Genomic DNA, 446276 nt, shown 5'->3' with positions numbered 1-446276 from the left:
GGACAACCCAAGCTCAGAAAGGCACAGCATTATCCTGTGATACTTCTGGGTGGGGCAAGTCTGAAATCATTGCTCCTTGCTTTGCCCCAAAGAGGAACCCTGTCAGCTTACTTCTTTTCACAACAGTGAGCCTGTTGACTTAAAGAACAAGAGAGTCTCTGTGCCATGGTTAGCATAATTAGATCCTCTTACGTTAAACAAAATAATAAAAAGGGGAAATATTTCTATTTCTGAGATTCAGACACTAAACAGAATTGATAGTACTTATGGAAGACTTTCTAGGCCCCAGGCATTGAAAAAAGTATGTCGTGACCTCATTAACGATATCACAATTCACCCAGCTTCTCAAACTTGGCAATAATATTCCCAACACAGTACCCTGTAATTGCTCTTTTCTCTGCCTAGAAAGTTATCTTCCCTGGTATTTGCATGAGTTGTTTTCTCACTTCATTCAGATGTCTGCTCAAATAAAACCTTCCTGGAGCAGCTTTCTCTGACCTCTGTATCTAAAGCAACATCCTGTCATTCTCTATCCCCTTAGCTTGTATCCTTTTTCACCATAGCACTTATCATAGGAGGTGCCCAATAAATATTTTTAAATATATGAATGAATTTTATCCTCATCACAACCCTATGAGGTGAATACTGACATGATCCCTATTTCAAGGCTTCAAGATAATTGAGTAAATTGCCCACTTGAACCAAGTTGTCTGACATCCAAGTATACATTCTTAATCAGCACATATTGGAATGTTCTTTTATTGACTGGATGAAGTCTATTGTCTTAATGTTAAAAACAGGCACTTGAAAGAGCAGAGATGGATAGATAGTAAAATATTGTTGATAATGAAATGTCCAGACACATGACAAATTACTAGGGGTATGAGTATGAAAAATGATGTGTACTTCTAAGCTATCAGCAAGCAATTGAAAATACCTTCTTTTATGAGAGAGTCAAGATGGTTTTATTTTAAGATCTGTACTTACTGACAAAATTGATAGCAGTATGAGCAGGGAGAAATATTTCATTCTTCTCTATCTCTGACAGAAAGTGGAAAGAGGAAACACTGAAAACAGGAAAATATGTGTGATATCTATAGAATAGCAGATACGTAACTCACTGAGCAGCTGAAGAATTAAATCAGAGGTATGTTTTGGCACCTTTTACAGGCGCTACTCACTTCCCTTAGATTCTTTTTCTTTTCTTTTCTTTTTTTTTTTTTTTTATCATGCAGGCCTTGGATCTGGAGCCCCTTTTCTGTCCCTATGCCTGATAGTTACAGACAGTCACTAGCGAGGCTCTTTCTGGTTACAGCAGGAAATCAGCTGGACATTCAAAGAACCAAAGAAAAGGGAATCTGGGAATCTAGCACAGGGCTGAGGCTGCTGCCCCTGCAGTAGTTCTGAACCTGGTCTGAACCAGGAACATTAGGGACTTACTTGCCAACATGATTATTTCTTAGGTGTAAAACCTACACCTTGGGATAATAAATCAGTTACACTGAGACCTGAAATTCTTATGCCCTTTCCTTCAGGGACAGTCTGGTCCACTCTCTTTGTCATTGCCCTGGCCAGGTATCTGCCACAAGGAATTGCCCTTTTGTCTGTCATCTATACTCTTATAGGATCTGATTCTATTCTTGCAGAGACTGTCTCTTAAAATAACATTAAGCATCTTCAGATTTTTCAGAAAGTTTTAGAAGGAGATGGAGTAGCCTATAAGTAATGTTTTAAAAAATTACATTTCAAAGTCTACAGAGTAAATATCACTGTGTTTTGGGTAGATGACATAATTTGGGGGGGGCTTCAGGTTTCCCCTGTAATCATACTGCCACTCAGTATACTAGACCAAGACTCTGTTCCAAGCTCCAACAGAAAAAAAGACCTATAATGCTCTCAGTAATCTGGGACCACCCACTTTGCATATCCTAGTATAACTTCAAATAAGACCCGGAGAAGGTCATTGGTTAAATTACATGCTGATGTCTGACCAAAATCAAGGCAAGAGTGTTGAAAAGATTTATTTGCTTCTCATGGCCAAACTTCCTTTTTAGTTTCTTTTCTTCATAAAGGGAAAGAGAAAAAAATACTAAAACAAGCAAACAAAAACAACTCATGGTATTATATTACCTCTTCATAGATATGGAAGATAAGCCAAGGAGACCCAAGATACCATACGGGGGATTATAGAATAAATTGAAATAAAAGAAAACAACACAAGTATGTAAAAATGTAATTTATTAAGGCTTTCCTGAGATAAAAGACTATTTCAGCCTATATATTTTAGAGGGATGCCAAATGCAAGAATTCAAGGGAATTGTTCCCATCTGTTCTTGAGGAATCTTGACTGTAAGCAAGATTTAGCCAACCGAGAAATGACAAGAAAAGCCACAGCAAAGAAGTTTCTGGTGGTTACTGAATATATTTAACCATAAAACAAAGAGGTCAGGTCAAAATGTAAATAATATAATCTGCAGTAATTAGAAAATTAACCAAAGTTAGAAGAGTAAATGTCCTGATCTCTTTAACAAAGAGTGAAGATGCTGAGTATATTTAACAGCACCAAGGTAAATATACCCATATACCATCATTGGATTCCTGGTGAGCCTATAAAGTATTTTTAAAGCTGTAAAAATAAAAAATCTAAAATAATAAAATAGAATAAAATCAGTCATATCAATAAATGTAATTAGCTTACACAGTAGCACACACAAAAAAGAGAAAAGACTATTTGGATTACAAAGCAAAATGCTATGCTGAAACAAAAGAGGAAAGTTATGCCAGGTGAATGCTAACTAAAGGAAAGCAGGGTTTCCCCTCCCCCAGTATGAGACAAGATGTCATTGTGAAAGAAATAGAGAAAGATGTTAAAGACCTTCCTTCTTGTCCAACTCTCCTATGAGCATTGTACCCAGATCATTTCACCAGAAAAATCTAACAAATTGTAATATGAATAACAGAATAAATGAAATTACTCTAGTACATTAAAAAAGAATGGAAGAGCTTAACAACACACACACATATTTGTTTATATTTGCAAAATACATTTCTGTAATGCTATCCAAAAAACAATAACATTGAGGGAGAGAATTGCGTAACAGGAGGAGACAGGTGTTGAGGTTGAGAGAACTCTTCATTGTACATCCTTTACTACCAATAGGAAATAAAAATACAATTGGATAAAATTAACGTGGTCCATGGTAGTAGATCTTCTCATTTTGTCAAAGGGCACCTTCACTAGGTTAAAACTAAAGGAAGTTGTATCCTCTTTCAAATCTCAGAAAACCACTGTAGTCTTGGCTTAACTGGTAGGGTCAGTCCTGGCAAGGAAGTGAGGAAGAGGAGATGGTGGTCTAAATGGACCAATTCTCTGAGTGCTACTGAGGCTCCAACAGGTGGAGACAACCTCAGTGATGGCTATGCACAAAGCATCCAGACTGTCAGGGTCAAGTGGTCCTGGCAAAGCCCCAGGTAATCAGCAATGCACTCAGAATTGACACCATCTAAGTAGGAAGGGGTGAATTTATCAGGAAGCTAATAGAGTTTCCGTTTCAAGGACTCTTCCTTATCCAGACTGTACTCAGAGACCATTTCTATGAAGCATTTCTGGCAAATTGCCTAAAGTAAATCTTAAGAGAAAGGGACCTGAATCTCTAATGATTCTGCAACATATTATGATGTGTTTCCTCGTTCAAAATAAGTATTTTCCTCTGTACCTAATTATGTATCTAAAATGTATGATTTTTTATTAAAAAGGACTCAAATTATATAAGATTTAGTCCCACACAAACCTATTATTGCCCCTGCATATAGGCCTGCACTTCACTGATGCCAGAGGCCTAGTTTAGGGATGCTCTTTCCTACTACCCTTTTAGACAAGCATAACAGAAAGAGCTCTGGGATCATAGAGAATGTCAAGGTGCAGTGGAGGACAATGCGAGTCCATCTACTGTGGGCTCAGTGATTTCCTGCCCTTGGGACAAGAGGCTCGTATGTACGCTGACAGCTTTGGGAATGACCACCAGGTGGCCTCAGTGAGGACTCTATAGGCCTCTAGGGTGAGATGGAATTTATGACCCATTAGCAAGCAGCTAAGACAGTAGGGACCATGGGAATTTTTGACATATTAAACTGGGCTTCCTGCTGAATCGAACAGGTGGGAGCATTGAGTTTGGGTACTCTGTAATATCAATTAAAGAATGACATGGGGCCCTGGGCTGGTGGGAATCGGCCATCCTAGTTATATAACTGAAATTCCATTAAGCATGTTAAATTGAATCAAGGTGCCCCCATGATACCTTTCAGCTTACCAAACATATGGAAGGTAAAGTGGGTTTAATGGGATTCCGAACATCCCAGAAATCACTTTTTTATACCAATTTCCTGCCTTTTAAAAAATTCTCATACTGTTTCTCTTTCTTTAAATTCATTTTATTTTTCCAACCAGGGCAAACAGTCGTTCCTGTGTAATGATTATTCCAGCCCTCGTCTACGTTTCAGGACTAAGGATACAAAAAAGTGAACCACCTATTCTCATTTCACAGCTGCTATACAATAGCAGAAAGGGTCCTGAACATGTCATTATTTCAGGCAAAGGAAAATTAATTGAATGAAGAAAGAAAACCATGCACAGTTCAAGTTCGATCACTGTTTTATGACAGTGTATTCAAGTAGTAGTATAATCATGGCAAGGCTTTCCATTATTGATCAGTTAATTATAAAGAAGATATGTATCATTTCTACCTACACTTAGCCTTCAAGCAGGAAATATTTTAAAATAATAGAAAGCTTTAGCAAGATAAATATTTAGTCAGTTATTTTTATTGACTCATGGCAGGACAGGGGGGTAAGAGAAATAGAAAAAGTAATGCCAATTTTATTATATTTTAAAAATGATTTTTGAGGAATTTGTGAGAAAGGATCATTTTCTCCAAGCTTCTTTTTCAACCCCTGGCTCTCACGTTACAGTTGGAGAACTCATAATTCTACCAGGCAGTGAGTATCTGAGGAGGTGGTCAGTCCCTTCTCTGGCCACTCAGGAAAGGTACCTCTCAGGTTACATCACATGAAGCACAGGCCTCCCTGTCCTGTCACTCCTTTCCCCAATTACTTGGAGAGAAAAGAGTACCATGGGTGGATTCACCAGGTCCCTCCCCTGAATGGATACCCTGAAAGGCCTAGGAACAGGTTCTAACAGTGTGTCACTTGGTTATATGTTGTTGCCAAACTTGAATATTTTTCCAGATTTCCCAAATAAATTCCCAAACAATCCTACACATTTACATAGAATTATTATTAATAAGTTATGAATCTGAAACTTTTCTAAACTATCAATAATTAAAAATTGATCATTTTTAATCATAAAAGCACAACTAATTTATCTTTCAATTTTTTTCTATAGAAAATGGCATTATGAAAACTTTGTCATAGGAAGATATAATCAAAGATTTTTTGCAGACAAAAAATGTAGGAAAAATATTATAGAAATGTATTCACTTGTTAACCTTTAAGAATTACGTTAATTTTCCAGATTTCGTGATGCTTGCACAGCTTTTAAAGCATACAATTTGTTGTAAATTCTTTTCTCATTTTAAATATTTAATTCCATATCTAATTTTGTAGCTGTGAACTTATGTTCTTTTTCTTACAGAGGACTCCCCAAATTGCATACTGTTTATTTTTTAAAAAATATATCATACTAATGGTATGATTCTTTTTATTTATTTGTTTATTTATTTATTTATTTATTTTTGGCTGCCTTGGGTCTTTATTGCTGTGTGTGGGCTTTCTTTAGTTGCAGCGAGCAGGGGCTATTCTTCATTGCAGGGCGCAGGCTTCTCATTGTGGTGGCTTCTCTTGTTACGTAGCATGGGCTCTAGACACACGGGTTTCAGTAGTTGTGGCGTGCGGGCTCAGTAGTTGTGGCACACGGGCTTAGTTGCTCTGTGGCATGTGGGAATCTTCCCAGACCAGGGATCGAACCCATATTCCCTGCATTGGCAAGCAGATTCTTAACCACTGAGCCACAAGGGAAGTCCTCCATATTCTTTAGATACAACAAAACCTGGATCCACTTGATCAGGAGTGTTTTTGGTTGTGTGAAATGGTGATTGGGAGTTAGTGCTCTCTAGTCAGTCTTGGTTCAAATCTTGCCCTTGAAGTTTTCTAGTTATATGACTTTGACATTATTCCTCTACTTCTCTAAGTCTCACCTGTTAAGTTAGAATAATTTTAGTATCTATCTCATTGGATCAATAAGACAATATAACACATGACACAGTGCATATGAAAGCAGTTGACAGTTCCCAGCACTTCTGTGAATGTTTGAATAGCTGTCATATAAGTTTCTTAAACTTATAAAGCCCAAACAAAACTCTTCTTTTCTCCCTCAAACTGACTTCTCCCTTTGCCTTGCCCACCTAGTGTTAACAATCATCCAGTTTTTCAGACAAAATACCAAGGAGCTTCATGCTGTACATCTAGTTCCATCAATCAACTCTGTTGACTTTACCTTCAAGAAATGACCCTCAATGATAATTTCTCACCACTTCCACCTCCACTGCCCTAATCCAAACCACTAATGTCTCTCTCTGTACTACTGCAGTAGCCTGAAACTGGTCATCATGCTTCCTGATTTGACTCATCCCTCCCATCCCAACTCCATTCTCTTAGCTCACTAATGTCGCTTCTACGCCATTAACTGGCCACTCTCTTCTTCTTCTGAAGCTATAGCTGTCTCTCTATACTACCCCTAATCAACTCCTTCTACCTACTTCTATCACTCCTTCTATTTACTTCTATAGTATAACACCTATAGATTTCTTGGTCTCTTTCACCTTTGTGGGGCATACTGGACATGACTCAGAGTCCACACCTCCAACCCAGGTCTTGAAAACTCAACCTAGAACCTAGTTCTCTATTCCTTGGCCTTTTCCATCCATCCCCCATGCTACACAAACCTCAAACAAAATCATTCTACTTCATGATGACATTTTACCTTGACTGAATCTTATCACCTAGAAATGGAAATACTTTTAAGTAATAAATTCCAATATCACGTTCCGTGACAAAATTGACCATATTTTGTCTCTCACCCCTCCCACTCCTCCTTCTCTCTGACTCCACTGGGTCTTCTAATCCCTACAGTCTTACCTTTTGTCCCAGTCTCTCCATCCCCTGTGAAGCCGCTTTTCTTCCTAATCAGTCTACATTCCATGACACATCACAGCAACGTTTATTAGAGAGGAGATCAATTATTTTAGAGGGTGGAGGTGTTAGGGCAATAAAACCATCTGTTTCTTTGTCCTTGTTAGTGAACATTGTTGAAAGAAATCGTATAATCAGGTAGACTGTGGTCACAACAGACTTTCCTCAGTTGGGAAATCCTTTTGTGGGTCTCTGATTGTCTACTTTTATAATTCCCCACAATAATGATTACAAATCTTCAGCATTTCTTTTAGACCACCTTAACTCCTGCATTCTTTCACTAGTCAATAGTTAACCTTGTCTCCTTCACAAAGAAGGATTAAACAATGGATATCTTTAATTCATTCAACAAATGGTTATTAAGAAGGTACTATTTGCTGGGCACTGTTTTAGCCACTCAGATATGTCACTAAATAAATCAGGCAAAGTCCTTACTCTCATCTTTAACTTTCCTTTGTTTATCAAAACAAATTCAGAAAATATCCAACAAGTATTTTGAAGTATCTATTTCATGCCAGGATTTTTTCTTGGTGAAAAGAATACAACAGTGAAGAGAATAAGTAAAATAGTCTTTCTTCATAAAGTTTTCATTTAAGTAAGGGGATGGAGAGAAAAAGATGGCAAAAAATAAATAAATTTTAAAATGTATGCACATAAATGTCAGATGAGACAGGTAAGGGGGGTAGGAACTGGTAAGACATAGAATGTAAAGTTAATACAATTATTCATTAAGTTCAATAACTTTCAAAATTCACATGCAGTTTGTAAAGAATGAAAATGGGAGAGCCAAACTTCAGATTCTGTACCCATAAGGAGAGTTGACCTAACCTAATACACAGCTGAAAAATGGGAAGGTTGACTGACCCATCTCTCTTCCCTTCTTTGTCCTTTCTATAAAGCGAATGTTGAATAACAACAGTAATGTTCAAAGGTTCTAGACCATCAGTTGTCAGGTTAACAAATATTCCAAAAGTTTTAGATTTGTGTAAATTCTGTGATCCCTAAAGTTAGCATTGGTCTCATGCACATTACTAAAGCCTCCCCTACCTGGCCATCTGCACCTCCTTCTCCAGCTTTCTAGGCTACCAAGCAAGAAAACACAACCATCTGCCTTCAGCAAGTACACTCAGTTGCCTTACAGACAGATTTCCATGAATTTCAAACAAAAAAAAGAAAGAAATGGAAAGCAATGGACTTAATATGTTTTTCCCAACACCTACTCATCAGTTTCTTCACTAAATGTCCTGAGCATATGTTTATTAGTTGCTGTGTTTCATTGCACTATTATTCCAACCAAAAATAAAATTTTTCTTTAATTGTACATTTCTAAGTTTAAAAAACTGTTATTTCTAGCAGAGTTTTCTATACCTAAAATTATATAGTAGAATTATGTTGATCTTTGGCCTCCTGGAATCCATTCAGCCTTCCCTAACAGCGCCACAGTTTCCCTCTGGGGAACCACTTCCTCCCAACCCTCAGCATATGGCTTATAGTGGAGTTAACTCAAATTCCAGCCTCAGCGGGGACCTGTGGTGCAGATCTGGGCAAATAGAAGCCCAGTAATGGTTTTGGGAAAGTTGTGTGATCCAGGCAGCTCTAGTAAGATCTGTGAGACTTTTACTTTGGCTGCCGAGAGAGAGAATGAACTACTTCATCCAACCAAGTGTTGATAAGATTGAGGTGCAACTAAAGATCTCCTAAACTGCTGAGTGGAATGCAAAATGGTACAACCACTTTAGACGACTGTCCATTTTTAAGACAGTCAAACATAAACATATCATAAAACCCAGACATTCCACTGCTAATAATTTACCAAAAAGAAATGAAAATGTATATCTTAACAAGGGCCTCAAAACTAAAAATAATCTAAATGTCTATCAATATGTGAATGGATATCCAAAATATGATACATGCAGTTAATGGAAAACTACTTGGCAATGAAAAGAACTGACTTACTGATAAATGTAGCACACTGAATGTTCAGTGAATAAAAACCAGACAAAAAAGCATACATAGTATATGACTCAATTTATTTAAAATTCTAGAAAATACAGATTAATCTACAGTGACAAAAACCATATCAGTTGTTGTCTACAGCTGGGTTTGATGGGAGACATCCATGGCAGAGGGGCAAGTAGAATATTTTGGGGGTTATGAGAATATTTTTTTAATTGATAGTGGTGGAAAGTCACATCATGTGCAACTGCTAGCATTTATTGGATTGTGCACTTTGAATATTTGCAAGTGAGTTTTATGTCAATCAAGTTGGTTTTTTTTTTTTTAATTTTATTTATTTATTTTCAACTGCATTGGGTCTTCGTTGCTGTGCGCAGGCTTTCTCTAGTTGTGGTGAGTGGGGGCTACTCTTCGTTGCAGTGTGCAGGCTTCTCATTGCAGTGGCTTCTCTTATTGCCGAGCAAGGGCTCCAGGCGCGTGGGCTTCAGTAGTTGTGGCTCGCAGGCTCAGTGGTTGTGGCGATGGGCCTAGTTGCTCCGCAGCATGTGGGATCTTCCCAGACCAGCGCTCGAAGCTGTGTCCCCTGCATTGGCAGGCGGATTCTTAACCAAGGGTAAGATGTGACAGGGTGAGAGAGTGGCATGGACATATATACACTACTAAATGTAAAATAGCTAGCTAGTGGGAAGCAGTCGCATAGCACAGGGAGATCAGCTCGGTGCTTTGTGACCACTTAGAGGGGTGGGATAGGGAGGGTGGGAGGGAGGGAGACGCAAGAGGGAAGAGATATGGGAACGTATGTATATGTATAACTGATTCACTTTGTTATAAAGCAGAAACTAACACACCATTGTAAAGCAATTATACTCCAATAAAGATGTTAAAAAAAAATTTTGTTCAATAAATCATTTTAGTTATGTGAATACTAATTTTAAATATGACAACTTTTTTACATTTAAATACTATAGCTTTAATATTATAATAGTATTTATTTTACATTGACATTCATTTGTCCAGGTTTTTGGAGTAAGTCTTCTGTGCTAATTAGATTTTTCCATTTTCTGTAGTCCGAAATGGAAGAATTTAAAGAATTTGCATATGGAGTCACAGGCACTATATTTTTATAATCTTAGTTAACATTTCATTATTCCTACTCACTATTAATAAAGAAGGAAAACAAGCCAGTGAAATTTACACAGTGATCTCCACCATGAATTAAAGCTGACAGAAGAGGGAATAAATGTGGAGTGAATCCTGAAATACACTTGGGATATCACCTTCCTACACTGCCCATTAAAGGTGACATAGGCCCAGAAGAATGAGCTCCTCCTGATCAGAGGAAAAAGGAGACAAGATTAGTGTCTGGGTAGATAGTGATTGAATTTTTCAGTCTTCTGGAAAATTAAAGCCTGACCCAAACATACACTTCTGTTTTGTTTCCTTTGAGACAGCCAAGAGTATGAGATAATAATTCCAAGCATTTCAAATACCAAGAGATGCCAAGACTGATGCACTGTTTCCTATTTCACGAGCTCAGGACAGGATGCTCAGCTCATAAACACATTTAGGGAGCTTCATGGGACACAAAATCACTTACACAGCACTATGAGTCTCCATGCTTAATTCCCCTCCAAATTAATTTTTATGACTTCTCAGGGAGTCTTTTCAATTCCCTACACAGGTCATGAAATTTTGATTAAACATTTAATGAGATTCTTTACATAGATCTGTCTTATTTCCCAAGCTTCTTCATTCTACCATGTCTATTCAATTCAGTGGCCCATCTCTAAAATAAACTATTAAAAGAAACTCATTATCCCTTCATAGTTTTAGAGCATACAGTTTTGCAGTCTTGGCCTCCATAGTTATAAGTTTTTTAAAAATATGTTTTTATCTAACACTCGTTGGGAGCCTACTATGTGCTATTCACTGTGCTGGAGGGTAAAAAAGACAGAGATGAGTAAAAATGGTGATTTTTTTCTCTCAAATAATTCACAGTATGTTTGGAGATGTCAAGAAAGGTATTTGCAGTATGAAGGTGAGATGAACACAAATTGCTATGAAATATCTGGTGCACTGGTACTTTCTGGCACATCATTTTTTTTTTCAGTATGGTGTGGATATAAATTCACTCAGAAATTAATCTAGATTTATCTGTTCAATGCAAACAATAAAATTAGTCACTGCATCTTGACTCTTCTACCAATAAACATGCAGCATATCACATATACAAATATTTTAAAAAACCCTTTATTTTATATTATTATTATGGTGATAGTTATTAATGTGTGTCTGGTGTCCAATATTTTACTACAGATTTTGATGTTAAAATAAGGTAAAATAATGATGGAAGAAGAAATTAAAGCATTGTTGATGTAAGAATAGTAAGAACAGAGAACAGAGAATAGTGAGGAGGAAGCTACAACTCTGCCTGAGGCTGAGGAGTTAGGCAAGGCTTGACGAGGGAATCACATGTATATTGAGATTCAAAGAATAGACATATAGATAGACACATAGCTAGCTCGTTAGCTAGATGATTAGATAGATGGATGGATAGATAGATAGATAAAGAGTTCGTGGTCAGGAAGAGATGGGAGAGAGAACACCCTAGTCAGTAAGAAAAGTAAATGTATAATTAAATTTGTTATTAAATATCTTACCATAAAAAAATTCAGATCCAGATGATTTAATTGGTATTTCGTACCACACATTTAATGAATAAATAAAAGCAATGTTATCCAAACTCTTTTGGAAAATATAGACGGGAACATATCCAAACTTGTTTAATGAGGCATGCTTAGCTCTATTACCAAAACTTGACAAATACACTAGAAAAACTAGAGTCCATTATACCTCCATGAACATAGTGACAAAAATCCTTAACAGTAGCAAAAATAATTCAGCAATATACAAAATAAATAATTCACTATTGAGGGATGCAAGTCAAAAGCAGTCAATGTAATTCACCATATTAAAGAGAATAAAGGGAAAAATACCTTTAAAAATGCAGAAAAAGCATTGGACGCAATTTAAAACATATTCATCAAAGTTGGAATCAAAGAGAATCTCCTCAATCTGATATAGAGCATCTACAAAAAATACCTGTAACACAATCATATTTAATAGTAAAAAAAAGAACGTTTTCGCATGAAGATTGAAAAAAAGAAAAATGTCTGCTCTCATCGTTTCATTCAACTTTGTATCGGAGGTCCTAATCAATGCAATAAAGTAAGATAAAGAAACAATAGCCATAACGTTTAAAAGAAAGAGTTAAAACTCTCTTTAACAGGTACCAAAATTATTTACATACAAAATGTTTAAAACTTTTAAAAAATAAGCTTATAGAACTCAAATAATTTTAACAAAGTCACAGGATATAAAGTCAATATACAAAATCAACTGTATTTTTTAAAGCTAGAGGCAATAAATTGGAAAGGAAATTTTAAAAATCCATTTACAGTAACGTAAAAAATGTAAAATACTTAGGATTAAATTTAATGAAAGATGATAAACCACTGCACATTGAAAACTATCAAACGTTTATGAGGAAAAGTGGAGAGATGAACCATGGTCAGGAGTTGAAAAACGGTTGTTAAGATAGTAATTCTCTCCATTGATCTATAGATGCAACTCAATCCCAATCAACATCCCAATAGACTCTTTTGTAGAAATTTAACAACTGATTTTAAATTTATGAAAACACAAAAGATCTGGGATAACCAAAATAATTTTTAATAAGAACCAAATCTGGCTTCAAGACTTTCTATCAGGCCACTTTAACCATGCTAGCATGAAAACAAAGTGACCAGTGGAACAGAGTTATTTGTTTTTTCAAAAAGGTGCCCAGGTAATTCAATTGGGGTAGAAAAAATCTTTTTAGCAAATTTTGCTGAAACAGCTAGCTAATATATAGAAACACAAACTCAAACACTTGTCTCACACCACACACATACATGCAAATGCAATTCAGATGGATCATAGACTTAAATGTAAAAGTTAAAACTACTAAGCTTCTTGAAAACAGTAAAACCTTGTGAACCTGGAGTACGCACAGTTTCTTTCAAGATGACAAAGAAAGCACTACTAGTAAACGAAAAGAAATAAATTGTACTACATTAAAATTAAAACCTTCTGCTTCACCAAACAGCATTAAGAGAAAGAAAAGGGAAGTCATAGATGGGGAAAAGATATTTTTAGTGCATATATCTGATAAAGTCTTGTATCCTGAATATATAAAAACTTCTATAAACCAACTTGTAGAACAAGTAATTCAATTAAAACATGAGCAAAATACTCTGTTCCAGTTTTCTATCGCTGAGTAGTGAGCCACCCCAAGATTAATGACTTGAAACAAAAACTATCGTTTATTTTGCTCACAAATCTGCAATTTGAGCAAGACTCAGGAGGGATAGCATGTGACTGCTTTATACGGTGAGAGCTCAAACGGCATGAAGACTGAGGGTAACTCAGTGCCTGGCGGTTGGAATGAATCATCTGAAGGCTTACTTATTTGCATATGTGGAAGTTGGTTTTGGATGAAGATTGGTACCTCATCAGGGACTGTTGTGCATAACACACTGCACATGTCCTGCCCATGTGGCTGCTTGGCTTCCTCGTAGTGGAGCAGTTGGGTTCCAAGAGTAAGCTTCCCAAGAGAATGTGGAAGCTTCAGGTTATAAGGTCTACTCAGAAACTGGCACTGTTGAGCAAGTGGCATCTGTTACCTATTATCAGGAGTAGAAGTCTGAACACTTCTGCCCATCGCATCTTGGTATTGAAGTTGCCAAGGAAAATACAAGACAGTCAAGCACGTGTATAGAGAAGAGACAGAGCTTGCTCCAGTAGCGGGTGTCTGTCTCCCATAGGCTGTGGGCTCCTTCTTGCGTCCTATGCAGGGCAGTTAGCCTGCACACATCCTTCTTGTGCTGCAGCCGAAGGATCCCATACCCTTCTTACAGGTGACAGATATTGCAGTGGGGTTGGTCAGGTGCTGTGTGACATGTTTAAGCAGAACAAAGGAGTACACATTGAGTCTCAAACAGGGAAAGATATTTTCACACAAGTTGAAAAGTCCAGCACTGGCTATGAGGAAGAAAGTGTTTGGTGAGGAAGTGTTTTGGTCGCAAGGCCCATTCCTATGTGACTAAGTAGGGGCTGGAAGACTGCAGGCACAAGACTCATTCCCAAATGACACAATGCTTCTTCTGCCATATAAGATGAGTCAAACTGTCACAGAGCCTAGATCAATGAAAGGAGCTATAGAACCTAATGAAAGAAGTGTCAGTGAAGTTTCGGACCATGTTTTAAAACTGCCACAGTCTACCTTCTAGCCACAAATTACTAGTATTCCGTTCACAACTGAAATACACTCGCCCCCTTCAAAAAACCCTTGAATACATATCTCATCCATTACTTCAGCAGGCTCAATTTTAAAGTCCAGGATTTTGTCATCTAAATGAGATATTGGTGAAGACAAGGTGAATTTGTTTTAACTTCTAAATGTGGTTCGTTTCAATATGAAGATCTGTGAATTAAAGAAACAAGTCATCCTGTCCCCCCATTTCCCCCCATCCAGCATATACTGGTGAAAGAGGCAAAGAGTAACCGAATAACTGCTACAGACACATTCAAAAGGAGGGAAAATTGGAGACACATATCAGTTACCAGTCAATAGCAAGTTAGAGATCCAGCTTGGGCATACGTTGTCAACATTCTTGATTAGGGTCAAATACTGCTCCCTGAAAATGATTTTCTGTAACTCATGGCTTCATACTTTTTTTTCTGCTTAAAAGATTTTATGAAGCATTGCCTTAGATCTTCCTGAGCTCTTAACAATGGATCTTAAGGTATCCCCCTAGATTGAATCTTTTTCTCTGAAATGTTTTCTTACTTTGAGAATTTTCTGCCATCTGGAAAGGCTGGGAATGAGGAACAGTTTTATTTTCACATCCAGAAAGTACGGGCTTCTTTATATTTAACCAGTCATTCTTAAACTCATCTCTCTCCTCTTGCATTTTATCACAAACAAGGATACATAAGGTGGACCTTTCAGTATTCTACCTGGATATCTCTTTAACTGTATGAGGGCAGACTATGTCCTGCGAGATGACGTCTATTCCTGTAAACAAAGTTTTACTACAATACAGACATGCACATTCATTTATGTATTTTCTATGCTTGTTTTCACACAACAATGGCATAGTTCAGTAGTTTTGACAGAGATCGTACAGCCAGATAGCCTGAAATATTTACTTTCTGGCCCTTTAAGAAAAAGTTTGCTGACCCCTGATAAACTTATCATGGAGTTCATTTGATAAATTTGGCAAATTTCCTGTTTTCCATGTAACCTCAGTTGTCAGTATTGCCACATATTTCACCAATAAATTGCGAGGGTCCCCTTTCCTCCTGCTTCCAGTAATTTCTTCACATAACTTTAAACCTTCACTGCCAGCCTTCTCTTAAGCTTCTGCTTGATGTCTTTAGGATTTTACTAATATCCTTTGGTTTTCTCTCACCATTTAATCACAAAGCCATTGTCACATGTTTTAGTTTTTGTTATAAAGCAACCAAAGTATATTCTAACGTTGCATAGCAAACCATTCTATAGCTAAGTCTCAAAACAAAAACAATCATTTGTTTTGCTCATCAATCTGCAATCTGAGTAAATCTCAGTGGAGACAGTTTGACTCTGTTCCACTTGGTATCAGCTAAGGCAATTCAAATGGGGCTAGAGGACCCACTTGCAAGATGGTGCCCTCACATGATGCAAGTTGGTGCTGGCTGTCTCTTCTTATGCACAGGCATCTCTCCACAAGGCGGCATGGGTTTTCAAACTGCATGATGGCAGGGTTTCAAGAGAGAGCATCCCCAGAAAACCAGGTAAGGTATATAGCCTCTTATCATCTAGCCTCTGAAGTTGAATAGCAACACTCACACCATACTCTATCAGCCAAGACAGGCACTGTCTCACTTGTCTTTAAGATGAAGTGACATACACCCCTAGTGGCAGGAATGTCAAGAAAGCATTGTATGAGAAACATTTGTTATGGGAGCTATTATTGTGGCTATTTTTATTATCATTATTTTGGAAAATGTATCTGAAACAGATTTCAACAGATCCTTCACAAAAGAAGATAGATAGATGAGGGGTAAGCACACACAAAAAGAAGTGCTCAACGTCACTTGTCAACAGGGAAATGCATATAAAACCCCAATAAGGCACCATTTCACAGCTACAACCATTTCATGTGACTAAAATTAAAAAGACTGGTAACACCACACTAAACACTGGCAAAGATGCGGAGCGATTGGAACTTTCATATATTGCTGGTGAGGACATAATATGGTACAACCACTTTGGAAAACTGGCAGTTTCTTAGAAAGTTAATAGCAATTCCACACCTACATATTCACTCAATAGAAAGAAAACATTGTCCACAAAAGCCTTGTATAAGCATTTTTATAGCTGCTTTATTTATAAAAGCCAGAATGCAAGATACAACCCAACTGTCCATCAGTAGGAGAATGGACGAGTGAGTGTGGTATGTTTGTACAGGGATGAATAAATAAAAAGTAGTTAATTATTGATATGTGCAACAAAGTGAGGTGACTCTCAAAAGCATTATGTTGAGGCAAAGGGTCTAGATACAAAAAAGTACATAATAATACTTAATATATTCTATATAATTAAGAACAAGTAAAACTATCTATGGTGATAGAAATTAGAGCAGTAGTTGCCTTTGGGGATGAAAATTAATTTGGGATGATGAATATGATATATATCCTGGTCAGAGTGGTAATTGCCTGGGTGTATACATTTGTCAAAAGTTATCATGGATTTTTTTGCATGTAAATACCTCATTAAAATAGTTTGAAAACTCATTCAGTTGTACACATGATTTGTGCATTTTTTCTTTTATGTTATAGTAAAAAAACATTTGAAGAAAAATTGAGATAAATCTGTGCGAGTTTTTAGGAAAAATGTGTGTAAAGTATCTGCCCTGCCTGTGACCCTGATCACCTCTGCCCCCTCTTTAAGAGCTATATGGATGCCCCTGAGTTATTCTTGGCAGTTTTATATAATTTGAATTTGCTTTTGAATTCCCAGTCTCTGTGTGATTCCGAACTCTGAACTCTCACATTTTCAACATCAGCTACATCCCTTGACATTGAAATCCCAGCTCTCACTGGTGTAGCACTTTTCATACTTTACTGTGCCCAGGAATCTTGTCAAACTGCAGATTCTGACTCAGGAGGTCTGGAGTGGGATTTGAGAGTCTGTACTTCTAACAAGCTCCCAGGTGATGTTGCAGCTGCTGGTTCAGAGGCTGCCCTTAGAGCGACAAAGCTCTAGTGCTGGCTGGTGTGGCTTTCCTCTCTGACTCCCCCTGCCCTGAGTGGTCTCAGGCAGGAATCTTCCCCAGTTTCTGGCAACATAAATGCAAATTATGACACTATCCGCCAGACCACTTCCTATGCCAGGCTAGCCCCAGGTCCAATACAAGGGAATTATTTAACCACTATCCACATGGAAAGTATGTTAAGTATCTCATTTATCTGGGGATAAATGTTTCCACTTCTGTTAATTTTCCAAATAACTGAAATTTAATCTACATTAACATTATTTTTGTGCATCTAACTTTTTGTAAGACTCATTACACTTCCCCGAAGTCATATTTGAAGAATACTAAAAATGATTGAATCTTTCATTAGTAACTCAGGGACATTACTAGTCTGAAATGCAGTGATACCGTCTGGAGCTATTGAGATCTGTTTATCCCTACTTAAAGAGGTCCTAGACTGCCATTCTTTCTGGGCTTTTGTGCACTTTTGGAAATAGTTTTTGTTGTCCTCATTCCCCAACAGACTCTCAGCTGTTAGTTCTTATTATTAGACTTCAGCTTGCCTGGCTCTAGCAGGCATCTTTCTCTCTTCTAATTGTTGTTTTGATTCAATTATAAAAATTAAAATAAATGATCAAGCAATGGCATTGTTCATTTGTTTACAATAAAATTTTAAAAAACTCTTAATGAGGCCATAGGATTTCCTCCTGTTGGAAGATGCTGGAGCTTTAGTGTCTAACTTTCACCAATTTGGTAACTTAGAAGCTAATTTTGCCTTCTTTTTATTATGGACTATGTTCTACAACAATGTTTGTTTGTATTTCGTTTACAGACAATGTACAATAGTATCAGCTGTGGCACTGACATAAAATTAAGACTCTAGGGCCCAGCGTTAGAGGTGCTCACACATTAGATCCTGAGTTGGACCCAGGAGTCTGCGTTGAGCAAACACTTTGGAGGCTTCCTGTGTCAAGCAAATTTGAAACCCACCGTTCCTGTGCAAGTGTCACTACTCATCTGAGGATCATTGTGCCTTCTTTAAATTCTCTTTACAGTATCTCTTTTATCTCCCATCTTCTCGATTATAGCTGAGACACTCTTCATGCTGCATTAGAAGACTCATTTGTCACAATGAGGAAGCTTCTTATCACTTAATGACTCAATCCTTTTCATTTCTTGGGGGTAGAAAATCAGAAGGGAATGTACTAACTTACCTATCAGTTCTCCACACCTGATCTGTGACCCTTCAAACTTAAACACTGACTGGGTAGAGCATCTAAGCTGCAAATTCACAGATCTGCCAACAAATACACGTTTTTCCTAGATGAAAAAAAACGGATGTAGAACTTAAGGTTTAAACTGAAGCTCATCTTGTGGATGTGGAAACAATTTCCTCTATTTGAAATATGTATCATGTATCCAACAATTAATAACTCTTGTCTGAATTTTAAGAAGTCCTCTAAAAGTGGCTCATCTTTCATTCTTTTCTGTCTAAAGTTGCATGAGACATTAAAGGAAATCCAAGATTTTGTCTAAGGTAGAAAACCAGAGAGAAAAGACATCTCTGAGATCAATTCTGGTGGAAGAAAAGCCCTCTCCTTCTCTGTCTCCCTGTGCCTGTCCCCCAGCAATTGACAGCTGTAGAAGGAAATCACATACTCATGGTCACCACCCTCAACTTTGTTCCTGTATTACCTTAGCACGTTTTAATAAGCACCTGACTCTCCACTCTCTATAACAATTCATTTATTCCACAAATATTTATTGAGCATCTATGAGGCAGGAACTGTGCTAGTTGCTAGGGATACAGGAGCAAAGAAGGAGATAAAAAGCTCTGCTTTCCTTGCGTTTACATCCTAGTGGGAAAGGTAGACAACAAACAAGACAAAACATTAAGTGTATAATATGATAGGTAATTATAAGTGCTAAGGAGAAAATAATAAAGAAGGGATGGAGATAAGAAATGTTGGTAGGACAGTTGACATCTTAGTGTGGCCAGGAAAGTCTTCTCTGAGAGGCAAGTTTGGGGTAAGTCCTGAAAGATGTGAAGAAACTAGCCACTTGGACATCTGGAGAAAGAGAATCCCAGGCTGAGGAAGTAGTGAGTGCAAAGGTCTTGCACTGAGATCATGGCTGGTGTTTTCATGGAAGGCTGAAGCTGAGTGAACAAGGGAGAGAGGAGTAGGAGAAGATCTCAGATAGGAGACTAGGAGGGACAGAAGCGAATGGCATGATGCACAACAGGTCTTAATTCTTGCCCGGTTCTTCATCTGAACCAGACAAGTCATTGGTGGGCTTGAGCAGAATGATATGATCTGAATTGAGTTTTAACAGGATCATGCTGCTACGTTGAGAACAGGTTGGAGAGAGATGAAGATAGAAGCAGTATGAATGGACTAGAGGCTATTGCAATAACCTAGGCTAGAGAGGAAATGATTTCTACTTTTCTGTACTGTTATCAAATTCCCAACGTACCCTTTTCCTGCTCACTCTTAGTTGATGTGCCATCCACTGGGAAATGTGGAGCAATCTCATGAGAAGTCCCTCACCTTCCCACCACGAACTTCATATCTGCAACTGTGGCGAACCTCTCTTCCTTTCTTCTAACCACAGTGGAGGAAATTATCTTCTTCTAATAAAAGGTAAGTAGTAAAATACACCGAGTGAATACCGGCTCTGGAAATAGATGCTTGAAATATAATTTTGTCTCCTCCACTTAAACTCTCTGTGACTTGGCAAAACTCCCCTGTAGCTCTGCGCCTCCATTTCTTCATCTGCAATATGAGGACAATGGTGAAAATTACTTCAACACATTGTGTGAGAACTAGAAAAATAATAATAGTATATTCCTATCATTGAGAAGGGAGCCTGGCACATAATTAGAGCTCAGTAAAACTTGGTTTCACTTTCCATGCATGCTCTGGGGCCCCTCTTGCCTCCTTGAAAATGACACCCCAGTGATGAGTCTCCCTTTCTCCTGCATTTTCAACATTTTCTTCCTGACAAGATCCTTTTCTTCAGTGATTAAATATGCTCAGGTCTCCCCTATCTTTGAAAAAAAAAAAAGGCTCCCTGGACTCTTTTATTAGCTCAGGTTTACTATTAACTAGGAAGCCTGTTACAAAAATTGAAGCACGAATGCTATATTTGAAAGGAAAAGTGAGGCAGGGAAGGCATAAAGCAACATAAAATGAGGTGTTATCAAACAGCTACCCCGTCATTATTAGCTCTCAAGTATGCAGAAGGTTATTCAACAGATAGGACTGCTTGACTCTTGCACTTTCTCTGGAAAGGCTGCAAGAAGAAAATGTGTCCCTAGTAGTACCGGCAGGAAGAAAGGTGAGGGAATCGATTTGCCTAACTCTTGTGTAGCTCTTGTTTTCCAGAGGGCAATGCATGGCCTTTGAGGAGTGAATTTCTCTGCCCTTTGGAGTTAGTGGTCTGAGTCTCTGGGATGCCAGAATCCACACTGGAATATGTTAGTCTGGCTGTGGTTGTGATTCATCCAAGTTCAGAAGTGACAGGAGAAGCCAGAAGATCCTGTGGTGCAGCTGGTCAGCTTGGCCGCCTAAAGCAGCCGAGAGAGAGCCTGGTGCTCTTGGGGGCAAGTGACTGGTCAGGCCCCGACAAGGAACCTGTGTTGGTCAGAGCTGTTTAGCTGCCACTGAGGCTGAGCATCTGAGAGGCGGGTGGTGCCAAAGGAATATGAGTCACAAAGTACGTATGGCTGATGCAGCCTCAGAGCAGCTCACATTTACTCCTGTTTCTTCAACTCTTTACAAATTTCTTGAAATAACAGTCTATACGCTCTCTCTCTTCTTTACATCCTATTAGCTCTGATGTTGCTTTTCACACTAACCCTAACCGTGTATTCAAATGGCTCCCAGTAGAGATGACCTCTATACATTGATGACCTCATCAATGACCTCTGTGAGCCTAAATCCAAATAACGTTTTTCAATCCTTATCTTATTTGCCTTGTCAGCATCATTTGTTGCAAATTGATAATCTTCTTCTCTAGTCATTCTCTGCCCTTGGCTTCCAAGACAAGGACTTCTTCTAGATTTCCTCCTATCTTTCGGCTTGCTGCTTTCCTTCTCCTCTACCGCGATTCCTTTAGGTGGTAGAATTCCTCAGGGTTGCATTCCAGATTGTCTTCTCTCCTTTCTCTACTTGCTCTCCCTTGATATCGCATCCATTGCATGGCTTTAATTACCACATATAATCCAGAGCTGCCTCCTATGAAACTATACCTTTGACCCAATCTTCTCTTCTGAGGCCCAATCCAACTTCTGTTTATTTTTATTTGGTGTTTTTATAGACACCTCAAACTTAATCCTACTCAAAATTTAATGCTCAACGTGGGAATCATCTTTGACTCCTCTCTCTCTCTCTCTCTCTCTCTCTGTGTACATATAATCACCATGTCTTGCATATTTTACCTTCAAAATCTTTCTTGAATTCATCTAGTTCAGCCCATTTCTTTCCTAGGTCAAGCCGTCTTTTGCCTGTATGAAAACAATGACCTTATCTTTAGTTTCCTTTCATGGGCCACTCCAATCTATTTGCCACACTGCAGTATAAGTGATCTTTCAAACCTCCCAGTAGTAACTTCCCTCTCCTCTCTTCTCAGCTGAGCAGAAAAATCTCTAATATGTACTTGCAATCTACATTTACTGTTTCCCATCTCCTAATCATAATTGGCCCACTCCAAAAAAGTTTCCACCTCCCAGTAATTCCCTCTCTTCTCCAATTCTTCCCAGTTAAACTAAAAAAAAAATAATTGCTCATATAATTGCAGTCTACATTTTCTCAGGATAGTTCCCAATCTTCTAATCATGCATTAAACCGTTCCAAGATGGCTTCCATCCACATTGCCTGCTGAGATGTTGCTAAATCCACAGGGGCATTTTAAAGTCCTCATCTTATTTAACCTCATAGCAGCATTCCAGAGTGTGGGTCTCTCCACTTTTCTTGAGATACTCTTCTTTTTTCTCTGTCAAGAGGTTTTAATTTTATATTTTAGAAGTTCCTTTTGTCTTCATAGACTCCTCATCTTTCATCCAACAATCACATGTTAGAATTACCGTAGACCCTTTCTTCCTTTTCAATTTTATCCATTGCATTTATTTTAAATGACAGTGTATGTATAACATACACTAAATTCACATCTCTAGCTCATGCTTTTTCTGTTATCTTCAGATAGATATATGCATGTGGCTACTTATATCTCATCTTGAATATCTCAAGAGAACCTAAAACTCATCATCTTCAAAACCAAACTTATGAGCTCACTCCTGAAACCTTGTGTATTTTTATTGTTCTTTGTCACTGTGAATGGCACCACTAGTCTTTGAATTTTGCAAGCCAGACTCTTAGCAACATTTTACTGTCCTCAATTGTTAATTCAGTCCTGCATCAGGTCAGCTCAATATAACCTTCTGCATATCTCCTTAAATAATATTTTCTTTCGCAAGGCATCAGCAACTCACTCCCCTGCCTAGAGTAATTCCCTGAAAACTTTTGACCCTTATGATAAAGTTCAATATCCTTATCATGGCAGGCTTTTGCATGACCTGGATCCTGCAGATCTTTCTGATCTCATATTATATTACCCCCCTCTTGCTCATTTCTCTCTAACCACAATGACCTCTTTTCCTCTGCCTTGAATGCAATAAGGTTTTTCAGTTTCTGGGCTTTCACAATTTCCCAATGAGGTCTCTCTTTGCATATCTAAGACTCACTCATCTTCTAGGTCTTGAGTTAATGTCTAGTCCTCAGAGAATTCTAAATTACTAGAATAGAGTTCCTTTGTTGTATATTTTCACTGCATAATTTACACTTCTTTTGTAACTCTCATTACAACTTTAATTAAATGATGATTTTAATAATTAAATATTTATAATTATGTTTTTATATTTTTAATTAAGTAAGTGCTATGGACTGAATCCCATCCCCCCACTCCAATTCATTTGTTGAAGTCTTAAGCCCCAGTGTGATGGTATTTGGAGATAGGGCCTTTGGGAAATAATTAGGTTTAGATAAGGTCATGAGGTTGGGCCCTCATGATGAGATTCATGCCCTTAGAAGAAGAGACACCAGAGAGCTGGCTCTTTCTCTCCCACCATGTGAGGACATAGTGAGAAGGAGGCCCTCTGCAAGCCAGGAAGAGGGTTCTCACCAGAAACGGAATCAGCAGCATCTTGATTCAGTCTCAAGAACTTCCAGCCTCCACAACTGTGAGAAATAAATTTCTATTGTTTAAGCCACCAGTCTGTGGTATTTTATTATGGCCGTTTGAGCAAACTAATACAATAAATCATTAAATATTATTAATTAAATAATTTAAAAATAAGATTTGCTTTCACATCTTAGATACCATGAGAGCAGGGACTATATCTGTCTTATTGTTTTATACCTGTTCCCTACACCAGTGATGAGCTCATAATAGGTACTCAATAGATATTTGCTGAACAAATGATGATTTAATCTTTATAAACTGTTGCATCTTATTTGCTTGATTCCAGTTATTCTGAGAATTCCAAACTTGTCCACAAGTCTTGAACTCTAACTAGTTTTTAAGCTCTTGGTTTATTTTGTGATGCTGAACCTTAATCCATTGCTATTTTAGACCTACCGTCTCTTGCTGGAGTTCTGGACAGAGGATAGGAGTATGACCAGAAAAGCACTGGACCAAGAGCAGGGAGGCTGGTTCAGAGGCTGACACTGACCTAGTTAGCTTCTGAGACTTTAGTATGAGTGTTATACCAAATGAGGACCTCTCAAGTTTATTAGCATAAACTCATCCAGCTAAATGTTTTTCCTTTACTTCAAAGACTTTGTACAAAAAAAAAAAAAAAAAAAAATCCAGTCATTAGTTTTGTAGATTTAGTTATATGATCTATTCATCTGATCACAAGGAGTATCTTCCTTCTGGATTTCCCAGAGAGAACAGAGCCTTTCTTCCACGTGAGTTTGAGCTGTGTTCCGAGTTAGCATCTGCAGCATAAGTAATCAAGGACAACTGCTCAGAAATATAAGAGGAGTTTAAAGATTTGCTCTCAGGAACCCAGAGCAGGTAAACATTGTTTAGAGACATAAAGGCTTGAGAAGAGTGATATTTCCAAGTAGATTTGGAGTCAATAGAGGGGAAGTATTATTTGGTCTTTTGGGGAGACAAGAAAACAAAGTTACTGTAGAATTCTCTCACTGAGGCTTAGTGATTATCTATGCAAATTACAATGCTGAATGTAGAGAATGTCTGTTCTGTTCTCTAAAGTATGAAAAGCCAAGACAGCCTCTCTGTGTGTGTGTGTGTGTGTTTGTGTGTTAGAGAGAAAGAGAGAGAGAGAGAGAATGAAAATGAAAAACAAGAGAACTGGTACAGTTTCATGCTACCCTGTACAGATTTAGAGACATTTTTCCAGAACCACATTATTTTTTAGTTGAATATTTTAGACATTTTAACGTCCTCCATTTAGCTCCCCCAGGAAGGACAAGAAAAAGATTTTGTGGGTACTGAAGCTTATAAAAAGTGATAGTTATTATTATTATTATTTTTAATACATTTATTTATTTTTTTAATTTATTTTTGGCTGTGTTGGGTGTTTGTTGCTGTGCGCGGGCTTTCTCTAGTTGCGGAGAGCGGGGGCTACTCTTCGTTGCAGTGTGTAGGCTTCTCATTGCAGTGGCTTCTCTCGTTGTGGAGCACGGGCTGTAGGCGCGTGGGCTTCCGTAGTTGCAGCACAAGGGCTCAGTAGTTGTGGCTCACGGGCTCTAGAGCGCAGGCTCAGTAGTTGTGGTGCACGGGCTTAGTTGCTCCGTGGCATGTGGGATCTTCCCAGGCCAGGGCTTGAACCCGTGTCCCCTGCATTGGCAGGCGGATTCTCAACCACTGCGCCACCAGGGAAGCCCGTGATAGTTATTTTTAAGGAAAAGATATAAGGTATGAAGGCAATTATTCATTTAGAATGAGAGGAAAAAAGCACAACTGATGATATATTTTAAAAGCCAACAAATATCACAAAAGTCACAAAAAACACAGTTCTGTAATACTTATTTTCTACATATTTTGGCTTTGTAATATTTGATCATTTCCTCATATGACAAAAATTTTGTAAAATCATTTTCTACAGGGAGAAGAGAAAGATAATCATTCTTTCTCTAGCTGGGTTGAACAAAATTTGTTCTAGGTTACTTATAGTTGAGATGCCTAAACCTGTGACTGCACACATATATACTTGCTACTTCAGCTACTAATCTGAGAAATACTGGCAACGTGATAAATTCTATTTCTCATAATTCTTATCAAAAAAGAAAAAAATTACATTGCATTTTTATGTGAATATGTGGCATTTATTGTTTTCCTGACAGAAGGGAACAAAAGGAACCACATGTTCAGCATGTAATTTGATACATTTCATGATTAGAATTATTCACAAACTACCATTTGACTCCATACATTTCAAATATTATTTTGCTTCCACAGTCCACAAAATTCCAGTTCCAAGAACTATCAAATGCATTCATATCGTAATCAGACACATGCCTATCCATGTACAACAAAAGGCCTATCAGTGCAGTGACGAGTGAAGACATTCCTGAAAGGGAGTAGTACATTGAAGCAACTAGCAACTTAATAATACATAGAAGTGACTGTAAACCATAAAAAATACATGCCACCAAATCCTAACTAAATTCCCAACTCAATTTCCCCTAAGCCATATCCTCATAATATCCATTCCAATGCTACCCAGCAGAAGAGGAAGGGAGACAAGGGAGAGAGAGACAATAATCCTAACTGATTTCAGCTAAAGCATCTTCCTTTTATAAAGTTTATAGCAAAAACATATAACTACATGAATACTTTGCTAAGTCCCACTCAGATAACCTTGATATCAGTATATGCAAGTGAAAGTCTCTGAAGCATAAATTTCATTAGCTTTGTGATAAATCTGCTTTTGCCCCCAGATCTGTCTCTGGTGGAAGTTTCATTCATCAGTGTATGCTGTTTCATGCAGAATGAAGACTGTGGAAAGGACAGTAGGTGGAGAGGAAGTCTGGCCTCCTGCAGAGTAGAGGTTCCACATGGCCTCTTAAAGGGCCATTAGTCCTGAGCCTCATATTTTGTCTTCTACATCTTTGTCTCCTGGAACATCAAAGGAGAAAAATATGTTTAGTATAGCAGGGGCTTCCATTTTTCTTTATTTTCATCATGAAGAAAATCAACCAAAGGAATAGGCACTGCTTTTCCAGTGATGCCCAGGCAGGACTCTCATAGAGGGAATATGTGGTCGGGCCACAATGGGTCAGTGTCTAGCGTTCAGTTTTGTAGACCCAGAAACTCAAATTTGTTGAATCTGGAGAATTAAACCTAGCTAGTTACACTCAAAGAAGCTGGTTGGAGAAAAACACAAATGCTAATTTAGTAATTTAATAGAGCATAATTACTGCTAAGGAGCTGAGACATTTGCCTTATGGGTCAATATGTTTTTTGGTTGTTTATGGTTTTGGTTTTCTCCCAAGAGAATTCTACTTGGGTTACAAAGGTGTTATTAGAAGATTATTTGGGCAGCACAAATCAAAACATGGTATTATAAACTGATTAGACAGAATGCCATTCTAATAGAATCACACCTTGGTCACCATGTCTCAAATCTGAGTGTTCACAAAAACACCTCAACCAAATAGAAAGGAAAACATCTAAAACCACTTTGAATATAACCATTACTTCACGAGTTGGCAGTATTTTATTCTTGTTCTATGAATCAGGATGCAAATATAATGAGATTTAAAAGGGGTTCATGAACAATTATTCAAGGCAGTTTGGAATGTTTGGGATTTAAGAGCTCAGAATCATAAAACCTAAATATGTCTTTCCACAGACTGGACTCATTGCCACTTGAAAAGATCATGACAGGCTTAATTAGCTGTGAGGTTGACAATATAAATGGAATTAATGGAATTTATATTTTAATTTAAAGCAATAAAAATTCTGTAAAAGTGAGTTTCTGAGATATTGTTGCTGCTTTTTAAACCTTCATTTTACTGATGTTGAGAAGGCCTACTAAGAGCCAACTCGAAACAGTTATAGATTCTTTTTTTTTTTTTTTTTAATTTATTTATTTATTTATTTTTGGCTATGTTGGGTCCTCATTTCTGTGCAAGGGCCCTCTCCAGCCGTGGCAAGTGGGGGCCACTCTTCATCGCGGTGCGCGGGCCTCTCACCATCGTGGCCTCTCTTGTTGCGGAGCACAGGCTCCAGACGCGCAGGCTCAGTAGTTGTGGCTCACAGGCTTAGTTGCTCCGCGGCATGTGGGATCCTCCCAGACCAGGGCTTGAACCCGTGTCCCCTGCATTGGCAGGCAGACTCTCAACCACTGCGCCACCAGGGAAGCCCAGTTATGGATTCTTAAAGCGAAGACTTTTGGAATGGATGCAGAGAGTGAGGGCTAGGAAGCACAGCTGCTTCCTTTTAAATAATAGCAAGCACACATTTTTTTAAAGAGTGTTTTTTTAATAATGATCTAAATCAGTAATTATTAACTGAGGGCGTCCATCAGAATCAACAGTATACATATATATATATATATATATTTTTTTCTCATATGTATGCCTGGTCCCCACCCTGGACTTCCTAAAGAGAAATTTTATGGTTGAGGCTTAAACAAGTATGTTTTTGAAAAATTCCATAGGGTGATTCCAATATTAAGATTCATGGACAAATGTGGAAAAAACTGCCCGTGGTATACTGTCAGGCCAAACCAGGATATAAGAATCTAAAGACTCCTAAGGCAGGAAATTTGGATTCTGTGGTTGGAAGTGTGCTCTGAAGCGGCACTCGTCTGCTTGTGAAAGTCATTACTATGTCATTTCCTCTGACTAAAGTCTGGATTTGGAAGAATGGGTCGAATTATGTCCAGCTTTGTTGTTCATCCAAGGTATTTTTATCTTTAGTTATACAGGATGGGAAAATACTAAGCTAGTTCTAGTTTAATGAAGTTGAAAACATTTATAAACAATTTTATTTGGTGATGAAATGGAAGTGATTTATTCTGAGAAGCTTGGTGCAAAAACCATTTGCATTTTACTAAAATTGTTTGCATTCTGGCAAGGCAAGGCATTTGATAATGGCCAGCTCCTTAATTATTAACACCCTCTTCCTAAAATTATTTGTATTACATTATGAAACATATTCTTAATTTTCAGAAAACTTTAAAAAACTGTATCTTACTTTCATATAGAAATGAATAAGTTTTAACATACTTTCATTCAAGTCGTCTTTAATTTTTAAAATCACCTGGATAATTTCAGAACTAAGAACTGTCATTATCATATGAGTAACTAAGACTCAGAGAAAAAGTTTTTTCTATCCTAGTGTCATGCAACAGGACTGGATGTGAGGAGTATCAACTGCTTTGGGTAATTTACATATGTAAATCTCAGGTATTATTTTGATAACCCCATGAGAAGATTAATTTTTCTACATTTTTTTTTTTTAATTTTTATAGCTACTTTATTTATTTATTTATTTATTTTTGGCTGTGTTGGGTCTTCGGTTTGTGCGAGGGCTTTCTCTAGTTGCGGCAAGTGGGGGCCACTCTTCATCGCGGTGCGCGGGCCTTTCACTATCGCGGCCCCTCCCGTTGCGGGGCACAGGCTCCAGACGCGCAGGCTCAGTAGTTGTGGCTCACGGGCCCAGCTGCTCCGTGGCATGTGGGATCTTCCCAGACCAGGGCTCGAACCCGTGTGCCCTGCATTAGCAGGCAGATTCTCAAACACTGCGCCACCAGGGAAGCCCTATTTTTTCTACATTTTAAGGGTGAGAAAATGAGGATTAGAGGGCTTTATTAACTTGCCCTTAGCCACATGAGAAAATAACAGAGTTAAGACTGTCTGCCCCCCAAAGCCCATGTTCTAATGATATACTAACTCCTTTCAGTAAAATGAGGAAACGTACATAATCTCTAAGAACTATCTGGACCTCTTCCCTGCCCACCCACCTCTTGGGCCAGTCAATGAGCCTTCAATTGGGTCAAGAAAGGTTCCACTGCATTTTACTGCTGAAGGAAAAATGGAGCAGATAAATATGGAAGAGAAAATGGGACTCAGTACAAGGCCTTCCTAAAAGGTTAGGATCAGAGCTGAGAAATCAATCTAGTTGATATAAAAATGTAATCATTTTGCATCAGGCACTGTGTTAAACTATGGGATAGATGATGAAGACAAATGATGTGCCACTGAGAAGTTTACTATCTAGTGTGGGAGGTGAATGATGTCTGAAAAGTGTGACCAATTTGGTCTTAATTCTATCAAATCAAGATTTTCAAGAGTAGGTAATAAATAGAATCCTCTATCGTTCAGAATAAGCTTCAGTAACAAAATAAACTTGAAATCTCATTGCCTTAATACAATAAATGTTTATGTGCTGCTCATGCAAATTCAGAACAAGTCTATGGTGTTGGAGGTGGAAGGCTCTTCTCCACACTGTCACCCACAGACCCAAACTCCTCCATCAAGGATACAAGGTTGTCATGGAAGGGAAATAAAAGCATAGAGGACTCATACCTGCTCTTCTGTGCATTGTTCTAGAAGTGACACATGTTACTTCCCCTTAAAGCCTCTGGCCAGAACTTGTCACATGAACCCACCTAATACAGGGATCCGGACTTTCATTAAGCATTAAAATCTTGACTGCAAATTTCAGCCAGTTTTGACGAGAGTCAGGGTGGGGTGTATGGAACATCATAATCGGGGAAATCTCTCCACAGGTTAGTAAAATGTTGATCTGGGATACAGCATCCAAGGGGAAACCAAACTGAAACACCAGTAGGTAGAGGCCATTATGAAGGGCATCGACTGGCTCCTGGGAGAGAGTGACCAAAGAAGATGGGGAACAAAATAGACAAAGAGAGCAAACGGCAGTTTCTTGAATCCCCGGGGGGGAATACACCAGGAGCCATTAGTAAGGTAACTCTTTCACCGAGTTATGTGTAAAGAGTGGTTTATTAAGAGGGATGAACCAGTACAGACACTCCATTTCTAACTTTAAGTTTATATGTTTCTATGAATACCAGAAAGCTGTGCCTGCAGTTGGCTTTCTTTATTTGGAAAAAAAGAGAAAAAACAACCCAGTTTCTAGAGAATTAACTTCAACTTCCATTTGCCTGGAAGTTTGGAAAGGAGAAGTAAATAAATCACCTTATCATGCTTTTAAATTGTTTCAGATCTAGTCCTGTGAAAGATTCCTTTGAGTATTACGAAATGGCCACAGAGATGAACAATGCAAAAAGGGATTTGGGAAACAGAATAAGAGCTAAAATGGGTAGAAAAAAGGAGTAAAATCTGAACGGGTAAATTAGTTAAGCTGGATGGAGTATATATAAAGTGAAAGCACTTAGATGCCATTCAGTTATGTCACACTTTTGCATGAACATATCTGTAAAAAATCCCTGGCATATACTACTCACTCAATTTTTATTAGGTGTCATTTGACATAAGAAAAGAATATTTCCCTAAGATACTATTTCTAACACACCAAAAATAAGACATCGGAGCAGAAATCTTGGACATGGGGTATGTGGTAACAGCTGAGCTAAATGGAAAGTTGAGTAAATAATGAAGTACTTTATATTTGCCTATTTATCAATATTTCTGAGTTCATTTACATATTAGAACTCCAAGGAAGTAATCATACCTGTGCTTCATTAGATATAATTAAATGAATTATATTCTGTCTTATTCCCCAAAAGTGCTTGTAAAAATCTCATTTCCTTATTAATATGATTAATGGAAAAAACCCTTAAGCTCAGTTTTGTACACAAAAAACCAATTTATGACAATGATTTCCAAAGCTTTTTAAGGCAGATAAGGATGAAAAATGGTGATTGAACTTTTTAACAAGAAGCATGGTCCAACAGGAGAATTGCCTTACAGAGTGATGAGCTACAGTCATTTCTACTTTTGACATGCAAGCTCATTCACCATTTGTCAAGGGGATTCCTGACAAAGGATAATGTTACTAAGAGTTTTGTACTAAAGTAACTTTTTTGTATATCTTATCCATGAGCTACTGTGCTTTTACAATTTTCCTATATTTATGCCCTTATATATCGAGACTTAGAGATTGAACCTTATAAGGTTAGGGAGTTGGTGTGAGGTGAGAGAATTTTTATATGTTGAGGTGTAAAATTATAATGGACCATTGCAGAATGTAAAAGACAAGCTCTTCGGAAACTTCAAAAATCAGCTTACCGTGTCTTCTTTTAATTTGAGCAATAATGAAATAGCACTGGCCCTTGGCCACTGGGAGTTGATTACTAGAAATACAGTAAGTGAGGAAGATATTTTACTGGCGTAAGTTTGGCCAAATGACTGGGCCCACCCACTATTGATCCTCATATCCATTTTGGCTTTGCAGGAGGGGGACTTAATATCTCTAGTACCATGAACCTGTTTGTCTTCAGCTCTGTCCCCAATACCTTCAGGAGATTCCCCAATTCCCATTTCAGATAGACAAGTAACAAAAGTAATCTGTTAGGTTCTATCTCCACTGAAGAAAGGACTTGATATTTAAAGAAACTTAAAAGTGGAGCATGGAATAAATTCCTAAAAATAAGATTTGGGAGTCTGTTTAATCTGCTGTCAACAATATTTTGGGACTCTCATCATCTGAATACTTCTTAGGAAACTGGTCAATCATTTTGGAATAATATGGTTTATTTAAAATCTGAACAACCTGAAAGCATGCCATGGAACGAAGACAATCTATTTTAGCCTAAACTACAAGGTTAAGGTTTGTCTGTTTTAATATACAATTTTAGAAGACTTTCTGGAATCTCACTTAATTCTCTAAACACATTTGAAGTTTCCATGGTGATTATCCCCTTTTTTTCATGGGGAAACCAAGGCATAAAGAGGCCAAGTAATTCAGTTGAGCCATGAAGGACGAAAAGAAGGAGCCAGGATTGAACACAGAGCTCACGCCCTTTGCCAGTTCATGATCACCTTTTGGCCTTCCTACCATTTTAGGTGATTTTATCCAGTGACACGCTAGGAGAGAGGAAGAAGGCAAGGATGGAAAGGAAGTTTAATTTGGGGCTCAATAATGGTGCCAGCTGAATAATCTTCTCAGCACCACACAAGTTAAAGTATGCCCATCAGCGTTGGAGTCTTCACTATACAATTTCTTAGTGTCAAAGATGTCAATTGCAAACCTTGAGATGTGCTGGGAAAGAATTCTGAGATTGCTCTTGCATGACCTCACAACAGCTTATCTCTCAGATTCAACAAGAATACAGAGGACGAATTGTGAAAAAAACCAAAGCAAAAACATCTTTTCATTTCTCAGATTAGGGTGGTTTAGTTCTCTTCACAGGTTTTCTTTTAATAAAGTGCTCTTAAATCACACACTTCCAAATAATTAAAACATCCAAGTAGGTTAGAATACAAAATGTTTGTATAAATATTCCCCCAAAACATTAAATTAAACAAAAAGTATCAGGTCAAAGAAAAGTTTTGTTTTAAGAGAGATAATACATTTTACTCTGAAAATCTTTTTAAGAAAAATAAAAAAAATACAAGATAAAAACCATCCATAATTCACTACCAGGAGATAAGCACTGTTAACATTTTCTATTTTAAATATATGTATATATTCACACATATGTATGTATGCATATGTACGTACAAATGCATAGATACATGCAACAAAATATCATGAAGGTGTTTCCACATCCATAAAAATTTTTTAAATACTATTTTGTGGCAGAATATTCCATCTTATTCCCCAATAATTAATGCCCTTGACAAGTGTTTGTAATAACATAAACTTTAATGAGCATCTTCCTTTTTAGAATAAGTTCCCACACATATCATTGCAAGTTCAAAGAGTATGGTTCTTTAACATAGAAGTATATTGTTTTGATGTATCAATAACTTTGAAGTATATTGTCAGGTCACACCCCCCTGAAATGTCATACCCCAAGAATAAGACAGTAACTTTCCTTGAACATTAATTAAAACTGGGTATTGTCAGAAAATATACCTAATTATATTGGAAAGGCAAAAAAAAAATTCTGTTATCTCAGTTCTTGAATATCCATGTCTTTAATTTCTACTGAGATAAATATACTTTTCCATTTTGTTGGCCTTCTGTTTCTTCTATGATGATGTTATTTTCAGGTGCAAAGTCATTGTTTTATCATTGATTAGCAAAAGGTCTTTTCATATGAAGGATATCAAATCTGTATTATGTATTATTTTTTCATGAACTTTTACATTTGCCTTTTCATCTTGTGTGTTGAGCCAAAAATCTTTTAATTTCTATGTAAGAAAAAAGATCAAGTCTTTCTTTTATGTATTCTGCTTTTGGAGTTATGCATAAAATGTCCTCTCTACCCCAGTTATATGCAAATAGTCACCCATGTTCTCTTTTAGAATGTTATAATTTTGTTTTTTACGTTTAAATCTTTAACATATAAGAAATTTATTTTGGTATTTGAAGTAGATACCTAACTTTAATTTTTTTAAGATTGTTAAAAACCTGTCAAAAATCACCTATTAAATAATACATTCTACTCATCACATTTACTGTAGATTAAATTCACCTATATCTAGTCTCGCCACACACACATATGGGCAAATATATCTATGTATATATGTAGATAGCTATATATATTTCTGTGTCTGTACTTTCTATTTTATGCCATTGATCTGTCTGTCTCTTCTTGCAGTCGCCACTGTTCCAATGAATTCTTTTACCTTAAAAATACCCCTGATCTATTAAGATAAAGCTGACCCACCGTATTACTCCTATTTTTCCTTTTTTTTTTTTTTTTGCCTAACCATTTAAAAATGCATTTCTCAGATTTTGTTTTTATTTTTTTCATCTACAGGTCTTATCTTTTAAATAGACATAATACTCTATTATCAAGCATTCTTGGAATAGGCATCTAATGTTTTTCACGGAAATGCCTAGCAGTCAGGCATCAGAATCAAAGAAATCAAAATGCTATTGAATTCCTGCAACAATGCTTGGGGACCAACATCAGGACTGACCATGTGTGCTGAAAACTCCCTAGTTAAAGCGGAGCAAGGAGCAGGAAGTGAGGTAATGTGAGTGCTCCACTGTGAGTTCATGGCCACACCCCAGTTTATTTCTGGAAAGTGCATGTGACATCTATTCACATACATTGCTATCTTTATACTCTCCAGGATATGACAAATAAAGTAACAGCTCCAAAGGCAGTCTGTTTTAGAAAATTACTTAGAAGAGAGGGTAAAATTAGGTTTTATACACAAAATAGACACTTAGAGGCTCTTCTGAGACTTGGTATAACTTAGGATAAAACAACCTAGTTTTTGGGGTGTTTTGATCAATCAACTTGCTCTATCCACTCTCGGAATAAGTCCTTCCCTGCACCGTGCAGCAGTGAAATGTATGTCTTCCTTATAAACAGGTAAAGGTGTACTTTTGGAATAGTTTTCTTGGTGGAACAGATGAATTAATATTGACCCACTGACACTCTTTTGTCCAGGGGCTTCATGCCTAAAGGTATATAAAAGGATGATAGGCTGAGATTAGATGTGTAGCCTGTGGCTGGGGAGAAGTGTAGAATTACTTGGCACACACAGGGATTTTAGTCAGGGCTGAGGCTGCATTAGCACCATGTCTTAATCAATTGCTGCTAACATCAAAGAGATCCCTAATACACAGCGTATCTTGCCTGATTGGCATTCTGGTCCAAAGACTCCATCTCTCCCTATTTCACTGATTTGTTACAAGAGCATTCCATTCCAGTGCCATTCCAATCACATTTCCTAGAGAAGAGTATCCACAGGGTATTATAAGTATTTTTTCCTTTCCCTTTTCCTTCATCGAATTCCAACAATAAGACCAGGAATGAGCAGTGAGCATTCACATGTCTTTACTTAATTCTATTAGAAATATCCTGAAAAACCTCCCTGGCCATCCGATAAGAAGTCTTTTCACTTACTCAAGTCAGAGCATGATCTACTTAATAAAGTTTTGCACTTATCTCCAGAAGGTGGTCTTTACTAATCTGGCTTTCAAGTTGGAAAGAGAGAAGAAAAGTTGATTCTTTGTGGATTCTGCTCTAAAATTTAACCCTCAGGCAATTAAAGCCTCTTTATCCAAATCAAGTCGTTGTTTAATGAGGCCCCTTTATAAACACTCCAAAACATACTTTCAAAACAAAAGTTAGAAAGCCTGTAAGATCCATTCTCAAGAAAGATCTCTTTCTGTTCAAAACCCGTTCTGACCTTTTTGTTGAAGAAGAACAAAATAGTGTAGTAACAAAAACACAAGTGGCTGCCAAAGGAAGAGAAAAAAAAAGTTCCTGTAAGGGGCTGAAACAATAAATCTCCTCTCTGCTGAACTCCCAAAGGGAGTGTGTGCATTTCCTCCTGTTCTTTATCAGAACCCCCGAAATAAGTAGGCATGGGCAGTGGCTGTTCACATCCAGCACACCTTTTCCATTTGCTAAGAAGGCCCTGCCAGGCTGGGAGGGAGTTTGTCCCTGCCTGACTCTGGAGAGAAGAGCCACTGTGACGATCCACAGGCACCATGAAACTGCTTCAAGGGACCGTACTTTGTCTTCTTCTGTCCAGTCTTTGTAGCGGTGTGGACGACGCAGGTACCCTTTTCTCTTATTGTTCTGACGGTGTGGATCAGAAATCACTAGTGGGCGGCTCTGAGCCTCAGTTTACCTTCAGGGAGCCTCCCCTGAAAAGCAGACGCAGCAGTGCATTTGCTGAGTTGAGTGTGTGTGCAGGTGGGCGGGGGGTGCGTGGAGAAGGCTTCACAGAGAGGATGTTTGTTTTCACGGAAGGAAAAGTGTTTGCTGCTGCAGCGGCCTTGAAGTGTGTTCCATGGCGTCGTAAAGGTACTGGGAATATACAATAGCCTTTTCGGACAGTAACAATCTGGGGCTCAAACGCTGGCTAAAAATGGGCTATTTCTCAAAAATGTGCTCTTTTCAGACATAAGCCTAGAAATAACAAGATTGTCATGTACCGGTGAAAGGCTGTAATCAGAAACATTGCTCTGCAGATGCTGGCCTATATTTGTCCCAACTATCTTTTGGCTCTGATAAATTGAGAGGTTGGATAAAACTGCCTAGGGAAGTGAATCTTAATATCTTGAGGGGGGGAGAGGGTGAGAATGGAGGAGAGTCACCTGATTAAAGTTTAATGGATGCTTGCTCTAGAAATTAACACAGATACGTACAATGTTTTGCATAACATTTCAGGGAATTTATAGACATAAAAACCCTACCCATTGACTGCAGGTTCTGAAACTTAGATAAAGGATATATATGCACCTACATAAGCCCTGACTATATTAATGACCAGTTGCAAGAAATGATTGCATTTGACTTTTGACCCTTCTGGAGGGATTTACTGTAAGCAATTAGATTTAATCAATATTTATTAGGCTCTCACCATGTGTTCAGCAGTGCAAGGAATACAAAAATGAGTAAGACATTGTCCTTGCCCACAGTGGCAAATGCACTATTGGGAGAAATAAGCATGTAAATCTAACATAAGACAGATTTAATAGGTGCAAAAACTAAAGTACAAACTATCATAAAAGAACATGGTTGGGACACATTGATTCTGACTCTGAGGAGCCCTGGAAAAAACTCAATTCTAACTTTATTTTGCATGTGCTCTTTTCAAAATTCACTGCTTACAAAATTCCATTTGCAGTGATTATGTAGGAAAAAATAAGCACACTCCTTCTTGAACAATATTTATCATTAATTTCTCAAAATATGTATATAAATTTAGTGCAAATACCCAAACACTGCAAAATCACATACGATTGATTACAATCCATCTGGGAGTTTCCAGGGTTAAGTTGCAGTGGGCATAAGACCAGAAAATTTAACTTAGATGAGTTACAAAGTTCTGATTATTTTAAAAGAAAGAATATTTATGAGATGACACAGAAATCAATGCACTAGCTTATAAGTAACTCTTCAGTTTGCATGGGAGAGATAGGAATGGATTACATGTACTTCAGAAAGCAAAGTGTAATAGAATCAATAGAAGCAGCCTGCAAAACCTGACCGTAAGGAAGCTGGAAAGGTGAGAGATAACCCAAAGATGACCTGGCAGGTTTTTCTATTATGATCATTTTAGGAAAAAAATCAGCATCCTTTAGCTCATTGGTAATGAGCCCAACCTCTCTATTAATAGTGTCTTCTTTCTAATGAACTATTAACCAAAGTAAGATAATTTCTTTTTTTTTTTGAATTTTATTTTATTTATTTTTTTATACAGCAGGTTCTTATTAGTTACCCATTTTATACATATAGTGTGTATATGTCAATAGTAAGATAATTTCTTATTTGAGCAGAGACAACGGTTACACAATGACTATCTCCTTCAACCTCTCCCATCGAGCCTTTGTTAATTTAAGGCAAGTGTCTGTAAAATCTACCCCATTTATCCTAGAAAAAGAAGTGCTGGCTCAGGAGCATAAATTGACCATCGGAGTGAGGCCTACAAGGAACTGGAAGAGATTTTCCCATCCACGTGTATGATTTTTTTTGCACCTGGTTCTGCCTGTTTTATGTTTTCCTTCCCAGCTACGGTTCAGGAAATGAAGCATTTCCTAAGCTGATTTATTAAGTTTTTTTCCTAACCCCCTGTACCGGAAACACATTGATTTCAAAGCTTTATATGTTCCCCAAGCTTAGAATGCTTAACATATTTCATCAGCAGAGTTGATTATAGGAGTACAGAAGGAGGCATTTCATCTGTCTTAAATTCATAAGTTGTCAAGAAGATCCATGCTTTTTTGCATAGTAATTTATTCCTAAATAATGATCTTTTAGAGAAATTGACTACTTTTCTTTTTTGTCAGTTTCAGATTTAAATAAATACAATATAGTTTTTTGTGCTCTTCGTGAAAACCAAGGAAATCTTTCTGCATGGCAGTGAGTGACTTTATTACTTGGTTAGCGGTACAATATTTTACAATTTCCAATTTGGAAAGCTGTTCTATTGAAATATGTATGGGAGGTTCTTGAAAAGGAACTGTCATTCTTTCCCAAGGTTTTCTAAATTGTATTTAAAACTGAACAGACCCCTGCAGTGGCTTTTAAGCTCCTTTGGCTTTTAAGTCTAGACTGATGAGCTTTAGACTGTCAGGACTGAGAAAAGTTAAATGAAGGATTCCAAGTAAAGGAGGCCCTGGAAGCAATTTACTTTTCAAGTGCCATTTGCTTTTTGAACTTTACATTAATTTAGGAAAGATTAAAATGTTTTAGCCATCTGCAAGCAGGAACACACGTCACTTTATTGGTGTCTGAAGAAGAATTTAATTGCTTGTTGAAATTCATTTGTTAGGAATTGAACATTCAATTTCATGGGAAAAAAAATGGATTGAACATCCTATAAGACAAACACTATGCTAGACGCTGTAGGTTTATAGCGATCACTATGACTCAACCCTTGTCCTAGAAGTGGTGGGGAGAGAGGAGGAGGAGACAAATCATTATAAGTTTGATTCTATTGTCTTAAGTGGTAAATAAAGAATGCTATGGAGAATTCACAACTAGGTTAGTTTTGGGTGTAGGAACATCAGAAAAGCCTTCATATAAAAGTGGAAATTATGATAAACTTTGAAACTTGAAACACAGGTTGGATGGATGGAATTTCTTGAATAGGAACTTAAAAACATCAGTATGTTCCAGTCTAGAAATTTAAGGAGGTCACAGATTGGACAGAGGTTAAGTGTTGGAAATATAGCCTCAGGATATGTTGAATACCAGGAAGAGAAATATTGACTCAGATAGTTAATTATATTGGATTCTCTAAATGTGTTTGAGCATGGGAATTATATGATTGGGACCATAAACTGAGAAGATTAATCTGTCAACAGGGTATACATTAGACTATGGCAGTCAGGAGAGAGAAAAGCTAAAGAAAATGGTTCAAATGTTATTGCAAGTCTGAAAGTCTGTCAATAAAATGAAAAGAAGGGTCTAGGGAAGAGCTTTAAAGAAGTAGAAAGTTTGTGACTTGACATATTATTGACTGGCTATGAGAAAGATAGTGACAGATGTAGAATGTTATTTGAATAATAGAAGTAGGGAAATGCCTGGGACCAGACGTATGGAAAGCTAGGAGGAGATGGTTTAGGGAGAAAATGATGAATTTGATTTTGGACATGGTGAGTTTGAAATCTTAATAAGATATTCAAGTAGAGATGACCAATGGTAGGTTAAAATTGTCTAGTTGGTAGATGGAATGGCCCTGGAGGTGATGGTGAGGGGATGAGTATTCTTTACACTTGTCTGCCAAGAGATTTTAGTCCTGTCCTGCTCACTGGGAGATTAATAACATAGCGAAGCAATTTATTTCTCTGCTGGATGCCCATATTTATAACTCTCTTATGGCACTTATTTTCCAACTTTATCTTAGTTATTTGTGTGCATATCTCATCTCCTCTACCAGACTATAAGCACCATGAAAGTAGGGGTCATATTTATTATAGTCTGTATAGTAACAGTTCTAAACATATAATAAGGATATAATAAGCTGAATGAATGCATACATGAATGATATAGTTGCCTATTCATTTTTAATTTCTTCCTCTGATAATCACTTTTTGTTTACTGCCTTATCCTTGTGAAAGAGTTATGGACAGGTATGAATCACGGAACATAACATGAAAACAAGTGGAGTATTTTGATTCCTGGCTATCAGGAATATATTATATGTATTATATATTATTTATAAATATAATATATATAATATTATACGTATATAATAGAATATAATATATATTATTAGTTAATTATATATATTATTAATATATATATTATATAATATATATAATATATTATACTTATACTCGCTAAGTGCGAGCCAAATATATGGAAAGGGGCTTCTTATCAAAGTAAGTCAATTCCCAAACTCCAGCAGAGGAGATGTTAGGGATAGGTGGACAACCTAGTACCAGGGGACAGTAATTTACAGCAAACCTGGATGAATAAACTACTCTGACTATAATCATTGGGAGGAAGAATATCTAAATACAATTGATTCTGCTTCTCCTTTTTTGGGTATCAAATACTTTATGTAATATCTTCTATGGTTATAAATATTCAAGGAGAAACCTTATTACCAACTTCTCAAAAATTCAAAATGGCTTTTTTTCTAAAAGCAAAGTTCACATAAGAGAAGTTGGGAGAAAATTAAATAAATATCGTACATCATTAATTCATGTGTTATTTTAGGTAACATATGTGTTGCTTCAGAGCAGAGTATCTTACTTGTTACTTCCTCTTAGCTTAGTCACTATCAATAGATCTTACCTGAAGTGGGTGATCTATTATAGAAAGAGTGAATCAGTGCGGAAACAAATTCAATGGGAAAAGTTTCCAAGCCTTTTATTTAGCATTCTTTCTTTACTACTCTTTTTTTTCTTCAATGATCTTTAAAAGTAGAAGTGATCATTCTAGAATTCTTATTTTTAAGAGATTCATAACAGCTGTCACTGGCAAATTGGCAATTTTATCTTGCTGATTGTAATTATTCAGATATTGAGAAAAAAAGATGAACGTCTGAAGGTTTCAAAAAGCTTCTAATTTACTGGATAATTGCCCATCCTTTCCTTTTCATTGATGACGTTATATTTCAAGCTTCAGGTAAATATTTTAACTTGTGAATAATTATCTAGTCCAAGTTCCTTATATTCTTTTTTTCTTAGTCATCACTTTCCAACTTCCTCTTCACCTCTGAGAACAATTTGAGATGTGTTTTTCTAAACATTGAATGTCAAAGCAGGAATTTACTCTAAATGACATTCCATTCAATTCCTGTGTAGTAAATGTCTCCGTTCCTGTTACTGAATTCCTGTGGGTCATTATAGCTCTGTCAGGTTAGGATAATAATGCCTGTTGAGTGTTAAAAGAAGCTCTTTTAGTTAACAAGTAAGATCCTTTTTCTTTTTCTACTGTTGCACACAATATCAGCAGTAGCATGGGAAACATTAGTGGTGTCAATCACATCTAGAAGAGCCACTATATGATTCCCAAATTTCGGCAACCATAAAAAAAGTAGTTTTCTAAACTTGAATAGAGGTTTTGTGTCTTGTAGAATGACATATCAGTAGAGATAATCATAACAAGTCTCTAAATAGAAGCAGCCACCTACATCCTCTCTGGATGCCTTTAATCTAACCATTGCTATGGCAACCTCTCAGGTGTAGCTTGACAGTATCTTGTCTCACGTGAATGAGTATCTCTTGCTTTCCTGTCTCCTGTTGTTCTCATACTAAGGTATGCTTCACCTACAGAAACCCACCTGGCACTGTTGTGTATCTGAGCTAGAAGTGCAGGAGCCTTAGCACTCTATGAGACAGGCTTTGCCCAAAAGAAGAATGGGGCCAGTGAATAAATGCTTTCCTCTTCTATTGCTGCTCCAGTTTCACTATTTTAGTTCTCTACTCCTTTTCTTGAGATCACTTTCCTTTACAAACTGCATACAAACCCTTGTCTCAGGCTCTGCTTTTTGGAGAAATTCAGGATTGATTATTTTCTGATGGGAACATTTTGGTTTGGATGATAATATATACATTATACCAGAGTTTCTCTGATATTCTAATTGATATTCACTACCTTTCTTCCTCTTCATTTCAAGAAAAAATTTGAAAAAGCTTTTGTTGAATAAGTTAAATAATATTCTAAGCAGGTCCTTTCCTAAGGCAATCATTTGTCTGTATAGAGTCAATAAGGAACTATATTGTGAGGTCGGTAGTCAAAAATGTCAATGTCATTGATTTTATTCTTAGTGTGCTGCTCATCTGAAATGTAAACTGATTTTTATTCTGTTTAATCAGTCATATTCTGGCCTAAACCTAAATTAGTTGTGTCAAAAAACAGAGAATGGAGACTTTCCTGGTGGTCCAGTGGTTAAGACTCTGCACTTCCACTGCAGGGATTATGTGTTCCGTCCCTGGCTGGGGAACTAAGATCCTGCATGCTGCAAGGTGCGGCCAAAAAAAGAAAAAAAAAAAATGGAGAACACAACTAGGTCTGGTCCAAGTTAACCAAGATATGTATTGTTACAACATCTGGTGACATCTACCATTTGTTGTACCTGGCACTTTACACACATTACTTCCATCACAACATTTCAAGGCCAGCTTTGTCATTCCCATTTTACTGATTAGGACACCAACGCTTGGAGATAGTGTAAAGTTATCCTAGAGTGATCGTGCTTAAAATCAAATCAGAGAATATTATTCTTCAAAATCTTCCCTTCTAGCTTGCTATCTTCCAATGCAGTACAACTGCAATAAGTTGAGTTTTTCTGATCAAAAGAATAAGGGTAGAGACTTTCCACTTGAGTCATTTGGAAGCACTGCTGCCTCTCATAGCCCCTTCAGCATCTCTAAACTGCAAACTAAGACCACAGTGCTATGAATGAATTTCTACTTAGTGCTAATTAGCCACTTAATATCCTGGATTCAATTAATTATTAGGGGATGGGTTAAAGGAGTTGTAGGCATTTCCCTACCTATTCACTGTTATGTTGGTTGGAAAAAAATAATGTTCTTGGCTCTAATACAAATGTCAGTGCAGCTAATATGGGACTTAGAAGAGAAGGAAAGAAGCAAAGAGGAAATAACTATTAGTGAAATAATTACTTAGTGTCACATCTATAATTCTCCTGGAGCCAGACTGTCTGGGTTCAAATTCCAGCTCTGCCACTTACTATCTGTGTGAACTCGGGCAAGTTATTTAACCTTCAGCTTTCTCAGCTATAAAATAGGCATGAGTACAGTCTTACCTCATAGGGATATTGGGAGGATCGTGTGAGGTACTACACAAAAACACTGAGAATAGTGTCCAGCATATAATGACTCTGTTTTGCTGAGTTTGGGAACTCAGAATCCTACAGATTATAATATCCCATTCCTTAGACAAACTACTTTATTGCCAAGTTGATTCCAATCTAGAATCAGCAAATATTTAAATAATTACAATGTTCATTCTCACAAAGAGAAAAACCAGCACATAATTTTTCACAATAGGATTGAAGTAGGAATGAAATACGATTGCCAGTTATGTTCTTAATCATAATATATACAGGCACAATTTGACATATACAGACTGGTATATTATCGAAGATGCCTTTCAGATTTGTAAGTTATTTAACTCACTGTATAAACTAGTCACTCAAATTAATAAGCAAAATTGTACTTGTGTTTAATGAAAATTCTAACTTTTTAGTCTGAGAATAGTCAACATCCTCAAATATTATTTCTTATCTTAAAGTATTGAGCATTGCTTACTCTTAGAGGTGGGATAGGTTAGTGGAAGGAACTTTGTTCTTAATGTGAGAACCAACCAACTTTGGATCCAGCTTCTTAGTATGCTGAAGCCCGCCAAGACACTAAATTCTTGTTACCCTCAGTTTCTTTATCTAAAAATGAGAAAAATGATAATTGTTGACACAATATTGGTGTTAAATGATAATTGGAAAACCTATTTTAGATGCTCTGTAAGTCATAACTCACTATTAAAATTTAGTTATTAATATGCAACCTAACATTTAACTCACGGAATCAATAGATGAAGAGGAATGTACTTCATAATTTGAGAATTTTTCTTTACTGTCTGGGCCTTTAACTGCCAATCCATCATTGCTCTTTTAGCCATATACCTTTACATATTTTTTTATGGCTGCTACACACTCAAATTGCCATGCATTGAAATTATGCCCAAGTTAAAAAATCACACACACAAAACACAGAAAATCATTTGTATCACACATTGAACTTATTTTTTTTTCCACCTCTTTATTGGAGTATAAATGCTTTACAATGTTGTGTTAGTTTCTGCTGTACAACAAAGTGAATCAGCTATATGTATACATATATCCCCATATCCCCTCCTTCTTGAGCCTCCTTCCCACCCTCCCTATCCCACCCGCCTAGGTGGTCACAAAGCATCGAGTTGATCTCCTTGTGTTATGCAGCAGCTCCCCACTAGCTATCTATTTTACGTTTGGTAGTGTCCATATGTCAGTGCTACTCTCTCACTTCATCCCAGCTTCCCCTTCCCCCCCGAACTTATTTTTAACTGAAGTGGGAAAAGGAACGATTTGTGTGTGTGTGTGTGTGTGTGTGTGGTATGAACTGTGAAATCGTCCTCCTAGGGCATTCAGCAAGTATGAGGACATAAATGCTGAACTCCCAGACACTTTCCCTAGGGAAGAGAGGCCACTCCTGCATTTGTCAGCTCAAGGCTATTCTGACAACTCCTCTGTCCAACAGTGAGACATCACCCAGTTATCTCTCCCCCTGCAAATCCAATTTTAAAAAGTGAGAATCACCTTTTTAAATGCACATAATTAACTAATTTAAAGATTTATTAATGGTAATTGCATTATTGGGATTAAGATAATTATGTGAATCTATAAACTTTTTTTTCTTTTTTCTTTTTCATTATCTGACGGCCTCATTTGTTGGGTGCAAGTTTTATATCAATTAACGTTTAAAACTCTATAGATTTGCAAAGTAGAAGAAAAATGACAATGCTGTCAATCGTTTAAAAACCCTTTATTAGAGTCCATTACAACCTAACTAAACATAAATCTCTTGGAAGCAAGGACAATGTCTAATTGATCATTGTTTTCCCCATGACCTATCTTTGAACACATAGGGGATGCTTCCCAACTGGCTCTTGCTTTAATTTGGAGAACTGTATTTCTTCAAAAGTCAGCAGAGTTGAAAATACCCAAGGCATTCCTGGCTTTGTTTTCAGTGACTTGAGGGCAATATTTATTTTTATCCTTGGCCTGGGTTGTGGAGAAGCTATGAGTGTCATTTTAGGATACTCTGTTCATTGGCTGAACTTATTTGATTCGCTTTATGAAGTTGACCTACTGTCTTATCTTTGTATGAATAGCAGAAAATGTCTGCCTTTCGTTTACGTCAACTGTCCAAATCACACAAGAATGGCGTGATTATCTGAAGGCAAGTGTTGAATCATTCCTGTGTCTTGCTCACAAGAAAAAATTGGTATCCTTTTATTCTAGGCACCATTCATCAGGTAATCCTGAATCATTTAGCTCAGACTAATCCTTACCCCCACTAGAACAAAATGTAAAATTATGGAAATTCAAGACACACTGATTACAGAAGTCACCTCTCTGTTTCTGAAGTCTTGGTTCAGAATGTCGAATAAATAACTTTATCCTAACTAATCCTGTTCAGAAGTAAAGGTATCCAATAATTCAGTTATTCCCAGGTTTTAAAATTGTCACTGATCAATAAATAATCAAAATGCCACCTGGGCAGTTGACATGGGACTAACAGCTTTTTCCTTTGTCAAATAAAAACACAAAAGTCCTACAACACATATACTATTTTATGAGCGTATTACATAAAAGAAAACCTACTGTAGCTCCTTCCATATATTTGGAATATAATGATGTTCTCTTCCCTTCTTTTCTCATTGAGCTCTGGCTGGTGTCACAGACCAACGCTGTGCAACTGTGCAGGGTGCGCTGTCTTCTGAGCCAAGACCATTTGGCTTTTGTCACCAGCAGCCACAAGCTTGCTGTGTGACTGAGCCAAGCAATTTTTTTTTTTAACCTCTCAAGACTTTCATTTCTCCATCTATAAAATGATGTGGTTTGACTAATCGATATTGAGGTTTTCTTCTGGATCTACAATTGTATGATCTTACTGTAACAAGCAATTTCTGTACATTTAGCCTCAAGTTATCTTGCTTCATTTTCATTCTGTTATTCCTAAATATGTTCATTCTGGAGCAAGATGTTCAATTCTGTTCCCTAATGTTTACCTCCTTTGGGAATGTTCAGATAGGGCTGTTAGAACGGATCTTCTTTGCATGTGAAAAAGCCAATTCTCTGCCGTGAGCAACATTTCTCAGAGTACATACCAATGAAAGATATTTTTTTTCCATTTTTCTACATGGCATTATTTGTATTTGGCTTGGCTGAGGGAGGGGTAGAAAAAAGGACTGAGAGAGAGAGAAGGAAATTTTCTGACATCAGAAAAAGATTGAGAGGAAAAATGAGGTTAAAAGAGATGGAGAAAGTGATTGAGGCTGATAGAAAGACAGAGGCTCTCTGAAGGGGCTGGGATGGAGAAAGGTCAAGAATGAGAAGTGGAGGAAGGCTGTTAGAGAGATGGGGACACATTCTTTTTTTTTTTTTAACATCTTTATTGGAGTATAATTGCTTTACAATTGTGTGTTAGTTTCTGCTGTATAACAAAGTGAATCAGCTATACACATACATATATCCCCATTTCCCCTCTCTCTTGCGTCTCCCTCTCACCCTCCCTGTCCCACCCATCTAGGTGGTCACAAAGCACCGAGCTGATCTCCCTGTGCTAATGCGGCTGCTTCCCACTAGCTATCGGTTTTACATTTGGTAGTGTATATATGTCCATGCCACTCTCTCACTTTGTCCCAGTTTACCCTTCCCCCTCCCTGTGTCCTCAAGTCCATTCTCCCTTCTGGGTCTTTATTCCTGTCCTGCCCCTAGGTTCTTCAGAACCAATTTTTTTTTTTTTAGACTCCATATATATGTGTTAGCATACGGTATTTGTTTTTCTCTTTCTGACTTACTTCACTCCGTATGACAGACTCTAGGTCCATCCACCTCACTACAAATAGATGGGGAGACATTCTAAATGCTCTAATGATTTGGGAGGAGCTTTCCCCATCGGCCCTCTAGCCACTTTTACAGATCTAATACCTTGTAGAGTTCTTTCTTATCATTAAATCTCTTGCCAGTTCATTCCTCCATCCATTGCTTTGGCTGAATGCTGAATTTTTCAAAGCACTTTCACTGATCAAATATCTCATTTAATCCTTGACATTCCCCAGGGGATTGGCCAAGCTGGTGTTATTTGTGCTCATTATCAGAGGAGAAAACCCAAGGACTCACACTTTGTGACTCGAACCAGTAGCCCTCAATGTTAAAATATCTATTAAAATATTTTTTTTCCCAGTGTTCACTCCCAGTGATCTCCAGGCCACTCCCTTTCAGTAAAACCCAGAAAACTATTTTTCCAGCAATTACTGCAGATAATTTTTATACACTTGTACATTGAAATACACTCTGAGAAATCCTGGACTAGACTCAAGTTTGTGACTAGTCATCTGAGCTCTTTTCACTGTCCCATACCTGCAAGATAACCAGAGGTGTCTGGAGGTGTTTATCTTTCAGAAAAGTGCTAGGGTGTAGTGCCTTCAGGGAAAATTTTGGTATTAATTCAGTGTAACCTAATTTCTTTCTTTTTTTTTTTTTTTTTTTGCTTATACTAGTTTAGGATAATAGGAAATTTGATTTGGCCAAGACAAATATTAGTGGAAACGTTGAAATCTCCCTAGTCACATAGGCTTAAATTCCAGCATTTTTTAACCATCTCTTTATAAGGAGATAGTCTTTACTCCCTACTCAATGTAAGATCTTTTTGATTGCTTTCCATTCTGCTAATAATCTCCCTTCTGTTTTCATTAATACCAAAAGACCATGAGCCTCTGCTGTATAGGCTGCTCAAGAAAATTAGCCACATTGAATAATGGTTTGATTAGGGAAACAGCTATAGTAGTCCTATCAAAGTTTCAAGTGGGGTCAGGATGTGTTTGATAATCCAAACACAAGTATTTCTGCTTCCCAGAGAACTGTTAAGAGCCAGAGGAATTTGAGAAGGTAGGGAGGATTAAATGATTAGCATTTAAGCATGAAGAGAAATGGAGAAGCGGTGAGGTTATGAATCTGGGCAATATATACAGGGAAACCTCCAGTATTAGAAAATGACAAACAAATCTGTAAACTGGTCATTACCCTGCTGTTTCTTAATAAACCAGGATAAGATAAGTTTTAGAAAGAAGTCAACAGCCTCTCTTCCAGAGTTTCACAAACTAGAAACCTCTGATATCTAACTGGCAGAAGTGTGTTGTTTGGCCACACAATGTTTTATGACTACAGGCTACTATTTAAAAATCAGCAAGTTTCACAAAACAAGAATGGCGACAGAGAAAGAAAGAGAAAATCTTATTTTCAGCTCTTTTGGCAACTCTGGGTCTCATATTTCCTCACAGCAGCACTCGGTTAAACCTGAGTAATAAGTGCCCCCTTTTAAATTGGGGAATGCTCTCATTCCTACAAAAGTATGTGCACTTCCACCCAATCTGACTCTCTCCTTTGCTGCTTTGCAGATGTGGGCATAGGGTTAATCCCTTCACCTGTAGGATTTCATCTAAGCATTACGTGTGCAATTTGCAAAGCTATCACCATGTGCATGGTGGTTCAATAGATTTTTGAAAGGACAGGGTACTGGGACAATTTTCTGCAACTAACTAGGCTTGCCAGCTCAATCTCAGAATTTTAAAGACATTCCAGTCATCATTTTCTTTTTTATTTTTCATAAAGATTAATGCTTTTATTACAATATGCTATAAATAATTAACTTAGCCCTGATTAGTACTCTTGTTTCACAGTCTTGAGAAAGCATAAAACTTAGAAAATAATTTAAAGAATTTAGAAACAACAAATCATAGCATACGATTAAAATGTTACTTTATTTTTCTTTCCCATCACCTCTTTACAATTTATTTGGTGAACATAAACTTCCTGCCCTTAATAAAAATATTGAAGCTCCATGACTTTTTTGCTTACTCTTAAGAAATGGACAATTCTGTGGACAACAAAATTTGCAGAGGCCATCAATTTAAAATTAGAATATATGATACAAAATCATAACTGAAAATTCTCCCCTGTAGCTCATGCCTGTGTCAGATGGAATTCTACAAGTGGCTTCTTTACAAGTTCTCTATTTTCCGGTTCCCTATTCCCTCTCCAGCCCCTTTCTGACCACTCCACATTGGGAGCAGAGTAAGAGAGGAATGAGACAGTTGAATGAAACTTATTACTTGACCTGGCACCATACATAGTGCCCAGAGCCTGGAAGATGGTTAAAACCAATAGCCAAATGGTGCATTTTCATGGGTTCCACAAAGGTGTGCTTTTGGAACTGTCTCCCCATGCAGCAACTTGGTTCATGAGGATGGATCCTAGTCTGGGAGTTCAGTGGTTACTCCTTCCAAAGCACTGGTAATCCTGTGTTACCTCAGAGCTCCTTGATGCTAAAGTGTCCAACTCTCCACACAGTCCCAAGGAACAGGACTCAAAACAGCCCACTCTTTCATTCTCGCTCTTCATTTGGTCCACAGGAAACAGTCTTATATCTCTTTCTCTAACACTCCTTGCTCAGGTAGGCTTATTCTCAACATAGTAATAACCTTCCTGGTCCTACACCAAAGCAGCTAGGCAGCAATCCTTCATTCTCTTGATTTCCCAGGGGTAAATCAGATCCAAGGCCACTATGCCTTTCAGCTGTAGGGACCACATAGTAAGGTAGGTTTGAATTGCAGGGGGACAGACAAGCCTGGCTCCTTAGGGGTGAAGGAAGTTGGAATGGGATTCAAAAGAAGTATTCGGCGAAGACAACCTCTTCTCAAATAATATCTATATATCTCTCCACACTTTTATTCTTTTATGTTATACAGTGGGTAAAGAGATTCAAGGGTCCACAGACAGGTTTTGGATATTTTATTTGAAATTCTGCATACAATGATTTATCCCACCCCTTTGTAATTTTACCTATTTTGGTACCTGATTAAAACTTTAATGTTCACATATTGTGCCAGATGTCTTACACCAACATTTCCTTCAAAACAGCTAAAGACCTGGATGTGTATTTTCTCTGAGTTTATTGTAATCATGCTATAAACCAATATTATAATTAGAACAGTGAAATTTCTGTATGCTTAGAAATGAAGATATTCATTTATAAAAAACCTATGGATATAGGGAAAAGAATCATGATAGAAATTAGAACTATATTTTGAATATGAAGGGAAATAAAATATTTTATAACAGTATATGTATGATACAGCTAAACCAGTAATTAGAAGAAACTTTATAGTCTTAAATGCACACATTAGAAAGAAAATAATTTTTAAAAGGCTAAAGTTAACCCACATAAAGTATAAGGGAGACTATAATAATAAAAGCAAAGTTAATGAAATAGAAAGGAAATATATAATGCAAAGAATTCATGTGTATATTAATAAGATTGCTAAACCTCTGCCAATACTAATCAAGCAAAAGGAGAGAAGAAGAAAATCAATAAAAATGAAAATTACAGGATCATCTGAACACATGCAGGAAACACACTTTTAAGAATTCAACATTTCTTCTTGATAAAAACGTTTAGGAAACAAGACTATAGAGGATTTTCTTAATCTGATAGGGTAGCTTCAAAAACTACAGCAATCATTATACATAATGGAGAAATGTTAGCTTTCGCTTTGAGAATGAGAATGAAACAATCTTGCCCAGCAATGCTACTTTTATAAAAACACTGTACTAAGTATGCTAGCTAGTTCAGTAAAACAAGAAAAATAGATAAAAAGTAATTAGAAAGGAAAAATAAAAGCTGCTTATATCTGAATCACTTTGCTGTATACCTGAAACTAATATAACATTGTAAATCAACTGTATTTCAATAAATAAATAAATATCTTTTGTAAATCATCCTTTCAAGTAAAAATGGTATTCTGCAGAAAAAACCAAAGTTCACTTTGTAACTCGAGCTGCATAGGTGCTTTTCCTTGAGACACCATTGTACTTGTTATGCTGCAGAAGTGTTTTATGAATACTTCTTGTTTCGTCACAGATAACAATAAAAAAAGTGCATTCAAATAATATTTAATAACTTTTACTGTCATTAAAGAGATCCTAGGTGAAAAAAGGGAAAACCTTAAGAAATACCACAAAAAGAAAGTTATGGAGAGAAATGTCAGTAGCCTTCTGAAGCATTTTGTGACAAGAACAATCTTGTTTTAGCAAATAAATCTCTGTTGTCATTAATCATACTTTATTTGCAAGTTCCCCATTTCCCTCACATCTCTGGAACAAATCCCTTATGAATAGGGAAGATACTGTGTTCTTTTTAAAGTTTTAATTTAGCTATTATTGATTTCCTCCCAGTCTCATTCTGTTATTCTCTTATTGCAGGTTGTCATTCACCTTTACTTACTTAGGGTCAGAGGCCTTTCATGTAAGACTTGCCTTCACTCAGGTTTGTCCTCTTGCATTGAGGGAGCCTTTTGTAAGATGTTTCTACCTGGGATTATTTAGTAGTCAGAGGCATTCATCATATTTAATTTGAGTAGTTGATTTGTAAATCTGCCCCGCTAGACTGAAGGCTGACCCTTATGTTAGTGTACCTCAAGATCTCTGGTCTCCACCAGGTCCTTATTGTGAGGCTAGGACCTGTCTTCTGAGGTCTAGATTGAAGCTTGCTTTGTATGCTTCTTGGTGTTTCAGACAGGCTGTCATGAGAAGGAACAGTGTTTAATCCTCCTTAGGACTTTAATTTCATTCAAATTCGACTTTCTCCTATCTCCATCTAATTCAGGGTAAGAGAAGTACTTTAAAACTTTTTTACCATTTTTAAAAACTGTTAAAACATTTATTAAAAGTACTTATAAGCAAAGCCATGTGCTTTGTTTTCTATAAAATTGTTTCAACAAAGTAGCACATCTAACTTCATAATTTAACAATAATGCCATATTTGCTTATTAATTGAGATTTTACAAAGTACTTTTACATACATTATCTCTACAAAACCCTAAAATGCAGGCAAACTGGTATATGTTAACTATTTTCAATTTATGAATAGAGTTTTAAATACTTAAGGGAGTTTAATTAACCAAATATATACATGGGATTAAATGTTAAAGAGACCTTAAGTTATTGCTAAACTTGCTACATTAATAAGTAGAATAATAACATTTGTAAATTGAACTTAAAAACTTGAGAGAAATAGACTTTTTATTACATGAATTTAAAAAAAAACCTGAATATTAACTTCAAAACTAAATTAATCTCTACAAAACCTTTTCTGCACACAAAATATATACTTGGGGACATTAAAAAAAAAAACCACATTTAACAACTTGAAGAATATACTTACAAAACATATATTAAATATCAGCATCATAAATATAAGATATATAAGTGAATTCTTTGGACTGGTAAGGGAGATAAATAATTAATTGTATGCCATCACCTAGCACAGTCCTAGAACATAGTAGGCATTCAGTTACCATCTGTGTTAGATGAATGAAAAGGGACTCATTAAATGTTCAATTGTGTGATTTAAGAATTGCATATTTAGAAATTCTGAGGAGAGGATAGTCACTGTAGATGCAACTAATAAATAGGGATTCATGCAGATAGTACAGCTTCAGTTGAACTTTAAAGAAAAAAATTATCCATGTTCTATAAAAGTTTTATTAAATAAAAAAGAGGGAGGAACAACACGGACAAAGCTACAAAGTAGGAAATAAAAACGCCATGTTTAAGGGATAGAAAACCAGATTATCTATTGGGGAGCAATGGGAAATTTGAGTGGGTAGATTCAAATTTTAAACAAAACTTTGAAGTTTCTTCCAGAATACAGAACTTTATTTTTTTAAATTGAATAATCTTTGTACTTGAAAGTAATCCAACAAATTGTAAGTAATGTGGTAGCCAGTCTCCAAGATGGCCTCCAGTGATCCTTTCCTCTTGGTATTTAAGCACTTGGGTGGGCCATTCTCACACTTACTTAGGACTGAATTGTTCGAGTCTTGGAAGTCAGTGGAAGTGATGTGTGATTTCCAAAGCTAGGTAGTAAAAGACACATGGCTTCTACCGAGGTCTCTCAGATTGCTCTCTCTGGAGGAAGCCAGCCATCGTGTTATGTTGTGAGAACAGTCAGGCAGAGAGACCCAGTGGAAAATAACTGAGACCTTCCACTGACAGCCAGCACCAACTTGCCAGCAAGGGGAGTGAGCCACCTTGTAAATGGATTTTCCAGACCCATCAAGCCCTGAGCTTACTGCAGAAACTGTGAGAGACAATAAATGATTATTGTTTTAAGACACATGCTTAGGAATAATTTGTTGTGCAGCAATAGATAGCTAATGCAAGTGTCATCACATAAAATTTGAAATACATTTGAGTTTTTGACACTCAGATGAACAGAACGAACATCCTGTATAAAGGGAATTTTTCTAGATTGCAAGGTAAATTCTTTTCTCTTAAGCTATATCCACAGTAAATATTCAATTAATATTGGCAACATCCTTGCCTATTAAATTCAAAAAGTTCAGAGCTTTAATTTACCATTGAAGAACTGGTGCAGATAGAACTAGAATGATTCTTTATTACCTTTTTTGTGATACTATATTACTACTACCAACAGTAATAAATTTTATAAGCATATAGTTTTTTTCTATTCTTCCAACATAGTTAAAAAGTTACACATTCTAATTATGGAAGTTATCATGTTATTTTCATGGCAGATATATTTTACTAATTAATTTGGTTTATAGTTATCATTTGCATTTCTTGATGTGCTTACATGAGAATTAATTTGTTAATGAACTGTATTTGTCCATTATTTTCTCTGAACATTAGTAAAATAATTACTGAATTTTTTCATCTAATGAAACAAAAAGGTGAAATTTTAGGGTGAAATTTTTAACTTTCATTCACGTATTGGGAAATTAAGTTAAGGAGACAAACAATATTAAAGAAACAAATTTGGAAAGGATTAAATTAGTTTCAGATATTATTTCCTCAGATTAAAGAGTAAATCATTCCAACTCCTTTTCCTTCTCCTCCTGGAATTCAATTTACCTCTTTACTCACATAAGTTTCTGGTTTTTGACAATTTTGCTCCTATTTGTTTAAACTGCAGAGATGTAAATTGAATTCATGTTCTAAGAAAAATTTAACCACTACTGAGCAAAATAGCAAGTTACTTCTTAGTTGTATAGCACGATCTCGTCATACAGTTCCATTTGCAAGTATAATTTTATAAAATATATTTTATAATATGATAAGTATCATATTAATCATTCATTTCTTGCTTGGGGTTTCCTTTGCCTTTACACCTTTTTCTGATGTATTTATTTTTACCCTATTTTACTAAATTTGCACATTTTTTGCTTTTGCTCTTTTGTTGTTTACTTTATATTTATTCCTACTAAAGTTTGTCCTGTAAATGAATAATAATTTAATTATTTTTATATTGAAAATTTCCTTACTATTATCCAAGATATTAAAAATGCAGCTCAACATACTCTCCTTTAAAAACCTGATTTAGATTCTAACTGGATTATTGTAGGTCATATGGCCCCTTTTTTATATACAGTTGATCCTTGAACAACATGGGTTTGAACTCTGTGGGTCCACTTATATGTGGATTTTTTTAAATAGTAAATACTACAGTACTATGCAATTGGAGGTTGGTTGAATCCATGGATGCAAAACTTCAAATACAGAGGATAAGGAAGAATTGTGGATAAGGAGGGCAGACTATAAATTATGTGTAGACTGCACAGAGGGTCAGCACCCCTAGCCCACATGTTGTTCAAGGATCAACTGTATAGCATTTTCTCCACATAGGTATTTGAGACATTAAATAATTATTGATCACCTATTCAGCCCTTAGTTTCTACCTGTATTATCAGTCCCTTAAACAATACTGAGCTTTGGGCTGCTTTAACCCTGATTCTTAAAGAAAGATGGGAATAACGCATGGTGGTATGAGATAAAAAGGGAAGGATAAAAACGGAGTTTGGGCTGACATTCTGTCATAAAATTTAGGACATTACAGAGTACTTTAAAACTTACTGAGTGGGGACTTTCCTGGTGGTGTAGTGGCTAAGAATCCGCCGGCCAATGCAGGGGACACGGGTTCAAGCCCTGGTCCGGGAAGATCCCACATGCCACGGAGTAACTAAACCCATGTGCCACAACTACCTAGCCTGTGCTCTAGAGCCTGTGAGCCACAACTACTGAGCCCACGAGCCACAACTACTGAAGCCCGCGCACCTAGAGCCCATGAGAAGAGAAGCCACTGCAACAAGAGAAGCCACTGCAATGAGAAGCCCGTGCACTGCAACGAAGAGTAGCCCCTGCTCGCTACAACTAGAGAAAACCCATGCGCAGCAACGAAGACCCAACACAGCCAAAAATAAATAAATAAATAAATTTATTTAAACAAAAAAAAGTCTTACTGAGTGGCCTTAAAAAGCTCTCACCTAAAGCAGTATTTCCAGGGTGTGTAATGGGTACAACTGGTGGTACTTGAGATAATTTTAGGCATAAATGGAATTAAACAACATTGACTCAAATCTCTATGATACTTACAGTTATACAAGTGTATGTTTGGTGTTATGTCTTACTGTGCTGTAACACTCATTAATTTCACTTTTCAACATAGGCAGAGCAGGACTCAAGCCTGGAACCATCATAGTCAATGATGTCTTTATAGAATATGAATTTTGTCATAGTATTTATTTTTATAGTTAATTTTTTAAGTGACTTGATTTTAAGAAAAAGAGTAAGGAACCAATAACAGATAGAGTAGAGAATATGAATAAGCTCATAAAACTGGTACAGGAGTGAATGAAATTTTGGACACACTTTACTAGAGATTAAACCTTAGGAGGCTGCTATAACCAAATATGGCGTTTCCTTTTGCCAGCTTTTCTTTTCTCACTAAGAAGTTGCTAAAATGGACAAGAGTTTTAAAGACACTTTTATAGTTGGTAAGTGACTCTTCCGAATTTTAGCAAACACATTTCACTTCAACCTTTATCACCCAGGAGAATAGGAAGTGTAATGCTTTCAAATGTTACCGAAGTCTCACTAGAAATAAGAAAAATGCCAAAAACATAGAAAATTCTTCCCAGATTTTAAAATGACCCCTATATCAGAAGAAAATCATAAATCCAAGTTTATGCAGCATTCAACACTGTTGAGTTCACAAAAAAAGCAGAGAAATGTTTACAAATAGTAATAAAGCATAAAGGAATAATGATTCAGCAACAAATTTAAACTCAGAAATTTTATTTCAGTATGAAGTTTCAATAGTAGATCATATGTTCAATATAAATTCAACCCAAGTTTGTATTTTCTATTTTTAGTTGGTAGTAATTCTATTTAAAGTGATAGATTAATTATAATAGTTTGAAGATTCTGGCTATTCAGGTAAAACTTATATTTAGCATATAATAAACAGTTAATAAACACCTATTGTCAAGCACTAGTAATGGGAGATACACAGATAAATGTTAATGCTATCTATTAGAATTGCTTGAAAATGGATTTTTCTGGTATATTTTACATAATGATTCTAAACTAATAAAAATGTTTAGTTATCACTAATCATTAGAGAAATGCAAATCAAAACTACAATGAGATATCACCTCACACCGGTCAGAATGGCCATCATAAAAAATCTACAAACAATAAATGCTGGAGAGGGTGTGGAGAAAAGGGAAACTTCTTGCACTGTTGGTGGGGATGTAAATTGATACAACCACTATGGAAAACAGTATGGAGGTTCCTTAAAAAACTCAAAATAGAACTACCATATGACCCAGCAATCCCACTATTGGGCATATACCCTGAGAAAACCATAATTCAAAAAGAGTCATGTACCACAGTGTTCATTGAAGCACTATTTACAATAGCCAGGACATGGAAGCAACCTAAGTGTCCATCGACAGATGAATGGATAAAGAAGATGTGGCACATATATACAATGGAATATTACTCAGCCATAAAAAGACGAAATTGAGTTATTTGTAGTGAGGTGGATGGACCTAGAGTCTATTCTACAGAGTGAAGTAAGTCAGAAAGAGAAAAACAAATACCATATGCTAACACATATATATGGAATCTAAAAAAAAAAAAAAGGTTCTCATGAACCTAGGGGCAGGACAGGAGTAAAGACCCAGACCTAGAGAATGGACTTGAGGCCATGGGAAGGGGGAAGGGTAAGCTGGGATGAAGTGAGAGAGTAGCACTGACATATATACACTACCAAATGTAAAATAGATAGCTAGTGGGAAGCAGCCACATAGCACAGGGAGATCAGCTCGGTGTTTTGTGACCACCTAGAGGGGTGGGATAGGGAGGGTGGGAGGGAGATGCAAGAGGGAGGGGTTATGAGGATATATGTATACATATAGCTGATTCACTTTGTTATAAAGCAGAAACTAACACACCATTGTAAAGCAATTATACTCCAATAAAGACGTTAACAAAAATGTTTAGTTATATAGAGCACCATGTTTCCTAGGCATACTGGATAAAAGAAATTAAGTATATATCGATAATGCAAGATTACATCTATTGGTTTTCTCTCATTAATACTGCTGTTAGGAAAGTAAATTTAATTGTTCTGGCATGAATTCATCTTCAAAACCAGAAAAAAATCAGTTTACAAATAAATGTCAACTGCGATCTAATGATAACCTTCACACTTAGAAAACACTTTATTACTTAATACTGGTGGTATCTCAGATTTAAGTAATTATCGCTGCTGCATTGAAGTGCTTGTTCTGTAGCTCCATAGTCTATTTGTTCTGATTATCCATCCTGCCATATTTGTGAAGCAAACAATTTATAGCCAACTCTGGAATAATTTGCTAGAGAGCAAATTTACAATTATCTTCTGCAGCAAACACATAACTGTGACTCAGCAAATTTGATTCTGAGTCTAGTAAACAGTATTTAATAAAATAAGAATAATTTTATATAATTCAGATAGCTCCTGAATCTCTCCACCTTTAATGTAAAAACATGTTCAGATTATAGACTTACTTGCTGCTCTGGGAAAAAACCTAATGCACCCCATTTCCTCAAATCTTTCGTGGTGGAGGGAGGATTGAGTTCTCATGTTCACTTTTCTTTCCACCTGCTTGCATCCTTCAAATTTTGTACTCCACTTGGTTTCTTGTGACATTTTCTCTAACTTTGCACTGGCAACAACCAAAATGTAGTTCCCCTTTCTTTCCTGCATGCCCAGAAAGATCCACTTAACTAAAGTCTTGCTGGGTATTTGCAGACTGCATGTGGAATAGGTGACTTTACTGAAGGAAGGGAGGTTTTACAACAGAGTGGTGCAAAGTTAAGAATGTGTTTTAGATATCTCCGTTCTTAAAAGTCTATTGGATGCTTTTACCTTCTTTCTTGGTCTATTCTCTCTCCTCTTTCCGCATATCTTCTGCTCTCTTACCCTCAAGGGTAAAAAATAACAGATCATTTCCATTTTCTTGGGCAGAACAATTCAGTTCTCTCTAGCTCTTTCTCTTACATTTCTTATAGTTTTGGACATCCTTTTGACTTTCCAAAAGCACTTCTGGCAAGTGTACACCTGACTGTTTTTTCTTAGATAAGAACAAATTTTCCATCCTAGTCGTCATCTTGGCATTTGGGAAGGGATTTTGGAATGGTTCATTCTTCTAGTTAAATTTGAATGATACTATGCAAGAGGGCACTACTTTTAAATGATGAGGCGAATTTGAGTTGATGATTGAGAAATAAAAGTATACAGTCATCCTTCTCTTTAAATATGGATTTCCTGATTTCTTTCATTGTCAGCAGAGCTGAATGTATCAGAAAGATACTTTCCAACCAGGCTTTGAAAACATATTCTGTAAACGTGTCTGTTGCCTACTATTAAATAACAAAAATCTGTTGCAATGTTCAGTGTAAGCTCTTTCTTTTTCCACAGACTGCATCTGTCCCACAACACGCAGAGTTATTTTTAAATGTGTTAGATTTAATTAACCCATCACAAGTGACTCTTCGATGGCATCCTAAAGGAATGTTCAAAATACTTTTAATTTAGAAAATATACCATATAAAAGCTAGTCTCCAAAATCAGAAAGTAGACACCATGACTTCTTCTCTGTTCTTATATAAATACATGATAGGTTCCTACTGGGCATGTGGTTCCATCTGAGCAAAACTGAGCAGTTTTTCCATCTCCAGTGTGGAAAAACAGATTCACAGAAAGAAAAAGTATGCTTTTATTCTAGCACTTAGAACCAGCACATATTGGAAACAAAGAGCTATAAATCCCCTTCTCTGTAAGTCTTTGCTTGTTTGTTTCTAATTAAAAAGTATGAGTCATGGGTGTTTAAAGACTGACCCTAATTATTTGCAGGGAATGGATAAGACAAGGGTATCAAATTCTGGCTCAGTTTGGGATGCTATATAAAGTCATCAGTCAAATAAACAAAATTGTACTGTTATTGACATACTAAGATCCACAAAGGAGTGGTCCCCCAGTGTTTTGAAGATAAGTACCTCATTTACATGAAAATTGTGAACCCCTTCCCAGTAAGATAATAATTGCACCCACTAATTGAGAAAACAGAATGCTGCTAAATATTTAGCAATTTTTAAACATTTGTATTTCATTAATCACAATAGAAACTATATAAATTTTAAAATGGTAGCATATATGTGTGAATCATTTTTTTTCAATATGCAGACAATATTTACTTTGAATATAGATTCAGCGATCCCTGGTTGAAACTCTGTAGATCCCAAGAGTACCATGCCCACCGCATGGCAGCAACTGTGGACCTATGGAACAGCAACATGGGAAACCTTTCTTCTACTACATGAAACTGACTTTCATGTCTTCTTTATTCTACCCTGCAATCTTTCTGTTCCATTATCATAACCATAGTTTCTTAAAAGAAATGGTGTAAGAATATCAGAAAAAGATAATACTAAAAATAATTTATAAAATCTGGCAAAGTTGTTGTCAAAGTTAGGATGTAATTGGGAGAATCAGGTTATGATTTAGGGAGGAGCTTACATTTTATTTAGAAAGACTTTACTAGCTTGAACTTACTGACTGTGTTGGACATGGCTCTGTAAGTAGTTAATCAAGTATTTAGGGACAGTATAAGCAAGAAACATCAATTTGTCTGACCTATTGGTAGAGCTCTAAAATGTATCTCATGTCATCGACTTTTTAATCAGGATAAATTCAAGTGTAACCTAGATGTTAGCTGCATCTCTCGAGTTTTATATATATATTAATGTTTTGCTCTGCACAGAAACCCTATAGGGTATGTTTCTATAATTTTAAAAACAGAGGCTAAAGAGATTAAGTAATTTGCATAAGGTCACATAGCTGGTAAATTGTGGAGACCTGCGGTCACCTACTTCCTACACTACACTGCCCCTTGTTTTATTCCGTGCTAAGATATTTTTTCATTTATTTAGTGTCTTTTCTTGCATTCACAGGAGACCCTGAATATATATGCTAAAAATAATTTGATGCAAATGAAATAAAGAGGGCAAAATAGTTCTTTGATGTGATCAATGTAAATTATTGGTGATTTTGCTGTAAAAGTGAGAGTGAACAATAATATATTCACTATATCACTGTTGCCTTACCCCAAAACAAGAAAGGAAAAAAAAAAAGATTTTGTAACATTTCCCTAAATCCAGAACAAGTAACAAATAAAGGACACTGAAAAAAATCATGTCTTAAAAAGCCCTTCATAAATTTTCTGAGTCATATGATATTACAATAAAAGTTGACTTTCTTACTTTAAAATTTTTTAGTAAAGTTGTTTCGCACTAATATTCTATTGATGAACAAGATAAGATATAACTTTGAGTGAAGAGATTTTGTTCTGTTTTATTTAATCATCCATGATGGATGATGTGACTGGTCAACAAAAAAAAAACGGAAGTACTACTGATGACAAATGCTTTTTACTTTCAGTAATTTATATACCTTAATTAGTTTCATTTGTTTTCATAATTATTAAGAACAATATGAGAAAAAAAAATTGTGCTCTAAAGTACTCTAAATAATACCGAATGTAGCACAGAAATACTGCAACCACAAACGTGACATTGCAGTTCTAAGACTAGCCAATGTAGAGGAAAAGCACATGAAAGATGGGATTAGAACATCTGAGTGTAAGCAAGGCTCTAACACCTTCTACTGTGACTCTTGGCAAGTCACAATCAGACCTCAGTTTCTTCATCTATAAAATGAAGATAACAGTATTGTCTGTTCTACTGTTCTATGAAATTGTTAAAATCAAATGATGTCAGTGAAAGCAATTATTGTTACACATGTTTGCATTCTTGGAATGTCTGTCATTTAAAGTTTTTTGTCACTTCAAATAATTCTTTTTAGGGCAAGAAAAGATTGTCTTTGACTTTTCAGAAGATAGAAATAACTTTTTGTCCTTTTATTTTACCCCTTAATAACTGAAATTGCCATCTTTCAACAGATACAAATTAAAAAGCATTTAAAATCAGTTAGAGAGTTTTCCTTTACACTTAGAAAAGACAAAAATAGAGTAGATGAGGTGATAAATATGACATCTCAAAGTCAGCCAAATTTCATTTTCTAGCTTCAAATGCAATACTGTAGACTTTTTTACAAACTCAGCTGTCACTCATTAAATGTAGACATGAACACACACACACATTGCTGAGAAGGAGCTGTCTAGCTTATTGTATATGAGCTCTATTCATTCATGTAGATGTTAGCTTACCTATATAAAATATTTCATCATTTGTTCTGCTATGTAAAAAAAAAAGTTTCAACACAAAGTATTCCAAATATCTATTCCAAACTTTGTCTTTCACATTTTCTCTGTTTCTGGGTAGACTAACACCCTAAAGGGAAATACATTTTGTCCAGGTAACAGTATCAGATTGCAAATAAACGTAATCATTTTCTCCCTTGCAATACAGAATGCCTTTTGGGGCTTAAATTTCTCCCAGGTGATGAGTTTATAACTCTATAAAGCCTTTGTATATAACTGCTAAAGTACAAGCTTCTTTCTTGGTATGTAGAAATGCAACTTATGCTTAATTATTTGCCATAATGGATATTTACGTTGTAATTTAATCTTACAGGTAATATAATTTTATAGTTGAAGAGATTTTGTTCAACAGACACTTTTCATAGAGAGGAAACTGAGGCCCAAAGTGGTGAAGTGGCTCACACAGTTACATAATTAGCTGATGTCACAATTGCCAAGGCTGTGTGTCCTTCCACCTCCCGTGGTGTCATTTCATGTGTGTCAATCACTCTTCTAATGTCACTGCTGGTGGAACGTGTCTAGTGAGACCTTCCCTGTACCTGAAGAAATGCCAGGAGAGCCTGTAGTGAAGACCCAGGATTTCAAGTGGTGACATTCTAAGCTCAGAGGAAAGCTGGGGGCGCCATTAGAGAGAGAAGAGGACCACCTTCTCCTCCGTTATCACTGCCCCTGTGTGGAGCCCAGAGAAGGGACAGAGCAGCGCTGTTCCTCCCAGGACTGAGAGGGCCCTTGATTGATCCCCTTCCTGAGACAAGCCCAAAAGACTTGCTTGTACCGACAAGAACCTGCGAAGCCTAAGCATCTTGTTTCCTGGGAAGATGCTTTCTGAGCCACAGAACCACAGCTCCTCTCTGGGGTCAGAGCAGGGCATGGTGGGAGGGATCTGGGGATGGTTGATCTAAGAGCCCAGCAGTATGGCCAGGTCACTCCTTTCCCCTAATACTCCCACTCCTATAAATATTAAATATAACCTTTGCTTTTTTATACCTCAAAGAGCTGAAACTTTCCAAACCTGATACAGTATATGAAAAGTCCCCTTATAATAGAGTCCACAATCTCAAATATCTCGTTATTATGCAACTTGAGTTTTAAAGCATCACAGTTATTTTGTGAAGGAAAAATACCTGCATTGTCCCATAATTTCAAACCTGACACGTGGGTGAGTGGAGGAAACTTGCCTTGGGAGCCTCCACCTGTGTGTCAGCCAGAACACCTTGGATTCTCAGGTCCATTTTGCAGATATTGTTGTTTTCTGTTTAAGAAACTCACCAATGTACTGCTGCCTTCCCGTTCTCCCCAGAGGGGCCAGGTGGCTGAGACACCTGTCCGTGCTCGAGCCTGCCAGGCCTGGCACTCCTTCCCCACCTCGCAGATGGCTGGCAACCCGAGGAGATTCGTCTTTAAGGCATAACTCGCTCCCACTTACCTGCATATTTTCCTCTCTGTGAGAGATGAGATCTTCTTCTTTTTCTTTTTCTTTTTTTTAACATCTTTATTGGAGTATAATTGCTTTACAATGTTGCATTAGTTTCTGCTGTATAACAAAGTGAATCAGCTATACATATACATATATCCCCATATCTCCTCCCTCTTGCGTCTCCCTCCCACCCTCCCTATCCCACCCCTCTAGGTGGTCACAAAGCACCGAGCTGATCTCCCTGTGCTATGTGGCTGCTTCCCACTAGCTATCTATTTTACATTTGGTAGTGTATATATGTCCATGCCACTCTCTCACTTCATCCCAGCTTACCCTTCCCCCTCCCCGTGTCCTCAAGTCTATTCTCTACATCTGCATCTTTATTCTAACTTATCCCCCAAATTCATTCCACCTAGGAAAGGTAAGCATTCTAAAACCTTTTGTGTTCACTACAGTATTTTGTTAGCCTTAATTGAAAAAGTAAACTTCAAATCCTTTTTTTTTTTTTAAGAGTTGCCACTAGCTCTGATGTTTTCATTGAAAATTAAATTTTTCTGTTTTCCTCTCCCAAAAGATTCTATTTTTAAGTGTCTAGTATCCCCAAGGCCCCGTTTCAGGCCTTATGTTATATAGCCTCTGTTTTACTTGGCACTATTGTCTTTGCCCTTCTCTTTGAATATCCTTTCTTCTTTTTCTACCATGAAGCATGATTTTTCTTTCCTTCTTGTGCTCAATTATCTGATTCCTTTTGGCATCTGTTCCACGAAGAAAATGATTCTCGCTATCCTAGACACATAGAGAGACATCACCTTACTTTGATTTCACTTGTATAAAACCAGCTATGCATAGTATTAATTATACAGCACCATTTTTATAGGGCACCTAAGCATAACCTTATAGGTGTTTCATGCATGTATAGCTTGAGTATCAAAATAAAGTCTAAGATCCTCTAGGAAAAACATATTTTTAATTTTTGCTTAGGTCTTATTGAAATAGCTGCTTAATAAATGTTTATTGAGGTATGTAACTCATTGGCTAGTAGTTTACTTATACATTTCATATAGGATATCATGAAATTTTTAGATCAATGCAAGTAGAAGTCATCAGGAATACATCATCACATAATAATTGTTGTTTTCTTTTAATTGGGGAAAAAAATTAACTTCATTTAATTTGGTTGGCAATGAACCAAACTGACCTGTGCTGTATAAAAGAGCAAGGATCACCATTAATGGAAAAATGTGTTGCTATGACACTGATAATCAAAATGAGTTGGTGCCTTGTCTTTCACGAAGGCTTTCTTTTGATGGGAATATAGAAAGTGGTATCATATTTCATTTATTTATTTTTATTATGTTACTATAGAAATATATTTTATTTATCTATAAATTTTTGTATATTATACTATGTAATTAACATTTTAATATATTTTTAATGTGTGAGGGAAAATTGAAATTTTCCACTTAAACTTTGCTAATTCTTTGCTACTTCTTTTCTGACAAAGAAGATACAGGGTATATGTTGAACAAAAATTATAATGCTAGCAACTACTGACAAAGTACTACGAAAAAGGACCTTCTCACTATTTATAATACCCCAATTTGTGCATTGCCGTCACATACAAACGTTAAGAAGTGGATCTCTCTATTCACTATAAGCCATGATACATAGGGGAGAGGCAACCACAAATGGCAACTTAAAATTGACAGTTACTTTATTTCAAGATAAAATCTGTATAAAGTTCCTAAAAGCCTAAGGGGTGGCATATATAGGAGATGGCATTGCATGAAGACAATATGAAATAGTAGAAATAGTATGTTGTAAGCTATTGAAATATAAAATTAGCTACTTTACCTTCAATTTCATAGAGCAGTTGATCTAGGTGATGAGATTATTACCTAATAATGGTACTTTGAAGGTTTATAAGACCATTCAGTAGTTAGCATTTTGAATTTACTCTAATTATGTATTTCTAAAGAAACCATTCTTCTGCTTCCTTAAAGAACTTAAAAACTTCTTCTGAAATTGTGTTTCTGGCTAAAACTGGCAAAGTAAATATTTTCAAAGGGAAACTTCAGCACTGTCTCTGCCACAATTGCATTCCACATACCCAAATGGTAGAATTAGAAAAAAAAATTAACTTTTTACTAATTAGTGCTATGATCTTTTAAAACTACCTTAAACTCATACATTTTTTAAGCTGTAAAATGTAGGGCTTCTATTCCATTAAGATCTTTTTGAAAAGTTCTTTCCAGATCTCAAGTTCTAGAATTCTAAGTTACTGTCATTCAGTGTTTGTGTTGATCTAGAAGAAGCAAGATCAATCTTCTTTAGTAGTGGATTTTCAGTGGACTTTAGAAACAGAATTGGTAGGGAAAAAGATAGCAGGAGTAGCAATTGCTCCTTATGAGGATGGATGAAATTCTAACTCTTAGAGACTATTTGTGAGTTACCTCTAAATGTAATTACAAAGCATGTCTGAGAAGATTGGAGTAGATGACTTGATCATTTGAAAACAGGAGAAAGTATGAATCTTGGTTTCTAGCCATAAACTGAATTCTCAAAGTGCTTATGATTTTTATAATTAAAAGTTATTTTATTAAAATCCCAATAATGCTTCATCCTTTCATAGTGTAGGAAACTGGTGCTATGGCATCCCTTGTGCTGTCTCAGTTGGAGGGTATGGATATAGGGTAGAGTCAGGATGAAATGCCATCTGTTTCTCCCGAGAGCAGCGCTATCTGGTTTGGCACAAGCAAAGCTGTGAAGCACAGGTCTCCTTGTTAAATTATTCTTTAATCACTTTGGAGATAAAGAGAAGGGAATATGCTACCTCACAGTGTCCTATGAAGAGAAGACACTTCAGAATTAACCATTTTCCTCAATGGTTTATTATGAGATCAAATCAGACCTAGAAGAGATTTACAGATAATACAGTAAAAGCATAACTGATGGTTACTTGAATCCTGGTCAATAAAACCTTCAACAGTGGTAGTTAAAGGGAATAATTCTTTTCCACCGTATGAGGAGAGAAAGTTTCTATTTGCAGAATTTTTTAAAACTCAGTAAATCTCTATTTTTATTTTTCAATTATAAATAGTTTTAAAAGATTGGAAATATTTAAAAGCTTTCAGTCTAATATGGAAACATTTTATATGTGTGTTTATGTATATGTACATGACAGTATGAATGCCTGTTATTAAAAAAAAACAAACTGTGAGGCATTTTGTTTCCTCATCCTAGGCACGTAGCAGTAAAACATCGGTGGGTCTAGTCCCTTCCACATTTTTAATATCACACTCCGTCACAGGCAGAAAGCAGGTGGAGCGGGGGTATGTGGCTTGGCATGGAGCCACCTTCCCATGGCCAGATGCGTGATGGTTCAGGGTATCTTCTCTGGAGTCAAAGGTGTCTGGATTCAAATTCCAACTGTATTACTTCCTAGTGTATAATATGGACAAGTTGCTTACCATTTTTGATCCTCATCTGTAAAATGGTGATCTAAGAGTATGAACATTGTAGGGTCTTAGAATTAAATGATATAATCCATGGAAAGTACTCACATGCTACCTGGCACATAGTGACGCTCAGTATTCTTAGGGGTTGTTTGTCAGTCCTTGCTAAAAGAGGGAATACTCTCTGTTGAACAATCTGAAGAACTAGTAATGGAGACATTGATGAGTGCTAATGGATTAAGGTTTTACTCAGGGAAATACGTGGCCAAATGTGTAGAAGGATGGTGAGGAGGAGAAGCCTTACAGCACATCTCAATCTTACCACATAAGTAGCTAGAAATGTGTCTTGTTGTAGTTTGCCTCAAGTCATTGTATGGATGAGAACTCACTGATCTCGCATGATGACTTCAAGAGGGCCGACCACATTGGTGAACATAAAAATGGCGGCTTTCAATTCTGTTCAACTGGTATCTTCTCATTCTCTGCCCCACTTATTTTCCCATCGTGTTTCCTACGGTTGAATTTCCATTTGGTCACTTCCCATGGCTCCCCACAGACTCGTAGATAAAGTCCCAAGTCTCTGGCTTGGTGTTCAAAGTCCTTTACAATCTGGTCTCCAGAATTTTACCAGACACATCCACCATGTCCTGTCGTAGCACACAGCAATCCAGCCAAACAGAGCTCTTTGCAGTGCCCTCAAATACTTCTCACTCCCCCACTTCAGACCTTTACTCATGCTCTTTCCTCTTCCTGTGTCACCATATTACTCACTCTTCAAGCTCCAGCTCCTATGTCAACTCTCTCATGGAATATTCCTTGCTCATGCCAGCAGGGTGGTCATTTTTTATCTTATAAATTCTTGCCCCAATTTTTTCTTGTCCCACAGTTTTCACATTTTTAGCTGGAATCACAGTAAGAAATACATTTTGCATTGACACACATTTCATTCTCAAACACACACACACACACACACACACAATGCTAAACAAAAGCTTCATGAAACAATACTTACCCTCATTATTTGCAATATTAATCTAATATTGCCTCTTTTCTCTTTCATTTGGAAAAAAAAGCTCTGGCTGCAATGTATTAAATAGACTTAAATTACTCTTTAATTGTATCATAATCTGAAGTTTGAAAAACACTGGTCTACACAACTCATACAGAATATTCTTTATTATTTATTGTGTATAGGCATTATGTTCCCTACCAGATTAAAAGCTACTCAAGGGTGATACTATGTGGTACAACATAGAGTCTTTTGCAGTATCTAATCATGCTTTTCATATTAGTTTCCCAATAAGTATGTGTGGAAGCAAAAAAGGAAAGAAAAAAGTAAGGGAGGGAGGAAAGAAATATGAAAAATATCTCTGGAGTTGTTGATTATACTCAGAAATTAAGGTTGTTGCTATTTAGCAAGTCAACAGAGATCATTCAAGTTATTTACCGGTGAAATTTCCAGTCTATGGGGTATATGCCTCTTCAAATAACTTCTTCTTCAGTCTCAATTTAAACTTAGAAATTAGTGTTACATCATGGACTCTAGGACAGAAAGAAAAATAGTGAGAACAAAATGACTAATAGAGAAAAGGTAACCTCATACACACTGTGTTCCTCTTCTCTGCTGAGTATTGGGGGGGAGGAGGGCATGGGAGTAAGACCAAGGGTGTGAAGTGTTTCTTCAGAGGTGAAAAAAGCTTTTGACTTGATTTCGGTAAAGCCCGTGAAAAAGCAGTTCTGTCATTCCTGTATGTGCGGAAAACATCGGTATGTGCTGCATACATCAAGCAATTTCTGTGAGGTGTCTGTAAACAAAGTCAGCGCTAAGCACTAACACTCCCAAGCCCCTCAAGTCTATAAAATAAAACAGGAAGTACACTCTATCTCATGACATCTCAAATATTGCTTTTCAATGACTTGAAAGATTTTTGGTTTTTTTTCTCAGATTCAAAGAAAATTTTGGATGAAATTTAAATTTGAGAAGTCATACGAATGACATACAATTACTGTAATGACATACTCAGTTTGACTGGGATTTGAACATGAGTCTTTGTTATTCAAAGTCCATCCTCTCAACTACCTGTTGTACTGACTCTGTATACAACTGACCCTTAAACAACATGAGTTTGTACTGTGTGGGTCCACTTATACGCAGATTTTTTTCAATAGTAAATACTACAGTGCTACAATCTGAAGTTGGTTGAATCTTTAGATGCAATTAAACCTCGGATAGGAAGGGCCACGTATAAGTTATACTTGGATTTTCTATCGCATGGAAGGTAGACGTCCCTAACCCCCAAGTTGTTCAAGGGTCAACTGTTCTGTATACAAAGTAACAACATAAAAATAGTGCTTTCCATGAACAGGAATATTTTTTCCACATCCTTTGTAAACATTTGTTTGCTGTTTTTTGATCTGCAACATAACAGTAAGTATACAGAGACAAGTCCAACAAATGCAGGATTAAAAAAGTATATAAATGCCAATAAGTTACAATAATATTATATGAAACAAATTTTTCCATAGATCACTGAGAATTAAATCCTACATACTTCACTTTAAAAAAATAATATTGCAATGGAAGTTTTAAGAATTATTGTAAGATATTGGCTTTCTATTGCCAAAAAATAATTATTAAAAATAAATATATAATATACATAACAATGTATTGTCTTCACTTCTGTGCCTTTGAGAGAAATAAGTCATTTGAAAAGTCAGATTTATGGTGGCTCTATCCCCAAGAATGTAGGCTTGTTGCAATTGTTGAATTTCTTTAAAATTTATTGTCTCTTTAGAATATATATGTAGTATATGGAGAGAGAGAGAGAGAAATGCTATGTACCAAAAAGAGATGCACTAATACTGAGATTTTAGTATTTAGTAACTTTAACATGCTCTAAAACATTCAGTAAAATATCCACTGCCCAGAGAGTGCCTATTTAATTATTTCATCAGACAATGTTAGTTTAGTTGGATTAAAAATATTGTTAAGTTTCAAACTCATACATTTATTCCTCACTAGTTTTGTCAGCTATTATTTTGTTTCAGAACCACAGACTGCTTCTGCCAACCATCTTAAAAATTCACGCCATTGGTGAGAAGCAGATGGAGTTAGTGAATGAATACTGAAATCAAGGCTGAATTCATTACAATTAGAAAATTAATTCCAAAACCATACCTGATGCAGTAATATACATACAGTTTACTTTGTTTAAATATACTAGGCTGTTGACTGGCAAAATAAATGTAAATTTTAATGCAGCTGCTTTAACACAATTTACTTTTTTCAGAAGTCAAAGATACAACCACTCCTGTATTATCATCAACTTCTGCAACAAAACCATCTGTACCAACATCAGACACAACGTCATCACCAAATGTTGCAGAGAAATCAACAGTTGAAATATCTACTAAAGGTAGGATTAACTCTTCATGAAATTTACTTTAACTTTAACAAATTAAATTAGTAGCACCCATATAAACTAATCATAGGAAAGTAATTTGGGAATCTTATATCTGTGTTATGAAGGTCTAGGTTATTTCACTATTTTGAAACTCGTGTTATTTTGGGTTGGATACAGAACCATGAGATCACAGTGGGCTTCTTTGATGATATCGCTTTGGGTCACTTCCTGTTTGGGAATGATCCTATTGTGATGGTTACATATACAAAGTTTATTTTTAGAGAAGAAAAAATTGTCATTTCTCAGTCATAAAAAATATCTTTGTAAATATTCCAGTTCCCCACTTAAGCAGCACAGCTTACAAGGTGAAACTGTGTTAATAACAGAGCTGCTTGTATATTTTGGAGATTAATTCTTTGTCAGTTGCTTCCTTTGTCAGTTGCTTTGTTTGCATAGCACAGGGAGATCAGCTTGGTGCTTTGTGACAATTTAGAGGGGTGGGATAGGGAAGGCGGGAGGGAGGCTCATGAGGGAGGGGATATGGGGATATATGTATACATATAGCTGATTCACTTTGTTGTACAGCAGAAACTAAACACAACATTGTAAATCAATTATACTCCAATAAAGATATAAAAAAATAAAGTATTAGGTAAACTGTGCAGAGCCAAATATCTCCTCCCTCAAACACAGCATGTGTATATATAAGAACCAAGATTTTATAAATGTCACATAGTAAAAATAGAATCCTTGCCCTAATCACAAAAGGACATTCTAACATGTTTTAAGAGAAAAGGGAATGCTACCATGAGTAGCAAATCAGTAAGTTGTGTTCACTACTTAAAGCAGATCTTTATCCTTTTGTTGGTCCCCCTGTCCTGTATGAGTGCCATCTTATCTGAAACAGCATTTACTACATGCCCACTCTATGCCGGGAATTATTCTTCATATGACAAAGATTAAAAAGATGACTAAGGGCCAGTCGGAGCATGCGGCAACTGCAGGGAGTGGGAGGAGGGGCATGGGAAAAAAGAGGGGACTAAGGGTTAGATACTGCCCTCAGAAGCCTAGGAGAGGGCTTTGTACAGAGTGCGAAATCAATTAATTGTTTCATAAATGAAAAAAATTAATTAATTACAGGAGTTTGCAAGTTCCTTTATTATTTATGTTTATTGGAAGTTTCAAAGCCACAACTAAATCAACAAAATGAAATCTTATTTTGGGAAAAAAAGGCACATTACTCCTAGGTCCTATTGACCAGGTAATTTTTCCCACTGGGAAAAATAAAATGATTTTAAATAATTCACTTTTAAAGAGACCTAAGTAACAATCTGCAGTAGAAATTTGCTTTTGGGACCTCTCATACAAAAGTGTGTGTGTCTGTCTGTGTGTGTGTGTGTGTGTGTGTGTGTGTGTGTGTGTGTGTGTGTGTTTATCAGGCCACCCAAGCATTCAGTACTGACATTCCTTACCTTGGACAAAAGAAGCTGGAAAATGGAAAAATAAAGATAGACAAAGTTTTACCCAGTATCTATAGAAGGATTTTAATTCACCTTCAGATTTGACTTCCTTTTCTTTACTCCATGACAGGTGAGATGAAATTGTAATTAATAATAATGTCATCTATCTAGGAGCTACCAGCAAGGAACCCTTAGAAACATCTCTGCTGTCAACACTGTCTTCAGTAACCACAGCAGTTAGTGGTGAAGGTGAGTAATGTATCTGTTTTGCCACCATTTTTCTTTTATGTATATCATCACATACCATACCATAATAGTCACCCTTTTAAAGTATTCAATTAAGTGGGTTTTAGTATATTCACAAGCTTCTGCAAACATCTGGGACATTTTCATCACCCCCAAAAGAAACCCTACATCTATTACCAATCACTCCCCATTCCACCCTTCCCCTAACCCCTGGCAACCACTACTTTCTGTTTCTATAGATTTACCTATTCTAGAAATTTCATATAAATGTAATCATATGATATATGATCGTTTGTGTCTGGCTTCTTTCACTTAGCATAATGTTCTTAGATTCATCCATGCTATAACATGTATCTGTAGTTTATTCTTCTCTATCACTGAATGATATTTCATTGTGTAGATAGACCACATTTTGTTTATCTGTTTACTAGTTGATGGACATTTGGGTTGTTTCTACTTTTTGCCTATTGTAAATAATGATGCTAAGAACAATTATGTACATGTTTTTGTGTGACCATGTGTTTTCATTTCTCTTGGGTATTGTCAAAAATCAATGAACAAAAACCTCAGTATTTTAAATAGAGTTGATGGGCCAGAAGAGGGAGCTCTCACACCCTGAGACAATAGCAGAGCCCAGCAGGAAGCAGAGACTCTCTTCTTTCCTGGCAAGGACTCAATCAATGAAAAGCCAGGGACTCTTTGTTTACTATCGCCCTCCCCACTTCCTTTTCCCCTCTATAAAAATGTTCTTCTTCCCTTGCCATGTGGGAACTTACACGTGACTTGCCATGGTTGCAGACCCTGAATTGCAGTTCTCTTCTGATCCCAAATAAATGCATCTTTGCTGGAGAACTATCTGTCAGTCCATTGGCTTCAGGTCAACAGTGAATACCTTGAAGTGGAATTGTGGAGTCACATGGTAACTCTATGTTTAACTTTTTGAGGAACTGATTTCCAAAGCAGCTTCACTATATTACATTCCCACCAGAAAGGTATAAGGGTACCTATTCTTCACTTTCTAGCCAATACTAGTTGTCTTTCTTTTTTGTCATAGCCATTCTAGTGAGGGTGAAATGGTATCTCACTGTGGTCTTGATTCACGTTTTCCTAAGGACTAATAATGTTGAGCATCTTTATAGGTGCTCATAGACCATTTGTATATCTTCTTCGGAGAAATGTCTATTCAAATTATTGCCCATAAAAAAATTGGGCTATTTCTCTTATTATTGTTGAGTTGTAAGAATTTTTATTTAATATATTTTAAGGACTAGACCCTTATTGGATAGATAATTTGCACATATTTTCTCCCATTCTGTAGGCTGTCTTTTAATTTTCTTTAAGGTGTATTTGAAGCACTAAAATCTCTAATTTTGATAAGGTAAAATTTACTTGCATTTTCTTTTGTCATGTGAAGGAGGCAAAACTTTGCCTCTACCTATCCTAGGTTTTCAGATGGGAATTGTGAACAAAAAGACTAACAAGAGAAAAACAGTTTGTTGACACATGTAATGCATATCACTTGAAAAACTTAAAACAAAGAGTAAATCAAAGTTGTGGCACAGAATTTCAGTTTACATAGCATCTTCAACAACAAATAATAAATTTGTAAAAAAAAAAAAATAAAGACAGGGCAAAGGAAAGCAGTTTAGGCTTCCCAGGCAGCAAACTAAGGGAAGATCAATATACGGAAGGAAACTAACAAAGTAAAGTTTGTTTGCTGATTCCTCTGCTGCCTTCCCTGGACTGATGAGTCTGGCTCCAGTAAAAGGAAAATTTATATCCTGCCTTTAGGCAGAAAAGGGAGATATTTTTATGCATTTGCTACTTCTTAATTGCATTCAGTTTAAAATAATTTTATATCAATGATGCATATTTTGGGGTGACATATTCTGGTTTCCTTTAGTAGTTTGTGCAGTGGATCAAATCAGAGAAATACTTGCTCAACTCAAGATCACAAAGATTTAGACCAATGTTTTTTTCTAAGAAGTTTATACTTTGAGCTTTTAAAGTCTTTGATATAGTGTGAGGTAGATGTCCAGCTTCATTCCTTTGCATGTAGTCATCCAGTTGTCCTAACACCATTTGTTGAGAAGACTATTCTTTTCCCACTTGAATTATGGTAGCACCCTTGATAAAAGTCAGTTGGCCATAAAGGTATGTTTTTACTCCTGGACTTTCAATTCTAATCCATTTATCTACATATCTATTCTTATGCCAGAATCATACAGTCTTGGTTATCATAGCTTTGCATTAAGTTTTGAAATTGGGAAGTATGACTCCTCCAACTTTTTCTTCTTTTTCTAGATTGTTTTGACTATTCTGGGTCACTTGAATTTCCATATGAATTTTAGGATAAACTTGTCCTAACTTTCTGCAAAAAGTCAGCTGGGATTGTGGTAGGGATTGCATTGAATCTATAGATCAATTTGGGAAGTACTGCCATCTTCACAGCTGTGAGTCTTCCAAATCATGAATACAGGATGCCTTTATTTAGGTCTTCTTTAATTTCCTTTGATAATATTTATAGTTTTCAGTGCAGAAGACTTTTACTTCTTTTGTTCAATTTATTCCTAATATTTTATTCATTTTATTGCTACTGTAAATGGAATCATTTTCCTCAATTTTGTTTTTGGATTGTTCATTGCTACTGTATAGAAATACAATTTATTTTCATATATTGATATTATATCCTTCCACCTTGTTGAACTCATTTATTGGTTCAAGTTGTGTGTGTGTGTGGTGTGTGTATTCCTTAGTATTTTCTATATATAAGATTTATCTGCAAATGGAGATAGTTTTAATTCCTCCTTTCCAATATGGATGCCTTTTATTTTCTTGCCTATTTGCCCTGACTAGAACTTCCAGTTCAATATTGAATAGAAGTGGTGAGAGAGGGCATCCTTTTCTTGTTTCTAATTTTAGGGGAATGCTTTCAGTATGTCACCATTAAGTATGATATTATTGTAGGTTTTTCAGAGATGCCGTTAATCAGGTTGAGGAAGTCCTCTTATATTACTAGTTTGCTGAGTGTTTTCATCATGCAAAAGTGTTAGATTTTGTTAAATGCCATTCTTAGTGTATTAAGATTATTATGTGGTTTTTAATCCCTTATTTTATTAATATGGTATATGACATTGATTTTCATATGTGGGACCAATCTTGCATTCCTGTGGTAAATCCCACCTGGTGATGGTATATAATGCCTTTTATATGTTGCTAGATTTGTTATCAGTTATTTTGTTAAGAATTTTCATGTCTGTATTCATAAGAGATATAAGTTTATAGTTTTCTTCTGTTGTCTTTGTCTGATTTTGGTATCAGGTTAATACTAGCCCCACAGGATGAACTGTGAAGTGTTTTCTTCTCTACTAATTTTTGGAAAAATTTGTAAACAATTGATGGTAAATATTCTTTAAATTTTTGGTAGAAGGTACCAGTGAAAAATCTTATCCTGGGATTTTCTTTGTGGAAAGCTTTTGATTACTAATTCAATCTCTTTACTTGGTATAGGCCTTTTCAGATTTTCTATTTCTTCTTGACTCAGTTTTGGTAGTTGATGCAACTGGGGTGTTAAAGTCTTCTACTATTATTGTGTTATTGTCAATTCTCCCTTTGTTTTTGTTAATATTTGCCTTATATATGTAGGTGCTCTTATGTTGGGTGCATGTATATTTACAATTATCTGATCTTGTGGCTTGATCCCTTGATCATTATGTAATGTCTTTCTGCATCTCTTGTTGCAGTCTTATTTTAAAGTCTGTTTTGAGTAACTCAAAGTGGAGTAAATACTGCCAGCAGTTTACGTTCAAGAGTTCAGAATGCTACTCCCACTGGAAGGGCTGTGTCCTGGCAAGCTGCCCTCTGCCTGACTTCCTAGAATGCTCTGGAAGGTGCATTTTTCTGACCAACAGTCAGAATTAATTACTTTTTCAATTGCTAAAATGTGGGGGCCAGAGCTGTGTAGACTTAGATGAAAGGGAGAAAAATATTTCATTTTTGCAACTCCAGCCTGAATGGGCAATATTGCACATTGCTCAGCTTGATTTGTTTGTTAATTCAATTAAGCTCAACAGCCCACCTACAGTGGTTTGGTTAAATAAATTATAATACATGGATTTAAAAAGAAGTAAGTAGCTCTAAAATATACCATCATAAAAATGTGTCTAATGTATGAAGTGTTTAATGCACTTTGAGCAATCTTACCTGAATAAAGTGGTTTTTTAAAAATAAATTAAAAAAAATAAAGTCTAAATTGTCTGTTATGAGTACTGCTACCCCAGCTTTCTTTTCATTTTCATTTGCATGGAATACCTTTTTCCATCCTCTCACTTTCAGTCTATGTGTGTCTTTAGATCTGAAGTGAGCCTCCTGTAGGCAGTGTATATATGGGTCTTGTTTTTCGTTTTGTTTTGTTTTTTTAATCTGTTCAGCCACTCTATGTCTTTTGACTGGAACAGTTAATTCACTTACATTTAAGGTAATTATTGATAGGTATGTATTTATTTTCATTTTGTTAATTGTTTTCTGGTTGTTTTGTACTTCTTTTCTGTTCCTTTCTTCTTCTTTTGCTCTATTCCCTTATGATTTGATGACAATCTTTAGTGTTATGTTTGGATTTCTTTCTCTTTTTTGTGTGTCTCTATTATAGATTTTTGGTTTGTGATTATCATGAGGTTTATATATAATTCTCTCTCTCTTTCTCTCTCTCTATATATGTTTAATGTTTTTGACATCAACTTTTACATCTTTTTGTTTTAGGTATCCCTTAAATACTTATTGTTGATATAGATGATTTTGCTGCCTTGTCTTTTAACTTTCCTACTAGCTTTATGTGGTTGATCTACTACATTTACTGTATGTTTGCTTTTACCAATGAGATTTCTACTTTCATAATTTTCATATTTCTAGTTGCGGTCTTTTCTATTTCACTTAGGGAAATCCCTTTAACACTTCTTGTAGAGCTGGTTTAGTGGTGCTGAACTCTTTTAGCCTTTGCTTGCCTGTGAAACTCTTTATCTCTTCTTCAAATCTGAATGATATGTTTTCCAGTTAGATTAATCTTGGTTGTAGGTTTTTTCCTATCATTACCTTGAATATATCATGCCACTCCCTTCTGGCTTACAAAGATTCTGCTGAAAATTCAGCTCATAGTCTTATGGGAGTTCTCTTGTATGTAACTAGTTGCTTTTCTCTTGGTGCTTTTAAGATTCTCTTCTTATCTTTAATATTTGTCATTTTAATTATAATGTTTATTGCTGTAAACCACTTTAGGTTCATCTTGTTTGGAACTCTCTGTACTTTCCAGAAATAGATGCATGTTTCCTTTCCCAGGTTAGGGGAGTTTTCAGCTATTATTTCTTCAAATATGTTCTCTGCTTCTTTCTCTCTTTTTTCTCCTTCTAGGACCCCTTATAATGTGAATGTTAGTATGTTTGATCTTATCCCAGAGGTCTCTTAAACTGTCCCCATCTTTTAAAATTCTTTTTTTCTTTTTTGTTCAGCTTGGGTGATTTTTCACTACTCAGTCTCCAGTTCACTGATCGTTCCTCTGTATCATCTAATCTCCTGTTGATTCCTTCTAGTGTATTTTTTATTTCAGTTATTGTATTCTTCAGCTCCATTTGATTCTTTTTTATATTTTCCAACTCTTTATTAACTTCTCAACATGATCATTCATTCTTCTCCCAAGTTCACTGAGCATTTTCATGATCATTACCTTGACCTCTTTATCATGTAGATTACTTATCTCCACTTCACTTAGTTCTTCTTCTTGGGTTTTGTCTTGTTCCTTCATTTGGAACATATTCCTTTGTCTCTTCCTTTTGCCTATCTCTATACATTTATTTCTACGTATTATGTAGGTTGGTTATGTTTTCCAATCTTTGAGAAGTGGCCTTATGTAGGAGACATCCTATGGGGCTCAGCAGCCCATATCCTTCTGGTCACCAGAGCTGTATGCTCTAGGGGTGCCCCCTATGTTGACTGTGTGGGCCCTTCTGTTGTGGTGGAACCAACTACTGTGGGCACACTGGTAGGCAGGGCTGGACCCCAGGCCAGTTGGCTGCCAAGCTGTAACTCATGCGGCGACTGCCAGCCCCCTGGTAAGTAGGGCCAGGATCTGGCATGGCTGGCTGTGTGACCCAGCAGGTCCCGGAGCAGGTGCCTGCCTGCTGGTAGATAGGACCAGGTCCCAGGGTGGCTGCTGTGGAACCTGGGGAGTCCCAGGGCTGGTGACAGCCTGTTGGCAGGTGGGGTTGGGACCCGGAGCAGCTGCTTGCAGAGCCCCAGATCTCTAGGGACCGGTGCCTGCCTACTGGTGGGTGGGTAAGCCCCTGGCACTTCAAGGCTGGAGGGAGGTTTCCAAAATTGTGCTTGTCGGCACCAGCATCCTCATGGTAGAACAAGCTCCCCAGAATGTTTGCTGCCAGCATCTATGTTCCCAAGGGGAATCAGCGTTGCTTCCTGTCTCTCTGTGAGGCTCTCCAAGATCAGCAAATGAATCTGACGCAGGCTCCTTTCAAATTACTGCCTCTGTACTGGAACTCGGAGCATGTGAAACTTTGCGTGAGCCCTTTAAGAGTGGAGTCTCTGTTTCCTATAGCCCTCTGGCTCTCCCATTACACAAGCCCTGCTGGCCTTCAAAGCCAGATGTTCTGGGCACTCATTTTCCTGGGAGTGTAGGACATGCAGGTAGCAGGTCCCGATGTAGAATTCAGACCCCTCGCTCCTTGGGGAGAACCTCTGGAATTGTGATAATCCTCCCGTCTGTGTGTCACCTATCTGTGGGTGTGGGTCTTGACTATACTACATCTCTACCCCTCCTACCCGTCTTGTTGTGGTTCCTTCTTTGTATCTTTAGTTGTGGGAAATCTTTTCTGCTAGTCTTCAGGTCACTTTCATAGATAGTTGTCCTGTAAATAGTTGTAATTTCGCTGGACCTGTGGGCAGAGTTAGCTCAGGGTCTTCCTACTGCATCATCTTGCCCACACCTCAGGATATATTATCATTTTTTAAAGATTATTTTAAAATTGTTTAAAAACCGAAAAACTGAGTTTCAGAGAGCTTAAATGACTTAACAAAAAAAGCACAAAATTCATAATAACAATTTAGAATTTGAAAGTTGGCTCTTTAATTTAAAATTTTTGTCTCTATTGAACTAATTCATAATCAACTATTACTTAATGAGTAAATATTACTATTTTAATCTCAACTATTTAGACTTCGCTATTAAATAGTGAGCCCCTCAGGTTTTAACAGTGCTTATATAGCACTTTTCCTTCCTACACAAAATAGTCACAGAATTCTGTAACTTTTTGCCTTTCTTTTCCCTTTTTGGTGCATGTTCTGGTTCTTTCCCTGCTTTTAGGCTATATTTTGGGTGAGATCGCCAGCCTGCTATGAATGGTTATTTGTTTTAGGTTGCTCCTTTAAGTGGAAAACACATACACACATACATAAACAAACACAACCAACTTGCTAGCATTGTGTTTAAAAAAAGAGTAAATAAGTCCAAGTGAAAGGTGATATTCTTGAGCATAGTATAGAAACATTATTAGCACATGAACTTCACAATAACACAAGATCTTCTTATTTCTGCCTACTCTGATGTTGTTCATCTTACTTTCAGTGTGGTCAGACAATGTCTGATTTTAGGACCCTCATTATTAATTCAATTAGTTGTTGTCTAAAATTGTTTGTAATTAGCAGAAACGTTTCCTCATAAAATCTTTTGCGAAAGTCCAAAATGTGAATATATCAGACAAATAAAAGTTGAACCGCCCAGTTTGAAGCAGTGTGGTTGTATGTGCAGGGCGGACTGCTAGCCATTTCTCTCTCTTACCACCAAGCCTGTGAGGCTTCCCTACTGAACCCTTAGGGCTTTAGTAGTACAGTTACAATTTACTGAAATAAGTCATTATTCTGCTTAGCTAAATTCTATTCATAGTAAAATAAGTAATGAATGTGTTCTACAACTGGAAAACAAACAAAGCAATTCTTTTTCACCCCCCACCTAAGCTGGGAATAACCTCATCTGTAATTGTTAATTACAGTTTTCCAAAGGGGCAGCTCAAATGTTTGAGAAGCTTTTAATGTCCCCATAAGCACTGTTGCTGATTTTTCATATGTTAGAACTTATGGGTAAATAGGATCAATTGATATGAGAAAATAAAGAAGAAGCTCCTACCAATATTTGCTCTGGCTCCAAGAAACACTGTTAAAATAGATTTTAAGGAAATAGAAAGTCAACATCTATTTGTTAGTGAAGTCTCTAAGAAAGAACGAAGGGATTAAAAAATTACTACATTGCTCCGAGGTCACCAAATACCTCAACCCACTTGATTTGGGGGATATATAATGCAAAAAGCCACTCTAAATACAGATATAAGTTTATTCATGACCTAGGATCAGTCCCAAGTTCCTATATGAGCTTACCTTGGTAAATTGGGTTAGAGAATTGATAGATCTGGAGACACCTAAACACCTTATTAGGCCAGGCCTAAACAGCAGGGAGCTCTCAGTAGTCTGCTCTGGCCTACTTTCCTGGGGTCATACTACATGGTGCTTGATGGTTTTGCAAGAGGTAGGACATTGCTAAACACACAGTTCCAAGGGACCCTTAATGCCTACCTTAATTTACCCTCTAAATAATATGGAAAAGAAAAAGGAAATTTAAATCTATATAGAAATAAAACTTTCCCCTCTTCTTGTCTCCCACTGAAAGCTATAGTCCTACTTTACATACATTCCTTCACCAGCACCATTTTGTGCTTCTCCAGAATCTTTGGGGACACCGGGATAGTCTGGTTGCATGATCTGAGCTCCTCTTCCTCAGGAGTGAGTACTGGAGGGAACGATGTCTTAGTTCTCTTTGAATTGTTCAGGTATCTGGCTGACATTCCTTCACATCTTTTTCCCTTTTAACTTATTTACATTCTGAGGTATTCCTTTTCACTCCAGTGGAGGCGTTCAGAAGAATCTGAGCAAAACCTCAAGAGGCTTCTTTTCCATTCTTTGCCACTGCTTTGACACATCTTCCTAGGATCATTGGTATAAACATTTAGGCCCTTCACAGTCTTTCTATGGGCTCTTTAATATTACCTCAGAAGTCACTTAAATGAATCAGGATATTAATTAATTTTACCCCAGACTACCCTCATTGTTATGGGTACATAATTTCTGTGAAGCACTAGCCCATAAAATGATCCCTGAAAATGGAACTACCTGGGCAAGTGTTTTAGAAAATACTACCCTCCGAGGCTTTTACAATGCACAATAACATCTGTAAAAATTCTCAGTAATCCTAACACAAAGACATTCATTTGATGTTTTTTCAGAATCTATGCAGCTCCAAATAATTTGACTATAAAAGTGTTTTTTAACATAAACAAAATAACATACCAAAGTACTAGTATTCTATAGTATATGTTTTGGTAAATGTTGACTTCAAAATCTATGCAGCTCCAAATAATTTGACTATAAAAGTTTTTTTATAGTCAAAATCTATGCAGCTCCAAATAATTTGACTATAAAAGTGTTTTGTAACATAAACAAAGTAACATACCAAAGTACTAGTATTCTATAGCATATGTTTTAGTAAATGTTGATTTTGTCAAAAAGTCATTTATCCCATATTCTATTTCTGAAGACAAAGTGACCACACAAGGAGCTTTTGTTATGTATATTGGACAAAACAATACTGTCAGTCAAATTATGTAACTTCAAAGGAATAAAACTGCTTAATCCCTTTGGCTGCGCAATTTAACTCCATAAATCCTTTCAAGTCAGTCTGTTGTAAACACACCTTAAATTCCTAATATAATTAATGTTCACATTTGTTGCTTACTTCCAAACATTTAATCTCTCAAAACATACAACATGAATCTCACATTGAAAATACCAAGACAAATTATAAAACAGCCCATATTCCTCACATTCATTCTGCTTAGTTCTAGCCAATGGTTCTAACTTAGGGCTGTGTTTGGAGTCAAAGTCTCTTCTCTGCATTTACACTCTGGTATTGATGAGACTTTCTCCAGCATCTCTTGTGTTTGATTCTTTATTCCAAGTTAAATATGGTTTAAAAATTCCTCATATTTTGTCTTTCATGCATTCCACCTGTATCAAATTCTAAGGCTTAACATAAATTTCAAAAACACAAGTCCTAAAGGTAAAGCCACTATTCTCTTGATGCTGTGATTTAAATTAGTATTGCTCAAGCAAAATAATGTTTGTCAAATCTGATACATATATTATTACCTAGACTTACAGTGTGAGTCACACCTGTAGACCACAGCTGATATATAGTGTTTTCTGGGGGGAAATGGCCAGACAGAAAAACTGAAAGAGAGCAAACCATATAAGTTTAAAGAACAGCTTTGAGATTGGTTTCCTTTTGCTCTGAGGTGTCAATCACTTCTTGGCAGAAGTCCAGAATCTACTACCTGTGAACCTGAAGTGCAATTGGGAACATTTTCCCAAGAAGATGTTAATATAAGACTATGATTCTCATATTTTAATAAATGTAGGTTACCCATTTTCTTTTCTTCTGAGATTAGGATTTGAAATATTTAGTACACCAGTAAAATTTGAAAGTTTATGCCTGTGGCAGCATTAGTCTCCACCTTTTTCATTCTATTCACTTTTCATTCAATACATCTTTCATTCTATTCTATTTTCATAGTCCACCAGGGATATTTCTAAATATTTGGATCACTTTCAAAACATTCCTGTCTCCTTCCATGGCCTAATTGACATGTGTAATTGACAACCTGTCCTGAATTGAGTGTGGGCTCTAATTCTATTCTCATCTGTGAAGTATATTCCACATTAATAATAAGCAACTCTCTAAATAAAATTTTTGGGATTGTACCCCCAGCTACTCCATTATTCTCCTTTTCTCTTTGTATTTTCGTAAACTGGCAGCTCCTCACATCTTCCTTAGCTATACATTCTATTTTTTCCCATCACTGAGACTGTTGAGTCTGCTTTATATGAGGGAATTCTTTAGGCCATCAGGATAGCTTTTTCATGGTTTCCAATTTTAGCTCAGCAGAAGAATTCTTCTCTGAAGATTTCTGAAGAAGAACTCCTGTTCTGGTGTTTTCAAAGCATATGTTCTTGGAGTTCCAGTGAGAAGCAAGATCTTTATCCCCACATTCCTCCGTCCTCAAGTGTTGAGTTTCTGTACCTTTCCCACTTCCATACTATTACAAAGATCAACTTCTGCTTTCCTTATATAATAAGACATTTCTTTTCTTCCTCAAATATTTCCCTCTCAATTTATTACTTCAAGATTCCTCTGAAGTTGGTGACCATTTTCACTCATACTTTCTTATATGCAGTGTTAATCCTATAGCCTATATTCAAATTTATTCACTTTCTTTAGCATACCAATTTCTAAAGGCTTTTTGCCTGAAGACATATTTACCCACTGTCTATGAGGTCTTCCTGCAAACTCTAAGCTTCTCCAGCATGAATCTCTCAAGTGCACTAAGAATTTGCATTACACTATAGATGCTTATTGCCATAGAATGAAAGCTGATTGGCACTTCTGGAAGGCACCAGCAGTTCAGGCTTCCAGACCTCTTTGTGATAGGAGTCTATTAAACTGTCTTCTCCCCATCTCCAGCCAACATCGTATCTAGCTAACACTAAGCGTGCACTAACCAGAATGCCTATCTTTACCAACTCAATGTTCCCCATGATAGACTTTGAAAAGACTGAAGGTCATCAATCATTTTGTTTTATAATATTTGTGCAAATATAGATTATTTAAAGTAATCTTATTCCAATGCTATTTTTGAAAACTCAGCTTATTTTTTCTTTGTTGCTGAATTTCCTTTTTGCCCCCCAAAAATGAACTAAATATAATTAAAAGTTTATTCTGTTTACTTCTTGTTATCTCTCTCCTCCCTGCTATTCCACCTACCTGAAAATTCTCTCCTAGATAGCATGGGAATCATACTACCACTTTCAACTACTACTACTGCCTTACCACCCCCTTTCTAGGGTAGCTGAGCAACTAAGTTTTACATCAGAAAGGTTTGGCTCTCTGTGACTGTGGGAAAATTATATAACTTTTCAGAATCACGTAAAATTATGATCATAATTGCTACTTAATTCATAGAATTACTGGTATGATCAAGTGAAATAACCTATATCAGACATGTAGGAGAGTCTAATGTCCCTCCACTTTTAAAAATGTAGTTAACTGATTCACCAAAAGACAGACATCAAAACACTGGATTTCTATATCTTGATCAGAAGACTTTAACTAATCTTCAAGTTGTAACTGGATGTTTATATTAATGATATGATCTAGTGATTGTTTACACCCCTGATGGCTACTCATTCTTTTTTACATAATTAGGATCTACAGCCAAAGGTGTCACGAAGACTGAGTTCATCACTACAAGAGAAACAGTGACAAGTCTTCCACTTCCAAATGCTATTTCAACATTACAAAGTTCCCAATCCAAGAGTAAGTACAACAATTTGTGCTGAAATGTTAAACTAGTATATTGGATAGAACTAAACTCAGAATGTTTTCCAGCCCACAGCTACCAAAGAACAATGCCTTACTTATATTCTCTCTTAGTCTCTACCAAATGGGACAACCATTTAGCGACTTTGCTTTGTACAGTGATACTCTATCCCTCCATAGCCACAAATGAGTGGATGCCAAGGAGGATCAGTCCAAGCCTGAGCAATAATCTATGATATCACCTGGCACAAAAAGGTGAGCTTGGCCAAAAAATTAGACAACTTTGATGAAATGGAAAAATTCTTAGAAACAAATTGCTAAAACTGCCTCAAGAAGATAGGAAGACTGAAAAGACCTAAAGCAATTTAAGATTCTGCATTAGAAATTTAAAATGGGCCCATGGAGAAAACTCCAAGCAGGATGGCATCAAGTGTGAATTCTATCAAAATATTCACAAAAGAAGTAATACTAATTCTTCTCAAACTCTTTCATGATGTAGAGGAAACATCGCACAGATAATTATCTGAGACCAGTATTACCCTAACACCAAAGATAGAAATGAATGAAAAGAAAACACAAATAAAGAAAGCTACAGACCAATATCCTTCATGAACACAGATACAAATATCCTTAATAAAATATTAGAAAAAAATCTGTAACATATGAAAAGTGATATAAAGCATGAACAAATGGAATTTATCCAGGAATGCAAGGTTAGTTTAACATATGAAAATCAAGTAATGTAATACACCATATTAGTAGACTCAGTAAATGCAGAAAAAGTATTTGACAAAATATAACACCCACTCATAATTAAAACTCAATTAAATATAAATATAATGGAACTTCCTCAAACTGGTAAAGGATATCTATGAAAAACATACAGCAAACATCATACTTAAGAGTGAAAGACTTAATACTTTCCTCTTAAGATCTGGAACAAAACAAAGATTCCACTCTCACCAATTCTATTCAAAATTATAACTAGAGGTTCTAGACAGTGCAATAAGCTGATAGATAGATAGGTAAATAGATAGATAGATAGGTAGATAGATAAATAGATAGATAGATAGATAGAAAGAAAGGGACAGATAGAATCGTTCATCCAGATTGGAAAGGAGGAAATAAATGTGTTTCTCTCAGTAGACTGCATCATTATCTATGTAGAAAACCCAAACATTTCACAATAAAGCTACTAGAACTAATAAAGAGTATTCTATACCAGAGGATACAAGATATGCACAAATAAATCATATTTCTTTATGTTAGCAATGGCAATCCAAAAAATAAGGAAATAATTCCATTCGTAATAGCATCAGAAAGAATAGAGTATTTAAGAGTAAATTTAACAATAGAAATGCAAGATTTGTACACTGAACTATAAAACACTTCTGTGAGAAATTAAATATCTAAATGGAAATTTCTGAGTTGGTGAACAGGTGAAGATTTGAGGAGGGTGGTGCACTAGGAGAGGACATGGAAGCTCCACGCCCTTTCTCCATACCTTGTCCTGTGCATCTCTTCCATCTGGCTGTCCCTGAGTTATAGCCTTTTATCATAAGCCAGTGATCTAATGAGGTAATGGAGTGAATTATCAAGAAAGATTTTTCCCCATCAGTAGGGCTAGTGAGTACCAGAATTAACAACTTGGCATATCTGATTCCTTGTCCTGTGTTCTTTTCTTTATTGCATGCTGCCACCTCCCTGGGTTCTTTTGTCTTAAGGCAGGTAGTCATATGAGTATAACTGAATTAAGTAAGGCTAGTCAGTGGTACCTGGAACATCACCTGGAGGGGCTCTAGTGGGTGTCTGGGACCCTAAAAAGGACACATCATGGGTTCAGTTTCCAGGCAAGAGGAGCAAAAGAACTAAGGGACCCCCAAAGCTAAAGCAGAGCTGAGCCTATTCTGATCACATGCTCTGGACATTCACAATGTGGAGCCTGGTATCAGAGCACATCTGGGAGATGTGGCAGGTGTGAGCCAGCAGGCCAGACACAGCAGAGCAGGGAGGGGAAGGCAATTTATGCCTTTTTAATGTAATGCACACACAATTTAAATAATACATTTATTTTAGTATTATGTGAAAAGACCACTTGTTAGTTTTAGTGATTCAGACAAGCCCACTAAGGATCAAAAAAGAAAATTTTTCATTAGTACAATTACATCTGGTACTTGAGCAAAGAAATCAGATTTTAAAACATTACTGCCGGTGGGAAAGTGCTAGTGAGATGCAAAAATGACATCATTTTGATTCTGACTTTAGCCACACAAAGCCATTTCAGGGGTTCACAAGAAAGATGGAATCGCGGGGGAAAGAAAAGTAGAATGTGAGTGTGTTGCTGCTGTATGTTTAAAAATTTTTTAAAGCCAGTGATGAATGTTTTGAACATTTGCTTCCTTAGGTTTTATACTGTAATAATCTACTGTCAATTTTCATAACAAATATAATTGTTTCTAAGTATGTAACTATCAACAAAGACAGAAATAGAAAAAATTAAATGCAAACAGAAACACTTTACCTAACCATATATAAAATTGTTAAAAAAGCACACAAAAAGAAACAAAAAGAATCCAAGTACTTTAAACAACGTAGTCTTAACTGCACACCCTCCTCAGTAGAACAGATAAAGAGGGGGAGAGAAAAGAAAAACACTGCAAAGAAATCCTGAAATTCACTTGATGAGTTTGTTTTATTGAAATGAATATAGCGAATCTAAATACTTGGTACTACAAGATTGAAAAAACATATAGATGTGTTCTCAATGTGAAAAGGGGAGATACAAATACAGAATGGGGGAAGGAAAAAAAACACTGCATTATCATATTGATACCGAAGGCATTAGCATAACCTCACGATTAAAATTCAAATACGTATTTAACATTGCAAAGAATAAATAAATAAACAAACAAACAAACATTACATGTTTATGGATTGGAAGACTTGATACTTTAAGACGGCGGTTGTTTCCAAGTTGATCAATAATTGATAAAATAGTCAGTGCAATCCCTATTAGAATACCAGCAGGTTTTTTGCATAGAAATTGATAAGCCAATCCTAAAATATATATGGAAATGAAAAGGACCTTGAATAGTCAAAACACTTTTGAAAAAGAAGAACAAGATTGGAAGACTCGAACACAGCCAATTTCAAAACTTACTCTAAAGCTATAGTAATCAAAACAGGGTGTGGTTAATGTGTTAAGAATAGCATGATTCATAATAGTCAAACACTGAAAATAATCCAAATGTCCATTAACTGGCGAAATAGAATATCTCATTGGATTTTCCATTTGGAATGCATCTGTAATATTCCAAAACATGGGATATCCGTATAATAGAATACTATTCAGCAATTTAAAGGAACAAAATACTGATACATTCTGTAATAGCATGAATCTGAAAAACATCATACAGTGAAAGAAGTCTTTCTCAAAATGCAACGTATATGATTCCATTTCTGTGGAATATCCAGAAAGGATATTTTCATAGGGACAGAAAGCAGGTAAGTGGCTGCCTACACCTGGAGATGGGCCTGGGGATTGACTGCAGAAAGGCCCAAGGAAGTTTTTTGTGTTGAAGAAAAGGTTGTATAACTGTAGTATAGTGATGGTCACACAACTCTATAAATTTACTAAATATTATTGGGTTGTGTACTTAAAATGAGTGCATTAAGTGGTGAGTTTCCAAATAAAGATTTGTTTAAAAACAAAAAAAAGAAAGAGAATGTTGATCTAGGCCAATAAAATTCCCTTCTGGGTAATCTGAACTAGAAAACCCAAACAAACCAGAAAGTCAGGGGAACTGTAGTAGCAAGGTTTTAGTAGAGTGAGTCTGAGACAGCCACGGTGATTGGTGTGCATGCCTGCGGCATAAGGAAGCGGGTATTATGAGTAAGCGGAGTTGGTAGAAGAATGGAGAGAGACTATGTGCGGAAATGGAGAGACCCCGCGAGCAAGATTAATTTGTTCAGGAGAGACAGAGAGAGTAGCAGGACCGAGAGATCCCCTGGTTCCTGACAGTTTTCCAGGTCCAGTCCACACGTATCTTCACAACAACGACTTCCCTTATTCTGGCCTCTGTGACCGGAAGTAATCTGTACTTTTAGTCAAACTATCCTGAGTAGAAAAGCTAGCAATCTTCTGTAAGAGCCTTATCAGATCCCGTTCATTATAAACACTGGATGTACTGTTGGCATACCCATAGTCCTTAAGAACAAGCAGCTACAGGTGACTCACAGTCTCCAAGTCTCTTCTTGGGAGACCTCTAAGGTAGAATGACACAGCAAGTGGGGACTGTGGCCACCCAAGGCCCACTGTTGTCTAGAAACACATCGAGAACCTCCATCTCCCCCTTTTTTTATTGTAATCGTCTTAGGCACGACATAAAAAAGGTTATCTAGACAAAGTCGAATTTCACACCATAATTGTAAACTAATAATTTTATTTAATTAGTCACCACATAAAGACCCTTAAAGAGGAGGGTCATTTTTCCTTCATAAGAAGAACATTTTTTTTGTGGTAGTGTTTTGGGCTCTGATGAGTAGAACCTATTTTGTAGGCAATATATGCCTGAAAAGTACCTTTGGCAAACCAAAGCCTCATCCATCTCATAATATGACTGCCCCCAAGACAAACAAGAATAAAAGTGAATATGCATCTGCAAAATGTGCAGCAGTTGAAGATTAAACTCAAATAATTTGTACTTTGCACTGACACCCACCCAGGCAGTGCTTGATGTGGAAAATGTCATTCAAGGACCATGGTTTATTAAAATTAGCACTTAGACAGAAGTCTGTGGTCAATCCCATGTGCCACTTTAGATTCCTAATTCTGCCTTGATTCATGCAATAAAATGCCCTCTGCATCTCAGTTCTGGAGACTCCTGTATTTATTTGGCTTCTAAACACAGTCTGAAGTGGCTTTCTTCCAAGTAGTTTAAAAAATACACCCACAAAGCCATTTCTTGAAAAATGAAACACCCTGGAAAACAAGGTAATGAAAGAAGGGTACTTACTGCTGCCCTTTGCATTTGCCGTTTGATTAACCAGTTCTATACTAAGTCCTTTAGAAATGCTGTTATAAAACTCATTCTTTGGGCAGCCATCCTCCCTAGATCTCTCTCGTTCCTCAAGGTGCTTCCTGCTAAGCATGGACTCCACTGGATATAATGAGTTTGCACACGTTTCCATCGGCGCCTAATGAGACCAGAGTCTGCCCAGATTCCTGGTTAGCGGGGCAATGCTCCCTTTCCATCTCCACCCCTCACACACACAAACATTCAAAATTAGTGGAGCCAAGACAGAGAAACAGAAGGAGAACAAAACAATCTATAGGCAGGGGAAGGTTGAACACCTCTTAAACATATGGGCAATGGGTCCTCGGAGAGTGATTGTCAGATAAAGGCACTGTGGGTACATTATCTCAAATGCAGGCTTGATTTAGAGTAGAGAAGAGTTATCGAGGTCTGTTGCTTTACTCCCTAGAAAGGTGGAATGTAGATCAAAAAAGCATGTTCTCGGGGCTTCCCTAGTAGCGCAGTGGTTGAGAATCTGCCTGCCAATGCAGGGAACACGGGTTCGAGCCCTGGTCCGGGAAGATCCCACATGCCGCGGAGCAACTAGGCCCGTGAGCCACAACTACTGAGCCTGCGCGTCTGGAGCCTGTGCTCCGCAGCAAGAGAGGCCGGGATAGTGAGAGGCCCGCGCACCGCGATGAAGAGTGGCCCCCGCTTGCCGCAACTAGAGAAAGCCCTTGCACAGAAACAAAGACCCAACACAGCCAAAATTAATTAATTAATTAATTTAAAAAAAAAAAAAAAAGAGTCTCCCTTGCCCAGTTAGTTTGAGGAAGCTCCCAGAGAAGGCTCTGATTAGGTTGGCAAAAAAAGAAACAGCATGTTCTCAAAACATTTCTAATCGTTTCCCATTCTCTTAAAGTTGTGTGTATTTCTCCTTTTTTATTCTTTTATTCTGCCTGTAGAAGACACATTTCTAGAATACTAGGATTTTTAAGATAGAAATCCTCATTAATTCAGTGATCTGACTTTATAAAGAAACGAGGGCCCTTTGGATTAATTAGTAAATTAATTTATTCACTAAAAATCTTTTGGAGAGCATCGGTGACCTGACATGCCCCCTAGCTTCTGGAAATTGCCAGTAATTCTCTGCATTTCTTGGCTTGTAGATACATCCCTCTAATCTCTGCCTCTGTCTTCACATTGTCTTTTTCCCTGTGTGTCTACATACGGCCTTCCCCTCTGTGTCTCCTCTTCTGTCTGTGCCTTCTTTTTTTATAAAGATACTTTCTTGGGATTTTGGGCCCACCCCAATCTAGAATGATTTCATCTCAAGATCCATAATTACACTGGCAAAGATCCTTTTTCGAATAAGGCTGCATTCACCGGTTCTAGGTACACATATCTTTCCAAGGAAGTCAGGGGGAGGGGGATGTCACCATTGAACCCACTCCAGACTGTGTCCTGAATTTACCCTTGTTACGCCTAGATTTCAACATCCATGCATTTGCCATTGTCTGTTGGCAGGGCTACCGCACTGGGCACTGAGGAGTGATTCAAAGAAATGTCAATCACAGGAGTCCCCATCCTCCAGTATCTAAACTGTGGGAAAATTGGACGTAAAACTCTGTTGTAAAATTACAAATCTTCTCCTCTTCCTGAGTTCCCTGTTTCTGCCAGTGGCTTAAAAACGTGGCATCCTCTCTGACTCTTTTCATTTCCTTTGCATACCTGATGGTTTCTGAAGAGACAAGAGAAAAGTAAAAGGAAGATGGAGGGGAGAAAGCAAAATAGATGCTTTTCTTGCTGGAAACTTAGTCATTCAGATATCTATAACCAGATTTGAAAGCAGGTATAGTTCACACTGTAAGAGATTGACAGGGAAGGAGAGACCACTGCCCTTTCTCCCTTTGGTGGATTTTGTCTCAGCTGAGGAGAGAATGTGGAATAAGATTATAGGTAGAAGACAAATTGAGATGGGCAAATGCCAGGACATAACTCTACTAAGGCAAGTGCGTAGATAAAAATACTTCTCAGGCTTTTTCCACTTAGAGCTTCTGCTACCACAGCATATACAATATTACAGACTTGAAATCTGAAGGGAAAAATCTGACTTTTGTTAAGTAAAAACGAGTAACATTTATAAGTAATCAGTAGGTTATTTAGTCAGAGTTAATAACATTTATATGTAACAAATAGTTTATCATATATGTTTCCTTTTTGCATAATTTATCCTAGTTTAGTATGGAGTTTGTTTAACACAAAAATCATATATAATTGTATAGTAATCAAGTAGCCACTTCAGATATAGTACTGGTTGAACATGAGAATGGCCTCTGCCCAAGCCTGTGCTTTTCAAGGCACCACACCCTTCCTAAAATAATAAAAAAAAAAGGGCTCTACAATCATGCCAAGAGGAAGTTAGCTTATTGGTTACAAACAATGATTCTGAAATCAGATAGCTTAGGTTCAAATGAGAGCACAACCATTTATTTGGACTGTGGCCTTTGGTAAGCTCCTTAACTTCTCTGTGCCTCAGTTTCCTCATCTGTAAAGTAGTTGTAATAAGACTACACCCTTACAGGATTCATGTGAAGATTAAAAGAGGTAAAAATATATAAAGCTTAAAACAGTGTCTGGAAAGTAAATAATACATTTTAGCTATTGTTTTATTAATGATAATCCTTATAAAAGCCAGGCAAAGTCGGTATTTATGATACCAGTTTCACAAATAAGAAAACAGGTTCAGAAAGACTAAATGACTTGGCCAAGGTTAAATTAAAAGATGAAATTCAAACCCTGTTTTTCTTGCCTCAAATCCACTATACCACACTTGTTCTCATTACAACTGTTTTACATAAGGTATCTAAAGGAATTAGAAAACAACTAGCTTTTAATTGGGTGCATCATATGCTTGACAAGTAGGAGTTCACCCAATATGAGAGATTGACGGACTGATAGGCTGGCTGAATATGAACCTGTGATTCTCACCAAGGTGGTTCTTTCGCTGTTGCCAGATTTATTGCTGACTGTGGTATTTGTTCATCCTGCCGTCCTCATCTGTATGGTCCTTCTTTCATCCCCTTGTCTTTCCTCCAATTGCTTATTCAAATTCTACACAACTATCAAGAGCCTCTGCAAGATACTACCTCAGTGTTTCCCACAACTTAATGAGTGTTGCCAGATATGCGTACCATCTGCACTATTATTTATTTAGTACTTTCTTTCAATTGATGCACTTTTTATTCTTAAATTTGTTTGAAAAGTAAACCATCATAAATGAAAAACCAGTTTGACTGGGCATAAACAGAAGCTAGAAGGTCACTATGATGTAAGCAAAATAAAACAAAATTCTAGCTAGATTTTGTTGCTTGCCAAAGGCTCTGAGTTTGAGGCTTGCTTGTCCTTGTTTAAGAAATAAATCAAATACTTACCTGGAAAGGGAGATACCAGGATCATGAAGGTGGTTTTCCCCCGTCGAGGCTTATCCATAGCACCCTGGATGTGCTGTGCTGACCCCTGTGATTTCCCCAAATGTGGAAAACTCTACTGAATAATTTGTGATTGTCGGGGACTGCATTTGTACTTCCCGCTGTGGGGTGAAAAAAAAATGATAAGCACATGCTACATATTAATGACATATTTGCATCAGATTGAAATTTTGAAACTTCGTCATTGAAATAAACAAAAAAGCTGAAAAGAAAATAACTTTCTCATTTAGTGTTTCAATCTTATTTAATGCCACTTTCCACTACTGCCTCATAGAATCTCTCTTACAATGCTATGCATCTCATGCTTTGGAAAACACTAATTTACCTGATCACCTATCCTCATTAGTTCTCTTGTGAATGTCACCATTTATCTATAACATTTATTTGGGAACTTAATTACAACGTTTCTTACATGATATTTAATTAGTTTGTATCATTTCATGTGGGCCAATAAAGGAGGAATACTCAGGATAACAAGGTCTTAGTCACAAGTCACAGTTTAGCCAAACCAGAACTCATCTCATGTACAGTGACTCAGTCAATGCTTTGTTTGGAAGGGGGGGGGAGTGGAAATAAGAAGGAAAATTTGAATTGGTCATAGTAAATTATTTTTAAGCAAATCAGAAAAGAATTATATATGGGAATGGCTGTATATATTTTTTCTCCTGGGCCTGTTAATGATAAATCATGTTCTGTGTGTAATTATATACAGTTATATATAGCTGTAAATATAATGGCCTTCATAAGATAAGAATATTTAGCAAAGTTACTTGTTGTATTATTGCTTATTATTTCTGTTTTAAAAGCTGATAGTTTAAGCAAAGTTTAGCTTTGGATTAAATTGTGGATTAAAGTTTAGCATTTCAAAGTTCATTTGCATTTCGTAAGACTTCAGTTTCATATTAGAGACAAACTCAACCAAGAGATTTTAAGTTGCCAACCACCCTGATTAAGGATTTGGTTTTTACTAAACATCTAAGTTTGAGACTAGGTTACACACTTATTTGCTATTTGACTTCACCTACTTCCTTTTCTTAAAAACACATTTGCGTTATGAAATTTATAAATTAAAAAAGGACAAGAATAATACTTTAGCCATATTCCATAGCATTCCTCTCTATTAAGATTTTATATCCACAGAAATGAATCCAAATTTGAAAATAGTATGCCATATGAAAACACTTTATTATCTTCAGAATAATACATCCTTGATTTTAGTATTAAAAGGTATATATATTCCAGTATTGATTAAATATTTAAGATTTACAGAATTTTGTCCTCAGAATAATAATATATTCATTCATATATAAAAGTCTGGACCTCTTAAGACTCAATAAAAGGATTTTGAATTTTTTTTTAAATAAATTTATTTATTTTATCTTTGGCTGTGTTGGGTCTTTGTTGCTGTGTGCAGGTTTTCTCTAGTTGCAGTGAGCGGGGGCTACTTTTCATTGCTGGGCATATGCTTCTCATTGCGGTGGCTTCTCTGGTTGCGGAGCACCGGCTCTAGGCGCGTGGGCTTCAGTAGTTGTGGCTCACAGGCTCTAGAGCGCAGGCTCAGTAGTTGTGGTGCACCGGCTTAGTTACTCCGCAGCATGTGGGATATTCCTAGACCAGGGCTTGAACCCGTGTTCCCTGCATTGGCAGGCGGATTCTTAACCACTGCGCCACCAGGGAAGCCCGGATTTTGAATTGTTATATGTTATTTTTTTAATATTCAGCTACATCTTTAAGGCATAGTTATTTTTCTTTTGTGTAATATGTCCCTCTAAAATCATTATGCATTTTTTAAACATCTTTATTGGAGTATAATTGCTTTACAATGGTGTGTTAGTTTCTGCTTTATAACAAAGTGAATCAGCTGTACATATACATCTATCCCCATATCTCCTCCCTCTTGCGTCTCCCTCCCATCCTCCCTATCCCACCCCTCTAGGTGGTCACAAAGCACCGAGCTGATCTCCCTGTGCTATGCGGCTGCTTCTCACCAGCTATTTTACATTTGGTAGTGTATATATGTCCATGCCACTCTCTCACTTGGTCCCAGCTTACCATTCCCCCTCCCTGTGTCCCCAAGTCCATTTTCTCATTATGCATTTTTGAAGGATGAAAAAAATGCAAAAAAGGATAGTCAGAAGGTTTTGTCTGATATGAGTTTAAAAATTTTTCATTCTCTCTAAAGTCTATCAGCAAGAAGGTTATGACCTGATATTAAAAGCAGGAGGAACAAAAGGTTTTGATTTCATTTGTATTCTAATCCTCTGGCAGCTGATAAATATTTTAACTGCAACTTTCAAATACAACATTACGCCATGTTCAAGAGTATTTTAACTAGTTATCAAAAGTAGGAATTAATTACATAAGCTTTCCACTCAGAACAGTTTAGTGGAAGGAAAAGCTGTCTCTTTGAGTAAAAGAGAATGGACCGTAGAACCAACAGACCTGAATTATAATCACGGTCCTCCCTTTGAGAAAGCAGTTTCGCTGCTTTCAACTAATATTTGCAGGTCTGCAACATGGAAATAATAACGTCTTTCTTGTAGACATCAGCAATTAATATATGGAACTGATCATAAGAGTTGCTTGAAAAATAGTAGCTATAATTATCCAAGCAGGAATATTAAGTAAGACATTCATTTTCTCTTAAAACTTAAATTCAAAGAGGTAGAATTAGTTTTATTATTATTACTTTCTATTGTTCTTCGTTCATTCCTTATAATTTTATCAGAGACCTGGTAGTAGGCTCTGCGATTACGGCTCTGAGTAAAACAAGAAATCTTTGTCTTCCTGGAGTTACATTCTAACTGACAACAAACATATTTTTAAAAAAATCAATGTCCCTGGAGTGATAAAAGTACTGTTGAGCAGATGAGGCAGAGTGGGGGGCTAGCGTGGAGGGAAATGTATACAACGTTAGATAAGGTGGCTGGAGAAGACTTCTCTGAATGGTGAAACCTGAGCAGAATCCTGAAGGGTGGGAAGGAGCCAGTGTAGGCCTGAGAGGGCAACACTGAGGCTAGAGAAGAGCAAGCAGGGACACCTGAGGCACGAGGAGCCCTGGCACATTGATGTACCACAGAGATGCCCAGCAGGGCGAAACAGCTGGAGTGAATTGAGGAGCAAGGCAGGAGCCATGTCCTATGAAGAATTGCCAGCTGTAGTGAGGAGAAGAATAAGGCGCCCTTGGAGCAGCCAAATTCAAATTTCAAAAGATTTTTCTAGGTGGCTATTGCAGGTACTAAGGGGACAGATATAGGTGCTAGATGAACAGTATTCAATTGAATGGTGAGACATATTTGGAATATATTTTGAAGCTAGAGCTGATGGGGTGAGAAAAAGAAGTGAATAAGAAAGGCCACTAGTTTTTGGCTTGTGCACCTGGGAGACAGTTGTACCATGGTTTGATCTAAGATGGTGAGGGGGGAGGTGGGTTTGAGGATACTAGTCAAGAGTTATGAATGGATAAAGAAGATGTGGTATATAGATACAATGGAATATTACTCAGCCATAAAAAAGAATGAAATAATGCCATTTGCAGAAACATGGATGGACCTAGAGATTATCATGCTAAGTGAAGTAAGTGTGACAGGGAAAGTCTAATATTATACTATTGCTTATATGTGGAATCTAAAACAAAAAGATACAGATGAACTTATTTACAAAACACGAATAGACCCACAGACATAGAGAACAAACTTACGGCTACCAAAGGGGAAGTGAGGGAGATAAATTAGGAGTTTGGGATTAACATATACATATTACTGTATGTAAAATAGACAACCAACAGGGACTTACTATATAGCACAGGGAATTATACTCAATATTTTGTAATAACATATAAGGGGAAAAAATCTGAAAAAGAATAAAAAGAATATATATATATATATATATATATATATATATATATATATACTGAATTACTATCACTGTGCTGTACACCTGATATTAACACAACATTATAAATCAACTATACTTCAATAAAAAAGAGTTCTGTTTCAGGCATGTTAAATTTGAGATGCTGGTGAGACAGTCAAGTGAAAATACAAAGGAAGCAAGTGAATATTTTTAAACTATCATTATTGGGCTTCTATTTGTTTCAATTTTTTTCTATATTTTTTCATTTGGCAAATCTTGGTTCATGGTGCCAACACTCCAGGTTGTTGAAGTGATCTTTGATTATGATTCTCTCAGGTAATTTTATTTGTAGAAGCTCTTCTGAACTATATTTACTTTAGAGGAATTCCCTAAGTTTCAGAGGAATCTGTATGAACCGTTCTGAATCTTCCTCAGGTCAGGAGATGCACAGTATCTTAGTAGGAATATGACACATGGCAGTGCCACTCATGAAGTACCTGCCAAAGTTTCTATAGTTGTCTGGGTTATCTAGGCGTATTCAAGATGTGGGGTTGTACTCGGTGCTCCAAAAGAGGATTCAGCAAAATACAGCTCACAGGCCAATCCAGACCCACACCTGTTTTTGTAAATAAAGTTTAATGGGAATACAGCCATACATATTCTTTAGGTATTATGTATAGCTGCATTCACACTACAATGGCAAAGTTGAATAGTCACTAGAGATTTATGACCCACAAAGCTTAAAATACTATTTGGCTCTTTACGAAAAAGTTGGCTGACCCCTGCTCTGAAGTTTCCTCTAATCAGGAAGCCTCTTGATTTTATGACTTGATGAAAGTAAATCAGAAATGAGCTAAGATCTATATCCATTTACCACCTGGAACAATTGTGAGAGTACATTTGATATTCAACATTTAATTTTAGCAATTTTCTTTTCTTTCCTCTAAAGCTGAGATTCAGAGTTCAATCAAAGCCACAGAAACACCAGGTAAGTTAATTTTCTTTCTCTGAAAATATTCCTGGGTAAAATCCCAAGAAAGAGACAAAGTAGATCAATCGGTCTGAGGACAGGGTGAAATAGTACAAAGGAAAACATTACATGGCAACTAAAACATTTAGGAAACCTTGTGTTAAAAAAATGCAGTCCCAGAGAATACACAATGATGTGCCTCAGTGCTCTGGGGCTGGGATGAGTGGAACCAGTTCTGGTAAATGCATAAAGCCTGTGGAATTTTCCTCTGCTCAGAACCTACTGTTCCTGGTCTGTTTCTGTGGTCAGCTTGCCCTCTCTCAGAAGTATAGAGTGTGTGTTTGCTGTCTTCTCTACTTTCTAACAAAGCCTGGTCCTGGCATCTGAAGAGATGATGTTATAACCCACAGTTAACAACCTAAAATGTTATCACTTCAAGGAGTGCTCATGCTTTGCCATCCTTAGTTTTAAACTGAATAAATTCTGGATGATGGAGCAACAGAAATTGAAAAAGATTACTGGGCAGAGGAAAATGATAATGTTGAATCTTCCTGTTGTTTTGAAATTATAATTGTTTGGGGGATTTTTATCTTCCTACATCCTACCTGGTACTTATATAAATGACAAATCTCTTAGGTTCTCAATAATAACCACCTTTGGTATATATAAAATGAGAAATACATGAAATAAACTTGTAAGATCATGTAACTTTTTTAAAAATTGGAAAAATAAAGCCATGGAAATTATGATTGACTCTGATAACATTTTCACAGCAAATGTCCTAAATAATCATCATAGTCTACCTTCAAAGAATTAGAAATGGAAATCATTATGCTTTTAACTTTTCATTATTTATCTTCTACATAATACATCAAATGAATAAAGAAGTTATTTTTATACTGTTAACTCTCTCTATTTCACCTTATCGCCATATTTTTTATTCTTATTTCCATCTACATAGTCTAGAAATGCAACAGAAAAAACATTGGGAAAAACAAAGCAAAACAAAGCATAAAAATAGTACATCCAGGCAAAGAGGGTAGCTTTACGTTGGCTGATGCTTTGCACTGTTCTGGAGAAGTCCTGTCCCCCCCCCCCCCGCTTCATGGATTGGTTATCAAGGAGAAGTTACAGATGAAAGACAATTGGGAAGCTGACAAAGTGTCAGCTCATTTTAAGGGGAGACTGAAGCATCTTTTATTTTGTTTAAAATAATGGTATTTACACAATGCCAACTTTAACTATAATTGATTTTTAAATGTAATAAAAAGCCCATTTAGACTTTAATTTTGAATTACGGAAACTAATTCTCCTAAAACAAATAATAGACAAACCATTGATTTGAATAGCAGACTAGAAAGAAATGAGGCTGATTCTATCAGCTGTAGAAAAGTCAGTCTCAAACTTCAGATGTATGTTTTGGCTAAAGACTAAATCCAGATACACTCAAAAAAATTCACATATATTCACTCATATGATCAAGGAGAGGCATCTTCCTTAAAATAATTAGCATTTCTCTTTTAGGTAAAGTTGAGGTAGACTTCTTGCCCACAGAATTATTAGTACTGCTTCCTTCCATAAATATGAGCTAAATATACATTTAATCTTTGACTAGAACATACTGAGTTCTCATGTTTGATATTTTCTTTCAGATTATGCATCTGACTTTAATTTCCTTGAAAAATTATGTTTTTACCACTCTCTTCAAAAACTATTTTTAAGGATCTAGAAATTGTTGATTGTTTTACGTAGGATCTTTTATTGGAATTCAGGATAAGTAAGGCAACTATATATAAAATGTGAATTATAAGCAATTATACATAGATATGACATTCAATTTTACGTAATAAAGATAAAAGAAAGATAGTCATAGTTAGATGGAAATGATCAATCAAAGTCAGAAGACATGTCCATTCGTTCCATTCAACAGAGCAAAGGTAGTATGAATGGACAACTGAGTTTAACAATGCTAAGCATGAGGAATTCATGCCCAATATCTAAAGCATGGGGGAAAGTCAAACTTCACCTGACCACTGTAACATACCTGTTGAGACTCCAAATTTTGTATAATCCCCTGCCAAATATACAGGATGGTATATTCAACCAATCACCACTAACTGAGGCATTCAATAAATATTTGTTCTGCTCCAGCACACATAACACTAGCTAAGAGTTTGAGTGTTACATGGAGCCTGCCATTAAGGGTTACTAAAGACCGGTCAATATTATAAATAACTATAATGACTCCAGCAGTCATGCAGGTATAAAGTGATGTGTCATAGATGAGCCTCAGATAACCTTATGTTAAGATCAGAGGAGGAAGAGATTTTTTTCCCTTTAGCTGTTGTTGTGGTATACATTGGGTGGGAAAGAGCAGTTTAAGAAAGATGAGGAAGAGGTTCATGAAAAAAGCGACCTTCTAGCTGCCAGATTTTTCTACCTACTCATTTTTTTAGCTCTGAATTCAGAGCTAATGAGGAGATAGAAAGACCCACTAAAAAGTGATGAAAGACTGTTTATTCCCCAGAGATGTATGCAGCCATCATGTGGCCATTGCAACAATTTAAAGCAATGATGGAATTCACTTTTCTTTAGCCTTATCATTTTCTCACAGACAGGCAGAGCTAATAACTTGTCCTTGAAAATGAACCTCTTGATTTCTTTGATAAGAGACCTCAGCTCCAGAGAAAAATGGAACAATATGCCTCAGAGTATTGGGAAAGGAATAAACCATCTGCCCTTAACTTTCCGAAAATACAACTATATTTGTCAGGGTTTTCCAGAGAAACAGAACAACAAAAAATATATATATATATATATATATGTATTTGTATATATGCATGGAAATCTCTAAAGAGATTGATTGTGAAGAATTGGCTCATGCATTACAGAGTCTGAGAAGTCCTAAGATCTCAGTTGGCAAACTAGAGGGCTGGAAAGATAGGAGAATGGATGGTATAGTTCTAGGCTCAGTCCAAAGGGCTGAGGACCAGGAGAGCAAATGGTGTAAGTTCCAATCTGAAAGCTGGCAAGCTCAACACACAAGAAGAGCCAATATCTCAGTTCAAAGGCAAGGAAACACTGATATCCCAGCTCAAGGCAATCCGACAGAAAGAGTTCTTCTTACTCCAGGGAGGCTTTCTGTTCTATACAGACCTTCAACTGATTGGATAAGAGCCACCCTAATGGAGGGTAATCTATTTCACTCAGTCTACTGATCTGAATGTTAATCTCATCCAAAAAACACATTCACAGGCACACCCAGAATAATGCTTGACCAAATATCTGAGAACCCCATGGCCAAGTCTAGTTGACACATAAAACTAATCACCACAACAACATTCTCATAGTCACCGGCGCAGCTTGTGAAAGTTCTCATTGTACCCATCTTCTTTACTTTCTCAACTGTGTTTCAGGACCTCAGTTGCATTGTAGACATTAATTTTGATGGAAAATCAGAAGCCAGTACAGACAAAAGTCCCATCAAAACTGACTACTGGCCTTTGGAAAAGAGGATGCTGTGTCTTGGTTCATTCATTATGCTTGACATCTTACGTAATGCCTGGGATTGGTTACTCATCTCTCGGAATTTATATCATGTGAAGCATGAATTATTTTTATACAGAGGATTACTTACCTGAATGTTCGAACTTTGAATGACAGAATCTTAATACTATTGTTCAGGTAGAACGCACTCAAACTATTAATATACCCATAGCGAAGTGATATCCAGAGTTGTTTTTATTAACTTGGAAATTTTATGCTGTTTGAAAATTAGTTGAGAATAAAACAACTCAGTTATGGAATGCAAAATATATAAATATTTATGTGATAGGGTCTGGCATAAACTTCCACTTAGGAAATTGTATGAATCTATAAATCTAGGTATGGCTATGTGAGTTCTCCTCTAGTTCAGGGATCTGATAACTGAGAAGTGCTCGACCCTGTTCTTGTGGCTCTCTAGTCTACACTGAAAGGTCATAAAAACTCACAGTCTCAACTGATTAGCTAGCCAACACTCACTTTAAGAACCAACACATTTCAATGATATTGCTAAGGGTGTGAGCTCTTCCAATGAGCTCTACAATGTGCTTTATTTAATACACTAGGAATAATTCTGTCTGCTTGTGTGTATATGCAGAGTCTGGTTTGGCCTACTGAAGGAAGGAGGTGTTTAGTTTGCCTTGGTAGGAAGAATACCTTCTCGATTGGAGCCGAAATTGAAATAGATAATATTTCATGTAACAAAAATAAGAGGCATGCACTTATAACTCATTCCGACTGAGGAGCTGCTTAGGCAGCACAGAACTGTGGTTGACAGAACAGAGTCTAGAGTGTGCATTCAAACCCCAGCTCTGTGTGACTTTGGGCAAATTACTTAAACTCTCTGGGCTTCAGTTTCCACTTTATGAAATGAAAATATTATTAATACAATAGTGAGTGTAAAACACTTAGAACAATGCCTGGCACATAGTGTCCCATGACTTGAAAATAAAGTCCTTTTTAATATTTTCATGTCCATGTTTTGGATCGCTTACGCTCACATTCTCAGAAAGCATATGGCACAGGAAGAGTTACATATTGAAAAGCTTCTCAGTGTTTTCAGGTCGTACTATCCAAATCGTGAATTTAAGGTAAGATGATGTATATATTTTGGGAGGGAGATGAGAACATTCTAAAACTTTCAGAATGCTGAGAAAAAAATTTCGCTGGTCTCATTGATAATGATGCCATTAACAAGTAAGATGAACTCAACTCACTTGAAATCTGTTGGTTGCATGGCATAATGGAGAGGAAACCGATAGGGTTTTGAGTCATACTTGGCTTATGTCTTAGCCCTTCTACTTATTGTCAGACATGTTACCTTATCTCTGTGAGCCACAGTATCTCTCATCTTTAAAGCACATAATAAAAATGTTTAAGAATAAGGTGAGTTAGCACATATGGAAGTAATTAGCACAGTGCCCCATTTATTCTTTGTGCACTGTATATAATTTTCTGGAAGTTAATAACTATTTATATTAAATCACAAAAGAAAAATATGCCCTCCTTCTTCAACATATATTTCTACAGAGTTACCTAAAGTAAACAAATCTCTAATCACAGTTATTACTGGGTTAGGGGATCCTATTACTTCTGGTTAGTTATGCTGATGGCCCAAAGCAAAGTGAAAGAACTTTGAGATAAAAATTGTTTTTGCATAGCTTGAAGTGTACAGCTAGGTCAGAAAGGTCAGGTCTGATGAGAGCAGAAATTAATTTTTATCACGTGAAGGCAGAAAAGTTTCCTTTTGTCATTTTGCCCATTACATAGATGGGGGGATCCCGTTAAAAGCGAAAATGCAGACTAGCTATGACAAAATCTGAATTGAAAGGAACCCTGACAAGAATCTAAATCTTAAAGCTAGAAGAGACCTCAGGGATCATACCAGCATATTCCCCTCCCAAAACAGAGAATGGGACCAACCATCCTCATAGCATTTATTGACTGGACCGCTGATGTGCCACTTACTTATATAATAGATCATTTTCCACTCTGATAATGAAAGCCTAGAGTAAACCATGCTCCCTTTCCCTGAGTGTCAGCATGCTCAGAATCAATTCTTATGGCCAACACCAGCAACCGTATTGATGCTTGGTACTAACTCTTAGGAGGAGCTTATTTGTTTCTTCCATTTTCCTTTGTTCTGATTTCTCATTTTTATTTCATTCATCTTATGGCCTATATCATTGCTTAAGCACCTCTAATTCTTTCTGTTAAGAATTAATTTATAAGTAAAATTCAATTAACAATAACATGGTATCTCTTATTTTAATCCCTGACATACTGTTTTGTTTTTTTTCACATCTGTCAACTTTGTGCTGTTCACCTTCCCTGTGAGAGCTCCTTAAATGAAATAACTATCTCATGTACTCTGTTGTATTTCCTTCAGCATCTACTGTTGGACCCAGAGTAGGTGTCTATTTTTTTCTATTACTTCAGAATGAATGAAAAAAATTAATGAAAATGATTTTAAATAAGTACCCATCCTAATATTAAGGCAAAAAAGGAAAACACATGAATTCACTTCCTCCTCAACAGTAGTCACGTCTGCTGCCAAAAAATTTGTTTGTCCATTCAGCAAAACTTACGGTCGCTACTTGTACACACTGCTCTAGCGTTTGGGAAATATCAGTGAGCAAAATAAAGATTCTTGCCCTCGAGGATCTTATATTCTAGTATAAGTATAGACAAACTATAATCAATACATGTATTAATTAACCAAATTGTAAAGCAAGGTGGGAGGTGATAAGTGCTATGAGAAAGAGAAGATGTAGAACAGTGTAGAAGGGAGGGATTACGAGTGCTGGAGAGGTGGGGACCATTTTCAGTATTGAAAAAGTGGTCAAGATAAGTCATAAAAAAGGTTTGAGAAAATACAAGAAGGAAGTGAGCCCCCTAATACATGGGGGAAGAGCATCTAAACAGAGCTACAACTTGAGGAGAGGACTGGTGTGTTAAAGAAACAGGGCAGGGAGAAAGGCAGGGGATATACCAGGCAGATTAGCTAAGATTTGATGGGCTATTTCAAGGACTGTGACTTTTTCTGTAAGTGGAATGGAAAAACACTGGGGATTTTGAACAGAGGGGTGACATGATCTGACTCATGTTTTATAAGTATAACTCTGATTGCTGAGGAGAGACTGTCAAATGAAGCAAGATTATCTTTTGCAAATTTTCGAGGAGAGAAATGATGGTAGCTTGGACCAGGGTGGTCATAGGGTCATAGGGTGGCATGCAATCTCCAAATTCTGAATATATTTTGGAGGTGGAGCCTATAGATATTCTTGATGACTGCCTTTGGAATAGTATAGAAAAAGATGAATCAAAAATAACTCTGAGGCTTTTGGCCTGAGCAATTGGAAGGAATATCTGCCATCAGCTAAGATAGAAAGGCTGCAGATAGAGCAGAAATTCAAGTTTGGACATGTTGAGTTTCAGATTTTTATTATTTGCCATTATTATGAATCTGAAATTTAGGAAAGAGGTCTAGGCTGGAAGTATAAATTAGGAGATCATTTGCACTGATATTCTATTTAAACCTTGAAATTGACTGAAATCACCAATGAAATTAGTGTAGTTAGAGATGAGGACGAAGGACTACATTCTGGGGCCCTCCAAGACTGAGTCAGAAAGAAGAGATGAAACCAGCCAAGGAGACTGAGAAGAATAAGACTTAAGGTAGGAGAAAAACCAGCAGTGTGTGCTCTACTGGAGCCACGTGAAGAAAATGTGTTAAGGAGGAGTGAATGAGTTATTGTGACAAATGCTGGAAAGTTCTTTTTAAAAGTGAGACATGAATCCATCAATTTGCAGTTAGAGACCAGTTCCAATTATTTATAAATAATGAAAAAAATGAATAAGCATTCCGTTCAATTGAATTTAGCCCCTCAGACACATATCAGATGCACACATATCAAAAAGAAGTATAGGAAACATGGTGAAATGAAAATAGAACACACAGTTTTATTTTCTTTCTCACACTAGAATATTTTATCCTCTACTGCCTCTCACACTTTTTCTCCTGTTAATATCTGTGTATGATATGCTTTCCTTTAAGGAAGGTTTGAGAAGGCCATCAGGGACTCCTCCAGCTCAAGTCCCTCCTCAGAGAAACCCCTGGTTCCCAGGAGCAGACCTGCTTTCATATCCTTGCCAGGCTCAATCACTGGCTGGGAGCAGCCTGCAGGAGGTATGGCATCAGCACAAACACAATGATGGAATTCAGAGAGCAGGTGGGGAACCTCGGTCAATTACACTGTAGTTCACCTTCCATGAGGTGCATTCTCATAACCACCAGAGGTACCCTGGGACATCAATAAGGTCTTCTGTCTTTAAAACTTCCAATGATTTATCTAGTAATTGGTTTACAGCAAGAGCCAAATGTGTTCCACGGTCAGATGGCAATAGGGTAAATTCGTTTTTTGTTTTTTTTAACTTTTTACTTTATATTGGAGTATAGCCAATTAACAATGTTGTGATAGTTTCAGGTGCACAGCAAAGGGACTCAGCCATACATATACATGTATCCATTCTCTCCCAAACTCCCCTCCCATCCAGGCTGCCACATAACATTGAGCAGAGTTCCCTGTGCCATAGAGTAGGCCCTTGTTGGTTATCCATTTTAAATATAGCAGTGTGTACATGTCGATCCCAAACTCCCTGACTATCCCTTCCCCCCATTTCCCCCCCCGGTAACCATAAGTTCGTTCTCTAAGTCTGTGAGTCTGTTTCTGTTTTGTAAATAAGTTCATTTGTATCATTTCTTTTTAGATTCCGCATATAAGGGATATCATACGATATTTCTCTTTCTCTGTCTGACTTACTTCACTCAGTATGAGAATCTCTAGGTCCATCCATGTTGCTGTGAATGGCATTGTTTTCATTCTTTTTAATGGCTGAGTAATATTCCATTGTATGTGTATGTGTGTGTGTGTGTGTGTATATATATATATATATATATATATATACCACATCTTCTTTATGCATTCCTCTATCGAGGGGCATTTAGGTTGCTTTCATGTCTTGGCAATTATAAACAGTGCTGCAATGAACATTGGGGTGCATGTATCCTTTTGGACCATGTTTTTCTCCAGATATACGCCCAAGAGTGGGATTGCATGGTCATATCGTAGCTCTATTTTTAGTTTTTTAAGGAACCTCCATACTGTTCTCCATAGTGGCTGCACCAATTTACATTCCCACCAACAGTGTAGGAGGGTTCCCTTCTCTCCACACCCTCTCCAGTATTTATTGTTTGTGGGTTTTTTGATGATGGTCATTCTAACTGGTGCGAGGTGATATCTCATTGTAGTTTTGATTTGCATTTCTCTAATAATTAGTGATGTTGACCATCTTTTCATGTGCCTCTTGGCCATCTGTATGTCTTCTTTGGAGAATTGTCTGTTTAGGTCTTCTGCCCATTTTTTGATTGGGTTGTTTGTTTTGAGGATATTAAGCCTCATGAGCTGTTTGTAAATTTTGGAGACTAACCCATAGGGTAAATTTGGGTACGCATTATTACAATAGACTTGGTTCCGCAAGTCTCTTTATTACAACAGACTTTGTTCTGAGGTCTCTGCCTCAAACAGCCTACTCCAATTTCTGGCCTGAAGTTTGCAAACTAAATTTAAGTCATAACATACCATATCTGCAATTCAATAATCATTACAGTCACCAAAAGTCAAGGTCTAAGAGCAAACTGATGTCATCTAAGATCACCTATACTCCAGTTTCTCCAGTTCCTGACCAGAGCAAAGAAGCTTCTGAAAACATGTAAGTGTCTGAAGAGTCATATAGCTTTACACTTAGAATATCTGAGAAAATTAGATAAATTGACTTTGGTTGAAAGACACAACTCTGTAGGTGCCTAATCACAATATAACAATAGGATATTATTATAAAGTAATATATTAATATAATATAAATTAACATAATTTTATAGTAATTATATATGTTATAAACATATCAGTATCAACACTTCTAAGCAATTTAAATTTATTTTTACTCATTTAATTTTCACAACACTATGATGTAGAAAAATTATAATCACCATTTGTAGATGTGGAAACTCAGACACAAAGAGTTTAAGTGCCTTGCCTAAGATTCCACAGCAAATAAGTGCTAGAGTCAGATTTGAGCCCACATACTCAGTCTTCAGAATCATGCTCTCAACCATCCACTGTACCTCTCCTGTACCTCCTCTGCTGATGCCGCTTTAGTAGTAACGTGGCATAATAGAGTCTCAATGAAATCCACAGAAATCATAAGCTCTGAACATACCATGGCTCCATCTTAATTGCAGGAAGAATTACATTAAACTCACAATTTATGAATTCAGCCAAGACCTGTAATTTCATCAATATGATCACGCTAATGGACAGGGTTTCTCAAACTGTCAGTTAATTCCCATTAGTGGGTCATGACTAGTATTTTTTTAAATGAAGTAAAAGAGACTAGAAAACACCAGAAATCATTCAATGTAATAGAGGTGAAGTGTGTGTACGTGTGTGTGTGTGCATGTGTGCTGGTTTCAGAAATGATTTATTAACTAAAGTTTGCGGTTAAAAGAAAAAAAAAAAAGTCTTTGTTCAAGGAGCCAACAAATCCTCTTTTAAGAAGGGTTAATTCTGTTGCCTCCCTGTGGGTCGTTAGCAATAATGGCACTGGACAGTCAACACGTTTTAACCTTTTAAGGAGGAAAGCTTGGAGTTTCATCTGAACCAGATAGATTATACTCAGAACTGTAGCCGCCACTTAGCTTGTCTATGAGAAGGTAATAAGGTAGAATGTGGAGTCTTGAAAATTAACCCTTGGGAAATCCCAGGGGAATTAATGCCATTGGTTATTTAATCAGCCATCTCATTCTCTATCAACACAACCAAAAGAGCATTCATCCTCACTAGAACACTTGACACTGGAAAAAGCAACTAAGTACCGAGGTTTGAGCTAGTTCCCACTCTTGTATTTAAGATTCCTTTTTCTGCCTGCTCAGTGCACGAGCCTGACATTTTTCTTTGTTCTTACGGGCATATATCTAGCTTCCTCCCACAGATCTCTTGCATGGCAAGAACAGACTCTTAACATTATTCTCCCCCCACAAATGTCAAAAATGCATAAGCATGCAGTGTGTGCTGGGCTGTGGGTGACAAAGAGGGAAAGATCCAAGGCAGTCATAGGCAATACCAATTTCTTTCATGCAATTATGCATGGCCTTCACACTCCTAAGGGGGCCATAATTGTAAGAAGTTCCTCTTAGTTTATCCAAGCAGTCAGCTACATCTTACTGCATACCCACTGTGGTCAGAGCTTCGTGTGGTGGATGGTGGGAATTACAGCCCTCACACTCCAGGAACTTGCAATTCAGTGTAGAGACAAGGCAAACAGGTGTGATTGAAAGATATTACTTCATATTTCAAGAAAAAGAGAATTATTTTTCAAAAAATGTTCAAAATACAAATTACTTTTTATTACAGATTCACAAGAATAAATGTTGTACACTTATAAAACATATAATTATCTATGTTTCCTTGAAATTTATTGAGATTTATGGGTTTTGAATAATAAATTTTTATTTATTTATTTTTGTTTTAGTCCTTCTGACTAAAGATGGCAAATGTTGACTTATGCAAACAAATAATAATAATTTAAAATTAACATTTGCCATGGTAAAAAGAGCATGGACAGTGGTGGAAATGCATCCAAGCAGCAGTTACTCTAGAAAAGGCATACAAGTGTAAATCACTGCTGATATAAAAATGAAGGGATCTTCTATTATTTTTTTCTCCAGTTCTTCCAACCAAAGCCTCAATTGCAATCTTTCTCTTTGACCACTAAGAAACATTATAAAATCTGAAGTCCTGTGTATTTATGTCCATTTTAAGTATTTATAGTGAAAAAAATCACTATCGCTCAAAGTTGTAATATCTAAAATGTGACTAATACTTTTGCATTGATTTGCATTCTTATGGGATGCAGAACTTCATGCAGTAGGTGATACAGTCTGTAGCCTAAGATGAGAAACTTGCTCAAGTTTTTTTGGCCAGTTCTTGAAGATATAATACTAACACCCAGGTTTTCTCATTCCAAATTTAATTATCTCTACAGGAGGAGATAGAATGAACTCATGATTTAATGTATAATTGTATGTATCCCATTATTCAACAATAAGCAGTTTTTACAGATCATCAGAAATGCAAATTGTTTGAATCTGCAAAGAAATCCAGTAAGAAGAGCAAATACTATCATCTGACGCTAAATTTATCATTTTCCTACAGTTAACACTCTACAACCAGATGCATCACCTTCCAGAATCCCTACATTATCCTCAATATCAGTAACAATTCTGGAAAACATCTCCCAGTCTCAAGGTATGACTTCTGTGTGTATGAGTGGAAGCTTGCTTCGCCTGACCCCTCCTCGCCAAGAAAACCTCACCAACTTAAAAAACAGCTTATTGAGGTATAATTTATACACAACAAAACTGCACATCCTCAAAAAAGGGAGGGGACATGAGGAAACTTCTGGAGGTGATGACTCTTGTCTATTACCTTGATTGTGGGGATGGTTTCATGGGTATACGCATGTGTCCAAACTCATCAGATTGTATACATTAACTCCCTACCAATCTTGAGTCATAAAACAGAACTCTTTCAGAATGAGATAAAATGTTTTCACTCCAAGCTTCATACCTATAAATCACAGAGGCTTACCTAAACAGGGAGTGGGGAGGTGGGGGGAGGTTTGTGAGAATTGGCACACATTAACCAAAGGTGACTTTTTTTCTTTCTTAAAATAATAGGCACTGAGAACGCAAAAAATGCAAGCTCTTCTTCAACCAACCCCTCTTATTCCAGTGAGTAATACGTGCATCTTCATTCAAGGCAGTAGAACTGCAGAAAGTTTGAATGTTACCAATAAGGGAAGGGATTCAACTATAGACAGCCTTTTCTCAACTTTACTGAACCTGCAATCCCATTATAATCCTATATAATTGCCACCTGCTTTGAAAGTTTCCTCCCATTGAGTCTGGTTTTAATAAATACACTTTGGGGATTTTTTTTTTTTTTCTTACCTTAGTGCTAAGCAGCTACCACCAGGGGTCAAGGTGAATTGATGGGACTAATCTCTGATAAGCCAAAGTGCATGGGCAGAGATCTCCATAAAAATGAATTTTCACCTTTACAAAGCTTTATCTTAATGTTAAAAATGGCCTTTTAAGAAAAGTTCTATTTTAGCAAAAACATATATATGTCAGCCACTGTTTATGCTAGGACTGAATAGAGAATATTCATTAATTTCCCTGAAAATTAAGAATAAGATGAATATATATGAAGCTGTGATGATAAAAGATTATCTTAGGTTCAGGTAAAGTCATTCCATTCAGTAAGTCAGCATATTGCACTTATTGAGCTGCTGATTCATGCCATCTTCATTTTGGGAGGCACTAATGATCTCATGTAAGGTCTAATATGAACCCAGCAGAACTTACTTAAAACAAATATTTAACCATAACAGTGAAGTGTAACCCACCCTACAAATGAATCTCCTAACTATTCTCAACCCCCGGTAAATATAAGGAGTACATATGCCAGCAGATGAGAACACCTAACTAAATAGTAACTGTAACATCTATATCTCTACTTATATCCCTATGACAGCTTTTTCCTTTCTTCATTCTTGTTTTAACCTGGGAAATGACTGTCAGAAAAGAAGGCAGATGCTAAAACAAACAAACAGCAAAACCCTTCTTTTAATGAGAACAGGAAAAACTCACCCTAGTTTACTGTAGCAACACCACTCCCCCAAGCAGACATTCACAATTACACACATGCTTATCTTTCTTGGACCATATTGTTCCACCATGATATCCATCTATATCCACTTATGTTATTGTATGCCTTTTTAGTCCTAAGATATTTTTACAGAAAGATATTAATGATTTTTTTTTAAAAAGCCAGCTTTATGACCAGAGCATTTCCACTAGAACCAGTAGAGGATATATATTTCTTCTTCTTCCAGTTTTATTGAGATATAATTGACATACAGCACTGCATAAGTTTTAGGTGTACAGCATAATGATGTGACTTACATACATCATGAAACTTATCACAATAAGTTAGTGAACATCCATCACTTCATATGGATACAAAATTAAAGAAATAGAAAATTTTTTTTTCTTGTGATGAGAACTCTTGGGATTTGCTCTCTTAACAACTTTCATATGTAACATACAGCAGTGTTAATTCTGTTTATCATATTATACATTAGTGCTTATTTATCTTATAATTGGAAGTTTGTGCCTTCTGACTGCCTTCATCCAAGCTATGTATTAGTAACTTCACTATAAAGTAGTAAAGAATATAAAGTGTGAATATGGGTCTGACCATAGGGGACAGCTTCTGCCTGACCAGTCTCCCATCTCCTCATTCCTTCAGTCACCAGGAAAGTGGGAACTGTATTCCTTAGGTTTGGAGTTTTATTTCAGAAAGGCTACAAGACTGACATCAAGTGGATACATCAGAAATGACAACTAGGGTAAAACCCAGGAATCAGATAATTATCTTCTTTACTTAAAAAAAAAAAAACTTCTTTTAAATAAAATGATGTTTAAAGAAGAAAGGAAGCATACAGTGCTTTTCCTCAGTTCATGAACTATTTATTGTGAAATTCAATAGCCACTCTAACTGACAATGTCTCCAATACTTTTTAGGTATTATTTTGCCTGTGGTTATTGCTTTGATTGCAATAACACTTTCAGTCTTTGCTTTGGTGGGTTTGTATCGAATGTGCTGGAAGACAGACCCAGGTAGGTAACAGTGTTTTGTTTCATTTTGCTTTCCTAAAAGGAGAATATACATGCTCAGTCTAAACTTGAACTTAACCTCTTAAGAGGAGAGAGGAATTATACACCGAAAAGAACTGCTGTATTGCTTGATCACAGAGGTGGAGGGAAAGGGGCAGAGACATCCATTGAATGCTGGTGAATGTAAGGAGTAGGAATTAACTACTAATGGCAGATAATATCGAATATGGACAGATTTTTTTTAATGAAAAAGCCCTAGTTTTGTGGGTGGTCAGGGGAATATGGTAGTAAAGAAGGCATAAAATGACATGCGTTAGCTATAGCGAAGATTTGTTCCATTTCCGTGTAACAGAGAATAAAGGGAAGTATCGCTAAGGATTTCACTTTGGGACCCATAATTTCAAGAAGAGTGTTTTGTGACTTACTTCCCTCCTGGGAGGCACAGCTTCCTTCCTATGAAGGTGTCTTCCACAACCGTGTGCTCTGCTAATTGAACCAGGTCCTCAGGGTTGATCACTGTTGCAGTTTTTAGAGGGATTCTAGTCCAACAGTTCTTTATTATTCTCCTTAATCTCTCCATTAGCTTTGGAAAGTCTTTCTTCTTTCATTTAAAGTGACACTGCCTTCTTTTACATCCTCGCCCTTTTTCTTCTTTTTGCTGCTTCATCTTCTTCTCCCTGCCTCTTGAATATTTATTATTCCCGTAATGGCATTATATTTTAAAGTCTTTTATTAAATAAACTTTGAAACTTTAGGATAGATTTAGATTTACAGAAAAGTTGTGAAGATAGGTAGAGAGTTCCCATCTACCCTTATTATTAATATCTTACGTTAGTATGGTATATTTGTCACAATTAAGTAACCAAAATTGATACATTATTAACTAAAGTCCCGATTTTACTGAGATTTCTTTCGGTCTTTATTCAGTCTTTTTTCTGTTCCAGGAACTTGAGCTCTCATTTTATTTCATGCTTCCTCTGAATCCCCCTCCAGTTCCCGGGAACTCGCCTATGTTATCTTAAACTTCAACCTATCTTTCCATTTCAGACACCTTCCTGGTTGTATAATGTAGTGCCATGTGTTCTGCTTCATCCATGTTATTCCTTCTCTTAGAATGTCCAGCCCCCTGCTTAACTTTTATAACAACACACCTAATCTCCATCTTATCCATTAGGATCTAGCTGAAAAACAAACTTAATCCATATTTTTTCGACACCCCATCTCTTTAAGCAAAGTGGAGTGTTCTGTTACTTCTAATTCCACAGAACTTAATGACAGTATTCATCACACTATAGTATAGTTACTTCTCTATAAGCCTGCTTCCCCTGCACGTCAAACATCTTATTCTGTCTAGGCTGCTGTAACAAAAATGCCATAGACTGGGTGGCTTAAACAACAAACATTTATTTCTCACAGTTCCCGAGGCTGAGAAGTTCAACCAACGCGCCATCAGATTTGACGTCTCATGAGCGCAATCTCCTGGTTTTCAGATCTGCCTGTGTCTTCATGTGGCAGAAGGGACAAGAGAATTCTCTGGGCTTTCTTTTATAAGGGCACTAAGCCATTCCTAAGGACTCTGCCCTCATGACCTAATCACTTTCCAAAGGCCCAGTATCCTAATACCATCACATTGAGCATTAAGATTTAACATATGAATTTTGAGGGGGGGCACAAACATTCAGTCCATAACTTCAGGCAACCCCTGCAAGTCACAAACTACGTATGACTCACATGGCATTGTGCATAATAAATAGCAGAGAGAGCCTTATGATATGCTTGTTGAGTTAAATTTTGTAATTTTTAGTAAAGTAGAACCTTTCCTTTCCTCACTTTAATTCTAAACAGTTCACTAACAGAACTCTACCTAAGTCTCATATACTGTTAAAAAGTAAAAATGAATCATTTTTATGAGCCACGCTCTTCTTTGTTTACCCCATGGACAATGTGCCCCCAGGACACTAATGAATGCTGTTCCTGAGGCCAATCCCTGACTGTGCAGGGCGCGGACAGTTTGGCGCCTGAGCAGGACAGTGCAAGGGAAAGTAATGAGGTGAAAACAGCAGTGCTCATTTTAGCTCTTGCTGTAAAATAAGAAGAAAACAAATCAATGTCTTTCCCTCTGGGAGTTAGTGAATAAACTTCTTAATAAAGTCTGAAATATGCTTCCTCACTCAGTTTCCAGAGGGGAAATAGCATTTTTATAAATCAGTTTAATGTCTCTAAGTTTCTAAACCACCAATCCTATCTTTTATGGGAACTCAACCAATCTAGTTGAAGCCAGTGGGTGTTGAGTATACAGGATAGGGAAAAAAATTGTGGGCTAAATCCATTAGTAAAAATACCCTGTACTGAAAAACTGCTTTGCATAGGAAGATTTGCAAATAAGTTATTTGAAAAGTTGACACTTTCTATTAAAGGGGACTTTATAGGTGAACTGGATCATTCAGAAAAACTGTATGAAATTCCTACCACTATGGAGAGTTATTCTGAAGACATGAAATAGTTTATAACCAAGTTGGGCAATTGTACAATTAGCCAAATCTATTTGTCAACTTTGTTTTCCAAACAGAATTCACAGTATTGTTATCATTAAATTAGCACCATTAAACACCTGGAGTTAATCACTCTTCAAGTATGTGGGTGAGACTTCATTAAGTTCAGAAAATTCATAAACCCACTCTGATCTCTGGAAGCCAGTATGAATCAGAGATTTCTGTATGAAATTAAGCTTATCTGGATAATGTTGACAGTAGTGTGAGCTTTAACCCAAATAACAATGGCATATATGCAGAAAGTAGTCTGCTGGTATGCATCTATCTGCTAATGAACCCATATTACAGTATTCTAAGAAAAAATATTAAAACAGGCAAACAAGAAAATATCTGCTCATTGTGAAACAGGGCTATGAGCAGCACAGGTGATATCATACATAACAGTTATAATGGGTATTTTTAAATGTTTTTAAAACCCTACTGACGGTAGGGAAGATGAGGTTAGATCTAGTTGGTGAACAGCATACCGTGCCATGAATTAAATTCTAGGGATTAAGATTCATGTTGGAGTAACTTAGCCAAGGTGACAGAAATAGAAGTAGCCAAAATTTTCGTGGAAATCAAGGTCTTTATAAAACAATGATGGTCCAAGTCAAGAGAATGATATTCAAAAGGCATATCCTGATGACAAGAGCTACCTTAGAGATGAAAGGAAATCCAAGAGATGGGAGCCGAGTCATGGAATAAAATCACAGCAAAATCCGGAACAAAGCAAGGACCTTAAGTGATTACATTAAATATTTTGCCGATAGGCCACAGATTAATGCAAGGTTTGACCAGCACGATCGGCTCCCGAGAGGCCATGCTCTTGTGCAGAATGAATCACTCTGCATTCTCACAAGCCTGACTTGCTTTCCACCGGCCCTCGTGGAACAGCCTGGCAAAGCGGACAAAAGATTAGTTACAGTTAGTAGGCTCAGTGACATTTTGTAGGGCACTTCTGAGAAGCTGAATCCGTGGGCTTCAGAAGCAATTAGAAGCAATATCAACATCATGGCTCACCACAAATACAGAGATTTAGGTCCCCAGAGAGAGCAACATATAAAGAAAAGCCAAAAATTCTATTCTTTGTTATAAGAAGGTAATTCAATACTCTGAGAAGAATTTGTTTCCAGAGATACTGAAAGCTTTTTTGGTGTCTCTGGGATGTACAATAATGGATAATAGTTCCACACAGTGATACGAAACTATAAGATTAAAATTAGTCCAGAGCTACGTTCAGTGGAGTTGGCCTAGTTGAGACTATACCATGAATGTATAAGCTGTGACTGCGGAATGAGTAGTCACCACGTCTGAGGAAATGGTCAGTGGGCCGGGGAATGGGGCGAGAGACTGAAAAGTTAAAAATTGGCTTTAGAGACATCTTTGAGCAGAAAGTGGCAGGGGTCTCAGGTTTTTTGCAGCCAAGCTCTTCACAACTCTAATAACAACTCCCTCCTCTTCTAGGCACACCTGAAAATGGAAATGACCAGTAAGTAATGCTGCATCGTTGTTTTCTTCTAGAAGCTCTGACCCTGTCATTTATATAGGGGAAAGTATTGATCCTCTACTCATACTTCTTCTTCGGGTTTTTCAAGCATTTTGTAGAAGGCACAGTGTATGGGGTTTGGCTACCTATTTGTCAGAGAGCTCTCAAGTATGAGAAATTCAACTGAGAAATTCCAACAACTGAACGAGAAGGTGGCTCTTAAGCTTGGGTAAAGTGGTAAAATCAGAAATCAGAAGTTGCCAAAAAAAATCAGAGAAAAACATAGCTAGAGTTTTAAAATAGTTTTCCCATTGAAATTTTCAATATGCTTCTCACAATTAGGGAAAAATCATGCCTGCACCTTGAGACAGCTCTGAGTGGCTTTACTTTAACAACAGATGGTTATTTTGCTTTGACGTTACTAAAACAAACAAAGCAGTTGTTAGCAATCCAACCAACTGTTACAATCAAGGTGCTGCAAAGAGACAAACTATTTTAATGTCAAAACCAAATTCTGTGGTTAAGTTTTCTGTGTTGACCTGACTTTGTAGCCTGCCTTTTTGTGGATGTCTTTGTATATTCATTGGGTTGTGAACTTTAAGAATAATGTCCCTACGCCACCTACCCTTCTTAATTAAAAGTAGAGGTTCTTGAGATGTCCAAGGAGAGGAATTGGGGTTTGAAACTATTTTGAGTCTGAGAAGGGATAGGTGGGAACTCTTGTTGAAATAGACAGTTCAGACACTATACTGCAGTGTCCACGACCTCATGAAAAGGAATTACCCAGAACTCAGACCAGTCCAAAAGGTTTGGAAACATTTCTGTCTTCCCCTCACAACTCAGAAGTGGAGGCATGTGCAACATGGACCTCATGACAGGTGGTTTTTTTGTTGTTTTTCTTTTTGGCTGTGCTGCTCGGCATGAGGGATGTTAGTTCCCCCACCAGGGATCGAACCTGTGCCCCCTGCGTTGGGAGCGCGGAGTCTTAATCACTGGACCGCCAGGGAAGTCCCTACATGACCCATCTTGATGTTTAATTTAGCTGATGATCATCACCGTAACAGAATAACAGAGATTTATTGGCTTGATTCCAGAAATGAAAGTGCTATAAAAGTATATGTGTCTGTACTTGAAGAGACACAAGTTTTGCCATAGAAACACAAAAAAATATATATGCACGTGTATCTTCTTCTTTCTGTTTGTATCATGTTTACTTTCCTTCACAGATATGTAATGCTAATTACTGTGGTGCTAACTTAATGTTTTCTTTTCCAAATAGACCTCAGTCCGATAAAGAGAGTGTGAAGCTTCTCACTGTTAAGACAATTTCTCATGAGTCTGGTAAGCTCCCAGATTGTCGATTAGATGAAAAATGGTTATTTCAAAATCTAACTTGGATTTTGTTCATGTGAACATGACCAAAAAGCATAACTTCTCTAGAAAAACTCAATCATTAACTCCCAAGAAATACAAAATTCTCCTATGAAGGAAAGATGAGCCCTAGAAATACCATTTTTGGTAAGATTATTAGACTATCTGGCTTTTGGAGGTTGCATGCAGATGTGTTCTAAAGAATGGGTGGTGACTAGAGGCATTTTCTTTTCTGTAGTAGTGGCAGAAAAAACATTAAATATGCCGCAGGGTTTTTTTTAAAGTATTGCTGTTGTTTTGTTTCATTTTTGGTAATGGCTGTGTACAGTCTACGGGAACTAGGATTCATCAGTTAAAATGTATATCATATTTTATATCACTTCAAATACTTTAACTGAGCTTCTCAGTGAGGACAAAACACAATTTCCTGTTGATAAAATTTACATTTCTTTTTTCTAGTTTCTTAGGTTTTGATTTTGTTTGGTTTGAAATCTAAAAAGGTTTTCAAAATATAGATATGATTTGTATGAATTACATTTGTATCGAAAGCAATGAAAACTGAGATGCTAGTTTTTAAAAATTAAAAAAACACAGATTACATTTTTGTTTTGAGTAAACAAAATATTTAAAACATCAATATGACAAAACAGATAAATAAAAAGTAATTATGAGTTTTATGAAACAATCTATGTGGCTCAAATTTAAATATCAAGTTACATCAAGACATTTACTATATTCAGTCCCCCCAATTTTACCTATACAAAATAGTCCCATAATACATATGTTATGTGAAGTGAGAGCTATCAGATGATAAACATTATAAATACGTTGCAAAAAACAATTTTGTAAAACAAAAGCCTATAAATATAGTCCCAATTCAAGAGCAAGATATCAAAGGCTGAATGAGGTCCACATTTCAGGTAGGAGATTCCAACTAGAACAAACTACAACCGATAAACAAAAGAGTTGAAAAGCAAGGGCACCCAAAATCTGCAGAGACGTGGCCAAATCCCTCATGGGAGCCATTTTCTCTTAAGAGAGACTTTCATTCTTGTATCTCTTACACATTTCTTTATTCCCACACTGTTCTCTTGAAGGTAACCATATGAATGAATGAAAGAGTAAAATTCCTCCACAGGATAATTGGAAACCACTCACCAGTTTCTCCTGGCTGTTTACCAGCCTTGACTAAGTAGCTGAGCCTATTCTACTTGGTCAAGGAAAACCTCCAGGCAAGCAGACTAAATGTGAACTAGTCTTGAGTAAGGTTATGAAGGACCCAGAGTGTGACTACACCATTTATCAAGAAAAGTTCTCAGAATCTGCCTGTGACTTGTAAGCAGCATGACAAACTGTAATTTCATGCACGCTGCTTTATCCCCTCGGGATTTAAACCAAACACTCGGCAGCTTTTGGGGGTCTCCAAGCTGTGGACCAGAAGCCTCTGTATAGGAGCCCTTGGCTCTCCTGGTGAGGAGGGGGCTGAGATCAAGACCACCTGCTCTGCTACCCATTTCTACCAGGGAAATGACAATTGACACCAGAATCACGGCTCTCAGGAGGGGAAATCCACAGAGAAACCTTGTGTTTCTTGGTTGCAAATTTGCTTTCTGATTCTTCTTCAAGGCCCAAGCATAATTCTGTGTAAGCTACTGTCTCCCACCCTCATACTAACTGCAATAATAAGTGGGTAGACCACGGTGGGATAGTTAAGAAGACCCTTAACTACCCAAACTTCCTTTTCTTCATAAGTAGCTTTTCAGGTCATAGGTCTAAGGAGGAAATATTACTATGGAAATAATAAGATCTAGTCTCTGGTACTTTTATTTCTGCCAACCTCCAGTTAGAAAGCACACTTCTTTTAATAAAATAAAAGTCAACCTAGCTGATTATAGAAAATATTTGGTAATAGGGGAAAACTAAAATAGGTGACTCAGAGTTGATTTCAATAGCCTAGAACTGATAATCTAAAACAATGCCCTCCAAATTCTCTTTGTACTACCACAGTTTTTATTAAAGTCTGTCCACCATTAACAGGTTTTGATGGTTCCTGAAACACCTGCAAACAAGTCTCTTCCCACCTTCTTTCAAAACTTACTCAAATATGCTTTCGTTATAAAATTATGCTCACCACACTCAATAGAAATTACATTATTATAATTATTTTCACTTAAATATCTCTTCCCTAATAGTGACATCATTCTAAAATATAACTAGAATAGTCTGAAATGATTGTTTTATATAAGTTCACAGGTTTAGCCTAAATTTCCACTATCTCCTTTATAAAAATTTTTAAATAGTTAAAAAATACAGAAAAAGAATTTGATAGAACGAATATGTGACAACTCACCACTCAGAAGTGATGATTGTTATATTTCATATTATGTGCTACATGGCCTAAGGGACATAGTATTAATTAATGCACCAATGTGGGTAACAACATGAAATTTGAGATTCAATGGTCTTAAGAATTCATTGGATTGGTCAGTATGTCAATTTATAAACTCTGGTCTTATATCTCAAAATAAATTTTGCCATTTTAGAGGTCAATATATCATGTTTCCAAGGAAACAGAGCTCTGCAGCAATTCACCTTCAGGCGGAATGCCAGTGGATGCTAAATTTTCTGGGTTTCTACAAGCCTCTATGTGTAATGGTTATTGTTCTGAGTATTTTCTCCGGATAAGACAGTTCCTTGCCTCAAATCCTCCTCCTCTAATTGGCCATGGTGTTCATCCATCCACACTTCCTGCTTCTTCTAAATATGTTCTTTCTCAAGCAGGGTTCTTCCGTTGAAAATGTGGCCCGCAATGTTTAAAATCTGATTATTTCGATTGGGAGCTTTCTTTAATGTAAAAGAGAAAGCCTACTAGGGTATACACAAGAATGTGCTTTCAGAAAAAAATGAGCACCAAACATAGCAGATCACGGAGTCCTTTATGAGAACATATAAGATGCCACTCAGGTTTAGTAAGAAGTCTTGCCAAGTTAAACATCCTCATGATTTACTACAAAATATACATGTGACATGATGCATTTTAAACATGATTCCCACTTACACCACTCCTCAGAAAGTTAATGTACATTATCTCATTTTTAACATGTAAGGCTATACAAATATGAAGAAAATTGTCTAAATTAAGGAATACATGATTCCACAAAAGAAAGAAAACACTGTATCACTGAATTTAATTTCAAAGCATCACTTGGTTTTGAACTATTTGGAGGAAGAAAAAGCAGATCTGAATCCATTTATAATTTTCCTTTACTTGGAAAACTCTGATAAGTTTTTATTACTTATGATTAAGTTCCAACACTTTAGCATGTCTACAAGGCCTTTCATGATGTGCCAGATTTCACTTGCTCAAATTTTGAACCACTTAATAACACATACTTCCCAGATGTCACTCATCTCCTATCCTCTGTGTTCCTCACTGAACTCAAGCTCTTTTGAAGAAGGAGACAGCACCTTGGTCTCCTTTGTCACTCCCACCTCCCCCTCCTACTCATTGTGGTAATTACATATTATTCATATATTATTAGTATACTAATACTAATTAGTATGTTATGGTAATTACTCATTAAATGTACAGTTACTTTTCCGTTTATTTGTGTTTTACAAACGTTCATTAACAACTAGAAATGAACAACTGTAAAGATGAGGGAAAGATTCATAGATGTATAAAGCCATACAGAGATTCAGCATCTGTCTTCACAGCCCTTCAGTAGTTGCGTAAATCTCTGCATTTACACCAAGGCTTCCTTGACTGTCCCAGCTGTACGTGGTCTTTCTCTCCTCTAACTGTTGATTGGCAAGTCATCATGCACTACTGCCTTGAATATCTCTTCGTGGCTTAAACTGCCATTTTAATATTTGACCACGTTATGCATAATGGAGAATGGGGGAAAATGGGGAATAGAAAAGAATTAAAAATTACTTATGAGAGAAAACCTTGATATGATCAGTATTGGCATTTGGTGTATTTCTTTTTTTTTTTTTTTTTTTAATAAGGGTTACTATCTTTTTTTTTTTTATTTATGGCTGTGTTGGGTTTTCGTTTCTGTGCAAGGGCTTTCTCTAGTTGCGGCAAGTGGGGGCCACTCTTCATCGTGGTGCGCGGGCCTCTCACTATCGCGGCCTCTCTTGTTGCGGAGCACGGGCTCCAGACGCGCAGGCTCAGTAGTTGTGGCTCACGGGCCCAGTTGCTCCGCGGCATGTGGGATCCTCCCAGACCAGGGCTCGAAACCGTGTCCCCTGCATTGGCAGGCAGATTCTCAACCACTGAGCCACCAGGGAAGCCCTGGTGTATTTCTTTCCAGTTGTTTTTTTCTAGGTGTATATGTACTTTGTTTGCTTTTACCATATATATCATTATTGTAACTATTATTTGAATCATATGGTTATTGAATCTTTCCACACTTTCTACTCCCAGTTAGACAGACTTTGGGAGATATTAAGAATTGAAGTTTTTCATATGATTTGTTTTACATGACTTCTGGCAGACAGTAGGGGTTCAATAAATGTTTCTTTTGTTTACTTCTTATTCCTGTACTTTATAGCCATGGATTCCAGGACATGCTGTGCTTTTTGTTAAATAAACAATAGTGAGCAAAGGGTTGTAGTGGGGCAGGGGCTGTGAGGGCTGTTGCTCTGAGCCTGACATTTCTTGAAGCAGAAGACTTGAGGAGCTCTTGAAGGGGAGTCCCAGGTTTGTTCTTCTTAGGTCTCTGGTACTATTTATTATCGCCATGACAGTGTAGGTAACGGGTGACATCAATGGAGTCCCCAGAAGACTGGTTTCCTAGCTGGCAGATAAAAGCTGGAGCAAAACAATGACATTTATTCTCAAAGTTGGACACTTGGACCCATACTGATTTTATATAATGTGACTGCTGTTGTTACTTGAATCTACATGAAAGACACAGGCAATGTGAAATGCTTTGAACACAAACCCAAGAGCATGTAAAAATGCTTGGGGGCTTCCCTGGTGGCGCAGTGGTTAAGAATCTGCCTGCCAATGCAGGGGACACGGGTTCGAGCCCTGGGCCGGGAAGATCCCATAGGCCACAGAGCAACTAAGCCCGTGCGCCACAACTACTGAGCCTGCGCTCTGGAGCCCGCGAGCCACAACTACTGAGCCCGCGCACCTAGAGCCCGTGCTCGGCAACAAGAGGAGCCACCGCAGTGAGAAGACCACGCACCACAACGAAGAGTAGCCCCTGCTCGCCGCAACTAAAGAAAGCCCATGTGTAGCGACGAAGAACCAATGCAGCCAAAAATAAATAAAATAAATAAATTAAAAAAAAGAATGCTTGGGGCCTCTCAGTTCCCCATCATCCTAAGTTAATATTTATCTTTATATTGATGATGGAATAACATTGTTATTTTGAGCAATGTTCCCTGTGCTGCTTTGTATGTCATCAAAGTATTCATGTTGGCCTATAAATTCATTTTCACGAAACTCTCACTGAATTATTCAAACAAAGGACCCTAGAATGTTTTCCTGATAAAATGGCATTTTAAATATATGATGTAGTTTTGCTCAGGCAGAGCCAGCTTACGGAACAAGCAAAATTCAATAACTTATTCCCTAGGGCGCCTCTCTTGCTATCACCTCCCAACTCACACCCCCTATCTGCAGGAAGTGAGTTAGCATTGCTCCTCTAGGGTAAAAATAAACAATGGCCGAATAAAGCTCATAAATCTTGGTGAACGATTTCCAGGCAATACCAAGAGGTAAGCTGTGGCTCTAATGACGTTCTTGAAGGGAAACTGGACTTTCCTTGAAAAACAAAAAACAAGCCAAGAAACTTTTATTTTCATGCTTATTCACTCTCTGAGCTTATAGACCAAAGCATATCTTCTGTTTTTAGGTGAACACTCTGCACAAGGAAAAACCAAGAACTGACAGCTTGATGGATCCTCTCCACACCTGGGCAATAAATATGTAAGTTCCCTAATTTCACTCACTGCGATACTCATTAATATCTGTTTTGTTAGCCTGCTGCAGCTCAGATTATTTTTAAAGACTTTTATAACCTGAAAAGTTAATAGCTTGTGTCAGCTAAACCATCATTTTCTATTTGTCTAAAAACAAACTCTAAGAACACTTGCCAGAGAAATAAATGTCTTGGGGACTGTAGAAGATTCTTCCAGTTGCCCTGCCTACCTCAGGAATGATACAATTCATTCTTTCTGCCTGTTGGTAATGTTTCCTCATAGATGCAGTTTGCCTCTGCCTGGGTCAGCATATACATACTTAACAGTGGCAGTTAGACAGGGTTCTATTGCTAAGGAAGACTTGCAGGACCCAAAATGACAGTAAAAAAAAAAAAAAAATAGGATATGACACAGCAGCTGCATTAAGGTAAGAATGCACATCACAGCCAAAGGCTGGCTCAGGGAGAGGGGTCCAGAGATGCCAGGTGGGAAATCCAATTGTCCTCTCTCAGTAAGAACCGTACCCAGATGTACTTTCTCTCTGGAGCCAGGAACCATGGATGTGTGCACAAAGTACCTCAAACAAGGTGATCCAAAATGCACCCTCAGCTGGGGTTTCTTATACAGTAAGTCCCCTACATATGAACCTTCAAGTTGCGAACTTTCAAAGATGCAAACATGCATTCCATCAACGTCAGGCATGAGTGAAATTGCACTCTGTCTCCTATTCCTGACGACCCTTCAGCTCTACCATCTCCCACCTCCTCTCCCTCCTCCAGTCAGTAACTCTTCTTGCCTGTTCACTCGATGCCAGCTGTTGTTCTGTACTACTGTACTTTTCAAAGTACTGTACTGTAAGAGTAAAAATATTTTCTTCATTTTTTGGTTTTTTAAATGTATTATTTGTGTGAAAAGTATTATAAACCTATTACAGTACAGTACTATACAGCTGATTGTGTTAGTTGGGTACCTAGGCTAACTTTGTTGGACTTACGAACAAATTGGACTTACGAACACACTCTTGGAACGGAACTCGTTTGTATATAGGGAACTTACAGAACCCAGATGGTCATGTAGGCACATTCTTGCTGTATAACTAGATGAGTGACAGAGCCCTCCAGGTGTCTCAATGAGACGAGATGCAAGGTGATCAATCTCATTACATTAATTGTTAATCAATGAATAATTGAAACCTCTCAAAACTATGGTTACAAGCAACTGCTATTCTGTGTGTTCCATTCTTTGACCAGGAGTCAGTGCAATGCAGGTACATGTCTTATTTCAGTAAAACAACTCAGCCCGATTTCAGGCCTGCTGGAATTAACCTTTCCAGCTTAGCATGGGACTGTCTTTTGCTTTTCTAGAATTGGGTAAGAAAAGTTTCTTTTGACTTATTTTTCACAAGCAGCATTGATTAAGTGCCCTCACAATTAGTGTTTGATAATTTTTAGAACCTGCAGAGAAATTTACCCTTTAGCAACTAATAGTAAAAAGGCAAAAGAACAGATAAGTAGGTGTATGCCCAGAACTGGCCTAAACACAATGGTAGTCACTCTGGGTAGTGTCCGGGGGGAATGTCATTGTTATGCTCACTACTTATGTCTACTTCCCAGCACGAATACAATGCTGTTACGGATACTCAGCCACTGTTTATTGAATAAATGATGCCAGCCATGCTTCTCTGGCCAGGAGCAGGAGACGTAAACAAAGGAGTGTCATCCAGACATGCATCAGTGTCAGAATTTCATCCTTCTCTAGCCAGCAAGGGGTGGGTTAGGATGAGAGGAATCTGGGACTTTGCCTGTCCTTTTGCAATGCACTGTTTCAGATGCAAGATTCAAGAACCTGAGAAGTGTGAGAAATTTGTGGAGACGTGGTCCAGCTCTCTCTGGTATATGGCAAGCTTCCTTCCATACAAGCTATGGTTTCTTTGCAATCCTGTGGCTAGTAAAAGGATGCTTTCCAGATTGTTAAAATGCTCAAATCTTAGTGACCAGTTGTCCAATTTGGAGGAAGAAGAAGTCTTCTGTTCAGTTGGAAAGAGAAAGAAAGAAAAGTCTCTATGCAGGAGACAGTCTCTATACAGGAGAAAAGGAAGAGTACTGACCCAAACAAGCTCAACAAAATGAATTATCATCCAACTCCCATTTCTTTCGATTTTTGTACTTTAAAAAATATCCCTAGCCTCTAATCTCATGTCTTTTGATTTGCAGAGGTAAATAGCTTCTGTTGCCTTTCTGAGTAATTGTGGAATTACATAACAATGTTCTGAAGAGTAAAGATGAAAGTAATGGGAAGAAACATGTTTGAAATTGGTCAGTTCTATTGTCTATTTGTCTTACCCTTTTTTCAATATATTTCTCTTAGCAACCATTGTACTTTAAATGTAGTAACCGCTGAGTAATTGCTTTCTCCTAGAAATCAGATATCACCTAGAAATAAGATATCAACTCAGAAATTCAGGATAAATAGGAATGCATTTATCAGAACTAGAAGTTGAGAAAAGAAGTTGAGAAGTCTTTGGATTGGTATGCAACAGCAAACACTGATATGGAAACATTCACTCATGTTAAAATTTTTCACCTCAGGATAAATTTCTAGATGTATTTAATGCCTGCTGCTTCGTATAATGATCATCTATTTTGTGCTGAATGTTGTACTTAATGGAATTCCAAAATACCTTTAATCTATGATCCTTGCCCTCTCTGCAAAACTTTGTCTAGTGAGAACATGAAATCACACACAAGAAATAAGAAAACAGAGAAAAAAATTAAAAAGCTATATGGGCATGATTGATATAATTCATCAATTCAATCTAGTTCTAAAATCTCTTAAGACTTTTATGTCAACAAGAGGAAGGTTGATAGGAGTTTCAAAAAATACTATCTTTCACTGCAGATTTATTGCTATATTTAGGGACCATAATTTATTTAGAATAAGAAAATGATTATTTTAGTTTAAGCTTTCCCTGTATAATTCATTTTCCTCTCAGCTATTAGCTGATAGCTCCCTCAAAATGGCTATTAGTGCAAAAATAACTTGTGGTAAGTTTTGAAGGCCACTGGAATCAAAGATTAGAGATACATTAGCTGTATGTACTTCTATACATATTTGTGCTCACTTATAATACAAATATGCTCTGTTATTTTCTTCTGAGGTTAATTCTTTTATGACAAGAGTTTAATTCTTTTATGACAAAGTGACAGGGAATTGATTTGCTGTTACCTAGGACTTCTGCTAAGGCCAGAATTTTTATGCCAAAATGTAGAGCAGGAAAGCACATCCTTTTCTTACTGATGCCAACAAATGGTCTGAACAAATTGGTTAATAATGAGTGTGAAGGGACATTAGCTAATAATATCTATATGGGGAAAATATATAAAAAAACTAAATGTAAAAAAAAGTAGAAGAAAAATTTGTTAGGTTTTATTATGTGTCTGATTAGGAATTTTCAGACCATGAAACAATATAACACAATGGAAATAATAGGAATTCTACTACATCATGACTTAAAATTTCCAAACATAAAAATTATCATAAAGAAAACTATAAATTATAAATCGGGAATATGTTTGTCATAAATATGAGACCAATTCATTAATATTTTAAATATACAAAGACATTTATACAAATCGGAAATTTTTTAAATGAGCAAAGGCCATGAACAGGCAATTCACAGAGGAGGAAATAAAAATGGTAATATAAAATTATAGAAGAGTTCCTGTACTATTACTAATCAAAAATGGAATTAAGACCAAAAAAATTATAACCTTCAATTACTTGAGTTTTTCTTTTTCTAATTTTTAAAAATCATACTGGTGAAGCAAATAGTATCATATGCTGCATTTGACAGTATAAATTGGATTAACTGGATTAATCTTTCCTAAGAGCAGTTTGGTAATATTCACTAAGAGACTTAAAGTATTCACATTTGTCACCTAGTAACTTAACTTTTAGGAAATTTTCAAAAGGAAATTATTTGAAATGTGATTAAAGATTAATATACAAAGAATGGTAGCAAACATTTAGAAACAGCATGTCCAGTGGTATGGAAATTTCAGATAAATTAGGTATGATCCAATCAATGACATTATACAACTAACAAAAGTGATTATCAAGACAATTTTTTAATTGCATGTAGACACGTCCAAGATATATCTTAAATGAGGGGAAAAACAATTTTAGAACTGAGAAGAAAGTCTTTTAATTGTTCTGAGACCAATCCTGTGCTGCAGAAGGGAGACCTGCTGCCGCCTGGCCGCTCCCTCTGCAGCAGGTCTCCTGTCCGTTCTGTTCCAAGCCACCTGCCAGCGTAAGAAGTGAGGGGAGTTTCAGGTCAATGAAGAACCAAGGGGCAGCAAGACCAATAACTTGTATGAAGGTCTCATCTCACAGATCCTCAACAAAGTGGAATGTTACCCCTTTCTATTTTTCTTGCAGATACAATTCACTGTACTTCTGTAATTTTCTAAATGATACCCTTGATAATCTAAAAGCATCTTTGTGAACTTCCAGAAAAGCTTAACATGTTTTTCAATTATTTTTCTTACATTTTAAAATGAATAATGAGGGCTAAAAAGAAAACATCACAAGTAAAACAAGATTTATTTTCTGATCCTGGTCTATGGCCTTCAACAAATTTCTTTATAATGCTTTGCAGTAGGTTCCACATCTATAAAACCAGGACAGAATGACCTTTTCTCCTAAAACCATTGTGCTTCTTTGCTTATAAAGTGTTGTCAATATGATTAAAGAATCTATCATGATACTTTATTATTAAAGTGATCATTAATTTTTTGTAAGAATCACAAATATACAAAATTTTAGGGTTGTGAGAGGTTCAGTGACCATAAAGTTCTTCAGTGACCATAAAGAAGCCAGCACACTGAATTTTAGAGAGATTATAATGTTGGAAAGAAAGCTTATGCTGTATTGGTACAGACATTCAAACTGAAATGTCAACTAATGAATAAAATCGTTAATGAAGCAAGCAAAATTCATTTCTTGAGAAAGACTGTCAATGTGTAATACACTCTGATGAAAAATCCAGTTTGTTCCTATATTGGTTTCTGATCTTTGAGAAAAAAAAGATCAATACAATATTAATCATGAGCATTATCCTACTCACATAAATTGAGATGTTTACCTAGCTGATCTATGCTGCAAACGCTTAGCTTCACTTAGAAACTCACCTACGGAGGATTACAGTTCCATTGAAGAAAAAGTGACAGAGATCTTACTCCTTGCCCAGTACTAGACCAGGTATTAAGAGGGACACAACATGGTTTGCTGTCCTCAAGGAGCTTAGACAAGTGTAGAGAAATACAAATAAGATCATTTTACTAGAATATAGTAAATAAGAGAGTGGTATGTAAAGATAGCCATGGTACCTTGAAGTTTAATGGTAAATTTCTTAGAGAAGATAGTATTTAAGTTGAGACTTACAGGGTAAGAAAAAAAAAATGACCTGGGTTTTTCTAGACACAGGGAATATGTAAATGCAAAGAACTGTGAAACTGAGTGGTATATGAAAAAAATTATAGATAATTGGTTAACTTAGAGCTGTTCTATATACAGCTGCTGCAGGGTCAATGAACCACTGATACTATTCCACAACAAGATTAAGTACAGAAACTGAGTGTAAGCATTTAAAAATTGTTATAGCAATCTGCTATTGCTTCAACATTTTATTCACATTATTTTATTCTTTAAAATATCAGTTTGCAACTGATTATAAATTTTTAAAAACCAACCTGGTCCATAGATAACTTGGGAAGCAAGGGCCTGGAAGATATAGTTCAATGCCAGAAGGGCTGAGAAATGAGGCTGAAGCAGTGGAAGACACCAGATCATGAGAGGTCTTGTTTCCCATGCTAAGCTAAATCATAAAGGACTTCACATGGCGAGAATGAAATACTTTCTTTTTCTAAGCAGAATAAAATCTGACTCTTTCCTTTTTACTAATGCCATCAAGCAGCCATTTATTTATTTGGGGAGACCCTCTGACCTTGAATGTAAAACACACCCAGGAAGTTAGTCCAGAATTTGAGAGCGGGGAGTGTTTCAGTCATCCCTGTAATCATTATGCTCCTTCTAGGGCTACGCCATGCTCTGGCCTGTGCGAGACCATCTGTCAGCCACAGGTGCTCTGGGAGGACATTAGAAATGCCCTGCTTTACAGTCCTTTCCACAGACTAAGACTTGACCTGGATCCTGTGTCCACTCTCTGTTCTTCCAACTGTCCCGCAAGACATGGTAACCAGTGTCCGGCTCCCGCACTGCAAGGCAGCAATGCAACCACCCCTAGCAAAGGCCCTGCCTCACCGACCATGCCATGAGGGAGCAAGATGCAGGTCTCCACCCTGGTGCCACTGCCCACCCTCACCCCCCACCATATAATCCTCCTCCCAGACTCCAACAAGCCACCGGCACTGCCATCAGCAGCACGACAGCACCTACCCTGCCATGCCGGGCACGTGCCCCTTTCCCAATTAAAGCACAGAAGCTTCCTTCTCCTGCTCTTTTGGGGGGCCAATACACAAAGTTGTTTCTGTACCGCAAACAAGAAAACCCAAAGTAATAAACCAAAGCCCTGACTCTCCTTCCTGTGAAGGAGAAGTGCAGAGTTGCCTGTTCACTCTTCTCCCTGATAAGTACGCGGCAGCAAAAGCATGAAAGTTGCCAATAAATTTCTTAATTACTCACATTGTTACCCCAAGCAACAGACCTCGAACGATGTCGCGTTAGTGATAAGGTACAGTGAAGTGCTTTAATCAGAAGAGGAATATGATGAGATTTGTGCTTGAGACACATCACTGAGTGTTCAATGTGGAAGATTAATTCAACAGGAGTAAGACCGGAAGCCGAGAGGTCAGAGGACTATTTCAGTATTCCCCGGGAAAAGAACAAGGGCTTCACCAGGTCTGCAAGTACAGTAGGGATACAGATGAAGAGGCAGAATAGAATAAAGAATTGCCTGGAAGGTAGCATTCTCCAGAGGTAGGGATTGTGTGCATGTAGGCATTGGGGAAGGAGAACTATTAGGGGTATAGATTATGCCCACAGATCTAGCATGAGTGCCTGGATGGATCATGAAGGTAAGAGCAAAGATTGGAATTATGGAGCGAGAGGGAATAGGTTTGGGAGGCAGTCTAGTGGGTTTCCTTTCAGACTTGTTGAGGTTGAAGTGCTTATGAGACATTCCAGTGACTCTACTGGGTGGAAAAATTCAGCTGGTCACTAACATTTCTTACCAAGAGATGGTCTCCCCCAGCATCTCTACTTCTTCACTTTCTTGGAATCTGAACTTTTTTGTTTCCCCCTTTCCCACCCCACAGGCTTACTCTTCAGCTTCTGTGCTCCAGAGGTAGAAAGGGAGAAAGCCCTGTGGATTCAATCCTGACTTCCAACCCTGCTCGCCAGTGTGCACCAGTCACCTGTCCCAATAAAGTGATGTCCAGATGACACGCAATAATAGAAGAGAATCGGAAACCATCCTCGGCCTCTCCTGTCCTTTAAGATGTGAAAAAACACATTACCACATTTTATAGGAACATTCCTAGGGGAGGGAATTTTAGGAGGGGCATCTGTGAGCAGGTAACCTGACAGCCCAGGCAGGTGGCTTCACTGATGAAATGACTGTCCCTTGAGTTTAAAGTTTTCAGAACTAACATTTCTTATCCACAGAGACTTTCCTACTTTCTCAGTGTTCTTTTGTTACCTAACGTTTGTATTTATTGTTTTCCACTATGTTAATGCAGGGAACATTTGCAAGTGTATTATTAAATATTGGGTCGAAATCCTGCCATGCCACTTTGTACATAAAGATATTTTATTCATGCTTCCATGTGTTACTTTTCATAAATAATTGCTGTGCTCAACACACTAAAAATATGATAATACGACTGTGAAAATGGCAATGATATTGTCTTCCCATAATTATGAGTATTTTGGGATTGATTATTAGACTATGAGAGCTCACTAATGAAAGGCATCTAATAAGTGAGAAAAGGACAAAGGATTCACGTATTAGACCCTGTTCAAGGGAAGTCAATTTCTTTGGTCTTTCTCTTTGTAATTCACACTATGTGACAAGGATGTAAGGGCATTTATGACACTCTGTACCGCATTCATTACGAAGATAACAGGACTGTGCTTTTTCATAATCCACTTGATTGACACTATCTCTGTGCATTTTTATTTTCTTTTAGAAATGTATTGATTTGTTCTAGCAATCATTGTTAAATCTCCAGTTTGAAGAAACCAACATTTCATAAATACATAATTGTGATATTATTTTTCAGTGTATCACTTTCCTAAAAATACCATATGATTATAGCTGCCACTCCATCAGGGTCAAATTCTTCTGTTGAAGGCTGACTGATAAACCTTGACTACTCCTTGGACACAAGGGGTCAAGACATCATGTTAGCTGAAGTTCTGTGGAAAGTTTTGGAACGAAAAAGCTGCCAGTGGCAGCTCTTTAACTTTTATGATTACCTAAGCTGATTTCGGTGCTAAATTATCTTAGTGATATGAGGACAATGTAGTAGAGACAGAAGGGTACATTTAAAACTACCTTTTACAATTTATTTTGTTGCAGTGTATTTTAAAGTGGTCAGCGTTAAGGATTATGTGAATAATCATTTTGGTTTTTGCTCCCTGATGTCTGCACTACTTCTAATCAAGGACACCAAACAAGAATACTTATATTTCTTACTGGTGCCTCTTTATGTTTCTTTGAGAAGAAAAATGGGGAATAAAAAAGAAAAAGAAAAAGAACAACAATAGGGTATAGAAAAAGGCTAGGATCTCCAGTACCTACACTTTCCCTTGAGGGATGCTTTGCCCATGCTTAACTCTAACCTAGAAGTCTTTAAATGGGTGCAACAATGGCTAGAGCATGCCAACCATGGAGCATTTGTCTTCAAAAGGAAAATATTCCAACACCCCCAGAATGCTTTACAGAGCAAAAGCATTGTTACACAGAATGTAGTAAAGATACAAACTCTTCTGCAATTTAAATTACTGCAAATGATACGCTATTCTGACTTCTAGAAAAACCATTTTCTTGACCTTTAATAAATATTGTTCGAAGAGAGTTTATAAGGATCAGGAAGAAGGAAAGCTTTTTAAACATAATGAAAGAATGAAATTCACTCTAGTTCAAGAATTATACATAAGGAATATGCTTTATACTTACAACTATAGCATTAAATCTTTAAAAAGTCAAAGTGATAAGAGGATTGAGAAATTTGCAGAGATATTCATGGCATTTTGTAAAGTCAATCTCAAAGGTAATGTCTGCATTTTTATAAGTCAACTTGAACTTCTGTTGAAATAGGGCACTTGGTTTTCAAGCCAAAATTATCATTAATCAGATGTTTTTTTTAATTATCTGATTTAGATGATCTACTTTTTTTATGCCTGATTTCTTATAAGATTTTTATTCTGATATACAGTTCAAATGTCACTGCAGCCAAGGAAAAAATGTATTTAGATCAAAGGCAAACCTTTCTGTGTGTTTGTTCTGCATGACAATATGAATATAATTTAGGTCTATCTATAGTCAAAACATAAACAAGAGCTAATTAACTGGCACTGTTGTCATCTAAGAATAAGCGGATGTTGTTGTCTGATGCACTGGTTGTGATCAGTCAGCAGAGAAAGACTTCTAAATTCCCCTTGCTGAGCTGAAATATTCCCTGACATATCTGACAAATCTGTATCTTATTTCTTGTCTACCTGCCAAACATAAGTTCTTGAGGATCAACTTAGGACACCGACAAACCTTCAACAATGAGCATGCTAGCTCTTCCTCCTGATTTTTCTCCATCGAGAATTGATGGGGTTCTAAAAAGAAAAGTGGATAAGTCCTTTAAAAGTTGTTTTTTGCGTGGTAGTCTCAAGACTGTGAATTTGTTAATTATTGCCTAATATTGAAGATATCCATCATTGTGATTAATTAACTAATAAGTACCTTGAACTGAGAATATGTCATGGATTATCTACAGAACTTCTGGTCAAAATTTCCCCACAAACACAAACAAGACTTCTCATGTTCCTTTAAATGAGTATACTTTGTCTTTTCTTCAAGGGGATTTATCCTATGGGCCTGAACACCTTTTTCTTGTTCTGGTTACTTTTTAAAGGAAAAACAGTTTTGATAAATAATGAAAAAACATCTATCTTGTTCATCAATATTACATTCCTGAACTTAAAGTCAGAATTCTACCAAAGTGATTACGGATAATATCATTGGTTAGTGACACTGTGTCTGAGGCACTGTTTCCAGGCACTGTGCTAAAACCCTCACATCTGTCATCTCAGTTAATAAGAAAACAATAATAAGATACAACTTCTAATATTACATTATATTTGTTATATTATTTTTCTCAGCAGCAGCATATTCATTTCAGATATATGGAAACCAAGACAGAAAATTAAATAACTTACCCAAGGTGGTACAACTAGTAAGCAGTAAAAATTTGGATTCCAACCTAAACCCCAAATCCCTGCTCTTCATCACTTTATCACTTAGTCTTTCTAATCTCAGTTTACCTATATATAAAAACGGGTTAACAATTATGCTCCTGGCTATAGTTAAAATAGGGACCACTTTATCATCCCATTATAAACAAAGGTGACAAAGTCATGCATTAATCCTATGAAATCTCCAAAAAAGCTACCAAAATTAATAAATTAATTTGTAATAGTTGAAGAATATAAGATCAATATACAGAATCAACTGATTTATTTAGTAACCAAAAAATGAAAATTAAAAAAATATATATATACCATTTACAATAATGCCAGTATATATAAAATTCTGAGGGATAAATTTTACAAAATATGTTCACTCCCTGTACACTTAAAAACTGTCAAACTTCTAAGAGAAATTAAAGAATACTAAATCATGCATTAAAAGACTCAGTATTATTAAGATGTCAGTTCTATTCGAATTGATCTACAGATTTATTACAGTTTCAGGCCAAATTTAATTTTCTTCTTTGTAGAAGTTGATAAGATGATTCCAATGTTTATATGGAAATAAAATGGACTTAGAATAGCTAAAACATTTTTTTAAAAGCCTAAATTTGGAGGACTCACAATACTGGATTTAAAAACTTACTTTAAATCACGACAGTTCAGAACTGACCTAAGAATAGAATTTAATCAATGAAATAAAATAGAGATTACAGAAAGAATTAAATGTATGCTTTTCTCCTATATACACATGAATATATGGTCAACTGATTTTTGACAAGGGTGCCACAATAATTCAATGGGGAAAGGACAGTCCTCTCAACAAATTGTTCTGGAACTCACGTGATGAAAAAGCAAAGCTCAACACTTACCTCATACCACACACAAAACTGACTCTAAAGTGTCATAACCTTAAACATTAAATCCAGATCTATAACATTTGCCTTCTTTAATGTCAGTAAAGATTTCCTAGATAAGGCCCAAAAGGCCAAAATTAAAGACAGCGTAAGTCGAACTTTAAACTAAAAATTCTGCTCTCCAAATGAGCGTTAATAAACTGAAAACGCAAAGCCAAAGAATAGGAGAAAATATTTACATTATATATATCTGACAAATGGCTTAGATCTAGGACATATAAGGAGCTCAAAAAACTTAAAAATAAGAAGTCAATCCACTGAAAAACAGAAAAAAAATTTGAAAAGACAATTCACTAAAAGGGATATATGATTTTCTGATAAGCACATGAAAAGATACTCAATATCATTTAGTCATCAGGAAAATGCAAATTTAAAACTACAGTGAGATACCACTACATATCCACAGGAGTGGCTAAAATTATAAAGGCCAATAATGCCAAGTGTTGATGGAAATATGGAGAAACTAGAACTCTCATACATTGCTAGTGGAAATGTAAAATCATTCAACAATTTGAAAAACAATTTAGCAGATTCTTCCTGAGATAAAATTTAAAAAGTTAAATGTATACTTCTTATATGACACACCATCTCCACTCATATGTATTTACCCAAGACAAATGAAAACACATGTCATGGCTATACAAAGACCTGTAACCAAAGGTTCATATTAGCTTTATTCATAATAGCCAAATGCTACTAAACAAATTGTGGTATAGTCACAAAATGGAATACCACTCAGAAATAAAATAGAAAAAACTAATACACCCAACAAAATGAATCTAAAAAACATTATGCGTTATGCTGCAAAAAAGAAGCCAGACATAGTGGAATGCATACTTTATGACTTCATTTATATGAAGCACTAGAAAAGAAATCAGCCCAGTGGCTGTCTTGAGCCAGGATATAAGGGGAATGCCAAGAGAGAGGGAATTTTTTGAGATGATAGAAATTTCTGTAGTTTGATTATGGCATTGATTACAGAGGTATACATATTTGCCAAAACTCATGCTGTAGACTTAAAATGGGTATATTTTTATATGTAAAATATACCTTAATAAAATTGACTTTAAAGATATTTTTAATAATTAGCAATGTTGAGCATCTTTTCATGTGTTTTTTGGCCATCTGTATGTCTTCTTTGGAGAAATGTCTGTTTAGATCTTCTGCCCATTTTTTGATTGGGTTGTTTGTGTTTTTTTGATATTGAGCTGCATGACCTGTTTGTATATTTTGGAGATTAGTCCGTTGTCAGTTGCATAGTTTGCAAATATTTTCTCCCATTCTGTGGGTTGTTTATGATTTCCTTTGCTGTGCAAAAGCTTTTCCGTTGGATTAGATTTTGAGCACCCTTCTCTAGTATCAGGTGTTTGTGATATCTGTGTACGCCCTTGCTCACAAACATAAACCAAGCCTGTGTGTGTGTGTGTGTGTGTGTGTGTGTGTGTGTGTGTGTGTGTGTGAGAGAGAGAGAGATTAAACTCTGATAAAGGACAGAGTGTCTTTGGCATGCTGGCAATATATTATCAGAGAGCTTCTCCTGCTGCTGTTGCAGTACAGTATAATAATGCTGTGTGCATTTAAATTATAAATGTAAGTACAGTGCATTATTTATAGCATTTTGCTTGGAACTAAAACTAAAGCAAATGAAGGCATTTAAAACAAAAACTGTCAGCCACTACGTTGCTGTTCCCATTATATTGCCATTTAATGATCTCAAAGAGCTTAGATGAGTTGATAGGTTGGAGGAGGCACAGATGGGGTTTTCGTGGGATTTGCAGTGAAACCCACTTATTCGCTGAGTGCGGTACCACTGTTTGTGGTATGTGTGCTACAAGAGGCAGGTTTTAATTAATTAGTTTTAATAATTAGTTCTATTAGCTAAGAACCATGAATCAGAAAAGCATTGAACTTCACTTTGACATCCTCGACAGATGAGCCCAGTCTCAGCTCCGTCTTGTTGTTGGGATACGGCCACTCCCTGGGATTGCCATGAATTTTTATTTCGAGAGAAGACTGGTTCCTCTAAAATCCTGCTAGCTGAGCTTCCCACTCTGTGGAGGTTCAGAATGTGGAGTATAGAAATGAAGTTGAACTGCCTGGATAGAGAAATGTGGGAAGTTTTCAAAGGTTGAAGTTTTTAAAAATGTGTGTGGGAAGGGAATAGAAATTGAAATCATCTATTAATACCACATTCTAAGAGTTATCAACAGCATCATCATCATCCTCAAAAAAGTTTTATTACCTCCTACTAGCCCAGGGTATCGTTTTAGACACAGCAGTAACCAAAAGACACCATAAGTGATAATTCCCTCTAGGAGCTTATCGTATAGAAGATAATACATATAGTTTAAGAGGAGGGCTCTTTGTGACTCACTGCTAACATGGGCAAGTGAGGTGAAGTGATTAAATGGAAAACTAAATGTTATATGGCATTGCTTGTTCTCCAAGCTGTGTGCATTGGCCACAGAGCACAGGCATGGAATAAACGATGAGCTCTGAGTTAGAAATGAGCTAGGTTCCATCAGTTTTCCTCTCAATTCTGAGATGGTGATATTAAGGTTTTGAGAAGATTAAGTAAAATAATGCATGCAAATCATTTAGCACAATGACTAGCATATAAACCAAGCATGAAAAACAATAACTTCAAAACAAAACAAAATTAAATGTAGCAGAGGGCTAATACAGACAAATAATTAAGTATACAAGGTTCGAGCATAAATAGAAGCCACATCCTGGAAAAGTTTTGCCTCTTTTTCTATTGGTACTGAAGAACTCTAAATGTATTTCAGCCAAGTAGAATCTTATGGAGGCAAGAAATAGTTAAAGGATGATGCAGCAGCAGATCTTTTTTATTTTGCTTTTAAATTATTTTTAATGCAGAAAGGAAGGAAAAGGGCAGAGTCAAAAATATTTCCAAAAGAATATATGTGATTTTGATGCTGAGAATAGCTCCTTTGAGCGGCACAATTTAATGCCACGGGATTATATTTCCTTCTCTTGGTCTATTTTAAGGGATAGTTTTGGCCAAAGATCAAGAAAGACTCCCTTCTCCTTGCTGAACCCAATTAATTAATAAGGTACTTTACTAAAGCAGGGAAGGGATCACACCCTGAAGATACAAACATCCATCTAAAGATTTCCAGAAAAGATCCCTTTATTTGCTACTCAACTCAGTATTAATTAATAATCAACAATTACCCACATTGGATTTTCAAACTTCAGCCACATGAGTCTCTCTCCTGAATTGTTTCAAAGGCCTGAGATTTTCTGTGACTCACCCCAGTCTACCCCCATTTTAAAAGGCATGGATTTTAAAAAATTGATTCATCCAGGATCAAGGTCAACAGATCACTGGATCTGTCCTTTGAGGTAACCTGCCAGCTTCTTTTATCCCAAGGTGATGAACAGCAATAATAACGAATTACAATATATACTGTCCAATTATGGGCATTGGGAAGCAGGTTTCCATTATTCTGTAAAAGACATTGCAAAGTTTCATGTAGGCAAAAATCCTCATGAAAGTGCAAGTTATGACAACTTAAGCACATCTTGTACTGTAATTATCATCTTATACATAAACTTGCCATAATAACCTTGTGGGTGGGTTGGGTTGCTATTATCAATTTTCCCCTTTTTATATATATGGAAACATACGGTTGGCTCCCAGCAAAACAATTTATTACTAACGAATATGCAGACTGTTTATAAGTGGCCAAGAAAGCTTTGGCTATAATCCAGGTCTTCTGACTTCTAGTTCAAAGCCATTTCCATCAGAGAAGCTGAAATTTATCTTTCCCTAGACTTGAAAGATCAGTTAGCCTACTGACCTTGCCCGGAATGTAATCGTGACTGCTAGATTACCAAAACTGTCGTTATGTCGACAAGAAGTTATTCAGCCAAAGACTTAAAGAGAAAATTCTATTAACAACACCTTAGCTTCATAAGGAAAAAAAAAAAAAAAAAAGAATTTAATAGGTACTTATTTGGAGACACTTATTATCAGAATGTTTTGGGCTAACAGAATGATTAAAGCTTACATATTCACTGATATCTACGCAAATTATATCACTAGACTCACAATCCTATGACAACTTTTCTATAGTCTAAAGCAATGCTATTCAATAGAAATGTAATGTGAGCCACATATGTAATTTAAAATTTTCTAGTAGTCACATCAAAAAATAGAAACAGATGAAATTAATTATTTCTATATATATATATATACACACATTAACTATGAAAGAAATACGTTCTTTTTTCCAAAATAAGTCTTTGAAATCAGTTGTGCATCTTACACTTACAGCCCATCTTAATTCAGACTTGCCCACATTTCAAATGTTCAACAGCTACCATGTTTCAAGACTACCATATTGGACAGCACACGTCCACGGGGTCTAGGACCCCCAATCCTGATATCTAGTAACTCTAATACCCAAAACTAAAAAGAGGGAGCAGGGAGACAGAACAATACTTTAAAATATCAAATAGTTCAGAACCAGTGCTTAGTGATAGAATCAAATGCTTGTCAAGCTATACAATTAATTCTTCAAAATAAAATGTTGTCTATATGATTTTTATAAAGGAAAACTATGTTAAATTATAAATCAGTTGCCCTACTAGATACTCCCATTCTCCAGTTTTCTTCTCAAAAAGGACTACAACTAGGTTTTTAAATCTAATATATTGCACGTGGACCCAGCAGATATTTCTGCTTGGTATCAATAGTGAGATAACTATTAAGAACATAGTTAGAGATAAGGTAAGATCATTTTCAATTTTATCAACCACTCAGCATGTTGCAAATTCATAAAGAGGAACCACCTGTGAACCAACAGGGGCTTATCATTCTCTATCTCTTACACTATAATGCTTCCTTGAGGCATTCACTCATCTGTGTATTCTGTATTTGATTATTTGTATCTACATTGAATCTGTGACTCTTTCGTCAGGACATAAACACGATTAGGCAAAGCAAAAAATCTTCCCCAGTCATTATCACTTTGGCTTATGGTCCACCACCCTTCTGAATCTAGTACCGTCCATGAATTCTAGGTGAATGTTATCCTCAGTGATCCATGGGTAACTGCATTTTCAAAACCCTTCCAGTTATTTTCCACCCTCTTATATCGATCACAATTAACTACACGCAAATCCCTGACTATTCTAGACCCTAGGTATTACTACCTTCCCCAGAAATGCTCTTCCTCTTAGACCGCCATCCTCCATAACTCTTAGCCTTTATAGCTTTCTCTAAAGACCCACAACAGAACTCAAATGTCACTCCTTCTGTGTCTCATTGTACATTTTATATAACTCTATTATATCTCACAATTGATTGCAATGATTTTAATATAAAAGTATGTTTGTATATTTAACCTGTGCTCTTTGTATTTACATAGCCACTTCCATATCCTCATTCCCATGGGGCTGGAAAGAATTCTACCATGGCACAGAGCCAACCTTAATAGGCACTCAATGCATGCATGTGGAATGAACGAGTGATCTTAATACAATTCCTGGCATATCAAAGTTTCCAAATCGAGTCATTAGCCTATGTTATAGCTATAGCCACATTACTAGGTGGGAAGGAAATAAAATTGGCCCTGAAATTTTAACAAAACCTACCTTAATAGGAAAGCCTAGTTTAAAATATCTTCTGGCTAATTGTCCTTGATACATTTTTTCCTAATACCCTAGTAGTATAACAATGGTGACATACATCAATTTATTAGATGAATTATTTAGTGGGAACCTAGGTTGTTCCAAACACTGTCACTATGTCAGAAGTAAAATGGCAAGACAGACATAGCTATTGCCCACTTAGAGGTCAGAGAAAAAGATGAAAACTCACACATTTGCCTAAAACTAGAATTAAAATGATGAAATGGAACTGGAAAAAGCCCCACAAATACTTTGCTTCTGAAAAGAGAGCAAACCTGTTTCTCTGAAAAGCAAGATAATGGAAAGGAAAATGTCTTTTTATTTCCTCACTGTTTGCCCACTCAAAAAGAGGATATGACCTAACTAAAACATTGAGCATGAATCCTGCGACTGCGTGGATTCTATTTTTTGAGGCAAGCAAGATGATATTCTCATGCTTCTTCGTCCCCAAGACACCCTACCTCTCTTTCTATAATACCTCTCTATTCTCCATATAGAGACTGCAACACTCAGAAAACAACAGGCTAGAAAGTAAGAACAGGTCTTAAGTGCATGCACAAAAAGAGTCCTAGGAATAGAATATTCTGAGTATTCTTCTTTTTCATCTAGCGTGCTGATTCGAATTGTTACAGAAGGAAGTTGGGGACGGGGAGCTGAAGGAGGGGTGTCACATGATTGAACCTCAACAGGGTTTATCAGGTGAAAGGCTGCCAAACTCCAGAAATGGAAATGGAAACTGTGTAGCGATTTGTTCTCTTGTCATGCACATGAGATTGAACAAACACTCAAGTGGATGGTGAGTGAGATCAAGGCTATCTACAAATTGTATGTGTTTATAAACACCAGGTATAGACCCATTTCCTTCAAGGAAGAGTAAACAACAAGCTAGTAAAATACAGCCTATGAAGAAAAGCTGCAGTACAGGAGAATAGAACAAGATAAGGAAGACTCAGAAGGAGAGCATAGGTCTGAAACCGATTTATCATGAGAATCGTCGCATAAGCTTGGAAAAGAGCATGACCCCTATGACACAAAGAAACCAACATTAAGAGCACAGGTTAAGAGGCAATGGCAGCATGTGAGCACAAGTGTTTTGAAGATTCCAAGGGAACCAGATACAGTAGAATTAAAATTCTCTTTTGAAACTAAAAATAGAACTACCATACGACCCAGCAATCCCACTACTGGGTATATGCCCTGAGAAAACCATAATTCAAAAAGAGTCATGTACCACAATGTTCATTGCAGCTCTATTTACAATAGCCAAGACATGGAAGCAACCTAAGTGTCCATCATCGGATGAATGGATAAAGAAGATGTGACACATATATACAATGGAATATTACTCAGCCATAAAAAGAAACGAAATTGAGTTATTTGTAGTGAGGTGGATGGACCTACAGTCTGTCATACAGAGTGAAGTAAGTCAGAAAGAGAAAAACGAATACCGTATGCTAACACATATATATGGAATCTAAAAAAAAAAAAGAAACGAAAAGGTTCTGAAGAACCTGGGGGCAGGACAGGAATAAAGATGCAGACGTAGAGAATGGACTTGAGGACACGGGGAGGGGGAAGGATAAGCTGGGATGAAGTGAGAGAGTGGCATGGACATATATACACTACCAAGTGTAAAATAGATAGCTAGTGGGAAGCAGCCACATAGCACAGGGAGATCAGCTCGGTGCTTTGTGACCACCTAGAGGGGTGGGATAGGGAGGGTGGGAGGGAGATGCAAGAGAGAGGAGATATGGGGATATATGTATATGTATAGCTGATTCACTTTGTTATAAAGCAGAAACTAACACAGCATTGTAAAGCAATTATACTCCAATAACAATGTTTAAAAAAAAATTCTCTTTTGAGGCAATAAAGAGTAGGGAAGAAAAAGGAGGGAAAAGACAAACAAAACAAGGAATGAGAAAAGGTGTGTAATAAATACAGAAAATGTATTTTTTATTAGAAAAGAAAAATCTGTACAATTTTGTACTAATACATTTAAAAATTTTAATGAAATTGATGACTTTATGGGGAAATATAAATAGCACAGATTTACTCAACAATAAATTTAAAAAGCTGAAACTGCCGAGAATGGCATTTTCTTCTCTTCTGTGTACATTCCTCCTGCATAACCAAATGGAGGCTAAAACCGGTGTGAAGTCAGGGTACAGAGAGAAGGCTACCTTCTGTTCCCCAGCCCAGCAAACCAGAGGTTCTCTAATGGAATTCGACACCTAGCCTTGCTCACCGCAAAGTGCTGCAGTCTTGCCTTTGATCCATGTCTTCCATATTTTCCTTGAGCACCTTGGGAAGAAGAGTGCTGTGATTTGATGGAAGATTTAGTTTCTCCTGGGACCCCTTGGACAACACTCTCTAATAGCCCAATCTTGCTGTAAGTTATTGAAACATTCGCGTGCACTCCTCCCTCATTTGTAATTATCTTTCTGAATCCCCTCTTCTCTTCCCTCATTAAGATGTTGTATTAGTTTGCTAGGGCTGTCAAAACAAAATACCATACACAGGAAGGTTTAAAGAACAGGAATTTCTTTTCTCGCAGCTCTGGAGGCTAGACGTCTAAGATGAAGTTGTCAGCAGGGTTCGTTTCCTCTGAAGCTTCCCTGCTTGGCTTGTAGATGGTTGCCTTCTTGCTGCATCCCTGGTGTCTCTTTCTGTATGTCTTAACCTCTGCCTTATAAAGACACCACAGTGCTGTTTTTAAAATAGATAACCAACAAGGACCTACTGTAAAATAATAATAAATAAATAAAGGCACCCATCAGATTAAACTAGGGTCCACCTAACAGCCTCATTTTAACCATACTTACCTCTTTAAAGACCCTACCTCCAAATACAGTTACATTCTGAGGTACTAAGTGTTAGGACTTCAACATATGAATTTTGAAGGAACACAATTTAGCCCATAACAGATGCTTTCAAACAATGTAAGCGTTATGAGTTTAGGCTTCCCAGGCACTTAGCCTATGACCTTTCACTGGAGCATCTACTCAATTTTCTCTGATCTGTATTTGTCCACACGTGAGTATGAACAATTTTCCTCTTACCCCTATGGATATCAGATTTCCTCTTCTATAAAATAAAGGGATTTGACTAGATACAATTTATGGTATCCTCAAACCTTAACAAAATCAGGATCCTAAGCCACCATGTATAAATTCAGTCAGAGAATGAGAAGGCAAGAGGCTGGTGGGAAAAGGACCAAAGCTCAAAAGAAAGATATAGCAAAGCTTCCTCCTTGTGAGTGAAAGCTCCAGCCCTCTCCTCCCTCCAGCTCTACAGAGGCAGGAAGCAGGAGAAAGACGAGGGAGCAACTCTCTTGCCTTGACCTCTAAACCTCTCAAGGAGGCCTGTCTATACCCAATCAGAAGTGGCCTCCTCATTTTTTACAGACATATTGAGCACAAAATGTCATTGCTACCTACCAACCTACCTATATACGTGCATAGAACTTCTTACATATATTTGTAGACTTTACAGTATTTATTTGGCAAATGCCATGTTTGTTGTTTCACTTTTTTTCACTTTCAACAACTCCAGAAATAGGGTGCATCTTAAAATCACTTTGGCCTAGCAGCAGACATGATGGAGTTGTCATTGCCTGGACATGTGTATATAAATTCTTGAGGAATGGGTGTGACATTTACAAGAAATTCTCAGAGACAATAGTTGATCATCTTTTTAAGATGTGCCATCCCCAATGTGCTTGATGGCACAGAGGATATTTTGAGGGCAGGGGGATGGGGCAGAGGAAAAAAGAGCACCTAAACTAAGTGGTAAAAAATAAATCTCACAACAATGGGAATGTACTTAATGCCACTGAACTGTGCATTTAAAATGGTTAAGATGCTAAATTTTATGTGATGTATAGTTAACCACAATAAAAAATAAAATGATCAGAAGAGTCAGATTCTGAATATGAAGATGTTTAGGACATGTATTTACAAATTTATTCCACTTTTTCCTTTCATGTAAGTACAAGAGTGATATGTGATAAAAATCTATACCTACACAAGACTAGACAGTGTCTTCTATTAAATACAGAATAAAAATGCTAAATGGTGGGACTTCCCTGGTGGTCCAGTGGTTAAGACTTCGCCTTCCAATACAGAGGGTGCAGGTTCGATCCCTGGTCGGGAATCTAAGATCCCACATGCCTCACAGCCAAAAAACCAAAAAACAGAAGTAATATTGTAACAAATTCAATAAAGGCTTTAAAAATGGTCCACATCAAAAAAAAAAAATCTTTAAAAAAATGCTAAATGGTAAAAAAAAGTATGATGTCATAGTTTAATTGGAAGTTTTTTTCTTCCTATAGGTAGATGAAATACTGGTGTGTCTTACAATCAATGCATCTTAGATTCAATCAAAGATAGTATTTAATGAGGTCCTACTATGTGTCAGGCACTGTGGTAAGAATGGAGAATATGGAATGAACGCAGGCCCTGCCCTTCAGGAGTTTACATGGTCTTAGTACATATAGTTATTAAAATATGAAGTAAGAAAAATAATTAAGGGAGATGGGTGCTATAACACTGGAAAACAGTGCTCTTGGCGCATACAACAGAGAGGTCTAATCTTGTCTGGGGGATCGTGGAAACCCCCTTGGAAAAATGATAGCTAAACTAGGACAGAAAAATGAGAAGGAGTTAGGCAGGAGTGAGGACATAACATTCTTCACAGAAAGGAGTAGCAGGTGCAAAGCCCTGAAAGCGAGCACAAGCATAGTCAACTATGGAACTAAGAAAAGTCGAACCTAAGTGAAGGAGAGAAAGAGGGAGGAGACATAGATAGAGCTGGAGAGGTAGGCAGGGGCTGTATCACACACAGGCCCAGGTCTTCCCGGGTTACACAGGCTGAGGCTCTACGTGTTCATAGGGGCAGCTTGAGGGGAGTTATGTCCTGCACCTGCCGCTTTGCTCATAGGTTGTAAGAATTTCCCCTGGGTCTTTTTTAGTAAACCATCTGTGACATTTCACAAATTCCCCTCACAGGCAAAGGTGCTTTGTCTGGCAAGAACTCTGCCTTAATTTCGCAGTTTTAAAAGTCTGCTGTCCAATCGATGCCTTAAAATTCCAACACTTAAGGAAGGTCCTAATTATTTTTTATACAGTGGTCAATTTTGAGTCTACTGTCTTTTAAATCAACCCATTATTCTTAAGTTGTCTGGTGCCTGAACAAGATGTTTCTCTATGAGAAGAAATGTCCTTAAAATGTAGTTGAAATGATTTTGTCAGCCAAGCAGATTAATCTTTGAATAACGTGTGTGTGCTCCTACGAAATTGAAAATATTATGCACATCACCCACATTAGCCATTTATACTTGTCTAAATTTCAGTGTCGATGTGGTTGATCTATCTGCATAGATTTCAGCTCCACAAAAGAAGATAATACAATAACAACAAAAATAATCATATTAGCTTGGATGGTTAATTGTATGCAGCAACTTGACTGGGCCACTGGGTGCCCAGATATCTGGTTAAACATTGTCTTCGTCATTTGGGCTGTTATAACAAAACAGCATAAACTGAGTGGCTTATGGACAACAGAAATGTACTTCTCACAGTTCTGGAGGCTGGAGTCCAAGATAAAGACACCAGTAGATTCAGTGTCTGTTGGGGGCCCACTTCCCAGACAGCTGTCTTTTCCCTGTCACCTCACATGGTGAAAGGAGGAAGGGATCTTTCTAGGGTCTCCCTTATAAAGGGCACTAAACTCTTCCATAAGGGCTCTACCCTCACGACCCTATCACATTTCAAAGACTCCCACCTCCTAATACTATTTCCTTGAGGTTTGGGATTTCAACATATAAATTTTAGAGGGACATAAACATTCAGTCCATTACAAACATTATTTCTGAGTGTGTCTGGGAGGGTGTTTCTGAATGAGATTAACACTTGAACTGGTAGCCTGAATAAAACAGATCACCCTCCCCAATGTGGGTGGGGTTCATTGAAGGCCTGAATAGAATAAAAGGCTGATAAAGACCAAATGCTTTCTGCTTGACTGTCTTTGAGCTGGGACCTTGATCTTCTGCCTTTAGACTCAGATTCAGATTGACATTCACACCATTGCCTCCCCTGGGTATCCAGCTGGCTGACTGCAGATCATGGACTTAACTTCTCAGCCTCCACAGCTGTATAAGGCAACTCCTTATAGTTTAAAATATATTATATTATATTATATATTTATATAATTTGTTCTGTTTCTCTAGAGAACCCAGACTAGTTCAATAGCTAACAAAAATAGAGCCCTTAATAGTCCCAGATACTGTAATGAGGTACTTATGTTAAGTCCAATTAGGCTTGTAAATAACTGTAAGGTAGATACCATTATTATCTCCATTTTGCAGATAAATAGAAATTGAAACTTAGAAAGGTCAGGTAGATCTCCTAATGTCAGCTAATTTATTCAAATTCTCAGAACCAGTGTGGTATAATTATTTATTTTACAAACACTAATAATAGTAAGTATGCTGAACGTGGTTCTAAACATTATCCAAATACTACTCATTTAATCCTCCTAACAGCCCGGCGGGGCAGACACAGAGGTTGAGTAACTGACTATGAAAGAGTAGAACCGGGATTCAAACCCAGATCATCTGATTTCAAAGTTCTGAGCCTAACCATTTTCTCAGTCATTAGAGGCCAGACTAGCCAAAAATTTCCACTTTATGAATTATCAGCTTTATGCCCTTGGTAGAATCGTTTAATCAGAATTAAACTCTGAGCCTAAATTTTCTAATCTATAAAATGCCAACTACACAAGATGTTGTGTAAATCAAATGAGATGATACACATTTCATTATTATTTTAGTAGTCATTGTGGTCCTGCTTAGTCTACCACTTTATAACTATTATTATTGTCACTAATGATTTATATTAATTATATGTTATCATTAATTAAATGATTAATCCTCACAAGTATGGGTGCTTCATTAAAAGTATTGCAGACTGTTAACTATTTTTAAGAGGCTCTGTGTAAATGAAGTTTTATCATCTATTACTTATTGCTGGCTTGGCTCTGTCTCAGTCCTCAACAAGAACAAAGAGGGAGGGAAGGACAACGGGATCAGGGTGAAGTGCCAAGAGACAAAAGGATATGGCTTGGAAATCCGTTCTGAGTCACGGATCTCTCTCAAGAGGGAGAGTCAATGTTTATATTGCCACCATCCCAGTTCTTTTTCCAAGTATTGAGGCCATTTTCTGCCATTCTGTCTTGAAGTTTGGAACAACAAGTGCCAAAGACAATCCAAACGGGTCCAGTGCCCTTTGCTAAATCCTTTCTTCGAGAATAGTAAAATCCAAGTGTAATATCTGAGCAAGGATATGAATAAAGTGACTTCAAGCATCCAAAATATGAATCACAAAATACCAAAATTCACCACCAATTAAGCATAATCAGGGAAGTAAAACCTTCCCATCTCACTTGCGGCTGCAGAATACCTGGACACTTCATTGACTCACCTCCTATCTGGGTTTGTTCTCAGCCATGGGACCTTCCTCAGCTCTACTTCCTTTTTCCCAATGCCTACACTTCTGGGGAGACTTCAAGGTATTTTTTTCTAGCTAAAGTCAAAACCTCAGTTGGCTGCATGCAACATTTTCTTTTCCTCATCAGCTCCCACTCCAAAATGCCTTCATCCAAAAAAATGTGTGTTGCCATGGTGACTCCTATTGTAGTTGCTAGAAGCTTTTGTAAGATGCAGTCATCGTCTTGTTATATTTCAGTTTTAAAATTTCCAGCAACAAGAAAAATGAAGTTTCCTTTGTTAGAATAGGAAGTGGAGTGCTTAGGAAATTTATAAGCAAATGACAGAGATCTGGGAGCACATAAGACACCGGATCCCCAGGAAAGAGGGCCTTGAATGCTGACTACAGGGTGAGGTATCTCTAAGGGAGAAGATGCCAATGCAAAACACAGAGCCTCCTGTTCTTTTTAGCTTTAAATGGTCTTCTCAGTCTCCAGGGGCCTAAATAAGTGATTGAATAATTCAGCCAAAGGAAATTTCCAATATGAACTTGAAAGACCAGGGGTCCGCAAACTACGGCCCACAGGCCAAACATGCCCTACCACCTGTTTTTTTTAAAATAAAGTTTTACTGGAACACAGCCATGTCCACTCTTTTATGTGTTGCCTCTGGGTACTTTTACTCTACAATAGAGAGTTTTGTAGTTGCAGCAGAGACCATGTCACCCATAAGCATAAAACATTTACTATCTTGCCCTTTACCGAAATGTTGACCAACCCCTGCTATGGGCTGGGAAGAGGCAAAACAGTTAAAGGAGAGAGGGTGACCAAGCACAGTTTGGGATTCCATTAGAATATCTGCCTTTTGTCCCTTAGTTTTTCTCTAATGCATTATTCACATCAAATTTAGAGCTCTAAAGTGTGGGAGAAAATCCCTTTCCCTTTTGTTTCAGCTCAGGTCCTCTGAGGAGCAGTTGCCTACACAGTATTAGACCTGCAAGAGATTCATTGGAGAAAATCCCTTTTGTAGGGTGAAGGGGAGGATGCTGGAGGAACCGGGGAAACCTCCGGAGGGCACCGCAGTTCTGACTCCTGTGGAAGAAGAGGGAAAAGGAGGGAGGGCTGGTAGGAAGGATCTAACACTGCAGTACAGCTCCAGACGGTCTTGGGTATGTCTAAAGAGAGTCTGCAAGCTAAAGTCACCCATGAGAAGAGTCCTGCCCTCACAGGAGCAGCCCTGCCAAGAGCAAGCCCCGTACAAACACAAGGGAGGACTTGGAAGGCATCAGTGGGACCACCCACCAATTACGTTCCCCACGTTAGATCCAAGTGGTGCATTTTCATGGCCCTCACCCTGCCGCATCCTATTATTTAAATTTATCATATTTCCAACCTGCCCACAATTGTTGAGAGGCCGATGTGCATGCAGAGTACTACATTAAGTGTTGTGATGGGGAAGAAGAATACAAAGGATAAAAAATTCACTAAGTTCTGAGCAGGGGAAAGATCACTTCAGAACTGCTGACAGACGGACAATGCAATGATCTCTGACTTTTCCTGGCAGTTGTTTGCTAGGTTCTCAGAGCATCTGAAAAACTCTCTTCCTGACTTTGTTCCGAGCCCTCTGACACTCTGGACCACAGAACAAAGGGTCTGTATAATGCTGATTCTCTGATGGCTGTGCTCTGGGCTTCTCTCCTCTGCTGTCTAGATAGAGTGCATGCTGGTGGAGGAGAGATATTAGACACATGAAGTGGAACAGATGTCAAACTGCTTTCAAGTTCCCAATTATTATTCCTGCTTTACAATGGAAACAAGCAGAGATGAGAAAGGGATTTCAAAAAGATGGATCCCTATAATGTTATTTCACAAGGCAAATGCTTGGCAGTCTTCATGTCTTTTCTTTCTTTCTCTGCCCAACCACCTTTTGTCAAAATCTGACTGAAGAGTCTCTATGACCACCAGTTGAACACTGAAAATGATGCAGTCCAGAATCACTCCAAGAGTGCCAAGCTTTGATAAATAAATATGTTAGTGGACTGAGGTTGATATTTACAGTGTATTATTGCTCTCTCTTCAAGCAACTTAAAAGGATGACCTGGAGTCTCAAGAACTTGTTAACTATTGTTTTAAAAAGTAGAATCCTTCTAGAATGCACTTTAGTTTCAGAGTTAAATGACACCTTTCTTCCATGAAGGAAAGTCGGTAAGTCAGCCTTCTTTCATTGTTTTCTTACCGATACCTTGGAAATCAAACCAACAGACCCAGATATTTGTTCATCTCAAACCTTTGTCACCCTTCTCACTGCCATTTCACAGAGCCCTGTCACCTTTCATCCTTCTCCCTCCAATTCTAATTGGAATTAGGAAGAAAATAGAGAAAAGGACAAAGAGCTTTCTGTTCCCTGAAAGCTAAAAGCCTGGTAGCTTTCAAAGGCTCCTATCTCTGCTTTATGATTTTCTTGCCTTGACAACAACTTTTCTAATAATAAGCTGCTGGTAGAAATTCATGCTAATTCTATAATAGAAAGAAAGAGACCTAAGTGTCCAGACTCTAATTTATCAACCATTATACAAAAAGTAGTAAGAACTACTTTAATGAGATTCATATTAGCAGATATATTTTTAAGTCAATCACTCATACCTTAAGACCCAGAACTTACTGATGAGAGTAATTTGGTAAAAATGCATTCTAAATTTGGGTCTCCCACAGTCTTATCACCCACATCACCCATCCCGGGCAGAGTAACGGTGTGGAATTCAAATTTACTGAAGATAATAAAACATGAATAATTTTAGGAGATCATAATTAAAATTAATAATGGTTACAGCTGTCAATATATAGAGAACGCTCTCCTTAATTAATAGGTTTGATGTTCTTTCTTCAATCGTATTTTAGAACAATATACATATCTGTGCCCATATATACATATAGATGCTGCTATTAATAAGTTATTGATTAAAGGGAAGTCAACAGATACTTCTCCTGTGCTGAATTCTATCTCATTTGAGGTCAATGGTTGCCAAAATTTTGAGTTGCCACATGCCCTTGGAATTGTTTTTCTTCTATGTGTTCCATGTTTTGAAACAGTCTACCGATCAAACGACCAGACTTAATTAAATAGAAATTCATTTTTCCATTTCTATTTGCCAAAGAATATGTAAGTATTCATCAGAGCTTGCACAGAGATTGTGATAGTTCGCTTATCACCATGAGTTGATATAATTTTAGCCCATAGAGGAGAGACAAGGTTTTATCCAGCAGCTGAAGCAGCTTTATTGTCAGTAGGTTTACAGTTTCCACAAGGTTGTTTTAAAAAATAATGAACACCGCCTGCAGGTCTCCGTTACTAACTTCGTAAATCCCCAAAGAGCTTGGGACACCGTCGTTAAGCATTGTCCCAAGACAGAGGAGCTTTTTCTCAACCTTTGTCCCACTCCAATATCCAGAAGCCACAACCCACTCTTACAAGTAACTATTGATCACAGTGACAGATTATAGCCATGCTGCCTGGGAGGGGGGGGGGGGGGGCAGGGATTCCCAGAATCTCGGGGAGAAATGGAGTCTGTCGAGAGGAGAGAATGTGTGAGTTGAAAAAGTGTCACAAGTGACTCTGATACAACCTTCACGTCCCCTCCTTAGCTGAAAAGGACTGCTAGAAGTGATGTAATTCCTCAATAGAAAGGGCATTTGTATATTCAGTTATGAAAATTAAACCCTTTTCTATGAGTCCTGGATGTAGCTAGATTACTGGGGAAATTCTCATGATCTGAAATACTTTTATTAGTTTCTGTGTATTTTCGAACCGGGAAGTAATATCTTTTGTCACTTCTGAAGACTGATCACTCTGAGAAGAATACAGTGCGGCTCCAGAATCCCTAGAGGCCGAGTTTGGTGGGTAGAACATCTATCCCATTATAAGCACTCACATATTACTCAACACTCTTTTAAAAGTACAGGAAAGGGGGCTTTCAGGGACTGCAGCCAAATTTCACCACAAATTCCTCCGCATGCTACTCTCAGTCCAGCTCCTGGGTGGCCTTCTGTTTGGAGGAAGCTGCTTTGAATTTCAGACGCTAAGAGACTACAGCATCAGGACACATACTGAAGGTGGGGGGCAAAGCTCTTGTCCCCTTCCCTGTGATTATGAAAAATGCCTCCCATACTCCCAAAGTTAACATTCCAAATGAAACGGTAAACCTGCAATCCAGCAATCTATTTTGGAAACGGTAGTCTCGGATGTGCATGAAGTTGATTTTGTTGAACTTTGATAATCTGCCAATGTCTTCATCATATTTTCCAGGGAGCTTATTATTAGCTGTACTCAAAGTCCATGCACACCTTGAATACATTAGAGTAATCGCCATAGCTTTATCTTTCAAAAGATTTTGAACTAGAGCTTTGGCTACTCTTATTCTCCAGTGGAAGTCCAAACCTGCCAAGGACTCACAACTGGAAGTATTCCCAAAACCGAGCCTATTTCTTTTCAATATATTATCTTCCTCAGCAGAGTTTTGACAAACATAAGAATTGTGCAAGGTTTTAAGCTTGTAGCTTATGAAGTAAGTTTCAGGTAGTCAATACTTTGCATTCATGGGGATGGGGATAAGAGAGATATAGCACAGAAGAAGCTAAAGACATAAACAGAAGGAGGTAGCATAAACAAACTGACTTCCAAATTGAACAAGTAGGTAAGTTTACATCTAAATAACAAAAGGGCTATTATTGAAATATCCTATGTCCACTGGACTTTTTTTTTTTACATTGAAATTCCCTGCATAGACAACATAGCTATACAGAAATGTATTAGAATAATAGACTCACCAAACAGGAAACATAGGGCACTGAACCTTCATTAATCTGAAACTCTGATTTCACACAGGAGGAAACTGCTAAGACACTGCATATTTAAATGCATATTTCGGGTCACGCAATGGCAGATCCAGACCCTTTGGGTTTGATTTTTTCCATTACAATATCTAATTACACATGAAGTTCCAAAATGCATTCGATTTTTGATCAAAAAGTATAAGAGTGGAATTAGGAGTAGTAAATCTGGGCTGTGGAGAACACTGAATAACATAGAAAGTAATGATATAGTCGAGATGAACTATTTATTGTATGCGCTGTGGTTGTGCTACTGTGTGACTTCTCAGACTCCTCAGTCTGGGAGAACTTATTAAACTAAATCTCATTAAAACAAAATATCAATTATTAGTTGTCAATAAAAGACTGACTCCATGTGTTATGTTACGGAATTAAAAATGACATTGGGGGGCTTCCCTGGTGGTGCAGTGGTTGAGAATCTGCCTGCTAATGCAGGGGACACGGGTTCGAGCCCTGGTCTGGGAAGATCCCACATGCCGCGGAGCAACTAGGCCCGTGAGCCACAACTACTGAGCCTGAGCATCTGGAGCCTCTGCTCCGCAACAAGAGAGGCCACGATAGTGAGAGGCCCACGCACCGCGATGAAGAGTGGCCCCCACTCGCCGCAACTGGAGAAAGCCCTGGCACAGAAACGAAGACCCAACACAGCCAAAAATAAAAATAATAAATAAATAATAAATAAAAAATTTAAAAAAAAAATGACATTGGCTACTCTGAGTCTGCCTGACGTTCTTCCTCCACTTTGGAAAGACAGAATTAAGAAGAATTTTCTTCAAAATCTCAGACATTTTTGATGCGATGCTAAGTTCTCAATATGGTTGCATTTTAGAAATTTACTCAAGTCTTATAAAGTTTATTTCATTTTTTGGCATGTGACATAAATCAACTTAATTCAAATGTCAACACAATTGTGATAATTTGTGACAATTAATCCTCCAATGAATGATGCTTCATTAAAATATAAAAAAGAGTAAACCTCTGATACTCTTAAAGGAGCCTAGCACTTACTGCATTGTACTGAAATTGGGTTTTATTAGAACATCTTCTCTATGTGTTCCCTGAGGATCCTAACAATATCTTATTTACTATTAATATTCACAGACTCTACAGTTGCCCTGCAACAATCTTAGATCCCTATAATATTTAGTACAAAAATTTGTGTTACATTGAACTGAATAGAATCCTTTTTATTTCTAAATGAAGGCAGAGGACTAGACATAGATCAGATGTGTGCATTCCAATGCAGAAATGATCAGAAAAACACATCAAAAGGGGATCTGTTGCTATTTTCTGAGGATAGTGATGGCACATGTGGAGGAGAGTTAACTGCGCACTAAAATCTGCCAGAGTACAAAGGTGACATTGAGAAGTGGCTTCATAGGCACGAATTACACTTCCCAGCCTCCGCTGCAGGTAGGTGGGAGCACATGATTAGTCCTCACTGGATTTCTGTACATGTGAGAAATAACTTCTCTTGTGTTGAGCGACTGAACTTTGCTGCTTTCAATCATTGCAGCAGCTACTCTGAACCTAATAGAAACCACAAAATATCCCTATGCCTACCAGCCCCTTTTATGAAACTTTATACACAAACATCGTTTTCTCCTGGATACGCTTAGCTGGTGAGGTTAACAGTATGTCACTCAGGAGTTGCGACACTGCTTCTGAAGTCCTGTATTATGCAACAGGGTTTGCTACTTTCAGCTGAATTCATTATCAAAGTGACTCCGCTGACTTTTCTGCTGGTGGCAGATCTTTGAAGAGCTTATTCCAATCTTTAGAAAATCATCATTATTTTTCTCTTCAATCAAGCACAGGCAGATATTTCCTCACTTTCCTCTCTTCCTCCTCTTTCATTCTCCTTCTGTCACCCACGCCTACTTAGATTCGCTAAATACTTATACAAGTTTCTTTTTCTAACCAAAAGGCCTAATTTTAACTGCATTTTTTGTAATCATAAAATCATTATTTTCCATATCTGATGAATAATTAACAATTGAAGAAGTAGGTATTTGCTTGGATTTTACTTATGACTACGTTGAATTCTCCACTGAATTTGAAATAAGGACATGCAGACCTGTCAATGATATCACCTATTGGAAAATATTACTGTGGTGCTGATCCTTTAATGAGACAGTAAGTAGGCCGCCTTTGGAAACTGGAGCAACTCTTTTATGTTATAAAGATGTACAAATCAAATTTACTTTGCACATATTCAGCACAAGTTCAGATTTATGCCTTTAATAAAGCACAGTGGTGATCTGGTTCTGAACACTGACATTGTGCAGTAGAATTTTCCCAGTGGGTGCTATTTGCCCGCAAGCCATAAGAGGAGAAGGCTGTGTGGTCCCCATAGGGTAAAAACATTTTCCAAAATCCTGCTGGGTAAGTCAACAGTGAAATGGACTTCTAATGAGGAATTGGGTAGTTAGAAATTCTGTAATCATTTAGTGATCATCTTATCTGCAAACATTTGTGGTTGGCTAAGTGCTCTCACACTTCAAGAAATGACAATATCCTTATTATTTGAAGGAAATCTGGCTCCCTTTATACTCTTGAATTCTATCCAGTAAAGAGTTCCCACCTAGCTCTTCTAATTCATGAGCTGTGCCTGGCACCCACGGCTATAGTACTAGTAGTGGGCTCTAAGGCCCCAAACATCTCACGGTGGATTATAAGACCCTGTGTAATTTAGGTGAAGTTTGCCTTTCTAGTTCTATCTCTCATAACACATGTTTCCCCAGCATCCCTCCACTTTAGCACACAGACATGCGCAAACACCTACTCTCCAACCTTGTGGGCTGTTGGTACTCACTGTATATATTCTTAAATAGAATTCCTTTAGTTCCAGGCTGAATGTCCTTTCCTCCAGAAAGCCTTCTCTCGTAGGTTTCATTCTCTGAGAAGAAGAATAACACAGAGGTTACTCTGCCAGAAGATTTTTAAAGAGTCCTCTTAGGATCAATATCTGATGGAAGAAAGGGAAGAAAACAAGATTGGACAGAAGGGGAAGTAGAGCTGTGATGAAATATCGGAAGAAACCTGAGCTGACTCCAGAAGGAGTTTTGAAGCTGACCCTTAAGTGCTGTCCTAAGTTGGGAGAGAGGGTGGGGAATTTGTAGCCCAGATCAACCAGGCACTGGGTGCAGAGCACCCGAGGCAGGAGGCATAACCTTGAGTGAGGCAGCTGTCATCAGTCAAGGCAGTACGTGAAGGGGGCTTAGAGCGGAAGGCTTTCTGCCTGGAGGATTCTCAGTAATTGACGGGATGCGCTATTCCCTTCTGAAGGGTGATAAGGAAGCGCATCCCAGCGTTCACCACACACGGCGTTCACCACAGCATTCTCCTCTTGCTCCACTCAGACCCACTTCTTTAAATGAAAATACTTCATACCAAAATTCATGAGATGCAACTAAACCACCATGTAGAGAAAACTGTATAGTCTTAAATAAATGAGATAAGAATCCAAGACAAGAATTTGGAAGACAAATAATATCAAAGAAAGAGAAGTGAAGAGAAGTTAATAAGATAAATGGAAAACAAATACACAATGGAGAGGTTCGACAAAGTCACAAGTGATTGAAAAGACCGTTAGGACTTCACTGGCGGTCCAGTGGTTAAGACTCCGCACTTCCACTGCAGGGGGCACAGGTTCCATCTCTGGATGGGGAACTAAGATCCCACATACTGCGTGGCACAGTTAAAAATTTTTTAAAAATAAAAAAGTTTAAAAAAGATTATTAAAATTAATAGGCTGATGGAGAGATAAGTAACCAGTTTAGTCATGAAAAAGCTGATATCATTACTGATTTTACAGACAAAAATGCTTTAATTTGTAAGAGATAAATAAATTCTGAAATCATTTTAATATTAAATTACTCGGGTCAATAATTTAAAACTTTCTACCTCAAAAACTCCAGGTCCAGATTGTTTCACTGCTGAGTTCTACTAAACATTAAGGGTGAATAATTCTAATGTACACAGACTCTTCCAAAGAATTAAAAATATGTTTCAATTCTCAACTGATTCAACTGATTTTAAGAATTAGCATTGCCTGGATAGCAAACCCCAGTAGTGTCAGTAAAAGAGAAGAAAGTGACAGGCAACCTCACTCATAAACAACGATACAAAAAATCCTAAAGTTTTCACAACTCAGAAACAGCAATATATGAAAAGAATGCTACATCGTGAGAAAAGTGGTTTTATGTTAATCCTAAATGTGGTTTAACATTGGAAAATCAGTCAATGTAAGTTTGTTAAGATAAGTAACCAGCAAAGATACAATTCATAACTTCTAAACTAGCTGAAGCAAATAAGAGAATTTTTAAAATCTTGATAAATTGAAGACGACAGAAAAGGATGGAGGAAGGGAAAAGCGTTGGACTAAAGGAAACACAAAGTAAGATTGTGGAAATCATCTCAAATACACCAGTGATCATCCCATATACAAAAGCACTGACTTGCCAGGTAAAACAGAGCGTCTGTCAGATTAGAAACACTGATAAATAAAGAAATAGTAGTACCAGCATATTATTTAAGTATATAGAATAACAGTAAGGACTGAAATGAAAGCAATACTAGTTGTTGCCTCTGAGAAGCTGCACTAGGGCTAAGGAGCAGTGGACCAAGGAATTGCCTCCAATTTTCCTTCCAATTTAAATTTTTTTACAAAATGTTTAGAAACAGCTACATATCAATACTAGTCTTTATCAATACTTAGGTATCATCTACTTCCAGGTATTCCAAATATTTTCTCATTTTAAAAGATGTTTAAACTTTTTAATTTGTCTTCTTTTTAATGAATTTCAGTTTTACTCCTTCTCTATTGCCTTATAACTATGGAAACAAATTCTGTGCCAGGGACTTTTAGAAGAAGTAAAGTTAGATTCTGGTTTTCAGCATTTTTGGAAATTAAATTTCCTATAATGGATTGTTGTTTTAAAAATATGTTTTCCCAACTTGCTGATCAAAGACACCCAAAGATTCTCTGATGATTTCAGAGACTCAAGCAAAAAAAAAAGTTAAGAGTCTCATTTTAAGTGAGCACAGTGATAATCACTGAAGCCTCATATTTAAGTGTGTAGCTGTAAATCAACTGGTTTATCTAAAAGTACTAAAAGAAACTTTCCAAGAAACAGGATATAAAATGTAGACTGTGAGCCGAGCAGGGATTATGCATAAAACATACAAGTTTACCAGTAATTTTTCCTGTATTGTGGGGAATTGGTCAGACGGACCTGAGAAATAAACTTTTTGTTGTTGTTGTTGTTGTTAGTTTCTGCTTTATAACAAAGTGAATCAGCTATACGTAAACATATATCCCCATATCTCCTCCCTCTTGCGTCTCCCTCCCACCCTCCCTATCCCACCCCTCTAGGTGGTCACAAAGCACTGAGCTGATCTCCCTGTGCTATGCGGCTGCTTCCCACTAGTTATTTGTTTTACATTTGGTAGTGTACATATATCCACGCCACTCTCTTACTTCGTCCCGGCTTACCCTTCCCCCGCCCCATGTCCTCAAGTCCATTCTCTACATCTGCGTCTTTACTCCTGTCCTGCCCCTAGGTTCTTCAGAACCTTTTCATTTCTTTTTTTTTTAGACTCCATATACATGTGTTAGCATACAGTATTTGTTTTCCTCTTTCTGACTTACTACAATCTGTATGACAGACTCTAGGTCCATCCACCTCACTACAAATAATTCAATTTCATTCTTTATATGACTGAGTAATATTCCATTTTATGTATGTGCCACATCTTCTTTATCCATTTCATCTGTCGATGGACACTTAGGTTGCTTCCATGTCCTGGCTATTCTAAACAGATCTGCAATGAACATCGTGGTACATGACTCTTTTTGAATTATGGTTTTCTTAGGGTATATGCCGAGTAGTGGGATTGCTGTGTCATATGGTAGTTCTATTTTGAGTTTTTAAGGAACCTCCATGCTGTTCTCCATAGTGGCTGTATAACTTTACATTCCCAACAACAGTGCAAGAGGGTTCCCTTTTCTCCACACCCTCTCCAGCATTTATTGCTTGTAGATTTTTTTGATGATGGCCATTCTGACCGGTGTGAGGTGATACCTCATTGTAGTTTTGATTTGCATTTCTCTAATGATTAGTGATGTTGAGCATCCTTTCATGTGTTTGTTGGAAATCTGTATATCTTCTTTGGAGAAATGTCTATTTAGGTCTTCTGCCCATTTTTGGATTGGGTTGTTTGTTTTTTTGATATTGAGCTGCATGAGCTGCTTGTAAATTTTGGAGATTAATCCATTGTCAGTTGCTTCATTTGCAAATATTTTCTCCCATTCTGAGGGTTGTCTTTTCATCATGTTTATGATTTCCTTTGCTGTGCAAAAGCTTTTAAGTTTCATTAGGTCCCATTTTTTATTTTTGTTTTTATTTCCATTTCTCTAGGAGGTGGGTCAAAAAGGATCTTGCTGTGATTTTTGTCATAGAATGTCTGCCTATGTTTTCCTCTAAGAGTTTTACAGTGTCTGGCCTTACATTTAGGTCTTTAATCCATTTTGAGTTTATTTCTGTGTATGGTGTTAGGGAGTGTTCCAATTGCCTTCTTTTACATGTAGCTGTCCAATTTTCCCAGCACCACTTATTGAAGAGGCTGTCTTTTCTCCATTGTATATTCCTGCCTCCTTTATCAAAAATAGGGTGACCATATGTGCGTGGGTTTATCTCTGGGCCTTCTTTCCTGTTCCATTGATCTGTATTTCTGTTTTTGTGCCAGTACCATACTGCCTTGATTACTGTAGCTTTGTAGTATAGTCTGAAATCCAGGATCCTGATTCCTCCAGCTCCTTTTTTCTTTCTCAAGATTGCTTTGGCTATTCAGGGTCTTTTGTGTTTCCATACAAATTGTGAAGTCTTTTTGTTCTAGTTCTGTGAAAAATGCCATTGGTAGTTTGATAGGGCTGCATTGAATCTGTAGATTGCTTTGGGTAATAGAGTCATTTTCACAATGTTGATTCTTCCAATCCAAGAACATGGTATATCTCTCCAGCTGTTTGTATCATCTTTAATTTCTTTCAACAGTGTCTTATAGTTTTCTGCATACAGGTCTTTTGTCTTCTTAGCTAGGTTTATTCCTAGATATTTTATTCTTTTTGTTGCAATGGTAAATGGGAGTGTTTCCTTAATTTCTCTTTCAGATTTTTCATCATGAGTATATAGCAATGCAAGAGATTTCTGTGCATTAATTGTGTATCCTACTACTTTACCAAATTCATTGATTAGCTCTAGTAGTTTTCTGGTAGCATCATTAGGATTCTGTATGTATAGTATCATGTCATCTGCAAACAGTGACAGTTTTACTTCTTCTTTTCCTATTTGAATTCTTTTCTTTTTCTTCTCTGATTGCTGTGGCTAAAACTTCCAAAACTATGTTGAATAATAGTGGTGAAAGTGGACAACCTTGTCTTGTTCCTGATCTAGGAGGAAACGGTTTCAGTTTTTCACCATTGAGAACAATGTTGGCTGTGGGTTTGTCATATATGGCCTTTATTATGTTGAGGTAAGTTCCCTTTATGTCTACTTTCTGGAGGGCTTTTTTCATAAATGGGTGTTGAATTTTGTCGAAAGCTTTTCCTGCATCTATTAAGATGATCATATGGTTTTTCACATTCAATTTGTTAATATGATTTATGACATTGATTGATTTGTGTGTATTGAAGAGTCCTTGCATTCCTGGGATAAACCCCACTTTATTATGCTGTATGATCCTTTTAATGTGCTGTTGGACTCTGTTTGCTAGTATTTTGTTGAGGATTTTTGCATCTATGTTCATCAGCGATATTGGCCTCTAGTTTTCTTTCTTTGTGACATCTTTGTCTGGTTTTGTATCAGGGTGATGGTGGCCTCATAGAATGAGTTTGGGAGTGTTCCTCCCTCTGCTATATTTTGGAAGAGTTTGAGAAGGACAGGTGTTAGCTCTTCTCTAAATGTTTGATAGAATTCGCTTTTGAAGTCATCTGGTCCTCGGCTTTTGTTTGTTGGAAGATTTTTAATCACAGTCTCAATTTCAGTGCTTGTGATTGGTCTGTTTATATTTTCTATTTCTTCCTGGTTCAGTCTCAGAAGGTTGTGCTTTTCTAAGAATTTGTCCATTTCTTCCAGGTTGTCCATTTTATTGGCATATAATTGATTGTAGTAATCTTTCATGATCCTTTGTATTTCTGCAGTGTCAGTTGTTACTATTTTTTCATTTCTAAATCTATTGATTTGAGTCTTCTCCCTTTTTTTCTTGATGAGCCTGGCTAATGGTTTATCAATTTTGTTTATCTTCTCAAAGAACCAGCTTTGAGTTTTATTGATCTTTGCTATGGTTTCCTTCATTTCTTTTTCATTTTTTTCTGATTTGATCTTTATTTCTTTCCTTCTGCTAACTTTGGGGGTTTTTTTGTTCTTCTTTCTCTAATTGCTTTAGGTGTAAGGTTAGGTTGTTAATTTGAGATGTTTCTTGTTTCTTGAGGTAGGATTGTATTGCTATAAACTTCCCCCTTAGAACTGCTTTTGCTTCATCCCATGGGTTTTAGGTCATCGTGTTTTCATTGTCATTTGTTTCTTGGTATTTTTTTGACTTCCTCTTTGATTTCTTCAGTGGTCTCTTGGTTATTAAGCAATGTATTGTTTAGCCTCCATGTGTTTGTATTTTTTACAGATTTTTTCCCTGTAATTGATATCTAGCCTCATAACGTTGTGGTCGGAAAAGATACTTGATATGATAACAATTTTCTTAAATTTACCAAGGCTTGATATGTGACCCAAGATATAATCTATCCTGGAGAATGTTCCATGAGTACTTGAGAAGAAAGTGTATTCTGTTGTTTTTGGATGGAATGTACTATAAATATCAATTAAGTCCATTTTGTTTAATGTATAATTTAAATCTTGTGTTCCATTATTTATTTTCATTTTGGATGATCTGTCCTTTGGTGAAAGTGGGGTGTTAAAGTCCCCTACTGTGATTGTATTACTGTCGATTTCCCCTTTTATGGCTGTTAGCATTTGCCTTATGTATTGAGGTGGTCCTATGTTGGGTGCATAAATATTTACAATTGTTGTATCTTCTTCTTGGATTGATCCTTTGATCATTATGTAGGGTCCTTCTTTGTCTCCTGTAATAGTCTTTATTTTAAAGTCTATTTTGTCTGATATGAGAATTGCTACTCCAGCTTTCTTTTGACTTCCATTTGCATGGAATATCTTTTTCCATCCCTTCACTTTCAGTCTGTATGTGTCCCTAGGTCTGAAGTGGGTCTCTTGTAGACAGTGTATGTATGGGTCTTGTTTTTGTATCCATTCAGCCAGTCTATGTCTTTTGGTTGGAGCACTTAATCCATTTACATTTAAGGTAATTATTGATATGTATGTTCGTATTACCATTTTCTTAATTGTTTTGGGTTTGTTTTTGTAGGTCTTTTCCTTCTCTTGTGTTTCCTGCCTAGAGAAGTTCCTTTAGCATTTGTTGTAAAGCTGGTTTGGTGGTGCTGAATTCTCTTAACTTTTGCTTATCTGTAAAGTTTTTAATTTCTTTGTGCAATCTGAATGAGATCCTTGCTGGGTAGAGTAATCTTGGTTGTAGGTTTTTCCCTTTCATCACTTTAAATATGTCATGCCACTCCCTTCTGGCTTGCAGAATTTCTGCTGAAAGATCAGCTGTTAACTTTATGGGGATTCCCTTGTATGTTATTTGTTGTTTTTCCCTTGCAGCTTTTTATATTTTTTCTTTGTATTAATTTTGGGTAGTTTGATTAATATGTGTCTTGGCATGTTTCTCCTTGGATTTATCTTGTATGAGACTCTCTGTGCTTCCTGGACTTGATTGACTATTTCCTTTCCCATATTAGGGAAGTTTTCAACTATAATCTCTTCAAATATTTTCTCAGTCCCCTCCTTTTTCTCTTCTTCTTCTGGGACCCCTATAATTCGAATGTTGGTGCATGTAATGTTGTCCCAGAGGTCTCTGAGATTGTCCTCAATTCTTTTCATTCTTTTATCTTTATTCTGCTCTGTGGTAGTTGTTTCCAATATTTTATCTTCCAGGTCACTTGTCCATTCTTCTGCCTCAGTTATTCTGCTATTGATTCCTTTTAGAGAATTCTTAATTTCATTTATTGTGTTGTTCATCATTGTTTGTTTGCTCTTTAGTTCTTCTAGGCCCTTGTTAAACGTTTCTTGTAGTTTCTCTATTCTATTTCCAAGATTTTGGGTCATCTCTACTATCATTACTCTGAAATCTTTTTCTTTTGCCTATTTCCTCCTCATTTGTTTGGTTTGATGGGTTTTTACCTTGCTCCTCCATCTGCTGTGTGTTTCTCTTCTCATTTTGCTTAACTTACTGTGTTTGGGGGTCTCCTTTTCACAGGCTGCAGGTTCATAATTCCCTTTGTTTTTGGTGTCTGCCCCCAGTGGCTAAGGTTGGTTCAGTGAGTTGTGTAGGCTTCCTGTTGGAGAGGACTGGTGCCTGTGTTCTGGTGGTGAGGCTGGATCTTGTCTTTCGGGTGGGCAGGCCCACATCCGGTGGTGTGTTTTGGGGTGTCTGTGACCTTATTATGAGTTTAGGCAGCCTCTCTGCTAATGGGTGGTGTTGTGTGCCTGTCTTGCTAGTTGCTTGGCATAGGGTGTCCACCACTGTAGCTTGCTGGTCGTTGAGTGGAGCTGGGTCTTCGCGTTGAGATGGAGATCTCTAGGAGAGCTTTCACCGTTTGATATTACGTGGAGCCAGGAGATCTCTGGTGAACCGATGTCCTGAACTCCGCTCTCCCACCTCAGAGGCACAGGCCTGACTCCCAGCTGGAGCACCAAGATCCTGTCAGCCACACAGCTCAGAAGGAAAGGGAGAAAAGAAAGAAAGAAAGGAAAGAAAGAAAGAAAGAAAGAAAGAAAGAAAGAAAGAAAGAGAAAGAAAGAAGGAAAGAAAGGAAAATAAAGTTATTAAAATTAAAAAAATTTTTAATTTATTAAAAAGAAAAAAAATTTAAAGTAATTAAAAAAAGAAAAAAGAGAGAAAGAAAGAAAGAAGAGAGCAACGAAACCAAGAAAACCTACCAATGATAACAAGCTCTAAAAAGTATACAAAAACAAAAAACAAAAACGGACAGACAGAACCCTAGGACAAATGGTAAAAGCAAAGCTATACAGACAAAATCATACAAAGAAGCATACACATACACACTCACAAAAAGAGAAAAAGGGAAAAAATATATATATCTATATATTAAAAAAAAGGAAGACAGCAACCAAATCAATAAACAAATCTACCAATGATAATAAACTCTAAATACTAAAAACTAAGGTAAACATAAAACCAGAAACAAATTAGATGCAGAAAGCAAACCCCAAGTCTACAGTTGCTCCCAAAGTCCACCGCCTTGATTTTGGGATGATTCGTTGTCTATTCAGGTATTCCACAGATGCAGGGCACATCAAGTTGATTGTGGACATTTAATCCCCTGCTCCTGAGGCTGTTGGGAGAGATTTCCCTTTCTCTTCTTTGTTTGCACAGCTCCCGGGTTTCAGCCTTGGATTTGGCCCCGCCTCTGCGTGTAGGTCACCTGAGGGCGTCTGTTCTTCACTCAGACAGGACGGGGTTAAAGGAGCAGCTGCTTCCGGGGCTCTGGCTCACTCAGGCTGGGGGAGGGAGCGGTACGGAGGAGGCGGGGTGAGCCTGTGGCGGCAGCGGCCGGCGTGACATTGCAGCAGCCTGAGGCGCGCCATGCGTTCTCCCGGGAAAGTTGTCCCTGGATCACGGGACCCTGGCAGTGGCGGGCTGCACCGGCTGCCGGGAGGGGTGGTGTGGAGAGTGACCTGTGCTCGCACACAGGCTTCTTGGTGGTGGCAGCAGCAGCCTTAGCGTCTCATGCCCGTCTCTGGGGTCCGCGCTGGTCGCCGCAGCTCGCGCCCGTCTCTGGAGCTCCTTTAAGCGGCGCTCTGAATCCCCTCTCCTCGCGCACCAGGAAACAAAGAGGCAAGAAAAAGTCTCTTGCCTCTTCGGCAAATGCAGACTTTTTCCCGGACTCCCTCCCGGCTAGCTGTGGAGCACTAGCCCCTTCAGGCTGTGTTCATGCTGCCCCGCCGGGTGAGCAGACAAGCCTCTCGGGCTGGTGAGTGCTGCTCAGTGCCGAGCCTCTGTGCGGGAATCTCTCTGCTTTGCCCTCCACACCCCTGTGGCTGCGCTGTCCTCCATGGCTCCGAAGCTTCCCCCCTCGGCCACCCGCAGTCTCTGCCCACGAAGGGGCTCCTAATGTGTGGAAACCTTTCCTCCTTCACGGCTCCCTCCCACTGGTGCAGGTCCCACCCCTATTCTTTTGTCTCTGTTTTTTCTTTTTTCTTTTGCCCTACCCAGGTACGTGGGGTGTTTCTTGCCTTTTGGGAGGTCTGAGGTCTTCTGCCAGCGTTTAGTTGGTGTTCTGTAGGAGTTGTTCTACATGTAGATGTAGTTCTGATGTATTCGTGGGGAGGAAGGTGATCGCCACGTCTTGCTCCTCCGCCATCTTGAAGGTCTCCCCAAGAAATGAACTTTTATACTCATTTCATTTAGAAAGAAAATCTGGATAGTTCTATCAATAGATATCAATATTATAAATGAAACAAGGCACATTATTTTAAACAATGATAAATGGCAAACACTTACATAAAGCTTGTCAGTTGCCATATCCTCTGATCTAAGAGATTTTATAGGTATTTCATTAAATCTTGACAACCTATGAAGAAGTTGCTAAAATTATACCCATTTTATAAATGAGCAAACTGAGAGGAGGGGTTAATAACTTTTTCAAATTCACCCAGGTGTTAAGAAGCGGAGCCAGGTTTGAACACAGGCATATGGCTGCAAACTTTGTAGCTTAGCCCCTGTGATATAAAGGTAACACATAAACATTATGGAAAGTAAGAAAAGTAAAGGGAAAAGGTACCCATAATCCTTATATAACTATTGTAAATTGCATAGTCTCTTTCTATCTTTTCTATGTCATGATTTTGTATCATGATTATTATAGTACATATTCTGAACTTGGGTTTCACCATTTAACATATTAGAACTATTTTTCAATGTTTTTGTATAATTATTACAATTTGGTTTATGTCTTCATATTATTCAATCCTATGGATGAAATAATTTACTTAACTGCTCTATTATTGGACATAAGGCTGCATCCAGTATTTTCCTATTGTATGTGTATATAAACCTACCTTCAACGTCTTCATGAATGCAGTTTTTACCATGCTTCTAATGATTTCCTTAGGAAATATATCTAGATGTGGAATTACTGAGTAATTAAGAGTGAGTTCTATAATCTACTTTTAAAAAAAATCTAAAATGTTTCTAATTTTTCTCCAATCACTGGGTTACTAGGTTGTTAATCCTTAAAATTAGTGATAAACTAAATCCCACCTTTTTAATTCTCCCTTGCCATAGGTTACTGTCAAATACCCAACAGCTCCATATGGAGCTAACAGATTAGAAGTTCCAGTTTGTACCCTTATTAAAAATCACTAATCTTATTTTTTTAAATCTGGCAATAATGTCATCAAGTTACTTTATTTGTCACATAGACTATTTTACAGAAGAGCACAATTTCTACCAGCACAACAGAGTCCTTTTGTTTTGCCAAGGAAGGCTGAAACTGATGATTTTTATCATTTCAAGTAGATTCTGTGGAGAGGTTTCCTAGCCACAGCTGGATCAAGCAAAGCCACTATGGAACTATACCCATTTTAACTGCATTTGTTCTGCCCTAAAAGCTGAAAAGCTAAAGCTCCAGAAAGCTAGGCATTTTAACTATTTTTTTTAATGTACTGAATTATTGAACCAACATACAATCACAGAATAAATATCTTTTTGCTCTGGGTCTAGTATTTCACAAAATTATAGAGAAGACAATTTTAGAACTGGAAAAGAACTTAGAAATATTCATTTTGTCCAACTCCTTATTTTATAGATGAAGAAAACGAGGCTCAATAAGTTTAAAATGAGCTTTTTTAGATTTACACAGAGAATTAATGGCAAAGTGAGACTAGAACTAAGTCTCCTCACTCCTATTTCCCCTCTGTGACTATTTTTGCAATTTGAGAAATGGTACAATGAAGTCCAGAAAGACTAAATCCAGAAAAATGAAGGACCTTTAATCATAGGAATCAGGCCCCATTTATATCAAGAATATATGATATTAAACAAAAATTTCAGTAAAGGAGAAAAGGTAGGCTGATAAGCTTGTTGATGTGTCCTGGTCATCATATGGCCAAGATCATATGGCCATGATGCTAATTTAGGTCACAGAATATATGGTGAGGATGACCTAGTATACAGTTAGTGATAATTGGTCTTTCTCAAATCTGTAAGATAGAGCCTATGATTAAACTGTTTTTAAGTAATATTTTCTTCTCAAAAGAACAATTCATTAATGTAGGCATAGGCTGAATCTAAGTTTTTAATTACTATAATTAGGTGATATTATCAGAGGTGAAGACCTGTCTGAAAGTTTAGAGAGGCTGTACCATCACTATAATACAGTTTAACTGAGTGTAGCCCACGGACCAATAACATCAGCTTCACCAGGGAGCTTGTTAAAAACACAAAAATCAGCCCCACCTAGACCTATCTGCAAGTAGAGTCAAAGAATTCATACTTTAACAAGCTCTCCAGGTGATTCCCATGCATGCTAAAGTTTAAGAAGCATTGATCTAATAGCATCATCTTCAACCTTTTGCACATTGGGATGATGTAGGAACCTTTAAAAATACTTATGCCTGAGTCCCATCCTAGATTCATATTTAATTACTCTGGGGTGTAGGCTGGGTATTATCATGGTTGAGAATCAACACTCCAATAATTTATTTGGAGCATTTGTGTTGGTTCTTTTTTATAAAATTATTGAAAATAGACCTCAGCCTACCCAGCTCCCACAAGGTTTAGAACAGGGGTCTGCAAAGTGAGTGGATACAAATGACCATTGGAAGATAGGTATAAAATATTAGAACCTCCGTTTTTATTTATTTTAAATTTCAATGCTTTAACATCTATTTTGCCTATGTTTATCATCTCTGTAAGATTTTAATATAGTGACACACTTGTAAAATTTATAAATATTATTATAAATAAGAGGATGCATGCTAAATAGCTTTAATTATCAAAGTTCATGATATAGAATGATGGTTTTCAAACTTGAGTGTGCACAAAAACTACCTAGAGAGCTTGTTAAAATACAGATAAATTCCATTATCCTGAATCTGGGTTCAGGAATCTACACTACAAGATATACCCCAGATGATTCTTATGGAAATACTCCCTAGACTACTCTTTAAGAAACATTCATTTAAAGCCAGACTTTGTTTTTCAGTTAGAGCAAAAATGGAGAGAGTTATCTGGAAAGGCAGAACACCCATTCAGGGCCTCAAAGGGTGGTAGGACCTCAGTGGGATCATCATGTTTAAAGGCATGAACCTCAGTTCTGAAGGATATCAGCACACTCAAAGGGAACAGTTTCCTGGGGCCAACCCTGGTTACAAAGACAGCTGTGTAACCAGGAATATCAATGAATGGATTGACAATTAGAAATAGAACTCTTAGGCAGACTACAGTGGTTCTTACTGGTTGCATTATAGTCCTGCAGAAAACCAATAGAATGAAAAATTCTAAGTATAAATTTGCCTCCGTAGCCTAGAATCAGAGTAAGGAGAAATAATCATAATGTGAAGTTTTAATAATTGTTGCCTTCAAAATATGATAGGTGATATACTGCCAAGAAGAGGGGAAGAATTAGACCAAATATAAATATAAATGATATAAAAGTAATAATTGAAAGATAGAGATTGTCAAATTGTACATAAACAAAACCAACTATATGCTTCCTACAGGAAACACACTTATGAATAAGAAAAAGACATAATAAGATGTACATATTAATACTAATCAAAAGAAAGCTGGAGTTGGATGGTGTTGGAACACTAGATTGCTATAAGCAAAAAAATGAACCTGTATCTTTATCATACATCATATACATATAACTCAAAATGGATTATAGATGTAAACATAATGGATAAAATTTTTAAACTTCCAAAATAAAATATAGAAAACAAGTCTTCATGACCTGGAAGTAGGAAAAGATTTGATAGAATATAAAAAGTATGAAATGTTTTTTTAAATGATAACTTATATCATTAAATTAAATATTTTTCCTCTTCAAGAAGTATCATTAAGATGAAAAGACAAACCACAGACTTGAAGAAAATATTTGCAAAACCTGTATCTGATAAAGAGTTTGCATTCTGAATATAGAGAGAATACTTAAAAGTTAATAACTGAAAGACATACGACACAATTTTTAAAAGAGGAAAAGATTTAAAAGGAAATTTCACCAAATAAATACATTATAAGATGCTTAGCATCACTAGTCATTAGGGAAATGCGATGAGAACCACAGCTAGAAATAGAACACACAGTACAATAGCTGAAATTTAAAAGATTGACCAAGTACTATGGGCAAAGATGTGCAGCAACTGAAATTCTCATATATCACTGGTTAGAAGGAAAAAATAGTACAACAACTTTGGAAAACAGTCCAGCAGTTTCACATAAAGTTAAATACATATTACATGACCCAAAAGTCCCACTCCTAGGTTTCCCCCCCCGCCAAAAAATAAATAACCATACATCTATATCAAGACTTGTCATAGACATTCATACTAGCTTTATTCATAGTAGCCAAACACTGGAAACAACCCAAATTGGTCAAATAGTGATGGAAAAGCAAATAGTGCCATATCCATAGAATGGATTACCACCCAGATGTGAAAAGAAAGAAATTACTTACATAGGCAGCAGCATGGATTAATCTGAAAAGCATTTAGAATGCTAAATGAAAGAAAGGAGACATAAAAAACTGTTTGATTCAATTCATCAGAAGTCATGAAATCATCGAATTCATGAAATTCTAGAAAATGACAAAACAATAGTGACAAAAAATATATCATTGATGGACAGGGGCTGGGGCTAGGGACTTGACTGTAAGAGGCACAGAGGAACTTGTTGAGGTGATGAAAATGTGTTATACCTTGATCTGGTGGTGGGCGGTTCCACAATAATATACATTTATCAAAACTCATCAAATGGTGCGATAGAATGGGTGAATTTTATCACATGTAGATTATACTTCAGTGCAGCTTAAAAGAAAAAAAAACTGAAAAAAAATAGTTGGCATGAGACTCATCATTTCATATATGCCTTTCTTCTGGCCATAGAGATTGGACTGTACCTGTTATCTGAGACAATCAAATGAATACCGGTCCTTTGCCTTTTGTAGTCCTCTTTTTTATAGTTATTTAACCAGTCAGATGTAAGTCTGGAGCTGCTTCTAGCCATCTCGCCACTATGATGAGGAGCCAGCCTGAGAAGGAAGCCATATTCTATGATTTCACATTTAATCCTAATAGCCACACTAAGAGATAGGTATTATTACCCTACTTTATAAATAGGAAAACTGAGCGTTAGAAAGACTCATTTCCCCAAATTCAAACAAATAGCAGATAGCAAAGCAAGTGGCCTGGGTCTATATGATGCCAAATTTCATGCTCATAACTATCATTCCAGAGAAAAAAAGAATACAACAAAAATCTATAATTTTAGATTTTTCCACATACCATTGAAAAACAAGACATTGTGGCTGCCAGGACAATATTTGTATTCTCAGTATATCTAATTAAAATGAAAATTTTGAAATCACATGACACTTATTCTAAAACCATAGTATACATTGACACAAATTGCTGTTGTTACTGGTCATATATGCATACTTACTAAGCTTTTAAAAATCATTTAAATGCATCAATAAGAATACAGATTGAGACAAAACTACAGTGAGGTACCACCTCACACCAGTTAGAATGGGCATCATCAGAAAATCTTCAAACAACAAATGCTGGAGAGGGAGTGGAGAAAAGGGAACCCTCTTGCACTGTTGTTGGGAATGTAAAGTGATACAGCCACTATGGAGAACTGTATGGAGGTTTCTTAAAAAACTCAAAATAGAATTACCACATGACCCAGCAATCCCACTACTGGTCATATACCCTGAGAAAAAGCATAATTCAAAAAGACACATGCACCCCAGTGTTCATTGCAGCACTATTTACAATAGCCAGGTCATAGAAGCAACCTAAATGCCCATTGATAGATGAATGGATAAAGAAGATGTAATACATATATACAATGGAATATTACTCAGCCATGAAAAAAGAATGAAATTGGGTCATTTGTAGAGACATGGATGGACCTAGAGACTGTCATACAGAGTGAAGTAAGTCAGAAAGAAAAAAACAAATATCATATATTAACGTATATATGTGGAACCTAGAAAAATGGTACAGATGAACCAGTTTGCAAGGCAGAAATAGGGACACAGATGTAGAGAACAAACGTATGGACACCAAGGGGGGAAAGCATCAGGGGGAGGGGGTGGTGGTGGGATGAATTGGGAGATTGGGATTGACATGTATACACTAATATGTATAAAATAGATAACTAATAAGAACCTGTTGTATAAAAAATAAATTAATTAAATTAAATTTTAAAAAAAGAATACAGATTGAGAAAATAATTGCAATAGAAATAAAAACAAATCAGGAAAACAGATTATTTTGTTTCAAACAAGACTCTCCTATACACAAACTAGCACACACACACACACACACACACACACACACACACACACAATCATTTGAAATGCCCTATGTGGATTGTGAGATGAAAAACTGGCAAAACAGGATACTCATTAGGTATGTTGAGGGAGAAAAGGACCACAGTGTGTTATATTAAACCAGGACACCTGACTGGGTTAGTTTACTGCTATTTTCTGAGCAGCATAATGATTTGAATGTCATTGTTATACAAAGGAAAATGCTTTAAGTTTAGCTGTACTGTGGCCATTATGCAAATATGATCCCTCTGTGTCTAGCCTAGTCTGGTTAGCAAAATTAGATATGCCCAGCCATGTTTCAGAAGCTCACTATATCATTCTACAATAAATACAAACCCAGAATAACTGAGAGAGAAAAGCTAGCAAAAAATCTATTGTCTGAAACTGAGAAAGCAAAATATCCAATGTAGAAATACATTTTCTTTAAGAGAATGGCAACACTGAAAATAATTACAAGCAAAAGACAATGTTTACTTAAAATACAATATGTGGGTTTATTCGTGGACATCTCTGACCTAAAGAAACAAAACCATTATGTTCCCAAAACAAAGAGCTTTTGTTCTTTCACATTTAGGATATTAGTACCTTCTATTAGAAATTCCTTATTTCAGATTGTAAGAGAATTTGCACTTGCCAAAGTCACCCATCTTTGATGTACTCAATAAAGTATCACATTTTATGCATACCCAAATAGTAAGAACAGCTATCATTTCCTGAGCACATGGCATGTTCATGAGATTATTCTAAATGCTGTATTAATTCAAGTAATCCTCATGATTTACCTTATGAGTTAAATCGTGTTATTATCCTTGTTTCACAGATGAAGAAACTGAAGCCCAGAGAGGTTAAGTTATCTAGGGTCATACAGCTGTCAGGTGCTAGAGGCAGGATTTGAGCCCAGGCAGCCTGATTATAGACTGATCTGCACACGTTACCACTACTCCGAGCTAACTCTTCCATAGGTGTGATAGTGTGTGTGTGTGTGTGTGTGTGTGTGTGTGCACGTGTGCAAGCATGCACACACTTGCATGTGCACATGTGTGATTCCAGTGTCTTATGGGTGTGTGTGGGATATTTTGCCATTTCAAAAATTTTTTACATAAAATTTATCATCTTAACTATTTTCAGGCGCATCGTTCAGTGGCATTAACTACATTCACATTTTTGTTCAACCATCACCACCATCCATCTCCAGAAATCTTTTCATCTTGTGAAGCTGAAATTCTGCATCCATTAAATAATAGCTCTTCATTCGTTTCCCCTTCCACCAGACCCTGGCAACCACCATCCTACTATCTCTGTCTATGAATCTGACTACTGTAGATAGCTCATAGAAGTGGAATGGTACAGTACTGTCCTTTTGTGACTGGCTTATTTCACTTAGCATAATATCCTCAAGTTTCATCCATGTTGTAGCACATGTCAGAACTTCCTTTATTTTTGAGGCTGAATAATATTCTATTGCTTATCTACTCATCCGCTGATGAACACTTGGGTTTCTTCCACCTTTTGGCTATTATGAATAGTGCTGCTATGAACATGAGTGCTCAGATATCTCTGAGCTTCTGTTTTCAGTTCTCTTGTATATATACCCAGAAGTGGAATTGCTGAATCATATGGCAGTTCTAGTTTTAATTTTCTGAGGAACCACCACATTGTTTTCCACAGGAACTGCACCATTTTACATTCCCAACAACAGTGCACAATGGTTCCAGTTTCTCTACATCCTTGCCAACTCTTGTTATTGTCTGGTTTTTTAATAGCAGTCATCCTAATGGGTGTGAAGTAGGGTATGTGTTTTAAGTTCTTGGAAGTTTCTAGATTCTGCATTTCGAGTTATGACATACACTGAAGAGGACTTTATCTTGCTTTGAATGTTTGCCATGACCATGTCCTTTGCTAAGAAAGAGGTAATAGGCATAAGACACCATAAGTTGTACCAGATGGCCCTTCAGGCATGTGATCTCATGCCTTACATACATAATCCTGCTCTTCTGGCCACAGCTGATTGGACCAAAGAATGGCACCTGAGCCATAGGTGAACCAGGATTTTTGATGCAGAAGAGGTGTTCACAAAGGGCATCAAAGCATATCTCCTCTCGCAGTTTCCGTCCCACAGTCTGTCTTCACAGGATTAAACTCATAAAGTTTGAGTTTCACAGGGTCAGTTGGTCCTTAATGGCAGGAGAAGGAGAAGTAATAGAAATAGAGATGGAGTATCTGAGACACCATAGCGATGGAAGATTTACAGGCACCAGCTCTTGAAATCTGACCAAGAATCAGGTCACAAGAACTCTAGTGATTTTGCATTCTCTTCGACATCTTTTCCCCATAAACACTGTGACCTTTGATACCCTGAGCGTGCCTCTCTTCACTGCAACCTGAAAATGTCCAGCATGGAGGTTTTAAACAAAGACATAAAAGTATTAATTAAAACCAAAAAATGTTCTGAGATTTAAAAGGTCATTATTGATTTTTAAGTAACTTAAGAAACAACAATATAATTTTAATGAGGTCCTTCTGCTTTACACAACTGTGTTCCTGTTTGCTGTTGTTCTGATGCATATCTCAAGATTTCTCTTTTACCTACCTAGGAAAATCAGAAAGAAGTTGTAAGTACAAAGTAACTGAGAAGAAAATGAAAGCAGGATACATAGTTCTGAACTAGAAAGAGCAAAAAGCAAACAGATAATTTCCAAAATGAATAATCCATGGACACCAGCCACCATATACTTTCTCTGATTAAAAAATGATCAAGAAAAGCATTTTCTTATATTCGATTTTAAGTTCCAACTTTCAAAATGTGATTCCAATAAGTCAAATTTTAAACTGAAAAACTGTCTTGAGATACCAATAGCAAAGGGGGAAACAATTTGCTGTAACCATGTTTTAAATAGTGTGCATAAAAGTTAAAAAAAGAGACACTTTCCCCTAACTCAGAAGTTTTCTCCTGTCAGCACACTTGTGTAACCAGTTGCTGTAGCACCATCCTCCTAGCTAACTCACTCCATTAAAATAAGGGCACAAATATGCCATTTAAATGTGCCCCTCTCATTTGCTAATGTAACAACAACACCAGCAATAAACAACAACAAGTTTTGCACCAGTGGCCTTAACTGGTGGCAAAATGAGGGGAGATCCAAGAGGTTAAGCTACACTGACATTTAAATACACAATGAAAATACTGAGCTATTGGGATGAATAGGAACACACCCATGCTGGCAACCAGAAATTTCAGACTACAGCTATTTTTCTTAGCAGAGGTAGTCTATGTCTCCTCTGGTGAAGTCTGTGAGCCAGATTGACAGACAAAGTATATACCACCTTTTGATCCCAGTGGGGGATTAAGCTATACCACGGAGAAGCCACAGACTCCTTTCCCAACAAGGCTACAAAAGTAAAAAGTGTTGAACCTTAACAGGTTCAGTTTGTTCCAATAATTTATGGTTGTGGGGAAAGGGAAGTGGGAATAAACATTGATATACATGGCAACTAACTATGATGCCATTCTGGTTTTAACAGTTCCTTTTTCATTAAGGAATCAGTAATAATATCAACAACCATTTGTTGAGTGATTATTGTACCAACCACTTTGTATGTACTATCTAATTTAATATCCACAGCAATCCTATGAGGTAGGACTTGTGTTCTGCCTTTAACACAGGAAGTTCAGATATTTGGTCAAAAGCACAAAGCTAGTAAGTGACAGAACAGGTATTTAAAACCCGTCTTACCAGACACCAAAACCCATATTTTTCTATTGTATTATTACACTACCTGTCCTAGTAGGTACTAAATACATAGTAGTCAATAAAGAATTTAACAAAAATCTGTTGAGTAAAAGATGCCAAAAGCTCCAGTCACAAAATGTTATATGTTCTGTGAAAGATGCAATGTGTCTTTCTATAGGACTTTGATTCCTGGCTTGATGTGTGCAAACAAGAATTTAAGAGGCAAATGAATTCTGTCTACTATTTCTTAGCACATATTATTTTGTTTTCAGCATAGAGCAATTTCTTTACCTCTCTGTCTTACTTTCTCTCCAATAAACTGTTTATTCCCATGTCTAGGCCCCAGCACTCCTTTCCTAGACAGTAATAACCTCTTTCCTGCCAGTCTATTAACACCATGGCCAAAGCTATTTTCCATGCCTGCCACTCTCACGTTACTTTAATAAGAAACCCCCAAGGTTTTCCATGGCTCTATTAGTTACGTTAATGGGGATTATTCCCTTGAGGAGCTCACTCCATCCTACCTGTCTGTTCCCTCCGCTGCTATAATCCAAGTGTGTTATCTATTCTCTATTACAGAGGGTGTAGTACACGCTCCATCCTAGACAAGATTTGCTCCCTTACAGTCCTCTTCATCCCAACGGCTCACACAAACTGCTCCAAGTCATATCTGCAGCATGGGTTGCCAAAGAAGAAAAGCAACATTGCCAAAAGGCTTTTTTGCTTTTTATAAAGTCCTTAGAACAAATCTACTTCACTGTTTACCCAAGGGAATCCCTCTTTACATTATTGAACTTGGCAATCAGATGGAGGCTGAGAGGCCATTCCAAATGGATTTGCTGAATCAGCTTTTCTTCTGAGGCCGACAAGTGATGCCACATTTTAGCAAGAAGAGCATTCCAGTCAAAACAGAAGCTGGCCTTTAGTTTGCCCTATTCACTCTATTATCAGCATCCTTCCTTGTTTTCAAGTCTACACTACTTCAAAGAGAATGAGCTCTAATTGAGGATTGAGAGATGGTACTCCTCTGAGCCAGGCAATGTTCTTTTCTATTCACAGCCACTCCTCGGTCAAACTGCAGTGGGTTTGTTCATTTATTCTTACATGACTGCCAATGAGACAGCCAGGGAAGCAACCTCAGCTACACCCAGCAGTTCACCATTGGAATCACATCACGACAGGCGTTAGGACACTTGCAGTATCTCTCATGCTCTTTTTTCTGGGATCGCAACCTGTGAAGCCACTATAAACCAGGACTGCCAGTGTCCATATTTGTCACCTTGTGGAAAGGACTTGCCTAAAAAGGAACACAAAGTAGAGACAAGAGGAGAGAGCCCTGTCAGTATCATGTGAGATCTTGGATTCAACCATGCCTGGAGAAAGAATTGCTATCCCTTGGGCTTTCTAGTGATGCAAGCTAATAAATTCCTATGCTTTTTAGCTTAAGCAAAGTTAGTTGGAATATTTTTGTCACTTGCAAATGCATGAGCTCTAAATAGTAAACAGTGTGTAGCTGAGAGGAAAGATGACTGCATGAGGTGTATTTCCCAATAGGAAACAGATGGTACTCTCAAATTGGAAAATTTTAGAGGATTTTTTAAAACTAAGGTTCTATTTACAAAGGTGTAGGTAGGATGGATCAGAACACAAGGGTTGTGTGTTAACTCAGAGTTGGGTAGAATAGTACTGTAATCACCCATAGGCCTAAAAAGACAAGGGAGGGACTAGTTACCAGATCATGAAAGGGGAGAATCATGTAGAAATAGTTACCTTGAAATAAATAGTGATGTTGAGTCAAGAGACACAGCTAGTTTAAAGTGAACTCACAAGAAAAGAGCCATGGGAATCAACACATTGACCTCCCTCTGATTCTGATCTGCCTGTGGTCCCTACTGGCCTTACTCAGCTGAATGTTGGAGAAGCTTGTGACATAGCCACACAAATCAGTCTCCCTGGGCAGAGATGGAAATTCAGAAGGGGAAAATTTGATCTGCAGATATGTTGATAAGTTGATATGAGAGATATTCAGCACAGCCTATGTGCTTTGTCCCTCACCACTCATTCTTGTCCTTCATTAGTTGAAAAATACATATTCTTATCTCAGGAGACACATGAAGTCCCATCAGCTGTTGTATTATCATGGAGTGATAGTAACTGCATCATACCGTCTTTCAGGGTCACCATTGAGTGTGATTGTTTTGCAAAGTCCATCCTTCTTCAGCTGGTGCCAGAAAAGCATGCAGATCTATCCATAAGTCAGGTCCATGCTTTTGCTTCCACAATTAACTAGTCATTTTGAACTCTCCATGAAACCATAGATGTGAATGAGGGAAAGATGGCAAAGCAGTAGAAGCAGGTACAATACTGAGTCTGAGCTTCTGCAGTTGATTGAATATGCTTAGGAGTGGATTTGTGTATGCTACTTCAATTGTAGTATAAAATTATTGTTTATGTCCAATGTTAATTTCTGTGGATCAAATAATACTTCAGATATAATGGGAAGTTCAGATTGCATAGTCATTTTACTTTCCATGGTCAAGTATTTAGTGTCTGGTAGCAAGCCAGGAGCTGCTTTTCAAATGGAAAATAGTTGTCAGTAAAGAAGGACGTGGCCTTATTCCAGAACCCTGGGTATCTGTGCTGTTGATTTTCCTATTGAATTTTCCAGAGGCTCAAAGAGCATCTCTGTCTGCCACAAATACTTCCTTTATTCATGTGTCCTGTATTATGAGGCCCGGATAGCAGAACAGCCTGCATTTGCAATCTAGACTTGCTACAGAGCCCATTCTTGGTATAGTTTTCCCTCTCAAAACCTGTAACCTTATAAATTACCAATACATAGGTAATAGGATCGTACTCAAATATATGCATTGCCTGCAAAATCCTAACTGGTTCTAGGTATATACCTTTTTCTAAGTGATGAGTTTTGTGTAAGGTGTAGCAACTTGCCCCTTACTTCAGAAAGGAGGTCACATTATGCCTACTGGACCACTCATATTTCAGACCCTGAAATTTTATAGTTTTCATTCCTGCTTTCTAGAATGCATATGTCTTATTGAGATATCTAGAGTGCTTGCTGCTTCCTACTTACCAGACCGAGTTAGGAATGTCACCTTTATGTAGTAGGCGAGTAAGATGTCTAGTGAAATAAGATGATCAAGGTCCATCTAAATTATATTATAACATAGAGTAGGGGAGTTGACATAGCACCTGGACCAAATAGTAACTGTATACTGTAGTCCCTGCCATGTAAATGCGAACTGCTTCTGATTTTCCTCACTGATTGAAATGGAATGATAATACAGCTGCAAATATAATCACCACATGATTAATTTTGCTATAGTTTACTATTATTCTCCATGATATATCCGGCTTTTGTACCAACCAAATAGGCATGTTCAATAGTATGTGGTAAGCATAACCACAATTTCATTTCTCAAAATTTTGATAGTGACACTAATCTTTAGAATATCCCCAGAAATGAGATATTGTTTTGGTTCATCATCTTATTGGTGGAGCAGGGGAGCTCATTTCAGGGGTTTCTATTGATCTTTTCTATCATAACGTCCCCCACTTCATAGGTCAGTGTACCAGTATGGGAACTTTGTCTCTTCTTAAACAAATTAATTCTCCTAAACTTTCTAGATAAGGAGTTAATTGTAGTATTTATCCCCAGTCTTCTGAGAACTACTATTAGACGTGAGCCAAGAGTTCATCTATTCTTGGTTTCTGTGAGCCCCTGCTTATTAGGACAAAAGCAATTTTTAGTCTTAGGGGATTCACTTCAGTTCATAGACAAAAATAACCCCCAGAAATTGTGGGCGTTTATCATTTGCTCAGTGCACAGTCACCATAATTAATTATTTCAGAGCTTCCAGGGAAGTCTTGGGATGAGATTTACAGGATTGATAAGTCCATATTACAATGTCTTTCCTCAAAGGGACCTGGACTACCCCTCAGTTAAGAGACTTCAGGTCTATGAACCAATTTAGATTTAGAAAATGGATAGAAGGCATGAAGTTCACCTCAAAGATTCAAGTTAGGTTTCTGTACTGTGGGCCAATAGTTTTTCCACTTACATATGTCAAACAGCCCATTAGTAGGCTGCCATCTATTTCATTACTAGAGACTTCCTCATCAAATCAGCATTGTCACAGACCCCTCAGATCCAAATTTATGATTATCATTCAAACCCTGTGGCTTATTATAGCACCCACCTTGTCTCTGACAGTTAATTGCTACTAAACATCCTCTACAAATATAAGGTTTCCACTATTTACATTGAGATCAGTGAACCCATGACATTGCATCATCCCCTCCATCATCTCTTTCCTAGAAGGAGCCATCATAGAACTTTTCAAGCATACAGCTGTCCCCACACCAATACATTTCTAAATCCTTTGGTGAGTGGTGCATCCTTTGGGTCCTCCCAAAGGTTTTGACTAAACAGGCATCTGCTGATAGAGATTGGTTGATTCTTCTTTCCTTTTCTATATGCTCTTTCCTCATGGAGTCAGGTCTTGAATTTCTTAAACTGTGCTAGTTTGGAAAATAACTATCATTATAGGTCTAGAAAGAAGAAGAGTTAATGAAAGAAGAAGAGTTGATGATGTTGGGTCCTAAGGGAAATCAGCACCAGGTTATGAGGTAACTGCCTTAGGTTCAATCATTGAAAACCTTTTATGAAGAAGAAGACTATTCAGAGGGAGGGGATGGAGCAGAGACTACCTCCCCAGGCAAGAGAATTTCAAGAGAATTTGGAGGATCAAAGTTCTCAGCCCAATGTCTGCTCAAATGTCCAAATCCCCTGCCTCAGAGTACAACTCATTTTCTACCAGTTTTTTTTTTAATTGAGAAACTTGGCATACTTGAGAATTTGATCAATGCTGCAGTCTCCCACTTCTTACAATCACATCCTGGACTTGTGCCTTAGACAAATAGGTCCTGCAACAGTAGAAGATGAAGAATTCCTTCAAAGCTTCTTGTTCTCCATATGTGTTATATAAATTTGTATCTCTTAAGTTCTTTTTCCCCTAAGTAAGCCCTTGAGGGAAAAACAAAGTCAGCTTATTCCATGTGCTTTATAATCTCTATTGTTGCCATAGTGATCTCCCACTTCTATCCCCTCCAACTGCACATCATTCTCTACCACCATCAGTGATGATAAATTGGGTAACAGAAATACCTCTGTACCCACTTTCCCCTAGCAGGATGATTATCTCTGTGTTCCATGAATTTAGGAGAAACTCAATGTCCAAATTCCATTTGGAAGGCCTATTTCCTGTGGCCACTTCCAGTACCAATAAATACAAAATGTAATACTAATTATTGCATCACTCAGGGTCACAACAGGAAAGAGCACATTCAAATCAGAATAATTCAAAGGAGGCTTATAACAAAAGGACAATTTACCAAAATGAGATTTAGGAAGAACCACAAGTGATAATGTATTATTCCAGACTCTTTGCTACCACCCCTAGTCCAAAGGTGGCAATGAAAGGAGGAAGCAGTTAGCAGAATCTGAAAGTTGAAAGACAAATATAGAAGGTCACCTTGAGACAATCTGGTGAAGGAACATTTCAGGAAAAGGGAACAAAAAATACAGAGACCTTGAAACTACAGTGTCCCTGGCATTGTGGAGGAAGAGTAAGTAGCCCAGTACCTGGAACAGAGCAAGAGAAAGACTATTAGAAAATGAGGACAGAGGGGTAGGAAGGTTGTACGCATCATAGGGTTTTGTAGGTTATTTTAAGGGTTTTGTTTTAACCTCCATATGTTGGGAAGATTCCAGAAGGTTTGATTCTGATTCACATTTTTAAAGGATCACACAGGAAACTCCATGGTGACAACAGACATGGAGACCAGTCAGAATATTATTACAATAATTCAGATGAAGGACAATGTTGTCCTGGACCAGCTCGGTAGTGGTGTTGGCACAAAGGGATCAGATTTTGGAAACATTTTTAAAAGTAAATTTGATAGGAATTGCTGAGGAGTTGAATAAGGGTTGTGAAAGAAGGAAAAAAGAATAATCCCAAGTTTTTGGACTGAGTAACTTAAGGATGAAGTTGCCATTCATGGAGTTGGAGATGACTTTGAAAAAAACAGGTTTGGTGGGAAAAACAGGAATTTCTGTTTGGACATGTTAGGTGTGAGATGTTTTTAGACACCAAGTGGAGGTGTGAAGTAGGTGATTGGAAATCCAATCTGGAGTTCAGAGGAAAGGTCTAGGCCAGAGATATAAATATGGGAGTGTCAGTGCATAGATGGTACTTAAAGTCTCAATACTAGATGAGATCACCTAAGGAGTGAATATCAATAAAGAACAGCACCATAAATCTGAAATATGAATCAGTCCCTGAGCAAATTTTATTCTAAAATGATTGTTCTGAGGAGCTTTAAAATTGTGGAAGGTCAAGAAGAGACTATTCTATTTCTCAATGGAATTATGTAAAATTCTTATTCAAGGGTGTAAGCATCATGACTAAGTTGATGGAGAAGAACATGGTTATAAGAGACATACAGTCTCTTTAGATTTCCATTTCTTTATTCCCTCAGGTTTCACACATTTAAAATATGCCAGAAATGCCTTAGGAAAGGCCTTCCCAGTGCTTCCAGAAGATGAACAAGGCACAGCCAGTGCTTAGCTGTGGACCTTTTGTAGGAAAACCTTATGTCTGAGTTGAATCCAAAGTAATTTCTCAAGCTTTTCCTCAGCAATCCTTTGGAGGCCATAGGGGGAGAATTAATATGCATCCACCAGAGGCAGTAACTTGCCCATATCAGGTCCCCTAGGAAAAATCCCCAAGGCCCCAAAACAGCCAGTGAATAAGAATCTGTGTACAACACCCACCTCAGTGCCCTTGATGGTATCCATCTGAGGGGACTTGAGCCCTCAGAGCCCTTAAATCCATCCAACCTCCTCATGTGTATATGAGAAAATTGCTCATGCACAAATTGCTTCAACTTATGGTTTGACTGCTGGAAATCACAGAACACCATGCCATTCCTGTCCTGGTGTTTACCCCCGTTTGCATTTGGAAGATAACAAAGTATGGATATTAAATGATTTGTAAGAGTCGCAGAGCAAGTCAGAAATCGGTTGACCTCATTCCACTTCTGGATTTACCACCTGGTCTTTTCACCTCAACCAAGGGTAACTTTAAAACCACACAATCACCACCAAATGTCAGTTCGACACACCCTAATAGAACTGGGAGCAATTCTGAAGCCATTTCTATTTTGAACCCTTGCTGCTAGTGATACTTTAGCCTTAACATTTTCATATTACTTTCCCAATTTTAAAAGATAGTGGAGAAAGAGCACAGAAATAAACTCTGGCTGATAATAAAAATTTTAAATTATATCAAGCTGTGAAATCATTTACTGGAGGGCTGTCAGGAGACATACCATGTATTATTTTGTGACCATTTAGAAATAATTTAGAAATAACCATTTCTCTCTAGCTAGTCTCATTGGCTGTAGTTCACAAGGGTACAGATGACATTGAACTAGGCGACTGGAAGGCCTCTGGGGCCACTTTCCTCCCTGGGCATGACCTTGAGCAAAACCCAGTTTCCTCATTAGTACAGCAAGTTACAACGTGGGCTCTGTCTATCTTACAGGTGTTCTAAAGACCAGGTAAGGTATTGCATGATAAAGTGTAAGCACTAAACAAATAATAATAAAAATAAAAGTGATAACAGATAATATTAAACAGCACTCTGTACAAGTTACTGCTGTCTGTACCAGTCTCTCATCCTCACAGCAGCTCACTATACAGGCGAGTATTATTTTATTTGCCTTGATCTATTTCATATCTAATACTAAAGAGTGCTAGGAATGAATGATTCTTGCTGCTGTTCTTATTTGGATGTTAAAACTGCATCAAGATTGTCATACTGAGTAAAGTAAGTCAGACAAAGACAAATATCATGTGATATCGCTTATATGTGGAATCTAAAAAAAGGGTACAAATGAACCTATTTACAAAACAGAAATAGAGACACAGATGTAGAAAACAAACTTATGGTTACCAAGGGGGAAGGAGGGGGGGGGATAAATTGGGAGATTAGGATTAACATATACACACTACTATATATAAAATAGATAACTAATAAGAACTTACTGTATAGCACAGGGAACTCTACTCAATACTCTGAAGTGACCTATATGGGAAAAGAATCTAAAAAAGAGTGGATATATGTATGTATATATAACTGAATCACTTTGCCGTACAGCAGAAACTAACATAACATTGTAAATCAACTATATTCCAAAAAAAATTAATTTAAAAAGTAAAAGAAAAATTTTAAAAAAAGAAAGCAATGGACAGCTGCTGAAGATCTTTAAGCAGAAATGTAATACAACAAAATTTGTGGGTTTTTTTTTTTTAAACTGCATCAAGACCACTCTCTCAAGTACCTCCCATCTTGACCCTGTCCAGTGATGAGACAATTCTAAAGAGGCCAGGAAATGCATCTGCAGACTCACATCTACAAGCTGGTTGTGACCGGAACTCTGGCCAACCCAGAACTGCACGCGGGAATGTAGTGATATAGTTAAGGTAGAAGCAGGAGGTGGAGTGGGTTGTTAGGAAATTAGTTTTGAAGCTGTGTTTGCACAGCAATCACATTGCATTTTTGTCTAATGGAGAATACATGCATAATATATATAACATATACATAATGTATGCACATATATAATGAATAATGTATGTAGCATGCAAATTAAATGTAGCCAAATTTGCTTAAAATGCTTTTATTCACACTCTACAAGAGATGAGAAAAATCACAATTGTCTGCATCAAAGTAGGTGAAAGCTATTGGTGATTTTAGAAGGATATCGTGCCATTTGACCCACTCCCTTAAGGTGACTCCTGGGCTGGACTTTGTTCAGGCAGGTGGTATACAGGGATGAGTCTTCTGGTGTCCCATTCTCCTCTTTGCTTTCTCCTTTTTAATCTCCTTCTCTTGTCCCTTCTCCCCTCTCTCTCACTCCCATTCCTCTCCTCTTCTCTTTCTCTTCTCCCCTCTTCAATTCTTTCTCCCTTCTCTTCTCTCTCACTGCTAGCCTTGCCACCTCTTCATTTCCCTTTTCTGTCTCCCTTCCTCCTTTTCTCTCTCTTTCTCTCCCTCCCCCAACCCTTTCCTCACTTCCATCATGTGGTTTGGGCTTCTGCCTCGCCCTGTTAGCCCAACCTCATTTCCTAGTGATCTGAGAGCCTTTCTTCCCATTCTACCTAGGTTTTGCCAGAGCCTTCCCTGCTCCCACAGGCTGACTGGCTTCCTAGCAGGACTGCATTGTTGAAGTGGAGCCACAGTACAATCCTTCTGCCCAGATTCTCCCCGCGTTGCCCCACTCCACAGAGCAGATTGGACTCCTTGGTCCCAACACTGTCATGAGCTACGTCTGACCTCCCGGTATCTCTGGGGCATGGAGCACTGAGCAGCCTCAATGCCGCTGAAAGCCCAGGTCAGCTTCCCCCGGTCCATCTCTGACCCGGTTCTGCCGTGTTCACCCCCCACCTCCAGGTGGTCCATGTTACTGAGATCTGATCTGTGGGGATTAATCTGTGGTGAGGACTCACGGCCAGCGAGTAAGAGTCCGGGTTCCAGAAGAGGTTTTTCAGGCTGATAAAGATCTTAGTTAGTGACCAGGAAGCACTTAGTCATCCAAGGGACATTTATTGAGAATCTGATAATGTCTTAGCATGTTAGGCATGCAAAAAGGAATACTTTAGTCCTTATCCTCAGGAACTTAATAGGCTAGTAGGATGGGGATGGGATGGGGCAGATGTAGGATCTTATTATAAATATATATATACAAACAGGAAATTACAATTCCATTTCCTATGAAAGAATAAAGGAAGAAAATTTACCTAGCCTGTGGACTGGGGAAGCGTTTCTGGAGGGATTGACTTGTGACTTGGGTCTTCCAGTTTGTGGAAGTTTTATTGGCTAAGACATTCCAGGCAGAAGCACAATATGAGCAAAGTTCTAGAGACAAGAAAAATGTGTAAATAAGCTACATGTTGCTAGAGGATGAATTTTGAGGTAGGAAATAGAGAAAAATAATCAGAGCAATTCACAAGCAGCTCTGTAAGCTAAGAAGGAGCAAGAACAAAAGGCTGGGAGAAGAGATTGACTTCAAAAGGGCAGGTTTTGAGTTGGCTCAAGTCCAACAGGAAATTGCAGGGCAGATTCCGGGGGGCAAAGGAGAGGCAGATGCTTGTGAACACAGGGGCACCCAAGGACCCACCCCAGGCACTTAAGGCTCAGAGGCGCAGAATATTTTCTGTTTCAGAAGAAGAAATTTCCTTATACCACTGCCAAACTTTGTGCTTATTGGTGCAGGGTGAGCCTACAGTTTTCAGTACTACCTGCCAATCTGTTGAACTGTGGCCACCAGAACTAAGCATAAATATACTTTAATTGGCTAAAGAAATATAGCCAATAGCAGAAAAATAAGATTGGAAATATAGGTGATATCCAGATTCTAAAAAGTCTTGTTGACGAGCCTTAGGAGCTTAGATTATTTTTTCTATAGGCAAATGGAAGTTCATTTGCCACTGACATTTCAACAAAATCCAGAACAAAGAGCCCTGGACTGAAGATTCTACTAACAATTCTAGTCCAAGAAATGTAGTTTAAGCACATCTTATTTCCTAAGGCCTAGCATACATAAAGCTGAATTTTTAATTAAAAAAATAAAAGGAGAATTTGTATGTTTCATGAGCACTTTCACTATAGGATTTCTTTACCTTGCAAACTGTATTACCACTGTCACCTGCTTGATTTGCAAGCATCAGCTTAGGTGCCATTTTGTAGGAACAGAGCTGGAGCATGAAGGATGGGACCCTGTGCTCAGGCTTCTCCATTTTGTAGGCAAGAAAAATACTATTTTCACCTTAAATCTCAGGGTTATTTTAAATTAAAGGCAATAAAAAATCCAGAGTGCCTTGAATTCCTCAACAGAAATGTGCTACACAAGTATGAAGTCCATAAATGTTATGAGCGTCTCCTTTTCTGCAGCCTAACAGCTGGCCCATAAAGGAAAAGGATTGGTTTAGACCCAAGTTAGAGTTACTAAGGGCGGCAGTGTGATCATCTGACGGGAGGTGTCAGAAATCTTTGTTAAAAGGGTAAAAAGGCCGCACTGCCCCTGTTCATGTAGATATCAGGATAACAACAGAAAATGGCAGCCATGCAAGTTTTGCTGACTCCTACTAGAATACTGATGGAGAACAAGATGATGCTGTAGCTCGAGAGAGAAGATGGCGGAAGAGTAAGACGCGGAGATCACCTTCCTTCCCACAGATACAGTAGAAATACATCTACACGTGGAACTGCTCCTACAGAACACCCACTGAACGCTGGCAGAAAACGTCAGACCTCCCAAAAGGCAAGAAACTCCCCACGTACTTGGGTAGGGCAAAAGAAAAAAGAAATAACAGAGACAAAAGAATAGGGACGGGACCTGCACCAGTGGGAGGGAGCCATGAAGGAGGAAAGGTGTCCACACACTAGGAAGCCCCTTCGCGGGCGGAGACTGCGGGTGGCGGAGGGGGAAGCTTCGGAGCCACGGAGGAGAGCGCAGCCACAGGGGTGCAGAGGGCAAAGCGGAGAGACTCCCGCACAGAGGAGCGGCGCCGAGCAGCGCTCACCAGCCCGAGAGGCTTGTCTGCTCCCCCGCCGGGGCGGGCGGGGCTGGGAGCTGAGGCTCGGGCTTCGGTCGGCTCACAGGGAGAGGACTGGGGTTGGCGGCGTGAACACAGCCTGAAGGGGTTAGTGCACCACAGCTAGCCGGGAGGGAGTCCAGGAAAAGGTCTGCAGCTGCCGAAGAGGCAAGAGACTTTTTCTTACCTCTTTGTTTCCTGGTGCGCGAGGAGAGGGGAGTCAGAGCGCCGCCTAAACGAGCTCCACAGACGGGCGCGAGCCGCGGCTCTCAGCGCGGACCCCAGAGACGGGCAGGAGACGCTAGGGCTGCTGCTGCCGCCACCAAAAAGCCTGTGTGCAGGCACAGGTCACTCTCCACACCGCCTCTCCTGGGAGCCGGTGCAGCCCGCCACGGCCAGGCTCCCGTGATACGGGCACAACTTCCCCGGGAGAACGCACAGCACGCCTCGGGCTGCTGCAACGTCACGACGCCTCTGACGCCGCAGGCTCGCCCCGCCTCCTCCGTAACGCTCTCTCCCCCCGGCCTGAGTGAGCCAGAGCCCCCGAAGCAGCTGCTCCTTTAACCCCGTCCTGTCTGAGCGAAGAAGAGACGCCCTCAGGCGACCTACATGCAGAGGCGGGTCCAGATCCAAAGCTGAACCCCAGGAGCTGTGCGAACAAAGAAGAGAAAGGGAAATTTCTCCCAGCAGCCTCAGGAGCAGCGTATTAAAACTCCACAAACAACTTGATGTGCCTGCATCTGTTGAATACCTGAATAGACAACGAATCATCCCAAATTCAGGAGGTGGACTTTGGGAGCAGGATATATTAATTTTTCCCCTTTTCCTTTTTTTGTGAGTGTATATGTATATGCTTCTGGGTGAGATTTTGTCTGTATAGCTGTTCTTTATAACAGCTTTATTTTACTTCACTATATTATATCCTCTTTCTTTCTTTCTATTTTTTCTCCCTTTTACTCTGAGCCATGTGGATGAAAGGCTCTTGGTGCTCCAGCCAGGCATCAGGGCCATGCCTCTGAGGTGGGAGAGCCAACTTCAGGACACTGGTCCACAAGAGACCTCCCAGCTTCACGTAATACCAAACGGTGAAAATCTCTCAGAGATCTCCATCTCAACATCAAGACCCAGCTTCACTCAATGACCAGCAAGCTACAGTGCTGGACACCCTATGCAAAACAACTAGCAAGACAGGAACACAGCCCCATCCATTAGCAGAGAGGCTACCTAAAATCATAATAAGGCCACAGACACCCCAAAACACACCACCAGACGTGGACGTGCACACCAGAAAGACAAGATCCAGCCTCATCCACCAGAACTCAGGCACTAGTTCCCTCCACTAGAAAGCCTACACAACCCACTGAACCAACCTTAGCCACTGGGGTCAGATACCAAAAACAACAGGAACTACGAACCTGCAGCCTGTGAAAAGGAGACCCCAAACACAGTAAGATAAGCAAAATGAGACGACAGAAAAACACACAGCAGATGAAGGAGCAGGGTCAAAACACACCAGACCTAACAAATGAAGAGGAAATAGGTAGTCTACCCGAAAAAGAATTCAAAATAATAATAGTAAGGATGATCCAAAATCTTGGAAATAGAATAGACAAAATGCAAGAAACATTTAACAAGGATGTAGAAGAACTAAAGAGGAACCAAGCAACGATGAAAAACACAATAAATGAAATTTAAAATACTCTAGATGGGATCAATAGCAGAATAACTGAGGCAGAAGAACGGATAAGTGACCTGGAAGATAAAATGGTGGAAATAACTACTGCAGAGCAGGATAAAGAAAAAAGAATGAAAAGAACTGAGGACAGTCTCAGAGACCTCTGGGACAACATTAAACACACCAACATTCGAATTATAGGGGTCCCAGAAGAAGAAGAGAAAAAGAAAGGGACTGAGAAAATATTTGAAGAGATTGTAGTTGAAAACTTCCCTAATATGGGAAAGGAAATAGTTAATTAAGTCCTGGAAGCACAGAGAATCCCATACAGGATAAATCCAAGGAGAAACATGCCAAGACACATATTAATCAAACTGTCAAAAATTAAATATAAAGAAAACATATTAAAAGCAGCAAGGGAAAAACAACAAATAACACACAAGGGAATCCCCATAAGGTTAACAGCTGATCTTTCAGCAGAAACTCTGCAAGCCAGAAGGGAGTGGCAGGATATACTTAAAGTGATGAAGGAGAAAAACCTACAACCAAGATTACTCTACCCAGCAAGGATCTCATTCAGATTTGATGGAGAAATTAAAACCTTTACAGACAAGCAAAAGCTGAGAGTTCAGCACCACCAAACCAGCTTTACAACAAATGCTAAAGGAACTTCTCTAGGCAAGAAACACAAGAGAAGGAAAACACCTACAATAACAAACCCAAAACATTTAAGAAAATGGGAATAGGAACATACATATCGATAATTACCTTGAATGTAAATGGATTAAATGCTCCCACCAAAAGACACAGACTGGCTGAATGGATACAAAAACAAGACCCGTATATATGCTGTCTACAAGAGACCCACTTCAGACCTAGAGACACATACAGACTGAAAGTGAGGGGATGGAAAAAGATATTCCATGCAAATGGAAATCAAAAGAAAGCTGGAGTAGCAATTCTCATATCAGACAAAATAGACTTTAAAATAAAGACTATTACAAGAGACAAAGAAGGACACTATATAATGATCAAGGGATCGATCCAAGAGGAAGGTATAACAATTGTAAATATTTAGGCACCCAACATAGGAGCACCTCAATACATAAGGCAAATACTAACAGCCATAAAAGGGGAAATCGACAGCAACACAATCATAGTAGGGGACTTTAACACCCCACTTTCACCAATGGACAGATCATCCAAAAGGAAAATAAATAAGGAAACACAAGCTTTAAGTGATACATTACACAAGATGGACTTAATGGATATTTATAGGACATTCCACCCCAAAACAACAGAATACACATTTTTCTCAAGTGCGCATGGAACATTCTCCAGGATAGATCATATCTTGGGTCACAAATCAAGCCTTGGTAAATTTAAGAAAATTGAAATCGTATCAAGTATCTTTTCCGACCACAACGCTATGAGACTAGATATCAATTACAGGAAAAGATCTGTAAAAAATACAAACACATGGAGGCTACACAATACACTACTTAATAATGAAGTGATCACTGAAGAAATCAAAGGGGAAATCAAAAAATACCTAGAAACAAATGACAATGGAGACACGACGACCCAAAACCTATGGGACGCAGCAAAAGCAGTGCTAAGAGGGAAGTTTATAGCAATACAAGCCTACCTCAAGAAACAGGAAACAACCTAACCTTGCACCTGAAGCAATTAGAGAAAGAAGAACAAAAAAACCCCAAAACTAGCAGAAGGAAAGAAATCATAAAGATCAGATCAGAAATAAATGAAAAAGAAATGAAGGAAACAATAGCAAAAATCAATGAAACTAAAAGCTGGTTCTTTGAGAAGATAAACAAAATTGATAAACCATTAGCCAGACTCATCAAGAGAAAAAGGGAGAAGACTCAAATCAATAGAATTAGAAATGAAAAAGGAGAAGTAACCACTGACACTGCAGAAATACAAAAGATCATGAGAGATTACTACAAGCAACTCTATGCCAATAAAATGGACAACCTGGAAGAAATGGACAGATTCTTAGAAATGCACAAGCTGCCGAGACTGAACCAGGAAGAAATAGAAAATATGAACAGACCAATCACAAGCACTGAAATTGAAACTGTGATTAAAAACCTTCCAACAAACAAAAGCCCAGGACCAGATGGCTTCACAGGTGAATTCTATCAAACGTTTAGAGAAGAGCTAACACCTATCCTTCTCAAACTCTTCCAAAATATTGCAGAGGGAGGAACACTCCCCAACTCATTCTACGAGGCCACCATCACCCTGATACCAAAACCAGACAAAGATGTCACAAAGAAAGAAAACTACAGGCCAATATCACTGATGAACATAGATGCAAAAATCCTCAACAAAATACTAGCAAACAGAATCCAATAGCACATTAAAAGGATCATACACCATGATCAAGTGGGGTTTATCCCAGGAATGCAAGGATTCTTCAATATACACAAATCAATCAATGTGATACACCATATTAACAAATTGAAGGAGAAAAACCATATGATCATCTCAATAGATGCAGAGAAAGCTTTCGACAAAATTCAACACCCACTTATGATAAAAGCCCTGCAGAAAGTAGGCATAGCGGGAACTTTCCTCAACATAATAAAGGCCATATATGACAAACCCACAGCCAACATTGTCCTCAATGGTGAAAAACTGAAACCATTTCCACTAAGATCAGGAACAAGACAAGGTTGCCCACTCTCACCACTATTATTCAACATAGTTTTGGAAGTGTTAGCCACAGCAATCAGAGAAGAAAAAGAAATAAAAGGAATCCAAATCGGAAAAGAAGAAGTAAAGCTGTCACTGTTTGCAGATGACATGATACTGTACACAGAGAATCCTAAAGATGCTACCAGAAAACTCCTAGAGCTAATCAATGAATTTGGTAAAGTAGCAGGATACAAAATTAATGCACAGAAATCTCTTGCATTTCTATACACTAATGACGATAAATCTGAAAGTGAAATTAAGAAAACACTCTCGTTTACCATTGCAACAAAAAATCTAGGAATAAACCTACCTAAGGAGACAAAAGACCTGTATGCAGAAAATTATAAGACACTGATGAAAGAAATTAAAGATGATACAAATAGATGGAGAGCTATACCATGTTCTTGGATTGGAAGAATCAACATTGTGAAAATGACTCTACTACCCAAAGCAATCTACAGATTCAATGCAATCCCTATCAAACTACCACTGGCATTTTTCACAGAACTAGAACAAAACATTTCACAATTTGTATGGAAACACAAAAGACCCCGAATAGCCAAAGCAATCTTGAGAACGAAAAATGGAGCTGGGGGAATCAAGCTCCCTGGCTTCAGACTATATTACAAAGCTACAGTAATCAAGACAGTTTGGTACTGGCACAAAAACAGAAATATAGATCAATGGAACAGGATAGAAAGCCCAGAGATAAACCCACGCACATATGGTCACCTTATCTTTGATAAAGGAGGCAAGCATATACAGTGGAGAAAAGACAGCCTCTTCAATAAGTGGTGCTGGGAAAATTGGACAGATACATGTAAAAGTATGAAATTAGAACACTCCCTGACACCATGCACAAAAATAAACTCAAAATGGATTAAAGACCTAAGTGTAAGGCCAGACACTATCAAACTCTTAGAGGAAAACATAGGCAGAACACTCTATGACATAAATAACAGCAAGATTCTTTTTGACCCAGCTCCTAGAGAAATGGAAATAAGAACACAAATAAACAAATGGGACCTAGTGAAACTTAAAAGCTTTTGCAAAGCAAAGGAAACCATAATCAAGACCAAAAGACAACCCTGAGAATGGGAGAAAATATTTGCAAATGAAGCAACTGACAAAGGATTAATCTCCAAGATTTACAAACAGCTCATGCAGCTCAATAACAAAAAAATGAACAACCCAATCCAAAAATGGGCAGAAGACCTAAATAGACATTTCTCCAAAGAAGATATACAGATTGCCAACAGACACATGAAAGAATGCTCAACATCATTAATCATTAGAGAAATGCAAATCAAAACTACAATGAGATATCATCTCACACCGGTCAGAATGGCCATCATCAAAAAATCTACAAACAATAAATGCTAGAGAGGGTGTGGAGAAAAGGGAACCCTCTTGCATTGTTGGTGGGAATGTCAATGGATACAGCCACTATGGAGAACAGTATGGAGGTTCTTTAAAAAACTAAAAATAGAACTACCATACGACCCAGCAATCCCACTACTGGGCATATACCCTGAGAAAACCATAGTTCAAAAAGAGTCATGTACCAAAATGTTCATTGCAGCTCTATTTACAATAGCCAGGACATGGAAGCAACCTAAGTGTCCATCATCGGATGAATGGATAAAGAAGATGTGGCACATATATACAATGGACTATTACTCAGCCATAAAAAGAAATGAAATGGAGGTATTTGTAATGAGGTGGATGGAGTTAGAGTCTGTCATACAGAGTGAAGTAAGTCAGAAAGAGAAAAACAAATACAGTATGCTAACACATATATATAGAATCTAAGAAAAAAAAAAAAAAAAAGGCCATGAAGAACCTAGTGGCAAGACGGGAATAAAGACACAGACCTAATAGCGAATGGACTTGAGGATATGGGGAGGGGGAGGGGTGAGATGTGACAGGGTGAGAGAGTGTCATGGACATATATACACTACCAAATGTAAAATAGATAGCTAATGGGAAGCAGCCGCATAGCACAGGGAGATCAGCTCGGTGCTTTGTGACCACCTAGAGGGGTGGGATGGGGAGTGTGGGAGGGAGGGAGATGCAAGAGGGAAGAGATATGGGAACATATGTATATGTATAACTGATTCACTTTGTTATAAAGCAGAAACTAACACACCATTGTAAAGCAATTATACTTCAATAAAGATGTTTAAAAAAAAAAAAAGATGATGCTGTAAAAGTCTTATGATCCTGTGGTGAAGGGGGGCAGCCTAAGTGATGTGCCATAACCAGCAACCAGCTCACAGGATTGTTATAGCATATGCAAATAAAGCATAAGCACTTTAATTATTTATATACTTATATAAGTAATCATGTGTTTAGAAGCTTAATCTCTACCTTTCTGGAAGAATGTAGTCTACATGAGAGCAGGACTCAAGTTCAGTATCATAAGCATTATACCCTACTTTTCAGTATAATACCTGGTACATAATAGGCTGTCAGTGAATATTGGTTCAACCATATCCTGGTGTCCTGCAATATTATCACATCCTCCTTCAAGAATGAAAAAATGAACAAAATCACTGACTTTTGTAAACTTAAGTATTAAATCGTGTTAAGCACGAGATCCCATTCTGGGCCCAGGTAATACCTGAAACATAACAGGCACTGGGACTAATTTAATGGTTTGTTTTCTCCACTTGACTATAAATACCATGAGATCAGGGATCATCTTTTGCTTGCAACACTGAGCATGGCTCCCAGAATATAGTAAGTGCTTTCTACCTCTCCTGCCAACTCAGTCAAATTTGGTGGACCTCTGAAAGATTCGGGGCAAGTGGAGTTTGTAAGAAATAACACCAAAGTAAGAATCACAAGCCCTGGTTTAAATTTCAACTCTGGCACCATCAACATAGGCATGTATTTAGACCTTCTGCACTTCATTTTTCCTCATCAGCCTAGAATATAATCTCTAAATTTCCCTTCTCTCTTTGGCTTCCTGAAATGCCCCTACTCATCAGAATTTGTTTAGGTATCCAGTCAGAGAGACAGAGAGAGAGAAAAGGAGGTTACATATGTGCGTTATGTATGTACTTTGCTTCATATTGCAAACTTTCTCTATGTTTCAGAAAAATGATGGACTTCATCAGAAATGTATGTCATATTAAATGTTATAAAGATTGCTCAGCCTAGATGCTACCCTCTCTGACCTTCTCATTTAAAGGAGGCCTCCTAGTTTGTTCACTGCTCTACAACAAGACCTAGAACAGTGTCTGGCCAGTAACTACACTCAATTAATACATGGTGAATGAAAGAAAAACATGGAAGAGAGAAGGAGAGAAAAAGAGAGAAATGTTTTTGATTCAGGTCAGAAACCCAGCAGAGAAGCAAATGAAGTATATAAGGGGAACTCAAATTATATACAGGTAGTATTGTTTGGGTTAAAAAAAAAAAAAAAAAAAGAAAGCCTCTGATACACCATTGACTTGCTTTGCTGACAGTTAATTTTTAAGAAGGCTGAGGCTGTGATAAAAAGTATGAAGGAAACCATTCGTAGATATCATTTAAAGCCAAATTTATTAAGTGATCGTTAAATTGCACAATTGTACCCAGTGAATTCTTACTTCAAGTCCAAAGGAAAAAAATAAATAGTACCCCAAGCCTAGGAGAACTAAAAACTCTCTCATTGCTTGATAGAAAATCATTCATCCCATTTATACCATTTCTTAAGTGTGTCCTGTGGGCTAGATTGTATTTAGTGCTAATCTTAGGAAGTAATTATTACTGCCCTCAATTTACAGGTAAAAAACTGAGGCTCAAAGAAGCCAGATGACTTGTCTGAGGTCATTCAGCTAAGGGCGGGATGAGATTAAAATCCAAAGCTACCAAATTTAAAGTCTAGACATCTTCCTTCATGAAATATGTAGAAGTATTCTGTCTCTAAGGAATATAGAGTTTACTCTCAAACTTATAAACCACCTCATGAGATAGAAAAAGCCTACAAACCTTATCAAGGTCTTAGACGTAGTATTATTGAAAAGTTGCTTTCAGAATGAAATGCTTTCATTTTAATCCTGTTTTCCAACAGACTTGCATTACAACATTTGAAAGCACATTTCCATAGAAAAACGAGGCCTCGAGCATAGTAGAAACATCCTTACTCAAACAGAACTCTTTAAAAAATCATGTTCCAGATCAAGTTAATGTATAATAATAAAATATTCATGTAAACTAAGTCACCCAATCCAAACAAAACACAGAAATCATGTCTTACGATGGTTCAATGGTCTAAAAAAGAAAACAAAGGACAGAAGCTCACTGCCTTAACAGTTACTGTTTTATGAAATCCCTTTACTGAAATTCCACATGTAGCTCTCAGTAGCTGATAGAGCTTGGTTTCAAAACACATAGAGAAGCTTCTGGCTTCTAGAAATAAACAAGTTGAGCTGGACTGCAGTGGAAGGGAGACAGAAGAAATCCAGAGACGAATTTCAAAACAACTTGAAAGAGGACTAATGAGGAAGTTGATTTCTAGAAATACACAGCCAAGAGCATCTGAAATGTAACTGCTAGGCCTCAGGCAACAGGCCAAGTTTGCTTTTTACCTTATAAATTTATAAAACTGTTGCATTTTAATGCCCAGAGGCAAGTGAAAGTCTCCACTCCTTATTTTTGATGCAGAATACATGTCTGGAAAGGTCAGCAACTCATGCAGTGTATCACAGCTAGTTAGAAAGAGAGTCTTTTGAGCCGTTCCACGAAGGTATCTTTTGATAATTAAAAACTATTAAAACTATTAAAAACGATTTCAACTCGCCTAAGCACATTGGGCAACATTAACAAATTAGCAAACCACTATAGATTTTTTTAAATAATTACCTTTCAAATTGTTAAAATAAAATGTCATTCAATAAAAACAACTTTTTGCAAACGTGTGAACTCTTTGGAGTCAGGATGTTTGGTGAATCTCTCGATCAACAGGTTGAACAGAAAGCTAAGCGGTCGAGCTTGTATTAGCAAGGTTAAACAGTGGGATTTAGAACAATCAGCGTTATACGCAGATCGGATGAAAGAGGCTGTGGAGAATTCAGAACAGCTAGGATGTTATTAGCAAAACATTTCTCTAACAGAAGTGTGCCAGTTGACACAGGGTACACAGGGATCAGTTTGGAGTGGAAATGAGAAAGGATCAAAGTGCCATGGAAAATAGGAGCTAATGAGGAGGGACTGAGGGATGAATCCATTCAGCATGACATGTTTCCCCGCCTGGCAGCTCTGCCGGACCAGCAGAACACGGTTCTGTCAACAGACTTGTCCAGCAAGGGTTCAAGAAATAAAACACTTCTACAGCTCTGCCAAGCTACATTTTTAAAAAAAAAATTTAAAACCACTCTGACAATACTCTTGGGAACGCAAGGCTCCAAGAGTCAAGAAAGCACAGAGCTGAGGTTTCTGCTGCATACCTCCTTGTCTTCGCTGTTTCCTGTACAGACCGGGCACAGAGATACAGCTGAGAGATCACAGAGTAAACCAATATGCTTTACACGATGTTCCTTGCATTTTGAAAGGTTTTTTTCTAAATGCCGTTGGCAGCATTTTTTATTATTATTTTAATCGTTTGCAATTTCATGTTGGACTTTAACATAAGGCCGTTTTCCACGTTTGTTGCCAGCAACAGAACTTGGTCAGCTGCCACTCCGAACTAGTTCCACACTATCTCTCCCCACTATCTGTAATGTGACCCACTTTTGGTGAGAGAAAAGAGTTCCTGATCCTTAATTACTGCAGCTTGAGGGAAGCTCTTTGCCAGACATGGGAAGTTTCTGACCCTCACGGAGCCGCACAATGTGCAGGTCAAGTGTCTGGTCCTCAGAGCGAGTAGCAGAGCGCTGGACACAGGGGAAGGTCTCTCGGAAGGTCAAATTAAAAGAAGGCCAGCACTGCATCTGCTGATTAGCGCACCAAACTGGGACTCCACGCAGCCCAGACGGGGCTTCCTGTGCCACTGGGGGGTAATTAGGGAGGTGGCAGTCAACACAATGGGACTGCACTGGGGCCCAGCAGCACCACTCACTCGCCTCGTGAATGTGAGGGAGTGAATCTCACTGAGCCTGAATTATAGCATCTAGATGTGGGGAGAAACATTACTACGTTAATTAGTAAACATTAACCATGTTTGATAGGAAAGTGTCTGTACAAAAGTCCTTTGTGAGCTATACTATGACTTATGGAGATTAGTTATTAATGTTACCAAGCAAAATCATTTCCTTTCTGAGTACACACACACACACACGCACACACAAGATACAGAGGGAATAATTTCAGTTAATTCATTATTTCAATATATTTTGCTTTCCTTAACTTACATAACTTAAAACTATTCTTTATATGAGTGTGATATATTCTATCAACCTGGTAAGATGCAAAATGAACGTCTTTGATGAAGTGAATCGAGGTAGGTCTTCACCGGGGCTAGTGGGTAGGGCTCATGGGTCTCCCGCCGTACTCCATGGGCTGGTGACGGAACTGGAAACTGAAGGTAAGTAGAGGAGCAATCTGGAGAGTCCAAGTCATCTCCTTAAAGCTGTAAAATCCATTTTAAAAGGGAAATTTTACATAAAAGGACAAACACCTTATGATTCCACTTATATGACGTACCCAGAAGAGTCAAATTCATAGGGATAGAAAGTAAAATAATGGTTACCAGGGGCTGGGCAGATGGGGAATTATTGTTTAATGGGTACACAGTTTCAGTTTGGAGTGATGGGAAAGTTCTGGAGATGAATGGTGGTAATGATTGCACAACAATGGGAACGTACTAATTAATACCACTGAACTGTATGTTTAAAATGGTTAAAATGGTAACTTTTATGTTACATATGTTTTACAACAATAAAAGAAAAAGGAAAACTTATTTCAAAAGTTTGAGCCACTTCATAATGAATAATTGATTTGATTGAGATTTTGGAGGAATTGTTAAGTGCACAGAACCAAAAGACGTATATCACGTTCTGTCACAAGTCAGTAAGGAAAGGAAAACAGTTATTAAGAGATCTTCCATGTTCACTTCTGGATTGGCATGAAGCCAAAGCAAATTTTAAAAAAGAAAGCGGGAGAGTCACACTGATTGAATTGTCCATATTTTACTAAAACATGGCATTGCTACATCTAAGTACACTCTGTCCGCTGAAAAAGAATGGGGACAACTTTATCAGCTATAATTGAGTTCCAAATACTATAAAATTTACAGAAAAAAAGTCATGAATAGGATGAATAAAACAATATGGGACCCAGAGCAAAAGGAATACTTATATTTCACGGCTTACAACCAAGATAAATATATACACAAGAAACACCAGACTGAATTCATTGCAAATAAGTTTGATATTCACAGTAAAAAGGAAAGCAAAAGGAATTTTTAGGTAGATATAAGGACAGTAAATATGAAGGAAATTTCCAAACCATATGAAAGTGATTAACTTTGTATCATCTTTACTAGCAATCAGAAGACAGATAAAAACAGAAGACATCCTTTCTACTTTCAAAGAGCTATAGCAATTGAACTGAGTTAATACAGTCTATTTCAAAACGGGATACTTGTGAAATCACAGGTTTGATGTTCTAACTAGAAGGGAAAAAAAGACAAAATTCATTTTAATTAAGTCAATTGCTTGAAAAGAAGTCACTCATTTACTGTGTCCATAAAAGCAAGATCATTCCCAATTTGATAGTCATCACAGTAGATTTTGTGAAATACTGGAAATTTCCAATGCCTTCACTAATAAATGAAAGTGTCGGATCATTTCCTCTTGCAAAACAGAGACTCTGGCATAGTTTTGATGTAAGCAGTATGTTTATTTTAATGTCCATTACTGCCTTGAAGTATTTTCTTTGTAATAGACAATACCTTCTCCAAATACCTCCATTTTTTTTATCTGCAAACTGGACGACAAGTTACAAGTGGTTTCATCTGAGCTAGCAAGCTCCTAAGGCCTCTTGCCAAATTCAAAAGAGTGTGGCAAAGCGGAAGAAAGAAATTGCATCTTTGAGCCCTTGGGGGCCTTAGAGAGACTTGGAGGACCAAGAATAACTAAGATGCACCATGTCCACCAGACACACAGCCTCCTGGGGAGAAGGTGGATTTCCTCCAATTCTCCACAACATACACGACTCTGCCATCTAATTTTCATTTCACGTGTTTCTTTTTACTGTTGCTTTACAAACATGGCAGCTTGGTCTCAGAGGAGCAAAATTTCATTTCTTTCCTAATCTTTTTCCCCCTGTTCACACCTTTTTATGCTTTGTTTTGAAAATAGTTATGCCAATTCTAGTGATTTGGTTGTTTTCTTGTTTGTTGCCTTACACTGGGAATTGGATTTATTGATCCAGTGACTACCCAAAAGCCCGAGAAAAAACCTGAAAGTTTTATTGCTTTTCCATTTTCTTCTAATATAACTAGAGAGTGCTTTATCTTTCATTAAGAATTTAAAATTCAAAAATTGTTTAATAAATCCATTTATTTATTATCTTACCAGTATAACATTAAGTCTGAAATAATTTCTGTGAATTTGATCATTTTAATTTTCACAATTGCTAATTATTTCACTTGGTCTAAACTAGATGTACGTTGTTATGTCCTGTCTAAGATACACACACCCTCATCCACACAAGCACACACACGTCCCTGTGCACACACACTACATACCCTTCTTGGCTTGAGTCCTCATCATGCTCTCAGGAAATTCTAGCAAGACTTTCCCATAAATAAAACTCCGATAATTTATGCCTATCAAAAGACAATGTGTTGATGTAAATACACATCTACAACGTGTTATGAACTCACTTATGGGGCATTCCTCATCATAAACAACCATATTCTGTTTTAGCATTTGTTGCTGAAATATACAATAGTAGCAGACACAACACAAAAAGCCTAAAGGAATGAGAACATTTGGCCTGTGTAAAGAGTAAACAGCTTTTTCAAGTATATTATTTTTCAAAGAAATAGTCTGGAATATGAGAAATGAACGGAAAGAAGCATGGTATTAATGCATTTTCTTTTTCAAAATCCTGAAAACCAGCCATATGTTCTACATTATGAATATGCAGATGGTCTCAATGCAGTTATTTTTTCTCTAATTAAAGCCATCAGGGTAAAATAACGAAGTCGTTTAGGAAGCTGATTCAGCTTGGTCTCTTTCTTCCTTTCTCCAGAAGAGCACCAAAGCCTTTACATGTTTATATAATTTGGGAATCCTCGCTGGTAAATGAAAAAGAGAGCCGAGCGAAGCAGCAGGAAGGGTAGCTTTATTCTTTTGTGCTTTGTGGTAGATTGTGCCCTTTATGAAGAAAATGCATTTCACAGATGGATTTCTCTTAGATATTTTTGTTTAGACCCTACCTTTGGCATTTTGTAAGCAATAACTTCACTGAATTCTGCACCCTTGCTGTGTCTGCCCTTGATCCAACAATGATGTTGAAATCAAGCGTATCAAGTTCACCTGTCAGCCTGCCTGCTTGTCCCCTTAACGACAGCTCTAAGCTGAGCATGTCAGCTGGGCCTGGCTGAACTGCTCAAGGCAGAGGTTTGACATTCTATTATAAGGTGCCTTCCACTCCTCTTTGATGAAGACGGGGGTGGATGATGGATGACAAGTATATGAACTATTACTATACTGGTTCTTCATTTGTGAACAACTCTGACAAAATAATTCTGTCCCAGGCTTTCTCTCTCTCCCCTATACCTCTGGCCCTTTAGCAACTATAGACCTATCTGGCTTTCAAAGATGTTGTTAAGAAGGCAGCACTAGAGGTGGAGAAATGAGCCTTGTGAAGGTAAGCTTAAGTTTCAATTCATATAGTCACCTTGCTTGACGTCATCATTATGATGAAACCCTTTTCCCTTAATACATACATATGTTGCTTTTTAAAAAAAGCTATAGGGGGCTTCCCTGATGGCGCAGTGGTTTAGAGTCTGCCTGCTGGTGCAGGGGATACGGGTTCGAGCCCTGGTCTGGGAGGATCCCACATGCCGCGGAGCAACTAGGCCCGTGAGCCACAACTACTGAGCCTGCGCGTCTGGATCCTGTGCTCCGCAACAAGAGAGGCCGCGATAGTGAAGAGGCCCGCGCACCGCGATGAAGAGTGGCCCCCACTTGCCGCAACTAGAGGAAGCCCTCGCACAGAAACGAAGACCCAACACAGCCAAAAATAAATATAATAAATAAATAAATAAAAGATTACTATTAAAAAAAAAAAAGCTATAGGGAAAGGGATGTATGGTGAGGATGCCACTCTTATAAGTGCTATCACAGAACCTAATTTTTTTCATGCCACCACACCTATAGAGCTGAACTCCTTATTGCTACAGCTTTGGTTGCCAGAGCAATCTGGAGGGCATGGCACAGCTCCGTGAGACAGGGCAAGGAAAAATGAGCACCCACTCATCTGGAGGGTGGACAGCTTTATAGGGAACTTGGAATCCTTCAATGTAAAAGTTTTTCATTTAAAATGAAATAATAATCTTTACCTTAACTGAGTAAAGAATTTTCTTAAAAAACTGTACTAGATGTAAACTTCATGTTTATCAAATTTTCCCCAAGCACTGGCACAAATACAACTCCAAACTTGAGAAAAGACAAAGGGAGAAGTCTGACATCTGATGCTTACTTAAAATAAAACGTTTCCCTCCAGGAAGCACTCAGAGGGAAAGCCCGTATTCTGCACAGTGAGGTATTCCCTCCCCTTTTCTAACATGTGTGCACTGGAACATTTCACCACCCGTCTGAACCAGAATTATGTATCACATAAAGTTCTCGGGGCAAAATGGAGCTACAAGTATTGTAAGGTCAACTCGGAAAGGTCACGTTAGCTGAGTCTTCCGAGGGTTCATGTGACAATCAGAAGGTCTGCCTAAACTGGTCCTGGCGGGGCTACTGCAAACACTGCTGGGAGGACAGAGACTTGAGATATTTCGTCCTTCTCTCCTAGTCTCTTAGTGTTCACGAAAGCTACTAAGCTCTCTCTCCACATACACCTTTCTGGATGTCATTTGTGACTCTGGAACTAGGACTCTACAGGCCACAGTGGTGCTTTGCCAGCTGGCTGCTTGTTAAACGCTGCCCATAGGAGACAAGGGGAAGATGGGAAGGCTGGGAAAGGGAGAGGGGATTGGCTCCTTTTTGTCTGCTTCCTGAATCTCTTGTCTCCTGCTCCTCTTGGACTTTGGCTTTATTAGCATCACTGAGCAATATTTCATCAAACCATCAATAGCAATCCCTTCCAGTAGTAGGAAGTCTGAAGTTCTAACATTCACAGAACCAGCCTCATGGTGCCACCTCAGAGATTCTAGAACCGGTCTTGGCATGCTCCTTCCAAGATTCCAGCGCCACGCAGCCAGCACTCACTCTCAGAGGTCTATGCCCCAGACTCACAGGGTCCCTTCTCTGGACTCGGAGACACCAGCACCACATGGCGTCCATACCTCAAAGATTTTCTGTGTAATAATCTCAACCTCTTCCCTTTGTTCCCGCATGCCTAAAGGTGGTAGCCTCTTCCTGCAGGTGGGACGAACTACGTAATCTGCAGTTCCAGTGAAAAGTGGAAACATTATATCCCTGTTCAAAAATCACTAAGAATTTCAAGATGGCAACAGCAGAGCATTAAACCAAGCATGGGGCCCTTCCAAATGCGAGACCTTGTGGAAATGCAGGGGTCACACACACATGAAGCCACCCCTATGGACAGGGACCACCTCTCTGTGATACATTAATGTTCATTTGGGGCATTTTTAGTTCATTAATACCAAATTAGCAATTCTTCACTAAGCTTTCTCTGTTAAAATGAGCAGTTTAGTTTTTTGTCTTGAAACTGGATCCTAGCTAACATCCTATTCTTCTGCCCTTCGTGGTGAAAGAGTGGTGAGAGTATGTCTCCGGAGTGACAGTAAGGCCTCTTTCTCTGCACTCTCTCCTAACAGGAAAGACATTCAGAATTCAAGTTCCAACCCTCATCTTGGGGTTCTCGGGAACAATGTTCAGAAGTCCATAGTTCAAACCATCCTGACACATTTCATTCATGTCTGCTTCCTAGCAATATATCCACCAATGTTCTGAACATTCAGAGTCCCTGAAACATGGCAGTACATACAGGCACAAGTAACCTATCTACATATGGCATTTACTCCCTCAATCATTAAATTAAATAGAAAAAAAAATAATACATGGAAACTACTTAGAAGTTTAAATTCCTCAAAGTCCTTGGCAAGTTGAAAATCAAATCATGCAGTAGTAAGCATTACCTTCAATAATCATTTCCCAATCTGATAAAACATTGCATCCGTCTCTCTTACCTCTTCTAGGAGCAGAGAGAGAAATTCCTTTGGGCAGCAGAGACTAACAGAAGGGCTATCAACTATTAACTTGAGCTCCCTCAAGGAGAGAGCCCTTTAGTCGAGCATTCTCAACTGAAGACTCTGCAAAATGGAGCATCCTCAAGTCCTAGTTATTAAAAATAAAACGTACTTTACTCAGTTATTGGAGAGAACAGCATTAAACACTCATGCCACAGCTATGGCAGGATTGAGTGCAGTTACCCTACACTAGCGCAAAGCTTTGTCAATAGCCTAGGTATGTGATAGCACCCCCCGGCTACCATTATTGAACACTTATTATGTGTCAGATCCTGGACTAGATATTTTAACACAGATTTTCTTATTTAACCTCATAACAGCTCCAAAATTGGTATGGTTATACCTACATTACTTAGGAAGGAACCCAGGCTCAGATTGGTAAAGAAACATTCATGGTCACGCTTAAGAGTAATTCCAGGTAATACAACAAAGATTTTCCTTGATTTCTTCTAGAAACATAACCAAATTTCTCCAGGTGTTTTCATATCATTTCCAGAATCACTGTTACCAAATTATTCTCTGGGAACAATTGTTTATGTTTTGAGATGAAATTAACTTAGTAGATCACTAAGATCCATTCTTCAAGGTGGTATCATGCCCAAGTAAGTAGCTAAGTAGAGACCATCTAGTGCTAAACGCTATTAGGTCAGCTGCTAACCTTCCAATCGCTTCTTGGGTCTCACACAGAAGACAGCACTCGAGACTTCCAAGAACTAATTTAATCATTTAGAGCCAGGTTTACCTCTAAATAACATCACACGTCAGATAAAATCTAGAAAATTCAGTCCATTATGCAGATATTTTCACACATCTGGCTATCTGATATTATGGAGACAGGATGTCTGAATGTTTATGTGAGGTCTTTGGTTTTTATTTAGGTATTTGGCATTAGCCTATACTTTCCCCTAGGACTACTTGCCGGGATCCTTAGTCAAGCCATGATTTTATGGAGCAAAAAAATAAATAAATAAATAAAATTACACATATACATTCCATTTCCTCTTCCTCTTCTCTTGCCTTGACAGCTCCTATGAATGAAGGATCCATCATTTTGTTTCTGCAAATATTAATATTAAAAATAAAAGTAAACATATAGATTTGGACCTATATCTATGAATAAGCATGGAAAACATTAACTGGAAAGTTCTGGTGGGTGCTGAATTATCTGGTTAAGGGCAGTAGATAGTCCATTCAGGAAGGCATAGAGCAGCTTCACCTCTGCAGATTCCTAAATCTGCAAATCTATTTAAAACCCAAAGTGGAAAAACTACGTGTCCAATCAAGCATGGTGAGCACAACTTGGAGCCTTTCTCTACTAAACACATATACTTTAGAAATATAAAAAGGGTAAGGGAAAAAAAAAAACCTGCAGAGTTTCAAAACTCAGGAAAATGTCCATGAAGTTTAGTCTTATTATGCAGACGGATGGCAAGCAAAGGGATCATTAAAACCCTCTCAGGGCATGCAGGAGACTTGTTGTTTCCCAAAGAGCTGTAAATAATATCAATCAGATGCAACTCAATATTGGACTGAGTCAGCAAACACTTCCCCCCATCATTCCGCCATTAATTGTATACATTTGCACTTCTTTAACATCAGCAAACCTCTCAGTCAAGAATGGCTTTTTGAGATATGCAGCTCTGCTCATACCTTAATAATACACCAAAAGTTACCTATGGTAAAGCCCATACTATAGTATCTGAACATTTCCTTAATGCGGTGACTGCATTTCTAATCACTTCTCCACATATTCTACTCCCGGTTATGAGCAGGGCCATTAACCCTTTTACAATGCTCTTGATACAAGAACTTTCTCATCTGCATTAACACCTACCCTAGAGAAGTGTATAGGCAGAGTTCTTTGAGGTGCATATGCTTATATTTACTCATGTTCATCTCAACCATATAACTAATGCTCGAGAACATCCCAAAGAGCATGTCAGGGGGATGGAGGTGGAAGGGCAAAATCAAAAAGAGGGTTCTAGAATAGTAATAACTAACACTTATATAATATAACTAGTGCCAGGTGCTGTTCTAAGCACTTAAAATTTTACCTCATTTAGTCTTTACAGCAACCCTAGGAGGTAAGTACTATTATTATCCCAATTTTACAGTCAAGGAAACAGAGAGTTAAAGTAACTTGCCCTCGTTCACACAATTGAGAAGTAGTGAAATTGTGATTCAAACCTAGGTAGCCTAACTCCAAAGTTCATGGTCTCAATTATAATGTCATTTGGTTTTTTGTTACAACCGAACATATTTTGAAAGATGATTCCAGAAGGCCCAACAATGTGAGTGACTATCCTTCTACTAACGTCTATAATCAAGCAAGAACCAAAATGACGGCTTTTTAAACCTGCTCCTGACTATCTGATAGAGATAGAAAGATAGATGAATAGATGATAGAATTTACAATGTATAGAGTTAGATACATAAAATAAATTAACTGTCAATACCTTCAGAATTCCTAGAAAAACAAAGTCAGAAAAACAGTAAATTTTGAGAAAATTTTTAAAATAAAAAGGAGAAAATTTTTTCTAAGAAAGAAATTATAGATCAACTGGAGGTGCAATGCTCCAAAAATATATATATTTTTTAAAAACTGGAAGGAATTCAATAGAGAACTGCAGAAACAGGCTGACCAACTCAAGTCCTACATACTCAAAACCTCAGGTAACATATTTTATAGGTTCCCAGTTCCTTGAATATTGAATATCCCTATATTTACCTGTAAATATAAAATTCCAAAAATCTCATTTTTTATAACAATCCCATAATTGGGTTGTCTCTACTCTCCATTTTGTAACTCCATTGTCACTTGTAATCAAAACAAGACAAAAAGACCATTTCTATATACTTTGTGCAATTCTATTTGACTAAGAGCTTGGGGACCTCTAGGATGGGCAGGGATTTTGCCTGATGTTATGAATATGACATGTTTCCAGAGCCCTCTTAGCTCACAACTGAGAAGGCAGGAGATACATATGCACTAAATAACTCTAATAAGAGGCAATCTCTGATAAGTGCTAGTCTGGAGAACTAGCAGAAGGGATGTGAGAGCTGAGAAGGGCATCTGAAAAGCTTTGGGGAAGGGTTGAGATTTGAGATGTTAAGATATCAGTGACAAGAGACATGGGAGGAGGGCATCTGAAAAAGACAAGTCAGCCCCAGACAAGACACATAGGGTCCAGGGAGAGGGAAGAGGCCAGCACAGGATGCTGAGAAGTTGGTGTGTCAGATGGGCAAATTGTGGAGTCGTCAATAGGGCCGAATAGACAACCTAGGAACAGACTGGAAGAACTCGAGTTCTTAGCTAAGTAAGCTGGACTTTCCCCCAAAACCAGAAGAAAAGGCCAAGTTATAAAAGCATGTGGTTCATTCTGGCCATTCAACTCCTTCTCAAAAGTGAGAAAGATCTAAACAAAAGCAATGGCAATAAGCATACAGTCCTTTCTTCACTGATTCCATGTAATTTGGGGGTGGGAAAAACTGATTCCTACTATGTGATTCAATGGACCTGGTGTCAGTAGAACCAAGTTCTAGCTGTAATTACTTATTTACAATGTGACCTGGGGCTAATCACCCCAGGGCTCCTGTGGGCCAGGAAGCTAGTTTTGGAGAATGATCCTGCTGACCCTCTCCAGTTCTCTGGATGTGCTTCAGGCGAGGTTAAGAAGGAAAAGCCCTCACTCCACCCTCGCACAGGAAAGCTTTACTCTATATATTGGGCTTCTGCATAAACTTTCAGTGGAAGAAAATGTCCTACAGTTTAAAAACCATTTGAGGAACATCTGACTGTATCACCTGTAACGTTTCTTTAGCTTTTATGTGCTATCAATCCTTGGTATCTCTCTGTCTGTATCATTTAAATAGTGTTTTTCTCATTCATATCCAAACATGCCCCATAAAATGGGTCCATGTGCTTTCATGAATGTATTTGATAAGGCCTGACATGGGTTCCATTTTGGTTCCTTTGTCTCATGGGCTTTATGATATATTTTCTTATATTTGTTTATGGGCATAATGCAGAGCACAACTAGTGGTATAAAATAATGAAAACCAAGTAGAACTCTATGGAAACTGAGCTTCTGGCTTAGTCATTGACCCAGCAGTTCTCCATATCCTGGGAAATGTAGAAGAATATCCAGCCCACTGGGGCCACATTTTTGCCAAATCCTCTGTTTTGCTCCATTTAGCCCTCCACGTCCTGAGGAGCAGGGTTCATAGCAAGTTGCCTCGTCAGTAAAATGACCAGCATGCAGTGAGTGAGCCCTAAACATTAACTGACAAGGATGAATAATTCTGGTGGACTTCCTGAGCATTTTAGTGACTTGGGCAAGGTCTAAAGGGGGAAGAGTTGGGTTCTCCAATTAGAGCATAGATGGATTCGAGTCGAGCAGCAGAGGTGGAGATCCCCTTTCCCAGAAGCTGAGACCACCCTCCTGGGCCCATTTTTTCTTTACAAGTGCTCTATACCTTTGTACATCCCCTCTTCTCAGTGCAAAACCCACCTAGGCCAGGTCCACTTGCTTAGGGCTGTTCTCTGCTAGCTTTCAGACAAGAAATACGGCCAATTTATCTGTGTTCATGTTTTAAGGTGTTAGTTGTAGCACATCCGGGAGGGAATTAACCTGGCTGAGACAGCATCATGGGAGAGCTTCCACCAACTGGTTCTGTCCACCTTGGAGTCATCAGAATCTTAACTGTAACAGCCAGCAGGGCACTAACAAAATCTGGGGATTCTCTTTACCTTGGACTTAGTGAGTAAGAAAATCAAAATGGATTAGTCTAAAAAGATTGAACTGAAACTAGAATTAGATATATATTTATCTTATTATACAGTTGTCTTATTAAACAGTTAATTTAGGCATAAATGCATTCAAAAAATTACAAAGGATGTATGGTGGGGATTTTGATGTAAATTTCTAGTTACTCCTCACCACAATTTGGTGAAAATTCTTTGGTAGATATAGCTGAGAGAATGGTTTCTGTTCTGATTTGGTCTAAATTTATCTTCACCTTGTATTGTCACATCCTGTTAATCCTCTGGCCAAGGCTGTCTATTCCTGTTCTACACCACTCTGCTATGGAATGGGGTGCATTTGGATATCAGTATTACCAGACATAGTCTCTATATTTGCTCAAAGTTCAGATTTCATTTTATTTTATTTTTTTCATTTAAAAAAATTTTATTGACATATAGTTGATTTACAATGTTGTATTAATTTCTGCTGTACAGCAAAGTGACTCAGTTATACACATATAAATACATATTCTTTTTCATATTCTTTTCCATTATGGTTTATCAAAGTTCAGATTTTAATAGCAATATCTTAAGCAGTCTTCTTAAGCGGCTTTGTTGACTTCCAATATACAATCCTTGCTGTTACCTCCTTTTCCCAGGAGTGGTGTAAGTTTATTTACAGCGCGTGCACACACGTTTGCACATTTTATTTCCCAACTGCACACAGCTTGCTTCCTCTGTGATCTTCCTGATTAACATTACTGCCACCCTGAGGTGGTGGTGGGAATTACAGCCTACTTGTTTTGATAAAAACTGAAACTTTCAATGTGAAGGCATACTTTTGAAAACGTGGCTTCTCCTCTGGACCAGAAATGTTGAAACCATAAAAATTCTATTATGATGTTATCAAAACTCACTGTCTAGAAGCTTCTGTTTAACATCGGTGACCCCTGAGATCCTGACTCCATATACAATTGCCTCCTTAAGACTTCAGATGGATATTTAAAAGAAACTCAAAATCACAGTTCAAACAAAAATTCTTGAATTTCATCTCATTTATCAAGACTGATTCCTGCCTCAGTCCTTCCCCATCCCAGTAAAATGACACAAACGTTCAGTGACTAAAGTAAAAAATGTAGGAGTCATCCTGGTTTCCTTTCTTCCCATTTGCCACATCCAATCCAACAGTAAGAGTTGGAGGCTCCACCTCCAAAATATTTCCCACCCTACTCCCTTCTCTCCATATGCCCAGGCACCATCTTGGTTCCAGCAGCTTTCACCTCTGACCAGCACTGTGCTATGGCCTCCTGACGGTTTTCCCTACTCCTATACCTACAACAACTACAAATCATCCTTATTAAAATAGAGATGTTTATAAAACTCCCCGGGGGAAAATTCTTCCCATGGTACTTAGAATAAATTCAAACTCTTACTATTACATATAAAGAATGGCCTTGCCTCTTCTCTTTCCCTTTTTCAACTCTTTCCCAAGCTCCAGTCAGTCATAAGGAGCAAGGTCTTCTCCATTTCCTGCCCATAGGACTTTTTTTTTTTTTTTTTTACTTACAAGTTTATTATAAAAGTATCTAACTCAGAATCAGCCAGATGGAAGAGAAGCATAGGGCAAGGTATGGGAAAAAGGGGCAGAGATTCCATGTCCTCTATAGGGGTCTCCGTAGAACTTTTGCTGGCGGTGCCTTCTCATTCTTTAAGTTTCAGACTTCTCAGCCATATTAACTAAAGTAGTCACACGCCTCCCTTGCCCTAGTCAGTCTTCATTACATTACCCTAGCTGTTTGTTTTATTGCTTTTATCATTGTCTGATTTATAATATTCATTTGTTGGCCTGTTATCCACTTCTAGAATAAAAGCTCCATGAAGACAGAAACTGTTCTGATTCATGCATTGCTCTATCTCCTAGCACATAGCAGTAGGGAGTGTAGACCCTTAATAAATGTTTGATGACATTGGGTGGCTACTGGATTGGGAAAACAATGGTATCTCTCTCCTTAGGTTATTGCAAGGACTAATTAAAATAGATAAAGCACTAATCAGGTGTTTATTACTATTATGTTTATTATTTTATTATTATTATTATTACTGGAAAAACAACTGACCCATGTCATGTAAGCTCTACTGTCAAGTAATTATTACCAGAAAACATGAAGTTTAAGAGTAATCTTCTGAAAATCATGTTTTAACAAACAATGAATTTTAAAGAAGGGTATTTCTGAATTCATGGCAAATGGTGGGTGAGATAAATGTAATAAGAGAGTTTTGTGAGTCCCATCAAAATCTTCTTCAGAACTTGTTCCTCTTTATAAGCATAGGTCTGAAACTAACTCTACAAGGTAGAGCACAATAAAAAAGTGGAATTCAAAGTCCAGAAATATGCAAAGTCCAGAAATATGCATTTATTAACTATGGAACCTTGGTCATTTAATCATACAGTCTCCATTCTTTCATCTGTCTGATAGTAATATCAGAATATCTAAGTTAGGGAAATGCAAATCAAAACCACATTGAGATATCACCTCACACCTGTCAGAATGGCTGTCATCAAAATGTCTACAAATAACAAACGTTGGCGAGGATGTGGAGAAAAGGGAATCCTTGTATACTGTTGGTGAGAATGCAAATTGGTGCAGACACTGTGAAAAACAGTATGGAGTTTTCTCAGAAAACTAAAAATAGAACTACCATATGACCCAGTAGTTCTACTCCTGGGTATATATCCAAACAAAAGAAGAACATAGATTCGAGAAGATACATGCACCACAATGTTCATAGCAGCATTATTTACAATTGCCAAGACATGGAAACAACCTAAGTGTCCATCAACAGATGAATGCATGAAGAAGCTGTGGTATATATATATACAATGGAATACTACTCAGCCATAATAAAGAATAAAATTTTGCCATTTGCAGCAACATGGATGGACTTGGAGGGCATTATGCTAAGGGAAAGAAGTCAGACAGAGAATGATAAATACTGCATAATATTGCTTATATGTAGAATCTAAAAAATACAACAAACTAGTGAATATAATGTAAAAGAAGCAGACTCACAGATATAGAGAACAAACTAGTGGTAACCAGTGGGGAGTGGGGGAGGGACAATAAAGGGATGGGGAAGGTACAAACTATTGGGTGTAAGATAGGCTCAAGGATCTATTGTACAACACGGGGAATATAGCCAATATTTTGTAATAACTGTAAATGGAAAGTAACCTGTAAAAAATGTATACAAAGAAAAGTTTTTAATTAAATAAATAAATGGGAAAAAAAGAGAATATCTAATTCAACCCACTTTCTACCACAAGAGCTAGATGAGATTCATAACAACCTGTATAAAAATACAGAGCTCCGTAAAGACTAGCAGGGAGTTGAGCTGGCAGTGGTGTCTCTTCATTTCCACTCAATTCATTGAGTTCCTCCTAGGCTAGGCTCTAGGAAAGTACTAGATGCTGAAGACACCAAGGGGCACTGAGAATAAAACAGAATCTTGCTCTCAAAGAGACCAGAGCATGGAGGAAAGATGACCCTGTAAACAAAGTGAGCAATGTGATGACTCCAATGAGGGAGACGTGCAAGGGCTGAAGAGGTGGCTGGGACAGGGGCAATTGTACACTCCATCTGGAGCGGGTGGGAGGTTTGGTGGGGAGGGCTTCCTGATCTCCTCATCTGCTCTGACCCAGAGGCTGGTCTTGTGGTCAGGAGCACTTCCAGGAAATCAGGAGAGCTCTGAAACTAATCTAGAGTTTTGGCTCTGTTTGAGGTACACCTAAGCTGGCCTTGACACCCTCAAACCTCAAAGAAACTCAAACCCCATGTGTTATATTCCAACTTGTAAGTTGACCCTAAGTCTGCCTGTGCTTCTTGGAAGTCATCTAAATTGGAGATCTAGAGCCAGGAGAAACCACTAGATTTTCTTGGAATGCCCATTATCCCTGCGATCACCTTTTATCTGCCTGCAGAAATTTATACCTCATTCAAGGCCCAGCCCAAGACTCCTCTCCCCCAAGAATACTTCTAGTGTCCTCACACCCTGCCCCTGATGCACTGTTTTAAAGTCACAAAATCCATCACATTTTTCTCATACTAATTATTTATATTGTCACGTTTCTTACATTTGACAATATAAGCCACTATAATAGAAGTATGTTCTTTTTTTAAAAAGTGTTATTCTGCTTCGTTGTTTTGCTTTGGTTTTTGGTTTTTGGTTTTTTTTGCATAGAGTAGGTGCTCTACTCATACTTATCCTGTACTCATATTTTGAAAAAGACCCTAAAAATGGAATGAATGTAGTGTTTAAAATGGAACAGGTCTATTATTTAGGAGAAAGAAGAAAGTGGGCAAAACACAGGTACGTCTCTATGGTACGATTAAATACCTGGGGGAGGATTTCTCGTGTGCCATGTCAAGTGGCCTGAGGGTCCTTGTGCTCCAGACTCTACATGGAAGGAGTAAATAGAGCTGCTGGAGCCAATAGGTTAGGCATAGGCACAAGAGGCATCAAGATGGCAAGATGTACGAGCAAATGACCGCATCCTTACTGGATAATGGATACCACAAAACTGCCTATTTGAGGGATGTATACAGGTGACCTTGAGCAGCCATTTGGGCATTGAAGACCCTGAATAGACTGAGATCAAGTTACATGACCTTCATGGAGTGGAATCTAGAGATAAAAATTAGCTGCTGTATAAAAATGGAAAGTTTTACATTTGTACACCTTAGCTTGTGAACTGACATTCACATCTACTATGCCTGTTTCACTACCAGTTCTTAGATGCCAGAATTGCTTTTCCATCATCTGAGTTGTTCCTGAACTCCCTTATTCCAATTTAAATTCCTGCACTTTTGTTAAGCTTCAGTATCACTGCAAAGATTTTTTTTAAGGAAAATCAAATCACTACAAATTTTGCTCTTATTATTTTGAACCTATGTCCTGCTGTGAAGTGACCTCCATTTGATAAGCAGCAAAGAAGATTAAAAGGAAAGCAATTATGATCCTCCTCAGATGCAGAAACTGAGCTCGGGCCCCAGTGACTAGAAATCTGTATGTCCTGGTGCTGGCGGAGCTTTTAGCAGTTCTGCCTGCTCTTTGAAGTGTGTCCAAGTGGGACTTTGAATCGCAAACACTATCCACTCCATACTCTTCAACTACGAGACTGAGAAACATACTTTCATTTGATGGCATCTCATCCAAGTTGGTTTTTAGCTTTTAAATAAGAAAGATTACTCACGCTTCAAAGCTAGTTGTTTCTTGGCAAGGGGTAACACAATTCTTAGGGGAAGAGAAAGGATGAAAATTCAGAGTCTTTCTGGTTCCCTTCTGGGGTTCCCTTTTTAGGTTACTTTCACCAATTAGCTCCTAAAGTTCCTTGCTGACAGCAATTTATAGATGAAACTCCAAACCAAATGAGCCCCAGCTGTGGGGCAAAGGCTTCCATGGTAAAGCAGGGAACAGATTAGAATCTGGCTCAAAAAAATATACTAAGTGTGGGAATTTAGCTAAGGAACCCCAAGGAGATTTGGGCTCCAGAGAATAAGTTCTGAGTCACTCCAGCTGTTTCCCATCTCTATCCTTTCATTTATTTATTTATTTATTTATTTTAAATACCACATGCCCCAATCCTGGACACTGGCTTCACTTTCTGCATGCTACATTGAGTCACCTTGGCCTTGAAGACTGAGTGTGGGTTTAAGAGTTAAGGCTCATTCTAGGATCTGTTTCTATCACCCTCCCACCATCTGGAGGGGTACACTGTAATTCTGTCCTTATAAAAAGGAGATGGAGAATATTACAGGCAGAACCTGGAAGGAAAATTCAAGTAAAAAGAATGATAAACGATAATAAATGAAAAGTGCTTTCAGAGTGTGTCCTAGGCAAGCTTATGCATTGTTTTGGAAGAACAGATTTTTAATAGATAGAATGTTGTACTCTACATGTTTTTCAAAATGACTGGTTAACGCCATGATAGCCAGCTTTTTGGTTAACATAGGAGAATCACATTCTTCACATGAATTTGCCAGTACTTAATACTCATAGAAATAATACTGTGCTCAGGGTATCTGAGAGCAGACCAGAACAATTTCCCTAAATAGCAAAGGGACCAGAAGGTAACTGCAGTACCTGCAAAACGTTAGGAGAAGGGAGGGTTAGAAAAACAAAACAAATGCAATCCTTATATCCTGTCTGTATTAGTCCGCTTGGGCTGCCATAACACAATACCACAGACTGAGTGGCTTAAATAACAGAAATTTATTTTCTCACAGTTGTGAAGACTAGAAGTCCAAGATCAAGGTGTCTACAGGCTTGGTTTCTCCTGGGGCCTCTCTCCTTGACTTGAAGAGGACCTCCTTCTCCCCGAGCCCTCACTCAGGCTTTTGTCTGTATACACAGTGCTGGTGTGTCTTTTTGTATCAGAATCTCCTCTTCCTATAAGGACACCAATCAGGTTGGGTTAGGGCCCACTCCAGTGACCCAACTTTAATTTAATCACATCTTTAAAGGTCTTATGTCCAAGTACAGTCACACTCCAAGGTGATGGGGGAGAGGGAACACAACTCAGCCCATAATACGCTAATATTTAATCCTGCTGAATATTGTAGCAGAAATCTGCATGTTTGAGTCTTGAAAGAAATTGGGACACACAGGTAACAGTATTCATCTAACGAATAACCATAATTTTATTGATGTTATTAAATGAAGATATTTTCCCTCATATACCACAGAGTATTCTTTTGTTCACCACCTCTTTCCCCTCTCCCTCTCACAAAAATCTGTGGTATAAATCTGTGTTTCTTAGCCAGTAGGCTCTATCTCCCTCTGGGGAGAGCTCTCTGGTGTCTCTACTTATAAGGACACTAATCTTACCAGATCAGGGCCTCACCCTTGTGACATCATTTAACTTTAATTACTTCCTTAGAGGCCACCTCTCTAAATATAGCCACGTTGGGGGTTAGGGCTTCAACAGGTGAATTTGGAGAGGATACAAACAATCAGTTCATAATGGAGGCCTACTAAGCAGGAGAGAATTTTTTTCCTCAGAGGCGAAAGAAAAGTTACAGAGGTGGATTAAACACAATATCTTGGCAAGTCTCAGAATTGCTGCACAACCTAGCACAGTTCCTGGGACACAGGAGGAGCTCCATGAATCTTATTGAGTGAAAGGATAAATGGATTATTCTATTACTTTTAGATTGGGGTCTCAAAGTAAACAGATGCTTCTAGGACAGTTTTATGGGTAATAGTATCTCTCAGGGAAGGATAATTAAACTGATTCTCTTTGAAATAGGCTACCTAAGAGTTCATCAAGGAAGTCATCTGTGATTATATGAGTGCAAAATATATGGAAATATGTAATATGTACACTAGGCATTAATATGGAGTATTTGGAGCAGGAGCAAATGGACAGTGTGAATGGAGGAAGAGGGATAAGGAGAGAAGAGAGCCAAGCAAAATAGGAAAAGAAAGATGACACTAAGATCTGTATGATTAGCTTTCATATGTGCGTTTATAGAAAATAATATATTAAAATTTAAATGACAAGGACCTCTCAACCAGAAGGAGTATATAAATTGTTCCTTCCAAATATGTCACAAAATAAACAAAGGTAAAATGTCACTGTGATGGAGAAGATCAAATCTTCAAATAGGAGATAGTAAGCCTGACTGTAAGACAGAATTAACAAAAGATGGTTTGTGCGATCATATACAGGACTCCCCAAAAGGCTACACAGGTTTATCTAACAAAAGTATTCCAAACAGGCCTCATTTTATCTTTTGGTCAAAATGCTAGACTGGAAAATCAACAGAATCCTATAGGCATAGTACATTTAAATTTCAGCAAAGCATCTGAAAAATTATTCAGTAACAGTTTTGTGGGTAAGATTAAGAAATAGCTGGCTTAAACCTATATATCCTGAGTATTAAATAGATCCTGTTGTTATGGAAATAAAGGTTTGAAATAGTTTGGTGTAGGTTTTCTCAAGGACTCTGTCCAGGACAACATTTTATCAATATTTAACAATCTTTTCTTTTTTTTTAATTGTCAGATTTCCAAAAATGAAAAGTTGTGAGCGTTTACTAAAAAACTGAACTGTGATCTTGACCGGTAAGAATAATGGATCTAAACTGAAAAGAGAAATTTAATAGAAAAAATATAAAAGTCATACACATAGGTTAAAAGAATAGAGTTAAGTTGACTGTGTTGAAGTGTGGTTTGTGTGAAAAAATAAACAAAAGTAACTTGTGGGTTTGGTTGACAGCAGGCTCATTCTGAGTCATGTGTCATTTAACCCTGGGAAGTTAATGATCTCTTTGACTACATTACTGAACATGTAGCCTCAGACAAAGGGAGATGATGACCCATGATATAAATGGGATGCTGGTCTGAGTGTATCTGGAATATTGTGTTTCATTTTGGCATCATATTTTTAAAAGGGATTCCAACAAACTAAAATGTATGCAAAGGGGTAAGTCAAAATAGTAGACATTCTGGAAGCCACAGCCTATGCAGAATTGTGAAGAAACTAGGTTTTCGGTGCTGCATGGTAACTTACATGTGTCACACCCACCTCCACAATACAAGACAAAACCTGCCATCTTAGGTTTGTCCGTGGTCCTCATCCTGTTTCTCCAGTTTCCCTCCTTCACTTCCTGATTTTCCCAGCTTCTGACCTCATGATAGCCCTTGTCTCTGGTAACAGAAATTGCTTATGCATTCATTTATTTAACATTTATTGATTATCTACTATATACCGAGCACCTTTTCTAAGCACTTTAAGAATCAGTGAGCCAAACAGACAATAATCCGTGCCCTGTGTGGGGCTAACATGCTAGAAAAGGACAGACAATATCATAAAAGAGTAAATTATAAGGTACGTTGAAAGGTGATAAGTACTATGGGGAAAAAAAAGAATGGATAGAACGGTGTAAAGGGATTCAAGGGTACTGAGAATAAGGAGGAAGCAGCTACAATTGTAAGTGGTGTTGTCAAGCGGGCCTCATTGAGAAGGTGGCATTTGAATAAATCTTGAAGGAGTGAAGGAGTTAGCTACAGGGCTATACGGGAGAAAAGTGTTCTAGTGCAAAAGCCCTAAGGACTGTTTGCCTAGAAGGGAGTAAGGCAAGGAAGGGTAGCAGGAAATGAGCTCTGAGGGTAATGGTGCCTGGTAAGGACTTCAGTTTTTACTCCAGTTAAGATGGGAATCCATTGGAGGTTTCGAGCAGAGGAGCAATATTATCTGATTTATGTTTCTAAAGCACTGCGCTAGCTGCCGCGTGGAGGATAGATTCTAGAGGGAAAAGATGGGAGCTGAAATACCAGTTAGAAGGTTACTGCAGTCATCCAGACGAGCAATGATTCAGTCACACCAGCGTCGTGGCAGTGTAGGGGGTGAGAAGGTAGAGCCAACAAGACTTCTTGAATGTTCAGATGCGAGATATGAACAAAAGGGAGGAGTTGAGACTAACTACGGTTTTCAGCCGGAGCATCTTGAAGGATGAAGCTGCCATGGACTGAACTGGGGGAAGGTGCAGGTAGAACAACTTTTAGGAGAAAGATCAAAAGTTCAGTTTTTGGATGTATAAAGGTGGAGATGTCCGTTAGACCTTCAAATGGAGATTTCAACTAGAGAATTTAATATAGGAGAGCTGGATGTCACATAGAAAGGCAGAAGTCTTTGTATGGTCGGTGACATTTTAAGCTATGAGACTGAATTATAGCATCTAGGAAGTGAACATAGACAGAGAAGAGGATCAAGGTTGAACCCTGGGGCTCTCTGACTGTGGGAGGTCACGGAAAAGAGAAAGAAGCAACAAAGCAGAAAAGGAGAGTCTAGCATGTTATAAAACCCACTAGGAGGGTGTGGTGCCTTAGAAGCCAAGTGAAGAAGGTGTTTCAGAGAGATGAGTGGGATCAACTGTATCAGCTGCTACTGACAGGTTAAGATGAGAACTGAGAATCCATCCTGGGCTTTAGCACCGTGGAGGCATTCACGATCTTGGCAAGAGCAGTTTCAGTAGCGTGGTCTGGGACAAAGTCAAATTGGAGTGGGTTGAAAAAGAAATAGGAAGAAAGGAATTTAAAATGTTTGCTACAAAGGGGCAGTAGCTAAAAGAGGAAGTGGAGTCAAGGGAAGATTATTTTTAAAGATGGGGGCAATAACAGAAAGTGTGATTTTTGCTAGGAATCAGGAGACAGTAAAAACTTGATCAGAGAGAGAAGAAAGAATGGCTGGAGTGATGTCCTTTGGTAGACAGTTAATGGGATCTTGTGAAAAAGTGGAGAGATTAGTCGTAATTGAGGGCAGAGAAGTGTATCTGTGGAAGAGGTGGGACGGCAGCCTATGATGGTACAGTTGCTATTCATGGTTAGATGGGGTGGTGGGAGTCTGAGAAAATTCTCTTCTGATTATTTCAATTTTCCTCAGACAGCTGTGCCTCACTCTTAGGCCATGCCATAAATTCTCTCAACTTGAATGCTGTCAGCATCCTAAGAAAACACCTCACTCATCCGGCTCACCTGAGAACTTAAGACCTCCACGTGGACCCTTTGGCCTCCATGTGGACCCATCCGGGCAACATCCTTGCCTAGTCTAGCCCAGCCACCACAAGGGGGACCCAGAACATATGTACAGCCGAGAACAGAGAAGACACATAAGGAGAATCTCTAGCTGTAGTCTAGTATTTGCTGCCTTGGTATTCTCTGCAATTATAACAAAACAGATTACATGTAGAAAGCCCCAGCTGTGAAGTTAAAAAATGCACTGCTCAAATACTAACTCTTCCTTCTTTCTGTGAGAATTTCGGTGAGTGAGTTAACCCATCCAATCCCCTTTTTTCATCTGTAGGTAGTAGAAATACACATTCCCATCTGTCCCTTCAGGCCTCCAAAATGTGCAGATTTGAGCCCCTCTCCTAGCCCATCAGATGTCCAAAGATGCGCAGGGCCTGGGTATTGAAAGGATGCGTGCTTGTGGGGGAATTTCATGTGGTCTCAAAGCACAGGCAAAGGGCAGATCTCCTCCAATAGTGAAGCAGCCAGCCACGGAGAGTCACTCCGGACTCCTGTCCAGCCCCTGCTCCTGGTGGATATTTTCACTGTTGCCCTTTCCCCAGTCCTTGGCTCCAGCTATTTCCTGGCCCAAGCCCCATTCTTGAACTGTTTCAGGAGGGGCATAGCCCTTTCATTTTTCTCTTCCTCATCTCCCCGAGTTTTCCCTAGTTTCATTCTAAGCGCAAGAGTGGTACGTCACTCCGCCGCCACCCACAGACTTTCCAAATCGTCCCTACTGTTCTGCCAAGGCAGAGGAGTGGAAGCAGTGATGATCACAAAGCACATCACAGATTAGAGGCTCCACCCTCCTCACCAGGACCTGCCCTCATGCTTCTCCTCGTCTGTCTTGATTGAGTCTTGTGAATTATTCACTTTCTTCAGAAAGTTTTTATACTGTGAATTATCATGGACAAATTTGAATCTGGAAAACTGCTTAAAGCTAAATCATCTGATTACCCCTAATCAATAATTAAAATGCAACAACGTTGGGATGTCCCTGGTGGTCCAGTGGTTAAGAATCCATTTTGCCATGCAGGGGACGCCGGTTCGATCCCTGGTCGGGGAACTAAGATCTCACGTGCTGCGGGGCAACTAAGCCCACAGGCCGCAACTACTGAGCCCACATGCCGCAACTACAGAGCCCACGTGCTTTGGAGCCCGCGTGCCACAACTAGAGAGAAGTCCGCGTGCCGCAACGAAAGATCCTGCATGCCGCAACTAAGACCTGACGCAGCCAAAAATAAATAAATAAAATAAATTTTTTAAATGCAACAATGTGAATCACGGGTCCTGGTTTTATCTCTGCTCAACCCACATTAGAATGGCATTCAGTTATTATTCTTTACACATATGGAGTGGAGAGGCAAAGTTGCTGATCACTAAAGTGGTATAATTAAAAGAAGTTATAAGGTTTCTCAAAAAATGTCTCCTTCATTTTCCTGAACATTATTCTGCTAATGAAAGCTACTTGTGTTAACGTTTTATGTCTCCAGAAGGTCTGTATTCACAGGAAAATGCACATCCCTAGAATGAAGCACATTAAGATGGCATCTCCCAGTAATCTATTCCAGTAATTAACTGATCCAATTAGCAGCCTGCTGCTAATGCCAAAGAACTGCCACGTATGTTACAATGTGTACAGAATTTTCAAAGGGGTGTAAAGGAAAGGTCAGAAGCATGAAGCAAAATATGGGTTGCTGCAGCAGGCATGTGAGGATGCTGAACTCCTGACAAAGCTTGCATCTCGAGGACCTGGAAACGTGAGGCTCCATAACTTAATTCCGCAGTTCCAATTTACTATGCAATGAGAGAGGATGCTTTACTGATGATTATAAGATGGCTTAAGCATAGGAAATAAAAGATTAAACAGCCTTCTCTAGTGTAAATTGCAAGCTCTCCAAAGGACTAGCCTGATTTAATAATTTGATAAATGCCTAAAGAGGACTATGTCCTAAACTCTCCATATCTGAGAAAAGCCCTAAACTTTTTCTTACAGTAAATACAAAATGTCAGACTGATTAGGCTGAGAAATGAAAGGAAATTATTATTCCGGATGAAATCACTCAGGTTAGTGCTGCTTTCAGAAGAAGGCAGTGCTATCTTCTCAGAGATGAGAGGTATTTAACACCAGCGTGCTTAATGCTTTCTTTCCCTAGGCAGTCTCATGCATCCTTGTGACTTCTCTTAAGCACTCTGTCTGTAATTCCTGCAGCCACCGGCAGGTTGATGACGGACCATTAAGTGAGCATTTCTCTGCCATGATGTCCCAGGATCCTAGCACACTGAAGTGTGAAGCCAGAGGAAGAGAAATAGATGGTGGTCTGACTTATTCTTGGGAAACGTAGCATATCACCAACCTATTTAATCTATTGAGCTGCCTCGGCAAGACTTCAAAACTAAAGGATGCATTGCCTGTGAACCCTGCAGGGGGTGGAGAAGGGCGTGGACAAGAAGTTCAGACCTCCAGTTATGGCTGTGAACATCTGTGAGTTAGGTTGCCCTGAGATGTGGAAACTGAGAAGGAAGATAAATGTGTCATAATGAATGGAGAACATTTTTACTTAAGAATACAACCAGTAAATAAACAAAAAAATGCAGTAAACTCATTTCTAACTGGTAGGCATAGCAAAGACATAATAAAGCTCAAAACTTTATAAACTTCCAAGTATAAGTTAAGAATGTTTTTCAAGTAAGTGCTACTGTTATTCTGGTTTTCATTTTTACACAGAGGAAAACTTCAGACTTACATTTTCGTTATGAGTGTTTATAAATTCCTGACCTTATAACCCTGGACTACTTTTTTTTTTTTTATCCAAAGCTTAACTGCTTCAGAATAATAGCAAAGGCATTTAAGCACTTCGCAGTTAACCAAGGAGTAAGCATTAAGGCATTAATTTGCCTCCTTACACCTCTGCCGGCTCCAAACATAGCTCCTTACCAGCCAGCCATGGCAGCATTTTCTACTTAAATGTCTGACATTCCTCTCATCAGGTTTATTTTTTCCCAAACCCCAACTCCCTTTTCCTTAAGTTCCTCTTTCAGTTCCAGCCACTATCCCTAGATAATATTGTCCAACTTGCACCCTTATGCAAGGATGATGCCCAACTATGTAAATCACACCACGATTCCCACTGTCCAGACCCTCATAGCCAACGCCTCTGAACCACTCCCACTGGACAAGTCCATCTTTATCCCAAGCTCAATAAACTCTGGAAGAAATTTATCCTATCCATTCCAAAATGTGTTCTTGTGTGATACCTTTTTCCAAGATAACCACTCTCAAAATCTTGATATCATCTTTGAATCATCTTCTCATTGTCCATACTAAATAAATGTTCATGCCTACTAATTATTTTTCTTGCCCAATCACTGTTTCATAAGCCTCCAACTTTTCATTTACATGGACTCTGCCCATGTCAGACTCTGGCTCCTCCCACTGGGACTACTATTATCATGGCCTAACTGATTTCCTGCCCCCTGTATCTGAATCATCTTTCCCTCTGCTCTCGGAATTAATTTCCTTTCTCACCCCTACTAAACTTCCCACACATAAAATTAAAATCCACCCTTTTCCATCTAGCATACCTTGGCTCCAGTCTTTTCTTCTAGGTTATTCTCCTACTATAATCCCACCTCATCCTGACCTGTTGAAATAATGACTACATCCATATTAGTCAGCAAGGACTAAGTTATGCTACAGTAACAAACAATCTCAAAACCTCACAGGCTTTCACCAAAGGTTTATGTCTTGCTTATGATTCCAGGCTTTGGAGTAGACTGCATCTTATTCCATGTTGCCTTCACTTGAGGTCCCAGATGAAGGAGCCCCTGCCTGGAACCTGATGGTCTCATGACAGAGGGAAAAGAGAGAGGGCAAAACTACACAACGGCTCTTTAAATTTCTACCCATATTTCATTGGTCAAAGCAAGTCAAATGGCCATGCCTGGTATTAATGGGGCAAGAGGTATAATTCTCCCACACAGAAGGCCCCAATAGAGAGTGTCAGCAAATATTTTGGACAAATAATACAATCTACCACACCATCATTAATGGTACAGCATAAATCTTACCATATTTTCAGTGTTTTTCTTCTTCTAGATCACGGTATCTCAATAGCGGTATCTCAGAAACAAATTTGGATTCACTGTAGGATTTTAGCAGCATGCCCGGCCTCAGCCTACTAGATACCAGTAGTTCCAAACATGCTCACCCACCTTGCCAATCAAAAGTGGCTCCAGACCTTCCGAAATGTCCCTTGGAGGGGCAAGATCACAACCACTGCTCTAGTCTATGAGTCCTTAAAGAACAGGAACGGTATCTTAGCCATTACTGCGTCCTCATGGCACCAACTCCTATAAATAGTGTACGTTTAAACATTGGCATCAAATAGAATGGCAATTTCAGAACAAAATTTTCTTTATTAAAAAATCAAAGGCAGTATTTGCCTCTCAGGTTTCTTTGGGGAAAAAAACATAAACTTTGAAAACAAAAAGACCAACGTTTAAATCCTGCCTTCAACACTCCGTAAGATTCTGGGAATGCTGCTTACCCTCAGTTTCTTCATCTTCAAAATGGGAACAGCAGCATTTCTCTTGCAATTCTGCAGTGATGAGTCAATGCAGATTGCTTGGTTTTGGGTGTCTGCTCAGTAAATGGCAGCTATCATCACCATCAGCAGCAATATCCCTTCCTCTGTCACACCCTTGAATATGAGATGTTTAAAAAACTATTTGCCCTCTTGCAGAGAAACGCCAAATGTTACTCCCAGAAAGAGAACAGCATAGTCCCACAGAATACTGCCTATGTTTGTTTCTCCATAAATAAGACTTGTTGTCAAGAAACTTGAGCTCAGGGCTAGTGGCTCTGCCATGAAACACATAAGCTTGGATATGAGCAACAGGTTTTTTGCGGCACTTTCCTGGATGTCAGCAGACTCTCACAAATCAGGCAAGAAAAGTCCAAAACATATGCCCTCAGCAACCTGCCAAAAACCAATAAAAGGAACTGTGAGGAGAGCCAAAATCAAGGAGGCAGGCAGGAGTATGGGACTGCAAGCCCCAATAAATTCACGTGTAAATGCATTTCATCTTAGTAAGGGCCTGACTACACAGAACCGTTTCAAATGCTGAAAAGAACCTTCGTACAGCTGCACATCATACAGTCAGGAGCTTCAAAATGACAAATGTCTTCTGGAGGTTTTAAAAATCCAACCTTTTGGAACAAGATATGTTGACAACTAGTGGTTTTGTGGATTGTAAGTGTAACTCAGCACGGAAGAACTGGCCTTTTGTAATAAAGTAGCATATTGTGATGTTATCCAGACTTGGCATTTTATATCAAGGTGCAAAATATCTCTTCTGTTTTCTGGTTAACAGATGAATGCATGGCACGGCAATCAGGGCAAGTTTAAAATACAGAAAAAAAAAAAAAAAAACAAAAGTCTCAGTTTAGAAAAGATAAGCTGGGCGTTCTGTTTTCAAATGAGTATGATTCCACGGCCAGCGAAAGGAAATGTGAAGGGCTTGTGGCTTTGTGTGTTTGATTCTTCTTTTTCTTTTAACAACTGTGAGACTTTCAAGCCGGTAGAAGGATTTCAACCGAAGGCCCTGGAGACTTGAAACACTTGAATTCCCAGCTCTAGGAGCAAACGCTGCGGCAGCATCAACAGTAAAAGCTCCTGTTCCATCGGAGCTGAGACTTCAATCCAGAGACTGTTGTGATTCAGCCTGTTTCTTCAGTGAAGCCGGGGTCAGCCAGCTCAAAAGATTAAGCCTGTTTTGACCCTGTACATCAACACGCCGAACCGCCCGCGCTGCTGCGGCCGCGGGGCGCGGCGTCCCAGCGAGCTGTAAGCGGATCCCGCCCCGTCCGCCCGCCGCGCCGGCACCGCACCCCCTCCTCGCCTCGGGGTACCTGCCCGCCATCCGGCCCAAGGCCGCTCTCTCCTCGCGAGCAGCGATGTAGTAAGCACAGAACTTTTCGGCAGCAAGGGGCTCCGTTCCGAAATGTATTTTCTTCAGTTGCAACGCTCGTAACCCTGCTGGTTTAATGAGCCCCAAAGGGCAACCTCTACATAGCTTATTGAATTCTAATTAGATAATTAAAGCAGATAGCAAAAATCTTTACTTTTGTAGCTATGAAACGTAGGCTGATGTTACATTATGTGCAGCTAACATTCCACAAGCAAAGCGTTCCCAAACACTTTTCAAAATAAATCGATGCTGAGTTCCAAACTCAGAAATTAATATTTGCTTTGGTCAAGGTTCTGAGACTGGCATACGAAATTTTTTAAAGGATTGAGAGAGAATAAATACAGAGATCTTCATCCATGCCTGCATTTGGTCGGTAAATATTCATTCAGCACCCACTCTGTGCCAGACACTGTTCTGAGCACCCAATAGTGACGAGCTTCTAAGGTCTTCTTTAAGTGGTGATTTAAATATTTGAGATAAACTAATGATAACCACAACAAACATTTATGTCTATAGCTTAAGCTAAAAAAAAAAAATAGAAACCCTTCAGCCTTTATTTTTCATGTTCATTTACCTTGACCTCACCATTCCATTACGGGTCACCAGCCATACACATGCACTGCCTTGTATGCGTTTCATTTTATATATTTGATGACTCTTTCAACTGTGGACAGATCTGCAAAGTACATGAAAATTATTTTTCAGGAAGTAGTTTTGACATAAAAGTAAAAGCAAAGGCCTATCAATCTGGCTCTTTCGTCAGTGCTAATGATGCACTTGCAAAAGGAAAAATGGTTTTAACTGAAAGTAAAAATCATTGACAGGAATTCATTGCAATGCTATTCTGGAAGACTTGAAGGAGAATGGGATGACTTTCAGTTGTCAAAAAAGTTTGACAGGTGGCTATTGAGACAAAAAGACTTAAAGAAAACATTTCTAAAGAGGGAAAAACTGGTTTATTCTTTTTTCTCCTTTCTTCATTCACCCTAAAAAATACATAGCTTTCTTATTTAGTTTTCCCATTTCTTTTGTACAAATGTTTAAAAGATTGCTCAAATTACCCTTATTTTCTTTTTTAGTTTCCAAATCCATGTTGCTTGTTCTCTTTGGGAAAAGGACTAACAATATCTTAGGTGAGAAAGTAAGTCAGAATTAGATATTACCTTTTCTTCTTCTCTTCTTCATTCTTAATTGATTTCTTCAGGAAATTAGTAGACTCTATTGATATTCCCAACAGGAAATTTTGGCAAGTCAGTGCTAACCAAAAGCTAACCAAAAGTGTCACAGAACAAAGCTAGGCTGTTCCGCACAATGGCAGACACCAGGTGGAAACACTCAAACATCTAGAAATTTCCCAAATAATTGTTCCACCTGAAAAAATTCCATGAATTATTAGAAATGATTTTTTGCTTTTAACCAGAAAGTGTGTTTTTATAATAGTTGTAGGGCTAGAAATAAAATCTTGGTGATCCTACAATGACTTCTTCAGTTTAGCTTTCTCCAAAGGGAAGACATAAATAAATCAAGGTTGACTGTGACAATGACATCATAACATTGACTATTTTGATGTCTTCCACTGCAGCAGGCTGGAAAGAGAAGTGGGATGCAAGGACAAATGTGATCAATTCCCCTCTTTGGGCCATTCTTCCATGGTTCCTTTTCCCTAAATATCATTAGCCATTTTAGACTTACACACCCCCACACACCCCCACACTTCTCAGAGATGTGCATAAGTCAGTTGTCAAGAACAGAATATTACCTTATTACATTTAGTGACAATTTCTTTTTTTTAATTTATTTATTTTATTTATTTATTTTTGGCTGTGTTGGGTCTTAGTTGCTGTGCAGGCTTTCTCTTGCGGCGAGTGGGGGCTACTCTTCATTGCGGTGCACGGACTTCTCATTGCAGTGGCTTCTCTTGTTGCAGAGCATGGGCTCTAGGAGCATGGGCTTCAGTAGTTGTGGCATGTGGGCTCAGTAGTTGTGGCTCGCGGGCTCTAGAGCACAGGCTCAGTAGTTGTGGCGCACGGGCTTAGTTGCTCCGCAGCATGTGGGATCTTCCCGGACCAGGGTTCAAACCCGTGTCCCCTGCATTGACAGGCAGATTCTTAACCACTGCACCACCAAGGAATCCTAACAATTTCCACTATAGAATTTACCAAACTATCTTTTGAACTGAATATCAGCTTAAATGGGGCAAATTTTACTTTAGAATATAAACAGTAACTATACTTTTAAGGCTTAATTTTATTGACATCAAAACTCACTCTAACGATGATGAGAATCCACATTGGGAAGGTCTCCAAGGAAGACCCTGTATCCAACTCTTGATATCTGAGTGGCAGAGAGAACACAACACAGCCCTGAGACAGGCAAGGGCTGAAATCTGAGCCCTGAGTCACAGATCTGCATGCTGAGTGGAGTCAATGTAAGTGATATAGGAAGCCAGGTGCAGTGCTAGGGAAAGGGTCTGATAGAAACAAGACTAAGGAAAGCAGATTGCAAATTAGGGCTAGAATTTAGGCCCAGAAGGGAAATGCGATGAAAATGAGAAACCCAGGCAAAGGCAAGTAAGGCAGATGACTATGAACACTGAATAATTAGGCTGCAACAGGAGACAAATGTCACATGGGCGGCGAGAGCTGCATTCAAACCGAACACCAGAAACGTCGGTTTCAAACTATCTCCAGACCCCACTCACTGATGAGAACGCAGCCCCTCAGGTCCTGCCAGCCTAGCTCCTCAGTGGTTCAAAGAGCAGGCAAGGCTCTAACTGCAGCCGCAGACTCTCAGTGCATCTCCACAGCCTCTTATCTAAAACCTTTGGGCTAAATGTGTTTTGGAGTTCAGAATTTTCAGATATTACAAAGCATGCAACAACTTGCATGGATCTCCAAAGGAATTATGCTGAGTGAATAAAGCCAATCACAAAAGATCACACAATGTATAACTCTATCTATTTAGCATTGTAGAAATGACAAAACTGTAGAGATGAAGAACATACAAGTGGTTGCAGGGTTTAGGGAGAGGGATGGTGAGGGAGGTGGCAGCGGCTATAATACGGTAGCAGGAGAGACCCTTGTGATGAACTATTTTGCATCTGACTGTGGTAGTGGCCATATGAACCTATATGTGACAAAATTGCAAGGAACGAAATTGAATGCATGTAAAACTGGTGAAATCCAAAGGAAGTCCATGGATTGTATCAACGTCAATCTCCTTGTTGTGATGTTGTACTATAGTTATGCGAAATGTTACCATGGGGGTGAATTAGGTGCAGGGTCTATTACATGTATTATTTCTTACAACTGCACACAGATCTACAAGTCTCAAAATAAAAAAAAAAATTAAGGAAACCTTAAAAAGGCAATAAAGTGCATATTCAGGATATTAGGTAACACTCCAAACAATATCAAACATGTGAATATTTCTGTAGCAAAGCGTGTGACTCTTCGCACCAAGTGAAATGCAGATTATAAATAGACTTCCGTCAGCTTGGGTCAGGTTTTATGACCACATGAGTTCAGGTTTAGTCAGGTATTGCTGCCAAATCGGCCATGAAAACACTTCAGTTTTTCAACTTTTTGGATTTGGAGCTACAGATAAAGAATTATAAATCCAAGTCCTACTCTGGTCACAAGGAGGAAGGCAAGGATGGGTACCACTGACTAATCTGTTTAATATCTCCCGTTTCCCTTCCTCATTTCATATTCTACAGAGAAGAATTGGGGCGACTGCAATTTTTAATATAATACTTCAATCACAGAAGGTTTGAGAAAAAGCTATTTTAGTGCATCCTTTTGAGAAGGCAGCCAGCAATTCCCAGAATTGAATATGACGGCCGGAGGCTATGATGGAAAGGCAAGATCAGCATAGAAGAGGGAGATGTTCCTGAGCCTGTCCCAGGGTTTCTCTTTAGCCCACTTTGCTGTTTGATTGGGAATAAATTTTTAAGACTTTAGAAGTTCCTAAATTCAAAAATAGTAAAAACATATATATAATCAATATGCATACATATAGAATTAACTAGTTGACATTATCTCTCACTTTGTATTATACATTTCTTTGTTCCTTCTCGCTAGAGTGGAAAAGAGAGATTTGACCCTATCTGAAATATTTGACCACATGCAGATGCTTCATACGTATGAAGCTTTTCAGCATTAAATAATGAGAGGTGTTCAAAATTTGCAGTGGAGTTCATTCCAGTTAAACTGGAACTCAAACAATATGGTAGGAACCTAATTCATTCACCTTTACCTGAGACTTCAGGTGTTACTCTTCTCTGTGCCAGTCTCCAGACTTCGGTCAAAATTATTCTGTGGAAATATAAAGGTAACTACAGTGCTCTCTTTGGGGGCCCCTGCTACTTACAGAATAGTGTCTGAACTCGCTTAGGATGAAAGCAGAAGCCCTTGATGACCTGGCCGCAGTGGATCACAGTCAAGAGCCCCATCTCTCTGTGCTGCTCATTCCAGGCTGTGCTTCTACCACATTAAGGACTTCTCGTTTCCTGAATAAGCCACACTTCCTCACGCTTATGCTTTTGCACGTTCCTCTCTTTTTTTAAAAAAATATTTTTTAATTGAAGTATAGTTAATTAACAATGTTGTGTTAGTTTCAAGTGTATAGCAAAGTGATTCAGTTATACATATATATGTATATACTATATATATATATATTCTTTTTCAGATTCTTTTCCATTACAGGTTATTGCAAGATATTGAGTATAGTTCCCTGTGCTATACAGTAGGTCCTTGTTGGTTATCTAAATATTTTATATATAATAGTGTGTGTATGTTAATCCCAAGCTCCTAATTTATCCCTCCCTCCACCCTTCCCTTTGGTAACCATAAGATTGTTTTCTATGTCTGTCTGTTTCTGTTTTGTAAATAAGTTCACTTGTATCATTTTTTTAGATTCCACAAATAAGTGATATCATATGATATTTGTCTCTCTCTGGAGGTTCCTCTCTGGAACACCATTCTTCCCATTCTTTATCTGGCCAACTTTGATTGTCTTGTAAGGTGACATTTTCTCCTGGAAGCCTCTGGAATCTGCCCTTTCCTCTCTATCCAAACTTGTCTGGATAAAGAGCCCAGGTGCACCTCTGTATCAAGCACTCATTATGCTACATTGGACCATTATGCACCTTAATGTGGGGAACAGAATACTTTTACTTTCCCAGAGCTTAGCCAAGTGCCTGACACTAACTATTCAATTAATCAAGCAAGCAATCAACAAAGAATAATTTTTGTTTGATGAATGGATAAACAAATTAGTAAAGGTACACATCACCAAAAAATATCATATAGCAAAAAATATATATATATATAGCTTGTTTAGCTTTAAGACTAGCAAGTTACTTAAGGTTTCTGTAACCCAGTCTCTTCAAGTATACGACGGGAATAACATGGCTCTCGACCATCAGTTAGATTAAATTTGTCAGTGCATATAAAACAATGAAAACTCAGCTGATCATGTAGGAAGCACTCAGCAAATATTAAAGTTATAAAGTGCAGGAGTACCTTGTGGAAAACTTTAAATATACTTTCTATTCTCTAAGCCAGGGAATGTGTGAAATGTTCTTAAACTATGACACATTAAAGAAACATTATTATTATAACTAAAGTATACAGATGCCAACATCAAATTTCTTACAAATTATCAAATGTCAAACTACACTGTGTTTTAATGTCAAGCATTATTTTTTTCTTATTCCACAAAACCTATAACCACATATAGTTTTGTTGGCCCTCAGGTAAGAAGAATATTCAGTTAATCATTGAGAGATTGGCTCTCTAGTAGTTGTATGATGGCTACTTCTTTTTAATATTTTATGACTTGTATTTGAAGAAAGTATGTTATTATTCATTCATTCACACATCATATTTTTTGAGCCAACGTCTAAGTGTCAGTCAATGTGCTAGACACTGAGGAAACACTGGTGAGCAAAATAATCACATTCCCTGTCCTCAGGGAACTTCCAATCTGAGAGGAACATGAATGTAATAGTCCTTCCTGGGTGAAGAGTGAGGTCTCACCTGAATAAGTATACAATAAAAGAATCAGGGAGAAATCAGAGCAGAAGAACCCATATTGCTAGGAATTGCATTCAGCTGTAAATAATAGAAACCAGACTACACTAGATTTGACATGTTAGGGTTTTATTCTTTCATGTAAATTGATGCCCAAAAGTAAGTAGTCCAGAGCTTGAAGAGTAGCCCCATCAGGTTCAGCAGGGACCCAGGCTCCATCTATCTTCCAGCTTTGCCATCATGACTTCCAGCCTCAAAGTCACAAGATGATTCCTGAAATACCAGCCATCACATCCACTTTCTAGCAAGAAAGACTGAAAGTGCAAAATGTGTGAAAATCCCCACCCAATGGCTACTTACTGGCCATCCCTGATAAGAAAGAAAGGGAAATGGATATTGAATAAACAGAAGTCTCTACCACAGCTCAAGAATTAAGGTCCAGATTATTCACTGGCCCTCAATAGGGGTCATGATTCTGTCAGTACAAATTAGATGGGAGCAAATCCTGTCTCTCAAAAGAGAAAGCAGAAAAAAAAAAAAGAGGAAGAGGAATGATGGTTTACGGTTGGCTCAAGTCATGAAAATTGGGGGGTTTTAGTGAAGAAAGGGCTTTTGATTCCTGTCTAGCAACAAAACAAAATTCACTATTAGACCTGCTTCTGGGGGTCAGGAAGTCACAGTGGTGATGGAAAGCCATGTAACAGAGGGATAAGCTTTGAGCTGAGAGAGAATAATCAAGATGCTTACAAAATTGTATCTGCCCTTCATGTGTAGAGAAAGGCTAACAAGGTTGCCAACTCTCTGTACTCTCACGCCCCTAGCCAGCCCTGCTAATTGCATAGCACGCACTCAGTAAGTATGTGTTCAATGAATTAGTCATGGCACACTTTCCCACTGAGGCTGGCGGTGCCCTCAGAGTCCCTCTTACACATGTCTCCAGGCAGCCACTACCAATGGATCAGAGATGTGATAAGAAGGGGAAATAATCTGCCATCCTCAAGCTGGAGTGAACCTGGGCTCAGCAACCTGGCTGTCCCTTGGGAACTCCAGTATTTATCTCAGTTCTTCCTTATTCCTTAGAAAATTCTTCTTAGGTGGAAAATATCAACAAGGCTAAGAGTAAATAAAGGAAGGGAATTTTTCCCTCTTGGCACAGAATACAAAGAAGGAGAGGGGGTAGTTAATGCCTCAGAACCAAGTATGGTAGAGGAAACAGGATTCCTTCAGTGAGAAAATCCCAAATGTAATGAAAACTTGAGGAACTATGAAAACATCTGCCTTCTCCCCATGCATTTTCCTCCTTGTAGAGTCTGTGTATGTGTTTATGTGTGTGTGTGTGTTTGTGTGTGTATTTTAAGAGAGATCAAAGTTTCTTTACAATCAGAAAACTCAGTTTGCCATTTATTCTAGATGGTCTGTTGAAAATGATTCTCTAAGAGATAAAAGAATAAAGTCACCCAAAACATCAGGAATACTAGAGAGAATATTCATTCAATTAACATTTATTAAGTACCTCATATATGCACAGTACAGCTGTGCGGTTGTTGTGATAAGCAAAACTATCATGGCCTTTGCCCAACAGAGAAATAAGGAAGAAGCCACTAAACAAATTACCATATTTATGATTATATAATTATAAACTGAATTAAGTACTCTGAAAGAGACACAGTTCTGTGAGATCCTAGAATAACAACAATAATAAAACTGATTTTATTTCAATAGGTCTTTCATTTGAATGTACATGTGTCCCAAGTCGGGAGGAAGAGATGTGAGATTCCAAATGTGGGAGTAGCATGCTCAAGGGCCCTGAGGCAAAAAGCAGTGTCGCAGCTCCCACAAACTGGAAGGCCCTTGTGGCTGGAGTGAGGACAAGAGGGCAAGTGGTTCAAAATGAGGCTGAGAAACAAGCAGAGGGCACCAGCAGGGGCTTGAAGGCCATGGAAAGATTTAAATTTTCATCTTAACTGCCATAGGAATCCATTAAATCATCTTAAGAAGTTAAGTGAAGTAATTATGGTTGTGCTGCCTGGGTACCTGTGTGGCTTGATTCTAAGAGGGCGCTATAGCATCAATGTGGTAAACTGGGGTTACTAAACATACTATACAAACAAACAAAGCAAATAAAGGGCAAAGATTTTTGTCAGATAAATTACTCTGCCAACGGCATGACTGATAGGTTTGATAAGGGCAAAATTGGACACTAGAGAGAGGAATTTGAACAATAGAAACAGAAACGTAGAGGATAGAATGCACACAAGATGCATTTAGGCAGTGAAATGCGGAGATTGTTGGAGGAAAGGATCTTGAGTGACTCCAGTTTTCTGGTCTGGATAAGTGGATAGATGTTACTACTTGCTGTGATCAGAAATACACCATTTTTACTTTCACCTGACTAGCTCTGCCATTTTGGCCAGGTTAATAATCCTCACAAAGCCTCAGTTTTCTTCATATGTAAAATGGGACTAATAATAGAAGCTACCTCATATTGTTGTTATGAGGTTTAGATAAGATAAATGTACATGTATATATATGTATAAATGAAATTATGTTATGTGTAAAATTAAGTAACAGTAAAAAAGCATCTGAGTTTTAGTAATGGTAATAATGAAAACACAAAGATAAGATCATAGAAACAGAAAATTACTATATATATATGTGGTATGTATATATGTATACATATATATATAACGAGAGAGAGAGTTAAGTAATTTGTCCTGAATCACACAATCAGAAAAAGAAAGGAAATTAGATGAATAGCAATTTGATGAATAATACTAATAATCACAGACATTCTGCAAAATCAGATACTAGTACTGACATTGCTGTGAGAATTAACTGTGTATCAGGAGGAAAAAAGCCTGGGACATAGTAAGTGCTAGTAAGGGCCTTGCTGTTGGTGGTGTTGATTCGAATAGCAGAGCTACTGTTCAGAGTAAACTCTGGTGCCATGGTTAAGGCACTGTGGTCACATCTATTCGCACACCTTAGAATATTACCTTCATGCTAGATAAATTCCAAATCTATGTTCGAGCCTCAACTTCTCTCCTAATTTATATTCCCACATCATAAGTACCTGACACTTCATTGCCATATCAAACCCAAGTAATCTAAAATCAAAATCACATTATTTTATTCCATTCCTTTCCCCATAAACACAGATATCTATTTGGCTAATGACAGAAATCATGGGGACACACTTCTTAGCAGTTGGAAGAGAGAAAAAAAAAGTGAAAAGTAGATAAATGGAAAAAAGACTGAGAAAAGAAAAGCAAATGTGAAGTAGAAGAGAGGAAAATGATGACTTCCTTGACAGAATCTAAAAATCATTGAATCAAACCAATGTTCTAACTTAGTAAGATTTAATGTGCTTTGCTATTTTTTACTGCGAAGAGTCAAACTCTCTCAATGGACTGATTGATCCACTCATTCATCCATTCAGTAAATATTTATTGACCAACCATTATGAGAATAGCCCTTGTAGGTATCATCAGAAAGCAGAAATTGTATGAGCCACAATCCTTACCCTCAAGTTGCTATTAGCTTCTCTAAGAAAAAAAGATAAGTCATCTAAGAAATCACCAAAGTTCAAACTACAGGGTGACACTCCCAGATTTTCTGATGGTACAAAGGTAAGTAGATATACTATTCAGCAACTTACATTTGGAGTTTCCCCTTGGAGAACTCTAAACAGATTGGTACCCAATAAATGTTTATTGAATGTGACAATGAATGAAGTATGGTGGTTCAGTCCTTCCACAAATTCTACTTCGTCCACTTCCTTTTATTCAGCGTGTGGACTGCATTTACATCTTGGCCCTATGAGACCATTTTTGAGTTCTGCAAGATAAATTACATCTATTAGGAAACAAAAACTTAAAATGATATCTTTATTTTAACTTCTCTCTCCTCGCTCTAACATCAATGGAACCTGTTTGAAGTTTGAGGTTATCACAACATCTTACATTCTTTGATGCATCTAATTAGACGCATTTCATACTTTTCCTGAGTTGGCAAAAAAATGTAACCTGAAGAGTAAGGCAAGAACCTTTGAGTGAAACCAGGCTTCTTTCAGATAATTTTGAATGATTTCATATCACCTAGTTCTTCTGACCCTGTTTAAAATTAAAACATGATATGATTTCAGTGTCTCTGTATCTTAACTTCCGAATCATTTTCAATCTTCGGAAAATTTTCTGGGTTTAAATACCACCAAATCAAATCCTGGCTCATACATTACAAAATCAATTAAGGCCTAGGGTGGGTTGAAAGTTAATGTGCATCACATTTCCCTAACCTACCAACTTGAATCAAAGTAAATGAAAAATGAAGTCTTTTTAAAAACTGGTAAAGCACCCGTGGTGAGCCATCCAGAATAATAATCGATGAACCCAGTTGTAAGAATTGTATGAAATTACTTGGTGCTTTAAGGACTGGGGGGCTGAGTTGATAGTATTTCACAACTTGTTGAATGAATGAAGAATCAATGAATAACTAAATTTTAACAAATAATTTACCTTACTGGATTAAGTATTTAAAATCCAGATTGTGTTTTTATTATAATTTACCTAGAAAAATAATACTTGTAATTCCTGCAAAGAAGAATGACTGTTCAAATGACTGGTTTTTTGCTACAATAATAAATATGAAGAACAAAAGAAGGCTCTTTCGTTCCCACCAAGATTCTAAAGGCGGATCTTAAAACAGAAGAAAAAAAAAAAAACTTTGTGCAAGAAAAGGCAACCTGCTTTTTTTTTTTTTTAATATTTATTTATTTATATAGGCTGCTCCGGGTCTTCGCTGCGGCACGCAGGATCTTCAGTGTGGCATGCGGGCTCTTAGTTGCGGCATGTGAACTCTTAACTTGCGTCATGCATACGCGATCTAGTTCCCCAACAAGTGATCGAACCCCGGGCCCCCTGAATAGGAAGCATGGAGTCCTACCCGCTGGACCCCCAGGGAAGTCCAAGGCAACCTGCTTTTAAAGGTTCAAATCATCTAATTCTATTCCTATTCCCTCCTTTTCCCCACCACACATATGCACAGTGTAGGAAATAGGTGTCATTTGCCTTTTTAATAGTCGGATTCTTAATAATGGACACACTGAAGAAATGACCACATGGTCTTCTCTATATTCAGTTAATTAAGAGAAAGTATTCTGCTGGTTTGCAATTTTGCAGAACAACCAACCAGCTGTTTGATTGCATTTTTCATTAGCAAACATTGAATCTGGAGTTGTAAAAACACATCTTGAGGCTACATTCAGTGAAGTAATTACCTAAGGCAAGATGGCTATTCAGAGGTGAAAAACAGTAACAAACCATGCTTAGAATTTGGATTTAACTCCTTAATTAATTTTTAATTAGAATTTAATAATTTCATACAGATGAAAAAAGACCTAAGGAAATAACTGCTAGCTAATTGCTCCTAAGGCCATATTTCCCGCAACAGAAAGATCCTCTCAGTAAATACCAAATGTCCAAAGTTGTGGGGTTTTTTTAAACTAGCACTTATCTTTCTACAGACTAATTACAAAGAATCCAGAGTTCACTGGCTCAGTGCAACCTCCTAAATGGAAGGCCTTATATGTTTCCTGGACCAGCATTAAGAAGCTCTACTGCCAAGATTGCTTGCTGCTTTTAAAAATGAAGAGTTCCATACTATCCTTGATCCCAGCTCCTAAGAAGGAAGAGTCACCTACTTCTGATCTGCCTTGCATTATAAGTACAAATTCTGACCTTCTGTAAACTGAATTTTCAAAAGTGACCTTCCCTAAACTGAATTTTCAAAAGTGGAATTGGGAAGACGGAAAGTCAAGCTGTGGACATTCTGTCAAAGGAGCTTCTAAACAAGCAAGACTTCAGAGTAAAGAGGAAGGCTTCTGTCTGGTGTTCTCCTTCACGTTCTAAATCTGAATATCTGAGGATTGTATATGCAAATTTTGCCTTTGACAGTTTTCTACCGAAGTTCCTAATTTTTCTTTCAAGTCACACCAGTGCTGGGTCATCCACTAATTAGAATAAATATTAACAACAACCAAAATGCCTGAGGTCTTCATTGATCATTCCAGTAGACTCCTTTTCAAGATAAATTACAAGTCCTGAGTCATATAGTGAGTTTGTTGGTGACATATCCAAAACCAGACCTGGGCTTCATTAAGTGATTCTGATCACCCCTCCCAGCTCTTTCAAAAAGCATAATTTTTCCTTGCCACTGTGCTGAAAGCATAAGAGCCACCAAAGGATTTAGCACTCCGTCTCCAGAATCCTTCCAGACCAATTCAGCTGGCTGGGCCCCTGAGCCTCGTTAACCTAGCTTTTTCCTTCCCTCACCTCCCAGTTTCCTAAGAATCCTCTCTCATCGGGGCCTTTGCATCCCTTCCAGGATGTGATTGTTCTCTTTTTCTCCGTCTGGCCCACCACCGCGCACACTGCAGCAGTGTGTCAGAGCCACACGCCCCCATCCCCCCAAGGTCCCAACAGGCCTCTGTTCCAGAAGTAGGAGGACCCTTCCAACACAGGACCCTTCCTCTGCGACCCCGACCTTGCCTTGCTCCTCTTGGCTTCCTGTTAAAATACTTGTAACTGAACAAAGCCAAATATGAGGCTTTAGTTTTGCCACACAGTTTCAACAAAAATACTGGACACATTTGATACTTTCATACCAGAAAATTCAAAGTATTAGCCATTGTGCTCAATGCTGGGCACCTCGACTCTGCAGACATCTTGCCTATAAAACAGGAGTCCTCTCCTTGCTTCCTGTGTTTGAATTAAATGCCAATGAGATAGTGATACAAGCCACAAAGGACTTTTAGAAACCAATATCACTGCATCAATAACACCATTGCTGAAGTGAGTGGGGGAAATTACACCAAAGCCAATAAAATAATAACTCAGATGGACCCTCATGCCTTTAAAGAGGAATGCCTTGGGGGAAAAAATAACACACACATATTCACACAAACAATCCAGGCTTAATTAAAGTTCATTTTCTGTCAGCATTGTGTCTCTAAAGTTTTCACTTCCAATAGAGCAGAATGACCTGAAGTGTTTTTTCTCATTTTCATGTAATTTCTCTCAGCTATTCTGTCGATAAGAAAACTGGGTTTTCAATCTGTTTACCCTCTCACAGCCTGACCAACTAAAGTCTAAAAAAACCCAGCGTGTTTTTACCACTCCCACCCCTACCACTTTCCTTCTCTGTGCAAGGAACCTCGCATTGGTTCTTGTCTAGCTAAATGTCCCTCTACATCCTACGTATCAACCTTTAAAACAATTCAGTCATTCTGTCCTCTAGGCATCCTAAGTTATCCACACTGTTCATTTCTAAGTGATTCCCCAGTACATCTTCTCTCTCATCTCACCCCTTCCCCAAACTAATAACTCAAGGTTATTACAAAAAATACACAAATGGTATTACCATATGTGACAGCCACTCTGAATGGCCCTGGAAAGAATAGCCATGTTCATCTATAGATACAGAACACAAAATCATAATGTGTAAGTTAAATAACCTTTGTTTAGTGACAGGGTAAATATTACTAATAACAATGCTTTAAGAACAATTGAAATGGCACTAAAATTTTCATCTATAAGGACTGCTATAAGTTACAATATGCTTTTTGTTTTAGTCAACTAAAATATCATCTATTATAGAGAATTCCCCAAAGAAAATACTAAAATTTTACAAAACAATGTGGTAAATAAGCAGCTACTATTTATTTAGCTCCTGCTTTATACAAAACCCAAGCAACATAAACATTATTTTTTCCCCTTACATTCATCCTATAAAACAGGTGTTACTGTCTGTGTTTTATAAGATTCAGATAGATTAAGAGGTGGCCAAAGGCCACAAGGCTAGGAAATGACAGAAGGGAGATGTGAACCTGGTTCTTTCACATGCTAAAGCTCAGGCTTTTCCAACTAAGCTCACCACTTCCAAAAGGTGTCTTGCATCTTCAAACAGAAGAAGAGGAAGTTTTAAAGGAGAAAGGACATTAGGATATCTACCTCTTCCTTATAAACAACATGAAATCCTACAGCAAAGTCCTGAAACCTTACAACTTTACAAATTCAAACATGATTTAACCTATGTGTTCATACTGCTTTAGTAATTTGCTGTGTAAAGATTTAGGGTGCATCTGTGCCAAACCCAAAACTTTGTGGTGCATGATTTACAAAAAAGTTATCCTACTTCAACTACAGTAGCGGTAAATGATCGATATAGAGCTCAAGCCATTTAGTCTAGTGCATGAACTCGGTGTGTCTCAGTTAAAGCCCAAGATGTTTCAGTTCTACAGCGTCCATTTTCTTGACTATATGTAGACATTTTTGGCTAAGAAAGATGTACATGTTTATCAAACCCTGAAGAAAAGCAATACTTGTTCTGGAAAATGTGTACAGGGGCATTTGTGGGGGATGGGCTGGATGGATGGAAGGAAAAGTCAGGCAATCAAAGTGTAAAGCGAATTAGTGCAGTGGAGTTGCCACTTTATGTATAACACTGATTTCTACGACTTAGACGAAAGAAAGTCCTCTCTGATAGACAAGTATCTGGCCTAACAGACCATGAAGAGGAGCTGAATTGTATCTCTGGGGACTCTATGCTTTTTGTTGACTTATCTTACACTCTCAGGAGCTCGACTACTGAATTTAAAAGACTAATTTTGTCTTCAGTCTCCAGGAGATCACTATAGGCACACTTTTTTTCTCCTTGCATTCTGACTTTGTATTTAGAAGTACAAATGTTACCACAGCCTTATAAAAATGTCCCATCCAGGGAAAATAAAAACCTGTTTATGCAACAGCTACCTCTGGATCCTGAAAAATAAAAGATTATTTGATACAAAAAGGACACTGAACATCTTTAGTAAGATTAGAGTTTCTCTCATGAAATTACTTACCATTTTCTTAACTGGCTGTATTCACCCTAGTATTTCAAGTCCTGTGTTTGAATGGTTTCCTGTTACCCTTCCGAGGGAATGCTCTAATAACAAGACCGTATGTGTGTCACTTTATATTTGGTGAGAGGATCGTTCTTGCTCTAATTATATTATAAAGGGGACAGCTTCATTAACCAAAGTGGCAGAAATAACAAAAGCATCTAATACTTATTCCACCTGGACATTTCACAAAGCTGAATGATTCTTTCCTATTCAAGAATGCCTCTCTAGTGCATTTATTAAAATGAGCTTTCAACAAAACCATTGACTAGAGAGAGAAGACAGCCTCAGCTGTGCTAAAACTTGATTTCCTCTGAGTACCAAATAGCTTCATAAATATTTCAGTACAGAGAGCAGGGGAAAGCATTTAGAAATTAGAAAGTATGGCAGTGTCTGCAGATTTAGGAAGAGCCACAAAGGATTCATGTCAACTCAGATTTATAGAGCGCCTACTGTATACTAGGCTATGGTCAATGCCAGTGATACCCAAACAAATAAGAATAGTTTAAACCTTCAAAGAGTCCATGGGGCTTCTGGGTGAAATAAACATTTAAATAAAACTTTAAAGATATGATGGCAGGTGTTCTGGTAGAAGCATGGAAAGCAGATTTAGATGTAAAAGGAGCTTCACCATCTCTCTTTTGAGCCTCTGCCATCTGTCCCTGTGCTAAGTGCTGTCATCCATGTTATCTCATTTAATCCTCACAACTAATGATGTGATGGGGTTTTATGAGGTGCTCTGACTTTATTCATTCAACAAGGATTTACTGAGTACTTACTTTGGGCCGAGCAGTATTCTATGTGCTGGATAAGCAGCGGACAAGACAAAAATCCCTACTTTCACGGAATTCCCATGGTCTTGGGAAGAAACAGAAAATAGGAAAATAACTAAATTTAAATAACATATTAAAAGGTGATAAGTTCTATGGAGAAAATTAAAATAAAATATGAAAAGGAGGGTGATGAGTACAATTATAAATGGAGTGGATATCAGGAGGCTTCACTGAGAAAAAGACATTTGAGCAAAACCCTGAAGGAAATGAGGCACCTAGCCACGGTGAGGAAGCAAAGAGGTGGCTATACTGCGAAAGGGAGGGGGAGAGTAAGGATGTGATTCGTACTCACAGCTGAAGAAAGGGCACTGCAGACAAAGACAGCCATAAGTGTAAATACTGTAAGGCAAAGCGTGCCACCCAGCAGACTTAGAGAAAGCAAGGAAGGGATGAAATGATGCCATTTCTGCAACATTGTGTGGTGTATATTCAAGGCGATACATGAAAAGATATTCACCGAGATAGCCATGGAAATTTATCTGAGTGGTAGAATATCAGTTATTCGCCTTCAAGTTTTTTGATTTGCGTGAATGGTTTCCAATGGAAGTCTATTGTTTTGTCACCAGAAAAAAAATGGTTTTCTTTTTCTTTTTGGAAAAAAAGTGAATTGGCATACATTCACTCTTGAATTTAGTGACTCAGAAGAGATGGCTAAATCCCTCTCTACCCACTTTTCCTATGTAATAAACATCCCAATTTCAGGGCTCATTAACAACTACTTTAGCAACAGCCATTTTCCCCAGACTCTTTGCCGGCTACCCATGGCCACATGGGTAGGGTTACCCTATGGACTGTAAATAAAAGGGGTATGGCTGATTCTAAAGAAGTGGCCTTCAAGGAAGGGGCATGATGGGCTTCTCCAGCTCTTCCTCCTGCTGTCGGCCTGGAATCAGACATAATCTTTGGTGCACAAACACTTCCTTGGAACGTTAAGGACAAGGGTCTTGTCCTAGGGATGTCACAGGCAACTTTGTAAACCACCCAACGAGCCCTTGGCTCCCACCTTCAGACTTCTTTCATAGCAAGAATAAAATTAGGAGTTTGGGATTAACATATACACACTACTATATATATAGTAGATAACCAAAAAGGACCTAAGAACATATATATATATATATATATATATATATATATATATATATATGTAAAACTGAATCACTTTGCTGTACCTCTGAAACTAACACAATATTGTAAATCAACTATACTCCAATAAAAAAAAAAAAATCTTGTGTGTTTAAACCACTCTTCTTTTCATGTTTTCTGATATGTGGAGCTGAACCCAATCCTAGCTAATATGGTATATAAAGCAGTGTTCAGCTCCTGTGTTCTCAGTGTACCTTCCGTGCTCATTCTATTATGCCACAGGTGCCCCTTGCACAAGGGAGGGAGATCTTGGAAGAGCAGACACTTGAGCTGAGTCTTGTGGGTTGAATCAGAACTTGAGGCAGCCATATACTGTCATGTGCTAGAAGAAATCTTCAAAAGGATCAAGGAGAAGCAATTGGAACTAATAGAATTTAATAAGAAGCTAAATTGATATTTTTTAAAAACCCAAAGCTTTCCTTTATACCAAGAATATCCAGTTTTTAAAAAAATCTCAATAATAAGAGGAACAAAATGTATAAAATAGCTACATAAAAGTAAATACGAGGACATGTGTAAATTTATAAGAAGAAAACTATAAAACTTTAATGAATGTAAAAGATGACCTAAACAGATGTTCTAAATAAATGCCCCTTGCTTGAAAAGTAATCACGACAGAAAACACTTGAATGTTATGGAAAATAAGAATAATAAAAAGGCCCTTCCCTACAATAACAAAAGATACATAAAGGTTACAGTACTTATTGATGCATAGTCCTGATGCAGAAATTAACAAGTAGATTCAAGGAAGAAAATACAGTACTGAAACTGATCCATAAATACATGGATATTTAGTATATGATAAAAGCAGAATTTCAAATTAGTGGAAAAAGAATGGACTATTCAAGGATATTTAATGATAAAAGGAAAAATATCCAAATGGAAGAAAATAAAATTAGATGCTCACCTCACTCCAAATATTCAGATAAATTTCATATCACTTAAAGTTCTAAATGTTAAAAAAAAAAAAACTGAAAGAACACTAGAAAAAATATACGGAACAAGTTACAACTAGAGGCCTTTCCAAGTAAAATGCCTTTCCAAACAAGACAAGAAACCATTAAGGAAGGCATTAAAGAAAAAAACTGCAAGTAAGACTATATAACTCCTAATTCTCTATGACAAAGTTGCCATAAATACAGTTAAAGGAAAAAAAATCAAACTGGAGAAAATATTTTAAAACTGAAATAGACAAAAAGCTAATTTCCCTAATATATACAGATTTTCTTTAAATCTATAAGGAAAAGACAAAGGTAAAGAATATTAACATGTAATTTTCTCAGGAAACAAAAATTCTCAAACTTACTAATAAATACACAAGACACGAAAATTAAAACAATGTGTTTTACCTATCAAATAAGCAAAACATTAAATTGTGGAGGCTCTGTTCATCCAGATTTCAGGTCCCTTTCCAAAGGAATTATTCCATGTGTAATTGTAGATTTATTGTGTCTGCGGAAAGGTGAGTTCAGGATCTGCCTCCATCTTCAACACTCTCTCTCTCTTTTTTTTTTTTTTTTTAACTTTGTAATTGCTAATGTTGGTGTCATATAAACTTAGTTTCAAACCAACCTAACTCTCAATGTCACTTCTAGGCATATAGCATGTATTGATTTGTTGTCCAGCCACCAAGGATCCCAAACAATCGGCTTTTCACTGACAGTACATAAATATTTGGTCTGATAAAGCAATAGCAGTAACAGATCCCTCTACTAGGCACTCTCAAATTCAGATTCCTCATCATGGAATGCTTGTTAAACCATTCCCTAAAATCCATTTTCCCTTTATGTATAATAAGGATTTATTCAATCTTGACTTTGTATTTCTATAATATTATTTTATTATTCACACTCTTGTTTTAAGCAACTTCAAATCCTTGTGGAATTACTGACAAATAAATATGTAAAGAGAGAGGCATAAAGATAGAAGTGATAAGTAAGATGTAGGGGGCAACAAAGAAAATGGGTTTAATTCGAACTTTCTTGATTTCTTCTGAGACACTAACCGAAGGAATTAAAATATTAAATGATAAATATAATCTTGTTACCAACTTATGACCTCTCCCAAAAGTGTGATCACCTGAAGCAGGGACACACCCACAATTTAGGGCTTGCAAATAACCCCTTTCTGGGGACAAAAGGTGGAAAACCATCTAGGTCTTCTACATAAACTATGTTAATACTTCTGATTTTAAACATCTCCTATAGAAATATTTTCGCAAAATAGATATATACATTTTCTTATTGCTGATGCTAAGATCCTTGGCTATTATAGGCATCAAAAACAAGAAAATGTATACACATGTATACACGCACACACATTTATCATCAATTATACTGTAGAATGTATGCATCAATAGTGAAAAAGCCAAAGAACACCTCTTCTTTATCTACTCTGAAAATATATAACCAAACTTTGCTTTTGATTGAAATCATTTGTTCCATGATTATGTGTTATTCAGGTTTCATCTAAGTCTATCTCAGAATCTTCCATCTTAACCTATCCAACAGCTTTGGCAAAAAAAAAAAAAAAAAAAAAAAGCCTGTCCTACCATTCCTCATGCAAGTGATATGTATCTGCTTCTGTTGTGCACTGCTCGAAGTTTTACTTAAGGAAGAAAGCCCTTGTAGCTCCCCTTTTATGTAATTCATCCTGGGGATAATCCCCCAGGAAATGTCTGGATAGCTTCACTGGGTTATGGGAAATGAAAATCCTATGTTGCTTTAACTGAGTATGTCTTAGACCTTATTGTTGGAAGTGAGCCTTACTTGACATTTGATATTAATCATAGACACTGGAAAAACACCTCAGGGAGCTGGAATTGTCATCTGTGACCAATCAAGTCTCACTGGACAAAACTCACTGCTCAGTGTTGCCTTAACTTATTTTGCTGAGATGTCACACCTGTCAGCCAGTTTGCACATCTTTCCAAGGACTTGCTAGGTTTAGTTTTCTCCCTGTCTATAAAAGCGACATTCATTGACAGATTTCAGCAGTATTTTTTCCCCTCGTCGAGCTGTTAGTTCAATTGTTAAGTACAAGAATTTCTTTTTAGTCTTCAAAGAATTCAGAACCACAATCAGAACTAGGGGAAAGTAGCAAAGCAGATTGACAGCGTACCCATCAAGGTAGTCCAGCAGTTGCTTAGCTGTTTACTAACACTGCCTGCCCTCCCCCCATCTCTCCAGCAAGTAGAATACTGAGGAAATATACCTGGACTTTTCAGATATAGACAACTGGAAGACACCAATATGGATGAAGTAGTGGTTGAATGGAAGTTAATTTTAAATTGTTCAATTAATTATTAAATTAGTAATTTTTTATGGTTTATACATAGCCTCTTCAGTGACCCCCGCATTATGCCTGGGCTCCTTCCAAGAGACCACAAAGATTGGTTGGTGAGCAGAGACAGCATAAAACTAAGGACCAGATGGAGTTTGGAGGTGCTCCCCAAGGGGCCTTCTTCAAATTACTAAAGCAAATGTGGAGAAAACTGTGCTTAAGCGTAGATACAAAATAGAGAAGTTTGAGAGGTTGTTTTTGAAGAAAATTGTGAAAATGGAATGAGAGAAATTGAGGGTTGGGTAAAACTCAGTTGTTAAGTATCTAAAGAATGCAGGACGTGAAGCTGAGTATTATTCTTAAGTGTTTCCTAAGACGTCTCCTTGAAACAGTTTCTTCAATCTAGATGTATATAGTGTTCAAAACAATTATAGCCGTGCAAAAGGAAAGGAGATAAATTATCTAGGGACTCCAGCAGAAATATTGTCCAAAAAGGATAATTTTTATTTCACATAAAAAATTATAAGCTCTTTGCTAAAGAGGCATTTCTCTATTTATGAGAAAATGAGACCATGTTTGGTGAAGCCAACATCTCTAGTGTATGCAGAGCAGTGTTGACTTCTGCAGTCCTGGCCATGACCATGACCAAATGGGAATGAGATTCAAACCCTTTGTCCATCAGGATTTGCTTCAGGCTTCCCTCTGAAGCCTGAAGCAAATCCTGATGGACACTTTAAAAAAAATACCACTAATCATGTTCAAGACCTTTTGAGGTCCCACCTGTGTTAAATCTAGAGCAAGGGAAAGATTTAACACTTTCTTCCCCATCTCAAGCAAGCCAGAAATGCTCACTGCATTAGTAATATCACTTCAAGTCCTGCATGTGGCAGATTTATTTGCAAAGTAAACTTTTGTGTATTTTTTTCCTTTTTATAAAAAAAAATTAAAGTAAAAAAGATGAAGTTAATGAAAAGCAACTGTTTATATAAGCAACGTTTTTATGTGATTTAGCTCTTAGGTTAAACCATGGGATGAAAGCCTTGACTCAACATCATTTTAAATAGTATTGTTATTGATTCATACAGTTGACCAAAAAATGGACATGAATTACATTATGCTGGGTCCTTCGAGGAGTGTGGTAACTTCATAAATCTTGGTTGGCACACTTGCCTCATGTCCTTCGTAAATATTTTGTACACTCATGTACTATTAACACCTACCTGAAATAGAAGGAGTAAAGTTGATCTCTTGGTGAATGACTGCATTGGCCCCAGTTCCCTGGGATCCTATATCTGGCTCGTCCTTGAGGTCACAGGCCCTCAGCCTGGTCACGCCTGGTAGGCTAACAGAGCATATTTCTTTTGCACAGGGCATAGCTACAAACCCTCAAGGACAGCATGGCCCACTCCAGTTTCACCCTTACCTCTGTAATGTATCCATCACTGGAGAATAAGAGCAGCATGACTGATGGTGATTAGGAGGCCACATGGTATGATGGAAAAAAAACTGAACTTGGAATCAGAAGGCAAGTACTCTTGTTTCAGTGCTAACCCTTATTAGCTACACGACTTAAGGCAAATCCCTTCAAATCTCTGTCCTCAGTTTCTCCTTTGTAAATATGGGCAATGATAGTTTACTATACCAGGTTTTTTTAAATAAAATAAAAGCATTTTGTAAATAATATACATGTAAAAATTATATGTAATTAATAATCAAAATTTAATATTTTCTGATCACAGGATGTCAACTAATTAGCCTACTTCCACATAGTTACATTAACTGACTTTGTAAAAGAGATCAATTAAACAAAGACCCTGATCTCCTTGGTCAAAAGCACTGTAGCAGAGTGTTTCTTGTTCCAACACGGTTGTAATTGCCTTAAGACTCCAATGCACACTTCAGTCATGTAATACTGTCAAGATTTTGCCTCTACATTGATTTATCTTTATTTACATATTTCTCCTGGCCAGGTAAGAAGAATGAATAACGACAAAATTAAATGCTGCTTCCTTGACACTTTCTGGTTTCGAAGCATCTTTCAGCCACATTTAATTGTAGGCAATGAATCTCAGAACAAAGAACTTTCACCTCACCTTCCCTTGAAAAATAAGTGAGTAATAATGATAGATAAGGCTCAAATATAAACTTGGCTGAACCTAACGTGGGAAGAATTTGGTCAAGGAGACAGAAAACTGGCGTGCTGTACTCAGCTGTGCTAAAAGCAAATGTCATATCAACATGACACAAACCTCTATGTAATCTGTTTTTCCTTCAGTTAAGTGGAGGAAAGAGGGGAATTAGAGTTCAGTAGTTCCTCACCTTTTTCTGTGTCATGGGTCTCTTTAAATATTTTTATATATTTTATATATTCTAATATCTAAATACTGAAAATCACAACCATCATATGAGGTGGTATTAATATAATCTTCACCTTATTATTAGGTCACTGAAGCTTAGAGTACATAATAACACAAGTAAAATTTGCATCTAAGTCTAAGGAATTCAAGGACCCACATAAATGATCTATAGAAGACTTCAGGTTAAGAGTCTCAGAATTAGAGCATACAATCTTTCTACCTATACATTCTTTTCTTAAATGGAAGGCACATATCCTATTTGGATCACACATAAAACCAATGCGGCCTGATGTGACCCATTTCCTTCTAATAATAGATGGATAGTTACCTAAGATGGATCATTACCTACCAATGGATATGCACCACTATTACCCAGTGAGATAACAGCACACCAGCATCTTTTCAAATAATGCCAACGATTCTAAGTAATAAAAATTAATTCACTTTGTCCTGGTGACATCCAGAGAAGCTGCTGCCAGTAGACCCTGAATTTGTCCCCAGGCCACTTTCCTTCTAAATGCACACTAGATTGGACAGTTTTGTCAGAGACCATGGATTCTTACCATGAGTCCTCCCCTGTAGAGAGCACAACTTTCTCAAATCCAAATCAATATGAATCACACATTAGAATGGAATAAACATATTTTCAGACATCCAAGTTCTCCAAAGATGTTGTTTCTATGCACCCTTTTTTTTAAGGAGATTGCTGGAGGGTATGCTCCATCAAAACAAAGAATTAAACCAAAAAGATCAAGACACGATATCCGAGAAGTAGAAACTGTAATGCAAGAGATCTCATTGAACGACAGCAAAGATAAGTCACAGGACTATAGCTAAAGAGGGATGAAAATGTGTGGAAAGAGAATTGAAAGTTATTTTACAGAGCTGTTAAAGGATAAAGGAAATCTTAACCAGAAACTTGAAGAATGTCGAACAAAAGAAAAAAAAAAGCAACAAATTCACAGCAAAAATAAAAGTTTGCATAAGAAATACACTTAGCAGTGAATATTTACAAGTACAAAATAATGAAAACCCTGAATATGGACTTAACCGTAAAGCTATTCTTCAAGTTTTCAGGAAGAACAAATATGTCTGCGTGAAGAGGGGTATAAGAAAGCAAAATCTTCATCTTCTACAGTCAATAGATAACATCTAAGACATAAAATATGATAAAGTAGTAATAGAATCATGCCATTAGAAATATATAGGTGATTAATGGAAGCAATACCTGAAGGAGTTGAGAATGATTATACCTGGGGAGTGGAAAATGAGACGGTGAGAAGGACAGCACGCTTTAATATTATTTGACTTTTAAAATTATGTACAAAAAAATACCTCAATAAAAATAAAAGTTAAACATTAACAAGATAATAAAGGAGACTATGAAATAGACAACAGTCACATCTGCCTCGCTCTAGGAGGAGTTAAATGCTGCCCCTCCTCTTCCCTTCCTATTCCGAGGAGGCTTCACCTCCACCCAAGGTCATCTTGGCATAACATTTTCCTCAACCCCATGGTACATTCCAGAAAGTACTGAAACTAAAACTGCTTCAGGGTCTTCTTATTTGTCTTTGGTTGTGATTAAGAAGTAACATGGAAGCTTTTGGGGAAAAGATATTATCATTGTGTTTCAAGTATCATTTTGAGTAAATGATTCAGTGCAATGTTACTGCAACGTTGTTGATCAAGATCAGTTGTGGGAAGCCCTGATTTTGTCTTCTCAAGTTCAAAGCCGTCAGTGCTTTCAAAAGCCATCACTCACGGTTACACTGCTATGTTACCTGGTGAGCAAGTCACACAACTTCTGGATTTATGCGCTCTAAATGAAAAGCAAAATGGCATACCAGTCAGGAAACCCTGACTGGAGATACATAGAAAATGCGGAGTATCCCCAAGGCAGTTGGTTGCTAAAAGGAAATGTCCTGAGTCACTGTTGTCTACTCAAGGTTTGAATGCACCATAGATGTGCCAACACTTTCTCCTTCCACCTTTTCCAATCTGATGGATTATTTCCACCTCAGAAAGGGTAATGAAGAGCAAGCATTCAGAGTGGGTCTCTTAGTATGAACACAGCTTTTGCCCACTCTGTCCATCCAAAAGCCACAATAGATGCTGGTCTTGGGCAAGTAACAAACGAAATCAGAGTAACAGACTTTATTTTAGGAGGAATCGCTTAGGTTTCTCCAACAACAGACCCCCAACCACCATGGCAAACATCTCAAAAGTTCACACCTCTGAACACTCAGGAAACTGAGAAGACAATGCATGTGGTTTACTCTCATTGTTACTAGTAAAACAGCTCTAAGTGTAAATCCTGTTAAAATACATGAGTTTCCAGATCAATTTTCTCTAATCTACAAAGTGTGTTTATACACATATTTCACTGTTGAAAGGAATTTTTAAAAGATAGCCCATCATGCATCTAATGCATATTTCTCACTCCATCTCTGCCAGTTATGCAATACCTCTAGAGTTGGGATCTCGCTTCTTCCAGAAGCAGCTCTATTCTGTATACCACTGAGAGCTAGGAAGATCTTCCTTCAATCTATGGTTCAGTGACTGCTACCCCATAATCCTTGTGTTCCTTTGGAGTCATAAAAAAGAAGAAAAAAAATCAAACTTCTTTTCCACATTATAACCCTTAAAATATTTGACGTCCGTTTCCGTTCCTCCCACCACAAGTTTTCTTCTTCCCTCTACCCTTTCTGCCACAGCTCTCCCAACAGTTTCTACAGCCTTTTCTCATAGACCACAGCCCTAATTCCTTTCACTGGGCAGGTACTGTGTAGAGCAGTATCACGTGTGGCTTTGATCAGGGGCATCAGACTCAGAAAAATCAGGGTTTTAATCTTGCATCTATCCTGTATGTATAATGACTTTGACCAAGTAAAGTGTCTAAGCCTCAGTCTCCTAATCCACAGAAAATGGCAAGAACAATACTTATCTCTTAATGACATAATATAGGTAAAGTCTGATCAAGGTGCCTGAAACATAGTAGGTTTCAAGAAAATGCCATATTACCACCGTAGTTGTCCAGCATGCGTGTGTTGTGATTTGTCTATTCTCTGTAAAGGGACAGAGTCGCCTAAGTCTCAACAGACTATTACGGGCGGGATCCAGCCAACACTGAGCAGTGTCGTACTCTTGGACCACTGGGCACAGCTTTCATGATTGGCAGGTTTCTCTCATTTGTTTACTCACTCCTCCTGCCAACGCAGGGGACACGGGTTCGAGTCCTGGTCCGGGAAGCTCCCACATGCCGCCGAGCAACTAAGCCCGTGCGCCACAACTACTGAGTCCACACATGCCACAGCTACTGAAGCCCACATGCCTACAGCCTGTGCTCCACAACAAGAAAAGCCACCGCAATGAGAAGCTCACACACCACGACGAAGAGTAGCCCCCGCTCACCGCAACTAGAGAAAGCCCACACACAGCAACAAAGATCCAATGCGGCCAAAAAGAAATAAAAATAAATTAATTAATTTTTTTTAAAAAGGTATTAAATTCAACTAAGACCACAGAGCCGCATCATCCTCTGCAACTATCCAGGTCTAGCACTGAACAAAAATACAAGTAAACAAGATGCTAGAGTATGCTTTTCATTCCAAAGGATCTCTCCTTAGAGCCCAAAGGGGAAAATGGCAGTGCATGAAGGTAGAAGGGAAAAGGAATGATATAAACTGTCAGAATCTCTTTTGGGGGTCCAATTCTAGCAATTTAGGTTGCATCCAGATGCCAAAACAACCCTGAAAATAAGACTTTGGATATCCAAGATGGAGCAGTTACAGATTAGACAGCAGTGCTAATGACAACTGGACCCTGCATTTATTTGGATGTCCGTATTTGGGTGTCAGAGGAAATCTGTTTAAAGAAGAATTCCTGGCTGTCTTTGGAAAAATAATCAGGTTGAATTGAGTTCAGTTCAATTTTAGAAAAAAAAAAAATTTTCAGTAACAACATGTGACCAAATAGCCAAATGAATGAATGTATCCATGGGTTCTTTTTGCATTCTATAGATACAGCTCTCAGGGAAGAGAAATTCATGAGGTTCTTGAGTTTCGGGAATAAGAAACCACAGTAGAAAACAGTAAGGCTAAAAGCATGACTGTTTGATTAGGATAAACATTAGCGATACATAAATTGAGTGAAATATATTCACTGGTTTTTTGTAGAACTGAGACTATTGAATTTTTTATTTATTTATTTATTTTTTTTACAGGAAAATTAGAAAACACAGGGAGGCAAAAGAACATGAAAAAGTTTCCCGTAATGCTACACCAGAGATAATCACTATTTGAAAACTGTGTATTTAAAGCATTTTTTACACCATTTTCAAAAGGAGTATTTTGAAAAATTGAACCTTATAAGTCTAGCCTCTTCTGACCATCAGTGAGGAAGTACAGACATAGCAGAAAAGTCACCTCTAGAATCTAGTAGCTGGAGCACTAAACATAGATTCCTGTACCTTTTTACTTAATTTCTCCTAAGAATTGCATCATGTCATTGACCTAGGAAAAAAAAAAAAGAAATTTTGTCCAGATGTTTCCAGACACAACTATAGTAAGTATAGCTATGTAGAAATCAGGCAAACCCATTTTAGTCTGCCTTTTGTGTTTAAATAGAAGAATCATAAGGTTAACCTGAGAGTAAAATTCTAGTTATTGGGGGCTTCCCTGGTGGCGCAGTGGTTGAGAATCTGCCTGCTAATGCAGGGGACACGGGTTCGAGCCCTGGTCTGGGAAGATCCCACCTGCCGCGGAGCAACTGGCCCGTGAGCCACAACTACTGAGCCTGCGCGTCTGGAGCCTGTGCTCCGCAACAAGAGAGGCCGCGATAGTGAAGAGGCCCGCGCACCGCGATGAAGAGTGGCCCCTGCTTGCCGCAACTAGAGAAAGCCCTCGCACAGAAACGAAGACCCAACACAACCAAAAAAAAAAAGAAAAAAATTCTAGTTATTGAATAGTGGATTGGTTCTGGAGAAAGGAAAAAGGATGTGCCCAATGAAACCAGTTTGTTGCAAAAGAAGCTTTATGGTAAACTCAAGTTTTTAAAATGACAAAAGGAGAGATGTGTACCCAGTGAAAAATACAATGTAAAAAATAATGGAAGTAAAATAATGTCAGAAAAGCTAAAATTCTAAAGTCAAAAGAACTAAATCAAACAAAAGGGACATTTTAAGTTAGATTTAAAGCAGGTAAAGTCAGGAGGATAAAATATCCCTGATTGTAGAAGATGGTGTTATGTTAACAGATGTTTGTATGAAGACAGAAGTCTCTCTTTTACACTCTTTTTCCCCAAGGAGAGGAGAATGGTCTTTCCATTAGAAAGCGTAGATGGATCACTTAAATCTCTTGGAACTCAAACAGAAGGGTTTTAGGGATGTTTCACTTTTCAGCAGACTGCTGGAGTTTTGGGTAAATACCACCAGACGTATGATTTCATATCCAAAAAGCTTCTTGTAAGTTTCATAACTAAGAGGCAACTTTTCATGGAATAGTGTTTTTGATGTCAAAAGATTGAAAACATTATATTAGGAATGCGGATATGTGTACCTATAATAGGACATGCATTTGCAAAGAATTACATTGCTACCTACAGCTGAAACAAAAACTTTAGATTCAGAGGGCCAATATTAAGTAATATAACTTTTAAAAGCGTTTCATCAACAGTCATTCTTGTTTCTCAAATTTCTAAAATCACAGATTGTTTAAACACAGATCACTGATTTCATTTTTCAGAATATTTGCTTGGAAGTAAAGAAATTCAGATCATGTTCTGAGTTTCATCCAGAAGGGTAAGTCGAACTTCTTTTCCACTCAAAGAATTATCAATGATTTTCCATATAAGTCAATGTATTATGATCACTCCCCTACTGTTTCCTTAGAATTAAATGACAAGCAAGAATTGAATTTTTGAAAGATACCAAGATAAGTGTAAAGATAATTTAACTCATGTTATGGGGAAACACCTTATATGTTTAAACAATACGTTAATACGTTATATTCATGGCTTCATGAAGTTGCTTTTAAATTGATTATTTCTTACACAGTTCTCAGGGCTGTAAATGGAATATGGTATCCACGTTCTTTTTTCATCAATCAAGTATAAAACAACTTAAAAAACTTTTAAAATAAATAATTAAAAAACTAAATATATGAGTGAGTGTCCATTTATATGTATATGTATATACACACATGCAGAGTTTTTTGTTGTTTGTTTTGTTTTGTGTTTTTGATAGAGTATATTAGGCCACAGAATTTTTTCCCAAGAAATATACTTTTAACCTGAAATGCATGTCTGTCTCTAGGTAGGAACTATTAGAGCTGCCTTGGTTGTACCTCAGTGCTGTTCTATTTTAACCTGAGGCACACACAGACTGAAATAAATTTATGGAAGTAACTTTACATTGGACCTGATGGGAGGGTCAGTGCCGTGCAATATATGTAATATTTTAAAAATCAATATGCTTTCAACTTTGTCTTTCTAAGTATGTTTCCTAAAGCATTCGATTTTTTGTTGTTAAGTGGGAGAGAAGGTGTGGCTACTGATTGGAAATGCAGAGAGAAAGGGCAAATTCTGATGTTCCAACTAGGATTCGGCAGCAAGATTCAGCTCTTGTCTTAAGAGATGGTTTTCTTAATAATTCCAACCTCCTCTGACAAATCAGTCACCAAGCCAAGGGGAATCAGCACCCACAGTCTTTCTAAAGTATAGAGAAGAGACTTGTCCTCCAATAAGCCTTGGCTAGAATCAAGAAGGAAAATAAAATATAGAGGAAGTAAAGGAAAAATACACCCCTTCCAGGCCCAGGAATGCTGGAAAGAAGAAAGCAAGGGAAAGTAAAGTAGCCTAATGCAGATCCTGATATTCCACATGGGGGATTTGTACCAGATGGGGAGAAGAGCATCATAACATAGATGCAAACTGAGGTCAGAGACAGGTTACTGTCCCTGATCCCTGCTAGGATCCAGGTAAGAGATGACCTCTCCAACATCCATCTGGTGTGTGGCCACTTCAGATTGTGAGGAAAGTGTAGACAGTGGTAATGGAGAGACTTGAGAATTAGCCTTTCCCGCATCACCCTCGGTGACCAGAGGGCACGTGGAGTAGTTGAGAGTCTGGGGTGAGGGGGATGGGGGGTGCTCCGCAGTAGACTCCTCACAAAGGACTCTGTAGAAAGAGCTATAGAGCAGCCCCCCAAGGTCAAGGCTGAATGTGATTTCCCACCAGATCTGAGAGGTACTGACCTTGGGGATATCAAGCCAGCGTCATCTCCAAGGCTGCAGGAGCCCAACCCGAAGTGAAAGTTACACTGGCCACAAACTTCGGTTGTGTGTGACAGTGGGTAAACCAGGAACATCTAGTGTGAGGTTCCTGAATCTTCCCCACCTCCACAAGACCATGGAAGTCACACTGCTTCTCCACAAACCTCAGGAAACAAAGCAGAGAGAGAGAGGAGAAGAGAACGCCTCTGTAGTTAACTGGGCATCTTTAGCCAAGAAAGACTATTTTCTAAACGAACCATTCAAATTACTAGATCCGATTCAGCTTTAAACCACATAGAACATTTGAATGTTTTTCTTGGTAATTAGTAAATAGGGATTTTGGAGGAAGGCCAATTATTTATGCATATAATAAAGAAATTGCATTTTACTGTACCTTCTAATTGTGAGGTAAATTATATTTGTGAATCTGCCACCTCTGGTCCTGCCCACTCATGAAAATCTTAATTCAAATTGTCAGCAAGTTCCATCTCTACCATGATTCTTTATTTTGAGATTTTGTGGTTACAACCTAGGAAGTGCTGAAAAAGAGTAAATCCAGACACTGCAAAAATAACCACGGAATTGCCTTAGGTATAAATGTATATAAACATCTACAAAGAATACAAATTCAAGTTCTCACACTTTGTTTTCTCCTCCAAAGGAAGCAGGGAAAAACCTTTAGTTGCAGCTCCTGGGCTTGTCTCTCTTCTCTAGTCTTACTTCTTCTTTATATGTTGTCTGAGCTTCTCCTCTGCACTACCCAGGTTTTCTTGTCTCATGTCCTAGGTATTGCTTTCTTTTATCAGGGCCCTTTGTTATTGTTTCTGCTAACATATTTGCTCTAAGTACCCCCGTGGGTGCACTGTTTAATGAAATCTCTGCAGAGGTTCCAATATGTACCACCACACCCTGCCTTCCTGCTTTATAATCCTGGGTTTGCCTTGTGTCACTTGCCAAGCCCTGAAGTTCTCGTTCTATCAATAATGCTCTCTGCCCTACCCTCTGCATGAATGAATTAGGCATGAGGAACATCTTCCAGAGTTAATGAAAACAGCTCTCCCCAGAGTTCAGCCCAAGGATGCAATTAGAATTCCTCTGCAACATCATTAAACACCCCATACCCAGTAGCATATAGATTTTACTGTTAAAAGGTATCTTAGACATCGCAACGTTCCTGCACATTTTTCCTCTGGATTTATGCTTACAATTACATTTTTGACAGCAGTAGTTTTTGCATTTGTCACTTGCTGCTTTGGATGAATTGCTTGGATTTTTTAGTCTTATTTTACTACTCTCCTGAATGTCTTAAATTTTTTGTTACATGAGTACATTGCCTTTGGTTAGTCAAATTGCAGTTTAGAACTTAAAGAAGTTATATTAATGAGATTGTAAGGAAATTTTGCTTGGGGACATTTCAGAGTCTAATAATTAAAATTTGTATTCCTCTGCGAAATCAAATTGTAATCTCTAATGCAGTCAGCTTGTCATAAAAAATAGAAGGAGCAGCTTCCTTTCTGTTCTGCTCATATATAATACATTTTTAAAATCCAAGTATTAAATGGAGAATAGGAAGCTAAATATTTCATTTCCATGAGATGGGCACTGAAACCAATAAACAGCACATTATGGAGATCAAAATGAACTGTCTGTGTTTTCTTGTCTCATGTCCTGGACATGGTCTCCTTTCATCAGGGCCTTGTTGGCAAGCCTCTGGCCAGCTTAACCTAGACACAGGAGAGAGAGCCCAGGACTTGCACCTCTGTGCCGTGCCTGCTACCTCTGGAATCTGGGGTGAAAGAAAGTGATGCAAACGGAAGGAATGCGATTGGCTAATGTGAGCGCAGATTCTCTAAGATACTATCTGTACTCCAGAAATCATCCTATTTTATACCAGGTACTGAACTGTGTTCTCTAGAGTGAACAAGGACGCAGTTTGCACTTTCCAGGAGTGCACAGTCTAGTAGGGGAGATAAGATGTACACAAATTATCCTAGTAATAAGGAAGAGGGAATGACTGCAGTAGAAACAGTACCAACCATAATGATAGCGAAGTGCAGAGGGAGAAAGAGACTGAGGTGTATGGGACGTAGAAGATGGCTTTCTAGTTGAGCCTTGAAGTATGGGTATGATTTCCCAAGGTAGACATGAGGACTGTGGCTTTTAAGGGTAGATAGTAAGATTAAAATGTAGAGAGAGAGAACCCATAGGTCTATTCATGGCATAGAGGTGACCAAAATAGCAGAAATAGGGCCAGGATAGCAGTGGAAAGTACAGCCACCTAGAGAAGAAAGAGAAGATTCTGCATAAGAGGAGGAAAGGCAGGAGATTCTTAGTCTTCCCTCCAAGCCCCGCTCCAGACTCCCAAGGCGCTGTCAGGAAATCAGAACCCTTTTCAAAGACAGCACAACTAAGGGAGATAGGTTTGTTCAACAAACAGTAAAGTAGGCTATTTAAGAGCATAATCCCCTAGAACAGGAAAAGCTGACTGTGTTAGCAAGCATCGCCTTTCTGCTGGATTATTAATTCCAGCTGGCTGATTTAAGAATCGGTGCCTCATTAGAAGTAAAAATGTAAACCGGATCAAACAAAATTTACATGAAATGTTTTATTCAGCTGAGTTTTCCCTGAAATTCAAATTGACTGGATAAAAACAAAAACAATGGAAGACTGTTAACAAAGTCAAATTTTCATAAGATCTCTATATATTTCAGCCATAATTTTGCAGTAAGGCCAGCAGTAGAATAAGCGACCATTTGCTTATATTCCATCAAAACTATTCCATCTAGGACAGAGATATTTTTTGACTAATAAAACTTCTAACAGAATTATTCTAAGAAATTTGGAGAATTGCTTGTATAATCATCCAGAAGTAAGTTTGTGATGAATGTGAAAGTAAAAGAAAATTTTCTGCCAAGAAAAAGGGAACAATATAGAATTTTCATCTATCAAGACTGCACTCACAGTACTATCCTATTTTATGTCTCTGAAAAGGCAACTTCCAATGAGACAATTGAAGGCATTAGACCTGCAATTTCAAACTGTCCAATGAATAACGTGTGCGACTGCTGTTTATGTTCATTACTCACTAACCAGTTATTTGTTAATGTGTCCTTTAATTTGGGGAAGGAGCCAACTAACATGACGATTTTAGAATCATCACCATGTAATATGAATTAAGAGGTTTTCAATGAAAGACACTCCTTAATGGGACCATCTATATGAAAAAAATTAATCACATACAGCCCTGGTCCAATAAGACCTTGGTATCCAAAGGAAAAGGGCAGAATCAAAGACACCAAAGGGGAGAAAGGGGCAGCATAGCGTAGCTGGACTTTGCAATTTTTCCTCATTGTTGTGTGCTATATGATTTAATGCAAGACTGAACCAACCACTTTCCTCAGTAAATCTAGTTTAAACAGTTGCTTAGAAAGAAAAAGTAACTAGGTCAGTGCACGTTAAAAGGATGACCTAAATTTTCTTCCTAATGATTTAATAAATGCTTGACTAGAAACAGGAAAAAAAAAGATTTTAAGGGAAAAGATGAAGTAGCAGCTTATCATACTTCAGCAAATTTACACTCTGAGGGAAAATGTCCATCTTATTTTCTATGAAAGTGCTTAGTCAAGTACAAAATTACTGTATAGACAATCTAAGTATAGATTGGGAAATGAATATTTTACAGTAACAATGCCACTTTTTAAAAAACCCTCATTTCCACCTACCTTTAGAAAAAAAAATAATGACTTATTTAAAAGGTGCTCTCACCATTAATCCTTCATACTGACCTAAAATTACACAGGCCAGCATGAAGCAACAGAAGGAAAAGGAACCTCTGTCCATGACTTTAGGTGAGGCTAGGACTGTAAAATGTAAAGTTCGCTAATAATTCAACTGTCAAAATATTTGCAAATTTGGGAAGCCTGGGAAATCTGTTCTTTTTATTTTTTTTAAGATTTTTTTTTTTTTTAAAGTCTTTATTGAATTTGTTACAATATTGCTTCTGTTCTATGTTTTGGTTTTTTGGCCATGAGACGTGGGATCTTAGCTCCCCGACCAGGGATCAAACCTTCACCCCCTGCATTGGAAGGCGAAGTTTTAACCACTGGACCACCAGGGAAGTCCCTAAATCTGTTCTTTCTAAAAAAACAAAGCACACAACCAATCAGGTCAACCATCAGTTCTTGGGGTGTTTATTGAACGCTTATTACTTCCCAGACATTGTTTGGACCATGTGGAGTCTGGTAACACAAAACTGAGGAAGACATTGTCCCTATCCTTAAAAAACTCACTACCTAGATAGAGGTAAGGGGAAGGAGTCCCACATAAACTGAAAACTTAAAATACAATATGGCAAGTGCTATTAAAAAAAAGTGTGGAGTAAGTGCTGGTAAGATCTAGATGTCCAGAAACCTAATTCTGCTTCTTTTTTTTCTCCTCCTTACATCAAAACCTTTAAAATTCTTCTCTCATCCATCACCTCTCAAGGATGACCTAAATGTAATCCTGGGTATTCTGAAAAACATCAACCAACATGAAAAGCAAATCTTTTCACTTAAAAGAAAGAAGCTACCTCTCTGCAAACCGGAGCATCCCACTTCTAAGTAGGGATGCAAGAATATGATTCTTTGCTAACATTGTCTCAGCTTCCCACAGGGTAAGCAAGAAGGTCGTATTCTTCCAAAGTGTCTTTTCCAAGAAACAGGCCTTCAAAGAGCCTGCATCCTTTCCTTCACTAGGCCCATAGACAGGTTACTTAACCTCTCTGAGCCTCAGTTTCTCCATCTGTAACATGGTCACAATTGTAATCCCTACCTCACATAGTTGCTGCCAGAATTAAATAAGGTAGCAATGCTTAAAAAAAAGGGGGGGGGGCAAGTAAAGTGCCTGAAATCTCAATAAATAGTCACTCTGATTAAATAACTCAATTCCTGAAGATGAGGTCTATTGTGATACGCATGACTTCCCAAAAGGCTTATTTACAGCTATGGGGCAGGCAGGGTAATGGATTCCATTTGGATTTGGGGCACATATTTTGCTTCATGTATAGTGTCTTGAATACTACATTGCCAAAATTAGGTTACCAAAATTTCAAAATATTGCCTGATTGGACCTTAGTTAATGGTCTTTTAAGTTAATATATAATTTCCTCTTTAAACAGTTACTGTAAATCTTAACACTGAAAAGATAGACAAGATCAACACTGTTGTATGGTAGAATAGTGATGATATTGATAATGAACAATCTCCAGGAGGAACAGGAGGAGAAATTTTGAGCAGAAAGTATTTAAATGGGGACGGTTCACTGAAATGCAGCTTTACTGACTTCATAATAAGCACAAGTGCCTTGGAATGGGGGTTTCAGGCTGGTGAAGTCTTTCAATTGGACAAGGATTTTCAAGTGAAAAACTTAAATACAAATTAGAAAAATATTATGAAGAAAATCTAGCCCTTCCAAAGTAGTGCCATCACCTTATCTATGTGCTGCCCCACATTTCAGAACTGAGAAGAGGGTGAGCGAACTTAGTTGTTCGGGATCTATGGTCTGAATGCATTTGGCTCTTAACAGCTTTAAGCAATCCTTTTTGCAAAGATCTGCTTGTGATCAAAGAATGCACACTTACTCTATAGCTTCCTAAACACTTTTTGTCAGCCTCCCAGCCCTGCTGCTTTGTTCTTACTCGTTCTAGTTCTGGGGATGTCCGTCCCCCCTCTTCCCCTTTCTGTCTATTTCAACCATACTCAACCAGTAAGACTTATTCAAATGCTGTCTTCTCCTGGGAGCCCCCTCTGCACCTTTGGTTGTGATTTCTTTTTCTTGGTCATTTGTATATTTATGACATTTGATTTTTGTCTTGATCACACCTAACTACACACTAGGAAGAAGTGTGACCCAAGTCCACCTCTTCTAGATGTGAGATCTTTAAGTTTCAGGACTCTGCCTTCCACATCTTTGTACACAGTGCACTACCCTTTATAGGTATTTGAAAATCTCTCTGAACTGAGTGACTTAACGAAGGATACATGGCTTACAGTTACAAAGTGCGCTATTTATGACTGCATAGCAAGAGTGAGAGCAGATACTGTGCTGGCGAATAACCGTCTTTTTTTGGGAAGCAGCCTTCATTCATTATCAGTAACATCGTGGAGGCCTCAAGAAATTATTGAACCAGAACTCAACTCCTGGGCTTCCAGATGACCTACATTTTAAGCTTAAGGCCACTGAACCAGTTCATAAATTGGATTGGCAAAACTTCTACAAACTTGCTCCTGGATTCAGTCTTCCTTGGAAGAAACTTTGCTGGTTGCGCTCAGGATTATTGGACTTGTCACTGCATTTGGAGCTCCTTTTACCAAAGGTTAGCATTTGGAAGGAAAACAAGAATGCCCGTGACCAGTTCCTCCCTGCCTACCCTCTGCACCCAGTGGCACTTTGCCGATGAGGTCTTCCCTCCCTATGCCTTGCCAATACCACACACAGCTGGCCCTACCTTCACCGCCTTACCTTCTTCTTTTCTTTTTTTTAACAAAGTGCTTAACACTTTTTAACATATTATCTCTTTTATCTATTACTTACTGACTGTTTATTGTCTGCCTTCCTTGCTAGAAGGTAACCTCCACAAGCAGTCTTGGTTTGTTCACTGATGTACTGATGTATGCAAAGAATCTATAACGATGCTTTGTACACAGCAGGCCCTCAATAAATTCGTTGGAGAAATGAACAAATAAGTGATTAAAGGAGAACCTCCTAACGAGTATTTCTCTGCTGATGAGATAGTCAAAGGGCCAGAGGTGGAAGTGTTGAAGGTACAATATAACAAAGGAAGATTGAAGAGATTTAACATGCCGAGGGGAAAAGGGAATATATGTCTATGCTGACAGATAGAGTCTCAGTTAGGTAAGGAATGGTGGGGGAGGAACCCTAATGTGAAGCCTCAGCTATGCCCACAGTACGTTATCAGGAAGAAGCAACCTGCTGTCAGCCGGTCATGCACGGATGTGCAGGGGCTGCTGCAAAACAGCGCTCTTCCCACTGAGTCCCTTCTCACGGTTTAGAGCAGGTTTCTCAGCCACGGCACTATTTTGGGCTGGATGAGTCTCTGCCGGGGGCCTGTCCCATATGTCATAGGGCGGTTAGCAACAACTGGTTTTACTCACTAGACACCAGTATTACCTAGCCTCAAGTTACAGTAGCCACATATGACTCCAGAAATGGCCAAATGTTTACCAAATGAAAGTGGGGTAAAATCGCCCATCATAAAGCACTGGGGTGAGTCCTACAGTGTTTTCCTCTCTGGTCTCCCTCCTTCTTCTTTCCTCCCTCCTTATTCCACATCAGCCTTTTCAACCCCTGATCTCTCCCCAAGGTCCCAGCTCCATCCTGGATGCTTCTCAATTTCACACTGGCCACCATTCCTGGATTCGTCCTGAGAACCTGGTGATCTTTACTGGCCATTGCAGAAGTTTAGATTGTCATTCTTCATAACAAAGCGTCTACAAAAAACAAATGTAAAGAAAGGAAACAAGTTCATCTTGCTAATATTGATCACCTTTCAGAACATGATTTCTGAGCACTCTTAGAAAAAGCACTATTATACCTCCACCGGAGGAAACAGAAGGAAAGAGGAGGAAAAAGAACAGAGAACCTCCTTTGCTACACAACTATTCTCACGCCCTGTTTATCTCAGAAGTGAGGGTAAAGGGGCTCCCCAATGACAAGCACCCAAAAACTATATAATCCTTCAATAATAGATTTAAATCAGACCCACTTTCACTTCCGATAACTCTAAGAAAGAGGCTAACATTTACACCCTCAGCTAGTGATATGGGACTGAGATGCCGTATCCCATTCATTCTGATGTTTTTTCGATTAGTTCTTAGGCGTCAAAATTCTCGTCGGAGTCCAGCAGAAACAAGGAGGGGTAGAGAGAGGTATTAAGAAATGGTTTAGCCTTCAATCTTGATTCGTGCCTAAAAGAATGTTTTTTAAAAGGCTGCTTTAGCCTTTAAATAGTTTTGCAAGTCACATTTCATGACAACACTGTCTAGAAAAAATGCACCGTGAGCCCAAGGCACCAGCACAAAATCAAAACATCCACTATAAATATCAGGGTGAATCAGATTCCACCAGGGAGAAATAAACTCCCAAGGAGCAAGTTTGAGATTTTCCAGGAAGGCTTCATTCTTTCAGGGCATTATAGGGATCATTTAAAGTGCAAAAATTTATGAGATCTCTAAACACTCAGCTACACAGGCTCACACCCACAGCACAATTAAACTGGGAGCTCATTTTCCTGAATTCACAGCAAGGATATAAAAAGCAGAGACAGGAGGTTGATCTAAATTGGATACTGTTTCCTCCATACTTTTAAAAATCTTGTACTTTTTTTCCCCTTACAACCAGCTTTCCATACCTCCAGACTATTTGCTTACAGATTTTTGGCTTTGAATATGCTGTAAGTAAAAAGATACCAGTCTCCCTTAGGCCACGTCCTCCAAAAGACCAGTTGAAGTTGCTTTCAATTGCAATCAGCCCTGAGAGTGTTTGGCTTAATCTCCACTACACCTTCTGCGTCCAGACTACAGTGGCCCAGAAGAAAGAAGGCAGAGGAAACAGGATGGGAAAAGGAGAGAAATCAAAAGTATTGGCATCAGCATTTCAGAGCATTCTTTGGGTGCTATGGAGTGAAAAAAGAAAATGCTTATTTATGGGGAAAATCAGACAAACAAGCTAGACACAGTAGCTTTCTTTTTAAATAAATGAATGCATGCTAAAGTTAAACATACTGAAAATATTTTCCTAAAGGCTGATGCAATGTCAAGTACAATAAGTTTGGAGTAAGATAATCACATGCATTTTTTTCCAGGAAGGTGAATTTGAGTTAGATTTAAAAGGAAATTAGAGATGTAGCTTATGAGGAGGAATGGGAGGCAATGACGTTGAAAAAATTATCTTTATAATAGGACATATAAAGTCCCACTGTTTATAATAAATATTTAAAGCTATTGATCTTTATTGAAATAAAATATATCATATCGATTATATTAAAACTTGGGTTCTGGTTCCCATTCTGCCAGGAATCAATCTCTGTGACCTTATAAATACTTCCTTTCCCTTTATCTCTGTTCCTGGCTTTTTAAGTCACACAATTAGACTAGATTATGTCTTAAAGGCTACTAAGATGAATAGACAAAATGTACGTAGTTTCTGGGACTCTTCCAGTCCTGAAGACTTATTTGGAATCCATGTAAAGGTAATATATTTTTTTCCTTTATTCTTTATTTTGAAAACTTCCAGACTGCTTAAGTTATAGTTGCTGAAAACTGTCTTGAAGAAAAAAGAAACATAAACATATCCACAAAATGAATTCTAGGTATTTGTGGAGTAGGCAATTATTGAAAGAATGTGGAATAAATGGCCTGTAAAGGCCCTTCCCACTCATCTGTTGAAATGTTCTAATTTTTTACCTTTTTAACTAGACTGAGTATCCAAGAGAGATAAAAATATAAGCAATCTAATGTATTAAAAGGAATTACAGAATATCCCATGGGTGGTGACCATCCATTTTTGCCTAAAAATAAGAGAACTTAGTGATTGGAACTAATCCAGGTAGTTTTTGAAGGGGGATTAAAGGACATAGGAAAGGCCTGGAGAATGAGGCATCACAGAGGAGGGCAAATTTAACCTACAATGAAGAAGCCAGGGCTTTCGGCTAAGCATCTAGGAAAGCCCAACTGTGCTGTGGGAGCTGGGTGGAAATGAATAAAATGTAGTCAGGTTGCATGGAGAGGAAGGGTCACTGAAGATAAAATTCCCTACTTTACAGTTTTACCAAGGGATCTCCTTGTCCAGATACAAGGTATTTGCTTGAGAATGTTGCCATATGCAAAGGCATGATTGGCCAGGTCTCTTTATCCCACCATGAAGAAGTACCAGCCAAGAGTATTGGCCAACTCTTCCGCTTCTCATGGACTTCAAGGTATGTGTGAGGAGACCAATCGTGCTATGTCAGACCAAGGCTCCCCTGCTAGAAGAGGAACCAAAGTCCAAGGGGACTGACCTACTTTTACCATTTCAATTTCTAGAAAAACTCTAATTATCAAGCACTGGATTTCTTCCAGAAATGAGGCAAATTGGTGACTTAGCTGCTGAGTCAACTAGTCTTGTTAGACTATCAATCATTGATTTTTTTTTTTTGACTTTTTGCTTTTAATGTTTTTAAATGGCAACTGTAGTGTATAAGGGAATGCATGTGTCAGCTCAATTGGTATCATGCTGCCTTGACTTTTGTGGCCCTGGAACTAAATGAAAGCCTAATGCATAAAAGGAGGCTTCCTTCTTTCTCTCCTTGTCCAAAGTGAAGTCACTTTACAGAATTCCATAAAGTACATTTTCTTCTCCTTTTTTTCCAGATTTAAGGGGGTTGACAATCAAAGTGAGACTGTAGGAGATTTTTTTTTCTTACCCCTGAATCAGCAAACCAAAAATTAGAATTTACTGCATTCCCAGGACAAAGGTCAGGACTTCAGAGCAGGGACTCAAGCCAACACAAAGACAAGAATTCCATTTCCTTCCAGAGGGGCCTACTGCAATAACTCTTTGAAGTAGTCTAAAGAAGCTTTCATCCCATGAAAAATCTCCATCTGAAGTATGTTTATTTTTTAAAAGGTAGATATACAAAGTCATCTTCTAAGACACATTTTATAAGCAATGCATAATCTAAAATGTTATTAATGAGAGGAAGTAGAATCATGCAAATCTAATAATCATGCAGGTCTATAAAATCTCTGATCTGCTGCTGCAAAAGCAAGAAAAGGATTGGAGTTTAGGTTATTCTGCTGGTCAGTAAACATTCCCAGTTCCACTCAGAAAAATGTTGAGCTATGAGCCCAATGTTCTGAAAATATGTTGATGTAGAAATCAATTCGGAGCAAGATCTTCCTAATAAGGAGTTCTAAGTCTTTATCTACATGCCTTTCTAATGTTTTTAAAGAGTTCATGACTGACCCACCATTGAAGACACGTGTGCTTACTCTGTTTTCCCTACAGCAGTCATATATTGATGTTGAGCAACTCTACTGTCCTTCCTGGCTCCTTTGGTGTAAGATGGCTGGCTAGGGTTAAGAGCACAGCCTCCCGTGGCCACTAGCTCAAGCCTGAGTTAAAGGAGAGACTCTCAAGACCACCATGCTTCCTGCCAATTGATTATCCACATTGATATGCTCAACAAATGTCATTTACATACACAAAAACCCTCCTTACACAATGGATGCATGATAAAAATAACCCTCCTTCCTCTCCCACTCATAAAGAAGAATTGTAATGTAATGGTTATATGTAAGAAAAAATTTGAATCTGAGTTAATTTATTTTATTTAATTAAAATGCTCATAAAATGTAATACTTGAGATTTCATAACAAATCATCTGTGATATACCCTTACAATAGAATAGGGCACTTCACTGTGTCATAGCAGCATATAAAGTAATAATTCTTAATAAATTATTCTGACCCAAAGACAAAAATAAAATAAATATATTTCAGTAAAAAAAACAAACAAAAAAAAACTATAGACAATGAACAGTTTGTTAGGAAGCTGTAAATTTACGTAAGGAAGCTTTCCCTGATTATTTGGCTCAGGGGTGGAAAAATTCTCCTCAAGCAAAATAATTTTCCACTAGAATATAGTCTTTGTCATGCTTAAGTCATGTCACCTGAGTCAGGACCATATTCTTCACTACAGCAAGTAAGGTGAAAGAGCTCAGGTCGGAATGTAAATTGTGGGAGAAAATGGCTAACACTGAAGTGATACTCAATTTGTTCCTTTACATGGCTTGCAAGACCTTCCCTCAGAACCAGATCCTTACCTCCATCCTTCCCAATCTCATTCCTGACACCACTTATTCTCCCACTTCCCCCACCTACAACCTCCCTCCATCAGCGTTACATACTCCAGTTATTCTTGCAACCAATCATACACAGAGTAACACTATACAAATCCTAGCTCTATCACTTACTACCTGTGTAACTTAAGACAAGTTTCTAAACTCTCTGTTTCCCTCATTCCTCATCCTTAGCCCTAAATTGGGAACAACACCACCCAATTCATAGGGTCATTGTAAAGATCACAAGAAATTGTTCATGTGGAACACTTAGGAAGTGCCCACTAAATATTGGTTGTTTTCAATAGTATTAATTCCTCTGCCTAGAACACTTATTCCACTCCTCACCCCCTTTCATATACTTAGTTCCTACGTATCTTTCAAATATCAGTTCAAACAGGAAATCGAATAACCGCATCCCTAACTAGGTTAATATTCCTCCTGTTTGTACCATGTCCCTTATCAAAGGACTTCACATCACCTGCTGCTATTTCCTATGTACTGACTGGATTCTCCCACTGAACTGTAAGCTCCATGAAAAGTTCTGTATCTACGCTGCTCCCCATATTACCCCCATCCCCCATCAAGCGAAGAAAGAATTAATGAATGAAAGTGGTCTGGCAAGGGAAACTCACAGCTGCTTGAATTTAAATTGTGTTTCTGGTTTTATTTTGAACATATTTATGGTTCCTTCTACATGTTTAATTGGCTGCTCAGGGACATCACTTCTCTTCCACCCCCCAAAACTACTATTGCTGCTGGAAGAAACAGATTTATAGCAGTTGTTTAACTGGGAACAAGTTGAAAAATTTGTTAAAATGGAAGCCACTAGAATTGTAAACGCTTCCTTGAACTTTTTCCTCTGTAAACCTCAGCAGATAAGGCTGCTTGTATACCCCAGTATCTGGACCCTATGCTCTGTATGTAGCTTACTGCTCTAGCTTCCTATTTGCTTACCAAAGTATATTTAGCTGATTTTACTTTATAAAAAGGAAAATATATAACATTGAATTCTTTATTTAAATTTATTATATTTAATCTGTAAAAGCTAAGTAAAATACCATTTTATTTTTACTAAAATCTCTTTGTTTCATGCTAAGGTTAAATGTAAGTTCTAACTTTTCTCAAAATTTTAGTTTGTTCATTCACATTATAAGGTTATTTATGGAAATACTAACTCCACATTGTAAGTCATTATGTTTGTAATTATCTAATTCTGTTAAATACTTTGTTTTTTAATACCCATTAAGATGTGTCTGAAGTGTTTTCCTGTTCATTGCAGGAAGTTTGCACAAGCACATAGTAAGTGATTATAGGTATAATTCTCACAACTGTATGATGACTAATGAATAATGACATTCATTAAATCCTAGGGATTCATGTATTTATTCAGCCAATATTTATTAAATATCTATTAGGTGTCAGGCACCATGCTAAACAATGGGCCTGTAACAGTGAACAGCACACAGACGTGGGCCTGGCCTCTTAGAAGAGAATGCTGGCATTAAAGAAATAAACCTCCAATAAATGTATAATTATAAATTATGATAAAATCTATAAAGAAAAAAGACACCAACGGAGTTAATAACAGAGGGGGACCTAATTTAGATTCAAGTGTTAGGAAAGTCTTCTCCAAGGATGTGATATTTAAAATAAAACTAAAAAAGAACACCAATTCTACACAAACTCTTCCAGAAAATACAAGAGGAGAAAGCACTACATGAATCATTTAATAAGGCCAATATTATCCTGATACCCAAACTGGATAAAGATAGTACGAGAAAGAAAAAAAGAAAACTCCAGAAAACATCCCTCATGAAACTGAAGCAACATCTCTTAGTAAAATACTAGCAAATTGAATCCAAGAACAGGAAAACGATAATACATCATAAGGAAAGGTAAGACTGGTTCAACATTCTGAAATACATAGACATAATTCACCATATCAACAGATTAAAGCAGCAAATCATATAACCATCCCAAAAGACGTAGAAAAATATTTGACAAAATTTAACATCCACTCATATAAAAGCTTTTAGCAAACAAGGAATAGTAGAGAATTTCCTCAGTGTGATAGAGAGCAGCTCTGAAATGTCTACAGCTAACCTCACAGTTAATAATGAAAGACTGAATCCTTCCCTCTGAGAGTGAGAGCAAGGCAAGGATATCCTCTCTCACCACTCACATTCAACATCTTACTTGAGGTTCTTGTCAGTGCAATAAAGGAAAAATAAAGAAATAAAATTAAAGCATATAGGTTGGAATGAATGCAATAAAACTGTCTGTATTTGCAGACAGCATGATTGCCTGTGGAGAAAATCCCAAAGAATTTATTTAAAAGTTAGTAGAACTAATAAGTAATTTCAGTAACAGTTAAAGAACAGATCAATTTTCTCGTATCTCGTATTTCTGTATTTTTTATAGTATTTCTGTATTTCTATATGCTAGCAAAGAACAACTGGAACTTGAAAATTTTAAATAGCATAAAAAATGTAATAGGTATAAATCTAACAAAATATATGCAGTTTCTATATGCTGAAAACTACAAATGTCTATAAAAAGAAATCACAGACCTAATTAAATGGAGAGTTTATATTATGTTTATTATTGGAAAACTCAAAAAAACTGAGATACAAATTTCTCCAAACTGAGCTGGATTCAATGCATTTCTAATCAAATCCCAGAAGACAGTTTCTTTTGAAATTAATAAGCTGATTCTAAATTCATATGAAGACAGAAAGGAACTAGAAAGCCAAAATAATTTTGAAAGAGAACAAATTTAGAACACTCACACTACCTGATTCCAAGACTTCTGATATTGGTGAAAGGACAGACATATAGATTAATAGAATACAATAAATACCAAAAATAAAGTGACATGTATATTGTCAATTGATTTTTCGTAAAGATGCAAAGGCAAACCATTGAGAAACTGTAATTTTTCAACAAATGGCGTTAGAACAATTGGACATCTAAATGCAAAAAAGTAAGAAAGAATTTCAACCCACACCTTGTATCATATACAAAAAGTAGCTCAAAGTAGATCGTATATTTAAATGTAAAACTATGAAATTTCTAGAAGAAAACATGAGAAAAATATTTGTAATCTTGAGTTATGCAGAAATTTTTAGATATGACACAAAAAATATGACTCATAAAAATATGGACAAATTGGACACTATCATAATTTAAAACTTTTCTTCAAAACACACTGTTAAGAAAATAAAAACACAAACCTCAGACTGGTAGAAAATGTTTGCAAAACCTCTATCTGATAGCGGACTTGTATCTGGAATTCAGAAAGAACTCTCAATTCTCAATGATAAGAACACTCAAATTCTCAATAATAATAAAGAACTCTCAAGCCTGAAAAAATCCAATAAAAATACATGCGCAAAAGATTTAAATATATATTTCACCAAATAAGATATACAGATGGCAAATAAGATCATGAAAAGATGTTGAACAAAATGAGTCATGGAGGAAATAAAAATTAACACCACAATGAGATGCTATTACACTCCTATTAGAAGGACTAAAATTAAAAAAAAAAAAAAGCAGAGGGATGACAGTATCACATTCTGGCAAAGATGTGGCACATATGGAATACTCATACACTGCTGGGGGGGAAATGCACAATGGAACCATTTGGGGAAACATTTTGGCAACTTCTTATAAAATTAAACAAACAGTTACCATATGGCTCAGCAATTCCATTCTCTTGGTACTTATCCATCTGTGTATGAATGTATGTTCATACACAAATCTGTAAGCAAATACATATACTGGGTTTACTCATAATCATCAAAAACTGGAAACAACCCAAATGTTCTTCACCTGACAATTGGGTAGACAAAGTATTGTACACCTATGCTATAGAATAGTACTCAGAAATGTAAAGGAAAGAACTACCAATACAACAACTTGGATGAATCTCAAATGCATTATGCTAAGTGAAAGAAACAAGACTCAAAAGTTTACAGACTATGTGACCCCTTTTGTATAACATGTTCGCCTAAGGCTGGGGCTAAGGGAAGAGGTTGATTACAAATATGCACAAGGTAATATTCTGTGGCGCCGTAACTGTTGCTTGTGTTGATTTTGGTGGTAATAGTAGTTACATGACTGTAAGACCTGTTTAAAATTCAAAGAACGCTACACTAAAAAGTGTGGATTTTAATGTATTTAAAGTATACCTCAATAAACCTGACCCCCAAAATTAATAGTTACCATTTACTGAGTACACTTTTAAGAATTTTCAAACCCTCAAAAAAAAGAATATAAACATAAACATATGTATAACCGAATCACTTTGCTGTACACCTGAAACTAACACAATATTGTAAATCAACTATACTTCAATTTAAAAAAGAATTTTCAAACCCTCATTTTTTATGCAAAGAAGCTACTAGGCTTCCTTTTTTAAGGTGAAGTGACAAAGATTTAGAATAGCATCATCCTATATTACTTAAGGTGAGCCAAGACGGCAAGCCACATACAACATTTTAAATTTTCTAGTAGCCATGTTAAAAAAATTCTAGGAAGAAGTAGGTGAAATTAATCTTAGTACTATATTTTCTTTAACCCAATATATCAAAATCTTACCATTTCAACATGTAACCAATATAATTATTAACGAGATGTTTTGCATTCTTTATATTCTATTAAATCTTTGAAATCTGTTGTGTATTTTATACATCTCCCTTTGGACTAGTCACATTTTAAAGAGCTCGATAGTAACATATGTGCAGTGGCTATCAAATTAGACAGAGCAGACCTAGAACCTTCTCAAAGCTGCACTTGAACCCGTGTTCTCTTCTGTACTTAATAGTAACATCCACAGACATCTGATGTACTGAATTGTATTTAACTGAATATTCTGCTATGAGCTGTAATAAAGTTATGACTTTGCAGTCGTTAAAAGAGGGAAATTTTATTGAATTATTTGAACATTAAAATAAAGTTACAGGTGATTTGTAAGTTTTATGTTTAAAAAGATGTTTTCCTCTTCTTTGATGCAGATTCTCTCCTTAACAGAAATAAAGGGCCTTTGGCCTCAATAAACACAGCAATGTCCTCACATAACCAAAAAACATCTGATTGACAATTTAATACAAATAGAGTTGTGGAAAAAAATAATAATACTTTTGTTGAGTGAACTGATCAATTAGTGAAGTTATAATAATCATTGTATATATAGCCCCAATGCTTTTTCCAAAAGTGGGAATCAGGAAAACTGTGATATACCTCTAGTTTTTCCTGAGAATTATGATTAATACTTTTCATTTACAGTTTCTCCCTTTTCAAAATTAGGATATCTTCCCTACCTTGAATGAGAGAAATTACAACTCCTAGCCAATAGGTTTCCAGAGCGTGTTAAAACTGTATAAAAAGGCATACTAAATGCTTAAAATAGTTATGAAATGAATGAACAAATATTGGGGAGACTATGAGGAAACAGGAATTCTCATACTTTATTGGTGGGTACCCAAACCTGTACGACCCCTGACAAGGATAACTGATCAAGATCTTTCAAAACTATACTTTGCACATTTGTCCTTGGCTTCAGAAGTCCCTCCTCTGAGAATTTATCTTCATCTTTCCCACATTCGTCTTGCTACCTCCTAGACACTGCCAAAAAGCCAGACCTTAGTTTCTACTGCTCTGAAATCCATAGATAAGTCTCTCCTCCTCCAGCCTGGGTGAATCTCTTTTTAGTTTCTCAATACTTCCAGGTGATTCTGCTGACTCATCCTGTCTCCAAGTCAGAGACCAAGGCAGTGTAGAAGCTACATGTGGGGCAGATCTCCTAATTTTCTAGCTAGTGTACTCTTTATTATCCACTACGTGCAAAGTAAAATCTACATCCTGAAAAACCCAACACAGCACATGACAAATTATTTACTGCAATAGAATGTGCATTTAGATGAACAAACTTGTATAAACCATGTGTGTTTAAAATGGCCACCTTTGACTGAGCTCTTCATATGTACAAGTTGTGTGGCCAGAAACTTAACATACGTTGTTTCATTGAATCTTCTATACTACAGGCGAGGAAGCGGAGATTCGAAGGATTTAAGTTAAATTCACGATGCCTACTTGTGGCAGAGCCAGAATTTGAAGGCTAGTCTGATTGAGTCGCAGCCTTTAGTCAAATCATTAAGGTATTCTTCTCCACTCGGTATATGGAGGTAAGCACTGTTTTGCCTTTAGCATATGGACATCTAAACCTACTTCCAAGGTAATTATGTATTGCTATAAATAATTTGCGAAGTGCCATTTGTTGCTCAACTTGATAGGATGCATCAGTAATGTCACACAACTGAATGCACTTCAGTGTGTGTACAGCTATATTGACATCTCCTGAAAGGCAGCTTCAGCAATTTATGATTTGGAGCCTCTATTACTATCACTCTATTACTCTATCACTTATTAAGATAGTTCTCAATCACAGCACAATATTTCAAAAAGCCAAGTCAATGTTTTAAAATATATTTTATGATATGATTATAGAACAAGAGATGACTACTAATTGTATTTATCCTCTCCAGTACATTCGGAAGTAATAAGACATATATCTTTCTGTACTACTCCCTTCCTTCCAAATTTTTTGTTTCCAAATACAACATTCCACAGACCAATCATTTTAAATACATTTTGCAATGAAAGCCCATTCCTTATGTTACATTAACTGGCTTCCATTTCATCAAGGTTAAAAACAACTTACGGTTTGATAGTGTCTCAAGTTTAGTAAACACGATTTTATTTTTCTATAATAGTCTTCTCAGGAAGCCAGACTTTTCACATAGCTCTGCATGGTGTTATGAGCCAAGCCCAAGGCCATGATGGCCGATGGGAGCTATGGAGAATTCAGAGACACTTGCCCAGCTGGGAACCAACTTTCATCAAGCCTAGGCCCTATATGTAGTAGGAACTCAATAAATATTTTTTATTAATTGGCCCAGAAAAGGTCTTACAAATGCCTAAATGGTCTTATTGTTTTTTCTCTTTAATTAAAAGCAGGGCTTCTCATACAATATGAATCACCTAGGGATCTTTTCATTTATTTTTACTTTTTTAAATTAATTTTTATTGGAGTATGGTTGCTTTACAATGTTGTGTTAGCCTCCACTGTGCAACAAAATGAATCAGCCATATACACAGATATCCCCTCCCTTTTGGACTCCCTTCCCACCTAGGCTACCACAGTGCATTAGGTAGAGTTCCCTGTGCTATACAGCATGTTCCCATAAGTTTTCCATTTTATACATAGTATCAATAATGTATATATGTCAATCCCAGTCTCCCAATTCCTCCCACCCCACCCCTTTCCCCCTTGGTATCCATACATTTATTCTCTATATCTGTGTCTCTATTTCTGCTTTGCAAATAAGGTCATCGATACCATTTTTCTAGATTCCACATATATGTGTTACTCTGCGATATTTGCTTTTCTCTTTCTGATTTACTTCACTCTGTATGACACCCTCTAGGTCCATCCACATCTCTACAAATGACCCAATTTCATTCCTTTTTATGGCTGAGTAATATTCCATTGTATATATGTACCACATCTTCTTTATCCATTCCTCTTTTGTTGGACATATAGATTGCCTCCATGTCCTGGCTATTGTAAACAGTGCTGCAATGAACATTGGGGTGAATGTGTTTTTTGAATTATGGTTTTCTTATCTCCTCTTTTTTGGATTTCCTTTCCATTTAGGTCACCACAGTGCATTAAGTAGAGTTCCTGTGCTATACAGTATGTTCTCATTAGTTATCTATTTTATACATAGTATCAATAATGTATATATGTCAATCCCAACTTCCCAATTCCTCCCACCCCCACTTTTCCCCCTTGAATCACCTAGGAATCTCTTTTAAAAGCAGATTCTGTTTCCGTTGGATTGAGGACTGAGGTTCTGCATTTCTTACAATCTCCTAAATGATGTTCATGCTACTGGTCCTTGAAACACCGTGAGTAGCAAGGCTGTAAATCCTCCTTCAGAAAGTATTCGTGCTTATATCATTGTGCCACCATAGCCCCCTGTAGCTCCCCTAACTTAGCTTACTAATTGTAATCTTGTATTTATTTATCTACACTTCTATCTAAACTACAATCTCTCTGGGTACAGGGACTCATGCATTTCCCATGCCTAGCAGATAATTAATATTCAATAAATTCTTCTGATGTCAACTAACCAGTGAATGAATGTGTACCAAAGATACACTTTTATACACACCTTGAATGCACATAACGCTCCCCAAGCTACCTTTTCATAACAATATCACCAGGGCGTTGGGATTTTTCAAAATCAGAGCAAAAATAAAATGCTTTATAATCATTCCAGAAAATAAAAAAAAAATCAGAACAAAATTCACCATTATAATCACGGCTGATATTTATTGAGTACATTGTGTATTAACTCATTTAATCCCCACAAAAGTCCTTCATAAGGTAAAGTTATTACAATTACCATTTTAAAGACAGAAATGGGGCTTCCCTGGTGGCGCAGTGGTTGAGAATCTGCCTGCCAGTGCAGGGGACACGGGTTCGAGCCCTGGTCTGGGAAGATCCCACATGCCGCGGAGCAACTAGGCCCGTGTGCCACAACTACTGAGCCTGCGCGTCTGGAGCCTGTGCTCCGCAACAAGGGAGCCCGCGATAGTGAAGAGGCCCGCGCACCGCGATGAAGAGTGGCCCCCGCTTGCCGCAACTAGAGAAAGCCCTCGCATAGAAACGAAGACCCAACACAGCCATAAATAAATTTAAAAAAAAAAGACAGAAATGGATTCACAGAAATGTTAAGGACCTTATCAAAGTCTATACAGCTAGTTCGTGTCATCGCTGGGGTACGCACCTAGGCTCCACAGTCCACAGATCTAACTACTACCGCATAAAGATTAAAAAATGGAATCTCTCTGTGACTTTGTCACGCTTTTTTTTTTTTTTTTTTTTTTAAACCACCTTAAGTTTTTTGTTTTTTTTTTAAATTATTTCTTTATTTATGGCTGTGTTGGGCCTTCGTTTCTGTGCGAGGGCTTTCTCTAGCTGCGGCAAGCGGGGGCCACTCTTCATCGCGGTGCGTGGGCCCCTCACTATTGCGGCCTCTCGTTGTGGAGCACAGGCTCCAGACGCGCAGGCTCAGTAATTGTGGCTCACGGGCCTAGCCGCTCCGCCGCATGCGGGATCCTCCCAGACCAGGGCTCGAACCCGTGTCCCCTGCATTGGCAGGCAGACTCTCAACCACTGCGCCACCAGGGAAGCCCCAACGCTTTTTAATCTTAATATGCTTGACATCTGCAGGATGGGGATCAGACCCATTCTAAAGACTACTCTGCAGAATCCCCCATCTAGTCTACACCAGGCATTCTTGGATTTAATTCTCTTCTGGTACCACCCCACAAATTTATGTCATGAAGCAAACTGTAATTTTTCTGGGACACCAATGTGAATGACAAAAGCTGTGCAAAGCTCATCCACCAGAACAAGACACTAGGCTGCCACAGGAAGGGGGAACAATGAAGGAGCAGCACCTACATGAACACATGGCTTTATTTTCCTCTTATCTTCATGCACATAAGAATTCCAGAGAAATGGTATGTCATTATGGTATTCTCAAATTTGGGGCTTGCAAAACGTATCCCTAGAAAAATGTTAAGGACCTACTCCACGTTCTTGGCTGACATTCTCTTATGCAGGCACCTGAATTAGAAACCTTTGCATAATTAAGGAAAAGCAGACTGTGTGCATTTAAACTTATCAGCTTTCTTTATTTAAAAGGAGATAATACATAGCATTGTTTATAAAGAGAAAAAATCATACAACTATTTTAAGAGATAAGTCACTATGGTAACCATTTCTCTGCTTGAATTTAGAGAGGCAATGCCTTCTGCTACTGGAAAATTCTCTCAGCTTTTAGCCAGCAGCAGATATTACATATTACTTTATACTAGACTTTTTTTTGTCTTATACAAAATAAGTCTCCACGTTCTTTATGTAATGGAAAATCCCTTAACATTCCATAGAATAACTCACATTGCATACTTAATGACTAAATGGAAATTTTATTGGGTGGAACATCTTCAAAGACAAATAAAAATAATGATGAAGTATCTCAGCCGAATGTCATACCTATCTTGAAACAATTGGGTGGTTCTACAGTCAATGATTTTAAATGTCTGTAAATTTTACTTTTTTCCAGAAAACCATTTTCCAGATTAATAAAGATTAATCAAGATAACTTTTTACCCACATTATTTTCTTACATATAATTGGGAGCTCTCCTTCCTGCTCCCCAACACAGTTATGCATATTCTAATAAAAAAGTCCTTCCTAACCAGTGGCAAATATTTTCCAGATTTCCTACAAACAGGAAAGACCATAAATTGTGTTCTACTTTAGCAATACTTCTCTAACTCCATTTAGCCCCTCTAGCTTTCATTGAACCAGAAAACTACAATATCAGAACAACAATAATACCAATAACAGTAACTATCACTCATTAAGTACTTGCTAGGTATCAGGCCCTGTTCTAAGGCTCACATGAGTATTAGATTTACAAATTTAGCACAACTAAGGGAAGCCAGAGTGCACTCAAAGATCTCAGATTTGTATATTAAAAAAGATAATATTTAGCATTGATTATAAGGGTTTCTCTTTTAATCCTCACAACAACCCTATAAGCTTGCTAAGGGACCTTGGATATTGTACAGATCAACTTCCATATCCTGTAAATCCTCCCTGAATCCACTGTACAGATTAAGAAACCCAGTCATTTTTTCCTCTGGTGTCATAGTTTATGAAATGAAATAAGCAATGCACTGAATGTAAATGTGTTAATAAGAGCTCAGGAACAATAGCACATACTGGATAAAGAGAGAAAAATGGCTGGCAAAACATGTAATAAATATTCAACACTCTAAATCACAAATGCAGAAGACACAAGTATTTCTTATAACAGTATACCAAAGCATCATATTGTCTTTTGTTTTTTGCAAAATCCCTGGTATTCTGAATTTGCACTTTATGTAAGCAATGATATTATAAACACTATATTTATACATGAGGGAGCATGGAATTTATTGGTGTATACATCAGATGAACATACTGTTGCCATTTGTTACTGCTATTCCCCTTTTTTTTAGGAAGGTGGATGAGTAAATCATAGTAATAGAAAAGCAAGCATGCTTAAGTTAAAGTCCTTGTTCATGGTTTTGGTAGTGTGTTATAGTACACTGGTGTATGAAAGGCAATAAAATTATTTAATCAATTAGATTTTCTCTTCATATACAACTATTATTTCCAGTAAGCAGCCTTATAAACTACCTTTACAGTATTAATTAGAGAGGATAATTAGAGGGGTACAGCAATGAAACATACTTCATCACTGCACCTGATAAACACCTGGGGTACACCAATGTGATGAACTTTCGGTTACAAATAATTAACTGTATCCACAACATTAAAAACTCTAATAGACTAAGTGTGTCATCTTTTGACAAGACTATTATGGCACTTAGTTTCTCCTAATTCTGTCCTATAGTTCCTTTTGAAAAATCAGCTCTGTTTATTTAACCCTGTAAAGATGCAAACCAATGATAGAAAGGATTTTTTTTACCCTTTTAAGAAGATAAAAAAGGACAATCTCCACTAATTATCCCAGGTACACTTTCTATATCAGTCATTACTTATGCCCTATAATTCCTCAGAGCAAGGCCCATTCAGTCAAAAAGAATGATATTATTCAAAGTCTTTCATAATAAGTAAAATTATTTTCTGCAGTAAAATCTCCAAGGGCTTTGCAAAATTTCAGTTACTCAGGTGAGCCGAGAGTAACTGCTACATTCTAGAAGTTCCAATAATCTTTCTGGCCTTTTGGGAGTACTTAGTTTATGAGTTATGCCTAAGTACCCTAAGGAAATTGAAATGGGTAATTGCTTCACTGGTATAGGTTCAGATCACTTACTATATTAATCCTAACCACTCTCCTTGGATGCAGGTAGGAGGCAGCCTCACTAGCACTGCCACCCAAACAAGGAGACTCTGTGGCCTGCCCCCGCCCCCAGCTGCCAGGCAGCTGCCATACCCGACTGACCATCCATTGGTCCCGAACACATCTGCCGCTGAAATGGCTTTTTAATTGGCTTAAATGGGCTTATTTTCCCCTCTTCCATTGTCGAAGTAGAGGTGGAAATCTGCTTTCAAAGACCAGCCTATCACATCTCCTTCCTTGGCTCCCCTGACCTTCAGGCAGTGCAGCTGCCTGAGTTGAGTTAAAAATGGACCGTCAAGCTGGTTTTAATTTCTGCAGCTCTGCCTCCCAGTGTCCTCCCACGGATCTGTTTATCACAGCTTCCTCACCCCTTCTGTGGTTGTTTTTCTTACTAAGAGTTCTTAGCCTGGACAGCTGAAACTGCTTCTCAAGGCCCTAACCTGCAGATCCTTGTACACAGACTCCTAAAGGATTGGGAGCCAACACTAGAACCTCCTACTTGTAGAAACTCTTCTCCCCCCAGGTCTCCCCTGCCTCTCCTCTCCTGACCCACCACCGTCTTTGGGAAAGCTCCCTCTGACCAGATCATCTCTACCGGCACACCAAAGCGGGAACAGTGTGGCTTAGGCACAGTGGATGAACACATAATGTTTGGCTTCTTGCTGGTGGGTTGGGCGAGCATGTTGACCCTGAGCCGCTCCTCTGTCCCTCTGTGGGCTCAGGTTCAGGACTGCGCATCAAGCTTCACAGGGATTATATCCCTGGCAGGATATAAAACACTGTACTTGTATCTTCATTGCCCCGAGCCCCTTCAAGACCGCCCAAGACCAAGTTCCTCCCGCTAACGGGGCTCGCCAGGAACTGCTGCCTTTGCGAATGACAACTGCTCCCAGAGCCCGGGAGGATGGTGGAAGCAGCTAAAATCCCACTAATGGTTTTGTTTAGTTTCTTGGCAAACTCCCCTTCATTCAAGCTGCCGGCGCTCTGGAGCCAGGTCTAATTAGAAGGGTACCAGGCTCACCCTTCTCGCGGTGAAAACGCATTAGTCATAGATGAAGCAGTACGAAGGGTGCCGGGGGTGCAGCGAAGACCCGAGGCTGGAGAGCCTCGGATGCGGGAAGGCAAACTAGAGCGGAGCGCGTGCGGGAGAGGAGGATACAGAGACCCTGGGACGGGACGCGGAGTCGAGCTGACTCGGTGAGAGGCCAGAACTAAGCGCAGAAATGATGCCCATTGAATATCTACACAGATTTAAGCAAAGTGGTCAGTCTGACAGAGCAAAGCCTCAGGTCACGGTAACAGACAAAAGGCCGAAAGCTTCCCGCTGCCCGGGACAGAAAGTCAACAAGGGCATCAGGAGTGTGAGTGTGTACGCGCACGCTAGGGGAGAGATCGCGCCAAAGAATCCTGGCTGGTGGCGGAGGGGAGCGGTCAGTTTTGGGCGAGTCGTGCCCCCGGAGTTGCACTCACGGGGACCCGCGGCCCACCCAGGAAACAGCAGGTGTCAACGCTACCGCAAACTTAGCCTCAACTCCCAGCGGCTGGCCTAGGGCTGCTGGAAGTATCGGGGTTGCGATGCAACCGGACCCTGGAGAGGCGGGGCCCGGGGCCGGGGCGGGGCGGCGCAGGTGGGCGGGCCGGGGCAGGGTGAGGAGGCTGGGCCTATAAAACGCCCGCCGCCCCAGAGGCGAGGCAGCTTAGTGGAGCTGGGGCGGGGTGGGCTGGGGGCGAGCGGGGTGCCGATTGCCGCTTGGGTCCGCAGGTCCCTAAGCCCCCGAGGGAGGGGCCGCCTGAAGACGGTGCCTGCCTCGGTTTACCCGCAGGGTTTTGGCCAGCGAGCGCGTCGGCCCCGGCGAACTCCCAGCAAGTGAGCCTGGGTGGGAGGCGCGGGGCCTGGGGGCTCCGGTGCTCCGGGCGCGGGGGTGAGCTCCGCGGGGCAAGCCGGCTCCAAGTTTTGCTAACTTTGAATTAGTTTCAGGTTGTGACTGCTGGCGTCTGCGCTCCCGGAGTTTTGTGAACCTGAGTTGCAGAGGCCGGTTCCTCCCCTTTGGAAAAGGAATGCTTCGGCTTGTTCGCTCCGGGGACTCGGCATTTTAGGAGCCTCTGCACGTCTTCCTTGCTTTTGCAAATCTGTCCTTCTTGCCTCCTTTTTCTAGCGCCCCGGAAAGGCCGTTCCGCCCCGCGAGGGAAACAGAGCCGTTGACCATGGTTGCAACGAGCAGTTTGAGCAGTAAGAACCCGGCTAGCATTTCGGAGTTGCTGGACCGTGGCTTCCACCCGGGGAACCTACTAAATGGTGAGTTTCCCAGCCGCCTACCTCTCTTCCCTCCAAAGGTCGCAGCCCCTGGATAGATGGGATGGGCGGGCGTGCAGGGTCGACCCGCTCCTTGAATGTTGGAGGTGCCACAAAATCCATCTGAGAGAGACTCCTTTCCAAACTGTTAGCATCTTCTGTCCATGATGGTGAGAAACAAAAGAAGCAAAAGATAAAATCCCAAGGGCTGCATCCATCTAGTCTGCGGCTAATACACTCTTCGGGATTAAAAACTGTACAGATCCCTACCCTACATGGTAGTTGTGAAGTTATGGTGAATTTTAAGTGTACAATTATGTGTGTTTTAACAAGTGTATTCACCTGTGTAACCACTACCATCACCTTCTGCCCTCAAAGTCCCATGTACCCCTTTGCCATCAATTCCCCACTCTACCTCTCCCGTCCCCAGGGAAACACTGATCTGCTTTTTGTCGCTATAGATTACTTTTACCTCTAGGGTTGCATGCAGATGGAGCATGTAATATGTACTCTTTTGTATGTGGTTCCTTTCCCACAGCCTAATGATTTTGAGATCCACGCTGTTGCTTCTATAAGTATGTGTTCCTTTTTGTTGCTGAGTAGTATTCTATTTGTGGATATACCCATTATTTCATTTTTTAAGGCCAAAAGGAAACTTTAAAACAGCAGTGATGCTGGACATATTGTCATTTGCAATTTTAAACAGGAGTTTCTAAAGTAATACACTGCTCTGCCACTAAGGAGCTGTGGGCACCAATTGCTTAAGATCTTTGGGCCTTCCTCATTTAGAAGGCAAAGTGGTTGATGATCTAGTTTTATAGGCCAAAGCTCTAAAATTCTCTATTTTCAACATAGATAAAATATGGAGCCTTATAATTTGGAGGGCATTTGTTTCAATTAGTTTTAAAAAAAAAAGCAATGATCTAAGTTTATGCGTGATGTGGAGAGAGGAAAATGCAGTAGCCAATGAAGTGCAGTAGGCTTAGGGTGGGGAGCCCACAGGGCATCTGCCTGTGCTTGCTCAGTTGACTGTGTGTGGTGAGGCATCCTGCCAAGTGGTAGGATTAATTTGGAACGTAGGTGACCAAATGCAGAGCTATCTCCTTTCCTTTGAGCAAATCTAATTTTGTTTTCCTAGGACTATTTTGTTTTGTTTGGCTACAAAAAACTACCCAGCCAGTTATAAATATCCATGTGAACCTCAGAGGTCTTCTCTTTGAGCAATTTTTAATCGAAGAGGTTGAAGCTAAAATTGGGATCTACAGGTCATTACAGTAAAGACTTACAAAGAAAACACAAATTTAATTGATGTTTAGTATAGTTCAAAGTTCATTTTAAGTTCATCACTAAAGGACAATAGCAAAAAATCTGTTTTTTACGATAGTAAGTGAATGTATTCTTAGAGTTAGAAGGTAATAATCCTTAGTCAAAAAAAATTATTAACATTTTTATTCCAGAACTAATGCATAGTCTCTGTAAAAGAAAATTAGAAAATCCCCATAAGCAAATCAGGGAGCAAGAAAGAAAAGAAAATCACTAGTATTCTAAGATAACCATAAATAGATTTGTGATGCATAGTCAGATTGTGTGTGTGTGTACACATATAAATTTATTAAAAAATGGTTATAGCCTACCCACCTTATTTATCAAAACTTTTATTTCATAGGTGAACTTTCAGTCTCAAGTTAAATGATTTGCTTTATTACCCAGCGAGTTAAGAGCAGAGAGAGATCAGCTGACTTCCAAACAAATATTAGAACAAGTAGCTGTAACAGATAGAAACAAACAATGTTGCTATATCTCGGTATGTTTTTTCTGCTCCTGGATTTTTTTTTTTTTTAATCTTAAACTTCCATTTTCCACAGATTTTGACTACTGGGATTATGTTGTTCCTGAACCCAACCTCAACGAGGTGATATTTGAGGAGACGACTTGCCAGAGCTTGGTTAAAATGCTGGAGAACTGTCTGTCCAAATCAAAGCACACCAAACTCGGTTGCTCGAAAGTCCTTGTTCCTGAGAAACTGACCCAGAGGATTGCTCAAGACGTCCTGCGGCTCTCCTCCACGGAGCCCTGCGGCCTACGGGGCTGCGTTATGCACGTGAACTTGGAAATTGAAAATGTATGTAAAAAGCTGGATAGGATTGTGTGCGATTCTAGCGTGGTGCCCACCTTTGAGCTTACCCTGGTGTTTAAGCAGGAGAACTGCTCATGGATGAGCTTCAGGGATTTTTTCTTTAGTCGAGGTCGCTTCTCTTCTGGCCTCAGGCGAACTCTGATCCTGAGCTCAGGATTCCGACTTGTTAAGAAAAAGCTTTACTCCTTGATTGGTACAACAGTCATTGAAGAGTGCTGAAAGGGAAGCACTGGAAAGGGTCCTTTTTCTGACTGGGTAATAACACTTCGCAGCGCTCCATTAAAGTCATTGTAGTTTGCCCTGCCTGCTCTTGGTAGGAAACCCCAAACTGAGTTCATCTTCTTTCTATTTCATATTCACGGCCACCCCAACTCAAGGGCTTATCTGGGGACTTTTGAAAAATGACCTACAAGAGAAGTACATTGTCTACATTTATCACAGTTTTTACAAAATGGAATGGAATGGAATAAGGAGAAAAAAAGAAGCAATCCACTTTAGTTTTTTATTTGACTCCACAAGTTTTCCAGGTAGTCTTGCTACTAGACTGTATAAACCCACTTTGCCTAGTCTGATTTTCATATGGCTATTTTTCTGTACGTTTTTAGAGTGATTCTTTCAATCACAGAATCTTAACTGAATGATGCTTAGCCCATCAAAACTTGCAAAAGCTCATACCACCCATTTCCTGCCCCTACTCACATGTTCTTATACAGGAGGATAGGATTAAGTAGGTGAGCTTAATTCAAACTTAACCCCACACAAATGTGAATAAGGAACGTCACAGTAAGAACAGAGTTACGTACTTCTCTGTCTCTCTGCATCTTCTCCACTCTTCTGTTTCAAAGAGGTGGCAAAAGCTTGAGCTACCATTTCAGTAACCACAGTATTGTTTTAAATAACTTTATGGTACAATATAAGCTCAGTTTTTCTAGTTCTTAAGTATTGAATTTTATCTTTAAGCTAGAAAAATGGAAAATGCTGATTTGTTTGCATGAAGTTGATTACTTTTCCATTGAGTGAATGGTGAATGTGTATAAGGACGGGAAGTGAGTTCCGGTTCCTTTCTCATTCACTTGATAATCTAGCATCTTTTTGCTTTTACATATGCTTGATCTCAGAAGAACCATCTCATCCTGTCAGTGTTATCTCATCCTTGGCCTCTCCTGAAAACTAAAGGAACTCGCCTTAACCTGAATCTTCAAAGGAGATAGCTGCACACTACCACTTTTAATTATTAAGATGGGTCTATTTACAAAGTCTCCTTTGACCATGGGTATCTGGTTTATAGTACAGACTAGAGAATGAAAGTCATGATCTAGATAACCAGTGCACACACCCAGCTTTCTTCATCCTTGGATACCTGTCCCTAGGGAAAAATAAAGGCCTTATTTTTCTCTTGTTCCAACTAGCTAGATCTTTTTCTTTTTATGTTAATGAGAGAACATAACCTACACATTATCATGTTCATCCAGGAAGACCTTCACATCCTTGCTGTAGGTCATGGATAAGGAGCTTATTCAGGTCTCCTTAGCACCACCTTACATACCTGAGGCCAGGGTTGTAGGGACCATGGCTTCATCCTGGTGTAATTCAAAAGCAGGTGTGATCCTGTTCCCATAAATGACCTAAAACTTCACTATTCAAATCAGCAAGTGTTCTAACAAATTGAACTCTTCAAATGCTTGGAAAGATACCACAAAGCCAATCTTACAGGACTGGGCCAGGATAAGTCGAGTTGTTTTGCATGTCTATTATTGTCCAGGGCTCTGAAGGTCACTGTAATTGTGTGGGCGAGGAGTCTCTGGCATGGATGTAGAACTGTTGTCCTTTTTCCACTAACAGTTGTCTTTGACCCTCTTGTCTTTTACACTCACAAAATAGTGGTGACTTATAGAGACTCTTAAGTTAATATTCCTGTTAAAGGAAATTAAAGTTTGTCTATTTTTGACAATAAAGCATCATATATTTTTAATTCTCTTGTCCTCTTTGTCTTTTCTGAGTTTATGCAATGATCACCCTAAAATATATTTGACAATATTTGAGGGAAGGTGACAGAACAATTATCTCCTTTCTGACAAAGGCTATTTGTACCCTTCATTATAATATTCCAATTGTATATTGCATGTGTTTGTGTATCAATAAAGAGTCATTTGCTTCATAATTTTTCAAATACGATAATATTTTTCACTGGAAGACAATAATTTGAGCTCCTTTGGCAACTGCCTTTGAAAAAAATACTCATTGTGTAAAGGCTTTTTCTGTAGTTTTCCTAATGGCCAAATGCAAATACATCAGATTGTAAGATTAGTATACATTTTAATTTTTACCAGAATATTCTATTAGAGCAACATATCTTTATAATTCCACAATTATTCATCAATTTGAATTTTTAACCTTGTCCACCTATCTTTTCTGTCTCCTCGAATTTGTCATTAGCTCAGATTTCTCACACTACCTAACCCACATTTAATAAGACTTGCTACGTCTAGGCACTCTTCTAGGTGCTTTACATAAACCATCTCATTTACTCCTCATAACAGCCCTATGAGATGAGACCATTGTCATCTCCATTTTATGGATAAATGACCAGATGCAGAGAGGTTAAGTAACTTGCCCAAAGTCACCAAGTTATGCAGGAGAGCCGGAGTATAAAACAGAGCCAACTCCAGGAGCTGCGCTCAGTACGCTTTCTCCAAATGCATGAAGGCAACACAGACATCTTACCCACATCACCAAAGGACTGTAAAAATGATGTCAAACATTTGCCCTTAAATTCAAAGAAAAAATTCTTAATGTGATTTCTTTCCAGGTAGAAAAAAAGTAGGCAACTACTGACAGTATTTACCATTCATTGGAGCAGACCTGTGCTTAGAATTAAAAACGTTTCCAAATATTTAAAAAACATGCATTTCAATCCTGGCACCTTCACACCTATCTTTTGTAGTTGACCTAGTTACTTTCTCATGTACCTTCAAAAAGAGGTGTGATCTCACCCTCATCTATCTCAGTGGGGAATAAACTGTTAGCTAGAGTGTGTGATGGCCTCCTGAAAGATCAGATGTCTTATTTGCCTCTTATTAATAGAAAGAGAGTATAATTTTATGGAAATGGACTCAATATCCTGATTCTATTTTGCCAGTGATGTAATCTATATCCTCATGGAGTCCGCATCATATCGCACTATTCACAGTTTTCCCACGTGCATAGTGGAAGGAGGTGCAAGTATAAAAATCTTAAGTCTATTGCACTCAGGTCTCAATTATCTATATCGGTTTAAACAAGTGAGAATAAAAACAAAAGTCCAAGGCACATCGGCGGCAGATGAGGAGGGAGAGATACACGGTGACGAGCTGGGAGGAGAATCATGCAGATTTTCAGAACCCCGGACTCCTGCCTAGACTCTGCCATTGATTATAGACTCACAATACTCCATTGGGTCCTCCACACCTGCCACAGACAGGAGATGAGAGAGACTATGAAGGATCTCGTGGGAAACTTGGGGGCTAGTTGTGAAAGTGACGTACATAACTTCTGTCTACATCCCCTGTAGAACTCAGTCACATGGCCGCATTCAATTGTAAGAGGGGCTGGGAAATATGGTAGCACGGTGTGCCCAGAAGTAAATGGGCTTGATGAACTGAAAACATAGTTTCTGCTACACGGGGAGTGACAAGTTATTCTATAAAACAATAGAGAGCCCAGACACAGGCCTATACATATGTAAACGGAAAGCTGATTTATAGCAGAGTTGGCACTTTAGAGCAATGAGCAAATAAATGATGGCGGGGACTTCCCTGGTGGTGCAGTGATTAAGAATTCACCTGCCAATGCAGGGGACACGGGTTCCATCCCTGGTCCAGGAAGATCCCACATGCTGCAGAGCAACTAAGCCCATGCGCCCAACTACTGAGTCTGCGCTCTAGAGCCCGTAAGCCACAACTACTGAGCCCACGTGCCACAACTACTGAAGCCCGTGCGCCTAGAGCTCATGCTCCGCAGCAAGAGAAGCCACCGCAATGAGAAACCTGTGCACCGCAAAGAAGAGTAGCTCCTGCTCGCCACAACTAGAGAAAGCCCGCACACAGCAACAAAGACCCAACGCAGCCAAAAAATAAATATATAAAAAATAAATAAATGATGGTGTTTTCCAATAATTGGAGCTATAATAATTATCTACATGAAAAAAAATGAAATTGAATGCATACAATTCCAGATTGATTAAAGAATTAAATGTGAAAGGGAAAGTTTTAGCTGACAATATAATTTTTATGATTTTGAAGTAGAAGAAATTCTTAAGATGCAAAGAAATCACTCAAACTTTTTGTCTATCACATAACACTATAAAGAATAAAAATACAACTCATGAACTGAAAGTATCTTCTATACATATAACTGAAAAAGAGTTAGTAACCAGAATATGTTAAGAATTATTTCAAAGCAATTAGAAAAACACAAACTACTCAAAGGAAAAAAAATGGGCAAAAGCTTGAATAGGCACTCTACAGAAAAGGAAACCCATATGGTGATAAACATATGAAAAGATGCTTTCTAATTATTAACCAGGGAAATCCAAATTAAAAGCACAATGAGAAACCAGTGTATGCACATCCATAGGGGTTTAAGAAAAGGAGGGGGGTGTTAAAATCTGAAAATTCCAAATCCTGGTGAGGATACAGGAAAAAAAAAAATTATTCCAACTTGCCGATATGTGTATCTATGCAGCCTGGCATTATTTTGTAAAGTTGAAGATAAGCATATTTTATGAAATTAGATCAGTGTTCTTCAAACTTTTTTGCTTGTTGCACATCTAAGAGAATTTTGTAAAAGTACACCCTCTGCCATATTTTTTAAATTGCCATCCAAAATTTTCAGCCTAAGTTTAAAAAGTTGAAAATAATATCTGTTCAGTATGTGGTGAATATGATCTTTTTAAATGAAACGATTACATCACCTCGTTAAATGTTTCCAATGGAATGTAAATAGCACGGTAATTTAAAACTCACCAACAACTACTTAGAAAACGCTAAATTAGGTACTTCAACAGAGTAAAATTTTTCAGTGTTACTTTTTCTTTTTTCCTGTATCTTCTTAAAGTCTACTTTTTAAACTGAATTTTACCTTCATATATTTTAGACTTGAAAGTCTTTTATTAATATTTGTTCTCCTAGGGCTTCCCTGGTGGCGCGGTGGTTGAGAATCTGCCTGCCAATGCAGGGGACACGGGTTCGAGCCCTGGTCTGGGAAGATCCCACATGCTGCGGAGCAACTGGGCCCGTGAGCCACAACTACTGAGCCTGCGCGTCTGGAGCCTGTGCTCCGCAACAAGAAAGGCCGCGATAATGAGAGGCCCGCGCACCGCGATGAAGAGGGGCCCCCACTTGCCGCAACTAGAGAAAGCCCTGGCACAGAAACGAAGACCCAACACAGCCATAAATAAATAAATAAATAAATAAATAAAAATTAAAAAAAAAAAATTTGTTCTAGTAAAAACAAGATTGTAAATTTAAATGACAATTTTTTAAATTTCCTATGATCATGTCTTTGTTAATTTTTTATTGAGTTAACCTTATAAATAATAGTACACAATAATCAAAGCAACATTAAATATATTTTTGAATTATCTAAATACTAATAAGCAAAACATAATCTATCTCAGTGAAATAATTCTTTTTTTTCACCTTGAACTTGGAATTTTTATTGTTTTTGTGCTCAGTCTTTTATTATAAACATTTTCCTTGTTAGAATGAATGATCATTGTATAGTGACCATTTTTGGTGACTAAGTAATATTCCATCTAGTTGAGTTACCATAATTAGCCTAATCGTTCCCTATTGTTGGTTTTCTAGATATATATATTGCATCTTTCTTATCCATTCATCTGTTGATGGACACTTAGGTTGCTTTCATGTCTTGGCTATTGTAAATAGTGCTGCTGTGAACATTGGGGTGCATGTACCTTGTTTCTTTTTGAATCAATGTTCTTGTTTTGTTTGGATATCTACCCAGAAGTGGAACTACTAGGTCATATGGTAGTGTTAAGTTTTTTGAGAAACTTCCATACTGTTTTCCACAGTGGATACACCAATTTACATTCCCACCAATGGTGCACAAAGGTTACCGCATTCTCACCAACATTCGTTATTTGTGTTCTTTTTGAAGATGGCCATTCTGACGGGTGTGAGGTGGTATCTCATTGTGGTTTTGATCTACAAGTGAAATGATTCTTTTAAAGTCGTGAATTAATTTATAGGTATTGTTTTTGCTAGAATTAGAGGATTAAGCATAATTTCCTATGTTTTGTCTCTATAGATGTAAGCTCTGAGAAAATGTATTAGTATCAATAAGTAGATGGGAATACAGAAAATTTGCCTATTACAAAACCAAATTGTAATCAATATTTGAGCTACTTATGCTGAGGTTCAGGGCATCAGGACTTCAACCTATGGATCTGTGGGGTACACAATTTCACTCGTAACGGCAGATGTTCAAATAATGAGCTTTCTCAACACTATCCTAGAGCAATAGTTCAAACAGTCCTGTTGTTTGGTACCCTAGAAGTTATTATACCCCTGAATAAAGCATTGTAGTAAGAGGTTATTATACCCCTGAATAAAGCATTGTAGTAAGGCCAATAGTGAAAGGCATGTCCTTCGTGAAGTGAGGGAAAAGGACTGTTACAGGGGAAGTGAGCAAGTCAGACCTGCATTTCAGGTAAGTTCTCAGGGAGATCAATTTTAGGAATGAGTATACATAGAAGCAAAGGGTTTGGAAATTGGTCCCCCTAAAACTGTGTGCTGCACATACCTCAGGGAAAACATTTGTTTACCCCTGTACTAATTTCCCAGTTTTAAGACTACTGCCTTGGACTCTGGCACCCATGTGCCAGGAGACTGACAGTTCAGCATCACACTGTTTAGAAGAGTGGTGTGGAAACAACACAAATGTCCATCAGCTGTAGAATGGATAAATGAATTGTGCTATAGTCATAAATGGAATGCTAAACAACAATGAAAATGAATGGAATCTAAATTATAAAAGACCTGGGTGAATCTTTAGGATACAATACAGAATGCAAAAAGAAGTCATAAAAGAATAAATAGGCTATTTTTTACGTTTATGTAATGATTAAAAACAGAAAACTAAAATATTTACAGATACCAATATATGTGGTTTATCTATTTAAAAAATCCAGGGAAAAAAAAAAAAAAAAAAAATCCAGGGATTTATAAGCACAAATTTCAAGCGAGTGGATATATCTGAAGGGACAGGAAAATAGGTGGAAATAATGAGGCACTCACAAAAAACATCAAAGGTGATAGTAGCGATCTTTATTTTTTTAAATTTGGAGGTAGGCATGCATATATTGTTGAATCCTGGCTCCTTATGCTTTACATGTATTTCATACATCTCTTTTTGTACTTACTTAATAGTAAATAAAATATATTAAAATTTTAAAAGGCTATGGGCAGTTTAAAAATTTAAGCAAAGTTCAAACTATATCTCTACTTAAGAACTTTCTATACTTACAACAAGTAAATATTCACTAAACCAGCTCTAAGAGACAGGAAAGTCTGAGGATTTATCTGGGCCATTAATTTTTCCTAGTATGAATAATTTGAGCAAACTGCAACAATTATCACAGCCAGCATTCAATTATTCTGACCATAGAGGGCAACCATGGAGTAATTCATGAAAAACAGCATAAAATGCAAAAACCATTACCATTTGGCCATGGGCTACATATTATTTATTAATCTTGCGACACATTTACTTTTGCAGAGAATAATATAAAATGATGTTTATTGCTTCAACACACAATATGTGAAAGATTATGACAGAGCATGCCGAAGAATGCAGACTATTTGAAAGAGGCAGCTGAGGAACTTGACCATCTGGATAACTAAGTTTTGATCTTATTTCCAGAACTGATAACTAGGTCAAGTTATTTACGTAATAATATTAGTTAATGATTTGCAAATATTAAAAAAGTATTTAATCCACTCAAATCATGCTGAAGGAAATGCAAAGGCAGACTGATCAAATCTCAAATCAAAAAACAAATTATAGCTCAAGTTTGACTTTGCTGGGAAAGAATGAAGGAAGTTTTTTAAACCTTTTTCAAGGCTAAAATCCAGACTAAAACCATTTGGAGGGAGATAAAACACCATTTTGCAATGTTCTATCAGCAATAGCATAAACAACTGTTACTGTGTTTCAGAGAATTCTCTAGGCAGCTACCACATAAATCAAATAGAACTTGCTATAATAGGCACTGTGGAGTGTGAAGGAAGTAATAGAAGCAGCAATACAGACAAGTTGTAGAATGAAGTGAAGAACTCTAAAGGGTCTAAGATTTACCCTACTTTAGAGGTAACATATTAGCCTGCCACAGTTTCATGGATACCTGTAGAAAACCCCTGGGATAAAGACAAAGGATTTTATCATATTAGCCTACCACAGTTTCGTGGATACTTGTAGAAGACCCCTGGGATAAAGACAAAGGATTTTATCATATTAGCCTACCACAGTTTCGTGGATACTTGTAGAAGACCCCTGGGATAAAGACAAAGGATTTTATCATATTAGCCTGCCACAGTTTCGTGGATACTTGTAGAAGACCCCTGGGATAAAGACAAAGGATTTTATCATATTATCCTACCACAGTTTCGTGGATACTTGTAGAAGACCCCTGGGATAAAGACAAAGGATTTTATCATATTAGCCTGCCACAGTTTCATGCATACTTGTAGAAGACCTCTGGGATAAAGACAAAGGATTTTTATCATATTAGCCTGCCACAGTTTCATGGATACTTGTAGAAGACCTCTGGGATAAAGACAAAGGATTTTATCATATTAGCCTGCCACAGTTTCATGCATACTTGTAGAAGACCTCTGGGATAAAGACAAAGGATTTTTATCATATTAGCCTGCCACAGTTTCATGGAAACTTGTAGAAGACCTCTGGGAAGGAGACAAAGGATTTTATTACTCAAGAAGCATGAGCATCAGCATGTTTGCATCAGTCCCCTCATCCCTGCCAAGGCTCATAGGAGCAATGGTGTTGGACCCAATGGATGCCTGTGGGTTGTGTTACAGGAGTGGAACCCTGAGCTTAGGAAACCCCAGTCTTTTATAATGGGTATGCCTTCCCTTTGTTCCAGAGGAATATACTACCTATCTTCCACTGTTAATCACTATACAAACATCCTTGAAAAGATAGTTCAGACCGAAGGGCAATCACTGCCTCACTTGTAAGAGATGCAGAGACATGAGCAACTCACAGAGACTTGCCTCCCAACAGCCAGTGTTAAGACCTGAGCTTGCCATTTGTTGTTAAAAATCAAGCACAATAAACAAATGACTTTTCTTCCCTGATTACAACATATGGACCCAGTAACAGAGCCTCAAAATATAAGGTGCAAATTCATAAAATTAGAAAGTTGAGCGAATTATAATCATAGTGAATGATGTTATTATACTTCTCTCAATAATTGAGAGATCAATCCAAAAGAGAATTAAAGAAGTGAAAGATTGAATGACACCATACATACTGTATTTAGTAACCATGCATAGAACTATAAACCCCCAACTTATAAATACATATTACTTCCATATCTACAGGAAACATATCCCTAAATTTACCACATTTTATAACACATAGCAAACATTAAATTAACAAAGACTATTCTGTGAAATAAACAATAAAAACATAAAAACAACTACAAAACTTCCATACATTTGGAAATTTAAGTACAAATATAATTCATAGGTCAAAATAATTTTAAAACCTTAAAATTTAATGACAAGGAAATTGTTACATAGTAAAGCATCTAGGATGCAGTTAAGATTATATAAAAAGAAATGTGTAGCCTTAAATATTTATATGAGAAAAGGAAAAAAAAAGAAAAAATATTTTTGGAAATGAATGAGATCTGAAAAAGCTATACAGGAGCATCTCAAATGAATTATTGATAAAAAAACTAAAGATAAATTAAATAAGCTTGAAAACTATTAAAACCTAGTACCCAGTTACTTTATAATTCTCTGTATTTTTCATTTTGCTTGAACATTTTATATTCTTAAAAGAATCAATATTTGTGAGAGAATATATTCAAGGAATAGTGTTGCACATAGAATGTGGCAGCAGCAGAAGTTTTGAAATCATTCTGAGCAACTTTAAGGCAGACTTGCATTTTTATCTTTGTCAATATTCAGTAACTATTTATAAAATAGATTAGAAAAAGGTCAATATGGCCCAGAAGGCAGAGGCCTGTGGGATGTCACACGAAGAAATGCAGTTTCTACTTAATTGAGCTATTTCATATTTATAAGCAGTGAGGTACTATTATAATGTTGAATTTGGGGGAAATCAACCAGAAAACATTGTATATAATGAATGGTTTAGGAGTGATAAAGAGGCAGGAGGCAAGAGATCAGTGAAGAACCAACTGAAATACCTACATGGGAGGGGAGAAGAGTCTAAACTAGATAAGAAACAATTTATGTACATTAAATATAGTAATAATGATGATGATAATTAGCTCAAGAGCCATTACAAAGAAAAATGAAGGGGTTTTGCTGGCTGAGATAAGGAAGAGGAAAAGAAGGGCATCAGTAAACTTCTGATATTCAGGGTTTTCTGCTGCTTGTTTAACGCAGAAGTTCACCCAGAAGGGGTAACGAGAGAACTTACAGAAGCTTCCATGAGATAAGATGACCACACATCTTACATCTGGCATCATTTCTGCTTTAATAACTGCTTTAGGTGGTGTTCCCTGGAATAGACTCTGAGATGGGGATCTGCAAGCAGGAAGTTAATGACCTTTGATTAACGCCCCCTGGCAGAGAGAAGGAAGTAAAACTGACTGAGCAAAGGAGATAGTTGAACCGTTGATGCAGTCTCACAAAAAGGCCTCACCTGATCTCTCAGGGAGCTCCAGAGTTAGGATGCCCTTCATTATTTCCCCGGAGGCAACAGGGTTTGCCTTTATCCTCACCCTCACTGACCAGGCATTAGAAACAGGCTGCTGAGGACAGGTGTGTGTGTGACTTTGGACCAGGCAGGACTCGTCAGCTGAGGCAATTCTTGAGGTGGTAACATTCCCATTGGTTTGGAAGATGCCGGCCTCAGATGTGAAGAGGGGATCTGAGTGGCGCATTGCAGCATCTACCACCTGCCCTCATGCCACTCAGATTCATGTGTGTCATATAATAAATTCTGGGTCCAGCTCTTGCAGGATTCTGTTTGGTCTCCTTTCCTAGGGAAACTGACAAAGGTGAGTGGAACAAAACTACAGCCCTTCCACTGCAGGTGGTCTCGAAGCCACTGTGGAGTATTATTCCCTTGTCTGCCACCATTCTAGATTCCCCGCTTCCTCTGTTATCACCTCTGCTGGTCAGCCGACTTGCTAGAGGGGTGACCCAGACCCCCATGGTTAAGAGGTTTAAGCCCCTGGTCACCATGTCCTTAGGTCTTGGATGTTACACTTGTCCATTTACTCCTGGCTGTTCCCACAATGATAGTTCTTACCTTATAGGCCAAAGCACCAATATATTCTGCCAACTACCAAATGGGTCCATTGGAATTAGACATTTGGGGACCAAGGAAATGACCACTGGCTACATCCATGAGTCCAACAGGTACACTGTGAGCTGGATCTGGACCAGGACTCCATCTATTACTTGGAAGTCATGATGATGCTTAAGTTCCAGGTCATCAACGTCAACTCAGACCTCACATCTGACACACCCTTGAAATGATGTATTCTCCATTTTCTGTTGTACAAATATCCAAGTAAATGGCTGTAGGTCATTTTAGGGAAAGAATAAGGGAGGATGGGGGGTCATCATTACTGTATATACTTGGCATGGAATTACTGGCATTTTTTCTCCAGGAATTTTGAACTCTCATTCAGTAAATGGGTTCTAGATTGGAAATTGCCTTTGTTCTGAAAACTGAATTGAAGACTGTGACTTTTTTTGGAATGGCTGCCTCCAAGAAGGGGCATGGCTTTGGGTGAGGGCAATGCATGGAGACGGGTCAGCTGAAAGCTGTCAACCACCAGCACTCCCAGCAGCCGGGGGAATGAGCGCCCCAGACCTGGATGGTACCCTATGGTATGGCATCAATTACAACAACTAATACTTTTAAGGTGTATGTAGAAAGGTGGAACTAAGAAATAAAAGTTCGGTTGAAGTGAAGGAAAAGAGAGAAATCTAAGACTCTTTTAAACTCTAAATGATCAAACTTCCTGTTGATCTTAACTCTGTCTCAATCTCTGAGGGTAACTTACAATATATGTTGTCAGACTCATGTGGAATTATTTTGATATACCAAACAGAGATTGAACTAATATATTATGTATCTATAATTAAACAAAGAAAGTGTTTACCAGTGAAAAGGGCTTTGCTAGGGTTTCATGTATTTGTAGTAGGTGGAGAGGACAGCTGGAAAATTCTGACCTGACTCACTAAAAATGGCATAAGAGAACTCCCTAAATGGCAGTGCTAGTGCTTGAAACTTTTGCATGCCCTAGACTTCCACACTAGGATTTTAGATATGATGAAAAACAGCCAGACCATGAGAAAACTGCTTTTTTATAATCAGTTCTCCCGTGTGAAGGGGCCCAGTTGAAGTAAAGGCCCCAAATAACATAATATTGTGTACAGCACCCTCCCAGATGGCCTCTTCGAGTTCACATGGGGATGAAGAGTACTTTATTGCTGGAGTTACAAACATATTGGTGTGCACTACGAGAGCCCAAATTCAAAGCTGCTCTTGATGCAAAGCCCTGAAAAGTATTGCTTTAGTTCTTCATGATAATCAACCCAAACTGACTGCTGTGCATTCAAATCTTCCTACCTACCCACATGTAAATAATTGGAAGGAGTGGAATGTTATTAATATAAAACAACTATTTCTTATTGTTTATAGGCTGGTATATATTGGGTTTCTCTTTAATAAGCAGAGAAAGTAACAAGTCCAGTTGAATGTTGATGTAAACTATGGGATTTCTGGCTTCAGAAGTGTAACTAGAAGAATAATGAACAAGGCTGTTATGGAAGAAAATTTCTGGAACTTAAGCATTGCCATTATGAGTTGGTTTATCTTTCTTACTCTGAGTTTACAGAGTATTGCAACAAATTACAAAGTTTACAACAAATCTTTTACGACAGTCTTATAATGTGTCTTTTCTACACTTTAGCTCAAGCAGGAAAAGTAAACAAAATAAAGTTCCCTCTTTACAATAGTCAAGACTAGACCAAGAAAGCAAACCCAAAACTGTTAAAACAAACCAACAAACAGAAACAGCCTCTAAATGTAATGCTCTTTTAATGCATGTAAAGTTTCTATTGACAAAGCACCCTTTCCCCTACCATCTTTATTCTGCCCTTCATCTCAGCCCCATCTTCACAAGATTTGCACTTAGTATTTGTAAAGCTGTATAAAAATTCACTTAGCCTGTCTGTATCATTTAAAGAGAAAACTTTTGTTATTACATCATACTTGATAGTTCATGTATTATAATAGAAATAGAGCAGGTCCTTTGTGCAGGTTGCTTGGGTTCATCGTTGGTGTGAGCGGATGAAATGAAGTCTGAGAAGACTTGCCTTAACAGGACCGTTGCAAATAAAACCAGACAGAGTGGAGGATCCTATGAACCAGAACACTTTAAGTCACAAAGGTGGTATAGTTGTAATTAATGATTTTTCAAAGGCTCTTTTAATTGAAGGCAATACTGCGTTAATGTTGGGGAGGGGCAAGCATGACTGTTTGGTGCCACCTTAGGGCACAGAGTTTTCCCTAACTTGTATAACATAAGAATCACTTGGGTCACATATTAACAGACTGCCAGAGCCATCCCCCCTGGAGATTCTGAATCACATCTGAGGTGGATTCTGAAATCTGTATGTTTAACAAGTCTCTCTGGGTTTGATACGACGGGGCAAGAGAAGGAACTGCCCTCGCTTCTGCTATAGCCCAGAATGCTATGTAGCGTTCCTAAGAAACTGCCTTTTGCTGAACTGCACTCTAAAAATAACAGTTTACAGAAACAAATAGGGCTAGGGAAGGCCACGCAAAACCTGTGTCATGTTGTAACCAGAGCACTAACAAAAACAATAACAATCCTAATTAAGACAAACAAAAAGCTACAACATTAAAGAAATATTGTACTACAGTAAATACAGGATTTTCTTATTGAAAGAAAGTGAAAGCTGGCTTAATGAAAAGTATGTAAAGAAGGATTAGACTGTCAAATCGTGGAGACAAAGACAAAAACTGTAAAACGATATGGGAGAATCAAGCATCACGCACCTCCTAGACCGAGCAAGTGGCCAAATCGATTCTAGAGGAAGCCCAGGAGGTGAAGGGGTCCCACACACAGCATTATATTCTTCTGTTGCTTGCTGCCTCCCCTGTGTTAATATAACTTGCACTCAGTTTTTGTTACTTGTTGGCAACTGCGGTGAAATTGCTTATGCCCAAACCAAATTCCATATTATACTGACATCTTCACCCTATTTAACAATAACTTTTGAGGTAATGTGTGTAATGGAAACACACGTTTTAGAAGTAAAGGACTGAGATTGGTTATGTTGATGGCTACAGGAATGTACGTTAAATTAGCTTTCTAAGAGGATATTTAAATAAAGAGACTTGAAGTGTTCATACTTTTAAACTCAGTGACTTCCTTGCAAGCATCCCTGAGGCTGCTCCTGGCACCACTGCGCACTCTTCCGGCTGCCACCCTTCCCAGCACATGCATTCAGCACAGCCCCACTTCTTCAACCCTCTACCCTTCTATGCAAGGTCTAGGAGAGCCCACACTCTAGCTGCAAGGGAGGCTGGCAAATCAAGTATCTGGCATCTCTGTCAGCTTCTATAGTTGGGGGTGGGGATGAGTCCTGAACATAGAAGGAGGATTCAGATGCTGAAAGGAAAAATAGAAAGCCATATCCTTTAAAGATATCAATTTTATAGCAGTAAAAATTGTAATTTTATCAGATAACTTGTTAATTGTTATCATACAGCCATATACCCACAGGACGGTATTCATATACCAGCACTTGAAATCTGTTTTTCAAGGATGATTTAATGACTTGGGAAATTCTTTTCTTTATTTCTTATTACTATATCTCTATTTACTACATATTTACAAAGTAGAAAGACTAGAAGGATATACACCAAAGTGTTATCTGCATTTATTTCTCGTTTATAAAAAAAATTATGGGTAATTTTAATTTTCTTTTCTATACCTTTCTATATTTTCCAAATATTTCTTAATGATCAAAAAGCAATAAATGGGTTACTTTTTTTTAAGTGGAGTTCGTTTGAACCCCCCAAAGATAGTACTTAACAGAGGATGGATTGTAGAACAAAGCTGAAAAAAAAAAAAATCAGATAATCATAAACATAATCCTGTTAGGATTTTTTTTAATAAAATAGTAGCTTAATTAAATGAATGCATAATAAAATTATTACATCTTTCTTTCATTGCATATACTATAAACGATCATTGTGATTGATCATTCTTGATAAATTCATATCTTATCATAGATAAGGACATCTTAGGGCCTAGTTTTTTAAACTTGGAGCTGCCAACTATTCAAAGATTGCAACAAGTGCTTTCATCTTATCCTGGGCAACTATCTGAGGCTTAGTGTAAAGGCTTAGTTGAGATTTTAAAGGCCTGGTTAGGGATTACTCAGTTCCTACTTTCCAATGATGACTGTCATAATAAGTATCATTTGAACACTTTTGTGTTATATACTGTACTACACATTTTATACATGTTGCTTGTTAATTCTCATAACTCAATAAGTGAGGTATAATTTCTCCATTTTGCTAAGGGTAAACCTCAAAGAGATATTTAACTTGCTCAAAAATCTTACAGCCACGAAGTTGTAGAATCCAAATGCAAACCCATGTCGGTTTGAAGTTTAACAGGGCCAGGCCAGCATGAGGCATTAAATGCTAGAAAGTCAAGTCAAATCAGGTCAAGGTTCAAATGTAGAGAAGACCAAGTACAAACACCAAATTGTACAGTCAGAGTAGATGGTGATTTCAGAGCCTAGAGGTAACATGGGATGAAAAGAGGAGGAGAGCAAGGTAGGTCAGCAACAAACAATAAGACTTCCTTGGCCATTACATGAACACCCAAGAGCATTTGCCACTGTCTTTGCAGGCTGCTACAGAGATGGTATGAAGCACACGGGGAGGTCACGCTGCCTGCGTGACACAGGGCAGAGAGGAGATCACGGTCTCTACAAAAGTGGGTATTATTCACAGTCCAATTCCAGTCTGTGAAGCCATTGTAACTGGTAGTGAAGACCCAGGGACCTAGGCTGAGCCATAGGAAGGAAGATGTAAACATCCTGAAGCCAAACTCCTGGGTTTGCATCCCTACTTTACTACTGATTAATTGTGTAGTCGTGGTTGGGTTTCTTGTGCTCAGTTTCCTTCCTTGTCTCTAATAATGAAAGCTAATACTTCACAGAGTTACTGCGAGCATGTAATGACAATATACACAAAGCAGTGCTTGGAACTGTACACAGGGCAAGCTCAGTACATAGTCTGTACCACTGGCTTTTAAGCATGACCTTTTTAGTCTAAAAGAGACCAGCCACACACAGAGGGAATTAGTGAGAGAGGATATAGTCTAAAGCTCATCAAGTCACCAAGGGGCTAAATTCCCTCAACATCAGGTGTGGACACAACAGACTATTTTAGGATCCCACTCACCAAATCCCCTGCCAGCCATGCTCTCATGGGTTCAGGGACTTGGCAGGAAGGACCCCACAGGTGGCAGACCTTAGAACTCTTCACTGGGTAGGCCAGAGATTGACAGAGCCTCCAAACAACAGACCAGTCATGTTGATTTGATTTAAGGCAAGATTCCAGATGCATTATTAAAGTGATGGTTAGCACTCAGATGAGGGAGAAGAGAAAAGTAGGGACCAGCCTACACTCACTGTCATTCACTCACAACACACAATTTATCTCTTTGGCTTACCAGCCCCTAAATTTAGGTAAAGAAATATGACAACTGGCTTCAAATATTTTAAATACTGTTGTGTGCATGTGTAAAGATTACATTTGTTCACAAGACCCTAAGATCCAAGGAACCGAAGCTACTGAAAAATAGATCTCAGTTCAATAAAAGGCTTTTCTAACAGTCTGAACCAGAGGCTGCAAACTGCCTGCCAAATTTATCCTTTGTGCAATCTTTTGTTTGGTTCACAAATAGGCATACTACATACACTGTGCATACTGTGTGTTCACAATTTGTGCAGTTGTGCAAAGTGACCCGGAAACTTTCACATTAAAATCCAGATTACTGTCTTCTCTTAAGAAATCCCATGACGTGTGCAAGGCCTGCATTCCCTTAGAGTAACAAGACACTGGTACTGAATGGAAGCCCCTTCTGTGGCTGGCTATATGCATTCCAGAAGGCCATTGTCCCCACCTGACCCAGACACTACTTTATACCATCTGTCTGAAATGCATTTGATATCTCAGATAATCTTAATAAATGCAAAGAAAGTTCCCCTTCCCTCATTAAAAAGATTCTCTGATTCTTTAATTTCCCGAGTCTAAAAGTCACTCAACAATCTCCATTTTTTGTTGTTGTTAGTTGTTTATGACACTATCAGGCCCTGTGTGTCCTTTTCAATAAGAATCTAGCACCATTCTCTGCTTTAAACATATGTCCTATTTGGTAGTTCTTTGGCCAACAGCTGCAATGTTTCTCTCTCTCAAATTTCAAAGCAACTTTAAGAATAAGGACAGGAAATTCAAGTGCTTCAAAAGAACTTTTTGATTCTCTCCTGTAGCTGATAAATGCATGCTGAAGGGTAAATTACTGTAGCAGCTATCTATTTTTAAACGACTTCTGTCCCATTACTTCAATACATGCTGCGATTAAATACATTGGATTTTTTTATATTCAACTACATCAAGACCTCCTCCTTGAACTCTGCAGACTTTATTGATTTATATTCTTCAGAAAGTAAAAATCTTGAAAGGAACAGTTTCATTAATGTGTTAAGGTAGATCATGCTATTAGCATAAATGAGAAAAATAGACTCACAGTAGCATTGTTCAAAATAAAATGGTGATTAAAAACAAAAATAAAAAACCTAGGCAGGGTTTGTTGGTATCAGGTAAAGAAAATAAAGCTGTTTTTGCTCAAGCTAAAACTGCTGGCTAACACTTAGATGTAGTAACATGTGGGAGGTTGTTTCTAAATATAATGTAAATTAATCCCCTTAGTCATTAGGTATCAGGCAGTCTTACTATCCTTAAAACTCAGAAACAAGAAAATCCTCAGGAAATTCTCAGTAGAAGTAAGATATTAGTCAGTTTTTATAAATGTGTCTGCTAAATAATATTAAGTAAAATACTCATTTCTGTGATTAATATACAGTAAGAAAATACAAAATAAAATATGACTTGATGGAAAGCAAGCTACCTGATGTTTTAAAACGTGAAAAATCCATTTCTAAAATGTTTCCTTACTTAAAAGTGTTCTCTTAAAATTGTTCAGAAGCACATAACACTAAAAGTAACCTATTTTCTTTGTTTCTATTATTTAAAAGATAAATTTGAATTTTACTGAAAACTTTTAGAAAACTACAATGTTTTGAGAGATGTATAGGATTTCTTGATTAAAGACCTCTAAATATCTGTTCCTGAAATATTTCCAGCTCTATCTTAAATAAGTAAATCCAGAAAAAATACTTGATTCAAACATTCTTGTTTCAAAGGCATTGCAGACATGGTTAATCCTCTGTGAGTTTATTTTGAATAAAATCAAGCTCAGTCAGAATGACCATCATTAAAAAGTCTACAAATAATAAATGCTGGAGAGGGTGTGGAGAAAAAGGAACCCTCCTACACTGTTGGTGGGAATGTACATTGGTGCAGCCACTATGGAGAACAGTATGGAGGTTCCTTAAAAAAACTAAAATAGAGTTACCATATGATCCAGTGATTCCACTCTTGGGAATATATTCAGAGAAAACTGTAATTCGAAAAGATATATGCACCCCAATGTTCATAGCAGCACTATTTACAATAGCCAAGACATGGAAGCAACATAAGTGTCCACTGACAGATGAATGGATCAAGAAAATGTGGTCTATATACACAGTGGAATATTACTCAGCCATAAAAAGAAGGAAATAATGCCATTTGTAGCAACATGGATGGACTTAGAGATTATCATACTAAGCCAGACAGAGAAAGACAAATATCATATAATATCACTTATATGTGGAGTCTAAAAAAATAATACAAATGAACTTATTTATAAAACAGAAATAGACTCACAGTCATAGAAGACAAACTTATGGTTACCAAAGGGGAAAGTGGGAGAGGGATAAATTAGGAGTTTGGGATTAACAGATACACACCACTGTGTATAAAATAGGTAAACAACAAGCGCCTCCTGTATAGCACAGGGAATTATACTCCATATCTTGTAATAACCTATAATTGCAAAGAATCTAAAAAAGAATATATATGTATATATATAAGAAACTGAATCACTTCGCTGTATACCTGAAACTAACACAACATTGTAAATCAACTACATTTCAATAAAAATTAAAACCAATGAAAAATTTTTTTAATCAAGCTGATTTTAAAATGCCAACAACCTGGATCCCTGCCTCCATTTTCTTCTAAATAAACATAGAAGAAGTCTGTTGTATGAGATCATGAAGAAAGAACTGTCTGTCTTGGGTGGCAGGGTCAGGCCTGAGGATCAAAAGGTGGAGTTCTTCTGATTATGGACAGCTGAGTGAAAATTTACAAGAACCGAAATGAGAAGAAGCATTACAGGCAGAAGTGACAGCTTGTGGAGAATTACGGTAATGGGAGGAATGTGGGGTATTTGGAAAATATCAGTTTCTTGTGCCTAGAATGGAGGCTATAGTAGAGTAATATGGTGCTAGAAAAACCATACCTTTGAAACCATTTGGGTGTCAGTTTAAATCCTGATTCAGGTATTACTAAAATCTTCTTTCAGGTGATAAAAATAATCCACATGGCAGTAGGGGATAGATCTGACTTAACAACAATTTGTATGAAAAAATACTTGTTAATCACGCCTGTTCTGTGCTCTACATTCTAAGGGAAACACTGGCAACCAGTAGAGAACAATTAAGAGAGAAGACGTTGTTTAATTTGAAGAAAGTACTATCTTTGAATATTTGAAGGACTTTCCTATAAAAGATAATTACGTGATCTTTCCGAGAATGGTATTTTTTGTGAAAGGGCATCTCAATCGGACTAACAGAGCGCTTTGTAGCCATGAGAACTGCCTTATAATTCTCACAAAGACAAAAGCCCTTTCTCTCTAGAAAGCAAGGCTGGATGACCATCCGGCGGAGACGCTGTGGATGGGATTCCTGCGGCAGATACGAGACCCCCTGTGGCTGTTAACAGCCTCTCAAATTCTAAGATTCAAGTGTTTTATCATTTCATATATTGGCTTGCAAAAGTCACGGCAGATCTCATTGTTTTGATTCTTCTCTTTATTCATACCAGTTTTGAAATCGGTTTTTTTTCTTACCTTTCCTCTTTTTATTGAGTTAAAATTCTACTTGGGTCACTTTCTTTCCTCGTCACCCTATCTAATCTACTATGTTGGTACCCCTAATGATAAGAATTTATTCCCCCTAACATATTTGCATCAGCCTAAAATTGCATTGCATCACTCCATTTCTATCACTATCATCACTATGGAAAAACTGGAAGAAAAAGAAAAAACAGGATTTACTCATACGAAAGCAAATGGATTTTAGAAAAGTAATGACCAACTGTTTATGACTCCAAACTAAAAAAAGATGAAATTATACTTTCGTAATATTAGAATAATAATAATGCAGTAAAAATATAGAAATATAATGCACAAATAAAGTGTCTTAGAGGAACAAGGAGGTTTTGAAGGTTTTGCCTTCATTATTTAATCACCCAGAAATCCTGCGGGATATAAATTTTTATCCTCAGTCATAAATGAGGAAGCTGAGGTTCAACATAGTTAAATAACACGCTAGAGCTCGAAGAGCCAAGAGAATTGGCTTTGAACTAATGCTCTGATTCTGAAACCTGTGTTTTTAGGCTATCCAGACTCTCTCCCCTTAGCAGAAGCAAAATGGCATTTAGAACAGAGGCTGTGTTTTTTAAATATTTAAGGAAATAACACAGAGTAAGACATTAAGTGAAAAGCTATAGAGTTTTGGCACACAGCTTCCAGATTAAGAGATAAAGCACATCAAAGTTATGCATGTGAAAATGTTACAAGACAGGTGCAAAAACTTAGCTTGAAGGAGCTAAATGGTACAGTGTTGGTAGGTATCACCCAAGCCCAGGATACATTCCTTCCAAACAATTGAAATTAGCTAGTTAGAGAAGCCCTACTGCTAGTATGGAATTTTTACAAAAGTTGCTTAGTGCATCTTTAACTTCAGTACAAGTCTATGAGCCTTTTTTCAAAGGTATCTGCCCATCACATACCAGAACACCTTGCACAGTGTTGGCACATTAAAAGTAACATGAGGCAAGATTGACTGATTGAATGAATGAATGAATGAAATTATATAAAACCAAATAATGGGGATAGGTACAAGAATAACACATATAACAAAAGGTTTACCTGTACAGAACACTCCATTCTTAAGGGATCTCCATCGTATTTGCCAATGTATAGGGTTTCCTGGTTACTAATAATTAATTAGTATTTATCTAGCATTTTCCCTGTGCCAAGTGCTGTGCTAAGTATTGCGCATGGATTTGCTCAGTCATTGGTCATGAAATTCCTTTGAGACTGTTCAGTAGGGAGGTAGACAGCACAAACTCTGGAGCCAGACTGCATGAATCGGCTCCACATTTACTTGTAGCGTCAGCTTGAGCAAAATACTTAACCTCGCCATGCTCAGTTTTCTAATCTATAAAATGAGATAAAAAGAGTTTCTCTCTTACAGGACATAGAGTGCTTAGTTCAGCCCTGGCATAGAATACATAAAAAAGTGTTAGCTGTTATCATTCAGATCTAGAGCCACACTGCCTGGGTTCTAATCCCACTTTCACCTCTAACTAACTATAGGATCATGAACAAATAACTTAATTCTCAGAGACACAGTTGTGTTATTTTCAAACAGATGACAGTAATACATCCTGAGGTTATTTATCGATTACATAAGTTAATATACAAGTGCTGAGAAGAGTGCCTGGTGTACAAAAACACTCAATAAATGTTGACTATAATAATCCTCATTTTATAGGTGAGAAAACTGAAATTCTCACATGCCCTGTGAGTGTGGTCCAGGACTCAAACCCGGACAGACTGACTCCAGTGTCTTAATTCATTTTAGGTGATCTCAAACTAACGTTGAAGTGTTAAAGAAATGCTACCTAATAACAACAATATTTTAGATTATAACCTAATTATTTTGGATATACAATTGGATGAGAACAATCTGTGTTGGACTCCAAGTAATCATTTTACTAATAGCTCTTTAAAATGAGGGTATGTAAGTTGAAGGCAACATCATAAAATGATCGGAGTACTTCCATTTCTACAGCAATAATACTTGGCATGAGCGCTCTCAGAGAATCTTAAATATGTCTGTCTCTCTCCTTCCTCACCGCTTGTTTCCAAACTCCAACTACTTCAAGTCTCTCTATATCCTCTGATTTCTGATTTTCTTCTATCTTGCCCTGAAAGACCATGGACTTATCCAGTGCCAAAAGTTGGAAAAAGCATTGGAAAAAGCATGGGTTTGTAGTTAGACAAACATTGGTAAATTAACGTAACAGCGGATCTTATGTTGTGAATATTAAAACAGTGTTCTTAATTTCCCCCTTTCAGCTTTTCGTCACCAATTTGAGCCTGAGGTTTATTGCTCTAGGGAAGGAAAGAGCCTAGAACAAAGTCAGTATTGCTCAACTTTGATTCTCAGAGCTAACTTTTTGAACTCTTTAAGGGAGAAAGTGGACTTGAAAGCCAGGCTGTCAGGACAAAGAGAGAAAAAGTTGTCTACCTCACAGAGCACCACGTTAAGCCCACTTTAAGCACGTGGAGATGCAGGGCTGGTGCACCAGATCACAGAATCCAGGATGTGGCATAAAGGAGGTGGGAAGCCCACCCTTCCAGCCTGGCTGAAGAAAAGTAAGCAAACGTAGGTGAGATATATGTGTCCTGCTCTCCTATCTCAGAGTATTCAATTTAGGGAAATGCCTAAAACACAAGCACTTTTGTCCTACTTTACGTAGGGAAGGGATGGGAGGTGGCAACCAATTAAAAGCTGTAGCATCGTGTGATTAGGCAGAAGAAGGGTCTTAGCTGAGTTCTCCTAAAATAGATGTTCCCACCTGACCCCAACATAGCACACAGAAGTCAGCTCATAGTCTGACTTGGCTCAGAGTCAGGCAGTCAGTGTGGCAAGGGCAAAGTGTTCCAGGGACTGAGTGGCTGTCAGAGAGATCTTAAGGCTAATCACCAAAGAGACCTTGGCCCTGACCCTGGATTTATAGAGAATAGACAACAACCTCAGCCTCTAACAGGGCAAGCAGTAGTCATAGGTAAACAAGAGGCATTTCCATAGGGACAAAAGGACAGTACACAGGTTTGAAAAAACATCTTAGAGACCATCTCTTTCCCTTCACCACAGGATGCCCCCTTCAGTATACACAGACACCATGTTGGAGAGAAGGAGGTTGAGAAGGAGGAGACCAAAATACTGGGATTTAGACCAAAAAAATATTAGGTTGCCTAAAGACTTAAATTGGATTAGACTAAAATTATTGCATTAGAATAAATTGTTCCACTTTGCTACTCTGTAGATTAGATCCTTGAAAGGAAGATCAAATACGTGAGAGAGAACATAAACTGCATGTTCTTTTTATATCCGTGTGTATAAATTTGTGATCCTCCTTATACCAATAGATTTTCTTTTTAACAAGGACCAATAGTTTTCAGAAATTTTATCAGCACAAAAGTCAACCATACAGAAAGGAATTCTCATTTATTGTCAGAAGCCTTGTATGTCACGTAACGTGAATGCTGAGGACACTGAGACTCAGAAGTAATAACAAGCATACCTTAAACTATGTGCCAGTCACCGTGCTAAGTACGATGCATGTATTATCTCAATTAAACTTCATGTAGTAGGTACTAATGTTGGTCCATCTTTACAGATGAAGAAACCAAAGCTTTTGAGGTTAAGTAACTTCACCAAGGTCAATAGATACAGGATTGAGACCCAAGGCCACTTTACTGCAGAGCGTGAGCTCTCAACTGCTACCCGCTCCTCCTAGAATACAAGAGCAGAGTGACCTGTCCGTTACGTTGGTACTAGTACTGCTATACGGAATAGATCTGACAATAACTTTCCTCTATGTGGAAAGGGATTCACAGAGATACTTGAGCTGGAGAATAAAAGTGAAAAGGAAGGACAGAGTGATGTGTGATAATTATTTCAGGTTCATTCCAAGAGATACATTTTAGCAAGAATAGACTGTTTCTTTAAAAAAGAAAATAGAAACATAGGTAATGCCTGTGTTTTTTCAGACTGAAGAAAGTTCACTGTGGATACTTTTTTTAAAAAACAAACTTTCCATAACAAATGGAAGACAGGAAAAAAAGAAAAGGAGGGAGGAAGGAAGAAAGAGGGGGAAAAAGAGAACTTTGTGCAGCAAGGACTCTGGATTTCATATAACATTTCTACTTACTTTGTAGCAGCGCTGGCCGTGCTCACAGAATTGATTTAATACCAGGATTCTTCTACCTAAAATCAAAATAAATATTCGTTTAAATAGACAAATGAAATTTGCTCTATGAAACATACACATAAATAGTAGATTTTAAGTTATTAAAAATTTTTAATAAAATTGTATCAGGATAAATGGGCAAAGGGGGTATAAATTTATTAAATAGAAAATTAAAAACAACAACAACAAAAGTATATCAATATATATTTATCACTTCTAAATTTTCTCATTTCTCATTTCTGTATAACTTAATAATAGTATTTTAAAATATTTGTTGCACAAGCAAGTACCAGAAAGCTTGAATTCTGCTTCTCATCCTCATTTCTAACATAAATTTGAGAACAAATTGGTTTTGACTTTTAGAAATTATTTTTGTCCAGTGTAAAATATATTGCTATTTCTTTTAGCATAAAAACTCGTGTAAAAACTTATAATCTGTAAAATAATTAAAATTTCATGTCCCGCAATTTTTTTCACTTAGTCTGCTTCTATAATGTGTCAAAAATGTAAACCAAAAAGAAAAACAGTCAGTTGAGGACCTACATCAGTGTTTCTAAAAGTGTGATATCCAGACCCCTGGGAACCCCTGAGATACTTTCAGGGAGTCTATGAGGTCAGAGCTATTTTCATAACAATACTATGATGTTAGTGTCTTTTCCACAGTGTTGGCATTTATATTGATGGTGAAAAGCTATCGCAGGAGAAACAGTACTTAAGCACAGATCAAGGTAATGACACCCAATGTGCTTATAGTGTACTTGAAATAAAAATACTAATGATGATAATAGTAATATGATTGTAAGTTTCACTCAATGGTGCTCTTCATGAAGCAAAAGAAATGTTAATTTTAAAAAATTCAAGCCTTAAGTCATGTATTTTTAATACTCTGTGTGAAGAAATGGGACCTACGCTTAAAGCTCTTCTTTTTTGCGATTGTTGTTGTTGTTGAGCTATAAGTGATATATAATACATTAGTTTCAGATGTACAACATAGTAATGATTTAATATTTTTATATATTGCTAAATGAGCACCACGATAAGTCATAACATCCATCACCACACAGAGCTACAATTTTCTTTTCTTATGAAGAGACTTTTAAGATCTACTCTCTTACCAACTTTTAAAGCACTTCTGCTGCATATAGAAGTACAATGCTGATCTCAAGGGAAAGCTCTTAGGCCATTGTTTGAGTTGTGATCTGAAATAGCTGCTCTTTTCATGGAAATTTTTTTTACTTGAAAGACCAACTAACAATCCTGATTGTGATTATTCAGACTTGGGTGTTGGCAGATACTTTCTCAAAAATGAACAATGTAAGCCTCTTACTTTAAGGAAAACAACTAATTGTATCTGTTGCCAGTGATTGATTTTAAGCTTTCAACAAAAATTAGCAGTTTGAAAACTCATACCCAGCACTCAGGTTGATAGTTTCAAAATACTGAAAGGCTTTTCTATGGGATCTGTGGTGATATTAATGAATGTGATTTCATCATATTGAATAATAAAATATGTTAACATTTGGAAAATATGCATAGCTCAGTGAACCAATATTTTCCAACTAACCAATGCATGATGTTATAAAACCAAACGTGGTTAAAACATTGTCACATTGCAAGATAGACAAAAGGATTCAAATGCAATAGCACACAGAAAGTTCACTGATACGGCTTCAGATTCCACATTGCAACTAACCTTTAAGGATTACCACTTGCCTAGTTGTGGTGTAATATCAAAAAAGATTACTCATAATGACCTTTTTAAGGCTGTTAAAACAGCCTTCCCAAACTACATATCCATACATACTTCAACCAAAATAACATATTGCAACAGATTGAACTCAGAAGGAGATATGAAAACCCAACTGTCATGTACTAAGTACAAGAAATTTCAAAAATGTGAAACAATGCCACTCTTCTCACTGATTTTTTTATTTTAAAGAAGATGAATAATTTCAGTAAAAATGTTATTTACATTACACATAACTGGTTTATTATTTTAGAATCTTAAATGGATCCAGTTTCTCAGCTTTGATTTCTAAATGGTAATACTGATAGATATAAGCCATGTAAGCAACAACTCTTTAAAAATCTAAATAATTTTTAGAAGAGTAAAGTGGCCCTGAGACCAAAAAGTCTGAAACTACTGACCTAGGTGACACCAAATATTCAGATATTTAAATATAAAATATCCACAAAATAAACTATTCACTCCAGATACATAAAGTGGCCACATTTGAAATTTGCACACTCCCTTCACTGATCCTTGATGGAGTTCCTCCCACGCCAAGAGTCTCTTTCGGTCCTTTTGCTGTGATCCTCCTCTAAAGGCACAATTACAACTGTTAGAACTACAAAGACCCTTTAAAACACATCATGTCAACTCAACATCCTCTACCACACAAAATTAGAAATAGAAGTAAATTTGGGGGGTAGACTGAAGAAAAAGAAGAGAGAAATCAAACTCACAAGCCAAAATAGTGGGTCTCTCAAATTAATTTGCTTCACATAAATTCTCCTTAAAATTATTTATAGACACAAATACAATATAATAACTTGCAATCTAATATACCGGAAGTTGTATCCACATTGAAAAAGAAAGGAAGCAAAGAGCTTCCCTCCCCAGCCTGTCCCTTGATCTCTGGGGACACTGGCCACCCAGAGATGATTGATCCCAAAGGACTCAACAAATTCCCGCAGTTCCCTCTCAGGCCCTCCCCAGCTTCGGAGGATGGCCTTCTGCGCTGCAGAGCTAATGCATGTCACACCTAAAGCTGCAGCAAGCAGAGCTCCAGAATTAAGCCACAATAATTATTCAGTGGTGTTTTCTGGCATTCTTTCAAAACAGACAACTTGGAAAACCAGTCTTTTACTACAGGCCAGAATATATTTCTAAAGTAATCATTTCAGACCTTTGCAGGGATACGTATACTTCCCTCTCTTAGGTAAACAGATGTGCACCAATAGTGCAATTGCAAAACAATCCAGGCCAAAATAATCCATATGCACCTGAAATAGTCAGATAATTGAGACAGTAGGGAATTGTTCTAGGGGTTTTATTTGTTTGGGGAACTAGGATTGGGAGATAACTTGAAACATCTGGAAAGTGGCCTAATTCGGTGATTTACTTTCTGTAAGCTGAGATTGTGAGGTGCTGTCCTTTCTACCAGATGATCAATGAAAGGGAAATTATCAAAGATTTTTGAGATTTGGGGGAGAAACATAAAAAAATAGAGTGAGAGATGAAAAGAAGCCTCAAAATGTCCCCTGAGCAGCAGATGCTCTCTCATTTAGTTTATAAAGTGTTAAAGCCATCTTAAATGAAATACAACATAAATGTTTCCTCTCCCTTTCCCTTACATTAGGTTACATAACTAGCCAACTGAACTTTGTGACGGATGGGTGTTTGGGGCTATCTCAAACAGCAAAACTGTGCAGTCTTATGACCCAATTCAGTTATCAGGGGAGCTCTAAGCTCCAAACTGACTGCGGCATTACATCTATTATTAAAGAGGATTTTTCTAAAAACAGATTCCATTGTTAGAGGCTTTATTACCAGAAGTTAAAATCAAAGAAGCATTCTGGATCATGGGGTGCAAACATAATTAAATACTAATCTAATTTATGTTAAAAAACATACCATCTGGTTATGAAGACCATGCCAGGATGTATATAAAGCATACACAAGAGTAAGTAGGGCCTCCCTGGTGGCGCAGTGGTTGAGAGTCTGCCTGCCAGTGCAGGGCACACAGGTTCGAGCCCTGGTCTGGGAAGATCCCACATGCTGCGGAGCAACTGGGCCCGTGAGCCACAATTACTGAGCCTGCGCGTCTGGAGCCTGTGCTCCACAACAAGAGAGGCCGCGATAGTGAGAGGCCCACGCACCGCGATGAAGAGTGGCCCCCGCTTGCCGCAACTAGAGAAAGCCCTCGCACAGAAATGAAAACCCAACACAGCCAAAAATAAATAAATAAATAAATAAATAAATATTAAAAAAAAAAAAGAATAAGTAAAACGAGCAAGACTAAAAATAGGTTAAAATTATTTTATATGTGTTGACATTTTTTAAAACTATGCTTAGGGAAAAAACAGAAAGGAATTATTATTTTTATTTTGAGCATTTATCTTTAGTTTTTAATTATTCTGCACAAGAATTTTATATATTAAGGACAGTAATCCTTTACCAGACATTTGTTACAATAATTAATAAATTGGTAAAATATTTAATAAGCAGAATAGAAAATAATCAATTTCAGAAAGGAATTATTATATACACAAAACGAACATTTTTTTCATTAGGATGGTGAACATCTTTTTTTTAATCTTTTCTCTGTTTTTCAAGTTTTTTGTTATTGTGTTGGTATTAGTTTCAAATTTAAAAAAAGTAATTGCAATAAGTCTGAAAAAATATGCCTTTGGAATAAGAGTTATTGAGGTTAAGAGATAAGATTGACTTGCATTCAGGCCAGGGAAGAAGGAACAGGTCATCTGCCAGGACAGTAGCTGATGGTGGTGGAGACGGAGCAGCTCTGGGTTGAACTCCAGGTCTCAAAGAAGCAGGTGACAATGACCCCTTACTCCTCCATCCTTGAAGCTCCTGGAAACAACCCTCCCTTGGACTCTGTTTGGGTGCCTCCTGATTCATTCTATGCAAGGACCCAAGGAATCTTTGGAGAGAAAAAGGGGCAGGGATCATCACTCATACTGAAACCTCACCTTTTAAAAGCCTGAACTCGGGATGTCCCTGGGACTGATTTCAGCCCTACGCAGCCTCTGCCAACATTCACCAATGTCTCTCTTTCCACTAACTGGAAGCATCAACAGACAATCTATATTACAATGTGGCACCATCCAGAGGGGAAGTAAGTGGATACAAGAAGGGAAAGGTGGAGCCTGTAAAGACAATCTTCCCAGCATTCACAATTATACCTGAGGGCAGTCCTGTTCCCCAACTTGTGTAGGGTGTTTGAATGGAAGTTGCGTGCTGCGGCCATTCTAGCTAGCCCTGTCCAGCCAGACATCCACAATGGGGCAGTCCAAGGCTAAATTATGCGTATTTTAAGGTTCAGACATTTCCAGGCATGTCTGGAGGACACACCACAGCAGGATTTGCACGAAGCACACAGGAACAAATGGAAATAACTCATCCTAAAGGAAGAGTTGTTCTGGAACACAAACTTGACCCAGTCTGGATGCCAAAATCTCAGAAGGAAAAGGAATTATTAGCAGCAGAACGTGATATTGGTGTCTGAGACTGCCTGCCCTCTAGCAATGAACTCACGATTTGAGTCCTGGGGAGAAGGGACTTCAGGTGATGCTGAAATATATAAAACCTCCAAAAAAACAAAAAACAAAAAAAACCTCTAAAAGCACAGGGCAGCTCTGCTGTAGGGCCTTTGACCTGCGAGCAGGAGAAGCTTCTCCCCTTTTATTCTTTTTATTTATTTATCTTTTTCCTTTAGAAGTCTTTATTAGATCGTAAATGTACAACAGCTTCTTAAGTCTACACAGGCACTTCAGTTTTTAAAAGGAATACATGTAACATTATGTCTCATTACACCATGATCCTGGATAGCAGCTTTTCAAAACTTTGTGAGAAAAATCTTGAAAAAGGTTCCACATGTCACCCGACTCTTACAAATTTTAACATTATCAAAGAAGGTATGTTTCTACACTCTTACAAAGACCACTAGAAAGAAACAGTTAAAAAGCTAAGAAACTGTCTCAAAAGCATTTTTTTTTCACAATCTTTCCTCCATAGTAAGGTAATGTTCTTAAATAATTCAAACCATTCACAAATGGCTCTCTGCATCTGCTCTGATGTCTTCCGCTCTGCATATTTCCGTATGACTGAGAGTTTCCACGACCTGAAGATGTTCTGTTACCTCTGGGGTCTCATTCTCTCCTATTCATACATCCTCTCCTATTTGCCCATGGCCAATAGAAAGAAACTCAGTATTGGCTGGTCCCTCCATAACCCCCACTTCCTCCACTGCCACCTGGACCATAGTTTCCTCCACCGTGTAATTCTCGTGCCCGCTACCAAAGTTTCCACTTTTCGCTAAGCTTAGTTAGAAGGTTGCTGGTTACGATTTCCGAAAACCACTGCCATTTCCACTTCCACACTTTCCTCCTCCATAGATGCCATACCACCCCCGGGGCTCCCCCCCCGGTTGCCAGGTCCAGGTCCTCTGCCACCGTAGCCTCCTCCATAGCCTGGGCCACCTCCAAAGCTGCCACCTCCAGGTCTTCCTCCACACCTACTAGAGCCATGACCAAGTCCACCGACCACCCCTGAATCCATCAGATCGTCCTCCAAGCTTACTTTCTCGTCCTGGTCCTGGTCCAACATTTCCACCACCGCCAGGAGAATCTCCGATGTTGCCTCCTCTTCCACCTCTAGAACTGTGGATTTCCTGCATCTGAGGTCGAGAAAAGGCCTTTCTTACTTCTGCATGATGACCGTGGATGGTATGGTATTTCTGCAGCACAAGTCTATCCACCGGATCACAGCCATCAAAAATAACAAATCCAAAGCCTCTTTTCTTTCCAGACTCCCCATCAGTAATTATCTCAATGACATCGATTTTTCCATATTTCTCAAAGTAATCTCTAAGGTGATGCTCCTCAGTATCTTCTTCAGTTCCACCAACAAGCAGCCTCTTCACGGTTAGGAAAGCGCCCCGCTGTCCAGAATCCTCTCTCAGGACAGCACATCTCGGGCAACCGTTTCCTATCCGTGGAATGAGGGCTGGCGGTCATGGCAGCATCACCTCGGCCGTGGATGAGAAAGTTACAAAACCGAATCCTCTTGAGCTTTTGCTGGCAGGGTCCCTTATGATCACACAGCCTGGAAGTTTTCCCCATTGCTGGTAGTAGTTCCTCAGATTTTCTTCTGTGGTTTCAGAGCTCAAGCCACCAATAAAGAGTTTATGGAATTCTTCTTGTTCCTTCTTCTTCCTCCAGAAAGTAACAGTTTTGAAACTTTCCTGCATCTTGGAGTCCATTGCTTCAGACATCTTCCTGAAGCTGAGGGAGATGAGGGAGATCTCAGGGGAAGATCACGAACCTGGAACCTGACCCGCCCCGGATCTGAGGTGAGAACGAACCTCCGATGCTCCAGCAACAACACCTTGTAGGAGCACCTCCATGCAGGACCCGGCGCCCTTGGATAATTCTTGAGCACCTTTCAGTTTTCTCCTGAGATGCAGACAGCCTGTAGCTTGCTGGGAAAAGCTGCTTCTCCTCTTTTAAACAGATGATGCCATGTGGTCTGTGTGAATGACAGCACAACCACCCGTCACGTACCGTTATTCTCCAGGTGCCAGTGACTAACATGCAAGAGTAGCCCCAGCACGGAGACCACAGCATGAGCCATAGGAAAGGAATTCCCTTTACCTCGTTGAAGCACAGAACACAGAAGAGACTACCGCAAGATCCTTCCGTGTTAGAAAGCAGCCCGACGCTGGAAGAGTGGAGTACCTTCGGTTTGGTTCAGTGTGGTCGCTCCAGGCATCAGTGGGAAATGGCAGTGATAGGAGTGCATAGGAAACCCTTCCTCTGCATCCATTCTTCTCCCGAGTTTTTGATCATCTTTACCATCACTACCCTGAACTCGGGTAGGTGGCCTATCTCCACTTCACTTAGTTCTTCTTCTGGGGTCTTAGCTTGTACCTTTGTCTGGAACATGTTCCTCTGCTGCCTCATTTTGCCTAAGTTGCTGTTTGTATCTTTATGTATCTGGTAGGTTGGTTACATTTCTCAACCTTGGAGAAGCAGCCTTTTGTAAGAGACGCCCAGTGAGCTCCAGCAGTGCACTCCCCTCTCACTACCGGACGTACATGCTCTAGGGGCGCCCCCTATGAGGGCTGACTACTGTGGCTGGTCTGGTGTCACTGGCCCTTAGTCCTACTGGTCACCAGGCCCTGCCTTCTGCGGAGGCTGCTGGCCACTGGTTGGCAGGACCAGTTCACCAGGGGGCTGACTGCAGAACCCCAGGGCATCCCGGGGCTTAAGGTGGATCACTAGTGGGCGGAGTCAGGGTCCAGAAGACTCCGGGGTTATTTCCTGCCCACTGGTGGGTGGAGCCAGGTCCTGTGGTTAGTACTGGCCTATCCCAGAGCTGGTGTCAGACCACTGAGGGGGCGGTGGGTTGTGAAGGCTGGCTCCTGACACGGTTGGATATGGGGTCCCGGGTGTCTCGAAGCTTGTGTTGACCTGCTAGGGGGCAGGGCCAAGGCCCAGCTGGTCCTAGGGCAGGGTCCGCAGGCTGCAGGATTGTGCTGTTCTTGTGTCCGGTGTCTGCCGCCTGGTGGGTGAGGCTGGTCCAGGGGCTAGAGCCAGCTTCCTGAGGGCAAGGTGGGCAGTAGGGGATTCTGGGGGTGGTGCCTGCCCACTGGTGGGTGGAGCTGGGTCCTGGCCCTCTGGTGGGTGGCGCCGTGTCTAGAAATGGCTGTGGGCTTACGAGGTCTCTGGGCAGCCTCTCTGGTGATGGGCGGGCCTGCACCCCAGCACTTGGCCCGAGCCATCCCGGCACTGGCGGATGGGGCCAGATCTCGGCGCTAATGAACTAGAGGGAGGTCCCCACTCTGCCACCTGCGAGTGTCCACGCTGTGGAACGAGCTCCCAGGAGTGGCTGCCACCAGGGTCTGTGTCCCCAGCGTGAGCTGCAGCTGCCCCCTGCTTCTCCAGGAGACTCTCCAAGACCAGCAGGGAGGTCTGGCCCAGACTCCTATCGGATTACTGCTTTTGCCCTGGGTCCTGGAGCATGTGAGATTTTGTGTGCACCCTTTAGGAGTGAGTTTCTATTTCTAAGCCCAGGACTCCTTGAAAGTAAGCCCTACTGGCCTTCAAAACCAAATTCTCTGTGGGCTCATCTTCTTGGTGCAGGACCCTTGGGCTGGGGAGCCCGACGTGGGCCTCTGAGTACTCTCAATACTCTCAATAATTACTCTCCTGTGTAATTATTCTCCAGTTTGTGGGTCAGCCTCCCCAGCCCCCCATCCCACCTCCCCCCTGCCCCCCAGGGGTATGGGAATTGACTGTATAGCAACTCTGCCCCTCCTACCCCCCTGGTTGTGATTCCTTCCTTAGGTCTTTCGTTGTAGAAGATCTTTTCTGGCAGGTTTCAGCCTTTTCATCCATGGTTGTTCGCTGACAGTTGTGATTTTGGTGTGCTTGTAAAAGCAGTGAGCTCAGGGCTTCTCTACTCTGCCGTCTGGGCTGATCTCCTGTCAGGGAAACCCTTTCTTTTCCCTACGCCCCACCACCCCATGCTACACACGCACACACCGCACATGCATGCACGCACGTGTGCACACACATAATCCATTCATTCTGCAATTTTTAAAATACCTACCACTAAGGAGGTCTATGCTAAGTGCCCTGGATTTGGCAGTGAGGAAGGCAGACATGACTTCTGACCACATTTCGCTTGGCAGCCGCGTTACCACGACAGCTCGCTCCCTGACCACCAATGATGACCCACGAGTGGGGCCCCGACCCATGCTGAGCCCATTATCGTGTTATTCCTCCACAGCCACAGTTGATGGATCCAGAGGACAGCCCCCGACCCACACTGAGCCAGCAAGGCCCTTGTTTGGTAATTCCAGAACTGAGAGAGTTGGCAGACTCTTTGGGGTGCCTGGATTACAAAATACAAAGATCAGAAACTATAAGCATGTGACGTGGAGAAGAATAGAAAGCTAGCCTGAAGATAAGAATAAAGCAAAGGCAAAAATGTGAAAAGCTAGAGGGAGACTCCTGGTAGGATTGGATTCCCTGACTCCCCTTGCTCCTGAGATGGCTACAATCCTGCCATTGGATTTCATCAGCCAATCAAGGTAAAACTAAACTGGGTTTCTGTCACTTGCAACCAAAAGTCCCAGTATATTGACCCCCACACACACTGTAAATGGTGGCAGCAATTGAAAGGCACTCTCACAAGACTTAAGAACTGAAGGAACCGCAGGAAATTAAGAGAAAGAGCAAAAAAGGAAGAAGTGTTAAAGCTAAAAAGGGGTGTCTTGGTGAACTTAGACAAAGCATACCTTGGACGTTTCCAGAAACACTGGAATGCAGGGAGATTCTGCAAAGACCTCAGCTAGAGAAATAATCTGTTACTGTTGCCAATATTCAAGGTTTAGCTCCTGGCTCATATGGCCTGAAGAATCAGAGGTTACAAGGGTAGGAAACATAGCAACATTGATTTATACAATTTATGAAATCTCTATTTGTTACTTATTATAGCACAGACAATTTTATTATAAAGAATCTTTATTCACCAAAGAGCCATTCAGAAAAGCACCGTATTTTTCTAACCAAAGTTTTGAGTCAACTAGATATAGCCTCGTCTTCCCTCTTCCTGCCCTCTAAGGGACATCTCTCTTCAGTTTAATTCTCTTGGCATTTTTCACTTCCAACTCAATGTCACAATTTGATGAAGGCTGGTGGCTAGAAGCTCTTGAAAATGGTCAAAAACCCACAACCACCATGGTGTCTGTATCAGACAATCAAGGGTTCTTTCTCTCCATTTCCAGTTTAATGTTTTCCCATCTCTTAGACCTCTAAACCAGATCCAGCTGCTTTTCTTGACACCTGACATGTTTATTTAGAACCTGTTTTTACCAGAATCGTTTCAACACAATAAAAATACCAGATCTGGTTTCCATGGGCTTTTCAGAGAAGGCAGTAAACAAAACAGGAGAAATAAAAAAGAGAGAGAGGCCGCCAGGTATACAAAGCAATACGAGTCGATTATCAGACTGCATATACGATGTTTTCTGACAGAAAGTACAAAACATTGTTTTATTAATTTTGGCTTGATTTCCCACCCTCCTTTTTCGTAGGACAGTTCTATGAAATTAAAAGTAACTCCTATTTTTGTGTGAAAGCCAATGTTTGCAACTAAGTAACACACTATGGACCTTGTCACGTAATGAAAAGTAAAGACATGTTGCTTGTGTGTGTAAAGCATAATTATTCATGCATGCGCGCACACACACATTTTCCTTTCTCACATTTTCCTTTCTCACAGCGAACAGCATGCTAATTTATATATGCTTACTGTGCACAGGGAGTTTGCTGGTATCTTACATATTTGTTTCCATTTAACTCTCTTGTTCAACCAAAAAGGGGTTACTAATAATTTGAGATTACAGTTCAGTAGTCTCTTTAATTTTAGTCAGAAATACAACAGTGGAAATAGCAATCAGATTGAAAGAAACAACATTTTCCACTTAATTTCTTTGTTGGAAGCGAAAAATAAACACTGCTTTATAACCAAACAGAGTTTAGGTTTTAATGAGCCAAGTGCAAGTTTCAATACCTTGTCCATCCTAACAGAAATGCATCTGTTCAGAAAGTGATTAAAATCCAAAAAAGCTCAAGGGCTTCTGTGGTGTAAACACAGCTTGGGCTGCAGAGCTCTTGGCTCTGGGACTGAGCCAAACCTTCCAGAATGCTGGCAGAAACCCCACTCAGTATCTCCCTCCAGACCAAAGGAAGAAGTAGTAAACAAACCCATCAATCACCAGCAACTGGGAAGTGCTGAGAACCATAAGTTTCAGCCACCAATATAGAAAGAAACTGATAAATTGCCATCCATCACTCCTGCTAAGCATGCACACAGGTTCTCACTTAGCTATGGACTTGCTAAAAGTATGGAATACAAAATACTCAGCAGAAAGAAGACGAAGGCCTGAACCCACCTAGGGAAGGATGTCATTAGCAGGATTTATTTTGCTTTTTAATACAGCTTATGGTACTTTCTTTTATTTTTGTACTTAAAATTCTGAAGTACAAAACTTAAGAACTTTAACTTAACTTTCCTAAGATATTTACAATTCTATGGAGATACAATTAATATTGTCACCTGAGATACAAGGATCAATTGTTCATTCATTGATTTATTCATTCTTTTAAAAATATTTATCAAACACCTACTAGATTCCTGGCACCATCTGTATTCTGAGGGAATATAAAAGATAAAAGTAATCATAAAAGATATAGTCCCTGCTTTTAAAAACTTGTCATCTGAGTACATTGATAGGGGATTTTTATGTGTCAAAAAAATTTTACTAGTGCAAATTAATACATAGAATCGAATAAAAAAAGACAAGAGAGTTTATAATAAGTTCTTCTGCTAGTGGTTAAAAACTAGGTACTAGTGGTTATTAGTTTTATAGTAATACTTGTGGGGTTTTTTTTTTTCTTATCTGAAACCCAATGAGGTTTTATTGAATGATCTTTAGTAATGTTCTTCTAGGTCAACTTCTGATGGGTACTGAGTGGTGGTGAGTTCAAGGGTCCATTCCCTAACAAGTACCTAGGTGTGACTAATGTGTGCTTTTGTTTCTGGTTAAATGTGAAAATTGGGAAAAGAGATGGGACAGATAAGAACACATGGGGTCTGATCCTGTGTGAAGATACTCGAAGGTCAAGGCACCACATGTGTAAGCCACAGAACAGTACTCCTCTACTTGGGCCACACACTGGAATCACTCAGGAAGCTTTTCTTTAAAAAAATTAATTGCCTAGGCTCCACCTTAGACCAATTCAGAACATGTGGAGGTGGGGCAGACTTTTTTAAGCTCCTCAGTGACTTAGCAATATGAAGGTAGGTTTGTAAAACACCACCACAGAACATACCCACAATCATTAAACCCCCAGCTCATCTTTAACCTCAAGCAACATAACTTCCTGATGTGTCCTCTGAGGTTTACTGATTACAAATAATACACTAGGTAATTAACAAAGTTACTTGCTATATGCTGGATTATCGTCCAAAGTCCTACTAAAAATTGAGGAACGTCGGTCAAAAATTATTATCTCCTGTCCTTTTTGAAATTTTGGTCCATTTCTTGTCTACTAAGGCACTACAGTTGTGACGATAAAGCCATGTCACATATATGGGTGATCACCTTTTATTCTCTATTTCATGGGTTTACATACAGCTCATCTAAGAGTCGAATCATTGTGTATCCAGCGCAGAGAGTTAGAAGAACAAATCACATCACAGTCGTGCCCAACTATAAATTGCTACCTGATCCATCAAAACACCTGCCTGATTTGACCTCAAAGTAATACTGAAGTACTGCAGGAGCCTCGGTAACCGAGGCTCTATACAGAGGTCATGAAACTGGTTCTCACCTTTTCCTTCCTGCAGAGACTAAGGATGAGGAAAGGTCAATAAAAGCCACAAACTATCTTATGCTTGCTCCTAACAGACTTCTCCATGTGCTGATAATAAAGAGAGCGACTGTGCCTAATGCCCTTTTTATACCTTATGTAGCTTCAGTGATTCCCATCCTGGCAGCACATCCAGTTATCCAGGGTGCTCGCTCAAAGGCACACAAGCTCAGGCCTGATCCCTCAAGATTAAGGTTTAATGAACCTTGGGTGGGACCCAGGAATCTGTATTTTAAATAAGGGCCTCCAAGAAATTCCAATGCTACCATGCTGGGCAATCTCTCATAGAACCATTATCCTGAAGAAAAAAGAAAACAAGGCTTTCAGTTTATCCACATGATAGCTGGAATACCTTTTAAGTGGAATGTCACACTGGTAATCACACAGCTGAAGAGCAAAAGTTTGTCTCTCTTTAATAATGAGGTCAGTTACCCACTGAGTTCTTAGTTTTATTTGTCCCTGTAGCAGTTTTCACAAACTGCTATTATTTTATATGTCTATTTGCTTATTTTTAAAATATTGGTTCCCCTTAATAAAATGAACACTCCATAGTGCAAGAATGTGTCTATTTTGTTTGCTGACCTATCCTCAGATCTTAGAACAGTTCTTAACACATAGAAGTTACCCAGCAAATACTGAATGAATAAGTGGATAAACAAGTGAGTGAATATTTAGGAAGTGGTCAAAAAAGTTGACTAATTAGTGAGGAAGAGAACCTACCTATCAAAGCAGGGGCAGGAAATCCTCCCCAGGTCTTTCATTTAATCTGAGGGTTTTTTGTTATTTTTTTTTTATTCCTGATATACAAGAGAATTACTAACCCAATCAGCAAGTTCCCTAAAATATAAAAATTCAAAAAAATTGAACTGGTTTTGTAGAAGTCAGTTAAACAAGCTTCAGTGTGTAGTAGGCTTGAGTTTACATAGCCTTCCTCATTAAATGAATGCTATCAGTAACTACATCTCAGAATCTGCTCTCATTATTGGATCTGATGGCCAAACTTGGACCTTTCCATGCTGATGTATTACACTTGAGCTTTTTCAAGGTAATAAGTTTATAATAAGATTTAAATGGGATAAAAAATAACGCCCCCCCCCCCAAGTTGGCCTCTTCTGATTTTTATTTCTTTTATTAATCTGACCAGCGATTATTTGGTGCTTAGTTGCCTTTGTCAAGAAAGATATTAAGGTGAGTGACACATTGGTCTAGAAAAGTGAGGCACTGGTTTTAGATTATCAGCAACTGTCTTGGCGTTGATGACATGAGAAAATACTCCATGATTTTATGCATGTGAGGCAATTTTAAAAGATCGTCATATTGGACATGTCACCAACTGAGTATGAATGCACTGCAGACTTTTATTGTTTGCAGCTGCCTGACGTTCCCCACTCGGCCGTGAGTGCAGATGGTCCTTGGACAGCGATATTAACGATTACAATGAGGGAGAAATGACAGTCTTGGTCCCAGCTTAGAAAAACTGCTGTGGAAATGAGTTTAAGAGAGGAGTTCAACTATAATATGACTCATATTAGTGAATGGGTGAGTTACCCCCAGGATTCTACCTTGTACTGTCATTCAATACCAGGATCCATTCAAAATGAGCTTAGTGAGGAACGTTCCACTCAGATCAACCCTTTAGGGCTGCCATATGCCATCTACTAGCAACTTGACATAAGGCTCCCATCTCTGCCCATCCTGGCTCCTTGCACACAAATAATATTTGAACTTGACAAAAGCAAATGAGGAGGGCCCACAGATTACAGCCTTTTCCTTTTACCCCACAGCTGGCCAGGCCCCAGGAGAAGACTCTTATTCAAGAGGCTAACTTCAAGAAAAATACCTGATCTAAAGAATTGCAGCTGTTGATGTTTCTGTGTAGCTTAGCCACCGCTAAACCACTGTTCCCATGGAACAATTCGATCTGAATTTGGCAAATCAGCAATGAAACGGGAGATAGCACTATGCATAAAGCTAATAAATAAAAAGAGGCATGAAGACAGAGTGGTCTACTGTAAAGAAAACAGGCAGCATAATATGGAAATCAGATAAGCGGCACATTAATTGGAACGAAGGATATTTTTAAATTATAAAATTTACCATCCACAAAGAGGATACAACAATGTTCCTATGCCAGTGTCAAAAGTAATTCATGCATATAGTCATTCAACAAATATCTGTTGAACAATCTGCTAAGCATTACTCAGTTGAGATATATCGGTGAATAGACTGATTCTTGCATGACAGACATATTTCTCACAATCATGAGAACTTTTTACATTTCAGCACGGAAGAAAATAGTCCATAAAGAAAGAAATATATAATATAACAAAGCAGAATAAGAGACTAGAGGAAGGTACTGAAGATTATTTAGGAAATGATTATCAAGGAGGGTCTCTCTTAAAATGTGCTATTTAAGCAAATAGCAAAGCTATTTAAGCTAGAGGGCACCGTGGGGCTCTGGAGGAAGCACACTGCAGGAAATGTGAGGAACTGGTTTTAGATTATCAGCAACTGGCTTGGGGTTGATGACATGAGAAAATACTCCATGATTTTATGCATGTGAGGCAATTTTAAAAGATCGTCATATTGGACATGTCACCAACTGAGTATGAATGCACTGCAGACTTTTATTGTTTGCAGCTGCCTGACGTTCCCCACTCGGCCGTGAGTGCTGAATGGAGCAATGTGAGGAGCAAAAGCACGAAGACCCTAAAGCAAGGGCAAGTCTGCAGCGTTCAAAGAGCAGTGAGAAAAGTGGCGTGGCTGGAGCTGATGGAGCAAGGCAGAGCAGGAGATGCCCGGAGGGGCAGTCAGGGCCAGGTCACGTAGGCCCTGTGAGCCACTGCACGGAAGTTTTATTTTATTAAAAAAATTGGATATTACTGGAAGATTTTAAGCAGTTTTCATTGGTAAAACATCACTCCCACTGCTGTCCTAGAGAACTGACTGAAGGGAGACACAAGTAAAAGCAAGGAAGAGGAGTTAGGAGGTTGGTAGGAATCAAAAAGAGAGATGGTGGTAGCAGTGAATGTGCTGAGAAATGACTGAATCTGGGTTCTATTTTAAAGATGATAGATTGATTTTGCCATTTGCAGCAACATGGATGGACTTGGAGGGCATCATGCTAAGTGAAATAAGTCAGACAGAGAAAGACAAATACTGTATGATATCACTTATATGTGGAATCTAAAAAATACAACACACTAGTGAATATAACAAAAAAGAAGCAGACTCACAGATACAGAGAACAAACTAGTGGGAGAGGGAAGAGGGGAGGGCAGTGTAGGAGTGGGAGAGTGGGAGGCACAAACTATTGGAAGTAAGACAGGCTCAAGGATATTTTGTACGACACGGGGAATATAGCCAACATTTTGTAATAATTGTAAAGGGAAAGTAACATTTAAAAATTGTATACAAAATTAAAAAAATTTTAAGAGCAGATTGAAAATGAAAAAAAAGATGATAGATTGATGTGTGGTATGAGGAAAAGAGAGGAATCAAAGATAACTCCTAGATTTTTGGCATAGATAACTAGTTGTGATAGTGCCACAGAGATGGAAAGACTAAGAGAGCAGCAGATGTGAACAGAAAAAATCAAGAGTTCTGTTTGAAATGCTTATGAGGCATCTAAAGGGTAGAAAGTTGGATTTACAAGCCTACAGCTCAGGGGAGGAGCTGAGACTGCAGAGGCTAATTTAGGAGTCTTCAATATATAAAGCATTATAATACTCTTGGTTGAGAAAATCAGAAAAATCTTGTATATGGAGATGAGAAATAGTCCTAAGCCCCGGGGCGCTCCATCATTTGGACATGACAAAGAGGAGTGGAGCTCTGAAGGAGACAAATAGGAACAGAGAGGGAGGTAAAGGAAAACAAGGAGAGTGAGGTGTCCCAGAAGCTAAGTGAAGTATTTCAAGGAAGGAACAATTCTTTGTATAAAAATGCTGCCAGGTCGTTGAAGGTGGGGACTAAGGACTGATGGCTGGATTTGGCAACATGGAGGTCATCAGTAATTTTAAAAGAATAGTTCTGGCAAACTGGAAAGACAAAGCCTGAGAGGAGTGGGTTCTAGAGTGAATGTAGAGTGAGAACTGGACACGATGAATAGTTCAAGGAAGGAGAGAAATGGTGCAGTATCTGTGGGGAAGCTATGGGATCTGAGAAAGGTTTGTGTTTTTATGGGTGTTTTACAGTCTGTTTATATGCTGATGGGAATGATTGATAGAAAGTAAAAGATCAGTGATGCTGGAGGGAAAGAAAGAGAAAGAATAGTTGCTGGAATAGAGCAAACAAATCCATGAGTAGAAAAGTAGACAAAGTAGCCAAAAGGGAGAGGTTGGTCCCAAAAGCAGCAGGGATCCATCATCATAAGAAAAGGTGAGGAAGAGTATATAGATACAATGCTGGTGAGTGGGTAGATCTGGTGGTGAGAAGAGCTGGGAGTTGTCTTCTGAGAGCTTCTATTTTCTCAGTGAAATAAAAGTGATATTATTAGCTGAGAACGAGGAAGTGGGAAGGAAGAATAAAGATACTGCGAAGGGGAAACAACAAAGAGGAATTGCAAAATCGTTTCCTAGGTGAGTGAGGAATGTAGTAAAGGTGACAGTGTTCCTTTCGTGGTTACAAATGAAAAGTGAAACCAGCCAACCTGACTTATTTTCTCCAGCCATGTTTCAGTGCTCACTGGTAAGCGTGGAGTAGGTAAAGTTGGATGCAACCAGAGTTTTCAAGCAGCATGTAATGGGGGTAGAGTGGAGCAAAGGAATGGAAGGTTTATACAAAGGACCGATTACAGCGAGGGACCATGAACTTTAAGCTGAATAAGTAGAAAAAAATAAAACATGAGGTAGATGATGGGCAATAAAAGAATGGTGGGATTAACAGGTTGGATATGGTAGTTGAAGAACTGCGACAATGGGAAATGGGCTGAAAAAAGATGGGAAAAGATGATGGACAGAATGTGGAATGCTTGAAATTGAAACCATTTTGGTTGCTGGTAATGACAATTTTGAAAATTATTGATAATGGCTGAGCGGGTGGCTGAGGAAAGGTGGAATAAAAAATAATTGATAATAAGAGAAACAAGTGTTGAATGGTTGGTTCATCTACAGGAATGCTGAAACCATCAAGAAAAAGGACTGGAGTAGTGAACTGTGCTGAAATCTTCAATGAAGGAATAGGATTGAACAGAATATTGATAACTAATTTTGACAACAATCATGATCATAGTGAAGGATTTTAATATGTCTCTTTCAGAACTTAATAAATCAAGCAGAGAAAACATAATTAAGGCTCTAAAGAAATGCAATTCACAATGAATAAACCTACTTTGATAGAAATGTCTAGAACTATGTACCATGTTAACCAAGAATATATATTGTTATATTGAATCTATTAAATGTTTATAACTGAATCATGTACTTAACCACAAAGAAATCCTTTAAAAAATTCCAATTAATGAAAGGAGAAAAAAAATTATATCACTTTTACAGAGAATGTAAGGAAGTTACAAGGAAGGTAAGGACATTTGTCAGAATATTCAAAGTAGGGTTGAAAACAGATGCTTCATCTTATATCTGACATCACTTACCTGCTCTGTTCCACTATAAAGTTGAACATTTTATTGTCCCCAAATAGTACACAATATATTATAATTTATAATAGAAATTATTTTAAATGTAGTTGGTCACTGATACTTTGCCTATGTAATTTCAAATACCCGGGTATTTTATTGCCCAGAACCATCTTTCACTAGCTTCTATATTTCCACCTTGCAAACACTGTGCAATAATTATAGGTACCTCACTCCTTGTGGAAGAATTGTAGCAACCAGTGAGACACTGTCTAAAGAGTTCTTTGACTGCCTTAGACTGAAGAAGCTGTAGAAATGAAAAGTCAGAGTGTTATCATTTCACCTACTCCAAATAAATTATTACAGTCCAAGTGCCACGAATATGTGCTGTACTTTGCAACAGCAGTAGAGAAAGACAACAGACCCTTGTCCCCCAAGGGTCCTCTATTACTAATCCCTCAAAGATATAGACCAAAAGGGCCCCAAACTTAGAATATCAATTTACCAATTCTGATATTTACTGACTTTACATCATATAGACATCCTGACTATGATAATAAGGACATTTAAGTTTGACTAATGTCCCAAAGTGCTTTTCTGGCACCACAAATTTCCCTAGACCACTTAGACCATGTCCTTAAGGAGTAGGAAGAGGAAACTGTACCAAGCTATACTGTATGTGTCAACTTTTGTTGCAGGAAAAAACAGCCCCAATCACTCAGCAGCTTACTAGCTTACCAGCACCTGCTTTTGCCTCCTGTCACTTGAAGTTTGGGCCCTGCTGAGCTCAGCTGGACTCAGCAGGCCTCATGTGTCTTCCCATTCCCAAATCCAGATGCCACTATCTGATACCGCTATTCTCACAGTAAAGGGCAGGAGGAAAGGGCTCAAGACAAAGCGCCCAACTGCATTTAAGCTTCTATTGGGTGAGGCAACTATCATACCCACTCACACCTCATTGGCCAAAGCACATGACAGAGAGCAAACAACTGAGAATAATCCCACCTGTCACAATACTGTGCTGCAGTGATATCTCCCATCCACCGCTCCAATTCTTCACACCATAGGAGCTAAAGCTAGATATTACACTTTCCTACAGCTTCCTCTTATAGAATTGTGTGCAGCTATTTACTTTGTGAGTGTTTTGGTCCTACTGTGGGAAACTCAGATCTCCTTCTTCCGAATATCCTTCTTATTGGTTTTCTTAGGGACTTTAGGGAAGCTTGTGCTATTCAAATTCAGATGGATTGTTGTGACATCCTATAGATCTCCTATGACTGGTACAAAGAGTCAACAGCACCAAGACCCAAGCATACATTGCTTTCAAGCCACTTCATTGTTTAATCCTATACGCAAATTAAAACATAGATTTTTAAATTAATTTTCATTTCTTCTTCAGACCACATAATATCCAAGTTAGAGTAATAAATATTCACATAGTAAGCACCCATGTATAAAGTATATGCTCTTAATACCAAACTGTCAAGGCTATTTGTTTAAAAATTGATTTCTCCCTTCTCAGAATTTACTTAATAAGTATTTCCATAGAATGCATTATAGGCTGGATACTAAGCATTTTACACATATTTTATCCTTAAAACCACACTAGGTAAGCCCCATTATTATCATTCCTGTTTCACAGATGATAAAACTATGAAACAGAAATGTAACACACCAGGTAAGTGGCAGACCTGAGATTCAAACCCAGACATTCTGGAACCAGGGTTTATGCTCTTATCCATTACATTATGCTGCCTTGTCCCCTTCATTGAGAGTTGTCTCTATTCTGCGAGACTATGCTTAATTTCTCCAAGCAAAGGTCTCATTTACTGTGCTGTTTTGAACTTTCAACCCCTGCATTTTCTCAGACTCCTCATTAGAAGAATCTATATAAACATGATAGAGTTTATATTTGAACCACACCTCACAGTTAAGCAGATGGCATTTTGAATTTCTTGAAGACTTGAATCTATATCAAACTGTGCGTTAATTGCCCAGCTCTCCTTCCACTGTACCCAAGGCAGTGAGCGCCCTTAGAAGTCAGCTTTCCTCTGAACGAACGACTTCTCCCTAATTGATGGTCATTTCTATCGTACAACCTAGCAGTTGCTAAACTTTTTCTTTTACTCTCTTTTTCAATACACTGCATGAAGCTAGATATGTTTTAAAATAAAAATACACTCGGCTGTTTTTAAGGATAATAGTCTCAAATAAATGAAATTCACATATTTAAATACCCTGTTAAAAATTGTAGTTTCAACTTTCTCCTTTTTCAAATATTTTATATGAGTGGCTATCAGAGGTGAAATAGTGAAACTTCGGTTGTAGAAGGGGGCTGACTCCATGGGTGAGGAATTTAGCAAACAGTGAGATTGTAAAAGGATGAGGCAGCAGAGAAAGAAGAAAACGAGAATAAGCAACAATACAGCCAGATAAGCGATAAACTGTGCATTTCATTCCAATGTAATCAAGAATTGGCTTTAGGTGGATACTTTAGTTAGTAACTTTCTTGGCATATGAAATGGTTTGGTGAAATTAACAAGAACATATGTATATTCTGTTTTCAGAATTATGCCAGTTTGGATGCAAATCGTGTTGTTTGATCCAGAATGCCTATCCTGCTACAGCAGGACAAAGCTCTGTGACCTTGAGACCCACTGACTATGAGCTGGGCCTCTGCTGGTCTGCTTTTGGATGCACTCACATGGTGTTTTGAGAGACCTTCCTCTGCTGGACTCTGACAAAGCTCTACATGACTAGTGCAAACTTGTCTTCCTATTTTTATCAAGAACATTTTGTTTTCTTTCTTATGTGGGAAATTGTTGTTTTCTTAAAAGAGACCATTATGCCTGTAGGCAAATCAAGTTACCAATTTTATTTTAGACATATACTCTGTGTGAATCAATTGCCACTTTCCTAATTGAGTAACTAAATAATCACTTCCTACACAAATTGCCTAGGGATATATTTGCATGCTAACATACGTGGGCAAGGTGCGTAGCACAGGAAAATTATTTGTGGCATATTGTTAAAATAATTATATGTTAGCTTATGTAATGGCTTAGGTCTATCATAAAGATTATTTTCTAAAAGTATTGAATAAGATAATCTTGCTTACAAGGCTTATGAACTTCACAGGCACTCATGATATTCAAAGATAATATCTTTTATCATATTTGTAATAATCAATCACGGCTACCAACTACTGGGTATTTATGATATGCCAAACACAGTGCTAAGTACATTCCTCACAGCAACCCTATAAAGTAAGTACTATTATATCCATTTCACACATGAGAAAACTTCAGCAAAGAGGTTCAGAATGGTTGAGTAAGTAGCCCAAAGTCACAGAAAGTTGTGATGACTAAATTTAGACCCATATCTATCTGATTCAAAGTCCATGCTATTACTCACTGTACTGTAGAGATTCTGTGCCCCAGAAACAGAGGCTATCTCTGTTTTATTGTCTTTTGCAATAAAAATATAAACAAGCTCCTGTTGAATTTACTAATAGAGTTTTTGTCTTCATAAACACTAGTACAATTCCCCCAAATCAAATGAGATTTAATAAGGAACATGAATACAGATCAGATGTTTCTGGTCTTCTGTCTCCCATTAAAACATTCATGAAGATAAAAGAAGAAGACAAAAACTGACAATAGCAAAAGAAAAAAATAATAATGTACCAAATTTTCCATGCAATTTCCCCTAAATACATTGTCAGTAAGGGTAGATTGAAAAGCAAATTATTGGACTCTGTATCATAATCATCTGACCCAAAAGCAAAAGCTGCTCACCAAAGAAGAGAAAAGGAAAAACCTCTGACTCATTTCCCCTTGGTATAACAAACTCCAGAATATAATGGCTAGATTCTGTAGGAAAACAAGCAAGTAATTATTTTCAGAAGTAACCATGTCCTGTCCTCCTTTTCTGTCACTTCCATCAGCTCTCTTCTCTTTTTATTTTTCCATTCTATTAGTAGGAATAGAGAGGAGCATTAAGATAGTATCCAAGCATGTTTTGTATTTAAAACACACACACACACACACACACACACACACAATTAAAAGAGACAAAAGAGAGCTGGGAGTGCTGAGACGGGTGTACTGCTTCGTACACGACATGGTGCAAAGAACTTCAGCTGGTTCCCCAGCACAGCCGGAGCACAAGCTGCACTTCGGTCCTAGCATAGTCATTTGTGATGAATACCCGTCAGGCATTACAAACAGAGTAAGAGTAAAACGTTACATTCTGACCTTCAGGTTTAGATTGAGAAAAGTTGCCTGAGCCCAAGTGAACAATAAAGGAGACAAAGGAAACTGAACTTGGTTGAAAAACGCCATCCTGGATAGCTCTTCCCTGAGTCAGTGAGCTCATCCAGCAAATAAACAATGGAGCCTACTAAAACATAAGAGAAAGAAAACATTTGGAGGGAGGGAAAGATTTCCCTAAAGACTAAGGGAGGACTTCCCTGGTGGCGCAGTGGTTAAGAATCCGCCTGCCAATGCAGGGGACACAGGTTCGAGCCCTGGTCTGGGAAGATCCCACATGCCACGGAGCAACTAAGCCCGTGCGCCACAACTACTGAGCCTGCGCTCTAGAGCCCATGAGCCACAACTACTGAGCCCGCGTGCCACAACTCCTGAAGCCCGCGCACCTAGAGCCCGTGCTCCACAACAAGAGAAGCCACCACAATGAGAAGCCCACGCACCGCGACAAAGAGTAGCCCCCGCTCGCCACAACTAGAGAAAGCCCGCGCATGGCAATGAAGACCCAACTCAGTCAAAAATAAATTAGTTAATTTAAAAAAAATAATAGTAATAGAAAAGAATTTTAAAAAATAAAGAGATAATCCTTTGAGAATCTAGGCAGAAACAACAAATGACTTATTAGCAGAAGAAAAATAGGGTATTTTTTCAAAAGCAACACTTTATGCCAGAAAAAAATGGAAGAACATATATAAGATGATCAAGGAAAGAAAATGTAAGGTACAGAGCTTATATCCAGAGAAAATGGATTTTTTAAAAAAGGATACAGAGGAATTATCAACATTCAAGAACTCAGAGACTATTATTCTCATGGGTCTTTCCTGAGGAATCTACTAGAGAACAGTCTTCAAAAAACTAAAATAACTATAGAGATATCAACATAAGAACTAGTGGATAAGGTTAAACATACTATTTATAGAACTAAGGCAAAAATGAAAGTAAACAGAGAGAGAATATTGGATGCAACGGCCATATGATCCAAAAATGCGGAAATAGTACAACTAGTAAAGGGAGTGATATGGAAAAAACATATTCAAAATAACTGTACTTAGTAATTACATTGCTGTGGTAATAGTATTATTGTTATTCTGAGACTGCTATACAGAATAAAGTAAATGAATAATTATGGGATGTTCAAATTCTATTATTCCCTGTGTCCTTGAGAACTAGGGATTTTGATGTTGGAAGAAAGGAGATACCGATATAAAACAGAAGAGGTAAAATAAAAAGCCCTATAGTCCTGAAATTTTTTAACTTAATAAAGTTTTTTACATTAGTGTATATGTGTCTGTGTGTGCACGTGTGTGTGTGTGTGTTATGTATGTCTTAGTTTTGTCCACTGAAAAGGTTTAGAAACATGACCAAAACAGTAGCAAAGAGCTCCCTTATACTCAGGTGTTCCTGAAATATCATTTCCCACTAAAGGAAGCCAGGGCTGTTTTGAGAAATAGCAGATTCCAGGTACAAAGCAAGACAGGCACACTATGAGCCTAGAATAACTTATACTGAAGAGTTCTCAGAAGACATCTGGTCAAAGAGGAGAAAAACGTAAAGATTTCTCTTGTTACCTGATCTTAGATTTCTTCTACATTTTTCCCTAGACTAAAAGACATCCAGCCTCCATCTGTATCCTGGCTAGATCCATTCCAGTTTTCCACGCTACTTTACACTGACAAGTGATAAGTAACTGGGTGTTTAAATTAGTTCTGATTTATATGAGGTTACCTCCAGCATGAGTTTCTTATCAAGCTGCCAGTCCAAAGGTTAAGCTATTTTTTAGTCCTGGAAGATTACTGCTGTGGTCTAAATGTTTGTGTCCCCTCAAAATTCATATAGTGAAACCCTCATCTTCAATATGATGGTATTAAGAGGTGGTGCCTTTGGGTGGTGATTAAGTCATGAGGGTGGGCCGCTCATGATTGGGATTAGTGCTCTTATAATAGAGGCCCCACAGAACTCGCTAGTTCCCCTACCATGCGAGGACACCATGAGAAGTTGGCAGTCTGCAGCCCAGAAGAAGGCTTTCACAAGAACCCTACCATGTGGGCACCTTAATCTTGAATTTCCAGCCTCCAGACTGTGAGAAATAAAGTCATCAGTCTATGGTATTTTGTTATACAAGCCCCAATGGACTGAGGCAATTACCAATTTTTAATAGCTTCTATTCATCTCTCAAGGTGATTAGCTCCTCTTCATCACCTTAATCATATCTGGAAAACAGCTGATCCTTACCTTACCTTTAAGAACAAATTACTACATTTCTAGCTTCCACTTAGGATATAGAAAGCTGGAAAGAACATCACTCTCAACTTTACATCAAAAAACTTACCAAATAGGGCTTCCCTGGTGGCGCAGTGGTTGAGAATCTGCCTGCTAATGCAGGGGACACGGGTTCGAGCCTTGGTCTGGGAAGATCCCACATGCCACGGAGCAGCTAGGCCCGTGAGCCACAACTACTGAGCCTGTGCGTCTGGAGCCTATGCTCTGCAACAAGAGAGGCTGCGATAGTGAGAGGCCCGCGCACCGCGATGAAGAGTGGCCACCGCTTGCCACAACTAGAGAAAGCCCTCGCACAGAAACAAAGACCCAACACAGCCAAAAATTTTAAAAAAATAAAATAAATAAATTAAAAAAAAAAAAGGCTAGGTTGCTAAATTGCTTTCTGTAAAAATTAGTCTTTAAAAAAAAAAAAAAAACTTACCAGATAATCTTCAAAACCACAACTTTTCTTGAACTTACCAAATAACTAAAGTCACATGGCAACCAAATAACCTGAAATCTAAAGTAAGACATTGACTCCAAGGACAGATGGGAAACCAGTACAAGTCACAGTGGCAGAGCATGAGAAGAAGCCACCATAAGGGACAGTAAGAAGAATTCAGCTACACTTTTTATTTAACTACTTAAGGCCAAGTATAGGCTAGGGTGAGAATAAAATAATCCTGGGAGCTGCAGACGTATGAAAAATTACTGGCTTTTCTCACAGACTTAACTGTGTGCTCACCAGAAAGATGGGTGGCATAAAGAGAGAGATCCATGAAATCCTCCCTTGGGTGCATACCTGGGAGAGGAAGAAGAAGGGGCTGCAGGAAAGGCACAAAAGGCAATCTGGGTCCTTCTCCCCTGCCTCATCCCTGAGACAAAAGCCTTAATGGTACTACACAGTGCCCAGATATTTGATCAAATGTTATTCTGGATAAGTTTCTGTAAGGGTGAATTTTGGATGAGATTAACATTTAAATCAGTAGACTGAGCAAAGCAGGTTGCTCTTTCTAATGTGGGTAGGCTTCATCCAATCAGTTGAATGCCTGCCCCTACCCCAAGTAAAGAGAAGTCTCTAGCTTGATGGCCTTCAAACTGGGGGATCAGTACTTCCTGGTTCCACAGGAGCCTGCCAGCCTTCAGACTCAAACTGGGACATCAGCTCTGCTGATTTTAAAGTTGCTAGCCACCTTAATCACATGAGCCAATTCCTTACAATAAATAAATAAATATTACAATTTAAAAAATAAAGGAATCCTATTGGTTAGATAGATAGGTGATTGATACATACATACGTACACAGAGAGATAGATACCCTTCTGTGTCTGTTTCTCTAGAGAACCCTAACTAATATCCAGGAACTTGATTGAACCAACTCTTTAAATCACAGCAAGATCCTTTTTGACCCAACTCCTAGAGAAATGGAAATAAGAACACAAATAAACAAATGGGACCTAATGAAACTTAAAAGCTTTTGCACAGCAAAGGAAACCATAAACAAGATCAAAAGACAACCCTCAGAATGGGAGAAAATATTTGCAAATGAAGCAACTGACAAAGGATTAATCTCCAAAATACAGAAGCAGGTCATAGAGCTCAATATCAAAAAAACAAACAACCCCATCCAAAAATGGGCAGAAGACCTAAATAGACATTTCTCCAAAGAAGATATACAGATTGCCTACAGGCACATGAAAGAATGCTCAACATCATTAATCATTAGAGAAATGCAAATCAAAACTACAGTGAGATATCATCTCACACCGGTCAGAATGGCCATTATCAAAAAATCTAGGGGCTTCCCTGGTGGCGCAGTGGTTGAGAGCCTGCCTGCTGGTGCGGAGGACACGGGTTCGAGCCCTGGTCTGGGAGGATCCCACATGCCGCGGAGCAACTGGGCCCGTGAGCCACAACTGCTGAGCCTGTGCATCTGGAGCCTGTGCTCCGCAACAAAAGGCCACGATAGTGAAGCCCGCACACCGCGATGAAGAGTGGCCCCCACTTGCCGCGGCTAGGGGAAGCCCTCGCACAGAAGCGAGGACCCAACACAGCCAGGAATAAATAAATAAATAAATAAATAAATAAATAAATAAATAAATAAAAATTTAAAAAAAAAGAATTAAAAAAAACATCTAGAAACAATAAATGCTGGAGAGGGTGTGGAGAAAAGGGAACACTCTTGCACTGTTGGTGGGAACATAAATTGATACAGCCACTATAGAGAACAGTATGGAGGTTCCTTAAAAAACTAAAAATAGAACTACCATACGACCCAGCAATCCCACTACTGGGCATATACCCTGAGAAAACCATAGTTCAAAAAGAGTCATGTACCAAAATGTTCATTGCAGCTCTATTTACAATAGCCAGGACATGGAAGCAACCTAAGTGTCCATCATCGGATGAATGGATAAAGAAGATGTGGCACATATATACAATGGAATATTACTCAGCCATAAAAAGAAATGAAATGGAGGTATTTGTAGTGAGGTGGATGGAGTTAGAGTCTGTCATACAGAGTGAAGTAAGCCAGAAAGAGAAAAACAAATACAGTATGCTAACACATATATATGGAATCTAAGGGAAAATAAAGGTCATGAAGAACCTAGTGGCAAGAGGGGAATAAAGACACAGACCTACTAGAGAATGGACTTGAGGATATGGGGAGGGGGAGGGGTGAGATGTGACAGGGTGAGAGAGTGGCATGGACATATATACACTACCAAACGTAAAATAGATTGCTAGTGGGAAGCAGCTGCATAGCACAGGGAGATCAGCTCGGTGCTTTGTGACCACCTAGAAGGGTGGGATAGGGAGGGTGGGAGGGAGGGAGACGGAAGAGGGAAGAGATATGGGAACATATGTATATGTATAACTGATTCACTTTGTTATAAAGCAGAAACTAACACACTATTGTAAAGCAATTATACTCCAATAAAGATGTTAAAAAAAAAAAAAGTTTGCAGGGGCATTCTTCCGGTTAATATTATTTTTCATCCACACTAAGAACACTCTTCTTCCTTTTAATATCTTAGTCACAAACTCTTTTGAAATAATGTAATAAATGTAAAAAGAAGATACTTAATAAAAACCTACTTTCATTCTAAGTGATTTGAAACTGATTAGTGTAACACAAATCAAAAAAGCACTTATTTTCAGTAGGAAATTCTCAAAATGTCACTTTTATTGAAGAATTATGCAGTGCTTTGGTGGAATTGATAATGATGATGGTCATAAAGATGATGCTGATGTGGGTGGCTAAAAATTTAACTCTATGGTGTTTGTTTTGTTTGTTTTTAATTAATTTATTTATTTTTGGCTGCGTTGAGTCTTTGTTGCTGCACACGGGCTCTCTCCCGTTGCGACGACTGGGGGCTTCTCATTGCGGTGGCCTCCCCTGTTGCAGAGCACGGGCTTCTAGGCGCATGGGCCTCAGTAGTTGCAGCACACGGGCTCAGTAGCTGTGGCTCGCAGGCTCTAGAGCGCAGGCTCAGCAGTTGTGGCGCACAGGCTTAGCTGCTCCGCGGCATGTGGGATCTTCCCGGACCAGGGCTCGAACCCGTGTCCCCTGCATTGGCAGCCTGACTCCCAACCACTGCGCCACCAGGGAAGTCCTCTCTATGGTGTTTTTTTTCTTGAGATATTGCTTATTAGTATCTGAAAAAAAAAGTGTTGATAAGCTAAAGAATGAATAGAACAAATAAACCTAAGTAAGAATGACCCCATTATTAGTTTTATACAAAATATTCTTGCATGGAATATGACTGATTTTGTAAAATGTTGGTCAGTGAATTTAACTTGAACTCTCACTTCAGGATGAGGATTAGTTACAGGATTTAGCTTAATGAATTTGTATAATTGGCAGTGTATTTTTTATTGTCGATTATTTTACTATTTCATGGCAAGATTCCCAGCCTTAGGTTTTTACCAGTGTGGAAATACAATTGTCCACTGAAAAGAAGAAACAGTACCTGATTTGTGACTGTGCTTTGTTTCATGTAAAGCCTTTAATCTGAATCAGCAAGAGTGGGTCAGAATATAAATCTGCATAATTAACTTTCACTTTGTTTTTAAGGAGAAAATTGCTATGAATGCATGAACATTTTGTTAAGTATCTCAGTCATTTTCAGAAGATTCACAGGAGCTTAATGAGATTCTAACCCTGAATGTAGAGATAATGGTCAACAAAATTATGTCTATTAGTTACACCAATTATCCTTTCCCACTTTCATATGAAAGAATAAACACGGCAGGGTTAGTTTTTAAAAATTGAATTCAATCACCAAACTTTTATTTAACAACAACAAAAGAAAACCCACAAAGAAATAATTACAAGCTTAAAAAATGTAATTTAGTTTCTATGTTTAACTACTCACTAAGTCTTGAGGAGAAAAATCTGGAAAAAAAATGTAGCATTCCTATTCTATCCACTTGGTTTCATTTCTTTCCCACTAGATCTTTTTTTTTTTTTTTAAATAGCCAGGGAAGCTATTTCTTCAGCACATCTGAAATAATGTGGCCTTTCTTCTCAAAATGTGGGAATTGTACCACTGAGAGAAATCATCTTACCAATTTTCTTAATCTTCCCCCACTTCTTAAGACTGATCTTAGCACAAAGTTACTTGCTCAATTTCATTTTATAACTGAGACCCGAAAGCAAATCATATTTATCTAGGAGAGATGCCAAGCAAATAGGAGTCAAGAAAGCTATTTTAAAGTCTGTGTTCATTCAGGAAAAACATCCCTGGAAGTAATCTGAGACAGAGTATTTTAGGTTGTATCTAAATGGCGATAGAAAGTGCTGGAGAAGGGAATAGTCATCAGACAATTGCTTATTTCACCTGCACAAGGCTAAGCAATTACTTTTAGCTTGTTTACTTATTGTTTCTTGTTTAGTTTTACCAAAAGTGGAACCCACAGCTAGGATTCAAACTTTTCTGGGCACGTCTGAAAGACTAATTCTTAACGAAAGCAGTCAGAAATCTATATCCACATGTGACTAAGGCACTTCTTAAAGGGAGCAGGCTCAGCGTACAAGTAGAGTCAGTCAACCTGGCCCAGTGACAAAGCCTCAGTGATGATGGGAGACATAAAAACTTAAGTATGGCCAAGAGGCAGCCGCTTAGAATATAAGACCTATGAGAAAGGGAGTTTTGTTCCCTGTAGTGTTTTCAGCACCTAGAACAATGCCTGTTGCAATAGAAAACTCTCATTAAATATAAATAATGAATTAATGAATGAGTCCTCAGTCCAACTCTTCATAGAATCATATTTGAATCATGGCGTTTTAACTGTGGGAATCTGTAAGTGGACGGATGGAGAAGGAAAGGATTGTGAGGGGAAACAGAATTATTTTCATGTAAAAAAAAAAAGTAAGATAATTAGGGCAAAGGGCAGGAGTGCACTAGTACCCTTCTGTGGTAGATCCTGTGGCGCATCACCCAGGTGCATCCTTCAGGATAAAGGTACTCACCCCCTCCAACTGCTGAGAAGGTTCGCTGGTGACTTACAGATGAATCCTTCCTTGAGAATTGCCCTCAGTCAAAGGGAGGCGTCTCACGCAAGCTTATGTTCCCTGTGGGGCAGCCCCCATCCAATGACTAGTCAAGACCAGAGTGCATCACAGATATAGAGAACAAACTAGTGGTTACCAGTGGTGGTGGTGGGTGGGTAATAAGAGCGGGGGAGTGGGAGGCACACACTATTGGGTGAAAGGTAGGCTACAAGGATGTATTGTACAACACGGGGAATATAGCCAATATTTTGTAATAACTGTAAACAGAAAGTAACCTTTAAAACTGTATAAAAAATTTAAAAATAAAATATAAAGTAAAAAAAAAAGACCAGAGAACACAGCCTTGCCCTTGCCTCAATACAGGACATATGTGAATGGCTATCTCAGCTTCCGAGCTCCTCAGAGGATTGACGGAGGCCTCTGTGGCAACTGCATTGCAGTTCAACCTCTGCCCCTGCTCAGCCCTGCTCCCTTCGCTCCATACAAGTGTATACAAGGGAGAGCACTCCTCAGTCGACCCTGGCAGCCAAACTCCACTTCAGAGTCTGTTTCCAGGGAACCCAACCTCAGACGTAATCAATAGTGTAAAAAATAAAGAGGAAGAGGTATTGACTCCACCTTACAGAACATCGAGAGGCTTTGGCTAGAACAATACAGTTATTGCAAATAATAACTCTGATGCAGATCTGACGATTTGTTAAAACATTTGTGTCAACCTAGAGAGGAACTTCCTGTGATATGCCATGTGGATAACTGTGATTCACTCACACTTTTCCCCCCAAAATCCAAAATTGAATTTCTTCTAATTATAAAACTAAGGCTTGTTCATTTTAGAAAATTTACGTAATAGAGAAAAGTATAACCAAGAATGTCAAAATCACCTGCAATTCTACCAGCAATATATATAATTGTTATTGAACTGGCCTTCCAGATATTTCACTATGGACTCATCACACACATGCATATTTATGTTTTTACAAAAAAACTATATATATATACACATACACATATATATATATATAGATATATATAGATATATATATATACTGTTGTTTTCTCATTTAACCAAATAAAAATATCATTTTTACTGGTTGTTTAATATTCCATTTTATGGTTTACATAGAATTTAACTCAATCTTCTACTAGATTTCCTTCTACTTCTAGATTACTTCTAGATTTCCGTAATTTTTCAGTATTCTAAATTATGTTGAAATAAATATCCTATTCTCTCCGATCAGATTAATTCCTTTGCATTCTTTCCGAGAAGAGAAATTATACTTCCAAAATAATGTGCATTCTTTGACATTTTGCTACCTATTGTCAAATTGTTTTCCAGGATATTTGCATCAGTCTATACTCCTACTAATAGTTTATGAAAATGGCTCTTCCCCCCATACCTGTCTCATTCTTTTACTTCTTTTCTAACTTAACGTGTAAAATGCAATCTCATTACTTCAACTGACATTTCTATTTAGCACAGAAGGCATGTTTATCATATCAGCCTATGCCACAATTGTAAGAAAGAAAATATGCTTTTGATGGCAAAAATTAAGATTCAAAAAGCTTAGATCATGCTGGAACAGTAAGCTGAACAAATAAAATGAGTTTTAATAGAGGTCAGAATAAGGTTTCAAGATAATACTTTTCAATTAACCACAGAAGAATAGGATGAAGGAGATTTTCTTAGCAAAGTCAGCATGAAAAAGACCTAGGTATTTAACTGAATGAAAGTTCAGATTGAGCCGATGATGAGATGAGGCCACCAGAAACTTTAAGGGAAAGTTAGTTTCCATTCATTAGAAGCACAGCATCCAAGACAAGGATGGTCTCTCACTGTTTTGAAATGGCTACCCTAAGCCTGTAATATTTTGTTCAGGGCAACGTTTCCCACTAGACAGCTAGTGGGAAACTGCTGTATAGCACAGGGAGATCAGCTCGATGCTTTGTGATGACCTAGAGGGGTGGGATGGGGAGGCTGTGAGGGAGGCTCAAGAGGGAGGGGATATGGGCATATATGTATACATGTAGCTGATTCACTTTGTTGTACAGAAGAAACTAACACAACATTGTAAAGCAATTATAATCTAATAAAGATTTTAAAAAAAAAATAGAAAAGAAGGGAAAAAAAAAGAAGTTACAGGAATCCAAATGTGGTACAAGACAACTGGCCTGGATTCTTCCAAAACAAAAAAAATTAATGTCATGGGGAAAGAAAAGGTGGAAGGATTGTTCTGGGTTAAAGGAAAACTAATAAAACATAATAAAAACAATAGATGAATGTTAAAAAAAAAAAAAATCTATTGACTAACTGTAATGCCTCCAGAAGCCAGTAGAATAAAGTATCTATAAAACAGATCATACAAAGAATAGTTGAAGAAATCAGTAATATTTAACCAAATAAATAAAATTAAAGATGGCTTGGGACGGGTAAGAATGGATTGGAAGCTACAGGGATATAACTTGGCTGTCTTTAAATATTTGAAGAGTTGTCATTCAGCGGAAGCATATGATTTCTTCTCTATCACATCAGAAGGCAGAACTAGAAGCCATGAATAAAGGTTCACAAAGGCAGGTTTTATTTCAATATTAGGAGGAAATGCTTAATGATCAAAGCTGCTCAAATGTGAAATAAAATTGACAGGTCAATTTTTCTTCTCATTAAACCACCACTGAGCCCTTTTTCAGTCCTCAGTCCCTCAGGTATTATCTACGTCTCTACTGTGTTCTCAGCCTGCACTAGGCCCTGTCTGGGGGTGGGGGGCAGGGGGGTGCCAGTACAGTCAGCTGCTTTCCCTGTATCCTCTGCTCACTTTTACTAGAAGTAACTATTTCTCTCAGGCCCTAGGAAGTGCAATTCAATTTCTGCCTTCCTACCTTTTCTTAAGTATCTTGTTTTTTAAACACTTTTCTGAATTCTAAATAATTTCCAGCTTTAATCAAACCTTTAAAAAACGGAAAGAATTCAGATAATTCCATCTGGTTCTACTTAATTGTACTGCTGCCAACACCAAACCTTTATGGAATCTGCACTTAGTCACACCTGATTTTCTCTCCCAACACGGTGAGCAAAGGAGTTCTCTGCGAATCATGCTCGCTTTCACTTCTCTTCCAGGAACCTGCTTGCCATCCTATCCCCAGGCTAGTTGCCACACACACAGATGTGGATTCTAACACTTTTCTGTGTGTAAGAAAAAGAAACATCTTGGTTGATCCTATGGATCTTTATATCTTTTGACGTATATGTAGAGCAAATCATGCTTTCTGGGCAAAATTATATCCCAATAGGGATCATCCATCCAGTGAAACAAGATGATGAAAAATGGCCATCATCACTGGGCCTCTTTTTTTCCTTTCTTTAAGATGTTACTATTAAAACAGTCTATCATTCAAAAGTACCTTCTCAAAAAGAGTCTCCAAAATTGCTCAGGGGTCTTCAAGCGTGTTTTGGGTTTTCAGCACACTAATCAGGGCCCCTTCCTTGATTCCATCAAGGCATCAGTCCACACTCCTCATGGCCAAGCCAGCGGATGCCAAGTACACGTACACATGGAGAGAGTGCACTTGGGTTATAGCTACAGGGCAAATGAATAAGAGATTGGTCACCCTATCCTTTGGATCTACATAAAGAGCCAAACCAAATAATCTGCTTAATGTATATGTACAGAAGTACAGAATACCTTTCTGAAAGCAGATTCACGTGAGTAGCAAAATCTGCAAAATGACTCAGGATATTTCAGTCATTATATCCAATTAAAGAGATATTAAGGCGGAAAGAAAGAGAGAGAGAGAAGTGGCAGATCTAATTTACAAACAGATGACATTCCAAATTCATTCAGAAATCAGAATGTTTTCCCATATATACAACCTTATATAATACACATTGATTTCTAGGCAAATCCACAAAAGGCTTTTATTTTAGCCTATTTGGAACTTGGATGGGAGGCGAGTGTATCCGAAAATTGAAACTAATAGCTGACATGTCTTAAACGCGTAACATATGCCAGTTATTACCCCCATTTAATCTTTACAACAATACGATGAGTTAGGTGTTTATTATTATTATTATTATTATTATTATTATTATTATTATTATTATTATTAGCAGCAGCAGCAGCAACAGCAGCTCGAATAGGTGGGAAAACTGAAGCTTGAGCTACTAATTGCTAGCAAAAGTTCTCAAGACGGGTCTTTCAGTTGCAGAAACCCATCACTTTAACCACTATTCAGTACTGCCTCCAACCTATGCACTGCATCTCATGTTTCTAAGACAAAGTATCCTGAGTTCCAACTGGAGACACCAAGAACCCATCACCTCTGCAGCCCTAAAGCAGAATGTGGATTCTACCTGTGCCCAGCCAGCTCCCTACTGAGTAAAACAAATGGCTATTCCTCTGTTCTGAGCCCATTAATTGGGGGAAAAATGAGAGGGAAAAGTGCAAAGAGGAGAGAAGCGTCTCACGCTGCCAGGAGGGAATCCCCAAAGAGACTGACGAGACATAGGCCCAACTGCGGCCGGGAGCCCTCGCAGATGTCCATGCAAAAGGAAACTTCACCCCATTGGTGAACTTAAGTTAAACACTGCATGGTATTAAATACCCTATAGGCCTACTGAATGGTTCCAATTAGACTGGCCCCTGACTTCATGACGATTATACTCCATGCTGTAGCTAGTAGAGAACACAAGGAGCCTGAGTGTTTGGCCCAGCTCCGACACTCGCTAGAGTGTACTGTTCGTCAATTCTCTTCTTTGAATCTCCACTTAAATAGAGGAAGTTTGGACAAGATAATGATTTCTAAGACCTATTTTTTTTTTTTTAACTGAAGTATAGTTGATTTACAATGTTGTGTTAGTTTCTGGTATATAGCAAAGTGACTCAGTTATACATATATATATATATTCTTTTTTCATATTCTTTTCCATTATGGTTTATTACAGGATATTGAATATATCAATAGTTCCCTGTGCTATACAGTAGTACCTTATTGTCGATCCATTCTATATATAATAGTTTGCATCTGCTAATCCCAAACTCCCAATCCAACACTTCCCCACCCCACCTTCCCCTTGGAAACCACTAGTCTGTTCTCTATGTCTGTGAGTCTGTTTCTGTTTCATAGACAAATTCGTTTGTGTCATATTTTGGGTTCCATATATAAGTGATATCATATGGTATTTGTCTTTCTCTGTCTGGCTTATTTCACTTAGTATGATAATCTCTAGGTCCATCCATGTAGCTGCAAATGGCATTATTTTATTCTTTTGTACAGCTGAGTAATATTCCATTTTATATATATATGCATATATATATATATATACACACACACATACCATATATTCTTTACTCATCTGTCGATGGACATTTAGGTTGTTTCCATGTCCTGGCTATTGTGAATAGTGTTGCTATGAACATTGGGCTGCATGTATCTTTTCGAATTATAGTTTTCTCTGGATATATGCCCAGGAGTGGGATTGCTGGATCATATGGTAACTCTGTTTTTAGTTTTTTTGAAGAACCTCCATACTGTTCTCCATAGTGGCTGCACCAGTTTACATTCCCACCAACAGTGTAGGAGGGTTCCCTTTTCTACACATCCTTTCCAGTATTTGTGAGGTGGTACCTCATTATAGTTTTGATTTGCATTTCTCAAATAGTTAGCAATGTTGAGCATCTTTTCAAGTGCCTAGTGGCCATCTGTATGTCTTCTCTGGAGAAATGTCTATTTAGGTTCTAAGACCTATTCCGAAAGGCTTTCAATTCTAGTCACCTTCTTCACTAGCACTGCTAAGATCCAGGAAACATAAACCATGAGCACAGGATGAACTAGTAAAATTAAGAGGGAGGGAGGGGACTTCCCTGGTGGTGCAGTGGTTAAGAATTCACCTGCCAATGCAGGGGACACAGGTTCGAGCCCTGTTTGGGGAAGATCTCACATGCTGCGGAGCAACTAAGTCTGTGCACCGCAACTACCGAGTCTGAGCTCTAGATCTCGTGAGCCACAACTACTGAAGCCCGCAAGCCTAGAGCCCGTGCTCCACAACAAGAGAAGCCACCGCGATGAGAAGCCCGCGCACCGCAACCAAGAGTAGCCGCTGCTCGCCGCAACTGGAGAAAACCAGCGCAGAAACGAAGACCCAACGCAGCCAAAAATAAATTAATAAATAAATAAATTCATTTAAAAAAAGAGTGAGGGAGAAAATTTTAAAAGTTTCTTCTCCAGTCATGCCTGCATTGACCCTAGAGTAATCTGGAGGTAATTTTAAGGCTTGTTAAACTGTCACGGTTGTCTTTGCTTCACCTACTACTGTAAGGCTTCTATTCACATTGAAGCAGTCTTGTCTTTAGAAACTCCTAAATTCAAATAGCTGTAAGTGAAATATTTAAAAGATAAGTTTAGAGGAAATACTGGTTAATATTTGAAATCAATTAGCATTCCTGTCTACCCACCAGTAATGGAGATTTCACCTGCTGCTAACGTTCCTGTGGGTTTGAGGGAGAATGATCTGTTAAGAGAAATTCACACAGAGAAAACACAACTGGGGGGGAGGGGCGGCTCATGAATATGAATGAGCAAAGTCACAGGTGTCTGAACAATCCAAATGAGACACCTCTCTCCTTCAACTTTGCAAAATGGAAGGCAGCCAAAAGGGATTCTTCTGCAGCCTGATAAGTAGGCAATCCTTAATTAAATAAGCAGGATAAAATAAAGAGCAGTTGAAAAATGGAAAAATATAGAGCATAGAGAATTAGTATGCCCACTTCTGTGATCTACTAAAGTTCCACATGAATGAGAAATGAGACAGACTTAATGACATTTGGCTTAATTTGTTAATGCTTTACCACAGGGATATCCTCTGTATGGGCATATTTTCCAAATAAAACATGGGTAGGAATCAACAGACAAGAAATGGTTGAAATATTCATTTTTCTCCCAATTCAGTTAAAAGAGCATTCTCTATTCAAAAATATTATTTCCTCAGATCAAAATCTATACTTTATGGAACAAATAATACATTTTCTGAATAATAATCCTTAATGCTTAGATATGGGTGGTTCTTACGCACTCATTCACCCAACAGCCATTTGCTGAATATCCCTGATGAGCCAGGCATTGGGTAAATAAAGCTCCCATCAAATAAACACATGCTATGCACTCATTATATTCATTACATTATTTAATTATCATGACAGCTTGCAAGTGAGACATAACGGCTCCTCTTTAGAGAGGAGAAAAGTGAGGCTCAGAGAGGTTTAACTTCCCCACGTTCTCATGCTTATGTTTAACGGAGCCAGGTGTTAAAAGATAAAATGAGGCATATTAAAAATTTGAAGTGTTTCTTTGAGCAAAAACTGATTTTAACAGGGCAGCCCCAAACTGGAAGTGGTTAGGGGTGCTCCACCAACATGAGCTTGGGGAGAGGCTTATCTAGAGAAGCTGTGGAAGCAAAGAAAGGAAATTACACGATTTGCTATAGCTTAAAGCCTAGTTGACTGTTTGTGATTGATTGTCCTTAGATTTCAATTTTATAACCTTGAGGCATTTACGGGCTTAGATTTTGGGTTGCTTCCACAGGCTGCCACAGCATTAGAGTCACCTCATTCTAATGACCAGGATGTTTAATTAATTTAACACAGACTTAAAACCCAAGTTTGATTCCAAAGTCCATGATCATTTCATGGTACCAAAATGCTTCCCAGAGACTATGAAGACAAACAGTTCTTGAATAGCCCTACTGGTACTCAGACCCTGCTCAAGGAGTTTATTGCCCTAGTGGAGCTGGCAAATATGTAATTATAATGGAGCTTGGCTTGCTAGCTTTGAAACCACAGACACTGATCTCTTTAGGCCTCAGTTTCCTCATCTACAAAACAGGGATAATAATAAGTCTATTGCCATGTGGTAGTTGTAGATTAAATGAGATAATTGGAGTAGAATTCTTATTTCATAGTTCAGGAGTGACAAGCATTCAGTAAATGTTAGCTATTATTCTATTCTTTGACATATGGAGACCGCCTCTGCTCCCTGCAGGGTTTTATGTGAGAGTGCCCATCCCAGGCTGTTATGTGTGCATGTTGCAAGAGGAAATATGTTATTTTTATTTCTTTGTATAACCTCCCTTTCGAATTGCTATGTTTTCTTATGGCTTGGTATTCTGGATACAATTTTCACAGGCTATAAACTCAGAGAGGAAAATGGAGCTCCTTCTTTTACATTGACTTTAAATTTTTCTATAGATGGACTTTATTTCTTTCTCAGTCCCCAATTTTTCCCTGATGGCAGAAAATTCATTCACTCACTTCTGGATAAAACTCAGACAAATTCATTGATGTCTTAGTCAAACCAAGGTCTTGGCAAATCTTAGTCCTTCAAGGCTTTATCCTTCCTCCTGTTCCTCTCCGTGGTCCAGACATCAAGGGATCTTGGCCCTTGATCCCTGAAAAGTCTTTTCTCAATGCGTGGCAGTGATTATCTCTGTCATGCATTTGTGAAAGTCTACTTGAAAAGCTCAAATGCTAAGACTTGAACGTTTTTCCAAGTGAAAACCCTAGCCTAGGGATATGGAATGTGGAAGGCCCTCCCTGCTGCCTAAATAGGGAGAAAGAACAGGACGTCCTGAGCAAAAACAGCCCTTCAGTGACTATGTCAAAATATTACCCTGTTGCACAAGCACAAAAACCTACTCAAATTACCAAGTAAAACGGGGAGAAAAAGGAGGCTTACTTTTAGGGTACAGGGATTTCATAGACTTCAATATCAAGAAGCAAAAGAAAGCTGAGCTTCTGGAAACACCAACACCAAAAAAACTCAAGGTCCAAGCTCACTCTCTCTGTGCTCTGCTTTCACTCTCCCGGACTTGTGGTTTCTCTCTTCTGCCTCTTTCTGTGAATCTGCACCATTCTCTCTCTGCTTCCTTTGTTTAAGCGTCTTGCATGTAGCCTCAAAACAACTGCCCTAACCCCGACTCTATGTGACTTTTCAGCTCAAACTCTGTAGCTGGTTTCAGTTGTCACCGAGTTTCTTAGCACAAAAGTCTCACCAGGGAGACCCTGCCTGGTAGGGCTCCTTTGTTAGAGCTAGACTTCACAGAATGCTGATCAGTTTGTGGCTTAATGGCTTTTAGGTCATTTATCCATTTTCTAGTCCAATAATCTATTGCTATGGCACGCATCCTGAAACACATCTCTTAACATTTTCTGATTATAGAAGAAAAGGTATTACAGATACTGCATGCTAAAAGAAAAAGAAGAATAAATGAGTCTTGTTCAAAAAAAACTGCTCTTATCCAAGGCTGTGGAGGAAACTACCTTTGACTGACCCAGCCTCAGTTCTGGAAGTTTCCTAGGTCATGAATCTATCCACATTATTTCTATCTGCCAGTGTCTTCTAGTGTTGGAATATCTAAGAGGAAGGTAGTATATATGTAAATATGTTTACTATTTTATTATAGATTCCTTCTCAGAGATTAGAGGTAAGGATATTTATTTTTCCCTTGAGTAATATTTTCTGCACAAAGATATTAGCTGGATGGCCTGGAAGAGCGGCCACTGTCAGGATGTCACTGGAGGATGAGAGAGGAGACATCGGAGGAGTTAGGGGAGGCTAAGAGGCTCTCAGGTGACTGTAAAATCTTATTTCATATTGACTCAGCCTGAGAACAAGGGCTCTCAAAAGCTTTTCATGGGAGTTCCCTGGCTGTCCAGTGTTTAGGACTCTGCGCTGTCACTGCCGAGGGCGTGGGTTCCATTCCTGGTCGGGCGGGGAACTGGGATCCCACAAGCTGTGCAGCGCAGCCAAAGAAGTAAAAATAAAAGAGAATTAAAAAAAAAAAAAAGCTTTGCATGGTAGTATTTGGGGCCTCTGAAAAAGTATATTTGACAGGGTTTCTGTTATTCGAGAAGTAACTTGAAAGCAAGGATAACTGATTTAGATGAAGTGAAAAGGAAATAAAGTTTCTAGAAGAAAATTTCCTTAGAATTTGCATAACTTCTTACCGGGTAGTGTTTGTGATAAAATTATTTTTGCTGTTTTATGAAATTGATGGAATTTGTACTTAATGAAGATCATGCCAGAACTTTCTCTAAAAATTCAACCTATAACAAATGTAGTAGCAATATTTTATTTTAGCAAGAAAGACTTAGGAAAGTTAGAAGGGAGACTAAATGGAATCAGGTTCTAGTGAATCTTATCTTCATTATTTTTTAAGGCACTTTATTTAACAGAGCAAACCACAGTAGGCAAATGGATAAAATCTTAAAACAGGATTCTTAAAATGCTGGGTAAGCATTTTCTTATACAGGACTGTCTGAGAATCTTCCAAGGTGGCTGCACTTAAAACCTTGATGGCTAATTGTATCAGGAGAGAAGAGAGGGAAAAAGAAGCATGTGGAACAGGCAAGCATTGGCTACAAGCAGTTGAATCATCTTCATGCTAATTCGCATAAGCAATTCATTAAGTAAGTTTCTATTTGTGTGATTTCTTGACTAGTCATTGAAATACCTAAGGAGAATTGCCAAAATCAGAAAAGAAATGTAATGGGCATGGAAAGAGACATGGAAAACTTAAAAATCAAATCCTGCCTTGAAGAGAGAAAAAAGAGTACCTGCCAAGATCTGACGTCAAAGTTGGTCAAGTTTATGTTTTGGGGAAGATAGCTGTTTGAACGTATCTCCTATGCTTTAGAAACCAATCCTCTCCTCTTTTGTTACAGCATGTTTCCTCTGTAAAAATGATTGCAGAAATATATTTGCAATACTGCCATAACCTGTCATCTGTATATAACTTCTACATTTCAATAACATACACCAACATTAGGCAAGCCTTAAACAGAGCAAGGACTCTTACCTGTTAGAAAGCATGCTACTGCACAAATGTGCACCATCTGGAGTTGGAGTGATGGATCAGTGAGTAGAGTGACAGAGCAAAATGAGAGACCTGACCTTGTGATATGAAAGAAATTGACTTAGAAGTTGTACAATCTGGAATACTTTAAAACCTAAGTGAAGCTTGAGTCTGTGGAGTCCTGTGTGAACAATAAATCTTTAATGTGTGTGCCTATGCTCGTATGGAAGAAAAATTTATTAAAAAGTATCCTTTTCCTTCCAAAAGAACTATCCATAATTAGCAGAGAAAATTAAATGTAAAATATATATATATATATTTATTTCTCCATGGAAAGTGGTGGTTCCAGATGCTACCACGTGATTCTTTTGCTACAAGGTAACTTCTGGAAGGTAATCTGAGAGGTTAAACCAGCAGTCCCCAACCTTTTTGGCACCAGGGACTGGTTTCGTGGAAGACAATTTTTCTCCCGGGGGTGGGGGGGGAAATGATGGTTCAGGAGGTAATGTGAGCGGTGGGGAGCGATGGGGAGGCAGGTGAAGCTTCGCTCGCTTGCCTGCCGCTCACCTCCTGCTGTGCGGCCCGGTTCCTAACAGGCCTCGGACTGGTACTGGTCCACAGCCCGGGGGTTGGGGAGGCCTGGGTTAAACAGAGGAAGGGTCTCTGTTTTGTTTTGCTTTGCTTTGCTTTGCTTTGTTTTATTAATAGGAGAGTCTTCAATCATTATCGGTTGCCAACACCATAATGCTCTCCTTAGCTTAAAAGAAAACTTCAACTGAAAACTGTTCCATCTTTCTTCCCAAGTAAGGTAAGCATTCAAAACGCACAGATACTCATGATGCCATAGGACTAATATCAAAGGAAATGCTAAGGTTGACTATGAGTAGCACAAACAGAAAAAAATCTTCAAAACAAATGACACCTTAAGTGAATTCCCAGAGCCCAGGTTTGGAGACAAATAGAGTCCATGGATTCGCAAGCAACAGTCAGACTGTGGTCGAGATGAGTGATTTTCAAAGTGTGGTCCCTGAGCCAGAAATATCAGCATCACCTGGAAATTTGTTAGAAATACAAATTCCCCAGGATCCACCCTGAAGGAAGGGCCCAGCAAGCTGTGTTTTAACCAAACTTCTAGATAATTTGGATGCATAATAATGTTTGAGAACTGCTACCCTAGGTGAATTCTAGAGACAGAGGTGTGGAGAGGGAACACCAAATTTTCTGTGTGGCTTTACCCACTTTCAGTGAATTCTCGTTAGAATGTTTTGGGTCAACTTAAATGACCTAAGGTACGTAATATAAGTTCAATACTGCCTCTTTGGAAAAAATGTTTGTGCTATATTCATCAACCAAATTTTTGAACCCCTTAAACTTCAAAATGAGAAATAATGTCTTATATGCTAAAAATACATATTATAAAACTATATATATTATATATATAATTGCTTATATTGTGTAGGTAACTATTATGCTGTATATAATAGGTAGTGTGTGAACAAGTAGAACTCAAAAGGGTGAAAACTCCAACAAGTCTATTCTTTATCACAAATATACCCCCTGCAAACCCTCTCACCCTTCTCCTTGTCCCTAGATAAAAACGTGAGCAGGTCATATAGTATTCTCAGTTGCTGCTAAACATAACAGCAGTCCAGTTTAATGTAACATTCTAACTTCTCCCCCTTAGCTCAGGTCTACTTCAGGCAGAAACTTGTAGCAGGGAAGGGATGAAACACCTGGTCAACCTTCTCTATTTCCGCAATGTTAGTTCTTCTCCTCCCAGCTCCCTTATCATAATTCCTAAATCCTTCACCCCACACAAACTTCACACCAATGTTCCCACCCCATTGGATGACAATGAGGTGAGAAAAAAAGAAACAGGTCCTGCTTGAGTAGTTCCATTATAATCTAATGCTGGTGCTTTCTGGTCCCAGTGGATAGTCAGGGCTGAACTCGGCACTGCACCATTTCCTCATGGGCGATATGCCCTCCAGCTAACCTTTTTCTATCCTCCACTCCCCACCACCTGCTTCTAGAGGTGGACCCAGGTCATCTACTTCCAGAGCCTATGTTCTTAACCATTACACTATAATGCAACTGAGACTAATCTCTTTGACCGCTCTAATTGAACTTCTACTGGTTAGAAGGAAGAAAGGCTTACCCAAGCAAGCTCCAGTTCAAGAGGGGAGATATACAGAGTGGAATCTTGGAGCAAACTAAGAACAAGACCAAAGAACAGTCAAGCCTCCTGGGATCTAGAACTGGGAAAACATAAGGAACTGAGGTTACTCTCTGTCGTTTTCTGGGGAGACCACTATGACCTCTCTGTACACCAGCTTCAAGTTTCCCTCCTAGCAGCCAGGCTTTGCATGCACAATTTACATATGGCCTTTATGGCCACACTGCACGTAGATTTACTTGCTAGGCTCAACACCAACTTCCTTCTGTTTACTCAAGATTAAGAATCAATTGGCTAGCTCATGTCCTTGAGACAGGCCATACCTGTAGTAGCTCACTGGCCAGCCTACATGAAGATCTTACTGGGACAAGGTGTCCATTCCTCCTCCCATTAGACTTGACCTTTGGAACAGTGGCCTACCATAAGACATGACCATAAACTGCAGGGTTTATACAGGGTAAATTTCCCCAGAAAACTGTGCAGTCTAGTGGGTACCCTGAAATATAGTTAGTACTTCAAAAAATTAATATTTTCTTTTTTGACAGTCACGTTGCATGATTATGGGAATTTGCTTAACTTTTTTGATGACTGATTTTTTTCCCAGTAGATGGTCATTTTCCCCATGAATTTTGATTGGAAAGCATCTGCTCAGCTATAGAACTCCACTTATAGCTGAAATCTGTCCACTGCCATTTCCTTCCTTCAGACAATTTTGTCATCTTCCCAAACCTCTAAATACTACCCTCAAAACATGTATCTTACTTAAAGAAATGAAATCCATTAGACTTGACCTCTTCCGTGCAGACCCACAAGGCAGCCTTGCAAGTGTGTAGCAGACACAAGGCTTACCCTAAGCCCTGGTTATTGTTACTTTAATGGAAAATCCCTTTGAAGTGGATCAAAATCTGATTTGTCAGCGGAAGGATGAGAAAACCCCTAAACTGGAAAAATATCAAAAAGCAAGGCCTGAAATTGACTTGTAACATTCTTTGCATGTAACATTTGTTTTGTTTTCACCTTAGGGCAAGAAGCTGATGGATATTACTTGTCGGGTCTTGTGTGCTCTCATCAGCCCTTCCCTTCCGGACCTGAGCAGCAGCACCTGAAAAGACAGCTGCTCCCTCAAGGAAAGATGCTAACACAGTATCAGTTGGGTCGGATATTGTCTTGGTGCACAGCCTTCTCCACTGGGCCACACGGGAAGCAAGTAGTTGGAGGCTGCAACTCACCTCCTGTCTTTCTCTGGACTCCTCTACACATCAAACACCTCCTGCTGCTGTTCCTATTTTATGGGCAAAGCAAAGTTCAATGGTCTACACAGCCTGCTTGATTAAGTTCACAATGAGAATAATCACAGTGCTTAATAACTGCATGGTGCTTTATAGAGCATTTTTACAGGCATTGTTATTGTTATTTTCATTACAGTGAACACCATTTTATTCAGCAGTTGCTCGGTGCCAGACATCATGTTAAGTGGTTTATATACGAAATTTCACTCACAGATTTGGTATCCACAATGAGCTGTGAGATATATAGATGAATATCATGATCTGATTTATGTGGAAATTCAGGTTAAAAGGGGTTTTGCGAATTGCTCAAAGTCACAGAATCAGCACATAACCAATTATAATTAGACTTCATTTGTAACATTGATTGAGTTCCTACAATGTTCCAAACACGTGATAGGTGCCAAGGCTGCAGAGACGAACACCATGGACCTGTATTTGTTTAGGAACTACAGCCCGGTTCATGAGTTTTCTTAAGAAAGAAATAGAGTGCTTAATGAATCTCAGGCCCCCTAGAAATAGCAGTGAATAAGACAGTCCTTCCCTGAAAAAAGCTAAGCAAAGTGGTTCTTAAATCTTACTGTTCATAAAAATACCTAGGGAACTTGTTTAAAATGCAGATGACTGGGTCCAACCCCCAAAGCCAAGAAAGCACCTTTTAAACCAGTATCCCAAGTGATTTCCATACAGGTTCTCCGCAGACCAGACATAGAGAAGCTCAGCTCTGGTGAATGAGACAAAGGAAGAGGCCATTTGAGGAGGGTGGGAAAGATGCTACAATAAGAATAAGTCCCAGAGCGCTGAATGCTGGCCTAGCTCAGAGCAGGGCTTCCGGCCCAGCTGGGGCGAAGGTAAGATGAACAAAGGACTTGAGGCTGCAGCAAAAACCCAGCCTGTCAGTTCAAGCTCTAATCCCATTTACTGGCAGAGTGAGTCCCAAGGAATAATGGTTGTCCTCTTCTGGAGACTGACTCACATAGAAGAGGGATTTTGGAATTAGGCTCAATTAAGTCCAAGTGGCAGCTTTCCCATAAACTTCTCCCACAAAATTGACTGGAGACAATTTACTTAAATTCTCTGATCCTTAGTTTCTTCATCTGTTGAATGGACATAGTGATGTTTTTTAGAAGATCATTATAGGAATTAGAAATAAAATACATGCAATAAATGCTAGCTATTGTTAATATTATTTCCTTATAAAGTGAACTATTTTTCTCTTTAAAAAAAGCTTTTTAAAACAGTTTTAATATTTCCCCCATTTTGGCTTATAATAGGCAGTGTAATAATGATAAGACTGGACTTGTAATTCAAAACCATGAGACGACCCCACAAAAGACTAGAGTGATTTTCCTGTGTTTGATAGCTGAATGTTTCCGTGTACATGGAATATGACAGTACAAGTTAAGAATTTCACTGCCAAGGATTTACAGCACACAGCATGGATATGCAACACAATTGGTGAGCAAGGATATTCATCAAAGAGTTAAATATGTTATGGTACGTCCACAGAGGATGGAGGCAAATACTGAATAGCTGTTAAAATGGTAGGTAGACTTACAGTTCTAACATGGAAGACATGTTAGACATTGGGACATATTAAATTTAAAACATGTTTCAGAAGAGTAGTTAAAATTGAATCCTGTTTGTATAAAGGAAAAAGCTTAGACCTGTTGAGCAGGAACAGCTAACTTCTCACTAAAATGCTTATTCACTTCTTCTTCCTGGAGCTGTTCAAAAGGCTTTATATGTATTATACAATTTAGTTAACACAACAGCCCTAGGAGCAGATACACATTATCTGCATTTTATGCATGAGGAACCTGAGGCACAGAGAGGTTAAGTAAGTTTCCCAAGGTCATACAGGTAGTAAATGGTGTGGTGAGGTCAACAGAGTTCTAGCTAATGAAATGTGAATGGAGGTGTGGTGCTCTACTCCCAAGCTACGCCCATAAAAAACCTCCCTTGTGCTGCCCTCCATGACCCATCCAGCTGACCAGGATAAAGACCACTGTTGTGCAAGTTTGGAATATATCTCTTAAAGGTGGTAGAGCCTCCATCTTCCTGGGTGCCTGAGTGACTGTTCACAGTCCAATCATGTTACATATGCAACAAATAAATTTCTGTAATTTGAAGCTATTAAATATTTGGGGTCTATGTGTTACAAGTGTTGGCATACCTTAACTAACACATGTATATATATTACCATGGGCTAAATGTAAACTCTTATGGAGTGAAAGTTTCTATCCCCCCCAAAATTCACATGTTGAAATGTTAACACCCATGTGATGATATTAGGAGGTGGAACCTCTGGGAAGTCATGAGGGTGGAGCCCTCATGAATGAGATTAGTGCCCTTGTAAGAAAGGAAACTAGAGCCTGTTCCCTCTCTGCTCTCCACTTTGTAAGGATACAATGAGAAGAGAGCCATCTGCAAACCAGGAAGTGGGCCTTCACCAGACACTGAATCTGCTGTGTCTTGAACTTGAACTTCCCAACCTCCAGAACTGTGAGAAATAAATGTTTGTTGTTTAAGCCATTCAGTCTATGGTGATTTGTCACAGCAGCCTGAACAGACTAAGACCTAAACTAAATGATTTTTTTGGTCAGTATTGTTCATTGCCATAATTCTAAGACCAAGAGTAGTGCCTGGTAATTAGAAGGCATTCAATAAATACTTGATGCATTATATGCATGTGTTACTTTCTGAGAATAGAATGGGAGTAGGATGGAAGGGATGCAGAGGTGGTGGATAGGAGACCTCTTTTTTCTCCATGCACTTCTACAGAGTTTAATATTACAAACCAACATGTATTAATTTTATTATTAAAAAATTTAAAGAACAGGTTAAAGATGATGGGTATATGCCCCAATTCTTAAGGAATGACATCACAGAGGGCAAAGGCCCCTCTCTTGAGAGACAGAATACATTGCTGGCTATATTACTGGTCTGACCTATTTAGCAGTTCTTAGGCTCTGGAGGAAACACTATCAGAACAATCACTTTTTGTCAAATTCCATCTAGGTGGCATAACTGGCAGAAGTGTCTGTCTCTCCAGCTCTGCCCCTGTGTGGATAGATTGGAGTTAATCACCTCTAGTGCAAGTTTCAGTGAAGATCTCAGCATCTCTCCCGCAACTCCATGGGAAGACATGATCTAAATGTGAAACCTGTAGGTGCCTATTATGTGAAGCTTAGCATTAAAAGAAAGGTCACCAAGATGACTGACATTTTATTTGTTCATATTTCTATGGTCATATTTACTGAACATCAAGATAACTGTTTGAAAGCTGAAAAAGCCCATGTGGTTTTTGGCATAGTGCCAATTAGATTGGTATCCTTTTGAATTTATGTATTTTTCTGGATTAATAAGCATTTTGGTCATGTAGAGACACAAATGATAGTAATATTTGCTCTGTGGAACTAAGAAATTGGTTTATTTTCATAACTATTGCATTTAAACAAGTGCTGGAATACGAACCTGAAGATTAAATATCTGCCACTTACAAACTGTATGACCTTTGGATAGGAGTCACCTGAAATCCCTGCTTAGCCTTAAGGGAAACCTTAAATCCCCCCTTAGTCTTCTTTGCATCTGTAAAGATGTTGTGACAGTGATTAAATAACAAGAAAAATCTTTGAACATTTTTAAATGCTATAAAAATATATTATTACCAATCCTCAGGCTGGTTGAAAATTAAAAACACCATGTGTTACTCCTTTTGTATTATAATAATAATATACTCAACTGGACTTTAAGCTCTGTAAAGAAGGTGAGTACTTCTCTGGCTCACCATTTTTATCCCTAAAGCCCAGCACAGTGTCTGGTATATGCAAGTTGTATTGGTCATGCATGGGTCGACCAGAGAAACAGAACCATGATGAGTGTTGTAAAATAAAGGAGCTTGTTGTCTGCCTCTGATGTGCGGCCTGAAGCCGCGATAGGTAAGCTGGAACAGTACTTGAGAAGGACAACTGGATAGGAAGCAGGGGAGAGTAAGGATAAACAGGAGCCCACATCTGTCTCTCACCACCTCCAGCCTCAATGACGCAGGTGATCTGCAGGAAAAGTTAATGCCATTGACACAGAGCAGCACGTGCGCCCACCCAGGGAGCAGAGAAGCTGCAGCAGACGATCCAGCAAAAGCCGGAGAAGCTGCAGGCCCAGGTGTGGCCCACCTGGCCGCCAAGGTAAGCCAGCAGATCAATGACAACATTCACAGGCCGCCGCAGTGCCTGGCACGCTGCACCAAATTTCAGAGCATGAAAAAATGGCTGTGCTTCTTTTTTGTCTTCCAAATACCACGCAGATTTCTCTTGTGGACACGTCTAACCCTGAAACACACATGCAAGAGAATTCTGGAAACCAGTTTCAGTTTAGTAAAGCTGACATAGTACCAAGCCACCACATAGGCACTTAATAACTTTTTCTTAAATAAATTAATATATTTCAACATATAAGCATAGCTATTTTAAAGTGAAAACTGAATATGCATGAGATTCATCTGGATATCTGGAACAGAAGCTCAAGACAATGGTACAGTTGTAACCAGCACTAGAGATTCTGCCCCTGAGACCAGGAGCCTTTTCCTGTTTTTCTGCCTTGTTGGCATCTTCTGGACTGGAGAGAAGAGCCACTGAGAAGGAATTAGTCTGTGTGGCAGTTGGCAAAGATGGTCAGATGGACACAGAATGGAGACGATGGAAGCTTTGGTAAGTTTCAAAACACTCCCCAAACTAGAAATAGAGGGCAAAGAGGGTTTCCATTTACCGTCTTAGCAGGAAGTCAACATATATAGACCTGGGTGTAAAGATCCTGGTGTTAAGAACTCTACCATGTCCCAAGCTTCATCAACTCCCCCATGCTGTTACTGTTTATTTCTTCCTCTCTTTCTGTACAGATTAGCAGTAAATTCCTCAAAATGAGAACAATGCAATTGGCTTTATTTGAAGAAGGAAAAGAGGGCTGGGAGCCATCAATCAACAAACTGATCAATCTTTCATTCAATCTAGTATTTCTTATTCCTTTTCATCACATTTTATTTTTGGATTTACATACAGTTTGTGGCAGGTAAATTTTTACTTATTCTTTCATGACATTTCATTCCATGTTGTGTAGTCAAGCAAGAAAGGCAGTTAGTAGGAAATACAAAATAAATATACTTCCTTAACCCATCGAAGTGGGTCACCATCATAAATTAAATTCTATACTTACTTTAAACATTCATAACATTTTTTACCACAATTAATTGATTTTGATTTTAAAAAGTACTTTTACTATATATGTGAAAATGGTATCAGAATAGAAAGTGAAATACCCAATTTATTGAACAAACATTATTGAGCCCACTGCGTGCAGGCATGTTCTCTATGTTGTTACATCATTTCATCCTCACAATAGCCCTGTGAGGTAGCTATTTCTATTCCCATTGTTTAAATGAGAAACCCTGATAGATTCCCAATGCTTTGCCCAGGAACACTGAAGTGGGCAAATTAGAATTTGTACCTATCTCTGTCTGATTCTAGAATGCATATATCTTCCACTAAACCACATTGCTTTAGTGAAAAAAAAAATTTATAAATATACAAGCACAGTATGTGACATTTATCTACGTAATACACTATTTTGTTAAGATTCAGTATCCATGATTCTATTAGATGTGAGAATCATCACAGTTTCCAAAACCAAGATTTCTGAATTGCTTCTTCCCAAATCCCATACAAGACTGTCTGTGGGATATGTGAATAAACCTTCCTTGGCAAACAATTATTTTTCTAATGTCTTTAGAGAAAATAGCCTCCTCTCTCTGTGAATGTGAGTTGCTTATAGAAAAAATTTAAAAAGACACGAAGGAACCCTCTCAAGACCTGTTGTAAGTTCGTAAAAATGACATTTTCCTCCTTTGTAATTTCTGTTTCATGTCTGCAGCAAGACATGCTGGGCAACAGGGCTTCAACACCACTCTGCCTTTTGCTTTGTCCCTGACAGCAACCCGGTTTGCAGTAATCCCTCCGAAACATGCAGCCTGTGGAGTCTAATTGTCTAGCTAAACTAGTCCCAGGAGGAGCTCAGGCACCACCCCGAAAGGGTTCTCCATATGCTCCTTACTTTCCTTCCTCTTCTCAGCTCCTCTACAGCCTAAGAAATATCACAAAGCTTATCTTAAACAAAAACAGATTATTGAAAGGCATTTGATTTTGGAATCCTATTTAAAAATCAGAATTGCACTTGAAACCTAAAAGACGATTTTTACAACAAGCTGGTCTTCCTGATGAAGGTAATGTGATAGATATAATATTCGGGGTAGCCATATGCTCGTGACTAAGGCATCTTCAGGTGTTACTGAGATGCCTGTAAGCTTCTTTTGTCCAGAAAGACAGTTACCACCTGCCAAGGAGTCTACACATGAAGGCATTCTTACCATTGGCAAGCTTAGACAGTGACATAAGCAGTCCCCAGTGTACAAATGGGTTGGACTCCAGATTAATAAGTCAAACTCTAATGGATTTTCTACTAAAAGCCAGTACCAATGTCAGTCTTTTTCTCAGACCAGCCCACCGAATTGATATAAAGTGTAACATTTGTTTCTATAACCAAAGTCATTCAGAGACGCAACTGGGACTTGAAAGTACATCTCATCCCTACTGCCTCCGCCCTGGCAGGGAGAGCTGACCACCAACCCCACTCTCACCACCCCACAAAAGTCTGAGGCAGGGAGAGTGGGTTCGCTCCATTTCCAAGCTGAGCTCCCCTAATCCGCGTTAAGAACACCGGAAGGTTAAGAGGTAGGGAGCTCAGGCGGGCTGGGCAGAAAATGGGATAACGTGTGCACAAAGCAAGAGATGGGAAGAGTGGGAAGAGAGGGGCTTGGTTGAGGGGAATGGTCTTATTCAGCAACAGGATAGAATTTACCCTCCCCTTCCACCCACGTCAGTCTTGCCCTCTCTCCTGGTCTCTGATGTGATCAGCTTGTGGATAATGGTAAGGAAACAGTAGGGTGAGAAAGGAGTCGCAGCATCAGGGCAAAGTTTGGGGGCCCAGGAAATGCTAGGTCAGTCATCTTAAGTGTTAGTGTCCAAAGGGGTCCCCTAGGGTGCTTGTTAAAAGTGCACTCCCAGGTAGGGTCCAATTCATCAGCTCTGGAGAGCAAGTAGCCCAGGTGATTTTGAAGCAGACCACGCTTTGAGAAACAGCTATTCTAAATACAGAAAGGAAGGAAATAAACCAGCCTTACATGAATGCCGGGTGCGTAGTATTTTGAACAAGCGCAACATGAACTCTCTCACAGCATGAGGGATGTAAATAAATTTCTGCTTTACTTTTATCTCCAACTTCGCCTCTACTATGTGTTCAGTGAAGAAGGCTTTCCTCAGTGAAAATGAACCCCTTGATGGTTCATGTTTCTCATTCCCAGAAATCTTACACACACACACACACACACACACACACACACACACTCACTCACGCACACACACACCTACAGATCTGTGAACCCCAGCTTGGCTTACCCTGCTCCTCAAACTGCAATGTGTCTGCACATCAGAGATCTTGTTAAAATGTGGGTCATTCAATAGGTCAGGGTGGGGCCTGAGTTTCATCGCTTCTAACAGGCTCCCACGTGACGCTGATGCAACTGGCCCTAGGACCACACTCTGAGCAGCAACGGGCTGCAGGACAGAGAGAGCAGATGAACAAAGATAAGAAACTTGTTACTGGGATCGGCATGATCTTGAGTTGGCTTTGGGCCTCCCGGGGCTGGCAGATGTTTAAAGCCAACTATCTTAGGGGGGTGCTCAAGAGCTCCCCAGAGATTTGGATCCCTGGGGGTCTCCAACTTGCAGTTATCTTGACCTGGTTTATAAATCTCTCTTCTGGGTTCTCACTTGCTTTTTCTTCACCAGCCCTTAGGAATCTAGATCTACCTCTATCTTCTTGCTGCTAGGCTCTCTTTGGCCCTCTGGATGCCCCTACTGGCCAAGACTAAAAAGATCTCTCTCTCTGTCTCTCTCTCTCTGTCTATCTCTCTCTGCATCTATCTCTCTGTGTGTGTCTATGTCTCTTAGTCTCACTCTCTGTCTCTCAGTGTCCATGGTCCATGGAAAACCCTTGTACAACCACTGCCTTGATAAATCTTGGGATTGCAGGCTGATTCCAAAGCAATAGACACTCCCCTGTCTGTGCCACCAAAGCACATCTGAGATGAGCTGAGTTAGTTAGCTCATCTCTCATCCTCTAGATTTCCCTAGTGAGAGGCAGACTTCTGTCCACTAAAACCCCAGCAGCAGGGGTCACATGCTGAGCTTTCTGAGTCTTCTACTTAAAGTCTCCCTCTCTGGTCTTGAAGTTAAGGAGATATAATCCCCATCCATCCTCCCTTTCAGAGGTTAGAAAAGAGATAGGGCTCAGAACACAGCTTTCTCCAAATATGCCCATCTCACTAAAATGTTATGTTATTTGCTAACAGATAAATGATAATGCTATTTTTTTAAAGCAAAGAGATAATCAATACAGAATTGAGGATAGTGATTACTTCTCACTGGGTCACAGATTTAGTTTCAATGATTTTGAAAATATTCTAGCTGTTATGTGGCAGGTTCACATAAGTGCTTGTTTTATTATTGTGCATTTGAAGGGGTTCAAAACACACACCCCCAAAATATGCTGCTTTGGCATATTGATTATTTTGAGTTAAAGGCACTTGAAAAAACAGCAGATGCAAGAAGGGCGTTCTGACCTTCCTTTTTCCCTTCCGGTAGCAGAAGATGAAATTCCCATGTGAAGGATGCCTTCCCTAAACCAGGAGGAAAGAACACTTCTTATCACCAGAGATGAGGAATCAAGGCCAAGAGAAATTGGTACAAACAGACCTTGTTAAAATAACTCTTACCTTCTTTTAGTCTCCCCATATTTTGTATTTACTTTTCCACAATTGCCACCCTTTGTTCAACCTAGTATATAAGCACTAGCCACTTCTTTTGAGTCTTCATTTTCCTGTGGGGACTCCATGTACACATAAAATGTTATAAAATGTGTATGCTTTTCTCCTGTTAATATGTCTTATGTCGGACCCAGCCAGAAACCCAAAGCATGAAGAGGAGAAACTTTCCCTCCCCTACACATTATGACCTATATTTTTATATTTATTTTTATCTGTTTATGTTACATGATAAAAAGGAATTTCAAGCATGTAAATATATAAGCTATCAATCGCTGTGCAACAAATCATGCAAACACTTAGTGGCTTAAACAATTATTTATTCTTGCTCTCAATTTTGTCAGTTTACTAGGAAGTCTCTCTGCTCCCTGTGGTACTGGCTAGAGTCTCTCATGAAGCTGTACCAGCAGGTGGCAGGGCTGGGCTGGAAGGTCCAAGAAGACCTGACTCTTGGAACTAGGGGTTGTGGTGCTGGCTCTTAGCTGGGGCACTTTTGGTTCTCCTTCACATGTATTTTCTTTCTACATGCTTTCTGATCATCAGCGGCCTTTCCTCAAGACCTTCCTCTTTAGCAGGATAGCCTAGAGTTCCTTACAGCAAAAGCAGAAGTTGCCTGGCTGTGAAGGGTTAGGCCCAGAACTGGCAGTGCATCGCTTCTGTCACTAAGCCTATTGGTTGAAGCCTGCCACAAAACCAGTCAAGATTCAGGGGAAGGGAAATAGAATCCACCTCTTGATGGAAAAAGTGGCATGTGCATAGATAAAGGGGAAGATTTATTGACAGCTGTCTTTGAAGAATACCTACCAATTAAGCCATGGAATATTTTTCCCATAGAGGAAAGAACGGTGATCTGAGTTATAAAAACTGATCTATAGACATGAATCGACCCTAAGGGAATTTGACCAATTCCGCCTGTTCAAACTGTCATTACTCACAGGTGTTTCTATTAGGTATAAGCTCTCACATGTTAATATCAACAAAGAAAGATTACATGGGAAATAAAATGGTCTTCGTTCACAGAGGAAGAAACATGTGTAAAGATGGGTTTTGATGCCATCAAATTATCTGTACCTAGCAAACTAAACACCCCCAAAACTAAACATTTGTAAGGGGGAATCCTTGATTCCAAAACTCTTTGCAGAAATGAAAATTAAACAATAGTTAATGCTAACTGATGCCAACTTAGGAAGGTAAGTGAAAACTCATCATTCCTTTGCCTTAAATGAGCATCTTCATTCTCCTACCCTATTTCTGTTACTAGAATCACTCTTCCTCAATCAGTGAAGCTCAGATTCTCTAAGTATAGCGGTAACTTTTTCTTTCTTCCTCCTATCAATTCTTCCTTCAAAGTATTTCTCACTTTCACCCTTCCTCTTTAGGCCTCTATCCACAATATAGCCAAGATTTTATAGCATTAAAACAAGCTGACTATAATTTCCTTCTGTCTCTGATTTCATGCCCACCCTGACCCAGGACACTTGAACAATGTCATTCCAAAAATGCTTCTTCGTCTTTCCCTGCTCCCATTCGAATATTTCATTGACTCTTCCCTCTCTTCACTGCCTCTGGTGGTGGTTGGGAAAATGGTTTTCGCAATTCGCTGAGAGATTTTTTTCCCCAAATGCCTCTCTTTGGAGATCTAACTACATGACTGCTCTCTGCTTGCCTCCTCAGCCCACCCACATGCACCCAAGCAGGGAATAAGAATTACTGGTAGGAGTGGATCACATCCTTTACATGCTAGTGTAGGGGCCGAAGTTGAGAACCACCAGACTCTAAGATAAAGTCCAAATTCCTTGTCAGGTCCTTGAACTCATACCCAACTTATTTATCTTCTTAATATTTTCCCCACTACTTTTGACTGAAAACCAATTATTGCTAGAAAGAATTAAAACAGGAAACTTGGTCCCCATTGTCATAAAGCTTACTGTGTCATGGGTGAGGAAAACACTAAATAAATAAACTCATATGTAAAGGGAAGAAGCAGGGTGCTAAAGGCAGTGAGAGAAGGCAAGCTTGTGGTTGCAGAGCTGAAGGGAGAGCGTTGGTACCCTCAGTCCTCCTGGATTAAGAAGGACAGCTTCTCCATTCGGGTGACATATAAAAACTTCCTCTCTATGGAAATATCGTACAAGCAACTGTTTATTCTCTTATTCCTGGGCTCACCTCATACCAAACAAGGGTGTGGGCTAAAAAGCAGGCTCAAGATCCAAGACAACATAACAATTTTCTGACAGATCCTGAAAACAAGTAAGATATATTCTGGTAGATTTTGTCAACCACCCAGTGTGTCTAAAATGGGAAACAAAACAAAACAAAAAAAGGAAAGGCTCTGAGGATGTGTTGTTCATTCATATTTTGTGGGTTGTCCTACTGTTTGTTTTGTCAGCTATTTTTATTAATAATGAGCAAAACAGAAAAACAGAGTGCGTCCCAAATAGAAGATGCAAATTTAGGGTCTCTGGCTAAGGATCGGAAGATGACAAAAAAAAAAAAAAACAGTAAGTAGTAGGACTGAGGGCTCTCTCTTGAAACCAGGAAGAAGGCTTCAGTTTCATACAATGGCATTGATGGTGTACCTCTCACTTCCACCAGGGGGAGTTTGTCCCGTGCAAGCAGGTCAGTGTTCAGGATGATTCTCATGAGGAACTTGGCCCTGGAACGTGGAAGGAACAGGTTTTGAGGCCAGACAAAGCTAGGTTTGACTCCTGGTTCCAACAGTTTCTAGCAGTATAAGCCTCAGTTTCCCTCTCTGTGAAAAGGAAAAGATAGAACCTTTCTGGCAGATATTTTGGTGAAAATTAACAGATGATATATGTGAAGAGACTGATTCACAGTAGACTTTCAATAAATTGTAGCTGTTATTTTTGTCAACACTAGGCCAAGGTCACCTTTATTTAACATAACCGTGTACCCTAATGAAAAAGCACAGTGAGACCACCTGGGTTAGCAAATCTTCCCAAGGAACCATCAAACCTCGTTGGCTGTCAGATGATAGGCAAAGGTACTTGACTGCTCTAAATTTGTTCCTCAAACTCATGGGGTTAATAACTTCTAAGGATTAAGAGAAATTGTTATTTTAGCGTTTAGGTCAGATCAGTGCCTGGCACATAGTAAGCACCCAATAAATGGTGGCTGTTTTTACTGCTATTCCCTTTTTATAAATTGAAAAGATTGATACTGTTATTTTTTAAAAATTTTTGTCATGCTTTATTTTTTTAATTGCTTTATATTTACTTTTTTAGTGGAGTATAATTTGCTTTACGATGTTCCTTTAGTTTCTGCTGTACAGTGAAGTGAATCAGCTGTATGTATACCTATATCCCCTCCTTCCCACCCCGAACCCCCATCCTACCCATCTAGGCAGTCACAGAGCACCTAGCTGAGTCTCCTGTGCATTATAGCAGGTTCCCACTAGCTAGCTATTTTATACACGGTAGTGTATATATGTCAACCCTAATTATTATTTTTAAGATTCTGAATTTCCAAGCATCTTATTTACCAAATGCTCACTTCCTATCACCCATGAGCCTAGATGAAATTAAGACCCTGACTTTGAATTTTCCTCTCCAGATCTTCTTTTTCCTTTCTGCACTTTGTTTTCTTTCAAAAAGGAGGCACCAATGTTTCTACAAAGACTCCGACTGGCTTATCTATTTTATAGGCACTATTTTTTTTTTTGGCCGCGCCTCGCAGGGTATGGGATCTTAGTTCCCCAAACAGGGATCAAACCCGCAGCCCCTGCAGTGGAAGCACAGAGTCTTAACCACTGGACCGCCAGGGAATTCCCTGTAGACACAATTGAAAGTTAGTTTTAAGGCCTTTGGTGGGGAGATGGTAGCATAAGCACAAATAAATTTCATGACCATTTTCTCTTAAGACGACAGTGATTCAGCTTTCAATCATGTGCAAGTGACTAAAAATTATATAGCATGTATTTTGGCCATCAGCCCTTCCTGCTCTAGTTCAGCTCCTTCAAATTCCAGAAGAGATGGGCCATTTAAGATGCCTCATCTGATGGACTTTGGAGTCATTTCACCTCCACAAATCTTTGGGATTTCTGCATGATAAAACTAGAGGATGTAGCGAGTGTAATACTTGGGGATGAGGCATATTTCCTGTAAATATATAAGCGCTGGGTGGCTATTAGTAGCCAAATACATTCCTCTGCAAATAACTTGGGAGGAATCTGAGAAGAGGGTGCTCTGGTGTTTGAAGAGTTTAGGTTTGGTTTCTCATTTTAAGCTTTCCTTTGGAGGGCAGGCTGAATGGCGTACACACGAGTGCGACGTCTGCTGAAGGGAGTGTGGACGCACACTGCGGGCCCATCAACACTTTTAAAAGCGTCATTGAACACTGGGTCCGCATTTCTGGAGAGCCTACTCTGCAGCAGGCCCTGGGCTGGGCCCTGTGACGGAGCTGATTAAAAGAGGCCCTTATGTTTTTTCCCTGTTGCTGAATTTTCTGAGTATCGACTGGCACTTTTCTCCGTGCTCTGAGGCTGGTCATTCTTCTTTATTTGTCAAGCTATCCTTCGTGTGATGGTGTAGTAAAGAATCATGTGTTTCTCTTCTGCAGCAATTCATCAGATCATTGTCTTCTTCCCTTTACTGATTTCATGCAGACACAGCCAATCTATGTCATTCCGGTCAAAATAACACGTTTCCCCCAAGAGTAGTGCTTTTTTTTCTTATCCTGATGTAGCACAGGAGGCCCTCAACTGAACCCCCAGCAGACGTAACACCCGGTGGATAAACAGTACTTAATCAGCATTTGCTTGATTAAATTTAGACTTGAATTTTATTATCCAAAAAAGTGCTACTTCACCTTTTGGATTTGGTTATGTACTTTGAAGGCTTCAGGTAGAACTCTGAATAGAGGCCTTTGCAAAAGCCCTCCCAGTAAAACCAGAAGGCTGAGGGATATGGTACAAAGAGCACAGCCCACGCTGTGCGTCCAAATGGACCAGGACGACGGCTCCACTAGGCCACAGATCAGCAGTAAAACAGTAGACAAGTTAATCTCTCTGAATGTTTCCTCCCTAATCTGCACATTTGGAACAATAACCCCAACCTCATAAGGTTATATTGAAGATGAAATAATATAATGAATGTAAACTGCATGATACATGTTAGGCATTTCATAAATATTTGTTTCCCTTTTTCTTCTCCCCTAGCAAAAATTTAACTTTGCCATGAAAAAAAGGAGCCCGAAGTTGCTTGTCACGGCAAGGATTATGGACTCTTTCTCATTCCCCCAAGTATTCAAGAAGTGTCAGGCACATTCCAAACTCCAAAGCAAATTAAACGCTGTTCCCCTGCCACCCCCTCTACCCACCAGGGCCCCAAAGCACATTAAAATAACATTAGGGCAATGATTTAAGCTGAAAACTGGGCTGGCAGGGAAAGCACAAGGCCCCAGTCCTCGGAGGCTTAGCTGTACCTATGGACACAATCGCAGCGCGGCTCCCCGGCTGGCTGACGGCTGGCTGACGTCACCGCTGAACGTTGTTTTTGCCCCCGGGCGGCCGGGCATCCGTGGGAAGAGACGGGAGGGGTGAGGGATGAGGTGCCTCTGGTGCCTTGGAAAAGCCCGCTGGGGACCCCCAGTGGTCATCAGGAGTCATAGGTTTCTCCGTTAAAAAAAAAAAAGCTTGCGGCCTTGGGGAAAATACCTGAGCTTCAGTTGTATTTGTCTTCTCTTCCCAGTGATCAGGGGTTCTTTGCTGGGAAATTAGTGGTGAGCAAGCAACCGCTTTGTAACCTCCTGAACAGGCCTTAGGTTTAGAAATTGGAGTGCTATGTGGCATGGGCATCAAAAACGGTGGCTTCGAATCGGGAGAGAGATCTAAACCATTCTTTGTTATCCCCAGCCAGGAAAGCAGGAGGCAGGGCAAGCAGGTGCGGGATGAAGGAAGCCAGTCGAGCAGAGCGTGTCCTGTCTCAGCCCTCCTTTCCTGAGGACCGCATCGCTGGGACCGCAGGCCAGGCCCCTCCTGAGAGCCATTCCCGCAGACACCGGGGAAGAAACAGACAAAGGTCGAGCTGTCCTGCTCGTAAACAACTGCTGTAGCTCGTGCATTTCTTCTGCCTGAATCTTTATTCCTCTAGCTCTGATGCAAATAAGCAGTAAAGCTTTATAATGCTGGGGAATAAATAATAAATGGTTCAGCCTACACTCCAGGGGTGTCTGGGAACAAAGATGGACCAACAGGGATTTAGTTACACGAAGTACCAAGACATTCCTGGGTAGGAACTTCTCCTTTTGGGGAAAGACTGGGGAAATAAATACAAGCTTGTTTCAAAGAGGGGTGGGAGGGGTGATTTTATTTTATTTACTTTTTTGAATTTTATTTTATTTATTTTTTATACAACAGGTTCTTATTAGTTATCTATTTTATACAGATTAGTGTATACATGTCAATCCCAATCTCCCAATTCATCACACCACCACACCCCTCCCCCGTGGCTTTCCCCCTTTGGTATCCATACGTTTGTCCTCTACATCTGTGTCTCAATTTCTGCCCTGCAAACTGGTTCATCTGTACCATTTTTCTAGGTTCCACATATATGCGTTAATATACGATATTTGTTTTTCTCTTTCTGACTTACTTCACTCTGTATGACAGTCTCTAGATCCATCCATGATCTCTACTAATGACCCAGTTTCGTTCCTTTTTATGGCTGAGTAATAGTACTTAGAAGATGCCCAATAAACATGAATTAATGTCATTTAAATTTTCTGCTTTACAAACATGGTGCAAGTTTCCTTGAAAAAAATCTGTTTATGCTAAATACAACATATATGACTAACTACAAATTTTTTCCTCCGTTACACCTGCCTAAATGATGGTTTCATACAAAATGAAAATAAAACATAAATTTTTCTTTCTCCATAATTTGGAAAGTCCAAATTATTTGCAGAGGGTGTGGTGGTGGTAGTGTTTGTATTGGTGAATTTAGGGGTAGAAGAGTGAGGGGATTGTTTTATTTCTATCTTTCAGTCTTCCTAACAGCTCGAGGCCCAGGTGTTTTCTCAGTCACTCCTAAGCTCAGGAGTAGCTAGCTTTACATTTTCACATTGATTCATCCTTGAATATATTTCTTGAATATGCTCCTATCAGCGTAGCCGCCTTGCTTTAATATTTGAGCCAATCGGATCTAATTCTAACAATACAGACGATAGTTTTGGTCCTCCACCTTGAACAGTCACCTATCCGCAGCTTTATTGAAAAATCCCCTGGTGTGCAATCCACCAGCATTCACTGCTTAAGGGTCAGGGTGGAATTGGTTCAGGGAATCAAAATTGCCCAACTCCCAACACTAATCTGTCACTAGAATTCAGTCACATCTTTCTGTATCCCCTTTGTAGAGAAGTAGCCCTGAATAATAAAAATGGCTATGGGAGAGAGAGAGAAGAATCAAGAGTCAACTATATTTGCAGTGTTTTCCAACTGTCACCCTCTACATGGCTCCATTGTTAAATTACTTTGAATCATATATTATTCTTATAATGATGAAATGATAATGGTAGCTAATATTTATTGAGTGTTTACTGTATGCCAGGCAAAGCCATCAAAATAAAGCAGTAAGGAACAGTAGGTTAATCTAGTAACATAAAACCAAATACACTAGGGCACCCTGTGTTTGAAATTCACTGTGTCTGGCAGTATATGTGTGTATATAAACAGTATACAGAATCCTCTGCCCATGAATCGGTTGAGGATTCAACGCATAAGCCTTTTGCTTGAGCTCCTTCCTTCCACATTCAAATCTTGACATGTATCATCACTGATATCCTCTCTCCTCATTTACTTTTCAGATTATTAACTAAGCTACCTCCTTAGCTTGTCAGTACTTTATTTCTTAAGTGTATTTCCCCTACCAAAGGTTGATTAGGTAAGAATCTAATACATTGGTAAGCAACCCACAGCCACTAGCTTTATGCAGCCCGCCTGGCTTTGTGACACTGTACATAATATAATTTCAGGAATAAAAGTGAAAATATTAGTATTGATAAATGATATTCCCACAAATATATACATATTAGTAAAATCCTCCCCATGTTTTCTCTTGCCTCCAGGCCCCTGCACAGTCTGTTTCCTCTGTCAGAGGAAACCCATAGCCTCCTTCTGCCTAGAAAATTCTGAACAATCCATCAGATCTCAGTTTTCACATCTCTCTAAATCCAGATATCCAATAGGTGCTCCTGTTGTAGAGCATTAATCATACTACATTATAAAAGTGCAATTTATTTGTCTGTATTGCCCAATGGACTGCAAGCTTCAAATCAGCAAGGATCAGTCTTCTATTTGTTTTATTTTTTGCATAAAATGCAAATAAAATAAGTATCTGTTGAATATATATATATATTTTAAATAAACACATTGACTATTTATCACAGCTCCAGGCAATGACCAAGGAGGTATGTCTACAACACAGCTTAATGACCAGCTATAAGTTGCCCAATTCTCAAACATAAACTGCATCACAGATTCTTCGGCTTTTGTTGCAAAAGCAACAGCTCCCCAAACAAGTGAATATAAACAAACCCATTCACCTATGCAAATCCCCAAATAAATTAACACTTCAAGATTCCTTTCCCGCATAGCACAGGGAGATCAGCTCTGTGCTTTGTGACCACCTAGAGGGGTGGGATAGGGAGGGTGGGAGGGAGGGAGACGCAAGAGGGAAGAGATATGGGAACATATGTATATGTATAACTGATTCACTTTGTTATAAAGCAGAAACTAACACACCATTGTAAAGCAATTATACTCCAATAAAGATGTTTAAAAAAAAAAAAAAAGATTCCTTTCCATCAAGTGCATCTTCAGTGAGTAACTTGTGGAGAGGTTGGTAAAATTACGGTAGACTTTTTAATGTGAGAATTTATCTAAAGCTGTGGATAGATTGATCACGCTTCTTAACTGCTTAAAACTTTCAGTGGTGCCCTAATATCTGTAAGAATAAATCTGTAAGAACTCGTGTGTCTGAGACTGGCCTTCAAGGCTATCCACAATCTTGCTCCCTTCTACCTTCCCAGCCCTTTCTTCCCACTCATCCACATTCTATACACTAGGCAAGTCAGGTTGTTATTTTCCATATTAGCCCACTATGTGCAATCTTTTGGGTCATGATGATAATATCTAATCCTCAAAAAGTCCTTATTATGTGCCAGGCCCTCTTCTAAGTGCTTTCCATGTGTTAACCCATTTAATCCTTATAACTACACTATTGGGTGGATGTTATTATTATCCCCATGTTAGAGTGAGGAAGTTGACGCACCTTGCTCAAGGTTGAACAGTTAGTAGGCAGCAAAGCCTAGCAATGATGCCTTAACCCCAGTCCATGTACCTGGTAGTTTTGTTCATACTAGACATTTAACACATATTTTTGGAAATTGGAAGGAGAAAGAGGTAATCAATGAAAAAAAGTAGGTGACAAATGGGTTATCCTGTGATATTTTATATTTCTCTTTGTTAATATCATGTTCAAAGCCAAGGAAGACATGTGTCTAGGTAAAAGAAAATCTAATAAACTGGGAAAACTCTCTAAGACTATTTCTCCATGACTTGGTGCCACTACCTCCCCACTCACCCCTCAGCCTTTCGGGCAAACGGCGTACTCATTCTTCAGGACTGAGTTGAAATGTCACTTCCTAGCGAAGCTTTCCCTGAAGCTCTCCATTTAACAACCCCAGGGATGATTAAGATCTTTTCTTCTGTACCCCCGGGGCACTCCTGCCTGACTGTTACAGAGCTCATCTCATTGTGTGGATGGTTGATACTTGACTTCTCTTTAGGCTGGGACTGGGGGACCATGTCCTTCATTTCTATGTGGCTGGAGGCATTGTCAGTCTCCCTCTACCCACACCGCAGCCCCCAATCAGAGGAAACCCCACTGCTGATGCCCCCATCCCTCAGAGACAAAAAAGTTGCCATTCGGCATCCTTCTATCGGTTATGGACTCCCAGGACCAGTCAGGGCAGGCTTCTCACTAACGGACAAATGTTCTTCCCTCAATATCCTTTGAAACTTTACTGTCTCTGAGAACAAAATTAATGTTTGTCCTTGAAAGGTGTTGTTGACTTTACAGGTTGGCCAGTAAAGGAACCAGCAGGCCTGCAGTTTCCCTGGGAATGTTAAAAAAGAAACTCAGGTTGCTAGGCTGTTCCCCACCAGGGAACTGGAGCCCCACCTCTCCCCATGCCCACACTCACCATCTTCTCCCAAAGGGTAAGCTTTCCCTGAGATTTTGCACCGGCAGGGGCCATGGGGGGAGTGGATTGCAGATTTTTCAGACTGAGAAGCTTGTTTTAAAAAGGGTAGTTTTTGTGGAGCAATGACCAAAAGATAAAACGTAAAACACTTTGAGGGTAGGAGAGCCAGCCTCTGGCAGCTAAGGTTGCCCAGGGAGTGCTGGCCTGTTGGGTGCCTTCCTTCTGAGAGTCAAGGCAAAGCACGACTGAGCTAAACTGTCTCTTTTACTTTGTAATTCCCCCTGCCTTCACCCTCTGATACAGAAATTCCCAATCTCACTGCACTCCCACCTCCAATGCAGCATTATTCACAATAGTCAAGACATGGAAATAACCTAAGTGTCCATCGACAGATGAATGGATAAAGAAGATGTGATGTGTATATATGCAATGGAATATTATTCAGCCATAAAAAATGAGGAAATCTTTCCATTTGAGACAACATGGATGGAACTTGAGGGCATTATGCTAAGTGAAATAAGTCAGACAGAGAAAGACAGATATTGCATGGTATCACTTATATGTGGAATCTAAAATAAATTGGAATTCCCTGGCAGTCCAGTGGTTAGGACTCAGTGCTTCCACTGCTGTGGGCCCGGGGTTCTATCCCTGGTCAAGGGAGTAATATCCTACAAGTCTCACCCCACAAGCCTTTAATTTTTTTGGTGCAGCCAAAAAAATAAAAATAAGAAAATTTTTTTAAAACATTTTTTTAAATTTAAAAAATAAAATAAATAAATAAGTCAAACTCATAAAACAGAAAGTAGAAGAGTAGTTGCCAGGGACTGGTGGTGGGAGGGAGGAGGGGAAAATAGAGAGAGGTTGGTAAAAGAGTACAAACCCAACTATAAGATGAATAAGGCCTGAAGATCTAATGGAAAGCATGGTGAGTGAGGTTGATAACACTCTATTGTATAACTGAAATTTGCTAAGAGAATAAAACTTAAATGTTCTCACCAAAAAAAATGATAAATACGTGTGGTGATGGATGTGTTAATTCACTGGATGGGGGGAATCCTTTCACAGTATATACATGTATTTCAAATGACCTCGATGTACACTTTAGGTATCTTACAATTTTATATATCAATTAAACCTCAATGAAGCTGATATAAAAATAAAATAAATAAGTAAACAATAAGACAAATTTTTTTTAAAAAAGAGATTGGATGTGATGGTTTTTAGAAGGCTTTTTAGCCTCAAATTCTGATATCTAAATATAAAATAACTAACCTCCAAGTTTAACAGGAATAGAAAGAAGAAAAATGAAATTCCCAGTCTCAGGTCGTGCTTTAAGAATGCCAAGCGAAGAGGGTTGTTAGGGGAAATGAGCTTGTCCCCCTCGACGCCGGGCTCCAGCGGAGAAGGGGTATCAATTTACTACGCGGTGCTGCACCTTGGGTAGTATCAAGGGGTGTCCGGGAGCAAAGCTTGGGAAGCACGTGACCCATAACACGGGAGGAGCATTCTAAGGCAGATGTCTAAACAATCGAGTGATACCAAAATTTCAGATTTCCCCAAAGGAAAGGAAAACACCGCCCCCTGAGAAGGAAAGGTGGGGTATAGAAAAATCCCATGAGAGACATTTATTCAATAAATGTTTGGTACCAGTGCAAAACCCTAAAGAAATATTTCTATCATTCTTCTGAGAGTCAAAGTCTAAAAACTTAGACCCTTTCCTTATATTTAAGGAAAATATAGTCAGATGGAGGCTGTATGGTCACATGGTTAAGAACCAGGCTGTAGGCAGTGTTACCCAATACCACTTCCTGCGATTACAGAAGATTATGGATTATATTATATATCTGTGCAATCCAATATGGTTGCCGCTAGCCACACATGGCTATTGGGCACTTGAAATGTGGCTAATGTGATTAATAAACTGATTTTACATTTTAATTAATTTAAGTTTAAACAGCCACATGTGCCTAGTGGCTACCATGTTGGACACCCGACTCCAGAGTCATGTTGACTTATACTTAAACCCCAGCTGTGCCTTTTATAATCCATGTAGCCTGAGGGAAAACAATAAATCTTTCTAAGCTTTCAGTCTTCACGTAGAAAATGCAGATATTAATAACACCCACTCTTTGGGGAGTGTTGAGGATTAAATGAGATAATTCATGTAACTGCTTCACAGAGTGCCTAGCACAAATTGCATGCTCAATAAACATTATCAAATTATTACTGAACATCAAGACAGGTGATAACAATATGAGATGTAAGTCTTTCCAACTGAAATAAAAGAAAAATAGTTACCTTAATAATGGAAGAGTTGTTCTCTGTCCCATTGCCATATTTTATTTTCTTTATAGCACTACCACTCTCTAGAAATCATATTATTGATTTGTTCATTTACATGGTTTTTATCTGTTTACCCTGCAAGAACATAAAGTCCATGAAGGTGGTTTGTTTGTCATTGTTTTTAATAAGTCCAGTATCATGACAAGCACCTAGCCCATGATCTGTTCTTTACAAGCTATTTTGAATAAATAAATGAATGACTTAACAAACTAACCTAATATTGTACTGCTTCCTGGAACCTGTTTATCAAAAGAGAAAAGAAAAGACACTTTTTTCCCCTATGGATAGTTTATAGTGGAAGATTAATAATGGATAAGTATATGGTGATTTTATGAAATAGTATGGATCAATTAAGCCAAAAGTAAATGCTATTTTTTTTTAAGATTTGGAACTTCAACTCTCTGGATTGTTTTATTACATAGTTACTCAAGAATTACTGAGTGCTTTAAATTACTATACATAAAATTTGTGAATAAAAATGATATTCCATCAGAATGAATTGCCTTTTATTTTTGCTAAACTTGTTTTTAAAGAATTCAATCAAAATATGAAAATGTTTTCCAGAAAATAAACTTCAGTTAACATAAACGAAATGGAGATAACTACACTTTTATTCACTGATGTGCTTCAAATGCATTTTGCATGCTTTAGTACTCAGCAAAAGTAGAGCATAATAAAATTTTTAAAAACATTTAAATCATCTCTAATTTGCAGTATGACCACAGTCAAAATATATTAAGTTAATAAAGTTACAATTTACATAATGTCATTGCCACTAAAGTATACTTAATATAAACTGAACTAGATTATAATTTACTGGGAAGAAAACTCTACTAATTGCCAGAGTAGTGTTCTGAACAGCAATTGACATCTGTAGCGCTCAGAAATACAGTCAGGATTTACAGACTCAGAAGATCTATACTCTAATGCTTCAAATCCAGGTGGGAAGAGAATGAGAAAACATACTCTATTGCAGTTAGGAAAACTGGTGTTTTTATGTTTGCTTACTTTGCTTCCTCTTTTAAATCATTGGATATGACCGTCATGTCTAAGGATGGAGAAGTGAATCGGCTTACATCAGATATTTAAATCCAAAATAATATTCTTATCGTAGCTAAAAATTATACAATCTTTACTATCTGTTCAACACTGTTATAAGACTTTATATAAAAATCATCCAATCCATCAATCCGCTGGTCAGATAATACAAAGCCAACATTTCCAAACTAACCTCACTGCCGTTCCCACAAACCTGCAAATCCTCTGAGCATGTTCTTAACTATTATTTACTGTTATAAATGTACCCTCCCTAAGAAAACCTGAAAAAAATCAAAATATGGAAATGCAGGCGGATTATTTTAATACGGGGTATGTTGAAAATGCAAGCATGAAACATGACATAATTAAAATGCAACTTTACTTTTGGTTCCCCATCCTCTCTTTAAATACATTCAGTTGGGCAATCTCCACACCAGGAGGAAAACTATAGCAGGTTCAAGGCCTTTTTTAATTCACTCCTCAGGAACGTACAATGAGTTTAAATCACACCAAAAAAGTCTCAATACAAATGTTAAATGCCCAGTCTCACATAATAATTAAAACTCCAAACTGGACTTCTGGCTCCTGCCCTTCCCCCCCAGCTCTGGCTTCAGGCTGGACGCCTGCAGCGAGCGAGGTGCATGTGGTCGCTTCGTTTCAATTTGTTCCTGTGGCTTCCGCCAGCCGCCAGAGCAATGGGCTCCTGGCCCTCTGGGGTTGGTTCAGAGGAGGGATGAAGGCAGAGGAGAAAGAAGGGACTAATTAGCCATGAGACAGCCTCATATTCCCTGGTCCCGGTGGGCGACCGAGGGGACCCCTGTCTCTGGTGGTGGGGCTGTAGTGGGTTGCTCAGTGCTTTACCATCGTGCCCCTCCCTCCTGTTGTCCCCTTGACCCAGAAGGCTGCACTTCTCCTCCGGGGGGTCACGACTCCTTTCTCAGGCACACCTCCAGGCTCCTTATGCCGAGGACTCCTCCGCACACCAGGAGGCCTTTCGGACAGATGTGCAGCCCACACCTGGGGAGACACTCAGGCACCTCCAACCCAACAATGTCTTGAAGGCAGGCCGACCCCACCAAAGTATCTCCCCCTCGAGACTTTATGGACAAGAATCGGACCCCCAGGCACAGTTCCCTCCAGTTTCTCGGATAGGAGAGAGGCACCTTCCGCTGCGTCTCACAACTTAAGGGAATCCGTTTCAAAGTCTTCCAGGCACCCCCTCTTTCATTAAGCTTGATTAGGATGGAAAATCCCCTGCCACCTTCTTTCAGAGGCAGGTGATGCAGCCTCAGACCATGAAAATACTTCTCTCTAAATACATTTCTTTGGCACTCTTCTTTCTCTCCATACTCTCAATACTTTTGATGTCCTTGATCCGCTAAGTCAGGGAACTGGTTCTCAGAGGTTTCCCTTACCAGACTCTTCATTTACAGATTTGCCTCACACCCAAGTTTTCTATCGGTACCTATTATATTTGTGCCTCAGTTGAAGCTGAAGCATGAAGAGTCCCATTCTAATATGACTGTTATAATTTAGCTGAAGGCTAAGTGTCTGTAACAGAGAGACCTAAAATAGAAGAGATTAAGTAAGAGTGAAGCTTGACTTTTCTGGACTGGAGAGGCTACTTTGCTTGATTAACTAGCTTAGGACTCAAGTTCCTGCCATCTTCATGCTTGGGACTGTCCAGGGTAGTGGTTCTCAAACCTGTTGTCTCAGAATCCCTTTATACTCTTAAAAATTACTGAGAACCCATGAAAATCCAAAACACTGACAACACCAAATGCTGGCCTAGATGTGAAGCATCTGTGCATCCCAGGAGGCAATATTCCTTTATCTTAAAAATCCCAGGGCCAGGTGCCGGGCAATGAGGGGTCATCCCTGTAGGCTCAACCTCCCCAAAGTCATTCAAACTAGCCAATTCTAATCTGTTTCTCCTGCCCTACCAGTATAGTGAACTGCCTAAATCTATGCTAAAGTAACAGCAGCTTTATCCACTGTTGGCTTTGCACCATCAGTGTCAATGTCAACATAGTGAAAAAGACAAATTACAACTTCATACTATTATTAAAATTGTTTTGACCTCTCAGACCCTCAAGAGTGCCTTGGAGACTTGCAGGAGTCTGTAGACCACACTTTGAGATCAGCTGCCCTGGAGTCCTGTCCACATCTGCATGGTCCAGGTCAGGTGCCTCCGTATCAGCCTCTTTAAGGGGAAAGCTAGTGAAGCCAAGCATGTAGGTGTCACTTCTGCTCATATTATACTGGTGAGAACTTGGTCACTTGGTATTCACTGGTTATTTCTGAGTAACAATCCACCCCCAAAACTCCCTGGCTTAAAGCAAAAAACATTTTATCCAGCTCATTATTCCATGGGTTGACAATTTAGACTGGACTCAGTTGGGTAGCTCTTCTGGTCTCTGTTGGAATTTCTCATGCATCTTTGGTCAGTGTCAGGTCAACCAGGCAGTTTTGCTACTGGGGATTGGCTGACTGCCAAATGAAGAAAAGACGTGACTAACCATGTGTCTCTCACCATCCAGCAGGCTAGCCCAGGCTTGTTCACAGAGAGCAGCAACATTCTAAGACAGAGTGAGGACCTACTGAGACCTAGGCTCTGACCTGATACAATAGCATACCCACTGCATTAGGCAAAGCAAGTCATAAGGCCAGCGCATATTCAAAGGGTAGAGAAATAGACTGTACCTATTGAGAGGAGAAGCAGCAAAGTCACATTGCAAAGAGTATGGATACAGCAAAGGGAATACTTGCAGCCAGTTTGTAGGAACTCTACCACACATGGCTAAAACTAGCAGCCGAGGAGGGTGAGAGTCTTCAAATTGCAGCCGTAAGCTTATGAGTAGGAAGAACAGATTGAGTAGGAACAAATTAGCAGTCTGTAAAGATTTCAATTGTCCCCCACTTCTCATCAAAATCACTACAGAGTTTTGGGGGGAACTTGACAATTTGATTCTAAAATATATGCAAAAAAAAAAAGTGGCTTTTCTATATAAGAAGAGTAAGACAATGCTAAAGAAAAACAAGCTGGGGACACTTGTCCTTGCAGGTGTCAAGACCAACGGAAGAGACTAGAAGCCAGAAACAAACCTACAGACATACTGAAATTCAATTATAAATGAGTATGTATTATATTATCTGTGGAAAATTAAGGACTAAAGACTTCATTGTGAAAGGCAAAAGCAAAACAATTCTAGAAGGCAACAGAGAATATCCTTATGATCTGGAAGAAAAGAAGGATCACTTATGTAAGACCCAAAGTTACCATAAGGGGAGAAAAGAGGCCACATTCGACTATACTAAAATGTGGGCCTTCTGTTCATCAAAAGACACTATAAAGAGCACATAAAGGCGAGACAGCATGGAAAAGGGAGAGGGATCAGTAAATAGATGACTGGAATAGAACAGCAAGGCAGAAGTGGCTCAAACTGGTCACAAGCCACAAACTGGAATAGAATTTTTGCAATACAAATAACTAATAAAAAATTGGTATCTAGAATTCATGAACAACCTCTGTAAAGAAAAAAATGACAAGACATGAACAAGCATTTCAGAGAAGAGGAAATACTTGTGATGAATAAATATATAAAAAGATGTCCAGACTCATTCATAATTAGGGGAAAAAATTGAAATCAGAATCAGATGGCATTTTATGCCTCCCTGATTTTGCAAATATTAAAGTATCTGACATGCCAAATGTCTTCATAATGGAGATACGTAGCATCAGAAACAGTTATACCCTATCAGTGGGAACACAACCCTGGTGGAAAACAATTTAGCAAAATATAATAAAGTTGCACGTGGTACATTCTCTACCCCAGCAATTTCCCTCCTAGGTGTATACACTAGAGAAAGTCATGAGGAGACATACATAATATTTATAGAAATATTGCTCAGAAGAGCAAAATCTGAGGAAAAAAATAAATATCTAATGATATTTAAGTGGATAAATTATACTTCCATACTTTGGAATTCTATATACAGTAGTTAAAAGTGAATGACTCATCAGAAAGGAATCTCAAAAATGATATTAACAACAATAACAACAAAAAAAGACGAAGCAAGTCATAGAAAATATATGGCATGACTTCTATGATGATAAACTAAACAGCATATTGTCTTTGGAGTCACTCATAGGGGACAGCGCTGGTTGATTCTGTTGCCAACTTGACTAAGCTAGAAACTACAAATCTCAGAATTCCCTTTTTTTTTGTTTTAATGGTTTGAGGTTAGACTTGAGGAACTCGAGCAAAATATTGGAGGCAGAAGGGAAGCAGCAGCCCATTTTCTTGCAAGGTGTGAGCCATCAAATGCGGTGGTGGACAGAGCGGAGGTGCTAAGAAGTCCCAGCTGAACTTCCTCCCCTCCGCTCAGCCCCCAGCCCTTCTTTCCCGCTGCTGGCGCTGGACCAAGAGCAGACAGTCGGCAGTGGTCCCGCAGAGGGGCGGCTGTGCAGAGGCAATCACGTCCACAGTCGGCTCCAGCTCCCTCTTTGCGGCCCCACTCCTTGGCTGGAGGATGTGCTTGGATCCTTAGATTTTCCTGGAGGTCTGGCTTGCCCAAGCCCACCGTGCCTCAGGAGGCTGCTTAATGGTTTTTCCTCCATTTCCCCCATGGCCCTTTGCAGATCTTCACTGAAAGGTCTAAGGTGTAATTCCTATAAGAAACCCCTTATCCCACATCACTCACAGTGGCTCTGCTTTCCTTATTAAACCCTGACTGATAGAGCAACACAGCTATACAGACAAGCAAGGGGACGTCTTACACAAAATTCAAGATACTGGTGTCCTCTGGTGGGTGGGGGGAGGACAGCATTAAGGAGGGACACACAGGGGACTTCTGAGGCACTGGAATGTTCTTTTTCTTAAGACGGGTGGTGGGTACACAAGTAGTCATTTAAAAAATATTATTAAATTGTACAAAATACATACTTCTCTATGTGATAAATTGTATAACTCAAAGTTAGAAATAAACAAAAAAGTTACAGTGAGAGGTTTCATGCCCGAGAGTCCAAATCTTTAGGGAAAGTCGAGATGCTCTAAAGGAGAAGGAGAAAATGAATTTCATGGCTCAAAGAGGAAGGTGGTGTTAGCTCCTGGGACAGGATCTCTGTGCAGAGAGAGGCAGAAAAGACGACCAGGTCCAGAGACCCGGAAGATGAGATGAGAGACTCAGAAGACAATTAATATCTATCACATATATGTTGCTTCTGCTAAATCCTGACTCAAACTATATGACTTTGGGCAGATTGATTCAGGGCACTGGGACTTAGTAGAAGCCTAGAGGATCAGAAGATGGGACATCCAAGAAAGGAAATCCAAACCTGGATTCCAGAAGAATGTATCTGCATTTCAAACAGAGAGACAAACCAGGGAGTGTGTCCTTGAGACTACAATAAACTGCTACTGCCTAAGCATCCACCGAAAAGCCAGGTCAGGGACGGAGGATGAAAAGAAACAAGGAGATGTTTGAAGAGAGCCCTTTTGAAAAATATCACACGAACGCTCGCTCGGTATTAAAATTCCATAATGATTACATATTATACTACTGTGTGATGGAACATCTTAATATAGCAAAATGCTACTAAATATGTGTATTGTAGTTTACCTCTGTGAATTGAGGACTGATTAAATCTGAAACCATAATCCGTGATAAAGATGGAAAATAAGGTTTTGCAAATGGATTTTTACCTAGAAAATGAAATGGCCACATGATGGCAGTAAAAAGTAAGAGATAAGGCTAGGCCATGTATTTTACTAGCCCTTAAAGGCCCTTAAAAGTGTTTTAAAGATATATAAAACTTCGAGTGTCTGAATATAACTTGTAAACTATTCTTAAAATTAGATATAGAAACAAACAAAAAAATCCTGAATACTGGAGTCCTTTGACTAAAATTGGTTTCCTCAAGTAACATTTTATTTGCCCAATTTATGATCATGACATCTTGCAGATTCTGTGCTTCCTATACCTCTATCTTCAAGTTTGAACCAATATTATTATAAGTAACTTATAAAATAACTCAGTTGTAGTTTAGAGAACATTCAGAAGCGTAAGGCAAGCTTTCCATCTCAGTTTCCCTTGAGTTCTCAGTGCTTGATGCTCTTTCTCTGCCCTCATCCATTTCATTAATCATAACATTTTTAAAGGTCCTCTGTTCACTTTGAAAATGATCCTTGGCTTCAAAATCTTGTTTTCAATGACCTGCTTGGTGAATACTTCACACTCATAAATGTAAATGAAACTCACTAATGTACTTCCAATTTTAACTCCTCTAAAACTATCACTTCAGAGTTGATGGGCAAATAGCCAGTGAAGGAGCTTTAATACAAGTAAAATCTTATCAAAGGAATATCAAGTATACGCTATATGTGTAAACATGCACACTGGATTTTGAAGGTTTAGTATGGAAAACATGAATGTAAAATGCGTTGATGTTTTGCAAATTGAAATAGAAATTATATTTTATATATACCAGATTAAATAAAAACATTATTTAAAAAATTTTTAAAGGCATATCAAGGATAACCTTGATCAGGGCAACCACGCATTATGGGACAAATGTTGGGAGCATCATATGTTCATTAATTTGTTCTACATAAATTTGTTTGTGTATGCAAGGTAGCAGGCAGTATAATGTGTGCTGGAGATCATAGCGGGAAGTAGTATTTGCCCTCAAGGAGCTTACAATCTATTTGGGGCAATAGACAGGCAAATAGGCAAATACTATGCAGGTGACAACTGCTAAGGTAGGAAGTCAGTACATAGTAAGCACCAGAATGTGAGCTCTATGAAGGTAGGGCTTTGGGTCTGTTTTGTCCATTACCTCAGTGCAGGAACAGCAACGTAATTTATGAGAGCCAGTACAAAATGAAAATGTGGGGCTCTTTATTTAAAAAAAAAAAAAAAATTGTTAAGAATTTCAAACAGCAACAGCAGGGCATTCAGCCAAATGTGGGACTCTGCTGAGCTCAGAGCTTGTGAAGCCGCCCTGCCCCGTGCCTACAACAGTGCCTGGCATCCAGTAGGCTTTCATTAAATATTTGTGAAACAAAAGAAGGGAAGGAAAGGCGGAAAGAAGAACAGGCAGACAGGGTGCCATGAGGGGTCTAACAAAGAGTTCCTGGGGGCTTCCCTGGTGGTCCAGTGGTTAAGAAGCCATCTTGCCATGCAGGGGATGACTGTTCGATCCCTGGTCAGGGAACTAAGATCCCACATGCCGCAGGGCAACTAAGCCCATGCGCCACAACTACAGAGAACACGCGCTCTGGAGCCCATGCCCTACAACTAGAGAGAAGCCCGCCCGCCGCAACAAAGAGCTCGCGTGCCGCAACAGAAGATCCCCTGTGCCGCAACAAAGACCTGACGCAGCCAATAAATAAATAAATAAATATTTTTTAAAAAAGAGTTCCTGAGCTGGACTTGCTAAGTCAGCCAAGATTCTCTGAGCCCTTCTAGTTAGGTTGAGGTGGGAAGGTCAAGTAGGACTTGCCCAGGGAACAGAGTAGGAGGGAAAGCACAGGTGTGAAGTCCCATAAGAAGAGGGGGGTCATAAAATTAACTGGGTATTAACCCACATTGTTAGGGAAGAAAAGAAAAAAGGAGGGAAAATATTAGTATGTATCTTCTATTTTTTCCATAAAACTTTTCTCTGTTATAGTCTGTGTATGTGTGCATGTCTCCATAACGGATCACAGTGTAAAAAGCTGAAAATGATTTACTGGGTTAAGGTCACAAAGGCATGAAAGGCCCTAGGCTGGAGCAGGGGAGAAGAAGTGTGGGGCGAGCAGGAGTGCCGAGAGGGGAGATGGGGGCAGGGAATCTAAGATGAGCCTGGAAAGGTAGCAGGAATTAGTTCAAGCGGGGCCTTGCACACCTCATTAAAAATTTAGATGTCATTCTGATGGCATTAAGGAGTCACTAAAATTTTTAAAACAAGAGTGACATAATCAGATTGCACTCAAAACAGATTAGCTGCCATTTGGAATGAATTCCCCACTCTACAGCCAATCTTATCACTGCCAGGTTAAAAACCTTAATTGCCTTCCCACAGCCCTTAGAATAAAAAACCAAACCTTTCCCTGGATTACAGGGCTATTCTAGATCTGAGACTGAGGCCAGACCTCCTCACTGGGCCTGACCCCCAGCTAAGTCAGCCCCGAAATGCAGGTCCTCTCCTTTCTCCTGGGCACTGTTCAGTCTCTCCGTGGGGTGGGGGGGGGGGGGTCGCGGGAGGTGGCGGTTGCTGGGAACGTTCTTGTCCCACTGTTCTCGGCTGGCCCTCTGCTTGGCGAATTCCTCCTCATCTTTCTGGCCTCAGGGTAAAGACCCTCCGGGCATCTCAGGCTGCCTTTCTCTGAGCTCCCACTTTCCCTTCCCCTGTAATGAGATCCCGGAAGCCCTCTTACGCTCAGCATTTGAATTATTTCTCATTTAAGGTCTCTGTCCCCGCTAGGCTGTAACCTGCAGAGGCAGAGACTGTCTGAGGGGCCTCACTGCAGCATCTAACACATGAGTAGCCCATAGGGATGGTGATGAGATACAGTATGTTCCAAGAGTGACCACAAACACGTGGAGGAAAACACACCTCCTGGAAGCACGGGTTCCTATTAAAAACTCCTACGACAATGCAGATGAGATCAAAGAGAGTGGAGATGGAGAGGAATGGGCAGCTGCAAGAGCTCTTCGGGATGTACAGTTGACAGGATGCTAATTACATTTTATATGCTGAGCTAACTGCATTTTACCTGGCCGCTAGTTGCCTTCTCTGACGTACGTTTCTTGCTACAGATAAGCACTACCGTAAAACTCCATTTAGCTAATGCAGTGGGAGAATTGTGACCCTAAAGAATTTATGAACCTGGAGCTACTCAAGACGGCTGTATCCCTCCTTCTTATTCTGGTAAGACCCCCAGGCAAAGCAGGAAAGAAATCAAATGTTAATTCCCCTACTTCAGAAAATAATAGCAGCTCAGACTTTGGATTGGGGCTGGGTGCCTTTTTACAGGAGAGGCTATTTCCTTTCTCAATACTTCCCTTGAAATGTAATGTCTGTCCTTGAGAAATTTCCTGCTTAACTTAATTGGTTCACAGTTAGAGGAACCAGCATATCAGCAGTCTACAGCGATGGGAATATCAAAAGACCCAACCCTGAGGATCCCCTCCTGTCTTTAAGCTTATACAGGTCTCCCTCCTCACAGTTCTGAACAAGGAATTCCATCTTTTACCTGTGACTCCAGGAAAGACACTAAGAGCATCTTATTTGTAACCCCCAGAAACGTTTCTCAGGTTGGCTTTGCCCCCAAACTCTCCAGCCTCCTCAAATGCTCTACACTTTCTTTCTTGACACTGGGAGGGTCCTGTGGCACTCCTGGGCACAAAGCCTTTCTGTGTCCCCCATTTCTTTGATTACAGGAAATAGCCTTCATTCAGCCTCCACGACCTTTCCAGAGTTCCAACGAGCAGATTCAAGCAGTTGTTAATTAGGGAAGGGAGGGGATGCAAGGCCAGGGAGAAACAAACAGTCGAGAGAAACAATAGTGCAGTGCAGCCCTGGGGGCAAGGTCCTGGTTCCCCATCAAAGGATACACACAACAATATCTTTGAGCTGTTTTGCAGATACTGAAACCCCTTCCAGGCGGGAGAAGTTAATGATTAACGATGATACGCTGCCCACAGCATGTGGACCCCAGACCAGCTGGAACCTGAAGGTGGACGATGCTGACGCCTACTTACCTCACCACCAACCAATCAGAAGAATGTCCACGAGCTGATCACGCCTTTGTTGAACCATTACTATAAAACTTCTCACTATCCTCTCCAAGTTGGGACACATAGTTTTTCGAGGCAAGAGACCACCGTGTCCCCCTTTGCCTGGAAAGGTAATAAAGCTATCCTTTTCCACTGCACCCAAAACTCTGTCTCCGAGATTTGATTCAGCACTGGTGTACAGAGAAGCTGAGCTTTCGGCATCATTCTTACCCCAATCCCCCCAAACTCTCAACTCCCCTAAACTTGTGACTTTTTTATTTTCTTTCTCTGCTCTTTGATATACTTTGCTTCTCTTGCTAAGAACCTGATCCCTCTCCTTGTAATTCAGGGGTCCTGTTGAAGGTCCCCAGCGTGGCTAAGGAGTCTGTATGCTACACAAAAGCACCAGCTCAAGGGCTAAAGCAGCACTGACTTCAAACTTGGGCTCCACTCACACCCACGCGCCTGCTGCTGTCCCCCAAGTCAGCTGGGCTTCACCTACCATGGGGTTCTTTTCCAATTATCTGCTCAGAAGCAGCCCCTGCTCTGGAGTGGGAGGGAGCAGAGGTAAGCTAGGTGAGGAAACAGTTCTCCCTTTTGGGGACGGGGACAGGAGAAAGGCTGAGAATACTCACACGTGAATCGTATTGTACATAAAACTGAGTATAGACTCCTTACGCTTTTAGATTTTATGCAAATTAGCAAATCAAACTTACAAATCAAGCCAAATCAAACTTACAAATCCTATTTTAAACAGTAAAAAGCAATATGTCCAAATTTACCACATTCATTTAATGTGAAAATTAAAATTGTTTTGCTGAGTCTGCCATGTCACACCTATCAGTACACGATGGCTTTGAATTTGTGATATATATAATCCTGTACTAGGTGATGATTCAATTTTGTCACGACTATTCTCTATTCAAACTACTGTTCTGCAAAATAATTATTTCTGCAGTACACAAATGATGCTCACTTGGCCTTCACTTGACAAGAATTCTTTATTTACGTATTAAGACTGCTTCTGTTTTCTGTTTTTTCTCATCACCTTGTGATGAGAAAAGTGGTACTATTTGGGGCCAACATAATTATGAACATAAATACAAAAGGAGGCAAAGAAATTGAGAGGTAGCCCTCGATTAGAAGATGATTCAAGGGGTCCCAAGTATGCAAATACCATATTTTTATACTAGCATTGAAACTGTGTAATTCAGATTGAGACTTGAACCCAGCCAAAACCCAGATTCGGACTTGAACACACAGTCTTTTAACTGAGATCACACACCTGGTCTCAGGACTTAATGAAGCTCAGGTTCTTGATGTCTCATCGCAGAAAGAATTCAGTGAGAGACAAAGTGATAGGTAAGAAGTGGATTTATTTAGAGAGAAACACAGACAGAGCGTGGGCCATCTCAGAGGTGAGAGTGGCTGCAGGGTACGGGGTTGTCAGTTTTTATAGGGGTGGGTAATTTCATAAGCTAATGAGTGGGAAGAGTATTCCAGCTATTTTGGAGAAGGGGTGGGGATTTCCGGGAATTGGGCCACCGCCCACTTTTTGACCTTTATGGTCAGCCTTGGAACTGTCATGGCGCCTGTGGGTGTGTCCTTTAGCTTGCTGATGTGTTATATGATGCGCATGTACTGAGGCTCCAGGTCCAGTGGAAGTCGACTCGTCTGCCATCTTGGACCTGTTTGGTTCTAATCAGTTTATGTCGTGTCCTCAGGCGATGTCATTCTCTTAAAGGTTGTCCCTGCCCCCTTCCCTCTTGTTTCAGCATCAAAATGAAAACATAGTATTTTTCAATTTCGATAACTTATGATTCCTCATGGAAATACAGCTCTGAAATATTGCTTGGTAACTACCTGCCCTAATATTCATATAACCCCTCTCTTTCAGCCTCCTCCATTACATTGAGGTGAAAAGTTACTTTCACCTCAATGGTGAAAGTAACCAACCCTTATCCAGTTGTGATATCCAGCTTTTAGAAAGAAGGTTTATCCTAAAATGTTCCCCCAAAGTTCTAAAGTCCCAGGTGTCTCTCCTTCCTCTCTCTGAACTCAGAACATTTATTGACCGTAACAACTGGCAATACATCACTGAAACTTTTTCTGTTTATTGTATTATCTATTGTTATTATTTAATGAGTTAATGCCAAGCCTCTACTAGATTTGATCTCTGCTACCACTTCCAAAGAGCAGTAACCAGCATCTTGTTCTAAAATGTATTTGGATCCTCACAGTATCTAGAGACATAATACCCATGCTGATTGATAGGAAACTTTGTTCTTTTTGATCATTTTGTGCCCTTTATTAAGGCACCCACACGGTCCTTCTCAGGTTCTCATGTGACATTGCGCTATAATTCCTCTTGACTATGCCAATAATAATTAGTCATTTACAATGTGTCATTTTGGATCCTCTGAGAAGCAGATGTCGAAACAAGATAGAAGTGCAAGGGATTTATTGGAGGAAATGGCTGTGAAGAGAAAAAAGCAAGAGAAGGCAGGGAGAGCCTTCAGACTCTGACATAGGTCTGACATTTGCATAGAGAAAGGGAAGGAGGGATGGGGCAGGAAGAGCCTCAGATAGAAGCAAAGTCTCAGCCAGCCAATGGAGTGTCCCCACACTGAATCTGAGCTGGCTCTGGTCCCCACACCGCGATCGGTGATTGGTGAACAGCAGCCTGGGGAAAGTGTAGCCATGGTGGATCCAAAGGTGTAACAACTGGGCTGTCAGTTCACTGTGTTCCCCACTGTAGCTTCCCTTAAAGGGACATTAGAGTGGTTCACCTCCATGGCCACCACATAGAGCTTAATGTGAATGAATATAACTCAAGGTGTTTATGCTTCCAAGGATGTTTGCATATAAACTCCTGCACAAATGTCTGCACTTTCAGCTTTATTGCAAATTATAAAATATCAATTGTATTTCAGAAATCATTGAACATGTAAGAAATTTGGACAGAGAAAATTAGAGGACTTTGATCAACTCCTAAGACTCTAAAGTCTTTCAAGGAAGAAAGAAAGCATTCTCCATATTTCCCCTCCCAGTCTTGAAGCATCGCCAGACTTTGCCCAATGTTTTGGCTCTTCTCAAACTCCTCGTCATGCAACAGCGTCAAGTAAACCTCTTGCCTAAACAGTGTCTCTCCTGTGGAGGATGGGGTTTGGGAATAGATTATTCAACTTTTTTTCACACCAATTAAATTTATAGAATAAGTTCCATTCCTCAACTCAAATTTGCTGCATTGCTCAAGTACAGCTAAAATACCTTCCCAATTGAGGTGATGCTCAACAACTTGAGAAAACTCAGTCAATTCAAGTCAGCCTCAAGTAAAAGCAGAATTCCTCTGGCACATTTATGTATGTATGTGGTATGTATGTATGTATTTGTACTACAAATGTAAATAAGAAGTCTTTGAATGAATGCTTGAAGGGAAATGTATTAGAAACACATATTTTATGTTTCTTTGGTTTGTTTGTTTTCTGATAATATCCCAAGGGGAGAATGGGGGCAGCGTGTTAATCAATTAGGGCTGCGGTAACAGAATGCCATAGACTGGATGGCTTAAACAATAAACATTGATTTCTCACAGTTCTGGAAGCTGGAAGCCTGAGATCAGGGTAGAGTTCTTGGTGAGGACCTTCTTCTTGGTTTATAGACACAGCCACCTTCTTGCTGTGTCCTCATATGAAAGAGAGAGGGAACGAGCTCTCTGGTCTTCTTACAAGGACACTAATCCCATAAGAGGGCCTCACCCTCATCTCCACCTAATTACCTCCCAAAGATCCCTATCTCCAAACACCATCAAAGTTAGTGGTGAGGGTTTCAACTTATGAATTTGGGAGGGACACAACATTTAGTCCATAGCAAGCAGGAACAGCACAAGAGAAGAGGCATGAAAAAGTCTTACAGATCTCTTAGAGATGAAGGCAATCCTGGGCCAAACATGAAGCAGATGCTTTATTGTCAACCCCCAAATTGTCACAGTTACTGAGGCTACTCTGTATTCTTTACCAACAGGAGCCAGGAGGGTAAAGAAATGAGTGAGGAAGGCCTAAAGAATTGTATCTGAATATAAGTTGGGAGGAATGAAGGCTGTGACAACGTAGAGAAAATCTGGCTTCCTTAAATAGGACAACAGCTATTGGCCTCCAACATCCTAAGAATTTAGTTTTGCCACATCTCTTGTTGTTTAACGGTAATATAGTTTTTTTCTGTGAAGTCCCCTTCTGATTAAATGTTGATTCAAAACAATACGTGAAACACGCTTCAGGCCAAGCAAATATGGCTACAAACCAGTTTTATGTCACAGACCACTAAATTTCAGCTTCTCCCTTACTGTGATGCCTTTCCCAGAAATACTTATATTATTATGGTTTGTAAACCTTTAAAGGGAAAAATTCTAGCAAGTTAGATTTTCAGACTAAAGACAAAGGAGGAGGGCTTCCCTGGTGGCGCAGTGGTTGAGAATCTGCCTGCCAATGCAGGGGACACGGGTTCGAGCCCTGGTCTGGGAAGATCCCACATGCCGCGGAGCAACTAGGCCCGTGAGCCACAACTACTGAGCCTGCGCGTCTAGAGCCTGTGCTCCGCAATAAGAGAGGCCGCGATAGTGAGAGGCCCGTGCACTGCAGTGAAGAGTGGCCCCCGCTCACCGCAACTAGAGAAAGCCCTTGCACAGAAATGAAGACCCAACACAGCCAAAAATAAATAAATAAATTTAAAAAAGCAAAACATTATATAAAAAAAAAAAAAGACAAAGGAGGAGATTGAACACTGTACCTTCCTAGTGGCCCCTAAATCTCAGATGCACGCAACTGCCCATTCTAGCAAGGTCTACGACTAATCTTGTTGGATAACATAGTCTAATTAAACACGTTGATTTTATACAAGAATCACATCCATCTTCCATAATAGTTTTATTTCATCACACGTAAAAAAGCACACAGTCATTATTTTGGTAAGTACTCCAATTTTATTTAAAAAGTAAAGCCCTTGGCTTAAAGGAGGTTTTTCCCAATTGGTGTATTGTAAGAATGACAAGCCTCCCAGGTCTGCCCTAGACCTCACATTTACCAGGTCATGGACTGTTTGTGCTATCCGTCACCACCCCTAATTTAAAAGGTATCTAGTATAAAGGAAAAAGTAATTATCAGTTCAAGGCCTGATCCTATAGCTTAAATGCTTGAATGGCTTCCAAAAATTCCACTGGGAACCAAAGGCACGGAAGTGCTAGAGCATCTCAACTTTTCTGTTGAAAAGTTAAAATAGGGCATCTTATCACCATGGTTACGGAGTTCTGTGGGTAGTCTTGGTCCCTTACCTACCAAAAAGATCAGCTGAGTGACCAACAGGGAATCTGAACTGCAGTTGCACTGACACGCTGATCACAGCAGAGGAACTCAGGCAACCTGAGGCATTTGGGAGCTGACATATGCCTTCAAATAACAGGTCCACACAAGGACAAAAAATGTTTAATGTGTTTTCCAATACTCATAATTGCAAAAATCAATGTGAACTTGGGCTTATTTTGAAAATTAATTAGAAGATACAAGTATTCATTGCATTAATATTCATTACATGTATATAAGAACAACAAAATTAAATTGAACCTGATAGAAGCAAAATGCATGGTGTTCCTTAAAATATATGTGTGCACTAATGTGTCCATGAATAGCTAACTTGTATTGGGTATTTTCTACATGACAGCCATTGTGTTGACTATTGTGGGTGATACAAATAAAAGAGGTAACATCCCCACCTTCAAATAGCCCATAAGCTAATCAGAGATTTATAAATGGAAAAATTATTAGCCAGCATAATAAGTGCTATGTAAATGTCATCTATGAATTGTTATGGGCCCCAAGAGGAAAGAATAATTGTTTGGGGAATTCCAAGGTGGAAAGGGCATTTGGGCTGGTTCTTGACAATAAACAGGAAGATAGAGCCTGTGCAGAGGCCCAGCTGGGAAAGAGCACCACCTGTAGGCAGTGAGGGTAAGAAGGCCTTTGTAGCTGGAGCTCCTGGAGCACAAGCTCCAGGGGCAGAAGCTAGGGCAGGGGAGATTATTTGGAGCCAGAATAAGCAAAGGCTTTCATCCTGGATTTAATACTGTAGGCAATAGGGAGCCAGTGGGACTTTAATCAGAAAGCAAGATGATCAGAAAGGTCTCCTCAACTGTCATATGGAGAATGAAATAGAATAGTTAGAGGTCTATATCAAATGTATAATGAGTACACTATTCTGATGCACCAGCCTTCTTGCTGATCAAAGAACTCTTCTTTTATTCGATATATATTCATGAGAAAAAATTCTGAAAATACACAGATAAACTTCATAGTAGAATATATCCATATCCCCAAGGATTTGGTGGATAGAGAAAGCATCTCATGTAACTTTGTATAGTTTCTTATAAGAGAATGGTTTTAATTAATCTCTTTTTCAGAATTCTGAGACTCAAAGATTTGTTTGTTTGACTCTCATGCATTTTGCATTTCAGAACCTTGAAAATATGCCCCTACATAGAGCTCAGGGAGGCTGGAGATTATTTTAAAGGAAACTTCCAAAAGGAAAACAAAAAACTCAGCACTCCCTTGGAAATAAATTAGCTCTGATATCTATAATGTATTCTTAGGAAGAGAAATGCAAAAAAGAGAAATAACACTACAGAATAAAAAGAGGGGAAATAAAGAAAAACAACAAAAGGGAATCCAAGGAGAGTTTGAAATTGTGTTTTGAAGCAATCCCTGGGTAACAGTAAATATTTCCTACCTTCCTCCTGCACCACCCCTGAAAAATCATGAAACTTAGACGTGAAAGCTAGACCATACTGAATCACACCTACATTCACCGCAAATCATCACCAGACACAACTCCAGCAGCTTCTGTCAGCCGTGGGAGCCTGAAGCAAAAAGAATCCTCAAGAGTTATAGGAATAGGGCTTCACTCATAACCCCATAATAATTTCCTGCTGATTCCACAAGAGAAGATTACTGAATTTAATTTGGGGGAAAAAAGGCACAATTATGACAGTATATCCAGGTAATATACTAATCAACCAATACATTATCTGTCATAGCGATATAACACCCAATTTTCCCCATTTTAAAGATGAGATGACAATCCTAGAGAAACTGAGTAATGTTTCTAAAGTCACACAGCTGGTAAGTGGCCCAGATAGCATTGAACCTGTGACTTCTTGATTCCAAAACTTGCGCTGTCAATCAAGGAGAGTGACCAACAAGGAGGAATGGCAAGTGCCAGCTGGGTAAGACAGGCAGTCAATTCCATAGTTTTGGGAAGAGAGAGCTCCCCTGTCCGGGCTGAAGGGTCAAGGAAGTCTTCCCAGCAAGGGTGAAACTTGATCTGCGTCTTGTGTACTGGACAAGTCAAAAGATGAAGAAAGCCCATTCCAGGTTTGAGTTAAATAGCAAATGTGAAGAGATTAAGTCTGTAAGTGATGTTAGATGTAAATTTGTACATAATTATCCACTCAATATATGTCTTATACACCTAGTATGTGTAAGGTACCATGCTGGAGATACAGTGGTGAACAAAAAGGTAACGCGAGGGAAATATTCTTTGAAAATTGTTTTAAGCATCCCTGCCTTACAAGGTTACCAGGTTAACCAGTGTAACGATAGCAAGAAGTTGGTAGAGAAAAAAATGTAAGACAAGGCTGTCAACATAATTTGGAGTGAAGTTGTGGACTAATAAATTTGTAATTGTGATGATTATCTTTATGTCATACCTCGATTTAAAATGATTTTGAAGTGGCTTACAAAGATACCACGGTGAACAGAATAAAATGTAAAAATCTAAGGAAATTGGAGGAAAGAAAAATAAATATAAAAAGTAAGATGAAGCTGGGGTGAGGTCAATCAAAAAGTCAAATACCTTCTGGAAAGGGCTGTAAATTTGGCTCTATACTTCCTAGCAGTCAAACTCACCCCCCCCTAAAAAAAAAATCATCAGTTATATGGTCCCATAAGGCAAAATAAACCATTCAATTAAAAAAATGAGATAGGGCAAGATGGCGGAAGAGTAAGACGCGGAGATCACCTTCCTTCCCACAAATACATTAGAAATACATCTACACGTGGAACTGCTCCTACAGAACACCCACTGAACGCTGGCAGAAGACCTCAGACCTCCCAAAAGGCAAGAAAATCCCCACATACTTGGGTAGGGCAAAAGAAAAAAGAAATAACAGAGACAAGAGAATACGGACGGGACCTGCACCAGTGGGAGGGAGCTGTGAAGGAGGAAAGGTTTCCACACACTAGGAGCCCCTTCGCGGGCGGAGACGGCGGGTGGCGGAGGGGGGAAGCTTCGGAGCCACAGAGGAGAGCGCAGCCACAGGGGTGCGGAGGGCAAAGCGGAGAGATTCCCGCACAGAGGATCAGCGCCGAGCAGCGCTCACCAGCCTGAGAGGCTTGTCTGCTCCCCCGCCGGGGCGGGCGGGGCTGGGAGCTGAGGCTCGGGCTTCGGTGGGATCGCAGGGATAGGACTGGGGTTGGCGGTGTGAACACAGCCTGAAGGGGTTAGTGCGCCACGGCTAGCCGGGAGGGAGTCCGGGAAAAGTCTGCAGCTGCCGAAGAGGCAAGAGACTTTTTCTTACCTCTTTGTTTCCTGGTGAGCGAGGAGAGGGGATTCAGAGCGCCGCCTAAACGAGCTCCACAGACGGGCGCGAGCCAAGGCCATCAGCGCAGACCCCAGAGACGGGCATGAGACGCTAAGGCTGCTGCTGCCGCCACCAAGAAGCCTGTGTGCGAGCACAGGTCACTCTCCACACCGCCCCTCCCAGGAGCCGGTGCAGCCCGCCACTGCCAGGGTCCCGTGATCCCAGGACAACTTCCCCGGGAGAACGCACAGCGCACCTCGGGCTGGTGCAACGTCACGACGCCTCTGACGCCGCAGGCTCGCCCCGCCTCCTCCATACCCCTCCCTCCCCCCGGCCTGAGTGAGCCAGAGTCCCCGAAGCAGCTGCTCCTTTAACCCCGTCCTGTCTGAGCGAAGAACAGACGCCCTCAGGCGACCTACACGCAGAGGAGGGTCCAAATCCAAAGCTGAACCCTGGGAGCTGTGCGACCAAAGAAGAGAAAGGGAAATCTCTCCCAGCAGCCTCAGGAGCAGCGGATTAAAACTCCACAAACAACTTGATGTGCCTGCATCTGTTGAATACCTGAATAGACAACGAATCATCCCAAATTCAGGAGGTGGACTTTGGGAGCAGGATGTATTAATTTTTCCCCTTTTCCTTTTTTTGTGAGTGTATATGTATATGCTTCTGGGTGAGATTTTGTCTGTATAGCTTTGTTTTATAATAGCTTTATTTTACTTCACTATATTATATCCTCTTTTTTTTTTTTTTTAATTTATTTATTTATTTAGTTTTTGGCTGTGTTGGGTCTTCGTTTCTGTGCGAGGGCTTTCTCTAGTTGTGGCAAGCGGGGGCCACTCCTCATCGCGGTGCGCGGGCCTCTCACTATTGCGGCCTCTCTCGTTGCAGAGCTCAGGCTCCAGACGCGCAGGCTCAGTAGTTGTGGCTCACGGGCCTAGTTGCTCCGCGGCATGTGGGATCTTCCCAGGGCTCGAACCCGTGTCCCCTGCATTAGCAGGCAGATTCTCAACCACTGCGCCACCAGGGAAGCCCCCTCTTTCTTTTTTCTTTCTATTTTTTCTCCCTTTTACTCTGAGCCGTGTGGATGAAAGGCTCTTGGTGCTCCAGCCAGGCATCAGGGCTGTGCCTCTGAGGTGGGAGAGCCAACTTCAGGACACTGGTCCACAAGAGACCTCCCAGCTCCACGTAATACCAAACGGTGAAAATCTCCCAGACATCTCCATCTCAACATCAAGACCCAGCTTCATTCAACGACCAGCAAGCTACAGTGCTGGACACCCTATGCCAAACAACTAACAAGACAGGAACACAGCCCCATCCATTAGCAGAGAGGCTGCCTAAAATCATAATAAGGCCACAGACACCCCAAAATACACCACCAGACGTGGACGTGCCCACCAGAAAGACAAGATCCAGACTCATCCACCAGAACACAGGCACTAGTTCCCTCCACCAGGAAGCCTACACAACCCACTGAACCAACCTTAGCCACTGGGAACAGATACCAAAAACAACGGGAACTACGAACCTGCAGCCTGTGAAAAGGAGACCCCAAACACAGTAAGATAAGCAAAATGAGACGACAGAAAAACACACAACAGATGAAGGAGCAGGGTCAAAACACACCAGACCTAACAAATGAAGAGGAAATAGGTAGTCTACCCGAAAAAGAATTCAGAATAATGATAGTAAGGATGATCCAGAACCTTGGAAATAGAATAGACAAAATGCAAGAAACATTTAACAAGGACGTAGAAGAACTAAAGAGGAACCAAGCAACGATGAAAAACACAATAAATGAAATTAAAAATACTCTAGATGGGATCAATAGCAGAATAACTGAGGCAGAAGAACGGATAAGTGACCTGGAAGATAAAATGGTGGAAATAACTACTGCAGAGCAGGATAAAGAAAAAAGAATGAAAAGAACTGAGGACAGTCTCAGAGACCTCTGGGACAACATTAAACACACCAACATTCGAATTATAGGGGTCCCAGAAGAAGAAGAGAAAAAGAAAGGGACTGAGAAAATATTTGAAGAGATTATAGTTGAAAACGTCCCTAATATGGGAAAGGAAATAGTTAATCAAGTCCTGGAAGCACAGAGAGTCCCATACAGGATAAATCCAAGGAGAAACACGCCAAGACACATATTAATCAAACTGTCAAAAATTAAATATAAAGAAAACATATTAAAAGCAGCAAGGGAAAAACAACAAATAACAAACAAGGGAATCCCCATAAGGTTAACATCTGATCTTTCAGCAGAAAATCTGCAAGCCAGAAGGGAGTGGCAGGATATACTTAAAGTGATGAAGGAGAAAAACCTACAACCAAGATTACTCTACCCAGCAAGGATCTCATTCAGACTTGATGGAGAAATTAAAACCTTTACAGACAAGCAAAAGCTGAGAGAGTTCAGCACCACCAAACCAGCTTTACAACAAATGCTAAAGGAACTTCTCTAGGCAAGAAACACAAGAGAAGGAAAACACCTACAATAACAAACCCAAAATAATTAAGAAAATGGGAATAGGAACATACATATCGATAATTACCTTGAATGTAAATGGATTAAATGCTCCCACCAAAAGACACAGACTGGCTGAATGGATACAAAAACAAGACCCATATATATGCTGTCTACAAGAGACCCACTTCAGACCTAGAGACACATACAGACTGAAAGTGAGGGGATGGAAAAAGATATTCCATGCAAATGGAAATCAAAAGAAAGCTGGAGTAGCAATTCTCATATCAGACAAAATAGACTTTAAAATAAAGACTATTACAAGAGACAAAGAAGGACACTATATAATGATCAAGGGATCGATCCAAGAGGAAGGTATAACAATTGTAAATATTTAGGCACCCAACATAGGAGCACCTTAATACATAAGGCAAATACTAACAGCCATAAAAGGGGAAAATCAACAGCAACACAATCATAGTAGGGGACTTTAACACCCCACTTTCACCAATGGACAAATCATCCAAAATGAAAATAAATAAGGAAACACAAGCTTTAAATGATACATTAAACAAGATGGACTTAATGGATATTTATAAGACATTCTACCCCAAAACAACAGAATACACATTTTTCTCAAGTGCTCATGGAACATTCTCCAGGATAGATCATATCTTGGGTCACAAATCAAGCCTTGGTAAATTTAAGAAAATTGAAGTCGTATCAAGTATCTTTTCCGACCACAACGCTATGAGACTAGATATCAATTACAGGAAAAGATCTGTAAAAAATACAAACACATGGAGGCTACACAATACACTACTTAATAACGAAGTGATCACTGAAGAAATCAAAGGGGAAATCAAAAAATACCTAGAAACAAATGACAATGGAGACACGATGACCCAAATCCTATGGGACGCAGCAAAAGCAGTGCTAAGAGGGAAGTTGATAGCAATACAAGCCTACCTCAAGAAACAGGAAACATCTCGAATAAACAACCTAACCTTGCACCTGAAGCAATTAGAGAAAGAAGAACAAAAAAACCCCAAAGCTAGCAGAAGGAAAGAAATCATAAAGATCAGATCAGAAATAAATGAAAAAGAAATGAAGGAAACAATAGCAAAAATCAATGAAACTAAAAGCTGGTTCTTTGAGAAGATAAACAAAATTGATAAACCATTAGCCAGACTCATCAAGAGAAAAAGGGAGAAGACTCAAATCAATAGAATTAGAAATGAAAAAGGAGAAGTAACCACTGACACTGCAGAAATACAAAAGATCATGAGAGATTACTACAAGCAACTCTATGCCAATAAAATGGACAACCTGGAAGAAATGGACAGATTCTTAAAAATGCACAACCTGCCGAGACTGAACCAGGAAGAAATAGAAAATATGAACAGACCAATCACAACCACTGAAATTGAAACTGTGATTAAAAATCTTCCAACAAACAAAAGCCCAGGACCAGATGGCTTCACAGGCGAATTCTATCAAACATTTAGAGAAGAGCTAACACCTATCCTTCTCAAAACCTTCCAAAATATTGCAGAGGGAGGAACACTCCCCAACTCATTCTACGAGGCCACCATCACCCTGATACCAAAACCAGACAAAGATGTCACAAAGAAAGAAAACTATAGGCCAATATCACTGATGAACATAGATGCAAAAATCCTCAACAAAATACTAGCAAACAGAATCCAACAGCACATTAAAAGGATCATACACCATGATCAAGTGGGATTTATCCCAGGAATGCAAGGATTCTTCAATATACGCAAATCAATCAATGTGATACACCATATTAACAAATTGAAGGAGAAAAACCATATGATCATCTCAATAGATGCAGAGAAAGCTTTTGACAAAATTCAACACCCATTTATGATAAAAGCCCTGCAGAAAGTAGGCACAGAAGGAACTTTCCTCAACATAATAAAGGCCATATATGACAAACCCACAGCCAACATTGTCCTCAATGGTGAAAAGCTGAAACCATTTCCACTAAGATCAGGAACAAGACAAGGTTGCCCACTCTCACCACTATTATTCAACATAGTTTTGGAAGTGTTAGCCACAGCAATCAGAGAAGAAAAAGAAATAAAAGGAATCCAAATCGGAAAAGAAGAAGTAAAGCTGTCACTGTTTTCAGATGACATGATACTATACATAGAGAATCCTAAAGATGCTACCAGAAAACTACTAGAGCTAATCAATGAATTTGGTAAAGTAGCAGGATACAAAATTAATGCACAGAAATCTCTTGTATTTCTTTACACTAATGACAAAAAATCTGAAAGTGAAATTAAGAAAACACTCCCGTTTACCATTGCAACAAAAAGAATAAAATATCTAGGAATAAACCTACCTAAGGAGACAAAAACCTATATGCAGAAAATTATAAGACACTGATGAAAGAAATTAAAGATGATACAAATAGATGGAGAGATATACCATGTTCTTGGATTGGAAGAATCAACATTGTGAAAATGACTCTACTACCCAAAGCAATCTACAGATGCAGTGCAATCCCTATCAAACTACCACTGGCATTTTTCACAGAACTAGAACAAAAAATTTCACAATTTGTATGGAAACACAAAAGACCCAGAATAGCCAAAGCAATCTTGAGAACGAAAAATGGAGCTGGAGGAATCAGGCTCCCTGACTTCAGACTATATTACAAGGCTACAGTAATCAAGACAGTTTGGTACTGGCACAAAAACAGAAATATAGATCAATGGAACAGGATAGAAAGCCCAGAGATAAACCCACGCACATATGGTCACCTTATCTTTGATAAAGGAGGCAAGCATATACAGTGGAGAAAAGACAGCCTCTTCAATAAGTGGTGCTGGGAAAATTGGACAGATACATGTAAAAGTATGAAATTAGAACACTCCCTGACACCATACACAAAAATAAATTCAAAATGGATTAAAGACCTAAGCGTAAGGCCAGACACTATCAAACTCTTAGAGGAAAACATAGGCAGAACACTCTATGACATAAATAACAGCAAGATTCTTTTTGACCCAGCTCCTAGAGAAATGGAAATAAAAACACAAATAAACAAATGGGACCTAATGAAACTTAAAAGCTTTTGCACAGCAAAGGAAACCATAAACAAGACAAAAAGACAACCCTAAGAATGGGAGAAAATATTTGCAAATGAAGCAACTGACAAAGGATTAATCTCCAAGATTTACAAGCAGCTCATGCAGCTCAATAACAAAAAAACGAACAACCCAATCCAAAAATGGGCAGAAGACCTAAATAGACATTTCTCCAAAGAAGATATACAGATTGCCAACAGACACATGAAAGAATGCTCAACATCATTAATCATTAGAGAAAGGCAAATCAAAACTACCATGAGATATCATCTCACACCGGTCAGAATGGCCATCATCAAAAAATCTAGAAACAATAAATGCTGGAGAGGGTGTGGAGAAAAGGGAACACTCTTGCACTGTTGGTGGGAATGTAAATTGATACAGCCACTATGGAGAACAGTATGGAGGTTCCTTAAAAAACTACAAATAGAACTACCATACGACCCAGCAATCCCACTACTGGGCATATACCCTGAGAAAAACATAGTTCAAAAAGAGTCATGTACCAAAATGTTCATTGCAGCTCTATTTACAATAGCCAGGACATGGAAGCAACCTAAGTGTCCATCATTGGATGAATGGATAAAGAAGATGTGGCACATATATACAATGGACTATTACTCAGCCATAAAAAGAAATGAAATGGAGGTATTTGTAATGAGGTGGATGGAGTTAGAGTCTGTCATACAGAGTGAAGTAAGTCAGAAAGAGAAAAACAAATACAGTATGCTAACACATATATATGGAATCTAAGGGGGAAAAAAAGGCCATGAAGAACCTAGTGGCAAGATGGGAATAAAGACACAGACCTACTAGAGAATGGACTTGAGGATATGGGGAGGGGGAGGGGTGAGATGTGACAGGGTGAGAGAGTGTCATGGACATATATACACTACCAAATGTAAAATAGATAGCTAGTGGGAAGCAGCCGCATAGCACAGGGAGATCAGCTCGGTGCTTTGTGACCACCTAGAGGGGTGGGATGGGGAGTGTGGGAGGTAGGGAGATGCAAGAGGGAAGAGATATGGGAACATATGTATATGTATAACTGATTCACTTTGTTATACAGCAGAAACTAACACACCATTGTAAAGCAATTATACTTCAATAAAGATGTTTAAAAAAAATGAAAATTAACTTCTGGTAGTAGGAGTAACAGTAACGATGGCTAGCATTTATTGGTTATCATGTACTACTATAATATGGGGCTTGATTAATTTATAAATTGTTTTTGATTGGTGGTCACAATAAGCCCATGAGATGAGGACTATTATAGTCTCCATTCTACAGAGAAGAAAACTGGGTCTTAAAGAAGTTAAGTGGATTTCCTAAAAGCACCTCACCAGTAAGGGCTGGCAACCTCCAATCAAGTAAACTCCTTGCCTTCCTCAAGCCCAGGAAGTTAACCACTAGATTATATCTGAAATAATTTTTCCCCATAAGTCCTCAAGAAAATAGACCAAACATTGAAGAACAGTGCATTTCAAACTTCAACGTGCATATAGACCACCTGGGGTTCTTAAAATGCAGATTCTGATTCAGTAGATCTGGGGTGGGGTTTGAGATTCTGCATTTCTCCCCAGCTCTCAGGAGATATTCACGCTGCTGGCCCAGACCCCACTGCGACTGGCATAGCTGTAGGGCACAATATCCCAACAATTTCAAGAGGTTCTATCTTACACAATCCCTTTAAGGAAGGGGATGGCCTAAAACAAAGCATTTCAGTGAAAGCATCTCGTTCTAAAAACAAAACTATACAAGGAATGTAGCACTGGAGTGGTTTATCCTAACGCAGGAATTTAAAGTATCTAGAGAAAAAAATAGGTATTCTACTAATAATATACATAGCTTATGTTCATGCTAGTTTCCTTTAACTGCAACAAAATTGTAACTGATCATTTCAGCTAGAGACAGGTACTGATGACAAGATCTCAATGAGGTTGTGGTAAGTGCTAATTACACACATGGCTCTAACTGCAAGAAAGTTAAAAAGGCCAAAGCAGAGGGAGAATCAGGGGGAAAGGGAAACGGCCCCCTATTATTATGCCTAGAAGACAGATTTTTCTAAAATAACTGCTACATAACAACATGCAAAAAAAAGAACTTCTCTTTCAATTAACAAAGGATGGGAAAGAGCTTCTGAGACTGTTGCTTCAGAGCCCACAATTTTTTAACAAAAGTGCATATGTTCAATCACTATTTTGCTTTTAACTTAGAATCTGTTGCCAAGGAAACATCAATACCTAAGTACATTCAAGGTAAATCTTTCTTCCTCCTGTTTTTGAAGTGAATCGTTTAGCAACGTAGCAAGGAGTTATAGACATTAGTTAATCCAACTGTTAATTGGGTTTAATCCCAATCACTGTGTCCGTGGTTAATCAGGTGGACCTCCTCAGGCCTCAGTTTCTTTTCCCATAAAGCAACTGTAATTATATTGATGTATTTTCTCCAATTTAATTCTGGGGCATGGTCCCTTTATTTGATGCATAGTTTGTCATTTCATTATGTACGGTCAGGCATCTATAGCTTCAAAGTCTTCCGTGTGATTACACAGGGAAAGAAGGGGACTAAGAACCCCCAATTTCTCCCTCAGCAATGCAAAGCCAATACTTGGCTTGCCAAAAGGAATTGAAGCAATATGAGAGCAGAATGAAATTTTTTAAAAATCTCATCCCTACAAATACAGTTGCCCCTCCAGTGTCCACTGGGGATTGGTACAAGGACTCCCACCCCAGCAGATACCACAATCCACGGATGCTCACGTTCCTTATATAAAATGGCCCAGTCGGCCCTCCTTATCAAAGGATGCAGAACCCATGGATACAGAACCCATGGATGCAGAAGCCGCGGATGCGGAGTGCTGACTATTATATTCAGGTTTCTCAGTTTCACGGTGCTTCAGGACTCACAGACAAGGAAAGCCACAAACTGAGGTGTGTTTATCAAGGTCCTTTTGGGCCATTGGGTAGACAATCACAAAGAGGGCCAGATTCAAGTAGTGTGCCCTAGAAGATTGTACAATTTGAGGCCTCTCTTTAGAAAAAGAATTACAAACTTGTGAATACAAAAACGAGTACAAATGTATCAGGGAATAAAAAAAGAAATCACAATGAATAACAAACTAAAAACTGACATATACTATAAACATCCAGAAAAAAACAACATAATGGTATTAGCTTCCTGACATACTTCTATCAGCCTTTTCCCCCTATTTTTTAGACTTCATGCTTTTGGAGCACCTTTTCATATGACAATTACATCAAAATTTCTATAGCAAGAATAGAAGGACTTCAGTAACTCTGTAAGCAGGGTTTTCAAATTTTATTTTATTGATAATTTAGAAAAACTTTCAGCTTCACAACTCATTATTGGTAACTTCCTATGAATTTTTAGGGTTATGGTCAATATTGGGAAGGCTTTTACCAAGTTTCTATAATGTGAGCTCTAGGGTTTAGAAGAATTTTCTACCAGTTGCATCTAGTTTAGTCCATATCAAACCATGTCCCCCTCTGCCACGCACATATTTCTGAGGCCAGATACTGTACACACACTCAACAGCTTGACCGCACCTCTGGTCTTGCACCCGCACAAATCACAGTGGGCAGCTGAGGTTTTCTAGAAGCCATTCCAACACCAAGATGTCTAGCAGTAACTCAACTATACGTGGAAGTGTGAGTCACATATATCCCAAAAAACCCAAACTAAACATATTCCCAACTCAACTTTCCCACAACTGAAACCCAGAAATGCCTGCATCCCTCCAATGCCAGTTTATGCAAAGGCAAACGTGATAGAGAGGAAGTCAAAATGAGAAGAGAAAGTGACCCTAGCCAACAGCAGTTAAAATACCTTTTCTGAGTACATTTGTGAGGGGTTCCTGTTAGTGAGGCCCTGAGGCTTAGCTTCATTTGCTTCATTGTGAGAACACCTCTGACAGAAAATGACTACTCTCTCACTGTCTCACACCAGACAACTTTTATACCCATCTTCCATTCGACTTATTGCTTCATGCAAAGCATTGTGCTTTGTGGTTTTTAAACATTAGCTCATTTAATCCTCACAATGACACTATGGAGTAGTTATTACTGCACAGCTGAGGAAACATTGACTTTGAAAGGTAAAGCTACATGTTCAAGATTGCAAAACTAGTGCAGTTGTTTCCAAAGCCGGCACACAAACTTGTGCTTCCTTGAGAGAATGGAATGAATTTAGAGTGGAAAAAGAACAAGAGAAGAGCTTACTATGCATACTTCGGCACAAAAATAACATGCATAGATATCAAAGTCTTTTTAAGAATTTAAGATGCATTAATAGGGACTTCCCTGGTGGTCCAGTGAATAAGACTCCACGTTCCCAATACAGGGGGCCCAGGTTCGATCTCTGGTCGGGGACCTAGATCCCATATGCATGCCACAACGAAGAGCCCGCATGCCACAACTAAGACCCAGAACAGCCAAAATAAATAAGCAGACTTTCTCAATTCTCTCACCATGTAAATATTTTTAAAAAATAAAAAATAAATAAAATAAAATGCATCAATACCTCTTAGCAGTAAGTTGGGTTCTAGCCTAAAAAGTTTATTCAGATATTAGTACTGCCTTTGCATTACTTGGATGAGCCTTCATCAACAGTTTAACTCAGTTTTTAAGATATGCCAAATAACATTTTCTAATAAAATTAAAAATATATTATTTCCATTTTTAAATCAAGATTCAATGGACCTTGAGGGAGGAGATATGGGGATATGTGTATATGTATAGCTGATTCACTTTGTTATAAAGCAGAATCTAACACTCCATTGTAAAGCAATTATACTCCAATAAAGATGTTAAAAAAAAAAGATTCAATGGACCTTACTAAATAACATATATGGGGCCTGATTTGATATTTCTTACTAGAATAGTATGTATAGATTGTACCCTAGAAGAGTCTGTGTAATAAAGCATGAGTATATTGAAATTATTCCATTTGAATCCAAGGAACTACTAATATAATTTTCTTTGGTTTCCTGGCTAAGTTTATATCCATTATTACCAGAAAAATTTGCAGGGTGACAACCTACCACCAAAACCCTAGCTCTGTTCAGATCATTGAAAGTCACCAATTTACTGTTTAGGTTTGTGCTATTTGTCTATCCTAAATCCCTCTGAGAATGTGGCCACATGGGGAAGTTCACCTCCAGGAAATCATAGACAGGCTCTTTTGGGGATCTTAAATGCATTACATGCTGCATTATGTACCCAACCCCCTTTCACAAACACTTCCAAACAGATGTGCTCCCCATTATTACTCATCAGAGAAATGTAAAGTAAAACTACAATAAGATACCACTCTAACAATGACTAGAAGAGCTTAAATTTTAAAACTGACAAAACCAAGTGTTGGCAAGGATGTGGAGAAACTGGAACTCTCAAAAATTGATGGTGAGAATGTAAAATGGCACAACTTTACATAAGTATTTGGCAGAACTCACTAAAGCTAAATGTATGTATTCTCTATAACCCAGCAATTCCATTCCTGGCTATATATCCAAAAGAAATGAGTGTTTATATCCATAAAAGCCACATACAAGAATGTTCATAGGCACTTTTTTCATAATAGCCAGAAATTGAAAAGAACCTAAATGCCCATCAAAAGTAGAAAGGGTATATTGTGGTATAATTACACAATAGAATACTATACAGAAATGAGAATGAACTAACTGCAGGCAAAACAGGGTAAATCTCACAAACAAGCATGATGAAAGAATGCAGACATAACACACTGTGTAGTATAATATTTACAACTAAGTTTCCAAACAAATATGACAGCATTCACAAGTAGGCAAAACTAATCTGTAGTGGTAGCTAACAGCATAGTAGTTACCTAGGGGTATTGATTAGGAAGGAATATTGGAAAACTACATCTTCATCTGAGTGGTGGCTAAGCAGGTGATATACATGTAAAATTCATTGATTGTAGACTTAAGATTTGTGTACCATAAATATATACTTTAAAATATTTTTTATATTGACATCAAGGCAGACTGAAACAGCATGTAAAACACTGACCAGCTTAAACTGGTTTTGCCTCCTTAAAATAGGCTGATAGATTAATCAGACTCAATTATTTTACACAGACAGCACCACGCACGTGCAAGACAGGTACCCACGTCTCCAGGATGATCCTGGAACCAAGAATCTTCAGTCTACAGAACTTAAAGAAATGCGACCACTCTTTACAAAGTGAGAAGGCCTTCAGTAAGGAAAATCTGGCTGCCTGCCGCACGAGTAGCTTATATGGACTGATTCAAGACTAGCCAATCAGCTTTCAAGTTTGAAATTCCCCTAACACCTTAAATTTCACCCCAGCCCTGGATCAGGGAGACAGATTTGAGAGTTTTGCCTCCTGTCTCCTTGCCGGTCAATCTCACAAAAGCTCTTTCTTTTCTCCAAAGCTGGTGCCATAGTATTGGCTTCTATGCTCATTGGGCAACAAGCTCTTGCACTGTAACAAGACCTGCCTTGAAAAGAAAAAGGATCAAGATATCAAAACAACTAAACAGGAACCTGGGAACATCTAGAAGGCAGCAAAGAGTCTCAACCACTGTGATTTGGAAGGAGCATAGAGGAAGAAGGAAGGAGGTCAGCAAAATCTGGGGTATCTCTGAGTAAACAAACAGGTAGAGGTTCTCTCTTTCTCTTCCTCTCTCCCTCTTTACCTCTTGCATTTCCCACTTGACTCTTTCTCCAACTACAGTAAGGAAAGGTAGAAGCCTTGCTTTGGCTTCCAGGGATTCCTGATCCTTCTCACTCTCTGGTTTTGCATGAAGGGTTCAGCTTCAACCCTAATGGATTTGCAGGTCATGCCCTATTTAACACTCTAGAATAAAGGTCAAAGTTAAAGGGGTTTTATAGTGAGTCCTTATATAGTCTTTCTAATTGTAGTTACACCTTTTCAATTTGTTCATTACTTTATTTCAGCAGCAATGGACTGTAAAAAGACATTACCTGCACCCTAACGCAAACAAAATCAGTATCAGTTGGAGATGCTTATAGGAGTCACCTGAAAGAATTTTTTAATCATAAATAAATTTTAATAATAAACAAATAAATTTAACACCATTTAGTGATTATTTCTACGGTATATCTTCACAGTGGCCAGTTTTAGTTGTCACTATAAGAAGGCTTTGAAATACTACTTTAAAAGTAGAGTGGGTATCATTGTGAAGGTAAAAAATGCACATTTACACGATGGTTGAAATTATTGTCCTAGTATTATCCAAATAGGTATTCATGGCTCAGGATAAAATTTTCAGAGTTATATCTCAAACAACATAGATTGAAATGAAGACTATGTCCTCTGGGAAAATGTAAGGAAAACTTGAAGTGGTTCTAAGGATGACAGAAATACTTACCAAATGTTCAAGTGAAGAATTTAGTTTATGGATTTTGGATTTTCTACACTGAAGAGTTTTAAAGTGCTTCATAAAATAATGAATCCGGAAAAAAAAAACCTTTGACCATTTTGACCTACATCCTTTAAAAGCTTATGTGTTCAAGTTTGGACAAAGAGATTGAATCTCAGGCAGTCATCTTGCAAGCGCATATAGTGTAAACTTGACACTTGAACTTAAAAGCGAAACAAGTATCTTATACACAGCTTAGTCATTTTATTGAATTCTAGTTTCACACTTTTGTCATCCTCACATCATGTTTCTGAATTTATAGTCCCAGGAGAAATTGTGCTTTAAGCTAAATGCAATAAATACAGGTAACTATATTTAAGATTAAAAATACCACTTTAAAAGAATAGGAATATATGGCTTGTGCTCAAATAATAATACAGTTAGAAAATGTGGCTGAGTTATTGCGTAAGGTAAGTTCTCACTGTGTGCTAGTAATAAACCCGTGTACCTGCCCTCGGAGCATCTTTGAATTTCTTAGGAAGGAGATAATAATTCGGGGGAGAAATGTTAGTCCAACTAGTTAAGAAGTTTAAACCTATTTTACCACTCATTCTATGACTGCACATATTACTTCTCTACATCTGTTTCCACATCTGTAAAATGGGAATCATAATACTACCCACCTCATAAGGCTTTTATCACAAGTGAATGCTAATATACTTGTAAAGCAGTTAGGAAACTACCGTACACGTGGCAGGAGCTCAATAACTGTGAGCTCTTATACTTTAACCTTTTCCCTCCCGTTGACAATATTCACAGCCTTTTTATTTTTCCCCATGAAGGACTTTTTGTAATATAAAAAGTGGACACAATAAAATACCACAGAAACCTAATAGAGCAGAAAATTGAAATGTAGAGAGATGAAAACAAGTTTATTTTAAGCAGAATACCACATGTCATAGATTAGGCCGATGATGAGTTTAGCTCCATCACAGTGGATCTGTAGGTGCCAACTCACACATCCAAGAAACCAAATCGCTGTGTGACAGGTTGCTTCCTTCTTTCCCTCCCACCACTGCATACAATGCTCACTGACTTGAAACTTAGCTGAGGTGAGCAGTCATGCAATCCAAAGAAATTACTCGTCCATCCAGAAGAGATCAAACTCACATCCCAGGAAAACACAGAAGCAATACTTGGCTTTAAAGGACTTGGAACAGCAAATCGAAGCTGCAGCAGCATACAAAACTGTAACTGAAAGCCAACTCTATACACAAAGCATTGCAAGGCTACAGTGAACGCGTGAGATTCACATGCCCTGTTCCAGAAAGAACATGCAGGACATGCATTAATGTTTATAAAAACTTCCCAGTCGTTTAGTTGTCAGGGGCTTGCTTTTAGTCCAAATAACATTCTCCAGAAGTTCCTGGGCTTCTTGTATCCCCTGTCTCACAGCAACATGAAGGAGCATCTCTATATCCCTAGGAGAGGCAGTTACTTAGCATAAAGAAAGAGTAAACCGAAAGAACCTGCATGTCCAAGTATTTAGGCTAAGGGCCAGGTTAACACCTGTTTAGGCTCATTCTAAGAAACCGAGGGAAACACATGCCGTTTCATCTGGGTTTCATCATGAGTGTCTTCATAATAAAGTCAAAGCTACCCAAAGAAGCAGCAGTCTTACAACGTCAGAATCCAGCTGGATACTTTTGCCCTATTTAGAAAAGTTTTTCTAGCCAAGACTCTTAGGTAATGTCTGAGACACCCCTCTCTTGCCAGCAAATTCTATGTTTTGGTCTGGGAGTGGTAACTGGAGTGAGGCTCCGTTCAACCTGCTCATAAGTCAGTTGTAAAACTGCCAACCAGCAGTTGTAAAAGAGAACATATTGACCACACCATTTTGACTCGGCTGCTTCCAACTGGTCATTTCAAAATTTCGTTACCAAGTAACGCATGCAACAAATATCCCTGAGCATTATACCAATTCCCAAGACTCACCCCATCCTTCAGCCTCTCACTGAGACTCCCCCTTTCTGAACCTTGTCTACTCCTCAGCCTGAGGTGGATTAAGGGCCAGAGTTGGGGGGAGAGGTTATACACATGACTTGATAATGGAATATATGTCAGTTACATTACTTAAAACAAGCTGAAAGTTTAACGGTTTATTTGGGGGGCCCTATCAAAATGTCTCTGACTCCAAATCGCTGCATAAAAATGTCACAGACTATGAACTATTCAAAAACATTAAGAAAAACTTCTCCAGAGAAAATAGTAGTATTTCTCTTGATGACTGCGAGTAATCAAAAGAGGATTAGTCCAGGGCTTCCCTGGTGGCGCAGTGGTTGAGAATCTGCCTGCCAATGCAGGGGACACGGGTTCAAGCCCTGGTCTGGGAGGATCCCACATGCCGCGGAGCAACTAGGCCCGTGAGCCACAACTACTGAGCCTGTGCGTCTGGAGCCTGTGCTCCGCAACAAGAGAGGCCGCGACAGTGAAAGGCCCGCACCGCGATGAAGAGTGGCCCCCGCTTGCCACAACTAGAGAAAGCCCTCGCACAGAAACGAAGACCCAACACTGCCATAAATAAATAAATAAATAAATAAATAAACCCGAAGTTTAAAAAAAAAAAAAAAAAAAAAAGTATAAAAAGAGGATTAGTCCAATAAACACCAGGAGAATTTGTGCCCCAAAAGAGCTTTCCACCTTATATTCATATATGTTCCATTCTGTTTATAAGAAAATGCTATAAGGCTGTAAAGATGGTACTCCAAGGAGCCTCAGAAATTCACAGGAGACTCTTAGGATCATGATATAACCTGGTCTTTCATCTTGGACTCATGGGCTACCTTAAGAACTTATTCCGTGGGCTCTATGCACGTGTATGAATCTTAGATTCCTTTACTTTGTGACTTTTATCATAACTCATAGCCATGTAAGTATAATAGATAAAAAGGCAAGAGTGGGAAGTGAACTATATATAAAATGCTTTTGTCTGTCAATTGCAGGTAATATATGGGGGCAGGTTTAGAAGGAATGACATCTCAGCTGGAAGAGAAAAGATAGCTAATTTCATTGCCCTACTGCCATGGACCCAGTCATGTTTTTCACTTTTCCTACTGCAAGGTTAAAGGAAGCCTGAGGATGGTCCTGCTGGGAGGCTCTTCTGAAAAAGAAAGGAAAAGAAAAGGGGAGTGGAGATGGGGTTGGGGAGGGGTATGCAACAAGAAAACAAGGAAACAATCTGTGAAAATGCATCCCCTTTATCAAACCAAAGGCAGTGCCAACACATTTATGTAACCATTACTGGAAACCATTACTTCCGTCTTATATATCTGGACAAATGTTAATAAGCCTCTTTCGTTTAAAAATCTTGTCTCTTATTTGAAACAAGTACAGCACTTTTTAAAACACAGATGTTGTAAGAATATTTAAATCACTTATTTGTTCCAAGCCCATTCATCAGCTTTTCCAAATATTAGAATAATTACAATCTTCTCTCCAAAATATATAGGAAATCAAAATATAGGAAAGGACTATCTGGGAATGTTAGGAATTCAGTAACATGTGACCTGATCCTTAAGCACTATTTCCAATTGCCGAAATATAAATGTAATCTGCCAGTACATTCCAACAGAACTTTCTACAAAGATGGAAATGTTCTATGTCTACACCATCGACTATAGTAGCCATTAGCCACATGTGGCTATTGAATACTTGAAATGTAGATAGTACAACTGAGGAACTGAATTTTTATTTTTAATTCATTTAAATTTAAATGACCACATGTGGCTAGTGGCCATCATATTGGACAGTATAAATTATATAATTGTCTTGTTACTTTGCAGTTCTTTTCATGTTAATTAAAATTAGGGACAAAAGTCCAAAATACAAGGGAAATGTACAAAAGTTTGCTATCATTAATGCACAAAAATTTTGAAAAATGAGCAGGAAAATAACAAAATCCAGTGGAAAAGTGGGCAGACTACATGAATAGGCCTTTTGCAGGAAAAAAATATTAAAATTACAATAGACATTTAGAAAGGAAAGCTTCACAACTGACAAAAAAGAGAAAAATGTAATGATACACTTTATGTTGTTATTCAAGTTGGCAAAGATTAACAAATGATTAAAAACAATATTCATAAGCCGATGAGCATTTATACTAGAGGGAACCCAGACGATTTTTCAGGATAGTTTGGTAATACATATCAAAAACTTTAGAAATGAGGATTGTCTAACCTGATAATTCCATTTTTATTTCTTTACCAAAAAAAAGAAAAAAATCACTAGTCAGATGCACAAAAAGATGTATATGAAAGGCTCTTCCCAACAGCAGTTAATGATAGTAAGAAAATAGAAAAAAGGACTAAACATAAAAGAGTGAAATATTCAAGTAAATTAAGGTATATTATGTACATATTAATTGGAAAAAAGTCTAGAAGAATACTCACCAAAATGTCAAAAGTAGTTTTTACTGTGCTATGGGATACAGGTGACTTTTGGTTTTTTCAATGTTTTCCTCATTAGGCCTAAATTCTTTTGTAAGTCGTAAACCATAAAATATATTTTTAAAATATGCTGGGGGAAATCTTGCCTTTGTAATGCTTTTCCCATCCCATTCCTGACAGTGGACTCCATCACTGAAAAATGGAAAGATTTTTCAAATTGGCTTTTAATTGTATGGTCCCATGTAAGGAAGGTCTGGCTTACAAAATGTTGTTTAGGACAACACTTCTAAAACGTTAATGCACATACTAGTCACCTCAGAATCTTGTTATAATGAAGATTCTGCTTCAGTAGGGCTGGGTTATGACGTCAGATGCTGCATTTCTAACAAGTGCCCACCTAGTGATGCCAGTGGTGTGTGTGTGAGGTCTTAGTCTCAGTAGCAAGGGTTTCAGCCAAATACAGTTAAGCACCAACCACGCTTAGCCACTGTAGAACCATGTAATTCCCTTCCTGATTCTCAAAGGTATTTCTTCCATTGGCAGGTGAACTTGGTCAGAATATCCACTTCAAACTTCATGTTGAAATGTGTTACTGAAATGGCTTCCTCTGCTGGTTGGTGTTTACTTTAAAAACCAATGCAGACTTCTAGAGTAGCGGTTTGACCTGGCTACACGTTACAGCTACCTGGGGAGCTTTTCTGCACAGTTCAATCAATCTGGAGCTAGGCATTAGTATGTTTCAAAAGCTCCCCAGGGGACTTAAATATGTAGCCAAGTTTGTCACTCACTATTCTAGTGGGAAGTAAGAAAGCATCTGAGAAGGATGATCTCATCAATACACGGGCAATGGCAAATCCATAGCTGTGCTCCCTTCTCTCTCAGATAATCAAACACTTCTCAGGATCATAAGAAACTCTGTACTTTAGCATTACCCTATAGAAATACAGTGCAAGCCATGTGTAATTTTAAATGTCCTGACAGCCACATTAAAAGTTTTCAAAGAAATAAGTAAAATTAACTTAAATAGTATGTTTTATTTAACCCTATATATCCACCACATTATCATTCAATGTGTAATCAATATAAAGAATTGTTAGTGAGATATCTTACATTCCTTTCTTCATATGAAATCTGGGAAATCCAGTGTGTATTTTTCAAGTACAGCACACCTCCATTCAGACTAACCACATTTCAAGTGCTCAATGGCCTAGGTGGCTAGTCATTGCCATATTGGACAATATCCCTTTAAAGAGTACTATGGCAAAATTCTACTTTAGGGGGTTTCTACTTTTAAATAAATTGAGACTAGATGAACCCAAAGCCAGTTCTCTATATTAAGAGACTTCGGACTTAACTTGTCCTGATTTTCTCCCACCATCTCCATGTAGAATGGAGTTTCTAACATCTCAGAGCCTATTTATTTCCATTCTCTAACCTTTAGAGTGTCAGGTGGAGTGTTCAAGTGTATGTTTCCAAAGTTATTCTTACTTTCTCAAACTGTAAATATAATATGAAATATTTTTCTTTGAGAACTCATCAGGTCAATGTTATACAATCAGAATTATGAAAGCTGCCTGTGGAAAAATTTGCACACTGGATATGAACAAGTTGAATGAAATTTAGGCCAAAAATGGAATAAACAATAGGTAAGATGTACTTCTACTTTTAAATTTCAAATAAATGTGTCTCTTATGATCAAGAGCTCAAATTTTTAATAAACAGGTAATGCTAATACAGAGCACTGTTAATAAAATTATTGATGTTCTGAATCTTGACCTAGAATGGTACATATTCTCCAATTTAGCTCTTTTAAAGCTAATCTATTGTTTGCTTACATTGTGTAGACTGTTTTTAAATGTATCAAACACATCACCTCCATCACTACTCTTACTTCACCACCAAGCTGAAAAAGAAGAGATGGTACCAAGACTTTAAGAGAGTTTACCTTATTTTTATTCTAGGGGAAAAGTACCCAAATCATAAGGTTTTGTATTTCCATACTTCCTGAAATGACAGCTCTAGAGTTTTGCTTTTGGTAGGTGTTGTCTTTCTTACCTAAACCAATGCATTGCCATCTCTTCATCCTTCACCACACCAGCTCCCAGGTAAAACCAAAAGGTAGCATAGAAAAAAAGGGACTCAGTTAACTGCTTGATGCTAAAATCTTCTATGTACCTAGAGATACATAAATCTAACCAGCAAACCCCTCTCCAACCCCGTCCCCCAATAGAATAAGCATCAGAGGAACAAAAACGTTACCTTTCAGGTATCTCTGGCCAACAATATGCTGAGCACTGGGGTACCCAAAGTGAGCGTAAAGATATGCCACGTGGAAATGGAAGCTCTGGGAATACAGCCAGATGTAAAGCAGAGAGATCATGCTTCCCATTATGACCAGGAGCTGGAAAAAAAAAAAAAAAAAAAAGGAACAAGAAAAGAAGTGTGGGGATATACTTCAGATATGGTTCGTATGTGGGAGGAATGAGTATATTCTACGAGAAAGGCATTTCAGAATGAGATGTAATTTACTGTCACTAGTCTTTTGTTTTTAGTCATTCTGATATGTACTTTTTCTGGGTGATGTAATATAACTGGATTAGGTAATTAACTAGGATTAGATGCTGACCAATAGGATCTTGCTGTTTATAAAAGGGAAAAAATGGAGGCAAAAACAAAAGAGGAAGTAGAAAAGAGAATTAGTATGTGTGCTATTTGGGCAGAAATATCGTGGAGGCTAAGATGGAAGGGAGATTCCTGCCCGGCTCTGCCACAGTCTGGAGAACCCGCAGCCCTGGTCTGTTTTTCTGACACTTTCGGCTGCTTCTACAGGAGTAAAAGACCTACGGATGGCACTTTCAACTTCCCCTCTGAAGAGGTCCAGGGGAGCCGGTGGGCCTCCAGAAGATGAAGGAAGATGAGAACTCACAGTTTGCTAGGGCTGCCATAGCAAAATATGACAAACTGGATGGCTTACACAACAGAAATTAATTTTCTCACAATCTACAGTTAGATTTTCCAGATCAAGGTGTCGGCAGGGTTGGTTTCTTCTAGGTCTTTCTCCTTGACTTATAAATAACTGTCTTCTCCCTGTAACTTCATATCATCTTTCTTTTGTACATCTCTGTGTCCAAATTTCCTCTTCTTATAAGGACACCAGTCATATTGGATTAGGGCCCACCTTAATGACCTTATTTTAACTTAATTACCTCTGTTAAGACCCTGACTCCAAATAGTCACATTCTGAGGTACTGGGGGTTAAGACTTTAACATATGAATTTGATGGGGGACAAAATCTAGCCCATACCAGTATCCTAGGCTGACAGTTGGAGGATACTTCCTAAAAAAGCTGGTGGATTAACCGGAGCTTTGACATCAATCTTTTTTTTTTTTTTCCACCGCGCTTCTTGAGGGATCTCAGTAGTTCCCCAGCCAGGGCTTGAACCCAGGCCACGGCAGTGAAAGCCCAGAGTCCTAACAACTAGGCCACCAGGGAACCCCCAACATCAATCTTCTCTAGCAGCTTGAACATACTGCTCAGTTCTCTTCAAGAAGCCCTTCTAAGTGAGGTCCTTTCCCATCAGAAGCTTGTACTTCAGCAATGCGTTGATGCCCAAACAAGTTTACATTGTCCAACAACCGAATCAGAATGGCCATTACTGTTTCCTGAAATATAGCAAACACCTTCTGAGATGTCAGTTCATGCAGGTGTCAGGGGCAGAGAGGGAACTCAGTCATGTGTGGCAGCCTTAAAATGCAGCAAGACCACAAAGTGCTCCACGAGCACGGACAGCTCAGGGGCCCCAGACCCATCTCTTGGCCACACTCAGCTGGCTTCTAAGGAGGAGCTCAGACTCTGAAAAAAATACAGTGGGGGGTCTTCCCTGGTGGCGCAGTGGTTGAGAATCTGCCTGCCAATGCAGGGGACACGGGTTCGAGCCCTGGTCTGGGAAGATCCCACATGCCGCGGAGCAACTGGGCCCGTGAGCCACAACTACTGAGCCTGCGCGTCTGGAGCCTGTGCTCCGCAACAAGAGAGGCCACGATAGTGAGAGGCCCGCGCACCGCGATGAAGAATGGCCCCCGCTTGCCGCAACTAGAGAAAGCCCTCGCACAGAAATGAAGACCCAACACAGCCATAAATAAATAAAATAAATAAATTTTAAAATGGTCCACATCAAAAAAATCTTTAAAAAAAAAAAAAAAAAAAAAATACAGTGGGACTGACATCTTCCCCTTCAGGTGTGATTCTACTTCTAGGAGAAGTTAAAAATGCAGCTTCAAACCTAAAAACCCTATTCTCAAGTGCTGCCATGAAAGGTAAAGATCTATTACTTACTCCAAGACCAAGAGCTGCCCTTACAAATAGACTTTGAGGGCTTCCCTGGTGGCACAGTGGTTAAGAATCCGCCTGCCAATACAGGGGTACACGGGTTCGAGCCCTGGTCCGGGAAGATCCCACATGCCGCAGAGCAACTAAGCCCGTGTGCCACAACTACTGAGCCCATGCACCACAATTACTGAAGACCGCACGCCTAGAGCCTGTGTTCTGCAATAAGAGAAGCCACCGCAATGAGAAGCCCACACACCACAACGAATAGTAGCCCCCGCTCACTGCAACTAGAGAAAGCCCGCGCACAGCAGCAAAGACCCAACGGAGCCAAAAATAAATAAATAAAATAAATTTGTAAAAAAAAAAAATAGACTTTGAAATTCAAGTCTTTTAGACAAACAAATAAGTCGGGGATTGAAAACTTGGAGAACGAGAGAAGGAGTTTTGCAGACTTTTATTCAGAATCATTATAAGCACAAAATAAAGATCATTAAATATTTTTAATGGTCATATTGAAGATACAAGAGAGAAGAAAATAATTATCTTAGCATAATCCAATATAGACAAAACTGTAAGTTATAACTATACTTATAAACATACTTATAAGTCATACATTACTCTAAAAAATTTCCATAATCTGATTTCAGCTTTGACAACATATCTCTTCCCTCATTAGGGAGTTGTTGGTTATTCATAACAATGTATGGCAAAGTTTATGTTTCAATCTTTGCACAAGTGTGTGTGAGTGGGTATGTGTGTGTGATGGTAGTGGTGTTCTTTGTTACTGAAGATTTTGGGGGAGTTGGCGTGTATGTTGGGAGATATTTTAATTATTTATCCTCTTTTTAGGGCATTCAAAATCATCTCTATTGATTCTGCTTTGTGAACAGATGATCTTTCACATATTTCTATATGTTACAAGGTTTCACAGAAGATGAATGCCTGTATTGAGACTCCTTCAATCCTTTTTGAAATTATTTCATTTATTCAGTATTTATTTAAATGTGTTTGACACTGCTCTAATCACTGTGGATAAAATAGTGAACAAAACAAGCAAAATTCACTGGCCTATTGTAGCTTAAATTATAATTGGGGTGGAAAATGAGGGAACAGATAATAAACTAAATAAGTAAAACATGATGTATTGGAAGGTAATAAGTGTGATAGAGAAAGAACAGAAGGAGGATAGGAAATGATGAGGCAAGAGGTACAAATTTCAAAAGGGTGGATGAAAATGGCGGGCAAAGAGAAGTAGAAAAGGAATGTGTGGTTGTGGCTCTGTTTAATGAAGTGAAGCCCAGTGACCGTCACAGGATGCCTGGGAAGATCTGAGAGAGCTGTATCGCAAAAACACTCCCAGGGACAGAGAGGGTACGAAATGAAATGAGGTCATTGGACCTCCAATTGTCTACTTTCAGGAGCAGGCTAAGAAAACTATTCACCTGCAAATACATGCTACCTGTCATGAAGAAAGGATGAATCAGAGAGTGAAACCAAGAGCTAAGAAGGTGGAGCCAAAAGCCTCAGAGGGTGGAGCCCAAAGCCTCAGAGGGTGGTTCCAAGCAGACCTTGGAACCCAATCAAGGAACTTCCCATTTTGCCTGGCTGCACCTCAAAACTGCTATGGACTGAGAACTCCTTTGTGACTCCCATTTTCCCCCCTTTTTGAACTGAAATGTCCATGGCAGTTTTCCTGTGTTGGTCCCACCATTGCATGTTGGGTGTATGGAGTCAGCTGACTTGTCTCTGTAGTCTCACGGGGCACAGGTAGAGAGAAACTATATTCAGGGAGTTGTACTTGAGGAGCAGTATGTAGAGAGCCTCATGCACACCTAGGATTTCCAGAGTCACTGGAAGCTGGGAGAGAATCATGGAATGGATTCTCCTTCAGAGCCTCCAGAAATAACCAAACCTGCCGATAACTTGATCTCAGACTTCTGGCCTCCAGAGCTGTGACAGAATAAGTTTCTGTTGTTTTCAGTCACTCTGTTTGTGGTTCTTCGTTACATAGGAAATAAATACACCCTCCAAAGCAAAGGTTAGGCAGGCTTACTGTCTGTTATAAAAGATCTGAATTCCCCCAAATCTGAATTCCCCCAAATCCTCGGCTGTAATTCCACCCGCTGCATGTGCAGGTGTCACCTGACTCTCCTGACCTCACCCTCTGGGAATTGGGACTCCATAAACTGGTGCAAATACTGATACGCTGGCTACTGCTGTTTCTGTAATAAGCGGTCCTTTATCTCTGACCCAGCAGTCTCGTGGCTCTTGCCAGCATCCATGAAACAGTGGCAGGCTGATTTGTTAGCTTGTATGCAGGTAAAATCTCAGACTCTATAGTTCTCAATAAGGCTGATAGAACTTACCAATGAATTGGACACGAAGAGTGAGATAAATAGAAGAATCAAGGATAACCTCAAGGCTCATGACCTGAGCAAAAGGGTGAATAGTAGTTCTATTTCCTGAGATGGGACAGACTGTGAAGGAAAGACGCATTTCATTCACTGTATTCTGTGTCCTGATTATACCCTGAACTTACCGAAAGCTCCATATAGTTAAATCAGCACCAGTGGGGCTTCCCTGGTGGCGCAGTGGTTGAGAATCTGCCTGCCAATGCAGGGGACACGGGTTCGAGCCCTGGTCTGGGAAGATCCCACATGCCGTGGAGCAACTGGGCCCGTGAGCCACAACTACTGAGCCTGTGCGTCTGGAGCCTGTGCTCCACAAGAGAGGCCGCGATAGTGAGAGGCCCGCGCACCGCGATGAAGAGTGGCCCCCGCTTGCCGCAACTAGAGAAAAAGCCCTCGCACAGAAACGAGGACCCAACACAGCCAAAAATAAATACATAAATAAATAAATAAACTCCGATCTCTTTAAAAAAAATCAGCACCAGTTAAATTAGTTCACTTAACTGTTCTAACACTCAGCTTACATTTCTTTATTTTGTCTTCCAAACATCATGTTTGGACATCTGTTTGTTAAAATTCAAAAACAACTGATCTACATTATACTGATTAATAGCTATATCAAAGCTATTAATTCCATTTAAAAAAAGAAGGTTTGTCAGCTGTAATTTTGTTCGGGAGCATTGCTGGCTCATAATGATCACTAATTCCTTGTCCTAAGCATTTACAACTCATGTCTTAATACCCTTCTTTCTGATTACTCTGATCACTAAATATCACAATCAATAAATCAGAAATTCACTTAAACTTGCTGTGGGCAAGTGGCTTTGGCTTTTTTACCTTCTTCAGGGTTGTTAGCTACCAATGAGTTGTGCTGGTTTGAGATCCAGTAAGGATAGATCATGTTACATTCAAAAACTGGGCTATTAAGACTCCAGCTGTAGGAATGCTGTGAACTATCAAATACCTTGTTGGGATCTCCCTTTCCCCGTCTCATCTTTCCTTCATCTTCCCACCTTTTCTTCCCTGCCCTCCCATCCTTTCCCACCATGGAGAAGTCAGTGAGTCCAGAGTGCAAGCAGGTCCAGGGGTAAGGGGGCAGATACAGAGGACGCTACTGAGTGGTTGGAAAATTGATTACAATGAGAAAACACTGTAGCATTGAGCATATAGGGAAATATATTAAAGATAATGAAAACTACATTTCTTACTATCCAAGAAGGAATTTACAACATATAAAGAGCCTGCTGGAAAGAATTCCAAGGCATAGGATTAAACTGAAAATTTCAACTTGAATTCAAGTTTAAACACACACACACACACACACACACACACACACACAGAGTTAGTTATAATTGTATGCATGTGTATACACACATGTGTATGTGTGTATACACATAAATTTCTAGCTCTCTTCACTGAAAAGTCCTGGATGCAATGACACCTCAGTAGCAACGATCACACTGAGCACCCTAATTTTTATTTCTAAATATTATCGTCCAAAAGAAACCAGAGGTCCTTTAAGAAATGGCTAATTCCAGGGCTGAAATATGGAATGAACAAAATGTGCCTGGAGCATACTGTCATCCATAAAAGTAATGTTCAGCAAATGATGGGGACATGTCAAAAGGATACAGAAGACAGATTGAGGGAGCTTCCACTGGCCAAATCAGGGACAATTTCTGCATCATAATAAATAATGAGATTATCAGATTGGAAACAACTAAATAAAATTGGAATCCATGAGTCCATACTGAAACAAACAAACAAAAGGCAGAAAGAAAGCTCTTCCTTATACTAGAAGGTCAACTAATAAATGTAAAAGGAATGATGCAAATAAGGAATCACCATTTGGCAGCCCTCAGTATGATGGTTGACTGAGGCAGGAGTTATGAATGAATACTAAGGCTGATGTGGGAAACTTGATGAGGAACAGGGTATTAGTGTAAAATCTTAGAATCCCTGCATACAAGTGTTAATTGGTTATTAAAGGAAAATTGAGGACATTACAATGGAAAATCTGATAGACACAAACATAAGATCCAAAGGTGGAACAGATCAACATTGTGTGGCCCTTGATACGAGGCACTAAGAAGAACACATCATCATTTCTGTGATATTCCTGACGAGAAAGCATGTCTTGTGTCTGGTCATGAAGGAACATCAGACATACTCAGGTTTAGGGTCATCCTGTAGAGTAAAAGTCACATATTCTTTACAACTCAGGGTCTTGAGAGATAGTGCAAGACTAAAACTGTCCCTAGATTGAAGGAATCTGAAGAGACCTGACCACTAAATGTAATGCAATTTCCAGGACAAAATACTAAACCAAAAAGGGAAAAGAAACATTGCTGGGACGGTTGGCAAAATGTGAATGAAGTCTGTGGACTCCCTGGTCATGTTCTATCAATGCTGATTTTCTCATTGGCTGAATTATCTGTTGTTACAGTAGCAGAATATTCCAGTTTGGGGGAGGTATAACTGGAGTATTTAGGGGGTGATGAATTTAGGGGGCATCAATTCAACGGGGGAGAAAGAAAGAGAACAAATGTAGTGAAAAGTTAACTGATCACCCACCCAGATGATGAGAATACAAGAGTTTTCAGTCTATCCTGACGACATTTCTGTAGATCTGAAAGTAGTTCAAAAAATATTTTTAACATAAAAAACAGTATCACGACTCTTCATATATATATGGTTTATTAATCTCATCTGTAAGCTTTTTCTGTTCCTAGGTGTGTAATTCATTTGGACCCAAAAGATATATAGGCTAACCTATTAACATCTAGAGGGAGACGCAAGAGGGAAGAGATATGGGAACATATGTATATGTATAACTGATTCACTTTGTTATAAAGCAGAAACTAACACACCATTGTAAAGCAATTATACTCCAATAAAGATGTTTAAAAAAAAAAAAAAAAAAAAGAACATCTAGGCCAGGCTTCCCTGGTGGCGCAGTGGTTGAGAATCTGCCTGCCAATGCAGGGGACACGGGTTCGAGCTCTGGTCGGGGAAGATCCCACATGCCGCAGAGCAACTAGGCCCGTGAGCCACAATTACTGAGCCTGTGAGTCTGGAGCCCGTGCTCCGCAACAAGAGAGGCCGCGATAGTGAGAGGCCCGCGCACCGCGATGAAGAGTGGCCCCCGATTGCCGCAACTAGAGAAAGCCCTCGCACAGAAATGAAGACCTAACACAGCCGAAATAAATAAATTAATTAAAAAAAAAAAAAACATCTAGGCCGTTTCCCATAATCCGCATACCCAAATGACAATACTGATAAAGAAATAAAAGTCAAATTTATCACTGTCATCTGTAATGTTATGCCATCAGCTCAAAGCAGTGAGTCTATGCCTTTCCCCCAAATAAATCTACAACCACCTTTATACCTTTCCAATTTTAAGGAGCCTCCATTTTCTTCCTGTAGGCACATTAATGTTATTTTCTTATATTTGCCCTTTATTGATTGATGCTTAAATTTTTCACATGCCCTTCTTTTATCTGTGTTCACACGCAGAGGCACTATGTAAATATCAATCTTCTGAGAGAACGCTTTATCTTCTTTCTCTTTTGGATCATTTGTTCGTTAAAAAAAATGAGCCAGGCACTATGCTAGATATTAGGCAGTGATCAGAACAAAAACAAGAATGAAAACACATATGGCTTAAATGATATGGGAGATAAACACTAACAATAAAATAATAAAATATGCAAGTAAAATTACAACTGTGGTAAGTACTAGAATGCAACCGTATAGTAAGGAGGTTCAGTTCTTCGTTTCTTTGTATCAAAGAGCAAGGGTTCGTTTTGGGAAGATGAAGCTAGAGAAGGAGACAGGGCAAATCATGAAAACTTTTGATCAAAGGGCCATGTTAAGGATTTTGGTCTCCATTTTAAGAGCAATAGGACATCTCTGGAGTGTTCATGTATATGGGGTAAGGGGAGATAATGAGTTGGGGGGAACATGATCATTTTGAGTTTCAAAACTAGGTACTAAATACAGTATATATAAAACTGCAGTGTAGAACTGCAGCTGCCAAAGTGAAGTACACAAGATGTTCCACTGGGGAGCAAGGAAAATATTTGAGCTTATGTTAACATATTATATTAAAAATGTAAGCTCTACTGATATTTAGTCCAGCGATTCGCTTAGTCTATATGTCAGGTGATAATATGTCTTTTGGGGGAGTAGAGACAAGCCAAGGAAAGCAGGACTGTCCCACAGCGTTGCCTGGGGAGCCCTCATTCATTCACGTACTTCCACTCATTGGCTGTGTCTCAGTTCGTGTATGTATGAGTTTATGGACATAATGCTAGTTTAATTGAAATACCTTTCATAAAGTGGACACAATTTTAAAAAGACTCTTGTAAAGAAACCTGGGGTGAAGTGAATGCTAATTGCAAGGCTTAATGACCAAAAACGTGCCCTGGGTTTCTGACTTGCAGTGACTGCTGTCCCTGGAATAAGAGAACCAGGTTAGGATGTGCAGAGGGGAGAGGGGGCAGGGGTGCTTTACTTTTGTTTGGCAAAACAAAATAAAATTTATTTATTTATAAATAAATTTATGTATTCATAAATATATTTATAAACACATTTATGTATTTATAAAGTTGGTAATTTAGGTTTTATAGGCTTTAATGAAATCTTACCTTTAAATATCAAAATTTCCATTTTTGAAATTCTCATATCCCTTGTGATCTGTCTTCCCCTGTTGTCAGTATTGAAATTCTATAGTTACTCTGATGTTTTTAAAGTTATCCTTTCTAATGTTAAGGGCAGATGTTTTCAATCCGGGTTGTTAGAAGAGAATTTCACGGTACTTTTTTTTCACGAGTAAATGTATTAATGACTTTTTATATGGGTACTTGTTTAAAAGAGTCATTTGAAAAGAAAAAAATAAAAGGTATTTGAAATCAGCAGCTTCACTTTTTAAAGTATGAAACTTTTAAACACACAGAAAATAAATTAGACACCCATGCACCCACCAGCCATATTTGGTAGATTTATATTTTGTCATATTCACACCGGATTTTTTTAAAGAATTAAAGCATTGTAGAAATAAAAACGCACTCATCCTTATCTCTTCCTAGAGGTGACCACTAAGCCAGCATTAAGGGGGCAACATTCTACTGGATGCTTTCAAGTGAGAATGGGCTGAAGTTAGCTACGTCAACAGGCATAAATCCTAGAAATCCACGTTAAGGACAAAAAGGAAGTTCCAAGTTATTTCAGTATTTCATAATTGAATGAAAATACTATTTAACTACAATAACATTGCTAAAACTAACCAAAACATCAGGTTGCTTTACTCTTGGTTGGAATTTTTTTAAGCGATATGGTGTGTGTTTATATCAACAAGGATCAGAAGCCAGAGATTATTTTTATATTGCAGTTTGCTTGGTGGAAATCTATTAAAACACAAAATTCATTAAGGGAGAAACTAGTTTTAACTGGATCCTTAGTGATGAAAGACTGAAATCAATATTTCAGTCCCCAACTATGGTCATTTCTATAAATTTGAGGACGTAATTTGTGCTACACTCTGTGGTTATGAAGATAAACATATGACCTAGACCTTGCTTTCAAGCATTTCAAAGTTGTGGAGCAGAGATACAAGTGAGTTGCAAAACAGAACGATAAGCTCTTTTATAAAGATGCAGAATGTACAAAGCTTCAGGGGAGAAGAGAGGATGGTACCTAATTCTGTCTAGTGGATTTCTTCCAAATGTTGTGTCACTGATATGACCAACATTTTCTGGCCTGGAGAATAGTTAGCACATAAAATTGCAAAGTTCTTCTTTAACTGGTTTTGAGGCACAGAGAAGAGCCCTGTATCGGGTACAGGATGCTCTGGCGTTCAAAGTAGGGCTTACACATCATCACCTCAGTTTTGTGTTATGGATACACAAGTAGATGAGCCCTCAGGTTTTGTGTAAGGGAAGTGAATAATTATTGTATAGAAATGAGCCCCATCAGGAATGACCACTAAGGCTTATTATTCCTTTATGACTAAAATATATATTTTAGTGTTAATTAAGTATACATCAATTTTATTCTCAAGCCTTAGCTTCAAAATAAATTAGAAACTTTGATATGTGCAGTTGGATATATTTCGTATTAATCACCTAAAACCCTTTTAACTCTCAATCATACAATCCCTACTTGGGTGTATCTGATGAACATTTTAAAGAGTATATACAAATTATTAATGCCCCACACACTGTAGGCCTTGCAAAATAACAATTATTTATTATCTTTATAGTCATACAGCCCTGAAGTTTGAGCAAGAAAAACAGAGTCAGGAAAGCCTTCCAGATGAAAGAAATTCACACATAGGATGGAACTGTCAACACACGTAACATGCAGCAGACAGACCTGGATTCTTATTCTGGTTCTGCCGTTTATTAGATATGTGACTTCGACGAGTTATTTATGCCCTCTGAGCTGCCTTTACTACAATGATTAAGTGCGGAGGATAGTGTTAGAAACTTAAAGTGTAGATTTGAAAATTAAATGAGATGCCGCACAAAGCCCTCAGCACAGCGCCTGCCACAGTAATCAACTGCTCCTCCTCGGGGAAACTGTAGGGGAGGAAAAAGGTTTTCTCAACCCTCTCAGAGTCCCTGGCTGGATCTAAAAATTAAACTGACAAAGACAGGTTAACAGGAGGAAAGCATGCATATTTATTTAATATACGTTTAAACGCGTGGGAGCCTTCATAAGGAAATGAAGACCCCCAGAAAAAACGCTTAAGCCTGAGTGTTCTTTTTTTTTTTCCACACACACACACACACACACACACACACACACTGTATTTTACTTTTACAAGAGATAAATAAACTGACACCAAGCATTGTAAATGGATGACCACAACAAAAGCAACAATGATTGCAATTACCAAAGCCTGAGTGTTCTTATTGCTAGGTTTGATGACGAGTGGACAGTTGGGGAGAAACATGGTAAGACAAAGGAGTAAGTGGGAGAAACTGAGCAAGGTTTACTGATTCAAATTCTTCTTGGTGTCTCTCCATCTTGGAGCTAAGGTTGCTCCTTTCCTGTGGGTAAGGGGAGGCACCTCTCGCACGATGGTCTTATTACCTGCTTCAGGAGAGGAAAGGGAGGGAAGGTCAAAGAAACCTTCCTGCTTCTGCTGTTTCTCAAACTCTTTCAGCTTAAAATACTCAATATGCGAAGGTGCCATATTTTAGGGTAGCCTATCCTGAACCCCATCAATGCTAAGTACTCGTTCCTTGAACCCTCTCTTCTCTTGATACATATGCGATCGTCTTCTCTTGCTGCCCCTAAATGTCCACGCTCCCTCAGATTCCATCAGCAAACCTCCTCTGAACTCCCTTCAACTAGATACTTTCCTCCCATAACCTCAACTCCCACGGCTTCAACTCGTACCTACGTGTGAATGACACCCTAATGCCTATTTCAAGAGCAAACCTCCCTTCTGGGCTCCCGATTCAAGTCCCCACTTAAACATCCCACAGGCAAATAAAATACAACTTGTCCAAAATTGAATTCCCTATCTTCTCCCGCACAACTCACGCCTCGTCACTTCCCTTACATTCAATCAGTTCCAGGTCCTGTGTGATGACTCCTCGTCTCTTGTATGTCCGCTCTTCTCTTTCCCCAGCTGTCACAGACTCACTTCAGCCACCGCCATCTCACCTGAACCAAGACTGCGCTCCTCTCCAGGCCGAGCCGTGAGCCCTCCAGCCCATTCCGCAGACCACAGCCAGGGGGTGAGAGGGTCCTCCTCTCCTTCCATAGCCACAGGTACCCACCTCTGTTGCAGTATCAGTGATACCTGCCCTCCCACACACAGAAACCCACATTTTATAGGCTCCACAAAGGAAAGGTTGTTTTGTTTATTTTCATTTTTATTTGCATTCCTGCCTCCCGGCTACCTGCCTCATACACTGTAGCTCCTTTAACAGCTGAATGAATGAGTTTGAGTGGAGCAGAACTTGAACTTAATTTATGAAATTTACTGGCTATTTCTAGCTTGTCCTTAGCTTCAACTAAGGAAAACCAGTTGAGGACATTCAAGTATTTATTGAGAAATATGAAAACATAAACTATATTGGTAATTTATGAAATGAAAATTTTTAAAAATACGCACACACACAAAAAGAACCTGAGATAACTGTTTGAATTTGCCTTTACAGTGCCGCAGTGGTTGCTATGTCCAGCTTGACAGTCAGGATCACAAGCCACAAATAGGATTTAGTCTAACAGTATGTTTGCTCCGCTTTATGGAGGGAGATGGGACAGGAAATACAGTAAGTATAGTCTCTGCATCTCATCCGGGGGCCCAGAAGCCACCCCTCAGCCACAGCTCGTAGGGCTGCCACAGAGCAGGTGTGTGTGGTCACCGGGCCTCAGTGAAGCCGCCCTCAACTTCCCACCTATCTTTTAAACTGTTCCAGTCATGTCAGCCTAAGGTCTGCATCCCAACTCACAGAAGCCCCAACCCAGGGGCAGCTGCACAGACCAAGGGTAAATAAAGAAAAATAGACACAACATTCCACATTTTATCTTCACTCTGAAGTAGCCAAGGAAATAGTACTGTGAGAAGACATTCCTAGGCAGGCCTGAATCAGCCCTAGCTTGCTGTTAACCCTTTACTCATGGCCTACTGCCCTTTCACATCCTCAGCTTTAATAAATAACTGAGCAGCAGGTAAATTGGGAGGGAAAAGATACTCTTGAATTATAAGATAACAAAACCTATGGCTTCTCCAATTAAGTGTGTGTCTCCTTCTCTCATGGCTGCTATGTGTCTCCTACATTATCCAACATATTCATTCTTCCTGCGAGTATTTAGCCCAGGAGTAATCGGAGGCGTTCTGCACGTGCTTCCTGAATGACAGATCTGGTGTTCATGTTGGAAGAGGAAAAGCTGGTAGCAGCGCCTGTAATCCACATGTGTGTCTGTGCAGCCGAAAAGACTGCTCCTGGTTCACATCAGAGGAGTGAAATCTTGGGGGAACACATAAGGAATATTGAAAGCCACTGTTAGCTAAAAGAGAACCACAATACAGGAGCATGCATTCTTGAATGCTCCTTGAATCATAATTATCGAGGAAGAAGGCTAAAAAAAAATGAAGTTCAAACTAGGATGAAATTTGGCATTTTCTTTTCTTATCTATAAATTAATTCTAGTGACTGTAGTATTTTTTAAATCAGATCAGTAGTAAAAAGACATGTTTGTATTTTTTCTGTTGGGTGCTTTTATGGCCAAGAGAGTGCCACTGATATTTGGGACCAGTTTAATGTTAGGGACAAGGTAGAAATTTCATTCAAGGGATTTATTTTGGGTTTTTTTCCTCTTCCTTGGGAATTGAAATCATTTCCCTATCCTAAATTTTGTGGATGCATTTCTAGACTATCTAATAGGTATTTAGTCAGGCAGCCTCATAGAAGTTTTCATGTAAGGTAATTTCATATTTGAATAATAAAAAGGATACTCCCATGTCAATCACCTGCTTAATCACTGGCCACTAGGGTTCAGCCACTAGTTCTTAGAGAGTAGTTAGTTTCCTGCAAAACTTCAACCCCTTCATAAGCAGGAAACCAATGAGAGACAGAACAGGAAAACAAAAAGATAGAAGAGAATTAGAGCATCTTTCCAGGAAATCTGACTTCCAAATAATCAGAGTACCACAAAGAAATCAGAAAAAATGAAAAGGGGAAAATTACCAAACAAATGATTCAAGAAAATTTCCCAGAACTGAAGGACAGGAGTTTCCAGACTGAAAGGTCACACCATGATGAAATATGTCCAGCACTATGGGAAGGAAAAAACATCACATAAATGCATACCACTGAGAAACTTCAGAGCACTGGCTATAGAAAAGAGATTCTAAAAGCTTCTGAGGGTGGGGGATGAGAAGAGAAGAGAAGAGAAGAGAAGAGAAGAGAAGAGATGGGAAGGAAGGGAAGACAAGGGAAGAGAAGGGAGGGGAAGGGAAGGGAAGGGAAGAGAAGAGGGAGAAGGAAAGGGGAGGGGAGGGAAGAGAAGGGAAAGGAAGGGAAGTCACATACCAAGAAGCATGAATCAGAATACTCCAAATGTCTCAGCCCCAAAGCTGTTATCTGGAAAATAGTAGAACAATCCCTTCCAATTTTAAGAATGAAGCATTTGAAATCTAGAATTCTACATCTAGTCTACCTGTAAAGTAAGTGTGATGGTAAGTAAGAATTAGGACATTTTCCTGTTCAGATACACAAAGGTCTTAAAGTCTACCTCTCATGCAATCTCGTAGGCAGCTACTTGAGGATGTACTCCAACAGAACAGGAGAGTAAACCAAGAAGGAGGATGTCTCAGGATCCAAGAATAAGGGATCCAGTTCAGGAGCAAGGCGAAGGGGATTTCCAGCAAGATGTGCTGGGAAATCCCAGGAAGGCCCCTGAGGAGCAGGCGGAGAGAACAAATTTCCAGATTGGAGCAACAGGATGGAAGGTGTGTCTTCAAGACAAAGGGGAAACAGAGATTATCCAAAGTGTTAGAATATATTAAGAGGAAGGTAATACTTTGTAAGGCAACACAAGATGAATTAGAAGTGGGCATATGGAAAATTAAGCCAAAAAAAAAAAAAAGAAATGGAATTATAACTACCCAGAAAACAAAGTTATGGAAGAAAGTAATTATAATCATGGTATTGATGGAGTTCAGAACAGGAGACCCAAAATATGGCACCTTGGCATATTGAATATTTTAAGCTGAAAGAGTTTGAGAAAACAGAAGAAGCAAGAGGGTCTCTTTGACCTACCCCCGTCCTTCTCCCCTGAAGCAGGTCACGAGATCCTTATTTGAGAGATGCCCTCCCTATACCTGTAGGAAAGGAGCACCCTTATCTCTAAGACCCAGAATCCAAATGAACAGGCCTTGCTAAGTTTTCCCCAGTCATTACACTGACCTCACACCTTTCGTCCTATTATGTTTCTCCATGGCTGTCCACTCTTTATCAGACCTAGAAAAATAAATTCAGGTTTAACCACTTCTTCAGGTCTTCATTTCTTTATGAAGGTTCCCATGTCAAGTAAAACATGTTAAATAAATGTATATGCTTTTCTCCTATTAATCTGTCTTTGTCAGTTTAATTTTCAGACTCAATCAAAAGGGTCAAGGAAAACTATTTTCCTCCCCTACAATATACTACATGAGTCAGCTGTAAATAATATTTAAATGGTCATAATAATGAAAATAGAATATTGGTTAGCAAAAAGAAAGCTGTAGCTATACTAGAACGAAGAGAGGGTAACTTTGTGTTTGAAGGACAGGAGGGCAGAGGTTAGAAATAGGAATTTATCAGTTGTATATAAATTGAACAAAATAGCATTACATGAATGTTATTTAGAAAGATGGCAGTAAACACCAGGAAAAAGATCTAAAAGTTGAAAGTGGTTTTTGAGGAGCAATAATCAGGAGAAGGAAGGGGGAGAAGACTGCTGTTTTTAAATGATACGTCTTGTGAAATACTTGACTTTTTAAATTACGCCTGTTTATAGCTTTAAAAATAAAATTAATTTAAAAGGTAGAAAAAAATGACTGTTTTATCTTCAGAGACTCAAATTTAATTTATAAGTAATGACAATTGAACATTTCTTCAACCAAGGAAAATAAGTATTGAGCAGGTTCAGACACTTGTGACTTCCTGCTGGCACATACTAAGGGTGTAATGATTCATAACGAGCAATACCATTAGAATACTTTCTGAGATATGACATTCTCATCTTGAACACCATCACTATGTAACTGTTCCTTCAAATTTGAATGATGTTGCTACAGAGTCCTATTTGCACCCAGCGGCCCACCTGTTGTGCTGCTATGTGGACCAATTTAGGTGGAAGCAGGGAATAAAAGAAAGTGTTTCCATCATTTATTGTCATCATAGCTTGTTTGTCACAATCATTCTAATTTAATCTCACACTTATAGCAATGACAACTAACACCGTGCTGGCATTTCGTTAACTCTGCTATAAATATCAAAACAAAACTTTGGTATTATAAGAACCATGGATATTTTGATGAGGACTTTCTGTTGTACCATCCTGGGAAGTTTTAAATGGTTGCAAATTATAGATATTTTGGTGACATCATCAATTTTGAAGAGCTTAGAACTCAAAAGATCTATTGCTGAATTATTAATAATTGGTATTTTATACAGACAACATAGTCATATAAATTTATCAGCACTCTACAAAGAGGAAGATGTGTAGCTTCTCCTTGTCTTTTTTTATCAGTGTATTTTCAGGTGGCTGGTAATAACTCACCCAAAGCAGATAAGAAAGCTTGGACATAACAACAAAAAACAGAGTAACCTGTTTCTTTTCACAGTCCGGGCCACCCATATCATTCAACCTATACAAGTAAATCACATTCATTTTACATTTTCATTTGGATTCGGCTGTAATTTCTCAGCAATGAAATAATGAAATAGGGCCCATTAAGGGAGGACTGTTTCCTAAGAGTCACCTATTTATCTCACTGCCAGAGGAAAGAACTCTCTCCCGAGGCAGAATCAGGACTACCCCTGGCATATCCAGCAAGTTCTCAGTTATCTGGACTGATAACAGAATTCGTTTTCAGGTCAGGATCAAAGACTAGAGTTTTGTTGTTTCAAATCAGTGAAAAACTCAGCTTCTTAAGTTTCAACTAAGGGACAGAAAAGAGAGTTTAAAATCTTCCACATAATGTCTCTGGACAATACACAAGATATTTTAACAGTGGTAGCCTCTAGGGAGGAGAATTTGGTGGGTGGAGGTTAGGAGTGATAGAGTAGGAACTTGTGATAATGGGTTAGGGGGCTTCTTCTTACTACATAATTCTTGAATTTTGCACCATATTCATATGGTGCAAAAGTTTTTTTAAGCTGATTTTTTAAAATGCTATATGTAAGGGGGTATCTATAGTTTTATAATATTCGTATAATTGCTCTTACTCAGACATCAGTATTGCCTAATAGCATAGCAATTACAATAGTTTCTGTTCACGAATATTCTGTAAAACTGAGTTCTACATTAATATATTCCAACGCTTTTTTTCTTATGAATACATCACAGCTTCTCCCTAACTTCCTTTGGTTTCTGGGGTGTGTGTGTGTGTGTGTGTGTGTGTGTGTGTTCATAGCTCAGAGCTGAATTTTTATGCTCCCTAAAGGTCCTTCTAGCTTCATTTCTTTGGGGGAAATATCAGGTGTGCAATGTCTATTAGCCATCAACTAAGAGAAAAGAAATGCAGACAGATAGAGTGGTAGATTTAAAGGGAGCTGTAAGGAGTAATACAAACCGAGACCGGCACATTAAAGGGCCTAAAGTTGGATTTCTAGCTGCAATAGATGTCTAAAAATTTGCACGTTTTCATCTATTCATAAATACATTTTCTTTAGTTTGCCATCACAAAACTGCTGGCATTTACCTCTTCCACCACCTCTGCAGCCCCCATCACCTTTATTTACCTGCATTTAAATAATCCACTTTCTAATACCTTAGGGTAAGAGTATGTTAAAATATGAATGGGCTGAGAACACCAATAGCAAGGCAAGTTTCATAGTAGATTTTTATTCTTCTTACACAGACTTTCAATTTTTTAAAAGCTCTAAATGTTTGATACCAAACAAATTTTTAAAAGATAGATCATTAAATGAAATTGATACTAATCCTCCAATTTTCCAGCTAAGTTTGTATCAATTAAACTGTGTTTATATGATTTCTAGCAGCTGACTAAAAAATGGAAAAAAGCAAAGCTGGCTAGCCAGTATCAAATAATTGACTAAATTTTAATGAGCTTTTGTGTGTGTGTGTGTGAGTTCTTTATTTGTTCACTGGTTTTTAAATAAATTAACTGGTTAAGTCAGGAAGTCCAAATTTGTGTGTACATTTCAATTTTGAAATTGTTTTGATGCATGTAATCTTGAATAAATCTATTTTCAATATATTTTCCAAGAAAACAAGTATTCCCTCTATAAGCTCTTAACTCTAGAGCATTGTGGAAAAACACAGTGTGGTCCCTATTTGATGCAACTATGATTTACAATTAACAGCATTTCTCCCTTTTTTCCTGTTGGGTCTCATGTCCTGGAATTGAGCCCTTACCTCCCATGTATTCCATGAATCCAGAGTGTGTGCCTTGTACTTCCGGGGCAGATTGGCTCCCAAGGCATATATGTCACTTGCCTGGGATCTTCTTTTCTGCTTTTGAGGCATCAAAGGCTTCATCTTTTTCTTCCCTAGTTGGCGCCTCTGTTCTGTCTGTGTTCACCGGAATGGTTGGTTAGAGGCCTTCGGTTTGTTGTGTTTGGCCCAGTGGACTCTCCAGGGGTCCTTTATTCTTCCCTCCTCCTCCTCTCGATGCCTTTTCCCTTTCATCCTCTCTCCGGCCCAGCTTCACTGGGTAGCTGGTTTTTCTCTTCTGATTTACGCCTGGGGTAAAGCAGCTGTCTTTTAAAGATAAGAAACAGAGAACAGAGATATCAAACCGACATGAAGAATAACCTAGGAAAGACAAAAAGTCCCTTGCCCTAAAAATAGCTTTGTCATTAGCTCTTTTTTATGCTGAACAGCCAGATTTCTTTCCTCTTGTCACTCTGTTTGAACAAACCAAGTCAATCAAATTACCTCACCTGAAGAAAAATAAAACAGAGAAAAGGCTGTTTTTACCAAAGTAATACAATATAAAAGGTGACTAACTTGAATCTTCTTCATTTTTAGTAACTGTTAAAATTATAGCAGTATAGTAAAAAGCAAGTGGTTTTGCTCAAAAAGAAACTATAGGATGAAAAGACCAATCAGAAGAAAATGAGCTGTAGGAACACCAAGGAAAATGGAAAGCAAAGTAAGGTAAGTTAGAAATCATGAAGCAAATGTAATACATGGTTATATTATATTGATAAAGTTAATCTGTACATCCGGACCCACAAAATGGAGGCCACCCCAGTGGCCAGGCCAACAGCACAAATCTAAACCTAAGCCAGATTGCACTTAACGGAAAACCTCTGTCAAGAAAACCTAACATACGCCAATCACCATCTCCCAACTCAGCTTAACTAGCCCACCTTAGAAAACAGGACCCGCTGGCCTTACCAGGAAACCCCTGACCTCCTGTTTCCCAGTTGCTTCTTTTAATCTACACATGCCCCAGCTTCCTCATTTATAAAATGGGAATACTAGTACTTACTCCTACCACTGTGGACATACAACGAGGAATACATGCATAGGAATAGCAAATGTCCAATAACTATTAATAAAGACAAGTCATAAAATATGGTTCAGGATTCTGAAATTGAATTCTATGCTCTAGTGCGCACACAATTAAATGTAACTAAAGCTGGGTTTTAATTCTAAATGCTAACTGACTTTTATGACGATTTCCCCAAATGAAATAGTCATTTTAAAACGAGTAATTTCAAAAGGGCCATCCGTACTAATTGCCTAGCTAAGCAACTCACTTTAGTTTTCTGGAAATCGGTTTCCTTATCTGAGCCTAAGAGCCGTTCAGCTAAGTTCCTTTCTAATTCTAAATTTTTATTTTATGGTATTTACTGTGAAAACTGATACTCTTATTCACTGATTAATTTGGAATGTCACAAATTAGATGGCATGACGGCATAATTTTTAGCCTTTCTAATTTATGAGTATTTTAACTTAAAGGGAAGAGAGAAGAACAAAAAGGGAAGTATGACCAGATTAAGAGGCAAAACCTAAAGGAGGGACTGAGCAGAATCCTGTAGATCTCTGATTTCATTTCTGTAAATACACGATCTCTAAGGCTGCATGCAATTAAATATAAGTCAGAGATTCTAAAACATCATGGTGCATAAAAATCATGTGAGCCTCTGGTATAAAAATACTGATTTCTAGGACCCCATCTCTGGAGACTCTGATTCAGGAAGTCTGAAGGATGAAGCCCTAGAATTTGTATTTATAACAAACACCCCAGAAAATTACTCTGTGGGTAGATCACAATTTGAGAAACAGTGTGCTAGATGATTTTTCTTATGTCAAACACCGCTTGATTATTGCATATTCGATCATATAATATAAACTTATTTTTTACTCACTCACAAATAAATACTCATAAGCCTTCCACACTGTTGTAATAGGTAGAACTACTGTCATCTGGGAAATATAAATATGACTTTCAACTTTGATATAAGTTCTATGTTGGGCATGATAAGCAGCAGTTAAATACTTTAATATTTATGCTTCTCTTTGTCCTTAATTACAAAATAGGACTGACCTGACACTCTTCTTGTAAGTATTACATGAAATAAGTATTTCAAAAACTCTAAAGTGACTTTAAACAAAATGTTGAAGACCATATTTCTTCAGCTCTTGATTCTTTTCAAGTTTAGTTCTTGAGGGCAGGAACTGCATCTTTTATTTTCTTTTAATGGACAGCTATTGCTTCTGCCTGCCTAACATTCCTCCCCTTATTTTGGTAACAGAATCCTGATTTTCCTTTGGGAAACCTCTGTTCTTGCATTCTCAGTCCATGTTGTTAGTGGGGAGGAAAGTGGCTCAAGCCGGGGTCCGGCTGAGTACCTGTGACCCACCTAGCAAGTCACAGCACCCCATTCCTCCCTGCCACTGTGATTGGTTCAGGAATTTGTAAGTGATCCACGCCCAGCCAATGGGACCCAGCCCCAGAACTTTTGCTGAAACCATTGGGAAAGACCATTCTCTTTTTGAAGCGGCTATACCTCCAGCTAAACACAACCTGGAGCAATGTTCATCATCACAAAAGAAAGCCTGGCTGAAAATGAAACCCATGCAAAAGAAAACAGAGTCAAGAGTTTGAAAGAGAAAGACACGTCTGATGACATTGTTAATCACACCCAGACTTTTTCCAATACAAGAGGCTCTCCCTCACTCTCTCTCTCATTCCCAGACAATTATCATACAGTTGGAGGTTTTCGACAAATGTTGACCAATTTGTTTTCTAATGAAATAAAAATCCTTAGTCACAGATGACAAGGCAAGGAGGTTGTTCAAACTCATCATTACAATGTTTTGGCAATTCATTCAAAAACAAGTAGCACATAACATGTATATAATAACTGAGAGGTTTTTCAATTTAATCAGCAGAGCAACTCCAAACATCTTGTATAACTACTAGACAGTAAAATTAGGCACAATCTGTAAATTATCATTCTTCTTTGTACAATTCACCAAATAATTCCCTTACTTGTTACCAAAAACCATTCAGTTTGAAGAATGTCACAACCTGGTTGTCTGGATCTAGTTTAAAATCTCAGAACTCAGAGCTCTCTGCTCTCTTGCACCTTGTTATTCTTGAGATCTGCAAACCGTCATTTACCCTCAGTTCCTGCAGCTGTAAAAATCAGCTAGAATAAGAGGTTCACTAAGTAGGTAGTTGAGATTTTCCTCTTTGTTCACACAGATTTTTTTAAATTAAAAGGATAGCATCGAGTGAAGGACTCTTTATTCTTTTAACATGCTGCCATCATGTGGTTGCTTTGCTCATTTACATTCAAATGTTTCAAAGATAACAATGTTTATTGTTATTCAGCAGCATGCAAAGGAGGAAGCCCCAAGTGAGGAGAATACATTCTTCCCATGAGCTTGTTGCAGAGTACGGCATAAAATAGGTATAATTTGCCAGAGTTGTGAAATATACATGTAGTTTGCCAAAATGCAGGATAGAATATGGTAGGAACCTAAATAGACAGACTAAGTGCAAAGGAGACTCAGGCGAGAGTCAACTGTCTTAGACTACAGTCTATTTTAAAAACCTTAAGCCTGTATTTTAATAAAGCTATTTAATAAAACTTGACAGTAATTGTTTATACTATTAGTTCCTTGCAACATCTCAGCAATCATCTCTATTTTAATTCTGAGGTGCTTGAGACCCACAAAGAATTTGCCATGTGTCTCAGTAACCTAAAAGCAAAAGTTAGGCTGTGCTCATAGCTTGGTATAAAAATACCTTGGACTTGTAGAGCTTTATGCAGTTTATACTACAGTACTGTTTTTTAGTCCTGTGAGATAGATAAGACAGAAGGATTAGAGGAGTTTCCATTAAAATACTTTCTGACTCTAGTACATTTCTTTACTGCATTTTGCTTTAAATACAGGTGCTCAGAAAAAGTTGGTCTCATTTGATTGGATGAATCCATATGAAAATACTCGTGAGTTTTGAGATTTTGTATATGATATCCTATAATCAAAGAAAAATTTAGTAAAATTGGTAAGATTAAGTTCTATTGCAGTGTTGTCAAATTGTTTCCAGAATAAGTTTTAGCACCTAAAGTGAATTAGAGAAGTTGTGCTTTTTTAAGTCACACACACAAAAAATGTTTCTAGTGCTGTATATTTAATTGCCTAGATCATGCCCGCGAATTATTCTTTTAAAATATCACTACAGTAGATTGTATACTGAGAGATCTCTCAGGCCTGTCCACATTTGGAAATGCCATTATCTCAGACTCATGACCCTTGGCACTACTTTCTTCCCAAATTAGAAGCCAATGCAACCAAAAGAGTCTTTTACAGTCTCCTTTCCTCCTCTCCTAAACGCACATTTTTACTAAGATTAGCAACAAGATTGATGTTGGTTGTATCCCTCTCAAAATTCGTATGTTGCCGTCCTCATCTGTAGTACCTCTGAATGTGACCTTATTTGGAGATAGGATCTTTATCGACATAAATACGTTAAAACAAGATCATCTGGATGGGCCCTAATCCAATATGACTGTTGTCCTTGTAAAAATGATAAATTTGGATGCAGAGACACGTACAGAGGAAAGATGATGTGTAGACACCAGGAGATGACAGCCATATACAAGCCAAGGAGAGAAGCCTGGAACAGATCCTTCCCTCATGGCCCGCAGAAGGAACCAACCCTGCTGACACCTTGGCCTTGGACTTCCAGTCTCCTGGAGTGTGAGACATTCAATTTCTGTTGTTTAAGCCACCTAGTTTGTGGTACTTGGTTACAGCAGTTCTAACAAACTAATGCAATTAGCCTGGGGGAAAGGAATTATATTAACTATTTTTAGGCCACGTGTATCTTCATGGCTAGCTCTAACTTGACTGTTGTAATTCTAGAAAATAGAAAAACAATAAATCGTTATTTTCATCAAGACAATGTTAGTGTGTTAAATCATTTTTGAGGAACTTCCCTGGTGGCGCAGTGGTTAAGAATCTGCCTGTCAATGCAGGGCACACGGGTTCGATCTGTGGTCTGGGAAGATCCCACATGCCGCGGAGCAAGTAAGCCCTCGAGCCACAACTACTGAGCCCACTGCGCCGCATCTATCGAAGCCTGCGCGCCTAGAGCCCATGCTCCGCAACAATGAAGCCACCACAATGAGAAGCCCGTGCACCACAATGAAGAGTAGCCCCTGCTTGCTGCTACTAGAGAAAGTCCACTCACAGCAATGAAGACCCAACGCGGCCAAAAAATAAAAATTTTAAAAAAATCAATTTTGAGAAAAAGTAAGCAGATGGAAAGAGACTGTATAATTTTAAAATCAAAGTATTGTAAAGGATTAAAAATTGGTACTTTCAGGCATAAATTTTGGCTTTGCATAAATTTTGGCTTTGCATAAATTTTGGCTTTGGCAGCTATTTCTTCACCTGTATCCTCCTATTTCCTGTCCCAGCCAAACTCTGATCAGGCTATGTGAAGAGAGGACCAATTATTTTCCTCTTTAGCCCTCAATATTTCAGGCCAAGAGAAGAAACAGAGTATTAGTCTGGATTCTCAAGTGGCAGTCTTTTAAAGACCTCTGCCCATGGGACTTCCCTGGCGGTGCAGTGGTTAAGACTCCGCGCTCCCACTGCAGGGGCTCCGGTACAATCCCTGGTCGGGGAACTAAGATCCCACAAGCTGCACGGCATGGCCAAAACAATAAAAAATAAAAACATAAAGACCTCTGCCCAAAAAAAGGAGAAAATTAGTTGAGAACTGCTGATGACAACTGTCAATTGTTTTGGCCATCCAGAATCTAAACACCCTTCCAATTATGGAGTCTCGCCGTCTTATGAGCTTGCCTCTGACTACAGAGGATGAACATGCCTGATACTGGCTTCCGTAGCCTCCCTTCAGGTAAGGCATAGACACCACACCCGGGGCACAGACCGCACAGAGCCTAGACTAACTAAATCAGTTGCTATGGTTCCAAAGGTACAGGGATTGCTCTACGTTCATGCTAGAGAAGCCAATATCAGCCACATCCGTTTTCTGGGGTAAAGGAGCAGCTGTACTAGTTCCAGCCCATGGGGTCTATTATCAGTTGTGATCAAGCCACAAAGGATAGCACTCAACAACTGTGATAGATTCATGATTCTATAACATGACTCTGACCACTATTCACAGATGAGTAGCCTAGTTAAATGCCTGCCACAGGTTCTAGAGCTACTCCATCTGTGTTTAAACCATCCATAGTTTCTGCTGCTTCCAACTAAAAACTGACACAAAGACCATTTGAATTTTTAATTTTGACATTTGTATTTTTAAAATAATTAGAATCATCTAATTATTTTTCTTTTTACACAATAAGGAAAGGCATCACAAAACTGTACTCAGTAAATAGATATACTAAATGTATATTTAAATTCTTATGAATATTTAAGAGAGAGAAGGGACAGAGGTAAATAGGAAAAGGAAGATAGAGAATGAAATGCAGAAGGGAAAATGATCATTAAAAATTTCTTCAAATTTTTCTTTTTAATTATTTTAAGATTAAAAACCTTCTGTCTTGACTTCAGACCATTACTTGGTCTTTCGTTTACATAATTCAAAAAAACCTGTGTCAAACTTGTCTTTATGATACCTATATAGAAATATTGATTGGCAACTGATATTAACAGGCAATTAATAAAAATGGAAAGACAAATAGTCCTTAAACACATGAAAAGATAGCCAACCTCTCTCACAGTAAGAGAATGCAGTTTAAAACAACAATGAGATACTGTCTTTCATCAGTCAAATTAGAAACACCCAAAAAGTCTGATAATTCACTGTGCTGGAATGAGTGTAGGGAAACGGGCCCTTTCGTATTGCCCGTGGGAATATAAATTGAGAAAACCATTTTTTTGCGGGGTGAAATTTAGAAGCATCCATCAAGATCACACATACACCTGCCCTTTGTCAAAGTCTCTAGAAATCAGTCCTGTGGATGGATGCATACATTCACAAAACAACAAAGGTAAAACGATATTACTTGCAACTGCAATAGAGAACTAATTAAGTCAATTCTGACACACCCAAACAATGAAATACTATGAAGCTGGTTAAATAAACCAGGAAGCTCTCCAAATGCTGCTATGGCAATCAGAGCCAAGACTTATTGGTAAGTGGGGAAAAATGCTTTATTACATAGCATGTTACCATTAGGGGAAAAGGCAATAATTATAACAATCTTTCTATTTATGACTATATTTGTGTGTATATGCTTGTGTATGGATAAAAGTATCTCTAGAAGTTCTCACTTTAAAAAACTGCTAATATAAATAGTGATTCCTTCTTAAAAGGGAAAATAAATATCCAGGATACAGGGTGGACAGTAGATGAGATGGTATGTATGCATTTTTGTACCTTTTGAATTTTATATTATGTTTCTGTATTATCTATTTAAAACTATGTAAAAATACTAAAGCATACACATGAATATGTATATAAAAGTTAGTACATCATTTTTACTTAGCTATAAAGAAATGTAAGTATAAAAAGATCTATCAAAACCAAAAAAATACCAAAATTAAGTACTTTATCAAGAATTGGATTCATGCAATAAATATCCATAAGCATGTTTCTGGTTGAATAAACCAAGTCTGTTGTTTTTTGCTGATACAATGTGGCAGGTAAAGTTCCCTCCATGCATCTTTCCCTCTGACCCTAGATTTCACCTTAGGACTGGGAATATTTGTTAAAGCAGAAATGGACTCATCCAAAGTCAAAGAACAAAGATGAAGAAGGCCTGTATGTGTTCAGTGAAGAAAAAGAGATTGGATACAGGTTAGAAAGGAAGAGGAAAGGTCTTGAATCCACGAACCATGGTTACACACTGTAACAGTCCTGGCTGCCTCCAGGACTTGGGGAGAAATGTCTTCCAAATACAGAAACCAAAGCAAGGATAAAGAGGGCTGCTACAGGCAATGGCAAAGTGGTGCTGGGTGTGTACTGCCACAGCTACACCGAGAGCTGACATCTCAAGCTGAAAGAGACATTAGATATCATATATAATCCACATAACCATTTAATTTTTACACATGAAGAAACTGAAGCCTGAGAAGGCTGTGACTAGCCCAAAGTCACACACTCTGAATGCAGCAGAATTAGGATAATAATCAATGTCCCCTGACTCTAAGTCCAGTGGAATTGTTTCCCTGCCTCCCCGCCTTCATTCATTCCCTGCCTCCCCATAAATGATCCTTTTACACAGTTGCTTCTTCCATTTTCAGTACAAGAAAGAGAAAATATAGAGGAGTATTTTCTTCTATTCTGGCTGTTGTGTAGTCAAGCCTTCCACAATTCTTGATCTTTCAGTTTGAGACAGCTCCAGAGGCTGGCCTCTAGTCCTGCAGACTAAGGATGAGTAAAGTAAGCCCTAGTTGGATTGATGATGTGTTCTAGCCAAAGGCTGTCTTGAGTGCAAAGACCAGAAACCCACTCACATTAGTTCAAGCACAAGAAAAGCCAATACAATACTGGGGGTACAGGAGCACTGTTCTTGGATTTTACATAGTCTGAGGACAGCAAAGAAGTTAGGACAGATTTCATATGAAATGGAAAGTTGGGAAACAAAAATGTTTTCTATACTTTCACTTTTGCAACTGACAGGACAAAATCTACAAGGAATAGATTAAATTCCTGCAGTTGGAACTTAAAAAGCAATTATAGGAAAACAGAATGGGGAAACCAGCTATTGTAAAAAAAGGAAAAGAGTCAAGATTTTAACTAAAACTTTAATATGAACTAAGGACATATTAATATAAGTACAGGGCCTAGAATAAGGAAAGTGATTTTTTTCTGTATTATTCATACCATATCTGGAATACTCTGTTCTGTTCTAGACACCATGAGAAAAATAAAAAAACTAAAAATATCCAGTGAGAAGTGGTCAAACTGGAAAAGATTTTGAAAACCTAGCAAGAGGAATTCACTGCTCTCTTCAGATATTTGAGGAGCAGTTAGTTAGGAATATTCTGTGAGGCTTTGACGGACTAGGATGGATTAGTGGAAACTGTGAAAATGGAAAAGTCTCTGGTGGGTGTCCTTCAGTGTCACAGAGGGGTTATGTGCAAGCTGGGATGGATAACCATATGCTTTATTGAGTCCTTTTAGCACATGGCCCAATACAAGGGAAAAAAATCATTGGGTATATTTTTATTTTAAATCTCAAAGTAGCTTTCTTGAATTCCACTGGGGAAATTTTTTACAACTTAGATTACATTCCTTAACAAACAGCAGAATGTTGGGAAATTTTGACACTTCCTTGTAGGCATTAAAATGTTAATAGATGGACATGTTTGCAAAATAGCAAATTTTTAACCCTGGACACTGGTATAGTGCTTGAGTTCACAAAATGCCCTTACATGAATTATTTTATTTTGGAAACATCTCTGCAAGGTAAATATTACTATCACCAGGAAACAGGCTTAGAGAGACAAAATGACTTGTCAGACATCCTAGCAAATGAGGATAATGTTCAAGCAATACTTAGTTCTTTCCATTCAATGCAAACTTAAATGATCAAGATGAGTCATTAAATGAGACACAGGTTCACTAAAAGACTCAAACCCAATCATAGGGCTATAGAACACACCCCCTACCCCAACACCTTGCCGCCATATTACTAAAGGTCTTTTTATAGCAATTCCTTTTGCCCAATATATCATGTCCAGCTAAAAAGAAAAGGCATACTAAATGACAAAAAACACTGTTTGAAGAGACAGAGCAAGCATCAGAACCAGACAAAGATATGGCATAGATATTGGAATTATCAGAATTAAAAACTATAATTAATATGCTAAGGACTCTAATAGATAAAATAGACAGTATGCAAGAACAGATGGGCAATGTAAGTAGAGAAATGGAAATTTAAAGAAAGAACTGAAAAGAAATGCTAAAGATAAAAAAACACTATAAAAGAAATGAAGAATGCCTCAAATGGGCTTATTAGTAGACTGGACCTGGCTGAGGAAAGAATCTCTGAGCTTGAAGATATCTCAACATAAATCTCCAAAACTGGAAAGCAAAGAGAAAAAAACACTGGGAAACAGAACAGGACACAACATTGTAAATCAATTATACTTCAATTAAAAAAAAAAAAAGAACAGGATATCCAAGAACAACTACAAAATGTGTAACATATATGTAATAAGAATACCAGACAGAGAAGGAAGAGAGAAAGGAACAGAAGAAACAGCAATGACTGAGAATTTCCCTAAGTTGATGTCAGATACCAAACCACAGATCCAGGAACCTCAGAGAACACTAAGAGGGATAAATCCACCGCCCAACCCCGAAAAAGGCATTTAGGCATATCACCTTCAAACTACAGAAAATCAAAGATAAAGGCAAAATCCTGAGAGAAGCCAGAGGGAAAAAAAACACTTACTGATAGGAGAGAAAAGATAAGAATTATATCTAACTTTCCCCAGCAACCATGCAAGCAAGAAGAGTGTGGAGTGAAACATTTAAAGGGAAGAGAAAAAAAAAAATCCCACCAAACAAAAATTCTGTACCCTGCATAATTATTCTTCAAAGTGAAGAAGAAATAAAGATTTCTCAGACAAATAAAAATTGAGGGAATTTGTTGCCATTAAAATTGCTTTGCAAGAAATTTTAACAGAAGTTCTTTAGAGAGAAGGAAAATGATATAGGTTAGAAACTCTTATTTACATGAGGAAAAGAGGAGCATCACAGAAGGAATAAGTCAAGATAAAAACTTTTAGACTTCCCTGGCGGTCCAGTGGTTATGACTCGGTGCTTCCACTGCAGGGTGCGTGGGTTCGATCCCAGTTTGGGGAAATAAGATCCCACATGCTGCCCAGCGTGGCCAAAAAAGATGAAATAAAAACTTCTATTTTTCTTATTCTAACATGATCTAACGGATAAAAGTTTATTTAAAATAACAATAGCGACAACGTATTATATATATATATGCTTATATATGAGTGAAATGACAGCAATGACACAAGGGATGGGAGGGAGGAATTAGGATTATTCTGCTATTATAAGGTATTCACATACACAAAAAGCAGCATAGGGTTGTTCAAAAGTGAACCGAGATCAGTTGTAAATGTATACTGCAAACTCTAGGGTAACCATTCTAAAAAGTTAAAAAAAACAAGTACAACTGATATGCAAAAAAAGGAGAGAAAATAGAATCATAAAATGCTCAATTAAAACCACAAAAGACAGAAAAGATGGAAGACAAAATTTGTTGTTGCCATGACCCTAGCTTTCTCTGTCCAGCAAGTATCTTTGGTGGGTCCCTCCCAGCCTAAGCTTCCTGCTAGGGATTATCTTTTGCTACCTAACTCTCCCGCATTACCTTAGCCTCCTATTGTCATTATATTTCATAGTATTTATATAATATTATTTGGTTTTGGTGCTCTATCATTGCCGCAGCCCTAAAATATATTTATTATTTTCATTTTTTAACAGAATTTCTAAACTGTGTTTTAAAGATGTAGAAACAAAGTGTACACTCAACATACTATTGTGATCTTAAAGTTTACAGTTTTAAACTTACTGTAAATAATAATTTTAGGGAACAAAAGTGTTGTTTTTATCATGCCAGATCCAGGTTTTTCCATGGGTAAGTGAAATTTTGCTATAGATAGGGGTTGTCAAAAGCATTCTATAAAGGGCCAGATAGTACCCTTTAGTACTAGATAAATAGTAAATAGGTAATGGATAGATAGTAAACATTTAAGGTGACATATAGTGTCTGTTGTAACTACTCAACTCTGCCTCTGTAGCCTGTCATAGGCTGAGCTCAAGTAAAACTTTAGTTACGTAAATAGAGAGTGGGTCACAGTTTGCTGAGCCCTGCTATAGACAATAGAACTAATAGCAATTGAAGAACAAAACCCATATATGTAGACTCTACCGGGAAGGGTAGGAAATGGATAAAGTGTATTCTAGGCAGGGAAAACTGAATGTGGGTAAGACACAGGCATAGAGCTGACCATTAGTAGAACCCCAAAGAGGTCTACATGGAGAAAGAATTCACTTAGCATTGGGGATAATAAAGTTGGAAGATATTTACATGAATGTTATAAATTGTGGTGGACAGATTATTAATGGCCCTGATAGTCTGTTTGAAGAAGTTGGATATCACAGGTTATAAAATTCTCATTATGCACTTATTTTATTCTAAGCATTATCAAACAGGCTATGGCACCTGTTTGAAATGTCTCACTGGACAACCTTTAAATCATAACTACATCTCAAGAATTTTGACAGCTTCAGAGATGGGAAGTAGTATATGGAAGTAGAAGCATGCAGTAATTACATGCAACTGCTTTTGCATACATTCTTATTTGATTTTTACAGCATTTTTGTCAGAATTAAACTGTATGAAATCATGCATCATTGTCCCTTTATAAACTCTAAAACATGATAAGAAATAAAATATTTATTTATGGACTATTAAAACAACCCTATGAAGTAGGGCAAGGCTTGTGTTTTAACTCCACTTTACAGACCTGGAAACTGAGACTCGGAGAGATTAATTGACTTTTCCAAGGTCACAAGGCCAGTGGCAGAGCCAGTACTGTTAGAACAGTGTAGTAGAAAGAGAACCAGTTTAGAGGTCAAAAGAGTGAGGTTCCAAAATAACTGTATAGTAATTAGTCATGTGACCTTTGGAAATTAAGTCATTTACCCTTCTGAGTATTAGTCTTTTAATTTGTAAATTGCAGTTGGTAGTAAGAATATGACACTACCTCACAGGAGCTGTGAAAGTAACTTAAGATAATGAATGTGTCCTTGCTCTTCCATGCTCATTTCCTTTCTCCTCTCTCCTTAACCTTTTCAATTTATCTGTACCCAATAATCTGAGCAGACATGTGGGCTGTCACTTTCCAGCTCTACCTCTTGGGATGTCCTGGTTTAAGTCTTTCCTTTTCAATTCCCCTTGTATCTAAATCAGCATTGATATTTTCTAGATCAGCATCCCAAGTGAGGAAATGTGATTTGTCTAAGTCAGCAAAAAATACACCCAAACAAAGTCCTTAAAGCTATGTCCTTGAACAGCCAGACTGAGGAAGTGGACACTAAGAAAGAAGGAGAAATGGGAGTTAGAAGTACTTATAGTGGAAGCACCATACAAATCAAATATTAGTTATTGTTCTGATTTGTAGTCTAGGTGGCTTCTATTGGCCATACATTGGGAACAACAAGCCGCAGTGGGAAATTACCTTCTGGGAAATTCCAACAGCTGATCTCTAATGTAAGTCATGAATGGTAAATTAGTTACTTATGGATTCCATATGCCATTATTCAAATTTTCCACCAGTTGAGAGAAAACAAGATCTTATTCTTAGACTTGTGCGGGTGTTTTGTGAGTGAAGATTTCATTTCTAATCAGTCTCGTTTGCCCCATTGGGCAAGTCCCAACACAAAATAGTTTATCCTTTAATGACTTGTATATACTATAAGCTCTTTTTAGGAGATAAAAACTCATTTATTATTCTGCCTTAAGATATAGAATTTTAGAGTTGGTAATTATCTTTGAGTTAATTTGGACCAACTTCCTATTTTATAGCTGAGGAAGCAGAAGGTCCTAAGAGATTCAATGAGTACTCCAAGACCCAGCAGTGGCTGAAGGCAACATGTGTAGGACCTTGAGTTTGGCTTGGCTCTAATACAAACAATAGTACTTTATTTTCCAATGATCCTTATAAATAAAATGGAGTTTTTTCCACACATAAATTTTCCAGATAACTAAAACTTAAGCACTAAATAATTGTCAGCCATTTTTTGAAATGTCCTAATGTGTATAGTTTATACTTTCCTGCCTTTAA

General features: G+C 38.5%; 2 protein-coding genes, 2 long non-coding RNA genes and 1 pseudogene across 12 annotated transcripts; 3 read left to right on the top strand and 2 right to left on the bottom strand.

Moving 5' to 3' along the window:
* The first annotated feature begins 35828 nt into the window (after positions 1 to 35828).
* Positions 35829 to 131350, top strand: EMCN (endomucin). Of its 4 annotated transcripts, XR_014244256.1 has the most exons (13): positions 35835 to 36159; positions 70200 to 70325; positions 71945 to 72022; positions 84390 to 84500; positions 97814 to 97852; positions 109651 to 109743; positions 110175 to 110228; positions 112086 to 112181; positions 116177 to 116201; positions 117478 to 117539; positions 123443 to 123516; positions 125723 to 125824; positions 130847 to 131350. XR_014244256.1 is itself a non-coding variant. In XM_082391016.1 (12 exons), exons 1-11 carry the CDS (start codon positions 36090 to 36092, stop codon positions 123475 to 123477), a joined length of 789 nt encoding a protein of 262 aa, XP_082247142.1. In that variant the 5' UTR covers positions 35834 to 36089; the 3' UTR covers positions 123478 to 123516; positions 125123 to 125698. The 4 variants fall into 4 exon arrangements, 3 of the variants coding, with proteins under 3 accessions (XP_082247143.1, XP_082247142.1, XP_082247141.1); XM_082391016.1 differs by lacking the exons at positions 125723 to 125824; positions 130847 to 131350 and adding an exon at positions 125123 to 125698 and having other exon boundaries at positions 35834 to 36159; XM_082391015.1 differs by lacking the exon at positions 125723 to 125824 and having other exon boundaries at positions 35838 to 36159.
* Positions 36166 to 46157, top strand: LOC309628252. The gene is made up of 2 exons (XR_014244297.1): positions 36166 to 37949; positions 38005 to 46157. It is a non-coding gene; the product is annotated as an uncharacterized lncRNA (long non-coding RNA).
* On the bottom strand, positions 66718 to 279600 carry LOC309628247. Of its 4 annotated transcripts, none has more exons than XR_014244289.1 (5): positions 278961 to 279600; positions 203732 to 235000; positions 155760 to 155843; positions 92953 to 93110; positions 66718 to 68451 (listed from the first exon to the last, which is right to left on the bottom strand). It is a non-coding gene; the product is annotated as an uncharacterized lncRNA (long non-coding RNA). The 4 variants fall into 4 exon arrangements; XR_014244291.1 differs by lacking the exon at positions 278961 to 279600 and having other exon boundaries at positions 203732 to 215033; positions 223706 to 242025; XR_014244292.1 differs by lacking the exon at positions 278961 to 279600 and having other exon boundaries at positions 203732 to 227216; positions 227396 to 242025.
* Positions 279601 to 279868: 268 nt separating this feature from the next.
* Positions 279869 to 285260, top strand: DDIT4L (DNA damage inducible transcript 4 like). 2 transcript variants are annotated; one of them, XM_082391018.1, is made up of 3 exons: positions 279869 to 280055; positions 281015 to 281154; positions 283017 to 285260. In XM_082391018.1, the coding sequence occupies exons 1-3, from the start codon at positions 279970 to 279972 to the stop codon at positions 283505 to 283507; spliced, it is 717 nt and encodes a 238-aa protein (XP_082247144.1). In that variant the 5' UTR covers positions 279869 to 279969; the 3' UTR covers positions 283508 to 285260. The 2 variants fall into 2 exon arrangements, with proteins under 2 accessions (XP_082247144.1, XP_082247145.1); XM_082391019.1 differs by lacking the exon at positions 279869 to 280055 and adding an exon at positions 280555 to 280725.
* A 26507-nt stretch (positions 285261 to 311767) lies between these two features.
* LOC309628234 (heterogeneous nuclear ribonucleoproteins A2/B1 pseudogene) lies at positions 311768 to 316292 on the bottom strand (annotated as a pseudogene). Its single transcript has one exon. The product of its transcript is annotated as a heterogeneous nuclear ribonucleoproteins A2/B1 pseudogene (transcript).
* Between the last annotated feature and the right edge of the window lie 129984 nt (positions 316293 to 446276).

The sequence above is a fragment of the Balaenoptera borealis genome (genome assembly GCF_965194805.1).
Source record: "Balaenoptera borealis genome assembly, chromosome: 4".
NCBI lineage: Eukaryota > Metazoa > Chordata > Mammalia > Artiodactyla > Balaenopteridae > Balaenoptera > Balaenoptera borealis.
Note: the sequence above shows the minus strand (reverse complement) of the source record. Positions and strands in the feature narration are given on the sequence as shown.

Bases quoted from the DNA above. Each gene is read 5' to 3' on its own strand.
- DDIT4L (XM_082391018.1), top strand. From the start codon at position 279,970: ATGCGGGAAGGCAAACTAGAGCGGAGCGCGTGCGGGAGAGGAGGATAC. The intron at 280,056-281,014 runs GTGAGAGGCCAG...TCCTTTTTCTAG, and splicing joins CGCGGAGTCGAGCTGACTCG to CGCCCCGGAAAGGCCGTTCC. The intron at 281,155-283,016 runs GTGAGTTTCCCA...CATTTTCCACAG, and splicing joins CCCGGGGAACCTACTAAATG to ATTTTGACTACTGGGATTAT.
- EMCN (XM_082391015.1), top strand. From the start codon at position 36,090: ATGAAACTGCTTCAAGGGACCGTACTTTGTCTTCTTCTGTCCAGTCTT. The intron at 110,229-112,085 runs GTGAGTAATACG...AATACTTTTTAG, and splicing joins AACCAACCCCTCTTATTCCA to GTATTATTTTGCCTGTGGTT. The intron at 112,182-116,176 runs GTAGGTAACAGT...CTCCTCTTCTAG, and splicing joins GTGCTGGAAGACAGACCCAG to GCACACCTGAAAATGGAAAT.